Source organism: Acomys minous (genome assembly GCF_964271855.1).
Source record: "Acomys minous genome assembly, chromosome: 6".
NCBI classification, from domain to species: domain Eukaryota; kingdom Metazoa; phylum Chordata; class Mammalia; order Rodentia; family Muridae; genus Acomys; species Acomys minous.
In genome coordinates, this window is record NC_140487.1 from 70,173,949 (window position 1) to 70,655,506 (window position 481,558).

The window sequence follows — 481,558 nt, forward strand, 5'->3', positions numbered from 1 at the left end:
ATGAGCTGCCTGGCACCTGCTCATCCGCATGACCCTTCACTTCTCCCAGGACAAGGTAATGTTAGCAAGCCCGGTTTTATGAGGATCTCACAGGTGCTCAGAGTTCAAGACACAACGCATGTCCTATACCCAGAAGACAGCATTGTGTAACAGCCATCCACTGGAGTAGAAAGCCACTCTCTAGCCAGGATACTCCGTAAAGCAGGAATCTGCAAAGGAGCCTCAGCTGTCGTTCAGTGTATGGGCACCAGAACCTGCTTGGGTGAAGGCTGGCACAGTTGGGGTTTATGGACCAGGTAATAAAGAAGTGAGCTGGCTGGAGAAAGGCTGCCTGTTAAAGCCCATTTCATCCTTCTTGGAACCAGAAGGATGGAGAAGGACGGAAGCTGAGCATTCTGCTCTCTTGACCAGCCTTCTTTTTTGTTGTTGTTGTTGTTGTTGTTGTTGTTGTTGCAGGTCAGGAGGAGGAAGAGATGACCCTTTCTTGATGACCCACTTCGGCGGAGGAAGGTAACAGTCTAAGTAACCCAGTGATGAGGATGCTGCAGCTGGCCATCAGGAACAGGCACAGAAACAGCGCCAGCCATTCAGAGAGGCAGGGCCGCTCGAGAGGGGAGCTCAGGCTGAATAATCAGATGAGCTTTCTCTGGAATCAGAGCTAATGTAGGAACTGAAGACAATCTTAATAAAAACATAATGAGGGCTCTTAAGGGTATGTGCTTAACGAACAAATTAGGGTTTCCGCAACTAAAAGAAATTCTGAACTTAAAATTTTATTAGGAAATGCAGAAATGAATATGTGTGTGTGTTTGTGTACTGTACTATGTGTATATATGTGTGTGTGTGTGTGTGTATTTGTGTATTGTGTGTGTGCACATGCTCTCACAAACTTGACAATCCTGTAAGATAGTAATTAAGTCATCCATTAGCTTTTTCCTTATAAATTCAACAAACCTCCTGAATTCCTTTTATCTCCCCCATTAATCTTTTCCCCTTCAGTAGTCTTCATCCCTTGCCTCTGAACTCTTAAACCTCTTTAACTGCTCTTTAAAACTACAAACAATTTAACCAGCCGTGCCCAGCCACTGTATTCCATGTGAGGACTAGAAACAAGGGCGGCAACCCCCATCTCCCCCGCCGTCAGAGGAACACTTCACAGTTAGCACCCACTAATCCATGGGGCAGCCCAAGTGCTGCAGAAATGGGTTTTCCATGGAGTACAGTGCGTTTTCTGCACCCGTCTTCTCCTTCCTGAGACTGACTCCCTTGCATCTCACAGAGTCCACTCTGGAGCACTTGTTTTCACTGCGGCGTCCTTTCAGTCACCGTCTTTAATGTTCATTAAGTAAAGGAGCGGGAAGCCTAGCCGGGAGCTCTCGACAACCAGACTCCTGTCGTCCATTAGCTCTGATGAGGAGATCTTTTGGAAATAGTTCAACGTTCAAAGTAGCACATTCACTCACCATACTGCTTTTGGAGATGAGAGAGAAAAAAAACAAGTCCAGAAGGGTCCGATCCTGAGAGAAAGGCTGATGTGTTTATGGAGCCGTGCAGCCACACCCTCGGAAAGCACTCCTCACGACGCGGCGTTGGACTTTTCATTTTGGGTGGGCATCTCCATTTGTCGAAGGAGAGGAATAAGAGGGGAGAGCTGGAGAAGTGGGGTACACGGCTGAGTGCTAACAGACTCTTCTCTTTTAGAACAACAGAAGTAACCGGCAAAGTGGCCATTTGTCTCCGGGGCCAGGTGTCTGCCTTATTTATACTTATTAGATTATATATTTTTAATTACAAAGCTTATTCTTTGACAATTCCATACATGCATATGATGAACTGTAGCCATTTTCAGCTGTCTTTACTCTTCCTTCACTCCCTCGGAAACCCCTTTTCTTCTCAGATCCCCGATCCCCCTCCTTCCTTTTGTGCTGGGCGGTGTGAGTGTCCCCTCAGTTTAATAAAAAGCTGTGTGCAGCAAGCTGCGTGGAACAAGAAAGAATCTTAATGGAGTCCTAGTTCAGTCTTTTAACCAGTCAGACAACCAGAATTAGTTAAGTTAGGCTACTTGCCTGAAGCCGTATAGCTGCTTGGTGATAAGGTAGGAACGAGAGCTCTGGCATCCTCAGCCAGCATCCTTCCCACTGACCAGTCCTCCTGAGACCAGACACCGTGGTATGGGGCTCACTTTGCCTTGCTTTGAATCCAAGATCCACGTTCTAGCTCAGGGCTCCTGCTGAAGGTAGAAAGGGTGAAGGTAGAAAGGGATGGATGCTCCTATGGTTTAGTCTAAATGACTATTGGGGGTGACATAAGAGAAACAATGGGCAAGGTGAGCTTTCAAACTTTCTTTCGTGTCTCCAAATGGCTAACTTGTGGCCTGAGCCAGATTGCTGTAATTTCCAATAACACAGCCTTCCCTAATCCAGTGAATTGACTGCTACAAACTCCAGAGCAGTAAACCTCAGGAAGACAGAGGCGTTCAGCTCAGCACTCTTCAAAGCAAGTGGGCAGCAGGTCATGGGCATGGCTGTAAGGTGTACCCAGGCAATGTGCTAGCACCACGGACTGACCGCCCTGTAGGAACTGACGCCACCTGACACAGACCAACAGCAAACACTGAAGAGCTTTCTCTAGGTGACGAGTGGTTTATATGGCTGAATAATGCTCCTCAGCCAATCACAAGAAGCTGGAGTTTATACTTTGCTTTCATGCTTATGAGCAACTAAAAATGAATGCAGGGCACATACACTTTGCACTAGCAGGAACCCTTCCTTAGATGCTGTTGTGAGCTTTCAGGGCCCATGGGCGCTGATCACCGAGTAACAAAGGTTCGTGATTGTGAACTAATGGGTCAAGAAGGGACACAGGGTTTTTATGAAGGTGATGGTGTTTTGCTAAGCACAGGCAAATGGCAACCCTGCATGCCAGGAGCAGAGGGGCCACTGCAGTTGCAGTCTGGAGAGGATGAGACATTGGAGGGGATTCACAGCACCTGTCTCCAAACCTTCCCTGGAAGCAAGCAGAGCTGAGTCTTACTGAAGGGATTCAGTTTGGCAACATTGTCACGCATCATCACTCTCCCTGGCCCTGTGGTTTCAAATGAATAGTCTGTGTTTGATACTTATATATTACATCGAAGAACTATTTAGATTTTGTTATTATGTAACAAATGGCCAGATTGCAAAAAAAAAAAAAAGTGCAAAGTAAAGTGATAATAGAAAGAATTCAGACCAATCTTTGAGACTTGGAAAGGAGTCTTGTGCTCCTTTGAGAGAGGTCAGCGTATGAAGATCAAGTAACTGCAGAGTCAACTGTGAACCAACGGAAAGAAAGTTCAAGCAAATGTTACAAGGCCCTTTGGCAGTACACTCAGTGTTGGACCAAGAGAGTTAAATGTCCACAGACCAATTAATGACCACACTTGCTTGAAACAATAGGGGAAAATGTTCTTTTCTGTGGCTCCCTAATGGTTGGCTAGCCCGGATGTGCTTTGCTGATTGCACTGAGCTCACCAGAGGGACTGGGAGTAGGGATAACAGAATCAGGCCCCAAGCACTCTGTTTTCTCTCTAAGCAAACACTGGTCCTGAGAACATGAACATTTGCCCTCAGGGAAGGCATCGTCTCAGAGAAGCAGAAAGTAGAAGACTCTTTGGCAAAAAGAAAAGAAAACTATCTATCTTGCAATTCTGCATTGTCTTTGATTAATAAAGAAGGAAGAGCAGGCTCCAGTGGGGTCTGGTACAGAGATTGGCATCACGGCTCAGACAGCTCCATCAAGAAATTATGTCTTCCCTTGCTTTGCGCTGGCCCTTGCCAGGTCCCCAGTCTTTTGGACTCGCCTTCTTTGGAGGGTATATTTTCCTTGCTCACCAGCTGAGGCTTAGAGTCAGGGGACCAGTGTCAATATGCCGGCTTTCAGTGTGAATTATGGTCATCATTTTCTGATACTTAATTCTTTTTAAACCTCTGTTTCAGAGGCTTCCCAAGGCATGGATTGGACTATTTTACATACCTCATTTAAGTCAAATCCTGTCTTTTGAGATAGGCTGATCTCACTAATATAACTTCAACAATGCTTTAGGTACACAGTAGCACATTCAGAAATCCTTTCCTGTTGAAGACCGAGTCATACGCCCTTGGAGGGATATACTACTCTTCGCTCATCAGTTTATCCATTGATAGGGATTGTTGATTCTTTTTTGTCAATATCAACTGCTGCTGTGAGCATGGGTTGTGCGCATATCTGAAACCCTGCTTTCCATCTTCTGATGTGTATGTAGCAACATAGCTGCTGAATCACATAATAGTTTTGTCTTGTTTTGTTTTGCCACACTGTTTTCCTTGTGGCTGCCAAACGTCCTTTGACCCCCTTCCATGGTCTGTTTCTCAGAAACACTTGACTGATTTGTATGTCTGTCTATCTCCGTGCCAATCCTACACTGATGGTTTTAAATCGAAGCCAAAGTCAGGTTTTCCTTGGAAACAGCATTGTGATGGGAAAGTGAGAGCTGTAGTAAATTGTAAGTGGACTTGCAGGGGGATGTTTTTCATTTGATCTGCCTCATTCAAGTGTTTTTTTTTTAATTAAACTTGTTCTTTGACAACTTCATACACGTTTGTAACCCTAACTATTCTTTTAAATTTTTATTTTCTTTTATTTATTCACTTTACATCAGGATCATAGCCCTCTCCCTCCTTTCCCCTCGGTCCCTCCCTCCCTTCCAATTCCCCCTCTTCCCTATCCCTCAGAAAAGGGGAGCCCCTCTCCACCAGCTCACCCCAGCACATCAAGCCACATGAGGACTCAGAGCATCCTCTTCCGCTGAGGCTAGGCCAGACAGCCCTAGCAGGGGGTCATGATAGAAAAGCAGGCCACAAACTCCATGGCAGAGACAGCCCCTGCTCCCTTTACCAGGAGACCCACATGGAGACTGAGCTGCTGCCCACTGGACACATATGTGTAGGGGGCCTAGGTCCCATCCATGCATGGTCCTTGGATGGTGTTTCAGTTTCTGTGAGCCTCCCTGGGCCTAGGTTATTTGACTCTGTTGGTCTTCTTGTGAGTTCTTATTCCCTCTGGGTTCTTCTATGCTCCACACAACTCTTCCACAAGGCTCCTCCTGTTCTACCTAATGTTTGGCTGTGAGTCTCAGCATCGGTTTCGATCCGCTGCTGGGTGGAGCCTCTCTGAGGACAGTTATGCCAGGCTCCCGTCTGCAAACAGAGCAGAGTATCTTTAAAAGTGTCAGAGGTTGGTTCTCTCCCATTGAGTGGGTCTCAGGTTGGGCCAGGCATTGCTTGGACATTCCCTCAGTCTCTGCTGTATATTTATCTCTGCACAGTCTTGTAGGCAGGGCAAATTTTGAGTCTAGGTTTTTGTGAGTCCTACCCATTATTATCTCCCTCCCACCGTGTCATCTCCCCTCCCTACAAGTCCCCTCTGCACATCCATGTCATTTAACATTATACAGTAAGTTAACATGATGTCCATCTAGCAAGACACCAATATTACCACCTACTGTGGCTTATGACTCAAGCAAAGGGACTTGGATCAGGTTTACTATGCCAGGTATGGAATATTCTCTTGTGAAGCATACCTCAAGTTCAATCAGAAAGATATTAGTTATGCCCATAATCATCACATTTCTATTGTATCATTGGGCATATCTTGCCTGGCAGCTTGGTATTGTAGCGTGCACAGTTCACTGAGGGGTAAGAGAAGTGAGAATTTTCTTCTCAGCCTGCATGGTACCTTTCAGCACCGTGAACTCTAGCCAATAGGGAAGAAGTTCTCTGAAGTGATCCACTGACTTTAAGCAGAGCCATCTGGGTGGCTATGGGTTTGGAACTGTCCACAGGAGCCTTGGCTGCCCTGCACTCATTTTGTAGACTAGGCTGGCCTTGAACTCACAGTGATCTGCCTGCCTCTGCTTCTTGAGTGCTGAGCTTACAGGCATGCACCACCATGCTTGGCTATGGGCTTTTCTTCTTAGGAAGTGTTTGTAGAAGTGGAATGATTTGGCTCTTGATAATTTTATAGTTACTTTGAAATATAACCACAAAGAACGATCTTATTGGAATATGGTCTAAATATCCCATGCTATATGTTTTATTATGAATACTTTTTTTTTCTTTTCTTGGTTCTTTGAGTCAGGGCATCTCTGTGTAGACCTGGCTGACCCGAAACTCACTCTATAGACGAGGCTGGCCTCAAACTCAGAGATTTGCCTGCCCTGCTTCCCGGGATTAAAGGTGTGTACCACGTCTACCCTGATGAATATTTAAATTTTTATCTTCAATACTTCTATAAATTTATTTATGCTATGTAATGGAATGCTTTCTAGCAATTAGTAAATAAAAGTTTAGGTGCAACCAGGAGGTACTTACTCAAATCCAAGTTTACTTTTCTCATATAACAAAAAGTCTTGTGGCTTGGTTATCTTGCTCTAGGAAATACACAAAGAAGACAGTAAAGACCAAGGGCACTCCTCTGAGTTTCCTGTCCTGGTCAGCGGTGTCTCTCTTTATGACTATAAGCTCTCTAAGCAAGGACCAGAAGACTAGGCTAGCCCTGTGTTCTGACCAAAGCCTACCCCAGGAAGCCCCGATCATTCATGTCCTCACACTTTACTTTAAGGAGGTAGGAGGTTGTTTTGGTTTTGTTTTCATTTGCTTTTGTACATCACTGTTGCCCAGGATGATGGAGAAGCAAGAGGATGTGAGAGACTGTTAATTTAAAAGGCTGGCAAAGTTGCCACATGACTTTAAGGTTTAAATGAAATAGAAAGGAGATCGTTTTTTGATTTATTATAATTACACGGCAGACACAAAGAAACTGTCAAATCTCCCCCATCTTTGAATCCTTAGCATAGTGTTCAGAGAGATGAGATCCAAGAAAATGGGTAATAAAAAGAAAAGGTCAGTGTATGACGCCTTAAAATTAGGGTGGGTTAATTAAAAAGCCAGACTGGCCTCATTTTCTTGGATAGGGTGTCCGGAGATACAACAGAAAAAGAATCTCTTGATTGAGCTTTGTGTGAAAACAGATAAATATGTATTTTCTTGTGATCTTTCTATGACAGAAACAGACAAATGAGTGTATGTGTGTGTGTTTGTCTGTATGTGTGTGTCTTTCTATGATATTGGAATTTATGGCATGACTATGAATTTACAAGGCCCAACAATTTTTATGGCAGCATTTTGCCAGATAATGCTGCCTATGTTGGTAGACTGGGCAAGACAAATGCAGGTTCTTCCTAATTACTAATGTTAACCCTTACAGCACACATAATAAATGTGTGTGTGTGTGTGTGTGTGTGTGTCTGACAGGATGCATACAAGCTAAAGAGGCAGCAGAGCACAAAACGTTTCAGAAGAGGGCTGATCGATCTGTTAATTAGAACCTGTATTGACAATTAACAACCCAAGGCCAGTGCTGACAGGGACTGCTGCTGAGCTCCCTAGCCAGGGCTCGAGGGGAAGTTGAAGTTGCAGGGTAGAGCCTGAGGTAAAGAGCAGAACCCACAGGAAGATAGGCAGAGAGTCCCAGTACTCAGGCAGGGTACTCAGACTTGCTGAAGCTTTGGGGACCACCAGCCCATACTGTCACACTGCTAGGTGTTTACCACTTTGTAGGATCCAGGTGAGGCAGTCACTCTTTCCTTGGTCGGGGTATGTGTGTGGTAAGTTCTTGGTTCCTGGTTTCCTGACTGATATCAATATGTTCATGTGTCTTTATAGTCTCGTTTCACCCCAATAAACTTATTGGGGGGGTTCCCTTTCTTCTCTTAGGAGTAAGTTATTTATCAGTCAGTGCTGCGCGGGTGGTGCCAGATAGATTACCATAGTGTGTGGTTTGTAGATCCACACAGGGGCTATAATCATCCCTCTCTCTCAAAATGGACTCAAAAGCTGTTTTCAAAATGGACTCTGTCAGGGCAAGGCACAGCCTGAATCTGCTGTTTTAAACAAATATAGTATAACGTAGGGCAGAGCCTGATCACAGGTCATTACAGTGCAACTTGGGTCTGGGCAACTATCTTCCTGTGTGCTGCTACTATTCCCTCTGGCCAGTGCTCTCACTGCTGTGTCACCATCATCTGTTAGATCCACGCCTGAGCCCAGCCATTTCTGGCATCATGCCTTTGAAACTTCAGAACTATGAGGTAAATACGCTGTTTTCTCTACTACATTTGCTTGCTTTGGGGATTTAGTTATAGTAATGCCACACAGATAAATATGCTTTTCTTGTCTCTTAATTTCTCAGTTCTAGGATTGTAATTCCCCATTGTCCTGTATTGTGATATTGATAGCAATATGAGATTTTGGGGATGAACATGAAAGGCAAAGTTACGTTTTAGTAATGATGTGTTTGTCTGTGTCAAGTTGACAAGTAGTTAATTGCACTGACTTGACACCAATTTTGGAAGAGGGACTGCAGTTGAGAAAATGCAAACAGCAGACTTGGCAGACCTGTAGTGCATTTTCTTTTTTCTTTCTTTCTTTTTCTTTTTTCTTTTCGAGACAGGATTTCTCTAGGTTATCTTGGCTGTCCTGGACTCATTTTGTTGACTATGCTGGCCTCAAATTTACAGCGATCCACCTGCCTCTGCCTCCTGAGTGCTGGGATTAAAGACATGGGCCACCACACATGCAGGGGAGCCCAGCATGTTGTAGGTGGTGCTGGGTGCTATAAGAAAGCAGGCTGAGCAAGCCATGAGGAGCAAGCCAGCAAGCAGCACTCCTCCATGGCCTCTTCATCAATCCTGCCTCCAGGCTCGTGCCCTGACTTGCTTACATTCCTGACCTGACTTTCCTCAGTGATAGAGTGTGACCTGAGAATTGTACGTTGAAATAAACCATTTCTTTCCCAAGTTACTTTGGTCATGATGTTGTATCAGGGCAGTAGAAACCTCAACTACAACACTAATAAAGACTTGGTTTCCAAGCTTTGCCTCAGAATCTGGTTTCCAAGAGACTCAGACAAAAAACGTATTTGTACATATTATTATTTTTTGCTTCAATTTATGTGTGTTAATTTTTTAAACAGCTACTAAAGTTAGGATACAAATGCTTGTTAAACTGTTATCACCCAGCATCGTAATAACACATGCATTAGGTTCTTCACTAATGTTGGCCTAGAGGTGTCAGGGGAAATAATTATCAAGTATTCTGCGTAAAATTTCGGAGTAGCGCTGGGGATCCTGGATGTGCACAGAGATGCTTAAGTCTCTGTGGTGAATTTCCAAGCACGTTGCAGGATATAGCTGAGTTTTGAGGGGCAGAGCATCTCGGCGCTTGACATCCGTCAGCTTGCATCCCGGCAGCTTAAGGTATTTGAGGTTTTCATGCTGTGTCCTGCCACTGTTCACCAATGCTTCATCTTACCGAGTGAGACTTGGGGTGGCTGCTCAGAGAAAAAGACAGGAAAAAAATCACCGTGGAACAGGAAATGGGTGTGGCGGCGGCTAGTGACTCCCCCGCTGGAGAAGCTGTGTCTGCTCTTCTACTTACCCATGAGTAAGTAAGCCTGCTACTTCCAAAGAAATGCGAGGGCTGAGGAGGTGGCTTGGGATTTAAGAGCATTGGTTACTCTTCTGGGGGACCTGGATTCAGTTCCCAGCATTCATCTGGTGGCTCACAAACATCTGTAACTCCAAGTCCAGGGACTCCATCGCCCTTTTCTGGCCTTCTCAGACATTGCACACATGTTTTGCACAGATGTACATGCAGGCAAAGCATCTACATACATAAAATAAAAGAAAGAGATAGATATTAAAAATATATATCTTATTTTGTTTAAATTTATGTGTATTTATTTTAAACAGCTACAAAGTTAAGACACTAGAGTTTGCTAAGCTATTATTACCCAGCTACCGAATAACACGTGTGTTAGGTTCTTTATGAATATTGGCCTAGAGGTGTCAAGAGAAATAATTACCAAGGTGGAGGGAAGTTTGTGGCTTCCTCCTGTAGAGGTCAAGCTAGTATAGGGTGCAGAGGTGTGAGTAGGTTCAGCCTGCTTGAGGGACAGATGGCCTGGTGCTCAGTAGAAGAGCAGAAACCCCAGGGAGACCTGAATGCTTTTTGAAGAACTCAGGCATCCTTTTGTGGAATACGATGTACAGAACTCCAAAACCACATCTTCCTTCCTTCCTTCCCTTTCCCCTCCCCCCTTCCCTTCTCTGCCTCCTTCTCACTCCTCACCCTCACCTGCTTTAGGTGTTTAGTTATAGTCCCTTCCGTTCTCACTCTTTCCTTCTGTCTCATACACATTTTAAAAGCTCTATTATTCTTTGTGATCTATAAATAACCAAGACCTTCAATATATGCATGCACGGGCAACTGCTTCCCACGAACCACGGCCCTGTGTCATTACGTGAAAATCCCCGCTTACTTGTTTCAGGGATAATGGTTTCATTGTCATCTGCCTTGCAATTTTATAGGCTGGCAAATTTCTAGTCCCAGCACCTTCCCAACTAACTTAAAGTATACATTTAACATTTTCTTTAAAGAAAAAAAAATTCATGCCTGTAAGCCCATCTTTTAAAAGGAAGCCTGGGGCCAATGGAATGGCTTAGGAGATCGCTGCCAAGCCTGACAGCCTGAGTTGGATTCCTAGAACCCACAAGGTGGAGGCAGAGCATGGATTCCCCCAGTGGTACACATGAGTATGTGTGCCTGCACACACATGCACATGTACATAAATATAAAACAATGTCAAAGCAAGCTTTAAAACTTGGAAGACTAACTTCAATAAGATTTGGATGTTAGCTGCTTTAGTTGAACAACAATAAATAATAAGAAGATAAATTGTCGAGCTTCTGCCATGGGTAAGGTCCAATGATATGATGCAGTTCATCTGGACTCCAGAAACCAGTGTTTCCATGTGCCCAGAGATGCTCATGTTCTGAATGAAATTACACCACTCAGAATAATCTATGTTTTCAAACAGACTGTCTCTTTCTATGATTGGAATGCTTCTGGTCCATGTTGAGGAATTTCACCTCTCGTTAAATAAGAAAGAAAATAGAAAACTGAAAGAACAATGTCAAGTTTGTTTAGTACGCTATCAGGGAAAATAAGTGGTCCAAAAGGATGACTGATCTTTCCAGTAACTTCTCAAAAGATTCTTCCACGGAAAAATTCATTTTTATTATGCTTCAGTGTCGGCTCTGCCTCTCAGATGCCTCTCTGTCTTAATTTAGGGTACATATGCACAGACCATGATTTTAAAATGCATTTTCTTTTGTTTAGCAGTCCATTGAAACACTTTAAATATGCAAATGTGCACCCTGATAGGTCGGGCTGGCTTTTCTATTAGCTTGGGAGACAGACTGTCTCCTGTTAGTACATATTGATTGAATTATGCAAAATCTCAAGATTCCAGCTAGAACTGCTCAACTTGGCTTGAGCCTCACAGGGATGCTCTATGTCTTTCTCTTTTTCCATATGTATACTTATTTCCATGTATCTCACTCAACGTATCTCTCCAAGCATGAGTATATACGTTTATGTATATATGTATGTATATCCTAATTTTCCCACTAGCCATAGCATGCTAAACATTTTACGTAACCCTTATTTTCTTTTTTGGTTGACATTATTATTTTTTGAGATCATTTTATAATAATATAATTTCCCTTATTTTTCCAAATGGATCCAGAGAATTTCATTCCTCATAGGTAATTTAGTCACATATTAATGTTAATGTAGAAGCCAGGCTGTTTCCACTCTTGAATATTATGGAACATCAGAGGGAAGTTTTCTGGAGGTGGATTGCTGGGTTAGTTGGGAAATGCTTTGTTTGTTTGTTTCTTGCTTTTGTTTTTGTAGTGATGGTCTTGCTATGTAAGCCTGGCTGCCTTGAACCTGCTGCATAAACCAGACTAACCTAGAACTTTGAGAGATCCTCTTGCCTTTCTACTAAGTGTTGGGATTACAGGTGTGAGCCACCACACCCAGCTTAGGCAATACCTTTCCTGTACTTAGATGTTAGTTCCCGCAACTGACCTACCCACCATCTTTACCAACACCATCTATTAGCAAACTATCCTAACAAGTGGCGTTTTATAGTTTGAACTTGTGGGTTTTTAAAAATAGAAAGTCAATCTGAGCATATTTTGTATTTCAGAACCAAATATACTTCTTTCATGAGAATCAGTGATAGCCTTTGATATGCATGCCTGTCATATACCATATGATTTGTTTATTAACATAGGATATAATACAGCCTCAGCGCATACTTAGAGGAGACGGACCAGAAACAGCTACTGTGATCCAAGTTTAGCATGAAGGGATCCTGTTGATGTGCCCGTAACACATTCTGGAAGGGTCATCAATGGAGATTCCCGATGAGACAGATATGTACATTAAGACCTGAAGGTGATGGGGACAACATGGTGGATATTGGTGGTAGAGGAGGAGATTGCAGGCTCTGATGTGCAAGGATAACAATACTTTGAAAGAGCAGAAGGGAGGTGAGATTTGTACATAAGCCAGCTCCGAGGGAAACTGGGATGGAGGGCCGTGTGAAGAGGAAGTGGGCGAGTCTTCCAGCACGCACTCACATGGCCTTGAAAGATCAGCTACCTACCACAAGGACAATGTGAACTTTACCCTAAGGACGACATTCCATTAAGAGTGGAAGGGTGACATGGCAGAAATGGTTTGAGAAGGTATAGCTACTGAGAAAGGTGGTCCAGGAACTCAAGGCTAGTGATAGTTAATCTAGATGTTTGTGGCTCTTGCCATAGAAGCAGCTGAAGGTCCCTTCTGAAGAGGGGATACCCTTTCCCAGCGAGGCAGAAAGACTAACCTCCTCCAAGAAGCCTGCCTATGAAGAGTCACTAGAAAGATGTTAGGGAAACACAGCTGTGTGTGTGTGTGTGTGTGTGTGTGTGTGTGTGTGTGCATGCGTAGTGCGTGGGCGCACGTGCGTGTGTGTGTGTGTATTGCTGAGCACCAACAAGTAGTCTATCTGCCTTTCTCCCTGGAAATGTCCCTAGCTCTGTCTTATATAATGTATGTGTGAGAGGAATTGCAAACTGTGGGAGCTGGAACAGATTTCAGCTACCTTTGCTCAACCTCCTAATTTTAGTTGGGGCAAAAGAAAGGCAGAGAAATATAAGAATTGGTGTCTGCTCAGGCAAAGTCAGACGGCGACTGCTCTCCTGTCCGCCTTTGCTAATACGTACATCTATCTATCTGCGTGTGTAGTTTGGTTATGCACACCTACTGCTGTGTATAGATCTTTCTCGTGTTTGCTAACAGCAGAGATTTCTTGGGTGAAAAACCTCTAATTTAGAAAATGATCTGTCTTAAATACCTTGCAGCCCATCGTTCAAAATCGCACAGACTTAATAATCTTAGAAACAAAACAAAACCCAAGAGAGACAGGGAGCGGAGCAGCCGTTAAATTCCTACAGCGCACTTGGTTTCACCCTTGGGGTCTGAATCGGTCGAAGCCCCTTTCTGGGCGAGCCCCTCTTCTCCTCATTTTGCGAACCCACAGCACAGCATGGGAACCCACAGCAAGAGGCGCTCAGGTCCTCGCTTTCTGCCTCAGGGATGCTCTCAGCCTTCGGCTTCACCGACGATCTGGTGATCCGATTCAATCTAATTAACAGCTGTTTAGGGAGCACCTTTAAGCTTTTGGAAGGCACCAAGCGAGGATCTGGGTGAGGGCGTTCATGGGTGAAGATGTCCCAACACTCTCCTCGAGAAGGAGAAGCTGGCGCTTAAATCTAACCACCTCCCAAATTCACATGATTAACGAATTCCCCTCGGGGTTCCTACTAATAGTGCTACAGATACATCTCCCCCAAAGGTCCCCCCACGTCTGGAGGTTATTGCTTGGCGCCAGCTCTGATGCTGCAAGGAGGTGACGGAAAAAATGCTGCCTTGGGCATCTGTCATCAGTGGACGGGACCAAGACGTGCCCAGCAGCTCACCAGCCGCTGCCAGGGCGAAGAGCTCCTGGGTCCGGGTCCGCTTCCCTTGTGCGCTAACTAGGGCGCGGCAAGCAGGCTTGCCTCCGAGTTTCCTTTCCTAATGGCCAGTGTTGGTTCCCAGCGCCCCAAGCCCCGCGGGACTTCCCCTCTCTCCCTTAATGCGGTCCATTGCCTGCAGGCAGAGTTCAAGTTCAGCCCCTGCTTTTGCTCTGGATTTAGAAAAAGGAGAGGGGGTGGGAGAATTGGAGGGAGCCGGCTGGTCGGGCGAGGCCGAGGGGAGGCGGAGTGAGGTGGCCTCTGATTGGTTGGGGAGGGGGAGTGGAGGCACGGAGTTTCCCACAATGCCCCGGTGCGGTGCAGCCGCGGATGGATGCTGCGGGAAGGGGCTGCCATTTGCTGCCCCTGCCAGCGGCGCGCGGACCTGTCCGCGCTCCCGCCGCCTCCAGCGCCCTCAGCCCGCCCGGCCTCTGCAGCGGCACCTCCTCGGCTCCCTCCCCGGCCGCCGGAGCGGTCGCCATGAACCCCAGCTCCTCGGCGGGAGAGGAGAGAGGGGCGACGGGCGGCAGCAGCAGCAGCGGAAGCGGCGCCGGGAGCTGCTGCCTGGGCGCCGAAGGCGGCGCTGACCCGCGGAGCGCAGGGGCTGCGGCGGCTGCTGCCCTGGAGGAGCCCGCGGCCGCCGGACAGAAGGAGAAGGAAGAGGCGCTAGAGGAGAAGCTGAGGGACTTAACTTTCCGGAAGCAGGTCTCTTACAGGTAGGCGCGGAGCTAGTGAGACAGGTGCCGCCCAGGGCGGGGGACACTTGCTCTTGCTCCAGAGAGGCACACTTCTGAGGAGTTGGGGTTCTCTCATAGTCTCTCTCTCTCTCTCTCTCTCTCTCTCTCTCTCTCTCTCTCTCTCTCTCTCTCTCCTTCTTCTTCTCTCTAACTCTTGGGTCTTTGCCTCTCCCTCTTTCTTTCTGGCTTTGAATGTTCGTCTATCTGTCTCTCCCCTCCTCTCTCCTGGAGATATGTTGTTCTCATCCTTTAATTCTGGGTTGAAGGGAAGAATCTCCCCAAGCTTCTTTCTGCAACACCCAGGGAGGGGTGCATTTGTAACAGAAGAGAGCACTAAGGTCAGAACAAGATCAAAACCACATCTATGAGTGTATGGGGCGCAGACCCAGACATGCCCAGTTTAAAGAAAAGTCGCCAAAGTTGCCCCTAGGTTAGTGTCATTTCCAGCCCTCCCTCTGCCTTGCAGAGTTCACTGGGTGAGCCTTGGGCACTAACTGGATTGCTGAGATCTGTTCTGACAGGCAGGAGAGAACAAGCTATATAGAAGAGACATCCTTATGGGAGTTCTTTCTTGTCTCGAAATCCTCTTTTAAATACTAGTGAGTTGTGGGTCTCTTCTTGTTAGGTACGTCAGTGGGTGTTGGCATTTTGGGCACTCGTGCTCTCTCCCTCTATCAGTGTGTTCAGAAGACGATGTGAGCAGCCTACTCCCAGGATGTGGGTGAGGGTGAGAAGAGATCGTGCTGGACCTGAACGTGGATTTGTTTGTGACACACGGACAGTGTAGGATGACTGTCTACCCCATTATGTTTAAAGAAGCCCAGACTGTCAGGATCCAAACCAAAGAGAAGACTTAATAGGTCCCCTACACTCCTCTCCCTTTCCCAGGCAAGAGGGAAGGTGCTCAGACTACCCTCACTGGTGATGTTTAGAAGTTGAGGCAACAACCAAGCGTCGATTTATGAAGGGTTGCATTTGCTGGGTCTCAGAGAAATATTTGAAAAGGGGTCAATGAAAGCATCTCCGTAGCCTTCCTCCTTTTGGGGTTAGCAGTCCCTTCTGGAAAAGCCATCTAAAGTATTAAGCCTGTCACACCATGTGCTGTTATGTAAGCGAAAGCAGATGACATAGGTGTGTGGGTTGCGAGGGTGTGCTCTGTGTATGGGGGCAGGTGTGTGAATCATTGGGATCCCCACAGGCCTTGCCTGGACTGGAGGCCCTGTCATCGGGGCAGGTGCTCTGTGTCTGAATGCCGGCTGCTGCTGGTTCCTAAATGTTCTCCATAGCCAGGTGGCTGCTGCTGCACCCGTGGCTTGCGTTTTGTTCTCTTTGCGCAGAGGGAGTTTCCCACCTGAATTGTTCACTTAGTTACTCACACAGTTCAGATCCAAATGGATCTTTCTTTTTTATATTTTCGGTTTCTAAAAATAGGCAGGTGGTGGGGAGTGGGGGTAGCTCTAGGGAGGTATGCGAGGACACAGGCAGTTCTACTTATGATGGTGTCTGTCTGGCTCTTAGGGGAACAGGGACTGTCTTCAGCCTAATTCAGGAGCTGTAAGTTGAGGGGGTGTTATTATGTGAAATACATTGTGGGTCTGGGCTTGTGGGCTAAGAGAGACTCCTGGGTCATTGGTATTCTAGAGGCTCCTCATTGGGCAGGGCTGTGAAGCCAGAATTTGCAAGGGAAATCACTTCTGCTTGCCTCTTGGCAAGGGTCATTCATTCCATCTGAGCCTCTCTCCTGGAAAAGCACACTGTTGGAGCTGCAGCTTTCTGGGTGGCATGGTCCCACGGGCACGTGGAAGCGTGTGTACACACACACACACACAGACATGGACACAACAGCATTTTGCAAGACAGAAATAGTGCATGGTACAGGCCTGCCTTGAAACCCCCAGTGGTGGGGTTTATTTCTTGGATGCTGTTCCTTTTCAAATGAAGTCTCACAGTTTCCAAGGCAGTGACACTTGGCACACACACACAGCACCGCAGGTGGCAGGTCAGATTGCTTACTATCCCCAGGTGTACAGCGCCACTCTTTGTGGGTGAGGATGGCTGTCTCACTCCTCAGGCGATGTTTACAAACCAGCACCTGAGAGCAGTCGTCTCAAAGGCTCAATCATTGACCCCTGAACTCATAAACTGCCCAGCCAAACCAACCCAGACAGTGTCAAAGGCAAGAAGGGCAGGGAGTGGTGATCTCACCTGGCGTGTGTTCCTCCTGGGTAACCTCTGTGTTTTGGTCGCTGCTGTTTATTTTTAGAGTCATAGCAAATGGTCTGCCTGTTTGCTATTGGTGACCCTTTGTGCTGGAGTCTGGGGTGGAGCTGGACCCGATGGTTCTGGTGAAAGGCTGATGAGAGAAGTGTAAGGAAGGGACGATTTGGGTTGGAGTTGGATGTTGGCTCCTCAGGGAATACACTGATGCTTCCATGAATCTGATCCTGAGGATTCTGGGTGCAGCTTTGGATGGGGCTGGAGGGAGTTAATAGAGAGGAGTCAGGAAGGGCCCAGGGAATAGGTTCTGTGCACAAGTGTGTAGAGTAGGAGGCACAGCTTCCGTGGGGGGTGGGGGTGGGTATCGTTTGAGGTGGTGAAGTGGAGCTATGCAGGCAGGTGAAATGTCTTGAAGAACATTTGTAAAATGAAAGTTGGTGTGAAAGAAGGGGGCTTTGGAAGTGTGTGTGTGTGTGTGTGTGTGTGTGTGTATGTGTAGGGGGGTCTCATCTGCTCCGCTTGTTGCTAAGGAACATATAAGCTAGAGTTTAAAAATAAATGAAGAGTGGGTGGGCATATGCAGTGACTCCTGTCTTTTTAGGAACCAGAGCCCTTTACAAAAAGCCTTTAAATAACCGTTTCTGGAGGCAGATTATTCATTTTGCTGACTTTTACTTTGTTAAGTAAAATAAACTCCTTTATATACTCCTAGATTTCCCATTATTATCTTTTCTTTGTTGGCTGTTCTTTTTTTGGGGGGGTGATTTTTCCCCATGAGATTTTTCCCCTATGTTTCAGAATCTGCACCCCAAGAGCGAATAGTCTCTGTAGACTGTAAAGCTAAAGGTGTTAGCAGGAAATGCAAGTGATCTGGCACTTTTCTGTTAAAATTACTACTTCCTTTTTCTTTGCAAATTATGGTGCTGCAACAGATACATAATGTAAATGACTATATAATATGTAGGAACTCTTTTTTTTTAACTGCTGTAAAATTTTAAGTCAGTAAAATGGAAAGGAACTGCTGCCCCCCAGGAAAGACTCAGGAGACACACACACACACACACACACACACACACACACACACACACACACACACAGAGAGAGAGAGAGAGAGAGAGAGAGAGAGGGAGGGAGGGAGAGAGAGAAGGTAGCAAGGTAGCTGGTATTTATGGTGCTCTATTTGTCAGGCAGTATTGTGGGAAGTATTTTAGCATACTGTATCTTTTTTTTGTGTGTGTACCTGTGTGTACATGTGTGTAAGCATGGGTGCACACATGTGTGGGTATATATATGTGTGTATATGTATGAGCAGGTGCCTGTGCAAGGCTTTAAGTTAACATTGCCTTTTTTCCCTCTCTCTTCACTTTATTTATTGAGAAAGGGCCTTTCACTGAACTCGGAGCTAGCTGGTTCTGCCTAGTCTAGCTAGCCAGCTTGCTTTGGGGATACCTTATCTCTCACCCTCAAGTTCTGAGATTACAGGTTGGCCACCAAACCAGGTCAGCTTTTAAGTAGATCTCAGGTATCAGATCTGAACTCCTCATGCTGGCAGGGCAAGAGCTGCGTCCACTGAGCCTTCTCCCCAGGCCTGTATACCGCATTTTATTTGAGCTTCATGGTGGTCCTATGATATGATTGTGAATATTTCTGTTTTAGAGAAAGTGGACCTGAAGTATGGGGCTTGGGCTGGAGATGGGATCTGACTGTAAAGGACTTTCTCTCTATAGTACATCGTTTTGGTTAGTCCCTCAAGCATCCATGTTAGGTTGGAACTCTTTCCGTGTGTGTGTGTGTGTGTGTGTGTGTGTGTGTGTGTGTGTGTGTGTGTTGCCTTTTTATTCCATCCACAAGATGCTGTAGGTTTCCTGCTATTTCTTTTCCTTTCCTTTCCTTTTCTTTTATTTAGACAGGGTCTCTGCATGCCTCTGGCTGTCCTGTAATTCACTATGTATACTCTGAAGATCAGGCTGGTCTCGAACTCACATAGACTTACCTGCCTCTTTCTCCTGAGTGCTGGGGTTAAAGGCATGGGCCATAATGCTCAGCTATCCCTGCTCTTTCTTTTGGGCTGCATTCTTTTGCCTGGGGCTCTTTGCCAAACAGCTCAAACAGTTAGAATTGTGAATCCCCTGGAATCTGTTTTATTGTTCTTTTGTGCGAATGTCTTCTGTCATCTGTCCTCTGGCCTCTACGCCTAGTGCCTTCAGAGACCGCCCCCCACCACACCCACTATTTCAGACCTGGAAATGAATATACATCCATGATCTTCAGCAAAATTGCTTGGTTCTGCTTCTGAGAACAAAACCACCTCCGAGACACCTGCTATCTCTACGAAGACACCCATGTTAGAAGTCTATGCACTTTTAAAATAATTTCTGCAGGTGCTGTGTAGGTGCAGCGAGGTAGAGTGCAAAGCTGCCGCCTTTCCTCTTTGGGCAACACACAGTGAAAGAGAAAGCACGAGCTTGCTTGTGAGGAGGCCTTGGCAGTTACCATAACGTGTAAAATGTCTGTGCAGGAGCTTCACTTTCTTCACTTGAAAATCATGGTGGTCACACTTGTCCTTTCCCACAGGAAGTCAGGAAGTTTCTAGCAGAATACAGAAGCAATAGTAAGGAATATGGAACTGCTTAGCGAAGACAACTGGTGGAAAGAGGGTCTCCTACTCATTGCTTTGATGACAATAATGAGAGTATAGTTGTCCTTTGGTGCTTGTGGCTGACTGGTTCCAGGACCACTGTGCAGACATCCAAGCCCTTTCAGTAAAACAGCATCACATTTGCATATAACCCACTTGCACCTTTTCATAAACTTTTAATCATCTTTATTGCTTAAAGTACCCAATACAATGTTAATGGAATCTAGATAGCTGTCAGATACCATTAATAACACCATGCCATGTTCGGTCCAGAAATAATTAGTTTTCCCCTCCAAATATTTTCAACCCATGGCTAGCTGAGGCTATAGTGGCAGAACTCGCAGACACAGAGGGCTCACTGTCTTCTTGTGTTGTGCTCTGTTTCCCCCTAACAAGATTGTATTATTAGAGGGCAACTGAGGAGCTGGAAGCTAAACAGGCTTAGCATGGCTGGCATAGGCACGGCTTTCCCTTGCTCTGGAGTTAGTAGCATACAGGGAACATTGTCTTTTCTGGAACATCAGCGTGTGGCGTTCTTTACAAAGCCAGTTTTAAACATCTGTGCTCTGCTTCACCCATTTGGTAGATGATGGCTTCAGGGTGAGATGGAAACACTGCCTCTAATTTAATGTCTGCTTTCAATCATTACTGAGGTACCACTAAGTAAGCATTGGCTTCCCCATGAGGGATGTAGACCAGGTGAGATTTCAGATTAACTGTTGTCCAGAGCATGTCTGCTGAGACTGATCAATGAGAAGTTAGGTTTGATTTGATTTTTTTTTCTTTTGCATAGGAGAGTTCTTACGCTGAGAGCCCCGCGGAGTTGGGGGTTGGAGAAGTGGGATAGCACTTTACTGGTGTTCAACTCTGTTGTGGCAACAGTGATATTGCCTCAGGGGGCCAAATTAAATTAGAGGAGAGCTAGCTCTTTCCAACAGTCTACTTTCTAATCTGAGCAAATGAGGACTCCCAGGGAGTGCCAGCCTGGTCGTGCACCTCTCTGGTCTCCTGGCTGGGATCTTGGGTACTTGTTTTGTCTGGCGCATCCAAGGCGTACATGGAGTCAAGACCGCTGTGAGAGCAGAGGCGTCTGGAGGAACCACAGCACCTTCCCCAGCTTGGGTTGGCATTGGTCACACTGGCTCTGTGGAGACTGATTATTTCTTCCGAGTACGTATCCTGTGGTTGTTGCTGTGCCCGTTCTTTTGATGGATGCTAGAAGGTGGAAGTCATTCGCACAAAATAACAGAAAAACGGATACCCGGGGAAGATGAAGTTTGCACAATTCTAATCGTTTGAGCTTGCGGGAACATCTTACCCACCGCAGCAAACCAGGGTAGTGTGAGAGATTAAAGAAATAAAATACCAAGCTCTCTCTGATCACAGTGCTCTCCTAGTGCCACTCCGGCTTGTGCGCCAGCCAACTCCTCGTAAGATGGGAGCTCCAAGGGCCCACGTTCAGGTGCTTCTCACGTGGGTCCCTTCAGATAACTTTGTTAGGACTCAGTTGTGATTTCTTAATCTGGGAATTAAACCAGAGCTTGAACCTGTCAGTCATCTTCCAGATGGTGGTAGACAAATTATATATCCTCTTTGAGGCTCAACACAGACATCTGTAAAATGGGGTCATGGCAGAATCAGCCTTTGGAGGCTTAGAGATGAAGGGAGTTACATTATGTGAAAACTTCAGCTGGGTTAGCTGCCCTGAAGAATCTTGTTCTTCTTGATTAGTAGGTAAAAGATAAATATTTACTGAATGAACAACTTAATCATCAACTTTAAATAATTGGCTACTCTTGCCTCTTTTGGGTCCACTGTAAATTCCGTTTTCCTGTCTTCTGCCTTTCTCTCATGTACACTCTGCTCAGCAGGCCAGAGCAGTGCTGCTTTCCTCTCGGAGTACCTGCTCCAGCCACCTAGCCAGCTGCCGGAGGCCTGAGGAGGGCGGCAGAAGCTCTTCCTTACCGTCTATTCGCAGCTTGTCAGAGAAAGGGCTTTAATTTGCCTTCTGAGCAGCACTAATTAGCTCTCTGGTTCTCTTTCTGTCGGTCTCACCCCTTTCAAGGGGGCAGCATTGATTTTCTTCCCAGGGAGTTTTCTGTCCACGTTTCCTTCTGTGAGTAGAACTTTTAAACCCAGCATTCCTGGGGTCTGTCCTGACTACAGTCCACTCTTTCCGGCCACTCTAGCAACCTAGGCTCTGTGTTACCTCATGCATCTGTCCTTTAACTCCATCTGAATGACGTGTGTGCTTGTGAGTGTGTGCACGTGTGTGCACGTGTGTGCACGTGTGTGTGTATGTGTGCGCGTGCATGCCTGTATGTGTGAGGCTATTTGAAGAATTCTTTAGCTGACTCTGTGACTCTGAGCTTTCGCTTCATTTATATAATTTACTTAGTTACAAAGCCACCAAAAGAGTGACGGCTACTCTTCATACATGTGTCTCCTGTACAACAGGAGAGGATGGCTGGTGAGTTCCCCAACATCTCTAGTATTCAAAAAGGAGTAGTCTGGATCCAGCTTGGATTATTCTAGAGAAAAGCGAGTCATCATGTCAGCTGTATGCACACTGGCTGAAGGAGGGGGCCATCATGGCAAAAGCCATAGGGAAAGGTCTTTGCAGGTAAATGCTGACACTCTCTTCCTAGTCCCGAGTTTTGTGAACGTTGAAACGGAGCGAGCACCATTGTTGAAAAGGAATGTCTCGGTTCTTGCATCAAGCCTCTGTGAGATTTGCTCAAGTGGAGACTTGCTTTTACATTTTTAGAATCACAAATAACCTTCTGGAAAGGACTGATTCTGGCGTTGCCACATGCGCACTCTGGTGTTTCTTGAGTGTGGGGAAGCACTCAGAGCTTAAATAGTGGCACCCTCCTTCTCACCCTTTGAGTGGTGCTTAGGAGCTGAGCTTCCGAGCTTTACCACTTAGGTCCACACAGTCACGTCTGCCTGCTTGCCGGGTGCTCTTCTGCACGTCCCTTAAGGCCTCTCTGTGCCTCAGTTTCTCTGCCTGTAAATTGTTCAGTATGGCGGTACTCACCTTGTAGGAATATTTCTAGTTTAAGTGATGTGATGCAGTTCTGGTCCCCACAAAGCTAATGCGAAGGTGCCGTTATCTATGTGGAAGCCCAGTGGCAGAGCACAAGAATTGGTTACCATTCTTCAAAACAACTGAACATCTGTCCCATGTCATGACTGACAGTAAAATAATTCAGATAATATGGACATGAGGTAGACGGATCTATATTAAGATTTGAAAACCTATGGCTTTTGGCATTTGTGGCAATGTAGAATTTCTGCTTCTGAAAAGTAGTTCATTCTTACCAGGCAGTGAAAAAGGATTCTGCTGCTTAGAGTTCTGGAGACAGGAGCAGGCAGAAGGCAGAGAATAGAGAAGCCAAGCGGCATCTGTGTGGATGGAGTCAGGGTGCAGTGACCCAGGCTCCCGCCTGGCCATCTGAGAGCAGGAATGACAGGGAGAACTGGGTGTCAGCAGTGGCAGGGCTCCACAGTATCAGGAGTATGTGCTCAGATAAAGACAGAGCTGTCGCCTGTGATTGCAGGACATGGAACATTCCTCTCCCACCTTGTCCTGGTGACGTCCTCTTTATAGACACAGACAATGGCTGACTGGCCTGGCCTGACAGTCCGACAGTGAAAAGCAAAGCTTCACTATTCTGGATTATTTCAGAAACGGGAGACTCAACCTTCTGGGATGTTCTGTCAGTGAGCTCAATGAGCCCAAAGAAGAGAATTTATGTTTAAAGAAATTAAGATGGTTTTATTGTTGAATAACTTATTTTCCCCAAGAGACAAAGATAAGGCAGATGGCCACTTTAGTATATTTAGTATATAGAAGGTAGATTCCTTAAAGGGACTAATATTTATTAAAGTGTGTGTGTGTGTGTGTGTGTGTGTGTGTGTGTGTGTGTGTGATGTCAGATCTCTGGAAAACTTATTATTTTTTGCATGTTTGTGTCTGTGGGTGTTCACATATGAGTGTGTGCACCTGTGTGTGTGCCGGTGCATGCTCACATGTATGTACAAGACTTTGATGACAGGCATCTCTTTTGCTTGGTCTGCACTGTGCACAGTGAGGCATTGCCTTCTTACTTGAACCTGGGGCTCATTGATCCAGCTAGTCCAGCCAGCTCTGTGTAGGAGTCTGTCTCTCCCTCTTGAGCAGGCTGCCGTGTCTACCTGGCATTTACATATGCACCAGGAAACTGAATTCAAGTCCTCATCGTTGCACAGCAAGTGTTTAATGATGGAACCGTCTTCCTAGCCTCCTATAAAATTCATTTCTACTCAAAAACCTTGAAGGCCGATAAGAAGATAAGAAGAGCTTTGCATGAACTTGTGCGGCAGCAGTTAAAAGGGAGTTTCATGAGGAAAAACTTCTGGAACATTTCTCAGGCCAAAAGGACTAGAGATTTAATCACTGTATGTGACACGTTTGGAGGCGAGACACTCAGATGGAGAGCATTCCCTGTAGAGGGTTTTGATGGAAACGCTTGATTAAAAATAGACTCGCTCTTTTAAATTGACCCCTTGTCCTTGTAGAGACTGAGCTGTGACATGCTCTTGCCTTTCTCTACTTGAAATGCTATCCCTAGCATTGAAGGAAGGAGAAAACCATGGGGGCCATTGGGGTCACCTGCGCCTGCTGTACAAAGCACTGTAGCCCACATGGCTTGTAGATGGCATAACGCTGGAGTCTCAAGTCTGAAACCCGGTGCCTGGGTGGTCCGGTTCTGGGGAGGGGTTTCCTCTGGGTTGCCTTCGGCTATGACCTTGCTGTGTTCTCACATGACCAAGAGAGGAGAGAGCCAGAAGTGGGGTGTGCTTCTTCCTAGAAGGCTCCCAATATTGTTGATGAGAGGGCATCACTTTTCCCCTCCCAGATACCCAACTTCCTGCCATTTATTCCTGCAGGGTTTAGGATTTTAGTATGGGAAGGAGATGTTAGTCCTCCATGGAAAAACTAGGGAGGACTTTTATGTATGTGTGTTGTGGGTCTGGAATGACACAGGCATGGCTGTGTGGGGTTTTTTTTGTTTTTTTGTTTTTGAGGGGATAAACACAGACATTCAGCCCACACCACCAGCACACCTTACATTCTTTCACAGAGCCTTGGGAAGTCGCAAGCACTCCTATTTTTGTCATCCCCATGGGTCTCTGAACCAAAGCAACAAAGGCAACCCGTGTACTTCTAAGCTCTCTGTGAAGTGCAGGGCCAGGCTTCTCCGGTCAGACACCTCCCCACCTGTCAATATTAACCAACCCCAGTTACAAGTCTTACTCGGGAGCTGCTAACCGCTCGGTGTACAGCATTTTGCTTAACTTGTCATTGGGAAAGAACCACTACTACGTCAGTTGTATTGATGAGGACGGCAGTTTTTCCACGGTCTCACACACACAGCTAGGTGAGTGGCACGTTGTGTTTCTCTTCACATGCTTCTCGCTCCTTCTCAGCATCGGTGTGCAAAGAGTCATTTTCTCACAATTTAGTGTTTTATTAGACCAACCTCCACAGGGCAGTGTGTGCGGCATGAATTTCAGCAGGCCTAGATAGGCCTCGCCCAGACTTGGAGAAAGACCTTACCCAGGGGCCATCGGCATGTTTGTCTTTTGCCCAGCATAAGACTAGGTGGACACCTGCTGCTTGCATGCCCCTTTAAAACAAGGCGACCTCTCCGATCCATGGCTTGGGGAAGGTAAATTAGCTTCCTGAGACTCAAAAATGATGGCGGCCATCCAAACCTGGCACTGGTTCTTTTACATTCTACCTGCAGGACAAGACCCCATGATTTGTAGTTAGATTGGAGCTTTAAGGAAGATGGGCAATGGTCATGAGCTAGGGTCCAGTAAAGAAGTTAGGACCAGGGGTTGGGGATTTAGCTTAGTGGTAGAGTGTTTGCCCAGCAAGCACAAAGCCCTGGGTCCTCAGCTCTGGGCGGGGGGTGGGGGGTGGGGTGGGAGGGGTGGGGGGGTGGGGGGGTTGGGAGTTAGAACTAATGAATATATGCGTGTGTTTCGGGGCTGGAATGGTAATCCCCACTGTTCAATGGTCAGCATTATATATCCTTGGAAGAGGTGGGCCTTTCACTTTCAACCAGTGAGCTGCCCAGGCTGCGAGTGTTTGCACTCGTTTTCCCACAAGCGTGTTCTTCAGAGCTTATACTGTGTTCATGTGTGCACTTAGAGACACCTAGAAGGTTCCAAAGCGGCACATCAAAAAACCTGAGTCATTTTCACATTTGAAGAAAAACCTTCAGAGTGTCTTGGGAAAATAAATCTCTAGTTCGAAAATAAATGTTGAAGCTATTTAAAGATTAAAACAGAAGCTTTCTATGAGCCAGTACGAGACTACTTACAACACAATCCAAGGGATTTTTCTCTTAAGACCAATTTCTGGAGATTTCTTTAACTGTTAATACCAACTAAATTTAGGTTACTTAATAATAATAAAAATGTGTGTGCTGCATCGAGGCTTAGCGTTTCTAAGCCCCTTTCACTTCAGTGATCTCATTTTAACTGCAAAACAATCCCAGGCACCCTGTGTTGTTTCCACAGTCAGTATATACTGAAGGAAGCAAAGCTGTGGCAGCTCGGTGACCTTCCTTACGCGCCTCCGGCGAGGGGCACTGCCAGAGCCGCGCTGGGTCTCGGGTCCCACCTTCTCTTTACCTCAGGCACTGTTTCCTCAAGTGACTCTGCAGAAGGATGGCCAGCGACACCACCTTCCTGTCGACCGTGTCTCCCTGAATCTCTCCACTAGTGCTCACAGTGGCCAGAGACGGATCCGTGACCAGCTGGCTCACACCGAATCCATACAGCAGGGATGACCTCATCGACGCCCCATTATCCATTCCTCGTCTGTCTAATACAACTCTTACGAGGAAAGGGGAGGAAGTGCGAAGGGGTGGGGGGAGAGAGGGAGATAGTTGGGCTCTTCCTTTGCATTAGTTGCTAAGCAGCAGCCATTTCATTGTGAGGGAGCTCCAGTTCAAGTAATGACATAGGTTTTCCAAGAATAGCATGTCATTTTTATAGCAGCTGCATTTCAGGTCTCCACCAGAGCACATGCTCTGGCGGCTCAGTGACTTTAGGGGGAAGAAATAACCACCTCGACTTTTTTGCTTTGTAGAACTCATGGGGGAAAACTCAATCTAGCTAGCTGATCACCTAATTACCAGACTTCCATCTCCTGCACGTGGCGAACGGTCAGCAGTAGGAACAGCGTTGAGGATCTGGAGTTCTCTCCAGAAAAGAGAGCTGAAATGCAGGCGTGTTGAAGCTACATTTCATATCTCAACGGGATACTCTGATAGTTTAGAATCCTAGGTTGTGTGGGGTCACTTGGTCTAGAACAGAATTTGGTTGCCATGAAAGGGTGGGTTTGTGGCTCTAATTTCATTGTGTTGTACGAGACTGCCCCCCCCCCCCCATCTATCCTGAGAGAAAACACTCTTAATGGAGTAGTTGGGATGCTTAGAAACTGCCTTTAACTTCCAAGAAGTTGCCCTCCCATCTAAGGCGGAGTAGCTCTTCCAGGAATTAGAAGCAGTGTCTGGAAACGCTAATATGTGGAGGCATTCGCAAATGGTAAACGGTTAGTCCCATCTTGCCAGCCATTGATGGCCCTCTCAGACGTCTCTGCGTGCTTCATAACTGTTACTTGAAATAGTTGCGGGGAGGCAGCTCTGGTTACAGGAACTCATTGTCTCTGAGACGGAAATCAAGTCAGGCAGTGCTGATGAGGAGCGGATGGAGATCGGTGACTCCCACCTGGTACCACGCCCCCCCCCCCAGGAAGACAGATCCAGGTGTCTGTCAGGAGAAGCATCTGCCCTTGGCACCTCTCAGAGCTGCACTAGTAACATCAACTGAGTCCTACTGTGTGCTAAGTTAAGGCATCTTACCACGTGCCACCTATGTATTATTTCAGTTAATTCTTATAGCATCTTTATGGGGGAGACACTTCCACAGCCCATAGATGTATAGAACAGGAAACTGAGGCACAAGATAGTGAAATAACACTTAAGGCCATCAAGCTGGGATCTGAATCCTGCAACATCCCAGCTAGTGTAGTGCCCTTAGGCACGGCTCTCTTCCTTATGCCTGTATACACGTAGAAATGCAGAATTCTGATCTGTCTTGAGGGGATTACCCCTGTTCTGTTGTACACTGCATTGCTGGTGGGGTTTGTATATTAAAGGTGCCTGGCCCTTAGCAGGAGCAGGGATGAGATCCTTGGTAGCTATTGGGTGGTGGTGTAAGAAAGGCTCACTCTTACCATGGATACCGCATAGGGCACACCTAAGACTTGTGCTTGGGCAGCCAGACTCCTTTGGACTGACCCACCTGCCCGTTTGTCTGTTTCTACCAACAATGGATTAGGGGGATAATTCCTGTTGCTCCTTACCTTTCTTTTATCTCCAGCACACATCACTAGCCCTGCTCTTGATTTCCTCATTGCCTACATTAATGACAGTTGTGTTTTCTTGCTTGCAACTAAAAAAATTAAAAGGAAAAACAAATAAATGTATTGACTGTGGTCTTTCTGTGTTTTCTGATGAGTGCCTTCCATGCCAGAGAACTGTTGTTAGCGACATAACCTGTGCCATTGATCGGGTCTGATTGTTAGAGATTTTTTTTTCATTATAGGAACAACAAATGTATTTTGTAATGGAATATATAATGGAAATTAGCTATTTTTTTCCCCATTAAAAGTTTTATTTTACTTTAAATTAATTGGTATGTAAACGCGCCTGCGTACTTGGGGATGCAGGTGCCCATGGAGGCCAGAAGAGGGCGCTGAATCCAGCTCGCTAACCCAGGCCTAGGTGGGCCACTTTTATGGGTACTGAGAACTGAACTGAGGTCCCCTGGAAGAGCAGTATGCACTCTTGCTGCTTAGTTACTAGCCTTTTCACATTCATTAAAAAATATATATATTTTCTTACTAATCAATCAGAAAATTTTCATCAGTTGTCTTTATATTTCAAGTTGAAGGAACTGAATATTACTGGGAGGAGGCGGGGCATAATTGATTTCAAGTCAAAGAGCTAATACTAGCTGGGCTTAGTTCCAAGTCACCTGCACTCCCCATTTACCCCGTCCTGTACTGCTTATTACGCTTGTTTGCCAAGCCGGTCCTTTGGTTTTTAGCTATGGGGATTATGTTTTCCGTGTTGGCAGGCACTGCAGATAACTCTCCCCCTGTTTCTATATAGTATGCCTTCACATGTTTAAAGTGCGAGCCCATGTGTCTCTGTAGCCCTCCTTTCTCTAGACCAAATCATCTCCATTTTCATGCTTATCCTGCTGTATCCACCTTCACTCTTGTCGTCGTCTCTGATTTGACGATGTGTCATCAAGTCCGTGGTTTTCTTCATAACAATGGAGAACTGAACTAAGGACGTGGTCTGACCAAGGCTACCGCTGGCGTCTGTAAAGTGTTTGTTCACGTTGGAAGTGGACACGTTCGCACCAGTCCCGTGCTGCTTCTGAACCCAGTCAGCCCCAGAGCAGGAGTGGAGCCTGTGGTGAGGAGCCTTCAGGGTTTTCCTCTCATCGGATGCTCCTGCTCTTGGTGGGCCCCTGTGTGGCACAGCCTGAACTGTTAAGCACTTGGTTCCTTCAGCGCAGCCCCCTGCCTGTAGCTATGGATTAGCACGGGTGCAGGCCAGTTGCTGTAAGACCCCACTGGAGAGCACGTCACCAGATCACAAACTCAGCCACCTGCTGGTGCGTTTCCCAAGTTTTGTTTAGGCTGCAGCGATTTGACTTGCTATTTCAGTGTGGCTAAATGTTTGCTTGACTTGACCAGCTTTCTAGGTACGTCAAACACCAAACGCTTCTAGAATGTTTGAGACTTATCCCTCCGCTTACCTGGTCCTCTCTCCCCGTCTCCTCACTCTCTACTCTCCTTAAGAAGAAAGGGCATTTCTTATTTCTGTCATCTCTATTTCCCAGACTATGGCTGTCACTATCCTGTCACTATCCTGTTAAGGGGTAGTGGCTCCGGGAGCCTCAGTTTCACTCTTCTGAGGGTTCCTTTAACTCCTTGAGAAGTGAAGCTCACTCACCTCTGGAGAAGCTTCTTTTAGTTAACAGTTGTTCTCAACCTGAGGGCTGCGACCCCCCTTTGGCAAACATGTAGCTCCAAAAATACTTGCGTTACTATTCCTAACAGTAGCAAAATTACAGCTATAAAATAGCAACAAAAATAATTTTATGGTGTGGGGGGGGTCACTACTCATGAGGAATTGTATTAAGGGGTCATAGCATTAGGAAGGGTGAGAACCAGTTTTAGTCAGTTGACACTAAACTGATAAAGAAAGCTAACTGTACTGGGCTGAACTTATGATTGGTGACTGTGGTGTTTTGAATGAGAAATGCTTCCCCGTAGGCTCAGGATTTTAAATATTTGACCCCCCCAGCTGTTGGAGCTGTTTTGGAGGTGGTACAGTCTTGCTTGAGGAAGTATATCACTGGGACCTCACTTCCTGTGTCATGTTGTCTCTCTGTCTGTCTGTCTACCTATCTGTCTCCCTTTTTTGCCCTCCCCTCTCCATCTCATTCATGTTGACGATGTGCTCTCTCAGCTTTCTGATCTGGCTTGCAACCATCTTGCCTCCCATCTGTGGAACCCTAGGCCAAAATAAACCCTTCTTTTGTTAAGATACCTAGGCCTGACCAGTTGTTACAGCAACGGGGAAGTCACCATTGTAATGGTGCGCTTTGCCTTGAGTGTAGCGTTTTACCATTTCAGCACTAGGACTGTGCTGTCATACAGAAGCCATGGGTCTCCTCTGCCTTTTGAAGCCAATTAAAATGAACTAAATGCAATACCCAGTTCTTGGTCATACCAGCTACACGCAGTGTGCTTGACAGCCAATGTGCACAAGTAGTTACCATATTACGTGGTACACCATTGTCTTCACTGTAGAGTTCAGCTGAATACTGGTGGTTTGAGGGACCCACTAAAACACTAATAGATTGTAAGTGCAGACATCTCTAGCCAGTCTTCCTTGAATGTACCTTGAGTAGCAGAGATTTTGAACTAGTTCTCTAGCTAGGACGTCATATTTTAGGGAGGTAAGTAGGAAGGAGAGATCATTCTAGGTTATGGAGAAAGTCATTCTAAGTGTTTCTCATCATGCCTCTGCCACATGTTCCTTCCCTTTAAACTGCGGTGGTGACTCACTTCCCAAAGGATGGGGTCAAGGGGTCTGCCTTCTCATCTCCCACATCACTGAACACCTGGAGCTCTAGACATAAGCGACCCTGATTGGGCAGCCTGGAAACTTTACTCTCTGAAGTAGCTCAGCATGTGACAATTGCTCGTGGGATGGTGTGAAAGATGAACGTCCATTAGGAAGTTTCTTGAAATTCGAGCAAGACCATGGTCTGAGATGGCAGCCTAAACGTGGATTCTGGACGAGCAGCCTCAGTCTGTGTCAGTCATAGAGGCTGCTTGTTTTGCTGGTCTGCTGTGTGCTTGTTATTCATTCTGTGTTTCATTGCTCTCCACAAATACTTGGTCTAAATTCCATGCATGTGAGTCTATGTGTGGACTTAAATGCTTAGTGTGGCTCATCTGGTGCCTGGAGAGAAGACTCCAGGGTACTCTGTGACGGGCTGCAGGGACAGAGCAAAAGCCCCAGGAAAAATCTCTCTTTCTCCCTCTCCCTCTCTCCCTCTTCTGTCTGTCTGTCTGTCTGTCTGTCTCTACCTGTATGATGTCTCTGTGTCTCTGTCTCTCCCTGTATGTCACTATGTCTCTGCCTCTGTCTCTGTTTTTGTCTCTCTCTGTCTGTGTGTGTGGGGTGTGTGTGTGTGTGCTCGTGCGCGTGCGCGTGTGCGCGTGTGTATTCTCTGGTGCTTTGAACTGCCAATACTGCACACAGGGGTGTTCTAAAAATAACCTCAGTAATGCGCAGCCTTCGCTGAAGGGAGCTGGATAATTTGTGAGGATGATGAGTAATGGCGAAGGAGAAAAGCTTTAAAAGATGAGAAATGAAAGACACGGATTTCAGTGGTCTCTCAGGCTCTCCCCCCCACCCCCATGTACCGAGCGCCTCCTTTGAAGCCTTGATATTGAAAATGGGGAAAAAGTACTTACGATGAAAGAATCTCTGTGAGAACCATTGGGGTTTTTTTTTTCCTTACCTGTGTTTTATGAAATGAGCAGTCCCTTAGATAAAAGCTTAGCTGCTTTATAGGAATAGCCATGAGGTGCTCAGGTGCTACATATGCAGTGCTTAGTAGGAATGCAAAGTTGGGTGGCGTATGACTTGTTCTCAAGGTTTATAAGTTACGAGGGAACCACGTGACAGTGTACTGGGTGCCCACTCTGTGTCACACTGCCGGTTTATGCTGATTGAGAGAAACACAAGAAAACTTAGAAGTTCCGGAAGCAGCAATTTACGGTCCAGTGAGAAAAAGAGGCAAAGCATTGAGCTGCTGTTATAATCATGTTGGACTATAAACACCAAGAAAGGGAGATGCAGGGGACAATGTGGAGGGACTCAGAGGACATGTGCCTGTTCAGACCCAAGCCTCTGGAGCTGGCCATGGGTACATGTGCCTTGAGGGAGGAAGAGGACATGGCCAAGCCAGTGAGAGTCCAGTGACTCATTCACATCACCGAGGCAATGGAGAAAACCTTTCCTAGGTTCTAAACGGCAAGGTAGAGACAATCTTTTGAAACACAGTCCAATGACTCCTAACCTCTTCTGAAGATCTCTGAAAATAGATCCTTTGATTTTTTTTTTTAACCTAGAAATCCACACACAAAAGGATCTTCGCCAGGAGTCCTAGCTCCTTTGTACTCGTTAGACAGCAGAGGGTCGAGCAAAGGTAAACAGCAGGCACAAAGTGACGTGCGTGCTCTTGTTTGAGTTTCATGGACACAGAAGAGGGGGAAAGTTAGTTCTGTCTGCGAGAAGTTTTCTTGGGCCAATGGCTTTGAAGAGTTGATACAAGTTCAGCAGGAAGCAGTTGGGCCACTGGGAACAGAGTAAGGAGTCACTGCGGGCACTGAAGGTGGCCCAGAGATGGGGGTACCTGGTACATCAGCATAGCAGGGCTAGCTGAGACCAGCTTTGCTTTGAGCGGGCAGTGGGAAGTAAGGCAGGCAAGGCACGGGAGGCCTGGAGTGTCATCAGAGCTGCAGCTGACAGACTACCACAGAAAAGTACCACTCTTCCCTCCAAACGAGGGCTAGCTGTTGTCTCCCCGAAGCTGTTGCTGCTTCTGGAACCACTGTTACTGCTGCAGCGGCCATGTCTCCAGACTCATCCCTGAACACTCCACTGCGCACAGAGTTTTCCTCCTGCCCCCCAGGCCAGGAAGAGGGAAGGAAATCCTCATCTGTGTCGTGGCCAGGAGCGGAGAGCAAGGCGCTCTCACGCTTCGGAGGCGATAGGTGGGGGGCAAATCCACTCTTAGATGAGGATTTGAGAAAGACGGAACAGCGACAATGTGACTCGTCCTCCGTCACAGGGGCCTCTAGTCACACACTAACTGGTGTGTTCGGATTCGATGCCATTCATTCATTTTTTCAGCACAGCTACGTTGCCTCAAGTTCCAAAAAAGCTGACCACGTGGAGAAATTGGGAAGCAGCTATGCTGCTGGCCAAGAGCTTCACTCTAAACTAGTGGGGATAAAGTCTCAAGTTGTGGATTTTTTTTCTTTTAATTGTGAGGCAGTTCGTCCCCCATCCCTGATTCTAATGCCTGGAGACTACTAAAAAAAAAATTAATGGGAGAAACGTATGTTCTGAATGGATGAAGAAATAGTAACCAAGTAGCTTAAACATGTTCACTGTGAGCCGTGTGCACTGGTGCACGCATTTAATCCCAGCACTTGGGGAGGCAGAGGCAGGCGAATCTCTGTGAGTTCTAGGTCAGCCTGGTCTACAACACAAGTCCAGGACAGCCAAGGCCACACAGAGAAATCTTGTCTTGAAAAATATAAAACAAACAAACAAAAACAAAAGAATGAAAAAAAACTCTAAAACTATAAAAACCCCCAAAACGATGTTCCCTGTTGAGGTGGTGGTGGCCTCTACATGAATGAAGACCGACTGGGCCGGTTAGTAGAAATGCAGATGATGTTTCAGGGCGGAGAGCTCTGCATCCACCTGCAGGCCGTACGTTCTTTCCAGACCTAATCTTTAGCAAATGGATGACAACACCGTGGGGGAGCCAGTGTGACGGATTCTCTTCCTGCTGGATTTCATGCCTGTTCCTGAGGGACTCGGCCGACGCCCGGCACGGCCTCTGCATTACGTACATCACATTGCCCTCATCCGAGAGCTGGTTTCCTCCCTGCATTTTAGAAAATCATCATTTTCTCATATAAATGGAAAATAGGGAAAAGTAGGTAGAATAAAGAGTAATGTTGAGATCAAAGTAAGTATTAGCATGCAGGTAAAAAAAAAAATCAAATCTTGGTTTAAGGCCATCCAAAAAGGTGAACAGTTTGCCTCCCTAGGCTCATGAGGCTTGCCTGCGGCAAAGACACATCCTGCCAATGAGATTCAGAATTAAGGAGAGGAAACCAGTTTTTAACTAGTTGATAATTTAGACGCAAGCAGTCTTAATAAAGCTGGTTTTGCTTTATGGCAGCTCAGAGGTAGAGTCCTTACTTGGCATGCACAAAGCATTTGGTTTCATCTCTCATACTGAAAAAAAAACTGCTTTTAGGGACTCACAATTTTTCTCTCTGATAGTCTATTTAAGATGCCTATTCCTCATTCTCTAGACAAAGGGGTAAATATACTTGGGAAACAAGTCTACCGATGTGCCTCTGGGTCTTGTGGGTTACAAATCACTACGGCCTCCTACCAAGTGTGACTGTGTTGTGGGGGTGAGTGCGTGTGTACATGGGGCGTGTCACTTTCTCTATCTGAGACCTTTCTCTGATGAGTGAGCTCGTGTGAAACCTACTGTCCAGGATGGTTGCTGGGACTGGCAAAAAGAAAGTAAGCACGTGAGAAAGTGTCTACCTAATGTCAATGCTCCGTGCATCGTCAGTGCAGGCCATCTGCCTCTGAGCTTCCTGAAGATGCTAGACTTCTCAAGGCCCTCTGGAACATAGGTTTGCTACTGGTATGTATCATTTTGTGGCTGTGCATCTGTAAGTGTGTCATTCTTTAGTTTGAAAGTATATTTTATATTTATTTACTACAAAAAAATGTAATAAAAGTAACAAACGAGCAAAACTTAATATACAAGTCAGTTAGAACGAGAGGGTTTTGTAGCACTCCTTTTCCACATCTCTGCCATTTCTGTTTCTACAAAGCTTTGAAGATGTATGTGCCGGTTAGTTTTTGCCAGCTTGATGCAAACTGGGAAGAGAGAAGTTCTTCAGATTGGCCTGTGGGCACTGTGTGTGGACCATTTTCTTGATAAGGATTGAAGTGAAAGGGCCCCGCCTACTGTGGGCAGTGCCACTCCTGGGCAGATGGTTCTGGGTGGTGTAAGGAAGCAAGCTGTGAGCCAGCTGTGAGAGGCAAGCCAGGAAGGAAACAGAATTCTTGTGTGGTGTCTGCTTCCGTTCCTGCCTCCCGGTACACTTGGAAGTTTGCTTCAGTTCCGGCCCCCGCTCTTCTCCATGGTTGGTCACTGTTTTACCACAGCAACAGAAGCCCAATTAGGACAGATTCATTTTGTGTGGATTCTGCCTTATTGATATTTACATGTAATATTCCACTAAGTGCCATTGTATAATTTTTCTTGGTAATCTTTTTTTTTTTGGAGGTGAGGATTTAGGTTCATAGTACTTACTCTGCTTATTTAATATGCTCATTTATAATTTTGTTTAAATCACTAATAAATGTCCATATTACTAAGAACATTTGCGTCTCCATAACTAAGCCTTATGGTACGCTATGAAGTCTTCCTATTTTTGTACTATTGGTCTCATTTTAAAAGCTATCTTATGAACGCTTATTCCTAATAGTTTTATAGCATTTAAATTTTATTTTAATTAATTAATTATGTTTTGTGACAGTAGCTTGCTATGTAGCCTAGGCTGGCCTTGAGTTTGAATTCTTGCTGGCTTAGCTTGCAAATTGTGTGTCGCTGTGCCCAGTAAAGCCCTAACAGGACCCTGTGTCTTCCCTATGCAGTCACATTGAGTGATGGTATGCCATTATTTTCCTTTTAGACATTCCTTCTGCTTCTCTTTATTATTTTGCCCTTTCTGGACTGTGTTCACACTTCCCTCATATTGTCCCATTATCCTGATTTCCCATTTTACTTCCTTGGTGGCTCTCTCTCTCTCTCTGTTTTTTGTTTCTTCTTTTTGCATTTTAATATTTTTTGTTAATGTCTATTTGGTGGAGCACACAATTTTTACAGCATGAGCAGCATCCTAAATTAATTTTCCTCCCTCCAAGGAATTCTATAATATATTTCTAGATGACTGCATTGTAAATGTTTCCCAGGATGTGAAGCACCCCAAAGCAGCTTTTTCGGGGTGAGCACACAGGATGAGACACTTAGGACACGTTCATGTCTGGGACTATCTTGTTGTTCCCACCTTCCCTCTTGACTGATAACTTCTAGGATGTGATTCTAGATGAGAAATAGAATTCCAAAGCTTAGAGTGCAAAGTCTCGTGTCATTCTGACTCCCATGAACTCTGGCTTTCTTCCTTCCTGTTTTTAAGAACTTATTTTCTATTTAGAACATTTGGAATTCATGTGTCACACTATGGATACAAATATTCATTATGTCTGGAATTTTTTAAAACTCTTTCAAGTGGAATGTTTTACTTCCAGGGAATTTTGCTATCATCTCTTGGGGGTTGGAGGGAGAATTTTTTTCCCTTTTATCAGTAGTTTCTGTTATTTGCATTTTATATTCTATAACTAATTGCACCTGCCAACTTATTCCTCTAATTTTCTATTCATGTGTTTTTATTCTTATTCTGCTTCCTGGGGACAGGGTTGGTTTCCTCTCTATTTTGCTTTCTTTTAGTAGATTTTGAATGTTTTTATTTTATTTAATTTTTATTCCTTTTTTTTTTTTTTTTTTAGGACAGGGTTTCTCTGTGTAGCTTTGGGTGTGTTGGAACTCACCCTGTAGACCAGGCTGGCCTCAGACTCACAGGTATCTGCCTGCCTCTGTCCCCCACCACAGTGCTAGGCTTAAAGGCGTGAGCCACCGCCACCTGGCATTTTGGTTGTATTTTTAATTCCTAAACATTCTTACACTTCGCCCCCAAGGGTCTCTACCTTGCCTACATTCTGTTTACTCGGAAGCATACAAAGATTTTGTTGTCTCTTGTGCCGCCATACCTCCCATTTTCTCCCTCCTTTTCACATCGTCCTTTGGCCCCTTGTTGTGGTGAGGGAGAGTTCCTGGAGGCGGTCAGGGTGAAGGTCTTTGTCCAGCTCTCCGTGGCCAATCCAGACTTTGATTTATTCTTGTTTTCTACAGTTAGGACGATAGAAAGTTAACATATTCATGAGCTTCCTTAGAATTTTTTTTGAATAGAAAAGTAATGTTTTTTTTTTTAATCGTGTTTTTCTTTTAAAGGACTTGGAAGCATTTCATAGGCCTTTTCATCTTTCTAGAGTTTCTTTCTGTGACCAGGAAGGAAGAGAGAGAGAGGAGAGAGAGAGAGAGAGAGAGATCACTTTGCATCAGTTGTGCAGGGAAGGCATCCACGTACAAGCAGCACCATGATTTATGGTGGATTCAGAGGCAGCTTGGCTGCATTCGCGCCTCGTTGTTTGTTTGTACCTGTCAGCTAGTTTCACAGCCATTTGGTTCTCAGCACCTGGTAAGCTTGAGCAAGGAGTGACAGAGCATGTGCTGTCACCGGTTTCCTGAGAGGCCCTGAGACTTGTCACTCTCCTAGCAGCTCAGATGTCTTTCTCCCCAGACACCCAGTTCATTGAGCACCAATGAGGTGCTTGGTGTGCGATTTCTGAGGGAGTGTCACTGGGGACGGGCTGTTGCTAATAAGGTGCAAATTGGCAGAAGCTCAGGAGGGACCAGGCCCCCAGTGGATGTCTCTTGACATTTTCAGAGAAAGCTGGCTGAAGGTTGGAACTGGTGTCTCCTCTACCTTTTGGCCTGGCCTGATTCCTGGCTGGGAGGCCTTGCACAGTGCTAGGAGGCTGGTCTGGGCTCACACAGCCTCACCCTTGAAGCTCCTGCCAGCTGGCTAATCTCTTGGCTGGTTTTGCTGGCTGGCTTTCTTTGCAAGTAGGAGAGGCCTTGATCAGTCATGGGGCTTTCCCAGTAATTGTAGAAACAGCCAGGAGAACCTCCAGCCCCCTCCCCCGAGACACGGTCATTGCCGTTTGTTGGCAAACAGATGGTTAAGAGGTTTAGGTATTGGGGGGCCAAGAGTCTCGGTGTGACAGGAATTGCAGAGAGGAGCCTGACCATTTCCCATGAGCATTTGCTTTGCGTGGAGGAGCGTCACTCATTAACTGTTCGCCTGAGTGCCGTCGTCAGCTGCTCTTTTAACTTGTGCAGGAATTTTCACTTGCTGTGTCCTTATCCAAGCAGTGAGTGGGAGGAACAAGCCCCGGTAGAAAGATGAGGAGGTAGGAGGTTGGGGGATGCTGTGAAGGCGGTTAGTGGCTCGGTGGCTTCTAGTTTATATGGAAAAGCATGCTCCTTGATATTTCCTGGGTATAGTCTATGACCATTTGGATATCCCGGGCAGATCTCTCAACTCGTTTCAGCATCTCTGTGTTTTCTTCTATTCTCCTTATCTCTTTCCCTTTAACTTTTAAAGACTATGCACCCTCATCTTCAAGGCCAATAGGAACGACCGACATCCTGATCCTAACTTAAAGGCATGCACATGTATGATATTATCTGTTACACAAATGATGCCTGTGCCCACACGTTGCCAGCTGTTTCACATTTTGGGTAGCCTTCCTGGTGTCTCTCATGTTTGCCTGTCACACACCATCACCGACCTTGTCTCAGAGCGTGAGAACCATAGAGACGTTGCGTGTCCTTTTCATTACAAGGATGACTCAATGGGAGAGTATTTTGAGAAGATGACAGAGAACTAAACAAAAAAAAAAAATTTCCAAGACGAGCTTCAGACCAAACTCAAGCTCAGAAAGCAAGCAGACAACAGAAAATGAAAGAATGCTGACAGATAAACCACACAGATTCACACATGGTGAGAAGTGCTCTTTTAAAGCATCAGGGGACGTCAGAGGAATGCGACACCAAGAGGGGGAAGATTTATTATGTAGGTAGGCTGGGTGATAGGACAGTCATGGGTTGGAGAAAGCATCATGCAGCCTAGAAGAGAAAGCAGGTTGCCCTTTGATACTAGCATGCAGATGCTTGAGGGCCTGGCAGGCTGTGGGCCCTACAGTGGACCACAACAGATGATGGATGCTTGCCACATAGAATTTGGACACCACTGTCCTGGTAAAGCAAGCGGTGTGGTGGGCTGTGTGAGGAGTTGATAATTTGCCGAGTTAGGAGGCTGAGCTACACAATTTCTCAGATCCTGTGGTGTCTGAAATTCTGGGATTCTCTATGTGGGTACAGGGATGTGGGTCTCGGGACACAGCTCGGTTGAGGAGTGTGATCTGCTGTCACACTTGTGGGTAGGTGTTCATAGGTGGGCTGTACCTGATAGCAACATTGAAAGATAACACCAAGAGCACTGGGTGCTGAGTTAAGCTGACGCTTAAATATCCAAGGCTTGTTTCATCCTTTGATCTCACTTTGACATTGGCTAAAGCACTTTTATCTGACTATGCCTCAAGACTGTCGCTTATAAAATGGAGATTTTTCAATTCTGTATAGCTGGGAGTGCATTTGGGGGGAGCATGGTGGTGTAGGTAGGGGGACAGACTTATTTGATAATGGGCTTTGTTATTTAGGGCATTTGATGAAAAAATTCTTATCTTAAAGTTTTGCATTATTTGTAATTGCACTGTAACTATCAGCAAGCATGGAAAAGTGTGTGTGTGTGTGTGTGTGTGTGTGTGTGTGTGTGTGTGCACAGTATATTCATGCATGAGTTTTCATTTATCTTTGGAATCAGACTATGGTTAGGAAATGGGAACAGTTACAAAAATATTGTTCACAAAAGCCTTGGTTCCCCGCTGGGCCATGTTAGGGTTAGGAAGATACCCGTGTAGTTGAAGACACATTCTTGCACACCTAAGTGTCAGCATATGCTTCCTCAACGTCAACAGAGACCTCTTCTTTCCTGGAACTTCGTGGTGAGCCTTTCTTCACAACTCTAAACCAGTCCTCGATCTTTGGGTTGTCTGTTTGCTTGGTAGCCTTCCATCTTCCCCAAACACTCTCCTGTTGCCTTATCTTTGTAATCAAATGGATATGTTTCCATATGATCCTCAGCCTCTGAAACCATACCATTACTTGTGTATGACAGCCAGACATAGGCGACATCAAGAAAAATATTCAAATCCTGGAACAGCTGGTAAAGGATGGACACGGCATTGGTGGTGCGTGCGAGGTAATTTTATATGCGTGTGCACTGGCTGTGTTGGCTCTGCTGGGTAAACAGAACCGGAACACACACAAAAGGGATACAAGAGAGTAGACATGAAGAGGGCATGGAAGGTCTAGGTTAGTTCACAAATAGCTGGGCCCTCCTACATACATAAGAATCATATTATATACAGTGGCATTGCGGGTTTTTTTTTTTAAACTAGGGATTGAGTGTGAGGCCTTCTGTATGCTAGGCTAGCATTTTGTCACCAAGCAAAAACCTCCAGCCCTCTCTTTCTGTGTTTATTTGAGACAGAATCTCACTAAGTCAGCCAGGTTGGTCTTGAGTTCAGTTTGCAGGCCTTGAACCTTTGATCATTTTGCCTCAGCCTCTTGAATAGCTGGGATGTCAGGTGTGCATCACCCGGGCTCAACTTTGCAGGCTGTTTTTCTAGAAGGATCAGTGGCCGGTAGGAACAGCCTTGTGTTTGGCCTGTGAGATGTTTGCTAATTAGTGGTAGGATTGTGACCGAGTAGAGATCTGAGATTATGGGGTGAGACTGTGCTGAGGAAGGAGAGCCACAGGACCACCACAGGTGACATTTATTTTGTTCCATTTTAAAGAGTATAATGCTCGTTAGAAAGTGCTTTTCCTGGGTGTCAACTTTTGTAGTGCCTTCCTGTTATTTAATCTTATGTCACACAAGACATTTTAGCATTTTGTGAGTTATGTCTTGGTATATTTTGTGGTCTCAATAACTGTAAAATCCTCAAGGGCACAGCAGTTTAATTAGTCAACAAATATGTATTAAGTGATCTGTATATGTTTGAGGCACCAAGTACAAGGGGGTTAGATCGTGTGACACTCTGGGTTGGGTAATAAAGGTTGAAGATAGGTTGGGATGTGGTTCAGTGCTTTCTTAGCATACCTGAATCTCTGGGTTTGGTCCCAGCATTGCCTAAACCAGGTGTGGTGGTGTGCACCTGTAACCCCGACACTCAGGAGGTGGAGGTAGAAGACTCAGAATTTCATGATCATTTTCAGCTTATTCAATGAATTTGAGGCTAGCACGGGATGTATGAGACCCCATCTCAAAACAAAACAAAATCCTCCAAACCAAACACCAAGAAAACAAGAGATGAAGAGTGTTCCACTGAAGTGAGGTGAGAAGAAACTTCTACAAACGTTGAGAGTTCAACATAAGCAAAGACATGATTATATAGGAAACAAACAAACAAAAAACAAATTTGTGATCAAGGCTGGGTCAAGAAATGAGACTAATATGGTAAAAGTATTATTACCTCAGTTGTCACTATTCAATGAGGGAGATTTGTAGCAACGCCTGGGATGCTTCTGGCTCCCAGTGGCTGGAGGTCAGGTGTTGACAAACACCTGTTAGGCACAGTGTGGCACCTGACAGAGGGTACCCTACCCTAGGTGCCAGCGAGCAGAGTCTTCTTTACACTCCACTGTTCCCATCACTCATGTCTGAATGGTCACAAAGGTCCAAATCCTCAGTGGCCTCTTTGCCCATCCCCACTGTTGTGCAGACACTTAGCCTCTTTTCTCTGTTGCGTTCTGTCCCACAACCCCACTTCATCATCTCCATGCCGTCCCATAGCACTTGGCACCATCTTCATTTATTTATATTCTCTGTATCTTCCCTCTGAAATCTTGCAGGGTTCCCTCTGGTAAATGTGGGATGTGTGGGTGATGCCCAGAGAAGTCTGGGGTGTAGTAGCTCTCTGTGGATGGGTTCAAGTTGGATACAGAGTCTGGGATGTTGGAACAGCAGCGGTAGTTGGCATTGCTTTTTTCACTGTTGCTTCCTGGCAGTTCTAAGAATTTTATGTGTATAAACTCAACTAAAGGAATCCCACAGGGATAGAGTGTGGCTATTCCCATTCCAAACTGAGAACGAGATACTAAGTATTTTCCCGAGAGTGTGCATTTTGAGAGTGACAATGCTTGAGGAGAAAGATGTGTCAGTTCGTCTTTGGGGTATCCACGAGTGCTCTTTGTAGTGGATGGAGAATGCTGGGGCCTGGGGGTGGGTGTGACACACGTAGGGAACTTATAAGTTGGATGTGGAGAAATTTCCAGCACCACAAAATGATACCATCAAGATGAGGTTGAAATCAAACCAGCAAGTAGTTGGTAGATAAAGCAGACTCTGCAAGGGAAAGCCCGGTGCCTTGCAGGATCGGAAATATGCTCTTCTGGTGAGGGTGACTAATGACCCTGGTGGGGTCAGAGTGGATGGCTGGTGTGCTCTTATTCAAGGAAAGTACTCTGTTAGAGGAGGTGATGTAACATGCTGTGGCTTTCAAGGCACTCTTGGGTTTGGAATATAGTGTCAAAAGTCGCGGTTTAATGTTCAGGGACAGCCCAGACCTGGCCCATCGGACATTTCTGCTGGCTCTTGTGCATCGGGAATGAATGAAGTAGTCAGACAGACCTCTCGGCAGAGTTTCTGTTGTGGCTGATTTAGAAGTAGGGCCTAATAAATGTTTACTATTAGCCCTATAGTTAATTATTCTGGCAATATTTTCTAACCTGCTAACAGTCAATAAAACACAGACACCTGTTATATTTTAAAATAGCCTTGGTTCACCTGGTTCACCTGGGGCAGGGCAGGTATTAATCCCTTCATACCTCCCATATTGGGGCAGGTATCCCATACCTTGCCCCAATCCCATGCCACCTGCTTCTAATAATTTCTATCGAGCTACTGCCCATCCATAAACCCAAGTACTTGCTGATGTTCTCCATCTGGGCTGAATCCTCCATCCACACTGGCTATGTGCTTCTCACCCCACCTAACCCATGGCGGCCTTATTTCTTCTCCTCTTCCTCATCGTCATCCTCCTCCTCTCTTCCGGTCTCTCTCCCAAAAGCCCGGGAACCTCAGCCATACCTATCCCATTTGCCCCGCCCGGATGTGTTGGCTTTTTATTGGTCAAACAGGAATAAGTTCTTAGGCAAGGTTACAAACATTTTGGGTTACATGAATCTGTTCATTTGAGCAGCAGCCAGACCAACTCCCAACAAGTTTCTGTGGCAGGCAGTGGAGCTTCTCCTTACGTCACCGATGCACAGCCTCAGACCTTCAGACCTCCTGCCCTGGAGACTTTGCAGTTCTCTGAACTAAACCACACCACAGATTCATTCTAGCCTATAAAGGACATTGCTGTCCTGGTCCAGTACTGTAGGGAACCCAGTGGCTGCTAACACCAACTACCTGGAGAAAGGAAAGATGTCTGCTCTGTTTCCCCTTCTTCCTTCTTTCCTTTGCTCAGTGGTTGGACCGCAAGTGGAAGCTCATTGAGTCTAGGTGTGCATAAAAGAGACCAGGGACTCTCTGAGTCACTAGTACATTTTCTTGAATGGTGGAAGCGGAGCAGAGCAGGTTAGTTATGCGTTCACAACTTCTTGTTTATACGATGCTGAAGCATGCCTTCAAGCTTTGACGAGAGGGGTACAAAGGGAGGGTGCTCCACATGCAAGGCTGGGAAGTGGGGCTTAGACCTAAGGCACTTGGAGAAAGTGCTTCCACATGGTGCCAAGACAAGTTCCAATTGGAGCAGCAAATTGATGCAGATGGGGCAGTATCCCAGCATCACCATTATTAAGGCTGAGGCCAGAAAGGGGGAAGAAGCCTGATGTTTTTACTTATAATATACAAGCTTTCATGAAGCGAATGGGCAGAGGGTGATGTCCTCACCTCACCACCTGTGGTAATCAGGAGAGCTGGCCCCTATTGCCATGAGAGTGGGAGAGCTAGCCCTGCCCCTCACTCACTGTAGCACTTGGAAGAGCGAGCCCACCTTACCTGGGCAGCACAGTGGAGCTGGGTCTGGAGGCATGGGTGTGGATGAGCCATCCCCAAGGGCATGAGAATGGGAGAGCTGACCCTGCCTCCTGCCATTGGTGGCATTGGGTGGGCTAGTTGGAGCAGTGCTGGAGAGCTCACCCTGGTGGTGTAGATAAAGGAGAGCCTGTATGCTGACCAGTTCAGCTACCATCCAGGCCCGGATCCAGGGCTCTGAGTTGGCTCACCTCCAAATCTATATCATCTGTAAACTCTTGGAAAGAGTGAAAGAGCTGGTGGTCCTGCTGATCCAAAGCTGCAGGACCTCCATGATGCAGGGCAACAACAAGATAACCAGGAGGAGTCCTGGATGATGACCTAATATTGATGGTGTGACAGAAGCCATGGCCTTAACGTAGACCAATGACTCATTGCAATGAACCTTTGCAAGTGAAGATGTGTAGACAGAGGGACACACTGTGACACACTACAGCTTTTAGGACAAGAAGTTTTCTATACTCTTTTTTGTTTTGTTTTTATTTTATTTTCGGGGAGTTGCAAGGGTGGGAAGGGTACACATGAGAGGAGGGGGTAGATGGGTGGGACCGGGGCGCATGGTGTGAAACTCACAAAGAATCAAAAGAAAAAAGAAAGTTTAAATAAACAAAACAGGATCACGATGCTCTCATGTGAGCTGGGGTTTCTGAAAGTGGAGCTGACGTGGAATGGGCTGCAGCAGGCCAACCCGAGGTAGAGTGTGAAACAGGGATAGGAAGCCTCATAGTAGCTCTTGGAAGCCGTGACCTGGGATGATATATGAAGAAAGCCACGCAGGAGAGTTTACTCAGTGGAGGATACTATGGGTTCAGGGGGTGGACGTATAAGCAGTGCTTTGTAGCGAAAGTGGAGGGCTTGCTGCCGTTTTATGGCTAGGGTAAAAAGGCACTTAAAAACTTCAGGTTTACTTTTCAATCATATTATTCAAGTGACGGCACAAGAAAGAGGTCAGTAGAGACTTGCGTGTCAGTCCGGAGAGGAGGAGACGGAGATGGTGGGGCTGGGAGTTAGAAGAGGGGAGGGAACCCTCGGAACTCCAGATGAGGAGGACTTGCTGATCAAGTGCAGGCGATGCATTTGCAGTGAAGGCAGGATAGAGGATGGCGGCTGTGTTTCAGGTTTGAAACACAGATGAGGAGTAGACAGGGACGAGCTGTACTGCGTGGGAAAACAGTGAACCACAACCAAGGCAGCTTGCACTTTCTTGGATGCTAAAGGTTAGCGCTAAAGGGATTCTGATACTCAAGTCGATGCTCCCGGCTAAACGTGTGGATTTTGCGGTGGGAACTGAATTCATGACACAGACCCAGCTTTTCCAGGGATAGGGTGCGAAATAAAGAGAAACATCCCCAAGTCATACCAGGATATAAGAACCTACAAGACTGAATCCATACCAGGAACAGGAGCGGTAGCGTCACCATTCAGGGTTTGTGTTGGACACCAACTCATGTCTGAAGCCTCTCCTTTTCTTTGTAGGGTTAATTTTCTGTAGGTCCTATTGTCATATTTAGCATTTTCAGTGTGATGCATGGTACCTCCGAGGCATTAGACAACGACCAGTGTCATGACTGTCGTTCAGCCCCAAAGGTTCTGAAAACCTTCAATCTCATCTTTCCCCTGACACCTTTCTAGCAACATCAGTGGCCAACATCTAGTAGGCTTCCAAAGCATAATTAAATCACAGCAATGCACCAGTTGGAGAAGTATTCAGTAGGAGAATGGATATACCATTTTATTAAAAAATATGCTTTCCATCCATGTCAGAAGAAAAATTAGGCATGTTGACTTTTTTGATTGCTTTTCTCCTATTCCAAAATAGACTCAGCTCACACTTTCTTAAACAAACTATTTGGCTGACTTCTGAAGCGAAGAGTGGTCAGATATGTTGGCATCTCGTACAGAGATCTCTTGCCTTGCTCTTGGGGTCATATAGTGTGCTCTCTTTCATAGCTCTTCCAGGAAGAAAGAGGAAGGCAAACTTTTTGGAAGATTCAGAGGCAATGGGTCCAGATTCTATACATATCTAAGAAAAGCCGTAATAAAGCTAGTAATTCTACTTTTATGCACTGAGGGTCAGTGTTATTTAGTGTTGCTCTCTACCAGGAATCAAAAGGAGGACAGATCTTTAAGGTAATTATTGATTTTCTGTATTTGTAGCAAGATTCAAGTTAGCCTAAGAAAAGCACAATCTTTTGTTGTCTAGACTTGGGAGATTGCTTAAACACTCTAGAGTCAGGGAATTGCTGCTCCAAGTGTGTCTAACATCATCGGTATATAGTTTCTCTTTTTATATGTACATGAAGGCAATAAAGTTCATCTACCTCTGGACTGTTTACAAGCTCAGTTTTCCCTTTATACTGGTTCTCTACCGAGCCTTGTAGTAATCAGAAATATTTACAGAGTCTGAGGCATTTCTTAGTCTCATTCCAAACCTTAGGTTTTGTGCCAGATTACATATGCTCAAGTGGTTGTCACCAGAGAGGCTAGAAGCCGTCAAATGCTTAAGAGCACAAGAGGTGCAGTTCTTCCTAAGAGAAGCAGAGTTACTGTGGAGTTGGAACCCTTCTCAGCATGTTCTTGTTTTGATGGGGGACGATCAACAGTGCTCCACTGCAGGGCCGAAGGGCTGCTCAGAACCTCTAGACAGAGCTCAGTTTCCAGGAAGGGCTTCTGTGCATGAGATCACCCAATTCTAGCTTCTTCCTCCCATCCTTCATCGCTTTTCCATAGCCTCCTTCATGCGACCCCGGAGATCTAGAAAACCTGGGTAGAAAGGACAGCAGTGATCAATAGAGGCACTGAAGCTGTCCTTTGAGGTTCACCAATATTTCCTGCATTATCTTTATGTTTAGCAAAAAAAAAATCCATTTTGCCTCATTATGAGCATATTTTCCCTTTGGCTTTCACTTCCGAGGTTCTTTCAAGGGAAATACATCCAGAGGTTAGTCACATTTGCCCACATCTCACTCAATAACTATTACAGCTATTAGATGCCCTGAACCAGGAGGTTGCGTTTTGTCAGTACTAAATGCAGCTTGAAATGCTGAGATTTAATTTGGAGACAAATCACTACATTTGAGTGAGTTAGAGTCTTGCCAAAAAAACCCCACATTTTTCCATCTGACTCATGCTGAGAGCATTTGAAAGGCTTAAAAGGTCTTACAGCCATCTTTGTAAAACATTCAGGAGCTGGAGAGCTCTAGACTCTAGGTCTTTGGGAGCAACCCTTTAAGATGAAGTGAAGTAAATATCAGAGTCTTTGTGTTCTAAGTTCCCCGATGCCGTAAAGTCAGCATCAACACATTCAACACCCAGGGGGCTGCTGGTTCACAAAGTGTTTGCCCTTCACAGTCCTGAAACATCCAGTCTGCATCACTGCTTTGAGAACATGGGCAGCGGATACATCTTGATTCTCTAACTCTTACACACACAAAGCCGACTTGCTAAAGCCAAGTAGGAGATCAGAGGTCTAGTCAAGAGATGGTTTCTGGTCCCTCATCTAACCAACTCTGCTCGTTTTGTCTCAGCACCATTCCTGGGGCCTTTGAGCATCACAGGGACCAATAGTCACCAGAGCAGCTCCTCCTGAGTCTTTCCTTCTGAGTATTGTCAATGGCCTATTTATTTTGTTTCAAAAGATGAGCTCCCTCCCCACTGCGGTGCCAACCTGTGTCGCAGGCACTTTTTTCAGCGTTCTTGTTGGAGGCTCTGCTTTGTGGATTTCTTGACTGTTTTTACTGTTCTCTGCACTTCTGTTTACTGTATTCTATTCCTCCCTTCCTTGTTTGTTTGTTGTTGTTTATTGTAATTTGTTTCATCGGGTAGCACTGACTAGACAGACTGAAGTCTTCTCTCTGTCCGGATGACACATCCTGGGTTGTCGCTGCCTCAAGCATTGCTGTCCATCTAAATTCATTTCACAGATGAGGAGGGCACGGGCTCCTGAGTCACCGAAATCTCCGCTCCAGAGCTCTCTAGTTGTATTCTATTGGGAAATTTCTTCAAAATTCTTGGCCCTGATTTTCTTACCTACCCAGTGACGGTATTAACAGAATCTGCCACACAGGGCTCTTGTGAGCTAATAGTAAATGCATTAACTCATGCAGAGGACTTGGAACCACGCTTTCCACATTAGTCATGGTGCTGCTGCTGGGAGCTCAGTACAGCGACCTTGCAAGTACTTCCGAAAGAGCAGTCCTTTTCCACCCCCATTTCACTAGTCATTCTGCTTGGGCACTTTAGTGCCCGCTATGACCTGAGAAAAGCAGGTACATGAAACCTCTTAAGAGTGCAGCGTTGCCGTAGCTGAGTGCCTTTCAGAGTTTTAGGGGGTACAGCTTAGATAATGGTGATGGCCATAGCCAACATTTATTGAACATTTATTCTAATGCTTTGTCTCTGAAGCGCCCCTCTGCAAAGGCTCACAGGCTGAAGATATGGCCGTAGCTGGTGGGTTTAATCACTGGGAGATGAGTGGATAAGTAGATTAAGCCATTGATGAGTTCAGACCAGGCTCACGGGGTGGGGGTGGGGTGGGGTGGGGGTGGGGCTATCTTTGAAGGCTATATCTTGTCATGGCCCATCATAGCCTATCTTTTTTTTTTTTTCTCTTTCTCTCTATCTCCTAGCTGCCATGAGCCGAGTAGTCCTAATCTACTGTGCTCTGCTGTCTGTGACTCTCTGCCTCATCTAAGGTCAGCAGAGGTGGAAACAAGTCACTGTGCACCTCAACCTCAGAAACTGAACCGACCTAAATAAACCCTTCCTCCCATGTGTGCTGTTCTCTCGTGGGGCACTTACTATGCACTAAGCGTGCCCTATGCACCATACATTCAAAGTTATTCCTTATAAACAGCACATGAAGGGAGTCTGGCCTTCATTTTCGAGCTGGGGAAAGCCACGCCTCTCAAACTGCGACGCTGAGACCTGGTTGGTGCTCGGCTCACACCCACTCTTGTTGCGTTAGCCATCTTTATAAAACAACTGTTTGGCAATGGTAGCATGTGTCTCCTCAGAAGATGCAGCCTAAGAGAACAGGGTGCGAAGGGACTAGCAGTGAAGACACACAGGGCTTTAAGCCAGCCACTCAACATCTCTGAGTTTTAGCATTTTCATCTGGAAACTAAAGACAGCAGCTTTCCCAGATGTCGCTGGGATTGACACAACACAATGGGAAATGTGTGTCAGGGCAAGCCCAGGCAGGCCTTCAAGAGCTGTGACTTACCTTGTTTTGTCTGAGGAAATCAGAAATTATGGAGATTCACGTGCATGTATCGTAGCCCCCTTTGGCTATAGGGAATTTGTTCAGGTCCTCTAATGGATATCTGAAATGGGAAAGCTTACCAAGCCCTGTATGTACTGCTGCCTTTTATGTGGCCTGCAGTGTTACCACATGATACCAGAGTCCACCTGTCCTGCTGTGTTGTACACCCTGGTGCCTCGCTGCATGGGTCAGTTGTCAGTAAAATGAGGCTTACTTGAACATAGACATTGTCATACCATAATGGTAGATCTGAGCCACTCATGGGCAGAGAGCACATGTGCGGTACATAGCACAGGCCAAGGAGGCTTGGCATTGCCTTGTAACACTTAGCATGGCACGTAGATTGTAATGTTTGAAGTTTTATTTCCAGAAGTTTCCACTTAATAATTTTGGCCTGTAGCCGACTTCTGGTAACTAAACTCCAGATCAGTGAGGCTGTAGATGTATTTCTTTGTGGTCCGCTGCTGTGTTAGTGTTGGTACACAGAGCAGAGGATAGGCAGTTGACTCTCTGATCAGACTGTGGGGTAGGTAGCTCTTCGTCACTTTTAACCCGTGACTTGGGCAACAGCTTTGTCTCCAAGTGGGAATGCGGGGAACTCTTGTCCTCTGGATCGGATCAATCTGTCAATCTAGGTGCTGTAACTCATTTTGTGATTTCAGTTCTTCTTGACACTCTTTCACAAGTCTCACTATTTCCTAGATTTTATGATAGAATGTGTATGTATGTATGTACACACATGTATGTGTGTGTATGTATGTGTATGTATTTTTAATTTTTAACTGAGTTTCAAAAATTATTTGAGGAATTTGGATTTTGCTTCTGGGGTGTGTGTGTATGTGTGTGTGTGTGTGTGTGTGTATGTGTGTATGTGTGTGTGTGTGTGTGTGTGTGTGTGTGTGTGTGTGTGTTCTGCTTTCATCCCTTGGTCAGAATTGTATGTAGTAACTTCCGATGTAATACCATTGAGGAGCTTCCTGGCAGAAGCAGAGGAGGATCGGCTGAGGGGCGTTGCTGTCTGATTGCTTTCAGCCCAAATTTGGGCGATACTGTGTGGTGTGCTATCATACAGACGCTCTCGTTCTTGATCACTGAATCGTCTTCTCTTCTTTGGTTTTTAAAGTGAGCGTGTGCACATGAATGTAGGTTGGCTCCCTGGAGCTGGAGTTAGAGATGGTTGTGAGGTGGCTGCCTGACGTAGGCGCTGGGAACTGAACACTGTCGTCCCCTGCAATGGCAGACTGTGCTCTGACGTGCTAAGCCATCTTCCCACTCCTTATCACTGCCCCTTCTGACAGGACGTTGGGCCTTCAGAGATAGGACTCGGGAGCAACATTGGGTGATCTGCCAATGATGAACATGTCAAGCAGTGTGATCGAGGCTGGTGCATGGACCCGATCTTTGGTGTTTATAGACAGTTAAAACAGGGAGATGACTTTTTTTTGACTGCTTGTTGCCATCTGTCTTGGTATCTCCCACTCTGGGAGCATAGGCTGGCCATGCTTCCTGGTGCCCTGGTATTTGGCTAGGCCATGGACTGGTTCTACAGTGTCTCGTGACGGTAAGTGACGTGAGTGTGTGGTGGGATAGGATGTCTATTTGCCAGTGTAAGCCCCACCAGGGGTTTCCTTTTCTTCCACGGTTGTTATCCATGCTCCATTATTAGCTTAGGTCTCTGAGGGCCTTGGCAAACTGTTGGTAGGTAGCCCTGGCTAGGGAAACTGTAGTCATGTTAGGAAATGAGATATGGTTTATGTTCTTGCAATATAAGCTGCTCTGTCTCTTCTCCTGCAGTTATCTATGGACAGGGACTTGTTCTTTTGGTGAGCAGTCAGGATGTAACCACGGAGGCAGTTTTCTGAGCTTCACTGTTAGCATAAAGCCCGTCTAGCAGTCTGAGAAAATGTAAGAGCTTAATAATAGATGTCTTGGGGCAATGAAATTTGCTCAGGAGTGTGAGCAGTCTTTTCCTCCAAAACCTCCTTTCCTGTAGCTTTTTGTCCCTGTTGGTTCTGTTTTGTTTGTTTTTTAACAATTAAACTTTATTATACAACCCAACTATCTTACACAAGAGGGAAAAAAGGTTAAAGGGAAACAAGAGTGAACCTTCCGGTATCCATTCCAGGGGACGGGTCCCTAGGTGTCTCTGGACTGCGCGCTGGTCCGGCCTGTTTGCTGATCGTTTTTCCAGTCCACGAGCGCTCGAGCGAGGTTTGAACCTGCTGCCCCTCTCTGTCCTCTCTGCCTGTCTGTCTCTTTTGAGCAAGGGCTGGTCTCTTCCTCCCATCAAGAGTCAATTAGAAACACAATAATCCAGGTGGAGTCCCCCCAGTCTGCTTCCTGAATTCCAGGCCCAGGATGGCTCTACCCAGTCTATCTCAAGGTTAATCTCAGGGAGTATCCGTGGTGTGTCCAAGGGCAAAGCCCGCCAAGACTGCTTTCACCTGTGACAAAGCTTACAATCCTTCCCACAGTTAGCAGGCACCCAATCAGCGAGTGATGAGTGAATACATGCAGAAAACCATTGACGTGAAAGGAATGTGCCATTACACGTGTGTTTACCCTCTCCCAATTCACTGCTACCAATTATTCTTCCACTTAATTCAACTTTAGGTCATAATATTTTCCCTTTCCAAGACTTCTCTGCTGAGGCATAACACCTGCCTCTCTGGGACACCGGTGTGAGTGAGGCTCCTTACCTTCTGAGCTCAGCAAGCACAGGGATAGATGGGACTCTTGCTCAAGAATGTGAATCTCCTCCTCCTCCTCTTCCTCCTCCTCCTCCTCTTCTTCCTCCTCTTCCTCCTCTTCCTCCTCCTCTTCCTCCTCTTCCTCCTCCTCTTCCTCCTCCTCCTCCTCTTCCTCCTCCTCCTCCTCTTCCTCCTCCTCCTCCTCTTCCTCCTCCTCCTCCTCCTCCTCCTCCTCTTCCTCCTCCTCCTCCTTCTCTTCCACTTATGCAGTTGAATGAAATGAAAATGTCTCTGGACCCAAAGATCGTCTCGCCTCTAAGCTTACTCCTCTGAGGATGTGAATTGCTTTTCTGATGGTTAAGTGCTGAGAGGGGAAGTGACTGAGGTTAGGACATCTGGAGACTTCAGGCTGCCACCCAGTGTCCAGGTAGCAGCCTTCAAACACTAAGCTGGAGTTCTCTCTGGAACCTGTTCCTTCCCGCTACTCCCCCTCCCCCCTCCCCCTCCCCCTCCCCCTCCCACCCCTCTTCCCACCTTGCTACCCGGCCATTGCTTCAGCTCAGGTTCTCAAATCTGTTGGTTACACTATTAAATTAGAATGGTTCCTGGGACATCGATAAACACAAGCTATTATTATCTCTATTATTGCTGTTTCTGCTGCCTCATGCTCTCCCCGTCTCCAGTTTTTCTTCACTCGGATCCATACTTGGCATCTTTTAAAAATAGACTGGATTCTGTCATTTCCCTGTGTATAGCGCTCTCTTTTCCCCACTGCTTGTTGGACAGAGTCCCATATGCTGAGCTCACTGCACTTCATCAACTGTGAGTCTCACCCATGTTAGCCACACCAGAGTCTGCGGGACAGCTTGCTAAGTTCTCCACGCCCATCTCTTTTCCCCTTGATGGTCTAATAAGCTTTGGGTATATAGGGAAGTGGGTGAGGCAGGGGGTTGTCATTGGAGAGGCTCTCTAAGAGATTTTGAGACCACTTGTTCTTTAGCTAGGCATCCCGCTTCTCCTGGACCCACTTGGTTCTACCGGGACCCCGTGCAGTGTGATGCACGTGCACCAAGCTGCCAAAGCTCTTTTACCTCGTCCCGTTGTCTCACGTCCCATGCTTTGTACCTGCAGTCCCGTTCGCCTTATGCCCTTCTTCCTGGCTCTGGTTGGGGCACTCCTAGATTAATCTTAGGAGTTAGTTTAAATGTCAGTCGGGTATTAGGTATTGTGCCCCGATTGACTTCTTGTCAGCTTGATACAAGCCCAGACCTATCTGGAAAGAGGTGATCTTAATTAAGAACATGCCTCCATAAGACTGGCCTGTAGGCAAGTCTATATGGTGTTGTCTTGATTAGTGACTGCTGTGGCAGGACCCAGCCCACTGGGAACAGTGCCACCCCTGGGCCCATGGTGAGCAAGCTACGATGAACGAGTCCCTTTCCTCCACAACTTGTGTTCAGTCCTGGTGTTTTATCACAGCAGTGGGACCCCTGGATGAAGACAGGTGTTTTCCACCATCCCCAGGTGACTGTCCCTCGCCTCTCGTGGCACTTTGTACTGACCCACATTGCTATTGTTGGCATTTCTTCAGCCTCATTCTTTGTGCCTGCAACCATTTCAAAGGCAGGCAGTAAATTCGTTCTGGGATCTTCTGTAAGGTTAAACTGAGCTTGGTATAGAGCAGGCTCACAGCGAGAAGCCGCATGTGTAACATCTCAGGATGGCCGTGTGGGCTCTGGAGTGGTCCTCAGTGGGACCAGTGGCTTAAGCAAGATGACAGTCATGGAGCGCTTAACTCAATGCCTGATTCTTAGGAAGTGCTCAATAAATGGCATCTGCAAGTTTTAGTAAACAAATATGTATTGACTATTCCGTATGTATAAATCTTTCAGACAGTGAATTATTTGCCTATTAATTATTCTACTATGTATCTTTCCTATCTTCGTGATTCATAATTCACATTTCAGCAAGTGCTTACTGAGTAAACGTTGACTATTGTGGGGGCTATAGACTATTTCATCCTTGAGAAGCTAAGGAGATTCCAAATACATACCACAGCATCAGCACCAGCAATTATGAGACGGAAGTGAGCCAACATGCCAGAGAGTTGGATTCATTGCATAATAAAGCGACTGGACTGTAGGTCAAAGGAAAGGAGGGTGGGGGGGGGAGAATAAATAAGATTCAAAAAATAAGACTTACCTTTTTTTGGAGACACATTCACATAGACAAACACATACACACACATATACACACAATTAGACACACACACAATTACACTCACATACACACACATACACACACATTCACATAGACAAGCACACACACACACACGTACAAATGGTAAAAATAAGGACTATATGGTTTAACGGTTGAGAGATGCAGTTTGAACAAGTATGGAAGTAGATGAGTATAGGAGTTGGGGTGAGAGCTGGGGCATGATGCTCAAAGCATGTCCCTTTAAAACAGCAGTGTCACTCACAAGTCAGCTGGGACCACAGAATCTCAGGTCTAGCTCTGACATGCTGAATTAAAATCTGCATTAAAAAAATTTTTTTTTTGAGACATGACTTTTCTGTGTAGCTTTGGCTGCCCTGAACTCTCCTTGTAGACCAGGCTGGCCTCGAACTCACAGAGATCTGCCAGCATCTTCCTCCCAGAGTGCCATTGGGCTCTCTGCAGTATATAGGCATGTGCTAGGTTCTTACTTTAAGTTGAAGTAAATATGATTTTAAAATGCAGATTCAAGAACCTTAACTCCCAGCCAGGCACCGTGGTGCATGCCTGTAATCCCAGCACTCTGGGAGGCAAAGGCAAGCAGATCTCTGTGAGGTCGAGGCCACCCTGGTCTACAAAGAGAGTTCAGGAGAGCCAAAGCTATACAGAGAAACCAAAAACAGAACAACAACAACAACAAAAAACCTTGCATTTTAACAAGGTCTGCAGCTGACTTGTTGAGTGTGTGCAAGTTTGAGACACACTAGCCCAGGATTCTGAGTACTTTGAACTTACTTAGTGATGGTGCCTGTTTAGAATTCTCTTCTGAGCTATGGCATCAATATAGGAAAATCATAAATCACACATGCACTTCCTGCCCAGCCTGGGACGATATCAACTACAGAGTTCATGCATAAATGCAATGTTTATTTAGTTAAAGCGTACCTAGATGCTGCTGTGACTAAACACGACTTTCACTTGGAATCATTGCCCATTCCCAGAAGCTCTATTGTCACCACACTTTTTGTTCAGGCATGAAAATGTCAAAGAAAATGTGTCTCAGGTGAAGATCTTTGAAATGTCATTATATTTGAAAAGCAGTGTTTGAAAAAACCACGTACTTTCTTTCAACACAGCATATGCACAATATTTTGGGTTTTCATAAATAAATTTGGATTAAAGGTGAAATGTGTGCCTTCACTAAATGGGACAGATCAGTGGCGTATAGCAAGCTGTTCTGGTGACTCAGGACACAGAGGCTTGTACCAGTTCCTTTTCCTAGGACCCATGCAGGGCAGGAGGAAACAAGTACTTGAATGGCCTTGTTCCTCTTCTCTTCTCTGTATCCTCTGCTTTTTAGGTTCGTAATGATGGTATGTGGAGGTGGCAAAAGAACCCTTTAAGTATTTTGTAGAGCCCTTCCTCCATTTCTTAGCCTCGGGTGGGTCAGTGGCTTGGATGGTGTCATGCTTGGTGGGGAGGTGGGCAGGCAAGAGTCCTGTCTCTGCTGTTAATCTGGGTCTTGAGCATAGACGCTTTTTTCTGTTATTCATTCTTCTTTTCTAATGTAGCGTTGGCTTTGGAATCAGCTAGATTTGGATTTAAATCATGAGTGCATCAGAGAAACTGCTGTGTAACACTGGGCTGTTGGCCTTACTCCTCAGACCCAGCCTCTTCATTGTAGCGGGGATAACGCCTGAGTGTGGGCTCGTCTATGAATGCGGAATAACTGCAAGTTATCTGAATATACTTACAGCCCTTGAAAGCCAACGCAACGGCCTCCACTGTTTTCCCTTGCCATCTTCTAAAGCCACCAGGTAGGTCAGGATGCTGAGCAAGAATGGAAATAGAACAAGAATGCTGAATACAGGTTTTGGCTCACATGAGAGCCATAGTAGATGAGACTGGGGAGAGAAAATAAAATTTCCAGTCCACTGATGCTTGTCAGCTCAAGAGCCCCTGGGATTACGATTTAGCCGGAGTGAAATTATTCTCTTGTGTTTGGATCGATCCTGTTCAAAGCCACAGACCTGACCTCGGCTCAGCCTTTCCATCCCTTCTCTTTTGTTAGCTTCTGTTTTCTAGTCTTGAAAATGAGAGCATGGACCTTGGCAACCATTAAGCCATTTCCAATTATAAAATTCTAAGAAGTGACTCCCATCTGAGCTAAGTGGAATCAATGTGGGGGCTTGACATGGCAGCAAGAACAGATGTGAACCACAGATGCTGTGTTTCTGAACTGCCCTTGATTGCCCTTGAAGAACATTGCTTTCCCCATTGTAATGGAGACAGTATTCTATTGTAACAATTACCTGTCATATTCGTTGTGGAACCCAACTATGGCTGCTTCCCTTTGGCTCTGGATCCAGGAAGTTCTCAAGCCAGTGGTTTGCCCGAACAATTTATGGTGAGTCTAAGGTGGCTCCTTTCTGTCTAAGAATATGTCATTCCCACTTCCCTAGACACCAGCTGTGGCAATAGGTGTTTCTTCTCCATTCACTCCTCACCAGGATCAGCTCTGGTGATTACCAGGCAGGTAGAGAAAATTCCGTCTCACTCAATAGAGATGTCAGATCCGTTGTGAGTCATCATCGTTAGCTTTCCCCAAGCACAGCTGAAAAGACAAAGAAATGGATTTACCAGAGAAGAACACAAACCAGTGCCTATTATGTTAAAAAATAAATAAATAAAAGAAGGGGTAAGGCACATAGAACAAAATTATCTTTTTAAAGCATCTTGGCAAAATAGCGCTAAATAAACATCAGTACAATAGCAGAGTCAGCCATGTGTGTCAACCTGTAGTTTTTAATGACAGGGATGTATAAACAAGAAGGTGACACACAGCCCAGCTGCTGCTCGGGTTTTTCTTAACTTGAGAATGAATTGGTAGGAAAACAGTGGAAAGCACACTCTTAGAATGTGAGTAATTAAATTAACATGGGCTCCTGGGTGAGGATTTAGGATTTAATAGGAGTACCCCATCCCAGCTGGAGGGCTGGCTAGTGGATAAAGTGTTTGCCCTGCAAGCATAAAGCCCAGAGTGTGGATCTCCAGATCTCTGTAATGCCAGTATTCCTAGAGTGAGGTGGCAGACTGAGACACCAGCATCCTTGAAGCTCATAGGCCTGCTGGCCTGGCGTGTGCAAGAACGGACAAGAGAGCCTGTCTCAAACAAGGTGGAAGGTGAGAGACAACACTCAAATCAGGCCTCTGACCTTTACATGTGTGCTACGGCCTGTGTGTGTACCTATGCTTTCTCTCCAACACACACATATGCATATAAACACTACACATATAAAATCATATAGTCTTGCATGCCTAATTTAAACAGAGACTAGCCATCCAACCCATGATCTAAAAATTAGCATGAAATTAAATAGAACTCTTATTCTATGTTCATATCATCTCATTTCATTTTGTGGGTACACTAAACTAAGAATAGATTTTTTTTTTCAGACAAGGTCACTTGTAGCTCAGACTTGTTTCCAATTTCCGGCCCTCCTGCCTCAGCCCTTTGAGTGGTGTGATCAGAGGCATGTGTTACCGAGCTTGACTTGAATTGTAATTTTATTATGGGCTTCTTTCCTCTTCTCCTATGTTGTCTACCAAATCTTTGTCAGAAAGAATCTCTTGAGCCCTCTCCTAGCCAGCATATTTTCTAGATAGGATACAACCCCCCAAAATTGAAATATTTTTATATTTAAAGGAGTTAAAACCACCTTTGTTCTTACAGATCAGTGGCTCTCACCCTTTCTGATTAACGCTGGGACTCAAGTTGTGGTAACCCCTAGCCATAAAATTATTTTGTTGCTACTTTATAACTATGATTTTGCAACTGTTATAAATAGTAATGTAAATATCTGATATGCAGGATATCTGATACCCCTGAAAGGGTCTTCTGACCTCCCCCCCCCCCAACAGGTCATGACCTACAGGCCAAGAACACTGTTATAGATAATTATCAGTGGCTGGTGGTAGTTTTATTAGTGTTAAATGGGTGCACATGGACCAAAGAATTTTACTAAAAGAATGAATGTAGGGGATTAAATGACGTGGGGGAGTCTGAGCTAACGTGCGAGGGCGCGGGTCTGCTTCCCAACACTGCAGAAACAAGTAGAAAAGACCGAATCGGGAAAGGACTTATTCTGTGGAGAGGAAACAGGGCAGAGTCATAACTTATCCGTGGCAACCCCAGGAAACCAGCCTAGAGCCACCTACTAGAACATCCTGAGGACTTGCCTTGTAGGATCTTTACCAGGAACCATAAAGTGGCTATTATCTTCATTGTCCAAAGAGGAAACTAATAGTGTCCCAAATCGGCATCCCCTTACTTTCTTCTTAGCAGCGTCGAGCTCAGGCATACAGCACCTAGCGTAGCCCCAGCATGCTGCAGGGTACTGGGGATGTGGGTAAAGGCACATGTTTACTACTGAGTACTTCACAAAGCATGCCTTGAGCTGCTTGCTGTTTTCACTTGCTCCCAGGTGTTAGCTCAGTCACATCTCAGTGTAGATAAGTCAGCAGAGGGACCAGTGCAGAAGCTACAGCTGTCACTTAGATAGTGACGGGCACACGCGTGGCCTGCTGACCTCCCAGGGCTGAGGTCATTCAGAAAGTGGCAGGGACCTGGATTCACTTACTCCCAAAATAGAGTCTTTAGCCTGCAGGCCCTTGCTTTTTGTCTAACACATAAATAATACATATTATTATAACATCTCCCAGAATCTTGATATGACACTGCATCTACGGACTCACCTCTACTTTTAACTGAGGCTTCTGAGGGTTAAGCTGCAGTTCTAAGGAAATTTGTGGATAAATGTGTGGGTGGGTGGGTAAGAGGTGTTCATTTTGGTCGGGAAAAATATTCATGAGGCTTTAGGTTGATGTCACATGATAAAGGTATGCCCTGCCCACATACCTCTCAATAAACAGGAGGGGCTGCTTAGCTTAGCTTAGCTGGGAGACAACTGAGGAAGAATAATATCTGGAAGAAATAAAATATTATACAAATAAACTTCTGATGATATAAGTGCTAAAGGCAACTCTTGCAAAAAATTGAAATTGGTGTGCAGGGCTCCTCCGGAGGATCTGTTTTACACTCTTGCTGATATTAGAATCATAAAGCATAGCTCTGGTCTTGTACGGGATCCTTAAAATGGCTTTCTGTCCTGTAATCTGTAATTTGTGTAAAGTATTTGTTTTGGGGTATCAGGCTCCCCAAGAGCTGATCATCGCCGCCCTTTCTGTCTTAGCTCTAATTTTACCTGGACAAGCAATAAATCTGTTGTCCTCACCAGACCCTGCACTGCCCTGTGAGGTATCACATTTGCTCTCTTTCAGCCCATCCTTTTTATCTTTTCTGTATACAAATGGAGAAGCCTCAGGTGCCCACTTGTGTCCCACGATGTCTTGTTGATCCATGTTCTTCATTTCTTTTGCGTTTTATATTATGATTATGGGTGTTTTGCCTGCCTGTGTGTCTGTGCATCACTTGTGTGCAGTGCCCTTGGGGGGGGGGGGGAGAAGAGGACGGAATCCTCTGGAACTTGAGTTATAAATGGTTGTGAGCTGCTGTGAGCAGCCAATGTTCTTAACTGATGAGCCATCTCTTCAGCCCCTGACTTATGTAAACAACCAGCCTACCTTTCCCTAGGAGTCCCATATACAGTGGCGGCATCTGCCTGTGAGTCTCTGCTTTGCCTTGTAGTTGTAATCTTTAGTAATCTTCACTCTACCTCCTAAGCTATAATTTTCACAACAGTTTTGATCATCTGATTCTATCCTTTGTAACACTTGGTACAAAATGTAAGGAATTATACTAATGAATTTTGGTAGACGTCAGTTGAATATGGGCCAGATTACAGTGTGCAGTCAGGACAGCCAAGCTTTCGACTCCTAGATTTGGGGTAAACTGCTCCCCCCCTCCCCCAGGGAGAGAGCCTGGTGGCAAAGGAAGGCACCTTTGTGATGTGGCACTAATCACAAATCTGCCTTGGAGAATATGCATGTCTCCACAGGCCACCTTTGCCATTCTCCTGAGGGTAGCTGTCCCCCTTATTAGGCAGAACTGCTCCAAGCTAATGGACAAATTTCACACCCTCCAGAGCCATAATAATGACATCACATTTGGCTGTTTGGCAACAACGAAGGTGTCATAAACACAGGAGGCTTATAGTTTCAGTTTTAGTGCAAACAACTGGAACAATGGTCAGCCACACGTGGGAAAATTATTACAAGAATAAAGTTTCAACAGCTTTCTTTCCAGCAAGGCGTTCTTGCATGAAGGTTCTGTAAAGTGACCAGGAACACATCTGGAAGTAAGTAAGCTCTTGGGTCTGAAGAATGCTGAGTCCTCCACTCTTCCAGACTACTCCCTGCCACCCTCAGACAATTATGGCCTTGTCAGCTTTGCTAATCCCTTTGCCTGGTCCTCACCTCATGGTGCAAACCTGTGCCAACAAGCACACTTACTCTTTTCCTTTTAGGAGTTGGATACACAGTATAGAAGTAACTTGCCATCCCATCCTGCATATAGCTGCATGTGTGGACCACAGCCAGGCATATAGTTGGTGACTGGATGACAGTACCAGCCAAAGCCTATGCAAGTGCTGGGCTTCAAAACCCAGCACTTTCTAGTTTTACATCCTTTCTATTTCTACATTTAGTGGGCTAATACTTTTGCTGTTGTTTATTTTCATATTGTGGATGATGATGATGAAGAAGATGAAGATAGAGTCAACAGTGTTGTTTACTTTTCTAGAGTCTGTTTCCTTTGTCTTGTTTTTTTTCAAAGCTTTGGCTTATTTTTCAGAAGCAGGTCATGGGATCCAGAAAAGCTGTTCCCACTGCCAAACCCACAAGTGGATCAGAGGCAAGCCCAAGTGTGCTGGTGGGGGCAGGGTGGCTGCTTTCCTTATCATGCATTCAATCGCTGTCTACCTGTTTTTCTTTCCTCCCTCTCTCTTTTTCTTTTCCTTCTATTTTTATCTTCCCCATGCTTCTTTTTTTTATGTTTGAAACAACACTACGAATATGATTGATACTTAATGAAAGCACAAAAAGAGTTCTCTGAGTGAACAAGAGTATCAAGGTATAAAAGTCTGTGGAGAAGGAATTTGGATGCTGACTGGGTAGTCATATGACCTTTGGGGAACATACGACCTTCTGGCTCTTTTGATCATCTGGTTTCTCCTCCTTTCCTTTTCCTGAGCTATGAGTCACACCTCATCAAAAGTTTCCTACCACCCAAAGTGATAAAGCAATGGTAGGAAGGAATGAGGGGGAAAGTGGAGGAAAAGGAAGGGGAAGAAGATGGGGCAAGAAAGGTTAAAAAAAAAATACAAGGTTCTCTTAGACATTATGGCGTGAAACACTGTATAGCCAGCCGATGCAGAGAGTGCTCACCCTTGAACTTCTAAAAGGGTGTCTGTCCAAGAGCTCCACAAGAAGACCAACAGAACCAGTGAGCTGGAGCCCAGAGGGGCTTGTGTTCTGAAGCACCAACCACAGGCCAGTCATGCACTGGACCTAGGTCCTCTACATAGATGTAGTCGATGGGCAGCTCAGGCTTCATGTGGCTCCTCTAGTAAGGGGAGCAGGGGCCGTATCTGACATGCTTGCTTTTTGATCACTCCCCCCCACCCCCCCACCATGGAGGGACTGCCTTGCCAGGCCACAGGGGAAGAGGACCCGCTCAGGTCCTGATGTGACTTGGTGAGCTGAGGTGGGTGAGTAGGTAGGGGACTCCCCTTTTCTGAGGAACAGAGAAGGGGTTCTCGGGGAGGGAGGGTGGGACTGGGAGGAGAAAAGGGAGGGGAGCTATGGCCAGGATGTTAGGTGAATAAATAAATTAATAAAAAGTAAATAAAAGGGTGTCTGTCATCATCAGACACTTCTGGACAGCTGAACCATTCAAAGCTCCTGAAGAGTGTTATTTAGGTAATTCTTTGTTCCAAGTTCTGCAAAGCTCTTGCTTTACAGTGTGATGAGTGGCTTAAATAGCTGAACTTCACCGAATTGATAGTCATTGTGGATCAACTAGCAGACATCCCAAGCATCTGTGGGGGTAAAACATTAAATGGTATAAATTACACCTAAGTCTACAACTCAGATATAAGACTTGAACATCAGTAAGGGCCAACTGAACAGAATATCTTTGCTCTGGCAGTCTCTTTTGGGTCTAGCCTTAGTCTTTTTGTTTTGTTTTGTTTTGTTTTTCAAGACAGAATTTCTCTGTGTAGCCTTGGCTATTCTAGACTCGCTGGTCTACAGACTAGGCTGGCCTCGAACTCACAGCGATCTTCCTGCCTCTACCTCCCGAGTGCTGGGATTAATCTTGTTAAGATGATTATTGACCTTTTCATTCTTTTTTTTTCTGAAACCAATGAGAAGTCATATGACTCATACGTCAGTCCAGTTTGCCCTGGGGACTAGTAGATACTTGGCAATTCTATTGAGCGATTCTTTTCGATTTGACCCCTCTCCCAACCTGGCTACATTCTACAGTGGGGGAAATTATGGTTCTCCGATCTCTTCATCACCAGATATTAATCATTATCTGAAGATGCCAAAGGGCCAGAGGTGTAGTTTATTTGGCAGAGTGCTTGCCTCACACACAGGAAGCCCTAGATTCAACCACCAACCTTGCATAAATCAGGTGTAGTGTTAGGCATAGACATGCAATCTCAGCAGGAAACCAGCACTTGGGAGTGGAGGCAGGAGGATCAACATTTCAAGATTATCCCCAACTACAATTGAGTTTAAGACTAGGATGGGATATATGAGACCCCATCTCAAAAACAAAAATAAATAAATAAATAAATAAATAAATAAGAGATACTGGAAGTATTGACCTAAAAAATAATGAAAAAACCGAAGCAGGTGATTTTGAACACTACTAAATCTATAAAATTAACACGAACTAATTGTTATAAAGGGAAGTAAAAAAAAAATTCAAACATTTGTTTCACAACCGCAGTGAATTTGACAGCTAAAGACTGACCCACCCAGACATCACTGACGGAACAAGACTTCCGAGCTCAGGGCGTGGTGGAAGGCGTTGCCCTGCCGTTCTTTTCTCCAAGAATTTCTTTGACTGATGGTTGGGCAAAGGCCATTAATTCTTGGAGGTTCAGAAACAGAGTTTGATTAATTTTCTCTAGGTGATGTCATAGCTTTAGGTATCAACATGACACCAACCTAGATTAACTCAGGGACAGGGACTCTCGGCTGAGGAATTGCCTCCAGAAGACAGACCTATGGGAGTATCTGTGAGGATTTCTTTGTTTCTAATTGATGTGGGAGGGCCCAGCCTACTCACCCTGACACTATCCCTAAAGTAGGTAGGCCTTGGCTTTGTAAGAAAGCAATTGAGTAAGCCAGACGGAAGTGTGCCTGTCAGCAGTGTTCCTCTGTGATCTCTGTTTCAGTTCCTGTCACAACATTTTTGCCTTGACTTCCTGCCTTGGCTTCCATGGACAATGGACTAATCTATAAGCTAAATAAACCCGTTCTCCCTCGAGTTTCTATTGTTAGTGGTGTTTATCACAGCAACAGAAAGCACACTAAAATGGGGAAGTAGATGACTAATTTCTTAACTAGCCTATCAGATTAGATGAATAGCAATTTCCAAACAATTGCTTTTCAAGGAATAGATTCTAGATTGAATACCTGAATTCATTATGGTCTTAAATGAGCAGTTGGACTGGTTTTTTTAAATAATAGCTTTGCTGAGATACAATTAACATGATATTAAATGTGTCCTTTTAACATGTATACTTTGTTAGATTTTAGCATATCTACAGAACTGAGAATTCATCACTACTGTGTATTTTTGGAATAATCATCACCCAGTCAACTCTGTACCTAGCACCAATGGTTTTCCATTTCTTGTTATCTGTATTCCTGGCATACATCAATCCACGTTCTGTTTGTAGATTTGATGTTCTGGACTCTGTAAGTAGACATCACACATTATGTGGTCTTGTATAACTAGGTTCTTTCATTTACCACTTTCTCAAAGTTAATTCATGCTATAGCATGTAGTAAATCTTTCTTTTAATGGATGTATGACATTTACCTGTGTGGATATACCAATAGCATGATTGGTGATTGGCAGAAGTGGTATGAGAAGGCATCCTGGACATCTTGCTCATCTAAGAATGCGAGCACTCAGTCTTTGCTATTTGTAACTCTCTGCCTCTGTCTCTCCGTGTCTCCTTTCCTCTCTTTGTGTTTGTGTAGCACATATGTGTATGTGCTTTTGAATGTAGGTATTACCGGAAGTCAGCTGCTAATGTAGGATGTCTTTTCAATCATTCTCCACCTTACACTTTGAGACAGGGTCTTGATTGAAACTGGAGTTCACTGACTTAGTGATACTGGCTGGGCAGCAAGCCTCAGGGTGTCTTATGTTTCTGTTAGCCCATGTCCAGGACCACAGGTGTGTGTCCCATTGCCTGACTGCTTACGTGGGTACTGAGGATCTGAATCAGGTGGTTTAGTAAATAGGGTTAGTTTTAATGGTCTTTAAATTTTTCTAAGTATAATAATAATAATCATCATCATCATCATCATCATCATTGCCTGACTGCTTACGTGGGTACTGAGGATCTGAATCAGGTGGTTTAGTAGATAGGGTTAGTTTAAATGGTCTTTAAATTTTTCTAAGTATGGTAATAATGATGATGATGATGATAATTTATATTTATTCTTGGAGAAGGTATTCCCTCCCACATCCGCCTTCAAACTTAGTATCCTTTAATGTCTTTTTAAGCCATGAGTAGAGGCCACACCCCTATAGAAAACTGACTCTCTGTCCTCCAGAAGCTATAGACTGTGTTAGCTCCTCAGCTGGAAGTAGAAGCTTGCGGGCTCCTTCTCTCCATGCAGGAATGTTAACTGGCTTGATCTTGGGCAGGTCTTGTGCTGTGAGAGCATGCATCCAACGGTCCTGTCGTGCCCAGAAGACACCATTTCTCCTTAGTTTTCTCTGTCTTTTGGTTTTTTACAATCTTTCTGCTTTCTCTTCTACATGTTACCTGAGCTTTGTGTGTGTGTGTGTGTGGGGGAGGGTGGCAGTGTAGTATAGTTGCCCTGTTTATGGCTGAGCATGCCACAGATCCTTGTTTTCTATAGTTTGATCAGTTATGAGCTTCTAAATTTAGTGGCCACCCATTAGACAAAGAAGCTTCTGATGAGGGCTGTGAGATGCTTATCTATGGATGTAAAGGTATATATATGTTTGCAGTTTGAGCCTGTGCTCATTTAGAAAAACATTAGAAGTTGGTTCTGCTCTAGGGCCTATGAGCTCCCTGACCATGCATTCTTAGCCAGATTTAAAGTACCAGGCATGTGTTTCTTTCTTGGAGTGGACCTCAAATCTGTTGGTCACCCCCGTTACATTCATACCACTTTGGCACTCATGGGCCTATCTTTCCTTGCTGGACATCATTGTACTTTCAGGGTTCATATCTGGGTAAGACTGTTGATGATTTTTCTTTTCTAAAGGCTGAATAGCACTTCTGGTACCATGAGAGCTAGCCAATAGGGATGAAGCTTCCCGGTGCGTACTAGCTTGATTTCTGCAGTCCTCTGACTACAGCGTATTCTATCCTCAGCAACAGGATTGTAATATCAGTGAAATCCATAATTCCTACTTGGTTCTTTTAACAAAGATCTGTTTGTTGAAATTAGTTACTTCTGTACATCGTTTATAGACTTTTTTTAGTTTTAAAGACAGATACACTTTTTTGAACAAGTAATTAAAAATGAGATGAGGTCAATATGTTGACTCTCTTGGAGGCAGTTTCTACTGTTTATTTTTCTTTGAATGCAGAACACACCTTTTTACTTTATTATGTGTTTCATTCCGGCTGTCAAAAACGGGATTTGTTAAAGTAAAATAATAAGCTCATAAATGTCTGTGTTAGTCGCTTTTTTCATTGCTGTGACCAAATATTGGACAGTAAGTGTTGTACAAGAGTTTCCTCTTAATTGAAACATTTCCCTCTAGTGGAAGAAGGGAGGCTCATATGACTCAGAAGTAAAGGAAACATAGAAAGCTCAGAAAGTCAGCAAAGTTTACAAGACTCACAAGATGCCTCTTTAGGTTCATGTAAATAGTAACAACTGCTGAAGTGACTCAGCCTAGAGAAATTATAGGCAGATCCCCAGATGAAGCATTTATACCCATGTTGGGTGAGCTTTTTGGTGGCACAGATGTCCTTGACTCACTCATGCTTCTGTAAGTAACCCTTTATCTGAATTCATGAAAGTTACTAAGTTCCACTTGGGTGGAATATTTTACTGTTATTGGTGCACTATCTGGACAAATCAATTTTTGTTCATATTTTCCCAGGAAATGTCACACAAGAAGAAACAACAAGGGAGGAGAGATTTATTTTGGCTCACAGTATAAGAGATTATAGTCTGTCCTAGGCTCATGGCAGGGAAAGCATAGTGATGGGGCTTCTGTGGCGGGATGGTTGCCAGCTCTCTGCTCACATTTCAGTAAACCAGGAAGCAGAGGCAGGACTTGGCTGGGATTCTGCATGATGTAAGTGGAGAGGGGGAGCTAACCAGCAACCTGCATTCATCATGCTCTGCGTCCTGATTGTGGGTGTGATGCGACTGAGTTCTTTAAGCTCCTCCTGCTTTGATTTCTCTGTGGTAATGGACTGTACACTTGAATAGTGAGCTACAAGAAACCCTTCCTCTCTTCTGTCAGAGCAACAAGGAAAGGCACTAAGCAGTAGATTTCAGTGCTGTAGAGCCCCCACTCTCTGTACAGCTCCACTTTCTATAGAGCCCCACTCTCTGTAGAACCCCCATTCTCTGTGGAGCCCCACCCCCTTTAGACACCCCAATCTCTATAGAACCCGCACTCTCTGTAGAGCCCTACTCTCTGTAGAGCCCCCATCTTCTTTAGAGCCCCCCACTCTCTGTAGAGCCCCACCCTCTCTAGAGCCCCCACTGTCTTTGAAAGCATGAGTTACTTTCTATCACAGTCATTTACTTAATGCACAGGTTTCTGACATTGCTGCTTTTGGAGAGGTGTTGTCACTGGTTTTAACTTAAAAGCTTTAGATCAGAAAGTTGCTTAGTGGGTACAGAATCAAAAAGTGGAAACATGTGTGCTGAGATGATCCCTCTGGGCCACCCAGTGCTTGTCTCTTGTCTGGAGAGACTAACACCTGCCTTGGGAGAACGTTGTATCTAATACCTGTGTGAACAAGAAGCGCCCCTAGATACTTTAAGCCTTTAGCTCAAGGAAGGCAGAGTATTTGCTGCATAGATTATCAGCTTAGAGCCCTGGGAAAGCCAGTAGTCCAGAGGACTTGTGGAAGGGAGGCCTGGGGCTTGGCTGGCTGGTTCTGAGCTGATGGCTGTGGAGTCAGCATGTGCTTTCTGTATCCACTTGCTGCTTGGATCGTGGCTCATGCAGTGTAGTGTTCAGTACCACTGAGAACAGGCTAGAAACACAGTATTTCAGGTTCCTCTGATGCAATCCATGAGAATATGTATGAGAAAAAGAACACTTATATACACTGTCAAGTTTGATAACTACATGCCTATAGCTTATTGATATATTCATGGAGGTTCTTTTATCTAATGCTGACTTTTTAAAGAATCTATTTAAATTTCAGAAATACATTATCTGATTTCCTAAAACTTCAGAGACTACCAATCTTTGTACAGTATCATCCTCTTTTTAAATGAAAGTAAAGAATTGAACTTCAGGCATATCAGAGGAGGAGAAAGCATGTGCATTGCAGTGGTGTGAAAGGATATTATTTCATTTGCTTTGTCAAATCATGTTTTGAGGGAAGGGAGGGAAGAGGGGAAGAGGATGTGTGTATGTCAGCCAGATGAAAAATATGGGCTCACTTAACCACAATGGGAATTGTTGATCATAGGCTAGATTCTTAAATTGCCATTTTTTTTTCCTTAGAGGATTGATTAGGTCTTGCTATATTGATCTTCAGCAAATGGCATTACTATGGAATTTTTTTTTTTTGCAAATGAAATAGAGAAAAGATGAGATTAACTGAAGGTGGGAGTTTCTATAAGACTCAGTGGGAATTAATAACAAATTGACTAGAACGTGTCTCAGTGGTGGAGACCTCAAGGGTTTGGTAGGAGCTTGTATTTTACACTTGTTGGGTACTCTATACTAAGGCATGCTGGTTTGGGAAAGAGTCATTTGAGATTGCCATTAGAAAATGACCAATAGATTAGATAGTCCTATCCAAACTCCAGGGGGCGGGGTGGGGTGGAAATGTCTTTGAGAATTTTCTTGTCTCTTTCATGTATACGATCATTTGATTGAGAAGATATGGTAGGGATCAGGCATCATGGAGGGGAAAAGGTAAAGGGACAGTAATGGAGAATAGTAGGTACATTTAGACTTTCCCTATATTGTATGCCCTTCAGGAAGGGATGAGGTGACGGTATTTGCACATGATGACACTACAGCAGTTATGTTGGAAGGGAAAAAGAATGGGGTTAGGTGGACCAAGAAGGAGTTGCTTTATAATTAGGCAAATTGCATGTATTTATTTGGTGTGTCTGGCACTGGGGGCCTGTGCCCTGGCGTACATATGGGGGGGTCACAGGACTGTTCTCTCCTTCCCCTGTGTGGATCCTGTTGATTCAACTCCTGTTGTCAGTTGGGGCTACAGGTGCCTCCACCCGCTAAGCCATCTTGCAGACCCCTGTGCTGAGTGGCCTAATCTTGGGATGAAGGCAGATGGAGGGAGGACAGTTGTGGCTGGAAATCCCTGGTATTATAAAGGAGAGGCATCTAATCGAGCACTTTGGCTTTTCTGTTAAAGAGAAGGAAGAGAGGAGAAGAGAAAGCCTAATAATAGCACTATTTACTAATCTCTTCAGGCGCCGGTGAGAACTAAATGAGCTAATTCTTGCACGTCACCTAGCAAAATGCCTGGTACCTGGCAAGCCCTCAATAAGTGTTAGTGAATAGCTCTACCTCCCGGTTCTACCCAGTAGCCTCTCTGCTCTTCACAACCAGCACCCAGCTCAGGGTCTGTTTCTAATAGATGCTTAGTAAAATGCTCAGTGAATGGGTGAGTGGGAATCTAGCTCAGCATTGGAACCAAATATGTTGATTCTAAATAGAACTGTATTTTACTTTTGATCTCTATTAAAATTTCATTTCAGTAAAGGGGGCTAGTTTCCGATTTCTCATCTGCTCTCCAATGTCTCCTTCTCCCTCTCCTTCTCCTTCTCCCACTTCCGTTCTGAGAGGTTTTGACATCAGTACAGGATTCCTGGAAGCCAGCTCTCCCTATGTGTCTCTTGCAGCAGATGCTCTGTAAGTATCTGTGTTGATTGCTGAACCGATGGATTCCAGGCCTGTGCCTCCAGCCTCAGGGCAGTACTATCCATGAGAGATGCACTCTCTTCTCTACAGTGTCTAAATCTCTCTTTTAAATAGCAGGTCCATCTTTGAATGGCCAGCAAGATGTGCGATACAATCAGTTTAATGAGCTGTGTCTGAATGTCTTTACCTTATGTGGCTGAATATATTCAAATACATTTATGCGTGAACTTCAAGCTCTAGATATTTATAGATAGCATGATAATAAAAGGGGGGAAGAATTACATGGTTTAAATTTTATTTCCATTGATTTAACTGTCACTAAAATAAAATATTCTTTAAAGTGGAAGTCAAAAATTTAGAAACACACACACACACACACACACACACACACACACACACACACACACATATGAAAACGCTTCAAAGAAACCCATTATTTTGCAGGCCAGCTTTTAAAAAATTAACAAAAAGAAACACACCATTCAACAATAAGAAGATAGACAATTCAGTCAAAGGGACAAGTAATATGAATAGACATGTCACTAATAAGTAAAAAGTCAGGAACCTTCTTTGACAATAAGACAGGTTAACTCCTGGCAACACCCAGCCTACCTCAAAGAAGATGGTGAGCATCAAAGAACCTCCTTATAGAGATGGTTTCAAATGTGGCAAACAAGCCACTGGGCAAAATGCCCTAGGTTTGGCCGAAGACAGAATTATGTCTAAAAATGGGCAAACTTGGATGCAGGCAGAGTCTCTCCCAAGACAGGGTAAGCAGGTCCTCAATGGTTCCTGCCTCACAAATATATCTGCAAGATATACTGGACCAGAAAGCTGAAGATGATGCTCCACTATTATAGATAGCTTTGGGTGACTGTTCAGGCAGCAAACTGTCTCTATCATTTTTTTTTTCAGTTGGGAAGCTGCTAACCTGCACTTCTGGTTCACTCAGGTAATTAATTTTATTCCTTTTCAAGTCTCTGATGGGGTTGAAGACCAGATAGTTTGGTTTTCCAATTAAGCTTAGTTGTGTAGGGGTTAAAATGTTTTTAGGTCTACAGACGTTTTACGTTTATAGAGATGAGATATGATAGATATTGATTTACATTCAGAATTTTAGATTCACCAAGATAGGAAATATGTTTTCTTCAAGGTTGCCAAGTACAAATACTGAAAACACTATGAATGAAACATTTATATAATTTCTGATTGTTTCATGGTTCTTCTTGCTGTATGTAGTTTATCATATATATGTGTAATAATATAAATGTATATGTAAAAAAGAAAAATAATAAAAAATGAAGAAAGTCAGGAACATTCCCCATACCCTGACACTTGTGATAGGAAGTTGCCATGTGGAATTAAAATTACCAGGTGGTCTCTGTTCTCACAAAGCTAATTAAATGCTTTTATTCATTACTTAGACATCCCTGCAAAGGGAAAGAGAAGCTCCGATAGGTAACCGGGAGCCGATATGTTTCAAACTTAAGGTTTCTTGAAGAGTCTTACCAATTTTAAGTTACTCGGTCTCATTTGGGAAAGTCTGAAGAAATCTCAAGTCCAACTGGCTTTTCTGATATCTTTGGGGTCTTGGGGTCTTTACATTTAAAATTGGCTTGTCTTTTTGCCATTCTGTCTTTTCTTCAGTGCTTGTTAATGATGAGGCTTTTGGAAGAGATTTGCTCCCCAGGTTTTGTACAGGGCTGGGGAACTGCTTTAGATCAGACCCACTGAGTCACCGGCAAGACTGATCAGACACACTTAAGAAAGAACAACCCAGTTGAGTCCTTTGTGAGGGGATGGGAGGCCACCAGTGAGTGCCCTTCAAGGTCAAGTCCTGATGGATTGCAGGAGATGAAGGTGGTCATACAAAGCAAGACATGGGCTGGTTAGAAGAGCGATGTCAGCAGAGGGAAGAGGCACTCAGTGGCAGGTGTAGAAACAGAGGACGAGTGGGGAGGAGGCTTGCAAGTGCTGACGCGAGGGCCACCGAGGTGAGGTGCTTGTCGCAGGCTGTTGCTCACTTGGACTGGTTTCCTTGCTAATGAGTTACTTAAGCATTGCTCATAGCTTCTTCTCCAGCTATTTGCCAGTAAGAAAAGAAAAAACCCACAATAACACATTCTTTGGACTTATAGCAACATTGGCCTGAGTGATGGCTCCGTGAGAGAACGGTGAAAACCAAGCCAAGGGCTGGGGTTGCTCGCTCGATCCCTGTAAAGAAGTGCAGCTCATGTGCTTTTAGTATTTATTTCACTGCAGACGACTTCTATAGGTTATACAACTCAATCTTTAACAGATCCAGTAACAAGTACCACTGTGCCCATTTTGCCAGGTACCAGAGTTAGTGCATGACCAGGAGCTGGGAGTCACATGCCCTCCATCTCCTGGGGTCTGCTTTCTCTATTTTTTTTTAACAGCTCTCCATCCAAGTCTCTTTCTGGAACTTGAAGGAACTTGAGAAAACCATTGAAGTTTGCGAATGCGTTGAAACCCCTGCAAGACTTTAGAGAGATGGTAGTTTATTTGGTTGAATAGAGGTGTGTTAATGGGCCTGGGGCCAGCAAAGGGGCAGCTTCCTAATTGAAAGTGGAGCAGCATCTAGTTGGTTTGGAATAATACTGTACCTGCCTAATCTTCTAGGATATGTGACTTTCTGCTCACTCTTCAAATGCGCATGCGCGTGCGTGCATGCCTGCGTGCGTGCGTGCGTGCGTGCGTGCGTGCGTGCGTGCGTGTGTGTATTTGTGTGTGTGTGTGTGTGTGTGTGTGTATGCCTATGTATGTGGGCACCTACACATGCCTGTGGCCCCTGTGCAGAGGTCAAAGCAAGAAGGCAGATATTTTGGCATATGTTTTTCTATCTGCTCTTGCGGGGCAGAGTGCATGCATCACTTAAGCTGGAACTCACCCTGGCCAGCAAGCCCCCCAGTGATGCTCCCCAGGTGGTTGGGATTACACTTGGTCATGCCTGGCTTTTTACCTGGGTGCTGGGGCTTTGAACCCAGCTCCTTGTGTTTGTGTAGGATGTGTTCTTACCCACTGAGCCACCGTCTCAGCTGAAGCTCTTCAGGTTTCTACAGGGCGGCTCCCGGTTGTCTCGGTGGATTGTTGCAGGCTTTCCTGGAGTTCGTCTGTGGATCTGAATCTGGCCCCTTACCCTGCCTTTGAATCCTGCATTGTCTTGCATGTTTAACTTTTCTCCTGGGCTCATTTCGGCCTTATGTCTCCTACGGTCAGTAGAAACTGTGAGTCTACAAGATGCACATGAGTAAAGAACCAGCAACCTCTGGCCTGTGGGCTTGCTCTGGACGTCAGGCTTGGCAAACTGAAGTGTATTTGAATAAAGCCATGCTTATTCATTTATGTGTTGCCTGTGGCTGCTTTTGAGCAGTACTGTAGAATGTCACTGGGACAAAGCCTGGAGGTCCACAAAGCCTGGAGTATTTGTTCTCTGGCCTTGTACTGTGTACACTGGTGACCCCTGCTGTGGTCACCTAAAAGAGCTGTGGAGAAAACCAAGCACACGCATGTAGGAAGAGGGTGGTATCACCCGGGCAACTGTACTAAGAAGTCTACAGGAGGTGATATTTTCTAGGTGTCCTTTGTGTTTGGGGAAGCCAGAAGGGAGAGTTTTCTTGCTTACATGTTGAAAGGGACTCCTGCGGGTAAGGAGAGAGGTTCCTGGTGGGAATGCAGCCTTTGTGTTCAAGAGCAGAGCCTTGCTTCTCTCCTCTGACCGCGGAGCTCATCCAGGCAAGTTTGGAGACTGTGACTCTTTGCAACCACGCGGCAGCCAAGTGTGCCAGCTGATGTTTCATACCCCCCCCCCCCAGCCCTTCATTTAAAAATAAACTGTGTAGAAATTTTTTTCACGACTCTTTAAATATTCTGTTTTGAAACATTTAATTACCCAAGTTATTTATATGGAAAGGTTTGATAATGTTTCTAATGGGAGTCTGTTATTTATGCCTTTTGCTAAATTTTATCTTATATTAGGGGAAGGGCTGAGGTTGGTTACTATGGCAACACCCTCAAAACTGCAACAATCCCATTATGGATGCTAAAACTATAGTCATTCTGGTGGGAGGGCAGTAAGGGGAAGTGGGTGGCAGTCTTTTATTTTTATTTTAGTTTTTAAAGAAAGCCTCTCCCACTTCCAACCTCTTGCATTTATTTATTTTAAACTTTGCAGCTTAGGGTACTGGATTGAGAAACAAAACAGGAAAAAAAAATGTGTCATGTATTCTTTCATTAAATATCTATCATCCTTTATGCCCTCCGAAGGGATACTCTGTTGCGTATTTGCTCTTTCATTCAAAATACTGATTTATTTTCCAAATTTTTATTGAGGTCTACATTGTATTAGAGATGAACAAAGTAGAATCCTTATATTCATTTTTCCTTTTAAATTGCAAATGACTTGAAGCAATTAACTTTCTTCACTTTAATGTTGAGCACATGCTGTGTACAGAGCTTCATGCTAGCATACAGAAGGAGGAGGAGGAGGAGGAGGAAATGCATAAGAGAAGGACTTTTATGGTAGAACATTTTTTTGGGGCGCACAGGTGAGTGCTCACAGAGGTGCAGAGATGGTTAAATTAGAATGTACAGACGCTGGCACAGAGACATTAAGCCATTTAACCCTCTAGCCTGTGAAACATGAGGGGCAGGGGCTACTTTCTAAAGAGGTGGCATTTGTGCTGATTTGAAGACAGATGGGTGCTTTATGGTTAGGGGGTGTGGGTGTGGGCATGGGTATATATTGTCTTTCAATAAATCTGGACCAATAAGAACAATAAGGTACGGAGGTGAAGGAGTCCTTGGCTACCTGCAAAAGGGCTAAAGAGCTATATGTATGAGTTATGGACCATTCTGAGAATACAGGCGGGGCTCATTATGACTAGATTTTTAAAAAAACACTTTTTAATTGATTCTTTATGAGTTTCATATCATGCACCCCACTCCCACTTATCTCCCTGTCCCCTTATATCCTGCCCTTTCCCTTGCAACCTCCTCCCCCAAATAAAACAAACAAAAACCCCAAAGCATAGAAAACACCTCATCGTGGAAGCTGTAGTATTTCACAGTACGTCCCACAGTATATCGCTCGGTCTACACATCTTCACTTGCAAATGTTCATTGCAATGAGTCATTGGTCCGGTTTGAGATCTCTGGCTTCTGTGACACCATCAATATTGGGTCCTCACTGGTACTCCTTGAGGTAATCCTGTTATTGCCCTTATGCCACGGAGATCATGAGTCTTTGGATCAGCAGGACTGGCTTTTTCATGCATCAACTATTCTCAGATTACTATATAAATTTTTGGGGGATGGGCCAACTCAGAGCCCTGGATTTGGGCTTGGAGGATAGCGTGCTGGCTCTCCTTTATCCACACCACTAGGGTGAGCTCTCCACACTGCTCTGGCCAGGCCAGCTAATGCTGCTATCATCAGGAGGCAGGGTTACCTCTTCTGCTTTCATGCCATCGGGACCAGCCCATCTGCACCCCAGCCTCCAGAGCCAGCTCCACAGTACTGTCCTGTCAGTGCGAGGGGCCCACTCTCCCAAGTGCTTCTGTCTGTGAGGGGCTGGACCAGCTCTCCTGCTCTCACACCCTCAGGGCTGTCTCACTTGTGTGTTTGCCATCAGGGCTAGCTCCACTGTGTTGCCCAGGCAAGGTGCAGGGCCCATTCTTAGAGACTAGATTTAAGCTAGTAAGTCACTGAAAAGTTTAGGCAGGAGAACAAATTGAGCATTTTTGTTGTTGAGAAATAGCTATCTGCTGAAGGTACGTGAGATGGATTCATAATGAAGCAATGGAAGGGAATCCCTTGGTTTGCATATGAAGAGTTGAAGAGGAGGGGAAGCTCCATTGTAGAGCAGCTCCTCCAGACAGAGCTGTGTAACATGAAGATGTGTACACGGAAATTGTTATCTCAGAGGAGGGGAGGCCCAGAGCCTGGGTGAGCCACTTACTCATCATTAGATTCTTCTGTGCCTAACTTACTATCTCACTTTTAATAAAGGATTAATATTTTATGTGTGTTTGGTGTCGGTATGTGCCCTGGCTAATGTTTATTGTCAATTTGATACAACTTAGGAAGAGGGAAGCCTTATTTGAAAGATGGCCGGCATCAGATTGTCTTATGGGCATGTCTGTGTGGTACTCCCTCCGCTGTTAATTGATACAGGAGAGCACAGCCTATTGTGAGTGGCACCGTCCTTAGGCAGGTGGTCATGGGCTATCCAAAACAGGTGGTCAGTAAGCCAGAAAGAAACATTCCTCCATAGTTCCTTCTTCTAGCCTTTGCCTTGAACTCCTGCCCTTATCTCTCTAAGTTATGGACTGTTATCTGGAAATGTCAGTTGAAAGAAACTCTTTCATCCCATGTTGATTTTGGTCAGAGTGTTTATCACATCAACGGAAAGTAAACTGGAATAGAAGTGAAAAGAAACAAGGATAGTGTGTGTGTATGTGTGCGTGTGCATGTGCGTGTGTGTGTGTGTGTGTGTGTGTGTGTGTGTGTGTGTGTGTAGGCATGGGTACCCATGCACACACAGGTGGAGGCCAGAGCACTTGCTTTTGTCATCACTCTCTACCTTATACCATGGATACAGAGTTTCTCGCTGACCCTAAAGCTCCCTGGCCAGTGAGATCCCAAGGTCTGCCTGGCTCTGCCCCTCCATGCTAGTGTTGCAGTCATGTGAGGTCATGCCTAGCTTTTACATATGTGCCGAGGGTTTGAACTCAGGTGCTCATGCTAGAAGAGCAAGCACTCCTAATCACTCTGCCATCTCTTCAGTCTGCACGCTTCATAATGAGGTATGAATGTGATAAAAAATAATTAGTTATTTTTGACTGGTCTAAGACTTAGAACTATGATTAAACAATCCCTGCAATAACCAAATTTGGCTTGGGGAATGTAAAGAATAAGACAGCTTTGATCTTCACTTCTTCTCTTTAACCTGCACAGCGAGGCATGCCTTGCCCTGGCAACTATGGCCATTTGGGTAGTAGAAGACATTCACATAGAAAACACCACCCTAATTCTGCAACTGAAATAGCCAGTGTTTTGCAACAATAAAAGCCCCAAAGCTGATTTAGGTTTGAGGCTTCTTGTCTCCTTGCTGTGGGCTCCTGTAATCCAGCCATTGGAAGTGGAGAATATCCCATTTCTTCCTTTCTACAAGAGGATCTCACTCATTCTCTTAATGTGCTGGCCTCTGTTTCAGACCCCTTTGGAACTGAAATTGGGCTGGGGGAAAAGGATCAAGAAAGAAAAGGGGCACCATGGAGCTCTTATCTGGCGACTGATGACCTGTGCATCTGGTGTCAGAGCTCCCCGAGTCCAGCAGGTGTTTGAGTTGACTTCTTGGGTCACTTTGTAGCTTTTCCCTCCTTCCATATTGCTGAAGGTGTCATATTTATGGCTCCCTAGACAAGGGGAGGCCATTGTTATCCTAGCTGTACTTTGCTCAGCCCTGTGGCTCCTGATAACACTTCCTAAGGCAATCTTGTGATGACTGCCACATCTTGTGATGATAATCTAGACCCCCATCATGGGGTCACTGAGCATTCTTGGCTTCTTCAAGCTCTGGTTCTCCTTCAAAGTGTTCAGCAGGCCCATTTCCCATGCTAGGTAAATTGGATGCAAGCTGACTTGTCTCCTAAGCTACATGAATTGCCAAGGGCATAGGAGAAGTCCTTTCTCTGCCACTTTAAAGCGCCTGTCTCTGGGTCCAAAGTGAAGATGTACTCACTGCTCTCCGTGGTTTGAAGGTTATTATCTCTTAACACATCACTATCCCCCTGGACCAGCTCCTCCCCCAAAACATGAGATTCTTTATCCTCTTATATCCATTGTGGGATTAAGGAATTATGAATTTTATAACTAGTCAATTGGCATCTTTTTGGAGAGTCAAATTTCAAAAGTGTTCTAGTTCTTTTATGAAACTATATCATGCCTCCCTTAAAGCTTCAGAGGGAATAGTCATGGAAATTCCTTATTATACAAATGCAATCTTCCTGCCTTTAAAATATTTCCATCTAGCCAGGTGTGGCGGCACACGCCTTTAATCCCAGCACTTGGGATGGAGAGGCAGGCGAATCACTGTCTACAAAGTGAGTGCAGGACAGCCAAGGCTACACAGAGAAACCCTGTCTCAAAAACAAAACAAAACAAAACAAACAAACAAACAACAACAACAAAACCAAAAACCCAAGAATTTCCATCTACTTGAGGAATTTTGTTCCATGGGTCAGAATTGGCAGCACCCAGAGATGGGTTTGCGCTGAACAACAAGGGTGAGTGTAGGCAGCCGTGGTAGAGAGTGTACGTGCACCTTTAGCAGAGACACGCACCTTTCTTGGGCCCCTGTTGCATGAGCACATGTCACAGACACTCAGTTTACAACAGCTGATTTCCCTTGCTGGATTTCACTCATTAGAATATCTCGAGCTTAAGATGCCGTGTTGCTCTAGACCCCACCCCCACTCCAGACATCCATGCATCTTCACATCCTTTCTCTCTCTTTTTAAAATATAGTTTAAAAATTTTTTTCACTTTACATCCCAATCGTAGCCCCCCCTCCTTTGTCTCCTCCTGGTCCCACCCTCCCTCCCTCTTGCCCCCTATTCCCCTCCCCTACTCCTCAGAGAGCAAGAGCCTTTCTCCCCTACCAATTGACCCCAGCCTACCAAGTCTCATCAGGACTGCCTGCATCCTCTTCCTCTGTGCCATGGTAAGGTACCCTGCCAGGGGAAGATGGTCAAAGTGCAGGCAACAGAGTGCACAGCAGACATAGCCCCTGCTCTTCTTACTAGGGGACCCATATGGAGACTGAGCTGCCTATTGGCTACATCTGAGTGGGGGGCCCAGGTCCTTTCCGTGCATGGTCTTTGTTTGGTGCGTCAGTCTCTGAAGGCCTCCTGGACCCAGATTTGTTGCCTCTGTTGGTCTTCCTGTGGCGCTCCTGTTCCCTCTGGGTCTTTCTGTCCCCCTACATAATTTCTCTTTAGTCTTTTTTGTTTGTTTGTTTGTTTGTTTAAGATTTATTTATTTATTATTTGTACAGTATTCTGCCTGCATGTGAACCTGCAGGCCAGAAGAGGACACCAGATCTCATGTATGGTTGTCAGCCACCATGTGGCTGCTGGGAATTGAACTCAGGGCCTTTGGAAGAACAGATACTGTTTTTAACCTCTAAGCCATCTCTCCAGCCCCTGGTACCTAGAAATCCCCCATAGTGGCTCCAACCATTCTGTCACCGCTGATTCTTCAACTCTTGTATGCCTTGAAATGTCAGCAGTTTGGTGATTTCCATGACCACATTTCAAAATAGTGGTTTAGTTTTTTGAAATCTAAAGAGCTATTGCGGGAGGCAGTGGTGTGGAAGCAGTCTACCATGGAGGTCTTGAGCTCTGTGAAGTGCCCGCCTCTCTCAGCACTTCCGTGATCAGCCGCGGATCACAGGGAGGAGTCCGACTCCATTCAGTGTATACGACTTCACAGCCACATTCTTAATTCAGGCCTGCATCATCTTTTTCTTGAAAATAATGCAATTAAATTAAACAAAAAAGTGTGTGTGTGTGTGTGTGTGTGTGTGTGTGTGTGTGTGTGTGTGTGTGTGTGTGTGTGTGTATCCTGGAACATTTCAAATACATATGAAGGTAACAAAGTGAGCTTTAGTGAAATCACCTAATTTTGAGTTTCAAGCTAATGCCTCAGCTCTCTTCCTGATGCCCACTCCTTGATATTGATGACTTTATCGACTTTAAATAAAACTTATATGCCACCTTAGGGCATTTTGTTCTGCTATAATGAAACCCCTTGAGCCTGTTAATTGGTAAAGAATCAGAATTTATTTATTTATTTTTTACACAGTTCTGAGGACCAGGAAATCCAGGGCTAAGGTCTCAGTATTTGTTTCGGGTCTCCTTATTTTGTGGCAAGATGTCAGAAAGGTAGAGAGATACAAGGAGGCCTGGTCAACTGCACGTCCGGTGGTAATCCTGCCGCTATGAAGGGAGCCCCTGTGGCCTAGTCAGCTCTCGGGGGTTTCATGTTTTTGTGCTTTAACAGTGACCCAGTTGCATGTGTGTGGGCACATGTGCAGGGGCGTGCTGGCATGGAGGCCCAAGCTTCATGTTGGGAATGGCTCTTCTGACTGGCTCATTGATACAGGGTGTCTCTATCAAACCCAGACCTTGCTGATATGAGGGGTCTCAATAGCCAGCTTGCTCTGGGGGAAGCCTTTCTCTGCCTTAGGAGGCTGGATTTACATGCATGCATGCATGCATGTGTACATAAATACATACATACATACATACATACATACACCCAACCACCTGGGCATGTATGCAGCCTTTGGGGATCCAAACTCTGGTCTGCACGTTTAGGTTGCAAGCACTGCAACCGCTGAGCCATCTCCTTAGCCTCTCAACTGAGCGTTGGATGGGACTAAAGCCCTGTAGACACTGGAACATGGCTCGATCCCTGACACGCACAAATCAGGGGCATGCAGTTCTCTGAATGTATTGCAAACCCACATTGCAGTCTGATGCCCCTCGGAGTCAGAAGACATGTCGTCTCTCTGGAAAGGTTCTCTTTCCTTAGCAGTGTTTTCTACTTCATTTCCCGTGTGGCTCGAGGCAGCTACTCTTCTCAGGTTTCTGTGTTCTAGAATTTCTAATAAGTGGTAATCTCTCTCTCTCCCTTCCCCACATATCTGCGTGTTTATGTGCATGTGTGTATGTGTGTGTGTGTGTGTGTGTGAGCACGCGTGTGCGTATGTGTGCAGGTCAGAAGTCAAGTCTGGTTAATGCTTTTCAGGAGCCACCCACCTTGTTTTTTAAGGCAGGACCCCCCACTGGGACCCGCCCTTCTTGGTTGAAGCTAGCCACTGAGCCTCAGGGAGGCTTTTTTTCAGCCTCCCTGAAGCTAGAATTACAAGTGTGCACCACTATAACTGCGTATTTTATAAAAACAAACAAACAAACAAACAAACAAACAAAAAACCCCCCCATGGGTTCTAGAGATCAGCTCCGGTATTTATGCTTGCCTTCAAGCACTTTACAGCGGTATCTCCTCAGTCTGTGGCAACATGTGCTCTTTCGTGTCTTAGTTTCTTTCACTTAATGTAATAGCAGGAACCTCACTCATACCTGCTTCCTCAGTCAGTAATGCATTCTTTACCACCACCAAGTAGTGTTTTGCTATATGAGTAACCCAGGTTGCTTGCGCCTCTCTGGTAGGAGGCGTTTAGTTGGGTCTGTTTGCCTATTGTGAACGAAGCTGGCCTAAACCTTCCTGAAGCTTTTGTGGGCATGTATGTTCATTTCTCCAGTATAAATCCCCGAGGTGGGATGTGGGCTGAAAGAGTCAGTCTGCATCTTGACTTTATCGCTAATTCCTTCCATTTTACTGGAAAAACACTCGAGGTCTAGCTAGCCCACATCCTTACTAGCCAGGTAAAAGAGTTGTAGGTCTTTAAACGCTGATGTTTTCATTGTGATTTTAGTTTTCATTTTCCTATTGTATCAAGCTGTTTCTCATTAAACATTCAAGACTTTTTAAACTGTTTTTTTTTAATTTAAAATTTAAATTGTTATTTTATTTTATGTGTGAGTGTTTTGCCTCCATGTATACCTCTGTAGTGTGTGTGTGTGTGTGTGTGTGTGTGTGTGTGTGTGTGTGTGTGTGTGTGTGTGTTGCGATGCCCATGGAGGGCAGAAAGAAGCAGTGGGTCCTCTGTAAATGAAGTTACAGAGAATTGTGAGCTGCCACGTAGGTTCTGGGAATCGAACCCAGGCCCTCTGCACCAGCTGCCAGTGCTCTTAGCCACTGAGCCATCTCTCCAGCTCTGATTTGTGACATTTTTAAAATTCTTTAAAAAGATTGTATTATTGAGTTTCAGGGATAAGAAAAATGCTAGATGAAATCTTTTGTCAGGTTTGTAGCTGCTGAGTATTTTTTGTCAGTCTGCGGCATCCCTGTCCATTTCATTAAAATTATTTTCTGATAGGTAAAAAATTCACATTTTGCTTTTATTGAATTGCTTTTTGTATCCCATCTGAGAAAACAATACCTCCTATGCCACAAAGTGAGTCTCCCGGGCTTTTTTTTTTTAAGTTTTTTTATTTTAACATTCACACTTAATCCATGGTACACCTTGAGTTAGAATTTTGTGCATGTTGTACAATAGGGACTGAAGTACATTCTTTATTTCCTTGTCTATATTATGATTCCAACATAATTTGTTGAGAAGTTCTTCCTTGATTTATTGACTTGGTGCTCTTAACAAGACATCATCAACTGCAGAGTGTATGCTAGGCCCACACTGGATAGAAGATGTCTTAAAGTCCAGTGGTACACTTTCTCCATCTTCGTTCTTTTTCAGATTGTTTCACATTCCCTTCATTCTTTTTATTTCCAATTAGCATTTATAATTAGCATGCCAACTTACTTTATTATTATTATTTAAAGATATTTTTAAATTATGATACAATTACATCACTTCTTCCTTTCTTTTTCTCCCTCCCATGCTGCCCCCTCAAACTGAGAAAGCTTTTCTTTTATTATTATTGTTTCATATGTATATATATATTTTTTTTCACAGATACATATATACACACACATGTGTGTATATATATTCTCCCACATATATATGTGGGAGAATCAACTTTTGCTTTTAAATCTGTATTGGGAGTTTGCTGGGATCTTTTAATTATTTATTTATTTATTTATTTATTTACTCAGATTACATCTAAATTGTTATCCCATCCCTTGCATCCTCCTGTTCCTTCCTCCCTCCCTCTTTCACCCTATTCCCCTCCCCTAGGTCTGTGACTGAAGGGGACCTCCTCCCCCACTATATGGCCACAGCCTTTCAAGTCTCATCTTAGTAGCCTGCTTATCCTTTCTCTGAGTGCCACCGCTGAGATCCTTTTAACTCCAAGCTTGCACATATAGATTACTGATTTCCAGGACTTGAAATAAAAGATTTTTGGAAGATTTCCTTTCTTGGATCTTCTCTAATATTTGGATTCTGACTTCCTGTATTTCTGCCTTTGTAAGTCCCTCTGACTCCTCAAGAAACTCAGGAAACTGAGGCTTTCTAAAGCCCCAGTTATGCATAAATTGAGAGTGTCCTGATCCCTGAGACTCCCCACCCTCCACCCCCCTGCACCTGCAGCAGGCAGGTAAGCTGCCCCACCCCCACCCCCAGGGTATGAGAACTGGAGCGCTGTCTTGCCTCTGGCAGGCCACAGCACTTGGGAGATTGGTTCCTGCACCTCACCTGATCAGCACAGTCCAGCTGGCCCTGGTGCTGTGGGCAGGGCAGAGCTGGCGCTATTGGCACAGGCTCAGGGGTGCTGGAGGGCTGACCGACTCAGGTTCCACCCAGGCCCAGATCCAGGGCTTTGAGTTGCCCTACCCTAACATCTACCCCATCCATGAACTGCTGGAGTGTGCGAAGGAGCTGGTCCTGCAGGAGCTCCATGATACAGGGCAACAAGAGGACATCAGAAAGCTGTCCTGGTGAGGGTCCAGTATTGATAGTGTAGCAGAAACCAGAGACCTCGAACCAGACCAGTGACTCATTGCAATGAACATTTGCAAATAAAGTTGTTAAGGTTAAAAAAAAAGGGGGGGGGGTAGGCGGTGACACACTGCAGCCTCCACAGTGAGCTTTAATTTATTAATTATCTTTATTCATTTTTTATTTTTATTTTTATTTATTTTTTCTTTTTTTGTGGGGAGGCTGTAAGGACAGAGAGCGGATATGAAGGGACGGGAAGATGAGTGGGATTGGGAAGCATGATGTGAATTTTACAAGGAATCAATAAAAAGTTATCTATGAAAAAGAATGTCCTGAGGGTAAGAATTTGCAAACTGAAAAATTTTGTCCACGCAGTGTCCGTTTTGATGGTCCCCAAAAAGTCTCTGCTCTGTTTTTTACCTGGCCATAGACATTTTCCAATACCTTTAAACATTTTTTGTTTGTTTGTTTGTTTGCTTAGGTTTTTTTTTTTTTTTCAAGACAGGGTTTCTCTGTGCAGCCTTGGCTGTCCTGGACTCTCTTTGTAGACCAGGCTGGCCTTGAACTCACAGAGACCCACCTACCTCTGCCTCCCTGAGTGCTGGGCTTACAGGAGTATGCCACCATACCCGGCCCTTTAAATAGTGTTTTAAAGACAAATATTTGTAGCTGTGGAGAGGGCTTAGCTGCTAAAGTTCTTGCTATGCAAGCTTGACAGGCTGAATTGAGACTCTCAAAACCCGTAGAAAAGCCTGTCATGGTGGTATTCATCTATAACCCGGGTGCTTGGGAGTGCAGTGGAAATGGAAGGCTCACTGGGACTTCTCTGCCTAAACTGCACATTCCAGGTTCCATGAAGAGACCTCGTGTCAAAAGGTAGAAAATAATGGAGGAGTCGAGGAGGATGAGATTGGGAGGCAACTAGGGAGGAAACTACAATTGGGATGTGAAGTGAACAAATGAAAAAAAAAATAGAATTGGAATAAATTTTAAAAATCTCATTTATGGAAAAAGAAAGAAAGTAATGGAAGAAGATGGCTAACATCGACCTATGTGCACTTGTCACATACACAAGGAGAAACCTTTATTCTGGTGTTTATGATTGTAGTCTGCAGAGCAGTCACTTAGACTGGGCTGCAGAGCTTCAGATGTTGCCTTTAGGTACCACACAGTGCCTTCTTCATTTCCTTCTGCATCTCTCTCCATCGCACTGGTCCACTGTTCTCAGTGAGTTCTTTCAAACGCACACCACTTCCTGCCTCAGAGCCCACCAGTGGCTCCCTGTGACTGTCGCCTTTCTGTGTTACTTCCTCTTCCTTTTCTAGATTCTTCCAGATGTCTCTTCTGTGTTCTCTGGTTGTAATCCCTTTGTCTTCTTGAGACACACCCTACCCTGCAAATATCCCTTCCTTGCCTGTGTTTTGGGCTGTGACAGAAGTTCTTCCATCCTCCCCTTCCTTGCAGCCTGGCTAACCCCACCCACAATTCCTCAGAAGTCAGCTCTAAATATCATCTTACTGGAGGAGAACTCCTCTGGGGTTCCTCACTTGTTCTTATTCTCTTTCCTTTTCCTATTACGCCATATAACTGTGAGTAGTTGTTTAACCACCTGTTCTTATTAGCAGGGTCTCTGTCTGTCTGTCTGTCTGTCTGAGTTACTTTGGTGTTGTTGTGATAAGACACCACGACGACCAAAGCAACTTATAAGAAAGCATTTAATTTGGAGCTCAGGGTTCCAGGGGGTTAGAATTCATGACCGTCATGGCTGGGGAGCACGGCAGCAGGAAGGCAGGCATGGAGCTGGAGCAGTAGCTGAGAGCTTAACGCCTGATCCACGAGCAACAGACAGACAGACAGACACAAGCGCTCATGTGCACTTGAACTCACGTGGGTACACAAACACACAGAGAGAGAGAGAGAGAGAGAGAGAGAGAGAGAGAGAGAGAGAGAGAGAGAGAAGGAGGGAGGGAGGAAGGGAGGGTGGGAGAGAGATAGAACACTAACTGGGAGGACATTGGCTTTTGAAACCTTGAACCCTTAGTGACTTACTTCCTCCAAGGATATATGTCCTAGTCTGACAGAATGTATGGTCAAGTTATGGTTGTCCTGTAAGTTTTTAGGTGTCATATTATTTCTAAGTGTTTTCCTTCAACCCTTTCACTTACGACGCTATATGTTAAATTCAAATGAAATCCCCGTAGAGGAGCCTCAGCTGTCCAGAGGCAGGTCTTCCAGACCCTTCAGAAAATTCACCAGGGCTGGATTGAAAAACCTTAATTCTTTACAAGGCAGTTCTCTTGATGGAACTCGGGCTGGGTGGTAGACTCACCTTGAACTCACAGCAATCCTCCAGCCTGGCTGATGATTATCTCATTATCTTCTCTTTCTTTTTCTCCTTCTCTTAAACCAGGAGTTCTCCCCCTTCCTAATGCTGTGGGCCTTTAATGAAGTTCTTCATTTTATGGTGATCCCCCAACCATAAAATTACTTTCATTGCTACTTTATAATGCAATTTTGCTACTGTTACGAATAGTAATGTAAATATCTGGATTGTTTGGTGGCCTTAGGGGAGCTCTGTGAGAGGATCCTTGTCCCCCCCCAAAGGGGTTGCACCCCACAGGTTAAGAACCACCACTGTAGAGCATTTTCTTAATTAAAGATTGAAGGGGAGGGCTCAGCTCATTGTGGGTGTTGTGACCCACAGGTTAAACAGACCCTGCAATACTGTTTTGAACCTCTCCCACATAAAACCTGCTTTCCTCAGCTTCTCACTTACCTGAAAGGCTTCTCATATGATTTTTCAGAAACACCATCACCAGCCTCTTTACTCCAGTTCCCTTGAAATAAGCATGCTTGGTTTCGTATTGGTGTATAGAAGTCCGGCTGCATAATACCCGCTCTTTATGACTTTTATTAAGTAATAACAATATATAGTAGTAATAATAAGTGTATTATTCACATGAAACAAAGAACAAAAAATGAAAAATAAAAGATTTTCCTTTAACTACATCTGGTCAAATTCACCTACCAGAGTGTTGTGCATCTTTCCACATTCATTTTCCTCTCAGTCTTTATGACGAACACACATGGTAAGGTGACTGTGAAATTATCGAACACTGAGATGGTAGCATATGTGAACAGAAAATTGCATGCCTAAAAATATGTTCTTCAGTTATAAGTAAACTGGCACAAATGTAACTGCCTACCAGGGGGAAGGGAAGGAAGTTAAAGGTAACAGCCTTGCCACATCAGTCTAATAAATTCGAAATTCTTCTCTGGTTTGGTCCTTTGTTTGATGATGTGGCTGTCTCTGGCTAATTGATAGTTTCATATCAACATGATTTAAAACAGGGAAATACATCAATCTGCACCAGTGATTCATGCATTGCTTTAATAAGCACCAGGCTCTATATTGTGCTGTTCTTTGCTTCTCATTCAAGGATCCATTTTAGAGTTTGGCGGTTCAGTGCGCTGGCTGCTCTCCTGGAGCATGTAGGTCCAGTTCTCGGCATCTACACTGTGTGGCTCGCAACACCGCGTCCTTCCAGGGGGAACTGTCATCCTCTCCTGGCCCGTGAGAGCACCTGTGCAGATGCATACACAAAATAAACAGCATATGCTTTTGTTGGCTACACAGTGTTTATTTATTTAATTGTGTGTTTATATGTGTGCGCCTGAATTGCATATGTGGACCACGCATGTGGGTAGGAGCCCGAGGAAATCAGATGAAGAAGCAGAGTCCCTGGAACTGGAGTTGCGCGTGGTTGTGAGCTGTCTGGTGGGTGCTGGCAACCAAACTCAGGTCCTCTGGCAGAGCGGCCAGTGCTCTTTTCTGCTTAACCACCTCTTCGGCCCCAGTGGATGCTTTGTTTTAAATATGAGAACTTAAAAGATCTACTTTATTATTCCTTATGAAAGGATATTACCCTAATATATATATATATATATATATATATATATATATATATATATATATATATAAAACTTATTTAGAGAGCTCTTCAGTATGTAATTTCTCCTAATGTCTCTGTGTTATAAGTAATGGTCCCCACACATCCTCTTAACATCTCTCTGTACGTCAGTGGATACTTCTATAGGATTCAAAGGGGAGGAATTGCCAGTTCACAAAGTACAGGATTATCAGCAGTTTACTCACCTACAAGAAACACACACATCATGCATCACCTGCCCCTCCTAGAATTAGAAACTCCGAAATGAATGTGAATACACTCATGTGAGTTCTGCGGTTCGTCTGGGCCTTGGGCGCTGTGGATGTGTATATCCCCACCTTCCTGGTCAGAGGCACAATGTGTAGGCAACAAAGGGGCATCATCGAGGGGTCTGGGTGGGCAGTGAGGAAAGGCTGGTGACTTGGAGAGGAGCTGTGCTCGCTTGCGCAGAGAGGAGAGCCTGTCAGGCTTGGAAATAACTTTCTGAGTACTGTTTCCTTACTGTCCTCATGAGCTGCCTGGGTACCTCCTTGAGAGTTCATGATCAAGACTGTGCAACTTAATCCTTGAACTGCTCCGCCATCTTCATATGAGATGATGGAATGCTCTTTGGATACACATGACGAGGAGAGGGAGAGAGGGGGAGAGGGAGTGAGGGAGGAGGGGAAATAACACACAATGAGTCAGAGAACTTCTGCTTGTGAGTCTGAGCTAGCTCTGTGCTCAACAGAAGGCACCGAGGATCTGCATGGAAAACCTGCTGAATGGAACACTTGAGCCTAGTTCAGCGACGCTCATGGTGAACGGACTTGCATGTTTCTGAATCCAGCTGCCAATAATAATGTTCCTGTGACATCACAGAAAGAATGACTCTTGCTTGTCCTGCTGCCCTTTTGGTTCTGACATACTACCTCCCATCTCATATAAGACCGTAGCCCAGGGCACTGGGGAGAGAAGAGGGACACTTAAAAGAAGGAACGAGGCAAGTAAGCCGGAGCTGTAGTCCCACCTGGCAGCTATGTCTGCTCAGCAGCAAGGTGGTCCTGGAAGAGATGTCACTTGGTAAAGGAACCTGGAGTACTCAGCTACTGCTGGCAACTCAGACATGTGGGACCGCTGGAAAGAAAAACAGCCCAGGACCGGGCGGAGGTTGAGTTCCATATTTATTCCTCTCTCTCTCTCTCTCTCTCTCTCTCTCTCTCTCTCTCTCTCTCTGTCCTCGTGGGTGGGTAATGGTAAATGTGTGTGCTGTCTATACATAAACATGAGCAGAAAAGGATAACGCAATTTCACTGACACACACAGAAAGCAGATTTTCTAATTTATTGACAACAGAGGAGAGGCTTGTAGTTCCAGTGTTTTCACAAACATAACTTTCTGAGACAATCTCTCTTCGGCTGACCTGCGTGGGAGCTTTATTGAATGAACCAGTCAGGAAAAATGCGGCTAATGAGACTTCCCTTTTTCGGTGTGAAAAATATTTATAATGTAATTTAATGTTGCTCAGATTATAACCAATGACTTCCTGAGTCAGTATCGAAGCCAGTGCAGAGTTGAGATGCAACCTGCTTGGGTATAGGGAATGCTTTGAGGACCTCGCTGTTTTGCTTTTGAAAAATGTAGCATTTGTATTCTATTACATTTATTGTTTTGTTTACCACGTTGGTCCTGGGTATCGAACTCGGGGCTCCAGGCGTCATGGCAGGTGCCTTCGCCTGTTGAGGCATCTCCTCTGTCCTGTATTTTTAAAAATAAAGATGGCTTTCCCTTCTCTCTCTTTGAAAATGTATCTGTCCGGTGTGCTAAGTGGGTCCTCATTCCTTGGGGTTGCTCTGTGGTTGGGGGCCTGTGTCATAACCCCTTCATGGCCTGGCAGTTGGAGGCAGCAGTTCAGAATACAGATTCCTCTCTCTCTCTCAAGCAAGCAGGGGGACTCATTGGTACCTTCTGACTGAATCACTCACAAGTTCCTTTGTTTGTTTCCTTTTTCAGCTGGAGAATACCAGTAACATTTCATTTGGCTTTTAAGGGCCTTCTGACTAGAATGTAGCAATCTTATGAAACACTTGTTGATATTAGTCTCACAGCTGGAGTATGTGGGACGTCAGTAACAGGACAAAGTTCAGATAAGTCTTTCCCAAATTGATTTACTGATAGTATTGATAGGATTACATATGCAGTGCGGACAGACTTAAATTTACAAAGCTCCCCTCTTTGTAGGCATCTGCTGTGTGGAGCTAGGAAGAGCATAGGTAGACTGAGACTCAGGTACCCCCAGACTTAGCCACCTTACTGTTTGGGTCTTCAGCAGGGCAAGCAGCCTCTGTGACCCTCCCCACCGCCCAGTGAGGGTAAATTCAGAGTAATTTAGTAAAAGGTTTACTTATACTGAATGCTTGAAAGGCATTAGGTCCTGTGTCTATTTTTCTATGGTTTGGGTTTATTTATTTTTCTTTCTAGGCCTTGAGTTCCTTTGCTATTTTAAGCAGAATGTGTCCTCTTGAAGTGTATACATACGGATTGCCAATGTAATGTTTCTGAACTGGTCTCCTCTTTTGTTTGGGGATGAGAAGGAGTTCAGGCAGGATCTCACGGTTTCCCAGGCTGGCCTAGAACTTGCTATGTAGTCCAAGCCGGCCTAGAATTAGAGGTGATCCTGCCTGAGCCTCCTGAGTGTTGGGGCTACAGGTGGGAGCCGCCATGTCTAGGTTTCTTCTTTTCATAACAGCTCCCTGTTGACACAGCTCATTGTTCAGCATCTTGTGGGTACACTCAGAGCCTTTGGGGACCTCATCACAGGGTGTCCTTCAACCTCTGCATCTCAGGGGTCCAGGTTTTTCTGGTAGTCAGGCCACTCCTTCAGAGACTAGCTCTCCAAAGGAAGGACTTAGTTTTCTTCTCAAAGAGTTCAGTGACGTCAGCACAGCGATGTGTCGTGTTTATTCACCATGAGCTGTGTGAAGATTTTTCCCAACTGTTATGTCTTTGCAGGAATTTTCTTACCACTGTTTGCTACGTATCATTTTATGCATCACTCCAGTTAATATAGAATACCTAACTATAAGTGATCACGAGGAATGTTTTACAGAATATTTTTTACTGGTTCAAATGGGAAGAGTCTACCTTGGAACGTGGGGCTGCTCGAGGGACATTTGCAGGATTATAACAAGTCTCAATTTGCTCAGCAGAGAGGAAGGGAGAGGGACGGATCTGTTCTGAGGATCCTCCCTCTGCTCCTCCACTGGGACCCTGACTCACCCATCCTCCCTCCACCCCCTTGTCTACCTCTGAGGTGTCTGTCCTCACTAATTCTAGGGTCACATTGCCTCGCTGCCTCTCCATGCGAGGGGGAAGGAAAGCTCGTCTCTGTTGGCGGAGCCTGAAAACAGAAGCCTCTGTTTGTTGTGTGTATGAACACAACACCTTGGAATAACCACCAGCAGCATTTCCAAATATTTTGGCCCTATTTAAGTAAAGAGACATGAATAATTTGGTACTGGCATCCTTTTTCTTTTCTTTTCTTCTTTTCTTTTCTTTTTTTTTTTTTTTTCTTGCATTAGCAAGAAATGTGATGAAATCTTCAAAGCAAGTTTTCACAGTTAAGAGTGGTTGCCTCTGTGGAGAGATGAGGGCAAAGGTCTGGGGCTTGGACTCTTCCTTAAAACCATTCCGTTTGCTTTTGTCTAAGCAGATTTGTGGAGTGTGTGTGCATGCGTGCGTGTGTGCATGCGTGTGTGTATGTGTGTGTGCATGTGTGTGTGCTTGTGTGTTTACATGTGTGTGTATGTGTGCATGCGTGTGTGTGTGTGTGTGTGTGTGTGTGTGTGTGTGTGTGTGTGTACTTGCAGAGCCTGGAGGACAGCATCAAATCCTCTAGAGCTGGAGTTACAGGTAGTTATGAGATACTCGGTGTTGGGTGCTTAATTCTGGTCCTTGCTAGCAGGGACAAGTGCTGTGAGCCACCAAGCCATCTCTCCAGCATTTGCACCTAGGCTCTTAAAAATCTATCTTTATGATGTTTGTATCTCAATTGTGTTCTCTATGTAACTTAGTGGGAAAATAACGGATGAGGTTCTATTGTCTTCTTAATTTTCCCAAATGCCATTTCGCCTTACTATAATGTGTCTCTCAATTTGAGTTGGCGTTAGGTCAACCCAAGTGTCTCTCTGTGGATCTGATACCTTTGGCTTTTCTGACAAGACATTCAGAGTCCGTGAAGTCTGCTGGAGGCTGTTCAGTGATAAGAGCATTTCCCTTAAGGACCATAGTGCTGCCATCCTGCATAGCCACGATGCTTTAAAATAATATGAAGACATATCATTCATTATAGGACTGCCGAGAGTCCGGTTTGGCAGTCCTTACCTGCTGTCCCTGCATGCTGGAGGCTGAGGCAAAAGGATTAAGAGTTCAAAGCTAGCCCAGGGCACATAGTGAGACTCTGAAAACAAAACAAAACAAAACAAAACAAAACATTGTAGAACATTCTCATTTATTCGGGAGAGTACTTCTTTTGTGTTTCTACAAAGTGCTATTCGGATTATTTATAAGCTTGTGATTTTTTAAAAAAATTTAAGAGTCATTTATTTTAGTCTACGTGTATGGATGTTTTTGCCTTTATACACTCGTGTGTAGTATGCATAGGTATAAGTGTGCTACAATAGGGCCTAGTACTCAAGAGGGCCAGAAGAATTGGATCTCCTAGAGCTGGGTTTAATGGATGGTGGTAAGTCACCATGGAAGAGTAGCCTGTGCACTTAACGTGTGTGTGTGTGTGTGTGTGTGTGTGTGTGTGTGTGTGTGTGTGTGTGTGTAGGAATGTGCACAGTGAGGAAGGTGCCTATGGAGGACAGCAGAGGGCATCAGATCCTCTGGAACTGAAGTTAGAAATGGTTATGAGCAGCCATGTGGGTGCTGGGAACAAAAGCCTTGTGGGTGCTGGGTCTTTTTGGGATAGCTGCAAAAGCTCTTAGCTGAGCTATCTTTCCAGCCTGGGTCTGATTTTCACAGCCTCTGTACATTGCGCGTAAATAGTAGATGACTGCTTCACTGCTCATCTTACTAAAGCATTTGCTTTCTGCGTACAATAGAATGCAATTACAAAAATAAACATGAACTCTGGGAACAAGAAGGCAAATTATATCAAAATGGAAGTTGATGACCCTAAAGGTCCAGTCCTTCCTTGTTCAATTTAGGTTTGCCACACGTACCTTGCTTAAAAGGGGTACTTGGCTTTCTTGTTTTTAGTTTACCTCAAGACTATTTGATGTTGAAATTTTAAATGAATTAAAAACTTGTAACATTTTAAAATATATTTGTGTATTTATGCATTTCTATAGTGGAATTTTTAACTCAGCACCTCATGAATGCTATAACCTTATTTATTATAAATAAATATGAATATGAATAAATAACCTTTTTTTTATTATAAAAGTAACATTTCTTTGTAAGAAGTGCTCGGTGGCAGGTTTTTTTTTTCCCTTCACCAATTGATTAAAAATAATCCTTTCTAAATCATCTTAAACATGTTTATTTGGCTTAAATAGTCTTCATATTAGTTCCAAATTTTCAGGCACACACAGGGACAAAATGTTGCCGCAGATCTTTGCTCTCAGCCCTTGCCAGCTCTCCCTCCAGGCTTCCAGCATTTCAGATAAACTGGCTGTTCTTGCATTGCCTCTGTTTCTCCCTTGCAAGCAATAGAAACAGGAAGAGTGATCACCACCACAGACCAGGACTCCAAAATCAAAATTCTAAATCCCTGAGCATAAATGCTATCCCTCCCCCCACCCCAGAATTTCCTGACCCATTTTCCTTTTATTTTGAGAAGACAACAAAACGAGTTCTTTCCAATCTGCCTTCTTCAAAAGTCTCTCACAGTGATTGGCAGTTTCCTCTTCTGCTACCTCTCACAAAGACCGTGACAGCATGCCTCGCACAAATGCAGAGTGCCAGCATTTCATCTCAGAAAAGCAATGCTTTTCCTGCAAGAGCTAGTTTTTATGATGAAACCAGCATATGGACCATTTAATCGAAAACCCAAAAGACTTCAGAACACAATTTAGCAGCCATTCAATCAAGCTGCAGCAGTTTCTTTTGCCCAGCAGGAAGGAGGTGGTTCAACGAAGGGATGTGGAAGAGGAGAGCTTAGGGGGCTCTAAGGTCCCTAAGAGTTTGTGAGGGGCCATAATTGAGGGCACTTTGGGCCAGAAGATGCAGCTCAGTTCTGCCCTGAGCTGGGACTCTCACTCTATCCACCTGCTTCTCCTTTTCCCTTGGAAGTATGCCCTTTGCTTACTTTTTGTTTGGAAGCAGCTGGGAAGGATATTTTTTGCTCTGAGTCAGAGCTTAGCTTTTGCAGAAGGCAGTCGGTGAAAGTCATCTCTTGTCATCGCCTGGCCTGGAGCTCAGTGTGATAAGGTTGCTTAAATATGTATGCTTTTAAGTGGCTGTAAGAATAAACAATCCATGTAAAGGTGCCTGTCCCGTGGCTACAACGGGGCTTTGTTCTCCCTGGCAAGCTCCCCTCATGCCTCTAACTCCTCCGTTGGCATTTGCTTAGCTCTATGTTCCTAAATCCTGCTTGTGTTATAATTACATCATGTATGATCTGTCTTCCTTCTACGCATGGTGAGTCTGGAAATCAACATGTGTTGTGTCCACCTAACACAGCTCTCTGTCTTCCTCAGGCTTTCAACCGGGGCAATTTAATCTATTAAGATTTTTAGTATTTATTTTATTTTCTGAAAGGATTTCACTCTGTGACCTCAAACTCACTGTCACACTGTGACAGTAGTCCTGTCCTAAATGTTTGAGGCTGGGGATTACAGATGTGAGTTACCACACCTGGATTACTTTTTTTTTTTTTAAATGTGGGCTTTGTCTATGTAGTGCAGGCTGGTCTAGAACTCATGACCTTGCTTCCTCAGCTAGAGTCCTGGGATTACAGGCATGTGTCACCACGGGTGGATAATTACTAAGATTGTAGAAATGCTATTTTTAGCAAGGTCACATAGATATTATCATGTCTTTGTTTTTTATTTATTTTAGGAGTCCTGTTAGCTGCACGTTATGGTGTTCTTGCTTTAACAGCAGACCACATTTAACACATTTCTTTGGGTTTGCACTCCGAAGGGCCTCCCGACCATTCTTTGGGCTCCTGGTGGTTTTCATTCCGGGCTGTTTCTCCATCTCCAGAGTGACTTCTTACTTCGTGCCTGGCCCCTTTTACCAATTCCTTCTTCCCTGTTGTGTGATGTGGCCCTGCTTTTCATTTTAAGTAGCTTTCCTTCAGTGTCAAGATCAGCTGCTCTCAGTCATACTTATGAAGAGGCGACAGGTGCCTGGCAGGTGACAGGCCCATGTGGCAGTTGCTGGTTCTCCTGCAGAGTGACATCGGTGGTAGCATCTGTAAGTGTTTCCTGTTCTAGAATCTTCCAGACTTGTTCCCAGTGGTATGTACCTGTTGCAGGTGTTATAAGAGCAATGTTTGAGCTGGGATGTGGTGAATATGTTTGCATATATATATGCATGTGTATATGTATGTGGAGGTCAGAGGTCAACGTTGGTTTTATTCTTCGATTGTTTTCTACTTTATTTTTGACATGGTGTCTCTTACCAATTTGACTACCGAGCTACCTCACTGGTCCAATGAGCCACAGGGACCTTCTAGTTCCTTCCTCCATGCTGGGATTGTAAGTGCGTGCTGCCACGCTGAGATTTTTACTTGTGTGTAGGGGATGTGAACTTAGGTCCTCTTGCCTGCCTGACAAGTGCTTTACTGGCTGAGTCAGCTCCCTGGAGCAGGCCCTTCTTTTTAGACTGATATATACTCCTTCCCTACCACCATCTTCCTGAAAACTGTCTACTTGTGTCCCTCGTTCCTAGGGACCACTCTCCCGGCTTTTCCTTTTATAATTGTTTGATTTTGTTAGCAATGGGTTCCATTAAGGTTCCATTATGGTTTTTGTACTCAATTCTTATGGTTCCATTATGGCGTTTTCGTACTCAATTCTTACTGCACTTTGTCCTTACTGAGCCCCCCCCCCCACTTCCCTCCTCCCATTCTTCCCTGATTCCCCTCTTGCTGCTCCTCTTTCTCCCCCTCCCCCACCCACCCCCATCCCATCTGCTTTCGGGTCACATGTATTCAGTTACTCACCTTTCCTCTCCCCCCTTTAGATGTCTTCTTCCTTTGGCTTGATCTCTTTCATGACCTGAGCAGTTCTAACCCTCCTGTTCTGAGAGGGAGTAGGAGGCCGGTTCTCCTGCCTGGCTGCCTGTGAACCAGCCCGCCTCCACCGCCCACCCCCCCCCATCCCCCCTCCTGCCCCCCCCACCCCCCCACCCCCACCCTGCCTTCTGCCCTCTGAGAGTCTGACTTTCTCATGTTGATATGTGGTGGTGCGGGGGCCTGTTTATTCACTTCCACCTTCTAGAAGACTGGTGAAATTTCTTTCCTGTTGCTGTCACTTATCCTTTTCTCTCTGTCTGTGCAGAATTTTGCTTTTTAAAAACTTAATTACTTTCATTAGATGGGGGTTTGGGAAGGAAACAGAGGAAAAACAAGACACTAAAATGCCATAGCTAATGAAAGTCTGATGACATCACCGTGGAGGAGATGTATTTCCTGGAGTTTGCTTCATTTTCCCATTGGGTTGGAGACCGTGGGATGACGGTCTCAGAGTGACAGCCTGGAGTCATTTGCCATCTTACTTGAGCTTGGTCGTGGATGCTGTCCTTTTATCTTTTCTTCAGTGACCTTCTCAAGCTCTTTTCTCTTCCTGTCTGGCTCTGTCAAGCAAAGAGGAAGAGAGTCAGGTTTCAGGAAGTGGATTAGGTGTCCAGGGACTCTCTTATCTCACCAGACTTCCCTTAGGTTAGTCTCAGAGACTGAAAACTAACCTGTGCTCTCACTCACCATGCTGGCACAGACACCAGATTCCAGCCTACACTGTAGCCATGGCTTCTCTTGGGAACCTGTTTGAGGCTGGGGATGAATTCTGAAATGGACCATCACCTTTCTGTTCTTAGCTAGTAGTTGGCTAACTGGCTTGGGAGTCCGCAGTGTTAGCAGAACACGTCACACTCTGGCTCCTGCCAGCCTGAAGTATACTTGGATGCACTGTAAGATAAATAATTTTTTTGTGTAGCCTTTTAGCACTAGGAGGACTCCTGGCTTCATTCACTGTCCATCATTCATTGTTCAGACGACCAACATGGCAATAGCTTCAAACAAGGGTCACTGTGTCAGGAAGGTGCTTTGGAAGGCTAAGGGCCATCTCCAGTGAAGTCATTCTGAGATTCCCAGTTAGGGTTTGCTAAATGACTTAGGGTGTGTAGAGTAACCTCGCCAGCAAGTCTGCAGAACGCACACAAAGTGCTTGTCAAATTTTAGCACACACAAAGCTGTAAAGAATGACCAATGTGACTGTTGACAAAAAAAAAGATATGTCTCAAAAATGACTTGGATGTGCTGGAATGCTGGACTAAAAATAACAAGATAACATTTCAAAAGCATAAGTATAAAATCTAATTTTTGAGTTAAAAAATCAATGGTAATGAGTATCTATTGCCAGTACTCCTAGTAGAGAAAGACACTTAGAGGATTCTTCTGACTAGAAGGTCAATACAAGCCAGAGAATTTGATGAGAGCGCTACAAATGTAGCTGGGGTTAATGGAACCACAACGTAGGAATCCTAATAAGCAACACACCTCCCTATTCAAGTGCTTAGGCCACACCGGGAGCCTTGTGTTTGCTGACTGGTGGACCTTTGATTACACGGAGCACATAAGAGTCTGCCAGAGAAGGGCAGTTAGCAAGGGGGCCTGAGGGCCTGGGGACTTGTTTCAAGTGCAAGAATGGAAAGAACTGGGTATATTCAGATGCAAAACAAAACTATTTGCTGTGCAATTTTAAGTGGAGCTACTTACCTTCTGAGCCTTATGTGTAAAATAGAAAGAGGATAATTTCTGTATGATGGTAGCAGGGAGTAATGGTATGTGGCAGGTAGGAGGTGGGAGGTGGGAGGGAGACTATGGGCAGTTTACATGTCGGGATCTGAAGTGTGTCTCCCAGAGTGTAACTAGTATGGTCACCACCCTTATCTGTCATCCTAGCCAAGACATTAAGAGTGAAAGGAGGTGGCATAGTCTGGTGTTTGTTGTTGCTCTAGTGGAATACCCAACACTGGGTTTTATTCATCATACATTTTTGGAGTTGGGAAATTCCAGGGAAGACTACTGTTTCTGTCGATGCCCTTCTTGTTTGTAGGGACTTACGACAGCATCTTGAGATAGCACAAAGCATCACATGGCGAGAGAGACGTGTACAAAGGACAGCACTTTTATAACAGATCAACTCGTGAGAGTAACTCACTAATCTGTATGTGGATTAACCTACCCATGATAGCAATACCCTCATGGCCTTATCACCACTAAACGGGTCTACCTTAAATCTGCCTCTTGGGCCTTATAATGCTCCAGCGTGGGTTTGCATGGGACATTCAAATCATGGTAAGGGGCTTAGGAAATGCCCAGGGCAACAGGTGGAAATGGGACTATTGTGATATCAGTCAGGCTTCAGGAAAGTGGGCCCTGCGAATGGGCACAGTGGCTTGGGGGGTGTTGGGGTTGGCAAATGGCCTGCCTTGAGGACAGGTAAGCAGGGCTTTCAGAAACTTCTGCACAGTCTGACATTTCCAGCTGGTGCTACATCAACGTGGAGGTTCTTATTACAGACTATGGTGCACAGTGCTGTGCTGGGGGTAGGGGCCTTGTAAAATAAATTAAATAATGAAGTACAAGCTACCCTAGCCTTCTTTATCTTATTTTACATGTACAAAAAAAGAGAAAACAATAAAGGGAATTCTCATCCCTTACCACCTATCAAAGTTCCTAGTCCTAAAAATAATATGGAAATCAAGACTTCCTGTGAACTCTCAATTGTGGTCTGTGTTCAGAGGGGCTGTTGGAACACTGCTGTCCTGAGCTTAGAGTCCACTGCTTTATGAGGCACATATTCTGAAAGTATTCTTGACTGACCGCAGTGACAGCTGAAGTGAGCATCTAAATGTAGTTATTAAATATTTTCTGGACCAGGCCCTGGATCAATGAGAGTGTCTGAACAGTCATCACCTGACACCTCCAGTGTCTTGGAACAGATATAGGAATAATAGCCCTACCCTGGAGAGAGGCCAGGTCAAAGAGGCCATCTGTCACTTGTCTCCTGAGTCTGATGTTCAGATGCAGGCTGTTCTTGTTGCCTTTATGTCATGACAAGAGGGCAGGAATTTCTCCAGTCCAGGTCTTGAGCCTGGGACTGTGACACCTGCTGGCAACCTGCTGGCTAGTATGCCACCGTCAGTCACTGGGTTCACACTGCATTTTCCTGCTGAGGGTGTTCCTCCCACTTGATGACCCTCTGCCTTTTAGAGCTGTTACTCCCATGTAGGGAAAGCCCTCTTCTTTGGTTCACCCTTCAGCACTCAGCTACTTCATTCTTGGAGAGGGAGAGTTAGGAATCTCACCAGAGACAAGAGAGTCACTTGTCTCATTAAGGTATACCCCTGGATCACTATAGTCCAGGGGCAGGGAGGGCGGGGGGGCAGGAGTGCTGGTTTCTGGAATTCTGGAGAGTCTGCAGATATTATCCTGAGATCCATCATTTAGGACCTTGGTGATGTTGTTGCAGGGTTGAGTTGCACCCTAACTAACAGAGAAAAACTATTGAGTGACCATTGACATTTTGGGGGGAGTTAAGGCTGATAGACGGGAGAGTAGCCAGGAGGTTACTAATGTAGATGTGTGCGGATTTCACAAATGAAGACAAGAGAGTTTGACACTGTTTCCAATAAGATGGTCTTGAGTGGGTTATAAAACACGGTGAATCGTTGGACAGACGGCAAGTGATCTTTGAATTCAAACACTGGGCCATGGCTGGGCAGTGGTGGCTCATGCCTTTAATCCCAGCACCGGGAGGCAGAAGCAGGTAGATTACTGTGAGTTCGAGGCCAGCCCGGCCTACAGTGAGTCCAGGACAGCCAAGGCTAACACAGAGAGACTGTGTCTCGAAAAACAAACCAAACCAAAACAAAACCAAAACAAAAAAACAAACAAAAACCCAAACACTGGGCCACTGAGAATGCTTAGCCCAAGGAGGCTGATTTCTTCCCCCAGGAAACTGAAAGCTACAAAGCCTTATGTGGAATATATACAGTAGATGTGGAATAGCTGGACCTCAGTGAGACAGCTGACCGCCCCTCTGTATGAGTTCACTTCCCCTCCAAGAGTCCTGGGCAAGACTGATACATGCCAATGGCACGAAAGCAGCTGGAGTTTCGTCCTCCTGTGCATAACTTCTCCAGTGCCCCATATCTATGCTGACTTTGACAGTGGCCATTTTGGTGCTTCCAAAAAGACAAGACGTACTTAGTTTTGCTTACTAAGGTATAAAAACATTGCCGGGCATGGTGGTACATGCTTTTAATCCCAGCACCCGGGAGGCAGAGGCAGACAGATTGCTGTGAGTTTGAGGCCAGCCTGGTCTACAAAGCAAGTCCAGAACAGTCAAGGCTACAGAGAGGAACCCTGTCTCAAAAAAACATATATATGTTTTTCTTACTCTTGAGGAAATTAGTGTCTTATCAGAGACTTAACATATGGACACTGTGCCCCTCTGAAAATGTCTTAGTCAGTAACTTAGGTAAGATTAAAGAGAATGTGGGCATCAAAGCATTAGGTGATGAACACCGTGGCTGAGACCTGAAGGTTTTGACTACATCTGAACGGCTGGGACAGTGGAGCTAAATCTTAATGTATTCACTCTTTGTCCTTCATTCCACAAAATTAAGCCCCGTGTTTGTCAGAAACTGGACCAGATGCTGGGGTGAGGAGATACGTGGGCCGTGGCAGGGATGACGAGACAGGGAGTGTTGTAGGTGGAAGCAAGCCCAGGGTGCCATGGCACAGGCAGAATGAGTCTTATGAAGACTTGGGGGAACTGGTGATATTGAACATTCAAGGCCATTGGCAAAGGTTACATTATAAGAGATTTTAGGGAAGCAGAAGAGTTTGGAAGAGCTTTAGGGTCACATGTTCAGGGAACAGCATGCATGATGGGTAGCACAGTATGCAGGAGGGGAGAAACCTTGGATAACATGAAAAACCAGTTTGCGGTGGTCACCAGTGGCTGAGAACTGGACCAGGGGGAGATGCTACGTATTTCCTTTTCTTTATGGTTCTGTGCTTCTGGGTTATAGAATGAGAGGAAAAGCCGTGGCACACCCCAAGGTGGCTCAGCTGTAGCTTGAAGGGCCTGCCCTCTTACCTCAGGGAAGGTCATGTCCATACTTATCTAACCATTGGAATCCCTTCTCGGGCCAGTCCCTTGAAGAGTCTTGTTTCTGGTCCCAGAGGTTGGACCCAGAAGTTTATTTCAGAAGAGCCAGAATTAAGTTTGTGAAACTGCAGACCAGGGTGAGCTGTAGAGGTGTGAAACTAGGAAGAACCGCTGTCATCCTGACACCACAGTGATAAAGAAGGATTTGAAAAGGTGAACACTTTTTTTGCCAATCTATGTCATAAATAATAGGGGTCAAGAAAAAGGTAATAGCTAAAAGCTTAGATTGTTTTGAGGGAAACTAAGGTCGAGAGAGTTGGCCTTGGGCATGACCTAGCTATATTGTAGGTAATAAGAGGTGAGGCAGAAATGATTGATGGGTGCCAGTCATTTTCAGGCGGTACCTAAGAGGTGGGATGTTTCTTTACGTTAAGATTTTTCACGTTATAAGTGAGTCTATACCATTTGACTCTTTCTGCTTCTGGGTTAACTCACTCATTATGATCATTTCTAGTTCAATCCATTTGTGCACAAATTTCGGGAATTCCTTGTTTTTAATATCTGAGTAGTATTCCATAGTGTAAATGTCCCAATTACATTTAGGCTGTTTCCATGATCTGGCTATTATGAATAAGGCTGCTATGAACATGGTTGTGTGCTTGTTCTTGTTGTGTGCTGGAGCATCTTCTGGGTATATTCCAAGGAGTGGAATAGCTGGGTCTTGAGGAAGCCCTATTCCCAGTTTTCTGATATAGTGCCAGATAGATTTCCAAAGTGGCTGTACTAGTTTGCATTCCCACCGGCAATGAAGGAGAGTTCATCTCTCTCCACATTCTTGTCAGCATGTGGTGTCACTTGAAGTTTTGATCTTAGCCATTCTGATGGGTGTAAGATGGACCCTAGGTGAGAGAAGCATGGGAGGATGGGGGAATAGAAGGTCCCAGAGGGTCCTAGAAACCTACAAGAAGAACATTGTGATGGGCAGATCTGGGCCCAGGGGTCCTGCTCAAACTATGGCACCAGCCAAGGACAATACGTTCAGTAAACTTCAAACCCCTACCCAGATATAGCCAATGGACAGGACATTCTCCACAGTTGAGTGGAGAGCGGGGTCTGACTTTCACAAGAACTCTGGTGCCTCATATTCGACCACGTCCCTTGGATCGGGAGGCCTAGTGGCACTCAGAGGAAGGATAGCAGGCTACCAAGAAGAGCCCTGATACCCTATGAGCATATACAGGGGGAGGAGGTCCCCCTCAGGCACAGTCATAGGGGAGGGGAGTAAGGAGGAAATGTGAGGGAGGGAGGAATGGGAAGATACAAGGGATGGGATAACAATTGAGATGTAATATGAATAAATTAATAAAATATATTTTAAAAAAGATTTTTCAAGTTGATTTTAAGCAGTTTTTGCATGGAGATCTCTAACAGACTATAAGATCAGAAGAGCTGAAGTCTACGAGAGAGATTCTACAGACACATACACACACACACACACACACACACACACACACACACACACACACACATCTTTCTGAGACAGGGTTTCTCTGTGTGTAGCCCTGGATGTCCTGGAACTAGCTTTGTAGACTAGGCTAGCCTCAAACTCACAGAGCTCTGTCTGCCTCTGGCTCCCATGCGCTGCCATTAAAGGCATGTGCCCCCATGCCTGGCTTCTACCATGGTATTTAAAGTCTCGTGTGTAATGCGTTACTAAGGGGGCAGAACATTCAGACAGAGAAGAGCAGAAGGCCTGGAACAGACGTCTGTGGAAAACTCTGAGAGAGCTGATGGGGCCTGCATGGCAGAGCTCAAGAGGGAAAACAGGGACGAGAAGAAGAAGAAGGGGGTAAATGGTACCAAAAGGAGGGCAGAAAAGGAGACGTCTAATACTCTTGACCAGCTTGGTGATGATGAGACTTTGGGAGGATTGCATTCTTGATGAAGCAGCCAAGGCCCTGCGCTTAGATAGCTCCCTGGGCAGAGTGGTCTCAGGAGATCCCATCAGGTGGGCTCAAGAACCTTAACAGTCATTTTCTTGGACAACCAAGAGAGTTCCTAATGAACTTAGACCTTCGTGTCCCTTTTCTCCTCTGTTTCTAGAGCCTGTGTGGAACCTTAGTTTCCAGCCATGGGCGGCTTCTCTCACGAGTGGTACTTTTCCACTAGGAACATAAGAGAAACTGTTTCTGGTGAAATCTGGTGCATGGAGGTGAGAAAAGAGACCTGATATCTCAGCGCCTTCCTTTTGTCATTGCAGGAAAAGAAGGAGATGGAGGCAAGAGGGAAAGTCAGAGAGGTAGGGGCAGCCAGGAGGAGGTGGGTTGGAGCATAGCCTGCTTGTTTAACAAGCAAAGCAGATAAAGATTAGAGTAACCATGGCAACAAGCTGCTGGCAAAGACTGGGGTTTGGGGCAGAGGGAGGGAGGTGGAATGAGTCGGCTGGGTAAAAGCCCAGAGTTTTGGAAATTGACATTTCTTCTTCCCTCAGGCTCTTGGCTGGTAGAGAGTCACCATAGTCACCCGCAGTGACTGCAAAGGGAGGAAGGGAGAGAGGGAAGGACAGAGAAGATTAGTAGGTAAGGTGGGCGGAGCTGACTCAGGCAAAGGGAGGAGCCTGGGACTGGGAGCAGGGGCACTGGGGACACCCAGGGTGCATTGCCTCAGTCTACCTCTGCCACTTGCTTTTCTTTATTCAGTCCCATTTATCACATGTGCTGCGGTTGTGAAGGTGCCATAGTATGTGTGGTTTTTCTTTTTTTCGGTTTTTAGGATGTCACATTTTTCACTCCTTGACAGGCCTGATCCTGTCAAGAATGCTTTCCTGGCCGTATTGCTCCAAGTTTGCATGTACCTGAGAGATGGGGAGAGACAGTGTGGTGTGTTCGTGTTAATGTGGCCTCTTCTCACAGCCGATGTCTGGACTTTAGTCAAGAATTTCTTAGAAGTCCTTTGCCCTTGAGATGTTGCCAGCCTCTTCTGTAACCGCTCATGGATCTGTCAATAAGAATGCAGATGCTTTAAAAAGATAGGTGAGTGCTGTGCCCGCCACTTCTTTCTGAGTAAGATCAAAGTACCTGAGTGAGAACAGTGAGACGCTGGCAGTGTCACAAACAAATGGCGCTTTTGGCTTACGTATCTCCTCATCACGCCCAGCATGATCTCTCCCAAAATAGCACCAGCACTGTTGGAGAGGGACACAGACTTCTCCTCAGTCTAATGTAAGGAGCATTGCGATGGAGGTCAGGTGCGTGCCCCTCCCTTTCCAACTGCACTATGATTCTTCCACGTCTTCCTATACATGTGGATTCCGGAGCTACAAATTGCCTAGGCAGGGGGTGGAGTTGGGGTGCAGAATGAGTCCTGGGGAGCCCGAAGCCTATGGCCCCTTGGGACCTTGCAGACATGCAGGTGCTGAAAGCTTAGGAGTCATAGATAACATTTCTGACACTTTGCAACGTTAATCAGGCAAGAAGGTGGCCAAGCGGATTCATGGCCATTGCTAAATCACTTCCTCTCCAAAGCACATGCAACCCAGGCGTGTGGTGGAAGAGGCCCTCCTGGTACAAAGAAAAATTTAGAAAAAGATATAGGTCCAAGCTCTTTGTTGTAAACTGCCATGAATAGTTGGGAAGAGAGAGCGCAAAGGTGACTGATTTCCCCTGAGTGCAGAGGAGGTCTGACTGAGACTCAGAAAGAGATGGCAACTTCACTAGAAGCCTCATATGACTTTCTTTTTCTTCTTTTCTCAAGCATATGCCTCTCAGGTGAATATAGTCATCTTGTTTCTTGGCTCCATCGTGAACTGGAAGCATGCAGTTTTGTTCAGCAGTGAAGCAGGGTTCCTAAAACCCTGGGGGCCACCAGGCAATGCATTGAGATTTCACTGGTGAGAGAGGTTTGCAAAAATAGCAAGTTTAATTTTCTTTGTTGTCGGCACCTACAGGGTTTGACACAAAGTACTTGTTGGGAGGTCACTCACCAAATGCCCTAAAGGGAAGGAAAAGAAAGGCATAGCTTTGGAGTTCAATGAAGCGTTCCTTTTTGTGTGGGACGTACAAGAAGATAACTCAAGAGGATTTGGGGGATTGAAGAAAGTTCCAAGCCAAGTGGTGGCAGTGCAGGCCTGTAATCTCAGCACTCTGGAGGCAGAGGCAGGCAGATCTCTGGGTTTGAGGTCAGCCTGGTCTACAGGGTGAGTTCCAGGACAGCCAAGGCTACACAAAGAAACTCTGTCTTGAAAAACAAAAACAAAAATTAGCAGCAACAGCAGCAGCAAAAACAACAACAAAAATAAAAAGAAAACAAACAACAACAACAACACCAGCCAAGCAAACAAAAAAGAAAGTTCTATGCCGGAGTATAAAATGTATTGTTTTACTCATAGTCAGTCTTGCAAATAAACCATGGTACTGTGTAGACAACCCCAGCACACTCAGGAGCACACGTGAGTATCCATTTGTATACTCTGAAGCAATGAAAGCCAACTCTAGTCTTTTCATTTGTGAGTTAATTTATCAAGCCCACATTGCCTCTAGGCAAGTGCTGTATCAGAGCAAAAGAAACAACACAAGGATGCAGAGAGGATGCGATTTCCCCTCTCCAGGAGTTTGCAGATAGTGGCTGAGAAGCACAGATACAGTTAGATGGGTTGTAGGCTCATGGACACTCTGATGGGTGGGTCCATGAGCAAGTCACAGGGAGTGATGCTCGCTCCTCTCCTGGATGAGAACAAAAGGGGAAAGATGGAGTATCCTTTAGGAAGCTGCAGCAGCAAAATGCCACTGTTCTGTTCTGGAGGCTAGAAACCCCCAAACCAAGGTGGTGACAGGCGTAGATCTCTGGAGGAAGCGTTTTCTTAGCTAGGAGAAGTCCGCCTCTCTCTGTGTGGGACAGGAGAGAGCAACAAGGTAGGGAAACACATGAACAAATTCTCTGATGTCTTTTTTTTTTCTGATGTCTTTTCTATAAAAGTTCTAATCCTATCCAATCAGAGCCCCACTATTTTAAAATTTTGTACGTTAATCGATTTATCGTGTGTGTGTGTGTGTGTGTGTGTGTGTGTGTGTGTGTGTGTGTGTGTAGTGGGGCTCTCCATGTAAAGGTCAGTCAGAGGACAACTTGTGGGAATCTGTTCTTTCCTTCCACCCCGTGGCTTCCAGGGATGAAATTCAAGTTGTCAGGCCTGGTGACAGACGACTTTTCTTGCTGAGCCGTCTCAGTGTCCCCAAAGCCCTACTCATTATTTATTTTAACCTTAATTACTTCCTTTGAGCCTCCTCTGCCCTTTTCCAAACCCAGCTGTGTTTGGGGTTCATGCTTCAATGAGCATATTTTTAACGGGGCGGGGGAAACAGGAGTTCATGAAGAGCAGAAGGCGACATGAGCAGGTGGCAATTGACATGAACCCTAAAGAGTTACCCAGTGATATGGGCAGGCGTGCCCCCCTGTCAGGAAGGAACACACAGGAAGGTATGGGAAGGCATGCCTTCACGCAGTGGACAACTATGTGCAATTTAATGGCCCTGGAACGGGAAGAGGAAATGTGGTTATTGGACATGAAGGACTCAGGCTTGTTGAACAGTTGGTGTGGGGTCATTAACTAAACCTGAAGGAAGGAGCAATGTGTCTAGCCTCCCTGGAGTTCAGAGGGCCAGATGAGGGAAGGAAGCAGGGGGTGAGGGAAGCCGGGGAGGGCCAGATGAGGTGAGCCAGGAGGTCCCAAGTGAGAGAGAAGTGCAGAGGAGGGCGGGGAAGTGGGCTGTAGGAGGGCCTGGTCTTGCTTGTTGATTGCTATGTGTGAGTGGAGTCGAGTCCTGAGCTGGTTTCTGGTTCTGGCTTGAGTGTTTTGTTCTAGAAAGAGATAGAGGTGGAAGCACAGACACTGTGAGGCGAGTAGTGGGGGGGAGAGAGAGAGAGAGAGAGGGAGAGAGAGAGAGAGAGAGAGAGAGAGAGAGAGAGAGAGAGAGAGAGAGAGAGAGAGAGAGGTGTATCAGGAGGCAGAGAGGAAATGATACTGGGAGCATCCAGGATGCAGAAGTGGATGGTTTCTAGGAGGTCATGTGACAGGCAGCTAAGGAATGTGGATATGTCTGGGAAATAGATGGGCCAGAAAGACCCTGACAGAGCCGCATGCTAGGAGTGAAAGGAGGAAGCGGGGTTAAGGAGGAAGAGGTCCTCTGTGGAGCTACAGGGCAGACTGGGCAGGCCAGTGGTCCTGGCCCTGGGACTCCATCTGAGAGTGTGGAAGGAAGCTTCCCCGGGGCAGGAGGTGAGATACGAAGCTTGAGAATTAAGATGTGAAGAAGACTTTACACCGCTGAGACCTACTGAGGGAACCTGGGGCAAGAGCAGCTTTAGAAGTCAAGGGCAACCTTCATTCCTTTGTCTCTGAGATATTTTTAGATATGGGAGAATTTCTGTGTAGAAACTGAAGAGAAAAATAAATGGCGCAACCTTTGCAAGCAAGCATGTGGGTGTTTCTGTGTATGTACATGCTGGTGTATGTTTGTGTATACTTGCCCAAGTTTAAGTGTGGAGGTCAGAGGTCAATCTTGGATGTCAGTCTCCAGGAGCTATCCATCACCACTACCTTGTTTTCTGAGTCAAGGTCTGTCACTGGGGCCTGGGGTAGCCATTAGACTAGGCTGGCTGGCTTCCTGCCTTTGCCTCCCCGGTGCTGGGATGATAAGTCTATGCCACCACTCCTGGCTTTGCGTATGGGTGTCAGGGTTAAACTCAGGCCCTCAATAGCTTGCCCACTCAGCTGTCTGCCCAGCCCCTGAAACTTTAAAAGTCACAAACATGGTATGCATGCAAACACACATCCAAAAAGTATAGAGCCCAGGTGATTGAGAAAGAAAGAGGAGTAGATCAATGTATCTGGGGAGAGTAAGTTGAAGACTAAAACCAGTGGGTTTTAGGGGCCCTTGTATGATTTGAAAGGCTATGCGGAAGGAAAGGAAACAAACTGAGTTAGCCTTGTGAACACTGAATTAATCAGCTCAAGCCTACACGATGCAGTCCTTGAGGCAAATGCATTTTAAATCGGAGTTTAATTTTTTTTTTAAAACTCCACAATTCTAAATACTTAGTCGTAGAGATGGATGAAGTTAAATAGTTCTTTTAAGAACAGCACTGCATGGAAAATAACTAGGTTTGCCTTGCTAAGTTTAGCATATAAAACTCTCTCCTGAATGGCGTCTTTGTCAGCCCCAGGCTGGGGGAGTTCAATTCCCTTTTATTTGGTGAATTCCTTAATTGGATTTTGTTTGCCGATCTTACTTTCTCACATTGTAAGATTTTAATAAATCATTATAATCATTCCTTCCTGTCTTGCAAAAAATAACCTTTCTGACAGTTCCCGAATGATTCCCTCCCCTCCTGTGTTTGCGTCTTGGGATTATTAGTGTAGCTTACAAATGAATCCGAAAAGGCCTGTGCAGCCAAGGGTTGATTTCAGTCATTTCCCAGGCGTGAACTCAGAGCGTGCGGAAGCAGGAACCTGCGAGGTCACGCTCGGCTGGGAGGCCACAGCAGGGCTTGGCACATTATCTCCTGCCTGGATTATTGATGAGATGCGTGGGGTGGAAGCGGGTGGTGGTGGTGGTGGTGCTGGGGTGGCAGGCGGCCGGTGAGAGGAGGGAGGTCTCCTATCCGTTTGGTTATTAAAGCCTCTGCAGGAAGCAGCTTTATTGGTGATCTATGAGCACCGGAGGCTTCTGCGTTCTCAACACAGATTCTTCTGGGTCGGCCACCGTTGACGACTGGGGAAGGCAGGACTGTTTTGTGTAAGTGATGTGCTGGGTGGACAGACAGCCTGGCTCAAAATACACCTCTCTCCCAGGAGCCTGCTGTGGCTGGCCTTCTCATGGGTTCAAGGGCTTGCTCACTCACTCACCATTTGGAAAGTGAATTGCGGACCCAAACCTTTCCCTTGACTTCTTCAGTGTTTCCCAGTGGCTGCTGCTATTAGCTGCTTTTGGGTTGCTAGGACAAATGCTTGACAGCATCTTAAAGGAAGAGCTGTGTAGGTTGCCTCGTACTGCAGAAGTTCCAGGCTGTTCCAGGCTTTCCGACCCAGTGGTATGGCAGAAGAGGAGGAGGAGGACGTTCATTTCCTGATGGTAGGAAGCAGAGAGCTGAGGGAAGGACTCAGATCAAGCATAGCCTTCAAAGGCGTGTCCTCGGTAATCCACACCTTGCAGCTGGTCTCCACCTTCCAACGTGTTCAGCCTCTCAATAAACATCCCGTGAGCCTGTGGGGGACATTCCATTCTACGGCTGTGTTGCCTGTAGACACAACGTGAGACAGTGATGCTGCCCTGTCGGCTGTGCCCTTCCTTACGTTTCTGCCTTCCTTGCCACTAACCTTCCAGTGATGTGAGGACACTAGGCAGTGGCCGTCCCTCACCCTCCATAACTTTCACAGGCCTCTTCTTGTGTGAGGACCTTTTGAGGAATGGCAGTTTTAGGTGTCGGGCACCTATAAGAGTGCTCAAGTCAGTCAGTCACCTCACATTCTTAAAACATTCAGCTTGCTCCTTATATGAACTGCCAAGCCAAAGATCTCACTTTAAATATACATATGTACATGCAAAGCATTGTGTCTCGTTAATGGAATTCTCAGTTTGTGCTGCCTTTCTCCTCCTCTCTCTTTTCTTCCATCCTCCTTGCCGACATCGTGCCTGTCCACTCCCAGTAGCCACTTTCTACTATCATACCAGCCTCCCTGTGCACCAATGGTCTCATGTGGCTTCTCATAATCTATACCCACTCTCAGATCCTCTTGTTTACATATATGCAAACACTAGAAATCCAGATTTACATATGGTATAGCTCAGTGGCAGAGCGCTTGCCTCAAAGAGGGAGCTCTGAAAGAGAAGTGCTTTTTAAACTTAAAATTCTCACTTGGGGTTTCTGCTTCTTGGTGGCAGTCTTGAGAAAGGCTCTCATCTTTATAATTTTCCCATTTGTATTTCTTTTCAATTTCCTCTACTAGCCACAAAAGTAATTAGTGCAGTACAAAGCTGGAAGCCATTTTCTTTATTCTTCCTCTTTGTAGCCGCATGGCCCAACTGCGGGCAAAATTTACAGTCTGCAAAGGTAAGAATTAATATTGCACTGATACTTTTACTCCATGTATGTGTAAAAGCCTAGAAACAGTCCCGAGAGCAAAACTGACAGATGAGGTGCCAAAAAGCCTGTGGAGAAGGAAGGAGCCAGGTCCCCTCCCCAGCATGTGTTGTTTGAGTGTTCATGCTACACAATGGCCCACAAGCCTAACAGGTCCAGAAGACATGGCATTTTTGAGTTTGTTTCCAAAAGGTGCAGACATTTTCCCAGCCCCTGGGTCTTTAAGGAAGCTGCTCACGCAGGTCAGCGGCTCCAGTTTGAAGGCAGCTCTCCTAAGGACCCAGGGGAAGCTGCTGCCGTCACTGCTGCTGTTTCTGCCTGCCTTTGCTCAAAAGTTGGCAAAGGCTGGTCATGCCGTGGATCTATTTATGGCAAGCACACGTCTAACCACCTTGTTCTTTTCTTAGCATCGGCCTGACATGCTATCAATTATCCATAAGGTGAATGACAACACAAGGGAAGCTATTTGAGGAGGTGCCCTGAGGTGAGAGATGGGTGTGTGTGTGTGTGTGGTAGAGGTCACATGGGAACAGCTCCAGATGGGAAGGGTAAAACAGACGTTCCTTGTTGGTCTAAACCGGCGAGTGGCTGCGGCGATCCTGAGCTGCTTGCTGGTTGTCTTACACTCTGCCTCACATCCATGTGTCTGTCGATACAGAAAAGGCAGGGAACAAGACACAAAGACGGTAGCCTCCTTCCAGGAGGGTCATCTGTAGTCTCCTCTCTGGCTAGAAAAAGAATATACTGGAAGCTCGTGTCGGAGCCTGAGGACACAGCGTACGTGTGGTGGGGACTGCACATCATTGCTCCATCAGGGACCTCTTGTATGAGGAGGGGAGTGTGCTCTTGGACCAGTTGTTGCCTTTCGACCAACAAGATGGCTAACCTTGGATGTTTCAGTGGAAAGCCCACTGCCCTGGCTCCTAGAGGCTTCTCCACAGAGCCTCCTCAGCCCTCAGGACTCTTGACTAGCCTGTGTGTTCATCTTCTCACTGACTACTGAAAAGATGTCCCCTTTGGAGACACTTCCTGTCCCCTACTTCCACTTCCTCTTCCCTCTTCCTTTTCTTCCTCTTCCTACCCCTTCCTCCATCCTTCCTCTTCCTTCATCTCTTTGGTCCCCCTCCTCCTCTCTTCTTTCCTTTTCATTCTCCCCTTTCCTATTCTCTGCTTCTTTTTTCTTCCTCCTTCTCCCTCTTTATTTCCCTTTCCCTTCTTTTTTTCCTTCCTCGTTCCCTCTTTCCTCTTCCCTCCCCCTTTTCCCCTTCGCCTCTCCCTCTTCCTCCTTTCTCTTCTGCTCCTCCATGTTTCAGCAGAGACACTTATCGCTGTGAGAGACGGGCTGCCCTGCAGTCATTGCCTCGTTTGTCTGCATTCAGGGCTGCGCTGTAGGACCTGGTGGGTTTTGCTCTCAGAGCTGTTAGAATAATGCTGTCTTTGCTGTCAAAAAAAATTCCCAGAGCTGAATGGCTCAAGAGCAGGGAGGTTGAGGATTCTGCAGGCACATCCACAGCCTGCCATAGGATCTCTCTTCCTATGCATATGTCCTCTGTTTGCTGTGCTCTTTGAATCTGAAGAGAGAGAGAGAAAAAGATTGAGCCAGGCTTGAGTGAGAAGCCAATTACAGGGACCCCCCAACAGCCCTGCTAGGAGAGGGCACATCCCCTTCTTCCCATCACCTCTCTGCTCCCCTCCCCCTGCTGCTCCTCCTTTTCTTTGTCAGTCAAGATTCAACTGCCCTGGAGGTGTGTGCTGCTAACTTCTCAAGGAGGACAGAGCAGCTGTGTCCTGAAAGGCATTGGGTTTCTTGTGTGTGTGTGTGTGGGGGGGCATCAAATTCCATCTGTCGGACTAATCCATTTTTTTCTGGGACAGTATCTAGTGCCTGAGAATGTCTGCATTTGTCCAAGAGTCTCCAGGTGCCTTGGGGACCCATTTATAGCCTTTATTTATTTTATTTTATTTTTTTGGCAAGGCTGCCTGTCTTTTTCTTCTCTACAGTGAGACCACTCAAATTTAACCTGCTTTCCTGTGTAGGAAGCTCACAGTGAGGAGTCGAACCCATCATCTTGAGTATAGAATAGCAATGCACAGGTATGCCTGGACACGCATATGGGCATGTGCACCTGTATGTGTGTGTGTGTGTGTGTGTGTGCATGCAGATATGTATATGTGCACATGTGGGTTGTGTGCACTGAATACCATGTGGGCATCTGTCAGCATCCTTGCATCTCCTGGATGGTTGTGTATGTCGGGGTAGGTGGAGTGGGTGGACACTTTCTGTAGAACCTGCAGGCAGTGTCAGAGTCTTTAGATGGCTGGTAAGGAAGCGCCCTTACCTGTTCTGTTTTACATTATAACTAAAAATGTGGGTGTATAGCCATTAAGACTTCTCTTCTCTCCTTGTAGACTGAAGCTTTTAAGCCAAGACACTCTGTTAATACCTTTTTGGGGATCAAGACTTGACTTTTGTGTTGTTGATATCACCCCAAAGTCAGGGGAGTTCACTACCCACAGTGTTTCTGTGCCATGTGCCACCTCTTCCCCTTTATTTGTCATAGCTGTTATTGTCCAGGGAGAAATTTTTTTGGAACAGGGTAGAAAGACATGTCTTCTAGGCATACATTTTGGAAATAACCACAGTTTTAATCTGAAGTCTCTTGTGGAACAATTTATGAGTTTGAAACATATTGATAGATTGATTACATGCAGCTTGTGTTTAAATATATAATCAGATATATATCATGTCAAATGAAGTCTAAAGATTGCCTAGTGACTAGACACAATCAATAAACTAAGTGGTAGGTTTTAGCTTTTGCATTTGGAGTTCATGTTATTTTTCTTTCTTAGTTTGCTCCTAAGGAGTCCACAAAGGACTGAGTGTTGCTCTTGGTAACTGGAAAAAATGATTAAAATTGCTCATATGATTCTTCATTTCTTCCAAGATTTAATGCAGGGTTTGGAAAACAATAATCCATAGGCCAGTTGGGTCTACTAACTTTTGTAAATAAAAGAGTATTGGAATGTGGGCTGACTCATTCATTTGGTAATTGTCTGTGGTTTTACTTGTTTGTTTATAAATAAAGTTTGATTGAAATGTGGGCCATGGCTTATTGTTTATGGGTGGTTTTTTTTTTTTTTGCCATAACTGCAGAGTTAAGTGGTGATGTTGCAGATTTAATAGCTCATAAAGTTTAAAATATTCAGTGTTTGACCCTTAACAGATGAAAGATGTTTTCTCTAATTTAACTTACATTTTTTTCCTTTACTTCTTTTTAAGAGGGCTAGAGCAACACTGAATGGCTAATGGTCTTTAATGGCACAAGGAGCCATTATTCTTTCTCCTAGAGATTGTAAGCCAACCAGTAGAACAGGAAAGAGAGAGAAAGACAGGGATGGCTGCAGGCTGGGGGTGGGGTGGGAAGCAAATCTCTGCAAAGGTACTCAACGGATATTTCTCCACAGATGTTTACCATGGCAGACCAAGTTCAGGGTAATCTGTCAGTGCTGTGGCAGCCACTCAGGAATGAAATACAGCCTCCTCCTCCTCCTCCTCCTCTTCCTCCTCCTCTTCTTCTTCTTCCTCCTCCTCCTCCTCCTCCTCCTTGTTCTTCATTTCAGAGCTGAAAGTAGGAGAAATCCACTATGAGGAGGATGCTGGCTGCTGGCTGCAGAAAACCATGCAGTTGGGGCATTTGAAGGAGCTAAAATGATTTCTGTAGTCTAGTCTAGTGATTAAAAGCTAGGATAGTATGAAGAAACTATAGTGATAACATTTTAAAACAATATTTACTTATTTTTAGCTTATGGATATTTTGCCTGTCTGCCTGTCTTTACACTGTGTGCATATCGTGCTGGAAGAGAGCAGATCCTCTGATAGTAGAGCCACAGGTGGCTGTGAACCACCACGTGGGTGCTGGGAATTAAACCCGGTCCCCCTGCTCTTAGTCACCGAGGCATCTCTTTCGGTCCCTATGGTGATGAATTCTTTGTTTTCATTTGTTTGTTTGTTTATTTCTAACCACTGAAGGAAATCTTCATCTCTGGCTTCCAGGTGTCTGCTTCTGTAGTCGTTCATGGTTTTTAGCAAGGGAAAGGTAGATGACCTTTCCTGAGTCACTTGACAGGAGACTCCATTATAACATGCTCAGTGGTGCCACACACCAGGCCTTTTCAGGCAAGCGTTTTAGGCAAGCACTCTACTACTGAGCTACATGGCTGCCTCGGAGTGGGGGTTTGAAACCACCCATAGACATGGGCAGTGAGCAAACTTCTTTCTGAAGAACGCTTTCTTAGGAAGAAATGCCTTTAGGTCTTTGGGCTGCTTTGTGGACTGGCGCTCTGGCTTGTGTGATTGAAGCTGGGAAGTGTTCAGCCTCGCTTCCATGGCTTGCTTTGGGCAAGAATGAGAAGAATGAGAGTAGACGGCAGGACAGACTCAGACGGACTTTGCTTCTGAGCCCTTCCTTCCCTTTCATTTTCAGAGCCCCAACACCGTCTCTCATCAATCATGACTCATCAGCTCCCTTAACAAGTTAGGTACCTACTGTGTGAGATCCACAGTGACCTCAACTGAGGAGACTCCCCCTACCATTCAACCTCCCCCCCATCCCCCCACCCCCACTCTGCCCAAAGAGGGGAATTATAGCTTTGTGTGCCTCATTAAGGGAGCCTGAGGCTGGAGAGCCCAACTCCTGTCAGGAAGAACTGGGCTTGAGATACAGCCTGCTTAGCAGCTCAGCAGCCCTGTGAGTTTCCTGGCCCCACACGTAGTCAGGATCCTCCCCGCTGGTCTCTCTGGGATGGAGGTGTCTTCCCCACCTTGCTGGTGCCTGTCTTCTCCCCTGGTTCTCTTGATTCAGCTTGACCCTAGCATCTCCTGCTCTATGCTCCTCTGTTGTCCTTGTCCTTTCCGAGGCCTCCTGCTGGCCGCTGTATGTGGCTGTGCTGTCCTCTGTGCTCTTGTAGCACAGTCTCTGTCCTTCCTCAGTCTCTGCACTCAGTTCCCATCCTGGCTTTCGTTTGTTTGCTTTGTTTTTGTTTATTTGTTTGTTTGTTTGTTTGTTTTGCCAGATTTAATTGAGCAGGCTAGCTCCAGACGCCAGGGCTCCTCCGACCTATTGGTCTGCCCACTGCTCAGGACAGCTCTGCTCCTGGCATTAGGACTTGGAGCAGCATGCTCTCCAGGTCTCTCACTGGGTTTACTCACTGCATACTAATCCCCTCATTTAACCAGGTTTTGATTGAGCTCAATTCCAGGTTGGGCCACAATGACGAAAGCAGAGGGACTGCCCACTGGCCCCCGCGGCCCAGAGGCTTGTGTGAGTGGATTGTGTGAGTGAAGTCTTCCTTCTCTATAGGAGCAGCCAAAGAGAGGGCTAAAGGATGGCTGAGGGTGTCAGGTCCCCCACTTCTTTGAAGGTTCTGTTCTTTCGTCATTTTCCGATTGTGGAAGCAGGAATCATGGGTAGTTTGTGCTTTGGAAAGGCAGACGACAAAACCAGCCATTTGGATCTATCTTGCATCGAATGATTCTTCCTTTATGAGCTTACTGGTGGTGGAATGAGCATGAAAGAAAAGGTGATTAAAAATTTAGAGATTAGATGATCACTCTGTGGATATGACAGTTATTAGTACCAAGTTCAAATAATGCATTCCTTTGTCTCCATCAGTCGTACTGTAGTCACAATCTGACACCAGCATTTAGTTGAGAAAATATGCACAGTGGTGGCTAATATTGCCTGCAAGGCATTGCGTTAAATTATCTTGTCATCCAATTCAGTTAAAAAAAAAAAGTTAGGTCATTAAAAAAAAAACAGTGATTTTTAAATCCTAAAGAGATGGATAATGACCTCAGTTATGATTTTCCTCACCAGATGCCTTAAGACATCCTCTTTCTACTTTGACCAGTATTACCATAAATTTTTCTTTTTTTCTTTTAAAAATAAGTGCATCATGATTTGCGCAACGGCGTCAAATTGGGAGTGGTGGGGTTTTCTTGTTGGTGTGTTTGAGAACCTAACTTGTTTCATGCAACCACATCAGGAAACACTGTTGCTAGTTTCCTAACTCTATAGGTTTTCACAGGCAGAGATAAGCTTCCTTTCACTGGCACAGTAACTTTACGACAAAAGAGCCTAGTACCTCAGAAATGTGCTAGCTGACAAATCTTCCCCTACTTCATTTGGTTGAGACTAACACAGTCACTGTTGGAGACTGACAGGTTGACTTCAGATATCTTTCCCGGTTTCTCCCTTAGTTTTGAACCAAGGCCTCTCACTGATCCATGTATGCTGTCTGGCCCTGAGCTCCATACGTTCTTCTGTCTCTGCCTCCCCAGCACTGGGACTATAGCCCAGATGATGTCACCCTACCTAGCCTTTTATGTGAGTGCTAGGGCTTGGCAGTTGGGTCCTCTTGGCTTTGTGCAACATGGTTTGTACTGCCTGAGTCATCCTCGCCAGCTCCAGGAACAGTGGATTTCAGATCAATTTCTGATGACCTTTGTAGCTAGCCTCCCATGATACCCTATACCTCAGTTTTATACTGCTTTTGCTTTACATCTTTGACCATCGATGTATTTAGGTTTAGAAGTTTTCAGATGGACCAGACGCAAATACCATGCAAATGGCCTTATTGTTGAAGTGATTTAGAAGTCTTTCATTTGTATTTCAACTCATGATGACAAAGAAATATGAAGTTGGACTTTTCCTTGTGTGTCTTGCTAGTCATCTTCATGACTGGAGAGTATTCACTTCAGTGCACATAGCTGATGTTCAGTGATGGTGGCGGTGATGATGATAATAAAGAAGAATGGGAGGAAAGTCGGACAGAATTCAGAGTTTAGACACTAGACTAAGGGGTGCTTTAACTTGAAGCCTTTGTCTCCCACCATCCTACACTATTTCATGTAGCTTTAACCAGATATCTTATACTGTGCATCTCATTTCTTTGTCTGTAAATCAGGAGTGTGTTCGCCAGGAGAGGCTAGCTAGAGCATATTCCCATAACAAGTACCTTAGGAATCTGATTGGTTCAGCACAAGAGAAGATATCTCTCATCCATACGAAGCCCGAGTCAAACTGAGGAAGGATGTGGAGGAGCAAGCCACCTTTTTGGTGAGCTGCCCCCCAACCTCTGCACACGAGCTCTAATGTCTCTGCAGCAAAGCATGAGCTCTTACTGTCTTGACATCGAAGTTGCACAGTAGACACCTTCTGTGTGCATTTTCCTGGATGGATCCCAGCAGCACACAACCCCTCTCCTGTATGGAGGCTGCGCATGAAGTTGCCATATGCTTAGGAGGATGCAGAGCCCTCTGAGTAAGTACCAGTAGTTCATACAACAGAGGCCAGCAATAGGAAGCCCACCAAATATTGCTATGATCCTTTGCTAGGCTAGGGTTAAAAAAAAAAAGTAGGATTAGGATTGATCCTAAATTATTATGAAAAGAGTCGTCTCTGCAAAGTAAATTTCTCTTAAAGCATCCTCTAGTTAGATGCTCCCAAAGACTTGCTTCTAGGGTAGTTTTAAGGGATGTTTATGTTTCCCACCCTCTGGTTTTGTCCTTGTGACACTGCTCACTCAGGGAGTTTTGCTTTTTAAGAGTTCTGGGCTGTGTCTGTCCCTTCCCTTTGGTGGTTGCCCCAGAATGCCTCCTTTGTGTTCTGCCTTGTCCCCCTTCAGAGCGACCACCATGAGGCTTAGTTTGTAACACACTGAATGTGAGAAGGAAAGGACATGCTGACCAATGGCTCACAGCCCTACCCAGATGAGTTTATACTCATGGTGTCACAGATATGGACCCTAGAGTCCTCTGTCCTGTGTGTTCTTGGCTCAGGTCCATGTTGTCTCATCAGAGGGGACATTTGGAACCTTTGTATGCTTTACAATCTAGACTTTGCCTATTCCTAGGCATTTTGTAAACCTCCAGAATCCCTCTTCCTAGGGTAACTTCCAGTGTACCCCTGCCATGGAGATCTTACAGTGTGACCGGACAAGCATGTCTCTGAAAATAGACCACGGTACTTGACACTACATTGCTCCAAACCTGGGTTCTTCAAGCTCAGATCATGCTGCTCCAGAGACCAGTGGCCTGTTCATGTGATGTAACCTTTCTTCCAATAGCCGAGGGAGGACAGTTCTGTCTCCCCGCTGAGAGTGCAGGCTCAGCTTCATCTCCCACAAGCAGATGACTGTGTATCTTGAACACAGTGTCTCAGGACACTTTGGGATGTCAAGAAGTGTCAGTCCTAAATTAGACTGTGACAAAAAGCAAAATTAAAATAACCCTAAACCAAAACACACGAACCAGAGCCATACCTCTGCACACACTGCACTGAGCAGCAGCCGGTTTCCATCAGTAGGTGGATAAGGCGCTGGTCCAACGTATACCTTCAGTGACTTCTTTGGATTCAATTGTCTCAGAAGGGGAAGAAATGTGCACTGCTTTCCAGCCACATGAATAAAAGCCTCAGCAAAGTCATCCTTTCCATGACTCAGTCTGGTTCTACCCAAAAGGAAAAGAAAAAGCATTCTGCTCTCTGAAGGGCAGAAACCCACACATGAGTGTTCTTACAGCTTCCCCAGTCTGCTGTCCTCTCCTCCCAGAGCTCCGTTACTTAGGTCAAAATGAGACACTTTTACGGTTTCCAATCTCTGTCTTTCCATACCTTATCTTATATAACGGTCTCTGCTGTCAATGCTCTCAGCCTGCACCTGGCTGCTGAGATTGGTCGGATTTTACTCACTCGGTCCTTCTGTTCCTGCTTCAGAGCATCTGCCTGACAGCGTTGTTGTCTTTACAACACTGACCAACGCCCAGGTTGTTTATACTCTTGGGCTTTCGGTCCTGGGTGTTTGTGCTTGTGAACACGCGCATGTGATCTCTGCCTTTAGAGTGACTTAGGGGTGCACCTGTGTCTGTGGGGTGGGCAGAGTTCGTCCTGTGCACATCTGGCTCACAGACGTGGGACACCTCGTGCTTCTATCCTGTGAGGTGCCAAATTCTGCCCCAGAGTTGCTCTGAGCGGTGGCTCTGACTCTGCTCCCAGTGCAGAGGGTGCCCAAACTAGGAAAGATTAGGAAGTTGTTTCTTCTCCCCCCTCCCCATTGGATGTAATAGCTCACCCACCGCTGCCACCGCTGACAGAAGAGGAATGGCAGTAGGTGGGCGCAGGGGGTGGGGGTGGCAAGAGGATGGCAATCATTAGTTCGGGAACAGTCTCTGAGCCAAAGAAATGCCTTTGGCGTGTGAGAACAGCATGAGTTTGTCTCTTTGCCTCCTTGGAAGGAGGTGCACTGTAACTCTGACTCAACCCAGGAACTATTTCTGGGGGAATCATTATTGAAGAGTAGCTATTTGATTTTTCAATTAGTACTGGCCTGGGGTCTCCATGGGTTGGGTCACTAAGAACTAGCTCTGCATGAGGTAAATACAAGTTTGAGTAGTAATATATTTTTTATAAGAACCAGCATTACATGAGCACATTGTTTATCAGTGTAAGAGCATTATGAAAAAACAGAGTTTTGCTGTGGGAGGGCAACGTCTGGTGGGGGTAGCACGGTGGCACCAGGAACTTCCCTGTTTTCGTTTCTGACTGAGACGTTTGGAATCATCCAATGTCGTCAGTTCACGAGTATTCAAATGTATACAGGTAGGCCCATTACCTCAACTACGTTACACTTCTTAGCTCACAGGGGACTGCCGTCCTCTGATTCAAATTAGCATTTGGAAACAGGTGGCCACGTCTGGCAAGCAGGTTTTGGCATCAGTTCTGCACCTGTGCTTTGTTTAGTCTAATCATTCACACACAGGTGCCCCTGGAAACACAGCATTTTGCCTTCCACCGCGGAAATGGCGACCTCTCACTGATCTGAACACAAGTGTCAGTATACAGAGGAATGGGCTATGTTCAGAACCTGGAGCTGGGATAGGCTGGGGGGAGGGGCGGGGGTGGGCGGGGCATTGTGGAACTGACTGACTTTCTTCTTGAGATGTGGATGGTGTTTTCTACATTCCCTCCTATCCATCCTCACCACTTCCCTTGGTCACCGGTGTCTTCTTCAGGTGTTTCAAATGTCCACCTCTCAGGTTTGTTTGAAGAAGCATCTGTTAAGACTGTGCTGAGATGAACAATAGTTCTGATGTTGATGCACAGAAGAGCGTGCCTTGCTCTGGCACCCTCGTTATCTTTTTCCTAATTAACACTGAGAAGATGGCTCGGCAAGGCCTTCCACGTGTGTGGCAGCTGCTGCCCTGTTTCTCTTCTGGTGGTGCTTCCGGTTGCGGTGGAGAGTCAAGAAAGGAGAACTAAATGGTTTGCAGCAAGTGACAGTTGCGTTGCCTGACTCAAGGACCGAGTTGTTGTTGGCTCAGGCACAGTTGGTTCATGGTATCTGTATGCTGTGCATCCATAGATTCAACCAGCCATGCCTCAAAAACTGTTCCGAAGTTTGCATCTCTGCTGAACATGCACAGATTTTCTTTTGTCACCCTAGACAGCAGAGCATGCGTTTATGTGGTACTAGGTATTACAAGTAATTCATCTGCAGATGACTTAAGTTCTTTGAGAAGCTGTGCATGGATTACTTGTAAATACATACTCTTTTTGATAAGGAAATCCAGTATCCATTGGTATGTGTATGGATGTATGTTGGTATGTGTTTGCATGCATATGCAGCTGCACATGTACTTGTATACACATGTGTTTGGTGGCCAGAGGACAACCTTGGGTGCTGACCTCTTTGTTCCTAATAAACAAGGTCCCTGCTTTGCCTGGAGCTTGCTGCTTAGGCTAGCCAGCGAGCCCCATGGTTCTGCCTGTCTCTACTTCCCCATTGCAGATAAGAAACATGCCCCTACCCTTTTACATGGGTTTTGGGAACTGAACTTGGGTCCTCATGGTTTTAAGGCCAGCAGTTTACTGACTGAGCCATCTCAGTCCACCTCACTCCTGTCACCGACTTTGGTATTCTAGGACATCCTAGGATCAATCCCTTGCAGGTACTGAGGGGATGACTGTAATTTTCTAGTTCTCAAAATGACTCTCGAAGTGAAAATTTATTAACCCTTTTCATGGATGAGGAAACCGAGACAGGTTTTCCTTGTCATTCCGTGTGTTATAGAATTAGGATTTGGTCCAGAGTCAACTCAAAACCCAGTCTACTTTAGCTCTTGTAGCTACCTGCTGCCTGGCAGGCTGTTCAAGCTTTAATGGTCTCATTGCACACATAGTCAGTTCATGTTTGAGAGTCATTTGCATTTATGGTCACAGTCTGAGCATTAAGTCATAAGTGCTTTCCAGAGCTTTCCTCAATTTGGCATTTGCATAGCTTTTGAACACACCAAGAATGTAGGGACTGTTGGGTCAGGAGGAAGGACGGAGCTTTCCAGTTTCCAGTTCAGTCACTGAGCCCTTCTCTCTTTCTGTAGTTCCAAGAAAAGATAGAATAATGCTGCTAAACTCCTGGAGACATCTTGATGGGTGACTCCACACACCTGGCATGGCTGAAATTCTTGGGTGGGGGATCAGAGTGCAGCCACGGGCACCCAGCCTGTCTACCCTAGAGAGTTTCCTGTGGGCCCCATCTCAGGCATCTTCAGGGAGAAAGAATTAAAGCGTGGCCTCTGGATGTCAGGCAGCGCTGATTGGCTCTCACCTTTTTGACCAGGATGATGAGAAGAATACAGTCTTAAGTGAGAGATGGAGGAAGCTGCTCTTTGAATTGAAAATAATAAGGCAAGTGTTTTCAGTGCCAGGGAATGCAGATTTCCTGAGTGCTTCAGCCCAGCTGTGCTGGGTCTCAGAGTCGGGGGCCTGGGTTTGAGTGCCATGGAGAACTGCAGCGGGCCTATTCCTTACCTTTGCTCTCAGGTGAGTAAGTAGTCACGTGCTGGCAGTGAGATGCTTTCCTTCCCCTCCACAATCCTGAGAGCCACAGAGCAAAACCACCGGGCAATACCAGGGACAGTGCAATCTCTAGTTCTTCTCTGCAAGAGAGAGGCCTCTGGTTCAACCTCCTCTCGACTGCCAAATTCAGTCTACAAATGGAAAAAAAAAATAGATCGGATGGCAGATGGTCACTCTCATAATGCGCTGTTGACAAATAGGAAAGGTAGAAAAGAGGAACTCGGGAGGCATGTGGATAAAAATAGCTGCTGGAGACAGTCTGAGAGAGAAGAGGCCCGGGAGGACCCAGCGTGCACACTGGCATAGCAGTTTTGACATTGGCCAAAGCCTTTTGTAGCCACTCGTAACGGCCGTCCTGATCATGCTGTGTGTCAGACAGTAGGCTCTGCCTCTCATTAAGGTAGGAGCAGGGACCCATAGTGGCCCTTGGGAAATGAAGAAGCCAGGGCTGGAGTTCCAGAGTGGCCTTGCCTGAGGTCCATGGGTCACCTTCTGGCCCATCCTCCTTTTACTCATAGGCCAATCATACTGCAACTCTGAAAAAGCCAGGGAACCCTATGATTTTCTTCATAGAGTTTTCAACATAGGAGGAAGCTTAGAACTAGTTTGTCTGCCTTTTCACTTAGGGATGAATGAGATAAGAGACAGAGGTGGGATGTTCACAGAGTCAAATAGTTTCCTGGTCCCAGCTGTAGGATAGGCTTGATACAAGTACAACAACAACAACAAGAACAACAACAACAACAACAACAACAACAACAACAACAACAAACACGTCAGTCAGATGAGAAAGCAGCCTTTGGGGTGCATGACTCAGTAATATGATGTGCCCTTGTGAGCAGCAGGAAGACTTACCACTGTCTCAGACAATTTTATAGTGATGTAACAATGTTGTAGACAAAAGTTTTTTTTTTTTTTAATTAAGAGCCATACAGTTAATTTTCAGATGCTTGCATCTGTTGAGGGCTTTCCTGTGGTAAACAATCCATGTGAGAGGGGAGGGTGACAGGATTTGTTGAACTCCCTTTTATAGTAACCCCAATGTCCCCTCTCCCCCAATAATAGACCAATTACTCATGAGGCTGGTGCCCTCATCACTTGATTACTTCTTAAAGTCCTACCTCTCCCCATTGCTGCTGGCATTGGGAGTTAAATTTCCAGCCTATGGGCTCTGAGGACATATTCTGGCTGCCTTATTGTAGCTATGTATCTATGCTAGAGCCCAGGGCTGAGGCCTGACACAGACAGCTCTGGTTCGTCTCCTTGTCCCTCTGCTGGTGATCTGCAAATTGCATTGTGTGTGAAGTGGCTCTGCATGGTTTTCCCAGTTCATTTAAAACAGATTTGGATGGAGAACATGACTGAATGAGGCAGTCAGTTTTCCATTAGGGTAGAGGAGAGCGTCCATATGTCTCCTAATCGCCCTCATTTGGCACAGATCAATCAGACCTGAGGGGTGAAGTGCACCTGGGTTTTTAATAGAATGGGTATGAATAATTATTGTAAAACCAGACCTGTCTGTGCCACTTTGATAGATGGTGGGTATTTTCAAAATTATAGCAAAGAAAAAGAGATATAATGAAGTCTGGCAAACTTCAGTGAGCACATAGTGATTGAATTTGAGAATGAAGGAAACGTTTTTTTGTATTAAAAAAAAAAAAGAAAGAAAGATAGAAAGAAAGAAAAAAGTGTCCACACAAGACAGGACTGGCGAATTTGAGGAGCCATGTTTTCAAGTTCACAATAGGACAAGAGGAAATTTACTCTGGCACCCAGAATTTGAAGAGACAAAGTCAGATTTCTGTTGGTAGTTAATGATGCCCAAACCTTTAAAAAAATATTACTACAAATGCATTTGATTGATGTGGAATTTTATATAGAAATAAAAAGTAACAGCACTATAGTATTGCCAAGTACTGAATAATTAATGGGTGATAAAAATAGATCTCCACTGTGTGTGTGTGTGTGTGTGTGTGTGTGTGTGTGTGTGTACACATCTCTGTGAGTGCATGCATGTGTATACCCCTGTGTGGAGGCCAGAGACTGACATTAGGCATCTTCCTCAGCTGCATTCCACCATACTTTGAGACAGGGTATCTACTCAACCTAGATACACTGGCTGCTCAACAAGCCCCAGGGGTCTTTCTTCGCCTCCCCAGCACTCAGATTAGAGGTTGTGCATTTTCACATGTAGGTTTTTTGGGGAGGTTTGAGTGATCAAACTCAAGTCCCCAGGTTTGCATGGCAAGCACTTTAACAGCTGTCCCCAAGTTTGAGTGTCCAGATTTCACAGTGACTCACCTTTCTCATAAATGTCTTTGAGCTTCCCAAGTTCTCCATTGTACATGCCACCACAATCAGAATTTACATATTATTTGCCTAATCTGTATTTATGTACTATATGTATTGAGTATTTACATTTTATATGGATTCATTTACTATGTCTCCTCCTGTAGCTGGGAATTAGTATGGCCCAGTAGGAAGGATGCAGACTTTGAGGTCTGGCTTCAGATCTTCGTTTTGTCACTTGGTAGAAACACGATAACGGCTGTGTTACTTAATCTCATTGCATCAGTGTCAACAAAATGCTAATAAGCACAGAACACAACTCAAGGATTTCAAATTGGAGGCGTTAATGAGATAATCCATGTAGATTGCAAGCATTACGCCTAGAACATGGAGACCATAAAACAATGTTGGCAGCTCCTGTCATGACTTGTGGGCAACTGACAGTTTTGTCTTACCCCTATGGTTCATTGAGAGCTTAGGGCATATAGACAAACAAACAAACAAACAAACAAAACCAAAACTAAAACAAACAAACACACACAAATGTTGATTGGTTTCCCATTTCTTCACAGCTTCAGCGTGCTTAAGCCTCAGATTGCCGAGGGTGTCATGTGTGAAACAAGAGCCTTCGTGGCCAGGGGTTTGCTTCAGTGTAGCGTTTCTATTCTGCTGTACTTTGTCAAACCTAGAGCGATGTGCTTTTACCTAAAGACAGCAACTTAAAGCTTCACCAGAACTGACAGTGAATGTTTATAGAGACTGAGTCCCAGATCTACATCTGTCAGAAGTGAGAGGTCGTGTTGCCTGCTTAGACTTAACTCTTTGTGGAATGCAAGGGTTAAGCTGCGTGGTCCTCATGATCACTTCTTATGACTTCATTTTTAGTTATTTTTGCTAATTTCTTAACTGTGTTGATAGAGACATAGATAGTTTCTGCATATAGTGCTGAGACTTGAATTACTGTTGTTTTCTAAATCGGGACAAGACCTTACAATGTAGCCTTGGTTGGCCTGGTATCCACTATGTAGACCAAGGCGGTTTTGAACTTTTTGTACCCCGCGAGTCCTGAGATTATAGGCATGCACCATCATACTAGACAATGCTTATTGAAAGGAATTTCCCCCATGAACATTTCAGGTGTCTTCTAATGTCTTTGCTTTGAAAAATTATTCATATATATATATATGTTTTCTTTAAAAATTTCATTATCATGTTGCTGTGTGTATGCTGTGTGTGTGTGAGGCCCACTGTCATGGTATCCTTGTGGAAGTCAGAGAATGCTCTGTGGGGTCACTTTCCACCTTCCATCTTTACGGCAGGTCAGGGGATTAAACTCAGGCTGCCGTACTGTTGCCAGAAAATACCTTTACCTGGTGACCCATCTTGCCAGCTCGTTTCGTTTTTATAAAGTGAGGCAGTTTGAATCTTTACAGGTGAAGCCAGTCTCTCAAGGTGAATAGACACAGGGCCACCATAGGGTGTTGCATGCTTGCTGTGAGGGCTCTCCATGTTTAAAAGCCTGCCATGTTTCACGTCATCCAGCCACACTTAGCTCTTACAGTTCTCTTGAAACCTATTAGCCTTGATTGTTAAAATGTGGTTCAGTGACTTCAACTCCTACAAGAGAGGATTCAAAGTCAAATCTTATAAGGTCTCTTATAAGAGTTAGCAAAGGTCTACACTTAAAGTCGCTGTCATGGAAGCCAGTAGGGGAACATGATTCAAAGAAGTAGACACACTGCTCATTTCTTCCCCCCAGTTGACACGACCTCTGGTTGACTTAATGGAGTCCCTGTGTCTTATGTGGTGGGCTCGCAGTAAGGTCCTGATTGAAAATAAAAATCTATTTCCTCCACAGATTCATTCAGGCTTTTTGGAAGCTAGGTGCTTCTGATTAAATTACGTTGCTTTTATAATCTGCAGAAGGTCCCACATGAACACTTCAAGTTCCCTTGCTTCCAGTGTGTTGCCTAGATGTTTATTTTGCATGGGACAACCAGAAGGCAATTTGTGGCGTTGTTGTTTGACCTTCTCATATAAAAAGGTTTTAAGTGTGTTGTCATTTAGCTGACTGTTTTAGAAGTTAAATTTATCGATTGCTAAGTACTCTAATGCCTTCTCTCGTTTATTCTTCACGGTAACTTGATGGGATAAGGACTGCTATTAATCTCAGTTTGCCTTTGCAAAAGTAAGCCACAGAGGAACTAAATAATTTGTGCACTCTGTCACAGATAGCAGGACGTTCTTTCAGGTCTAAATTTGAAGCTCCAAACCTTTATCTTAGCTGTACCAGATACTATCTTGAGTACAAACTGGACAGCTACTGCATGCTAAATCCACCTCATTTTAAATACTGCAAATATTTTACTGGCCTTGGCAATGTTTGTAGTGGTCAAATTGTAAACATGTTAAGACACTAAGTAAAAGATCAGAACCAAATGAGCTTTGACATCTGGATTTCCCGTTGGTTTGTCTTTGGAGACATTAGAATGGGCTGAGAAAGTGAGAAGGAAGAGAGGTCTTTGTGGGTGAAGTTATAGACGCCGAGCGAACTATTATGGAGTGGATCCACGGCTGGCATAGCTCAGGCTATTGCCACTCATTGTCAGCCCTTTTTCTCTGGTATTGTCCCTGGGCAGGGTGTCAGAGGGGCATCCCACGTCACTGCAGTATGCTGCTACGCTACCCTTGCATACTGTGGTGGTTTGTATGAGGAGCTCCATCATAGGCTCGCAGATTTGAAGCTTGGTCCCTGGTTGGTGGAATTGTTTTAGGAAGGACTAGGAGGTGTGGCTTTGTCGAAGGAGGTGTGTCACTGTGGCTGGGCTCCCAGTGCCTCATAGCTGTTGCCTCGACATGTAAGCTCTCAGTTACTGCTCCAGTGCCAAGCCTGTTGCCATGTTCCCCACCACGACGGCCACAGACCTGCCTTCTGTAAGTTGCTTTGGTCATGGTGTCTCGTCACAGCAATAGAAAAGTGACGAAGACACAGACCCACCTTCAGTCCCTCAGCGCCCATGAAGTGTAGCTAACAAGCCCCTGTAGCTCCAGCTCCAGGGGATCCAGAACATCTGGCCTCCTGCAGCAGCTTTGCTCACACATGCGCATACACCCCCGTTATTAAAAATAAAACAAATCTTTGTAAAGCAATATAAACGCCACCAGATGCCTCATACACATTGTAGGCACATACCAGGCCATGTCAGTAACGTCAGAGTCCTCAGGAGCACAGGCAACAATCAGCTGGCTTAAATATGAGGGCGGGGGATGATTTTTATCTAAGCCTTGCAGGATAAGTTAAACTGAACCAGCAGGAATAGATTCAAAGAGCTTCAGATAAGAACACAGGATGAACAGAGCCCAGGATGAGCTGGGTGTGATGGCTCACCCAAGTCCTGACACCCTAGCCCTCAGGAGGCAGAGACAGGCATATTGCAGCAGGCATATTGTGAATGCCAAGACAGCCTGGACTGCGGAGTGAGATCCTGCCCCGTGGAAGCAAACAACAAGCCAAACAAGGAACGGGTTATCTGACGGTTTGCTGAACAGAAGTAGTGGGTGATACCTACCACTGAAGCAGAAGATGAAGATAGGCACCCGAGCAGGATGCACGCTCAAGGAGACATCCCAAAACGCAGCGCCAAGGAGCGTGGAGTCTATGAGGCAACAGGGCACCGCTGCAAAGTTTTAAGTGGGGGCAGATGTGTTTTTCCTACATATCACATCACAGTGGGAAGGATGGACTTCAGAGGCGGCAGCCACAGTGGACGCAGGGAGACCATGGTATGAGTGTGACGTGGGGAGGACCCACCTGGGGTGACAGAAGACAAGTTAGAGGTTTTTAGATTACTCAGAGGGGCAGACTGGCGGGTATGGATGATTGGGGACATGAAAGAGAATACTTGACCCGTATTAACTGATCACACTCTGTGCCAGACACTCTAGATGCTTCCGTAAAGAGAAGCCTGGAATTCCAACAGTCTAGAGCAGCCACCAAGTCTCTCCTTGGGAATGAGCTGTCTATTGTTGTATAAGAAATGTGTCCCCTAAGCTTAGTGGCCTTGAGCAGCATTGATTATCTCAGGTCTGAGGGTCAGAGAGTGAGGAGCTGGGCTGGAGATCTCACCCCAGGTTCCCGAGTGATTGTAGTCCTGCTGCAGACTGAGGCTTCCGCCTGCCATGTGCCGACCTATCTGATTCTAGGAAATACGGTTCTGAGGTGGATGAACATCCGACAGCACAGGTGCCTCTCCACAGAGCTACTGCACGGGCTGTATCTGCCTTTCTCAGTGAAATGAAGTCAAATTGTGTGGAAAGCCACAGCCTTTTTTTTTTTTTTTACAAACTTTGATGTTGAAAAGCATATCACTTTGACAATAAACTCAGCATATACAGAACGTGAGTGAAATTAATTACATAATGGCACAAGTGCCAGGGAGCAGGACTCCTTCGGATCGCCCTCTCAGAGGCAGCCTCCTACGTCTGCATGGGGAGATAAAGGCACATTAAGGAGAATCAGAAATGTAATTGAAAGAGTGGATTTTAGGTGTTTTATGAAGAATCTCATTTCAGACAGAAACACTTGTCTATTTTGGCCAATTTTCTATTTTTCTTTTATTGAAAATAGATTTTTTTTTCACACAGTATTCTGATTACAGTTTCCTCTTACCAACTTCTCTGAGAGCCTAGACACCCCTATCCAAATCTACCCCCTTTCTATCTCTCCTTAGAAAACAGATGTTTAAAGACTAATAGTAAAACCAACCCAAACCAAGATAGGACAAAACCAACCAACCAACAAACAAACAGAAGAAAAAAAGACAAAGAAAAAAACCAACAACACAGAAACTGTATACAGACTCAGAAACACACAATGTTTATTCACACAGGAATGCTATAAAAACACAAAAACAGAGGCCATAATATATACACAAACAACGTGTAAGGTTAAAAAAAAGTCTTCACAAAACATTGTGAGACAAAGAACCTCTAAGGATGTCCCTGAGTTTGTTTTGTGTTGGCCATTTACTGCTGGGCATAGGACCTGCCCTTAAGAGTGCTTTGTGTACACAGTGAGACTCCATTGAAGAGAACTCATTCTCCCCTTGTGAGTAATTATTAATTGGAGATGGCTTCTGGGTTAGAGATGGGGGCCTGTGTTTACTCTCTCAGTGCTGTGACCTTATGTGGCACAGACCTGTGTAGGCCCTATGCATGTTGCCATAGTCTCTGTGAGTTCACATGTGTGCTGGTCCTGCTGTTGTTGCAAGGCCTCCTTTGCTTGGTATCCTTTATCCCCTCTGGCTCTTACAATCTTCCTGTCCCCTCTTCCACATGGTTCCCTAAGCCTTGAATGGAAGAATTTCTGGAGACACCCCACTTAGGACTGAGTTTTCCAAGGTCTGGCACTCTCTACACGTCGTCCAGTTATGGGTTTCTGTATTTCTACTCATCTACTGGAGAAGGAAACTTCTCTGATGATGGCTGATCAAGGCAGTGGTCTATGAGCATAGCAGAAAGTCATTAGGAGTCATTTTATGACTATGTGTCTTTAGCAGAACAGTAGTATTTGGTATTCCCCTAGTCCTTGGCCTATCGGATCGCAGGTTCTTGGCCACTTGGGCAGTGTTGGAGAAGAGCTCTATCTTACAGAGAGGGCTTTGAATCCAATCAGACATTGATTGGTTACTTCCACAAGCTTCGTGCCATTATCATTGTAAATTGGTGAGTTTGTAGCTGGTGTATGTTCTTCAAATTATTTCACAAAATAGAAACAGAAGGAACATTGCCCGCTTCTTTTTGTCTGTTTGTGATGGTTAGTGTTGATTGACAGCAGCACCTAGAGACAACCTTTTTGGCAAACCCGTGAGAGATTATTGAGATTGAGTTTACCTCTGGGCGTGTCTGTGAAGAATTATGTTGATTAGGTTAATTGAGGTGGGAAGATGACCGTGGATGCAGTGTGACCAGATGGTTCAAGACGGCCAGGGTTTTCTCATCATGATGGACTGACTGTACCTTCATATTGTGGCCCACATAAATCCTTTCTCTTTTTCGTTGCCTTTGTCAGGGTATTTAATTACAGCAACAAGTAAAGGAATTAACATACTATTAGTGAGAATGTGTGCAGCAGAATTACAGCTGGAGCCATAGGCTGGGGTGGAGGTGGGGGACTCATTTTCTAGTGTTATAGGAATCCAAGTAATGACCCATCTTACATCCTTAACACATTATCCTGCACCCACCCATTGCATGAGGTCTGTCCAGGCTGTTTAAAATGGCAGCTGTTCTTTTGTATTGATACATTGTGTGTGTGTGTGTGTGTGTGTGTGTGTGTGTTGGAGATTCAGTATAGGGGCTGGAAGGCTAGTTGACAATGCACTACTAAACCATAAATGAACAATAACAAAACTGGTAGGCAGAGACAGGTGAGGAATTGGGCTACCGAAGCAGCCCTTAGTGCCTACTCTCCTGTAAGAGCAACGTAAACAGATAAAGGTGTGGTGCCTCAGTAACCTGGAGCAAACACTCCAGTGGCGCATTTCAGGTCAGTGCTTACCAGATCCCCACAGAGCTTTGTAAGACTGAAATACACTGAACTACAGAAAGGTTAAGGGTGGTTAGGCCCACGGGCGCTACAGTAATCTCCAGGAAAGACATTGACAGGACATAGACTGCAGGTGATTCTTACAGCATGTTGTCGCTGTCAGATAGCCTGGGTTTGAATATTCTATCATATCAAACACAGCTCATGCAAAGCACTCAGGCATCACATTTGAATCAGTCAGGCTTTTAGTGGCTCAGGATTATATATGAAAGCCACACTACTTAGGTGCCGTAATTACGTGAAGCCAATCCAATACAACTTCATTGGTTACCATGAGACTATTCGGTAGGAAAGGCGTACAAAACACACACATGCAAAACCCTCTGGGAGGCTGCTTGCAGGCACTATTGGAGAACTCTGGCCCTATTTGGTGTATAAGCTGCTATTTACATAACTGATGTTAGCATGGCGATCGTCTAGGCAAATGAATTGTGAGTTTAAAAGTTTGAGAGCATCACTGTGAGGCAGAAAATTTCACCAAGACACAAAAGCACTGCTATGAATTAAAGATGGCTAAGTTAGCTCACCTGGAGCCTTGAGGCTCACCACACGAATGTCCTGATGACACAGCAAACGGCATGGATGGGGTTGGATGTATGTTTTGATTTGAGGAATCAGCAACCAGGGGGTTAGTTTTAGCAGAAGTATGAGGATTATGTGGACCAACTGCCAAACAGAAGGTGTGTGTGTGTGTGTGTGTGTGTGTGTGCACGAGCACGCACACGTATGCATGTGTGTTCCTCAGTGATGAGACCAGATTCAAGAAGCTGAGAAATGAGGCGTGAGTAGTAAATTCTAGAAATCCAAATCAGGTATGAATCTGAGAAGAGGAACTGGAGAGGAGGCTCAGTGGTTAGAGCACTGGCTGCTCTGAAGGGCCTGGAATCAATTTCCAACACCCACGTGGTAGCTCACAGCCTTCCGTAAATACAGTTCTAGCGTCTTTGATGCCATCTTTCGACCCCTGCAGGCACCAGACAGGCAGGTAAGGGAAACACACTCAAGCATGGGTAATAAAATAAATAAATCTGGAAAAAAAAAAAAAGAAAAAAAGAAACAGTAGAATGTGAGGAGAAATGTCAAAACAAGGCATTGCCACCAGAACGCGGAAGGGGACCTGGTCTGAGGAGGGAAGGTTTGCTCTGTGGTTTGTTTTCCAGCTGGAAGTTGACCAGCAAGCTTGATGGCCATGCTGCAGTGTCTGCTGCACTTATGAGAATAGCTGTTATCTGTTGTGCGTCAGTCTCAGAGGTTTCACCCTGTGCACATCACCTACCAGGTGCCCAGGAGTTGGGGGAAAACAGCAACGTTCCTCCTCTCACTGAACTTATGTGCAAGTGGAAGGAGACGGATAATAAATGCGTAGGTGAATCTGTTGTCAGATGGGGTGGGTACTGAACCCCTTGGAAAACAGGAAGATGAAGGAAGGAGGGTTGGAGGGGCATAAAATACTTCACATAGGATATTTGGGGAAGTAACATTTTGAATAGAGATCCGGAGTTAGCACAAGGAAGGCTGGGCCAGGCTGGGGAAGAAGGCTTTGCGTAGGGCAGAAGATAGGTGTGAGAGGACTATCAAAGAGGCCAGGGTGGCTGAGGTGTGGTATTAGGACTGTTCATCGCCTTTGCTTAGAGCTGAACTCCTGCATTTATTTTAAATGTGAAGCAGTTGAAGGCTGCTCTGAGCATCCTGAGACTCTAGCTGTATCCATGCTGTTATCACCAGCCAGGTATGAGATAAGAAACACTACTGTCTGCCTGGTAACCAGGATGACACCAGGAGGAGGAGCTAAGTGACCTGCCTGGGACCAGCCCTGAAGGCTTCCAAAGAGCCTTTTAACTCAGGCTGTGCATTTTTAGAGCAGACACAGGTTGCCTGGGAAGAGGGGCAAGGGGACACCAGAAGCGTTGGGGGTGTAGTTGTGTTCATCAATTTGATATTGTGCTGAGATCATTCCAACATGTGTGTGGTTGATTGTGTACTATTCATCATACTTTAAAATAAGTGCAGTAAATATCACTGGTTTTTAAATGTGAGGGAGGTCTTATAGGATTTTAAAGCACATGAGTAATATTGACATTTAGTGAGATGAATTGGGGATCTGTTAGAGGGCCATCATAACATCAAGAAAAGCATTGATAAGAAACCGAGGGAAATGCCTTAGTTTGAGCGGGACCCCTGGGCCCAAAAGACCTGGTGGCACTCAGAGGAAGGACAGCAGGTTACCAAGAAGAGACTTGATACCCTATGAACATATACAGGGGGAGGTAATCCCCCTCAGTCACAATCATAGAGGAGGGGAATAAGGAGAAAATGGGAGGGAGGGAAGAATGGGAGGATACAAGGGATGGGATAACCATTGAGATGTAACAAGAATAAATTAATTAAAAAAAAAAAGAAACCGAGAGAAAGTAGGGTCAAAAGAAAGGGGGCGGGGCTAGGAAATAGACATCTAACAAACAAGACCCTGACAGTGCTTAATGTCACTTGTGGGAGGAAGAAGAAATTGCTGGGTAATCACAGGTAGACTTTGGTGGGAAATATACCAGGGTCTCATCAGTAACAACCTGGAGTTCTGGAGGAGTGGTGGGCTCTGTAGTTTGCAGACGGGTGAGGTGGGAGTGTCCATGAGACAGAAAGGAGGAGACCTTGTTTTCACACTGGGAGATGAAGAAGAAATAAAGAAAAGATGGCACGTTTCGACCATGCACCCTTTCGTGCTTATGGGAGACGCAGTATGGCAGGCGCGGCATTCTGCCTTGAGAAGTCTCTCAGCCGTGTTCACAGAGGCTGTTGAGTTTGATGAGCACTGGCAAATAAGAGGAATCCTCCTCCATCCCTGACTTATCCACAGGTCGCTGTTGGGAGAAAGGGTGTGGCTAGCTAGACCTTGAAGCGCTGGCGCATGCGCATTGGATTCAGCCATTAGGGGGTTAACACTGATTAATCGAGAATCGTTTCCATGCATGAGAAGCTGGAGACCAGATGATAGTGGACGGGCTGTGAAACTGAGGACTGTATTTTCCAGGACATAAGCTGCCAACAAAAAGAGCAAGCGTTTGTTGAATCATTTGTATTTATTATAATTTTCGTAAGATTCTTCCTAAGTCAGATAACCTTGGCTGGTTTTGTAGAGTGTCATATCTGTTTCTTCGCTGTAAGAAGGTCCTTGGGACATCTTGGTCAGGATACTTCTGACCATGAGGCAGATGGCCTTCGCCTGGGACCTGGGAGGAGGAGGAGAACTTCCTAAGTGCTACCCTAATCCATCCCGGAATTTGCAGGGTGCTTCTGGTTCAAGAAGTAGTGTACTGTGAATGGTGGGCCCTATGTTATCCTGAGATTTTTTTTTCCTTCCCACTTGGTTTGAAATGTCTTTTTATTAGTAGATGACTATGGTGATTTGAATAAGGAAAGTTCCCCAGAGGCTTTCACATTGGGACACATAGTATTTAGTCCCCAGTAGGTGGTGCTACTTGGGAGGTTATGGGAGAATTAAAAAATGCAGCCTCATGTTCTCACTCTCTCCCTCCCTCTCTCTCCCTCTCTCTTCTCTCTCTCTCTCTGTCTCTCTCTTTCCGTCTCTCCGTCTCTGTCTGTCTGTCTGCCTCCCTTCCTCCCTCCCTCCCTCCCAACCCTTCTCTCTCTCCCCCACCTCCTCCTCTCTCCTTTTTGTGTGAGGATCAAATAAGATCAGATGGCTTTCTGCCCCTGATGCCATGGCTCCTTACCATAATAGACTCCATCCCTCTGGGAGCATAAGCTAAAATAAAACCCTTCTTCCTTGAGTCACTTTGGGTGATGGTCCTTTATCACAGGGACAGAAAAGCAACCCATAAAATGAGTTTTCTTTGTTTCAAATGTCTATTTAGGAAGACAGATTTAAAAATTGACAACTCTATCAGTCACCTCAATATCTTCAATGACTGCAATACATTATAGCTTTTATTATAAGCAGCTATTACTTTTTTTGTTTATTTTTTCTTCTTTGGGACAGATTAATCTGGGGAAATGAGCCCCTAGGGTCACTGAGATTATTGGCAGTTCCTGGAAGCTACAGAATTACCACCTAACCCCCAAGGACTTATTAATAAAAGACCTGAGTGTATGCTGAATGTGATGGCAAGGTCAAGTTATCTCTCTTGCTTCTTACAGATGTGTTCCTGGCTGCATCTGACCACAACGGAACCATCAAAACATCAAAAGGGCATTGCTAGGGTAGAGTTGCTTTATTTTGGAATGGGGTGTTTGTGTTCATAGCTTGATATAGGGGAGGGAGTGCTAAGCTACCCGTGAAACCACGTGATTCAACAGCAAGGTAGTTCCCTAAACCCACCAACACTGATCACGAATGATTATGCTGTTTTTAGGTTTCTGCTAGGAAACATTACATGGAGCTTGCCTCCAAGTTTATAAATGAGCATACCCAGAAGGCTCAAGGCTAATAATGGGACAGCATCTGGGAGAAAAATGTTTGTTTTAATTAGTCATTTGAATGTTCGATGTACACTTTGAAAAGGTCACAAATGTGTACACATTTTGAGTTTAGTCATCTGAGCTCCTCTGCCACTTATTTCATCTGTTCATTTGTCATTATGGAAATGCAGTCTCACGGAGGGGGTGCAGAAAGGTCCTTGTTTGTCCAAATACTTCCGAGTTATCATTTGTTTCTTTCTGGGTGCATTGATATGGGCATTTATGTTTGAAAGTGAATAGAGACCATTGACAAAAGACAGGAAACAAAGGTATAGGAAGAAGAGCAAAGTGGCTTTACTCTGTCTGCAGTATCAACTTCCCAATGCTAATTAAATCTACCTATATTTTATAATGAAAATAGGGGTCTGTGTGACTTGGGGAATGGAGGAACCTCTCCTATATAACCAGCAGGAGGCCAGGCTGCAGGAGGCCTTGCCTCACAAACAACCAAACCAAACAACAACAAAATGATAAGGAAAAATCTCACAGAAGTTATTTTAAATGTATACCTTCATTTGAGAGTTACTTGGATAGAAATAACTGCTTTTCAAGCTGTAATGGTTAATCTAAATTGTCAACTTGGTCGGATTGAGAGTCTCCTATCTTATTAATGAAACACACCTCTCGATGAGTCTGTGATGTGTTTCCAAAGTTATATCTTTTTTTTTTCATGGCTTGAGATTTCCATTCATGCATATGTTTTAACTAACTCCATCTTCTATTCTCTCCCCTCCAATTCCTTCCGTATTCCCTGCCCCCTCTTTCTCTTTCAACTTCATATATTCTCTTTTTATTTTAATCCAGAGAAGGCAATTAATACTATCAGTGTGTCCATGGTGTGAGGCTATCACTGGAGCATGGCAGCCTACTGGAGGCTGCATCCCTGAAGAAAACTGCCTCCACCTCCCCCATCAGCCATCAGTGGCCAATAGGCCTTCTACTAGACAGTAAGATCTTGAGGCCAGTGACCTAATGAATGGATTAAGCCTTTGATAGAATCATAGCATGGCAGTACAGGGAGGGCTTGAGTAGTAGAAGGTGGGGACTAATTGCAGGAAGTAGGTTTCAGGGTTGTGTCTTTGGGATTATGTGCTGCCCTTGGTCCTTCCTGTTCTATTCAAGGTAGACGGCTGTCCTTCAACACACGTCCCCACTGCCAGTAGGTTCTGTCCTCACAATTATGAACTGAACCGTCTGAAACTGAGCCAAGATAAACCTTTCCTATTTTAAGCTGCTATCTGAGTTATTTTGGTCACAGCTATATGCAAAAATCACTAATGCACGAGATGAGAAGAGTCCCAGCATGCCCTGGGGTTTTAATGTCACCCTGTGTTGTGTACAGGCCACCTTGCGGACAGAGTGCTGTCATAAGGAAAACCAAAGGGAAGATGTTAGAAGATTGGGGATTTAATGAGTTGGGGGAAGATTAATTGTACTAGAAAACTTTTGTTTATTTTGGTCACTTATCAAATGGTCTTAGGAGCACCTCTGTTCAGAGTGATCTGCTTCAGATGCACTGAGCTGTAGACTTCTTTACTTCTCCCTGGTGGCGTGGCCTTGCCAGGCCACAGAGGAAGAGGATGCAGGCAGTCCAGATGAGACTTGATAAGCAGGGGTCAGATGTTAGGGGAGGAGGGCTCCCCTTCCTCAAGACTAGGGGAGGGGGGGAAGGGTGTGAGGGAGGGAGGGTGGGATTGGGAGGTGAAGAGGGAGGGGCCTACAATCGGGATGTAAAGAGAACAAATTAAAAACAAAAAATTTTGAGAAAACAAAAAGAAAGAAAAATAGATTATATATCTTTTGGGAAATTGGAGGGTAGTGATAAAGCATACAGTAAAGGCAGAGAAAGCAGGTTAAAGGCTTTTGGGAGGAGAGAGATGGAGGTGGGGGGGGCAGGTGAGGAAACAGTGCTCAGAATTCCCAGGCTGGGCCCTTTCACCTTCTCTCTCACCTTTCTCTTTCTTACCCATAACATATCTAGACCCCTTTCCCTCTAATTTTTCCTCTGCTATTAGCTATTCCTTATTTACTTATGTATTTATTTATTATATTCTAGAACATTCTCCCCTTCTAAATCTCTAACTGTTTGGGAACCCCAGGGTGCAGTATTAATGTAAAGCACTTCTTGTCCACTCTATTCCCCACTGCTAAGTTCTCATCTTGACTTTACCATTTTCATTACTGTCTGTGTTCTGCGGACCCTTCCTCCACCACACTAATAATAATAAATGAAACAAAAATTAAAACCCAAATTGCTTATATCACTTCCTGGCTTTAAAATCATCCAGTGGAGCATCTCAGTCCTCACTGCAACCCAAAGCCCTGAACATTCTTCTCCTTTCCCTCAATTATTGAGGTTCTGTGTCACCTACTTCCTGTGTCTTCTCTGAACACGCTTACATCATAGGGTCTTTGCAGTTGGTGTTCCCTTCATCTGAAACTCGTTTCCGCCGAACAGTCAGCTTATTCTCTCACTTCAGTAGGGGTCCATTCAGGAGTCCCCTGTTCTAAACGGATGTCAAACCACCTTGTCGAAAACAGCAACTTTTACTCTGTTCTTGCTTTTGTTCTTGGCTGCCGCTGCCGCCATGATTAGCCCTAGAGGGAAAGCACATGTGTCTTTTGGCCCCTCTTAACCGGCAACAAATTTGGACTTTGCTCTTTGCTGTGCCTAGCACCCAACGGACTACCTGCACATGGGCCGTGACTGTTCACTTATAAAGACAAGCTCACTCACTATCAAAGGCAATAACAAGAGAAACCACCTTGAACGGTATGATTGCTTATTTCAGCAGTCTTGGGAAGTGGAATGTTAACCATTGGCTTGTCTTCACTGACTCTCTAGACCCGTTGTGCTGTGAAGCCCAACCTTATGTATGGTCCCGTGGAGGCTTCTGTGAAGGCTACAAGTGTTGCATCTTACGTGCACTGGGAATGTGAACCTTCATTGCCTCTGAATGCTACCTGTAAGGTTCGTGCTGAGTCCTGAGGTTGATGCTAAGTAATGCTCCCATTATACAAGCCGGGAAAATGAAGCCCCAGGAAAGTATAGTAAGAAAGAAAGCTGGTAAATGGTAAAGGCAGATCCACTTTGTCTGGTCCCGGAGCCTGGGTTCTAACCCCTCATTATGCCATATATGGAAGTTCAGAATAGAGAGTGGAAGGGTGGCTGGCCACATGGAGGACTGGAATTGGTAGGAATTAGTGCTCTGGGCAACTAAAGCCATATGTGTTGTGGTGGTTTGAATAGAAATGGCCCGCATAGACTCAGGTGTTTGAATATTTGTCCCATAGAGAACGTGGCACTATCAGGAGTTGTGGCCTTGTTGGAGTAGGTGTGGCCTTGTTGGAGGAAGTGTGTCATGGTGCAGGTGGACTTAGGGGTCTCCTATGTCTGAGCTACGCTCTGTGTGGCTCACAGTCTCCTTCTCCAGCACCGGGACACTTCCGTCCTTCCCACCGTGGTGATAGTGAACTAAACCTCCGATACTTTAAGGCGGGCCCAAGTAAATGTTGTCCTTATAAGAGTTGCCACCGTCATGGTATCTCTTCACAGCGATAACAGCCTAAGACACGCGTGAAGGGCTAGATCATACCCAGTCCCACGGCCGTGTGGCTGGAGGAGGACGTGGGTGAGCTAGGGCTGGGGAAGAGCGGGACCTGGCGATTCAGCAATGACCAGTGTGTGGGTGCCTCGGAGGAAACAGTGGTTACCAGGAGTGTGAGCTGAATAGATACCTGCTTCGTGTAGTCACACTGTGATCTCTGCAGAAGACAGACAGGAAGGCAGGTGGGTGGATCAGGGAGACCAAGTAGGTGGATTGATAGGTCTAGATGATACAGTGTAAAATGGAAGTGGAGACAGGTGGGAGATAGCAAAACTTCAATGGCAGGAACGGCAGGGCCTGTAATGTACAGATCATGAGGCGGATTTCCTGGTCTCCTGGCTCAGGAAGGCAATAGATATTCTTATTTAGAAAGGCTAATACTTGAAAAAACGCACTTCTAGTGTTTTGCCACAGATCTCGATAGATTTGTTTTTGGTGCATGCATAGAAGGAAGGCCTTATTTGCAAGGACTCTCACCTTAGGGGTTTGCAGAGAGATGAGAAATGTGTTAGCTTTAGGACTTGTAGAACCTCAGGGGCTGATTTTCACAGAAAATATAATGTGGCGGGGGGTAGGGGGGTGGGGGACGGGGGGCGGTTCCCTGAATTTGTGCAGCCAGGAATTAGTAATTTGCATTGTGTCCAAATAGTGGAATATAATGCAGCAGTTCTCAAGTAGGGTGTGAGAGTTTTGATGAAATGATAAGGATTTTCAAGATGTCAAACAAGATATGCTGCAGTGTGTTATACAATCTGTTTGCCTCTATGTGAACAATTGTGCATAACATAGTTGTCAAAAAATTAAAAAAAAAAAAACCAAAACAAAACTGGAAGCAGCAGGGCTGTCCCTAAGGTTGGATGATAACATTAGGAATGAATTTTTTGTGCTTTCTGTTTTTTTAAATCTATATAAATTAACATAAAATACTTGATAGTGCAGTGATAGTTAAGATTAGACAAGTGGTAGTAAAGCGGCAGGTTACCGGTTACAACGAGTGGTTTACTAGTTATATTTTCTAAAAAGGAATGCACAGTGTAAGGGAAGCAGAGTGGGGCAGGTGCGGGCTGCTAGATGGAGTTGGCCTGTACGCTCTTACTCTGTAGTATATGGTGTCATGAGACTGGCTAAGCCACTCTGGACCTTTGCGGATCTGTGTCCGCGTAAATGCTTCAAGGCCAGCTTGGCAATCGTTGTGTTTTGCTTCTGGTTTTTGGTCTCAAAAAATATTTTGGGTTCTAAGTGTGCCTGCAGTTGGGTCCTTTTGTGGTTTTAATAGTATATCTTGCTTTAGATATTTTATGACTGTCTTGGGTGCAAGGAATGGATGGTAAGGGTGCAAGCAAGTGGCAGTTTGAGAATATTTTTTTTTCTCCCTCCCTTTCCACTTGTAGTAAACTGCTAACGCAAACAATTGCGTTAGATGCATATATATGTATATATATGCATATATATGTGTGTGTATATATATATATATATGTAGGACTGGAGAAACGGCCCAGTGGGTAAAGGTGCTTGCTGCCAAGCCTGATGACCTGAGTCTGAGTTCTAGAACCCACATGGTGGTAAGAGAAAGCTGACTCTTGCAAGCTGTCCTTTGACTCCACGCTCACACTGTAGTATAGTGTTTCCTTGTTAAGAAGGGCTGTTGGAGTATCCAAAGTTTAGAGTATCATTTTGTATTAGCAGAAGTGAGGGGAGTCTGGAAGGAAAAAGTAAAGTTAGTGAAAGCAAAAGGGTGCTATAGTTCATGTTTTGTAAGAGGCCAGTGGGGGTGGGTAAAAACAATACGATGGGGCATTGTTTTGGCTGGGAGACAGGGTGAGTGGTTGTGGTTTTTCAGAGAAAGAAGCAGATGGACAGATCGATTATAGTACCGAAGGATATGTGACTACAGGGGAAGAAAGGTCAAGGAGGCCCCTACCTTGCTCTCTGGAACTAGACCAAAAGAGGATCCTTTGTGGGGATGGTGGGGCTGGCGGAGGAAGAAAGGGAGAGAGGAACGGACAGGTGGGTTACGGGTGGTGCTGAATCTTGAGAGTCCAGACAAGCCTCTGTGGTTGGCGATGCAGTGTTTCTTCCTAGTGTGTCTCTCAGCCTTTCGACACACACCACGTGCACTGTAGATTCAACATGATTATTTGCTGTTTAAGATCATTAAGAGCGTAGCGATTTCATTTTTAATTACGTCCCTGCAGGGTTTTCCTCCACTGGCATCTTAGGCTTTCTGTTGAGTTAAACCTATTCTGGCCCCAGCTGTCTTCGGATAACTGGCATAAAGTAGACGTGAGTGGCACGTTGTTATAGCAACTGAGTCTGATAAGCAGTTTGTTATACCTGTGGGGATTGAGCCTGAGTTTGGAGAGTCGGCAAGCTTTTCTTAGAAAATGTTAATGTCACTTAAAGCCCTTGCTTGCAGCGTCTACTCTGATAATGAATCTTTTCACAAACGTTCAGATTGCCTGAAGATGTTCCAGAGTTATAATACCGCAGTTGTAAGGACATTCCATGATCCCCAGAGAACTGTATCATTGATGGTTCTGTCGTGACTGTTAAAGTTGTGAATAAGATGCTTTTCCAGAGACAAGAATGCCACTGGCATCTCCTATGGAAAGCGTGTGTGTGTGTGTGTGTGTGTGTGTGTGTGTGTGTGTGTGTGTGTGTGTGTGTCTCCAGAAGATCCTTTGGGACTTTGTACATTTGCCCTCAGTGATCCAGCCTCACTTTCTGTTTCTTTCCTTCAGGCTCCTTAAACTTTAAGCAACAGCAACAGACCTTTGTAAATAGCCCAGGACATTCTCTACCACAGACCCAGGGGCCAGGCTCTGGTCTCTTTTGTTCTTCACCTGGCACAGTTCTCTCCTGCCTGAGCTCCCATGTCATGCTCTGTGGAAGTTTCCCCTTTCTCCCCTTTCACAGAGAGCCCCCCCCCCATCCCCCGCTTTCCTCTGCAAGCAAGGATGGACCATCTCTCTGGTATGCTGAGTTGGGACGTACCATAACCATAACATTACTCTGCAGGAGCACACAGCACGTCTGAGTCACACATTTCTCCTTGTTCTTTCTTGGCACAGAACGGGGCCCTGCCTGTGTGCTTGCACTTGTTTGTTCTGTGGGCAAAGATCACAGGACTCCACTAAAGGAAGTATAAACTCTAATGGTGACTCTGTTAGAGTTACCCCGCTGATATTTTGGTGACATTAAAAGGCACAGTACTGCTAGACTTGAAGAGGTTAACAATGACAGGCTCCACCATCAGACAGGCACACCGTTTGGTCCAGGGTTTCTCAGTTCAGTCTGCCTGGAGCTGTTTCATAACACAAATGTCCGGGTCTCAAAACTTCTACTTTGGTATGTCTGTGGATGACTTCTAATTAAGAAAATGTCTCCAGAGCGTGGCGAGCGACTGCACAGCTGGATACAGAAGCTGCAGTGGTTTTTGTGCTGGACCGTGCATTCCTCTCCCCCAGGGAGGTTTTCTAAAGATCAAGGCCTGGGTCCTACCTCACCATTTAAATGAGAAACTTTCAAACTGTTGAGCTAAAGTTCTCTTCTGCTTGATCTCCTAAAAAGCGGGGTGTGAATGAGAGCAGAGCAGTGAGTCGGGAGCCATGATCATGATGAGACGTCAGTGAAAGCTAAGTTTTAATAATTTACACGGGGATTAGTTTAGTCTTGCTTTTGAAAGGAGGAGTTGGAGGGGGAGGAGGAGGAGGGGGGAAGGGGCAGGGGGAGGAGGAGGAGAGGAAGAGGAGGAATGGAACAGGTAGAAAGCAAAGGCTTTCTCTCTCCTATGTGTGTGTGTGGAGGATTGGGGCCATCGGTGCTTGGGAAGGCGTGGAAATGAGTAATTTCCTCAGCTGGTAGGAAGCCCACACAGGTGAGCTCATGAGGGAGCCCTTTGCCCTGAGGACTGCAGGGATGTCGTGCATGGAGAAACTAAGGCTCTAATGTTGGGGAAACTGGGGAACTACTTCATTTCTAAACAGGGCGCCATTTTCTGGATAGCATCTAATTTCTATATGATGCCTTACGGTAATGACTAGGAGAGATTGAAATAAACGTGGACCAGAAAGGGCCTTCCTAAGGACTGTTGTGGTGTAAATGGGAAGTGTCTCCCATAGGCTCACGTATGAGAAGACTTACGGTAGTCCCCAGCTAGTGGTGCTGTCTGAGGAGATTATGGAGCCTTTAGGAGATGGAACCTTGTTGGGGCAAACTATGTCACTGGTGAACGCTTTTGAGGTTTTATAGTCTAGGCTCACTTCCGCTTTTTCTGGTTGCTCTGTGTGGACAGATGTGTGATCAGTCTGCTTCCGGCCAGCCTCACACTCCAGCTGCCATGTCTTCCCTGCCATCCTCTCTGGACCTGTAAGCCAAAATGAACTCTTCCCTAGCTTGACTTTTGTGACAGCATTTCATCACTGCCACAGAAGGGAGAGTGTTACAAGGACTTGTATGGTGAGGATGAGACGCCTCCTATTTGGCATGTTCAACTCCAGGAAGTAAGATCTGCTGCGGAGCCTGGGTACCCATTGCCTTTCCTTTCACCATCCTAGCATCTAGCTTCCCTCTCGCCCTCTGCTCGATATGTCTTGGTCCTCTAACTATGCAAATACCTAAAATAAAATGAAAGACTAATAGAACATTAAAAATTAATAATTTGGGACACTCTGATTTCTTCCTTTGTTTTATTCCCCCATTTTCTCCTCGTTCTTTCTCTCTTTTTCTTTGTTTTTTTTTTTTAGACAGTCTCATGTAGCCCAGGCTAGATTTGAACTCCCTATGTAACTTCTGATCCTCTTACCTCCAGGTATTGTAGAGGTGACCACCATGTCAAGTTCAGAGTTCTTAAGATGAACATTGTCCTAGAAGCATTTATATTGTTTCACATATATATTTATTTATTTAAAGTCAGGCATATTAAATATATATTTAATGTTTTAAACCCTGCTGTATCCTGGGAACAATCCTAAAGAAAACAATGTTAGAAGTTTAGATCTACCAAGAACCAATTTTTAATCACTTTAGCTTTAGATAATTATATTCGAGAGTATTATTTTAAAACTAGAAGAAATACATGTTGATATTAGGAAAGGCTCCAACACCAGAAAGATGGTATCTTTGAAGAGTGATAATTCCTAAAATCAAATAAATTATACCACATATAGTGAAAGCTCTTGAAAATTTGATCATAAGACCATGCATTAAGAATACGTGAGAAATATTGAAATGGGAGAAATTTTGGAAGACTGGAGACATGAAAGGCTGAATTCATAACTCCATGTGTTTGGTAGTCCCCTCTACGAAACTCGTGAAAGTGACTTAGGCAGGACTTCTCTATAGACAGTAGAAAGGGAGCAGTGGACATAAGGAGCTAGGATGAGTTCCCTGAAAACACATAGTTAATATAGATTTGCTTCACTTCACTCATGCAATGGGGGTTGTTGTGTTGGCTGTTTTGGGAAATTCCATAACCAAATTCTGTCTAGGTGTCATCAAAGCATCTGATAATTTTTGTAAATTTTCTTTTGACCATGATATAGAAAAACAAAACCTAGGCCAAGTTCCAAGTGGACACATGTCCCCCCTCCCCACACCCTGCAGATACTAATTCCAAGATGGAAGCAGGTGTCTGTCTGAGCACGAGTTAGCATTTGGCCACGTCCTGGTGGCTGCTCTACTCAATTACCTGAACAGGAATGCATATACATGTGATGTCATTGCTCTCTGGGAAAGAGTTAGCACACGTGATGATTGATATTGGACATGAGTGTGCATACACGGAACCATGGTCCAATGTTAATCATTATAAAGATTATACATTCATAGGCTGTGGCAGTTAGATTAAATTAGGTCACTGTTAGGTCTCATCCTCCTTGTGCTCAACAGTGTTTTGTCTGGTTCTGCATCCTTAGAAAGCCGCACTGAAAAGCTGCCTGGCTGGTTACCAGGGCTTTTGGCAGAGCTGGTTTCCAAGTCATGCAGCAGGTTGGATCTGATTACTTTGAAACCCCGAAAGTCAATTATCCTTCAGAATTACTTTGAGAAACTGTTTCACGAAACAACGATCATTTCAATTATCTGTCACGGAGCTGAATCACCCATGTCATCCATCAAACTTGCATTCAAATAACTTGTTGCTACTGGAATCAAACAAAATCTATTCTCAAAGGATGGGAACTGTCAACATTCAGAGTGTTCAAAAGAAGAGCAGTAGACTCAGATATCATGCCTGAAAAAGGCAACTCTGTTAAACCAAGTCCTAGAACCATGTGGTCTGACACAAAATTGAAAGGTTACTGAAAACATTAGGATACTTATTTATTTATGATTGGTTGGTTGACTATTTGAGTGGTTCTGGAGCTTTGCAGATGTATGTTGCAGTGTCAAAAATATGGACATGTTCACCTACTATCGCTCAACGATATGTACTATTGTTGGTCTATATGCATGCTAAATGTTACTTAAATAAAATAGGACAGTAATTATCCAGTAGGCTTTTTTAAAAAGTCACATTTGCTTTCTTGAATTTCATCTGCCTTGTTTGATGGAATTGGAGATCGTGGATAGAGATTATTTCAACACGTAAATATATGAGGTGTGTTCTAATTTTGACACCGGAGCCATTTTGTTACATTTCTATAGTAAATGATACTGTTCTGTCTATGTGACAGACATTAGGTGGGATCTGGACCTTGGCATGTAGTTAGTAATTCCCATGCTGTGTGTTACTTTGCTTCTACAAAATATTAAGTTATATTCCAGAGTCACCAGGCCATATTGTGTTTGCTATGATCCTATAGAAGTTCTGCATCTCTCTAGGAAGGAAGCATGCCACACTTGAAAAACTTTCACCATCATTGGAAGCACCAGGAAAAGGAATGCTGCTGTGGGAGGAAAAATGAAAGGGGTGGGTGAGATGATGACATAATTCTTTGATGAATCTGAACATGTTTTCACCTCTAACTTCGCTTGTTGGTTGGCTTTTACTTCTGTAATCCACCTGTTTGAACCTATGCTTCACCGTTCTGTAGGACTATATGTTTTCTAATTTATATCTTCTAATCTAATTCACAGGTATAGTTTTTTTTTAAATCTAAAACTAAAATAAAACCATTTAGTTCGACTTGTCTTTTTACTCTATTCATAGTGGTTTTAGCCAACAGAATTCCTTTCTATTTTCTTTTTTTAAATTTAATTTTATTAATTTATTCATATTACATCTCAATGGTTATCCTTGTCTTCTCCCATTCCTCCCTCCCTCCCATTTTCCCCTTACTCCCTTCCCCTATGACTGTGACTGAGGGGGAATTCCTCCCCCTTTATATGCTCATAGGGTATCAAGTCTCTTCTCGGTTCTATTTTCTTTTTAAAAATATTGTTCATTTATTTATATTCTGATTCCCTTCCCATCTCAGTCTATTCAGGGAGAAGATTTTGTCAGTACATTTAAAGTAATGTGAGTGTAAGAATTAGATTTAGAATTAGGAGGTTTATGCTTGTCTAGCTAAATGGTAGTAGTGGATTCTTTTCTAAGGCCTATGACCTCACTATCTCTGGGAAGCTAGCCAGGTTTCCAGTACCAGGTCTGATTTCCCTCCTTCTGAATAGGCCTTAAGATCAGGTAGACAGCTGTTGATTGCCGTGGACAAGGGAGTGCCACTTAGAATTTCTTGATTTCATTACATTTGTAATTCTCAAGATTTGTAGATTTTCGCTTACCCTTATTTATTAAATGTTTCCCTCCCTGCTTATTGTATCATTTGCTAAAAATTACAGCATTATACATCTTCATCCTTAATCTGCTGGGAATCAGCTTTATATCTGTTTAGATGTAATTTCCTTTTTGGGAATATTGGGTGGAAATGCAGTGTTTTAGTTACTTTTCTCATTCCTGTGATAAAGGACCCCTGACAAAGCAGGGGGAGGGAGAAAGAGCTTAGTTTGATGGCATCCTTTAGTTCCAGAGGGATACAGCTCACCGTGGAGCAGAAATAGACAGCAGCCAGGGAAGGCAGGGTGTCAGGAGAGGAGGCTGACTGGTTGGTCACATCGCAGCTGTACTCAGGAAGTAGAGTAAACAGGAAGTCGGGCTGGGTTGGACATCCTCAAGGCCCACCCCCCAGTGACTGACATCCTCCAGCAGGGCTCTATGTCCCAAAGGTTCTCCACTTTCCCCAAAGAATGCCACCAGATGAGGACCGAGTGTTCAAATATGTGAGACTCTTTAGGAATATCTCACACTTGAACCGCAACATCCATCGTTTTCATCTGTCCTACAACAGTGCTGTTATGAGTTGAATTTTTATTTGTATTTTGGTCCATTTCTTAATCCCTTCTTTGTTTCACTGTCTCCTTGTTTGCTCATGTCTCAGTATTATGCTGTAGTAGTGGCCAATGCTTTATAGGTCTCAACAGATCCATGCTGTCAATCTTTTCTTTTGGAGTCTAGGCTATTTTTTTGTTCTTCATTCTTTGAAATAAATTTTAGAAATAGCTTGTAATGTTTACCTCGAAAACAATGAGAGTTTTGACTGAGGTGTCGTAAATATATAAAGAATTCAGGGAATACTTGACGTCTTCAAAATATTGAATTATCCGTTGCATGAATGAGGCTCTTCCAGTTGATGTTTAATGGGTTTCTAATCTATCTTAAAATGTTCCTTTCACCCAATTCTGTTTCCTATTTCCCTCTTACTTTCTGAAGCTGTAGTAGACTTGGTAATTATAATTATTGTTTTCTTTATTAAAGGATACTTTTGTGGTGCTAGAGAGATGGCTCAGTGGTTAGGAGCACTGGCTGCTATCCTGGAGGACCCTGGTTCCATTCCTGGCACCTACTGGGCTCCTTGTCCCACTTGTAATTCCAGTTCCAGGGGGGGGATCTGACACCCTTTACTGGCCTCCATGGTCACTGCACACATGTGGTGCATGAGCATACACAGAGGCAGAACTCTCATACCCAAACTATTTTTTTCAAAGTCATTTTTAAAAAACATGTGTACCCTTGCTTAATTTTCACCCCTTTAGAGAAATTCAGTGCTGTCTTATGATCAATTTATGATCATTTCAGTTTTGTAGACGTTCCACTGGCTGACTCTTTAATTCCCCCATGCCAATAGTTTTTTATGTAGACTTCATAAGTCTTCTTATTTTTAAAATATTCCAGGTTGAGACACAGGTTGAGAGCTGTTTTCTGCTCACTCCCACCCTACTCTGGGAGACTTTGTATTTCTTTCCTAGACACTAAGGACAAATCATCAATAGAAAGTACCTCCTGCCAAACACTTGACATGAGTCTGGATGAGCATGAACAGAAGCCTCCATGAGGCTCCATGAACTTAAGCCCTTTGGAGAACTTTTCTTTCCCCTCATGTTTTGTTTGTGATGTTTCAGGCACGTGTGATTTTTGAGGTCTAGTTTCTCTTTCTCTCCTCCCCTACTCCCATTTTTAACTCTTGTTAGAGAACAGGCCAGAGGTGCTTAGAAACAAATGCTTTCTGATTAGTTTTTCTCCTCTTTTACCTGAAAAGCTATGTCTCTTCCAGTCCTCACAGGAACCCACCAGAGTGAGAAACCTGAAGTCTATACCTCATTAGCTCCACAGTAAACCCACCTCTGCCTGTGAATGAATCCAGTAGTCTATAGCTCTAAAGAGCAATATTTTCATTATGTACGGGAGTTTATCCTCTCATACTTTCTGTATTAGATCATCTTCTTTTGCTCAGTTGAAGAAAAGGCTCAGGGCAGTTTATGAACTTGCCCACGGTGATGAAGTTAGAAGCGTTGCTCGTTCCATGCAAGTTTCGTGCAGTCCGGGTTTCATTGCCAGCTACCGGTCCTGCCTGTAGTCCTAGCACTTCATTAACCTTCAAAACCTCTGCTCTGTCCTAAGAAACATTCAGTAAGCAAGGCTGCCTTCCCTGCAGGTCAGCCCTCTGTGCCACAGTCTATGGGAGGAAGGAGGAGTTTTAGAAATAGCATGGGAATGAGCAATGTTTCAATGAGTGTGGTTATGCAGTAGAAAGAGATTGCTGTTGTTGATGGGTCACTATCCAGCAGGGAACAGGTGGTGATCCCCGTATCATAATTCACGAAATATTTGGACGAGAAAACTCTCATTCAAAAATTAAATGAGTTGAGTTCCACAGTAAATTATTTCGATAATTATCTTTGAGTGGTCAGCAACTGAAGATTGATTTCTGGTTTGATAGCAAATTTTATGCTTTATTCTTTTTACTTGAAGATTTTATGGACATATATATTTAGAGCAAATGAATCTGCTCCAACTAATGTCAACAAGTTTGTTAACAATGCCTTCATTAAGATGGGGAGCACTTTCTTCACCCCAGAGTTGCCTTGTGTACCTTCCCAATCAAACTCTCCACTTCCTCCAGCAACCTGTGATTTGATTTGTGCTGGGAAATTGAATGGAGCCAGGACTGGGGCGCCAGTGTGGAAACAGGAAAAGGGGTGCTAAAGACATCTCCAGTTAGCAGCCCTGCTAACTTGTTTCACCTGGGAATCACCTGGGAAAAGAGCTTCAATGGAGGGTTGCCTACGTTGGCTTGACCCATGGACGTGCTGTGGGGGGATTTTCTTAATACAGTGCACACACAGCCTACTGTGGGTGGCACCATTCCCTGGTTAGGGTCCCTGGGCATATGAGAGTGGAGCCATAGGAGTGGAGCCGAGAATAAAGACAAAGCGAGCTTACCTGCGCCCCCTTTTCTCCGCTCTTGACTGGATGTGATTAGTTAGTTCAAGCTCCTGCTGCTGTGAAGTCCCTGATACCTGGAATTGTAAGACACCCCCTAATCCTTTACATTACTTTTTATCGGGGTATTTTATAACAACAGTAGAAATGAAGCTGGACCAGTAGTCTTTCTGAGAACTGCTCTGTGGATTTAAATCTTTTATAACATTTCTATAAAATCTCAAACGGCTTATGTTCCCAGGCTAATGTTTTTCTCCTAAATTTGTTCCATTTTGGATATCTTTTTTTAAACAGCTGAGCCCCAGGCATAAGAGAATCTCTTGCCTCTGACCAGTTCTTTCCCAGAGACTGTCCCAAGTTTAACTGCTGGTTGCTGCTTGTGTCTTCATCTGAAATTGTGCCAGTTCTGGAGGACTGGCTTATCTTCTGCTCCCCTGCTAAGGTGACGTCAACTGCTGTTTGACTGGCTTGCTTCCCTCACTTGCTGACAGGCATTCTCCAGAAACCTTGAAATGCTTTGTCTCAGAGCATATGCGACCCCAGAGAAGATGGTTACAAGAATGCCCAGTGCATTCCTGATGCCAATAAACTCTTTTTTGGGGGGAAGCAGAAGAACTTACTTCAAGAAAATTTTCAGGATATTTGAGGTAGCTGTAAAGTTACTCCAGGGATCCAAGTCATAGTTGAAACCATAAGTAGTAAGAATCAAATTACCAGACATTGTGGCACTGGGAAAATGGGCATTGCTTGGTGTTTTCAATACTATTTTAATCCAGCTTTATTCTAATTAGCCCCAATAAAAATAGAGCCTTGTTATTCAGCAATTGACTCTTATCTCATACTTCTGTGTGTGGTAATCTTGCTGTTTCTGTATATTTGATTATTAACTGGAAACAGAGGCAATGGTCTTGTTGCTATCAATTTAGCAGTTGGCTTGTACAAAGTTGAGGTGTTACATTTCTATAGGGTAAAAGAGAAGCTAACAGCACAGGAGGTGTAATCTTATCTTAAAATTGTGTGTGTGTGCGTGTGTGCGCGCATGTGTATATGGTGTATTTGTGTGTATGCACATGGTGTATGTGTGTGTGTGTATGCACATGGGAATGCGTGTGGGAGCCAGAGGTTGATGCTGAGTGTCCAGTGCTCTCACCTATGTTTTCAGACATGGCTCCTTACTTAACCAGGAGCCCACTGAGGAGGCTAGACTAGCTGGCCAACCAGCCTGAGGGGTCCCCTGTCTCTTCCTCCCCAGCACTAGGATCCCAGGCATACATGGCTGTTGCTGGTGTTTTTATGAGGGTACTTGCAATCCAAACTCCGGTCTGCATGTCTGCACGGCAAGCATTTCCCAAGCCCCCAAAGGATAATCCTTTTAACCTGTACAAAGCTTCTCTCACATTTAGCTCAGTCTTCACAGGCGTCTCTTTCTTTTCAGAATTTTCAGTTTCTTCTCTGTATGTTGACTTTGCATTAAATCTGCACCTTACTTCACCAATGCGTTGTCTAAATTTTTGTCAGATTTTCCGAGGTTTGTATGAGAAAAACGTCTTTTACCTTGAGTTTTCATTAGAAAGTGTCTCTCTTTAGTATTACTGTTTTCTGAGGTAGAATTATGATAGGAGGGTGCCGGAAGCTCTGTGGGGCAACAGGAAAAGACAAATGAAAGGTCTGAGGTTTGTTCAAGCTGTTGTGCTCACTCTAAACTGGGGGTCCAGTTTTGAAGGTTTGCTATGGGTCTCATACTCAAGTTTCATGAGCTGAGCAGCTCAAATGATAGACACTTGCACACCTGAGACGAGTGTGCTGTGGCTGTGAGGGAGAAGCTTCTGCAAGACCCTCCCCTAGCCCCTGGCCATCTCTAGCTGTCCTGGGTGTGTAGCCACACCGCCTTCATCTTGACCCCTGTTTCCATGTAGTTTTGTCTTGAAGTGTGAGTCTGGGTCCGTGTGTCCACGTTTCTTGCTGACACCAGGTCCAGTGCGTCAGGTGTCCATTCTGATGAGCTCATTTAAACTCAGTCTTCTCTCTAAAGACCCAGTCTTGAGAGAAGGTCAGATTCTGGGGTATTGCACTCTAGGGCTAGGACTTCTATAGAGGAGATACTGGGGATGGGTGCGAGGGGCGACACAACTCGACCCATTTGCTATCCTGGGGGATAAGTTTCTCTCTTCAAATAATTCCTTAGAGAGGAAAGGCCATTAATTCCTGAGAGAATTTTAGCTAAGAAATCTTGGTTTTACAAGGAGGTTTATTATCACGGCCTCCGTCATGCCTACATTGCTTTGCAGATGTGGTTATGATGAGTTCTCTGTGGGAAATTGCTCCTGTCTAGCAGAAGTGCTTGCGTTTAATAGCGAGTCCACCGTTATAAATTAAACACATCGTTTTCCTGCTCTGCTCATTTACATAACACAGCACAATAGATGAATACTGTAGATTTGGCTTGCATATTTAGTTTCAAAATGTTGAGTTTGTCTGAGGGGAGAAGAGTGCCTGAGTGAGGCAGGCAGCTCAGGGCCGAGCAATGAGAAGTAGTCCCCAACCAGAAGAAATTTCTGTTTGAGTGAGCACCTTTGAGCTCTCTGACAGGCACTGGAAGCCTGCCCCAGAGTCTCACTCTCTGCACATTCCTTACCTGTGAGTCTCTGTGGTAGTTCGCATTGTGCAAGAGGTGGCCTTTCTGATGCAGGCTGACCCAGGCACTGACCTGTAGGTGGCGCTATTAGTGCTGGCTCTCTCCCACATCCCTCCCAGTCCTGCTGACCCAGGTACTGACCTGTGGGTGGCGCTATTAGTGCTGGCTCTCTCCCACATCCCTCCCAGCTCTGCTGACCCAGGCACTGACCTGTGGGTGGCGCTATTAGTGCTGGCTCTCTCCCACATCCCTCCCAGTCCTGCTGACCCAGGTACTGACCTGTGGGTGGCGCTATTAGTGCTGGCTCTCTCCCACATCCCTCCCAGCTCTGCTGACCCAGGCACTGACCTGTGGGTGGAGCGGTTAGTGCTGGCTCTCTCCCACATCCCTCCCAGCTCTGCTGACCCAGGCACTGACCTGTAGGTGGCGCTATTAGTGCTGGCTCTCTCCCACATCCCTCCCAGCTCTGCTGACCCAGGCACTGACCTGTGGGTGGCGCTATTAGTGCTGGCTCTCTCCCACATCCCTCCCAGCTCTGCTCTTAACCTGTACATTCATTGATCTCCCTCCTGTTTGTTGAAGCTTGATCCTTATTGTGGTGAAAGGCCGCTCATAGTTAAGGCAACCGGGAGACAAGCATAGAAAAGGCGAGTGATGTGGTCATGGGGGTATGAATGTGTGTGCTGTCAGGGTTCCGAGCCGTGTGGGATTGTGCAACAGGACGAAGCATTCACAGGAAAGTGTTAAATCTCCTGGTTCACATCTATTTGCCTCTCCTCCTATGCATAAGACTTTGGGTAGGTGGCTTCACTGCTCTTCCTCCGGACTAGGGATAATGAAAGTCCCTGCCTCGTTACTGTAAGGAGTCCATAAAACATGTGCAACGGTCCACTGTGGGGAAAAATCTTGTGAGCTTTGCACAAGCAGCAACGATTGTCAGCTGAATTCATTCATGAATCTACACATCTAGGACAGTGCTTCACATTAAATAGATGCTCGGTACATACATTGTTGGATGATGAATATGGGAATGAATATAGAAAAATCTCTATGGAAAATATAGAATGAATAAGCTTAGTCACTTTAGTAGGCACAATAGTCAAAGCCTGCACAGCTTTGTGACAGTGGTGCTTAACTTGGAGATGCATTAGGCATGCTTAGACACCTGTATCCTCTTTTCTGTTTACCCCCCCCCCCCTTCTTCTAGTGCTGAGGACTAAATCCACAGCCCCTCCACATGCTAGGTACATATTTATCACACCACTGAGCTGTGTCCCAGCCTCCTGGAAAGCTTTTAAAGGGACCAACTCAAACTCCACTGTGGACAAGAGTTCGGCATCCCAGTCTCACTGTTTTGTCAGGAACCACCACGAGAGTAGAAGAGTCCACACTCCACGGGTATACTGTTTCGAAGATTCAATACTGAAGTGATTTTCTGAATGACTTAACACACCTTAGGAAACAAAACTCAGCTTCCTCCCGCCTTCCTCCCGCCCCCAATAATAATTACATCCTTGAAGATTTTGATGTCCATTTAAGATCATCAAAAAACTACTTTGAATTCATAAGCAATTTAGAGTAAGGTTTTGGCTCAAGTAATCACACAGTTTGTTCCCCCACATAAATCATGGGTGGAATATTTACATTTTTATAAGGTTTGGGACTGGTTCTTACTGTGTGGACTATTAGCGCTTCAGCTGTTTGTTTAGGTTAATTGAGAAGCAGTATGGGTTCCCTTGGATAAAAGCAGCTAAGGTCTACATGACATAAAAGAAAGTGCTCATGCATGCGCACGTGCGCGCGCACACACACACACACACACACACACACACACACACTACTGCACACCATGTCTCTTTGTGCCTGTTTTAAGGTCTGGGAATTGAACTCAGAACCTCACACATATTAGACAAGTACTCTACTACTGTGCTGCACGTCAGCCCCACAGATTGCCTGGTGAGGTAGTTGTGGAATATAACCAAGGAGCGGGGCAACTTTTTAGATAGCTGGCTCCTTTCTAGAAGGCTAAGATGAACACACCCACTTCTCCTGTCAGTCTCTAGATAGCCTCTCCAAACCACGCTCTCCCTTCTCTGTTACTTTCCCATGCTTGGTCTTAGAGAGTGGCAGGTCCAGTGCAGATGGCTCGCCTCTGGGAGTCAGTCATGTAAGTTGAAATGAGAATAGATTAAAAGTTAGAAATGGATCCCGAGAGGGTGCCATGGCTGAATAACCAGTCTCGTATGTCTTCTCATGCACTTTAAAAGATCTTGTTTATGGAAGAGTGTTTATGCTATGTCTTTCTTTGAGTGATTGCATTTTAAAAGAATTAGTGCCCTTGCTGGAGGTGGTGATGGTGCATTTGGGAGGCAGGGGCAGAAGGATTTCTATAGGTTTGAGGCCATCTTGGTCTATATAGTAACTTCAGGCAAGTCAGCTAGCCATGGGTACAGGGTGAAACCTTGTCTAAAAAAACCTAATACTCTCATATATCCTTTATAAACAGGATAATAGGATGCTAATTCAGAGCTAGCTTCATACCAACCAAGCAGTTTTTGGCAATTCCAAGGTTAAATTTTTTTCTCTTTGTTCCTTACTCTTTGGTCCCTCCCTTCCCTTTGTCATTCCCTTCCTCCCACTCTCTCTTCCTCCCTCCCTTCTTTCCTCCTTTCCTCCCTCCCTCTCTTCCTCTCTTTCTCTGTTTTTTGTTTTTAATGAGATGGCTTGGTCCAGGCCATGAATAACCCTGACTTGGTGATCCTCCTGCTTCTGGCTCCCCAGTACAAGGATTACAAGCATGCCCCACCCTGGAAGGCCTGGACCGAAGGATGGATTCTACCTCATCTATGTGTATTTATTATTACTTGGGGGGGGGGTGTTTAGAAGTGTCTCCCTATGGGCACAGTCCAGGTTGGTCTTGGATGTGCTGCCCTCCTGGATCTTCTTTGGGCTTTTGGATGCTGGGCTTAAAATCCTGGCACATGCCACTGTGCCCAGCTGCATTTATTTTTAAAGAGCTGCTTTGAAGGATTTCAGGCCCACTCAGCAAAGAGCATCTCTGAAGTATAAAGCATGGGGCATTACTCAAACCCTCCTAATTGGATTTTTCCCAGGCTCTGATCTAATCAGCAAGCTGTTTTGCTTAGCTTCTTGGTCAAGTTCATTCATTAATTCAGAAAGCATTTATTGAATATTTGCGGAGTCTACCCGTGGCCTAGACATAACAGGATTAGTGGATGAATGGAACCCTGTCCTTTAGGGGTTGATAGTCTTACTGAATGGAGGAAAGGAATGATAGGGTGCTATTTAACATGTACAGCGGATTTTTGTTCTTGAAATGTGTTCGCAGTCTTTCATGTCAGGTAATTGACATTAACTGTGACTTTATGCTCTGGAAACCGCATTATGAAGTATTTTCTTTTCATATTTATTTCACAGTTAATATCACAGTTCTCTTCAGACGTGCACTTGTGAGAATGCTCACTCCTCACAAAGTGATGTTGTGAAGTTAATAGAATCGTTGGCATTTCACGCTTTGCCGCCCGTGCATCTGGGAGGATTCTGAGAAGGAAGAAAGGACAGGAAGTTGAACTCCCGCTTATTGTTTTATTGGAGCAAATTGTAGTGTCAAACTGCTGCCCTCACCTCTTCCATCCATACACCAAATTCGGCTAGAATTTCATGTCATCTTCTACCACCATGATGGATGTAAATAGAAAACCATCACATGGTGATTTTAGTTGAGGTCTCAGATACATATTCTTTGAGGAAAAATGTCTATTTGTGTATGAACTATTAGAAAAAATGATGTTTTCCTGCTTAGAAGAGTAGAAAGCTGAAATCAAATTAAAAGTGCCTTCCATGCCCCCATATTTTCTATTTATGATTTTCTATTCTGTGTTTTATAAATCAACTTTTCTAAGAGGCACCCTTGGTAACAGACCGGCAGCTAATCATGATGCCTCTGAACACATTTTCCCTTCTAATTAATGCTTGTATGTGGATTATATATACCATTTTATTTTGTTAATATTACAAATTTAACCTTAAATTTTTGTCCATAATGAGGAATAAATGAAAAATAAACAGAAGACATAGTGGCTTCTAATCACAGGCCAGAAAAGGTTATGCTTTGGGAATCCTGGAAGCACTAGCTGGATCTCTCCAGGCGCCACACAAATGTTCTGTACTGTACGGATGCCTTGTGTCCTGATTCAGTAGCTTGGGTAGTTCATTGCTGGGTTAGGGGTTGGTTCCTAGTTACAGAGGGTAATGAAATTTGGCTGCCATGGTCCATGGTCCTCAGGACCTGAATTCACTTGCTCAGTGGTTTCTATGAAGACTTGACAATGGAATTTTATTTCTTTTCTCCTTCTCTTTCTCTTCCGCCTTTCCCTTCTCTTTGATTCCTTGATCTCCTTCTTTCCTGCTCCTTCCACCTCTTTTCCTCTCCCTCTTTTTTCCTGGTCCCAACTCTCTTGGATAGTTTGTGAAACTCTGAAAGACCTGTTTTTATCTCATATAAAATTTAAGAGTTCTTCAGCCATCCTAAGGCTTTATGCTTGTGTGTGTGTGTGTGTGTGTGTGTGTGTGTGTGTGTGTGTGTGTGTGTGTGTCTGTCTGTCTGCCTGTCTGCCTGCCTAAGGACCAAGCCTGAACCCAAGGTTGTTTTTCTTTTTGCTCCCTCCTTCCTCCCCTTTCTCCTTCTTCCCTTTCTTCTCTCTCTCTCCCTCTTTCCCATTGCCCCGTCCTCCAACTAAACTTTTAACCAGAGACTTTTGCATATAGTTACATTTTGATTTTTGCTAAGTTGCCCAGGCTAGCCTCAAACATATTATGTTGCCCAAGCAAGCTTTGAGATGGCAATACTTCTATCTCACCCCCTTGCTATGGTTTTTTTTTTTTTTGACACTTAGATGTAGGTTGTGGAGACTCTTGAAGACCCAAAGGAAGAACCTATAGTTTCTGATTCCAGAAATCCGTGTTTTTTTTAATGTTGATAATTGGATTAACATTGATGACAGACCTTTGAAGCTAGAGAAAGACCCTAAGAAACGTGCCAGAAGTGCTTCAGTGTGGGAGGAAAACTTCTGAGAGAGAAGGATTTCCATAGAACATTCTCTCTTCCCTCCCTACTCCTTTGTTTCTTATGTTAAACTATCTTACACCTTTAAATGCCCACTTACTTTTATTTTCCACATCAATGTCGTGCTATGTAGCCCAGGATAGCCTTGATCTTTCTATCTTCAAATCCTCCTGAGCTAATGCTGGAATCCCAGGCCTTTGTCACCACACTTAGCTACTCTTCCTTTCTCAAGTATATGGCTCAGGGTATGGAATAAACTTTGTCTTGAGGAGACAAAGTTGATGTTGTTAATTATCTGTCTTGGAGAAAATGCAGAAAGGACTGTCTTCCTTCAAGTCTTCCACCTTTAAGATGAATCTGGGGGAATTGTTGCCGGAGGCCTGTGGGAGCATTGGGGAACTTGGCAGCAAGCTGTTTTTGATAGTTCCTAACTACTGAAGACCTTAATTCTGGAGCTTCCTGGGTAGGACTCCAAGAGACCCCAAAGGACACAGAGAGCTGGACACCTGCTGAAATCTAAGACACACTGAAAGGACAGTGGCAGCATGAGGCACATGTTTATCTCTGAGTGTGGAGAGCTACTGTTCTCCCCTAACCTTACCAGGTCCGTTCCTAGGTGGAGTCTGGATAGGTCAATGAACATGCAAAGAGGCCATCTGCCTTTTAGGGTATAAAACAGCTTTCCCCATCTGCTCCTAGTCCCCCATCTTTCTGCTGACTCTGCCTTGACGGGGTTCACAGTATCTGTGCCCCTTGCCCCTCTTGCTGTGGGCTCCCTCGATTGTGTTGAGGGGTGGCTGAAGAAATGTGGGCTGTTTCTTGGCAGATGTCAATCAGTCTTTTCACACTGAGAGCTTTCAGCTCAATGGACAGTGGTCCTCTGTAAAGAGAAGGAAGCTGTCTCGGAAGAAGGGACTAAGAACAGGCTTCTTTTGGAAACCATCCTGAACAGTGTGGTTTGGGGCAGTGGGGCTGCAGGAAAGAGGGCTTGGCTTATGTTTCATTGGTGACAACTTGAGTTACTTCCCAGGTATCACACACATCTACTCCATTTTTTTTTAGCCTGTAAGTGGAGAGGCTTCACTCTTGCTCCCCACCCTGAAAAGAAGTTGAGCTCTCAGCTTCTGGTCCTGCAGTCCTATCACAAAGCAGCTGCCTTACGCTCCCTGACTTGTAGGGGTTTGTCTCTCTCTCTCTTAGGAGATGGGTTGTCTCACCACAGTTGCAAAGAATATCAGGTGAGTCTCTTTATGCATATGTGCACATATGCAATTGCTTGTATGTTTGTTAATTTATTTATTTATTTTTCTTGCTGCAGGAAAGCCATCTCCCGGACAGGCCTCCAGCATCTGGCTCCGGCACATCCTCTCGGCCTTCCTGTGGCGAATGGTCCAGCAAAGGAGCCCAGAGCAACTTTGGACTGGAGCGTAGGTGTCTGCTGTTTTGTTCTTTTTTTTTTTTCCCTCAAGTTAATTTCAGTTATGTGCTGTGTTTTTCTAATCTGCTGAGACCCCTCAGTGGCCAAGCTAATGAGATCACTAACTGTAAGCTGAAAGCTGTGGGCCCCAGCCACATGCAGGGCTACTTTTCAGTCCTGCCCTGCTATGTCAACAGTGAGTAGAAGAGGCTCCTCCAGGTCCTTTCTTCTGGGTGGTGGTGGGGAGATCGTGGGGGAAAACAAATTAACAAACTAAAACATAAAAATCATATGTGCTGATGGTGTACCATGTGGTGTTTTGACACATGTACACAAGGTATGTTTAAATCAGAGTAAAGCATATCTACTCAAACATTTATCAGTTATGTATGCTGCAAGCAGTCCACATCTTTTTTCCTACACTCCTGCAAAGTACTGTACTGTTTGTTTAATCGTGTAAAGAAGTACTCGTTGTTTATGGTCACTCTACTGTGGACCTGTATCTAACTGTGACGTACCGTCCATTGAAGAATCTTTCCCTTGAGTATTTCATGTCTCTCCTAGCCTTTAGTCACCTCGCTCTCAGTGTAAGGTAAACCTTGTAGTAATTTATACGTGAGACTGCAAGGCACTCTACTTAGTGCCTCACTTATTTGACTAAACCTGAACATCTCCAATTCTGTCTATGTTGCAAACGACAGGACTTTCTTTGCTGTGGATAAATATCCCACTCTGTGTATGCACCATATTTCCCCCTCACTGATAATATGACATTTTATTGAATTGAAAAGTAACACCCTTAGCAACAGACTATAAAACGTAAGCTCTGAATTTTATGTTGGCCTAAAAGGGTCTTTGATTTGAACTAAGACTTAAAGGCATGGCTGTTTTCAATGCCCGTGTATGTATGGATAAATCTTATTTGCACAGTCTTTCAGCTTGGCAGAACTGAAATGCTTTAGAGGGACTTACTGTCGGAACGCTGATAGATGCTTCTCCAGTAAGCCAATGACACAGTCTGACAAGCGGAAAAAGGGTTGCCCAGTAGCGAGTGAGACTTGGCCTCAGCTTCTATTGGGGGAATAATGGGAAATATTCATTTCTTTCTTTCTTTTTTTTTTTTTTTGGTGCTTTTAAAGCTAAAAATTATTGGAACATTAGCTAAATATTATTGGCACAAATATAATGGTAGATCCTTTTCTCCTGCCCCTAAGTCATCTGAATATTTGCTGGATCAGGCAAAGAAACCATTACAGAATCGTCCTGCCTCTGTCTCTGCTGTAAACATCACTGTTACATATACAGTCACATATACAGTCCCCCAAGGCATGTAAACATATAAAATGAAAAGGCTCTGCTGTGTAGTATGGTTTGAGCCTAGGGCCAGCACTCCATCATTAAATGATTCCCGAAACCCTTAATTTTACTTATTCTCAGAGAACAGCGTCTCTCTCAGTAGGCCAGGCCTGCCTAGAATGCACAATGTTACTGAAGCTGACCTTGAATCCGAAAGGAGGCTAGACTGCAGACACCGGCCACCAGCTCCAGCTTCCCCACTCTTTACTAATGGGCCCTTTCTAGAACTGGAACGAGCCTCAGGAACTGTCTGTGTTCTGCTTCCAATGTCAATACCTTCCTCAAGCTTCGAGTGTGTATATGAAAGAGCATTGACATCCTTCCGGTACCCTCCATCTGTGTGTTCTGAGTCACTTTGTTCAGCATCTGCTTTGCGTCCAGTGACTCTTTTAACCCTTTACCAGTAAACACAAGCATGCGAACAGATTGCGTTTTTGTGAAAGGAGGGGTGCCTGCGCACATGAGTGTGGAGGCCAGAGTTCTACCCTGGGTGTTACCCCGCAGGAGTGATTGTTTTTTTTGAAAAACAAGGTTTCTCATTGGCTTGGGACTTGCCAAGTAGGCTAGGAGCCCCAGGTGTCTGCCTGTCTCTACCTCCCCAACACTGAGATTCTTCTGTTGGTGGGCACTTAAGGCTGCTCCCATTTCCTGACTGTTGTGAATAGTGCTCCAATGAACATGGCAGTGCAGCTGTCTCTTCTAATTCTGTAAATCAGAGGAAGTTTCCAGATCTGTAGATCTGGGAGTGGGATTGTTAGGTCAGACAGTGGTTCTATTTTGTATTTTTTATAGGCATACCCATTGTGTTCTTGTGGCTAGGCCTGCTACCATTCCCACCGATGGCCTGCAGGCTCCCTTTCTCAACATCCTCTACAGTATGTGTTAACTTCTGTCTTTGTGATGAGAGCCACTGTTATGGAAGGAGGGGCCAATCCATTGTAGTTTTGATTTCTATTATCTTAATGATTAGTGACACTTACTTTTTAAAAATACATCAGCTGGTCACTTACATGTCTTTATTTTGAGACATGTTAATGTAGATCTACTATCCATTTTTGAGGTGGAATATTTATTGGCTGTTGAGTTCTTTAAGTTTCAATATATATATGTATGTATATATATATGTATATGTATGTATGTACACACACATATCAGATATGCAGTCTGAAATGCTTTCTACGCACCCTGCAGTTTGTCCTTTAACTCCGTTGCCTATTATCTGTGCTGTGTAGAAGTGTTTGACATTTATATGGAACTTCTTGTTTTTCCTTGATTTCTTGTTCTTTTGGGACCTCTTCAGAAAATTTGTTCCATTAAACCATATATTTTATAGTGTCAGGCCCTGCACTTACATATTTGGTAGAAATTTTGTCCTATCAAACTGAATATTTTATAGTGTCAGGCCTTGCGTTTAAATATTTGGTCTGTCTGAGTTGGCGAGAGGTAGCTGTCTAGCACGTCTTCTCACATCTTTGTTTAAACCCACCTGCCTTTTGATGTGTTTTTAAAGTATGCCAGCCACAATTTAATTTCTGTTCATTATGGCATCCTTTTCTGCCCCCAGCGAATGCTACCATCCCTGTTTTACATCCTGGGTAGGTTTTGTGGGATCAAGGCAGGTGAAGAATCTGTGGTTATTCTGTTTATTGAGACAAAAATTCATGGGTAGAAAGAAACCAACAGTGGGAACACAGCACAGAGATGCCTGGACCAAGACAGGTCATGAGGGCAGGGGACGGGAAGGGGCTGTCATTGTGATAAGAGAAAAGACATCTGGTGATGGCTGATGCTGGAAATAGTTAGCAGCAAATGCTTGTAGTAAATTCCCTGCCCAAAACCAGTGTTAGGCCAGCAGGCCTTATTTTCCGATTCCCACGGAGAGGTGTGCGCTATAGCATCCATCGTAACTATTTTTGGCTGGTGGTGGGAGGCTGTGATACCCCGCAGGGACCAAATAAAAAAGAGCTCAGGCTGGATGTGCCTTGTGGTCTTTTGTCCCTCTTTCCCCTCCTCCCTGGTGATTGTGGGCACCCTGTGATGGCGATCTGCTGAAAATTCAGCAGGAGAGCCGAAGGCAGGGGGACACTCCCTCTCAGAGAGACTCTCATGTGACGTTTGGCAGTCACAGTGCCAGCAGATAGAAGGCCAGCGATGACCAGTACCCTATTGCACAAAACGTTCAGGAAGGAGGAGATGACTAAACACATTTCAGTGTCTTCTGACTTTTTCTGTAAGGGTTTAAAGGAGTCTGGCTTTAAAATGCTGGCCTCTTTCTGCCGAATACACTATGTGTTAACTGGCCCTTCTGCTCAAGGGACCCAAGAAGGAGTTCTGGGATTTCCTTATTTTGTGTAAAGCACAGGAAGTGCCCTCAAGCTTGACCACCTCTCCATGACAACCCTTTCTTTTGGCTCCCCTTGGAAAAGCAGCGTGCAAACACATTTGCCACCACTAGCCACTCGACTGCATCGCTAAATGACAAAACTTCCTCAGTGATATTATTTATTAAGGACTGATTAGGCTTAGAGCCTCTTAAAGAGTCTCCCAAATAAACACGAGAATAGAAAGAATTTAAAAAAAAAATGAGATGGGAGATACGTAGTGAAGAGTCAGGGTGTAGATCAATGGTAGAACACTTGACAGGAAGACAGAAGTTCCTGGTTTGGATTTCCGGCACCCATAGGCAAACAAGCAAATGGCATGTACTTCAGTCACTAGCCCTGGGTAAGTCCTGGGTTCATAGAATGCTGTGTGGCACTCCTGAGGGCCGTGGGTCCAGTAGCACAATGCAGAGCAGGGCTGGTGGGAGCCCCTTGTTCTTCACGGCCTCTTTGATTCTTCAGCAGAAACTCTTTGCTCCATACCTTGTGAGCTCAGGGGGCTAAGCACCATCTCCATACCCTGACACTCTGACACCCCAACTCTGTACCCAGTAGTTGCCTCAATCCACCAACTTGAAAACAGATGCGGAAGCTGTTCTGGGTGCACCTGAACCCTAGGTGCCTATCCCTAGGGTCCTACTTTTTGTAGGAAGGTCCCCCATTCGAGAACACTGTCATTTACTTCAGAGTAATGGCCCCAGGCTTTGGGAATTAGTCTGCTATTGAGGGTCCTGGGTGCTCACAGATGCAGGCATCACAGTGTGGCTGGGAGCGTACAGTTGTCAAAGACAGTTTTTATGCTTTGTGAATAGGGGCTTAATTTCTTTCAGGGATTCCATTTTCTCCTTCTCATCCGCCCGCCCCCCCACATGACACATACCCCTGCCCTCCCCCTCACCAACTACAGCTTACCCTTTAAGCCCCACCACCTCTCCTGTGGTTTACTCAAGCGGTGTGCTGTGACCCTGGTCAGTTGGCAATGCTCCTTGATAACTTTGCCAATATTTGCTCTTGCTGTCTGGGCACAGGCTGTCTTCACGTGCATGCAACTCGTTAATGATGGTACATGAAAGTGTCCAAGCCAGACTTCAGTGAGGTGCCACAGTCTCCTAGGGACAGCAGTGACAGTTGGGCTCAACCCAGCATGTAGACTGTTGTTTCCTGTACCCGTTCCTCTGTTTTCTGTCTCTGTCTCTATCTCTGCCCCTCCTTCCCTTGCTCCCATCCACCCTCCCTCCCTCCATCCCTCCCTCCATCCCTCCCTCCATCCCTCCCTCCATCCCTCCCTCCATCCCTCCCTCCATCCCTCCCTCCCCTAGGCCCTGATTATCTCTTACTCAAGCCATTTCCCTAATCCCCTTGACTGTGTGCTTCCTTAGCTCATAGTGAGCTGTCTCACAAACAGAACCCAGCTAGTGCTTCTTGCTTGACTTAATCTGAGGCCTTTGGTTAGGTTTCTGGCTACTTGAGGAGCCAGACACTGTCTTTTGCTCATTTTTTTTAATTTAGAATAGAGAGCACACGGCAGCCTAAGGCCTGCCTGGTTACTGATGCCGGGGCACACATTGATTGTGACTCCTCTGCTCAGTCAATAAGAAGTGAACTTATCCTCGGAAACTGATGGGAGCTCAGATAATCTCGATTTCCTGAAAAGCTTGCTAAACATGACTCCAACGCCAGCTCGCAAAAGAAACAAGTGCAGCCTGTTTCAATGCCAAATGACTCGCCCCCTCCCCCACTTCAGGTTTTTCCCAGTGCAGCACAGTGAGGTGGATTCTCATGGCAGGGGCAGGCTTGGTCTTCCCACTCCTGACAGTCGTCCCTCCTCATCCTCCCAGTGACGACGCGAGGAGGCTGCTTCTTCTGACACCAATAAGACACATGTCATCTAAGCCAGTTTGGGAGGGGATAAGCTAAATTACTAGAATGGGGAGGAAGTGATGTTCAAAAATAGAAACCAAAAATAGTCTCGTCTCCCGGGCTGGAGTCCAAGCTCTCAGTTTGGAGTGAGTTAGCCCATTTAGAAGCGTGTCAATGCCACAGATAATATGTGTCTTCTTAAGTGTCACGGGCTGCTTCTGCAAAGGTGACTCAATTTACAGTTAGAGCTCGCCTCTGTTTTTGAGATTGTAGCCAACAGCACTGGAGGTGGGTCCCTCTTCTGTCCTCACTGTTCTGTAATTTAGGCGTCGCCCCTTAAGCTGCCCGGAGCAAGCCACAGGCCAGTGTGGGAGGTGAGGCGCAGGCTGGGGATCCACAGCTCGTCCTGTAGGCTCGTGTCACCTGTGTCACTTAACATCTTTAGTTCTGATTCTCTTTCATTTCCTCACTGGGTCACATCCTTCCGCCCAGAATTCCCTGGGAGACAGAACTTCAGCTCAAACAAGACCAACCCCCATCCACACTAGCTCCCCCTTTCTCTAGTTGATGACGCTAAGCAAAGACGTGCTTTCTCCTCAGCAGGTAGAGACAGCGCAGTTGGTACACCGCCTCACAGTTCGGCTCAGGGACAAGACAAGGGAACCAGAGTTGCTTTAAACTAGGTTATGAAATTAGGTCGCTTTATCTTTAGAACCTTGAATGAAAAGCCAGGAAGTAGCTGGGGCTTGCGCGTGCATGCGCGACTGTGTGTGGAAGCCAGCATGGGTGTGCGCACACGTAACGTATATGAGCGTTTCTGCATGTCGTCTCCTGCCAGCCCTGTTTTTGTGTGTGAGCTAAGAAACCTGTGCTGTGTTGAGTTTGGGGACCATTGCCACAGCCTGTGCTGCTTCCCATATCTCTTCACTCTCATCCCTACTTCTAACAACCTTAGGCTGTGAGAAAATGAGAGAGAGAAAGAGGAAAAAAAAAAAAACCAATACCTCATATAAGAAAGTGCAGTGAAGCCTCTGGCTGTGGATTGCCATGTCAACATGGGGATGATGGCTTGCAATTGGCTCTCCGTATCTTCTGAGATCAGGGTAGTTTAGCATAAAGCCCTGTATTAATGACCTTTACCATTACTGCAACACCATTCCTGACAAAGGCAAACTAAGGAAGGGTTTCAGAAGGGGGCCCAGTCTGTTGGCACAGGGAGGACTGGCAGCCGGCCCGTGAGACAGCAGTCACCGTGTGAGCGCAGCAGAGAGAACAGCGAGATGCACTCTGTGCTCAGCTCACCTCTTTTTTTTATTCATCTGGAACTCTAGTCCTTGGGCCAGTGCACTGACATTTTGGATGGGTTTTGCCACCACAGTTAACCAGTTTAGATGCTGCCTCACAGCCCAGCCCACTACACCTGTCTTCTAGGTGATTATGGGCTGTGTCAATTTGGCAACCAGTGTCAACCAAAATTGTCTGGCTTCTCAAAGAAATCACAGGCTCCTTAGCCCCATGGTTCTGCAGTAAGTGTCTTGGGCCAAGTATCCGAACACTGAGAAAGTGACTGTTTAATAGTCTTTAGTGGAAAGAGATGTGAGCCATAAATTAAATAGTAATAAATAGGGAAATCCAGTTATAGAAGCATGTTTTGTTTTACCAGGTCAATCCCAAATGCTGTCGTTCAATATTGAAGTGAAAGATGGGGCTCATAGGAAGACGTTAACACTCTTTGTTCACACTCAGTCTTTAAGGTGTGGACTATGTGTTGATGGCACAGCACAATCAGTGTGTTCTGTACACATTTCCAGTGGATTTTTTTAGTAATAGTTATTTTATTTTATTTTTTAACCTGGTGAAATCTGTATATTTGTTTATTTTTCATCACCTTCGTTTTATTTATTTTTTTAATAATGTATTCAGATTACATCCTGGTTGTTATCGCCTCACTTAAATCTTTCCACTCCCCCTCCCTCTTTCTCACTATTCTCCTCCCCTGGACCTCTGACAGAAGGGGACCTCCTCCCCGACCATATGACCACAGCCCGTCCATCCTCTGCACAACCCCTGTGTGCACAGCCCAAGGCGGTTTATCACATTACTAACTGGCAGGTTTTCAGGCAACCCGCATTTAAATTTTTTGATTTTGCATGGATATTTGTAAAGAATGTTTTACTTACAACTCCAATTATTTAAAAAAAAAATTTTATAATCGTGTATGTTTGTTTATCCGGGTTATTTGCTTATGGAGCAGATGTGCTACACTTTTGGCTTCCATTTTTGAGACAGGGTCTCTATCTCTGGCAGCCTGCAGCTCGATTTATTAGGTAGCCGAGATTGTCCTTGAGCGTTTAGCAGTCCTCCTGCCTCAGTCTCCTGGGTGTTGGAATTACACATGTATATTCTGAGTGCCTGGCTCCTGCTGATGCACTTGTTATATACATTATTGAATCTGTAACACTCCTCTGTCTCTATCTTTTTATCTGTAACAAGTACAGGATATTTTTTCAAAATATGGGCAAGTAGTCATATTTCTGTTTATATATCTATCTATTATCTGTCTATCTATCCACCCACATAGATGATCTTAAGGAAATATACATATTGTATAAATATGCATGCTGGGGGGTCACAGATGTGGTGTGTGTCTGTGTGTGTGTATGTATGTATGTATGTATGTATGTATGTATGTATGTATATATTTAGGGAGATTTTTTCCATAGTCCAAAGACCAGAAAAAGGACATCTCTTAAAAATAGGGTGGTTATTTTTCTGTTTTTTTGAGATGCATGGTATTTGAGATGTCATTTCAAGGTAAGTTTGAAGAGAAGAAGCAAGCAAGATGTTCCCACATGGGAAGAATAATCAATAAAACATGGCACCAGAAAGAAGATATGATTAAAGAATAGTAATGAGGGAAGAAAATAAGATAAATTAAGGGGAGACTGATTGGCAGGCCTGATGGAAGGTCTATGTTGCCAGACTGAATTTGCACTTCATTTTCTGTATGACAGAGTCACGTAAGAATTCAAAGCCACGAAGGGGCACAATCATAGGTATATTTTAAGGGAACTGAGTGCACAATAATGTAAAAATTAGTCAGAGCAGGTGCCAGAGTTCAAAGAAGCTGGGACTTGATTGGATTTGCTGTCGAGTGAATACTAAGAAACTTGAGGACAGACTTAGACACAAAAGAAAACCTAGACAAAAATACGAACAAAGAATGTCTGCATTCTTTAGGGATAAAGTAGGCTGCGTGAATAAGAGAGTCAGATGTGTAGTGTGGTAATATAGAAGCTGTATCTCCCACCCATGCCACAGACCAGGACTAGTCTATGTAGTTGGGTGGAAACTAGACTCCTTTTTATAGTTACTCAAGGACAGACATTGACTCTTCAGTTGACATCTCATCGGGAGGTTTCCAAAATCATCTTGATGGCTGATGACACCAATAAGCTACGGTGGAAGAAGCAGTGAGGGGACACTTGTGGGTAGATCTGATGGCCCCTGCCTGGAACCTTTGCTTCTGTTTGTTCCCTTAGAACTTGGATTCACGGCCACCCTTAGCGACAGGGAGACTGGGAAGTCACATCTAGCCATATGTTCAAGAAGAAGAGAATGATTTTGGTGAATGGCAGCCTTGCTCAAAATGACCAAGGGGAGGAATTAGAATAATGCCATCGTACGTGGAGTAAGGAGAAGCATCAAAGAGAACAGGCCACCAGGAAGTCAACCATTAGATAGACGCAAAGCAAAAGAGGCGAGAAGAGTAGGATTGAGAGAGTACAGACAGGAAAAGAACACAGAGCAGCACCCAAGGGCTACATCAAGGCAAACCTGAGCCTCTTCCATCTACACGAGCAGCTAATGAGCAGAATCTCCACTTGGCCAGTTTATATTTTGAAGCTAGGTAGAAAGGGGAAAATTAAGGACGCAGGGGAAGAAAAAGTAGCTAGGAAGGTCCAGGAATGTAGTTGAAGTATTTCTCCAGCTGAGTCAAGAATTCCAGCACAGTTAATGCTAGCTCTGAAGGTTACTGACACAGAAACAATGTTCTGTTAATATAAAGATGCTGCAAATACGGGTGTTATCTGAGCAAACCATGCTGTAGGCTAAGTGAAATATGACCTTTGAGTATAACCTTTCTCTTTTCCCAGTCGTAGACCTTTTCTATGAACTCTCACAAGAATCCTTTCTGGCAACCCTGTGACTAACCCCTGGTTTACCTTATTAAAATGTGATGTTATACAAGGCACCCCTGGACTCACCCTGAAATGTCATTTATTGAAATGGGGGAACGTGGGAGAATAAAGTTCCTTAGCAAATATTTCAGATTAAGTTGAGAGCCACCAAATTCATGTATGTACTCAAGGCTTGGCGTCTCATGCCCACAACCCCAGCACTTGGGGTGCTGAAGCAGATGGAAATATCACCATATATGGATGGTGAGCTGTGTTGCATGTTTAAGGATAACCTGGCCCTACATGAGATCCTGCCTCAGAAAACCAAACCAAAACCAAACCAGAGCAATCAAGTCATATCTGTGGTTCTTGCTAAGATACTTAAGCTCTGACCTCTTTTGAGAAGCTTATCTACACTCGGGTGTGTTTTATCCTTCCTCCCGAGGGCCACTCTGTTAACTTCTGTGCGTCAATCCATCAAAAGTCTCTTCTTAATAAACTCCAACTCTGCTTCATATGGGTTTACCCTGAAATTCTTTACTGCAGCAAACCTCAGCTTCACCTCAGTAAAGGTCTCCAAGTAAGGCTCCCTAAGCTGCTGCAGGTAGCCACAGAACAGTAGAAAGACTCAGGCCTTCACCCCAACTACTGCTGATGTTGAGTTTCGAAAAAATAGACACCAGGAGTGGGAGACAGAAGCAGGGATCCCTTGTTGTGGTTGGGTATTGAGATAATTCTAAGCCAGAGCTGGTGGCAACCAGAGAAGTGGAAAGGAGCAACTGGGCTTCACGTGCATTTTGAAATTATGATAAAATGAGATTAGCTGTATATAGGAGAGAGACAAAGAGAGATTCCAGAGTTTTTTCCCAAAGTGTAAGCATGGAAATGCTGTTTACTGAGAATCCAGAGAGAAGACATGTCAGAGCAAATCAGTGGAGGAAATCCAGTTCTTGCAAACATAAGGATTTGAGATGCTAATTGCATCTTCTGGAGAGACGCTGTGGGCAATAGTTTATGAGTGAAGCTCAAAGCAGAGGGTCACATTGAGTAAATACCTTGGAAGTTAACAATTACTCAGTGAGTGCTAAAGCCGAGAGAACTCGGTACAGTAATCTAAGGAAGATGGAAGAGAGCAAAGATCTGAGCATTGAACTTTACGTCTGAAAGTTTGCAAATGGTACATCAGTAAGCAAAGAAGTCTGAGGCCCAGGAACTGCTAGCCTGGGAAGTGAGGAATGTGGCACATCTTTCATGCCCCTGCCTGCCTTACCTGCCCTTCCATGACTTCATGATGGGCACACATGGCTTGTTATTGTCAGAGGTTCTTGACGTTTGCTCCACTGTAACAGTTTTCTACTGGACTCCTTAAAATCATTGGCCAGATTTCCTCTGAAGCCCTTTGCTTAGTATTAGCTGTTATGATGCCATGTTTGGTTTCTAACTTTTCCAGTCAGTTTGCCATGGTGAGATATCAGAGAATCCCCAAGACTAAGCACTGAAGAGTAAATGTTTGCTGAATGAGGTGAACAATAAAATGAAAACAGGAAAAGTTAAAGTTGGATGTTGCCTGCTCTGCAGTGTTTTAGACTGTGAGCATAGACTTCTTTAGGCTATCTTGTAAAGAAATGCCTTCATATCTTCTTCTCTCATGATGTCATCACTCTTTTAAAACTTTAAAGGTCCAGCTCTATGCCTAGCCTTCCTTTCTTCTGGTAGTGTTCCACAGAGGAGGAGAGGTCTATTTTCCATGACCATGTATGTACAAATTGAGCATTTTTTCACTAAAGAAAAATGTTCCTGGGGAGAAGAAAAAAATCAGAAAAAAAGAAAGATCGCCTTTTGGTATAGTGGGTGACTATCATTCTCAATATCTTTGTTTTCTTTCCAGGGACCTTTGTTTTGTAGTCTGAGACAAGGTCTTACTGCATATCTCACTCGGCCTTGATCAGGACTCCTGCCTTAACACTGTTGCTCTCACATATGTGTACCACACTATGCCTGACTTGAGGATGGTTTTGAGATACTTGGGGTTCGGTGTACTTGAGGTACTTCAGGGTCTCACTGAGCCTTTGACATCTATTTCCTGCTCACTTTTCCCACATGTTCTTTTCTCACTCCTTATGTTTTGAGGCTTACATTCTTTGCATCTTGAAGCATCTAGATCTTAGGTCACAACAAGACCTGTGGATTTTCTTGCCTGAAATCATTTAAGACTAGTCACCCTGAAGGGAAAATATATTCTACTTGAATATGAAGAAATGCATTCATTGTATACCAAACAAACAAACAAACAAACAACAAGACAATTGGAGCACTCCTTCCTTCTTCATGCTGGAAACATTTGGTCTGCATTTCTGCTTCTCTCTTCTAAGCCTTGACATTGATAAGGCTGTCATGTGGATGCTTCTAGAGTGAGTTATCCCAAGATGAGCCACTAAATTATTTTGTTATTCTGTAAAGCTCTTTATTGGACTCATCCTCTCTAGTCTGATCAGACTGTTATAGCAAAAATGCCACAGATGGGATGGCTTAACCCACAGATATTAATTTCCCATCATTTTCAAACTAAGAAGGTACAAGGGCAAGGAGCTGGCACGTTGGGTTCCTGGTGAGGGCCCTCTTCCTGCCTGTTGTCAACTCGGTGGCTTTTCCCTAGTGCATGCCTGTGGAGAGAGCGCAATTTCTCTTGGGTTCCTTCCTAGAAGGACATTGATCCCATAGTGAAACCTGTGCCTCCATGACCTGATTACTTCCCAAAGGCACTGTTCTAATACAGGAACTCTGTGGTTAGATTTTTAACTTAGAAATCGGGGACAATGGTACAGTTTAGCCCACAGTGCCCTTCATCAAAAGATAACTCCTAGTCCTTGGTTTCTAGTATGGAATAAGATGAAACAACAGGGCTTTTCCCATAAGCCCTGTAGACTTAGTCTCATGGTTCTTTATGCCTGGTCTAATGTAGCATTTTTCACAATAGCCAATCTTTTCAGCAAATAAACAGAATTTACAATTAGTACATAAATTCACATTCTCTAAAGTGACATATCAGAAGAAAGACCATGGAATTCTGTTTGCCATATTTAAATGCCAAGTGACTGCCATCTTCTCCACTCTAACATTGCACATTTATGGATAAAACGGCCTTGTTGCTTGTTGTGTCGTACTTCTCAGCAGGTCTACTCACCACCAGAAGTGTGTATTTTTAGGAAGCAGACAAATTACTCTGTTGGTAAAATTTAGAATTAATTGGGTGGAAGGCCTTACTGAATTAGCAATATGTTTGGATTAGTAGAAATATATTGTGCGTTGAGCACCAGAGAGGCAAGCTAAATATAAATGCATTGTCAGCCAATCTTCCTTGAAGTATTTTAATGCTATCATCCTCCTTCTTAGCTAATTCACTAAGTAAAGGCAATTTTAAAATCTACTTTTAGTCTCCTGTGCTATCACATCAACAGAGTGGGGTCAGGGCAAACAAGACTTTACATGGAGCCATTCAGGAATTGTCTTTTCCTCATTTGTTGAAAATGTTTTAAGGTGATGCATCCATGGACAAGGCCTTTATAGACCTCATATCTATTTGGGTTATAAGTCAAAGGTCCCAAACACCATGCTCCCTTTTTGGAATTTCCATAGGATCAACTCCAGGAGTGTCTTTGCGGATTCCGTCGACAATGCTTAAACTCCGCAAAATCACTAAAGCATCTTGCATAAAATTCCTGAGTTGAAGTCCTTCCCTTGATGCAGAAGAGAAAACTGAAGTGAATGTGTCTTTTCCTTACAGGAGAATGCTGTGAATGGGGAGCACCTATGGTTGGAGACTAACGTCTCGGGTGACCTCTGCTACCTGGGGGAGGAAAACTGCCAAGTCCGATTTGCAGTGAGTATGTCCCATGATGCCCACTTAGTCTTTCCAGGAAACAGACTCTCTGTCTGGGTGGCTGGGATGAGAGGACAACTGTGCACAAGTACCCCAGCATGGGCTTGGAAAGGCTCTGTTCTCATGACGTGGAACTTCCCACTTGCTTTTAAGGTTTATAGATTGTGTATCAAGTCCACATGGCTCCACATTGTCAATTTGAATGACTTTAGGGTCTCTTTGGGTAGGCTACATACTAGTGTAATTTGACACTTACCACCATAGTGGTTGTTGGGGGGTGTTGTTTCTTGAGAGTCAGAGAAAGTGGAACAGCAGGAGATCTGTGTGGAGAGGAAGTGGCTGATCTCTACAGGGCAGTGGCTATGGGGTGAGAGTACAACGGTGAAGATGGAAATAGCTTTGTGGGATGTGAGTGAGGTTTGCCTCTATCCACACCGAGGTCTGGAGCACACAATTTCAGAAATGATTTGATGAATCAACCATCAGGTCAGTGGGAGTGGCTTTTGCTTATTCAAAATTCACTTTGTGCCCCTATTTAGGGTTTAAATAGGGATTAAACTTTTCTTCAGGAGCTAGATAAGGGAGTACACACTTGAAATCACAAGAGATAAAGGAAGATGTAGGATGAGAAATTTGAGAACAGCCTGGGTTACATAGTCTCCTAGTTTCATTTTTCTGTTACTGTAACAGAATACGCTTTAAGGGACAAAGCTTTATTAAGTTTACAGTTCCATGTTGTCGTCCACCGCTTCAGGGGAGCCATGGCAGGAATGTGAAACATCCAGTCATACCTACAATCGAGAGCCGAGAGTGAGTGAACACATGCATGCTTACTTGTGCCTAGCAGTCTCTTTATACTTAACACTGTCTAGGATAGCCCGCTTGCTTAGGGAATGATGCTACCCACAGTGGGCTGGGGCTTCCTGCCTCAGTTAATGTAATCAAAACAATCCCCACAGACACCGCCACTGCCTTGCCTGATCTAGGCAGTCCCTTATTGATGTACTCTCTTCTCAGTTTTTCTGATAATAATTACAACTAAGAATTCCACTATAGTAAAACTCTATTCCAACCAACCAATCAACCAACCAACCAACCAACCAACCAGCAAAAACATTCAAGGGTGGAAGATGTAACTCAGTAGTGGAATACTTGCCTAGTATGTATAAGGTCCCAGGTCTAATTCCCAGTGCTGAAAAAGGGGAAATAAACTGTGAAATGAGACCGTTGACCATACAACAAGTTATGGAAAGACTGAAAGCTTGATGTTGAGAAAGCAGGCTTACTTTTAACTTACAAAAATTAATCTAAAAACAGAGTGACAGAAAACTTAGAATAGTAAAAAAGAAAGAAGACTTCCTGCCGATTTAAGAAGGTGCTATCAATAGCGAGTCCCTCCAGGTGAGAGTGGTATGGAACAATGGAGAGATAGAAGGACCCAGAGCGTCCAGGAACCCTACAAGAAGACCATCAACGCTGGCAGATCTGGACCCAGGGGTCCTGCACAAACTGCTGTACCAACCAAGGACAATGCATGCAGTTAACCTAGACCCCCTATTCAGATCTAGCCAATGGGCAGCTCATTCTCCATGGTTGTGTGGAGAGCGGGAACTGACTCTGACAGCAACTCTGGTGCTCCCTATTTGACCACCTCCCCTTGGTGGGGAGGCCTGGTGGCACTCAGAGGAAGGAGAAGTCGATAGGGATTTTGTTTTGTTTTTTGTTTGTTTTGTATACATGGAATTGGTTTGAACACAACATGGGGCACGGAAATAATGAGCAAATATGTTTCTGTTAGCAAAGAAGAAGCTAAACTTCTGTCAGAGCTTATAAAGGAGTACAGCACCCGAGGACTGTCTCAGGTGCTAAAATAAATAAGTCTCAACATCAAGACCTCTTTCTCTCACCATAGCAGCTTTGATCCCCTCACTGGCACATAATTGTTTAGAACAACTTTTACCTTTTTTTGGTGAGAGTTGTTTGTTTAAAGGACATAAGGAACAACAAATGGCCCAGATGATTAGGCTATGGATTTGAAGTCAAGAAACCTGCATTTGAATCTCTGTGTTTCCACTTACTGTTTGACATTGAGGATTTGTGACCTTTGGGTCTTGGCTACCATCTAGACAGAAAAAGAGAGTAGGATTAAATTGCTTTTAATTTTGTTTCTAATTTGGATCTGTAATAAATCGTTTGCATTTCTCCTAATCTTGTTGTGAATTCAATTGATTTAAATATCAGCATTTCAACTTTATGCATATGTAGTTTTAATTAAACTATAATTGCATGGAGTTTGATTAAATTAGCCAAATCTGTTAGAAGCGCAGCTATTTGGACTAAAATGCTATAAATAATGAATTAACATTAAGGTCTTAGATAATTGTATAAACATTGGTCTTAGGGTATCAGATAGTATAAAATGGAAGACATGAAGGCTGGCTTTGCCTATATAGATCCTTCTGTTAAGAGGGGGACTGGCTTATTACCTAGTCCTGCCGCTCCCCAAATTCCTCCCCTTGATCCTATTTTGGGCCCTCATTTTGGGACAGCTCCTTATTACTTCTCTTGACAAATGTATGACTTAATACAGGCACTTCCTGTTCCCAGCATGCCACTGGGTGGGGCAGGCTGACCTTGAGCTGAGATTCTCCTACCTCAACTGCCCTAGGGTTACACTTGCAGGTATGCCCTCACACCCAACTCTATACCCCCACCCCCCACCCCACTCTGTGTCCCCACTTAGCATTTCACTCCCTCATTGTTTGGCCACTATTACCTCTAGGCCAGGAGCAACACAAGTGTATAATAAGGATTCCATCAGGAGATCCAGAGCGGAGCTTTGAAAGCTCGGTGTCCTTTCATCTTCCTCTTTGATTTTACCCCAGGCACTTAGTGCTTTCAACCCAGTTTTAAAAATATCCACAAGATGAAGACCAGTCTTCCATAAAGATGTTGATTAAGCCAAGTCACAAATGAATGAGGGACTACTGGAGAATGACCCTGTGTTTGTTTCCCCCATGGCAAGGTCCTTACTGCTAAGTTATGTGTCCTCTCCTGTGAAGTGGGAAATGCTGTGACAATTTGATGCCAGGCATAGGGCATAGGCAGCATGCGCTTGGCATAGTGACTGCTGTAGTAAGTTAAAGAGCAGGACAGGAACAGGCGGTACCCAAGAGGGATGCATTGCCAATCTATATATGAGGTGTGTAAGCAAAGCCATCCAAATGAAAACAACTCCAAGAAGGGAGTCAGCCTCCCAAGCCTCTTTACTTAGCCGGGGCTGAATCAATGAAGGGCCCTCGTGCTGGCTGGTTCAGGCTCAGGTGGCTTGCCTGGTGGTCACACGGCTGGAATGTAAGTGAATAGTTGTCGCATAACTCACAGTCTATGGTAAAGGCACTCAGTGCCTTGCAGCCCTCCACCCGCCTCACACTGGGGAAGTATGACCACCTTAGATGCCATGTTTTGGGAAAGACCTTAGAAAGTAATGAAAGCTCCAGAGGAGAGAGTGATCAAGTTGGATCAGAGTGTGGAAACGTGTGGTAAAGAAAATTTCAGTAGCACAGTTACAGCTGAGTATTAAAGACGGGACATGTAGAGAAAGACTTCCTGTTATTTCAAGAGCTGCTTTGAATAAAAAAGGAAGTGACTTTCCATCCATGAGGAAGATGGAGCTGAACCCTAGATCTACATTCAGTGACTCATAATAGTGGCCAAGGCCATCAAGTATTCCTAAGGCTCCTCTGGGACACTTGTGAGCAGTTTAATGGACAGTTACCCCCTCGCTGCTCCAAGTGCTGACTCAGCTGTGTCTGGAGTTAGACCTTCAAACACATATTTTAAGAAGCACATTAAATACCCTGATGCAGTTGGTACACAAACCTAACTCTAAAAGCTGCTGTAGCACAGCACAGTCCAGTGAGGTACCTAGCTACCTGGAGAAGTGGGCTCAAAAGATGTGTTCAGGCAGGATGTAGACGGCTATCTTGCAAGGATGCTGGTGAAAGGTGATGGGTGCCTGCTTCCAGCGAGAGTTCAGTCGAGGAACATGCTGTACTTGACACTTCCTCAGAAGTCAATAAAATTAATTGTGGAAAAAACATGAGCATGTAGATTACGTATTAGATTTATGTTTCCCTTCATGCACCATTTTGGAAGAACGAAGAGCAGTCGGCATTATTGTGGCCAGGTAACTACCAGGTAGCCTCTAAGCAAACTACAGCAGCCTGCTTGGGGAGGAAGGAATACATCTCCAAAGACAGACCTTCCCCATCTTCCCCTGTTTGAGCAAAGCAAAGGTCGTACGAAGTTCGAAGGGAAATTTCATATGACTGGATGTAGCCAGAGGCTGCTCTACAGACACAGAAATGATGTTCATTTTACACGAGTGGAGTAGAGCAAAGGGAATATGTCGGATAGAGTGGCAGGAGTAAGCTCTTTAGAGCGAGACAGCAGTCCCCGTTTATGAGCACACCTAAGATATTTATTGTTAGGAAGAGTGGGAAGGATGAAAAGGTCAGATGGGCTTGGGTATGTTTCCTTGTTTCTGAACCAGAACAAGGAGTATGCTATAAAGGGCAGCGAACGAACAAAGCATGACCCCTCACTGTGTTGTCTAAACCAAGGCAAATTTAAAGGTGAACACGGCTACCGATATCAGTATCTATAGCCCAGAGGATGAGTGAAAGCTGTATCATAAATACTGGGACGTCACCCTAATTTACTTGGACATTGGAACATCTATTTAAAACCAAAGCTGGAGCTATGGATGTAGGTCAATTGACGTAATGTTTGCCTTAGCATGTATGTCACTTGGGATAGGCTGTCAGAGTCTCACTGTACCTCCAGGTCACTCTCTGCTTCTGTGGGCAGGGCTGAGATGTCATCTTGGAGCTTCCCGCTCCTGCTGCCATGCTGTCTTCATTATTATGGCACTCTAGCCATCTGGAAGCATAAGCCAAAATAAACCTTAAGTTGTCTTTGGCTGTGATTTCTTATTACAGCAACAAAAATGTAGCCAATACAGAAGTTGATGCCAGGAAAGATAGGATGTTGCTGTCAAGATTTTGACCCTGTTGGTTTTGTGTTTGTTTGTTTGTTTGTTTGTTTGAGAAATAAGGAAGACTTTGGAACTTTGGCCTAGAAAATTGTAAGCAGAGATTAACAGTCTATTCTGGTAGAAGCCTGGAGGTCCATAGTGCTGAATGTAATGTGGATTGTGGGTCCCCGGCTCAGAGGTTTCAGAGAGAAGCAAGGATTTTATGAGTAACTGGGCTGAAGGGCTGCTGTAACGTGCTTAAAATTGTAGCTTCTGTGTTAACACCTTGCTTTCGTTTTTAGCATAACAGGAGTCATTTTGTTTTTAAGTATCCATTTTGATCATGAAGTGAAATTAAGTTCAGGTTTTTAGGCTGTACCTGCCTGGGAGCTTGAACAGCCTTTTATATACAATTCAATACTTGCTGAACATTTTGCTTGAATTAATGATATATATTCTACCAAAAAAAAATCACAATACCTTGCTATGTTCCTTTCTTTCAGAATGGTGGGTAACTGGAAAGTCCTCAAGCCTTTATCCTAGCCAATCAGCTTAAAGTGCTTTGTCTAGTTACCTGGATACAGTGTATTTGGGACAAAATAGATTCTTCTTGTGTTAAGGTAGTCAGAATGATATAATGCTGCCCTCTCCTTGTTTCTCACCTGGTTACCTAGTTGCTACCTGTTCTGGTTTCTCTTATAAAAGGCCTGCCTTAGAAACAGACTGGCATCACAGTTTGGCTCCCGAATCCATTGTGTCCCTTGGCCATTGACAGTCTTAGGGTATTGTGTTCAATAAACCATCCATGTCTCACTGAGATTGGTGTTTAAGTGGTTGTATGGCAAGTCGTATACTACAATATCACACAACAACAGGCCATTCAGGTGATAATTCAGCAAAGAACCTACCTGTCTTCTGTGCATGCCCTAAGAACTTGCATGAAGTTGAATGGAAAGTAATGGACCAGTTAGTTAGTTTCTTTGGTAGAAGAAATTTTAGGACAGCATCAGACTCAGTCTTTAGTATGGTTATTATTCATTAATTTTACTCTTATACAGGTCTACGATTAAAAAAAAAACAGCAAGTGGAATGGAAATAAATAAAATGTGCAGATTTTAGAGGAAAAGAGCACTAGTGTGGCAACAAGGTCATGTGCTGAAGAAAAGGTTATAATTGTGGAGCATATTAATGCCATTAAATACAAATTTGTACTCTGCATTAAAATAGGAAGGGGTGCTCTCATGGGAAGACCCCACCTATCTACATTGCAACTTGTGAAAAGAAAAGACCTAAGGAGGTTCCTGTTTCTAGAAAACAATAACACACGAAGCTCCTACAAATACAATCCATGGGACAAGGGTCCTTCCCAAGATGGCAGCTGAACTTCGTACTGTTCTTCACTTAGCACTTGCTTTTGAGGCATGAGAGATGCAAGAGTGAGGGGTTCATGGATTCTATCTTTGGTTTTAGTAAACTACTGAGGCCAGGCAACATGTGGCAGGGCTGGAATCCCTGCGAGGAGCTGTGAGAGGCCATTGCGTGAAGCTGTGAAGGTGGGCTCGAATCTTGGGCTGCAGTAGAAATCCCAAAATGTTGGAAATGCCTGACATATGCCAAGTATAACTACATGCAAGGCTATAACCAGCTTGAGAGACAGATGTGTGTTACAAGCAACAAAGCAGAAGGGGCAGAGCTGTTTTAGTTCTTTGATAATGAAGTCCCTCATACTGGGCACGAAGCTATAGGATTTGGTATTTGTCCTGCTGGGTTTTGGTTTTCTTTTGTACACATTATGCCCACATTCATTCTCTTTGGAATGGAAGTGTGTACTTAGTGTTGGAAATGTGATATATATATATCTTCACAGGTGTCTTAGTTAGGCTTCCTACTGCTGTGATGAAACACCATGACCTAAAAACAAGTTGGAGAGGAAAGAGTATATTTGGCTTATACTTTCATATCACTGTTTGTCATGAAAGGAAGTCCAGGCAGGACCTCAAACAAGGCAGGAACCTGGAGGCAGGAGCTGATGCAGAGGCTGTGGATGGGTGCTTGCTCCCCCATGGATTGCTCAGACTGTTTAAGTATAGAAACCAGGACCACCAGCCTAGGGATGACACCACTCAGAGTGGGCTGGGCCTTCCCCTGTCAATGATTACTTAAGAACATGCCCTACAGGCTGGGTTACAGATAGATTTTTATGGAGGCATATTCCCCCCCTCCCCTCTCTCTCTTTGGTTTTTTGAGACAGGGTCTTTCTGTGTAGCCTTAGCTGTCCTGGACTTGATTTGTAGACCAGGCTGGCCTCAAACTCACAGTGATCCACCTGCTTCTGCCTCTCAAGTGCTGGCATTTTCTCATTTGAGATTCTCCTTTTAGATAACTCCAGCTTGTGTTAAGTTGATATAAGACTAGCCAGCACAACAGGGGTGTTAAAATTAAGAGATCATCTTTAGTTTCAAAAGAGACTCTGGGCTTTTAAACAGTATTGAGACTATTAAAGATTGTGGAGACTTTTAAGTTGAACCCAATGCCTGTTGCTTTATGATCTGTCCATGCCTATTAGGAACAAGGGCAGAAAGTTTGAATGAGAAATGTTCTGCATATGCTCATGGTTTTGGACACTTAGTTCCCGTTGGTAGCACTGTTTAGGGAGGTTCTGGAGCTTGTAGGACATGGAGGCTTGCTGGAGGAAGTACATCACTAAGGACAGGCTTTGAGAGTTTATAGCTGTAAACACTGTCTCTGCTCCGTGTGTGTGGTGTGATCTCTTAGCTTTCTCCTCTGGCTCCCATGCCTTCATTGCCTCTATGGACTCTTCCTCTGAGTCAGTAATCCTAAATAAATCCTGTTCTCTGTAAGTCCCCTTTGGTCATGATATTTTTTAACACAGGAGCAGAAAGTAACTGTTACAATAAACTATATAGTCACTTATGGCATTTTAATTTTCACTTTTGTTCTTTTAAAGTCACGACTTCTGGGTCAGATCCATCTCATGGGAATCCTCAGTGCATGGAATAAAGTAGCAAGATTATCTCTTCAGACTGAGTGCTGGCAGGGTAGAGAGCTACTCAACTTCATACTGGGATCAGGACCAGTCAGGTAGACTGCCTTTTGCACCTGGCAAATGGTAGCAGGTAATGCATTCAGCTGTGTTCTCCTCTGAGGTCCACTGATGCTCGTGTGGTCAGAATTCCCTAGTAATGACACTAGCTGGCGAGTCATTAGAATAGGGTCATACTATGTGAAAACTGGCCTCCTGAGAAAACACACATAGAGGATACCATTTGACAGTGGACAAGCCCATGGCAATGAGGTCCTCGAGCTGCTGTAAAAAGCTCAGAGCGAAGCTCAAATGCTTCCTGTTCTTCTCCTGTGTTAACATCTTGATTTATTTTTTGTACTCTTACTCCATGACTTTGAGAGCAAACAGTTGTGTGATTTTTTTTCACCTGACTTATGGCACTAAGGACATTGCTCAGAAATGAACACCACAGCCATCCTGTGATCTGTGTTAGCTTGTCTAGCTAGACAGACAGACACCTCTGTCACCCAGGCTCACAGGTACTCATCAAGACAGATGATTTCAGCAGTCTTGAGGATCTAAGTGGCAGGGGATATGACTTGGGAGAAATCAGACAGATAGGCAGGTAGGTGTGAGCCACAGGGAGAGTGTAGGTAGATGGTTAGGTGGCTGAACATACGTAGGTTGAGTGAGAAGGGAAAGGAACTGTCAGTTCAGAACTTTTACCAGATATATCTTCTCTATTTTTAGGCATGCTTATGTCACCTTGTTTCTGTGGGGTGGCTAATGGGTGTTGTTTTTCTTCCTTTGTTCTTTCCTTATGTGTAAGATTGAGTGAAAAGGGATAAGCCTTGTGACACCTGACCTTCGTGCTCAGCTATCTTCACTGTTGCCTATAATTGGACAAATGTCATCCTATAGGGAAAGTGAATGCACTGCATTTCAGAGGCCGTGTGACATGGGACTGGCTGGGGGATTGCCATACACAGCTCCATATGCCAAAAGAACTGGATGAAAAACCCAAGACCTGCTTTGTTTTTTTTTTAGTCATGGCTTCCTCGCTGAAATAGTGAGGACTGCCTCTAGCATCAGAGTCATGAAATGACAGAGTTAATCAGCAAATGTCCATGCTTCCCTCTTCCTTTTCCATTCTGGCTTCTAGTTCAATGCCATTAACTTGAGTCAGATAGGTAGGTGTTTTGTCGGACATTGGTTTTAGCAAGGTCTAAGGTTTAGAATGAGTCTGTTTAGCTCTTCCACTGGGGTTGCGATGCCTTCATTTTGATCCTATTTGTGATAGTTGTCTTTTGGGTGGGACCAGACATATGTGACAAATTAAGGTACCCCACTATGGGATACATCTCATAGAATGTGTCTTTTTGGGGAACTGTCAGAAGCTTCATCACTTCAGTCATAGTTAGGGCACCAAGATATCCATTCATAGGGATGTCTTTGGGTTCTTGGAATAGACTCAGAAGAAGCCTGCAAGGGCAGCCACCATCTGGCACATCTGAAGGAAATGTTTGTCTTTCTGATGCTTAAAATACACAATGAGAGGTCTGGGGGTGATATCTCAGCTAATAGAGAGCTGGCCTTGCAAGCAGGAGGACCTGAGTTTAATCCCTAGAAGTTACGTTAACCACCCCCCCCCCCGCAAAAAAAAAAAAAAAAAGAACAATAACTAGGTGTGGTAGATGTTCTTGCAATCTTAGTACAGAGGGCATAGTAACAGGCAGATGCTTCCAGATTGCTGGCCTGCCTGTCTCTCCTAATTAGTAATCCCTGGGTCCCAGTGCAAGAGTTAAGGCTCAAAAACCCAGAAGATGGATAGCTTCTGATGAAAATTACATGAGGTTCAACTCTGGCTTCCAAATGTCAAACACACACACACACACACACACACACACACACACACACATACACACACACACACACAGCCTGCTATATTCATGTATGTTACCAGTAATGATAAAGATGATGACCTAGCATGCCTTGCTGGGGACTGTCCTTCCAGCTCTGTCTTCAGCCCTGGCAGATGCTCACCACTGAGGCACCCACACTATACCAGGAGCAAACCAAGCCTTATCTGCATGTGATCCACTCTGGGATCTACACACAAAGGTTGGGTTGTCCTGCACGGCAGATTGATGATCCACACCCAGATGGCAGGCAGCTCGGCTGGCTGCAGTGGGTGCAGGCTGGTAGCCGGAGTCATGTGTTTGTGTGGCAGGAGTGTCCAGGAGGCAAAGCCAGCTTTTAGAATTGTTTGGGTGCCAGCCTGAAGCTGATTCAGGCAGGGAATGCCAAGGCTGCTGACTGCCAGAGGCTGCTCTTCTATCAGGGTACGGAGGGTCTAATGAATCAAGATGACTCAGGGAAAGCAGAGCCAGGAGCAAAATGGTTTACAGAAAGATTTTCATAAACAGACTCTCTACTACTGATTACTTTTGGCAGTGGATACATGTGGGGAAAGGAAGTGGAGTCTCCTGTGAAGGGAAGTGACATTGTCCTTTGTGTGTCTGGAGGAAGGTGGCCGGCCATTTCAATGAGATCATCTGGTTGTATGTTTAGAATAGGCAGAGGGGCAGTCCATCTGCAGTAGCTGTTAACCACTGCTACCGTCTCAGCTATCGTGATGGGGTGTTAACAATTGTTAATTGTACAGAATATTACTCCTCCCCATATGTACTACTGCTCAGCCTGTTTCACACAGGAGGCGCTGTTACAGGATAAGTAGGGTGTGAGGTCTGGGGATGATTAAGATTCAGTTACTTGTAGTCCATTGCTCATTGCACAGTCCATTTCACTTCCAAATCATATTCTAGGGAGCACTAAAGTCACATGCAAAAATAATAGGGGTTGCTATTTGCATAAGTGATTCTGTTTATATAAAACACTAGCCACCTTTAATAATTCATTGGTCTTAGGAAGCTCAAAGCTTCCTAAGGGAAGATCATGGGACCCTTTGTTGGCCCTTCAGAAGATGTGTCAGCGTCTTATGGGATCTCAGTGTTCAGCGGAAAATCACTTGAGCGATGACCCCATGATGCTTTGCAGTTTTGCTAGACTAATACTTGTCTCTGATCCATAACAGCAACCCTGAAGGATGACCATACTAGGCAGTTCTCACACACTGAAAAGTAAAAGCATAAATCACATTCTAATCCCCCTTGCAGCTTCAAACTTTTTCTTCTTGTAATTTTGTGCAGCTATTTTACCTTTATATCAAACTTTTATGTTAAGCCACAATGTGTCTGTGTGTGTGTGTGTATGGGTGAGGGTGTGTGTGTCTATGTGTGTGTGTGCGCGTGTGTGCATGTGTCTGTCTGTCTGTCTGTCTGTCTGTCTGTCTGTCTGTCTCTGTCTCTCTCTCTCTCTCTGTGTGTGTGTGTGTATGTGTGTGTGATGAGTTTGAGCCCCTGAGTAACTATAACTTGTAATGGGAACTTTAGATTGAGGCTACATTTGTATTTGTATGTGGGCTTGTGTTTATATGAAGTGGTTCTGTATGGTTTGATATGATATAATTCTGTTCCTTAATGATTAAGATAACTTGCACCCAATTCAGTGTTGTGTTTGTATGTCACCTAGGCAACACCCAAGTGCACAGAGTTGCTGTCCCCTTTTCAGTCATGCCAATGGACCAGAATAGTAGGTTGTGAGCAATACTCTTTCTCTTTGCATGTTGACTGGCTGGTTTCTGTGTTATCACTGTCTACTACAAAAACAAACTTCTTTGATGGAGATGAAGAGTTATACCAATATATGGGTATGAAGATGAAAATGTAGGGGGCAGTTTGTTACTATGTCATTTAGCATGATAATGCTAGGGCCTATGGCTTAGCCAGCTGCCATCTCCCCCCCCCCCATTTAATGGTACCAGGAATGGGTTCCACTTAAATGATGATTAACAAGGATGCACGTGTAGAGAATGAGAGCCTGCACGGTGCTGGGCTCTAAACGGGATGTCTGTATCACATCTGCTCAGAGATCATTGCAGAAGTAGGAGAGGAAAGATTGTAAGGGACAGAGGACATAGATGCCTGCAGCAAAACAGTATTTGTTGGGCCTGGCAGCTCAGTTGCACATGAGTTCACAGTGTCTGGGGCTGCATGCACAAGACTTGTACAAGATCAAGCTAGCTAAACTCCCAGCATGTGTGGGGAGAATGGCTCAAGATTATTGAGCAGCTGTTGGCAAGTGATGGCTGCTCGGGGGGAGGGGGAAGATGTAGTCCATCTTCTTCAGAGATGTGGTCCTGGAGAGGCTCCGCAGGCTCCAGGAGATGGTGCTATATCATGCACTTACAGTCAGTGCTAAATGGACTCAGATCCTTTAAAAGAGAAATCACATGAAATTAGGAAAGGAAAGTGGTAGGAGAGAGAGAGAGAGAGAGAGAGAGAGAGAGAGAGAGAGAGAGAGAGAGAGAGAGAGAGAGAGAGAGAAGGAATTGAAGGGGAGTGGATATGATCCAAACATATTATATGCATGTCTGAATATTAAAATAATAAAAATACTCCTATTGCTCTGAGACACTCAATTTTGGTATATAATTTGCATCTGCTGTTACTGAAAATTGTTACCTGCCTCCAAAGTTGTTGTTTCTATGTGTGTGGAGGAGGAATTCATGTGTGTGCTCGTATGTGCATGTACTGAAGCCCATCTTTGTCAAGTCAGGGTAAACTGAGGCAGGGTGTGGAGTTGGCAGTTGATCACTGTGCAGACTTCCTCTGAGAGAACAAAGCTTGATTCACTGGACTGGAGAAGTACTCCATGTGGCCTCTGTTAAACTCCCTGGGGGCAAGCAAAAAGGAGGAAAGAAATACACACACATGCATACACACACACATACACACACACACACACACACACACACACATGCATACACACACACACACACACACACATTTGGTGGAAGAAGCAAAGCTCCAATCTCTTTACATATATACATACATACATTTGGTGGATGGAGCCAAAGCTCTAACAACTTTATTTTCTTACCCATAGCTTATATATCCCAGTAAAGTCCTTCTGGCAGTATAAAAATTACACTGTGACAGTATGTCCCCGATACCTTTATATGAAAAACATTTTATATTTTGCAGATGAAGAAAATAAATTATTCCCAAGAACTCATACACGTTCCTAATTAAGCAACTTATTATAGATTAACAAAGTGTAAGCAAGCAAGTTATAAATAAAAGATCAATTATCTTATTATTTATCTTAAAGCGATCTTATAAAAATCTTAAAAGAATCCCAAATCCAAACTTTTATATATAAAAAAAACAGTCATTTTTACTTTAAAATCATCAAAGTGCACATCTACTCAATAGCAGTTTTTTTATTTAATCATATCAGGAAGTTGAGGTTAAAAATGGATACAAGAAATTAATCACCACCTTAATCACCAGCTCAACATTAGCAAGAGCATCCCATCAGCCAATGCTAGTCAAGCTGCCATGGTGAGTGTTCCCCGACTTCAAAATATCCCTAGTTCAACTATTAAGAGTGTGCACCTCTGAACTTCATACTATTCCCTAAGACTTTCTACATCACAGCCTCTACCCAAACCATCTTAGCCTAATCTTACTAACAGTTTACTCCTCCAGATTCTTCCTAAGGGTGGTGGTGGTGGTCGTTGCTAACAATCTACATCTCTAAGTCTCTTCTGAGAGTTGACGCATGAAGCACAAATCTGATCCGTTAGCAATGCCTGAAAAAGATCAAACGCTGTTACTGTAAGTGCCAATGATACTGCCCAGTGAGGGGCTGAAAGCCCCCTTAGAGTTTTCATACAACTCATAGATTAGGAAGGATATGAAGACCGCAAGGGCAGCAAGCAGAGCAATGCTCCTTAATAGCATGAAGTCATCAGTCCTCAGAGCTCTGCCTCTCCAAGACACACCCGTTGTGGTTGTGCTAACCAGTAGGCTGAATTCCATGAATTCTAACACTGTTTTGCTGTTCCTCTTGCACAGCCCCCAACATACATGGGCACAGCTGCATGTGTGGAGGCCATAGGTCAACACTGCGTGGCTTCCTCTATTGCCCTCTTAGCTTCTGCCATACTTTTTTGAGACAGAACCTCCTATTGAGCCTGAAGCTTACCATTTTGTTTATGCTGGCTGACCAGTGGGATCCCAGGATCATCTTGTCTCCTGGGCAGTGCTCGGGAGAGACATGCACCACCACACTTGGCTCTTATGTGAGTTCTGCAGAACAGAACTCAGATGCTCAGGGTTGTTCAGGAGTCACTACCCACTGAGCTGTCTCCCCGTCCCTTATCTCTGTTTTGTGGTAACATTTTGCTGTTGTTACTCCTGCCTCTTAGACTAGGATGGAAATTATTTTTAAAACATAAGGAAATGGAAGAGCATGCCTTGGTATTTTCATTTAAGAGGAGAAGGGTGCTGTGGAGGTGGGTGAATTTTGGAATTGAATGACCTGGCCTTGAATCTAGGCTCTGAGATTTCCAGGCTTTGAGTCATATAATATTTGGTATTGTTTGCAGTTTCTTAAAGTCTGAGTTTCACATCTGGACAGTAGGCGGTGCATACAACTGGCTTCTTTATTTTTCCCTTAATAATTGTACAAGATAATGTCTACAGTCCTGTGTTAAAGCCACAAATATTCCATAAGAAGAATCACCATAATCTTTCTTCCTTGAACGGAGTGTGGGTTGAAAGACATTGAGCCCCCAAGTATACCTCTAGTGGCTCCAAGACACTGCACCCATAGTATAACAGGCTTGTAGTGACTTAGAGTCACCTGCTGTGTTTGAGTCATTGAAGAAAAATTGAGGTCAAGCTCTTGCGTGGTGAAATAACCAACCCTGTCAAAGTCATGCTGTCCTTTGACTCAGATCCCTCTCTATTCTTCCCACCTTTCCCTCATATTTAGACAAATATTTGCCCTGTCACTCATTTGTGTGTCTTCGCTGCTAGACTGTGACCTTCGTTTTGCTTGGGGATTTTGTTTGTTTTGTGTTCTTGGCTCTGCAGCACTGAGAATACGTGCCTTTGCTGCATAGGCACACAGTGAGTTTTCAGTGAAAGAATGAATGAGCTTACTGATGTGATTGTTGAAAGACATGCACATACAAACACTTGTCCCAGTGTCAACCTTAACATTTCTGACATTTAAGTGTCACCACATGTCTGAGCCGGGATGTCTGAATCCCTGCCTTATCTTAAGGCTCTTGAGAGAGAAGTTTCACACTCAACGCTGCCTTGTTTGGCCAGGCCTCTGCCTACCGAAACCCATTTTATTTAATTTTCTTTGGTATTAGACACTGCTTTTCATCATCATCTTACAGGTGGTCTCAGTATGATGGGTAAAAGTTTTTTCCTAGAGAACAGAGTAAATAAACTAATTTAATCAAATCATGTATATCGGTTCTGATCTATCTTGATTCCCCAGGTGACCACTGGCAAGAAAATACGAATTGAGATCTAACACAGTGGCAGGCAGTAGACTTAGGATCCATCCTTACCTAGACCTCCTGGAATCTTACTGAGTATTAGTTCCTGATCTTTAAAGTGACTGAAAGGGGGCTGGGTTTATAGTGCAGCTAATGCAAACATCACACTGCGAGGCTTCTAATAAGCCTCTGTCTGTGGTAGTGATGTCCTCATTTAAACTAGTGTGGGCAGGTATACGTGTTAGTGAAAACAGCATTGCTAGTTGGTGATAGCAGTGTGATATAGCTCATGACTTTGATGTTTATCTTTTGGGGCTAGATGAGGTGAAAGATCTATTTATTATGTCATTAATAGCTTGGAAGGTGGAAACTAGCAGTTCAGGGGTGGCTTCCTTACCACAGGTTGACATGGATTCTTCTCTTCTCTTCTCTTCTCTTCTCTTCTCTTCTCTCTTCTCTCCTTCTGTCTCCCCCTCTCTCTGCCTTTCTTCTTTTCTTTCTCCCCCTCTCCATCTCTATGTTTTTCTTTCTTTTTTTTTTTTTTTTTTTTTGTCTTAGGTTTTTCGAGGCATGGTTTCTCCATGTACCCTTGGCTATCCTGGAACTCACTGTATAGACCTGGATGGCCTTGAACTCAGAGATCCACCTGCTTCTGCTTCTTGAATGCTGGGATTAAAGTTATGCATCACCATTGCCTCGCTTGATATGATTTTTTCCTTGACCTTTTTTTTTTCTTTTTCCAGACAGGGTTTCCCTATGTAGCCTTCACTGTCCTGGAACTCGCTCTGTAGATCAGGCTGGCCTCAGACTCACAGAAAGGCATGTACCACCACTACCTGTTGACATGGTTTCTTAAGTAAATATGATGATATATATTAAAGCAAATACCTCTAAGTAGGGGTTGGAAGCATTCACCTGAAATTTATAAAATAATTCTGTTTCTACAAAATAAACTGATAACTGTATAATGAGGAAAACGGCATAAACAGTGCTTCATATATACAAGGTTTGAAGTGTAAGCTATATATTTGTTAGCTGGTATTAAGCCTCATCTCTGCTATGTCCATGGCATAGTATGATGGAAAGTGAGAAAACCACTGAGATGACTTCAGGACACCTTTTCCCATTAACTTCTATACCATATGACTTTTGTAATATATGTAGCCATTATCGATTATTTATCTGTGTGCTTATATTAAGTGTGTGTGTAAGAGAGAGAGAGGGGGGGTGGCTCTGTCAGTCCTATTTATTGGTGTCTGCATATTGTAACCACACATATGTATGCATGTAGAAACGATATTTTGTACATATATCATCAATGAATTCAACTCATTATAAGTGACATGGCAGCTTTTTGTCTGTAGTATGTAAGTCAAGTTTTCAACAGAGCTCACAACTCCTCCATAGGGAAGCCACAAAAGCAGCGGTGACAGAGCCAAAGACACAGTAAAAGTTCGACTGTGATTCAAGTTTTTAATTAGTAACTGTCCATTGCTGCATAAACCAAGATCTTTTGTGAAGCGTAGGGAAGCAAATATAGAAAAAGGAGGAAAAGACAAGCAGAACCGAGGCTGTAGGGAAGAAACAGGAGCAGAGAGCAACAGCATCCAGAGATGGCCAGTGACAGTGGCCGTGAAGGTATGAACTATCCTTGGGTAAGAGGAGAGGTAGGAAGAAAAACCATAAACACAACTCTTTGGGAAGTTCTTTGAGTTCATTCGGACGAAATCCTTTTCCTTGTGCCATGACTGTCTGGGATGGGGTAGAAGGATTACCTAAGAAGAACAGCAACCGAGGACCAGTGAGTGAAAGCAACAGTAATCAACAGCGTACCATCTCCACCTCAGATCCGTCCACGTGCTGATACTTCTTTATTCAGCTGTGACAATTCATGCACAGTTTTACAGTGCCGTTCTCCACACTGCTCACAAGGAACACTCACGAGCCTCTAATGTTTCAATGTCTCAGTAGCTGGGACCTAAATATTAGGTAGGGAGGTCTTCAAAAACAATAGTGGAGTGCAGTAGTCACTCGACTGAGTTTCACAATAAAGACTTCCGGGATTCATGTGGTAGCTTCCTATTAAAGTCCATCAAGGCAACCTTGTCCTACAGTCTTGTCCTGTTTAATGATGGAGATATACTCCGAAACAAAAGAAAAGAAAAGAAAACAAAACATATCATTAGGCAAGTTCATTGTTGCTTAAGCGTCAAAGAATGTGCATATGCAAACATGTGGTATAGGCCGTTACACATTATATATAGTACAACACATGGTATAATATGAGGTTTGTTACTGGCCAAAATATTTTGCAGCGTGTGAATGTACTTACCACTCTTTCACTACTAGAAATATTAATTGTGCTAACATAAGTCACTCCTAAATCATTTTTCAAAGAGTGAGGCTTGTAATGTAAGAGTTAGTTTTTGGGCTACACTTTGCTGTTGCTCCATCCTGAATAAGAACCCTCCATTTTTCTGGTGGTAGTGCTGAAGAGAAGATGGGATGCCACTCTTTCTAATCAACCATCAGCTCCAGCTTTGAATCAACACAGTGCTAGGAATGTGGTCTTTACCAAATTGCTTACTCTGTGAATCTGGGTTGGTCACTTCCCAAGAGAAAGAAAAATACCCCCTTTCTATGTTTACTGTCAGCTAGCTCACAAAATCTCCTGCCTCCCTTGGCTTTTTCTTCTGAGATTTGCGTTGTTTTCTTTTCAGATGAAAACTATGAGTTATATTGGCTGCTGCAGGATGATGCACTTTTGATTTGTGTCCAAACAATGCCAGGAAGGTGCTTTTCTGCTTTCTTTCCTTAAGTCTCTTGAGAGGCTGTGCAGTTCGCCTTTCTGTATATCAGCTCAGGTAGGGAGCCTGGCTTTGCTCAGGATTTCGGAGCATACCTGAGGCTACTCAGCAGAGGCACCTCTGGGAACACAAACACTTCACAAGAAGAATGCTTTGGCTGATGTTCCTCAGAGCAAAACACACTGCTGGAAGTGCATATTAAATGGATTTTATTACAGTACTCCAAGGCAATTCAGCTACACCCCAGAAGGAAACTGTTAAATGTGCAGTCAACCAGGTGTACTTCATAGTAAAGTTGACCAGGACATGGGTGGGATGAGGCCATTGTGGACTACAGACTGTTCTCTTGAACAATGGGGCAAAAATGTGAGAGGTCAGTGCCAGCCTTGGCAGAGACCCATGATAGACTGGAAAGAGCTGTCGTTCTTCGTCACTACTATGGTTTGGATCCAACATTTCCCCCTCAAGCTCATGTTACAGATTTGGACTCCCCACACATGGCTCTGTGGGGAAGTGGTATGGCCTTGGGGAGGTGGTTCTAACGGAAGAAGGATGAGTCTCTGGTGACTTGCCCTTCAAGCATCCTGGTCCCTCATGTCTCCTTCTGTTTCCCAGCAGCCACCGTCACCATGCATGATACACCATGACCCAAAGCAGCAGGACCAAAGGCCTGAGGACTGAGAAGTCTGAAATCATGAGTCAGAAGAAACCTTGTCTCTCATTAAGTTTATTATCTCAAGTACTTTGTCACAGTCATGGGAAGCTGACCAAAACAGTCACACTTGCCCTCTCGTTTCCACTCTCATCTCTCTAGATGAGGACCTGATCATCTATTCCCAGTCATCACTGCAGTCCTGGTAACTTACTTTCGTTTGGAAAAAAAAAAAAGACATAACAGAAATATAATCCGAATGACCCTTGTGCAGTCTGGTCTGCCATTGCTTGAATTCTTGATGGCTGAATGTACTCTGTGACCCAACACCGGCACCATGGGCACTCCTCAAATTTCCCTACGCCCTCATACCTCTGAGCTTTTCTTCCCACCTGCTCATCCCCCACCTGGGTTGCTTTACTCTGACTTCACACTCAGCCACCAAACCTTGTGTCCGCTAACACACGGAAATGGGCATCTTTGAGCCTGGCAATCCTGTGCCCAGCGGACATCCCAGTGTTGACCTCTTCTCCCGTTAGGAGGCAACATTGTTTCCTAAACAACATGGTTTGAGGTCTTCTCGTATTGAAGTTTCCAAATGTCTATCTTTTAAGGCTGAAGTCAAGACTCCACCATCCTCTTTAGATCCTTTCCATAGGATCAGTGTCTGAGCCCCGGCTCTCTTTTCTACATGACAGCTTTTGCTATCTTAAGCATTCCTCCAATACAGCCACAGCATGGCTCTGCCCTGTTAGATGCCATTATTTCTCAAGTTCATCTTGTCTTCTCCAGTGTGGTACCAGCTTTCCCCGGAGTATGAATGTTTTTCTTTATGGATTGCATAACCCTTTCACTCTGGCGCATAGGCCATGCTGGTTATGGTGAGCTGCTTGCCGAAGCCAGTGGTCAACATGGTGTTAGAGCCACATGATGAATTTACTGCTGTAGGACACATCAGCTCATCACTGCCACCCATAACTGGCACAGAGGGATTCGGGTGCATTGCTCTATGTTAGAACATGGCCTGAGGATTTTGGTGCACCCATCTAATTCTTCACCTGCTGTCCAGTTGTCCTTGATGCCCTTTCTTTCAGATATTTTGAGGTGTTTTGGGTATCATTTAACATCTATGGTATTTGATAGAGCTGTCTCTGAGGGACATTTTCTCATAGGCTCTTACCAGAGGACATTTCCCAATAGTGTCCCCATCCCCAGTGGTGATGGATGAGGGCCTCTTCTTTAGCATGGCCAGCATGACTCAGGATGAATGCTGGCAACTTCTAATGTAGGGCCAGCATCCTGCAGGCAAACTTCTAGGGCATCTTCTGAGTTGCTGCATGAGTCACAGACTCCTGATGACATGTGCCCCTTTGTCTGAAATCACATGGTCCTGTTGTCACACAAAGACATGGTGCTGGCCTGAGTGCCTCTCATGGGAATGTGCTAGAATTCCAGCTGATGACCCTCCTGGATTTTCTAAAATGTTCCATACTGTGTGAGTAGAATAGAAGAGACACTGCAAATGATGATGGAGTTTCAGCTTGGGCTCTGAAGCCACATGAGTGGGACTTCAGGTAATGCCAGTCTTCAATTTTCCCAGTGCCAATTTACAGATTGCATCCCAGGTTCCCCAGAGAAGCAGGGCTTGCCAAATGTGCTTGTCATTCCTTCTAATTAGACTTTAGAATAAATCAAAGAACTCTTGTTTTCATTTACCTTGAATTATACAGCAACAAAGTCCTGTTCACGTAGCACAGAGATGCAGCAGTTTTCCCTTAAAGGATACCATCTTTCTGACATTCAAAAGGCTTTAATATGCTTCCCTTTGCCTCTGCACCAGAGAGGGAAAGAGAATTATGGCAGCCTTATGTGAGTGTGAGTTCTTCTCTCCACTCTCTCATCAGTGCTGCCAAGGCTAAGCTTTGGGGTCCAAGGGGTGGGGCATGGGAAACTACTTTTGTCTCTTGGCTGGTTTGGTTCCAGGCTCTCCCTCAGTTTCTGATCCAGGAAGGCCAAGGAGCCAAGGAGCTGATGGGGACCAGGGACCTGGGAGGTAAATCTCCCCTGACAATCCCCCACCCTCGTCGCCACCACCAGCCTCCTTATTGATCTCTTTTTTTGGGCCAGGCCCAGTAGATCTTGATAGCACCCTAAACACTTCTCCTGGCTCCTGGGCCTTTGGGTTCCTGTGTGGAGTAGCACCTCTTTCTCACTGAAGCCTCCTCACATCCTCACAAGCAGAGATCAGTAGAAGCAGCTATTTCCCCATATTGTGTATCTGTTCAGTTGTCCTGGGAACTAGCAGAAGAGGCTGGTGACCCATGGGTCCGGATTCCTGCTGAGGCAGGAAAGAGCTGCTGTGTATCCTCCCTCAGCTGCCCTCTCCACCTGTGACGGAGATGGGTAAGGGCCAATGGAGTGAGTGAGTTCCCGAGACTCCAGCAGGTCTGCAGTCAGTGTGCAGCATAACACGGTTCATGGTTAAGGAGAGATGAGGCTTGGCTGTCTGCCTTACCGGGAAGTCGGTGGCTAGTCTTGTGGCACTTGCTTCTTGAGTTCATACTTAGGTTGTTGGGAGTTATGAACAGGAAGATGGTGCCAATTCTTTCGTAAACCCTAGGCCTATCAAACAGAGTCATCCCGGTCCCTAAGGGGCTACAGCTTTGCTTCTTCCCTTCCCCTTTCCGTTCCCATCCTTCCTTCCTCGCTCTTCTTTCCAGTTTTGTTTTCTGTTCCTGCCCTCCCCCCTTTCCTTTTTCTTCCTTTTCTTCTCCATTCTCTCTTTTCTCTCTTTATTTTCTTTTTTCTCTCCTTCCTTCCATTTATTTCTCTCTCTTTCTACAAAACTCTACGAACTACCAGCAGATATTCACTATCGCTTACTAGAAATCCTATCTCTTACTGGAAGGAAGGAAAAATAACCCTTTGTGGTGCTGTATATAGACCAGGGAGTTATAGCCAAGAGTCGTGGTTACTGGGATGGGGTTGCAATGAAACCCTCTGTGAGACAACTGTATACATGCACCAGTGTTTGGACATGAGACAACTGTATACATGCACCAGGATCTGGTTCTGGTCCTTCTGTCCCTGGAAGCTCCAGCTGCAGGGGTTCTGGCAGTTTTTTTTTATTCCTGATTGACCAGAGCTGCAGTTTGGTGAGTTGTCTCTACCCTGAGTGGCTGCAGAGCTTGCAACATGGGAGGGGCTAGAGTGTCAAGCCAGTACTTGGCATGAGTCTTCTCTTCCAGTCAGCTGATCATGCCCCACCCTAAAGCACAGCACGCTATGGTATTGTTGTTTAGATAAGTACTGATCACGTCTTTATCAGACCCAGGTGGAGATACAGTGGGATGTAGACCACACATTCATTCTCATACTTACGCTACAATTCTTTTTTAAATATATTTATTAATTTATTCATATTACATCTCAATTGTTATCCCATCCCTTGTATCCTCCCATTCCTCCCACCTTCCCATTTTCCCCTTACTCCCCTCCCCTATGACTGTGACTGAGGGGGACCTCCTCCCCCTATATATGCTCATAGGGTATCAAGTCTCTCCTTGGTAACCTGCTACCCTTCCTCTGAGTGCCACCAGGCCTCCCCATCCAAGGGATGTGGTCAAATATGGGGCACCAGAGTTTGTGTGAAAGTCAGTCCCCACTCTCCACTCTACTGTGGAGAATGTCCTGTCCATTGGCTAGATCTGGGTAGAGGTTTGAAGTTTACTGCATGTATTGTCCTTAGCTGGTGCCATAGTTTGAACAGAACCCCTGGGCCCAGATCCACCCATCATAATGTTCTTCTTGTAGGTTTCTAGGACCCTCTGGATCCTTCTATTTCCCCATTCTCCCTTGCTTCTCTCACTTAGAGTCCCAATAGGAAGTCTTCTCCTCTGTCCCACTTTCCTTGTAAGTGAAGAGGTTCATGGGACATGCCCCTTGGGGTAGTGTCCAGATATGAGTATATACTATTTGACTCTTTCTGCATCTGGGTTAACTCACTCATTATGATCATTTCTAGTTCAATTCATTTGTCTACCAATTTCAGGAATTCCTTGTTTTTAATAGCTGAGTAGTATTCCATAGTGTAAATGTACCACCGTTTCTTTATCCATGCTTAAAGCAGCCATGACACCTACCTCACACACTTACAGGCTACTCTACTTATTTTGAATACCAACAAGTACAAAATCAAGAAACCCTTAATAAGAGCATTGATGTTTAGAGCAGCAAGTCCAGATAGCCTTAAATGGTGAGAACAAATCAATATAGTCTTTACAATTTCAGTCTTTAAAATGTGTTTAGTGTCTCAGACAATTTTCAGTTTTTAAATAATGTTTTGTGCTATGTTCTGTAACAAATGAAAGTTAATATTTAAGAAAACATGACCATTTAGATGCCCTGTTAATTATTTATACTTGAATCAATTCATCATTTCTCAGAGTGAAAGAAATACTGGCTTCAATAAGATTTTTACTGGGGGAATGCGAATGTGTTTGGAATGTGTCTAGATTCCTATGTGTTATAAGTACCCACACTGTATTTCCTTTTGTATTGGTAATTCATGTTGTTGTGACGAATGTGTCTAAAAGAAATAAGGGAGGAAAGGTTTGATTTGGCTCAAAGTTTCAACAAATATTCAATCCATCATCAGTGAATTGGCAGCAATCTGTGTTGGTGGCTAGTTATACAGTGGTAGACCAGAAAGCCGAAAAAGCAGATGCGAGCAAGAGGTGAACACAAAGGCCTGACCCTTCTCGTAGACCCTGGTAGACTCAGTTCTACCAGTCAGATCTCACCTTATAGATGCTCCACAGCCTTAGGAACCGAGCCACACACTAGAGGGTGGATATTCAACACATGAGCCACGGGGCACAGTTCAGATTCAGATGGTCTTCTTGTATTCATTTTAAATCTTCAGAGCAAAAATTCTTTATGTTCTGAGCAGCATCTGCCCAGAGACTTGCTACTCAATGGTTTCAAGTGACTTTCCACAATCTAGACACTAACATCTGGACACGTAAGCTGCTGTGGCTGGCCATGAAACATGTTGCCAAAGGCTCATGAGTTGAATGCTCACTTTTCAGAGAGATGCAGTTTTGGGTTATGGATGAGAGCGTTTGCGGAATGGGCTGCTAAGGAGGAAGCAGATTTTAGGGGTGATGCCTTTGAAGGGTATATCCTGTCAAGTCTTCCTCTTTTTAAACTGTATCTCTGAGGTATTTGTCTGGAAAAGTCACCAGTTAGCATGTCGGGTTCAGGAAACAGCTTCCACCAATGGAGAAGATGAACACATGCCCTTTATATTTACCATTGTGGAAAAAGACTTTGGACTGTCATTGAATATTTGCTTCTCTTTGTATATAATTAATGTGTGAAGCAGGGTTCTCTAGAGGAACAGAACCAATAGAGCGAGGTGTGTGTGTGTGTGTGTGTGTGTGTGTGTGTGTGTGTGTGTGTGTGTACACCCTACGTTATCTTGTCTTCTCTCTTACAAGTGTATCATGGAGGGGGACTTATTGGGTTGGCTTATGTGATAATGGTTAGGTAGATGGACATTGGTTGCCTGGATGTTGTACCCAATGACTGCATGGTTCACAGTGCAGAGACTAAGAACTCTCTGGAGAGTCATTGGTGTTCTCTATGAAAGGTTTTTTTTAAAAAGCTGGAATTTGAAGTTGAAAGAGGGTGTTGTCAGCAGCTCAGGGCATATACACTTAAGGAAGAATAAATCACAGGCCTGGCGGGCAGCCGGCTGGCCGGTAGGTGGTGGGTGGTGGGTGATAGGCAGGCTGGCAGGCAACTCTGTTTTTGCCTTAGGCTGCCTAAGCAAGCTATTGCCCACTGTTAATCCTACATCATTTAATCCTTTCTCTAAATATCCTCATAGACACACCCAAAGGTGCATCTCCCAGGCTTATTTTCAATCCCACGAAGTTGGTAATGAAGAGCCATCAGGGCTGTAAACATTAATTACTTGACTTTCCAGACTGAAAGCAGTTTAGAGTTTGTCACTTAGGAAGCTGCAGGGAGCAGTGACTCGCAGGGAGGTCTGGCCAGAGGATTAGGCAAACCGACTGATCTTTGTAGTAAGATAAATTACTCAGTGGTCACGAATAGGAGTCCAGATTGTGGCTTGGGTATTCTGCATCGAAAGACCCAGAAACATGCAGCATATCTAAGAAGGTCTTTAAAAATTCAATATTGTTTACATAAAATTAGCTTTGGGACTTTAGCACTTTGTCTCATATGTTGTCATCCATAGGCTTTCATGCTTGAATTAACTGAGAGGAATGTTATTAGTGTATTTACATAACCCAGAAAGCAGACAGGATATATATTAACCCTGTGGTTTTTACACTCCTGTAAATCAGGAAGTGACTTTGACTCAGCATTCTGACATGGAAAATCAAGGAAAGGAGGAGGTGTGTGTTCCGGTTTCCATGCGTACACATGACTTTCTGAGCCTGGGGTCAGTGTTCGCCTTCATACCTTCCACATGTTGCTGGAGAAACTGGGGTTTCTCTGTGTGTGTTCTCAGTCTCATTAATAACAATTTTATTAGAATTTATGAGACAAACAACAGGGCAAGCAAGCTGTAAACCTTGGCAGCTGCCTGGAGGAGGGAGACAGAGAGGAAGAGAGGAGATCATGCCTTTGGGGTCTAAGAAATGCAGCCTGTTACATCCTCCACAGTTATGTGGGGAGCAGGGACTGACTCTGAAATGAGCTCTGGTGCCCCGTATTTGACCACCTCCCCTTGGTGGGGAGCCCTAGTGGCACTCAAAGAAAGAGTAAGCAGACTACCAAGATGAGACTTGTTAGCCTGCGACCATAAAGTGGGGGAGGAGATCCCCCTCAGACATGGACCTAAGGGAGGGTAATAGGGTGGGGGTGGGAGGGTAGAGGAACGGAAGGATGTGAGTGATGGGAGAACAATTGAGTTGTAATCTGAATAAATTAATAATAAAAAAAGAAAAGCAGCCTGCTTTGCAGTGGAGGTTAACAAGCAGCTGCACGGTGGAAGGAGTGTGAGACTTTAGGAAAAGAGAAGCTGGAACGTTAAGGGAGGCACATTTATGCTTCTGGAGAGGATCTGAAAAAGGCAGAAAGTAAAGGAAAAAAAAACCCTACAGTTTCAGAACTCCGAAAAGTGTACGTGCCAAGTGATGCTTCATGTGGTAAGCAAGCTGTATGGGAAAAGGGGCTTCTGAGAAGTGTATTATCTCATTAAAGAGGTAATTATTCCTCCCATCTCCTTCACATGTGTTCACAGGAATCTGCTCTTCTGAGAGGTGGACTGATGGCCAGGTGATTGTCAGACCCAGTTGGAGTAACTCTTAAGAGAGGAGACTAGAGTATGCAGTGTTTAACCTCCCAAACAGATCAGAAAGTCATGTGACTGCCAAGAACCAGAGACAGAACTCAGATTTCATTCTTTTTACCATGAGATGGTAGCTTTCACTTAATAAGTCTCAGCCAAGCCTGGCGTTTTTGCATTTTTTTCATGTGGTATGTTAAAAGCTAACGAGGGAGAGGCTGCTGTAATGTTTCTTGGGTTCAAAGCAGATAATGAGGAAATCCAACCTCAATATCATAGGAGCCTGATAATTCCTGTAATGCACAGTGTCTTCTTAGAATGCCTGGTGCTCCATTGGGCTAAGTAGAGGACACTTAGGCACAACAGCAAGAGGAGGTAGGACCCATTGATAAGAAGGATGCTTTCTGGAAATCTACCCTAAATGTTTGCCCATTTTGAGTGGCGGTGCCTGGCACGTGTATGGTGTGGTCTGTCAGTGATGGGCTAGGCTGGGCTGGGCTGTGCGACATCAATGGTTATCAACTCTGTTTTCCTTAGCTTTGTGGTAACTCATTAGCAGCATGACTCAAACATCACATACACTCTCTGCAGGTGGTACTCACGCAGAGATCTGGCCAGGGTATCATTAGAAAGAGAGGAGCAATGGCTATTTGTTTATGAACACTCTGGTTATGAAAATTGCAGTCAAATTTTAATCGTTGCTACTGCTGTTTTGCGGCTACTACTATTGCTATGATTTTTACGTTTCATATTCTTCCTTCTTAGTCCTTCTGGTTTTGGCTCTAGAGCAAGACACTTTGAACACTTTCCTTAGCTGTCTTAGTTTTCCTTATCCCTTGTTGTTTGAAAAAAATACATGCATTGAGGTATGATCTGTGTCTTAACACAAAGAATAACAAGTAACTCATGAAGTTATGAATTAGTTACGTGGTTCAAATTTATCACCTGAGGGAAGGAAACACTCATTTGAAGAAGAATCCTTTGGGGAAAGTAAATATTCACAGTATATAGAATGTATAAGATCCTTACATACAGCCTTCTGCACTTCCTGTCTCATTGGCTCCTCCCACCCAATGGAGTTATCCAGGCTGCTCTTCCTGCCTGTCCCTGTAGAGGCCTCTGCACATCCTAGAGGAGCATCTAGATGATGCCGGCAAGAACGACATCTGGACGCAGTCATCTCTCTTCTCGCGCCATGTTTGGGATTTTAACCAAGATAGACCACAGGAAGCTTCTCACTGTGAATTTAAGCACGTGCTCCTGATCATTAAGGCCAAGTTGTATGATGCTTAGTAGCCAGACAAGTTGGGTGTGCTGTGTCCTAGTTGGCCGACCTTGGACAGGTCACTGGCAGTATGTGGGTTTTCTCATCTGTGAAGCACAGGTAGTAGATAAGGGCTGTCCCTACTTCATAAGGCTCTAAAGATGAAGTGAATTACCATCTGTGGCTTGCCCACGAGGACACGGAGCAAGACCTGTCTTCTTCCTAGTGGTCCCTGCTCTTCTCGTGGCTGTTTACCATTGTTGTTTCCTGGGTGTGAATCCAGACTTGTATTCTCCCTCTCTTGAAGATCTGGGTAGAAACCCAAGTAGCACAGAGTATATTTGTGCTTAGGACACAAGCTTATAAGGGCCACCAGCCTCTGAGATAGTAAGGATGGAATGCTGGACTTTACATACTTGACTCTGTCTCTCAGGAGTGGAAATGAGATGTAAGTGAAGGTGTGAAAACGTCAGAATACTTTTCATTGTCCAAGGGTAACACTCAACACTGGTGTAACAGAATAAAGAACTCTGCTTGAGTATAAGTCCTCTTTGTAACAGGTGGTCATATTTGTCGTCATATTTGGAAGAAGTCATCTCGGTCATTGCTGGTAGATAGACTCTACATGTTTAGGTGCTTTCAATTTGCTTAGTAACAGAAGTAATTACAATTTTGCATGACTTACGGAGTGTTGGCTTCAAACCAGGGAAGTCTCCAGAACAGCTTACTAACACCTTTTTCCCCCTGTATTTTGACTTGAATGTTGTAGAAATCCGCGCTCAGGAGGAAGTGTGCGGTCTGCAAAATCGTGGTGCACACAGCCTGCATTGAGCAACTAGAGAAGGTAAGAGAGCGCCACCTGCTGACAAGTATAGTCACTGCAGTTACTTGTACCAATTTCGGACTTTTCAAAACAAAATCAAAAACAAAAACTGTGAGTTCAGTGATCATCAGAGTAACAATGAAAAAAAATGCATAAAGGTCACTTGTGCTATTTTCTTCCTCGGTTTATTTTGATATTATGTTGTGTTGACTTTTGGGAAAGCTTGGCATTTGTCAGTCCTCCTCTTCCACAAGGTGTTTCCTTTAAAGGGGGAAAAAAAAAGCAATAACCGTTTAAAGATCGTAGCTTCCATATGTTTCTCCTTGTGACTTCATATCTTCCTAAAGTAGCTCTAAGGGAGAGACACAAGCCAGCTGAAAGCATCTTCCAGACTCTGCTACAGACCTCACTTTTGCTGGTGCAGCATTAATGTGTGGCTGAGCTGGGAGCAGCATCCCACGGGTGATGTCTTGTCTCCAGACATGGGTCCTGAATAGTCTATTCATTTATCATCTGGGGGATGGGAAGGTCTCTAGTAGAGTGACTTGCTCCTCTAACATGTAATCCTTCCTTTGTGTCCAGGTGAGACTCTCTGCGTGTATATCTAGTCCCTTGCTGCCCTTGGTAAACACAGCGGGACTATTTTAGCTTTGCACAATATTGCACAATATTTGCTTAGCTTTGCTGGCACCACAGGCTGCTGTCAGCCATGCCTAGCACTTTGAATATGTTCTTTCTTGTCCCTGCTCTACTTTACTCTAAAGATTTATTTATTTATTTATTTATTTATTTATTTATTTATTTATTTATTACGTATACACTATTCTGCCTGCATGTACAGTTGCAGGCCAGAAGAGGGCATCATCACATTATAGATGGTTGTGCGCCACCACGTGGTTGCTGGGAATTGAACTCAGGACCTCTGGAAGAACAGACAGTGCTCTTAACCTCTGAGCCATCTCTGCAGCCCCTACTTCACTCGATACAGGAGCAAAAGTGGGCGGTGAGGACACCTCCCCTCCACAAAGAAAGGCAGTGCTGAGTCCTTTTACAGGGACGATCTGTGCATGTGTTTGAGCAGTTATCACACTTGTCAGGTTTATTACTTTCTACTTTTTTAAAGATCTAACTCGACTGGGTGGGTTCAGCAGTCGCGTGCGTTGCCTTTGACCCTGATCGCCATTCCTCAGACTCACAGGCTAAGAGCATTTTTGTTAAACATTAGATTTCATCAATGGAAATGCAGGAACGCAGGCTGGAGGTGCGAAGTCGTTTGACATCTCTGTAGATTATCTCCTGAGATGCTTTAAGGAGACTAGGAATAAAATACCATAGATTTCCTATTCTCTGTTGTTGTTGTTGATATATATAGTTTTAATGTCTACCACTATTTGGTTTCAGGCAGTTCTATTCAACCTGATGCTTGTTATTAACATAATAATACTTTTCTTTTCAAATGGCAGATTAATTTCAGATGTAAACCAACATTTCGGGAAGGAGGCTCCAGATCACCAAGAGAAGTGAGTTTTTGTTTGTTTGTTTGTTTGTTTTGTTTTGTTTTTGTTTTTAGTTGTTCCAGAGAGCATCTTGAACTCTTATAGGTATGATTAAACCCCCAGGGATTTACTTAGGATTGACAAATGAGCTCTGTGTCCCTTCATTATACAGCAGTTTCTTGTTAATATGCAATAAATACAGAGACTGGCCGAGTCCCTCCAGCACACTGAACTGTATCCTGCCGATGGAGTGCTTTTGTTTGGGAGCCAGAGTCTTGGTGAGCGGAACAGAACAGTGGGGATGGGGGGTGGGGATGGTGGAACTCAAGGGACAGGAAACAGAAGCCTTTCCTTGTCTTTTGGCCAATTCTTCTTCTGGTGGGGGCCTAAGCTTTTGTGGGGGGGGTGAGGGTCATCCATGTCCATGCCAGAGCTGGGCTGCTGATTTCAGAGCCAGCCTTAGTGTGGTGGGCGCCTTATCTGTTCTGTCTCTACTACTGTTTTCATCTGTGAAGTAAAGCACACACCTGTCACAGGAGGAAGTCAAGCTTCAGCATGCGGAACAACACCAACAACACTGTATAGCCGTGTTGTTAAGACAGACAGACGGATGGGAATGCAGAACAGTCTGTTTGGTGATGGGAGCATAAGGGGAGGGGCCGTTTGGAAATAGTAGTGCTTCCTGTGCTTTTCTGTGGAGGAGACAGCTACCACAGTTCAGAGAAAGGGGGAGGAATTTGCCCCCTACCCCTGTATTATTCTATACAGTCTAGAACCGGGCCCCAAATTGCACCCTCTAGTCCACAAAATAAATGCTTTCAAGTTGCAGACTCCGTCCTCCTTAGAAGGCAGTGTAGCATGCCCAGTGCTGCCCACTGTCTCCTAAGTGCTGTCAGCTTATATCTCCTCTTTATGAATAAGAATTCTTGGTTAGCACACTTCCTTTATTTACATTTCTGGTGAGACAAGTTTCAGTTCCACTTAAAGACTTACCCCTTGGAAACATTCCCAGCCAGCGTATTCCTCAAATCAGGCCTGTGTAATGAGAGAGAGAGAGAGAGAGAGAGAGAGAGAGAGAGAGAGAGAGAGAGGGAGAGAGAGAATATGAGAGAATTGGACAGATTCCTGGAAGATGTGGGCACTGACTGCATCTTCCAGGGCCTATCTAGGGCAAGGGGTGAGATGTGACAGCTACAAGGTGACAGCCTTCTAGACAGAATGACAGCAGCGGCACACAAGCACGGGTGCGAGATCTTAGGAAGATTTGTGACGTGGGTGACAAGGAAGAGCTAGACAGTGACGGTCCTTGGAAGCCAGGCTAGAAGTCATCAGGGATTTGGAAGTGGGCATTGCACTTCTGAAGTGGAATATATTATGCTGACTGCAGTGTGGAGGGAAGGAGCATCACGTAGTTCAGGGCTGATATTATTGGGGTCATAGAAATAGTCTGAGCAGCTCTTGCCATAGACTGGCAAAGGAATGATTGCATCTGAGCTAAGAGAAACATGGTTGGGGTGAGGTGAGGTTAAAGGTGACCCCTTGGCAGGAATTAGTAACGGGTGAGTTTAGGCTGTGAAGGGGGTCATCCTTACGGTAAATCAAGCTTCGGGTAAGCAAAACTGATCAGATTTTGGAAAAAGATGACATGAGGATGTGGCTGATTTGAGGATGCATTTGAGAGGCGACAAGTTCAATTGCAGAAGCATCAGGTTTGAGGTCTCCTCTTTGGCCCTGGATGGATTTGCCCAGGAGATGTCTGGGCGGGGAAATGAGTTTGGGCCTTGTAAAGAAGAATAGTAAGTTGTTTGTGAAAGGTCATGACAGGTGGAGACTGATTAGTTCCATGAGAGTAGAAAAATACAAGGATTAAGGGTAGAAGACACGTGAGTACAGAGGAGATCACAGTGAAGAAAGACTCTGTAGAGGCCAGACAAAGGTGGCGAGCACTCGTAGCATCAGATACTCAGGAGACTGACATAGGAGGATTCTTTGAGTCTAGGACTTGAGTCTGGACAATACGTGAGATGATGTCTCAAAAACTGAAAGGGGGGAAAAAGAGCAATGTTTTATTATAATGAAAATAAGAGGATTGAGAAGCAGCAGCGTGAGAGGGGAGGTGGGAGGTGGTTAGAGGTGGTAGTGGTAGAAAAAGAAAAGTTAACCCTTCCATCTGTTGCTTTCTCCCACTGTTTTTCCCGTATGGCAGCAATGGTTGATGGAAGTGTAGACCAATGGTGGTGTCCTGTTTTTGGTGCGTCCCTGCTGAGTGGCATGCTGGCTGGAAGGTCATTCAGTGGCAGCTCAAGTGAAGATGTTTTCCTTAGGAAAGTCAAAGGGATATTTTGCGTTCTTGAGTTGGAGAGGTACTAAGTCTCCGACCAAGGGGCATATATGACTACCACCTGTTTCCTGGCCTTTTCTGTCTCTTTGTGACTTTCTCTCTGCCCCACTCTCAGTCATAACTGTATGTAAAATGTCTCTATGGCAAGTCTCAAAACAGGTCTTCATTGATTGTAGAGCCTCTTTTTTTCTGAAACTGGATCTTCAGTGGAAATCTTGTCAAGGACTTGGTCTCTATTCCTTTTCTGCCTCTCAACTCCTACCTGCCCTGTCTTGAGTATTTACATCAGCAAAAGCATGTTGTCCCAGTTTCCAACTGAAGGAAAAGATAAACGCTAGCATTCCTCACCTACCAGCTGCCCCTTCTGATATTCAGCTCTGTGCTCATGGCTAAGCTTCCAGAAATTGTTATCTGCATGGATGACTTTTGGTATGTCATTTTCTCACACATGTGCTTGCTCTTGTCTAGTCTTTTCAGTCCACTTTTTGAAACCGTGTCTGTCAGTGTTGCTAATGATCATATAAAACCCAGTAGGTGTTTTTTGCTTCTTCTCCAATCTTCACAAATATTCCTAGAATAGTCACACACTCCATTCTTGAGGGCCTCCTCTCCCTACATCAGCAGCACTCTTTTATCTCTTGGACTTTTCCCTTCGCTTGGCCATCCCTGCCTACCTTCATGCCCCTCCCCCAGCCTCTGCATCTCTGCAGGGCTCTGTGGGTTTTGGAATTGTCTGTATTCCCTGGCCTCTGCCCACTGTCATCAGGAGAGCAGACAACTCCTGCCTTTATGTTTATTTCTAATTTATATTTTTTGCAATTCTATTTGACAAGTCCATTTAACATACCATTGTCATCTTAAATATAATAGATCAAAATCCAAACTATTATGACCATAAAACATTTTTCCCCCAGATCTATTGCAACCATCCAATTACAGCCACTGGGTGAGGGTCATATTGATTCCTGCTCTCTAGTACTTTCAACCTCAAATTCATTTGTCAGTTGTATTTATAAACATGTTTCAGATTCATTCATTTACCTGCATATCTGCTGTCAGCAACTTTGATTAAGACATGGGTATTTCCCAACATGACCACTACAGTCACTTTCCTATGACTTTCCAGCGACTTTTTCCATCTTACTCATGATTTAAGAGGTGTTGTTGTTCCTGCTACTAAAAGTCAGGCCAGGATCTTTTCTACTGGTTTCTATGGCATTCAAGTCATGAAAGACCTGTGCAGTTTGACCTTGCATATGTCTCAGCCTTTTCCAGCTGCCAAAGGGACATTCTCTACGTTCTAGAGACATGTGGCAAGGTATCTCCTACTCTTTGATACTTCGATATTCTGTGGCAATATTTAAGATATCTCAGCTTCTTTTTATATTTTCAGCTGAAACATCACATCCTCAGAAGTTGTCCTAGTTGGTCCTGGATGCTATAACCACACACTGTTTCATTATCAATAACAAGACATTTTTAAAAAACAGCTTTAGGGGCTGGGAAGTCTCCGATCAGAGTGTCAGCATGGCGGGGTGCTGATAAGAAGAACACTCTTGAAGTTTTCAGATCACTACCTTTCTGTGTCCTTATATGGAGGAAGGAGGCAAAGGGTCCCTGGGGTCCCTTTTATAAGGCATTAATTCTATTGATGAGGACTCTATCTTCCTGACCTAAGGAGATCTTGCAAAGGTCTCCTCTCCTGGTCATAATTTCCTGGTTTAGAATTTCAATATACGAATATTTTGGGGTAACCCATCAGCCCGTTGGAGAGCTCATCATTGTTGCCCTTTGTGAAGAGGAAGCTTATTAATCTTTGCTAAATATCTTGTCCTGTTTATTCAAGTCATGCCGTGTGTCATAATTAACTCACATTGCCATTGGCTCGTCTGACAGTGTTTCTCCCCAGAGTGTAAACCTTAAGGATTTCCCATGGACATAGATGGACCAAGAGATCAGTGAGTATGTACTGTCTGGATGCATTTGTAAAGAAGTCTGTCTATCTCTTGCAAAAACTGATCAGAACTCTTAGTTTATGAGGGGCTTCTGAAGACTAAACTCGTGATCCTGACTCACTCGAGTTTCTTACTTAAGGGACTTAAAGCCCATCACTCACTGTAAATGAAAGGTATTCTTGTTAGAATGAGTTTGACCTGGGCACAAATCCACCTCCACTGCTCTCCTACTAATCAGTTAGAGTCTGGAGACTCCAGACTGCTGGTTGCTGAGCCTTACCTCTGTCAGGCAGTTTCTTAGTGAGTCTTGGGTGGACTCCTTCTATGTTTGCCTTGTGAGCCCAGCTCTTCTTACTCATAATATATATATATGTATATATATATATATATATATATATATATATATATATATATATATATATATATATATAGGATTATGATTTCTAAGATTTTTTTTCAAGCATTTAGTGAATAAAAGTTTGAATTGGATTGGCTGTTTGAAAGTAACTGAACAATGATATTATTTATTTCCACTCCTAATACTGAATGTGAGCCTTGAAATAATGTATCACTAAGATTTTAACACCCATAAGCAATAGCTTTTCCCCTGCCTACTACTTGAAGTGTTACGTAAATAATTGAGAAAGTGTGATAGATGATAAAAATATATTGTTTTAGAAGCCTTTGGTTGGCCTTCTCGACAACAGTTTACCAATAGTCACATATGCAGGGCAAGGATCTCAAATCTCACAGCAGTTCACCAACACAAGATGCATGTGTTATGGTCAGAAGAACACGGTGTGAAAGCGCAGTTTCAGCCCAACAATTCAGGAACTCTCAGTAGTCATCTAAAGAAAAAAGTGTGAAGAATCTGATTTCATCCTAGTAATTTAGGAGAAATGAATAACAGAAGAAAATCGAAAGCCTGTAGGGAAAAAAGGGTTAGAGAGCAATAGCGATCTGCTGGTAATAACTTCTCTTTTCCTTATTGATGAAAACAGTTGATGGTCCTCCTTCTTGCCCAAGTGGTAACCGCATGGTTTAATTGTCAAATAAATAAGGTTTAGGATTCTGTTCGATTCGTAGACATTTATTGACTTAGGGGCTGATGTTTAAGCCCCAGAATAAATTTGTATTAGGCCTAAGAAGAACTCCGAGCAGAAAGATGTGTAACATCTCACATCCTACAGCTAGAGCTTGCAGGGAGTTCCTTGGCTTCTCCTATAACAGTGATTTTAATCCATTCCTTTATTTGTGTCTTCACTTCCTCAGCTTCCTATCTGCTCTTCGGAAGGGAAATCTTTACGATTTCTAATGATAGAGTCACATAAAGTCATATAAACACTTCCTACCAAGTTAGGATTTAAAAATAAAATCATAAGTGGACTGAACTTCAGGGCGCTATAAATCTGCATGCCAAATGTTCTACGCTATGGTACAAATGATCTCGTTGGCCACCTCATTTCTAAGTCACTGTTGGTTTGTGGTAATTACTGGTTTAATCTGTTGAGCAGAGCTGTCCCTAGCTAAATGATCCCATGAGTCAGTTGTGATCTCTCATAGATAATTGCGTCCAATTCTCCCAACATTTCTCTTCTTAAATTGATACTCACTGAGTGATTTGTAATCTCACCAAGTATAGAATTTTTCTTCATATCAATGGTAGTGTTTGTTTTCCTTCAGTTTTTTTGCTAAACTAACAGCTACTATATTAAACATTTCTATGCCTGTTAATTATTATTTGACATTTCGGTATATTCAACACTTCCACTCCCGTCCTTGCAGTTGTTTACTGGAGTGTCATGTGGAGGTGGCAAATCTAATCTTTCAGAGAAGAGAGGCAAAGACCTGGTGGGAGAGGAGCCTGCTCCCAGCCAGTAAACTTGGCAATGTTTCTTTCACTCTTACATTTTACGTGAACACTTGATACTTAAGTAAGATCAGGTTTTCGGAGGAGGAGAAGCCCCACAGCAGTGTGAGTTTCAGTGTCCTGAAGTGGGTGGACACTCCTGCCCTCCCAGTCCTATTGACAAGCAGGCATGACGTCTAGAAGAGGGTGAGGTTTCCATGCCAGTGTCACCTGCCACATGAGCACTGGTGGGTCCAGGACCTTCATTCCCAGGCAGTATAGGTTTTGCACTGAGCTGATGGGATAAACACCAGCAACTCGGCACATTGTTGCAGTTGCTGTCTTTAAAGCCGCGGCCAGCCATTGTCCCTGTAGGAGTTGAAGCTCACATAGGCATCTGGCATCACCTGTGCCCAGCTCAGTCCTTTCAAGTTCTTTAGGGAGAACAAACAGTCCTGCTCAGGGATCCTGATGGGCACCCATTGAAAGAGGATCTCTATATTAGATAACTCAGACAATTGCATTCTAATTGCTTCCTAATGAAGAGGGAAACATGGTTTCCAGGGCTGAAGGAGATGTGGCAGCAACTGCTGTGACAGCAGGGGAGGAGTGAGGACACTAAATTACAATTTACTGATTCAAATTGAGGCATTTCAGTATTTTAATGGCTCTGGATCTTTCCTGGTGCGTTCCTACTGACAAGTGTCTCCATCAATTATTATTCTCATGATGATGGAAACAATTACGATGTATAAAATATTACTAAAAATGGGAAGGATTACTTAGTAAGAGTGAGCTATTCCTACTAGCTTCTTCCCCAAGACAGTATAAAATTGTGTCTTTGTTTTGTTGAATGGCAGCCTTAGGACAAGCCAGATGAAAATGACGTTGATTCCTGGGACCATTCTGTGTCTATATCTTACTATCATCAAAAGACCATCATCCATCCAGGGACCTTATTTTATTTTACTTTAAACTGATTTGATATTAAGAGAAACAGCAGTAACATTTCAGTATTAAAAACGCTAATGTGTATGTTGGAGGTCTCCTTGTCACCTGGAATTTCATGCTGTGACACAACCAACGAGCTTGCCTCCTTCTCTCCCTCCCTCCCTCTCTCCCTCCCTCTTTTTCCTTCCTTTCACACACTGGTTTGTTTTCTCCCATCTAAGTATTAACCAGATCCACTATTAGGCACATCCAAGATGGGTGGTTCTAGGCTGATCTGCATCCTTTGTCTCCACTTAGAACAGTGCCTACACCATGTAATGGGCAGTCTGTTGGCAGCATATTTTAAGGGTACTGCTAAAGGCTAAATTCTATAAGTCATGCTAGTATCAAGAAAAGTATATTTTCCCAGGAAAGGCCAGGAGTCAAAGAAAAGGAGGCACTTTACGCTGTTGGTATAAGATGGGTGCGGTGCCCTAAGGCTTCTCACATCTTTATTTTTTTAATTTAATTTTATTTATTTATTTATTTTTTTGAGACAGAGTTTCTCAGTGTATCCTTCACTGTCCTGGACTCACTTTGTAGACCAGGCTGGCCTCAAACTCACAGTGATCTGCCTGCCTCTGCTTTCTGAGTGCTGGTATTAAAGGTGAGCGCCACCACCACCTGGCGCTTTTCCTTATCTTTAGTGCTGTAGATGATGGGCCCTCTTGTAGTATACTCTAACACCTGGAAGAGATGGAATTGCTTGACCCTGTGATGACCGTTTACTTGGGATGGAAAAGACTTTCCTACAGTTTATGACAAGAGTGGACCTTGAGTGCTAGTCTATTTCAAGGTGACAGAGGATGTACAAACAACTTTCACCCCCCGTGCCAAGCCCCTTGTCCTTGACACCTCTTTTCTTTGGCGTTTCTCTTCTTTCACTTTATCTAATGATTCTCAAACCAATGTGCCATATCTGGAGATGTTTCTGAGGGTTTTATCTTTTAAATTTTGTGCAGCTGGAAGGTTTAGTGTAGTGTGGCATGTCCTGCCATATGAACCATTGCGTGTGCATTTGTTCAGTTGTATTGGAGACTATTCCATCGGCTTTTCAACTTTGCACCACTCTTGAGGGTTTTCTTTTATGAGCCTTAGTCACCTCCCAGATGAAGGTCCCAAACCTGCCTGGGTTTCGGTAGTAAGAAAGTGCAGTGAGTTCAACCTGCGGTGCCCTGGAAAGACAAGGATGGAGGGGGTGGCAAGAGGAAGGCACAGCACAGTGGGTTGCTGCGAGTGGAGAACAAGTGTGCTCACACTTATTGCCACACAAGTCACACCTCCACACATTTGCTTTTGTGCTTCTATGGGTTTGGAATGGAGCTTATGGAAATCCACAATCCAAAACGTCAAACATGGACTGCTGAGGATTGTAAATTAAAATGTATTCATTCCACTGTGTTTTCTTGCAGAACTTTGTGCGTCATCACTGGGTTCACAGGCGGCGGCAGGAGGGAAAATGTAAGCAGTGTGGTAAGGTAAGGGCCCAGCCAACCCACGGCCACTTCAGCGGGCTCCTCCGGCCTTGGCAAGCACCCAAGGTAGATGAGTCCTGTCCCTAAATGTGATGTCCCTGCATCTTTTTTCCTGAGAATCCTTCTTTCTTCAAGTCTCCTTCTCAGTTCTTCCAGAAGTCTTTACAAACAGTGACCATCTAAATAAAAGGAAATGACGATTGTTTTTTTTTTCCCCTAGAGAAATGGCTACTCTGGTTCAAGGACCTGTTGAGTTTTGAAAACAGAAGTTTTTGTATTTTGTTAGATGCCCTTTTTGAAGCCCGTCCTATTCATTTGATCAGCAGTATAGAAAAACTAAAAGAAGAGGGTGATTGAGCTGATATACAAGTGTGGGCAAATATATCATGATACGTAACACAGTGCAGACCTGTCTAGAATACCACACGGTCAGAATCTAGGGACATGTTGTTTTCTTGGGACACTGTCTAGTCTCTGGTAAAAGGTGTTTCCTTTAGTGGTGGATCTGTATGCTTCTTGGGATGCGGTGACACTTGGAAGAGGGAGGCGAAGCAAGGGAGGTGGGCAGTGTGACTAGATGCCATGAAATACCATACTTTCTCCATTGATTGATTTGAGATGCAGCATTTCCTAGTGTAGAAGATTGACTTTACAGATGCCATTGTCTGCTGGGACAACGAAAATGTAGGATACAGCATGGATTCTGCTGAATGCTGTCAACAAGGAGCCGATGAGCACCAGTCCAGGGCAGTTATGTGTTCACAGAGAGCAATGTAGTTTGGGGGAATATATTCCTTATCAGTTGATTACTAATTTATTTACTTAATCACATTCCTCTTTTGGGTCAAGTATCAGGCTGAATTGATTGCATTTTTTTAAAACAATACAGGCATACTTGGAGTCTGGGGCAGGGTGTGAAGACACAAGGGAAATTGCATTGATTTTTCTGTTTTGCCCTCTGTTTGGGAAGAAAATATGCTGTAGCCATTGGTTACCAAGTTCTTTTGTGGAAGGCTATAGGGCACGGCCTTTCATTATAACTAGTATTATTTGTTTTGTTCAGCACTGTGGCTTTCAGTTAGTTCTCCTGAGGTTTGGGAAGAGGAGGGGCAGAACAGGATAAAGGTGGAGAGTGAAGTGAAAAGAGATGAGAAAGGGGAGAGTGGAAAGGAAGGTTGCATCTTTGGCCTGGAGAAGAAGGCCGGCCCCCTGTTCTTGTATAACATCCTGCATGGGCTCCATGTACCTCTTCTTCTGTGGTGTGCACTTGGAGATTAAGGTGTTTTGCTTCAGGGATGGTAGGCTATCCATAACGGGGAAAAGATGAGGGGGGGGAGAAAGGGAGAGAGGATGTGGAAGAAGAGACTGACAAGCCGGGTAGCGAGTTCTGGCATCCAGGATGTGATTGTGGTGATGCTCTGGGTGAATAAATTTCTTTCTTTGGAAAAACATCGTCCTGAAGAACTCCATGCCTCACACCACTCAGTGGTTTGGGCCATAATAGATCGGGGATTTCATTAAATGAGACCCCATAAATGCATTGTCTTTTGTGAGGAGTATTCCCTGGAGCCATATTGCATCTTCTTCAGAGCCTCCTTTTATGGTGGCCTAGTCAGCTAGCGGGGAAGTGCTGGACTCTCTGTACTCTGTGATGCTGTGGCTTTGCCTCCTTCCCTGGCCGGTGCTATTGGGCAGCATCCACAAGTGCTCACAGCTTGCCGAACACCACGGGTATCAGCTGACAGGTCCTGGCTCATCACACTATGTTCCCATAAAATAGCGCTGCTGTGTTCGTCTCCTGTGTTTATAGTCCTGTTGCCTATAAATTCTTAGGCTCAAGCAGTTATGAGATGGATGCTTTTGGATATGTGTCTCCTTACTGGGTAATAAATAGCCATCCTCTGGATCCCAGCTTCTCCCCGAGGCTGGAGGCAAGCTAATGATTCTGTTTCCATTTGCAGAGGACGGGATTGGAAACTCACTTCCAGTCCAGGTGCTTTGTGTAACTTTTATTAGTACTAGTGCCAATTCTTCCACTTTCTCAGATTCTAAACCTGACCCATCTTCTCCCTCATGCACAGGCGAGCGCAGACACACAGATGCACGTGGGGGAGGGAGGGAGGCAGTGAGACAGACAGAAGGAAGGAGGGAGAGAGAGCACTCACAGGAGAGGAGAGGAGAGGAGAGAGGGCGTTTTCCATTATTCTGTAATTACTCATTGAGGTAAGATTAAAAAAGAAACACTTCACTTAGGACAACTTCCTTATGTGTGTGTGTCATTTCACACGTGCTTTCTGATAGTTTGTAAACGTTGAGGATTTCTCAAAGAATACTCGTTGGTCGGCAGTGGGTTTCCATTTCTACTTTTTAATTCAACAATAAAATAAATATTTGGAATGACATCCTCTTGAACCTTGAATGTGCGTCTGACTGTGTGTGTATGGCTGTTAGCGGCTACCTCCCTAGGGAGTCCATGATGCCATTGCATAGTTCAACATGAGCTGAGCCTCAGCCTACCGTGTTTGTTACCAGTATGCATAGTTGTACACTGCTGATCATAGTCTGGGTGATGAAAGAGGCAGATTGATTCAGAAAAGAGATTAGACTCCCATACTCAAGTCATTCAGTCTGATGAGAGTTTGATAAATAAAAAGAGTATTTTAAATGTGTGAGTAGGGTGTGGTGGGGACACTACAAGGGATGATGAGGATCACAAAGATGACTGCTGACAGGGGACCCCGAGAGATGGGAGACTGTGTGGGTCACAAGAGTCAACAGCTGAGATGCCCTCCCAGCTAGGAACACACATATCTTTATTTGCTTCCAGTCGGTGATGGCTAAAACCAATGCAATGTAGAACCCAAGGCTAGTCCAGGAAGGCCAACTTTGTACTATGGGATGCAGCGTCTACAATCTGTGTTTAAAGCCAGGATACATGCTAAGTCTGCCTGTCACTAACTCTTCTTTACCGCACCCGCTGTGTTCATTCAGCCCAAATGCACTCAGCAATGAGCTGCCTAAAGTTCTTTAACATGTCAGAATGTGGAGGAAAGTATAGTAATGATTATAGTTGACGGGACCCTTCATTCCTTCCGAGGACCAGGAATTTAAACTTACCAGTAAGTGTCACTGTAGAGATATGTTTGTCTTTTTATTTCTTTGTTCAGGAACACAAAAGCATTATAAAACAAAACAGCTACTTTTAAAAACTCACAAGTCATATTTTTAGTGATTTACTATTTTAAAGAATTAAACATACTTTAATAGCATTTACAAATATTATTTATATTTTGTGTATGCAAGTGTTTTACCTGCATGCATGTCTGTGTACCGCATGCATGCAGGACCCTCTCACAGAGGCCAGAAAAGGGTGTCAGATTCCCTGGAACTGATGGCAGTACTAAGCCCGGGTCCTCTGTAAGAACAAGTGCCCTTGACAACCGAGCCATCTCCGCAGCCCCCAGACATCAGATCTTGAAAGCGGTTTTTTAATACCATGATACTGAGTGGAACTTGGGTCTGAGGCTCTGATGCTTTTCAGTTCGCTAACTAAACACGACACATCAGCATGAACTATTTGTTCGTGGAACATGTACTCTCACACGTGTGCATTTCAGAAAGTTAAGTATATGAAAACGACTCTTTGTAATGGAGACTGTTAAAAAACTAACTGCAGATGACAGTGACGGCTAGTATGTAAAGTACATACTTAAAGTATACATGATGGTTTGTGTAGTAGGTAAATGACAAGGTAAGTAGAAACATTCTGTGGGGGTTGGTTGAGATATAGTGAAAGGGATTATAGACTTGAGAACTATTGGCACATACCTGGAGCATTGCGGGGAGGATGTTTCATTAAAGAAATGAAAGACCTGTTCTGTAGTGATCTAAGAGTGTGTGCGCACCAGAATCAACTTACTTTGCTAGGTTTGGGGTGAGGCATGGAAGTGCACTGCTGGGTCTGTGTGCACTGGTAAGGCAGATGTGGTTGTTGGCCTACTTGTATGTTTGTCCTGCAGTGACTGACGTGGCCTTTCCCACTAGTCATAGGAAGACCATGGAGGAGGAGGAGACCGGCTAATTGAACAAGGGCACAAATCTGTCTAAACGGTCTGTGTGGACCCTGCCAAGGAAACTGCTGGAAGCCTGGCTTTTCTCCTGTCTGTAGCCGAGAACAAGAGAGGCATAGCAACAGTCACCGCTTTGCTCCGTATAGCAAAGTGGCTTCCTGGTGTCCTTCTGTGGCATCTGGCTTATTTCACTTAGTGTTGTGTCACTTGTGTTCATGTAGGGAGGAGGAGATGGAGGTAATAGTCACAGGGTACAGTGTTTCAGGCATGCAAAATGAGTAACTCCTAGAGATCTACTGTGTAGCATGGTCCCTCTAGTCAACATGCTATGTTGGACACATGGCATTCTGCTAAGCTAGCTCACTTCCTTCCTCCCTCCTTCCTTCCCTCCTCCTACCCTCTCTCCCACCTTTTCTTTCCTTCCTCCCACCCTCTCTCCCTTCCTTCCTTCCTTCCTTCTTTCCTTCCCTGCATGCTTCTTTTTGTGGTGCTTGGAATTGAACCTAGGGCTGCAGGACTGCTAGGCAACCATTACACCATGAAGCTACACCCCCAGCCTTTATGTAAGCTTTCTTTATTTCTGAAACTAAAGCAGGTGGGAGAAAACTTTTAGAGGCGATGAATATGTTATTGGCACCATTTGCGGATCTGGTTTCACAGGTATATGCTTATCTCTAAGCTCATCAACTTTTATATTTAAAACCTACAGCCCTCTGCATTTTATTTGCATCACAAAAACATTAAAAATAAAGAGACAAGGAGCTCCCCTGTGGTCCTCTGGTGGGTGTATCCTATCTTTTCACCCCACAGAGCCATCCTTTCTCTGTCTTTGGCCTTGTGGGTACAGCCATGAGGTGCCACTGTAACCCCAGAATCCTTCGTTCGTTCTTCAGTGGTGCCCCACTCTCTCATTCCTTCTGGTTGCTGCCGCTGGTGCTGTTACTGTATGTGAACTCAAGTCACCATATGTTGGAAAGTCACAAAATGCAGGGCATAGCCAGGATGGGGACATGCCCCAATGTCCCTGCCAATGTAAACTTCCCTCCTGCTGGGGCTCTCTCCATCCCAAGGCAGGTGGTCCTAAGACACATGTCCGCCTGTCCTTTTTTCACTTTAATGGCTGCACATCACACCCCCTTTTTTCTTTTTCTTCCCCAGAATCTGACTCTAGGCATAAGCCTGGTGATAAATCTTCAGTCTTCTAACTTTTCATGACCTTGATCTCTACACACATTCTGTATGTGTGCTGCCATTTGGTATTTTTACCAGAATGTAATATGATACACTCACAAGTAAAAAGATGTTCATAAGATGACCACTTCAAATATAGTTAATTGAGAAGCAAACTATAAAAAGTTAATCAGAACAGTTTTGGAAATATTTACACTTTTCTCTCATTCATAGTCACAAGCATATTGTGAGAAAGCAACTGTGTTCAATGTATATGAATATGAAACTCAGATGTTATTGACAAGAACTACTTCCCTCTTGTACATGAAAAATCGATTGCAAACATTATCCGAATATCAATAAAAACAATTTAATATATAGCAGAAGAGAAGGAAATAAACTTCCTTGTCCTTTACGTTGACAGAGCATATATACACACAAAACACGCCCCCCACGCACACACACAGTGTCTGCATATAAAATACACAACATACGTGCAAACACTGCTGTTCTTATTGGTCAATAGCCTGCTGTGGTGGTTAACCTTGATTGTTAGCATGACAAGACTTAGAATCCCATGGAAACCAGTGTGAGTGTGACCGGGAGGTGTCTCCAGAAAGAAAGCTCCACCCTGAATGCTCGCACTGGAGCCTGCCTACCCACGGGCTCCAGTGCTGGGGTGAATGAAAAGGAGAAAGTGAGCTGAGCACCAGGACCACCCCCTCTGCTTCCCAGCTGCAGGCACAAGGTCACCCACTGCTTGATGCTCCTGCCATCATGCCTGCTCTGCCATGACAGACTGCACCCTGTACCTGGGAGCCCCCAATCACCCTTCTTCCTTTTTAATAAGTGAGTTTCTTTCCTTTCCTTTTTAAGATTTATATATTATGTATGCAATGTTCTGCCTGCATTCACTCCTGCACTCCAGAAGAGGGCGCCAGATCTCATTATAGATGGTTGTGAGCCACCATGTGGTTGCTGGGAATTGAACTCAGGGCCTCTCTGTTAGAGTGGCCAGTGCTCTTAGCCTCTGAGCCATCTCTCCAGCCCAACCCTCCCTTCCTTAAGTTCCTTTTGTCAGGAAGCTTGTTATAGCAGTGGGAAAAGTAACCAACACACCTAGAAATCCATAAGGTGTCAGAAGTGGAAATAAGAATTGGAGAGACAGAGGAAATAAAATAATATTTAAGAGAATTAGAGAAGGGAGTGATTTTTCTTTAAAAAAAAAAAAATCCCGAGCGTGTAAACACCTTGCTTTACAGGGAGAACAAAGAAGGTGGAAAGGAGATAAAGGAGATGTGAGAGGAAAAGGGCCTAGGGCCCAGGAACAGCCAGCGAATGGGCAAGGCTGCCCAGAGAAGGTAGTTCTGATGCCACCACGATGACCTTTACCAGCTGGGCTGTGCACATTGCAGGGACATCCTGAGATGGTCCCCTGGCTCCCCAGGCTGGGAGAACAGAAGCGCCAGGGCTTTCCAGTCACCATTCACCATCTGGCCGCCTCCTGAAGACCCCATCATCTATGTCTTGTGGCCCCCCGCTGCTCACTGCCTTTTCAAATCACTTGTCTTGATTCACTTTCTGAGGAAAAGCACACTTCTTGCTCCGCCTTGGTGTAGAGCCTAGGAGCACCTGGCACTCCAGACAGTGCTGTCATAAACGCCCCCTTCAAGTGAGAAGTAGAGCAGTGTGGGACTGGAGAGACGGCTCAGTGGTTAAGAGCACTCGCTGTTCTTGCAGAGGACCCAGGTGGCGTTCCCAGCACCTGCACGACAGCTCGCAACTCAAGTCCCCAGGGATCCAGTGTCCTCTTTTACCCCTGTGGGCACCTGGCCCACAAATGGTGCACACGCTTGCATACAGGCAAGTACTCTTACACACCAAATAAAAAGACGTACAACTTTATAAAATAAAACAACACTGTCTGGAGCTCAATGAAAGAGGGCTTGCTTAGCGTACTTGAAGAGTGGCCGGATGTTTGTGTCAAGAAACCAGCAGGCACAGCACTGTGAAATGGTCTTGGCCTTTGTGAGCACGGTGCTTGCAGGATGTCCTTTCAGAGCTCTGTTTTATTTAGCCTCAGAAGACCACTGTATCTCTGTCAACGGAGGAACGTCTGGGTGGGATGTTCCATGACGGAACCACCATATCTCACGGTCACATCCCAACTCCTGCACTTCCATTCCCGTGAAATGCTTTCTCTGGAGTGGGACAGTGTTGCCCAGGCATGCCAGATACCGTAGGTGTGTAGATTCCAATCGGGATGAGTTCATTGCTGCCCTTTCTAACACAGGCTTCGGGCTCATCAGTTTTCTTCTAACTAACTGGTGGCTCTGTCTGAGAGATGATGCCACAATGGGTGCTCAGAGTTGGTGTCTCTTACCGGCAGGTAACATTCAGCAGTGACAGTAGCTAGTAGTAGTAGTAGTTTTTGGTGAGACAATGCCAACATTGTTGGACCTGAGTATAGCATCTCTCACTGCTACCGAAGGTGATCCACTCGGAACTAATTGGTGCTAGCAACAGCAGACCGTGGCCCCAAGAGTTATAGCTATGTTTTTAGTTCTTACAAGGTGAATTCTCTCTGGTGGTTAGTAACACACAATACAACGATCTTCATGGTTTTTATGTTCATTTATTTATTTACCCACAATACTCTCTCCAGACCTCTTGTTATTTTTCCTCTGTGCCTGACGAACTAGCCAAGCCCTTCAGTATCACTGTAAGTCATACTATATTGTAATGCCAGGCCGCTATCCTTTTATCCAGTGAGCATGAGTCAGTTGTTCCAGCTGAATTTATGCCCATAGTGAAGACTCCTCACTGTGTCTCTGGAGGACACTGAGAAGATCTTGTGCAGCCCCCGCGTCCACTTTTGTCCTGAACTTACACACCAAGTTGACCCACCATGTCCCAACCTCAGATGCTCCCACCTCCTCCAGGTGGATGGGAAAGTCTTGTATACATTCATTCATGTAGTGAAAAACTTGACTCTGTGACAAGAGATGACATGGGGCTTCTGAGACATGACCTGGTGGATCCTTTGTCCTACTCATACCAGAGCTCAGCTAGTTCCACTTGTTACGGTCAGAACCCAGCTCACAACACCTGGCTACTCCTAGCCGGGAATTCCTGCACCAAAGCATAACAGCATAACATTATCTGCTTTTGCAGGGCGTACAGGTTTTTTTTTTTTCCTGCAGAGGACACATATTTGTTTTGGAATCCAAGAGTCTGTGTAGTAATTTGTGTGTGTGTGTGTGTGTCACAAGGTTCATTTCTCCTCCTCTGTCACTCTAAATATGTGGAGTGGCAGGGCTGCTGTTATTGCTGAAAGGGCCCGTGGCAAAGCTCTTTCCTGGTTTGGATTCCACCGTAAGCTAGAAATACTTAATATCATCCACCAGGTGGATGATGACAGTCAGTATTCTTGAGTGTGGAATACACTGTCTCTACAAACCAAAGAAGTTGACAAAAATGTTGAAATGCACTAATGTGCTCTTTGTATTGGGGAGAATATTTTAACATGCCTTGGGTCCCTGAATGAAATAGCTTCAATAACATGAACATCTCTGATTGCTTGTAGGGTTTGCCTGCCTACCAGCGCTCTCTCTCTCTCTCTTTCTCTCTCTCTCTCTCTCTCTCTCTCTTTCTCTCTCTCTCTCTCAGGCCTTCAATGCATCTGGCATTTCCTGCTCATTCCCTTTAACATGATGTCGCTGATATGACAGAACAAGTGATGGGTAGAGTGTTCTTTGGTTCAGTACTTGTCACTGTACCTGGATTGCATCCAAGGGAATTACAAGCTAGAAAAAAATATATTGCTAACCCTACACATGAGGGCAAAATAGTTTTCAAAATTTCTTTTCAGAGAGGGCTGGAAAAGAATTTATCCAACAAATCAATAGTCATATATTAAATGCTGAGCAATCCTGAACTTGGCTGCTATCATCAGCATGCTGGATGAATTCATGATAGTTTAGCATTTTCTTCAGTAGCATCTTGGTTTTTGTAGGGCCTGAAGTGGTGGGAACATGTAGGGGTGTACACCTCTGCTTCTACACACACACACATACACACACACACACACACACACACACACACACACACACACACCAATCGCATACAAACACACATATGACCCACAGAGGAAAATAAATAAATTCGTAAAACAATTCTGGTGTCATAGCTCTCAAGGCTAATCATTGTAGCTTTTGAGAATACATAGTTTTGATTTGTGTGGGGCTGGCAGGATTACATGAGGCTCACTTGGGCGTTGTTGCTGGGCTGGTCCTTCTACACGGGGCCCAGAAAACAGTGTTGGGATCTGCCAGCTATCAGTGTACCCTTGTTTATTATATATTTAAAGGCCAGGCAGAACCAGTGGGCAGATCAGCCTTAGTCCAGGATGGACTCGCCTTTTCATCCTCTTTTCTCCTTCATTCACCTCTGTATTCTCCCCTCTGCTCTTTCTTCTTATTTCCTTTTCCTCTTAACACCTTTCTTTTTCTCTCTCCTTTCCCTTCCTTTCATTTTCTTCCTTTCCTTTAGTTCTCTCCTTTCACCCTCTCTCTTTCCATGAGACAGAACTCAGAATCTTACATCTTCTAAAACAACAACAAAATAGAACCGAATAAAACCTGGGCCTCTTACAATCTTGCTGTCGACACTAGAGAACAGTGACGGTGCCTCACTATCAGGATAGATGTGTTAACATGAACACTTTACCAATTTTCTTCAAATTATTTGGAGACTTCTCTCCCCTCGGTTTTAAACTACCTACATTATGGCCACATGTCCTCTTAATTAGAGGCAGTGAAATACTACCATGGACCTTGCTGTGGTCCCAGGGATCCTGCCTGCTCCTTCAATGCATGGGTTCCAACTTTGACAATTGACAAGGACAGGACAAAAGATTGTGACTCCATCTGCCCACTCCCCATTCTTGTCATCCTTGCTCCACGCTCTTTATTTTTGATTCTGTTGACTGAGTAATATCTCTTTTATCAGTAGCTCAGTACACGGTGTGCATACTAACTGGCTATGTATTCTCTCCAGGCCACTTTCCTTTGCAGCATCAGTCCACGGCAAGTAAAGCATTGTGCTTTGATGGCTGAGTGCTGTCATGTCATCCCCATGGCTTTGCAATTCTGTAATTCGGGTTCCTATTACTTTTCACTCTGTGAGGCATTTCTTCCCATCAGGACTAAGCTTCAAAGAAGTTCTGCCTGTGAGCCTCTTGGCACAATGATGACTTTCTCAGCAGCACAGATAATATAGCTTTGGTCAATGATGTAGCCCCTGGTCCACTGGGCTTTGGTGCTGTATACAGTGTGGTCTCTAGCTGGCGGTTTCTGTGAGGTTTCAATTGCTTCTGCCTCTGGTACTTCAACTCAGCCACCTCTACAGTACATAGCATGGGTCACCCCTTTGTTCAAGTTCTCATTAGAGAGTTAGTGTTAGAATTGTTTTCCGGGGTTCCTGATAATTCACCTATTATTGGTTCAACAATTATGTAGAATATGTGTGGCATAACCTGGGTTATGTTATAACTAACATTACCATAGCAAAACTATCAAACTAACAAACAAAGCTGGCTATCAAACTAAACTAACATAGCATAGCAAAACTAACATGTTCTGTTATAGAAGAATTTTCCCTCCTATAGAAGCTCTCTAAGCATCTGAGTCTGGCCCCTCTTTATCCTGTACCCTCCAGACTCAAGTTCTCCCACTCTGCTCCTCCTGCTTATAGGCATTCTGTAGCCAGGCCTTTTGAGGTGCATACAGCCTCTAAGATACCTTCACATGCCTTCTCGAAGATTAGACACAGTGCAACCCCAAAACAAAGTCAGAACTTTGGCAACATGTCTGACTCACCCCTACTACACAACTATGAATCCAGGAGGAACAGAGCCTGACTAATTTCAGAGAATTTTAAAGTCTTTCCCAGTTGTCTCTACACACACACACACACACACACACACACACACACACACACACACACACAATGTGTATGTATCAACATATATATTATATGTACATAAAGAGTTAGGGGTCACACAAAAATAAATTGTATTTAGTTCCACTAGTGGAAGGGTATTTTCTTTAACTTGATAGATAAGGGTAGTAGTGTGATCATCAGTTACATGACTCTGTTCATGCTGTTCTGATTTCTCATTAATAACTATGTTAATATCACTCCTACTTTACAGCATAAAGTTTAAACTATTTTAATCCACCGCTTTCTGCCTTGGAATTCAAGAGAAGTTTAAAAAAAAACATTATCAGGATAAAATATTTTTCACAAGAAAAGGTATCAATTATGAGTCAATCAGAGATAGAAATGAATTTCCACTGAGGAACATTATCATAATTTTAGCCTGTTGCATTGATAGAAAAATGTTTCCACTTAAGAAAGCTTGGAATTCTAGGATAAGAATAATCTCAGCACTTAAGTCTTACACAGTTTGGTCATTACTGAACAGAGTGCTCACAATCTGCAGATTGTGTCATGGACTAGGCTTCATGGGTAAGGGTTAGTGTTAGAGTAACCATGAGCTTTGTATCTCTCTTACTATAAGTATTTCAGAGATACTAGTGTTAAATCAAGACTTAGAAAGTATTTGAATAAAACTACATGAAGTTCTCTCTTTAAAGACAAATCTATTGGGGCAAATCATTTGAGTCTTATTTTATAATTTCCTTGGATTTGAGCTTTTTACCATTCCATGAGTGGTGGACATTGGAGAGAGTTATTTTGCTGTTTTTTTTTTTTATAAAGTTTTCGAGGCATGTAGAATATCTACTCTTGCATTGGATCAAATCAAACAAGAAAGTGGCCTGGAGCCAAGAGATTCTCTAATGCTTGCCTCAGTTAAACACAAAATCTATGAAATAAATGCAACCCATTTCACATGGGGCTCCCTTCTGTAGTTCCAGCTAAGGCTGTGAAACTGAGTGTCATTTCTTACGTGCCAAAGATGGTAGAAGAGAGAGGCAACCACCTTTAAAGTCACTCAGAATAAGTCCTATTTCAACTTGATTCCAAAGGCTCAATTTGATTGAAAAAAAAAATCTCTAAAGAACCAACAGAGTCATTTTGTTGATATTTTTAAGTCTGGAGTCAGTTGGGTCCAAAGCATCTGGGCTCATGTCCTTATTTTCCTCTGAAAAACCACAGAGTCATTTGAAATTCAGTCAGGGAATCTGTCTGTGCCATAATAGCAGATCCAGAACAGAATTAAGCCTGAGTGATTAGGATTTGGCTTTTTTTTTCTTTTATTATGCTCAAGAGACTGGCCAAGTCTCTCCATAGCAAGTAGTATATGGGAACTTGGCCCACAAAGGCTGGAACTAGTCCTGTTGATGTCCAATTGTTAGATAATCACCCCCAAGCCGTGGTCTCTGTGCCTCTGCTAGAATAGAATCCGAAATAAAGCACCAACCTGCTTATCGGGAGGTTCATTTCCCAGGGACCTGTCACAGTTCTACATACCCATTATGCTCAGTGCCCTAGTTGTGCCTGGCCTTGTTTGTTTGGGGTATCTGTCTGGCTGTCAGCATCACTGGAGAGTGTACTTGTTTTCTTCTTGAAGCCGGAAGGCTAATATGCAATACAATGGAGGGTGCAACTGAACACGTTCAAGTTTATCAGTGAATAGAGCAGCACCCAGTCTTATCTTAGAAAGAAGGCTTTCTTGGGGAGAGGTAGAGGAGCACCCCCTGATAGATTTTAGCAGTAAAAGTACTTTATCATGTATTCACATAGACACCCCACATATGTGTGTAGGTGATATTATTACAACCTCCTCAATATATTGTGTCATTCGATGCTCATTAGCATTGGAGGAGATTTTGAATTGTTGCCATTTTGGGATTCTGAGAGAAGATAGAAGTCTATGATTTGCCTAAAGTCACTTAGGCAATAAGAAGATGCAAGAACTGTTCTCAGCTTTCCCACCCCTCTGCTTCTATTTAATGTACAACTGTCTGCTATTTATGAACTGAGGGACTGGTACTTGGGTCATAAGATTTATCAGACCTCTCAATGAGGCTACACTTGCTGTGGGGCCACACATTTTACCCTATTGCTATCTCACAAACAACATTGCAATATTGAGCACATAAGAGTGAAATTTGGTGGTGGTTTATGCCTATAATTCCAGCACTTGGGAAGGCAGAGGCAGGAGGATCTCTGTGAGTTTGAGTCCAACCTGGTCTACAAAGCGAGTCCAGGACCTGTCAGGGTTACACATACAAACACTGTCTCAAAAAACAAAACAAAACAAAAAAAGTGAAATTTAGAAGTCCAGCCAGCCTGTTTGCAGTATCTGTAGGGGCTGGTTATCTGCCTAGGCGGGGGCACTGTGAGGAGGCATAGTTTCAGATATCTTTGGGTAAGATGTTTAAAACTTGGTGAGCAATATGTTTATGGCTGAATTGAGATGTGGGAACAGCAACTTTCTCATTCAGTTAATAATGAAACATGTACACTGTGCCCATTATATTTAAAGAACTATTCTAAGTTTCTAAGAGCTATATAGGGTGTCCTACCTCAGGACCTGACAGTTGCACTGGAAAGAGACAAGCATATCAAACCACCAATAAGTCAAGACAGTGAAATGGTGGCCGGCGTGAGGTGCAGATGATGTAGAACACAGCCAATGGAGAGATTATGCAAATCGGGGTGATTTGAGAAGGCTTCTTAGACTTTGTCATGGATTTGAAATGCAGATAGTGTATACAGAATGATGACAGCTTTCTAGGTAGTTGGCTGAGAATAAAGAGGGTGGGCCTAGACTTGTAAACTTAAAAGAAGAAAGCATGATGTGGAATAAAATTAGGTCTAATCTCACTTCGTAGATGTGTTTACAATAGTAGTAGAATATTAATGTGAAAGCGTTGATCAGGGGAAAAGGGAGATGGCTAAGTGGATACAGTGCTTGCTAGGCAACTGTGAAGACCAGAGTTTGGAACCTCAGCATCCACATAAACACTGGGTGGTTGGGTGACTTTTGACTGACTGCTTGTAATCCCAACTCTGGGGAGGCAGAGAGGAGTGATCCCTAGGCGGAAGTAGCTAGCTCCACTAGCTGAATTAGCAAGTGCCAGGTTAAGTGAGAGACCCTGCCCCAGAAGACAAAATAGAGAATGACTGACGAACACACACACACACACACACACACACACACACACACACACACACACACACTCACACAATCCAAAGTTGATTGGGAAGATTGTGGGTGGTGTTAAATGCCTTTGAGAAAAGAGATGTCATTGAAGCCTTTGATCAGGAGGCACCCAGTAAAAGGACACCAGCTTACTTCGTGACAGTAAAGAATATGTGGGGAAGGCCTGTTGATACAGAGACAAGTCATAACACAAGCACAGTGTCACTTGTGCAGTGAGCAGGGGACACACCAGGATACTTGGACGGGCATGGGGTCCAGGGTCTGAGAAATTCATGTGTGCTGTCCCACTCCATCCTAGCTCCATCACACTATCCCTTACACACTTGCTGCTATGATCAGAGAATATCACTAACTGTTGTCCCAACTCTGAAGAAATGTGCCGTCTGTTTCTCATTTGTTCCCTCAAAGGTCACTTGAATGAAGTTTCTGAGTGGCTGTAACATAAAGCCATTTTGGCCTCTTTGCGACATATTGAGCAGTTTGATATTTTTGAAAAGCCTTGCACACCTCATCTTCTAGCCTGTTAGATTTTGTAGTCTCTCAATAATATTCCTGTCAGGGTTTTGACACTTCGTCCCTGGAGGTGGGCTGGTGATTGCCGTGGGTATGTGGATGTCCAAGCTGACCCAGTATTTCAGTTCATGTGTGACACCGAAGCGATAGTGCCCCAGGGAAAAGCCATTGCTGTTGACAGAAAGAGGCTTAGCAAGACATAGCTAGAGAGGCCATGTCAGGGGCCCTGAAGGTCACCTGAGGTGCTGTGCTTTACAAGGGAGCTTGCAGAAGGCAGCATATAGAAATCCTGTTTACGGTTTATGACAATACAAAGACACAAAGCAAGGTCAGCGAAACAAGAAACAGAATAAGCCTGGAAGAAACCAGTTACCACCAGCTTCCCTTGGAGTCCTGTAGCATATGCTAAGTTCCTCCAGCAGTAAGCTGGGAAACATGTATAAATATTATTTACCTGTCTCACTAAGACTCTGCCCAGGACTTTCACTGAGGCTTGTTTGCCTAAGTATGTTTTGCACAACACAGAACAAAATACTAGACTCCAGGGAGGAAAGCAGAGGTTCGGACAGTACTAGCCAGGAGCCATTCATGTTGTTCTGGGAAGTGAACAAAGCCTCTCAAAGGGTAAGATACCAGATTCTAGCCCCGAGCCAGTTTTGCAAGCACCTTTCTGAAGGAGAGGAGGCTCTCAAAGGGTAGTTAACTCTTCGCTGAACAGTGAGTAAAAATACCTCTTGTTGATTTTTATGGAGAAGTAATTACAAAGCCAAGAGAGTCTTACAAATCCAAATAAGGAAGGCATGTTTCCATTTTTTCTTTTTCTCCCTTTGATCGCCTCTGTGGGAAGGGCTTTAATTGGGTGGGGAAGGGAGGTCAGTATAGGAGAGTGAGGGAGGAGGGAATAATAGTAATGCAATAATACTAAAGATGCTTGAAAAAGCCGTAAGGAATTATTATGTTATTTTATATTTATTTAAATTTACATGTAATATATATATATATATAAGTCTATGTGTACACATGCATACACATACAGAGTTTAAATGAAATTATGCCACTTGTGATGATAATGTTCCACCCAAAAGCCATAGAGAATCTAGCAAAATCCCCAGTGTCAGGCATGAGAAATCTCCTTTAGAGTCGTTGGTCATGGATATCTAAAAGACTGCCAATATAGGCGATTTCTCTTGCGCTTAGTTTATTTCTAGAAGTTGAAGGTAAGTCCCCATTGCTGGAGACACTGAGCACTTGAGACACAAAGCACAGAGGAACTGAGCTGGGTCTGACTCAAAACTTCCTCCCTGAGGATTAGCTTTTGTGGTGCTACTCAAGTGGCCTAAGGAAAAGAGCACTCACTGGTCCTGCTCAGCTGTGACATCTATGAACCACAGCAAGGACCAGCACAGAAGCGTATCTATAAAGGTGCAATAGTGGCACTTCCGTCTTGGTGGTCACCAACAGCTACCTAAATGGGACATAAGGCCAACTAAGGAGGTGGGAAATCATGCCTGCTACTGGGAACCTAACCAATTAGCTGGGACTAGTGAGGCCAGACGTCTCGTAGGAGAGTCTACTACCGCCACTTCCTAAACTGTGATAATCCCTAAGTGTGTTCTAGATACTGATTCTTATGTACGTGGATAAGGGTAGCTGTCATCTCTATCAAAGACACTTCTTTTCACAATCCATGAAGACTACCACAGAAAGCCACAACTAGTCAGAACGCTGAGAACAATTCACTGTGGGGTGCCCAGCTCCAAACGATACACATAAAGTACACCCCCTAAACTTATGGCTCAGAGAACATCTTGAAAGAGGTTGCAGAGCGATTGTAAGGGCCAGAAGATGCGGAAGTCTATCGCAAAATTGCGTCTTTTAGACTTGACAGGGAAACTACACAGGCAAAGTAAAATGGATAAACCAGAGAGAAGATTCTTTAGGCATTACTGTATACTTCCTGTGCGGGATGACCCTTCCTGATGGGAGAGTCAGTTTGCTGGGTCATCGAAGGCAGCCGTTCTCAACCTGTGGGTTGCGACCCTTTGGGGGGGGCGTGTCACATATCCCATATAGAAATTACATTATGATTCCTAATTGCAGTTATGAGGTGGCAATGAAAATAATTTTGTGGTTGGTGGTCACCACAACATGAGGAACTGGATTAAAAGGTTGAATCACTGGGAAGGTTGAGAACCACTGATCTAAGGACCCTGACATCTAGCTACTGCCTCTGATATTTAATTTCTCTTTTCCTGGGTTGTTCTCAGATAGAAAACATCTATAGTATATGACCAGGGGAAGCAATGTCTTTCTTTTAATTAAAACATATACAGTTCATAATATATAGTTTACAATATATGTGAACATACGTTATATATGACACCTTTTTAAAGGAAAATCCCCTGTTTCTGTGTGGCTGGCTTAGAGAAGCTTACGGTGTGGGAAGACACCACTGCCGCCTTTGTCTCACGCTCCAGATGGCTCAGAAGTAGAGAATCAATGCATGTCAGAAGGTGGAGAGGGTAGTGCTATGTGGCACTTGCAGTACTGGTTTCCATAGCAATGGATGACAGTTCCGGCCTCTCACTTCAGTGAACCCCAGGAGGGCAACTATGGGCTCTAATGAAAGAGGTTTTAAACTCTCTGTCTCTTGTCCTACTGTCTCAGGGCTTCCAGCAAAAGTTCTCCTTCCACAGTAAAGAGATCGTGGCCATCAGCTGCTCTTGGTGCAAGCAGGCGGTAAGTCGGGGCTGAAGTAAGCGACGTGGGCTCATGTGTGGCCGTGACTGGCCAGGCCAGTGCTTGGGTTTCTGACTCCAGGTGGAGTTTTACCTATTCAAACTTCCCAGATAACACTCTTTTTTTTTTAAATTATTTTATTTTTGTACGTATACATTTATATTATTACACATACATACAATAGATTACGTATGGCAAGAAGAACTGTGACACAATCAGGAATTATATAAATGTTACATTCTTAGTGTTTTGGCTATTTGTATTTGACAGCCTTGAAGGAGACATTTTTCCCATCTGGTGCATCTAAATTTCTGAATGTAAACCAGTCTCCATCACATCTTGTCATTATCAACTTAGAACTCCTATCTAGACTTAAAAACATCTTAACCCCTAAACAATTAAGCTTCATTGTAAAACAAAGCTACCTGGTCTTCAACTCCCTCAGAGACTTGATAAGGGGTAAACTTGATTATCTGAGTACAGATAACATTCTTAAAAGAAGAAAGAGAGTAAAAATATAGAATAAAAGTAAATATAAGTAGGGGAAAAAAAACAGAAAAAAAATACTTTTGTCATACCACCTGAAGTCTGGGATAAAAGACTGGAAACCCTCCTTGGTTCACCCTGGGGCTAGAATCTAGTGCTCCTTCTCCCTAGCCCACCCACATGCCTTCCCTGTCCACTAGACTTCTAAGGGTTCCTCCTCATACTCTACACAACATGAGGAGCCTGAAGTGAACTCGGCAACACAGGGGTGCAGGCATCTTCGGTCCCCTGGTCTTGATGTGGGTGGCTTTGTTATTGGGCTGAGAAGAATGAATGCCTCTCGTGTTGTTCTTTAGGTCTGCATGTTCTTTTGTAGCTACCCATGTGCCCGCTAAAATATAGCCCTTCCTTATATTTGATCATATATGCTCATTAAGATCCCAAGGTAAAGTCCTATTTCCTCCTCCTCCTCTTCTTTTCTCCTTCTTTTTCTTCTCCTCCTTCTCTACCTCCTCCTCTTCTTCTAAACCTTCTGTCTTCTATCTTATCTGCTCTTAAAAGTACTTGACCCCTCTGTCAAAAACAGATGCTGCACTTTCTTATTTGCTTTCCTCTGTGCTTATTTATTTATTTATTTTTATCTCACTCCAACACAGTTGTCAAACTATAGCATCCAGGGATGAATATGGCCGCCATCTATTTTTATTTATAGTAATTGTAACATAGCCATACCCAGTCATTCCTGAATTATGTGTAACTTTATTAACACCTCAGTGATAACTTCAGTATTTCCAACACTCTGAGCTTTACAGAAACAGTTTGCTAACCCTCTTCTCATCTTTCAAGTCTATTTATTCTTTGTTTTTTTTTTTTTTTTTTAAAGATAGAGTCTTGCTATGTATAATGTGCTATCCTTGTATTTGTGATTCTCCTGCCTCGGCCACTTGAATGCTGGGATTATATGCCTTCACTAGCAAATCAACTTTCCATCTACTTTTCTGAGTGTCTGTGTAGATAGAAATATATATCATCCACTTACTATAAAGAAGACCAGAAAGGAATAATTTGTGTTGTGTTAGCTAGATTAAAGGTTCACAAGTCTACAAACTAGCAAAGGGCCTGGAACAGATGTTGTTTCAAAAAATTGCAGTTGACATTTTTGTGGGCCAAACTCTTGGCATCATAGCAAGTCTGTAAGACTCAGCCTAACAGTACCATCACTTCCCCCAGGGCCTTCATTTGTCAAGAGGCTCCAGTTATTAGGTACGAACTCACTCATGGGTCTGGAAAGTTCAGTGTTTGCTGCGCCACCATCATACCATGTTTTGTATTTCTTGGCATTTCCATTTCATCCCAGGTGTCACACAGGTAACTTGTGTGCTTCTGTTTAAAAAGCATGTTCACAAGTACAAGGCCAACCTACTTCTAGTGAAACTCTGCGTTACAGGGGCAGAATGTCCCTCGGGGACTAAGTGTCAACCAGCCCCTAATGCTGCCTGTGCTGCTGGTTTTTCTGCTGTTAAGAGCCTACTGGTGGCACAGCACAACAGCAGGTCTGGTCTGATAGACTGCTGCTCCTGTGACCCTGGAGTGAGATGTCTTGTCCAGGGTCCATTCATTAGGAGCACTTTAAAATGAACATCCATATCCTGTGCATTAATCTGTCATCTGAGTCACTACAGAGAGTGACTTTTCACTTGACCATTGTGGTAGAACGTGGGCCAATTTCACATGCTTTTAATATCCCAGAAAATGTGGAAACTGATTTTGCAAGGTCTTATATGCAAAATATATTCATGCAGATTGCAGTCTTGATATATTTTAGTAGTACAAGTAATTCCTTCCAGGAAATTTGATGTAAAAAAAAAACCTGACCCTCTTATGATGCAGAAGGAAAATCTTGGGCCAAGGAGCTGGGTTTCCTATGTATATGTCTTGGCTCCAACATTTAAAGATACACCATCCTGAGTGTACCACTTAGTCTATAACTTGTAGATCCCACGAGTATATATTGAAAGAGTTGCTTGAGCAAGGTTTGAAGACTTTGCTACTGTAGGAAATCAATGGGCATGTATTGAGGTTTAATTTGATTAAATAACAATCAATTTGAAAAGGCATTCAAATGATATTTTTGTGACGTGGCATTCCTTTGGTTTAATTTGATTGCAGATTCCAAATAATGTGTGACATTGAATTATTAATTATTTCATCAGTATTTTATCCTTAATTGATATAAGTCAATTACTGGATCACAGGGGATCTTGACAACATGCAGAAATGAAAACAAAGTCCTTGTGATAGCATAGAATAAAATTATACTGGCTATGTTTGCCAATTTTCCTCAGATAGTCCTAATTGATGCCTGTTCTCCCCAACACTGTCATTATCAGTGGTTTCTTTCAGTTTTAAATAGCTCCAGTGGAAATGGTGAATTCTGTGTTGGTTACAATAAGCATAATACAAGTTCAAACTAATTTAAATTTAAAAATCATAATGATTATAACTTACGTCCTTTAATTATTGCAGAAGCTGATTTTATGTTTATTAGAAGTGAAATATCTCCACACATGACTATCACCTCACAGTCAAAAGGTGATTGAAATGTCACAGTGCCAGCCTCACAACAGAGCGGTTAGCTAAGCCCCTCACCCTGGGGCACTGTGGTGCCGATCTTAGTTTATGTTTCCTTCCTTGCTGTCGTGAACCAGCTCCTCCAGCCTATGAGTGTAATAGAGCTGCTGTATTTCTAAGGGCTCTAGATAAGCCCAGTAGAAGCAACCTCTTTGTGTTTTGTCACCTCTGAGATTAACGGCTTTCTAGAAGAGACCCATTGCTTCCTTGTAGGCCCCCTAAACTGCAGTGATTACTTGAGAGGATTTATAACTATGGTAAAGAACAAAAAAGCAAGAGGAAGTGGGCATCGCCTTTCCTTTTGTCTTCATTTTCTCCTTGACGTTTTCTACTAGAAGTAGTTGTGTGTGTTGAGTTAGACTAGCAGAGCACCCCAATACTCAGCACCCTTCTGTAAAGAGTCCATTTAATTGTTTGAATGCCTTAGCAGGCTTCATCCTGCTAGGCTCCTGGTAGCAACTGCTCTGTGTACTCTGGATCGAATCGCTCCTCTCTCTGAGCTCCTGGTTGAATGCTGATGAGATGCCTGTGCTTTTGATGTGTGCTTATGTGTATATGTGTAACTGTGTGTGTGCATGTGTGTGCGTGTGTGCGTGTGCACACATCACACATACGCTTATCCCTTCTTGCTGTGAGTTACCACTTACTCAGAATTGCTTACTAGCCTGTTTCTCTCTTCAGTTTCACAATAAGGTCACCTGCTTCATGCTGCATCATATCGAGGAACCCTGCTCCCTGGGGGCTCACGCTGCTGTTATTGTCCCACCCACCTGGATCATTAAGGTGAAGAAACCTCAGGTAACTGCAGGATCCTGCTGCTGCTGCTGCTGCTGGCCTAACGCAGAGAGAAACTAACGGCTGTGATTTGCATCTCTCCCTCAATAGTCCTTGGGCTCCTGCAACCTTTACAGGTTCATCCCCCATGGTCTGGTGCTTAGCCACCGAGCTCGTCTCATTGGCCCATCACTTGACCTCACTGGGCTTCTCTCATGGAACCAGACTCCCATCCTTATATCCTCATGAAATCCCAGTTTCAGAGCAAGGATATTTCCTCCTCATCCATGTGTAAGGGCTCTCTATGAGCAGGTCTCCTGAGTTTCAGTGAGCACCGTTGAGGGTACAGCGTGTCCTGGCGTGTCCTCTTCTCCTTGAAGTTTGAGCAGAGTCAACAGAGACCAACGTTTGTAAGCCTCACAGTTTAGTTAAGGTTTCTGGCAATCTAAAGGGCAGGCTGTGAGTCATGACCTCCATTACATGCAAGCCTGCTGAGAGAGCCAGTGTCGTTTCTTAACACTAATTGAATCAGCTATCTTGGTACCTAGTCTCACTCTGTGCCCTTAGTAGAGTCCTGTTTAAGCTAATCTCCTTTTGTTAGTCTGGGGGGACTTCCTGGGGATGCGGAGATTATCCTTGAAGGGATTATCCTTCTGTTTAAAAGGTGGGCGGGACTTAGAGCAGCAGAATAAAGAGTAGCAAGCAGGACACTGGTACCCTGGGTACAAAATTATATATCCTGGGCCTGTGAGCTGAGTTAGATCTCTGCTGAGTGTGTAGGAGTAAACGTCTAAGATGGTAGGAGGCCACTCTCCATTACGGGTGTATGTATGGCTGAATTCCTTTTCCAGAGTCCACAATTATGTTTCAGACACATTTGATGTTGCCCTAGGAAGTATAATCTTTGTGGAGTTCGAGATCAACTCATTCATCCTTAGACATCATACTGAAAATAGTGTTGTCCTGGAACATGGCTCGTTAAATGTTTTATTAATCGAGAATAGTTTCTTGACCTCTTCTATTTTGATGTGATGTGTAGAAGAATATTAGATTATGAATACACGTGTATATATACCTTTATATAAGTATATACACACATACATATATATGTAGAGAGAGATGAGATGAATAAACGGATAGATGGTAGATAGACAGACAATAGAGAGTCCCAAAGTTGGATGTTATTGGCTATTCTACCCTGCTATACTTTTTCCACCCCCACGGCCCCCCAGCCCCCACCATCTTCCGTCTTCCTTCTTTTAAGCATTTTCTAGATGCTTTTATGGGAGTTTCTGACATTTCCTATCTTCATGTTGTTAACACCTTGCTTCTCATGCTCTGGACTCCACAATTTATAGGTCTCTCAATCATGGTCTGGTCACAAATGCAAGTGCTACTGTCAGTCCCTGAATTTATGGCTATGGAACTCAACATCGGTGACCACCCCATCTTTCTTTCTGTCTTTAGTAGCAGAACCGGCCTAACAGCACCATCCTTGCTTGTCAGGGTTATCTGCCTGGACTGTTATCCCACACACTTCGCCTGGGGGTCCCCTCTAAATCACTGTTCTTACTCCATCATTTCTTTTCTGTAAAGAAGCCCCCCCACTACTTCAGACTAAAGTCCACACGTCGTATCAAGAACCTGTCCATTTAGCCTGACCAACGTACAGCTCCCCATCCAAGCCCACCTACCTCTCCCAGAATCTACAACTAACATTTTAGACACATTTATGGCTCTAAGTGATCTAATAGTTTTATGTCTTTTAGTTCAGGGCTTAACGAATAATGAGTAGTATACAAGAGTTCTCCTTGCACAAAGGGGACTTCAGATAAAAATGTCCCCTTGCACCAACATCAAATTTTAGAAACCTTCCCTGGCTTTCCCATCGCATACCCATGTTTTTTACTACCGGTTTACACGCACACGCATGCACAATTAGAGCTGATACAGAACTGTAGTGTGTCCATGGGTGAGGGTTGTTGAAGAGTGCTGCTGTGCTGCAGAGAATTCTTCAGAACTTGCTTACGTTTTTGTTTTGTTTTGTTTTTGTTGTTGCTGGGTTTTAGATTCTTGAGTAATGCCTCTAGCAGTACATGTAGTCCTGCATCACTCTACCTTATTCCCACCCTGTAGATAGTTCACAACTGGTCCATACCCCTATTGGTATGTCTCTATACTGCTTCTTATGCCCTGTTGATGGACAATGCAGTGTCCACCCTTCCTACTCCTGCATGAGGCTTTTCTTTCTTTCTTTCTTTCTTCTTTCTTCTTTTTTTCCTGTTTTCTTTCTTAATTGTCTCATTATGACTGGATGATCTTTCATTGTTGGGGTCCTCTGAAACGGAGTGACCGATTTCATTCACTGACTAACACAAGCCCTTAGATTTGCTTAAACCATTTCCTTGCGTGAATTCTGAAGATCAACTAGCATGTTTGAGCTGATGTTACAGCAGAGCTCTTGAGACAGGCTCCTCAATGTCAGGAACAAGTTTTCTTTGTTCCTTGCTGGCGTCAGAACCGCTTTTATTGCAGTGAGGCACCTGGAGCAGGAAGCAAGCGTCCCTTAGATAAACAAAGCTTAGGCTTCTGTCTCCTGTGACCTGTCACAGTGTTGTCTGGTGTCTGTGGGGGAGACTTCCTTGCTTATAATGAAGTGATGTATCATTTTTAGGTCTTTTAATATAACCAGTTATTTATGATCCCATAACCTGGATCATATCTCTCAAGGGGAATAAGAGCTAAAGTTTCATTTACAGTTAAATGATTCATCCATAAGGACTTCTTAACTGCCCAGGAAGGAGTCATAAGTCTGATAATGGTGGTTGGTAGGATTACTTCTGTAGCAAGGTAAGATTGCCCTGACACCTGCTCCAGGAAGCCAAAGGGCCTTTATCTCTTCTGATGTCTTTCATAGAATGCCTAGAGGGCAAATGCTTTTGAGATAAAAAGACGACGGAAAAGCAGTCTGAGTGGTGTTGATCTTGTAAGGGGATCACTCAGGCCACTGAGATCACTACCCTTGCTAGAACAGGCAGGCTTTGTTTTAGAATATCAGAGAAGTGTGAAAGGTTTTTTGACTCTTTCATCACCGTTACTTTCCATTTTTTTTTTTGGACATTGCTTCTGTATTCGTGCAAAGCAGCCTACTTTGCTGATCTCCCCAGTACCAACGCCAGCAGGACAAGCATTGTTGTAAATAAATGAGGGTAGGTGTCTTAGCTTGTCATGTCTGTGGGTCATCCCAAATCTGCCTTCCTAGCCATCTGGTCCACACAAGATGCTGCTGCCTTGTGACTGAAGTGATATTGTACATTGGTACTCAAACAGAAGGGAGCTGTGGGAATAGTGAGGTGTGCTTGGGAGTTCCAGACTACTTGGTATTGCTCTTTGACAGTTCTTGATAGCGTAAACTTCCTTAGATCTCCCACAGACATGCCCAGGTACTGGAAGTCAGTCACTACAGTTGTTTTGTAAAGAAAGCCTCAGGTGCATTGGTCTTAGTGAGGCTCGGGAGACATTTGCTACATCTACGTTGAAAAACTGTTTTGAGTATCTGCTTCTTATTAGAGTTGAGTTCCTCGTCCCTCATTTCTAATTCCATGTTTTCCAAACGTGCTTCATCATCAAATTACCCACACTTTTATGATACGTTTAAGAAAGTTGTGTAAGATCTTCACCTGATGCTGTAGAGCTACGTCTTGGAATTTAATTGTTGAGCTCTGTCAAGAAATGAGGCCCCTGGCGTACCCTGCAAGCAGCTGGTGTTTGCATTTATTAGGTCTAGACAGGAAGTGAACTAACACACTGAAGCGGTGACGAGACAGAGCCCGAGCACGGCTGTCGCAACCAGAAGAGGCTTAGTAAATACTGTCGGTTGTATCGTATTTATTCATTTTTTTCTTATGATTCGGATGTGGTTGTACACTGAGGACTTCTGCTGGGTAATGAGCCTAACAGATGTGGGCAGATGCGTATCATGGGATGGGTGCAAAACTAACTGCTTCACGTACCTTTTCTTGTTTAAACTTTACAACTGTCCTGTGAGGTAGGTGTTGCCACTTCATGTTAAAACTAAGAGCCTGTTAGTTTAAACATCTGCTTGACCCAGTAAAGTGCATGCGGCTCATCAGAGGGAGCTGCTGCTGGATTTGTAGCAAATCCATCAGACGCATGGTCCTCCCAGTGATCTCCTTTACTGGGGTCTTGTTAATGCCACTCGTCAGGTACGACCCCTCCTTTTCAGCATCAGACACATGGTAGTATCACTCATGAAGCTTTTTAGGAAGAATCTTTGCTTCGACTTCACATCAAACAGACTAAGTATTGTCCAGGGACTTGGCCCGAGAACTTTTTAAAGCTCTGTGAGTGCTGTTTGAGAGGTGTGGGGAGCACTATTTGACGACACCCACTAGAAATTTCTGCTATAGCTGCAGCTTTTCCAGGCTTCTGACCATCCCGTCTCCATAAAGTGAAATTTACCAAAATATAGTATTGACTTCTATAAAGAGACAAGAACAGGATGAGATGTCTCATTAGCCTAGGGATTCTGAGGGGGAAGTGTGTAGCCAACAGTGCATGACAAGGAAAGCTCTGGAGTCAGCTTCCTGAATCTCTGCTCTGGAAAGTCTACGATGTCCAGAAGACATTTTCCTTTGATGGAAGAAGAAAACCTGGGGATGCATGGTGCTTCTTCGACAATTTCCCCAGCGTTGGTGAACACAGGCTACACAGCAGTTTTCTTTCTTTCTTTCTTTCTTTCTTTCTTTCTTTCTTTCTTTCTTTCTTTCCTTCTTTCCTTAAGTAAAAGTAAAGTTTAAAAAAATAGCTTGTTTGGATCATGTTGATTTTGATGCATTAATTTGTGTTTTCTAAACTAATGTTTAGTTTTGAATGCTCTAAGGAAAAAATTACTGGCAGATTAGCTATTTAAGTTTCTTCAAGCTAGTTTGAAAACTATTAACTGTTCAAATAATGTAAGTGTGTATTGTAATGTCAACTTCTAAGTTAAGAATTCTGCATTGCAGGCGCTCACCACTTGGTCAAACACCTATTATATGGTCAGTACTATCTTACCTTTGTGAAGATGCAGTCTAATTAACTATTGAGTGCACTAGTTAAATCTGATTTATGTTTGGTCTTCAACCAGTAAGTGTGACTGTCCTGTAAGAGTTCCTCCTCTAAGTATTTGTAGCAAATAGTAAGAGAAGATGGTTAGTCAGAGTAATCGTGGATTGTGTCTCATAAAATCTCTTAAGTTAAATTAAGGGTCACGGTCTGTCAACAACTTTGAGTTACTTCCATGAAAAAATTCAAGGCTACTTAGTGGAGAGAAGACATTTAAATTACTGGGTCTTCAGACAGAGAAAGAAAGAGTAATGCTCACTACTCCACTATTGTAAAGTCATCGTAACAGGGTGTCTATCTTTCCAGCCTTTAAAATATTATGCATCCGTGTTGTTAAGATAGTTCGATTGTGAAGGTCTACAGCAGTCAAGTGTTATTTCTGATTATAACTAAAACAGATAATAAAAGTAAACAAAGAAAGAAAATGAAGAAAAGAAAAAAAGAAAAGCATAAAAAAATGGCCTCCTCTTTTACATTTCCACATAGGTGATCTCCATACCAGGAGATGAACTTGAACTTGGTTGGGCGGGAGACGGACCTGGTTGGGCGGGAGACTGGAGCCCCTCAGAGAATTTGGGATTCTTCCATTTTTACTGGGAGGGTTGGCAGGTATACCATGTGTTGTTATGTGAGTCCATAAGGGCCCCTGCGGCTCTAACTCCCTGCCCCTGTGTGGCGGGGAGTCAGTTGCTCACTCTGGAGCACACTGGTTTCTGTCTGTGGCTTACCCATGAACAGTGGCTTGGAAGTGTCAAAGCATGACAGCATGCAGTCAACAGCATGCGCTGCTGTCCTCTCCCACACGGCTCTGCATGGCAACGCCAGGGCTGCCTGCCTCTGCGGTCAGCTGCCCCCTTCTTTCCCCCACAGAACTCCCTGAAGGCTTCCAATCGGAAGAAGAAAAGAACAAGTTTTAAAAGGAAAGCCAGTAAAAGAGGAACTGAGGTAAGTCTTTTTCAAAGAGATGTGTTAGATATTCAGCTTCCTCTATAGAGGCCCCTTAGCCTGCGGATCTGGTCCATGCTTCATGTTGAGATGCGCCTTCTACGCTCTTTGTGTCCTTTGGCCCATTCTAACCCACATTGGAATCGTTTTTTTGAATCCATCAACCTCTCTATCAATTAGTCCAGTCTGACCTGTCAGAGCATCTGCCCTGGCCTGGAATGTCCTACCCCAACCAAGGCTGATGAGAGAGATGACAGTGAGAACTGACACTTCTAGAACTCTTAGACCGTGCAGAGTAAAATGCAAAGCAAGTAAGATGCAAAGCATAGCGCAGTTTTCTGGGGGTAAATTATAGTGGGAGGTGCTTTGCTCCGGGCGATCCTGTAAACACTGCTCTGAAGATTCAGCCTTATAGAAGATGGCTTGGGATCTTAGCGGTGCGCAGTGTTCTCTCTTTCCTTGTTTTGTGATTACAGCCAAGCTGTGGATACTTATCCTAATAGTGCCGCTTGCTTTTGCAGCAGGAAAACAAAGGTCGCCCTTTTGTGATCAAGCCTATCTCCTCTCCTCTCATGAAGCCTTTGCTTGTCTTTGTGAACCCAAAGAGTGGGGGCAACCAGGTGAGTAAGTAATTTTTCATGGGTTTAACTTTGAACATGTGATGTGTCAAGGACACGGTCCCCAGTACCAAGTAACATAGCATCCTAGGAGCCCAGGCATCTGAGGTTTCCCAGGAGCAGGTGCAAAGCCTAGAGTCAGCACGCTGCCATTCCCCCTCCAAACACAGCTAGGCTGGAGGTACTCAGAAAACCTCAGGGCTGACATTTTCTTTACAGATATTCTAGAAGGACCCTTTCAGAGTTTCTTTCAGTTAATCTATTTCAGTGCAAAGCAAAGAAAGATTTATTCATGTTCAGTGTGGCCACGCTGAGGAAGAGGAGAACAAGTAGAGGGGTTGCGTGGCCCCAATATCCATCTTCTAACCGTTTTCATAGTTAGGAAAACCTTTACCAACTTGTCTTTATTTCTGCCTGTTATAATTTAACCTGACACCTTTGTCCCTGTCCGCAGGCAAAGGACCAACCAGGGTTCATTTGTCCCAACAATTGTAAACAAGAACCCCGAGGCCAGAGGAAATAATCAGTTTCTAAAGACGTCATTATTTTTCATCTGCACTCTGCCCAGCTCTCAGTACAGCTTTATATTGATATATTTAATAGTACTACAAACACCTGCTCGCAGAAGTTAGCGGCAACCTTGCTCTGTAAGGACATGGTTTTCTCCATAATGCAGTCTTTTTATCTTTTTATCCATTTCTCATCCTGCTCCTTGGGGCTTCTTATTAAGACTCTTCTGTGGGCTTTGATTTGCTGTTATTTTCTTGGGAATTTGGATGTGAAAAATACTTTTTCTAACCATCAAGTGCACACTTTACACTTAGAGACCAGACTCTTTGAAGTTTCCCCATCAGCAAGCAAGAGATTTGAGGCTCTTTAATCGCCCACATGAGGAAGGATGTCATGTCACTAGGTTTTGACTGGATTCCCCCCACGTGATGTCATCATTGCTAAAGTAATAGCTGGTTCCCAGGATTCACTGGCTACAGTGAAACTTGTCAAATGAGAGCCTATGATTTAAAAGAAACCCTCCCCCCTTGCTCTTCTCCTTCTTCAGGATTCTTGATCAGTTGAAATGTTAAAAATCAATCTCGGTCCTATGGGGAACGGGGAACCAGGTGTTCTAACAAAGCAACAGTTTGTTTTCTGCCATCTTCATTTTCATGTCTGTTAGTGCTGGCGTCCTTCCTAGTCTAGGGATGCCGTTCTTCTGTGATGGATAGAAAAGGACCCAGTGATGGGTTTCAGTTTGCCCTGACACACCCACTCAGGGGCCTGGCCTTCCTGTAGCCTCAGAAGGGTGAGTGATGCCCTTGAGACCCCAGAAACCGAGCAAAGTAGATGCCATTAGTTTCATTGCTTGGTAGTCCAAGGACTGTAAGCTAGTTAGCATAAACTAAATTTTATCAAGGCACTCCATATATATAAAGCATAGTTTTTGAGATGGGATCTCAAGTAGCCCAAGGTGGCTTTGAGCTCACTAGAGAGCCAAGAGTGACCTTGGGCTTTATGACCTTGGGCTTTCTGATCTCTTCCCTCCACCTTCTGAGTGCTGAGATTACAGCATGTGCCACCATGCCTGGTTAACATAACGCTGGAGGCAGAAACCAAGATTTCATGTGTGCTCAGCAAGCACTCTACCACCTGAGCTACACCCCAGCCCTGAAGTGAGTTCATTAGTCATGTTAAGGCACTCACTTCCTGTGCAGATGCACTTATTTTTATTTTTATTTTAGTTTTCCATGCCTTTCTGAGGGCAGCAAGCCAGTTAAGACAAAGCCCTATTCCTGTCCCAGTCTCTGTTGATTAATAATGACGGAAGACTCAGAGTTTCTCTAATGCTGTTTCCCAATTCATTAAGTACTAACGGATCAAGGGATGAAGGGAATTTGGAGGGCATCTTTTTTTTTTTTTTTTTTTTGTTAAGCACATGAAAGGAATCAATGTGGGGGTGGAGTTGGGGTTTTGTTGGTGTTCCAAACTGAATGCATTGGACTGCAAGAACTGTGGAGTGCCAGAGGGACACAGTGACTTGGAGTGATAAGGAACTAGTGTCTTGGAAGGGGCTGAGCTGAAAGAGGGGTGCTGTGTCATTATGTGGAAGAGGAAATACGAGAGGCAAGTCCGCTCTCTTCTCTAGTGTGGGAAATTTCTGATCATCCTTCAAGGGCTCACTGGTGCCTTTCTAAACCAGTTTCAAAACCAGTCACCCTCTCCTCTGTGTTTTAAGGCCCTGGGATGTACCGGTCTCTCACGGAGGACAGTACTAGTGTTCTCTGGGTGTGTGTTCTCTCGGGGTGCGCGTCAGAGTACTAGGAGGACTTCTAGGGCATGGATCACAGTAAACAAGTAACTGCTGAACAGAGCAGATACTGCAGTGGGAATTCAACATTTCAGTGATGCTGTGGTGAATGGGACATGCAGAAAAGCTATAGGAGATGTGAATGGATAAAGAGGTCCAGCCCGGGGAAAACGCTTTAAAACTTGGTCTTATGCCATGGAAGCTAGGTTTAAAGTACTTGGTTTTTTGTTTGTTTGTTTCACAAGCCATCTTTTTTTAAAAAAATCTTTTTTATTAATTTATTCAGATTACAACTCAATTGTTATCCCATCACTTGTATCCTCCTGTTCCTCCCTCCCTCCCGCTTTCACCCTATTCCCCTCCTCTGGGTCTATGACCGAGGGGGACCTCCTCCCCCACTATATAGTCATAGGCTATCAAGTCTCATCTTAGCAGCCTGCTCACAAGCCATCTTTTATTAATGCAATATATGTTCATAAACTCTAGACAGTATATTTTGTATATTTTAAAATATACAATCTCTCAAAAGGAAATATTCCACCAAGGAGAACATAGATAACTTTAGGGTCCTCAGAGGTTTCACAGCACAATGCACATTTATCTGCAGGTATCCTGGGGGACAAGGGGTTTCACTCTTGAGCGAGTCACTCAATGACACGCCGGTAGTCCTCCACCAGCTCCCGAAATCGCTCTTCCAGTTGCTTGTGTTGCACACTTATTTCTATCTGGTTCATCTGATTGGTCAGCTCTTCTGGTCTCAGGCATTTCCTCATCTTGGCAAGCTCTCTCTGCTTTTTCTTATAAGGGCTAATTAGTCTCCTTTTAATATCAAATCTGTAGCTTCTATATTGTTCAGCATCACTCATGTCAGTTAGCAACAGTCGAAGGATTTCATAGACTCGTCTAGCGTGCTGCTTATTTATTTTGAACGTCTGCTGTGCTGGTATCGCCGTATCTTCATTGAATCCTTGCATTAACTTTTCCTGGGAGACACGGGGCAAATCTTGACAAAGCTTCACGAGCACAAAGTCTCTCAGTTTCACATCGCTTTTGCATGAATCTTCTCCTGTGATATCAAGAACTGAAGGAGATGCAGTGCAGTATCTGTGAGCTGTTTTGAGAAGTTGAGCACCATGGTCTTGATCTTGAAATGGAGTCGGTATCAGCATCTGACTTACATGTGGCTAGGCTTTGTCTGGCTGCACATAATAATTACAGACTGTCATGTACCTGTGGTCACAAAGAGCGTAGCTCCATCCTTATTATACTTATTAAATACTAGGAAGTAGTGCCGTCTTTCATCATCCACGTCAATAAAGCTAACAGTTTCAATAAACCACATCAAAAAGTTCTGAAGCCTTTCATCATATTCTCGAAAGCCTCTACATGTCATGCCAGCCTTGGATATCTGAAACATCAAGTTTTCTCCTCCCATTGGACTAGGAACTGAGTATGTTTGCAGAGGAGGGGGTGAGTTCCAAATGGCTTGAAATCGGCTTCCTTTTCCAGCAAAGACAGAAAATCATTTGTATTTGTGCAGAACCCAGGGGGAATGATTTGTCTGATTTTTGCCTGCAACATCGTCTGCTTCCACACAGTCAAAGTTCTCATCAACGTTAGATGCATATTCAACACGGAACACTGTTGGCAGGCTACCAGCGATATAGTACAACAGCATCTTCAGACCCTTGTAACCAAAAACGGGTTCATCATCCCCAAAGACCTGATGGGTATCTTCAGGAAAGAAAGTTCTAATGTCATTCTCAAGATCTTCAGGAACACGAACTAATTTCAGTTTGTTTGCCGTGTTGGTGTTCCATTTGTACTCAGCGAGCTTCTTCTCCACCGCACTCTTACACTCTACCAGAAATTTTTCCATTGCACCAAATCAAATCTGACGACTCCCAGGGCTGCTTCTGCTCCACTAGTCTGTTCCTTCAGCCATGTGCTCAGTGCCATTTTTTCACCTCCTCTCCTTCTTACCCACCCCTGCCCCCGCCACTGCGCCCCTCAACCTAAGCTGGGGCACTTCAAAGTACTTTGTTTTTAAAAAGTCTGTTTATGAAACAGAAAGGTGACGTGACTAAGTTTAGTGTGCAGATACTCACTCGCCTGGGAGCCTGGTAAGGCACAGGCGCTGTCTCATAAGTCAGGGTGACTGTGAGTATTCTGGTAGAACCTCTCAGCGCTCACATGGCCCAGCTGCTGCTGCTGCCTCTGCTTAAGAGACTGGTCTTGCTGCCTGGCCAGGGCTTTCTGCTGTGATAAGTGGGGTGAGAGGTGGGTCTGTTCTGATTTGTGCAGCTAAACAATTAATTTACTTATCCTAGCTGTTTGAGTTCAGGTACAAAACATTTCTGACTCATTTCCTTTCTGAAATGTATCCTCCAAAATATTTTTAAACATTCATTAGTCTAAAGTAAACAACTGGATGATGTCGCCATCTAGTGGCTAAAACAATAATTGTCTCACTTTTTCCCACTTCTTATTTCCTTGGGCCTGACAGGAAGAAAAAAAAAAAAAAGTCGACATTTTGGAGGACTATTTGGACTAAACATACACCAGGACTGTTTCTGTTAAACAACCCATTATTTTATCACCCTTTCTTCTAAACATCACAATAGTTGTGGCTATTTTTCCAGCACCATCAGTGTTCTTTTGATACTGGTGTTTTATAAAGGGTTAGACACTGGTTGTGCTGTTGGTACCAGAAATATTTGAGGAGACAGGTACTGTGTTCAGAGGCTGAAACGTATGCTTTGAGTCACTCTACCCGTGGGAGGGAGACCAAAGGTAGGAGAAAAGGTTTACCCCAGCACCGTCCCTGCCTCTTCGTGGGAGGTTGGAAAGGCTAGGGACATCCTGCTCCTGTAATCTCCCCATCCCCGTCACTGAGTTCAGTGTCTCTTTCTCATGTTACCTCATATACGTCCACAGATGTGCAGACGTTAACCACTAGAACGGATCTACCTACCGAGTCCCGAGAGTAGAGGGACTCTCTGCCCACACTGTCAAGGGTGGATTTCCAAGGCAGATGTTGGTGGAAGATGGATGCTTAGGCCTGAGCTCCCGGGTGCTGACTCAGCAGAGGGATGTGAGGGGGCAGGGTGTGTGGGGGGGTGGGTTACTGCTGGTGGACAGATTCACACCGGCTGAGTTCATACCACTTCATGTGTACCAGTGTGGCCACCCCCCCCAAACCCAAAGTCACCTGCCTAAGTCAGGGGCCAATTATACCAATATGAACATAGGGAGCAGATGAAAGACGCTGACTTCAAATGAGAAATCTGAATCTGTAAACTGTTTCCAAAATACTTTGATGCATAGCCTCGGTGAAGTCATTAGATTTTGAAGTGCTCGGGAGTTTTCAGTCTGGGGCTAAATAGAACTTTATTGCTTTCTATACATGTCAGCTTCTATGGGTCAGATTGGTTTGGAGAGAGAGAGACAGAGAGAGAGAGAGAGAGAGAGAGAGAGAGAGAGAGAGAGAGAGAGAGAGAGAGAGAGAGGTGGGGGGAGGAGAGAGACAGAGAGAGACAGAGTCCAAGGTCAGTAAGCTGAAAGACATGAGGGAGGGAACATGTCAAAATCTAGTCTCAAGATCCCCCAGAGGAAACTCAACAGATGTGATTAAAACAATGAGACCCCATATCTGTTTAATGTCCCTTCTTCTATGTTACACAATTACCGGGGCCATAAGTAGTGAGAAGCTAAGACCCAAACCAAGCCATCCAGTTCCTTGGCGGGGCTAAAGCATGCCTGTCAGTAGCTACAGAATGACATGTGTCTGGCTTTCCTTGGTAAGACATCTCAGTAACTATTTCCCACGAAGTGAAGTCCAGACATCTTAGTGCCTAGGGCTTTGTCTGTGGCTTACTCCAGCGGCTCCATCTCCCACTGCTTTCTGCCTTCTGGATCCTAAAACTTTGTTGAGTGTAGTTTCCTGTGTCGGATCTCTTGTGACTTGACTCTGGACCTCCATCCTTCTCCTCCCATGGAGACACTTAACTTCACTCATCTTTCATAATGCAACTCAAGTGTGGCACTGAGGATCCCTCCCTCCACCCTGTAAGCTTGTTTTTAGAAATTCTCTCCTGTGGGTGGCTGTGCTTCTCCCTGGACATCTCTGTCGCAGCATTTACTGGCTTCAGTGAATCGATACGTCTGGTGCTGGTTTCCTTCCGGCAGGTTCTGTGCTCCCTTCTTCCGATGGAGCCTTTTCCTCCAGCTCGCTTATTGCCTGGTCAGGTATCTTTGCCTTGATTACCTACATCATTCTTACATGTTGCGAACGGAGGCTTAGTGATACCATGGGATGCTCCTACAGGATGCTCCTAACAGGATGCTCCCACAGGATGCTCCTACAGGATGCTCCCACAGGACTCTGATGAGAGCCGAGTGTTGTGGACTGGGCTGTTCCGAGTTGCTTCTCCATCACGACCAGATTTTACTTTACGGATACTGCATAGAACTCCCTTGTGTAGCCAGGGGATCCCTGCTTGAGTCATCTCTTCGTTCTCCCATCTAAAACTACCCCCCCCCCCACGCCGTGGTGAGTGGCGGGGCTGTGAGTGGGTCTTGCTCATGTCTGTAATAATCTGCCTGCTTTCCAAGAAATTGCGTTTTCCTGCAGCCTCAGGAACACACGAAGGATAACAATTTTTTCACCTCCCTCCCAAGAGGAAGGACCTAACCACATAGCAGCTAAAAAGTTCAACAGTCAGCACGTTATACCCGTGAGTTGAACTGGAATACATGAACACTGCTCTTTCTTCCATTCAAGAAAACCAGACCCGGAAATAAAAGCTGCAGTCCTTGTGTTTGTCATGGGGCGTGCGGGAACTGTCATGTGCTTAGACTTGCTAGTGACAGCTGTGTAAATGACTGAGTCTATTTAATCTCAACACAAGAAACAAATGACCCTTTTCCAGTGAGTCATGTTCACGTGACCACTCAGTTGCATGTCATAAGTTGCCCCCGTGAAAGTGCTAAAGTAGCTAGAGGCACTTGCTGGGCCTCTGCCTTTTATGAGCATCTAGCTTGTGTGCCCCACTCACTACGGTTGCTTTAAAGAAATGCTTTCGTTCAAATGCCTGTAATTTCCTTTCATACCATACTGTGGGAATAACATTAGTGTATGTGTGTGAGGGAGAGAGGTGGGGAGGGAGAGAGGGAGTGGGAAGAGGAGGGAAGGAGGGAGGGAGGGAGGGAGGGAGGGAGAGAGAGAGAGAGAGAGAGAGAGAGAGAGAGAGAGAGAGAGAGAGACAAAGAGAGAGACAGAGACAGAGACAGAGACAGAGAGAGACAGAGACAAAGACAGAGAAAATGAATCCGGGCTCTTTCTCATTCACTTTCCTTGTGAATGTGGTCTTTAACTGAGCTGGAGCCCGCTGATTTGGCTGGACTGGTTGGTTAGCGAGCTCCAGGAATTGGTCTGTCTCCACTTCCCTGGTGCTGGAATTCTAAGCATGCACCTGGCTTGTTAAGTGGGTGCTGGAGGTTAAAACTCAGCGTCTTCACCCTTTCATAACAAGTACTTAAGCTACTCTCCAGCCCAGCAATACTTTTTAACAGACCTTGGGTCTATCTTTGCCTAGAGGGGTAGCCAAGCACTGTTTCGTAGGTTATTTCTGCTCAAGGCCAGAAGTGCTGGCCCAGTAGACCAAACCAAGAACCTATTGTTTGGGATGTAAAAGGAACAACTTGCCATGCTTTGTAAACGTTCCTCTCGTGGAAGGATACATTGAGATAATTAGGTGTTCCAGTGAACACAGATTTAAAGTGAGCAAAAGTGAAACCATGCAGCTGATGAGATCTTTCACAGAAATTTTAGGTTAAGCCAAATAGCCATTTTGTGCTTTATATTTTCCCTTCTTGAAAGCAGTTAATTATCCCACATTGTACGCATAGTAGTGGAAGCTGAAATTGAGATATGCACCCTACCGGAGCAGAGGTGGAAAGGCATAATTAACACCAGGCATTCATGCTGCTTTGGGAATCTAAGGCAGAAAAATTGACTTTCTATCCAGTCATGGGATGTGTTGTATAAATTTGTTGGTCATTAGAGTGGTGCTTATTTTACCTATTTAACATACAATATGATTAAAATAATCCTAAACTCATTTGGTAGCAAGGCCCAGCATGGAAACAAAGAAAACTGTAGTGGAATTTAATTCAGAACATGGCTACTCTGCCAAGAGATCACATCTAAAGACCTTCTAGGTCTGTCTGATCCAGCTGGAATACAGACACGCCTTTAATCCAGGAGACAGAGGCAAGCAGATCTGAGTTCAAGGCCAGCCTGGTATAGAGCAAGTTTCAGGTAAAGAAAAGCTTAGGTCCAGGCATGGTGGTACATGCCTTGAATTCCAAACGATGAAGGTGAAGTTAGTTTGTAGAAGGAAGCACCTGTGTTTGAAAGTGAAGCCTAATTGAGTGACAGAAAAAGTGACGAATCAGAGAAGATTTGACAGAATAGAATACACCCAACTTTAATGAGAACAGAGAAGAGAGGAAAGCTACTTAAGGGAGCAACTTAGGACTAGGCCTAGGTTAGCCAACAGAGGCAGTAAGCCTTCGAGATAACATTTGAAATGGGCAAATAAAGGTTACTTTTACAGAAAATTACATCCATGTTGCTGGTATGATGTCCCCTAAATCCATGCTTGTGTGTGACAGGGAGCAAAATATGTTATTTGGTGAGGCCAAAGGAGGTGTTCTGATAACTAAGAATAAAGCGTTATTCCTAAAATTACAGCAAGCCTGTGATAAGGCAGGGCTTTTAGATTACAGCTTTGGGGGATCTGAGGAACAAAAGGCCCACATTGGCTTCTGTAGCAATTGACACAGTACTGAGATAATTAGCAAGCACGTGGTGACCCCTCACCAGCAAGTGTAATTGAACAAATGGATTAACAAAGAGCAAAGAAGAAAGAGACTAGCATGCACTAAGGTCTTTTTTTTTAAGTTTCATGCTGTGCTAGATGCACAACCATCAGTCAGCTGATTCACATAATCACCCTGGAAGGGAGACCCCCTTCATTTACATACTGCACCTGTGCCAGATTCTAAGCGCACTCCATCACACAGAACAGGCCCCTTCTCTGCTCTCGCTGCGGGATTCAAGCTCTTCCTGCTCTGCGAGGGCAGCCCTTCCACACAGCAGACTAGACACGCCAACAGGAGCAGTTTATGAAAAGATTGTGGCTTTGCTAAAGAAACAGCATTGCACCTGTCAGACCGAGAAGATGATCAAAATGTTACTCGATGTGGTTGATAAAAATGAGTCGTTTCGCTCAAGCTTAAAGCTCTGTTGATATTGGCTAATTTGTTTCTTATTTCCTCCGATACTCTTTAAGAAGCGTCTCTTAAACTTCCTTTTGTCACAATTGTCATCTCTCTAAATACCTGTTTCTTAAACCATTGCAGGTGATGGGTTGGTTTAGTTTAAACTGACATAGACATGTAGATCAGAAAGTGTCAAAATAGGCTATTACAGGAATGTAAATGTCACTGTTTAGATTATTATTGTCCACATATAACATGAATTATGGGAAATATTATCTAGTTATGAATTAATTGAAATGATTTTTCTATGTGAAGCAAAAGTATAAGTGAAAGCATATATTATAAACAAGTTTAGTTCTATTTATATGTTTATATAACAATTTTATATTTGATACAGGCTGTTACTGTGCAAATCCAAACTGGATTTGATTCACAGTCCTTTGTTTCTGTATCTTTTTAAAATTAAAAAAAATTTTCTTTTTTACATATACAATTATTATTATTACACACACACATATATATAATAAACTACCTTCAGCAAGAAGAACCACAAAACATCAGGAATTATGTAAATATTACATTCATAGTGTTTTGGCTATTTGTATTTGGCAGCCTTGAAGAAAACATCTTTCCTAGTTTGGTGAATCTAAAATTCTGAATGTAAATCAATAGCTATCATATCTCATCTTTATAAACTTAAAGCATCTATCTAGACCTAAAAAAACATCTTAACTCCTAAACAACTAATCATAATTGTAAAACTAAACTATCTGGTCTTCACCCTTCTCTGTATCTTGAATGTTAGAATTATGGGCCTGGGTCACCATGCCAGACGCACATAAAATGCTTATGTGTAATACATATATTTTCAGTTCTTCTACTTCGGTAAGAAAAGCTATTTCAGTTAAATCACAATTAGCTAACATCACCTGTATTTCTGTGTTCAGACAAAGTAAAAATTGATGGTAAGTGATACAGGCTGGCTACTTTCCTATATAGAGTTTTCAGCATTACAAAGTGAAGTGAAACTCATAAATATTGCTCATTAAGCACATGTCACACATTACTGCAATTGAGCTGTGTGAAGTGGGTGCTCACTGTTCTGAATTAAAGGGAACACATAGGAGTCCTAATGAAATTATCCAGGATGGACACCCATCTCCTCTGGACATTACTCAGTCCAGGTGGAGGTATGTACATACATACAATCAACACTTATGACTTTAAAAAAAAATTTATTATTAATTTATTCTTGTTACATCTCAATGGTCATCCCATCCCTTGTATCCTCCCATTCTTCCCTCCCTCCCATTTTCCCCTTATTCCCCTCCCCTATGACTGTTCCTGAGGGGGGTTACCGCCCCCTGTATATGCTCATAGGGTATCAAGTCTCTTCTTGGTAACCTGCTGAACACTTATGACTTTAACTACTCTTCCTTATAGCTTATAACCAAATAGTGTGTGTGTGTGTGTGTGTGTGTGTGTGTGTGTCTGAGTGTGTGTCTGTGTGTGAATGTGTGTCTATGTGTGTGAGTGTGTGTCTGTGTATGTGTGACTGTGTGTATCTGTGTGTGAGTGTGTCTGTGTCTATGTGTGTGTGTGCCTGTGAAGGCTGCAGGCATTGGATCATCTTTTCTTGGTGGGGCGGAGGTGCTTGAGTTATATGCCACTGTGAGCTGCCCATTGTGAGTGCTCGGAAGAACTGAGCCCGTCTGCAAAAGCAGTGTGGTCTCTTAAGCCTTGCCCCATCTCTCCAGACCCATTAATTCTGATTTAAGAGAAAATGATTGGGTTCTTTTAATTTTTTCAGTTTGGAAATTTTTTCCTTTGATTTATTTCGTTACTTGTTTATTTATTCCTTTGTAGGGAACCAAAGTCCTTCAGATGTTCATGTGGTACCTGAATCCACGGCAAGTCTTTGATCTTTCTCAGGAAGGGCCAAAAGATGCGTAAGTCTGAAGCATCCTCCATGGGCTTTAGTATGGGTCATAGGATTTGGGGTCACGGTTATTTATTATATGGCAGCCTGCTGAAGTGTTTTCCGTTTATCTTTCATTAACCTTCTTACCTGCATTTTGCTTTTCGTGAACCCCCCTGTTGCCCCTACCCCCTGCCATTGCATAAGTTCCACCAAACCGCGGTCTGATCAGTTGTTGAGCCAGTGCTTGCTGCTCCTGTAAGCAGGACTGGAGCTTGTCAGAGAGTCAGGGATGAGAAAGGACTCCTTGCTTTTCTGTTTATGCACTGTATTTCCAATTTTGTGGATACACTTTAACAGAAATGTGAGTTTAAAACCCAAGGGTCAACATAGTATGACTAAACCTTTGATCTGTGTATGTGTATGAAATCATGCATATGCGATTGTATGTGGGGGGGATATGGGAGAAAGGAGAAGAAAAAGAGAAGGAGGCAGGGACTCATGAAGGGGACGGATGGAAAGGTGGGGGTGTTGAGAGTCACTGACTGGAGCTTTAGATGCTATATTTCAGTACAACAGGCATTTTAATTTCTGGTAATTTCTAGATTTATGTTTTTCATTAGAAATGTTGGAACTTACGTGTAGATGTACATGGCCAAACACAGCAGGAAAGAATGAGGAACTTCTGTGTCTGTTCGATTTCCCGTCTTAAGTCCATTTCATTACTAATAATTTGGCAGTTATTCTTTCAGTACATAGTGATGTCAGAGTAAAAGAGATGCCAATATGGATGGTTTATAGAAAACGCTATTCCTGTACAAAATGAGTAAATTAAATATTTTAAACATGTAAGGAAAAAATAATTATGAAACAAATTTCTACTGTTCCCTTACTCCGTGCATTTCTTCATCACCAAGGACCGACATGAGACTTAGTTATTTTAATGTTTGTTTGGGTTACACTAACTGTGCTTTGCTGGCTTGTGGTCAATTAGATTTTATAATTATTAATTTTTTTAATCAATTTAACTTATACCTTCCATAGTGTTCCCTAAGGATCATAGTTAGACAAGAAATCATTTTCAGGAAAACCTACACTATTTATAAGTAGATGATGGTTTCTGGATTAAAGCTGCCAGTGTCTGCCTTCAGCAGGAAGCTTTGCAGGGCAGAAGGACTGTATTTTCTTGACAGCCAATCAGAAAGATAAAAATCACCTGACCGCAAGCAGGCACATTCAAAGTAAAGACAAAGCAGTGGACTTGCCCCACCTCACGCTGAGGGCGGAGGAAAGGCCGTGAGCGATCCAGTGAGCTAATGTAGACTCTGCTTACCGTAATAATGATGGTGTCGAGTCTTCTCCATCTTTTTCAGCTTTCAAATTTTCAAGGCTTAAGAGTGGGAAGTGTAAATTTGAAAGACAAATGAACTCAGGAAAAGGTAATCAAAATTAAATAAGGAGAAAACATAAAGATTACTGATTATCAGTTAATTAGGCTTTTCTCTGAAAAAGGAAAAGGAAGAGTGATTGGGAATGGAAAGGAAGGAAGGAAGGAAGGAAAGAACGAAGGAAGGAACGAAGGAAGGAAGGAACGAAGGAACGAAGGAACTAGAGAACAAGATAATGTGGATTGAGAGGATGACTGGGGCCAGAGATTATGAGATGTCTGGAGGAAACCCCAGCGCCCATCCCGGTTTTGTCACCGGAAGCACCAATGTCTGCTTCCGGTTTCTGATCCCATTGCAGGAGCCAGGTTGCCTTGGTGCTACGGGCGGTGGAAGCACACACCCGTCCTCTGTGGGTCGTACCCACGCATTTCGCCCTGTTGTTCCTCCTTACAGAGGACAGTGTGCTAACTTTGTGTTCCGTTTCCTCTGCAGGCTGGAGTTGTACCGGAAGGTGCCAAATCTTCGCATACTGGCCTGCGGCGGGGACGGAACGGTAGGTCCTTGAAAGAGAATCTGTTCCCTTTTCTTACCCATCTCTCTTAGTGATCGGGTTCCCTGTGGGAGTTTTTCCTTCAGCCTCAGTCTTTCCAATCCCTTCATATGAATGCCTGTCAGATGGCAGTCATGAGCCCCAAGGCTGAGAAAGGCTTTGCTGTTCTCCCGGGACACTCGCAGCCTTCTACAGTACCACCCCTCAACTGTACTGCACCGTCTTCTGTTGCACTGTAAGGACATCGTCAGTGCTGGAATAAAAATTTTTAACAGATGGCCAAATCCTTTTTCAAATACAAACTGACATATTTCCACTTATTCTTTTGTAGCGGCTATTTATTAATCCAAATTTGTTTTTAAACCATTACATAAAAACAAAAATACTATCACCAGCCCTTGTCATTGTTAGTCATTTTGAGAGTAGCTTTCTTTCCAAGGTAAAATGCTGCTTTGTTGTGGTTTTGATTTGCATTTTCTTGATTATTCGTGATGTTGGAAACCCTTGCGCCCCCCCTGCCCCCCCCCCCCAGCTCTGTTCACCCATTTCATGGCCTTTGAGAAATGCTTGTCTCAGCTGCCCTTTTTAAACTGGCTTTGTGCTTCTGTGGCTGAGGTCTTTAGACTTTTTTATTGAGTCTGGATTGTAACCCTCCATCAGATGTATAGTTTCTATAATAAATAAATATAAAAATGGATAGATAGGTAAATAAATACATAAATGTAAAGCAATGATAGACAAGACTCAGGTATTTCTCAGTTGGTTTTTAATGACATAACACAGATGATAGGAAATGACAGGATGTGATTCCCCATGCAAACAGAATGTGGGTTCTGGGGATCAAACTCAGGCTTGTGTGTCAAACACTTAGGCATCTCCAGGATCACCTTGCTCTGCCCTTGACTGCTTGTATCGTGTTTTTAATTTTGCTGTTAATTTTCCATTAAAGTATTTCTGTTTTGTTCCTCTCTCTCTCTCTCCCTCCCCCTCACCCCCTCTCTCTCTTCAAGTCAGGGTTTCTCCCTGGCTAGCCTGGAACTCACTCTGTGGACGAGAGTGGCCTCAAAGTCAGAGATCTGCCTGTCTCTGTCTCCCAAGCGCTGGGAACAAAGGCTTTGATGCCACCCCTCGGCTTGCTTGGTTCTGTATGGGGGGAATGAGAGGGATGGCTCAGCAGGTAAAGGCACTAGCTGCCAAACCTGATGACCCAAGGTCAGTTCCTGGAACCCACATGGTAGAAGAGCAGATACGATTCTCTCTCTCTCTCTCTCTCTCTCTCTCTCTCTCTCTCTCTCCTTACCCTCTTGCTGTCTCTCTCACAGACATTAAATCAATAAAAATTTAAATTTATTTTATCCCTGTTAAGTTTTTATCTTGTAGTATTGGAGTTTTAAAGCTGCCTTTTCTTGAGTTTCCTCAAAACAGTGGTTTTTAAATCCCTGGTCTAAAAATTTGCTCACGCCCATTACTATGGTTACTTTCTTGGACTTTACCTTTACAGTAGGTGAGATGCTGGTTTCCTGACAGGGTTTGTGATGTGACCTAATGTTATCTGAGCACTGACGCTTTAGACTTTTATTCCAGTCTTTGTACTTCGGTTTTAATTGTGACTTTCCTTAGAGAAACTCTTTTTTTTATTTTTAATTTTATTAATTTATTCAGATTACAACTCAGTTGTTATTCCATCACTTGTATCCTCCCGTTCTTCCCTCCCTCCCACTTTCACCCTATTCCACTCCCTTAGGCCTATGACTGAGGGGACCTCCTCCCCCACTATATGGTCATAGGCTATCGACTCTCATCTTGATAGTATGCTTATTCTTTCTTTGAGTGCCATCAGGCCTCCCCACCAAGGGGAGATGGTCAACTATGGGGCACCAGAGTTCATGTCAGAGTCAGTCCCCGCCTTCCACATAACTATGGAGAATATCCTGTCCATTGGGTAGATCAGAATAGGGGTTCAATGTTTACTATTGTATTGTCCTTGGTTAGTGCAAGAGTTTGAGCAGATCCCCCTGGGCCCCGATCTACCCTTCAAGATGTTCTTCTTGTAGGTTTCTAGGACCCTTTGGGTCCTTCTATTTCCCCATCTCCTATATTTCTCTTACCTAGAGTCTCAGTAAGATGTCCTCACATCTATCCCAGTCTCCTGGTAAGTGAAGACTTTTGTGGGACATGCCTTTTGAGCTACTGCCCATTTATAAGTGAATATAAACCCTGTGAGTCTGTCTGCTTCTGGATTAACTCACACATTATGATCATTTATAGTTCAATCCATTTGTCCACAAATTTCGGGATTTCCTTGATTTTAATAGCTGAGTAGTATTCCATAGTGTAAATGTACCACAGTTTCTTTATCCAATCTTCTATTGAGGGACATTTAGGCTGTTTCCATGATCTGGCTATTATGAATAAGGCTGCTATGAATATGGTTGAGCACATGTTCTTGTTGTGTGGTGGAGCATTTTCTGGATATATTGCAAGGAGTGGAATAGCTGGGTCTTGAGGAAGTCCTGTTCCCAGTTTTCTGAGAAAGCGCCAGATAGATTTCCAAAGCGGTTGTACAAGTTTGCATTCCCACCAGCAATGAACAAGTGTTCCTCTTTCTCCACATCCTCGCCAGCATGTGATGTCACTTGAATTCCTTAGAGAAACTCTTAAGAGGCTCCCCATCACCTGTGCAGTTACTTTTTCTGTTCCAGCATTATACGATTGGTTCCCGCATTCACTGTCGGTGTGTTGTCACAGTTTTAACACTAGAGGGCAGTCTAAGCTCACGTTTATCCTAATCCACATGGTATGTAGTTTGGCTTGAATCAGGTTATAACCTCAGAAGGGTGAAAGAGGAGGCACTTAGTCCTGATGCGACTTGATGTACCAGGGTGGGCTGGTATCCGGGGAGGTGGGCTAGGTATGGGGTAAGTGGGTGGGAGGGTACACCTGGGAGGAGAGGAGGGAGTGGGCTTGCAATTGGGACATAAAATGAACAAATAAATAAATTAAAAGCGTGATCATCAACTCCCAAACCTTTCTGTAGATCTAGGCTTCACCCAAAAATCTTATCCGCAGCAACTTTCCTGTGCTCACAGAGAGACCACCTCAGGCCTGTGGTCACTCATGCTGCAAGGCTATTTCATACTGTGAATCCACAGGTTGTCAAGACAGCCCTGGGGTAGCTCCTTGGTCGGTGATGCTCTTGGCTGTGACTAGCTGGCATAGACTTATGGCCTAAGACAGACAGAGGTGATGCTCTCCCAAAGAGAATCCTCATAGACTGGGGTCAGATGTGTATACTGGTACTAAGGTAGGTCCAGAGGCTCTTTTGCTAGCATAGGCCTGCAGTGGAAGCTTTGAACTTTCCCACTTCCATGCCTGGCTCTGGTTCCAAGGCTTACTGCTGAACTAACAACTTGTCCCATCATCAGCAAATGGAAGCTTTCCCAACACTGGGCTGGGCTAAGATTGGAGTCGTGTTGGCGAAGACCGTCTCTAACACCAGGTTGAGTTGTACTTAGGTCCCTCAGCTCACAGGGCCAGTACAGTCTTCGGTGGGAGGCTTATGCTGCAGCCGGAGGGGATACAGGCCAAAACAGCTATTTGCTCTTAAAAATTGGTTACACTCAATAAGAAGAAAGGTGTAGTTTCTGTTGATACTCTGTGCTGTTTTTTTTTTCCTTCTGGAAGTCAAATATAGAACATCGCATAACATTGTGTTGTCTCAGAGATCAATCTGTTTCATTGGCACTTAGAACTTTTTTGTTTGTGTGTGCATGGCCTTGCATATTCGGGTGTGCACCTAAAGGTCAGAGGTCAACCACAGGTGTCTTGCTCCAGTACTCTCTGCTTTCTACCTGTGGTCTCTGTCTCTCCCTCCTTTCCTTCCTCCCACTCCCTCTCTGTTTCTTTTGGACACAGAGCCTCTCTCACTGAACTGTAGCATAATTTGTCTGGATAGCCAAGAAGCCTCAGGCTCTTTCTTTGCACTCCGACACCCCATGGAGATTATAAAACATGCACAGCCAACTACACCCTACGCTTTATGCGGGAATTGGGGGTCCAGTTCATGTCCTTATGCTGGTGCGATAAACACTGTCTCCACTGAGGCAGCTCCCCAGCCCCTCACCTCTATTTATTTTCAAGGAAAGTATGGAATTGCCCTAATTTCTCCTTTCTTGGATGCCCGTGTTCATCACGTCTCACTTATACCTCCACCAGCCCGCCGTCTTCATGCACTTAGCAAAGGTGAAGAGCAGCCAGGGCGGGGCCACCCCATCTGTGCACTTCCTTCTGGATTTGCAGTCTGATGTTTCAGAATCTTAAGGATGTCTTGTGGAGTGTCTTCATAGCTCCCTACTTATGATGCTTTATTCTCGAAGGTAACAACAGAATCTCGTCTCATAGCCTCGGAGCACTGGACACCACACTGGATGTACAATATATGCTAATGGATACACATCATATGCTAATGTCTGACACTGGAATAGGGGAAAATCAGTGGTCCCTTTGGTCCATGCCTGGTGGAACATCATCCTAGTTGAGGAAATAGTGTTTTACCCTTCTTCAAGATGTACAAGTTTTGCTTTGTAAAATTTTCTATAGTGTCTCATAGCGTAAAAGAAAAGCTTAAGCGTCTTAAGTTTTCATCAACTTGACACAACCCTAGACTTATCTGGGAAGAGGGAATCTTAATTGAGAAAATGCCTCCATCAGAATGACTTGTAGGCAGGCCTGTGCGATATTGTCTTGATTAACGATCCATGTGGGAAGGGCCAAGCCACTGTGCAGGGTGCCACGCCTCCCACCCGCGGATGGCCTGGGCTGTATAAGAAGGGAGGCTGAGCAAGCCACAGGGAGTGAGCCAGTGAGCTCTCCTCCTTGGTCTACACTCCCACCTTCCCTGAGTTCCTGTCATGGCTTCCATCGGTGACAGTGACAGGTTGTGACTGAGAAGTATAAGCTAAGTAAACCCTCTCCTCCCCATCTTGCCTTTGGTCATGGTGTCTTTCACAGCAGCAGATGATAAGACCATCCTGTCTTTTCCAAACCAAAATCCATCGGTGGGCGATTTTCTCCCACAATGCCTGTTAAATCTGCAGTGGTTTCAATGTCTGTAGAGATAGGTTTGGCGATATGCTAGCGCAGGAGTGAAAAGGTCGTGGTCCCTTTTCTTTCTACTTTAAGGGTCACAGTTGATGTCTAGAATAGATGACGAGCAAGCAGAGAAAAGTCATAGCAAATTTATTTAATCCATGTTTTATTGGCAAAGGGGCTTACGTCTGAGAACTTAAAGATTCAGGGGAAATGAATCGCTCTTGTCCTTAGGTATGGTGAAGATTAACGGTACTAGGCTGAAGGGGGCGGGCAGGATGCCCAGCAATGGTGTGTGTTCATTCTTGGACCCTCTGTAGCATTCGTTATCCCCAGGTGTGGGGCAGGACCCCTTCTCCTGTGGGTCTTGTGGTCTTCTGCCAGCTGAGGTAGACCAGAACTTTAATTGCCAACTCATAGGCAGAAAGGCAGGGCAGAGTTAGAGTCATATTTTTAAGCCTTATGGATTGCTTCAAGGAAAGGGGTCTGGTTTAGGAGCCGCCGCGGAGAGGAGGGATTCTGATTTCTGTGACTCGCCCTGGGGAAGACTGAGGGGGAGACAAACAGGAAAGCCAGGGCCAAATCTTTGCTCTCTGTGTCTTTATCTTTCATTTCAAAGCTTCCAGCATGCCAGCCTGAGGTGGGCAATCATTCTCCACATTCCAACACGTTGACTCGCCTGGTGATAGATAAAGAATATTCTTTGTGGTGTCACCAACTCCCAGGTGGACTATGGATAATGAAACGTGGCACTCATGGGCCTTGGCTGCAGTTATCTTCTGTACCTTACAATCTCCTTACTTTCCTTTGTGACTTCAGTCCTGCCATTCTCCTCTTTTCTTCTTGAACTTCCAGTGACAGCTAGATAGACCTTGACATGTCTGGTGACCTGGACTCCTTTTTTTTTTCTTCATTTTTTTTTTTTTGTTTTTTGTTTCCTTAACTCAGATCCTCATGCACAGCTTGCTCATGATTCCTAAGCTGCAGGCCTTTCCTGACTAGGGTTACTTCCATTTCCCCATTGCCTCCCTAAGTATCTGTCCTTGCTAGGACCCTCAACCATCCTCACACCTCCGTTTTTCTCTACTAGGACAATAAGGAGCTCTGTGTTAGGCCAGGCAGTGCTGAACCATTCTCTGCCATCAGGTAACTGTTTTGAAGGCTGAGATTTCGGTGCTTACATGACAGGAAACAAGCCAAGGCCACCACATGTGAGACGATGACGGAGCTTGAGCGAAAGCCCCCAAAGGGAACTGAGAAACAACAGAAAAATAGAAAACACAGAAGTTTTATTGGTCAAGAACACAACAGAGTTTCAAAATATAGGCAGATGCTAAATTTTAAGAAGAGACTGAACCATTTATGTGCATTTGAGACCAGGAAATAATGGTGTCTTCAAGAAAGCAGTTTCCATGGGACATTTGGGGGAAAAACAGAAGACAAACAAACAAAAAAAATTGAGTGGTGAGTAGGACACAGTCCTGTTGTAAGGAAGTGCCAAGAGCCAGATTCAACCCCAGCCCTCAGTGCCTGTGAATGGCTTGGTGCTGTTGTCTGTCTCTGATATGTAGCTGACCTGCCTCCTCTGTTGTTTTTGTTCTAGTCGTTTCTGCCATCTCCTCAGTATAAACACCACAGTTAATGACCACTACACAAGACTAAGTGTTTCTTCATATGCTGGCTTCTGCTTCCTCTTAGGGACTTTATCTGTGCTCTGACTTCAGTTGTCACGTTGCTCCATGCACTTCACAAATACATGAGTTTTTTTGTGCTCAGGGTCCATGGCCACTTAGCATAGTCACGTCTAAAATGAAAGCTTTCCCTGGGCTTGGAGCACTGCATAAACTCATCGCTTTTGTCAGTGGTAGCATCTGTTGTTCCAGCCAAGAGAATCAAAACTTTAATTATATACCTTAAATAAGCTTGATTTTAATTCAGTTTTTATATTATGATGAGGCATCTGTGAAGGCATTTGAGGTTTATGAAATGTTTATCATATGTGATTGCTACTTTGGAATATGAAGTTTAAAAAATTTTTGAAGACTTTTAATGCATATGAATATTTTGCCTGCATGTATGGCTGTGGACAGTGTTCATGCCTCGTGAGGACAGAAGCCAGAAGAAGGCATCGAATCCCCTGGAACTGGGGTTATAGGTAGCTGTGAGCCACCATGTGCATGCTAGGAATTCAGTCCTGGTCCTCCAGAAGAGCAGCCAGCACTCTTACTTGCTGAGCCGTCTCTGCAGCCTCTGGAATGTGAGACTTTTATTTCGCATGAGGGCAGAATTTATATAAAGAGACAGCCTGGTAGATCTGTGAGGGAAAATCGCAGGATTTACGCAAGTAGGATGTAATTCTCTGGCGTGTTGGGTACATATTTGACATGAGGTATGCAACCTTCAGTTAGTGAGCACGTCTATCAACGTAGATGCTGTCAGAATTCGGCTGGAGTGCTGACACCACTCAGGGAGGAATCACAGAATGAATATTTCTGGCTGCTGCTGCTGTTGATATATTAACTATTAACCATGTGAAATATGCAGCACATTAGGTAACATGTAGAATGTTTGTACTATTTCGGAGGAAAGTTTTTAGGCTTCAATATCAGTTATTTTGTTTTTATGTTAATAAAATATATAAAGGGATAGATAGAGTGAGCTTTCCTCCCAAAAATGTGCTTGGCTTTTCTACTGTTTTTGTGGTGCCATAAATCTCCAAAGACAACTATCAAGATCTCAAAGCCAGTGGTGTAGTAACTCAGACCACTGGTGTTCCGGGCACTATGGTTAAGCCACGTTTTGAAGTCTGACTTTTTCTAGAAGGCATTTTAAAGAGGAAAACTAAAGGGAAGAAGGCAAATTTTGTTTCATGTTTCATTTACAAAGCAGTATAAGCATTATACAAAGCATTTCATTTACAAAGCATTATAGAAAGCATCCTAATATGTAAGGTTTAAACTTACTGTGAACTATTTTATGTGCTATTTGCAATGTCTGTGAACCCCAATGGATACTGTAGTTACGCAACACATCCAGTTTGGATCTGCGATTTGGTGGCCAGTGGTGTGGGCTCTAGATGTGGTCTCTTTGCACACGGTTTGCTCGAGTCAGAGAGACACAGGTTCAGGTGTAAGGTTCCCTAGTTGATCCCAACGCTGAAATAAAACTCAGATAACCCCAGTGCTCTGAGACTTTCCGGGTTAGAGGCTAAAAAGAATGACTCTTTGGCCGGGTTGTACATGCGTGTCTTTCCTCTTGGGTACCCCACATGGCCAAATGCCCTGTGCTGGCTACTCTACTTCTACATGGATGAACACGAGGACTCAGCCAGTTCTGCCACAGGCACCGTACTGTGGCTCCTGATGGAATAATCTGTGAACACTGCCCGGCTGGCTCCTGACTTTGAGAAACTGGGCGGGACCATTCAGTTTACCTTTAGCTGTTCTACGCTGTTCTAGGGTCTGGTTAAATATCCACACTTAAGATTGACATTTGCCATTCATTTTACACTCACTCCTTATGCATTTGGCTCCCCTAGATTAAGAGCAGTAGATGGCCTCTATTCTGACTGGGTGTGCGTGCAGGGCAGAGGTTCCACACACTAGACAAATTAGACACGACCATGGCAGGGCGTAGCTGATCATGTGAAGCCCTTTCCTCCCGTGGCCTCTGCCTCTCTGTAGTTTACCCTCCCCCCCCAACTCCTGATGAGAAAGCACATGGTGTGTCCTCAGCATGCATTCATTAGTAGTGGGGAGTGGATAGATGTCCTAAGTCTATACTTTATTTTTTTTCTGGTCACATTTCTTCAGATTTTGTGGTAAAGTTGTGAAGTTCATAAATTAAAATTTGAGTATATAAAAATAAAACACTAAAAGAAAAACTATAGTTCCTTGGTATCTCTGGGTGACTTGTTTCAGCAGCCCTTAGCGATACCAACTTGGCTGATGCACACTCCTTCATATAAACCGATGTAACACTTGTGTGACGCCTACATGCATTTTGTATACCCCTCAAATCATCTATAGAGCACACATAACCCCTTCTGTTATGCAAACACTGTGTAAATAGCTGCATTTTAGGGAACCAGAAGAAAATGTGCACCTGTAGTGTAGACATGGACGTTTGCTTGAAAACATTAGTCCACGTTTTTTTTTTTAAATCTCTGATACAGAACCTCTGGATACAGAAAGCTAGGACGACTGCACCTGTCAGGGTTCAGTGTTGCGCCTTGCTTTTCTTTGAGAGCGGAGGAATGTGGCTGTCATTCTCCAGTGATGAGCTCTGCATTCTTTTCCGCTGCACACAAGGCGGTCAGTGTTCTATTAGAGGAAAATGCCAGCTCCCTGTCATCCACACCCTCAGTCCCACCTAACGTCAGTGCCCCATGGAAGGCGAGTGCTACTTGGTGCCCTTCTGTGACAGCTATAGCTGAACACAGGCAGGTGGTGGCAGCATGGGCCAGCTGCTGCTGCAGTGCTGTGCCTGCTCAGGCAAGAGGCGAGGCAGGAGGACCCAGCGGTCTCAATCTGGCGGTCCTGCTGGTCCTAATGAAAGAAGGGCAGAACTGAAAGCCGGAAATGTTTTGGCTCAGTCAGGCTAACTTTCTTCACTGGTGGTGGTGGTGGTGGGGATAATTGGAAGGGTGCTAACGGGCTGGCACAGATAATTTGGGGGAACATTAAAGCCCAATAAAACAGAGAGCCTATGTGAGAGCCGTTTGAGATCTGGGATCATGTATGGCTTCTGCTTACAACCGGGGAAGAGACCTCGTAGTTTTCTTTTACTTTCATAAGGACAAACACATGATCCTCCATTTCTCTGGCTACTGAGGCATATTTATGTCCATCTGTTTTTGATGGCCTCTTTGCGTTGCAGGAAAGCTTGGCTTCCGGTATTATTTGTGGTTTATAAAAGACAGACTTCTTGATTTGCAGACAGGCAAGGGTGAGGTTGATCTTCAAGTTTAAGGCTCAACTTTCCTCAAGCAGGGGCAGTGAAGAGAGAGCATTTTGCATTTAGGAAATGACCTTTGTTGGTTGCAGTAGAGGGATGGGAGGAAAAATAGAGCTGGGTGCAGCAGCTGATGTTAGTTTGCGTTGCTTACTTGTCAGGCCTGTGCAAAGCATACGTGGTCAATGAGAGAAAATGACACTAACGTGCAGGCACAGTTGCTTTCCGTTTTACAGTAAAGGAAGGAATGTGCTAAGTGACCTCTTTGCTCCAGTACCCACTGGAGCTTGGTTTAATGCCAGTTTCTCCTGCTGCGTCCTGTGCCCTCTGCCCTACCACTGTGTGGCCTTCTGGACAGCTGGATGTTGAGTGATAATGACATACTTAAGAAAAAAAATAAGCTATTTGGGACTGCCCCAAGATTAAACACCAATTCACCTCAGCCGAAGGACTCTCTGTGAAACAGTGGGCGTCTGTGAGAACATCAAGACAATAAAAGTGTTTAAAAAGTCATATTAATGACATCTAATGGTGATGATGTCAGTGAAATACAAGATAGCCTGGTTGCAGTCAGGGAAAAATATTTGATCAACGAAATAAGAGGTTTGAAATAAATGCATGCAAGAGGTTTGAAAATACGCATGTGTGCATGCAGGTGGGCGTACACGCACAAGCAGGCACAAACACATACGTAATGAACAAACATCCGGGTTGTAAAGTAAAACTCATCTCCATATGTAAGTCTGAAGAATCGTACTTTGTCCTTGGAGGCGAGGGCCTGAAATCCACAAGCCCCCAAGGCTCTGTGTGGAGCTGAGCTGATCTCTCGCTGGACTCTTGGGAACCTCCTCTGAGAAAGCAGACAGCAGCTGAGCCTAGGAAGGTTTGATTGGCAGGTTCTTCTCATGACAGGGAGTCATGGGACACTTTTCTTTGTGGCTAATCCTCTTGCTTTTCCATCCCTTTCGGTGCGAAGCATCAAGTGATTTAGAATCTTTCTTTGTAGGCTCATGCTCAGAGGTGGTTGTTTGATTTTTTTTTTTTTTTTTTTTTTACTTTCTATCTCTGTTTCATTTCCTTACAGAGTATTTTAAGAGTTATCAGACTAGAACTGTTTTTGCTGTAGGTGGTGGAGGCTCCCATGCTAGGGATACATCCCTGGGTTAGTGGGAGATTGCCATAACTGTTTACCAGACAGAGGGTGTCACAGTGTCTTCCAGACATAGCAAGGCACAGTCCTGAGAGTCATGGCTGCAGGCAGTGGTCATCTGCACTTGGTCCGAACCAGCCTCTTTCCTGCCTAGAGAGCACTGGTGCAGTATAGACTCCTTCCAGCAGGGGGCACACGTTCACTCTTCATTATTATGCAAAAGAAAAACTGGATTGGAGGCAGGTTGGCTCCAAGCCTTACCTCACCTTTGAGGGTTTTGTTGACGGGTAAGGGAGATACATCTTCCTCATCTCTTTCCTCTGTCACTGCTGTGTTTAGAGTAAAATCAGATGTTGTAAGGGTAAACTTACGTAACTGTCTTCTTAAGGAAAGAGAGGCGTAGGCCAACTAAAATAGGAACAATTTCCCACTTAAACCTAGAGAAGGGAAAGAGGAGGTGAGTGGTTGTCTCTCAGGGAAGTTTAGGAGGAAGAGACTTCTTCTCCATTGTGTGTGTGTGTGTGTGTGTGTGTGTGTGTGTGTGTGTGTGTGTGTGTAGGGGGGTTGTTGAAGTAGATTCTGCGTTCTGTTGCAGATCTACAGAGCTGGGTTTTCTCAGTGCCGTTGGCGTCTGCCGTGAGCCTTCAGAGTGTGTATGCCCTTTTTGCTGACCTCCCACATGCTTCCCATGCTTTTCCAGTGCTTTCTGCTCTCGCCCCGTTCATCTGTGCTGTCAGTTACACCCACACGGCGGCGCCCAGAGCAGCCACCACGAGGGAAGTGATTTAGCATCTGCAACATGTGACTGGTACTGTGTGGGCAAGAAGAGCTAAAGGTCACAGGTCACACTCCAAGGATGCTCGTCGAGTGGCTTTTGACACAGAAGGATTTGTATTTTTAGGGTATAACACTTAGTGGATTTCTGAGCTTTCTTTAGCTCCAGAGATGTCAAAATCACGTATTATTGCCTCTAAGATGGACCCTTTCCAATACTGAGTTTGGTATTACCAATTCTTTTAGTAGTTTTGTGGTACTAGCGCTTTGGGCATGCCTAGCAGGTGATTTTCCGTTGATCTGCATGCCAGGCACCTCTCTTTATTTTATTTTGTCCTGAGATAGAGTCTCACAAATTGCAAAGGCTAGCCTCCCTCGCCATCCTCCTCCCTCGGCCTCCTGAGAATTTTGGAATTGTTGGTGTTGCTGGCAGGCCCTGTTATGGTCACCTCCTTATGAAAACTTATTCTTCAGTAGTGAAGAGACTGGCCTCACTAAGCGGTGTTAGTGTTGCGTAATGAGTGGCAGTTCTCAGGTGTAAATGACACGACACTGATGACACTTAGACACCATTTAACTCCCTTATAAAGCAGAAGCTAAAATTAAATTATCTTATAGAGTCTTTTTATGTTAACATATACGAGTGGCTTCATCTTGACATTTTTGAAGTTTAATAATGTGATTTTTTTTTAAAAAAAAAAAAAGGATTTTGCTCAGGGATATCATGGAGATTGTAATCAGTGTGCCATCTGCAATTAGTGCAAACTCTGAGGGCAGCCATTTTGTTTCCTCTAGTATAGCCCATCTGGTTAATCTTGTTATTTCATTTGCTCAGTTCTGGTATGCATGTAGTTGCTAGTGTTCATTAAATGCATGGCTACATGTTTTAAAAGACTCATGAAACCCATGCAAGAGATGTGCCACTATATTGCTAAGCTCTTGGACAAACCAGTATCACAATAAAGCTCATCTGTCAGAGAATAGGCCAAGAATTATGTGGGATATAGCAAGATTTTTGTTTCTAAATTTGAGGTAAAATTGATTGATGTGTAGTGGGGGAACTGAAGCCCTCACCTTTAAGACAGTATCTTCTTGAGATTTGTTGTTTGTAGTTAGACTATGTAAGCCTTCGTAGAAAATTCTTAATGAGACCTATGGAGCATGGGTCAAGTGTTTTTCTTCTGCTCTTCGGCTAGGAGCTGTTTGTTTAAATTGTAATATGACTATATTCAAAACATTATTTCTCCTAGAACAAAAGTTATGTGGGGCATGTGATTCTAGTGTGCAAACATGTCCTTTCTACATAAATTTATGTTGGACACTAATCCACTAATCCATGAATAATCATGTTTTCTTAGTGAACCATTAAAGAGATTTTAGAACAGTTAGGAAAAAACACTACCGATTTCCAAAATGATTCTGTGGAGGGTGGTCATCCAAAAACCGCCTATATGGACCATAGACCAGGGCGTGGTCTTTATATGCGTTGTGGTTTAAGCTGTAAATGGCTCTGTGAGGTTGATATCATTATCTCATTTTGGAAATCAGATAAATAAGTGTCTATGAAGTTATGCAATTTAATCAAGGTTCCACAGCCTACATGAACTGCAGTAGAGTTTAGTCTGATTCTGAGTTTTATATTCTCTCTGGTACTCTGTCGTGTCACTTCTCTGAATAACCTTAAATGCTCCTAAATTTTAAAGTACATGTCTAGATAAACATGCAAATGAATGGGTCCCAATTTACTTATGTAATAGAGCATGTACAATGTGGTCTTTTTCCTACAAAGGGGCTGGCCATTTTGAAATGACTTGAAGGCTTTCTGTTGCTGGGTCACTGGCCTAAACATGTGTTTTAAGCACTCTGACCTTTCTAGCCTCCTCTTCTCAACTTCCTTCTTGGTGACTTATTGTCTTTCTTTTCTCTCTTCTGGTCCCCAATGTGTCTGTAGGTGGGCTGGATCCTCTCCATCCTGGATGAGCTGCAGCTGAGCCCACAGCCTCCCGTGGGGGTGCTTCCGCTGGGGACTGGGAATGACCTAGCTCGGACACTCAACTGGGGAGGGGTAAGACCTGGAGGTGGCTGCCCCTGCCTTGGAGGAGCAGCCCACACCCCCAGATCACTCTGTGCTCGCTGCCAGGCGCAGTCAGCTGCTGCTGTCGCAGGAACAAGTTAGAAGCAGAACGCAAATGTCCTGCTTATTTGTTTAGACCCAGAGTCAGCCAAGGAGGGGGAAGTTGAGTATGGGGAAAAAACCACATGGTTAGCACCACAGACAGGGTGAATGATAAGGTATCCACCAGGACACAGCGGCGGGTCGGCCTCAAGGGTTCAGACAATCCTTCAAATTTGCATTCATCCCGACCCTCAGCCCCAGCCATAACTGCAAATCTGTTTCAGACTTAAGACCTATCCTTTGAGACAGTCACTTGTTCTTTTGCGCATGGGGAACTTCTGATCATTATTGTTGATGCCAGTGTCCTTATTGTCCTCCCATCCCGTTGTGGCCCAGTCTCTGGCAGTGTGAGGGAAGCCCCTCCAGTGGCCAACTGGACATTTTATGCATGTGTTTATCTTACTGAACTAAGATATAAAAAGCCAGCAGACACTGATGTGCAGGCCCAGGAGCTATTGGCATTAACGCTGCTGGGGCAGTGGGTTTTCCTCGGTGGTGTAGTCCCTGGTAAGTAGCTCACGCTCCAGTTAATAACAGGCGTGACCTCCAGGAAATGCTAATCAACCTCAGCGGACTGTTAAAAAGAGGGCGTGGAAACTGGGAGGAGGGAGGGGTCAGAGGGAGTGAAAGGGGATAGCAGAGGATAATAGGGCAAATATGGTCAAATACATTATGTCCATGTGTGAAACCGTGGGAGAGTCAGTTCAAATATTCTTAAAATACACTAACATGACCATTGCCAGCTCCTTAAGCCCCTCTTACTAGGCTGTTGCCTGGTGTCCATTTCATATGACAGTGATATTCACGTTAATTCTATATAATGGATCCATAACAGACACTGATCTGGCCTTTGGCTGGATTAACCCATTTGGGGTTTCATTGTTGTTATATTTTGATTTACTTTATTTATTTATTTGTTTGTTTGTTTTTTCTTTTTAAGTGGCTGGTATAAAAATAAGTGAACTACCCGAAAGCAGTATGTCACTACCTTGAGTAACCATGCTGTCACTAACAGCCCTCAGGGAGAGGGCTATTCTCCTCAGCCCTGCTTCTCTGCCTGACTTGCCTCAGGCCACAGATGGGTGGTGTCCTATGGCAAGATCAGCGCTTGGTGAATGGGCTAGAATGTTCAGTCCTCCTTCATGTGCTCCCCCTTTGCCCCTCCCCCCCACCAGCCACATACTTGTGTGTGTCCCCCAATTCCTCCAGTAAGAGGCGTGGGGATCTTGCTGATGACTCCAGTAAAAGTGGCCCTCCAACACAGCCGGCCCTTGCTGGTTCTTGACGCTAGCAAGTTACTTAGTTCTTCAACTCAGGTCAGGCAGACTAGTGCCCCCATGTACCTTCTTAGAAGCGTTGCCTTTAACATACCCAGAGGGGGAAAACAGCTCACTCTTCCAGCCTTGATGTTTTCAAAGCAGCGGGGCTATGCCGCACCCTGCCTTGCCTTGTTATGGCTCCCACTGCGTTAGCTTTCTGATCCAGACAGCAAGGGTATGTGCTCCGATTCTGTCCTTAGGGCTACACCGATGAGCCCGTTTCTAAGATCTTGTGTCAGGTGGAAGATGGGACCATCGTACAGCTGGATCGCTGGAACCTCCATGTGGAGAGAAACCCCGACTTGCCACCCGAAGACCTTGAAGATGGCGTGTGTAAGGTTAGACAGTTCTTTCTCTGGGTTGGGGGTGGGGGTCAACGAGGTGGCTTGGCTGTTAAAAGTGGCACTCAGTCCCTAGCACTCGTGTTGGGTGGCTTGCAGCTGTCTGGAGGATATGGCATCCTTTTCTGACCTCTGTAGACACTTGCGTGTATGTGCACACACATATACGCATACAAATAAATTAAAGTAGAAATAATCTCAAGGGGGAGTGAGATTCTCCTGCTGGTGGAGCAATGGGCAACTGCCTGAGAGACAGGACTCACATCCAGGGTACCACTCACGGGTCCCTGTGCCTTCTAGAAGGTGACAGGGTAGCTCTGGGATTCTGGATCCTAAGGCTGAGTACATTGTCACCAGATCCTTCTCTGATCCCTACCCAACAGGCCCTTCAGGACTCGGATATTATAATTGTTCCAGAACTGTGGGGCATGTTCTCTGTCTTCAGTTCCACACTGGGACAACATGTGAACATCTGCTAATCCCTTAAGCTAGATGCAAACCGCTTATGAGAGGATAGAGTTTGTGTATGTTCCTAAGCACTGGGCATGCGGCCTTGCAGTTGGAGGAAAACCTTAGCTATTGCTGGCCTGACATCAGACACCCATTTTGTGTAGCAGGCATTAGCTAAACCAGTTGCTTCATATGCTTGGGACTTGGAGTGGCCTAAATCCGTAGTCTGTTTTGGTGTTTTCTTCTGATGACTGAGCTTTTATGGTAGAAACAAGCCAAACCAAACCAAGGCCGTAGCTGTAAGTAAACCACCACGCAGCCTCAGTTCAGCATCTGAGCCTATGTTCTGGCCTTGATCTCTGAGTAACTAGGTATGTCACGGAGTAGCCATGAGTACACATTTCCTCCATGTACCTCCTCGCCTTTCTTCCGTGATGCTGTGCCCCTAGTTCTGTAGGCTTAAGCACCCCCTGGTCTGCTTGCTAGAATGAAGATTATGGGTCTCTCCTCAAAGATTCAGAGGAAGTTAATGTAGGGATAAAGACCCCGCACCTACATTTCAAATAGCGTCCTTGCTAGTTTGGATCCATCCACTGAGCCCAGGTTTGCTGTTCACCACAGTCCTGAACAATTACGTTAGACACTCAGTGTCTTTGTTGGCTTGACCATCTCTCCTCACATGCATTGTTTTGTTCACCTAAACTCCTATCCTGAAATTAATAAATCTTCTATTAGACACCAGGAATGCTCACTTGAAGTTGAGGTCACAAAAGAACACTGTGTAAACATTAACATATGGGAAACTTTTTAAAGTGTTCATTTGACTTATTGAGATTGAATAGAAAAACCACCCAATTAGGAGGAGGGGGACCTTCTACTGACATGGAACATTCCAGGCCATTCTGCTAAATGTGGACTGGCTAGCCCTACAATTTAACTCTTTTCCCAAAAGCTTGAGAAATGGAAAGACTTCTTGTCGCAGCCAGAGAATGTCAATTCAGATAATTACAGGGCGTTGGGAATGAGGTTTGGGGATATGTAGAAAATTGGGGCACATTTTCCTGGAAAATGTGAATACCTTAAAAGCAGTCTAAATTGGAATATTACTTGGGGAATTGTGACCAGATGTTTTCCTTAGCTATCAGTGGCTGCTAAGACATGGGTTAGAATTGTAGCCAAAGTCATATAAATGGTAGAATGTTTCTGTACTTTTGGCAGGATCACCATGCTGTCCTTACAGGGGCTGGGGCTCTGTTTAAGTGCAGGGACTGGACATTCTCAAATACGAAGCCAAGGGAGTTAGACATGGTTTTGGCCTTGCTGAGCATCTCGACTTTCTCTTGGCCTGTAGCTTGTTGAAACTGTTCCTAAGGGCCAGTACAGCCTGTGAGCCACAGTGGCTCACATGGAGGGCCTTCAGCGTGGCCTCCTCCTTTCTTTCCACCAAAGACTGAAATCCAGGCAGTCCACCTCTGTGATCTCTTTTAAGGAGATGGTGCTGTCCCCGCAGCTCAACAGGAAATCTTCCTGATCAGGAAGAAGTGTGCGACATCCTCTGATGACACACACCTTGGGACATAAGCCTGGCAGTCATCTAGGGACAGTGCCTATTTTATTTAGCTTCTACTTTGCATTCTGAGCCATGAAAAGAAATGTGAAGGAATCATTTTTTTTTCCTTTCTTGTACTTTCTATGTGCTTTTCTGGTTGTTCTAATACTGAGCTGAGGATTTTAGGTGACATCATGTTTGCAGTTTCCGTCTAGTCTCCTAGACTTCATAGCATTCCTTCTTGCTAGTTCACAAGAAAAGAACAGAGGAGAAAATTAGAGCTTAGACGTATTTTCTATGATTGTCATAGTTGTCATATTAAAAATAAAAGTTCAACCAATTAAGTGGGAATCAATTATATTTCTCTATGTATTTTTCTTATGTATGAATATATTATATCACTTGTTTCCTTTTGTATCAGCAATGGTTGAATCAGATGGCCCTCGCTGCTTTATTTCTTTTATGATGTTTGGGAAAACAAAACAAGAAAACCCTTTAAAGATAGATTAAATGTAAATTGTTTGTATTAGGCTACACTATTTATGTATTGCATATAAAGTGCTTGGGGAAACAAAGCACACCGGATTAGGGAAATTGGAATGGATCTAGTAGGTGAGTTTGTTTTCTAAATTCATGGACTCAATCTGATTTTGTATGTTACAGATGAACACCCCTCAGCTTAACAAAATCATTGCGCCATGTGCAAGAATGGCTCTAGCTTAGGAATCTGTACTTGTGTTCCTTATAGCCCGTATGGCTTACAGTTTGTGAGAGTTCTTGATTTGAGCATTCACTAATGAGTTAAATCGAGAGCCCCTGTGTCTTGTCCACAAATGCCCTCGCTGGTGAGATGTGATTGATCTGTGTCTCACAGGCTTGCCCTGAGATGGGGTACAGTGTTGGGTCTGGGTTGGTGCCTTCCAGTTGGCTGTCAACAACATCACCTTTACATGTGCCTGTTCTTGCAGCTCCCTCTGAATGTCTTCAATAATTACTTCAGCCTTGGGTTTGATGCTCACGTCACCCTGGAGTTCCATGAATCCCGAGGTGAGAACGTGCCCCATTTCCACCTGGCTGACGGGAAGTTTCCCACAATGTTCTGCACACTCCCCTTTGCTTGCCTATGACCTGCGTGCCTGCACTGTGCTTCCTTTTTGTTGTATGGTAACTTTTATGATGGACCTGGGAACTGGACCACAGAGTAGCTTGTTATAAACAGGAAGACTGCAGACCTAGCTCTTTAAGAGCACAAGGGCATGGCATATTACTTTTTATTTGTCTTTGACTCTTACATTGTATTTTGAGGATCAAAACCAGGGCTTTGCACATGGTGGACATGTACTCTGCTACTAAGGTACCTCACCGGCTTCGCTTAGAAATATTGAAGGAAATAAAATTCTCAGATAAAGAAAGATCTCTTTACTAATTGGGATGCACTTAGTTTCACAAGCTACCAGTGATTAAACCTTAATATTGTGTATCCAGAGCCTTTGAAATGTGATAGGAAAGATGAAAAGGAAAAAAAAAAATCCAGGCATTTTGAAATGGCAGAAAGACTGCAGGTCTTTTAGTTTGAGAGAAAGGAGTGTGAGAGGGGTGAGGTAACTTGGAAGGTTCTGGGACCTTCACTGAGTGAGACCAGTAAGAATAAGGCTGTTAGAACTTCAGTTCTGAGATGATGTGTAACCAAGACTTTGGGAGAGCAAATTTTGAAAGAGACTGTGCAGAGACCAATGTCCAAGTGTCACATCCTATGATTGAGAGAAATCTGTTATTACCTTTGAGTTGTATTCCACAAACAGAATGCTACCCAGACGATGATGTAGGAAAGATAATTCTAGTGTTAGCTTTTCATTTCTCAGCTGTCCTTTTTTTTTTTCTCCTTGTTTTTTGACAGCAATGGAAAATGGGTTCTCTAAAGACTGCCTGCTAGTATGAACAGCAATGCACTTGTAACTCATGGAAATAAATGTACATTTTATCTTTACACCGATTTAAAAAAAAAAAGAAAGAAAGAGAGTAATATGAGTTGGCAGTCAATGGCTGCTGGGGGAGGGAGAACACTCTCTTTGGGGTTGTGGTCCCTGACACGTTGGCAAATACACAGTTGAAAGTCCCACATCTATGTGCAAAAGCAATTACTAACTGGGCTCAGAGGATTGCACATATAATTGAGAGGGAGATGTGCTATGAGGGCCTACGTGGGTACCACAGATGGATACTGTAATGGTCCATTGTACACACATATGAAGTGTTTAGAGGATGAAAACATTTTAAAAACTAAAATAGTATTATATGTATAGAAAATGTTTATGAAAAGGGTGAAGCAGTAAAATACTTCTGAATTTTCTTAGCCATTCAGACGTGAGACCATGGAGAATTTAGGTTGATCACCGTCTCTGCCCGTTGCACTCTCTCTTAATCTCCCCACTTCTTACACTCTGCCTATTAGTGTATACATGAGTGTATACATTCATGTATACATGAATGTGCTTAGTTGTGTAAGGTGTGAAACTTGGGAGATAGAAGTCGAAGCTTTTGAAAGGAAGCTGATTCTTCACTTCCCGAGGCTCTGCAGTGCTCAAGGGTTTCCAACCCCCAAACTTGAAGCACAGAGAATCCCAAATTTGAGACTGTGCTGATCAGGCGAAGAATACCCTGACTTGTACACTAGACATCCACAGTGGAGCGCCAGGCTCAGGTCGTTAGAATTCAGAGTCCAGCTGAAGCACAGACGGCGAAAGCACAGACGGCAAAGCCCCAGCTGGCTCCGTGAGGCCTTATCCTTAGGGCTTCCCTAGCAGCTTTACGGGAGAGTGTCTATGGGATGGAATTCTGCATTGAGAAAGAGCAGCAATACCGTATGGAGAAGGAGCCGTAGGTTGTGCTTTTTCTCTGAGGAGCTAGAAAAACCACAGGTGGACTAGACAGATAATAAAAGAACCTTAAACGCTTCGAGGCAGAAATGATCCCCAACTGGCACACCACTGGCACAGCCTGGTCATGGCGAAGTTGTCCCAGGAGGCCTATGGAGGGCTCCCTTGGTAGCTTGTTCTTCTTCATTTGGCCAGTGAGCAGGAAGCAGGGTTTGCTTCCTAGAGCATTTCTCCTCATTCCTTGTCTTTAAGGTCTTATGCATCTGGGCTTCTTAATGAGAAGGTCCCCAAGTTTCTTAACACCTGTAAAGGATACGGTATTACAAATACACAGATTTCCAGTAATAGGCATCCTGGGGTTAAAAGAGGCCCAACTGAGTAAGTGGCCCCACGTAAGCTCACCCAAGGGAACATGATTTTGGGCCTAATAATTCTGAAAGTTGTTCTAATGATACTCACCTTTGTACTAGGAAGGGATTTTTATTCATCAGAATGAGGGAACACAGAGATATGCCAGAGTACAAAGGAATGTGGTTTACGAAAGAATTCTTTTGGGAAAGGACACCAACTGACTAAAACATGCCAAATTCCAAACATTTTATCGCTAAGGCTTAGTGATTATTTTTTTTAATATTCTATTTATTTTTTGACAGCCAGTTCATCCATCCATCTATCTATCTACCATCTATTTATCATCTATCTATCTATCTATCTGTCTGTCTATCTATCATCTGTCTATAATCTATCTATCTACCATCTATCATCTATCTCTCATCTGTCTGTCTGTCTGTCTGTCTGTCTGTCTATCTATCTATCTACCATCTGTCTGTCTATTACCTATCTATCTATCTCTAGCTACCTATTTTAGTAATATGCACACCCACTCTTCTCTCCCTTTCCCCCTGCACTGCCCATAACATATCTCCCAACCCCCACCTCCCCTTCATGTGTCTTCTCCCTTCTCCCCTCTCAGCAACTGAGTCTGATGAGTGTGGCCCACACGCATACAAGTGTGGAGCCACCCATGGGTATGTGGACAACGTTTCCTGAGGCATACCTCCAAAGAAGATTCACTTTCCCTTTCTTAACTGCCAATGGCTTCTCAGCTGGGGTTGGGGATGTTGTGAGCTCCCCCGACTTGTAAGATGAGGCCTCGAGACAAAAGTATAATTTGCTTCACATTACCTTGAGGGTGACTCGGAGTCTCATGAGAGCCATTGTGAAATAAAAGGACCAGATAATGTCATGAAAAAATGTTATTCTTAATAGGAGGTACGCCAAGCCATCTATGTGTAATGGGTAACAAATATCAGTTGCGTGAAGGCAGAATTTTAAAAATGTACCCGCAGAGAGAAATTTTGGCATAGATGGGAAACATCCCATCAAATGGACAGTTCTTAGCATAGCTACTTATATAGTGTTTCTTTTAGAAAGGGCAATTAAAATCACATTTATTTTGGAGCAGTTCATTAGAATCCTTGCTATGCAGATGGTTTTAGAATTACCAGTTGGGAGTCAGGCAGGGAGTGAAGGCAGGCTTAGTAGTTTGTTTGACTTTGTCATGACAGAGAGGGGACAGTACATGTGACAATCTGAGTCTCCATATTTGATGGGATTGAAAGCATGCCTCACTTGGTTGGAAATAGAATGCTGAGTCTTCCTAAAATGGCCAAAGCCTTCTTGGATGAACTCTTGCTACATGTGCATTAGAAAGCGCAGTGCTTGGGAGAGGATTTGGGGATGTAATGGGATTGGTCATGTCATTGTCACTTGGAGCGTTGCCCAGTACTTTCATCAGTGCTGCATTGTCACGGTGCCTGAGGGAGTTCATAGAAAATATTAGAGTACACTAATGTTTAGGCATGTTAGCAGTGATCACAGCTGTCAGTGACAAACTTGGGCCTCATTCTACCAGCCGTGTGAATGAGGTTGTCACTCTTTGGTCATGGATATTAGACACATCAAACTAAGTCAGAGATCATCCATTCCCGCCTTACTGCCTCACTGATGTTGTGATTCAGGGGAGCCGAATCTTATGCACACCTTCAAGAAATACACTCTAAAATTAGAGGCCACCTTTAAGTCTGATTTAGGACTTCCCCTGTCACTAAACATACAGAGGCATGCACATAATATGACACAGAGGATGGTGACTTCCACGATTCATATCACAGATGACCAAACAGATTTCCTTTAAGAGGCAGCTATGTGCAGTGGTTTTGCTGAGTTTCATCCAGGCTGAAAATGGGTGCTGAGGCACCCTGCATGCCGCTGGTCAAGGCACCACAGCTCAGGCTGCTTGTCTTAGATAAATTCTCACTATGTCCAACCTTCCTTCCATCTCGAGTTTCTGTATGAAGCCTACTCATGATTTCAGTGTACTGTGTCTGGACCACGTGGTCACTCCACCACTGCACAGGCAGAAGAACCCGTCAAAGCACACAGAGTGTCTGTGTGATCTGACTCAGCTGATATTAATCCCCAGCTGCCTGGGATGACATTGCAGCTAAAGGTGGAGTGACAGTGAGCCCAGGTTCACACATGGCACTCTTTTTTTTTTTTGGTTTTGTTTTGTTTTTTTGGTTTTTTGTTTGTTTGTTTTTGAGACAGGCTTTCTCTGTGTAGCCCTGGCTGTCCTGGACTCTCTTTGTAGACTAGGCTTGCCTGAAACTCAGAGATCCACCTGCCTCTGCCTCCGGAGTGCTGGGATTAAAGGCGTGTGCCACCACGCCCGGCATACATGTCACTTCTGAGGATGTCTTGACTTTTATTTTCAGACCTACCTCCCCCTCTCTAAACCCCATAATAATAAAAGACTGCATCTTATTTATTTTTATATCACCAGCTCATTGTCCAGTGGGATCGGTGTTTGCTATAGTAACGGAATGTTCTACCAGAGTATAAAACCCATTCATTAAGAAGACAGAAGTAGCAATAGAAGGGAAATACAGTACAGATGAGTTGTGCAGACAGTGGAATACAGGTATTCAGCAGGACTGGTGGCAAAGACGTTTCCAAAAAAGGGGAAGGGTAATTTGTATGGACGATAAGGGAGCACTGTGATAATGGATAAGAGCTTACACAGGTGAAATCATTTCAGGCAGGAAGGAAATGTACAGAGAAACACACACGCTTCTCCTCCGCATGACTTACATGAGAAGGTAATGCACATTGAAAGACTTTTCTACAGTGCTTGAAAAAGGACATTGGTTAAAAAAAAAAGACATTCTACAAGGTAAAGGATATTTGTAAAATGCTCTTAATAGGAATTGATATTGAAAAGAAGGAAATGCTTTTCTTTAATATAAAATTTGAATTGAAGGCAGGAATGCAACTGCAGACATAGAGTATGGCACTTTGCTTTGGGTTTCCGGAGTAGTAAAATTGAAGAGAGTGCAAACGTGAGTGTCGAGGACCAGTTTTCTGGACACCAATGGTCATTGTATTCTTGAGCATACAGCAGCTGTTATTACCTACACAAGGTCTGCACAAGCGTGGGCCCATCTGCATCCTCTTGTGGAGAGGCTCAAGGCTCTGTCCCCTCCCTGAGGCAGTTAGTGGTTGTTGGCAGAGGGAGAGACATTTTCTTCACTGTTGTAGCCACTAGTAAGGTGCTTAGGTTCCTATAAGCAAATTCTCACCCATGGTCTTGTAAGGAACACTAATAAAACTCAAAGCTCATTGGGTCTGTCTGTCTCTCTGTCTCTGTCTATCTGTCTCTCTCTCTCTCTCTCTGTCTCTGTCTGTCTGTGTCTCTGTCTCTGTGTCTGTCTCTGTCTGTCTGTCTGTCTGTCTGTCTGTCTGTCTGTCTGTCTCTCTCTCTCTCTCTCTCTCTCTCTCTCTCTCTCTCTCTCACACACACACACACACACACACACACACACACACACACACAAGAAAAAGAAAGTCATGCAAGCAGAAGAGGGACTGGTTGGGAAAAGGAAGGGAGGGAGACAGGGTAACGGAGGGTCCGTATGATCAAACTACATCACATGCACGTATGAACATATCAAAACTCATCTTTACCTATATAAACATACGAGTTTAAACATTGGACAAGCATTCAATGGAAAAAGTATGGAAGAGGTGCAAGTTACACAGTGTTTATGTTTAGTATTCTGTGAATGTGCTAATACCAATACTTAAAAATGCCTCTTTAATGTGCCTTGGGCAAACTGCATCTGTTGGAGCCAATCAAGAACTTGAAACGAGAGCGAAGGGAGCATAGGCTATGGAGAGGCAAATGGAATCTATAAGTGTGTGCTTAGATACAGTAGTTGTGAGCTGGAAAACTAAGGTTAAGACGCAGATCCAGTTCTGAACAGTCAGGAGGATGTTCCCCTGTGTACATGCATCTGGACTCATGTCACTCCATGTCCAGTGTGAGTCAGTCTCTATCTTAGTATGCCATCAAAGGCAGCTTGGAGAAAAATGAGTTGGGCTCAATCAGACAGACACACATAGCAGATGTTAACCAATCCTTATCTACTTTCAAGCAGTGAAGTGAAGAAAGACTGAGGACCTTTATGGTTAACGATGATGGTTCTAAGGCTTCTGTAGGACAATTAGTAGTACGTTTACATTGCATTGTTTATGAAACAAATATCTTCTCAATTACTTATATGTTGATGGTATTTGGAATTTGATTAGAAAATTAAAACTATAAGATTACTTATCTCTTGTTCTATATATTGAAAGTAAAACGGCATGAGGGCTGGAGAGATAGCTCAGTGGTTAAGTATGCTTTCTGCTTTTGCAGAGGACCTGGATTTTTTTCTAGCATCTGTATTGGGCAGCTCACAGTCACCCTAAATTGGATCTGGTGGAATTTAACTCCAAGGACAAGTCCCCACATATGCTGTACATGAACCTATACAAGTGTATACACAATAAACAAATTTATTCATTTTTTAAACTTGCAAGTTTTCTGAAATACTGTCTAGAAAACCCTCAATGCATTTTTAAAAGCACTGTTGAACTACAGCTCCCCCCATTTTAGTTTATAATATAATTCCATTCCCCACTTCCTGTCCTCTCTCCAGACTCCCTTAAACCCATCCTTCAAATCCATGGAAGGATTCTACACCAAAATGGTTTTTTTTTTCTTTCTGTTTACATGTGTTATTTTAGAGAGGAGTCTGCTTGTAACCTAGGATGCTTTCCCACCAATTGACTATGGCCAAAAATCTTTACAAGTTGGCATGTTTAGAATGTCAGAATGTTGATCCTTGAATTATAGCAGTTGGCTATAAATGGAATACCTGAAGAGGTGGACCAACATACTTTCCATGTGCGTCTTTCATGAAATGGAATTGCTAGGCCTTCTGAGGGATGTGGTGGTGTAAGATAGAGATCAACAGCAATAAAACAGTGTGTTAACAATTCCCTGAGCTATTTAACTATGGGTATGGGCTGTCAGTCGATGCTACAGTGCATGGGGACACTAATGCTCCCTTTTCAGTTAGGAGCGACATGAGTCATGAGGATGAGAAGGTGGCCTATGGCAGTTTTGCCTCCAAGGCAGTTGCCACCTAGGGTTTTGCCTATAGTTGTCGCCCAATGTGACAGAGGAACTTTGCTCAGATAGGTGAAGCCAACTTCAGTATCAGAAGACAATCCTGGGTTATCTGCATGGATCCAGCGTAGTCATGTGAGCTCCTAAAGGCAGCAGAGGAGGACAGAATGGGAAATCAGAGAGAGCTTATGTGTGAGGACTTGGTGTGCTGGTTTTGACTGTGGCAGGGATCAGAACCCACCAAGTACAGGCAACCTCCATTTTGAGAATGAGCATCCTTGTGCAGCCACCAAAGGGAGAGAGGGAGGGAGAGAGGAAGGAGGGAGAGAGAGAGACAGAAAAGAGAGAGAAGAGAAAAGAGAAGAGAAAAGAAGAAGGAGGAGGAGGAGGAGGAGGAGAGAACACAACACGCTTCAGTTCTTCAGCCTCCAGGATATGGTTTCTATCAACAATCTGAATAGTTTGAAAATGTTTCCCAGGGCCTCTCAGTGAGAGTGTCACGGTATGTCACCCTCTCAGTCCCTCAGCAGGGGCTCCATCCAGCCCATTCCAGCATCTGACTAAGAGAATTATAAGCAAATCAATAAATGGCGTTTGGAGGATCGTGGAGGAGAAACACAGGGAGTGGACCGTGCTGTCTCCCAGCCACTTTTTGTGAAAGATGAGAAGGGAATAACCCAGGAATTCATATAGTTAATCACAGATCCTTCCAGCTGTGATGTCAGTGCTGTTAGCCTTTCGTGCAGAACAGACACAACTTCCTGAAGGGATGAGCCCTTGGACTTTCTTACCCCTTCCCAAATCTTTATTCCCTCTCCCCTTTCTTGATGCAGTACGGAAGGTAGAGCAGAGTGCTCACACTCTTGGTTCTCCTTGAAGGCGCAGCAACGTTGAATGATGCACGTAAGCACCGCCAGCCACCGAGTATTCCCGTCTATGAAGTGGAAATGGCTGAGCCCTGCTGTCTTGCAGCCTCCTCTGCCTGCTTTGCTCTCTCTATGTCCTGGCCTCGGTGAGAGGTGGCCTGGTTCCAGCAGGAGGCTGAGCTTCCTCTAAGCTCTGTGTGACCTGTCTTTCTGAGTCTCAGTTTTGCTTATACAGTAGATGCAAAGATAGAAAACGAGGCTAAGGATGTGGCTGAGTAGTGCTCGCCCACTGTCTATGTACAAAATTCATTATCCTAACAGGATTCCTCTTACGCCCTTAAGACCAAGGTATATGAGTGACTCCCTACTCCTTCCCGCTTATGTACTTTGACAGCTCTCTAAATGTTAGGAGCCTCGATAGACCTGCTTTAAAAGTCTATTAGTCTTAGCTAAATTACATCTGAGGTGACCATTTTTATCAGCAGTGTGAATTGTCACTAAAAACTCAGTTTATTTCATCAATTTTATCTCATTCTGGTGGTCTTATGGGAAATATAATCTATCTTTGGAGAAAAGAAACCATCTTTTTAGTTTTTATTAGAAGTCGAGTCTCATAGAAAAACCACATAGAGATGTGACTATTTCCAGACGTATGTTGTAAAGCACATAAATGTTAGTGGTTGGGCTAGGATTCACTTTATGGCTGTGGGCATCAATATGCCAAGAAAGTTCTACACCAGAACTGTGGCTGGCTGACAGTCCCATTTATTATAACTTGTTGAATAGCTAGACCAGTTGTTTGTTTGTATGTTTTAAGCTAGAGACCATGTACACATTGAAGAAAAAAAAGGATTCTCAACTTACCCCTGGTTTCATAAAACAAGAGAGCTGATGCAACTGAAAATAAGAATGGAAGCCAGGCAAGTTGACTCAAAACAACGCAGGAGCACAGGGATGGAAAGATGCCCCAGTGGTGAAGAGTGTTAGAGTTCAGCGTTCACATCAGGGGGCTCACAACCATCTGTAAGTCCAGCTCCAGGGCTTCTGACACCCTCTTCTGGGCTTTGTAGGTGTACACACATGCTCACACACACACACACACACACACACACACACAATGATAATGATATAACGATAACAATAACAACAACAATAATAATAATTTAAAGGTCAAGCGTAACAGACGAAGAGCAACTAACACCATTTTGTAGTTTTGCTTATTATTCCACATAACAGTTTGCTGTGTTTTGTGTAAAGGATCGGAGTATATTATTGAGTAGCACAACACAGTATTTAAGGAATCTTTGAAATTTGGAAACTGTATAGCTGACGCGAGCTGCTGAGACCCACACACTCTTCTCTTATTAGGCAAGTTTGCAACTCTTTACCTGGTTTCTGTCATGGACAATTATTAGTCAACTCTAAGAGTTGTGAAAACAATCCAGTAAGCATTGTGCGGGGCTCTGGCGTGAGAGGCTTCGTGCTTTCTTAGGACTAGTCTGCGTGAGTGAGCTCCTACATTCCTCTTTTACACAGGTGGGATTCTTGCTATTAGGCAGCATCAGGATTGGGCAAGTTTCCTCCAGTCACCTTGCTTTCTAGAAATGACTAGGAAAAAGACCTAGCCTCAAAAGAAATTACTGGCAGATAGACACAAGGTAGATAGTAGGTCGTTTTGTGAAACATTGGATGGTATTAGAAAGAAGCATTTGAGGAAACTGTATGTAAGGTAGACATTTATGAAACCCCTAAGTTCCTGTGGAAATTCTCTGATATGAATTAATTCATTCTTTTGCCTCTTTGAGCTAAATAACACGTAGAGTCAAACTGAAAATTAAATTATCCTTCATATTGAACCTTCCTGTAATATGAGGAGTCTATGCGGAGCCCCCTTTCCCCCTCCCTCCCTCCCTCCCTCCCTCCCTCTCTCCAACCCTTCATCTCATTTTCCACCTTCTTATCCCCTCCCTCCCTTTTCCTCTCATTTACTTCCATTTCTTCCATTCACTTCAGAGTGCTCTCAAAATGTGGAAACGAATTGTTTGCCAATGCTTATTTACATCTATCCTGTTTAACCGAGTTTTGAAACTTTTATACATAGTTTGCCGAAGCCACGCCCTCGTAGGCAGCAGTGAGAATCATCGCACCGCCCGATTTTCTTGTCCATGCTTGTCCCAAATACCTCTGCTTCAAAGGAAATTAAAAATTAATCTCTAGTTTTAATGTTCGGGGATGCGCCTGGGATAGGTGGGGCCTAATGATCAGTGTTCCTCGCGCAGTACCAGTACACAGCAAGGCTGTGACTTGAGCTGAACTTTTCTTTTTTTCATACTGCATGGTTACACCTGGCCTGCAACAGAGGAAACTGAGGGAAATGGTAGCTGTGGGGTTGGGGTCGGATCTAGTGGGTCTTCAAAGTGGAGGCCAGGCTCAAGAGAGAGAGAGAGAGAGAGTACCAGTCACTCATAAAGGCCCAGTAACGGAAACACCTCTCCTCTTTCACAGAAGCGAATCCAGAGAAATTCAATAGTCGGTTTCGAAATAAAATGTTCTATGCAGGGGTAAGTATTATTTCATTTTATAACTCTTACTATTATCTAATGGCAATTCACTAAACACTGAAAAAAATTACCCCTTCATAACTAGTAATGCGGACGCCAGACGTTTCTGCCTATGTTTATATATAGATCTTGTTTAGAATCTTCACTAAGGAATGGAAGAGAAGCGATGTTTTCTAGTTAAGTGGTCGGCAAGGCAGTTGCCATAGCCTATGCCTAAAATTTAAACCCAGCAGGAGTCGGTGACTTTGTAGAGAGAAATGCAAGATAGATGTCAAAGAAGGAACTGGGAAGACTAGTTAGATGGGACAAATATAAAATGTTTTAGTTTTTGTTTCCTGGTTCTATGATAAACTCTCCCTATGAATGCAATGTAAGGAAGAACAGGTTTATTTGGCTCACAGTTCCGAGTCATATTCTGCCACTTGGGGGACTTCGAGGTGGCAGGAATTAGAAGCAGCAGTCGCAGTACATCGCAGGCAAGAGCAGAGCGCAAGCAACGAGTGCACATATGTTACTGCTCACGCTGATTTCTCTACCCTCCTCAATCCGGGATCCCCTGTCCAGGGAGGGGGAGTGCCACCCAAAATGAGACTATCTCCTCCCCTGCCCCGTCTGCCTATGCGCGTGCGCGCGCGCACACACACACACACACACACACACACACACACACACAACACACACACATGCATCAGTGTACAGGCCAACTCAATTAGACAATCCCCGATTGTGATCTTGGATGAGAAATTGGCAGAACATGGAGGCCAAAGTGTGGCCCTTTGTGTACTCGTCAGGGGTGGTCCTAGGGGTGGTTTTGGCATTGGGTAGATGGGTAGAATGTTCACAAGGGCCCCTCAGAAGAGATCTGCCACGTGACTCTGGGAATCACCCACTTTGCACCCGTCTCCTATAATCTTAAGTCTTATTATAGATTATAGTCTGAAAACCAAGAAGATTTTCCACGTGGCAGACACTGCCATATTTTACCTTGGGTTTAACCAAAGGAGAATTTGTTTTATATTTTTTCATAGTATGGAGTCTTGGGGGAAAATATCTGTCATGCTGAAGCAAGGATTCGGTGGGAACCACACAACAGAATTGTTTTCTTCTTTCCCCTGTGGTGCAGGCAGCCTTTTCTGATTTCCTACAGAGAAGTTCTAGAGATCTATCCAAACACGTCAAAGTTGTCGTGAGTATTGACGCTATGGGTTCATTTCATTTGCATGTGACTGTGGATGTCACAGTCCCCTAATGCCAGCTGCTATACAGATTAACCCATGGGCTCTATACAGTCTGCAAATCATGTAGTGCAGCTCATTCAACAATGTATATGCACTCCCACCATGTGTCAGTCTCTGACTAGTTTTACTCCTGAAGAAAAAAATGGAGAAGGACATATAATCATTGCAGAAGGACATATAGTCATTATAGATACCCGGACCATTATCTGATCACATATAGAAAAAACTAGTAGCACAGGAAGTGGCAACAGAGGAATGGTCATTCTCCTCAGGATGGGATTTGGAAGATCTTCCTGAAAGAAATGCTGTGAGCTGACTCTTACAGTACAACCAGATATTTAGCTAACAGTTGTTCCAAAGCTAGCTCATTTTTCTGATGAAGTCTCCATTTTCGAACAATACACTTATTATTATTTTGCCCTGATTTTGCTTTCCAGCCTAGTCAAGGCTCCTCACACTGAGTGGATGTTTCTTACTATTTTGTTTTAAGTCTCAAACCCAGGTTATATCTCCAGTGGAGGCAAAGGAGAGGTAAACTTAACTTTGTCTAGGTGGCACATTCTAACACAAAATTAGTTAGGAAAAGCAAGTTGTTTCTCGTAATAACTGAGATTATGAAGAAATGAATATAGCTTTGATTTGCATATTTATAAGAATTAATTAAAATGAGGTTGAATGATTAAAAATACATCTACTGAGAAATACAGCAATGCCTCTATCCATTTACATGAGGCAGGTAAAGAAATTTAGTAAGAGAACAATGTGTGTATGTGCCTATACATGTGTGTGTGCACATATATGAAAATAGAGAAACACACAATACTAGGTTATTGAGATTTAGAGAAATAATAGAGGAGAACAGGATAGTTAAGATGAAAAGCAGTGTTTAGCACTCAGGAAGCAGTCCTGCTTCTGAGACCCATCTATGTTTACAGAATGAGATATATCTGCTTCTAATACACATGTCTCTGCAGTTTGCACTTGAGTCTCTTGAACCCCTTTCTATCTTTGAACTTTCTTTTTAGTCAAAATGGCTTTAGTCAAAATCAGAATTCCTGATTTTTGTTTCTCCACTTTTCCTGTGCTGGGATATCAAGTTCAGAAAAATGTTTAAAAGACACATAGCTACTTTTATATTATATTAAAAAAATAATGGGAGTGATCATTGAAAATAAAACAACTAATGGTAGTAAAAGAATGGTATTTTGTGGAGCCCTGATGATTACAATGTTAGCAAATCACATACAGGACTAATGTAGTAGAAATGACCTAGTCATTCTTAAAGGACGAAGTGTTCATTTTTAAAATGCTAGGCTCAGCACAGAGGCTTCTGTCAGTTGTCCCAGATATTTGAGAGGCTGAGCTGGAAGGGATGTAAATTCAAGGCCACCAGCCAGCATGGACAGCGTGGCGAGAATCTGTTTCAAAAGAAGAGAAAGAGGAGAAATTATCGAAACCTGATAGGCAGACATTTGCAAAGCTGCTGTTGCTGCTGTATCAGCATTGCTATGTGCCTGGCTTTGAATCTTTTATTAATTTTTACTATAGAGCTTTTACGCCTTTTCACTGTAACCTTATGAGTATGCAGAGCACTGTATGATTTCAGTTGCTTATCATAAAAACATAAAATCTGTAACCTGTAGCAAAGTGTTCGTGAAAGATGAGCCCCCTTAAATCAGCTGGGGCAAGAGCTTTGGATTGCTGGCATTAGCTAACTTGGGCATCCTCCTTCAGGGCATTTCAGCTCACATACAATGCAATGCTGTTAATTCTGGCTCTGTTGTAAGGCACAGCCTCATGGTGGAAAGGATTGGGGGAGCAGAGCTGCACACTTCATGGTGGCCAAGAAGGGAGGATGGGAATAAAAAGGAAAGGGAAGGAGAGAGGGGCAGAAGAGGGAGAGAGAAGCTAACTGATGAATGACTGGCCAGGACAACCTCACCCTTCACAGCAAGCCCTGAGTGAACTACTTCCAAGTGGAACCCGCTTTCTAACATCATTCGGTGTGAACTCATGAATGAAGTAGCATCCCCATGATACAGTCACACCTCAGTGGTTCCACCAGCCTAGGACCAGGGCTTTCACACCACGTGAGCCTTTTGGAAGAATGCTTTGCAGCCTAACTACATCGAGTGTACCTAAAACAGACCATCTTTTCTTTGTCACAGGGAAAGCCAGTATCTTGGTTGTAATGCAAAAGTCACGTGGTTATAAAATGTGCATACGAACTCTAGGCCAAGAAAATGCAAAGTGCTAAGAAAAAAAATGCACATGTAACACAATTTATTGTCCAAGGCTAATGAAGTGGGATGACCAAGAGGCCCTTGAGATCAAGGTCATGTCCAAACTCCAACAGGCTAGTCTCAGAAGTGTCGCTCAGTTTTGTAAGAGACTAGATTTGTAACAACCGATCGCTTGACACTGTTTTCTCTTCTAGTGTTAATGTACACAGTGTGTGCACAGTGTGACTGTGTACATTAACACTAGAAGAGAAAACAGTGTCAAGCAATTGGTTATGAACTATTACATCTAGAGCACTGGCTTCACCTGTGGCAAACAAAAGATCTGGTACAGGTGATACAAACTTAGAACAGACTCCTTAAAAACTCTCGGATCATGTATTCAAAACGTATCTTCTGGTTTCAAAATAGACATTATCTCCGATAGGGGAAAAAAAAAAAGCAAAAACCAAATGGCCGCATTCACGCCATGTTTGGATGGATCACAGCGGGGAATGCTGCTAGCTTCACTGAGACCTTCATCTTTGAGGTGTGCGCCGTCTTTAAACGTTAGCCCTCTATGTCTAAATATCTATAACAATAGCTCAAGGCAGTGGATAAAAGCATCTGCTTTGAATATAGAGCAGATAAAAATCGCCTTGGTCACCGGGAAGTTTTATTTGATATGAGATCAGAACAGAAGTAAAGTTTAGAGCGTGGCCCTTCTCCAGTCAGCCATGGCACGTGGAGTTCACGTGGGGGCAAGGGGCCGAATGCCATGCTCTGGGCTGTTGTTGACTCAGTCGTCTCGGATGAGACCCTCAGACTCATGACCACTTCAGAAGCCTCGCTTTCTCTGCTTTGGTTGCTGCAGTGTGATGGGACAGATCTCACCCCAAAGATCCAGGACCTGAAGTTCCAGTGTATAGTATTTTTAAATATTCCCAGGTAAGCGCTATCCATACCGTTGCCTTTGCTTGGTGTGAACCCCGAATCACATCTGATTTCAGAAGTGAAACACCTCGGGTATAGTCCATGAAACCCCTCATTTTCATGTCCTGTTAACGGTGCCATGCCTGCTAGTTTTCATCTCCTGCTTGGCTTCCTCCCAGCCTTGAGAGACTCGGGCCTTTTCTCCAGAGGTTTCATGTAATCCTCGTTTACTGTCCCACACCCACCCTACAGCCTCAAGGGAAGACAGATGTGAATAGAACCCTGCTTTCAGTTTCCCGAAAGCTGTTAGGAACACATCCAACCTGAGGAGTATGGATTTCTCTTCCAGATGCTGGAATCCAGCAGAGAGACATGTTACAGACAGGGCTTCAGTGCTCTTTGGAACCGCTGTGCACCAGGAGAAAGGAGCACTCAGGACTGGCTGTTTTCAAAATAAGCACATCACTTCAATGGCATAAAATGTGACTCTAGGTTCCCGGGCCCAGACACTGGAAGGCATGGCCCATAGCCCCTCCTTGCTTGCTACCAACCAGCTTAGACTGCAAATAAGCTGACCTTGGCCGAATTTAAGGAAAATGAAAGAGCTATAGAAATTTGTGTCTAGGTCAACCTACTGAGGTCTCCAGGTTGCTCTTGGAAGTGCTCAGGCCAGTCAGTTCCAAGGAGCATGGATCAGCACGGCTTTAGTAGAAGGCTTACTACTAAAGTACAGTATTTTCCTCATCACTCCCAACCGTCTTTCCTTATGTGTCTGCTCCTCTGATTTTATAATTTTATTCATCCCTTTTCCTTTCTCAATTCATACTTCTCTTCTCCCTTTCCACTCACCTTCCTTCCCTCCCTCCTTTCCTTCCTTCTTCTTTCTTTTCTTTTGAGAGAGGATCTCAAAATATAATTCACAATTCTTGTACCTTGGCCTCTTTTGTCCTGGAAAAGTAGGCATATATCACCATGCCTAGCATACTTTATTTCCTCTCTTATTTATTTATTTAAAGTGATTTTCATTCATTTTTTCCCCTCTGGGTATTTCTTGTCTTATTTCCTGTGCAGTGGTAAATATTGCCAACTTAATTCATGTTCTCTTTTACACTAGCATGAATTTGTCTTCTTTTAAGAGAATTATTAAGGATAATTAATAACATGAACTCTAGAGTGAGAAATGGAGGGAAAAAATGAGTACCACAGGATGCTTTTGTTGTTAAATTGTGGCTTTTTTTCAAGGTTGTGATACCTTGGAAATAGTAGCTTCATTATTTTATACTTGAAGGGATGCGCCGAGAACAGAAATTGTTCTCACATTTAATAAGCATCAAGTCCCAGGAGAAATTAATTTTAAAGGTTTATTTATAAACTGACGCATAGAAGCATAAATCTCCTGTATAGTCATGAGCATACTGTGGGAGACCTTGGTGAATGGGTACATCAACCCTAAGTTAATTCCTAGTGCTAATCAGGAGAAGAAGGAAGAATCTTTAACTGGCTTTTACCTTGTTTTCAGATATTGTGCTGGCACAATGCCTTGGGGAAACCCCGGAGATCACCACGACTTTGAACCCCAACGCCATGACGATGGCTACATTGAAGTCATTGGCTTCACCATGGCCTCTTTGGTGAGCAATATCTCAACTTTATCGAAAAGTCTTGTGTGTAAAGCACAAGTATACTTTACCTCTCACAAACCGAGTTTTCTTCAACAGAGTCTGACTGGATGCACAGACCACACATAAGGTTTGTACCCGTGCCCAGCATAGATGCCGAACACAAGCCAACTCACTAGTACTTGGAGGGGTGTTTAATAATGCTTTGTCTGGACATTTTGATCTTTGCCTTACAGGTCTTTTCTTACATATTATGTTTTCTGATTTTGTATGTTTATGGAATTTCTCTGTGTGTGAATATGTGTACTTCTGTGTCTGTATTTTCTTCTTGTGCTTTTTCTTTGATTTTCTTTCCTATTTATTTTGTCATATTCTGGTTATTTCATTTTGTTTGTTTTCTAATAAGACAGATAAAGAAAGAGTACGGATTTGGGTGGATGGGAAGGCTGGTGGGGATCTAGGAGTGAGAGAAACTGTGACCAGAATATATTGTATGAAAAAAACTATTTTCAACAAAAAAGGGTTTTTTCCTCTTGGTTTACCAACTTATAAGTGCAACATAGTACAGAAATGCTTAGGATAAACATGCATATGTCTTTAAGTCTGAAAACCTAGTCATATTCATCTGAACTGCAAAATAAACCAATTTTATTTGTTTCTGTTTACCTTATAGAAAATAAAACATTGCATGCTTGTGAAGCCATCTTGACACAGATAGTGCAGCATTAACATGAAACCACAGCACTCGATTGATGCTTTTCCTGCTTCCCTGAGGACAGGAATATTTAACTTAAAAAACTAGTAATTTATATTTAATTTCATCTTGTTCACTTAGCATGGATTGTCACAAAATATTTATAAATGGTAAAAAATACCCTATGACCACCTTAGTACTCGTCGATCGCTACAGGGTAACCATCACTTCTTGGCATACTTTAAAAATCTGATTTATTTTGGTTTCTTATATCTTTCCCCCTTCTCCACCCCAGTCCCTTCCAATACCCCAACACCAGGTATGAGAGAAAGAAGGAGCATAGCTCTCTATAGCTACTTTCTCCTGGTTAGGCTGTTATGTTTCTTGGGGCAAGTCCAACTTCTCCTCAAACTGTATCAGCAGCAACCAGGAGCAGCAGGGGGAGCAGCAGCATTCTTTTTTCCCAGAGCCCCCAGCACATTCTGGGCTCTGGCATTGATTCCCTCTCTGGAGTCCTCAGAATTAAACTCTCTGTAGCTGGCAAAGAGCCCCTCTCAGAGCCCTCATGAGGCAAATGAATCAGCCCCATATCCCACACCTGGGATTAAAGCAAAAGCATGCTTATATAACATAACTGAGTTTATAAAGACACTAAAACCTTTCAATACACTTCAGACTTCAATATTGTGTGTTTATATTAAAAACCGAATTTATAATGTAAGTCCATTTCAAACTCTTTCAACTTCTTCAACTAAGGTTGAGCAATTAAGAATTATAAAAACTGTGATTTTATGTTGCATCATATAAGTTGTTATTATAAACTCATAGCTTGTACGAATCGAAATAAGCCTCCAGTTGTAACTTTGGGTTAGCACCGGCCTGAGATAGCATATATCCACCAAAGGACAGAAGGTGTGTTTCTACTTGAATAAGCAAAAGCATGTCTCTGTCTTTGTTTCCTACCCTGACAGAAGGAACGCCAGGTGAGCTTGTTTCAGTTCATCGTTCAGGGCCAAAGGCAGCAGAAGCATGAAGCTTCTGTTCACACTGCGTGTGCAATCAGGGAGCAGAGAGCAGTAAATGTGTGTGTTGCTACTCGGCCTCTTTCCCTGCTTACCACAGTCTCGGATCCCAGCCAGGGAATAGTGTCACTGCTCATTCATAGATCTTCCTAACCTCAATAGATGTAACAGGGGGATAGTTATCCCACAGGAATGAATGCCCAGAAGTTATCAGTTTGACAATGAACATAGGCCTCGTTTGTTTTGCCCATCTTGTGAATGACAATGGTTTCTCCCTCAAAAACCACCAATGAAATCACTTTAACACAACAACCTATTGAAATTATGGCAAGAGTGTAAGTCATTTCAGTTGATGATGCCCCTAAAGATGAGACTGACCTTTTTCATGAGCACGTGAGATGGAAGATGACAGGGCAGGCAAGCTGAAAATTCATCTTCTGAGAAGGAGGGAGATGGATAAAAGGAAGAAAGTATGCCGTGGATTCATAGAGCATTCTTTATCACCAAAGCTTTCTAAACTAATAGAAAGGACAAAATAGAATTAAATTCAGAATATATGTGTGAAGGGAAAATTACTGCAGGGGCCATGCTGTACCGGTGTATAATACACCCCACACAGAAACAGTCCTCCTGTGTATTTTCTCACTTATTTTTGCCTCGATCCAGTCAAAGTTGGTTGAGCTGTTACCATACACCACAGTGTCACTGTACTACATGTGGTGCAGAGGGATCAGGAACTGCCAGAGGGCTAGAGATCTTTTACTAGGGCCCAAGTGGTCAAAGGATTGTTCCACCCTTCCTCACTGTCCTCAACATCAAGGTTTAGACCCTTAGCTGGTGTATTTGTAGTGTTAAAACGCCATGACCAAAAGCAACTTAGAGAAGCAGAATTCCTGAGTGGTAGAGTCCAGCGTGGCAAGGACAGTACAACATGGTAGTGGGAGCAGGAAGCAGCCGATATAAACTGAGTTGACCAGGAGTTTAATGGTAGGACTCGTTACTCATGCTGCCCTTGGTTTCCCCTGAGGTGAAGATGCAATGTCCAATGTGCATCATTTATAACACAGAGTAGTAACGAAGGGGAAGCCTGGCAGCATATTTCTAAATGTTCACACCACTCATCCAATGGTATCGTATTGTAGGGTTTTTTTTTCCATTTACTGTGAAAGAATTTTATGTTTAGTCCTCCAGTTTTCAATTCATTGATGTTATTTTATTGATTATATTTCCAAGAAGGTAAATTATATAAAATTATAAGCATGTGTTTAAGATGCCTGTCTGAATAGAATGGTATAAGTAGTTGAAAGTACTCTTTTTGGATATATACTTAAATTGGCTTCCATATAATTTAAAACCTTAACTAGTATGTCAAGTGTTTTCCAGCAAATTGTTTTTTTTTTCTCAGAAATTGACATGTCTGGAGTCACTAAAGCCTACATATTTCAAGGTTATGCAATAAACTAATAAATATTTTGTACATTGCTTATAATTTAAGTACATCCAAGAACAGGAAACTCAGGCTGATTTTTGGAGAGAGCTTTAAAATTACTGGAATAGGCAAAAAAAAAAAACCTTATTTCTTTCATAATGTTTATCTTGTAATTGAAAACTTCAAAGAGAAGTCTTCAGTCGGCTCCATTGGTCGCAATGCCTTCCTGCTAATTAAGATGATTTCTCACTGGGTACTGGGTACCCTGATTGCCTTTTTGGGTTTTAGAGAGCCCATAATCAGGCATTGTAATTTGTATTTGCATCTGCCACAATTTTTTGTTATTATGGTTAGGAAGGGCCTTTCATGTTGAGTCTGTTTCTAAGTAATTTAAAACTTTTCAAGACAGTTCAAAGCGTGATTCACATGGAGGAAGTGGGCCCCTCATTTGTGATTCTGGCTCCTCAACTTTGAAGAAAGCACACTGATCTCTCTGTTAATTGAAATTAAAATGTGTAAGTTCCTTTGCGTTTCTGAATGAGAAAAGCAAAGGGCTGGTGAGTCTCAGACAAATACACAGAAGGATTCCCAGGGCGGAGGTATTATACGTCTGCATAATGTGACCTCTTAGACTTTTTTAGAAAATAAAATGCTAAGTATTTACTCATTTTAAAATACACTTAGTGTAAGAACTGAAGTGCAAATAGCATATCTAATCGTAACACTTACAGAGAGCTGCGCATATTCTGATTTCTGATGTGCTTCCTTTCAGTGACTTTGTTTCAGTGACTTATGTATATTTGAAAACATACATAAAATTTAAAAAGTGGATTTATAATTTTTACTGAGAGGTTTTTTTTGTTGTTGTTTCTTCTTCTGTCATTGAATCAATACCTTCTTCCCCAGGATTTGTCATTACAAAGCAATGGAAACTACACACAGAGTTTCACACACAATTACATCAGTGTGGCAGGAGGCATTGTTCTATATGCCACAGTGGCTTTCTTTCTATTTAATCATTATCAAAAAAATCACACTACAAATGGCAACCTATGCTTGAATATGTAAGCATATCACAATTTAAATAATAATCATTCCTTTATGAAGTTTTCATGTGTCTGATGTTTGGTGTCATAAATACCTCTTTAATTGAGGTTGTGTGTAAACTCTGTGAGTTCAGGTGGTTATGACAAATTCCCAGGGAACAGAGTCATGATTCAATGACAGAAATGTTTTTAAAACTCTTAGTAAAAATTGTAAAATTGCCAGGTGCAGTGGCCCATGCTTGGAATATCAGCATTTGGAGATGCAGAAGCAGGCGGATCTCTGTAAGTTCGAGCCAGCCTGGTCTACAAAGTGAGTCCAGACAGCCAAGGCTACACAGAGAAACCCTGTCTCAAAAAAAACCCCTAAAACACAAATATATATACATACATATATGTATATATAATGTATATATATTTATATATGTATATATGCATATACACACAGATATATGTATATATGTATATACTTTAATATTTACTGGCACAATAGTAATGTGTAGAGCAATAAGAGGTGATTTAGGTTTAAAACTCTACAGTTAATGAAATCAATGCTGGGAAAACAAATGCATAAAGGAGGTAGGGATGTCTTGTGAAATTGAAGAACTCTGGGGAAAATAGTTAACAGCCCACTAAACAACACAATCAAGGGTAAGGGTAAGCATGCAATAATTAGTACACTGTCTTTTGAAGAAGAGATCTATATTTTTGCATATGCTGATGAATGGTTCACCTTTTATTATTGTGCTATAAGAGAAACGGAGGAGGAATGGATCTGGGGAGGGGGAGGGGACCAGGAGGTGCAGAGGGAGGGAATATATGAGAGAAGGGTGAAAGAGAAGGAGAGACGTACTCTAGATACGAGAGTTTTGGAACACTTATTTGCTGCAAATAAATATATTTTGTGTGTGTTCATCATCTTTTAGTGACTATGCATTTTCAACAGTATTTTATTTCCTTATAATTTAAATTTTGAGAATTTTTATATACAAATACACCATTTACGTATTTTTTACTGCTCTATATTCCTTTCCACATCCCACCTCCATCCCCTACTTTTTCTAGAATTCATCTTGAACACTTTTATGACTGCTAGTTTTATGAAGTAGGCTTTATTTGTGTTAGGGCTACACACAGGCAAAGCATGCACACACGCGCGCACACACACACACACACACACACACACACACACACACACACACACACAATCATATAGTATGTGGATTAGTCTCCCCCGAATCTTCCTTATCTGCCTTCCATCTCTATCCCTATCAAACCCACTCCCCAATTCTACCTGTCCCCTTTACACAATTGTGGTTTTTGGTTTTGTCTTGTGAGCCATTTGGTTTAAGCAGGCCATCGGTGTGACCATTAGATTGGAACTGTTCCCTGGAGCTTGGTGGAGTCAGGAAGGCAGTGATTTCCCCCTCTCCGTAAGTTTATAAACAAATAGACTGCATCACACACAGTGGCTTTGGACAACATAATTGTGGTTTTAGTATGTATTTATCTAGAAGTCTAAGGCATTGTAGGGAAAGGTGAAGCTGTGTTTTTCTTCATTTTCTGCTGTGTGTTCTTATGTAAACCCTTTTTGACTCTCTCTTCTCCCCTTGCTATTTCCTTTACAAGGGTCTTTGTAACTATATTGTACCCATTTCAGTAAAGCAAACAATTGCCCTCCCTTCTCACCCTTTGTTGACTTACATCGGAAAATGAACTTTTGCCATGCATGGCTTTCATGGTTTTGATCAGTTAGAAAACACCATCCTTTGGCGATGGCATGGGCACCATGCAGTGATTTTCTTTCTGTTTGCTCTGTTTTAGTGTCATTGGTTTTTATGAATCTTAAGGCTGACTTATTCACGTACTGCCTTCTCTCTTCTCCTTTCCCTATGTATCAGTTAAAGAGTTTGCTGTTTACTGTCTAACAAAAGGTGGAATAAGACGAATCATTCCTGTCTGTGTTGCTGAGATCGATAATTTCTATCGATCTAGATCTGTTTCCATCTTCAGTGACACATTTCCTCCTGTAGAATCCAATTTGCTACTAAGCTTTACTGTGAGATAATTTCATTTTTCCCCCTTGGATCATGGTTTCTTCTTTGTATGTCAAGATCCATTGATTATCCATTCAGTAGATGATTTGTCAAATATAACCTAAATTATGTTTTGCTGTTAAGCTAATTCATATTGTTTTCACATTACCTTTTCAGTTCTTCCTTTACAAGATACAAAACATGTCTACTGTAAATGACTAAAACGAACAGTTCAGAGTTAAAAATATCAGTAGGATGTGTTTTTTCCTAGACTTATACAAATCTGCCTTATCCCATTTCTCAGGATTTATTGTTGATTCTGTCACTATTTTAATTTTTGGGATATTACAGATTTTAAGGTAAGGACTATTTCTTTAAATAGCTTTAAAACATAGAGATTATTGTCTAACTTATGTCATAGTTCCTCAGGTTAATGTCTTTCTAAAGGCTGTGAAGTCGTTTGGGCATTTTTCTTCCTCTTTCTTTCTTTCTTTCTTTCTTTCTTTCTTCTGTCGTGACCTTTTGTTGGTACTGGTAAGAATCTACGTCCACTGAGCAGAGATGAAAAAAGGCACACACGTATAAGTACTCTTGGTAAGAAAGGGTATTTAGTGTTTCAAAGTCTTTATCTTGTCCTTAAAAGGAAATCCGTAAACACATTATAAGTAAACTTTTGGTGAAATTTAGATTTCTTATGCAATTACTAGAAGGAGAGTTGTCAGATAAACTCCCTCCCTTCCTTAAACTGCCCTACTTTATTTTGACAATTACTGAACATTATGCCATGGGACATAGAGATAGAGAAAGAGGGATGGTTCTAGATGGGGTGAAGTTGTATTTGAGAACACGATATTGTTGAACAGTAGGCACAGCCTAGAAACATAAAATACTAGTGCTCAAAGAGCCCCGTAGCAACAAACTCAAATCAGTCCCATCGGAGGAAATGGAAGCGGGCTTAGCGTCTCTGTAAATGTTGAATTATATGGACACTCGTTGGAGAAGTACCACTGCTACCATTGTCATTTAGACTTCCCACAGCATCTGGTGCAGCGGGACTTTCTAGCACGCTGGTGTTCAGAGGCTAATCCTTGCTGAAATGGGGGGTGGGGGAAGCAATAAAACATAATGAAATAGCTCTGTGGAAAGAGAACGATTGCAAGAGCTTGTGTGGGACACTGTGAATATTAGGAGACCTGGAAAGCGGACAGCCTATAGATGAATCACACCAGGCACACAAAGTCCCTGTCACTTCTGGTGCTAGAAAGAGAGTGGTGCCATTTAGTCCTAAGGAGCCAGGACGTTAGCTAAGTGATGGAATTTCGGAGACATGGCAGCTTGAGAAGGCCTTTGGTTGCCTTTGTCATGAGGGTTGCGAAGCAGGAGCCAGGATTCTGAAAGGCAGTTAATTAACTGCATGAGGAGTGGGCCTGTTGTGTGGCTCTTTGTGTGAGTCAAGGAGCTAGAGGGAATGAAAGCACAGACAAGGATTAGCCACCTCCCTAGAGGCCTCTAGAAAAAGAGAGAGATGCTGTGCTAGGTTTCCATTACTGTGGCAAAATATTTGGGATGACTGGCTTTTAAAGGAAGGTGTGTTTTGGCTCACAATTTCAGTCAGCAGTCACTTGGGCATTGTATTTGAGCATATGCCAAGGCAGTGCGTAGTGATGGGGCACGCCATAGAAAAAGCAAACTAGAGGAGTGCTAGAGTCCTGAAAACCTTTCCAAAGGTGTGACAGCAGTAAAGGGGTGCTAGGGTCCTCATAATCCCCTCAAAGGCATGACATTAGCCTTATTCCCACAAGGGTCCACTTCTTAAAGGTTCTACCATCTCCCAATAATGCCATGGGCTGGACGCTAAACATTTAACACATGTGCCTTCAGAGGACACGCGAGATCCAAACTGTAGTGCTAAGTGTGGTAGTGCAGGCCTGCAGTCTCAGTACTGAAAAGGCTGAAGCAGGTGGGGATGAGGGCTCAAGGTCAGAATTAGTTGCGTAGTAACATCTTTTGATAAGAAGAAAAAAATAACAAGATTATCACTAACAACAGTGTGTGTGTGTATATATATACACACAGAGAGATGTATGTATGTATATATAATATATACATATATGTATATATAATATATATAATTTCTTCTTTGTGTGATATGGAACATTATATTGATTACATTTTTCTAGATGTACTGACAACTATTCCTAACACCCTTGGCTAAATTATCTATCATTTACTCAATAAATTATATTGTCAAATCCACAAAGTCATGTCCTCAGAGGAATGAGTGTAAATTTTTTCCTATGTGTTTCCATTCATCATCTGTGTTGGTATGCAAACACTAGTATTTTGATTCTTTGTCTAGTAAGGATGGTAAAATTTCCATTGTTCTTTTGTCTTCTTTCACACTATTCTAATTATATTTGGGCCTTTGTTTTTCAAAATTAGTTACAGTGTTGATTTCATAAGTATAATGGGGTTAGATTTGAGATCTTCAAGTTTCCAGATAACTCACTTTTGTTTATTTATTTTTATCACATTATTTACTGAACCAAATTTGAAATAATTTGAAGAGGTTTATGTAAAAAAGTCTTGTCCAAGTTTTCGATTAACTAAGGGTAGGCTGTACACTTAACATTAGTAAATTCAATTTAGAAATTGGTAAAGTATGTGCTTTGCCCTTTTTATTTATTTTTATTGTTCTGAAATCAATTACTTAGTGGGCATAGATTATGCAAAGGAAAACTTTTGTATTAATTAGTCTTGCATGAGGTCTGTCAAGATGGTTCAACAGATAAGGCACATGCCGCCAAGCCTGCCACTTTAACTCCTGGGATCTATAAGGTGGAGAAAATCAATTCCTGCAGGTTTTCCTCTGACCTCCATATGCCTGCATGCCATGCAACCCCAACATGAAAGAGACATAAATATGTCTTCATCTTTTCCCTGACACAGCTGTAACTAGATTTATACTGGGCATACATGGTATGGTTCTTCAGAAGCTTTGCATACTTGACTTATTTGTAGCTATGATTTCTTCAAGTTCTTGTTGGCTAATGATTTGTACTGACGTTATCAAAGGCTGTTAGTTATCTGCATTGAGTTTAGGGGTAGCTTTCTGAAGTATCACTCACCGACTCTTGGCTCCTCTTTGCCTTGTTTGGACAGGCTGCCTTGCAAGTCGGGGGTCACGGAGAAAGACTGCACCAGTGTCGGGAAGTGATGCTCCTTACTTACAAGTCCATCCCCATGCAAGTGGACGGGGAACCGTGTAGGTTGGCACCAGCGATGATTCGGATCTCCTTGAGGAATCAGGCCAACATGGTCCAGAAGAGCAAGCGGAGAACCTCTATGCCTTTGCTCAATGAGTGAGTCTGTGGTTGCCTTCCTGGGTGATGTGGAGACACTGGAAAGCAGATTGCAGGAGCATGCGCATGGTCTGGGGACCTCACTGTGTTAGAAAGGGGAGGGAAAAATCAGGAAAGCACCATAGGCCCTAGATCACTTTCATGGGGACATGTGCACTTTTACCTCATCTATTTTATAGTTATTTAACCCTCTTTTTGGGTAATCTTGGCTATATGTAAAATAGATGGTTCTCCTTTGTTGATCTCTTGGGTGTATACTGTGTTCAGATGAACTGGTTTTAATACTTAGTTTGCTTTATGGAGGTCTGTTCCAGGCGACCTTTTACATTTCATTTCGTTCTGTGTGTCAGCGAGTGGTCCCTTTCTCCATCTTTCCAACTGGGGTCCCATGTCCTCTGATGCTTCAGCTCAGTTTTGCCTTCTGAGGCAGCATCTCTGGTCCATACTTAATTCAACTGACTGTGCCTACTTTTAAATGCCAGGTGTCCCTTCCTTCCCACACTCTTTTCTTTTTCTAGGTGTTTTTAATAAACCAATTCAAGGTAAGGCAATAAAGAATAGGTAAAGTAGAACATGTGTTCATTTCCTAGTGTACTTTACTCAAATTAGCGGCTTAATTGTCTGCTTGGGATTGGAGACGTAGCTGCAGAGAGAAGAGGATGTGGGTCATCATTTTGAGTACCCTCTAGAGATCTTGTCACTACGCCTAAGGTCATTTCAGGGCTTAGTCTTGGGTCATTCTCTGTCACAGTGAGGGACCTCAAAGGTGCGCCTCCTGTTTGCTCTCTGTGTTGCATGGTTACCTATTGTACTGAATGGCTGGCTTCCTGGAGGTGCCTGCAAGGAAGGGGCATGCTTTGCCATGTGTTCATGAAGTCAAGGTGAGACTCTGCACAGATTCCCAGAATATCTGATGACGCAGACGCCACTGCTCCTGTCACCTCTCTCCTTGGCGGCGGCATATGCTCAGGAAGAATGCCAGACAGCGCTCTCTAGGCACGTCGGCTTCTGGCATCCGCTTCTAAGTCTGAGGCTGGCGTGAGAAGTGCGCTTCCTCTGCTTGCGGAGCCTGGACTTCCTGGAGCCCTGTCCTGGTTGTTTCCTGGAGCTTCCGTTTACTCCTTTACTCTGAGTTGATAGTTCTTGCTTTATTTACATTTTGCAGCTGGCAAAAAAAAAAAAAAAAAAAAAATTAAAACCCCACTCCTGGTGCATTGCTGATGCTTTTCCGTCCTCGCTGCCTTTTCCTTCTTCTAGGTTGAAGACGCATTTGTTGATTTTATATGTTTAAAAAAAAAAGGCGAGATGTCAACAGTTGTGCGTGGTTCTCCATATTCTGCAAATGTTAGTCAAACCATGATACACTGGTTGGGCAAAAACCTAAGAAGTAACGAATGGGAAGCTACCTCTGAGCTTACACAGTGGCCAAGGTGCCTAGGTCACTTGTAGATCATCGGTGGAAAAGGAAGAATACAGCTCACCGAGTGTATGATCACCAAAGTGGAGAATAAGGTCTCCTGACCTTCGTAGATGTAAAACTTTTGAAGTGTTTAGTCTCAAACAACTTTTATGCTTTTGTCAAAAACAGAATTTGTTTTCTCTAAGTAATCCTGCTGATTAGGACTGTTGGCTTCATTTACAAGCAAAATAAACACGCACAGTTTTCTGTTTTGTTTTGTCCTCATGGCGTGTGAGGCATGCATATGATATTTCTTGCACAACTGTACAGGCCTCCAAGAGCAGCCTCACCTAAAAAAAAAATCTTACACTTCCTAATGGACTGTGTTCCCATGATAACAGACCCAAGGCACACGCAGGACCCACACACAGTGGCAGACAGAGCACACTATTCATTTTTCAAAAAATAATTAAAAGCTGAAAAATAAGAAACAATTTAATTGCTATATATAAAATTATTATTCAACACTATAGTCAAAAGAAACCAGTCCTGACAGTACATTTTCAAAGAAAAAGAAGTGAACCTGGTAGCCATGTCATACTTGTTCACTAAACCTGGATTTCTCTCTCCTTAATCATTTTTTCATCTCTATAGTTAGAGTGTGTCTCTTTCATTATAAGGCATTTCTTTCTCTCTTTCCTTTTTTTGGATCTAACTTCTTTTTCTGTATTTTCAAGTAAAGTTTCAAGTTCAAAGTCAACCTTGGTTTTTAAGATTTTTTTCTTTAACCTCCCATCCCTGTGGACTTCTGTCTTGTCCATCATTGTGTGATGGGGGAGATATTTAAAAGTCATGTCACTCCTTTATCTCTCTAACTTCATTTTTCTTTCCTTCTTTGTCTTCTTCCTTCCTTGCTTTCTTGCTCTATTTCTTGCTTAAAAAATAAACTACAACTGTTTCTTTTGCTTAGTCTTCCTGTATTTTTTTTTCTTACTAGAAATAGAAGACAACCAATGTCATAAGATTTTTAAAGGCACAGACCTTTGTGTGTGAGCATATTTAGATATATGTGTGTTTGTGTGTGCATGCATGTGTGCATATGTTCTCCATGAAGGGATAGTAGCTGCTTGGTTCACCCAAGGAACGGCTCTTTTCATCCGTGTTACCTGGGAAGACTTGCTATTTTAAAGCTGTGCTTCCCTAAATAACAACTTCTTCTTCTTCTTCTTCTTCTTCTTCTTCTTCTTCTTCTTCTTCTTCTTCTTCTTCTTCTTCTTCTTCTCCTTCTCCTTCTCCTTCTCCTTCTCCTTCTCCTTCTCCTTCTCCTTCTCCTTCTCCTTCTCCTTCTCCTTCTCCTTCTCCTTCTCCTTCTCCTTCTCCTTCTCCTTCTCCTTCTCCTTCTCCTTCTTCTTCTTCTTCTTCTTCCCCCCTTGAATGCTGCTGTGTCTCACACATCTGCTCTTTCTTTGGGATGTTGAATCTCAGATCTGTGACTTCAGCCTTGGCCCTTTCCCCAAACTAAAGACTGTTTTTCAAACACTGTAATTGACAGATTTTCCTCAGTGGGGTTTTGCGGCAACCTCAGATTACTAAGATGCTAGGATACGGCTAAGCATCAGACCCTTAACTCTAGTGCCTGTGCATCCCCTCCATCCCGTCCACACCAGTCTGATGCTCACCCGTGTGTTCATTCATCATGCCTCTCACTCGCCCCCACTTTCCTGCATCTAGCTGGCTAACTAGCGCTCTCCTTGAAACCCATCTTCAGTTCATCACTCAGATCTTTGATGCACACCATCTCTTCTGTTCACTAGGAAACGGCTGGTGTGCGCTTACAACCAATTCATTTCCAGAGAGGGGACCTTGCTGCCCCTCTCTCTTCAGAAAGATGTCTTTTCTACTATGCTGATTAGAACAGTCTTTCTAAAAGTGGAAAGCTTGTGTTCCCTCTCGTCCCAGGTGCTTTTGGTCCTTTCCATCTTCATCTTGATCTCCTTTGTCCCAGGGAACTACAGCCTTTTTTCATCATCTTTATTCTTTTGCTCCTGGGTCGTCTTCTCACAGTGGCCTCCCTTTCTCCTTTCATCTGCCAGTAGGCTCACGGTGGAAAACCCAACTCACACATCACTTTCACCAAGAACCGTCCTCTGGCTAATTCTAGCCGTCAGTTGTACCTCTCGGTCCTGTTTCCATCACATCATCTGCCTACACCGTGATTCCGTCATCTGCTTGCTGGCCTCTGCTCAGCTCCATGGGGAGGCCCTACATGCCCAGGACCTGTCATCGCCTCTGATGTGCTCACATATCGAATTGGTGACTCACAAGTAGATCTCATTATATTTGTATTTCTGCTACATTTCTTGGAAACGATGAACAAAGTAACGGCTACATAAAATCTTATCAATATAGAATGTCTTGAGGATATTTTATTACACGTGCAGGACAAATATTGAATCATTCAGATATGATTATGTGACTAATTGGAAGGAGTCTCCATGAGCAATAGCTAAGTAGTAGAACCTTCACAATGCCATTGTGCCTGCATTTCCTATGAAAGGAAAAATATTTACCAGAAAAATAATAACACTTTTATTTGTATACACAAAATAAAATGTGTTCACCAGCTCCATATTGGAAAGGGACCATATACTTTATTTTATTATAGCATATGAATCTACACAGACTACGAAGCTGGATAAATATTTCCTCCACAAAATGTCACGGAGAATTTTTTTTGGCCTAGGATTTTTGCTAACATCCTAACAACAGGACAGCCCGATGCATTTCACTAAGTTCTGTATTGGGAAGCACCAGTGAAAGCGATTAGAAGCCGAAACTAACTGGTGTGGAAGGGAACTCTTGAGCTGGTTCCTTTAACTTTGTCAGCAAGTGTGAAAGGGGGTCATTTTGTACAAAGGCAAGAGCTCCAGCCAGCTGACTTTGAACTGGGCAGCTGGGATCCATCATCCTGGGCCACTGAGGGGTACTATTAATTTTTTACAGAGAGTCTTTGAAGATAACCTGGTCAGAACTCTGGCGTAAAGTCATAGGTGACCTTCTGTGATAATCTATGTACCTAGTAGACTGAAACTCTGGGGAGCTGTTGGCCCTGCACTTAGAGACGTTTAAATGAGAGCGGAAAAGAGGGTGAACGTACAGAAGTGAGGATGAGTTTGTGAGTTCAGCTTGTTAAATTGTGTCATGTCTATTTTCTAATAGTGTTTGTGGACTCTCTCCATCACAAAAGAGTGAAGGGGAGTTGCTCACGGTTTTACCTTTGTGCCTAGACTATGGGTGAACTTTAGGCATCCGAGGGGTGAAAATGGGGTGTTTTAAGCTGCTGCTGGGGGTTCTCAGAAAGCTCTTGCTGGTTAGCTGAAGGAAGCTCAAGGTTGCTGAGTCCCTCTTTTCAAGATGGCTCTCTGATGGGACCTCAAAGACAAGGTGCAAGGATGAAACTGGCTCACCTCCTCAGGGAGGGGCCAGTGTGCTTGGTTCCCACTCTCCTATGGAAGCCTGTGCCTCTGCCCTTGAGTTGTCCTGGAGCAAAGGTGTCACTGACAATGCATCCTGTGCCCACAGCCCACCCTCTCGCCTTGGCCCCCGCGCTCCAGTACGTGGCTTGCCTGGAACTAGCCGCTTCCATGTGTCCTGTTGGCTTCATTGCTATCACCGGCTTCTCTGGATTATTTCCATGGCTGGCTTGATTTTCTTTTTTTTTTTTTTTCTTTCATTGCTGTTGGTGATGCGCTCATTTAATTTCTGTTTAAACTTTGTGTGTCTCTCTTTTTCTCCCCGGCTTGTTCCTTGTTTGTCCACGCTGTCCTGCTGACTCTGTCTTCGCTGCCCATTCCCTGCTGCCTCTAGCATCCATCAGGTGCAAGCTGCGGACCTGCGGCGAGTGTCTGCTCCCCCCGGCTCCTTCACCATGTGAGTACAGTGCCCTTCTGTTTGGACCCTCAGTCCCCAAATTCTTCTCAGGGGTTGATGGCCTACGCCGTCCTTTTCCTCCACAGGTCTGCCGCTCGGATGAAGGAGCCATCTAATTGTAGATGCTCTCACACCCCTATTGTGACACGGACGGAGAGCATTAGAGCTCTTTGCGCTCTGTATATCTCCACTCACCATGCGTCTGCACTTTCATCTCTTTATGAACTATTTCCGGGCCCTTGGCTATGTGGGTTGGTGTAACAGCTATGCTAAGCATCACCGTTTTTCAGAGTCTGATAGGACTGTTAGACCAATACCATTACAGATCTATCTGAGGAAGCGCTTATGGCCATAACATTATGTGTGGAGCTCATTTTTTTGTGTGCCACAGCTGTTGCACAATAATCAATGGCCCTGAGCATCCCTAGTTAGCAGAAATTATTACCGTGCATGCTTAGTGGTTCATCCTCAATGTACGCCAGTGAAACGAAAAAACAAAATGGAATTGGTGCTAAACACTGATTTGTCTCCGTATAATATATATTACCTACTGTTTATTAGGTGTCAAGTACCGTGCTAGGCGCTTTGTGTCTGAGCCTCAAGTATGCGTATGTGAGAGCACTCTCTGCTGCGTACATGTCCAAGGTCACAGACTAACAAGTCATACGCTGAGATTTAAACCCAGGCAAAGAGGTTTCTAGACTCATGTTGCCTTCCATCTGTCTGGAGTCTGTGCATTTCCCAAGACCCAGCAGAGAGATCACCCGTTCAAAAAATTTTCTCCCTGATTCTTGCTTTCAGAATCAGTCACACCTCATTGGAGTTCACTGTTGATGAATGAATCTGATATAGGTTTTGAAGTTTAATTTGGTTTTCAGTGTCTGAACTCTCTATGTGTCTATAATCCCACTCCAGATTTGTCATACTTGAAGTAATTGGTAATATATATCCCTGTGAATCTTTGCATTCCAGACGTATTCACAGAGCAGGGCAGAGTATTGTGAGACCCAGCCATAGTTAGACGGTGAGGTTAGTGAGTAGGAAAATATGTGTATATGAAGAGCTGTGTAAAATCTGAACTCTAGAGGTGTTACCAAGTACTTCCTAAAATTTAGTTACTCAATCTTATTTTGGCTTATGGATCTCATTCGTTAGAAATATATATTAGCTGAGAAGTGTTTCTTTTTCCCCCTGGCTGAGTGAGTGCCAAGCACTATTTAACTCTGCAGACCCTAGTAATCATCGGCACAACCACCGTGTGCCTGCATGGAACATGGGGCTTATAATTGAACAGTCAAAACCCAACAGAAAAACGGTATTTCTTTCCCACTCTGCTGGCACTTTGAGGGTAAAATTCCCCACTCTGTAGGTTCCTCAGTAAACTTGTCTTCAAAGACTGGCTGTCAGCCATCTGATCATGCTCTCGGTGGCTCCATGGGCTCAAATCAAAGAAATGAGAATGTCAGCAACCGAAGGGCACGTGAGAGTGGTTGTTTGGGCGTTGTGTCTTAAGTGGGACTGCCTATTTGGTATTGCAGGAGTGGGTGTGCCACAGTGAGGTATTCATTTCCATAGAGTACAGCAGGCAGTAGGGGTGGCTACTTAAAACCTGGAGCAATGATATGAAAATATTCTGTGTCCGTGTCATACCGTTACAGCACAGGGATGTTACATCTCCGCGTGGCAGATGGAGCCGTTTGTGTAGTAAGAGTTGGTACAGCTGGGTAGAATATAAAAGCCAGGTGGTAGAACCATCTCCAGTAGACCATGACCATGGGGACAAGTCCAAGCACAGTGATGCATTTTGTGCCTTTACCTCACGAACAATTGTGACTTAGCCTGTTCTAACCATGCTGCTATTTGAGAGGCCCAGACATGATTAGCTCACTGACATTGCTTTGCTCCCTCAACTGACCCATCATCCAGACCTGGTATCCCAAACTGATGATCACTTGGTTTTCTGTTTCTGTCAGAACACGTTTTAAATAAATGCTCTTTGGATCTTTGGAGGGGCGTCTCTGTTGCTCCTAAATCTAACACTGTCCCTCTGAGCTGACCTGAAGTACCCCTTTCTGGAAAGCATGCTTTTCTTTAGTTTCCTGGTGGCTTTTTTTTCTTTTTGAGGAAATCAAGAATAAATGTGTTGATAAGAAGTCAACACAGATTGTTAGGAGTCGTGGCCTAATACTAAATTCCAAACACATAACATTTCAGCACTATGGAATATTTTTAAGATTTATTTTTATTATTTTTAAAGTGTGTGTGTGTGTATGTGTGTGTGTGTGTGTGTGTGTGTGTGTGTGTGTGTGTGTGTTGGAGGTTGTGCACATGAATGCAGGTGCCTGTGTAGTCTAAAAAAAGATGATTGAATCCCCTGAGGCTGAAGTTACAGGTGGTTCTAAGCCACCCCAATGTAGGAGCTGAGAACAGAGCTCTGGTCCTCTGCAAAAGCAGTACATGTACTTAACCACTGAGCCATCCCTAGCCCCTCCCATTATGCAATATTTTGGTCCTTTATGGCCACGGATGAACTGATGGATTCTTAAGTAAAACTGTTTAACGCCCCATTCACCAAATGAAGCAACACTAAGCCAAGAATATTTGCGTATGTACATCCTCTATATTGTAGCTTTAAAAATTAATAGCCTCTATGTAATTAAGTGTCTTAATAGGAAGTAGTTATCACTGGTCACGTGCCCGCTGCATTTCTTAAATTGTGGATAATAGTGTTAAATCTTTCAGCCAGTTGCTCTAATTTAGTATCTGCTAAAAAAGCATATGAAACCTCAAAATGAGGCTTTCTCAATTTCTTTCACCCATTAGTAGCCACTTTTCATTGGGTAACATTTTCTTCTTGCTCTTCCGGCATAAAAATGAAATAATGTGATCCATTTACACTTGACTCACCATTTTCATCTTTCAACACTGCTTACTTCAGACACCAGATACTCTGGGATATTAAAGACACTGAGATCAAAGGCTACGTTTCTTGCCCCAAGGAACTGAACACACCAACCACAGACCTAATTGAGTTGGCTACAATGAAATTACAATACAGCATGAAGAGACTCCAAATAGAGAGATCTGAGTTGTCCTTCTGTGTCGGCAGCTTTTTACTGGGTATTTGTCACTGTTGGTTGTGTTTTATCACTATTTAAAATTAACACGCAGCAGCACTGTTACTTCTGGTGCAGTCTCATGAGTTTTCAAGCAAGCGTAAATTCATATAACCATCACTGTCCCTGGGACACAGGTCATGTCACTAATTTTCCTCTACAATACTGGCCTGTAATCCACCCCACTGTCACCACTTAGCTCTCATCACCCAATGTCTAACAGCCACTGATCACCACAGATGTGTGGCTTTGACAGTTGCACAAATACAGAATCAAACACTACATAATCCATTTCAGCTGGCGTTTTTGACTGAACATAACATCCTTGAGATTTATCCACGTTGTCACATACATCAGTCATTCGTCGGTTTTTATGTCTGAGCTGCATTCCACTCTGTGGCTGTTTTCATTCACCCACTGAAAGATACCTGGGTTGCTGCCAATTTAAAATGGCGGTTAAGATGGCTCAAACTTTTAAGAAGTAGATTTTGTATAAACAAAAATTCTCATTACTTTAGGATAAATGTCTAGGAATGAGATGGTTGGATCCACATGCAAGTAGATTTGGTTTCCTTAATAGGAGAGCAAATGGGAAACTGTTTTCTGAGTGGTTTCACCATTTTGTCCTTCTCTCAGTGATGCGTGATAGTTCTCCTCACAACCTACTGCTTCTGGTGCTCAGTGGCACCATCGTTTCAATTATTGATCTCCAGTGTGATTCTGTCCCATGATAGTTTCGTTTGTGTTCCCAAGTGACTGAGTGACTGAACATCTTTCCACATTCTTACTTTCTTTATGAAATGTTCAAGTCTTTTGGCTTTTGTTGGCTTGCTGGCTGGCTTTTGAGCGGGTCTCTCATATAGCCTAGGCTAGCCTCCAGCTCACTATACAGCCAAGAATGACGTTGAAAACATGGTGCTCGTGCCTCCCTCTTGAGGAGTGGGTTGCAGGGGTGTATCACCTGATAGGGTATATTTGATGCTAGTCATTGATCCCAGGGCTTTGTGTCTGTTAAGCCAGCATTCTATTAACTTAGCCAATGTCCATAGCTCTTTGTTTACTTTTTTTAAATGTCTGCTTGTTTTCTGCCTGTTGAATTTATTTGGTGCTTATTCTTCATCCCAGGCCTTTCAAATATTCTCGCCATGTGTGCCTTTTTTTGTTTTCAGTCTTATAATAATCCTTTGTACAATAATCCTTTTAGCGGTCAGTCATTTTTTTCCTTTGCATTTTTATTATGTTTCTTTTTTAACATACACATTTGTATTATTACACACGACTAAAATGAACTACATCTAGCAGGAAGAACCATGAGAGTTATATGAATGTCACATTCATAGTGATTTGGCTATTCGTATTTGTCAAACTTGAAGTAAACATGTTTCCTATCTTGTTGGGTCTAAATTTCTGAATGAAAATCAATATCCATCATATCTCATCCCCCATTAACTTAAATCATCTATATTGATCTAAAAACATCTTATCCCATAACCAACTAAGCTTGATTGTAAGACTAAGCTATCATTGGGAGGTGGTTACAAGTTATTAATGGTCTTATACAGAGAGAAAACTAGGTTGGATTCAAGGATATCTCTCTTTTCCTTTATCTTTCTTTCATGGTCAGTTATTTTTAAAACAGTATTTTTATTTATTCTTTGAAATTTTCATGCACATATTAAAAATATTTTGATCATACTCACCACTCATTCCTCCCCCTCTCAGCTCTCTTAACACACCTTCCTCTCAGTGATGTGCTCTACTGTTTTTCCTTTCCTTCCTTCCCTTCCTTTTTCCTTCTCTCCCTCCTTCTCTCCCTCCCTTCCTTCCTGTCCCCTTCCCTCCCTCCCTCCCTGTTTTCCTTTTTTCGTCCTTCTGTGTAGCCCATTGAGTCAAATTAGGATGTAGGATCATCCACTGGGACATGGACAACCCACCAGTGACCGTACCCTAAAGAACAATGCCTCAGTCTCCACCAGCAACCATCCTTTGACAACAGCTCCCCCGCGAGGAGTAGGGCCTTGGGGACTCCTCCGCCATGTATGCTGGAGTTTTAACTGACATGATCTTATACAGGTCTTGTGCAGGTAACCACAGCGGCTGTGAGTTCATGCATGTGTGCAATAGCCATGTGCTCTCCACAAGACAGAATGTTTTCGTCCTGGTCCTTCGGCTCTTCTGTTCTTTCCACTTCCTCTTCTACGGACTTCACTAAGCCTTGGATGGGCCAAGGGAGTTAATACAGATGTCCCATCTGCTGCTTGCTTATGTTTTTGAAAATCTTAATGGTGTTTTGACTGGAATTGTACTGAATCTGTAGGCCAATATAGGAACTCTTAAGGTTTTGTCTGTTTGTTTGTTTGTTTGTTGTTCTATACTGAGCCTTGTAATCCTGGAATGTTTTTTTTTTTAATTCTCCATCATTATAGTTACTTTCAATATATAGATTTGTGTATGTTTTAATGGATCTACACTTAGTTATTTCATTTTTAAAATAGATTTTAATGATTTTTTTTTGTCATTTTAAAGGTGCTGATTTTCAGTTTCTCATTGATAGTCTATAAAAATAATGTGGATTCTTATGCATTGACCTTAGATACTGTGGCCCAGCCTAAGAACTCTTTTTACATTGAATTTGGTGACATCCTCTGGTCTATTAATTAAAATAGCTTGGCTTAGTTTATTCCAGTCTGTATGCCTGAATTTCTTTTGCATTCTTGTATCGGCTAGGGTCTCTAGTATGATATTGATAATAAGAGTGATCATTTCCTTTGCTGTTGACTTTAATAATTTTTTTTCACTGTAAGGTTAATTGTTAGAGATCCTTCACTAATTTGCTTTAATTTGTTTTATGTGTGGGTGTTTGATTGCATGTATGTCTGTGTACCACATGCATTCCTGGTGGCAGCTGAGGCCAGAAGAGGATGTTCTATCTCCTGCGATTGGGATTACAGATGGTTGTGAGCAGCCTGGTGGGTTCTAGGACCCCAACCCAGGTCCTTGGTAAGGCGGCCAGACTCTCAATTGCTGAGCCATTTCTCCATGCTCAGTTGTACATTCCTTCTGTTGAAGTATTATCTATCTGTGAAGGGTTTTTTTTGTGTGTGTGTTTTTTCTTGTTTTGTTTGCAATAGATTCTGGCATTCATTTGTTAGAATTTGCCAGTGAGTGAAATCATTAGGGCATCAGGATTTTTCTTTCAACCTTTATTTTTTAACATTTTATTGATTCATTCATATTACATCTCAATTGTTATCCCATCCCTTGTATCCTCCCATTCCTCCCTCCCTCCTGATTTCCCCCTACTCCCCTCCCCTATGACTGTGACTGAGGGGGACCTCCTCCCCCTGTATATGCTCATAGGGTATCAAGTCTCTTCTTGGTAGCCTGCTATCCTTCCTCTGAGTGCCACCAGGCCTCCCCATCAGGGGACGTAGTCAAATATGGGGCAAACTGTAGGTCAAAGGAGCTGGAGAGAGAGAGTCAGCAGGTAGGAACATGTTTTATAACTGTCTGTGACTCAGTTTCAGAGGACACAACAGTTTCTTCTGGCCTCTCTGGGCACAAGGCAAGCACATGCTATTCATATATGCATGCAGGCAGATAGTAGTTTTTTTACACACAAAATAAAAGTAATAAATAACCCTTTGAGCAGTAAATAAAAATATTTAGGAATCTCTAAAACTATTGGAGTTATTTATCTTTACCTTGCTGAATTTTGTATAGTTGTTTGATATTTTCAAAGAATTTGTTTGTTTCCTGTATATTGGCAATTAACATGTATGGAATTATGAAAAGACTTTCTTTATCTCTTTTATTTCTGTGGAGTTTGTGGGGACAGTTGTCTTTTATTCATGACATTTGTAATTCAGTTTATCTTTTGAAGTTTTTGCAGCCTTGGCAGAGTTCCCATGCCCACAACTTGTCTGTTGCTTACATTGGCCTGCCTGATTGTTTTTCTGTTTGAAATGTACTTGAACTTTTCCCTTTGTTACTTCTGCTCATATTTGGTTCGTTTTGTTTAATCTTTTTCTGGCTCATTACAGAGTTCAAGTATTTTTCAAGGGACTATTTGTTCCCCCCCCACCCCCCCCACCCCCCGACAATTGACAGGATGCAGTTCAAGTCACAGGTTCTGATTGTCCTCAGAGTTGTAGCTGCAATGGCTACCTTGTTTCCAAATGTTTCTTGGTGTTCTTCCACTGGTCAACATGTCACCAGTATAGGACTCGGGCAAGGTCTGTCCTCTACTGTTGACCTAGATGCAACCCAGAGAGAGACCTTGTGTGCAGCACAGAGACCTTTGTGGAGCTGATTTCTCAACTCCTTCCTTGGAAGTCACTCCTCTCTTAATCCTTCAACCAGAAAAGTCAAACTTCAGCGACTTCCCTATGATACGTGTTTCCTGCGATGGTGCTTGTGCCTAGTACTGTGCCAGAAAGAGAAACAGAAGCAAGGCAGGTTGGTTGCACCCCCTGGGCGTCATCACAGTTCCTGAGATCAGAAAAGAAATCCTGTCCTAGAAGTTAGCAGTTTTAGCTACCTCAATGCTTTCGTCGCGGTTGCTACCAGGGCAGTGAAGTGGCCCAAACCGGAAGTGTGAGTGGATGAAGGGGGAAAATTGAAGAGAGCGATTGCTTTTCAGTGAGTCAGCATTCTGAGGTGGTCTTTTCTTGACCTCAAGTTGGAGCCCATGCTTTCTCCCAGGACTCTCCCTGTCTGCTCCTGGCATCCACTCTCAGGCTGGATGCCGCCTGCTGGGAGTCCAGCTATGGTGTGTGGGAGGGAGGCAGTGAGGAAGCTCACCGGCGGGGACGAGATAGCTGAATGCTGGCCTCCTTCCCCGGTCTGTTGCTGGGTTTCTCCTCCCAAAGGTCCCTTATGGCTGCCTCGCTGCTTTATTTGGTTCGGGAGACAGAATGGTCCACAGCCTTTCTTCTGTATGATCGCCTGTGTCCCCTCTACCAGGTCCAGAGCTTCTCCCATCCCTGGGACTACTGTCCCCTGCCTTTCCTATTGCCCACTTCAGCTACTCAGCACACATCACAGCTCAAGGCAACAAAGCATCTCTGTGGACACCAGGGCATCCTGACTGCCTCTGACATATGTTAAATGTGACGCACCATGCAAAGTTATATTTATACCAATGTTATAATTCAGACGCAAACAGGGTCAGCCTGATGCTAACTTACATGGGTTTCTTTGCTGCCTTAGGGAAAGCAGAGCTAGACCCAGACCCAGAAGGACAGTGTAACTTGTCATATTTGACCACGGGCTGAATGCGATTCAGCTTCGCAAAATTGATTTTGATAAATGAAGGCTTCCTGGAAAAGGAGTAAAGCAAATGGATTTTCCCTGCGAAAGTAAAGGTTTTTGACAGAGAGAGGGGACGAGATTGTTACCGTGTCATTTTTAAGGTTCTGTTTTGGGTTGGATTTAAGAATTCCATAGTTGAGAAACTGCAGATGGAGAAGTGAAAACCTTCAGTCTTTCTGACTGAAGGGAACAAACAGTCCGTCTGTGGGCTAATGTCTGCATGCCTCTGCAGAGGAAGGAAGATCATCTCCACAGCTCATCAGAAAATACTGTGATTGTCTTCTTCAGCTGGCCACATCAAAGCCTTCTTCCCGACCTTTTCTTACCCTCGTGTCGTGTTTTATGGAGCATCTGCCTGCCTTGTTCATGGAGCCCTGACTCACTAATTAGAAAACAAGACTTGTTATTAGAAGAACAGCTTTTCTTTTCCTTCCTTCCATAAACTCCTCTACTTCAAGAACAGTATCAGGAAGAAGCACAGATACTGTTGGGCAGAACACAGAAACCTACAACGCATGTCTCTGTGATTCGTCTGGCTTGCCTCTGATGTAAAATGATGGTCCCGAAGACATAGTTTGACCCCACAGATCAAGGTCTTAATGGAAAATGCACAAAACTTAACGAGACCCTCAGGGTGAGTGGCACTCACTGGCCAGCTGAGCTTCTAGAAGGGTCTGAGACAGAAAAAGTCCAGATACAGATTCATGCATATTAAAATTTGTGTGATATTTCTGGCTACAACAACAACAACAACAACAACAACATCAACAACAAAACAGTTTTGGGGCATACTAAAAAGTTTAGGCACCCCAAACATGTTTTGGTAGTTTGCTCACAACTGTTACTTTTGTTATATCCTTGTACAATTATCTCTGAACCGTAAGGTCGGAGATCCTTTTCTGTATAATCTTAGTGAGCCTGCGTCACTTTTACAAAAATAAAAGGAGCCAAGAGGCTTCTATTTTAAAAGATCAGGTGAGAACAGCTCTGTTTATAGAATTGAGAGAAACTCGAGTCGGGGGTCAGACGGTCAGACACGGTTAGTTTCACACTTTCTGGAAAGCCAAGCTGTTTGCTCTCTAATCCTCTACGCCGAAGAATCTGCCAAGCTTTGCCCGCTCCTGCCTTTTCCTTCCTGCCTCTCCTGACACTCTCACATTTTATGTGTTATGTGCCCAGTCACTTTATTCTACTGCCCACCATTCCTTGATTCTTCATCACGGCTGCAGAGTCATGCTTTCCTGTGCTTGTCCTCTGCCACCCTTCCTTGCTAGCTCCCATGACGGATATGCCAAAGGGAAAATCATGAGACTGCCTCCAAGCCAGTGCCCAGGCTGCAACCCAAATAACAGCCTTCTTTGGTCTTTATTTTATGTATATTTCCCACTGAGCTTCTTCCCTCTGTCTCAATTTCATTCCTCTTAGGGAGACGTCATGACAGAAGGGCAGGGACAGTGAGGTCTCCCTCCTAACTTGACACTCCTTTCCCTCATGACAACACGCTTCTGATTTAAGCATCTGGACACCCTTGCCTTTGTACAACACAGGCCATGGATTCATCATCCTTTTGCATTTTGCTTTTAAGACAATTTTGAAAATACAGTTGATCCTTGGGATTCCCATCAGCCCTGAAGTTCTGTTATAGGAAATTTAAGGCATGGCTCTAAAGCCCATTAAAATTTGCCCCAAGAGGAGATGTCAACAAGATTGGTCATGGGATTGCAGTGTTATTTTATTTTATTTTTATTATTTATTTATTTATTGGTTCTGGGTACTGAATAGGAGGCTAGGCTCTGTACTGCCTTGGAAAGCTTAGCTAAGGCCTTGTCATACTGTAAGAACCCGTGAGGGTGTTTATACTTGGTCAGAGAGGTGGTATATACTTCCACTGGGTTAAGCATCTTAGATTGTGACCAGCCTAGCATCTTAATAACTGCATTGGGTAACGAATACTGTCATGCTTCTTTCATTGATGGAAGGACTGAGAACAAATGGTAGGAGGCTTGCTTTCTAATGTACTACCAGTCACTAAAGTAGATTTAAACAGAGGCCTTTCTGCTTCGAGGATAGTAGTAAAGACTGTCCCTCTATAGCACTAAGATGATCTCGATCCTAAATACAAACACTGGTCATTTCCAATGTGTGTATGTGTGTGAGTTATACATTATAATCCAATTGCATCACATATGCTCTTTTAAAGTAAAAATTGGATGTGTGTTATTAAGAATTCAGTTTTACACCTTTTAGATATTTGGTTCTTTTTTTTTTAATTTTTTTTCTCCTTTATTAATTTATTCTTGTTACATCTCAATGGTTATCCTATCCCTTGTATCCTCCCATTCTTCCCTCCCTCCCATTTTCCCCTTATTCCCCTCCCCTATGACTGTTCCTGAGGGGGATTACCTCCCCCTGTATATGTTCATAGGGTATCAAGTCTCTTCTTGGTAACCTGCTGTCCTTCCTCTGAGTGCCACCAGGTCTCCCCCTCCAGGGGTTCTTTAGAGAAGGTTTAGAAAGAGACCTATGCATCTAGATGCAGTGAGAGTCAGCATCGGGCTTTGCCAGGAAGGGTCCTGGGTACTTCTTCCTGCAGTGAGGGTCAGCATCAAATCCACTGGGAAGGGTCATGCTTCCCTCTGCAGTGAGGATTGGCGTCTATGCCCTCCTATTGCTGAGGTCAATACAGGGTTCAGGATCTAGTACACTTATGTAAAGGACCAGTGCATTAAGGAATCACTGGGTGCTGGAAATTATACCAGGTTGCGTTTAACATCTATATTTACAGGTGAATTATTCATATCTATGTGGGTGAATGAACAATCTTAGGACTCAGCACTTTTTATATAGTAAAAGTCCGCTTCACGAGTAAGGTGAATATTTGGGGCTGGTTTTTCTGGCTTGGATGTGTAGGGCATAAAGAGCCATTGTCAAAGTCATCTCCAGCATAAGAACCTTTGAAAAGGTTTTGCAATCATACATGAGCTAAATCTATTTACTGGGTAAGGGAAAGGAGTGAGAATAATTTATGTGTATTTTTTAGAAAATATATTTTGTGGGGTTTTATGTTGTTTATTTATTTTGAGGGTATTGTGCACGTGTGCAATCACATCAGTTAGAGAGCATGGTGGGAACTGTGGGAATTTTTTTTCATAGTATGGGCTCAAGAAACAGTACCCAGGTGCTCAGGCTTGGCAGTAAGTAGCCTTACCTCCCTCTGAGCCCTTCTGCTGGCCCGCACAAATACAATTTTAAACTATAAAAATAAATTATGACTGGGAGGTGTAGTTCAATGAGTGACTATTTAGCTAGCATGTACAAGAGCCTGGATCTGATTTTTCTGTGCTGGGAAATAAAATTCGAAGTCAGTAAACACAAAGCCATGGTTTCAAATTTTCTGTATAACATGTCTTCTGTCAGGAGAAGTTGAAATTGGGGTCTGAAGAACCACAACAGGAATGTGTCGAATTGGCAGGGATTTAGGGGCCATCTTGATTTTGGGAAAGTGTGTGTGCGCAAGCAAGTGTGTGTGTGTGTGTGTGTGTGTGTGTGTGTGTGTGTGTGTGTGTGTGTGTATGCGTGACTAACTGGTTGAAGACTGAATCTTATGTCTAGCACTTGCACTCATCATTTAATTATTAAAAATAATCTTTATTAAAAGGTATAAAGGGGTATGAAGGAAATAGTTGTTTTATGTAAGTAGATTTTCAGAATTCATTATATGGGTTCAGAGTGAGGTTGTTGGCGTGTCTCCAATTTCATTTTCTATAAGGTGGCTGAACATGAGGCATTTTAAATTTAGTTCAAATCTGAACTCCTAGGACATCGTTGTAATGAAACAGCCATGAAATGAATTGAGACTGTGAATGAAAAGGGAAGGCTTCTTTCTGGTCATCTCCATGAACAGCAGATTTATTTATAAATGGATTCTCCTCCCAGGAAAGAAACCTTAGGACGTTACAACAGTATTTACTGCGTTTAAGAACAAAAGAGATATATTTCACTCTTTGCTCCAGCACTATAAAGTACCAGATGCCTTCTGACACAGATAACAGCAGGAACATATCAAGAACAGTTTGTTTTGGGCTGTTCAGTAGCCTGATTTTTTTTTTAAGGGGCTGGGCTACGTTACTGATGTGGTAATGAACCACAAGGCACATTTCGTCCGGGAGAGAGTTTGAGTTTAATTAGAATAATTCAACTGAATTTTCCTGGTCTGTCATAACTTGCATGAAATGAAAAGAGAGTATATTGCAAAAGGCATAAGAAGAAAATACTGGTTCATGCATCTGCTGCACTGAACATTCAATACTTTGGAAAACAACTGTCCACCTGGAGCAAAGAAATAATACAAAACAAAGAAGAAAACATTAGTTCCCAACTAGTCAAGATAGAGTAACTTTATTTGATAGCTAGATCATCTATTTCGAAATCTGTTTCTAAAATATTTTCTGGGTCAGTGAGGTAGCCCAATTGCTAAAGGCACTTCTTGCCGTGCCTGCCTGAGGATGTAAGTAGAAAAAAACGAACTGCACAAAATTGTCCTCTAAATTCCACACATGTGCTGTGGCACACATGTCCAAACGTACATATACACACAAACACAATAACAAATAAATAAGTAAATAAATATATTCTAAGTGTACATAAAATATTTATGTATACTTTTTAAGCATTTAAGAAAAATGTTCCTTAGGCAACTTTTCAATTAATTCTGTCAGCTTTATTAGTTACTTTTCTCATTGCTTTGTCAACTATCTGAGAGGAAGCAACTTAACAGAGGATGTGTTTCTCTGGCTCAGAGACAAGAGCACAGTCTTTCCTGGTGGGTAAGGCATAGTGACTAGCACCCTAGTCAAGATGTGGCTGGGATGAGTGTGCTCTTGTTTGCTCACATCTGGGCAGCTTGAGAACAAGAAGGAAACTACGCCAGGGGTCATCCGGCTTCCTCCTTTTTCACTGTTTACTGAGCCCTGACCTAGAAGGTGGTGCCGTCCACTGGAGAGCAGATCTTGCTGTCTCATTCTGTCTGGAATCCCCTTCAGAGACACACCTCGAGGTTCTGTATCTCTTAGGTGATTCGGAACCCAGCCGAACTGGCAGAGAGGCTTAGTCACCACATCTGGCCAGTGCTGACTGGCTGTTTTCTTCATCTAGAACAAAGCAGGGACTATTCTCCACTGATCTGCTGATCTTCCTGGGGAAGCAAGTCTAATATAGGATTTTTCAGTGTCTCGTTTCCATAGGACCATGCATTCTGATACACACATTCCCATATTTCCTGACCCAATGAGCTTAAAGGATGACTCTACGAATCATTCTTACTATAGAAAAATTGTCAAGGCAGGGTAACTTTATAAAGATAAGAAGGCCTTAATTTTATTTATTTATTTATTTATTTATTTATTTATTTATAGCTCACAGTATAGAGGCTAACTGTTTAAGCAGCATGGCCTGGGCTGTAGTGAGGGCTCACCTTGACTGCATTATTTCAGACAGACGGCGCTGGCAGTTACATCTGTGCTAAGTGAGGCCAATGAGCCTGGAGTCTAAGATCCTTTCCAAAGCCAGTGCTCTTATCTGACCTCCACTCCTGCCGTGGCCACACAAGGATCCTCTGGGAATGGCCCACAGCAATACTTGTATTGATTTTTACTCTGTTACTGCTTCATGTTTGTTGGCTATTATTATTGCCTTGATACACTATTTTTGGTCATAAACAAACAAACTTTAATTCTTGTTCTCTTTTTCTGTATTTTTTTCCCTTGTATAGAAATAAGAAGTATCCAAAGGGTCCTAGAAACCTACAAGTAGAGCATTATGGCAGGTGGATCTGGGCCCAGGGGTCCCGCTCAAACTATGGCACCAGCCAAAGACAATACTTACAGTAAACTTCGAACCCCTACCCAGATCTACCCAATGGACAGGAAATTCTTCACAGTTGAGTGGAGAGTAGGGTCTGACTTTCACACGAACTCTGGTGCCCCATATTTGACCACATCCCCTGGATGGGGAGGCCTGGTGGCACTCAGAGGAAGGACAGCAGGCTACCAAGAAGAGACTTGATACCCTATGAACATATACAGGGGGAAGAGGTCCCCCTCAGTCACAGTCATATGGGAAGGGAGTAAGGGGAAAATGGGAGGGAGGGAGGAATGGGAGGATACAAGGAATGGGATAACACTTGAGATGTAATATGAATAAATTAATAAAAAATAAAAAAATAAGCATTGCAACAGAAAGATGGCAATTTATTTTGCCTAACTTTCTGGGCATATTCAGTCAGATAACACCATTTAGTTCACCCAAGGACTTTGAGAGGTTCAAAAGGGAATATGCATGCCTGTACTTGTAACCTTAATCCCAGTGCTCTTCCTGGTATGTGTGAAAGGCCACACACTTTCTTCTGTGAAATGACATTTTAAAAACTACACAGATCAGAGCACTTCCCCCGGCCCTGTACACCTCTCCACCAAAGGAAACACTATTTCTCAGTTGTGAATATGATTTAACAGGATAATAAAACAGTCTGGGATAGTAAGCCCAAGTGAAGCCTTTCAGACAGCAAGTAAATTTGAGATCTTTGTTTGCTAAATAGACACTGAATCCTGACATAGAAAATGTCTAATCCTGAGCACAAGAGAGCTACAGTCATCCTGATGCTACAGTCATCCTGATGCTACAGTCATCCTGACGGTGTTTGAGTCCCATTATCCCATTACATCTCATTGGCTCCATCCCAAGAACTCCTTAGTCCCATGGTTCTCCCTCCGGCCAGAACAACAGAACACTCACTGCCATTGCATGCTACAGTTGTAGAAGTACCTCAAGCCAGCATTTGATCCGAGACTTGTAAGACATTTTTTAGTAAAATGGATTTGCTTCTTAAGGTGAAAATGATTTTGGCCTGGTAAGTTGGAAGCAAAGGGACTTAATTCTGCACTCAAACTCGGTTCCAACTCTTACTATGGTTTTTTTTATTGTGATTATGACAAAGCTTTAATTTAATTTTCATTGGTGTATATTCATTGAATGTGGTAATAGGTTACATAAGGACATTTTCACTGTGTAATGTGCCTTAGCCTACAAATATATAATGTATTGTTCTCAACAGCTCTTCATCTCAGCTATTTGAATCTGCAGAACTCTATTACCAAAAAAATGCATGTTTTTTTTCCTACATTGAAATCTGAGCCGTCCTCATTTCTAATGTGTTTGCTTCTTCTTCACCTCCCATCATGGCATTCCTCTGTGTTCATGCTCTTCCAACACAGGACATTATATGGTCATGTACTTAAAGACATTTTTCCTTGAAGATTGTCAAGGGATTCCTTGAATTACCAGCTTAACAAATAGCAGGGCCAGGAGACTCCACTCCCGTGAGGATAAAATTTGTAGATGTATCTAATCACAGGTAGAGATTCTTCTCCAGTTGTCTGATAACTATTAACATGTTCAGAGCTTATTATATATTGTGAGACATAGAAAGATGGCTGTAAGTGGTGGCATCCTGGCTCAAAAAAAAGCTTATGATTTCCCAGGTAGGAGGAAGCAAAATTCTCTCGTCTTGATCATGTTTCCATTTCAAACAATGTGCAATGGGATGGGGTATCTACCTGCCAGGAGCTCCTCTAGGTTTGGTATGATGGTAGTATTTTGTTCTGTGGGAGGTTTAGTAGAAGGATCAGGGAAGCGCAAGTCTTAGAAAGATGTTTAGAAGAAAAGGAAGGTACAAGAGAGAAAGACGGGACTTCCTGGAAGTCAGAAGACAGCTTTCAGTGAAGTCCAAGTGAAAGAGAGCTCCTGGGAGCCGCACCAACCACAGTGTGAAATGATGTCAAAATGTGAGTTAGGGAGAGAGCTGAGGATGGACTCCGCCTGTGGAAATGGAGGAGAAGGGAGAAGTGGAGACAAGACATAGCTGTGAACCTGTGGAGGGGGAAGCTCTAGTGTGGCAGCCAGCTGTTCAGGAGCCTACAAAGTAAATGTGACTCTTGTGAATCTGCAGGAGTGGCAGTTTGATGTGGTGCAGATGCTGGAGTTTGGTGTGGTGCAGATGCTGGAGCTATGTGTGGTGCCGATGTGGTGGTTTGGTGTGGTGCTGATGTGGTGGTTTGGTGTGCTGCAGATGTGGTGGTTTGTTGTGGTGCCAATGTGGTGGTTTGGTGTGGTGCTGATGTGGTTTGGTGTGGTGCAGATGTTGGGGTTTGGTGTGGTCCAGATTTTGTTTTGTTTTGCTTTTGTTTTTATAGAACCCAGGGGTGGCCCACCCACAATGTGCTGGGCCCTCCTGCACCAATCACTAATTAAGAAGATGTTCCTCCACAGGCTTGCTTGCAGCCCAATCTGAAGGAGGCATTTTCTTAATAGAAGTTTTTCTCCTCTTAGATGACTTTTAATTTGTGTCAGGTTCACATAAATCCATGAAGCACACCCTGTACTGAAGCATGGACAGCCTGTTAGGATTGTGCCGGAACATGTGTCTCATAATAGGATCGCATGACAAGCCACCACTAATGTAATTTTTGTTGTTGGTGTTATTTGAGACAGGGTTGGTTTTTTGAGACAGGGTTTCCCTGTGTAGCCTTGGATGTCCTGGACTCAGTTTGTAGACCAGGCTGGGCTCAAGCTCACAGCAATCTGCCTGCCTCTGCCTCCTGGGTGCTGAGATTAAAGGCATGTGCCAGCACACCCATCTCATTAATGTAATTTTGGATTATTCTTAATAAGATTCAAAGACTTCTGCCCACTTTTGGGTTCTTGAGGCATTGCTCACCCTCTGGGCAGAAGCTAACTGAAGATGAACGCTCTGTATGAACTGGTAGGTGTCAGAATTCCACTTTACACCTCTACTCAGAAACCTTGGTTCAATTTGGTTTTGCTGAAAAAGCGTTCTTGGATGTGTCTGTAGTTAGGTTATTTTCAATGTCAGTTTAAAAATGTCCAAAGGAAACTTCCAGTAATCTCTAGAAATTCCTAAAGGAACCTTTTGGTTATAATTGTGTTTAGATAAAGCCGTGCTTGACAGCTAAAGAGTTGGTGGTCAGTGTTGTTCATGGATTACTATAGTGTAAGGGAGGTGGATTGTTTGCCTTTTTGGCAAGAGCTCTAGTTCTCAATTCTTTTTTCATCTTTGTGGATCCCACCTGAAATACCGTGATAGGTGGGAAGATCATAACTGCATGGATTTTTCTCCTCATCTCGAGGTCAGACAGAACACAGACTTGCACAGCCATGACAGACTTCTGTCTCGGGCTTGCAAAGAGAAAGCCCACTGTAAGGCAGCAGTGCTAAACCTCAGGGCCAAGCTGTGCTGGAGCCTGATGGCCATGGGCCATCCAGGACTCAAGTAAATAGTTCCTGGATACATGGGCAAGGTGACACTCTGGGTGATGGAATTGCAGGGAGGAAATGGTTCATTCTTCCTATTGTCTCACACTAATAATTAACGTTTTCATTATAGACCCTGGATAAAATAAATACTAGTCAGTGACTTCTATTAAAGATGAATTAGAAAGCCAGGCATGGTGGTACACATCTTTAATCTTAACACTTGGGAGGCAGAAAAAGGCAGATTTCTGAGTTGAAGGCCAGCTTGGTTGACAGAGTGAGTTCCAGGACAATCAAGGCTACACAGAGAAACGCTGTCTCAAAAACCAAAAAAGAAAAAAAGAATAGAGGAAAAAAACTTGAAAACACACTTTACTGTACCTAGACTATGCTTAAATAGAACCTCACATTTGCATGACTTATAATAATAATAATAATAATAATAATAATAATAATAATAATTATTATTATTATTATTATTATTATTATTATTATTTCCATTATCATTGGAAGCCTGAAGGTGGAAGGAGGCAGAGTTGTGATGGATTTCTGTTTTGGTAAAGAAAACCAATCTTCTCTGGTTCTGCATAAAAATTAATGCACCGGTATGATGAGTTTTTCAAAGGGGTGCACCTTGCAATGAACCATCTGAGAAATGTTAAGTAAAACAGAAAATTCACAAGGTATAGCATGTAGGATAGTTACATAACTTCAAAGGTCCTGTCTGCAACATAAAGTAAGATTTACATACTTAACATCTTTGAGTAAAAATTTTTACAAACATCCACTGTCTCTAATTGTCAACAGACTTCATAGATATGCAGCCCTGAACTTGGTCTTTGTCTCCATGTCAATGAACTTTCATCACGCTAAGGTTTGTTGTCTGATAGTCAGAGCTCCTGAGTGGCCTCAGCTCTCACCTCAGATGGGTCCAAAAGGACTGGGGAGGTATCTCAGTACACACACACACACACACACACACACACACACACACACACACACACATGTGGGGGATCACCATCAGCATCTCTGAAGGAACATACAGTAGTAATAGCCAGAATCCTCAATAGTTCCTGCCTCACAAATATGTCTGTCAGATATATTGGGCCAGAAGCCTGAAGATGATGCTCCAACATTATAGAGAGTTTTGGGTGACTGTTCAGGTAGCGAGCTGTCTCTGTCATCTTCTCATTTGGGAAGCTACTAACCTGCACTCCCAGCATACTCAGATAATCAATTGTATTCCTTCTCAAGTCTCTGATGAGACTGAAGACCAGATAGATAGTTTTACAATTAAGCTTAGTTGTTTAGGGGTTAAGATGTTTTTAGGTCTAAATAGATGTTTTAAGTTAATAATGATGAGATATAATAGATATTGATTTACATTCAGAATTTCACATGCACCAAGATAGGAAAGATGTTTTCTTCAAGGCTGCCAAATACAAATAGCCAAAACACTCTGAATGTCACATTTATGTAATTTCTGATTGTGTCATGGTTCTTCTTGCTGTAGGTAGTTGATTGTGTATATGTGTAATAATATAAATGTATCTATAAAAATAAAAAATATTTAATAAAAAAAGAACCAAATACAAGTTGAATGACAGGTTGCAATCACTACCTCACTAGAAAGGGCAGTTCCTAGATTTCTGGCTCCTTCTAGCAGTCTTGAGTGTCTTCTGGAAGTCAGGTTTAGGACTCTTGATATGATGCCCAAGTAAGTATGGGTGCCTGTAGATGCTGGCATGGAAGCATATTTCTTTATACGCAAGTTAGGAATCTATTCCATGCTCTATTAACTTCCTTGGCATAGGATAATTTTAGAAAACTAATGGCAGCTATTCCCCAGACTCCTGGGAACAGCTCTGTTGTCCTCCACTTTCAGTCAGCCAGTGATGGAACACTAATATAATGTGACATAGGGATAAAATTGAATTGCTCAGCTTTCACTTCATTTCAATGCACATTTTGTCCCCTATGTTTTAGCTTTCCACTCACTTGCCATTAGCTGGCTTTGTGAAATACCAAGTGGGAGAAGATTCATGAGTGTGGAATGTTATGACACCATCCAAGACCCTTGTTAGAAATGTCCAGGGAGATTCCTGTATCAGTTCTAAATTTCTTCCAGTGTGTGGAAGTAGCAGATGCTATTGTTAGGCAGACTCTTGTTTGGGAGAGAACTTATTAGGGTAATTTTTATAATGATATTAGCTAATAACTCTTTGATACTTAGAATATGCCAGGTACTTTTCTGAGGTGCCACACACACTGTCCCTGTGAGATTGATCCTGTGTCATCATCTTACTTATGAGGAAACCAACTTACAGATTAACTAGGAAGTGGAAGAACTTTGCTTCAGATCCAGTCAGTTGGCTTTGAAGTTGACTCTCAACAATTGGCTATGTTACACCCTTCCCCACAATAGATATAGTTAGGGGCAACTGCCTAAGGATGCTCTCCAGATGGAGTCAGGCCCTGCTGGTGAAAGGGAGCCCTAAGTCTGACACTGAGCTCAGAATGGCTGTCTGTACTAGGAGGACTACAACCTCAAACAACAGGATCCTTCCAACATTAAGTCAGCATTTAGTAGGGAGCAAAACACAGAGTAGCTTAGCTAGAAGGTTTGGTTTAAGACAGCTCCTATTGGTGTGTGTTGTAAGAATCTGTAAGAAGTTGGGAGCTGAAAGCAAGAGGAGGGTGGACGGATAAGAGAATTCAATGCTGGTTAGTGACACGATCATACATATTTGTGTGTGTGTGTGTTCAATTATCGATTGGTTTTTACTTAGCTGATCGTCCTGCAGAAGAAATTAAACAATCTGTCAATTCACCTGGGGTCTAGAAAACTCTATCCACACACTCGGTACTACAGTTTTATCGCAGTGGGCTTCATGGAAGTTTTGGAACTTAGCGTTTCCAGAGGGAACACATTGTGTTGGATGGAATCAGAGGGCAAATATGTGAAGACTCTGATGGGGCTGAGATGGGTATTACACACGGAAGTAGAAGGAAGGACTGGCCAACAGGTCTCTGAATTCGGTCTACTTTTGGCAACCACTGCCCTAACAAGGTCACTAGTCCTCTTGTCTCTACAGTACAGAAAACAACTAGAGCTCAGTGGCCTTTGATCCTCCATTGTCTCCAAACATTGTTTATCCAGAACTCACTCTGCCCCACACTCTCCTCCTCCTGCCATCTCAGAATGTGCAGACATTTCCTTTACATACACAGACTTCTAAGTCCTACAATTTACGTGTAGAAATTTAGGTCATGTATAGTTTCCCATGACTTTTACTATTGTACGTTGACTATTATAGGCGTAGTTACTAGCATTGTGTAGCTGCAACATGTTTCTCATTATTTTTCATTACTTGTGTCAAATTTATTACACAATAAAACATATGATCTTATTTGACTTTTTGACAATTGAATAGCACATATTACAATTGCATAGGGATGGTCCCCAGAGCCTTTTTCCCTACTCTCTGTTCTTAACTAAATTTTGGTTGCAGTAGATTTCTAGAAAAGGACTCTTCAGACATTTTTTTTGTCCCAGTAAACAGAATGTATTTCTGATTTACAAACAAACCATTTCTTTCAACCCACAGGAGATTCAGTTGTCCTAAGCTCCCCAGGACACTGGCCCCCGCTCCTCTTCTCTTACTTTATCTGACTACTTTGCTCTTGTCTTGCAGTCCCCAGTCTGTCCCAGATCGCCTGAGGATCCGTGTGAACAAAATCAGTTTACAAGACTATGAAGGCCTCCACTACGACAAAGAGAAGCTCCGGGAAGCCTGTAAGTTACCAGTACCTGAGGGCTGGTGATGAGTTGCTGTGGTCTCGTCCCCCCTGGGTTTTTGCTGAGTAGATTCATCAGTCCCCTTGTCCAAATATGTGGTGCCCAAAAAACAAAAAACAAACAAACAAAAACAAAACAAAAAAACAAAACAACAACAACAACAACAACAACAAAACAAATGGGGACAGTGAAGAAAAACAGAGAAGCTAGGCATTCTTTTAATTTTTTTTTAAAGATTTATTTATTTATTTAATGTATACAGTGTTCTGCCTGCATGTACACCTGCATGCCAGAAGAGGGCACCAGATCTCATTATAGATGATTGTGAGCCACCATGTGGTTGCTGGGAATTGAACTCATGACCTTTGGAAGAACAGACCTTGGAAGAACAGCTCTGAACCTTTGAGCTATCTCTCCAGCCCCAAGCTAGGCATTCTGACATGTATGCTCTTGGCTTAGGCACCTCTCCGGTCTCAGCTTTATATAAAATGAGAGATACTGAGGGTTGATGCATCCAGAAACTTTCAACCACTACAAATCTCTTCCTGATGCTTATACAATGCTCCCAGTGTGCTCTGGGTCGGCAGCAGAGTTATCCAGGAAGGTACATCAGTCCCCTCAGTTCCTGTGCTGTCAGTAGGGCTGTCATACCACGGTCCATGATACTGGAATGCCGAGACGATAGAGTGACTCATCTATCACATTATACGGGAGGGAGGACTGTTTCTGAAGTTGTGATCTGAGTCAACCTCTGAATTTCCTGTCAGTGTTTATCTCCCTTGTAGATGCTTGAATGCACAGCTAATTATTGATTTATATCATCAAACAGTACTTCTTGGACATTGTTTATATTCTGGCCACTATTTTACGTCAGTTCCTTCACCGTGATTGGTGTTTAGACGATATTGGGTAAAATAGATATTAAGAAATTGCTGTTGTGGTTGTTGCAAATGTTAAGGTTTGGGCTTCCCTTTTACTTGTGGGAATCAATAGTGAGATGCAATAAAATGGAGTAAGGGAGAGCAACACACAAGAAAACAGACATGAGTGTCACTGCAAAGAAGGGATGCAGTAGAATCAGCGCCTTCTCAAGTCCGGTGTTAACTGACTCACTGGGGACCTGGCTGGAATTGCTAAAAAGGCCACTAGTTTAAAATGGGGGAAAAGTGGTGCTGGGGAGGGAGGACCGCAAGTATCCCTGGGAGAGTGGCTTCCAAAATTCTGCTTACTTGACACTGAGGTGGCACAGATTTATCAAATGCAGATCCTGCACCCAGGGAGCATCGTTCAGTTGGTGCATGGGTAATGGGTGGAGGTGGTGAGTTCTAGGATCTGCAGGTGGCAGTGAGCAAGGGCCCGTTTCCTGGGAGGTTGTTCACTGAGCTGGCTACGAGGTTCTGTGGGGAGTCTACTTTCTCAGGTCTCTCATCTGCTGCCTGCTTCAGCCAGCATCCTCCTCCACAGGATCCGTACCTTTACTTTCCTCTCAGACTCCTGCTCTGTCCCTTACTCTTCTTCTTTTTGGTGGGAGGTGTGAACCAAAAGACAGAAGCAATTCTCTGAATCTCTGCACTTCTTTTTTTTGTTGTTGTTGAGAATCCATTTTGTGTTACGCTTTCTAATATAAATAAGAGTCTAAGTGACAGAGTAGTACAAAGTCCAATTTAACCCATTGCCAGACGAACACGCAGTCGTATGATGAGGAATTGCTACAGCTAACTACTCACAAAGAGCAGTGCTCCACACTTCCCCCTTTCACGAGTCTAAACTAATAGCTTCCAACTATTAAAAACAATAGAAGATACGTGCATCTCAGTGCTTTACAGTTTACCACCCACTCTGGAAAAATTGACTGGGATAGAGTTGGAAATTTTGGCTGCCTGGAGTTTTGAGGCTTATCTGTACCTGTCTTATCCTCTTTGTGCCTTTATCTCTCCATCGTTGCTGGAAGTAATTGCGATTTGAGCTTTTCCAGGAAGAAGACATTTCCTGGCAAGGGCTTTCTTGACTCATCCTATCTTCAATGATAAAACTCCCATCTGAGCAAACCGCTTAAATCGGGAACAGTTACTTGGCGTAAACACAGGACAGATAAATTCAGCACTATCTTTGGAGGCCAAGAGAATGACTACCCTCTTAAATGGGAACAGAAAGTGATCAGAGTCAAGATCTGAGTTTGGAAAAAAAAATATTGGAAGTAAAAGTTGCTAAGTCAGTCATTCTGCTTTTAATACATGGTGGTGATGCTTATGAACTGTGGGCACACAGTGAAGCCTAGTTTTTGAGGTCAAGGATTTACTGACCCTTATTCTTCTGCCTGGGACTACCTTGCAGAGAATGGCTAACAGAGCTCGAGAAGAGCAGGAGAGAACGCTAGGTCAAGTTCATGTGTGATGCGCATGCCAAAACACACATTGTCTCAGAAGCATTAAGGAAGTTTCTAGAACACATCTAGATAAAAGGGTCTCCAGCAATGTCTTTTGACCTGCATTCCAGAAAAGCAAAGGAGCTGAGTCTACCTGGGAGCATTCACTTGTTGGTAACAATGGTGTAGGGCTGTGTTTCAAATAATCGCTCCCTTTCTAGACGACACGCCCAAGTGACTTACCAGGCAGCATGGACTCTTGGCCACTACATTAGATTCTTGCATGTGTGCCTGGATGGTTGTTCTTAAAGCATGGATGTTTGTTGTCCAACAAAGCTCTGCTCCAGTCTGCCGCTTGGAGCCCCTGGTAATGCAGTGTGGCGGTTCTTTCATGGGTCTGCTTATTTCAACAGACAGAAGTACAACTTCACTGTTTCAGACACTTCCTGTCTCCTTCCCATGAAGCTCCATCTTTCCTGTAGACCCACCCCTACTATCCCAGCATATGGTATAAAAACGCTCTACATCTCCCCCACCCCCAGCACTTGTTGATAAATTTGATTATTATAGTCTCTTCACTGCTAGTTATGATTTATTAGTTCTCAGAGTAATTTGAATGAGGTCAAAATTTCCCTGTGCTCCACCCTAAGCTGATTATACTTTACCTTTGATACGAGCTAACTATACATTTTTAAAAATTCAATAAACAAATACAATCTTTGTTTCTTCTTAAAAAAAAAAAGCATTGGGGAGAATGAGGAAAGCTTTCTGGAGGGTACAGACTCCTAACTCAGGCTCCTCTGTGTTGGGGCATTGGAGGGGTTGGGGGTGGAGCTGTCACTTCTGTACAGTGACAAACATATGACAGAAATTTATGGGAAAAGGGAGTAAGCAGCCTAAGGTGACAGGGAAGGAGTGGGCTCTAAGGTCAACCAGAAGTCTGAAGGCAGTCTGGATTGGTGAGGCAATTGGAAGAGAATTGTAGAGTTTTGTATTAAAGGAATGCAAAGCAAGGGAGGGGAACTTTCTGTGACAGTTCCTTTCAGCATTAGTGGAGTTTCTGTGAGAAACCACAAAATGGAAAACTGTGACCATGTACAGGGGCCAGGACACAGGCCCAGGGAGAGCACATTTCTCAGAGTCTGTCCAAGCGAGGGCAGCAGGTTTGGGGAAAGCGCTGACTGAAGGTTACCTTTAAGAATGGGGAGGCCTGGTGGCACTCAGAGGAAGGATAACAGGTCACCAAGAAGAGACTCGATACTCTATGAGCATATACAGGGGGAGGAGGTCCCACTCAGTCACAGACATAGGAGAGGGGAGTGGGGGGAGGGAGGGAGGGAGGGAGGAATGGGAGGATACAAGGGATGGGCTAACAATTGAGATGTAATATGAATAAATTAATAATAATAAAAAAGAAAGGAACTTCATGTCACCCACTAATGGCTCTGCATCCCTTGCTTTTACAGCTCTAATTCAGAACAAAGCAAAAGCCCCACTACTGAGGTGATTTGTGTGTCCCCCAAGAGCTGTATCCAGCAATCAGTGCCCATGGTGAGGTGTGAAAAAATTGGTGTTTGGGAACAGTGACTGAGACTTGTCAAGGTCATGGTATGTAGACCCTATGACCAGATTTCAAAAAAAAAGGGGGGGGGGAGAAAAAAGGAAGGAAGGAGCTTTACTGGGAGAAAGAGAAAGAACCTTATGACCAAGTGGAGCAGTGGGACTTGATGTGGGAGAACACTAGAGATGTGAAAATATTCGCGAAAATGACTCCTGTAGAGAGCAAGGCAGAAGGAGCAGGCTTCCAGAGAAGTTCCTGGAATGCAGGGGATATCATGACTCTTACAATCACAATATTTTTTCCATTGAGATCTGTAAGTTCACATCAGGGCTTGTCCTTTATCTCAAGAGAAAACTGGCAAGGATGTGTGGCTTTATTTCTGCAGGCCACATATATAATCTCTTAGAGGGACCACTGTCTTAAAGTGGCAAGCCCATGTTATAACATTCTTAGCATTTGTACTTGTGTGTGTGTGTGTGTGTGTGTGTGTGTGTGTGTGTGCGCGTGCGTGTGTGCATGTGTGTGTGTGTGCGTGCGTGTGTGTGTGTGTGTGTGTGTGTGTGTGTGTGTGTGCGCGTGCGTGTGTGCATGTGTGTGTGTGGATGTGTGTGTGTGTGTGTGTGTGTGTGTGCGCGCGTGCGTGTGTGCATGTGTGTGTGTGTGTATGTGTGTGTGTGTGTGTGTGTGTGTGTGTGTGTGTGTGTGTGCGCGTGCGTGTGTGCATGTGTGTGCGCGTGCGTGTGTGCATGTGTGTGCGCGTGCGTGTGTGCATGTGTGTGTGTGTGCGTGCGTGTGTGTGTGTGTGTGTGTGTGTGTGTGCGCGTGCGTGTGTGCATGTGTGTGTGTGTGTGTGTGTGTGTGTGTGTGTGTGTGCGTGCGTGTGTGCATGTGTGTGCGCGTGCGTGTGTGCATGTGTGTGTGTGGATGTGTGTGTGTGTGTGTGTGTGTGTGTATCCATGCAGAGGGATAGGACACAGGCATGATTTGATAGGACAGGCAACTGAAGGAGGAGATGTAGGGGGTGATGGGTGTCAAACCTGAGTCTCTGGCTTTTGACCTAAGCTGGACCACAGTAGGATGGGATGAGCACTGCCAGTCTCATAGGGTGCTGCCAGGTGTAGGTCCCTGCAGCAGAGGCTGATATTCAGATTCTGTATGAAGAAGGCATTGCCCATTTAAGTCCATGTAGTATGTTGAATAATAGTCTGAATAGACTGAGTTATCAGGCAGACAATAGAGGGACCTACAGATATAAGAATCAAAATTATTATTTAAGGAATATTTACAGGTATGAGTCAGGAGGCCCATGAGCAGTTTTAGTATTAATTTTAAATCGAGTTTATTAAGGAGTGATGAGGTAAATAGAAGGGTGTAGTTTTTGATATTTAAAGGAAGTTAGGCGAGGCAGTGGGAAAGACATCAGAGTGTAAAGATGAGCCTTGGTGGAGTTGTTATGGCTGTCCCGTGGAGCAGCTCAGCGCTCTCATCACCCCTGGGCTAAGTCACATGCAAGGGATGGTAGAAGACTTTCCGTTAAAAAGGCTAAGATAACTCCACGAGTTTGGCTTTGAACCTGTGACCCTGTAACTCTCCAAGCTCATTGACATCCATTAGGATTCTAAGGATTCTAGCAGCACATACGCAACCTTGTTTCGCAACCATAGCATACATTAGTTTTCCTACTGGCCAGGCAATTCACCTTGGGCACCCATAGCCAGCATGGCCAGTAGCTTATCATATAAGATAAGGATGAGGCTGAGATACCAGGTAGGCAGATCTTTAGGAGAGACAAAAATTATTACCAAGTCTTGAAGGAAGAAACTCAGGGATCTTGAATTACTATGATAATTCACAAGAGTCTAAAATACAAACAATGGAAGTGATTTGGGACCCAAATAAAAAACAAAGATAGGAGGGGGGTAACAATTGTGTGCATATCAAATGCACAATTAATAAGGTTTTATATGCATCATTTCAGGATAATGGATGCTATGTGGGTGCCTATAATGTGTCATGCATGCTTTCTCAGTATATCGGTTCTGGACTAATGATATCAGGACTATACTCTAATTACAGTATTTAGGCATCTACACTAATGGCATTTTCTTGGTGAGTGAGTTAGGGGAGAATGCCAGCAATGTCTGTGTTTGAATCTCAGTTGCAACCTTGGCAAAGTAATTTAATTTTTCTGATCATCAAATCTTCCATCTCTAAAATGAGAATATAATTGAAGCCTCGTAGAGTGAAATCTAATCTCATATATAAAGCCCCTGATGCTGAACCTGGCACATTACTGTGCTGTGTAAATCTGCAAATGTGGGTACTGTGACATGAGGCTGTTATTGTTAAAGAGCTTCATTGCTCATCATCACATTTACCCATGAGTCTGCAAGTCCATGGACCGCATTCGGGGGTTAGCCTGACTTCAGGCAGACAATACAGCCCACCACTCTCCAGTTCACCTTCGCCCCTTGAAGAACAGACTGGAGGACATTGGACATAGTCATTCTATACAGTTTAGTTTCAGGACCCTTCACCTTCCTTAGTAAAAGCCCACAGAGAGATGCTTTGGTTTCCTTAGTAACTGGACTTGTATTTGCATATGATCTGGGCATCTCTTTCCCATTTGCTTTAGATCATTAGTCAGTTTGGCACTAAGTACAGGGCAAACACCATATAGATAATTATTATACTAGGTTTTAAACAGAGAAATGCTAAAAGAAACAGTTATACAAATTCACATTGCAAAAGATCAGTCTGGGAAGGTAAATGATGGGAGTTTTTTTTTTCCTCTGCAGGGGATTATTTAACTACTGTGGTTGGTATGAATTCTCAGAGCAGGAGCCTCAGCCAGGGGGGCAACTGTATTATGACAAAGTGATGGGAAGAAAGCGGAACGGTACTCACTCAAGTTGCTTTTATTACAACTACCTGCATAACAGCGTGCTGCAGTGCTAAGGTGCTTAAACGCATGAAGCGTGTAAGCACTGTCCTCATATGTGATTATCTGACCAGATGATTACAATTTCTCTTCCACTGCAGCTTTCTAGGTGCATCCTCTGACATGCCTCTCTGAAATTTTAAATTTCATCACTTTTATTTTAAAACTGCCATTTAAAGTAACAGGCTTCCTTATGGCATTTTCATACATAGTTACTTTTTGATTGGCTTACCGTACCACCCACTTGTATCATTCAGCCCCCTTCTCCCACTCTGTGTTTGTACCTTTCCATCCCTGGCACTCGGCTTTCCACATTTACAGGATAAGTGTCCCATTGCCCTATTCCTCACAGCCTCTTACCCGCCTCACATTCCCCTTTCTAGTTTCTTGTCCTTTATTTACATTTCCACATAACTATGCATGCATTGTTTTATTCATGTGTAATAATATAAATGTATACGTTAAAAAAGAAAGAAAAAATAGAAGTTAGCATCCTTATATGGGGGTGTCATTCCACTTTAGGTTGGTTAGTCCAGGAACTGCTTGCTTCCAGATGAGAACAGACGGACGCTGAGGTCAAAGGTCCCGTTTCTTTCTGGAATGAACAGAGCACTTTAGGGTGGAGTTTTCCAGTTTAGCTCTTTTAGAATGAAATTGCTGGTACCAGATGCCAATGGAGACTTGGGAGCTCCACAAGCCAGTGATGATTGCAAACATGTTACAACTCTTCAGTTAGCTGCCGTGCTAAGCACAGCAGATGATGTGGAGGGACACCTGAAATCAGCCAGAAGGTAGGCCTGGCGTGTGCTTCGGCAGCAGACAGCAGCAAGCTAGTGACAGAGATGGAGTCATCGCAGGCTTGACTGGCAGTCAAGCCCTGGGGCATCCAGCAGTGATTCTTCCCTAGAATAAGTGGAGTCTCACTGAGGTGGTGATGGTAGAGGAATGGCATGAGCACCAGTGAGCAAGCCAGACAACCTTTATTTATAAACCTTGGGCAGTGGGGAGGGGTTTTGGGTAAATGTAGGGCTGGAGATGCCAGGATATGTAATCTACGTACAGTGGTGCAGTACCTCATTTACACGGAGTAGCATGGTGTCCGATCACAAGAAGGAAAACACAGTACTTCATTATCCTATGAGTGTGGGAAGAACTTGTAGGTATGATTAAAGGTCATCTGCTGGAGGTTAGAATCTCCTTAGCATAGGGTGGAGTATTTCTAGGAATCTCCAGGTGCTTACTGAACAGGTTTTGTCAAGAAAGGATTGGGCCTATAATCTTCCCTGAGGGCTATGTGACACTCATTAGGGGATCTGGATGTCCCCAGATCAGGGGAAGAGAGAACCCCACTGAGAAAGGGAGTCTGTGGTAATAGAGTGAACTGAGTTGGCTATCAGGATGTGCCAGACTTCAACCTCTCCAGCAGCACCCTACCAAGGGTACATACAGTGTTTGTTTTCTTGAGCCTGGGCTTCTTTATCAATTCAACATTTTCTAATTCTATCAACTCTCTTGCAAACTTTATGAATTTTTATTCCAGAATGGCTTGAGAGTCATAAAGTTGTAAAAACACCATAGGCAGTGCCAACTTTACATACCACAATATATTTCCCAAATGCTAGTGTTTCATTGTTATTAACTAAACTGTCAGACTTTCTATTCCAGACTCCAATCTAGGGTACCACCTCTCCTGAATCTGGCACATCTGTCCAGTGTCCTCTGCACTGGTAGAGTTCCTTAAACCTGCCGCCAGTAACCTCGATGAGACTGGTATAATATCTGGTAGAATATGCTCTAATCTGTTGTGTGTGTGTGTGTGTGTGTGTGTGTGTGTGTGTGTGTGTGTGTGTGTGTGTGTGTGTTCTTTGATAAAATCTAACACCCTGTCATGATAAACATCTTAGAGAGATCAAGGATACGAGAGCCATACCTAAGCATAATAAAGGCCATATACAGCAATTCAATAGCCAACACCAAATTAAATTGAGAGAAACTTAAAGCAGTTCCACTGATATTAGTTCTTAAGCAAGATATTATACAATAAAAGTTAAATTGCATTAGACTTGAAAGGGTTTCCCCTGATGTGTTTTCCTAGTATATTGTCAAGGCTCCCTAGAGTTAGGATATTAACAAATTGTATAAGTCTATTCTGTCTGTAAATTTTTCTAAAAGAGATGTTTTTTTAATCAACTGTTTTATCTAACTTTCATCTCCCTTCATTTAACAAGTTGACAACAGGGCTGTTCAGTAGAGATTCGCCCTCATTCCATGGAGGTACACATTCAACTCCAAATCTGTCAGAGAGTCAAGTGACTCTAGCTTGTCCACTGAGAGTCACCCTCCATCCCTTCCCAAGTGTGTTTGTGATCATGGCCATGAATTGACAGTTGCCCAGAGTTTGGGGCCCAGTTCCTTTTATTGCCTTCTTTTATCTTTGACTGTAATGACATTTATCATTCTATTTTTAAAGTGAAATACTGGTAGGCATACTGATAGTTTAAGGCATATTGTGCTATTGCTTTGAGCTAGGAAATGTCTTTACTTTTCCACTAGTCATAGAGTTTAACTCTCCCATCTTCCCTGTGTGTCTAGGATGCTTAGCCTCATCTCACAAGGAAAGCAACTGATGTGTAGAAACCCTTAAGGGAATTGTGGAGGCGGCCAACATTCTGAATACTCATTTAATCACCTTGCTTTCTGTGCCTTTCATAGAGTGGTTTTGATTTTCTCATATAACATTTATTTTATAGAATAAGTGAGATTTGCATGTTAAGTGTTCATGAAGGTTTCCAAAGTCCCTTTCACATTCAGCTGATGTCATCTTAATTTACTGTCCTCTGGTTTGTTGAAAACAACCCAAGTTTTATATCTCCAGCTCCAAATAAATCTCGCACTCATGCATTTAACTTGCATTTATTCACCGATTTTTATCCCTTCAGCACTATATCAAGCAGTGGTGGAGTTACTGAAAGTGCTCACCATTATAGAGGGGGAGTAAATAATACAGCTCAGCAGAATGTCCCATAAAGGGAAGGACAGCAGGGCAGTGATAGAGACCTCCGTTCCAGAAGCTGATCGATCAAAAGGAGACTTTCCAAAGAGCTGGCATTTCAGCAGAGTACCTAAAGCAAAGAGGGATGTAAATCTCCAAGGGAAGACTATCCCCACATAGAAGGAATGAAAAACAGAAAGGGTTGGTGGTGCCTAAGTGTTCTTGGTATGCTAATGAACAGCAAAATCCATATGGCTGCGACCTGGTAGAGAAGGGGAGAGTGTGCTTTTGGATTTGTAGGAACGGGCTTATAATAATAGAACAGGAGGAGAATGTTTCAGCATTGTTTGGGACATGGCTGACCATCAGGTTTCAAGACTGAGCATAAGGAAACACACAAAGAAAATACGACAGGGGAGGGGAGAAGTGTGAGGAATCGGGCATTCAGTTAATAGAGTGGAGGGGAACACTGGGAGTCTGGACACACCTCAGAAGTGGTGAAGGTAGGATATAATAGATGTATTAGCTCTGCTAAGGAGTGAGCGAAGGTTGAAGTGTTCCTGTGAGGACTTGTGAGGAGAAATGGGGAGTTACCAGCAAGCAGCAGCCAGGGAGCCAGAGACGCAGCAGGGGGCCTGCGATTTAGAAGTCAAGAGAAGAAACATTTCTCACAAAGACAGTGCCTATGCAGTGCTCCCTCTAGGAGGCTGAAGAAGATGCATGTGAATAACAGATAACTGGATTTAGGCAGAAGGTAGATCTGTTACTTCATGGGTACTTGTAAGTCGATAAAGGTGAAAGTGAACAAGTACACTCACATGCAGATAGCAGCAAAGGAAGCACTCCAACCTTGGTTGCTTTTTTCTTCCTTCCTCCGTCCCTCCTTTCTTCCCTCTCTCCCTCCCTCCCTCCTTCCTACCCTCCCTTTCTTGTTCAATCCCCCCTCTCTCTCCTCTTCCTCCTCTTCCTCTTCCTCCTCCTACTCATCTTCCTCCTTTGACTGTATCAGGGAAGAGAAAACAATGGCTGGGGACTAGAAATGAATGGATAAGGAAAGGAGGAATTTTCTCTACTTTGTAAGATAGTACAGCGATTGTTGATGGGACCAACCATGTAGAAGAACAGAATGCAAGAGAAATAAGGCTACCTGCTGGGACAGTGCCCTTCAGTGAGGGAGAAGATGGATCTGTGAGCAATAATAGGGTGGGGAGGCCTGGATAAGGCCTCCAGGGAGGAATGGAGACACATGTACTAGGTAGGTTCCATACTCGGGATAAGTTCTCTTTTGATTAATTTAACGTTTTCAATACAATACAAAGTCGGCCTGAAAGGTACAATAAGGACGAGGTGATCACTGTTCTGAAGAGACAGGTGAGCTTGAAGTAGCACACATGACAGCTGAGATAAGCCGGATACAAATAGAACTGCTATGTACCACTTTAGAAATAGATGGTTGAACTACTGGTGACTCAAAAGCACCTAGGGGCTTGCTCTATTAGCAATTAGCAATGTTAAGTCCCAAACAAGGCAACTGGTCTTAAAGTGTTACTAATGGTACTTAATCCATCCTTCATTCTTAATTGGAATGTAGTCTCTGGAAACGAGAGAAATCCTTGGTACATTCTAAGCCCCGTTCACACCAATGTCTTCCTTTCCTATTGGCTTAATCTTGTATATGGTTAACTTTTCCTCCCTAATACCACTGTAGTGAATTTACTTGTTGGCTTGCTATCTGTCTTTGTTAATTCTCTATTGCTGTGAAGAGACTATGACCAAGACAACTTACAGAAGAGTTGATTTGAGGATTGTTTTATAGTTTCAGAGGCTTAGAGTCTATAATCATCGTGGCAGGAAGCATGACAGCAAATAAACAGACATGGTACTAGCGCAGTAGTTGAGAGATTACATGTTAAAGCAATAACCAGGAGAAAGGAAAGAGAAGGAGAGCTAACTTTGGAGAATGTGGGCCTTTGAAACCTCAAAGCCCACCTCCAGTGCCATACCTTTTCCTACAAGCTCACGCCTCCTAATCCTTCCCAAACAATCCCACCAAATGGGCACTAAGCATTCAAATACACAAGCCTATGGGAGCCATTCTTGTTCAGACAACCACACCAGATTGACAGCTATTGAATATAAACCTGAGTGGTAGTTGGTTTCTCTCTGAAAGCTTTCTTCCCAGACCGTTGGTATAAAATTATTACTCTTTCATTTGTCATGTTCCTGCAAGTTGTACGGTAGCCACCACAACTTTTTAGCCAACTTATTGAATAATAAATAATAACATACGCAGTTTTATTTGTTTTGTTCTTTCTACAATTCAGAGGTCTCCTGCTTATATTGACCAAATACATGACTGCAGGGACACTTGGAACACTGTCTCTTTATAGGGTCACTTTCAGAGAAAAGATTTTATCAAAATATTTTACCTTTCTGTCTCCTTTTGCAGTGCAATTGGTAGCACATACCCTGCTTCTTTCTGAACACATTTGTGCACCTATAGAGATGTGTACTATTTATGAGAGTTGGGGGTCACCATTCTTGTTTGTAGGTTGGGGCTCCCTGGGATATGTAGCCTGAGAGTGAGATTTTTATAAGGAGGTTACTGGGCCAATGTGTATTCCCATGAGGAAACCACAGTTGTCCAGGGCTGGGACCACATGTTAGGCAGAGGAAGAAGCTGAAATTTGATGAAATAGTAGCAGAGAACTCCCACAGTGACCTTTGGGTATGGGACAGCTTCAAGATCCATCAGAGGCCAGGGTCACTGCATACTGAACGGGCCCCTGGATGGAGGGGACAAACCTTGAATAAAGCAATGTCCTTCCTGGAGGGAAACTCAGACATGAGTTATACCTGGAATTCCAGAGCTCCTGGGCTGATCTGAGTGGGAAACTTCATGTCTAGAAACACCATGCTTGCTTTCAGAATGTGCTTGAAGAAAATGTATGACGGAACCATCCACATAACGGAATCTTCGAGTCTGTTCATCTCTTTTATCAACTGGACGGATAAAGTAGATAGAGATGAACTTGTTCTGTATCCTAGGGTTCAACTTTCTTGAGAGCTAGTCCCCAAGATTTTCCTCTGTATTTTTGGATTTTTAGTTAAGTTTACATATTAATGGGAGGGTGGGTAGAATTGACATATGTGTCATGGTGAACATATGAAGTTCAGAGAACTTGCAGAAATCAGTTCTCTCCTTTCCTCCTGGAGGTTCAAGGGACAGAACTCATGGTTGAAGATGTATTTTTACCTGCCCTACCATCCCTGTGACCCAATCTATGTGTTTTCTGATCTGATTGTCTTACCATCTAGGAAAATAAGACTAGACGTCTCATTTGTAAGAATCTGAATTAGTAGCATGTAAGTGAATGTTGACCTTGGATGTTCCTTTGGCATGAGCTGTTGCCTACATTTCCAGCCGTGATTTCTACTCTCACACTACAGCCAGTAGATAGAATTGGAGTCAGGGTTTGCTTCTCAGCCACCTGGGGATTTCTTCCATGTGTGTCAAGTTACTTAGTAATGACATTGAAGTGAACAGAGCCAGGGAGAGAAATGTGTGAGATCTTCTGAAAATAAGCCTTTGGCAGATTGACTTAGAACCACAAATCGGTGTGCCTGTTACATGGCTCAAGCCCCAGGTCCAAAACAGTCCACAGTGGTGGGGTGCACTCTGTCTTAGCATTTCATGGTTACAGCCGTTCTCCTGAAGTTGCCTATGAGGAGGATGAGATACCTATGGAGGATGTCAGCTGCCGTGTCCCACAAATCAACACAGCTTACTCTTTTTGCCTCCAGAAAGAGCCTTAGGCCTTGGCATTAATTTTCCACAGGTGTCCCATCAGCTCAGAGATCCAGAGCTTATCAATCTTAATTGATAAGATGATGCTGAAATTATACCATTGTGTTTGTGATTCTCATTTTACGTCACTGAGTTTTGGAAATAGTTATGAATCATTGTTTGGGGTGCTCCATCCGGAGTTTCACATTTGTTTGCCTGACTTTGGCTCTGGGGCTAATTATTTCCCTGTCACAGTTAAGTATTTGTTGTCTCCCTCCCAAACACAGTGTCAGTAATGGTTACCCTGTATGTCTAAAAAGTTTACAAATACAGTTTTTTGATGGAGTACTTAGGAAAAAAATCTTGCATTGTATTCCAGTGCCTATGTCCGGGTTATTATAAGACCTCACAATGGCTTTATTTTTAAAAATCAGATTTAACACTAGATCCCATACTTTCTTTTGCTATGACAAAACATCCTAACAAAAACAACTTAGGGAGAAAGGGTTTATTTTAGCTTACAGGTCCTAGTTACAATCCACCATTGTTGGAATTCACAGCAATAGGAACTTGAAGTCACATACACAGTCAACAGAGAGAATGAGTGCATGCACGTTTGTGCTTAGCTTGCTTTCTCCACTTTATATAGTTGAGAACTCATGCCTAAGGAATGGTGCCACCCACAAGTGAGCAGGTCTTCCCACTTCAGTTAAATTAATTGAGATAATACTCCACTGGCATGGCTCGAAGACCCCCTTTCCAGATGATTTAAATTCTGACAACACCATCATACTAGATGTGAACTCCAAGAGGTTTCTGATCATTTTATTGAGCTACAATTCCATGACAGTGGTGGGGGAATGCTCATTAAAATAGGATTCAGTAAACGGTTACATTATGATGGCAGGCTTTCCTATTAAGTTTGAAAATGAAGCTACTTCATAACATGGACTATTGGTCTTCACTGTCTAATAAAAGAAAAAGGCATTTGCGATTTATTGCTTGTTGTCTCTCCTGGATTACCACTCACAATATAGAAACCACATTTGCCAGAAACAGGAGACAAAACTAAAAGAGATGCAGGCTTCTAGTGACAAACTTTTTCCTCGTGAACCATTTTACCAACCCTGTTTGATTGTTTTCTGAGACATATTGTTGCTCTGTAGGGCAGGCTTGCAGATCCACCTGCTTCAGTTTTCCCATTTTAAAGAATAAAGTCTTGACTTCTTAGTATAAAATAGTGTACTAGATAGTTTTTATGTTAACTTGACACCACGCTAAAGCCATCTGAAAGGAGGGAACTTTAATTAAGAAAATGCCTCCATAAGATCAGGGTGTAGAACTCTGGTGCCCCATATTTGGCCATGTCCCCTTGATAGGGAGGCCCCGTGGCACTCAGAGGAAGGATAGCAGACTACCAAGAAGAGACTTGATACCCTAGGATCATATTCAGGGGGAGAAGGTCCCCTCAGTCATAGTCATAGGGGAGAGGAATAGGGTGAAAGCCGGAGGGAGGGAGGAATGGGAGGATACATGGGATAGGATAACAATTGACATGTAATATGAATGAATTAATAAAAAAATATAATGCAAAAAAAGATCAGGGTGTAGGTAAGCCTGTGGGGCATTTTCTTAATTGGTGACTGGTCATGGAGAGCCCAGCCATTTGTGCACAGAGTGGGCTGGTGGTCCTGGGTTCAATAAGAAAGCAGGCTGAGCAAGCCACATGGAGAAGCCAGTAAGCAGCATTCCTGCATGGCCTCTGCATCAGCTCCTGTCTCCAGGGTTCTGCCAAGTTTGAGTTCCTGTCCTGACTTCCCTCAGTGATGGGCTGTGATATGGAAGCTAAACCATATAGACCTTTTCCTTCCCAACTTGCTCTTGGTCATGGTGTTGCATCACAGTCATAGTAACCCTAACTGAGACAAATAGTGAAACCTCTAAACTCATCTCTCACGCCAGTCTTTCATGCATGCTGACCTTCCTAATCTCTGACCCTGAGCTCCTTCCCAGGCCTTGCTGAACAAGGACTGCAACAATTTCCTTTATCTGAAAAAAAGTTCCCCTTGTTGAAATTCTCATGTAGCTGGTCATGGTGGCACATGCCAATAATCCTAGCACTCGGGAAGCAGAGGCAGGTGGATCTCTGCGAATTTAAGGCCAGCATGGTCTACAAGTTAGTTCAGGACAACCAGAGCAACACAGAGAAACCCTGTCTCAAACAAACAATAAAAGAGAGAGAGAGAGAGAGAGAGAGAGAGAGAGAGAGAGAGAGACAGAGAGAGAGAGACAGAGAGAGACAGAGAGAGACAGAGACACAGAGACAGAGAGACAGAGACAGAGAGAGACAGAGACAGAGAGAGAGAGACAGAGAGAGAGAGAGAGAGAGAGAGAGAGAGAGAGAGAGAGAGAGAGAGAGATATTCATGTTTGTCATTAGAGGGAACAGTCTTTGTGAAAGCCTTTCTGGTCCTGAGTAATCCTAAAATATTTGTCCATAGTAACTCCCATCATAAAGCTGTCAGTTGCAGGGTGTTTTATATATACACCTCTTCCCTCAAGTTCACTACCAGGTATTGTGCCTCCCTCAGCACTAACTGCTAAACTCCTGGCATAGGTTAGAGTTGCTTCTGGTGTCAGAAAGTGCTTTAAACCTATTTTCTGAAGTGATTCACTGAATGACTTATAGACATGAAAATACTTTGGCCCTGTCCCTTGAGTTTAGAATGTGCTTGCCAAATTAAAAAAAAAAAAAAAAAAAGGAAATCCAGAAGTTGCTACTAAAAATTACAAATGCCAAAAGAATTTATGGGAATTTTGAAATGTAAGTTTCGAGAGATACCCTCAGTATAGAATGCTATTGTGATTAAAAGCAGAATTCAGTATAATTTAAAACCTAGGTTTGTGGAGAGCCAGCTAGCTTCCAAAAAACATACTTGAGAACTCTTACCCCTTAACAAAGTCCAATGAAAGCTACATAGCTTGCTTTTATCTTGTGACTGACATTTTAAATTAACTACAGACTTGACCTGCTTTAGCTTAAACTACAGAATTCCATTTTTAATCATAAGAACCAGAAATTGTGAAGTCTTTCACAGACCCCAGACATAGCTGGAGAAGGCAAGGCGCTCTGTTCACAGGGTGCCTGGTTCCCTTTTGTATGTTAATCTGCTTGTTAGTGGTCCTTGCTAGTTCCAGGCGAGCAATGGGCTGGCTGCTAATGATGTCAGCCAACCATGGCTCCTGGTTGGGAAAAACTGAGATACTGCCAATTGACTCAGTCTCATCATTATCAGATGTCAAGCAAGAATTTAATCCCTGGAAACCTTGGCACATTTCAAGCTAATGAGACAAAGTGGAAAGATTCCTCTTGTCTCCCAGTATCCTCTCAGGAGTTTCTGCCCTTCCTCCCTCCCTCCCCCCACCTCACTCTCAGTTTCCACTTTAGGTCCGTAATTCCTATCACCCCTGGCACACTCCTCAGTCAGTTATCTATTGTCAGTGAGTTACCTGCCCACAGCAAACTCAGCATTCCTCATGTTTCAAAAGTTAGGAGCTGCTTCTTAAAGCAAAGTTTGTACAAAATGTAAATAGATAATAGAGAGCCATTTTATACCACTGTCTTCATACCCACTCCACCTTAGGTCCCTTCATCCCCAACCCTGTTACTGACCTGTGTGGTGCCCAGGAACATCACTGGTGCACCATGTGTTTCTGTGTCTGTATCATGGCCTGAGTCCACTTCTATCCTGTCACACATGGTAGGTTCGTTCCTCTAAAAGTATGATTGGCTGGACCATATTTATCTTTCTTCTCTTCAGCAAATGCCTAGCACTGGACTCTGGCCCCACCTGAAGCTTCTTTTAGATTTTCTTCCAATGTTTTGTTGATTTACTCTTTTTTTTGTTTGATGGTGATACTTATTTTATTTTTTAATTAATACTTTTATTTTATTACACATGTATAAAACAAACTACATACAGCAGGAAGAACCATGTGGCAATCATGAGAATAATGAGTTCTATACATGTTACACTCATAGTGACTTGGCCATCTGCGTTCACCTCGTTTGAAGTGCTTTTCCTGTCTTGTTGGGTCTAGATTTCCCAATGAGATTCAGTATCTGTCTTATCTCAACTCTAATAGCTTAACTTCTTTATCTTGATCTAAAACGATCTTGTCCCCTGACCAGCTAAACTTGGTTATAAAACTATACTGTCTTGTCTTAGAAGGAATAAAACTTAAGTTCCTGAGTGAACCAGCAGTGGGGAATGTCTTGCACACGTACATATACTCTGTTCTGGTTACCTTCATCTCCTAGCGTCTCATATTTCCCACTCATCCCACTAGCTTCCTTTCTGTAAGCAAGACCTCCATGCTCATGTATTTTAGTTTAGACTTTCATTTTTACTTTGTGACCTACCGGGCTTAACTGGAGCCACCAGTGTGGGCATGGATGTAGAGACGTATGTTGGAGAACCGGTAACTCAGAAGTAGGCACATCACTGAATTCCTGTCCCCATCATCCCTCTCCACATCTATTACAAAATGTTTAGGAGTTCAGTCCTGACTCTATAAAGCAGTCTTAGCTACTGTGATTTCGTAAGTGCCATGGACAGATTGTGCCTATAATACAATATTTAATAGCCCGCATCCCCATTATTATCTATTTCTTTTGTCTCCAGAGTTTTACTGGCTGTAAAATATTATATGGTGGGAACCATAGAATAGGCAGTCTTTCAGATTCATGTCTGTCACTTAGAAGCATGTATTTAAAATTTTAATATGGCTGTCATTTCTTAATAGCTCATTTCTTTTTATTGCTTGGTATTCCATTGTATGGACATATAGCTATTGGCTTATCGCCTAGTGAAGAGTATCATGGTTGCATGCACATTTTGGAAATTATTTTCTAAAGGATGCTATAAAATTTATATGTAGATTTTTGTGTGGACAGAATTTGCAGCTCAGTTCATCACAGAGGAATAACGTTAGATTGCATGCTAAGATTGTATTTAACTCTGTATGGTGAAGCATGTGAAATACAGTAAAGCTCCTCAGGGAGGGGAGGGGCCTCACATTCCTCCCTGACTCATGGACCGATGGTGAGCCCAGTCTTGTGAGGGTAGTCACACCTGTTGTGTGTTCATGTCATAACCAAAGGGCAACACTTCATAGCACTCTTCTGCATCCTCAGCCTCTTGCCGTCTTTCCACATCCCTTCCTTGATGTTCCATGGTCCTTGGGAGAGATGATTTAGATGTTCCATTTAGTACTGAGCACTCAGTGGTCACTAAGGGGTTATTTTCATTTGTTGTTGTTGTTGCGTATTAGCTCTTAAAAAGATAGGGAATGCCTGACATAAACCCCGTTGTTTGCCAATAAGTCTCTAAAAATCAATCCTTAATGAAATGTCAAGTTTTACAAAACATCTGGATGGTGTTCACAGGAAGCACCCTGACTCTATATTCACTATCTATATTTTGATAGTTTACTCTGTTGCTCAGTGTTTCCTAGTTTATGATCTTTTATCTCCATGATTATATTTATTAATCACTTCGGAAACTGGTGTCTTAGATTCACTTCCTTTTGACTTGGTAGAATAACGCTATCAAAAGCAACTTAGGAGAGAAAAGGGTTTTGTTTTGTTTTAATTTTTTATTATTTAATTAATTTATTCAAATTACATATCAGTTGTTTTCCCGTCACTTATATCCACCTGTTCCTCCCTCCCTCCCACTTTCACCCTATTCCCTTCCCCTAGGTCTGTGACCGAGGGGGACCTCCTCCCCGGCTCTATGGTCATAGGCTATCTATCAAGGGAGGGAAACGGTTTTATTTGATTTATTTTCTTTGAGCTTACAATCCCAGGTAACAGTTGGTCACAGTGGGGAAGTCACAGTTGCAGGAACTTGAACAGTCCATCACATCCCACCACAGTCAAGGGCAGAGAGCGAGAAAGAGTGCATGGAGGCTCACACTGTTTGATTTCTCTCTCACACTGTTTGATTTCTCTCTCACCCAGTCCCACGACCTAGGCCACAGGAATGTGCTTTCAGGCCGGGTCTTCCCACGTTAGCTAGCATTCTCGTGGCAGTCCCCACAGACACATCCACAAGCCAACCTAATCTAGGTAGTGTGTTGTTGAGACTCTTCCCAGATGATTCTAGATCACGTCAAGTTGACAATTAAAATCACCTGTCACTAGGACAACCTGTCACTATGACAACAGTTTAAAAAGCCTGTGTGAGGCCTCTGCTTAGAAGGTAGTTGCAAACCCTGCGGTTTCTGAGAAGCTTTTCCCTCGGGACTCACATGTTCTTTCCAGGATCCCTCAGAAGGTAGTTGTTTGTGCTTTGAATAAATAAATGGCCCCATTTAACTGCAATTTTGTTTCAAGAGGCGGCATGCCGTAATAGTAAACGTGTCAGATAATCAAATCCTGGGTTGCTTTCCCCACAGCGTGCTAATACCTTCATTTCCATCTGATACCTTTGCTAAGCACATCGCAGCACCTCGCGGAGAACGAATTAACAGCTGCGAGTTTCTTCCATTTTATTAATCCCATTATGAGTTTCACGTCCACCGGATATCAGAGACAGCTTTTCTGTGCTTTGCTCCTGAGGGCGGTCGCTGAGATCACGGGGCTGCCAGCTGCTCTTCCCTCCTGCCTCTGTAGATTTGGGGCATTCGTTTTAGTTTAGACGTTGTATTGTAGCAAGTTTGGTGCAGCCCTTCACCTTTATCAGAGGTCTCACATAGGGTCTGCTGAAATGTGCTTTGAGTGTTGATCAGTGCTGATTAGGAGAAAAGCATGGCGACTCCAATAAGTCTGAGAGGAGACTACAGGACGAATTTGCTATCAGTAAGTACGTTGCAGCCGCTATTTAGTATTTGCGGTGATGCGTTCGTTGGTGGGGTCTCTTGATCTCATTCATTCCCCTGGGCTGTCACCCTGCACAGAAGAGTGAAGGGCAAGCTGGGTCTATAATTCTTACATTTTCCTTAATGTAGTTATTTGTCAATGGTATTTCAGAATCAAAATGGTATGTGAAACCTATGACTGCACGGCTATCAAATAGATAATGGTTATAAATAAAGGTTGAGCGAACATTCCAAACAATCTCTGGGGAACACTTTGAATATCTTGTCTCTTTGAAGTATTGTACTTTTCACACCTCAGGGGAGAGTGTGAGATTTGTTTCCTGTTTAAAGAGTAGTAATAGTCTGTCAGCCTTTCAGTTCCATGTTTAAAATTCAAATGTAACCATTTTAATAGCAAACCAACTCTTGTGATTGTCCATCACAAATTTAATTAAAATCTGATGTACTCTTACTAAATCTATGGCCTTCAAAATTGTTAGCAATTGCTTGTAATACATAGTTGCATTTCTATATTCAGTTAACCATATTCCCTTAAGTTCCATGCACACTGACTTCCAATGAGGGGTTATCTAGTTACAGCAAGCTTCACTCATGGTCTATAAGAGACTTAGAAGCTGGGCTGCTGGAAATCGAGTCGGATTTCTTGGTTGTAGAAAGGGACTCTGCATGAGCCAAGTGTGTTCCTGCAGACTTTACACATAGCTCCTGTGTACATCCCAGTCCTGCTTTCCTGTACAGCCTTGGAATTGCTGCACTTGGCCCTGCATATTCGCAGCTGTCCCTGTGAAGCTTGCTGGAGGACAGATCCAGCCTCTCCTTGGTCCTTGGTCACTCTGTCCCTCATTTCTGGCTTCACTCTCCTGAGCTCATTATTGAAAGTTAAGGACATTCTGGTTTTTTTTTTACAAAACAGGCTGAGTTCTCAGCTTATTCCACACTGATATGTATTTCTGTGCTTATACATTGTTGGACATCTGAGTTCAGCAAGTGGATGACATAGGGTATTGGCACTGCCTTGCTCCATTTGGTAGTTGTGACATTTAGTATGTGTCACCAAATCCTTCTGATAATGATGGCATCCACTTCTCAGCATCCTAGCAAAGATTCAATAACAAAAATAGATAGATTTTACATTAGTGTACGTTATTTTTCCCTTCTGCCTCTTCTTTGTCATCTTTTTATTTCCTTTGCTTTTCATCCTCTGTCCTCTCTGTATTTCCTGCCCCTCTACCTTCCAGCATATGATCATTCCTATCAGCATCTTATTAATTAAATCTTGTCCTATCTACCCTGAGATTAATGTAAATTATATCATGCCATATTATAGATTAAAGCCCTTATAACATGACTGTAGATAATGTACCTTCAATGCAGCACAAGTTAGGGCATACTCCTAGAATGCATTTTAAGAGAATGTCTATTCTGGTTTGATTGGCCCTGCTGAAGATAAGAAGTAATTCACGCATATAGGACAATAAATGATGTCAGCTTCCTGGCTTTTCCTAGCAGCAGAGTTTTTCTCTGAACGGGTAGGCCTGGCCTCATAGTACTGTGCCTAGGGTGAAGGGTGTGCCTAGCTTAGCCACATTCAGAGACTCACAGAGCTTACATGAGCAATAAGCTTAGGTTCCCAACTGTTGTGAATTCTCATGAGTTTTCTCAGGGTTTAGCACACCCCCAAGTTACACCAGAACAAAAATGGATTCAGAGAGGCCAGGAAAGGGGAACATCCTGGCAAGGGTCTTCTGTCTCTCTTCAACAAATAATTGATTGGCAAAGTTATTTAATTCGTTTTTGCGTCATATCTCTTAATTTTTGGAAAACAGTTTTTAAGTTTTCTTAAAACTCCAAGCACCTTTGATTATAACTTGTAGCAACTTTGGTTTTCACTAGTTTGAGCAATTTGGTACCACAGGCAGGTGTAGAGGCTCCTATTCCCTGGCGCTGTTTGGCATTTGTGGTGAGACATATAGTTTAGAAATTGTACTTGACATGTTTGATTTTAGTGCCTGGGGACTTTAAGAGTTTCTTGTTTATAAAAGAGCATTCTTGTAGCTCGGTTACTGCAAGATTTGAATTTACCAAGGATGTCTAGTGCTAATACATGCATAATTTTGGCATAAATTTGAATAATATGTTCAAGTAGTCCTAACTTCAAGAATAGAAGAAAAAATTAATTAGTATGATCCGTTGGCATTTTATTTCAAGCATAAAGTCCAGAACATGCGCATGTGAATGGGCAAAGTATTTTTCAGTTTGCTGATTTAATTACTTTCCAGATTATGAGAGATTTAAACAAGTGGTAACGTGGACAGGGGCTAATGGAGTTAGGATGAAGCCTAGGGGTGGGGCAGGACTCATTTGGGTGGAGATAAGTAATTGGATCACCAGATAACTGCACAATTTCTCCCCAGTTTCTCTACCTGAATTTGACAAGACTCCACCATTGCCTTGAGGGCTCTTTTGAGGATTTTTTTTTAACGTGGTTGACTTCTCTCCAATTCCTCACATCTATGGATATTAATGAGGATGCATGGGAGACACAGAACCATCAGGGATCATACATATACAAGGGACTTGTTATGAAATGGGACCAGATTGTGCTGCTTTCGGAGGCAAGTCCTGCCTTATGTCATCTGCAAACCAGAGACAGGAAAGTCTGTGGTATAGTCAGACCCCCCTTTGAGAGCCTGCGCCCAAGCCAGCAGTGCACCTCCCAGCTTGAAGCTGAGGGTTGTAGAGCTGGTATGAAGGTAGTACTGCTGTAAGTCTGTGGTCCAAAACCCAGGAAACTATGAGCTGTGACATCAAGTGGCCAGAGAAGAGGTATATCCCAGTTCAAGAGGCCAGGAGAGGGAGATAGGAAGAGAGGAGAGGAGAGGAGAGGAGAGGAGAGGCCAGGAGACAGAGAGAGGAAGAGAGGAGGGGAGAGGAGAGGAGAGGCCAGAAGGAGAAAGGAATAAAGGAGAGGATGCTCTTTTGTTCCCTCCTGGCATTCCAAAGATCAGATGATGCTCATCATACTGGTAAAAGTGGATCTTATTTATTTAGTCAACTGTTGCAATGCTCATCTCTTCTGGGCACTTTCACAGCCAGAAAAAGTATATAACTACTACATGGGTATCTCTTAACCTGCATGCCAGGATGCAGATGTAACATGGAGAGGTTCCAAGGTTAATACTAAAATAGAAATGTATATCTGACATGAAGATGTTTTGTTCTTTGTTTTGTTTCTGTTTTTGTTGTTGGCCTGTTTTGTTTTTAAGCAGATCATGTATCTCCTTCTGCCTTAAAAAAAATTAGGATAATTACTGTACTGGGTTTTGTAATGCCATTCTCTCGATAGATACATCCCTAAATCAGATAATGGCTGGGTCAGCAGAGTGAATCTTCTCTGTAGAGAAAACAAACAAACAAACAATGCAATGAATGTTAGAAGAAGTCTTCCAGGATTGCTGCACAGAATCTCTGCTCACTATCTGCCTTCAGCATCCCAAAGAGTATGCAATGTCCATACTGAGAGAATTTAGGGGGAGCCATGATAAAATGTTCTGGAAAGTACTTGACAGGTGCTAGGATGGCCTCTGCTATTAAATGGAAATTCTGCTCAAAGGAGTAAGTCTTTGTGGTTTTTAAGATCATATCGGGGAGTAATAATGTTGTTATTATATGTGTATATTTACACCACGCACACACACACACACACTTTCTTAGGCTTCCCTGCGTTCTATGTTTGGTTTGAAAACCAGCTCTATAACGGATATGACAGTCTTAGTTACAGTCACTTTGTACACATCTGTCTCTGGATTCACATGCTCCAATTGTTTTGAAAGTCTATGCATCTCCTGTCCTAGGATCCTGTAGCTGATACTTGGAGATTCCCTTTGCTTGTGTCCTTTGACTTTGGATTTCCCATTTTTTTCTATCTCATGCATTTTTTTCCTATAACAAAACTCAACTTTTATTGAGGTAAACAATCCAATAGCTTCTCACTAAAGGGCTCACTAAAATTCATTCAATTCCTAGACTCGGTTAATGGTTTAGAGTCTGCGTAAAAGCCTTACAGGTTTGTCCAACTTGTAACCTGTTCATGCAGCTGAGGCCAACCATAAATGCAGCCCAATACTAAATCATAAATCATCTTTAAAATTATTAGGTTTTTCATTTTATTTCTTCCTTTTCTTGTCTTTTTATTTTATTTTTATTTTTAATTTTTTTTTGTAACTGGATTGCACTGTTCTTGAGTGTGAACTCTGAAGATGGCTATGCCTGTTGCAATGTCAACAGTTATGCAAGAATTTCCCAGCTGCTCCTTAAAGCCCCCCCCCCCCCACTCCCCAAGTACCTTTGGGGAGTTAACAACATTCTGATTACTGATCTTTTGTATGTAATCTGAGTTTTCCTGTCTTGACGTACATACAATCTTTGTCATTAGTGTTCTTTCTTTAAAATAACTGCATTAGTTACTGTCTTGGTTGTTTTCTTTTTGTCAGCTTGACACAAGCCAGAGTTATATGAGAAAAGGAACCTCAGTTAAGAAAATGGCCCTAGGCCGGGCGTGGTGGCTCATGCCTTTAATCCCAGCACTTGGGAGGCAGAGGCAGGCAGATCACTGTGAGTTCGAGGCCAGCCTGGTCTACAAAGCGAGTCTAGGACAGCCAAGGCTACACAGAGAGACCTTGTCTCAAAAAACAAAAAACAAACAAACAAACAAACAAACAAACAAACAAAAAGAAAAGAAAAGAAAATGGCGCTATCAGATTGCCTGCAGGAACTTTTGTAGGGCATTTTCATGTGTGATGGGATGATGCTGGTCCTGGGTTGTACAAGAAAGCCCGCTTAATAAGCCCTGGTGGAGAACAAGCCAGGAAGTAACACTTCTCCATGGGCTCTGCCTCAATTCTTGTCTCCAGGATCCTGCTCTAACGTCCCTTGATGATGAGATAAAATAAACCCCCTCCCAAACTTGATTTCTGTCTTGGTGTTTTTTACAGCAGTAGAAATCAAAATAAGACAGTGACTTTCCTGTTGCTGTGGTAGAGTGCCATGATCAAGGGAGCTTATGAGGTGAGTTTATTTTGGCTGCAGCTTCAGAAGATAGGCATCATGGGGAAGAAGGATGCTGCAAGTGGCAGGTGTGGCAGGAGCAGGGAGCTGAGTGCCCACAGCCTTCACCACAGCACACAGCACAGAGCAAACAGGAAGTGGACCAAGGCTTTTGGATGTAGAACTATTTATTGGATCACGTTGGACTCTCCAGTGGGAACAGAATGGGTAATGGCTGCCCTTCCCTCAGAATCCATAAGTAGAGCCAATAGTTCATCAGGGAAGGCTAAGGCCACGTGAGTCCCTCACCAGTCTGCGATTGCTGTGGTCAAGCTCAGTTAGTGAAAGCCCAGAGTAGCTACCTCAGCATCTGTAGGAGTGTAAGATCAGAGTGTCCGTGTCAGGCCCTGAGGATCTCATCGGACAGTTCTTGGCTTTTTCCTGCTCTTGTATTCTTTCTGTTCCCTCTTTGGTGATGCTCTCTGAGCTTTAGAAGGGATGCTCTGCATGTCCTGTTTAGGGCTGATCTCAACTGGCACGTGTCCTCTGCACCTCAGCTAGCCACATGTCTCTGCTTTCCTTTGTGCTGGCAGCGTCTTTGCTCATGGCTGAGAGTAGCATTTGTCTATATGGGTAAACGTAGGTCCCCAGTGCTCTTAGACTTCAAAATGGAGTGTATTCATCTTGTTACTCTGCTGGACACTGATTGGATCTTTTCAGTTTGGAAACCAATGTTTTATTTCCCGGCAGTTCCCTTGGTTTCTCATGTGCTTGAGACTCCTACATTGGCTATTGGACTTCCTGCTTTTCTCCTTTTTGTCCCGTTTTCCTTTTTTTTTTTTTTTAAAAAAAAATAATTTTGCCTCATTTTTATCTCATCTTCATCTCCTGACCTTTTGCCGAAGCTCTGTATCTATCCCATGAAACTTTAACTTTCAAAGTTCTTTGTGTGTCTTGTTGTTTTCTGTGTGAGGCCTGTCCCCTCAATCTCTTCATCTTCTACAGTCAACATCTATTTCTATAATCAATATGCTTTGATTTCACAGATGGACTCATTTTCTCAAAACTTTGCAGTTATGTTAGAGATAATATTTTAAAACGTTTTCTTCCCTACAGTTTGCAGTTTATTTCCATGCTTTGTTTTACTCTTTAGTTTCTGTGTTAGATGGATGTCCCAGATTTCTGATTATTTTCTATATTTCTGCTCATTGCTGAACATGAGAGACAACTCTGGAGAGATGGCTCAGTGGCTAAGAATACTTACAGCTCTTACAATGGACCTGGGGTTCGGTCCCAGTACATCCTCAGGGCAGCCTGCAACTTCAGCTCCAGCAGATCCATGGACCTCTGCTTGGTTTAACAAGTGCTCACATTCATGTGCATATACCACACACAGACACACAGACACACAGACATATATATGATGAGAGTTTTAGCTACCCTGGAGTGGTGCTGAGCAGTGGCCTTGTCTACCTCAAACTCATACCTTCCTTGTCCTGCTGACGCTGCCTATCCCTGGGATCCAGGGCCCTCTGCCTGCCCGCCCTCCTCTGAAAAATATAGTCTGGTTGTTGTGTGGGATGTGAGGGTCTACCTAAAGTTTCTCCTTCCTAATAAATCTCCCACCTATTTTCTAGAAAAAAAATTACAATAAAAAATAAATAAACATTAAAAAATTTTTAAGCAGCATCTGTATGTCTGGCCAGGAGTGCTGAGATTCCTGGTAAAGGTTTTGGACTTTGAGCTTCTTTATGTGAACTCGGCAAACTGTTCTTAACCCAGTAGCCCCAAGCCTGTGTATAGGCTGTGATCCAGTCTCTAAGGGACAGTACATAGTGTGGATGCAGCCAAGCCCTGGGACGGTGGTAGTTGGGTGGGCTTTGGAGAATTCCGAGGTGTGTCTGGATTACCCACATGTGCCTCCATGTTGTAGATGGAGGCTGTGATGGAAAGAGAAGGCGTCTGGCTATAGGTCACGCTACTCCATGCATTATAAGAGTTCTGGTTCTGATACCTCTGTCAGGGTCAGCAAAAGTCTATTTGCAAAGTAGGAAAGTGTAAGCTACTCTCACAATTTTGAAGTTTTATGTTAAACGATGCCTATGATGGCATATGAAATTCAAGTTTAACGCTCTCATCTTGGGCGTTAACAAATGTTGGGGGTGAGCCTGCTTAACATGATAACACATTGCCCCATGGGTCTGTCAGACTTCGAAGGAAGCTTCCTCATGCTAAGACGGTAGATTCTTAGATGACAGATTTTGGCAAGCCCCATGAGAGAATGAAGCTCTGGGTCACTGTCCTCTGCTAATTGCCAGTTATCTCCCATTTCTAGGTAACAACTGTACCTACCGTGAAGGGGCAACAGGGACCTCCTTATCTTCTAATACACAGTGCTCCAGTTTCAGCTGCCCTTGTCCCCTCAGGTCCTGACACGTCTCACGGTGCCTAAGCAGGCCCACGGAGGATTCTGTGGTGCTTCCATTTCTTCCCTCTTCCTTTCCTTCTCCTCCTCTCCTTCCTCCTCCTTTTCCAGTCTCTCCCCTGTCGTGTCCCCTCCTTTCCCCCCTTTCAGAGAGAATTATAAGCTTGTTGGGCTTAGAGGGTTTTATATGGGTTGGTGTTCACACTGTGACTTCATTATGATGGAACCCTTTAGGGTCTCTTGATATACAGAGAATTTTTAAAAAATAATATGCTGAAATTTGGAGGCCCAAAGCATTTGTATGAATTTCTTGAATTTCAAGTAGCTTCAGATAAAGCCAATGCCAAGTATGAAACATTTCAAATGCCCAGGAGTCAGGGGAAATTTTGTTATTTGTATACACTGTTTACCTCTCTCATGCAGGACTCCATCAGAAGTCAAGAATCTTTTCTGTTTCTCTATTGTGCTTTTAGCTTTCTTTGTTTTTTTTTTCAAAAATTTATTAGGAGATTTAATTTACATAATAAAAACTAATAGAAGATGAAAGACAACAAGATCAAAATAAAAGTTAAACTCAGTGGATACTGTTAAATGTATGGAAATGTATCCAAAAGGTTAAAAGCTACTTTCATCAGAAAATAATTAAGTCACAGTAACTTATCAACATTTTATTTCAAATATAAAAATCATGACTACTTGGATTAGTGTTCAACTATTCATGTGAAATCTTCAGTTCCTCATTGTGTGCAGCTAGAATTCCTGTTTAAATTTACTTCCAAGTTCATTGTCTTCCTGCGAGTGATGCTGCAGGATGTGCCGTGGGATTCCATCCTTGCGTGTTTCTTCACGTTTGCAATGCTTTGTGTCTATCTGGCACTTTGTTTAGGGATGCAGTGTGATGGTCCCTGGCTCAGTCTCTAATCTTTGGTCCACTTCTCATTTCTATTTTCTCTGTGATATTACCACATCCTTTAAAAATATTTTAAAAAATAATCTTTTACTACAGTTTAGCAGCATTTTTTTGATGAGAGAGAAGTGTGCTAAATCTATGGTTTTATTCAAGAAGGCAGCTTATTGTTTTTTTTTTCTTAGTTGCTTACTTAGAAATTGAAACTCCATCCTACCATGTAGAGTCAGTCTCAGGTTGGTACATGTTGATGGGCAAGTCTCCATGGTGACCAGAAGATGAATCATTGAGACAGTTGCAGGGACACTGAAGCTTGGGCCATGAATGTGCTTTCTACTGTTCTTAATCTAAATGGAGGAACCTTTGGCATGAAGATTGGCAGTTGGTTATCAGTAATGCAAAAAGAAGGTATTAATTTCCCACAAGGTTCTGCTTTCTTCTTGTCACGTAAGCCCTGACTTAAGGGGACTGTGACATTCTCACAGTCCCCCTGTGACATTTGCAGTGAGGATGGAAATGAGGTTTTTGTTTTATTTATTTCTTTGTGTACTTAATTGGTTTTTCAAGGCAGGTTTTCCCTGTGCAATAGCCCTGACTGTCCTGGAACTCTTCCTTGTAGACCAGGCTGGCCTCAAACTCATGAAGATCCACCTGCCTGGGCCTCCCATGTGCCGGGATTAAAGGAGTGCACCACCACACTCAGCTGTGGAAATGACTTTTAACTAAACAAAAATATAATCATGGAACTTCTTACACTAGTTTGACCCTTTATAATGGTACCATTTTCTAGTGGAAGATGGCTAAAAGGAAGTGGAGGAGAGCCAACATTGACAGTTTAGTAACTCAGAGATTTCATCTTCGTAAAATTCTGCAAATACCTTTTCTAAATGCAGTTGTTTTCATGCCAAAGCTGAAAGGGTCTGAATAATTTCATAGCAAGAACAAAGAGCTAAGATGAATTGTTCTTAAGTCCAAAGCAGTGGGTGTAGAGGCCATGAGTGCAGGGCTGTGCATCATCTTACTGCACACTGCTACCTTCTTAAAGTACTCTTGACTGTTGGTTGCAAACACGCAATGAAATGGTGAGAGAGCTTATCTGTCTTTTTCTGTAATAGCCAACTATTATTTAGTCAAATACAGTTATTTTCGTTCATGTGTTTCAGGAGTAGGCAAAAGCTGTTGATTATACAGGTAGTGTATTATCTTTGAAAAACAGCTTTTCTAGCTGTTCCTGGTAGATCTCAGCCACACACAAAAAAATCATCCAATTGCAGTGTAAAATGCCTGCAAGTAGGTTCACTGACTAGTTTATATTCAGGCAGGCATAATCCCAGCTATTAATAATTGAAGGAAATCAGAGGTATTGGAAGGATTATTCTTCATTTCTATGACGTTATCTCCAAATTTAAGAAAATAGATAGATATTGATCAAATTTTATTTCTCCACAGTTTCACATTCAAAATTAAGAGGAAGTATTTTGCAAGTTTTTGGCAAGAATTATAGCTATATTCAGTTCCCACAACTTTTGACTTACTCCTATATTGAGGCCGAAAATCTTAGCTTACCTCACCATCATCAACTATTAAAGCATTATTCAGTTCTTAGCTTGGTGGCTCACCAAAGTTGTATTTATGTGCTAGTATAGCCAAGGGCAATTTTCTTATTTCTTGTTGTTTGTTTGTGTGCTGGTTTCAAGGTTGTGGCTCCCACTGTTCTGGGACTCACTGTGTAGCCCAGGCTGGGCTGTAACTTGTGATTTCTTCTGCCTCAGCCTGTGCTTTGCCTATAGTGCACCGTGTCTGGCTGGTCTCCTCAGTGAGTCTTGTAAAAAGGTACTTTGATCTCTTTGGTAAAATGGAAAAGGTACTTTATTTCCATTCCCTTCAACAATGCCTGGATGCCACTCCAAAGCATCTTAATGTTTATTTTTTTATTGTGAAAAAGAAGGAGGCTGTAGTCATCTGAGGTTATTCTCCCAAGCATATGACATCAGAGGCTTCTCTGCCTTCTGCTCACTTTGCTTCTTGAAGAATAACCAAAAATGAGTTAGAAGCCCATACAAGCTCTTTGCTTCTTGGCTTCTACTCTTGTCTACACTCTAAAAATGATGTGCACCTTACAGGCACACTTCTCTCTCTCATGTTTGAATGAGCGCTGACTCATCTCCTTTGTTTGACACACACTTTTGAGCACTTACCAGTTCTCTGTCATGCATTGGGGAAGGGACCATAGACAGCTTTATTCATGGAGTTAGAGGGTTCATACTCACTCCCAGGCTCCATAGTTCAGCAGGGTGATGGATGCTTCAACGTTGACGTATGCGGGACTCGAGAAGCGTGCAGGGAAGCAGTGACACTGATCTGTTCTCCCTAGTGGAGATCAATCCCGGGGAAAGTGCTGAGGAGGGAGCTGCTTGGGTTTCTTGGGACCACCTCAGCTTTTCCAAATAAAAGGTCAAAGGGGCTCTGTGCACTTCAGAGGGTGCCCTTAGTATAAAGTATGCCAGGCTTCCTAATTGTTCATTTATTCCTTTATTACTTTGAGTGTTCCTTGAAATATTTTAATATATTTTAAATGCATATCATCCCATGTTTTAAAAAATTTATAGCATCCTACTTTGTAGTTTTATGTGTTGATAATGAAGCTTTAAAATTAAATGCAATCCATAGAAGACTTAAAAAAAAACAGTGAGTACCACAGTCATCTAAGTGCTTGCTGATGGATTTAATATTTGACTTTTTTGTGTTAAATCATGGATCTAATGTTGTAACTATACTTTATGATAACAAGTGCACATTTGTTTTGTTTTAATATTTTATAAATATCAGAGTTTATATCCGAAGTGGGCAGGTCTGCTTACTAAAGCCAGTGTGACATCTTCTGTTACCTAAATAGGTACATAACTTGGCTTCCCCTTTATGTCCCCCAAGGCCTTGATGCTACCACACTTTAATGTTGAGTCCCTTCTTCCTGTGTCCCCAAACTTGCTGCCTCCTCCCTCCCACCCTTCCTCTTTCAAGTTTAGACACTTAATTTTGCTGTTCCCCATCAGGCAGCAATGGTATTCCAATAGCTTCCATTTTAGAAATAGCAAGTTATTGTAAATGCGCCAAAAAAGATGAAGCTCATGTATTCAGGAGGGAGTAAGGGTGAGCATCCAGGATCCTGAATGATTAATGGCTTCCTCCGGCTGTGGCTTTATTCTGTCCACTGCGAATGCAGGCGTCTGTTATCAGCTGGCAGGGAGCGGCTGCCCAATCCTACAGTCCTATTGTTACTGTAATATTAGACAGTCTATTTCGTATCAGGGCCACTGAGGTAAAAGCCAGGTGGCAAGGACAACATGAGTCAAACGAGGTAAAAATATGACACCTGCTGGGAAGACCAAGCTGAGACCACTGGGGAACTTTACAGACAGCGCAGTTAGTTCTTCTCACGGCTGTATCCAGAGTATCATGACACTTATAAGGTTTTTTTTTTTTTAAACCAACAAGAAACACATTTATGTCAGTCTAAAGACCATAGATGTGAGATGTTTCTTTTTTTCCTCATCCTCAGCCATCCCTCTGGGTATCCTAGTTGTTCGTGGAGACTGTGATTTGGAGACTTGCCGTATGTACATAGACCGCCTACAGGAGGTGAGTTAATTTATCTTACTATTTATTTTCTTAAGAGTTCCCCTTAAATACTTACCAACTAAATACACTGTGTGTGTGTGTGTGTGTGTGTGTGTGTGTGTGTGTGTGTGTGTGTGTTGTATCTGAAATGATGTGTGAGATGAGAAAATGACAATGTGGCCTTGTCCTTCAAGGATACTTCGTCCCAGTTCTACTGTTTGTTGGTCCCTCTGTGGTTGCTGTGAGACGGGGTAAATGTAGGTGATGATGTCCTGTGTATTCCATGCCTATACTGTGGCTTGGAAATCTGCCTTCTTCCCAAGGCCACATAGCTGTATATTTTTAGCTATTGAGAATTTCCAAAGAACTAATAAATAATGAAAGAACTTAGAGATTTGAGGCTACCTGACGTCTTGTGTCTAGCAGACTGTCAGAGAAAGCTTGATTTTTTTTTAATGAAACTTTTTCCACAGGAAAGAGAAGTTTCTTATTATTGGAAATATATCAGAACAGAATGGGTAATTTTTTTTGACCTGTACATTTTCCCTTGGTCTGGTCTTGCCAGTGGGAAACAGGAAGGAAGCTATCTCATTTATGACCTTCTCCTGAGTTTGACCGGAGTCAGCAAAGTCAGGAGACCCAAAGTTGTGTCTGTGTAGGTGTGGCAGGTGGGGGCAGCAGTTTCTGTCCATCCCGAGTGGTAGAGACATGAACAGGCCTCTCCGTCATTGCTGCCAGATGAAGGACACCACTCCCACTAGAGTCTCTCTCTTCAGGAGCTTCTGATTAAAATATTGCATTTTAAAACAACAGGTAATTTGATGGATTCTCCTAGAGGAATAACGCTATTCTATTCAACACATAGTGCACAAATAAGCATAAATGAATTATAAATAAAGCTGATGTATGGTTCTTAAGTCCTGCTAACTCATAGCCAATGCATTATATTGTATTTCACTAGAAATAAATTTGTGTAGGAAGCACAAACTGATGGTTCTGAAAATTAATTTTATCTCTATAATTCATAAGGGTAGAGATGTAATTATAAATCAAAAGCTATTTAGGGATAAATGCCATAATTTGAATATTAACATGAATGAGAAAGTCAGTAAATTTTATAGTTGTGGCTTTGATCAGCTAATTTTGGTGTGGGTGACTACTTAAAGAATAAAATATCTGTGAATGTTTTAGCATGTGACTTGGGTCCTAAGCTAAGTCTAAAGAATCCATAACATCACCTTTTTCAAAAATAATACTGAATTTTACTGTGGAATGTTATACATTAAACCTGTAATTTTTAAGAAGTGATTTATGGGCTGGCGAGATGACTAGGTAGTGGCTGATCCTGCAGAGGACTGGTGTTCGGTTCCCAGCATCCATGTTATGTGGTTCACAACCACCCATAACTCCAGCTCCAAGAGATCTGACATCCTCTCTAGTTTCCATGGGCATACACACATGTGAACATACACATAATGACACAGACATACACACACATAAGTACAAACAAAATGAAATATTTTAAAAAAGTGACTAGAGAGTGATACCACATCGTTTTATTAAAAAAAAAAAACCATTAAATACTCAAGTGCCTGAGGAGAACTCCGTATGGCTAATTAGTTGGCTTTATTGAAAGTCAACTTAACCAACTTATTATCAGCACGCTTATCACATTAACATTCAACTGAAAGTAGATTTAGGAGAGAGAGAGAAAAAAAAAAAGAAAAATTGACATCAATAAGTAACAAGGAGTTTTAAAAGTGACTTGGGCACAGAGCTGATTGACAAACCCTGTGGGAAGCAGTTGTGAGGACAGAGATTCCCAGGATGCTGACATCTGTACGGAGCATCAGCACGCTCATTAGCAAGGAAGCCCGAGGCTTAGTCATCAAACTTTACAAAGGGGCATCTGGCTTCAGAATCCACCGGCAAAAGCCCATTTCCCTTCCCTCCTGTCAACTTGCACCTCGCCGTGACACAGACATGGTCAGTGGTTACGTATGCCTGACTGAGGTTTATGAAAGCTCCTGTTTGCCGAGCGTCTTGTAAGTATATGGTAATATATTTTTAGCATAAGATAAATTCTAAGCATTTAAGGTTGCCTACCTAAGAAGATTCCTCTATAAGCCAGCAAGTTCAGATGAAATCAAATTTCCATGAATTATAACAAAAATCACCATTTCTACACCACTAGCCTAAGCTGTAAAACACAAATGACCCATCTTCATTCGGTCTAGGTTAGTATGCTTTATTGTTTCTGGCATGAACTTCATTGGCCAACCTTGATGAACTAAGACACTTTCGGATAAGCATGGTGACATTAGCTTGGGAGTTCAGTTGGTGGGAACGTGGAACAAGCTGTTCAAGCTCAATGTAAGGTTTGCATTTTTTTCCCCTCATGTTTTCATTAGGACTTGCAGTCAGTTTCTTCTGGGTCACAGAGAGTTCATTACCAGGTAACTCATAATGGCTCCTATTTCTTTATTTCTTCCCAGACAGCTGAATTCCCTCTTTCATTGCATGTGCAGTTTAGAGTCCACATATTATCCTGGGGCAGGTTGAAATCTATAAAGAACTCAATGAAGTTTTTATTCTGGTTAGCTTGCATTTTTCTGATTTTTATACTGTTCTAGTCCAGCATAAATATAGATTGTAGATATGCCCTCAGATGGTTCAAAAAAAAATATAAAAACCAAGTGCTTTTAGTTACATATGCCAGAGACCTCAGCACGGGCAGCACAGGCAGGGAAAGCACATGTTGGGTCACACAAGCAAAACTCTAGCTGGAGATGGGCTTTGCATATCACTCAGCTACGCTGTGTGCTCCAGTTCTGTGCTGATCTTTCTGATTTGCTCTTCTTCTAACAGTTTCAGCTCTGGGCGCGAGAGTGCTGTGGTCCCAAGTGGCTTCCCTCTCGCCCAGAGGCGAGATACCCTGCTTCCTATAGCAGTGCTTGTCTTACTGGGTGCAGTCAGCTAGGACCACACCTCTGGCTCTTATGTGATCCTCACCCAGAGAACTCTCGGTTGTCCTCATCCCGCTTTGCTTTGGAAGTGCAGTCTCTTTTCTGCTCCGTGACCTTCTCGTGATACCCACATCTTTTTATCCATCATTTTATTCATCCAGTTTCTCAGGCATGATGTAGGTTCAGTGCAGTCATCCTCTACGTTGCAAGGGATACCCACCGTTTTCTCTGGCTGACCCCTTCTCTTAGAAGCCATTGCCCCTGTCATGCCAGGAGGGCTGTACGGAAGTCATAACTTCCCAATGACTTCTCCAAATAAAAGCTCTGAAGATCATTTTATGTCTTTTTCCATAGGGCGGGGGAATTAAGTGTTGACTTGGTTGCATAATGAGGACACACCATGAGAAATACATTTAATTGTGTGGTTATCATAGACCACGCTTGCACAAATCAGGAGATACAGTTCATGGGACCGCCATGTGTATGTGTCCTTTGCTGACCTTTGTCATGCAGTGCAGTGGCTCTGCAAGGCTCATTTTACCTCACTTGGGTTTAAGTGTCTGTTTTTCTGTACTTGAAATTTCCAGTATACCATTTTTTTAAATGTAAACAGTAACAGCCATAGTTAAAAGAGGACTGAAGTGTGTGGCCTGGGTAGCAGTCTTTCCTTGTTAGATCTACTCCATGCCTTCAGCTACAGGACAGGGATGGCCTTGGTGTTGTTCTTTGTGTGTTGATGTCACACACATGTCCTACTGTTTCTGAATAGTCAGTCACAGCTGGCTGTGACTGAAAGGAGATGGCACTTAGGGTGACACTAAGATAATGAACCACTGAACCACTCTGGGACACATTATATATATCAACGTTTTCAAGAAAATTTTACCATCTTTTGTAGGCTGGAATTGGCAGCTAACAGTTGAGATCAGGAGTCAGACTGAAGAAAATCTGTTGTTTTAACAAATTTCCTCTTGGAGATTCAGAACTTTTACATTTTTTGCCAAAATACTTTAAGCACTGTTCCTAATTAGCTTCATGAAACTGGTGTGCTGGCATATTATTCTGACATGTAGACTTATCATTTTGATGTACGAGTGTACTTTATTATGTATACGGTGAGCTGCCTGCATGTATGCCTTTACACCAGAAGAGGGCATCAGATCACTTTACAGATGGCTGTGAGCCACCACGTGGTTGCTGGGGATTGAACTCAGGACCTCTGGGAGATAAGTCAGTGCCCTTAACCGCTGAGCCATCTCTCCAGCCCATAACTTCTTCGTGGCACTTTGCATCCACATGGATTAAAGGATAAGTGATGCCCTAGCACATGATAGGCATATTTCTCCAGGTGCCCTTCAGCTGTATGCTGACTTCTGTATCTTTCCAAAGCACAAATCAAATACATGGAGGTTGGCGCCACTCTAGTTTATGTAGACCATGACAAAAATCACTGACGGATAATTTAACACTACGTTTTGTTTCCTGATATAGAAACTGAAATATCAGAATATCCAGACTGTGTCGGTGGGAGTTGGAAATGTAGGAGAGGCGTGAGGAAACAGAGCTGCAAAATGTCTTAAATACTCTCTGATGAGCTTCATTATATGTGAGAAGTAGAATGAATAAACACCAGTGAGTTATAAGGACTTGGCACCTTCTTCTCAGCCCAGTGATTGCTTGCTGGAGTCTTAGTTGACTTTTTTTTTTTTTGAAGTCAGGAAGACAAACAAACAAGCGAACAAACAAACAAAAGCCCCTCAAAGATGTGCGTGTGCTCAAGGTGCCTTGTTAGGCAGCCACATGGCAGCTCCTGTCAATTACGCGTTCCCTCATTTCATGTCTTCCTTTTCCAAAGTCACAATGAACTGCCAGTAAGGCATGGGGCTCAGAAATGACAGCTCACATCCCCCTAACAAGGCAGCGTGGGTCATCCAGGGTGTGCTGGCTGCTTATAGCCTGCTGAAAGCTCCAGCACAAACATCTCTCATGCCAAAATACAAAGCTCCTTCATGCTAATGGCATCTGCTGCAATTTATAACTGTCAAATACACTGTGTGCAGGTTCATATCTTCTTCACATTGGCAAATACCTTGGAATTTATAAATAAATTAGACTTTATTTGATAAACAATGCTTCCTGAGGCCCTCTGCTGTAACTCCTATTTTTTCTCTTTCTTAGAAATAATGTCCATTTTTTTTTTGCCCCAAGTTGCGAAGTGAAGAGAGAGAGGATTGTTTTGATGTAAACTGAAACCAGTTCGCAAGTTAGAATTAATTTATCTTAACTCAGGAAAAGGCAGAGTTCAGAAAAGAACTTCATTTTAAGTTGTGCTTATTTTCCTTTCATGTAGATGTGTGAGTGCTTGCATGTATGTGTATGTGCTGTGTGTGTGTGTGTGTGTGTGTGTGTGTATGTGTGTGTGTGTGTGTGTGTGTGTGTGTGTGTGTGTGTGTGTGTGTGTGGGCGCGCGCGTGGAACTCGAAGAGCGGCTGATTCAATCACTGTCTTGATTCCTAACTAAGGAAGATTTTTGGTCCTAATATAAGGTATTTGGCAATGCCATGGATACTTATCGGAATCTGCTGAGTGGAAGCCACTCAATACATATGAGTACAGTGCAGAAAAGCCACCCACAGCAAAGTCACTGTCCAATGTTAGGAATATGGATCCCAAGAGCCCCTGAGTCACTGTGCTTTTGCTTAGGCCTTGACAGGGGTCTGTGGCAGGTGTGACGTCTAGGTAAGAAAAACTGAAGGAGAAAGAAAGAGGCACTGGGAGAAAATACAGGTAGGAAGAATAAAGACAGCTATAAATATGGCCAGGTATACTAAAGAAAGCCAAACGTACTTAGGTTTAAAAAATATTTTTGTTTACCCCAAGTCTTAGCATTTCTCCAAATGGGCCCTATGGGGCTGGGACTATTGAGGACTTAGTGACTCTGTCCTGGCAGAGTTTGGCTGTCAATTGTGCCTGCATCCAAACTGGTACTTTTTAGGCAGAATTCTGTTTGTGGTAGAAATGAGGATATTTTACCCAGTGGCTTGTTTGCCACATTTGACAGCATCTCCATAAGGAGGTTCTTTGATGTTCATCATCCTCTTTAAGGTAGGCTGGGTGTTGCCAGGAGTTAACCTGTCTTATTGTCAATGAACCGTTAAAATAATTTTAAAAAACATTTAAATGCAATATTCTGTATATCTCTGAGGTTTTTGAAGACCTTATCTAACTATTTTAACTTAATCGTTCAAGAGAATCATATCTATCTCTTGCACCTAAGGTGTATATTATTGTGATTAAAAATAGACTAGTAATTGACATGACCATGATTTGATGAACTAACAATTAACTTGTATAACTTATTTATCCTAAACATCCTGCAGTAGCACTTTCAAAGTATTGGAAGTAAACCTTGTACTATAATTGAGTTATACGGGCGTAATACCACATATTAGAGTAGAAATACATATAATATGTGTGAAGAATAATCTTACATTTGAATTTTATACCACTGTATCTAAAATTAAACTTATTTTGCATCTTTATACAAAATTCTATACCAGTGAATTAAAAATCTTGAGATTAAGGCATTAAGTTGATATGTAGATTCACTAATCTATTTTTTTGTTCTATCTTCCCTATATATTTCTATATTCCCCCTTTTTCTTTTCAACCCAGTCTCCAAACCTAAGAACAGAAGATAAAGGAAAAGAGAGACATCCCCTGAGTCCAACCTTGTTTTCTCTCTAAATAAGACCAATAATAACTTATAACCAACTCCCATTGAAAATAAATATCTATAGCCCAAGAAAGCAAACAAAAACCTACCCTACCCCCCTTAAAGGAAATGGGGCACTGTTCTCTTAAGGTTTCTTCTGGCTGATTTGGGATGAATAATACCATTGTAAAGGCCAAAATAAAATTGGGGAAATGGTTAAACAAGCCAATAGCATGGGTGGTACAGTTCCTAAATGTTGACAAATTCCAGGCTTAATTAGAGTCCTGTGTGGGACAGTCTGAAATGCAGGACCAATTGGAAGCTTTCTCCAAGGTTGTCCTTGGAGCTGTCTTGTTCTGATGAGGAACAACAGCGGAAGCACTTGGTGCTGGAACGTGAAGGATGCAGGATGTCATTGTCCAGCATGCTGACAGGTCTGATCCAATGTCAGTGTCTGGATCTTTTGTTCTGAAAGCATGTAATTTCTCACAAGCATTATACAGTCTTAAAATTATAAATTGGGCCAGAAGGCTGAAGATGGTGCTCCTGTGTTATAGAGAGTTTTGGGTTACTGCTCAAGTAGCAAACTATCTCTGTCATACTCTCATTTTGGAAGCTACTAACCTGCACCTCCATGATACTCAGGTAATTAATTTTATTCCTTCTTAAGTCTCTGATGGGGATGAAGACTAGATAGTTTAGTTTTACAGCTAAGCTTAGTCCTTTAGGAGTTAAGATGTTTTTAGGTCAAGATAAATGTCTTAAGTTGATAAAGATAAGATAAGATAGATATTGATTCACATACAGATTTTAGATGCACCAGGATAGAAAAGATGTTTTCTTGAAGGCTGCCAAAGAAAGTAACATTTATATAATTCCTGATTGTTTCATGGTTCCTATTGCTGTAGGTAGTTTATTGTATATATGTGTAATAATACAAATGTATATGTAAAAATTAAAAAAATATTTATTAAAAAAAGAGAAATCAAGCTGAGAAACCTATGGAAAGGAAGTTTCTGTTTAATTCCTGCATCCAGGGTTCTGCTTAGATTCCTGCCTTGGCTTCTCTGGATGATGGATTGTAAGCAATAATCCAAATAAACTGTTTTCTTCTCCATAAAAATAAAAAACAAGGCCCTAGGGACAATTGAATAATCTGAACTTTACTGAAGAAATTCTAGTGAGTACCATAGCATTCAACAGTAAGTGCAAAATGGATTGATCCAGGAGAATTCTTTATCTAAGAATCAATTAACTTAAGAGACATTTACGAAATTTTCAGGAAAATAAACTGGACTGGGAAACATAATATTAAATAAGGTATATATATATATACACACACACACACATACATACATATATATGTATATATTATTATATAATATATAACTTTATTGGTTTATATCAAAATATCAATCACTATTTCTTTATATATCAATATATTGCTCATATATTGTGTGTGTATATATATATATATATATATGCATGGCTTAGAGAGACAAGTACAGTGTGTGTTCTTCTACATATGTAGATCCTAGCTTTTAATTGCTAAATAGGTGTGTCCAGACAGGAGTAAACGTGAGTGAGGACCAGGAAACTAGAAATGGACAGGGGAAAGAGATATTTTCAAGAAAGAGAGTGGGTAAAACAATTAAACAAAGCAGAAAGGAGGAACACTGAGGCCGAAAGGGTACAGTGGGGAAAAGGGGAAGAGTGAGATCAGAGGGCAGAGGGGCCAGAGAAGCAACTAAAATAAAATATGCATGGAAACACATATAAGTATAAACAAACGGTTACTTTGTAAGCTAATTAAACACTTAAAGTTAAAATATTTTTAAACAGAACAAGTGAATAGGTCTGTAGGTGTATAGACGATGTAGAGTAAAGAGAGAGAAGAAATGTGGGTGGATGGGAGCTGTTTAAGAGGGAGGTGAGCATGGGCCGGACATTAGGAATGGAGCAGTGACTCCAAGCTCAAGTGACTTTTGCTCAGTGTTTATGAAAGGAGAATTTCATTCACATTGACAGTATAGTTAAATGCTAGGTGCATATTGCCTAATTGGATAACCTACTGGAGCGTGTAACAGGAAGGCTGTGCACATTAGCTATGCATAATTGAAGATAATCTAAGAGCAGCTTCTGCATATGCTTTCCAAGTAGTCACTCAGAGAAGAACTGTATTGATTATATATAATTAATACTAGGTGGATTTCAGAAACACACAAACACACACGTAATTCTATGAAATCCCCCACCCTCTCTCTTCCCTCTGATCGGAGTCATTGTGTATATTGCTTTGGAAGGTAACCCGAAATCTAAGATGCCTGTTTGCAAGGCTCTTGGTGAGGTCATTTTGAGATATTTACCTGATGGAAATACATTGCCCACAACAGGTCAGTCATGAAAGCTGTATACCAAGATTGTAGCTTATTCAGCGTTATCCCTGTTCTGGCATCACTGCCACGCACGTGTATTCTGATTATCTTGTTTGAGTAGAAGAGAAGGAGGAGTGCACTTTGGGATTTGCATGACGTCATCCTTTACTAAGAATATCCAATGAAGAGTGCTTCATGACCATGACTCATGTTGTATGTTCCTGTTTGGCAACATGCTTTTCTCATTCTTACTTTATTTTTTTACCCCTCCAATATGTATTTGTTTTTGATATTATCAAGTTTCATTCCATAGTTCCCAGGGCTTTCCTAAGTGAGTCTTATATGTTGTTCAGTGTGCAAAGGTTTATGATCTTGGCTTCAGTTAGTTTAGAGAATGTACATAGAGAAAGATTTGGGCTTGCCTTTTAACTCCCACCGTCACATTGTCTTTAGGACAGCCCTTTGCTGGTGTGATGACTTCCCCCCTTTCCCTTTGTTTATATAGAGTTACACACCTTAGATGGACATATAAATATGCATATGTAAGTTTGTTGCTAAAATAAAATGAATTTACACTCCTTGTGTACTCACTGGGCATATTTTTGTCGCATAGCCTACTTTTCATAATGGTGTACCATTGCTGTTATGCCTTGCTAATAAGTGAACTTCCAGCTCATTCTCTTTTCATCATATATTTTTCACACTCTCTGGATAAACATTTAGATGACAGGCGGTTGTTGCATTGTTTTGTGAAAAATATTATGATATGTGTCAATACGAACATACAACCAGATCATATGTCAAAAGCTTGCTGTGATCGTCATTATTTGTACAGGCCCTAAGCATAATACAAGTACAGTGCTTACCCAGGACACTTGGTGATGGATATAATTCTCTTCTAAAGACTGCGGTCAGTTTCTTGCCTTTCGGATGGTTTCCTCTATGGAACCGTTCATCATCTCTGAAGCAGCAGGGTCCAGGTAGTAGGAACTGGGCAGGGAATATGACTGCAGAATTTGAGAGGGGAAGCTCTGTGTTACCAGGAGTGATTTCTCTGACAAGAAGCAAGGAAGATTAAGTTGATAGCTAATAGTGGGCGAATCTGTGGTAGAGCTTTGGAAACTAGTAGAAGGGAGGTTCTTATACCCATCAGGGTAATTCTTGATTTTATTTATTTATTTATTTATTTATTTATTTATTTATGTTTGTAGTACAACTTTTGCTTATGCTGTCTAGGAAATTTTCTTTCAGATGTGACATTTCCCAACATTCCTTCAGAACCCCAAATATCTCTAAACCCCCAAGAAGCTAAAAACTATCACATAAGATTACAGAATCTCAGGGAAAAGAGATCTGTAGGCTCCATCACTTGGCACGTGGAGATCTCTAAGTAGTTTGCTTAAGTCATCAAAAGAATAATTCTTTACACATTTCAGCTCCTCAAACCACTGTGCCTCCTTTCTGGCTAGCTCTTGGGTGTAAGTGGAGGTTCAGAAAGAGTGGCAGTATGGTGTGCAACAGAGGCAGGTGGGGATGGAATTATGCAGCTCTGCCTAATAACAAGGTGAGTATCCTGCATAGAAGCCTAAGGTGATGGCTTAAAATCAACCTCTTCAGTGAGATTTACCTATATTTCCAAATAAAATCTTTGAGCAGATATGTACACCCAGGCAGGTTTTGTGAGACTCAAAGATTAAAATTGTGAATTTTTGGTAATAACATGTATTGCTGAGAGATCATTTTCCTATTATAAAGTATTCATTGCATGGACTAATAATAACTCTGAATAGCCTCCATTTTATTTTATTTTATTTAAAGCCATCAGCGGATATATATGTAAAGGCAGGTTTGTGGGACATTAAAAGGAGAATAATCAGGGGGGAAACATCTCACTCATAAAGACAGGAAATGGAGAGAAGCTACCAGCCTCTGAAATCTCCCGAGGTCATTGGTTCTTTTCTTGATAGCTCTTGCTTCCCATCTTTCAATGCTGGGTAGTGGAGATGAGCCAGTGCAGGGGCTATAGGTTGAGGTCAAGGAGAAGGAATCGAGGGGACAGCGAGTCAGCAGCCACCTGTTCTACTTGATGTCCTGCCAGTTAGCGCAGTAAAACTGGACCAGATGGTTCAGGATGATGTGTCTTGGCACAGTCCAGTCATCCATCTGCACCAGAACTGTTTGAAATCTGCCGCCTCAGACCAAAGACTTGAGCCATAAATTTCATACTAGGAAAGAAAAGGCCTTAAGAAAGTTAAGCTAAACCGTTTGTTTCACTCATATTTTATGTCTTCTGACTCTCAATTCTTTTGGCAGCAGACGTAAAAATCTTCCCCCCCACCCCCTATTTGTGGTTTTGCCGCAATAGCCAGGATATAAGTTAAAATGGCCTTTCTTTGGGGAAATAAATTGAAACTTGCAATATTGGATAGATGGGAATTCCCAAAGGAGGTCCAGGCAGGAATGAGGAGACCATCCGGTTGGTTAACGGTCACCCGCTTGGAGATGGTGTGTCAGACTTCACTCCTTGTAGCCTTTGACTGGCGTGGCTTGTCCTGTGCTGAGCTTAATTAATACACACTTAAAAAGCAACCACCGTAGGAACATAGCATAGCTCTGTAACAACCGGATCATCAGGTTGGCACAGGAGAAGTTGATTTTTGTAAAAATAAGTATCCAGTAAGCAGAATTACAAATGGTGGGGAAGAGAAGGGGTAGACGGTGTTCTGAAAAACACTGCCGTCAGTGATAAGTGAGGAAAAAGAACCGTGGACTAAGACCAGCCTTGTAAGACTGAAACAACAAACAGCCCAACTTCAGCCTTTGTTAAAGGCCATTTTTCCTTGATGTCTACTCAGAGACATTTTTTCGCTTTTCCTTGAATCTTTCTTCATCTGAGTTTCATTACACTGATGCATCATTGTGCCAAGGCAGTACCATGAGCAGGGTCCTGTGAGCGCCTCATGGGACCAAACGTGAAACTGCCTTAGGTGGCATAATTTTTTGTCATCTCTCTTGACATTTCTGGCCTCAGATATTTGCATGTACATATTATAAAGGAACTGCCAACAAGTCAACCATTTTACACATTTCATGTATTTCTCAGTAGAAATTGAGGGTAGATGCTACAAGAGCCATTGTACTAACAAGACATTTAAGGCACAAATTAGATAAGATGCTGCCCCAAATCCTCTTGACTGGTATTTGATGAGGCTGGGACTGTCCTGACCCTGGCCTTCCTGCCTGCCTTACGCTGGCTCATAGACAATCTCTTCCCCTTCTCTTCTTCCACACTCATCTCCCTATGACATTTAAATACTCTCCAAAGGCAGTTTGTGTGTGTGTGTGTGTGTGTGTGTGTGTGTGTGTGTGTGTGTGTGTGTGTGTGTGATATCAACTCTTTTGTGATGATGATGGTGGTGGTGGTGGTGGTGGTGGTGGTAGTTTCACATGACTTTACAAAGCTGACTTCTTTGCCATAAATACTTCCTTTTTGTCAGTCACTCAACTCAGATGAATCCCAGTAACTAGTTCAGCAACCATGCCATAGCGTGTTCTAGTCCTCTTCTTCTCCTTTGGTTATTGAGATGTCGTCATCCCAATCCCTATGCATTTTGTTACTGCTTTTCAGTTTATAGGGCGCTGGCTTATCTACTGCCTGTGGTTCATTTTGTTGGTCTATTTGAGACATCATTTTCACACAATTCCAGGAAAATTCCTACTTTTGCTGTCCCAATGTATCAAGGACAGACTTTTGTTGAGATTTCGTGGTTTTTGTTTGTTTGCTTTACTTTATTAACCACAGGGTCTCATGTAGCCTGGGCTGGGCTCAACTTACGATGCAGCACTGGCCGGCCTTGAACCTCTAATCTTCCTGTCTTAATCTTTCAAGTGTTGAGATTACCATATATACCACTACTTCCAGTATTAAGACTTGATAACTTTTACACCACTTTTTATTTTTGTAAATTTTTATCTGTGTGTGTGTGTGTGTGTGTGTGTGTGTGTGTGTGCATATGTATGTATATGTATGTGCAGGTATGCTTGCTTGTAAAGTTATTTATGTGGGCCAGAGGTTGGTGACAAGATTTCTTCCTCTATCACTTCTTCATCTTAATTTTTGGAGCAGGCTTTCTCACTGAAACTAGAGCTTGGCATTTCAGGTGGATTGGCTGGCTAACTGATGTATGCTCCAGAATCCAAACATCTCTACCCCTCAGTGCTAGGGTTAGGGGAACACACTGCAGTGCCCAACATTTACCCTGGCGTTGCATATCTGAATTCAGGTCCTTGTGTTTCCATGGGAAACATATCAGCCACTGCGCTCTCTCCTCAGCCCTCCACATGCACAGTAAAAAAACAAAACAAAAAGCAGTTTAACTCAGTGTATATCTAAGAATATATTAATTGCATTTCTTTGGAATTATAGTGATCATGGCCTAAGACCTCCATATGCTAACAGCTGTCCTCCTGTGAGCTCACTTGAAAGAGTACAACTTTGTTTCAAGGAGGCATCCCAGAGAAGCTCAATCTCTGCCTTTGTTCCTCTAACAGTGTCCAAAATTGCAGCCAATCTTCATTCACCAAGAAAGTATCTCATTTTCTTTTCAGAGAAATTGGCTTCCTGTGTTGTCCTTAACAATCAACCATGCACTATTCAACTTCAGGTATTAAGGCTGTATGTTGTGTCGTTCAACCTAAATCCCTCCTCCTTTTAAAAAATGACAAGGAGGGGGCTGGAGACATGACCTAATGGTTAGGAGTACCAGATTCAATTTCCAGCACCCACAAAGCAGCTCACAACTAACTGTAACTGGAATCTGACTTTAGGGGTAAAGTCTTCATTGGCCCCAGGCATCCATATGGTGCACAGATATATATGCTGGCAAAACACCCATCCAGATAAAAGTGACAGATACAATTAAAGATCTTTAACAGCAAGATACAGAACTTAAGTTAACTCTAAACACAAATGTTTTGGAAGGACTAGGATGGAAATGAACCAAAATGCCACTGGCTCCTTCTAGGACCGAAACTGACTCGACTTGCCACTATGAAAATAGCCACGGCCTTGATCAGAAACACCTGCAACTCTGAATCCGTAATACTTGCTTTTGAGACTTTGGATATTTTAAGGCATTTCTACTGATTTGGATGTTCTTATTGCATTGCGTTTCTTTTTAACTAATTTTTGGGTTATTTACATTTAAATTTTGGAATATTTTAGCCTTCCAGGAATTTCAGGTTATTTGGGTAGTCAGTACAAGGAAGAGCTCCCTTCTTTTGGAAAATGTGTGTGTGCTTGAGCCTGCCAAATTAGCACACATTTTCCACAAGTGTTCTTACAAGTACTTAGTGTGTAGGGGATGGAGGGAGGGCACATTGTGTACCCTTATATTTTAAAAATGGTAAGTCAAGTACATCTGTGTTCTTTCAGTTAAGTGTTATTTACAGAAAATACTATCAAGATTCAGAAAAGCACCCCAGGTGTCTGAGCCTCTCTATTCTTTGAGGAGATAAGTTATTTTTGCTTAAGGTCTTTATTAGTTTTCACAGCTACCAATAAACATTTCAAATTATTTCAGATTTCTTGGCATATAGTTATACTTTTTCTTTTACCAAAACCCCGCGAGGTGTTGGCAGCATAACACATTTTATGAAAATGGACTTTAAGTTTTTTCAGATTCAGATATCATGTGTCAAAATACAATTCTCAACACATTAAGCATAGTTCTTATAAATGCAGACTCTGAGAAAATACTGAGATTTCGTTTAGCTCAGCTAGCAAGTTGACAAAGCCAGCTCGAGATCTGCATCTGTAGCTTTAGCAAATCAGACACACAAAGATACATTTCTGTGACAGCCCTGGGGGAGGCCAATTTTTCCTTTAGCAATTCTTTGATTTGTAGAATCTATCTGAGCAGAAAACTAGGAAACTCTGGTGGTTAGATGGATCTCTTTTGCTCTGCTAAGAGCCAGACTTCTTCACCATGCATCTGACTTATCAGAATGGCATGTTAAACAGATTGTGGGGTCCAGTGTAGCTCGTCCAGAGTTACAGCCTGTGTTTTCTTTTCTCTTTCTTTCTTTCTCCCACTTCTTTATTTCTTTCTTTATTTCTTCATTCTTTCTTTTTGTTTGTTTTGTTTTTTGAGACAAGGTTTCTCCGTGTAGCCCTGGCTATCTTGGACCTGCTTTGTAGACCACTCTGACATCGAACTCATGGGGTTCTGCCTGCCTCTCCCCTCCAGAATTCTGGGATCACAGGTGTGCGCCACCACCGCAGCCATTGTTTCAAACAAGCATCCATCGATACCGGCTTGCTGTTCTTGGGTTACTTGGCCTGAAAACTGAGGCAGTGGCAGGATAGCCTAATTGAGGAGGAAGCCCCGGCGGCCTCTGATTGGCTCTCATCACTTCTTCTATGCCATTTCTATTTGCTTTCCTGGGCCTCACCTGTGCACATCAGACCATCCACACCTGTGGCTCCCATCACCAAGTCTACCGTGATCAGCACATCTGTGCTTCATGGATGCTCCTGTAATTGAAACTTCCAGATCTTCACTAACAGTCAAGTCCCCAGTATCTTCTCCACAAAGGCCTGGTCGCCCTTACTTGTGCCATTTCTGTTGATGAGTTCAATTAGAATTAGAAAACGCCAAGCCATGTGTTGTTGTAAACTATAAGGCACCCTTCCCCATAGTCATCAGTGAGCTCCTACTACGATGGATACTTTCTAACCTTTGTGTGTTTGGAAGCATAAGGAGATGATCCTCACTTTTCCCAGCATGCTCTCTGTCAAAAGTCAAAACGACTTGGCCGACACCAAGAGATTTGCTAACAGGCCCCAACCCCTAGACAAAGACCTCTAAGCAACCAGGAAAGGCTGAGCGCCTAAGAAATAGTCTGCTCTAGGTATCAGCCCCCAGATTGCTTATCCAATACTAAATGGTCCTCCCTGAAATCATATACGTACAAGTAAGATTATGTGCATTGAACAGATTGTATATATCATCAGTTAGAGGAAAAGGGGCCAGAGGCCATAAATCTAGAGAGAGCAGAGAGGCCCCCTGAGAGAAGCTGGAGGGAGAAAAGGAAAAAAGGGGAAAACGATGTAATTATCTTTTAATTTTGAAAAATAAGAAAAAGTAAAACCTTCAATGACTCCAAGGAAATGTGAAGACAGAGAATGTGAACCCAGGAAGGGGTGGGGCCGCTCTCAGTAACCCAGGAAGGGGTGGGGCCGCTCTCAGTAACCCAGGAAGGGGTAGGGCTGCTGCTCTTGGTAACCCAGGAAGGGGCGGGGCTGCTCTTGGTACTCTCTGGGAAGATTCTGGAGGATTAATTACTAGGGATGTTTAAATGTGTGGTTAGAGGTGAAATGTATGATTCAGGAGTTTGGCAAGGCAAAGAAGAAAATTATCAGATTAAGAAAATTATCAGAGCCAGGCATGGTGACACACAGCTTTAATTCCATCACTCAGGGCAGAGGCAGGCAGATCGCTGTGAGTCCAAGGCCAGCCCGGTCTACAGAGCGAGTACCAGGACAGCCAGGATTACATGGCGAAACTCTGTCTTAATAAAAACAAAACAAAAACTCAGAAAGGCGGGGGCAGGGGGGGGCAGGGAAGAATTATCAGAAGATGAAATAGGGTCAATTGAGGGACATTTGCTTTTAGAGAGAGAACTATTGCAAAGAAAGTGGCTTGAGCACGAGAGGAATAGAGTAGATTTTAATAATGTTACAGAAAGGAAGTGTCTCAGGAAGATGGAGGTGACTCCAGAGACTACAAACAAAATTAATTTTGGAGAGGAACTCCTTTAATCTCAAACTGGAGGGAAGAATGCATCTCTCTCAGCTGGTCTTTGGAGCAAGTAAGATTAAGGATTGGCCATCTTTGAAGTGAGAAGCCTAGAGAAAGCTAAGGCTGAGGGTCACATGGCTAGAGGATCAGTGTGAGACAGGGTCGGTTTCCCAAATGACAGCCTGACACAGTGACTCCTTTTCCTACCATCCTGCTCTCATGGGTGGACAGGGCTGACGGCAGAAAAAGTCTCAATGCAGCATGAGAGCCGGTTTTCTTTCTGTGTAGTACCTGCTCCTCCAGTTCCCTGGAGACCTGCCACTACTGATAGGTGGCTTCTCGTGTCTCTTTCATGCATGCTATAAGTCCTGTCTGATTGGTAGGGAAATTTCAGTCCTTTCCTATCTGTGTTCATCCCGTTTACTGATATTGAGAAAGAAATGGAAGTCATAGGTAGCATCTCCACTTAACAATGAGCAAGAAAGTAACATGCACCCTCCCCAGCTGAAGAAAGCATCAGTACAAGTCCATTCTCAGTGTAAGATGCCACAGTGGACTATCTTCAGGGAGTTTTCTGTGGGGGGCAGTTGTTTGTTTTTGTTTTTCCGGATAGGGCTTTTCTGTGTAACAAAGCCCTGGCTGTCCTGGACTTCTTTGTAGACCAGGTTAGCCTCCAACTCACAGACTACAGCGATACCACCCTGAATGCACCTGGTCTTCTCTATGGGGGCCGTTAAGAAGCTCTGTCCAGGATAGAGTCTGAAAGCAGAGCCCCGGGCTTCTGTTTCTAGCAGAACTTGGTTTGGCTTTGCATTTTAGTATTTCATTCAGAAAAGACTGCCCAGTTCTTCCCAGTGGGCCAGGAGGGAAGCAGAGGGAGGGCAGCTTTTATCATTTACATGGAGCCATGAGAATGTGCCTGTCTCTTTCTAGGACCAAGAAACCTCCTTCCCCAGGGCGATCTCAGCTCAGAGGCTGTCCCCTCGGTGGTGCTTCCTAGATGGTAAGTGTTTGGGGACCCGGCTGGGACTGGGCTGGAAAGGCAGCAGGACAAGGCGGGGCTGGCCCAGCAGCTCTTCATAAGGCTTTCCTGTGACTGCCCTTGACATTTCAGTGATGTTGAGTTGCTGATGTTACTGTCTCTCTCCTGAAGTCTTTTCCCTCAAGCACCTCAGCATCAAATTGTTTAAATGGATACGGTTCCCTTTTTCCTCTTCCTTCCCTCAGATTAGCGTGGGCCAAAACCTACAGTCTGTAATCACAAAATGAGTACTAGTCTCTCATTGTGTCCATGCCTTGGAACGTTCATGTTTCTTTTGTGAGGCTGCCATTTTAGTATAGTGTGTACATTTGTGGGAAACGGAGCCTCACTTGCGTCCGTAACTTTTCTGCTGAGTGTGGCCTATTGCAACACATAACAGCCTTAGTTATCATGTGATCATTTAATGAGTCTGCGTGCCATCTCATGCATTTTTTTCACTTTCCTAGATGCTGTCGAATCCCAATTTTCCACCTAATTATCTATACTGCAATACATCTTCATCTTTATACATTCATAGCTGAAGTTTCTGTTGTCTGCAGGGGCACATAGTTTCCTCTCTGATGCCCTTCTATTTACTAGTGTGTCCATCTGAGAGGATGTGGGCGTGGAATGGCTAAGGGTCGGTTATACAGAAGGGCACACGTAACTACCAAATCTACCACACATCAGCCATGATGCGGGTTTTCATTTCTAGCTCAACTGACTGATGACTTCTGCCATTCCTGTTAATTCAGAGCAATGGATTAATCCACAACCATCACTCACTCCCAGAGCCAGAGGGAAATTGTGTATCTAAGGAAGTCAAAGTATTCACAGAAGCCATTGGATTCCATTTGTAGACTTGGATAAAATTGGATAATGGTTCATGAAACTGTCTTGGTACATAAGTGCTCTGCTGTAACCCTTTATGATTAACTCTTAATTCACAAGTCGTAGTTGAAAGAACAGAGAAGAGTGAGTCCTGTTGGGAGTATGTTACCTTAGATGTAGACTTCTAAACAGGACTTTGATTCTCCGGTTTCCTCCTTTTTAGATTCTTCTCTTACACAATACACCCAGACCACAATTTCCCTTCCTTCCACTGCCCCCAGCTTGTCCCCTCCCCCAGATCCACTCCCCCTCCATCTTCCATCAGAAAAGAGCAGGTCTCCAAGAGACAACAACCAAACACAAGAAAAACAAGATATAATAAGGGGCAAACGCCCTAATAGATGCACCCTGTACCACTGTTAAGAAAGCACTACAAAGTACCGAACTAAGAGCTGGAGCACACGCAGAGGACCTGGGACGGACCTCTGCAGGCCTGTGCCCAGAACTTCAGGCCCTGGGAGCCCATATGAGCCCTGCTTACTTGATACAGTGGGTCACATTCTCCTGCTGTCCCCGACCCCTTCTCACTTGTACAATCTTTCTGTCCCATCTTCTGTAGAATTCCCTGAGCTCTTAGGGGGAGGGACACAATGGGGACCTCCAATTGAGACTGACTTTCTCTCTCTCTCTGTCTTGCCCCCCGGCCTCCCTCATAATCTCATAATATCTGGCTGCTGCTGGAGGAAGCCAGAAAGTTACTTTTTAAAAGTTTGTGATTAAAAGTAAATATCTGCATCCTTTCTCTGGTCTGTTTTGTAAAAACTCTCATATTTGGGCTCTGTTAGATTTGAGTAAGGAAAACATATTTTTTAATATTAAGAAGAATCAAATAACTTCAAAAACACTCTATGCTTTATTTCACTATTTTTTTTCCTCAAATCACAGATGCAGCTCGATTCCGTCTCAAGATTGCTCAAACAACAATCTTTGTTTAGTCATTGGTTTTCTTCAGACATGCCTCTAGGGGCAGAGTATGGAAAGGAAATTATTTCTTTGGGGCCACATATGGTCTCTGGCCTTCATCTTCAAGTTGTTTTCCAAAATGAGAGTCACATTCCTGGGAAGTCTGTGTGACTACAGTTTCTTTTCTAGGTTTATTAACCTAATAAAGTATTCAGTCTTTCCCTCCATTAAAGTCCTGTGCTAATTCCTGGAATGTGAGCATCAATAAAAGAGAATCCTTTAAAGATACAGGCATTTTAGTCTTAGGGTCATCTTTGTAGACAGACTCCGTAATGGGTTTAAGTAAAATGTCAGTGTGCATAGGGGTTAGGAGCAACAGACTTTCTGCTGTAGGCAGTTAGGATGCGAGGAAAGTTTTGTTAAGGAGCCCATGAAAAATGGGCACTCAGACACAGTTTATAGCCAATTAAAAGTCTTTTCTTTTAGCCATCTGAGACTGGTACACTCAGGCATTCAGGTCCTAGTTGTAGCACAGAGTTTCCAGAGCTTTCCAGGGCAAGCAATTTGACAGAAGCAAAGATGCCCAGTTAGTTGGAGGTGGGGGTTATACGCAAGCAAGCAATTTACAGAAGCAGATAAGATGGCTATGGCATCTTTGACCTTGGGTTCCCAGAACAGAGTTGAATAATTTTCCTCAGGATTCTCCATCAAGGAGATCAAATTCTAGTTAAACCTGAAATGGCCTCAGCAAGAATTCAAAGTTGAAAGAACCTCCATTCTGTTTGTTCCATCACAGTTTGACAGAGACAGGCACTGAGTTATCATTTAAAGACAACAAAAGTGTTGACTAACAATGCAGTAGAAAGAAAGGGTGTAAATCTGGTGACAAACATAAATGACTCCAAATGTCCTGCATATTTTTTTCCTTAGCAACTTCTGCTGACCGCTTTTATCGGATAGACAGATCTCAGGTAAGTTCTTTCCGGCTTATTTATGAGAGTGAAGTGTCCTCAAGTCAGTGCACTCTGTTGGTGGACAGTCTTGTAGATTCTTTTTCTAATGAAAAGATTAAAGCATTCCCAGATTATATTATGGTGTTTATAATCTAAGCCATAATGCTTTTTGTCTGCATGTGCTTTATGACTTGTGGGCTCAGTGAAATGACATGGCTTGACAGGGCAAGTGAGAATAGATAGTAATTTGAATTATGACTATAATCACTGTCCTGCATGCCTTTTTAAAAAAACATGGAACGTATACCCTGGCCAAAGCAAAATTTATGCTTTTAAAATGCATTTTGTTGAGCTAGAATAAATGTGGAGAACAAAGACTTGGTTTATTAATACTAACCCATATTTAATAATTAGCTAAGGCTAACAGCTCCTCCCACTATTCAGGTTTTCCTAAAGAAATACTATATAGTGTTGAACTCATTGAAAGCCAGCTTTTTCTTAACCATTGCCACTTAGCTTTGTCCATATTGTGGGGACAGAAGTCTGAGTTGTCACGTACTCACACTGGACTAGGTAGCATATGGGATGTCACACCTCTGATAGCGTCAGGGAAGATTCAGAAGACAGATCATTTCTGGTTCCATATGACAAGACCCTGGTCAGGTGTGACTCCTGAAACAGAGAGATTTCTCTCTCACCATGCTCCTCTGCCTGCTACACTGTTACGTCAGGGAGGGATGGCAAATGCTCAAGCTTCTGGAGAAACAGAATTATTTGGGGGTGGCACAGTTCACTCCTCCTTGAGACCAAGCATGCTTGGTTCTGTTATTCTGAGGGTGGTGGTGTCAACACCCTGACAGGCTTGTTTTCTTCCTTAGGAACATTTGCACTTTGTGATGGAGATTTCTCACGATGAGATTTTTATTCTGGACCCAGATATGGTGGTGTCACAGCAGGCAGGGACACCTCCAGGAATGCCTGACCTGGTGGTTGAACAAGCTTCAGGGTGAGTGTGCTTCTCCTTGCTCTGTGCCTTGTTGGCTGGCTGTGTAGTGACCTCTCTGTTTCCTTTGGCTTTGGCCTTAAAATTCTAGTGTCCTGAGAATGTTTGGAATACAGAGTTTTAATGATGTTTCCTTAAAGTAAAGTGTGCCTGGTTCTATATAGTCCTCTTCTGAATGGCTGTGTAGGAATAATCATGTCCAACCAGCCTCTTACATTGTTGGAGCTTTGTTTACTATTGCACCACCACTCCTTGTGGAGGCTGGAAATACTGATGCTCCCATCTCTGAGTTTATATGGATTTTATTTGGTCTGTTACCCAGGTCAAATGTTGACACAGGCGATTTAATCCTCTTCTTTTTGCCTTGTTTCTAGTTTACTTGACACAACATATCTAGATTGTTTCTACCACTCTTGTACTGTTCCTCTTACTTCCTATTGACTTAATTCTCTTAAGTGCAAATAGTAGTCACCTACTCAGAGTTGTAGAGTAAATAAGTTGACACAGGTAAACCACGTAGAATACTTTTGTCTTGTAGAAGACACTCACTACCTGTTATCATCATTTCATAATGACTCTATGAACTGGCTTCTGTGATTATCCTAAATCTACAGATAAGAAAATTGAGGCTTAGAGTTATGTTGTCTGCCTAATCTCGCACAGGAAATAAATGTAAAACCTGAGACTGAGCCACATTGTTTCTGTTGTAGATTCCATGTTTTGGTTTTCGTTTTTTTGTTTGTTTTTTGTTTTAGCTAAAATAGGTTTTGTTTTTTCATTTTTTCATATGTTAAGAAAAGTTGTTCTGCTGAGTAGTGATGGAACACACCTCTAATCCCAGCATAGGTAGGCAAATCTCTGTGAGTTTGAGGCCAGCCTGGTCTACAGTATGAGTAACAAAATAGCCAGGGCTACACAGAGAAACAATGTATGAAAAAAAATGTAAAAAAGAAAAAAGAAAGAAAAATTTCCCATTTTATAGAGAGAACTTTTCATCTTTTTCTTGTTATTATTATCAAAGTACTTAATCATCATTTTGCATATAATTTAAATTGGCATCTATATTCCCCCAAATTTAACCAGCACTAAAGAAAAGTTACATAGATTACTATACTAAAACATTATTTGAGGGGTTGGCTCAGCACTTCAGAGCATACACTGTGCTTGCAGAAGACCTGAGTTCAGTTCTCAGGCCTCCCATTGGGTGCCTCTGCCACCTTTATTCCAGTTTCAGGGAGTCTGATGCCCTCTTCTGGACTTGGGCACTTAACACTCACATGTGTACATACCCACACATAAATACACACGGTACACAGAAAAATAAATCTTTAAAAAAAGAAATATTTGGCACTGAGTCAAAATTGAAATTTAGTAGAAAAATTTACAAAAAAAAAAAAAGCATTCCAGCATAACTAACAGAAACTCCTAAAGCAAGGGACACTATAGGTATCACTATATTCATAGTAAAAATGACATTACCATCTTGTGAAATATCTAACTTATTTTTTAAAATCATTTTGCAATTCAATAACACTTATTTCCACTAGAGTCAGATACTAGTGGAAACCCGTGAGAGCCAATAGTGCAAAAATAAGAACGGACAAATGTCTCTATCCTTGTCAAGTGCAGTAGGTCGTGGCTTCCTGGCATATGGAACCGATGCCTGAGGCACAGGTTGCAGAAGAAAGCATACACAGGCACTCAAGGCAAACGCAAATTGTGTATCCATAATCCTAGAACATAAACAAATGTACTCACCAGAGAGAATCCTGTGTGATGTGGTACCCTACTAAAGCAGAGGCAGATGCTGGTGTCTAAAGGTCACCTCACATAATGAATACTCTTACAGTTATTTAATGAGGATAGAGCCATCTGTTAAGGTAGCGCTGGACTTTTCTTCTTTCCGTGCCAAATAGTTACCCAAAGCGATGGCTCTGTTCTTAGTTAGACTTTTTGTTACTTAGATCCAAACACAGAGTGGCCTGGAAAATCCAGTAGACCATCAGTCCATCCTTGATTCTTATTTCTCAGCTGTAGCGTCCCCTGGGAACAAAAGTGATAAGAGCAAGGTTGGGCCCTTCTCATTTTCTAAATTATATTTCTGTGCCTGGCTCCTTTAACTCTTCACTCATGCCGCATGGAGTCAGCTCTTCAAATAGAAATACCTTGTCAATATGAAAAAGGGCAAAACCTTACAAGTAGTCCAGGGCTGCTGAGAAATGATGAATATGAAGTATATTCTAGTGAGCATGGATTTCCTTCTCACGTTTAGAACAAGATCATTGTGAGAGGGAAAAAAAAAAAAACAGAGTAAGTTACTTTCTGGTGCCATTTTTGCCCCAGGCTGTCGGACTGGTGGAACCCTGCCCTGAGGAAACGCATGCTGAGTGACAGTGGGCTGGGGATGATCACACCCCACTATGAGGACTCAGATATGAAAGATTTCAGCCACTCCAGAGTGTTACAGTGAGTCTCTTGCTGTCTCATAATTATTTTTTGAGATTATAATGTAATTACATCATTTCCCTCTTTCCTTTCTCTCTCTCCAAATTCTCCCTTATGCCCCTCCTGGGTTTCTTTCAGATTCATGGTCTCTTTATATTAATTGCTGTTGGTGGTGTTGGTGGTGGTGGTGGTGGATGTTGTTGTTGTTATTGTTGGTGGTGGATGTTGTTGTTGTTGTATATTGCTGTTGTTGTTGGTGGTGGACAGTGTTGTTGTTGTTGGTAGTGGTGGATGGTGGTGCTGGATGTTGTTGTTGTTATTGGTGGTGGTGATGCTGGTGGTGGTATGTGTGTATAACATGCTCAGTCTGAATAATATTGCTTGTATAAGAGCCATAGACCATATAAGAAAAACCTCAACACCAGGCATGGGAAGCCTTCTTTTGAGCTGTTGGTTGGGGTTGTCCTAGACATTCCCAGAATCCAATAGACTATTGTTACTGCCCTTGGTTCTTTCCAAGACGTAGAAGGTAAGTCCTATTGCTGAAAACACTGTGCATGTCAGACCCAGGACCCAGAGGCTATACTAAGCTGGGTCTCACTGTTTGTGCCACAGTGATTGCAAGGGGAGGAAGGAGCTGAAACGTGCACTGCTTTCAGTAGTGCTCACGCTGTCTCCTGTCTCTGTGTCACTCTTGACATCTTACTTACTTTGCTGGGTTTGTCTGTATGTCAGGTCCTGATGGATCTCTGCCTTCTAGTTAGCTTCGCCATGAGCCACACTGAGACCATGTGTCTATAAACACTTTGAGCTTCACTAGTGTCTTTCTTACTGGGACCGGAGTATGTCAGATCCCCTGTGAGCTCCGTCCTGAGGTCATACAAGAAGGCTTTGACTAGTTAGGAAGGGACACACAGGTTATCCTTGTGTGACCGCTGGGATTTGCTGCTTTATCTCAATCTCTGAATGTGGTATATGTGCCTTGTGCAGTATCACCCCATAGGGTTTTTTTTTTTTTGTATAGTAATGTGATAGTTTTAATTGTCACCTTGACATAATTAAGAATCACCTGGGAATAGACTCTCCCATGAGGGATTGTCTAGATCGTTGGACTGTAGACTTGCCTGTGAGAAATGTTCTTTATTATAATAACTGATGTGGCAAGTGCCAGTGGGTAGTACCATTTCCTGAGTTTGGGTCTCGGACTTTATAAAGAGAAGACAGTTATCTGAGCAGTCATCACGCACATGCTAATCCGTCTCTCTCCAGTCGTGAGTGTGGATGTGATGTGACAACTACTTCAGGTCCTGCCACATCGACTTCCTCACAGTGATGGACATAACCTGGGGCTGGGAGCCAGAATAGTGCTTTCTTCTGTACGATGACGTAAAGGACCCAGAACAAGGCAGGGTTACTGGTGTGTGGGAGTGGCATGTGAGGGTTAACCAACACAACTCCTGTCTGTGGGTGAGCACGATAGGCTCCCCTTTTCTTGAGGTCTGGTCTTGGCTGGGAAGTAGAGGCAGCTTGGAGTTTTGCAGAGAGATTGGTGCTTCGTGCTTGAGTGAATCATCCTGTCTGTCCATATTTTGTTGCAGGAACCCATTCTAGAGTGCAATCTGAAGTCATAGTTAAACTCGTTTGCACCCAGCTTTAGTTTCAGCACAATCATCCCATGTCAGAAGTCATAGCAGTACACTGTCATTTATGAAACTAGGCTTGATTTTTTTTTCTCCAGTCTGGTCTAGGGGTCTAATCAAATAGTGACACTGGCTTTATAACATTCAGTCTTACCTTTCTGCAGACTAATGAGACTACTAAACTTCTTAGAAGCCCAGAGTTCAATGAAGAGGCAAGTCAGTGCATTGTTTCTAAAGAAAGGCCGGAAGCAATTTCTCCAGGACAAAGGGAGAAAAATGAGAAATCTCAAGCTAATTATTTCATTGGCAAAGGTTCTACTCAGACACCCTGAGGGCAAAAAGAGACTTTATTTTAATTACTTCCCTGTATCACCTCTTATTTTCTTATGTGAAGAGGAGAAAGGGAGAAATGAATTACTATGGATTTTCTTTTTTTAATTAAACTGTGTTGTTGGTTTCGGCTGGTATTTTGATTGCTTACAATTCAGAATGTTTTTCCATTTCCTTTTTGTACAGAATTAAGGCTTGTGAACCAGGATGACTCAGCCATCCATGAATGTCTAAATAAGTGGCCATCTATCCGTGGGCAGACTTATTGGAAAATTAGAGTTTTAATTATCTGCAGAAATAAATATTAAGCCTTCACAGACCAGCTGAGTGTTTCGCTATGTCTGTAATTTCCAGAGAGTGGACTGTTAGGTCAGTCTAGGCTTCTGCACTCAGAGCATTCTCTAGAGAGCTTATTGATGTACATGTCATAACATATGAAGTGCTTGTTTGTGGACATTCTTCCCAAGGATTGCAAATGCATGGAGCACTTCCCATAACAGCCTATGTCCTTGGTTTGTGCACTCAGCTCTGTTTCTCTAAACCACAGCAGACACCAAAGTGCTTTATGTAAAATTGTTCAGGGTTTGATATAACCCACTTCTCCATTCTATGAACATGAGACTATGAGACAAACACCCCATAAGTAGTTGTGATGCTGTATTAGTTAGGGAAGAACAAGAGCGGTACATGCTCACTACAAACAATAGTTTACTGAAATGTTTTTTTTTTTTTTTTAATCCTTGACTGGTTGAATCCATGGATCCCTGTTCTTTTTTTTATTAATTGATGTAGGAGGGCCCAGGCCATTGAGGGTGGTACCAGTCCTGGGCAGGTGAGCTTGGGCTAAAATCTAGCTGAGCATAAACCAGAGAACAGGTAAGTAAGAAAGCAACATCCCTCCTTGGTTTGTGCTGCAAGCCCCTGCTTGAGTCGCTCTCTTGGCATCCCCTGATGATGAGCTGTGACCTCGAAGTACAGGCCTAATAAATCCTTTCCTCTCCAGCTTGCAGCATCTTGATAAATATGTCTTTCTGTGCTTCAGAATATATACATATATGCATATGTGTTCTATGTATATAAATATGTATATTTATTTATATATACATGTAGGTTCACAGTTTATTAACATTGCAAAGTATCTTCACAGTGGAAATATTTAAGAATCGATACATGGAAAGAACACAAGAAATTATTCCAATGAGAATGGCATCCACTAGTCTAGTTTTAAAGCCTCAATCAATGTGGAGACCAAAGGGTTTAATTTCAACCTCTTGATAATATTAAGTAACTGACTCCCGAAGAACAAATCCAAAGCATTTAAGCTGATAAATATCAGAATTTTGACATGTTAAAACAGCATTCACAGAATAACTTGTGACTCTAAATTATTTATCAATAAAAGCTATTGTATACAAATATGTAAAGAATTTCATTTGACAAGAGAACCTCAGTACAGACTAAAGATATACTTACTGCAACTTGATATGCTATGGCTGGTTGAGATCTATGGGAGGCCTCCCTTTTCTGAAGAGAGACAGAGGAGGAGTGCATGGGGTGGTGGGGCTGAGAGGAGAAGAGGGAGGGGAAACCGTGGTCAAGATATAAATTCAATTAATTAATTATTAATTAATTAAAAATAACAAAAACATAGGAAAGGATCCAAACAGTAAAGATAAAGACATAAATCAATAGCAAAAAGTTTGTTCTTTGAGAACATAGGTAAGAGAGGTAATATTCTGGAAAGAATTCCCCCTCACACCAAGGGATGGGGAAAGAAGACTAGAGTACAGTTTTCCCCAGCTCAGTCTTCTGACACAGCACCCAGGTCACATCAGGGCTTCCCCACCCTAAGGTAGCCTTGGATCGTCTCACCGTTTGAGCCCTTGGTTTCTTAGCTGCACTGCTCTCCATCCTTCTTCAAGAATTGCGAAAAGGGAGCCATGGACAGGAACAACTCTACTGTTCGCTCCTGGATCTTGTTGAGTTCATACTGTTTCCACTTAGCATCATGAGAACTGAGGGGTATGCGTGTACATGCCCACTCACAAACAGGCTCTCCTGGAGGGTCTCTGGTACCCAGGAAGGATGCGCAGCATGCACACTGTCTTCAAAACCCAAGAACAGAATAAAGGGCAATTTTGGAGAACCAACTTTGAAATAAATTGGCAAGAGGTGACTGGCACATTTTCCTGTTAGGATCATAACGAATTTGCCCTAAGGTTTAGCCAGATAGTTTCTGTGTCTAAGAAAATTTGTTTAAAGCATATGTGGAGTTGGTAGGCCAGTAGATAGGCTCATTGCATAGCATGTACAAAGGGCTGAGCTAGATAACACTATGTCATCAGCATGTGTTTGTGCCCAGGGGTGGTGGCAGGAAAACCAGAAGTACAAGATCACCCTTAGCTACACAGTGGGTTAGTATGAAGTGCATAAGATCTTGTTTCAAACTATAGGGAAAATTTTTTGTTTTTATTAATTGTTCAATGATTTCCCCTTAGTGAGACTGTTTTGTATGGAGAGAAGACTTTAAAAAAATGAAATTCACATAAATATTATCGAACAATCTATTTGCAGTGCTCATTCTGCCTTTGTGAGATAAGAAAGAGAAGGAAAACTCGAGTGTGCTATGAGCACCGTGAAAACAGAGAAGACTGAAAATTTGAGTTGGCAGGGACAGGACGCAGAGATGAATTTATTACCCCCAAGTATTAAGCCTGAACGGTCCAAGATGAAGAGATTATTCTGGTCCTGGTCTAAGACCCAGGGGTGACACTGTAGGGTACAGCCCAGGACAGGCCACAGCCTGACACGAATAAGAATTGACGTTGAGCTTCCTCAGAGACCACAGAGATGCCTGTGTCTAAGCTTTTACCTGCTACCTTATCAGCTGGTCAAGGCTGATGGAGCTCTGTGATTGGGAGAATATTTCATTCCAAGACAAGAGTGACTGTTAGCAAGCTTGAGTGAAGTCTGATTTATGATTTCATTTTACTTCTAGGAAATGCATTCAAGTAACTGAACCCACCAATACTGGGTCACCCTCAGTCCCCATGATAGGCGCTGGAGATGGTGAGCCTAAGTAAGAAACACACTATGCTTGAAGAGCTTGTATTTAATGAGGAAATCTTACAGAAACCCCTGGTTGTAATTCCTTTTGATGCATATCACAGTGGATATATATATATATATATGAAGAGAAAACTAGAAACTAGAATTTTCTCCTTCCCTTACACTCTACTTTTTTATTTATTTATTTTCCTTATATGGTTTCTAGTTTTAATGAAATTGAGCTTAAAGAGGAGCATACTTTGAAGGGATTCTTAGGTGTTTTTACGGTTCTACTTCACACCAACTTTTCCTTTATATAACTAGAAATTTCCCTCAGAGAACACTCAGAGTTAGCTACCATTACTTTGCCTGGGTATGTTTAAAAGAAACCTTGTAACTAAGAGACTGTTTAGGGGCAGCCAAAACACATCATCATATTTGGAACCAAAAATGTGTCCTTCTTCATATAGTTTACAATTCAGTCATGGTATCAAGATAATAACCTTAAATCCTGCCCCATCTCTGAAAATTCATGTGTTCTTGGTTGAATGTAAGAGAAGCAGCTTCATGCCCCTGGTTGTCAGCTATTTTCTTTTCCCAGTTTCCTCTGGAAACATTAGGTTATAAGCCGACCCTAGGAAAAACAGGGCCTGTGGTTACTGTCAAAGCACCAGGTTCCCAGACGGAGATGAGGGATTGGGTAAGGATTTGGACTGTGGAAATATCTTTTGAGCATCTCAGTCAGATAAGAAGGAGAAAATTAATCTTCTTAGTGGGGTGTGGGGTTTTGCTGGGCTGTGAGATGGAATCGGTGTCGTCAGAAAAGAGCTCATCCCTGGCGTGTGTTTTGCCAAGATAGTTGAGGCCCATGCCTTCTCACCTTTGACTCCTCTGCCATATTCACCTTGGATAACCACCCCAGCTGGGAAAAAAATGCAGAAAAAGCACATCTTTCTTTGGTCTCCTTTATCTCCTTGCCGTCCTCAAGTGCTTACCTTTGAGAGCCAAGTACACAAGATATCCTGCCCCTATATGTGTAGAAAGCTCCTAATAAGATATTTTCATTTTTTTTATGACCACTTCTCAAAAATTATATCCACACAGAACTCCTATACACTTGGGGAAATCAAGCCATGCTCCAAGTTCACCTAGGAGGACAGTCATCCTAGACTCCCTGTGAGCAGGTCTTGTTTTGCTTGGCATTGCAAGGGGGAACAGGCTTTGGAGGTATGGGTTCCAACATTAAGACATACATTTTATTGAAAATGCTGCCAGGAAATTCTTTGACTTCCAGTTTTATGAGTTGGAAATTTTGCCAACGATTACAGCACTGGGAATATCACCACTGTTAAGTGCTCCCCCCACCCCCCGTCATTTCTTTGCGTTTGTAAAAGTTGGCAGCCTCACTCACACCTGGGCAACAGTGGTCGGTGGTATGCATAAAAAGCAACTGGAGGCTTCTTTAAATTGCATATGGTCCCTGATTGGCCAACCTGTGCACTGCTAATTCTGTCCCCGCAACACACTGCGCTATTTCTGCAGTAGCAGCATATTGTAAAGCTTGAAGACTGACTGAATGAGTGTTGGGTGTTAGAGAAAAGTCATGCTGGGCCTGGTGGTGCAGGCCTGCGGGGAGGCTGACACTCAGGAGCCATTCGAGAGGACCAAGCAAGAAGATTGCAAATTTAAGGCCTGCCTGGGCTACAGAGCTAAGGTGCTCCGTCAGACCCACATAAAGAGGTGTCTGATGCATTGGTATAGTGAACCTAACCTACTCACATTGCAACAAAATAGTGGGTAAAGTACTGAGTGCTTTTGTCTGGATGTGCATTCCATTTTTTTATGTTGCAATCTTCTGGGCAACTATATTTGATCAAGGGAGAAAATGTAGCAAAATAATAAAGATGTGTCCATATTCTTTAGGCGAGACTGGATTATTTTTCACAAGTTAAAAAGCAGAGTGCTGGTGATGGGTACAAGAAGTTAGTGGCAACTCTGATGGGCTCTGAGGTAAAGTGGGGTGGCTGGAGATGGTTGTGTCAAGCAGCCTACACAGTGAGGTGCTCTCTGCACTACGCTCCTGGGCATTTTTTCCTGGGGTTTCTTTATTACTTAGTCCTTGAAGACATCTAGATGTTCTTTGGATGGAGAGGATGACTCAGCTCACAGGACTTCTAACTGTCTTTAGAATCTGCATGTACAGGCTCCTGGACATTCCTAAGTGGGTCTGAGTTCAGAACCCTGATTTGCAGAAAGCTCACTGCTTCTTCTTGGCTTCCCAAGTAGGCTGGGAACAGGGGACAGGGACTCCAAGGGACCTGTAGGAATATCCTTCAGAAGCAAAGCGGAGGAGCTGGGGAGATGGCTGTTTTTCTGGAGGCCTAATTTCTACTCCCAGCACTCACTTAGTGACTCACAACCTTCTGTGATGTCAGCTGTAGGGAATCCAAAGTCATGTTCAGGCCTCGGTGGGCACAGCATGCATGTGGTAAACATTCATGCATTCAGGCTAACACTCGTGAACGTACAATAAACATCTCAAAAAGTAAAATCAGAGCAGAGACAGTAGCCTTGCCTGCCACAACACAGTTTGCCTTCAGACATTATGAGACGTCAGTAAAACATTAGAGACTTTTTGTGACGAAGCTGCCTTGGTATCATTTAAAACCAGACAGTGGTAATTCCATCTCTTCCAGATGCAGAGGCTGGGATACTCTTAAGCCAATAGCCAAAAAAAAAAGTGCTAAATGTGGATGCTGTGTGTACAGCCTGTCTTGTCTCCCCTTGGGAACAGCCCTATGCCAGTAGCATGTGCTCTATGCCATGGGTTTTTATACAGTCAGTCCTCTTTAATACAGTTGTAGGACGGTATTGGCTCTCATCATTCTGATAAGTGGAGTAGGGATACAGGGTGGGGAAGGTGATTTCCAAGCTAAAACAAGTGACCATCCCTACAAGGGATGCTAGCTCTGCCAACTAATAGTGCCTCTCTTCTAGAGGGCCAAGTTCTGAACTTAGGATTCTTAATAGCCCTTTAGAGCATTCTGGGGCAGCCCCCACATTATCAGAAAAGTGGGCACAGTTTCCCTGGGGCCCAAAGCATTATTTCTCACTTTCTGGAAGGGAGCAAAACCCAATAGTGAGGCAGCTACCAGCTCATTCTTCTCAGATCTACACCCTGGGGAGCCTTTGCACCATGGGATTTCCACCACATTACTGGACATGGCTACAGGATAACTCGGACAAAGTGGGGATTATCACTGAGGACCAAGGCTAATTCTGACCATCCTAAAGAGGCAGTAACTTGTGTCAAACGTGACTTGATTGTCTCTTGCTGTGCCATGAAGAATTTCTTCTATGTCCTCCTATGGGAGGAAGCCTTCAAGCTGCTCTCATCCTCACTGTCCAAATGTAGCATCTGGACATTGAGGATGAATAGCCGGTCATGTTTTAAACACTTCTAAAATAACTGCCTGCATCCCAGTGATGTGCACCTGGGGTGGAGGGCATGTTCAAGCATGGATGGGGTCCAGGAAGTGATAGGCTCATGTCACTACTAGAAATGAGAAGAAGGGGATCATGAGAATGTAACTCTTTTGCTGAGACTTTTGTGATCCTTGGGCCCACAGTTTTGAAGAGACTGGGAGAAAGCTATCTATATTATAGAGAAACCCCCAATTTTAAACTAGGGGGATATTAGGCATCCTGATCATGACTATGTGAGATGATCTTACTTAGAAGTTTCTCATGCTGGCCCTGGAGGCTTCAGTCGGCCTTTTCAGCCAGAGCTTCAGGGTTCCATGTCTGGTTTGAAAAACTACACAGTGGCCAGTGAGGTATAGCTTAGTGGGAAAAAAAATACTTGTTGCCACCCCTGATGACCTAAGTTTCATCCCTGAAGCCCACTTGGCACCCACAAGGAGAAAACTGGTACACCCAAGCTGTCTTCTAACTTCTACTTGTGTGTAATACACGCCCCCCAAACAACACAAATAAATTTTAAAATAAAATAAACTACATACTCCCAAAGTGCAAACAGACTTTTGTTTCAACCTAAGCTGTTAGTCAAGGCTTCCCAAGCATTACTAATGAGCCTGGTTTCTTGAGGCTGCACCCTGGTTCCCTGTGGGTGTATCTCCTTTGCTTGTTTTCCCCTTCTTAAAAAGCATACTAACAAACATTTTTGCAAACACTGATTCCTACGCCACATCCTCGCAGATTTAAAATGCTCATAAGCATATGACAGTCAGTTTTCCATGTTGAGTTAGCAGGCAATCCTACTATCTGTCTTGCTCTCCTGTGCTGAAGAGCCCTTTCTCCTCAACCTTTCCCTTTGAAGAAACGCTTTTCTCATTTTGTTTACATTCCTGGAAAAGAACGGTAGGTGGCAGTAACATTTCAATTCAAAGGGCATTTAGGAGCCTCCACAAACTGACTATGAAAAGAGTATTCGGCAGGAAAGAGCAGATTGTACAAGCTAATGGTGAAATTGCCTTTTTTTTTTGTAATGCCTAATATGTGTAAATGCAAGAATGTATTTTAAAAATAAATCATATATTTCAAACACAGGTCACACAGGGGTCATCCATGAATGTATTTGCGTAGAAAATCTTAAAAGATGGGGCAGTAATGAGAAGGAAAAAATAAGAGCGGATATTCACCTCAAGTGAAAAGCCTGTCAGTGTTGTGATGTACATTTTGGGACTTTTACCTCCAAGACAATGCCCATTTCTGTGCTCCTCCCACCCCCTTCCCCTGCCCTTCCCCCGTGTTGGGAGTGAATGTTACCTTTGAGGCCCTCTGGCTGTTCCCGAAGGGGTTTGTGGCCACTTGAATAGAGTGCGTTTGTCTCCTCTCAATGCCACTTTGTGTGGCTGCTGTGACTTTCATCCTTGCTCTCACTCTCGCCTGCTCTCTTTTACGGTCTGTGCTTTGTTGATTGTCTTAGAGAAATGAGCACAGTTAGAAAGAACAAAAGCAAACAAAGAGGGATTTGTAGGGTGGATGGAGGTTCTCAATTGCAAACGATTTTCGGTCCTCTCGTCCTTAATGATAGATGCTCTGTGGCCAGAGTAAGGGTAGCAAAGTTGTACCTTGGGATCTATTGGCTCAGTATTTCTCCCCAAGTCCTTAACGTGGTCTCGTGGAGTGGTGTTCTCTAGGGATGAGTAACACAGACCTTTGGTGGAAGCGCAAGTGAGGAAAACTAGAGATGAGCATCTATAGGCCACTTTCAAATACCTTAAGCCACACCTAGCTTTCTTTGGTTTAAATGGAGGTTTTTGCCCATCAGCAGGCAACTGACATCTCTAAGTCTGTGTGGCAGCGTCCTTTCCCAGTGGAACAGTGGGAACACAAAGACCGTATTTCTTCAGCAGTAAAATGGACCCTGAAAATCTGCCTGGAAGGAGGGTCCCCTGGAAAATTGGTTCCCATTGAAGGCATCTTAAGTGTCTCACAAGAACAGGACAGACTTTCTAAAGCATAACACCAAGTGACTAGGCCCAGATACTTCAGACAATTCACCACAGTAACAGAATGTCCCTATGTTGTGGGCTTTATTAAGAAAAGGTTGCATTTTACCAAGGCGTGAGAAGTGTAGATGAGGAGAGCCTAGGAAGCTCTCAGGGATGTGGTCAGGAAAAGGAAGAAAAAAAAAAGATGAATTGGGCAAGACTATGGAGAGTTGATAAGCCAGAAAAGAAGCTTCTCATAGATTGGGTTTTCAAGACAGGGTTTCTCTGTGTAGCCCTGGCTGTCTGGGAACCTGCTCTGTACACCAGGCTGGTACTGAACTCACAGAGATCTGTCTGCCTCTACCTCCCGAGTTTGGGGATTAAAGACATACACTGAATAGAACGTGTAATCACTCCAGCCCTATAGGAAATGCTACATTAGGTATAGTTCTATAGGAAGTGCTACATTAGTTACAGTCCTCACCTGGAAGGTAAAGCATTGTGGCAAGCACGAGAAAGGAATATTAATGAAACCCAATGAGTGCAATTGCTCTAGACGCATGGGCATGTGTGCTGTACACTCTGCTTTAGGCCCTGGCATGAATCTTACTGCTAAGACTAGTTTATCTACTCACAGTGTGCCAAGCGGCATGCTGAGGCAGTGCAGGTTCCAGCTCACCTGGAGACCCTGCTTTGTTTTGGGTTATGATTTTGTTGTACTGGACAAGCCTTTGAGTTTGCATAACTATCTTGGAGTTCTCCGAGCCCATCTACAATCTGTTGTCTTGGAAGAATATCTCACCCCTGAGTATTTTGAGAATGGAATTTCCACTCTGTGTCTCACAGGCGGCTTTCGTACCCATCTTGAATGTTCATCTCAAGCTCAACTCAATGCAGTGAGCCCATCATTCTGATGATCCCCAGCATGGGGTGGTTTAGAAATGTTAAGTATATTTGTTGGGGATACTGAGAAGGGAGACAGGCAATACTTTGTAGATAATTCTTTTTTAAAAAGTAATAGAAATGTGCCTAGTATTCATCCATTCTCCCCTGTGTTGACATCCGGTTTCTAAGGAAGTGATGCACATGTCCTGAGGAAGGGCCAACCAAAGACACCATGGATGCTTTTAAGTGAAAGCTATGAAGTGAGAAGAAAGTGAAACATTGTACTGAGGCTAAAAAACAGATTTAGGATACTAACATTTAAAAATATACAAATCTATAAATTTTATCCATTTAGCAGAACTCATGGGAGTTAAGGCAAATGCACATAAGCAAAACCTACTAATAGCAAAGCGTCGTGTGACGTTATGAGGACTAGAATAGGCTGGGCATCTGTTACTTTAGCTGCAGGTTCGCTGATGGAAAGGCGTGGAATGGAGCAAGAGGCACCATACTTTTTAAGCACATACGCCTCCATGATGGAACACTCTTTTGCTATTACATCTTGTCACTTTGCTCATAGGAAATTAGACCTGTGGTTTTCCATTTCCTCAGGCCTTGTGGCTGACCTACACAAAAGGTAGGAGGTTTTGAATGGAAACCTGTGGCTGGGTCGTAGTTTAAGAATGGTCTTTGCTCTTGTGCCTTAGAAGTGACTGAGTATAGACCCAGTACCTTGCAATACAGTAGCCAGTGGTTGGTATATGTCTTAGGTTTCATTCCGTAAGATTCCTATTTTTTCTTTTTTTAAAAGATTTATTTATTATTATGTATACAGTGTTCTACCTGCATGTACAGCTGCAGGCCAGAAGAGGGCATCATATCGTATTATAGATGGTTGTGAGCCACCATGTGGTTGCCGGGAATTGAACTCAGGACCTCTGGAAGAGTAGGCAGTGCTCTTAGCCTCTGAGCCGTCTCTCCACCTTCAAGATTCCTACTTTTATATAATAATCAGGTACAATGAAACATGAAAGCATATAGTTAGATAATTTCATATGTTCACACTTTTCTGTGGAAAACCTCTATTTCAGAGAATAAACTCAGTCCTTAAGAGGTCTAGAGATATTAGCTACAGCCATCAACACATTTTATTTTGTTTTAAATTCCATTAAGAATTCAAACATCTTTTGTTTTATTTCTTTTTTCCCAATTTTATTTTTATTTTATTTTTATTTTTATTTTTTATATACACAATATCATTACACTTATATACAATAAACTACCAACAGCAAGAAGAACCATAACACACCAAACATTATGTAAATGTTACATTCTTAGTGTTTTGGTTATTGTATTTGGCAACATTGAAGAAAACATCTTTCCTATCTTAGTGTATCTAAATTTCTGAATGTAAATCAATATCTATCATATCTCATTTCTATCAACTTAAAACATCTATCTAGGCCTAAAAACAAATTAACCCCTAAACAACTAAGCTTAATTGTAAAACCAAACTATCTGGTGTTTGACCTCATCAGAGACTTGAGAAGGAATAAAATTATTTATCTGAGTAGACAGGAAGTGCAGGTTAGCAGCTTCTCAGATGAGATGACAAGAGACAGTTTGCTGCCTGAATAGTCACCCAACACTCTCTATAACGTTGGAGCATCTTCTTCAGCCTTCTGGTCCAATATATCTGACAGACATATTTGTGAGGCAGGAACTATTGAGGACTTGCTTACCCTGTTTTGGCAGAGTTTGGCCACTGACTCTGTTTGTATCCAAGCTTGTCCATTTTTAGGCAGAATACTGTCTGTGGTAGAAATGGGGACATTTTGCTCACTGCTGATTTGCCACATTTGAAGCCATCTCCATAAGGAAGTTTACTGATGCTCACCATCTTCTTCGAAGTAGGCAGGGTGTTGCCAGGAGTTGACCTGTTTTATTATCAAAGAATCTTTAAAATAATAAAAACACCTTTAAATGTCATATTCTGTAGGTCTCAGAGGGTTTTGAAGACCTTGTCGAACTATTTTATCTTATCTATCTATAGAATCATACCTATGTTTAAACCTAGGCTATATATTCTTGTGATAAAAATAGACTAGTAATTGATATAACCATTATTTGATCAACTAACAATTAACTTGTATTACTTAATTATCCTAAGCAGCATACAATAGCACTTTCAAGCTATTGGAAATAAACCTTGTATTATAGTTGAGTTGTATGCATACAATACTTCATATTATAGTATATATATGTATATATATATAATGTGTGTGAAGAATAATCTTAAATTTGAATTCTATACCAGTGTATCAGAATTAAACTCATTTCATCAATATACAAAATTCTGTACCAGTGAATTAAAAATAACCTTATTTGTGAGTAACAATTAAGGCATTAAGTTGAGGAGTAGATTCAGTAATCTATGTTTTGTCCTATCATCCTTATATATTTCTATATTCCCCCTTCTTTGTGTTCAACCCCTGTCTCCAAATCTATGAAAGAAAGATAAAGGAAAAGAGAGAAATCCCTGAGTCCACCCTTGTTTTCTTTTTTAATAAGACCAATAATAACTTATAACCAACTCCCAATGAAAATTAACATATATAGCCCAAGAAAGCAAACCAAAAAAACCTACCCAACGCCCCTTCCCTTAAGGGAAATGGGGCACCATTCAATTAAGGTTTCTTCTGGCTGATTTGAATGGATAATACCTTTGTAGGGACCCAAATAAAGTTGGGGAAAATGGTTAACTAAGCTAGGAATAGCATTTGTGGTCCACTTTCCAAATGTTGAGAAATTTCCGGCTCAATTAAAGTCCTATGTGGTACAGTCTGCATTGCTGGATCAATTGGGATTGGAAGCTATCTTCAAAGTTGTTTTAGGAGCTGTTCTGTTCTGATGAGGAACAGCAACTGAAGCACTTGGTGCTGGAACATGAAGGATGCAGGATGTCAGTGTCCAGCATGCTGAGAGGAATGAATCCTGTCAGGTCTGATCCAATGTCAGTGTCTGGTTCTTTTGTTCTGGGAATCAACAGCACTGATGTTTGTAGCTCTCAGTTTCATCTTTTGGTCTCCATGCAGTCTTGGCTGTCCTGCTGATCAGAAGCGGTCTGTGATCTGAGCTGCTATCTTGGATCGATCCCCCACGTCTTTTGTTTTAAAGTCCCCTATATCTGTGTAGTTTAAATATAAAGTAAAATTTAAAAAGTGGACCGGTTAATGACGTGATCCTGTACCTATGACAGTGCTAGATTTCTCTGGAGCTCCTCTGTATGTCTTGAAGGCACTATCCCGCCACATTGCTCTGGTCCTGTGGTTCTGACAATCATTTTGCATCCTTTTCTACAGTTGTCCTGGAACCTTCAGTACAGAACCTGCATTGTAGATGTACTCAGTGGGGCACTGTGCCCCGTGGTCACTTGTCCTCTATAGTTAGACCAGTTGTAGATCATGTTCTTTACCCAGGATTCCTTTAAACTCCCTGGTAACCTCCATCGATGCATGGCTTCTTTCCCTCCATCCTTGCCAGCGTTGTTACTTTTTTGCATGTTTTAATGACAGTGGCCACTCCAGCAGGAGTTAAGATCCTCTTGAGGTTTTGGCTTTTGGCTTCCATTTTCCTGATGACTGGTGATTCTGAGCAGTTTTGTCCTGTTTTGCTTTGGTCATTTGTGTCTTTTGAGAAATGCTAATATGAGCTTTTACTTAGGTGATTTTTTTTTTGTTATTGGTTTTCATTATATGTTGCAGATTTTAACCCTTTATAATAGTTTGCTAAAACTTCATCACATTCTGTAGGTTATTTGCTAAGTCTGTTAATTGTTTCCTTTGATGTGCAGGGCTTTTTCAATGAGATAGAATTCCAATTTTCTGATTTTGCTTTGGTTTCTATTGCTTTTAAGGTTCCATGTAGAACACATTCATGTTGCTGATATGATAGTTTTTATTAATATTTATTTCTAGCAGTTTTGTGTTTTAGGGGTCTTACATTTATGTCTTTAATCCATTAGAGTTGTTTTTAAATACATTTTTATTAAACATATACTAGTTGTACATTTGTGGAATATTGAGTTGACTCTTGTATATAAAAATAATCTAAATTCATTTTTATATGTAGATTTTCTAATTTTCCCAAAGCCATTTACTAAAAAATACCATTTTCTCAGTGGGTGTTTTTCATGTCTTTGAAGCAAATCAGTGGGGTGAACTGTGTTTCTTTACTTACTATGTGTCTTTATTCTTATTCTGCTCTGTTTCTGGTCTGTGTATCTGTTTGCATAGGGATTATGTGCTTACTATGTCTTTGTAACATACTTGTGGAATTATATTACCCTTTCTCTTTCTTCTCTCCAGGAATTCCCAATCTTGCTCCCTCCATGTCAAGTTGATAGCTTCTTTTAAATTTTTTTCTGAAAAATTACTATTGTTACATATATATGTATGTATGAACAAATATATAAATACAACCTGCTGAGCTTTATTTTTGTTGTTTGTGCATATACGGTTTCAGGGCTGACCACTTTGTGTTAGATAACCAGCTACGGTGCTCATCCACGGCAGAAGCTAACTCTCCTTCTCTAGGCAGCCATTACTTGTCTGTGGTTGTTTTGGGTGGCATCCCATAACATTTTCCCTTTGCAGTGTCAGCATGTCCATTTGAATTGCTGTTGTTCCAGTCTTGTTTGTGCAGCCATGTCTAGGAGAGAGTGGTACTTTAAAGTCAGGTAGCGGGATGCCTCCAGATTTGTCCATTTTGCTCAATTGCCTTGGTTTCCTGAGGCCCTTTGTTATTCTATATTAATTTTAGGATAGTGTTTCTAATATATGTAATGTCGCTAGTATTTTCCTGATTCAGTAGCTCATCGTTTATAGCCATGAGCATGTGTTGGGCCTTCTCCACTTTCTAATATCAATTTTATATAGTCACACTTTTCTGAAGAAATGCCTTTATTCTAGAAAATAAACTCAAGACCTAACACATCTAGAGATATTGCCTAAAACTGCCTTCAACACGTATTTACTTTTTAAAAAATTGCTTTAAGAATCCAACATGTTTTGCCACGTTTGGTTGATATCCCTGGGAGGCCTGCTCTGTTCTGAAGAGAAGTGGATCTCGGGGAGAGAAGAGGTCACGAGGGACTGGACGACAGGAGGGAGGGGCAACTACAGTCTGGATGTATAAAGAAGAGTAAATAAATTTTAAAAAGAACCCAAACTCCTTATGCCTGCACTAATTAAAATAAAAATTTATCCACCTAATGGTGGAACACTTTTAAAAGCGTTGTATGCTTTGGCATTATAAGTTGTTCACCTCTTAGCCTTCTTTTCTCTTTCCTATGGCAGCAGACAGACTCCTGGCTCTTCTCTCTGGTGTGCTAGCTAACGGCTGGGCAAGCCTGCGCTCCCGTCCATCCACATGTCTTCCCTGCTCGCTGCATTCCTTTCTGAGCCTCCTAAAGAGTCTCCTTCTCTCCCACCTCACCCCTCCGTCCACTTTCTCCATTTTTGAATGTTATGCCGATTGAGTAACCACCGTTCTTAAATTCTTCATCTCTTAAGTATGTTTCACTGACATTTGAGTTTTTCTGGATGCACGCTGGCTTTTTGATTACTTGTGATGTTTTTGCTGAGTAAGTTCTTTCCAGAACTCCTAGCTCGGGGTGGATAATTGCGTTGTCCCTTTGCAGACCCTTTGTTATCAGCACTCTCTTTCGGAGCATTACCCAGGGTCTCAAGATCAGGCTGTCCCTGCTCAAAAGGGTGCTGTCTGCCCGGATGTCACCGTGTCCTCACTGCTTATTGAAGTCATGGCTGTTCTCCTGAAGCATAGCCCAGCTTTTCCTGCATTTGGTGACTCATCGTCATAGATGGCAGCTGCCCTTATAAACAGCTAGATTACTAAAAGATGTTTTGATTGGTTTCCACCTTCCCCGTTATTTTTCATGGGTTTCCAGGGGAGTTGAAAAACATTTTTTTTATCCTTCCCTCTTGACAAGGAAATTTTACAGTAACCCCCTAACTTTCCTTTTCTCGGTTCACTTGAGATCATCCAAAACTAGAAACCAGAATATGTGACTTTCAAATATTTTTTTTTGTATTTATTTTAGAGAGTAAATTCCAGACACTTGAAAATAGATTTATAGACTCCATATGGAGTGGCCTAACTCCCCCAGTCATGGGTTCTGTCATCCTCACATGACAGCAGTACTGAGTTATTTATGCTTCTGATAAGGTCTATGAAATTTCAGGTCTGGATGTTTTATGTAGCCATTGCTTCTGTCTAGAATTTTCCTCTCACTTACTTAATGAACTCTTATTAATTCCTTAAAGCTGCAGCAAGATGGTTTCGACCTTTAGGTTTGTTTGTTTTATCCTTGGGAGGCATGACTGATCTCTCTGCACTGTTACCCTTTCACTTCATACACATTTGTATTATATGCTTTTCACTGTGCTATAAGCATCTTTTCTATGTCACTATGTTAAAGTAGGCTTTTTATTCCTCGCTAAATTATGACTTTCATTTGGGACCTTGCTGCATATATTAAATCAGATGAATAACAATTTAGGATTAATAAAACAGAATAATACATTTTCAATGAATTCCTCTGAATTCCTCTTTTGGATATGCTGCTGTCTTCCCCCCCACCCCAAATTTGAATGAAATAAGAATTAAATAGCACCAACGAAGCAATCAAGCATAGCAAAACATTTATATTCCATTGATCATAATAAAGACTGGTGATCGGGAAAATACAAAGGAGAACGCTACACCATTGAGTTGGTAAATGTTCATAATAGTTCCTATTGTGAAGGCAACGTCTGCCTCTAAGATTAGGTACATGGAAGTAGATTTCTCAAGTTCAGGCCCATGTCTCTCAGGCATTGTGTGAAGAGTAAGTAGAGAGCTTTCCTCTGTGCCTCATCCGTTAGACTCGGCTGTCAGGAAGATGATCCATCCTTGAGATTCAGCCCCTATTTTAAAAATAACTGCATATATTGCTCATTGCAGGATATTTCTTCTCTCCTGAGATGAGTTCTGTGAAACTTTGTCTGCTCATTTCCAGCCCAAATGGATGCTATGCATGTCTCAGAGGTAGAATCGAGTGACGTTTTGCCGTGAGAGGTGAACTGTTGAGTGAGGATTGAAATACTCCATATGTCTTCCAGTTCCACAAGTCCAGGAGCGTGGGAGACACGCAGCCTCAGAAATTCAACATGACTAATCTTTGCAAAACATTCTGAAATTGATAGTTCATCCTCGTTGCCTGGACATAGTTCAGAATGTACCCCCCCTAGGACTTTAACAGAGCCATCTGGACTTTTTCAGATTTAGTATTAAGTGCTTTGCAGAAAGGCAGCAAAGAATGCGCCCCAAGCCCCCCCCCCCGAGATATTCAGGGTTTTTCTTGGTTTTCATTCTCTATCAGAAATAAGTTGTAAATATGGTTTTTGCTTACTTCCCACTAAACAAGTACATTTGGTACACCAATTGCACCAAGTCTCTCTTTAACTGACTTTTTCTTAAGATTTATTTATGATTTTTTTACTTTATGCACCTGAGTGTCTTGCCTGCATGTATGTATGTGTACCAAGTGTGTGCCTCGTACCCATGGAGGCCACAGAAGGTGTACGATTCTCCTGGAACTGGATTTGAGGATCACTGTGAGTCATGATGAGATGCTGGGAAGCAAATCTGGGTCCTCTGGTAGAACAGCAAGTGCTCTTAACCACTGCACTGTCATCTCGCCAGCCTCGCCTGCACTCAGTTTTCACTATATCATTTCCATAAATTTATTTATTCTTATTGTTATCCTTATCATATATAAACTATTTATCATGTTTATATTGTCTTTTTTAGGTCACCAGTCTCTTCAGAAGATCATGGTAAGAACATGTCATTTTTATATCCAATTCCGCACTCAAAATTTGCCCCTGGTTCTTATAGCTCAGTGTCAGAGCAGAAAAGTATTAAGAAAGCGTCTCTAAGATGTTGACCCTGTAGTTTTTCATAGTGAACTGTCAAACATTTTTAAGAAACCTTATCCACCGAAGCTGCATTTGGTATCTGGTATTATTTTCAAATCGCTTGTCAACCATTTTGATTGACAAGCATTATGAAGTTCAATATCTTCTACCTGGTTTCCGTCGGCCATCACGAATGATTCATAACTTTTTGAGGTAAGGACGTATTTTCTCTCGGAGTTTTCATGTCTAAAGTGAGCAGCTGCTATAGGAGAGATCAACACAGTCTTCCCGATTTGGACATCGTGAGGCTGCATCTCTGCGCTCTTGCAGGCAGAGAGCTTTACATGGAAAATGGAGCTGACCAGCGTGAGTGAGCTGTCACTGGGTGGGGTGAATTGTTCTTATCCCAAGAGACAGCTTTCTTCCCTCACCGGACAAAAAACCTAATTATGTCATTTCTAACCTTTGATCGCTTATTCCATCAGTCACTCAAAATTGGTAGGTGGCTACATGGGTTCATTATACCGTAGAAGGACATGTCACAAATATCTATATTCAGGTCTAGGTGAGGATTTGTTGATGCCAATCTTGGACTTTTGAGATTGTCCCATAACCATAACCCACACCTGTAGATTAACCCTTTATAGTTTACTGTGCGTATATAACACCCTTCGAACATAGCATGACCACTTTGTAACAGATCAAAATTGTGTTTAGCCTTTTGATACTGCATTTTAAAACAAGGGCTGCTAGGGTCTAAGGATGGGATCTTTCTCTTTCTCCACTGCCTATTGTTTTATCAGCCATCTTTCCCCATTCCCCTGTCAGTAATGCACATCCAGGCATATGGCTCCTTATCTAGTTTCTGGATCATTCTTTGCACATTCTGCTTTCATTCTTGCTGTCCTCCAGAAGGAAGTGGCTCTTGCTTTTTGCTGTGTACTGGTTTCATCTCACCCTTCCTCATCGTCCATGCAAGCTCTCTGATCCTCTTATTGTGTCATATATTTTCCTAAGCTTAACGCACTAATTTGATGCTTTCCTTAGCTGGCTCCTCAGACTGCCGATTTCTTTGAAATAGTGTCCAACAAAAAGCAGACATTAAAAAATGTATTTATGAAGTGAATGGATTTAGGAAGTGGAGAGGGAGTTAAGGGCTGTCTCTCCTGCTGCTACCTCATGAGATCCATCCTGATAAGGTATGAAGGTGTGCCGGATTCTCTGAAGAAATATAAGGAAAAATTACGCTCAAGATCCATTAAGTCAGAATCAGGCAATCAAGCACCTAATGGTAAAACCATTATTGCGTGCTATTTTGCTGATTGTCGCTGGTGTGAATAGGATTTTGATTGTATATTTATAAGTCCATCAGTCTCCATGTCCAAATGACAAATTAGAACTGCGTGTTTTCCTTTATTTTGAACTATTTTTACCTTTAATACTTTTGCCTGCTTTTGTCTTCCCATCCATAAGAGTACAACCTCTGTTCACAAGTAGGGTTTCTAACTTAAAGTTCTACAGGCGACTAGGACTTAAGGGGTCAGGAGTGACCTCTAGGCATATGTCAGAGTCCTCTGAAGCTTTGGTACGTGATCCCCGGCAAAATAACTTGCTCGTGGAGCTAAGAGTATTTTTAACAACTCTTATATGTGATTAGTTGAGGAACTACTTTGCAAATGAGATGAGTATTATATTTGGTAAAAATCAAGCATGCATTACGTATTTATGCCTCTTTGTCTCCTGCAACTTCGAAAATTAGTTTGAGCGTGCATGCGGATTAACCTATGCTGCGTAAATGTTCATCAGCCGCTAATACCTGCATCCTTAGGGAAATAGTTTTACATGTTTCTTTATTACTATGACTTTCTATCTGGCATGCACTATGTGTCCCCTTGCATTTATGTATTTTAGGAATTAATATTTACTGTGGCCATCTTAAAAAAATCTTCCATGTCACACCATCACTCTTGCATATAACATTTGCATATTGTAATGACATTGCAACACATATGTAAGAGAGGTGAATCAGATTTCTCCCATTAACTCTAAAAGGATTGAGGCACATTGACAAACGGATTGTGAAGCCAGACTATAAAAATCTGGGCCTCTTAGTTTTCTCTTTTGTTCCCTTTCCACCAGCAATCCTATTTCCTTCAGTAACAGCTGCTCCCTTTGGCTATTTCTGAAACAAAATTCATTCTTGGAGAAATCTGAAAGAAGTCCCACAGCTCTGCCATTTTCCATCCTTACTGATGCCCTTCAGAGAGCACTCGGGTGTGGTGACTTCACCCCCTCTCTCCTCTCCCTGTTTGTACACAGGGCTCCTCATGTCTGATCTGTGTGTCTCCTGGGTGGTTGTGAAATGAAATGGGAATTAATCTGCAGAAATGACCTTCCAGTTTGTTAGAGGCACCCAAATGGCATGTCAATATGTTCTTCCATCCAGACAGCGAGGCAGAAAATATAGATTGGCTGATGTTTGTCCCACATAAGCAGGGAGGTTGAGTGCCTTGGCTACTCACAAGGCAGACAGAGGTAGGAAAGTTGCAATTTGGGAGCCAGCACAGAAATTTTTGTTTGTTTGTTTGTTTGTTTCATTTTTTGAGACGAGGTTTCTCTGTGTAGCCCGTGGCTGTCCTAGACTTACTTTGTACACCAGGCTGGCCTCAAACTCACAGAGGTCTGCCTGCTTCTGCCTCTCAGGTGCTGGGATTACTGGCATCGCCACCGTGCCTGGCTCAGCACAGAAAATTTAATGAGTCTTCTTTTGAAAACAGAAGATTACACAAGGAAATAACTAACCAAACAAACAAACAAAGCTAAGAAAAATATAAAAAATATGATGGTTACCAGAGAGAAATCTGCCACTTTTAACTTTATTTGTAAACATTAACTTTTTGACTGGAAACCTTTCATTTTTTAATCAGATGTTTAATATGTAATTTGACTTGCAGTCACCAAGTAAGTAATGGGCTCAGAATTGGATGAGTAGTCATGTAAGATTGCCTCACCAGAGATAGATGGCACAGCGCATACATTATTTTTATGTTCATAACAGAGTGTCAGGGTATTTGAGAATAGAAGATAAAATATATTGAATACTTACTCAGAAGTGTGCTGAGCCAGGCGTGGTGATGCACACCTTTAATCCCAGCACTCGGGAGGCAGAGGCAGGCGGATCACTGTGAGTTCCAGGCCAGCCTGGTCTACAAGGTGAGTCCAGGACAGACAAGGCTAACACAGAGAAACTCTGTCTCAAACAACAACAGCAGCAACAACAAAAACCCAAGGGTGCTGATACACTTTAACTGCATTATTTTAGTTCTTTGTTAATAAGTAACAGCCTACAGGCCATGTATCACCCCAGCTTTATGGCTGGGGAAATAAGTTCTGAAATAACTGGCTTGATACCACATAGCTTCTAAGTGGTAGAGTTAATTGAAACCTAGACTCACTATCCGTTCTATCCTCTTTTTAACTTCACTACATTGCTGGGAAAACAAAGAAATGATTGTCAGCATTAAGGTAAATTGAGAGAATTATTGATGGGGGTGGAGTTCCTTCTCTCTAACAAGAGTTTATTTACTGCTAAGTAAGTAATTTGTTTTTAATGCTAGAAGAAAACTGAACAACAACAAAAAAATAACAACTTCTGCCTCCTGCTGGGAATGATCTGTCCCTGTAGAAAAAGTGAAATACCGATGTCACATTTTCTCATAATGAGTTAGCTGAGTGAAACCGAAGCTTCAGGGAAGCCTGCCATGTGCATCCCAGGGGGAGCATTACGTTTTAATGCAACATCTGGAAGCTGGAGTCTCCCTCCCTGTCAGAAGATAAGCTTGGCAGTGATTGATAGCCCTGGCCTCTGGGTTTCCTCCCCATTTAGTGCCTCACACTTCATCATTTCAATCGCTGCTGGAATCACCTCCTCCTGCCCAGGCGGCTTCTCCTGCCCAGGCGGCTTCTCCAGCCCTGAGCTCTTGGGTCCTTTATGCTCTTGGCGTGTTGGTTTTCCAGGCCTCTCAGAATGCTGTCCTTAGAGCCACCGCCCGTGTTGAACAGGCAAAGGACGTTTTCCAATGAGTGCCTGCCTTGGTACACAGTGGGAAAGAATCTGTGCCAGCTATAAATGTGACAGAGGATTAATATCCAGAATGCTTAAAGAATTAAAACAAAACAAAACAAAAACCCCAATCAAACAAAACCCTCCAAAATCCAAAGAATTATTAAAAGAAAGAAATAATTACCTATTCAAAAAAAAAAAAAAAAAAGACCTGAACAGAGAATTTGCAAAAGAATGGTGCGCCATAAAAAAAAAGTATCACCAGACCTTTTTAAAAGATCACCAATAAGCTGCTTAATTCCCTGGCAGCATCTGAGTGAGCATCACTCTTATGTGTGTGTAAACACACACACACACACACACACACACACACACACACACACCGTTTCTTGAACGGTCATCAGTGATGGGTCTCATTATGTCAGTGGTCACAGTAAATAGCAGATAAGGATGGCAGTGGTCATTCTGGAAATGTAATCACTATGGTCCCAAGCATCAAGTCTGTGGGGTCAGGCTTGGGGCTGACTGTAATTTATAGCATTGTCACTATCACACCTAATGATATGGTACAAAACTCTTTGGGATATCAAAATCTCTTCCTTGTTAACTCATTTTTCTGGCTTTTGATTTTTGTTTTCAATTTTACATTTATTGTGTGTGTGTGTGTGTGAGTACACGTGTGCACATGTGTGCACGTGTGCACATCTGCATGCCACAATGTACAAGTGGAGGCCAGCAGATGACTTTCAAGAGTGGGTTCTTTTCCTCTCCTGTGTGGTGGGTTCCAGGGAATGAACTCAGGTTGTCAGGCTGGACCTTAAGTGTTTCCACCTACTGAATCTTCTTCTCCGTCCTTAACTTGTTTTTCTTTTCTTTTCCCATGTGTGATAGTATGAGTGAACACTGATATGCAATTACCCCATCACTCACTTATATTCCTCACTCTCTGTCTTTGCGACTTATTTTGCCCAGGTTGTCTCTGAGTTGACTCTGTAGCCCAGGCAGGCCTGGAACTCCGTACAGTCCTTCTGTCTCCGTCTCCCGAGTAATTAGGATTTTAGGACTGTGCTGTTAGGCTTGATCATTTTTCTAGCATAAACACATGTTTGTATACTAAGACAGATAGATAATATGTATAAATTCTAGCTGCTTATTTCAAATAATAACTAAAGGATCCATTGCGAACCATTTTCCAGTTCAAAATATAAAACATGTATGACTTGAGTTTTCTGACTGTATTTGCTTCCCTGTCTCCCAGAAGTAATTCTGTTTGCCTACTTGTCAGCCATGTCCTCATTCTTTTTTATTATACTCCATATGTGATTACCCCACATGTGAATTTATGTGTGATTGTACGCACATACATGTGTATGTGTATACATACAGTTTTTCCCAGTTTGAACCTCTAAAAGCTGAATTGGATTGTATATTTTTTTCTGTGATTTGGCATGAACATTTAGGTTTTTAAAAAATATTATTTTTCTTTGTTCTTTGAAATTTTCATACAATATGCTCTGAAGATAATCCACTCACTCTGCCCCATCCCCAGCTCTTCCCAGTGCTCTCAAGTGTTTCCCTGCCAGCTTCGTGTCCTCTTTCTTTATATGTTACTAATGTAATGTATTAATAATCCTGAGTGCAATTGATTAGTGCTGGTCATAGGTGTATGGGTGTGTGGTCATCTAGTGAGGTATGGACAGCATAGCAGCAACCCTGTTCCCAAAGTAGGGCGACTCCCTCCCTCAGCAGCCATCAGCTGGTGACAGCCCCTCCGCTTAGGGCTAAGGGTGGGGCTTTGAACCCCCCTCCCCTGTCAGTGATGTGTGATTGCTGGCTTGACCTTGTGCAGATCCTGTGTAGGTAACCACAGCTGCTATGAGTTGCTATGGACAGTCTCCACGTCATCTCCAGGAGACAGTGTTCAAAGCCTCTTTCCATAACTCCTTCTGGTGTCCTTGTGTGCGAATCCCTCTGATGTTTAAGCCTCTTGGTGGCACTGGCTTAGTTAGGTGGTAGACTGTGCCCAGCTTCAGCTTCCTGGGTAAATGCAGGGAGCGTATGATCAGCCTTGGTGATAGCAGCTTCTCTTGATGTGCCAGATGATGCTTGAAGTGGATGGATTAAAAGCTATTTCCCAGTCTGACGGTGGTGTGGCACTGTATCTTCTCATGTAGCATATTGGTGGAGCATCTTTTCATGCACTTGTGGGCCACTTGTGTTTGTTCACCTATGAAATGGTTCACTTTGTTATTGGAGCAACTTCTCTCTCGCTTTTGGGTTATCTGTTTCTTAGTGATTCCATAAACATAGCTTTGTGTGCTACAAATACATTTTTTTCTTCTCTCTGTCATAAATATTCTTCAGCTTGTGGGTTACATCTTTAAGGCTCCTTTGGGTTTCATCCAGTAGACAGATGTTTGTTGTTTTAAAATATTTCACATTATTGGTATTTTCCTGTAGTTGATGTCTTTGGGGTGTTTAAAGGAATTTTGTATATCACAAAGTTACAATCCTGTAACTTTTTCCAAAAAGAAAAAATTGCATTAAAAAAAATAATTTTTGTGGTTTTGTAAGGAAAAAAAGATACAGTTTTGCTTTGGGTTTTATTGCTTAAGAATTCCTATAAGCATATAATCTGTTTTTATCAGACCCCCCCTCCTCTCTAATCCCTGCAACACTCCACCACCATTTTTTCTCTTTCAAATTCATATATTTTTTTAATTTTTATTTTTTTAATTAATTTATTCATATTACATCTCAGTTGTTAGCCCATCCCATGTATCCTCCCATTCCTCCCTTCCTCCCACTTCCCCCCTACTCCCCTCCCCTATGTCTGTGTCTGAGGGGGACCTCCTCCCCCTGTATATGCTCATAGGGTATCAAGTCTCTCCTTGGTGACCTATTATCTTTCCTCTGAGTGCCACCAGGCGTCCCCATCCAAGGGACATGTTCAAATATGGGGCACCAGAGTTTGTGTGAAAGTTAGATCTCCTTCTCCACTCAACAGTGGAGAATGTCCTGTCCATCGGCTAGTCTGGGTAGGGGTTCGAGGTTTACTGCCTATTTTTTCCTTGGCTGTTGCCATAGTTTGCGGAGGACCCCAGGGCCCAGACCCTCCTGTAGTTTTCCAGGACCCACTGGATCCTTCTATTTCCTCATTCTCCCAGGCTTCTCACACCTAAAGTCTCAATAGGATGTCCTCCCCTCTTACTCACTTTCCTGGTAGGTACAATTTTTCATGGGGACGTACACCTTGGACTAGTGTCTCGATATAAGTGAGTATATACCATTTAGCTCTTTTTGCTTCTGTGTGAACTCACTCATTATGACAATTTCTAGTTCAATCCATTTGTCCACAAATTTTGGAAATTCCTTGTTTTTAATAGCTGAGTAGTATACCATAGTGTAAATGTACCACAGTTTCTTTATCCATTCTTCTATTGAGGGACACGTAGGTTGTTTCCAAGTTCTGGCTATTATGAATAAGGCAGCTATGAACATGGTTGAGCATATGTCCCTGTTGTGTGGTAGTGCATCCTCTGGGTATATTCCAAGGAGTGGAATAGCTGGGTCTTGAGGAAGCCCTATTCCCATTTTTCTGAGAAAGTACCAGATAGCTTTCCAAAGTGGTTGTACTAGTTTGCATTCCCACCAGCAATGCAGGAGTGTTCCTCTCTCTCCACATCCTCGCCAGCATGTGGTGTCAATTGAGTTATTGATCTTAGCCATTCTGATGGGTGTAAGATGGAATCTCAGTGTCGTTCAAATTCATATATTTGTTTTAGAGTCTAGGGAATGTACTTAGTGCTGTCAGTATGTGTGTGCTCATTCACTGGTTTCTAAAGCTTATTCTGTCTTCTTGTCTTTTTTTTTTTTTTTTTTGTAACTTTATTTTAGATTTTCTTATCAGATTTTAAAAATAGAATATTTTTATTAGATACAAATTGTCTAATTAAATAACAAAACTACAAACACTCATACTTAGTTTAAATAGAGTGTAAAAAAGAAAGTATGGAAAATTCAAAGAGAAAAATTATAAACCAACTCACATAGGAACAGGTTGATAAGGTGACATAAGATTATATATGGGAGCCAGAGGGTTGAGGACGCCTGGAGAACACAGAGCACACAGTCACCTAAGCAGGGTTCATAGGGACTCACAGTCTGAAGCAGCAACCACGGAGCCCGCATGGGTCTACACTGGGTCCTCTGCATACATGTTACTGTTGTTTATTTTGGAGTTTTGCCTGTTCTTGTAACCCTTTTCCTCCTACTGGGTTGTCTCATCCAGCTTTGATAGGAGGGTTTGTGGCTAATCTTATGATAACTCATTGTTTGGCTGATACTCTGGGAGGCCTGCTTTTTTTCTGAAGGAAAACAGAGGAGCAGTGAATCTGGGGGAGAGGGGAGGTGCAGCAGAGGGGTGGGAGCTGCAGTTGGGATGGATTGTGTAAGAGAAGGCTAAAAAAAGTATGTGAACAAAGTGTTATATACATCATAATAATCAAAGGGCATGGTTATCATGGAACGCTTTTCAACTGATCACAGAGAAATAATTATTACTACCACAAAACTTTTTTTCATTATGTGAGGTATTTCATATATGTGTACTATATTTACATCATTTTCATCTCTTTATCTCTCCTGTATAACTTCTCCCCTATCCCCTCCTATTCCTGCTCAAATTCATAACCTCATCTTTCTATAATTGTTGTTTTACATACATACATATATATCAATATATGCATGTGTATGTAACTACACATACTGTATATATGTACATAGGCATACACACACATACAACACACACACACACACACACACACACACACACACACACACACACACTTCAAACTGCTGAGTCTACTTACTTATATGTGTATGTGTTTAGAGCTGACCACCCAGGTGAGATAACCCATCAAGATGTTCACCCTTGGAGAAAACCAATGCTCTCTCCTCTCGGCGCTGACTGATTACCTGGAGGTCTTCATCTAGGGCTAGGACCTCGTGAGAGTTCCTCCATCATGGTTGGCATGTCAGTTAGTTCAGTCACTGTGTGGGTCTTGTTTAGGTGACTGTATTGCCAAGATTTTACGGGTGCAGAAGACATTGCATCTCCCAACAGAAGGCCGAGTACTCTGGCTCCCACAGTCTTCCTATCCTTCCTGTGATGTTCCCTTAGCCTCAGAGGTTGTGTTGGAGATAGACCAATTGGGTTCAGCATTCCGTGATCAATTTTTCTCTGCATTTTGACCAGTTGTGGGTTTCTGTTTTTGTTTTTATTTTTTTGTAATGGTCTTCATCTGTTGCAAAGAGAAATTTCTTTGATAATGAAGAATGAGAGCTAAATTCAACTGTGGGTATAAGGATAAATGTTTACAAAGGGTTTGGAAATCATCCTGGTTTGGGAACATAGCAGTCGTAGGCTCTCTTTGACGGTCCATGGTCTTGCCAGCCATAGGTGGTTGGCTAGGTTTACAGTACCAGGCCTGATTCCTTCCTCTTTCGTAGCTTCGAAGTCTAATTAGATTGCTGTTGGTTACTCACAAGAGAAGAGTGCCAACATTGTAATAGTTCTCTCATTTGGTTTATTGCTCAATATGTCTGTTACTTTTAGAAGATTTATTTATATTATGTATATGAGTCCTTACATGCAAGCCCAGTGCCTGTCAGGGGACAATAGAGAGCATCTGATCCCATGGAACTGGAGTTACAGGTTGTGAGTTGTCAGGTGGGTGCTGGGAACTGGACCTGGGTCCCCTGCAAGGACAGTATGCGCCCCTAACTGCTGGGCCATCCCTCCAATCCCAGCACTTATGCCAAAGCCACACTGTTCTAATTGCTCTGACAATGGCCTAGACTGTAGTGTCTGATAGAGGATAAGCTCGCATATTTGTTCTTGTTCGGAGGGCTTTAGTAGCAGTGGCCTTTTGTAATATTAAAATTTCATGAATAGTCTGGAGAGATGGCCTTGCTCAAAAGTTGAGAGTGAGTGTTGCTCTTCCAGAAACCTAAGATAGGATCCCAGAGCCACATCACATGGATCACAATGACATGTAACTTCAGCTCCAGGAGATCAGCATTGTCTTCTGGCTCTCCTGCATATAAATCTCTTTCTGTCTCTCTGTCTCTCTGTCTCTCTGTCTCTCTGTCTCTGTCTCTGTCTCTGTCTCTGTCTCTGTCTCTGTCTCTCTCTCTCTCTCTCTGTCTCTCTCTCTCTCTCTCTCTCTCTCTCTCTCACACACACACACACACACACAAACACATACACACAAGCAGACACACACACATGCACGCACACCATTCACAAATTTTAAAAATCTTCAGTTTTTTAATTAGTATCACATGAGTTTATAATTCACTATGGAGGAGATTAATGTCTTTATGGAAAAAACTTTCAGTTCCTAGTGGTAGCTTTTATATTTAATGGGATATCATTATCAGTAGAATTTTATAGTCTCATCATTTTCTGTTCAGTATATTCCCAGGTACTTTATAGCATTAATGATACTTCATATGTTGTGATTTTACGGTTGCATCTCCTAAGCGTTCCTTGCTGGCATACTGCAGTGCCGTTGACTTTTAAAAGCTTGTGTCAGCATCAGGATTCCTGTTACCCTTTAACATCACAAACTTTACATAAAGGGCATTTCTGCCGGGAGATAGTTCTGCATAGGCAACATCGTCAACAGATGCTGAGAATTTCGATCTCAGTATGTTTTGCATGTGCTTTTCTGTCCCTCTCTACTCTGGGACAGACTGAATAGATGTCCCTACAGTCAGCATCATTGCTGATCTCCTGATGTCAAGGTGAAGGTCATCTATGGTTTCTATTAAGTTGATGCTCCATGACTCAATGTAGGTGGTGACAGTTGTTTGTAGATATGTTAAGTCTTTTCTTTTATTTGTATTTTCGTATTTAACATAAAATGAATGTCATTCAGTATCTTTTTTTTTTTAAATCTTGTTTTTTCCCCTTCACCTGTTAACATAATGCATCTCAGCAATTGATTTTTTTTCCCCCAGTGGTAGCCAGTATCATATTCATGAGAAGAACTCAAATTGGATATTATATTTATCTCCTTTCCATAGTGCTAGATCTCACTTGCTAATACTTTGTCAAGATTCTGACATCTGTGTTCATGGGAGTGACTGGCCTTGGAATTCCTTTCTCATTTTTCTATTTCCATTTATTAGTGGATATATGCTAATCCTTGTTCCATCAAATGAATGAAAAAAAATTATTCTCTTTTTCTGAGCTCTGAGATACTTCACCCAACCCTTGACCCCATTTATTTTTGGAATACCTTACATGTCCTCCTGATTGTGTTTCACAGATGAGGAAAGGAAGACACAAACCTACTGATTGGCTTGTCCTTGGTCCCAGGCATAGTTAATGAGGCTTAGAACAAGAATGCAGACTCCCACAGCCAGGATCCGAGGCCTACTCTGAATCAAGCCTCTGCAGTGTCTCAATAAAGTCGTCTCTCTAGAGCCCGCACCACCGTGACTCTGTTTCTATAACTGAGACGTTATAGTTTGCATTAGGTAGGATCTGATCTTTAAAGATGATGAAACACTTGTATTCATATAACTTAGCATTGAAGAAAATCCATTTTTCCTCATGCGCATACTTGATAGTTAGGGAACTAAGAGCCCCATTTCCTGCTGGGAGCCCTTGGAATTGTTGACATTTAGTTTTTTTTTTTTCTTCTTCAGGATCTGGCAGAATCAAGGAGACATCCTTATGACTAGAAAAGTGGAAGGTGCATCCCCCTTTCCTGTAAGCCAGTAAAACGTAATGAGTTGGGAAACAGATGGAAACATCTGCATCCTTAATTGCCTGCTAGGAATAGCTTGCAATATTGACTCCGCAGTACGCTACCTTGCAATGACTGTGGGCTAGCTAATGCCAGGTTGCCAGAGGTTATCCCCCCCACGCCATATCCAGCTCCTTATCCTTTAATCCCCCGTTGATTTTCTAATTAGATTCAAACTTTTTAAGGCTTGTATTTAGGGCTGATCCCAGTTTAGTTTCTGTTGCCTTCGTGAGTAACTTCTATTCCTTTGCTCACACACGCCCGCTGGATCCCAGTTCCCAGGGGTTCAGTCAGCCATATTGTTTCCATCACCTTCTACCATTCCGCTGGGCTTTTAGTCTACATTTTTCTGTGTGTTGGAGCTACCTCCAGGCGCCTAAGGACCAACACTGTGAATTTCTCTGACAGTTTAAATGCTTGCACTTTCCACTTCCTTTTCTTTCACTGATTTTTAAAACTGTATTTCTTTTAAAAAAAAAATCTCCTCTTGAGTGGTGCTGCTCTTATGTGACTCTAAGCCCATTGAACGGAAACATTGCCGTGTTCTTTGCAATGCACTGGCACAGGACTGGAGTCCTCTATTCAGGACTTACTGTTAATTTTGCTGCACTCCATGGTGTTGGCAAACAGCAACTTCCAGGGCACATCTTTGAATCCCATAGCAGCCTCATTGATGATGCTGTTCCCTGTGGTGGAAGGTAGGTCAGCCCTGGTCCTTTTCCTAAGAACCTCAGTTACTAATGTGTTGAGAAGGTGGCCATTTGCAGAGCTCTCAGTGGGCATTCGCCAAAGACTATGTGAAAAGGAAGAAATAGAAATGACAGCGCACCCACCCCGTTGGTCTTTTCCAAATCTGCTGCTGGTTTAAAAAAGAGAAAAAGCAAGAGAACAAAACAGTTCCCTGGCCTGGGGTTCCCCAAATCTGCTTAATGTTATTTTGTATGTGCGCTGACCCTACTACGCTCTTCTGCACCCTGGATTGCGAGCTGTGGATCCCTTTGGTTTCTGTGAAGTGCTTTGGTGGTAATAATTTTCTCACTATCTGTGAGGGCAGATCGCTGAGGATGCTGTGGGAGGGGCCTGCTCTTCACTGTGGGAGGGGCCTGCTCTTCACTGTGGGAGGGGCCTGCTCTTCACTAAGGCCCACTCACAACAGTTAAGGGTTGTTTTGAGTTAAAGGGATGTTTTGGGAATACTGAAAAGTAATAAAGTAGAAGGAAAATGGAGCATTTGGAAGGCAAAGTTAACCTCCTGGATCCTGCTTAATTGGAAGAATAGGATCAAATGAAGTGCCCTGTCTGGCAACAATGAGTTACAATAGAGTGTCCACCACAGAAAAGTGAATCAGGCTCTTCAAGAGACAATGTGTGTGTTCTGACCTGTGGGTTCTATCTATTGATTTATGAGAACAGAAATGGAGAATTAAAGTGAGGTTATTTACTCATGCTAGCTGCATTTATTTAATTTATTTATGTTTTTATTGTATGAAAGCATGTGATCGGACATTAATAGCCGGTACAGCCATGGTGCTATTTGACATTTGATGTGATGACAGCTGTTGCCATGTGATCTTCACATGAAGGTAATAGTCATTCCATTTCTGTTTTTCACTGTAACATGAAGACTCTGGTGTGCTCTGCCCTGATTTATTTACTGATTCCTTCTAGCTTCCAAGAATCATGCTAATCAATCCTAACACATTAGAATGTGTAAGACTTTTTCAATCAGTTCCTAATAGGCCATTCATCCATCGCTGTGTCACTTTGACAAGTAGGCTCTGGTGTTAGGGAAGCCTTTGTTTGGTTGTGATGCAAAGTTTCATGTATCCCAGGCTACCTTTGACTTGCTATATAGCTAAGGAAGACCTTGTACTCCTGGTCCTCCTGTTCCTACCTCCTAAGTGCTTGGATTATATGTATGTACCACCATGACATTCAGCCTTGAGAGCACTGTGGGTTTTTGTGTGTTTGTTTGGTTTTAATCACTTTATGTTTTTGCTTGCCTACGTGGTCTCTTGTGACTATTTTGGCTTAAATTATTTTGGTTAGAGATAGATTCATTTGTCCAGGCTTGCTACCAAATCATGTCAATTAAATGCTTCTTGCATGGTTTTCCACAATGGTCATGTCCGTCCTCTGGTAGGTTTGGGTGCTGTGTATTTTAGGATGTTCTTTTCTTAGCATCTCAAGGCACCCCCTGACCAGCCAGTATCATTGATCTACTGCCTAGGAGCAGGTCATCACTATGTCCCTTTGTTACAGCAGGAAGGCAGTTTGATTCTCCACATTTCCCTACTCAAGAACCTGAAAACTGTCATATATGGAAACTACTAAAGCTTTGATTTCTTAAAGCAATTATGAAAATATTTGTTTAGGAGGATATGGTGTCATCACCTAATGATATTACGGTGGTATTTGACAGTCTCTGCAGGCAGTTACTAGAGAGCCAGATTTTCTAGTGAGGCTCTCCTAGCCTCACTATTCACCCACAGTTTACTCTAAATTAGCTACATGACCTTGAACACATTGCTGAATTTCATGGTGCCATCTTGGAAATTTAAGGGACAATAACCATACACATATCTGATAGGCTTAGTGAGCGTTAGGTTAGGAAATGAAGGTGAAGCCTTCTAAATCTGTGCCTAACAAATAAAATGTTTGCAAACATCAAAAAGAAGAAATAGAAGCATACAAGAGAGAGCATCAACATCAATGTTCAGTAGCCAAATTGGAATACACTCCTGTAAGCATAGCACCTATGTCCTATTTACACAGGTTCCCAATATTAGTTAGTAAAACCTGTTACTTTGCAGATTTCCCAGGACTAGGTATTTCCCTCAAGTGACAGCCCAATAGGCAGAGAATGACTTCTCTCATTGTGGGTAATGCTTAGCCACTCTCATTTTAATGGCAAGGCTGGGCCAAGATAAGTATCACGATCTGCCCTCCACAAGCTGGGTAACTTTTAGAAAAGGATTCCTCTTCGTTCTTGGTTTCTCCATGGACCAGGCTGTGCTGGCTGCCTTGAACGTCCTCTTCAGCTCTGTGTCTCTGTTTGCCTCTGAGAATATCTGCAGTGAGACGGGAGGGAAAAGCAAACACGACACCTACACCTTTGAAGAAGAGTTGGGCAAACACCTGTGTGGTGACCCTAAGCCATGCGTGTAGATTTTTGCGTACAAGTGTCAGGCCGACGCCCGTGCTGATGATGACAAGGCACAATGCCACTACAGACACTTCACTATGGAGAGGAGAACCAGCTCTGCCAGTGTGTAAACACACTCTAGGGAGGCTCCATATTAGTTAGTCACTTCCTTCAGCAGGAAGTGATTCTCTCTATAAAGCAAAACCGTTCCTTTTAAAAGGGAAGAGTCATAGGGAAGAGTAGGGGAATGGAAGGTCCGGGAGAGAGCTGGCAGACCGTGAAGGCCAGCGGATCTGGACCCAGGGGGCCCTGCACCAACTGATGCACCAGCCAAGGGCAATGCATGCAGAGAACCTAGATGTCCTGTTCAGATGTAGCTGATGGACAGCTCGTTCTCCATCGGGGTCGGGAGCGGGACTCTTCTGCTGAACCTCTGACATGCACTCTGGTGCCCATGATTTGGTCACTGCTCCTTGGCAGGATGGTCTTTGGGCACACAGAGGAAGGGGGTACAGGCTATCCTGATGAAACCTAATAGCCTGTGGCCAGACAGTGGGGTAGGAGGCCCCCCCCCCAATCAGAGGTCCAAGGGAGGGGAATAAGGCAGAAGAGGGAGTTAGGGTGGGAATAGGAAGACAAGAACGAGGGGATAGCAATCAGGATGTACTGTGAATAAATTATAATAAATAAAAAATGCATTTTTTTGAGGAGAATCTAGGGTGTTGGAGAGATGGCTCAGCGGTTAGAGCACTGCCTGCTCTTCTGGAGGTTCTGAGTTCTATTCTCATCAACCACACGGTGGCTCACAACCATCTTCTATATTATATATTTTAATTATATTACATATAATCAGTCTTCAAAAGGAGAATCTATAGTCCAATAGAATCTACTCTCTTGTCTAGTGACAGGCATTTCTGCTACCCGTCACCTAGCAGAAGGAGGAAATTGTTTTGGCCACAGTGGATCTTAAGCCGTCAGTGCCTCTGCTAACAGTTTGTGCTGTGTTCCTCTGTCTTTCCAATCGCCGTACCTTCTTTAACTCACAGCACTGCCTTCCCATCATCAGAGAGGAGGGGCCTCCCACACTGCTACTCTTCCTTGACATTCTGCTTAACCAGGCTCCTAACCAGGTAGTCTCGACCAAGATTACGTTATGAAAATGAAGTTCCTGGGAGCTTCACGTGGTGGTGATGGGGTGGGAGAAGTGATGCGGGGCTCCTGCCTCTCGCTTGGTTTTGAATAAGTCTTTTTCTCTATGTATCCTGTGGACCCTGTTTTCTTGGCTCACTTTCCTACCCTCCCCTAGCCCTGTTTCAAGTGCCCCACCTTATCAGGTGATGCTGAGTATCACTTCTTCTTCCAGGCTTCTGTGCTAGCTGCTCTTCTCCCGTCTTCTGTGGTACAGAAAACTTTTCCCTTCTGGACCACTTCTTAGTCCCCCAAGGCAACTCTGCTCTTCATGGCTGTTTCTTTAATGGTCTATGGACACATTTGGCTGTGTGGGGATGCAGGGGCTATCTTTCTCCCCAGTCTTTTCTTTCTGAAGAGTATATGATTTCCTGTGAAGAATGAAGGTCCAGCCTTTATTTCACTCTATGAGAACTGGGCTATAAAACCCTTCGTGAGTGCCATTGATGGCGTCCTTCTACACTGACATCTAGCTGACATTTCTCTACTGAGCATGCCCAGAACTCACCACTTGTATCAGTGCCCTTGCTTCTTAGGCGGAGTGTTGCTCGGTATGAGGCAATGGGAGTTAACCTTCGCTTTTTACTTCTTTCCAAGTTAGACATTCTAAATCTTTTTGTCCTTCCATTGACTATCTGTCGTGTGCATATATGGGGAAAACAAAAAATATATTTCTATAGCAATCACAAGCACACATTACCTCCTCTGTCACTGCACTACTGATTTTCAAAATTTGCACATTTTTGTCAAATGAGAGTAACTTTTGCTGTATTTGCTCCTCTTGGTTTTCCCTTCATTCCAATGAGGCATGTTTTAGCTAATACCATTCTTGTTTGTTTGTTTGTTTTATCGCCTCATTTTAGAGAGAGTGGCCAGTTGTGTTAGGAACTGATAAGGTGCTTAGTGTACAACCTGGTAGCCATTTGACCCATAAACCTCTAATCTTCCAGAGCTCTAGAACACAGTCTTCCTTGAATCTTGGCCTTAAGCTCCATCCCCCTGCAGTGTGGATGTATGGCCAAAGCCAATAGCCATCAATCCTTTTCAGCTTCCATCTGCAATTCGTTCTGAATGCACTGTGTGTGGACTTCTCTCCACTCGGATTCCTTTTAGAGGTGCCCAAGGGCACTGTGAAAATAGATCAAAGAAGCTCAAGAAGGCCAATGGCAGAAGAAATGCAGCCAACGTTCCATACTCACAGCCTCTGTAAAAGTCAAGAGAGGAGCAGTGGGTCAGCACACCCTCTCCTGCTGTGGGCCATCTTCCTCCCTTGGAGATTGAGCAGGCCTTCATTGTAATACTCTCTCAATAGACTATAGCTTTCTCACCCAGATGACTGAGAAGCAAAAATAAACAAAATGAGTCCATTTAAATTAAGTTCTCTCAGCGTTATGGGAGGTTATGGGAATTTCAGAGAACATGGCCATTCCTTCTGCATATCGTATTCAAATCAGCTTGCAATATGATAAGCATCTTAATTTGCATTACTTCATTCAAATGTTAAGGAAGAAAAGAAAGTGTTATTGTCTTCTGTAATTACTTGGGGTTCATGAATTTAGTAAGGTATTATAAACAGTTAAGCCCTTTACATATACAAAAAAAAAACTCAAAGAAAAAAAAAGCAAACCCACAAACAAACAAATAAAAAGACCCCGCCCTGTCTGTACATGCTTAATGTTACTGAGCAAAGTAGTTAATGAGACTCTGTGATACTGATGCCACGAGAGTGTTCTCTTCTAGTTGGGGGATAGTTGGGCATTGCATCTGATGGTGGTACAGTACAAAAGAATGTGGTGAGCACTGCACCCAAGCAAGATGCCATTAACTTAGCACTAGAGAAAGCATTCACTGCTCATGCTACTTGACCTCTAGAGATTGGGCAGAGGGTATTTTCAAGAACCCTGCTGATCCCTTTTGTGATTGCTGTGACATGTTTTATACAGTCCACTGATCCCTCTTGTGATTGCTGTGACATATTTTACACAGCTGACTGAAGCCAACACTTTGAGTGATGAACAGTGTGTCCTCCATTGGCCACTGAACCTATGGAGATTTTTGTGAATTCAGTACTCAAATCAGATTATTTAACCTGTGAGTCTGGAGCTAATCCAGACCTGAGGCTTACTACTAGTGTTCTAACAAAGTAATGCCCATCATGACTTCATATAGCATTCTAGTTTGACTCCTAATGTAGACATTTCTGGACTTGAAGTTTTTGGCTGCACCAAGTTAAGCATAAATAGATTTCCAAAGGGATGCGAAACATCTCTAGGACTCAGAAATAGATGCCAGTGGAGAATTCTCTTTCCCTCTCCCTCCCACCCCCTCCCTCCCTTCCTTCCTCTCTCCTTCCATCCACCCATCCATCCATCCATCCATCCTTCCATTATTTTCTTTTCCTTTAGGGTACAAGGGGTCAAACCTAGGGCTTTCCACATACCAAGCATGCACAGTAACACTGAATTAAATCGCCAGCCCAGGGGGACTTTCTTTCACTCCCCAAGACATCATGTAAAGTCCCTAGATAAAGGTCAAGAAACAATGATAAGCAAGTGGACCATGGCTCTAGGGTCAACCACATGCAGTGATTTATTCATTTCCCATACCGTGAAGTTTTCAGAGAAAGGTATAGCCAAAGTCAGGGGGTACAAAGACACGTTCTGCGTACTGTTAGCATAACTTCAGTGCTGGAATTTAAACATACAAAACAACACTTCCACAACAACCGAAACCCAATGAGATGCTGCTAGGAAACATCTGTTTGCTGCACTGTTTACAGCCAGTTCCAGTGGGGAATAACAGGAGTGAATAGACTCCTGAACAGAGCACACTCTGGTCCCCTGGCAGTAAGGTAGAGTTTTTCTGCTGGAGGGAACACTACATGGTTGCACTTCTATTTTTCTCCAAACAGAAAACTTCTGTGCGACTAGGAGCTTCAAAAGGATTGCTACAGCAGATGGAAAGAGCCCATATACAATCATGCATGCAATTATCAGGAGCTAATTGAATTTGAGGGTTAGCTCTGTCATTATAAGGAAATGAAGCCTATCTACGTCTCCGGTATATGGTCCTACACTCTGCAGTAGATGCTCTACACTTTGAAGTAGATGTGGCATGGGCCACGTTTGGATATCAGGCCACTAAAGAGTTAGATGCTGCTGGTGTTTAGCCCCTGTAGTGATGGTGATGAGGAGCAACATAAATTGTGTGCTCTACATCTTTCGTATGGTATTTCTCTACCCAAAGGACACACTGGTAATGCAGCACAAGGATCAAACCCATGGTTCTCAAACTGTGGGCCACGACCCCATTGAGATAGAACAACCCTTTCATAAGGGTCACCTAAGATCATCAGAAAATATAGATATTTACATTAGAATTCATAACACATCAAATTAACAGTTATTAAGTAGCAACAAAAATATTTTTTGTTGGGGGGTCACCAAAACATGAGAAACTGTATTAAAGGGTCACAGCATTAGAAAGCTTGAGAACCAGTGGAAAATACTATAATGAATGGAAATTTTGCTGGAAAAAAAGAACTGAAAAAATCAGGGAAGAACCTATCTCACATCTGGTGAGTAAAGAGACACAAGGGGACCAAAACATGTATTGAACTGAATCTTTAATTCAACAAAATGTACAAGAGTAGTTTATCCTGTCTTAAAGTTGCAAAACAAAATTAAGAAAGTTAATATACAGTTTGAGGGCCCAATTGCTTTTGTGTCAGTGAAAACACTGAATGGTTGATACATTCAAGAAAAATGCTTTGCTCATGCGTGACACAATATGATCATAGCACACTTCACACTGTTCCCTTAAGTAATCAATATGACATCCTACTTGACTAGTGGGAAGTTTGTGCCATCAGCGGCCCCAAAGACCATTTCTCTAGAGAGATTTCCCCACATAGTTTTCCCTGTATTTACTTGATCAGAAACCCTCTGTCCAATTTCTCAGCTTGTGAGCAGCCTGCCATGACACCTGAGCAACAAACTGTGAAAGCTTAGCTTGCAAAGATGGAACTTAGTATAATCATCAAACACAGCAAAGGTAATCTAACACGTGCTTAATCGTATGGACAGCCACTGTGAATTATGCTAATTAGGCACAAATGGGAGCAGCTCAGAAAATGATTGCAATTACTATTATTTTACATAGACATACTGAGCAAGTCCAAGGGGGTGAGGGAAAGGAGAAATCAGGTATTTTTAAAGCCCTCTGCGTTTGAATGTGGGCCTGAGGGATGGCTGGCAGTCAGAGGAGGGTGTGAGAAGAGAGAAAAGCCAAAGTGCAGAACATGCATTGAAAAAGCTGATCTACTGACACAGATTCATGGCGTTTCTTATAATAACACACAGGTCAGTGCCAGCGATTGTTGCACAGCAAAGGAAGCTCACAACATCATGGCTGAAGATACGATTGTTCATTTGGCTAAAAGAATGTGCATTGGACAGAGGTTTTCAGAGCAAGGTTGTCTCTGCTCTGCTGGACGCTGAGCTGCCCGCTCTCAGTGTGACCACACACAAGGCTGTGACTTGGAGATGGCTTCATTGGAACCCATGGCTGCTCCCACTTGGCTTCCCGTGGGCTGTTGCGGCATCCTTGGGAAATGGTGGCTGGTTCTGAAAGCCCCACCATGGCAGGGAGCCCTTGGAAGGAAGCTCACCATACCTTGGGAGTCATGAACCATTCTCACTGAGATTCTGGTTTGTCCATATTCAAGAGAAGGGTGACACCAACATCAGATCTCACTAGAAAGGTTGCAATGACCACATTGCGAGGTGGAAGATAGTGTGTAGGAATGAAGAGAGGTATTGCAATATGATATTGGAAAGTCTGTCAATCCTTGCCTCTTTTTTTTTTCCTCCCCAAAAGGTATTCCTTCAACTATGCATTTGTTAGCCTTTTAAGATTTAATTTGATGGGACACACATGGTAAAACACACAACATTAGATGTGTAATATGTTCCCACAAGTGACATGGGCAATAAAGGCTGTTGGTCAGAGTCATTCCTCAAAACTAACTAAGAGTCTCAATCAGCTCAAAACACATCACACTTGCGGTCCATGAGATAAAGCTTGGGGTTGACAAAGCTGTCTTAGCATCATCTTCTTTCCTCTATCAGCTTGTAGCAGGACTAAGTCCAGGGAGCTCGTATCTCCCCTCTTTGAATACGGGCAAACCAAAACTTCCCCAAGTGACAGTGAACATCCTTGCCTGGGCTCCCTGCCATGGTGGGGCTTTCAGAACCAGCCACCATTTCCCAAGGAAGCCGCAACAGCCCACGGGAAGCCAAGTGGGAGCAGCCATGGGTTCCAATGAAGCCATCTCCAAGTCACAGCCTTGTGTGTGGTCACACTGATAGCGGGCAGCTCAGCGTCCAGCAGAGCAGAGACAACCTTGCTCTGAAAACCTCTGTCCAATGCACATTCTTTTAGCCAAATGAACAATCGTATATTCAGCCATGATGTTGTGAGCTTCCTTTGCTGTGCAACAATCGCTGGCACTGACCTGTGTGTTATTGTAAGAAACGCCATGAATCTGTGTCAGTAGATCAGCTTTTTCAGTGCACATTCTGCACTTTGGCTTTTCTCTCTTCTCACACCCTCCTCTGATGCCAGCCATCCCCTCAGGCCCACATTCAAACACAGAAGGCATTAGCAATATCTGATTTCTCCTTTCCCTCACTCCCTTGTAAAATAACAGTAATTGCAATCATTTTCTGAGCTGCTCCCATTTGTGCCTAATTAGCATAATTCACGGTGGCCGTCCATATGATTAAGCACATGTTAGATTACCTTTGCTGTGTTTGATGATTATACTAAGTTCCATCTTTGCAAGCTAAGCTTTCACAGTTTGTTGCTCAGGTGTCATGGCAGGCTGCTCACAAACAGAGAAATTGGACAGAAATCAAGTAAATACAGGAAAAGCTATGTGGTGAGATCTCTCTAAGGAGTGGACTAGTGGACTCTTGGTGCAGACTAAAGACAGGGAAAGTCTGCAAATTGTAGTCCCCACCAGACTGGACACACTCTAAGCCCATCATTTGCATTTGGGTCTGTTCATCATTCAGTATTTACATTCATATAAAAAGAGGTTGAGCTTAAAACTACATACTGTCTTTACTTTTTAATCGGTCCTTTGTTTTAAATTGGGGGCGTCATGCTCTAAGTGGGATGAAAAACAACTAGGTAATTATGGTAAAAAGCACTTGACCTTAGGAGAGAGGAGGGCAGAAAATGCCTGAAATGAAACCCACCTGTGCCTTTGTTCTTTTGCTAATATCTGTGAGACACGGGAAATGTCAGTTTGTGTTCTAAGCCCTTTGTTTTACGTCTGTGAAATAGGAGTTACATTACAGATAAAGTTGGGTAGAGTACGTAGAAAGTTTCTCCTAACCAGGTTATTGTGATCCTTGCTTTAGACATGGAAATGCTGATGTAGAACTTTCCAAACCCATGATTATGACTCTCGGTGAACAAACTAATTTACCTTTGCGATTTTCATACATCATTCCATGTTCATATTTTTTCCTTTTAATTTTCCTCCAGTGCTTTAAAGCATTTGAATGGTTGTTACCACAGGGAGATGATAATCAACCAGGTAATTGTATGTTACTTTTAAAAGTAAACAATCAGGGTTTACATATTAGTCTTTTAAAAATATTTATTGTGGAGGGTTTTCAGTTTGTTTCATATATAACATGCAGTTCTTTCATTTGATGGATTAAGAATTATATGTCGTGGTGGGAGATGGCTTAGAAATTGAGGGTACCCACTGCTTTCCCAAAAGAACTATATTTGATTCCCAGCACTTGTGTTGGGTAAGTCATAGCCACCTATAACTCCAATTTTGGGGATCTAATGCCCTCTTCTGGCCTCTTTTGGCACTGCAGTCATGTGCACATACCAACACACATATACATAAGTAAAAGCAAAAACAAAAAAGAATTACAAGCATACCTGTGCCTTTGTCACATTGTTTATACCTTTATTCCTACATTTGTTGCTATATCAAGAATCACAACTTAAACTTTTCTTTCAGAAGTAACTACACATCAAATTCTTGGGTTATAATTTTTCTTTATCTAAAAAACTTTTTCTCTGTGGCCAGGTTGAAAGCATGAGTAAGCCACTGTATTCAATGAACTACAGTCCCTATTCTTGAGTTTATTTCTGTTCTAGCTTCATTCCATTGCTGTGGTAAAACACTCTGACCAAAGGTAGTAGAGGGGAGGAAAGAGGATGTTCTTTGCTTTGAAATTCCATCATCATAGGACATTTACACATGTGAGTGCTGTAGAGATCTGGGCACACCATATCCACATTCAAGATCAAAGAGAGCTAAACTCACTCATGCTGTTTGCTTGGTGCTTGCCCTTGTGTGCTCAGCTACCTTTCTTACCTTTTATATAAGTTAGAGCCTTGCTTAATGAAGAGGTGCCACCACAGTGGGTGGAGTTCATTAACAATCAAGCCAGTACCTCATAGACAAACCTACAGGCCAAATTTACCTAGATACTTCCTCAAGTGAGACTTTCCCTCATGCCATTCTAGTTTGTAGCAAGTTGACATTTAAGAGGAATCACTGCAATTTGCAAAACGCAGCCTCAAAATGTTCTGTTTTTATTTTACCTTTTATTCTGTTTCTAATTTTCAGTTTTCTGTGAAGGAACTGAATCTTGGTAAGCTGATTTGTCTAGGGCTACGGCTAGCTAAAGACAGGATTGACACTTGGCAATCTGAGTCACACGTATGTACAATATAACCTTTCTTGTGTAAAGTCAGGTCTTGTTTGTACTTTTTGATGAAATATAAATTCCAGGAGAGAATGAATTTTGCTTTGTATATTGCTATATCCTCATCATCTTAAATAAGGACAGGCATGAGGGGAACATTAGGGCTCTAAGCCAGTTACTACTGCTATAACAAATCAATAACGCGCTGTTCAGATTACAGTATTACTCTTAAGAATTTTGTTTCTTGGAATCGAGAGTTGAGGAACTCTTAAGAAATGTGCTAGGTGCTAGCACATTTCATGTTTAGTAAAAGCTTCCTCTCTAATTCCAAATGGATGACACCTTTCTGCATTGTGACATGACAGAACCACGCAGAGAAGGGTGGTCTGCCCATTGCCCAGGGCGGAGAAGATGGAGAGACTCGGCAGAGACTGAGCCGCTCAGGGGCCTCTCTTTCCTAAGGGCGTTGATGTATTTTACCAAGTCAGAGGTTCATAACCTAAAGCTTCACTTCCCTGAAGGACTCCTCACCTCATAGCACCTACACAACATTGATAACGTTTCTACGTGAGTTTGGGAGGGATACAAACTTTGAAATTTGTAGGCACCATCTTCTCCCTTTTTCCATGTTGGATGTCTGAGCACATTCAAGCTTTTAGGAATCCAGGCTTCACAAAGCATGGCTGTGAGAAAGAGACAAGCCATTCCTTCCAAGCAGTCCTGATTTTCTATCTTTGGATGAGTATGGGCAGCCATTTATTTGGAGACATAGTATAGTGACCAAAATAAGCCATTTCATTTGGATGGACTCAAGATTTCACCTCTAAAAATGTTTTACACTCCTTCTTTTTCAGAAAACTTACTCATCTGCTCAGTAACCTTTGTAATATATTAAAAATTGAAGTTCCCTTTGTGTCTGGAAATTTGAAGCATTTGTTTTTATTATGAAGTATCTGTGTGAAAACCAAAAAGAAAACTCAGAGTTCAAGAAATAAAGAATAATGCTGTAATCATAACAGCTCATTAGTTTGTTTTTAAGCTTGATCCTTCACAAGGTTACTTATCGGAGTGGAATATTAATGGGCCCGAGCTCTCCTTATGCTGAAGAGATCTTAAACAACAGTGTTCACAGGGAAGGACATTAATCAGGGGCGCGAAGGGAGCCTTGTTTCCAATAATGTTTGCATAACAGCTACCCTTGGGTATGTCTGTGTCTTGGTTTAAAAATAAATCGCCATACTTTCTGTATCCACACAATGGGGATTATTTGAGGTTGTGATTCCGCTATATCATTTCCTATGTATTTATGGGGATATCAAACTGAGAAGCATCATGGAAACAAATAGCCCTGCTCAGGAATGATATAGGGTAGAAGTTGAAAGAGGCCCTACTTGGAGGACTGGTGGGAAAGGACCTAATAGCAAGTCACAGCCGACCTCAGAAGGGGAGAAGAAGAAGCACGCTGGCCTGCTGGATGCTTCTCTGATGTGATTTTAACCCTTTAGTTACTTCTTAGCCCTCATAAAATATAATCCACGTATCTACTCTTGACACACAGCACTCACGTTAGTGTCGTTGGTGCTTCTGCGCATGTGTCGTGTGACTGCCCTCCTATGGGACCCTTGGCAGTTTCCCTCAAGTGCTGTGTTTTCAAGTTCCGTGCTTTTGCTCAAACTCTTCCCTCGTCTTAGGATAACTTTCGAAATCTTCCTTGGCAATTAATTCTACTTGTCAGGCATAGGTTGGTTTAAATGTCCCATCCTCCACAGAACCTTCTTTGACTGCACTGCCAGCCATGGGTCTTACCCGCCCTCTTCCATTGATTGGTTAGCTAACATCTTTACATGGACTCTGCACTGAGGATTTCGTCTGTTTCCTTGATTTATTGTGGACATGTGCCAAGTTAGAGTTTTCATAAATGTTTTAAATGATGACCTCATCTCCTCACAGCGTTTCCTCTCCCACTTTTTATGAGCACTTCCATTCTGAGAAAAGTTCCGTATGGTCTTGAAAACATAAGCCGTGCTGCTGTTTAATATTCTGTGTGGGTTACAAGACTGTATGAATGGTTCATTCTTGCAGTTTAATTTGCTGTGTTTATGGTACAATCTGGATAGTCTGCTGCAGCCGAAGGGGCATTCTATAGTATCAAAATCCAAGCTTATTTGTCCTCCAAGCTGAAATTGCTAATAGTTTTCCCCCAATTTCTCCTTCCCTGTGATCTTCTAAAGGGTTTCTATCCTGAAAGAAAATACCACCTCATGGCTCCTTGTTCTGTCCTTCCCATCAGAAATATGTTGTTTTAGCAGAGCTTCTCGTGCCCAGCTTCACAGGCCAAGTTTACCATTGACAGAAATTTCCCTCTGAATGTGTATGCGTGTGTATGTGCGTGCGTGTTTAAGCACGCGTACATGTTCATGCGTGTGTTTAGTACAGTCTCAGAAGTGCTGAAAACTACACCTTCCAAAACCTTTATAAAACCTTTTCGAAACTTTAACCTGCACTGCAGATGTAACAGCGTTGTAACTGTTAGCCTTCTTTGCCAAGGCGAACAAAATGGCTTAAAATGTCCACATCCAGCAAATCACACAGACCCGTCCTCTAAGCCACCGCTCTTTCTCCAGCACTACAACCTTAGCAACAGTGTTTTCTGCCACCTTCTGGGGGTGTCACGGTGCCTACTAGAGCTCTCCCTACAGTGAGTTCAAGGCAGCAGTGAACAAGAGGCCTAGACTTAGGGGGTTGTGTTCCGTTGCTGACAAACTATGCTAAGCCTGGTGCCCCAAGAGCCAGTTCACTGTGATTGTCAGGATCCTTAGTTCTCAAACAAAAGAGACAAAAGAGGGAGGCTCAGTATATCTATAGGTTCTTTCTACATATTAATCCCTTTTCTGTAGTTTCCATTTCTCCTATCTTTTCTTATAAAATAGTTTTTTATTATTTCATGCGTGCTATAATGCATTCTGATTCCTCTTGCCTCTCTGATCTTCCTTCCACCCCGGTCAGCCACCGCCAACTCCCTACTAGCCATTTTCCACAGTCATGTCCTTTTGTTTTGCTTTGTAACCCGCTGAATTTCTCCTTTTATTTCTTTCCATTCAGTGCAAGACTAACTAATGAAGAGACACAGGGGATAGCAGAATGGTTCCCAGCCAAGTGGCATCGCTTCTCCTCCCTGTACAGAAGGAGACAGTTCCCTCTCCCTTCTCCGTTCTACACATCCCCCCCCCCTTCTTCTTGCCTCTCCTCTCCTTCCACCGTCTTCTCTGAAGGTGTTCAGAGTTCCTGGCTAAGAGATGGTGCTCAGCCCTGCAACACTGAATACATTCACCCACTCTCTTAAATAGAAAGCTTGAGAGCTTCAGCCAAGATGCAGGCTCTCTGTCCTTCCTTCTGTCTCTGTCTTTTGTCTGTCTCTCTGTCTCTGTCTCTGTCTCTCTCTCTCTGTCTCTCTCTCTCTCTCTCTCTGTCTCTCTCTCTGTCTCTGTCTCTCTCTCTCTCTGTCTCTCTCTCTCTCTCTCTCTGTCTCTCTCTCTCTCTCTCTCTGTCTCCCTCCCTCCCATGTATATACAAATGGAGTCCAGAAGTCAACCTCAGGTTTGGGTCTTCAGGAACCATCCACCTAATTTTTGAGACTGTATTTCACTGGGGCCTGGTGTTTGCAGGGTAGGCTAGGCCAAGGTCCAAGAGTCTGCTTAGCTCCCTTTTCTTGCACTGAAATGTGCTCATGCCACCAGGTCTAGCTTTTTTTTTTTTTAATGTGGGTCTTGGAAATCAAATTCAGGTTCCCATGCTCGCACAGGAAGCACTGCAGTGAGTGTGCTACAGCTCTGGCTCTGCACTCCTTGTCTCTTGATACCGGCTACTAGACTTTAATCTAACAGAGACGTTGTTCACATAAGAACAAAATGGTGTTGTACAAAATGAACTTAAATTATTTTTCCTCTAATCTTTTCGACTTGAAGGGCTGAGTCCACTGTTTGAATAGTTTCCAGACTGACATATCTCCTTCTCTCTCTGTCTCTGTCTCTGTCTGCTGTCTGTCTGTCTCTCTCTCTCTCCTCTCTTTCTCTCTTGGCTTTTCAAGACAGGGTTTCTCTGTGTAGACCAGGCTGGCCTCAAACTCACAGCAATCCCCCTGCCTCTGCCTCCCAGGTTCTGGGATTAAAATCATGCCCCACCACGCCCAGCCATATCTCCTTTTCTAACGGCATCTTGTATACAACAATGCAAGTAACTCCCTTTAGGAACCATGATTGTCTTTAGATGTGCAAATACTGTTTCCCTCATTGAACATGATTTTCTTTATCCTCATACATAAACCATTAGAACATTTATTTTTTTTTATTTTGAACATTTAGTTTTTATCCCTAAGGCTACAAGTGTAGTATAAGTACTTAAGTTACCCAAGACTCTCAGGCTTTTCTCCATCATCACCAGACATGTGATTCTTCTCCCCAGAACACAACTGAAACACTGGTTCCCTCTTCTGTCTCTAATCCTCCTGATGCACGTGGCAATGTGTGTCAACCACTACAGTATTCTCACTCGAAATGGCCAGAGATGTACCAAAGTGTAAGGAAGAAAATGAGGAGCCATAGTGATTGACCCTCGCAGCTGGCCCACAAGTTCTAGACTTTATCTTTGGCAATTGTGGAAATCTAGGCTCGTGAGGTTAAATGGTTTGTCCAGCATTCCATACCTCTTAAGGTCAGAGCGAAGATTTTAATCTAATATGGCTCCAAAATCCACATTATCTTTTCAGTACCAGGATGAGAAGGATGGGGGGTGAAGAAAGTTCTAGCATTGTATATCTGATTGGTGTTTGGGTAGGAAAGGGCTTGAAGAAGAGAATTTCCTCGACTTGACAAAGACTCTCATTCTTACCTCCAATATGGATTACATCTAACATGGAACCGTTCATTTGTAACTTCTCAGTGCGGGGGTCTGCAACTAATGAGACATCTCTTTTTGTCTTTTGCAGCAATTTTGCAGGCAGTGATAACTGGTGACCTTATGAAGGTAAGCTATCCTCATCATTGTGCCTCACCAAATTGTCCAGATCCAGTCCATAAGCTCCTGCACTCCTCCTCCCTGCACTGCCAAGGAGGAGGAGGAAAGATGCTCTTTTGAGAAATGAGCAGAGAGAATGAGGAAAGCCCTTACCACACACTTCATCTCCTAGAAGCAAAGGAGTATGGTAGATTCCCTGGGCCTGCCTTGGTTAGTTAATTAAAAAAAAAAAAAAAAAAAAGGACTGTATATTTCCAGGATGTAATGTTCATAGTGCGTAAAATCCTTGCTTTCTAAGACTAACATTTGAAAAATGTGAAGCATTCTTTTTTCAGACGTCCATGGGAATGAATACATTTATATGAATGTCCTAGGTAGTACCCAGAAACGCATGTACCAGCTGTGAGCTTGCACATGTTGATACAGTTGTCTACTTTATAAGTCACAGCCAACTGACGAAAAGGCCACCCAGTACATTTTGGGCTTTTCAATTTGTGCTTGTATTTTCTGGTGAATTTAGTTCACAAGGAAGGAAATGGCCACCACTTGAAAGCAAATGTCAAATATTACTTTGCCTCTGTCATTCACTAAGGGTGCAGTTTTATAACATTAGTGCATTTTCTCAGTGCCTCAATTTCTTTATCTGTGAAATGAGACAACTGTATTTCTTCTTTGGTTTGTCATAGGACTGGATGTAATCATATGATAAGACTGCTAGTACTATTCATGTTGCACAGAAAGGTGCTTAAAACATTAGCTGGCTTAACCTTATTATTAAATATTAACCTGTTTTCTTTTTCTAACAACATACTTATTAAAAATATTGCCAAGCTGGGCATAGTGGCATATGCCTGTAATCCCAGCACTTGGAGAAGCAGAAACAGGCGGATCACTGTGAGTTCGAGGCCAGCCTGGTCTACAAAGCAAGTCCAGGACAGCCAGGGCTACACAGAGAGACCCTGTCTTGAAACACACACACACACACACACACACACACACACACGTATTTGACATAATGTAGTCTGTGAGTATTGTAAAAGAGCTAGCTGTTCTTCTGTTATTTATACTAAGGGTCATGACTGCCTAGAAGTCCCTGTGTAGTTAACTCCAGCTATGCTGGTATGTTGTGTAATGGTGCTGGATGCCTCTGTGTGCAGATGTTTGTTTCCCATCAGCCCAGGCACAGTATGGGCTCTTCCCTTCCCTTCCCTTCCCTTCCCTTCCCTTCCCTTCCCTTCCCTTCCCTTCCCTTCCCTTCCCTTCCCTTCCCTTCCCTTCCCTTCCTTTCCCTTCCCTTCCCTTCCCTTTTCCCTTCCCTTCCCCTCCCTTTTCCCTTCCCTTCCCTTCCCTTCCCTTCCCTTCCCTTCCCTTTTCCCTTCCCATTTCTAAGCACAACTGTAAGATAAACCAAAGAATGCCTGTTCTGAATTCTCATCACACCACTAGCAGAAAGCAGAGGGGCATGGCTGCCCACAGATTGGTCACTTGCATCCTCAGTCATATGCTTCTGACCATGCTGCTAGTACAGTTTTGATTGTTACCCAGAGGAGAAGCCTCATCCCTAAAGAGGATTCCTGGGATTTCATGGTCACTTCCCTTCAGTGGGGCTAGCCTGCCGCAGTATGCACCTCTGAAAGGACTTGCCTTCGATTCTGTGGGAATCAAGAACAACCCCTGTCCTTGAACACTTCTAATCCACTTTGTAATCTGAAGATCTTTCCATGTACTTTTATTGTAGGCAAACAGTTTCCCAGATCCTGGAGTGCATCGTTACACATTTAAAAATATTTTACAGAGAATTACTTAAAATGCAAAAAGCACCCTATGTAGCTAGTTATCCTGGCATAATCTACATTATAATTATCCCCCAAATGTCTGAGGAGTGACTCGATGATGCTTTCTTTACTATGAGATGAGATTCATAGAGTGAAGTACTTTCTCTTTCAGTCCTCTCCCTCCCTCTCTCCCTCCCTCTCTCTCTCCCTCCCTCCCTCTCCTTCCCTCCCTCCCTCCCTCCCTCTATCTCCCTCCCTTCCCCTCCCTCCCTCTCTCCCTCCCTCTCTCTTTCTCCCTCCCTCTCTGTCTCTCTCTCTGTCTCTGTCTCTCTGTCTCTCTCTCTGTCTCTCTCTCTCTCTCTGTCTCTCTCTCTCTCTCGTGTGTGTGTGTGTGTGTGTGTGTGTGTGTGTGTGTGTGTATGGAGAGAGAGAGAGAGAGAGAGAGAGAGAGAGAGAGAGAGAGAGAGAGAGAGAGAAGAGACAAAGAGACAGAAGACAGAGGAGATAAGACAAGATGGTAGAGCAGACCTCAGGATCTCTCATGCCCTGTGTCTATATAGCACACAAATTACTGATGGGCTGACTTTTAGTCATAGTGTGCAACCTTCCCAAAAGGTACGTTCGGGACAAGTTGATCCCTGCTTGGTCTGGGTACATCTCTATCCCATCCTCATTGGATCTAACCACAGAGAAACAGTATCATTGCAAGAGCACTGCAAGATTTTCCTTTGGGTCTCTATGCTGTCTCTTCCTGTTCTCTTGCCCTAAAGTTTGGGGTAGAGATTTCCTTAGCTCCTGCATTTCCAGAACCTCTAATCAGCCACTCTTCTTGGTTGATTTTTCTAGCTAGTTCTCATGGATCCTTTCCCAAAACTCTGCTTTGTTCCTTAGTGACTTTCTGCTGGCCTCAAACTGTCTCTTTGCAGTAAACACTTTTGTTCTTCCCATGGAATCTGGAGGCCACTATGGCTGGTGACTAAGTCATATTATCGTTGCTTACGTGGTAGTTTTCTTGAAACCTGCTCTGTTAGCAGATTCTCATTTGTTTCACGTAATTTATGAGAAGTTTCGTCAAGGATCCTCTTGTCCTGATATTCCGCAGTTTGGAGAAGGGCGACACATTTGCATTTTATAGTATTGGACGCTTCACGCACTCAGCCTGTGTCTTCATTTGTCCCCATTACTATCTTGTTGCTAGATTCGTGGCTTTTCAAATGGACTCTTCTCATACAGAAACAACGACATTCACACCACTGTTTCCGTTCTCCTCAGTCCCTGATCCTCTCCAGCCCTGTTGGGAATACACTGCCAGATTCACAGAAGGAATCAGACAGGATGAAAAGGGAACCCTCCCTCTGAGAGTCCGCGCATACAGATATGTGCACACATGTGTCTGTGTATGAACGCCATGTGCAGCAAACTGAAGCATTTGTATTCACGTCAAAGAGCAGCAAAAAGACACAGGAAAGGAACCTAGATGGTCAGAGCCAAGTTTGTCTTGCTGTAACAAATGCTGGATGAACCTCAGGAAATCTTAGTTTTCTTCTCAGACTCTGGGGCTCAGAAAGGGGGAAGAAAGCCAACTCAACACATTTCTGTTTCTTTGAGCTGTTTGGTACCCATAGGCCCTTTCCGGAACTGCGTGAGATGCCAACCATCCATGTGAGTGATGAAGGCGCGGCACTTCATCACTTTGACTTTTCTCCGTGTCCTCTGAGGCTAAAAAAAACGTTTGTGGCTTCCTAAACGACTTTTCTGTTTGACCTTGGAGCTTTTATCCCTGTTCTGGCTGCTGCTGATAGTCTTTCTCTGTGTCTCTTCCTTTCAGCTCATAGAAAGCTATAAGAATGGAGGCAGCTTGCTAATTCAGGGACCAGACCACTGTTCACTCCTTCACTACGCAGCTAAAACTGGCAATGGGGAGATTGTGAAGTACATCCTTGACCATGGTGAGTAGCTAACTTACCAGGGATCACTTCTCCTTAAAATTCTAGATGGCTCTGTCTATACTGATACTGAACCAGGAGATCCTCACAACGCAATGCCCATCAATTTTTCCTCTGACACTCATTGATGCACGTGGGGCATCTTAACCGAGTAATTAAAACAAACTATTGCTATATCCAAACTTATAAAGGGGAAGGCTTTGGGGAAAAAATGAAAAATTAAAAGCTTTCTAAAAAGTGGTTAATTGCTGGGTGCTGTGGTGAAGGCCTTCAATCTCAGCACTCAGGAGGCAGAGGCAGGTGCATTACTATGAGTTTGAGGACAGCCTGGTCCTACATAGTGAGTTCTAGCCCAGCCAAGCTTACGTAGTACAACCCTGTCTCAGATATAAATAACTAAAGTAAAATTAATTAATTTTATTTTTTAAAACGGAAATCTTTATTTTTTATTGTTTAAAAGTTTTGCCCGCATATTTGTCACGTGTCTATTTGTCACGTGTGTGCCTGGTCCCTGTGGAGGTCATAAGAGGGAAGGCGACCTCCTGGAACAGGAGTTACAGGGGTTATAAGCCACTGTATGGGTCCTGGGATTCCAACCCAGGTCCTCTGCAAGAACTGCTAATGCTCTTAACCACTGAGCCATCTCTCCAGCCCCTAATTTTAGTTTATCTAACTGAAATCAAAATTTAATTAACAAAATACAGCCTGCCTTCGTTGTCTTTATTTTGTAGAGCTTTTTATAAGTTAACTGGGCTAGCCGGGAAATCTGTATTAACGGTTAATTGTGCAGCTTCCTCTTTTTGTCCTACCCCGTCGTTCAGTTTCTTAGTTTTTGTTGTTTGTTTCTCATTTCTCTCCCTCTCCCCCCAACCAACTCACTCTTTATTCTCCCCCCCCCCCAAATGCCTTGTGCTGTCATGTCCCATGTAGCTGGCCAATCTCACCTCCCAGAATGTGTACTAACTGGGCTTCCAGTTTGGCCATAGGTCATTCCCAAGATGGAGCCATTGGTTTTGCATCTACCTCCAGAAGCCCATTGGAAATACAGTTGCGTACAAGGAACACCACTCAGCTTCTTGTGCTTATAATATGACTAGAAATAGAGAAGACCAGGGGTGTGAGGTGGAAGGGAGAAGGCCTTGTGGTACCCATATCACAAGACCCCCCAAAAGACCACCAGGACTCTATATTGATGCAGCATACACAGGGTCCTGTATTACAGGCTGGAGCTTGGACCACAGTCCTTCCTGAAGCAACCAGATAGAAGAGTGGCACAGACCTACAAGAGTAATGGGTTTATAAAGGGAAAAAAAAAAACCATAAGCAGGGGCTCTGAGTCACAGGAATGTCAACCTTTAGGCAGGTTGGGTGGAGGCTGGATCTCAAGGGGAAGTTGTTTTGTTTTTTGGTTTTTTTAATCTCAGAGAAACATTGGACGCTGATTGTATCTAATCACCCTGGTGGGGTTTCTGGAGACTGCTGGCAGGTGCAGTTAACAGCGGTACCTGGTCATTTCTGGAACACAGGGAGAAGTAAAGGGTCACTCAGAGGACAAGTTCCCATAGAACATACAGACCACGGCATTAGTTACAGGACATGTAAAACATGGCATTAGTTTGGTCCTTGCAGCCTCATGTGGAGGTTTTTAAGGGTGAAGAAGTAAAAGAGACTGTGAGACCCTAAGCAACCTTCTTGAGCTGCTGACTTTGCACAGCCAGTGTTCTCACCCACCAAGCCACCTCTCCAGCCCTTAAAGCTTACTTCCTCTGCACAGACATGTAGGCTACAGAGCATTAGCATATTAATGAGCACTCACACCCCTGTCTTTCTCCTTTTATGCAACTGGGGACACTTACATTGTCCCACTCATTTCTTCTCTTATTTATTCATTCTTTCAATGTATCCATGTGGAGTGCCTAACAGGAGTGGCTTGCTATAGGCTGACACTCTTAAATATACACTCACTGTTTCAATAAGGCAGAAGAAACATAATTAGGTCTACAAATAAATCCATACAGTTGAATGTGGATGCTTTAGGTCCTACCATAAGGCCACACACAACTAACACAGCTATCATTTATCAAGCATATAGAATACATCAGATGCCTGTATAGAAAACAACACACAATTTAACCTTTTCAAGGACCTTGTAAGGTAAATATTAGACTATCGGTCATTTGAGACTTTCCTTTCTTTGTTGGTCTCACTATAAAGAGTTTGTTTGAACTCTGGGCTGGAACTATGATTAAAAGAATGGAAGGAAAGGCTGTGGAGCTGGAACAGTGGCTGCTGGAGAATGGCTTTCCCCACTGCACTGGGTAGCTCCACTTGTGTCTATCCTAGAAAGATGAATCATGGTGCTGACTATGTCGTGGGCATCATTTGACTCTCCTGATCATCTCCCTCAGGGAAGACTTGCAAATGAAATAGTGGCACACACACACACATGCCCACACATACACACACACGCACACGCACACACACATGCACATGCTCATGCACATACACACAGACATACACACATGCACACACATATACACACACAGACACACATGCACATACACACACGCACACACATACATGCACACACATATATACACACATACACACACACACACACACACACACACACACACACACACACACATGCTCTCTCTCTCTCTCTCTCACACACGCACCATAGATTTATTCTGTTTTCTGTGGCAATTTCTCCAAAAGGCTGATGAAGACCATAGCAAATTTTTGAATGTTGCATATGGGCACTAATTAAAGCCATGCTCATCAAAGGGAGGTTTTCGTTTGACGAAAAGTCCTCAGTATTTGCACAAAGTTCAGAAGGTGGCCATTTACTTTGAGACAGAAGCTTCCTACATAGTCCTGGCTAACCTGGAATTCCCTGGACAGGCTGGCCTCAGACAAGTAGCAATCCTCCTTCTGTCTTCCCAGTGCTGGAACTAGAGGTGACCTCTACCACTCCCAGCTAACCTGTGAGGTCTGAAATAATAAACTGTCTTTGCAGGATCATTTACCTCCCTGAAAGGATAGAAAGCCCCTTAATACACAATGTTCTTCAAGTCAGAGAGAGATAAATGGAAAGCATTACCCTGAGGGTACTTGGTCCTCAGTTCTTAATGAGCTCTCTGCATCCTGGTAGAATCTCTTCTGATTTAGTGCTGATGGTAGTACTGGAAAATAACAAAAATGTTTATGTGTGCTGAAAATATTAGCTTGGCTCAAGTCTCTGATGGCATCAGATAATGCAAATCCCACAGGTGTTTCAAAGACCTTGTCATGGGGAGCTCATAAGAGATGACTACTCAGATACCGTTGTTTAGAGCCAATTGAAAGCATTTATTCCAATCAGCTGGGACTACACTCAGGTATTTGGGGCCTAAGTGTGTGTGGCACCAGGCATTTAGGCTGAGTGGTATTTAAAGACAAAAAACCACATCTTAGTATCTTGCTCATCAGTTCAGCAGGGGGTTTGCACAAGCAAGCAGTTTAACAGAAGCTAAGCTAAGTTAGCTGGGTTGACTTGGCCTCATGTCATAGAATGCAGCTGGTTGGGTGATTTTCCACAGATTCTCCATCAAGGAGATAAAATTTTAGTTAAATCTTAAATAGCCTCAGCAAGGAGACAAGATGGAGGAAGCTTTGCAATGCCTTGCCTTGTCACATTCAGCCTTTACGGACCATGGTTCTGAGGAACTGCTGGGCTTCTTAACATGCTCCACATGGCCCCTTGAGCTGGCTCTTAGCTCATAGCATCTTTCCTGCCCAAGCTCCACTCTGCTTTGTCCCTTCATTGGGTGTTTAGAGAGAGGAATGTGATCTGCAGGACACCTTCTGATCCAGATTTCTGAGAGATGAGCTATCTCAAGCCCCGGCAATCCTTAAAAGAGTCAGAGGGCTCTTTTAAGATGACTGTGGCCTATGGGCTGTGAGTAGGCTCTGCACTCTGAGAAAGCCATAGGAGGTATCTTCCTTTGGATTTCTCTCAGACATGCAAAACACTGCTTTCTTTTATTTAAAAAGAAGAAGCTGGAATCTGGGCCCCGCAAGGCCTGAAAGAAAATAGGAGGAGGAAGAGAGGGAACAATTCCAGAGACAGAGCAGAGGCTGTGGCTACAGGAATTCCAGCAGAGACTCTCTCTCAGTGGATCCTGCTTTTCAGCTCCTTTCAACCATCATTTTTACTGGCTGCCTCCCCCTAGTTCACCCCTCCAAGACTTTTGTGTGCCTTTCCTCCTTTACTACCCAGAGCACTTTGCCCTTTTGTTTTTATTCTCCCTATGCCCACCCCACTGCCCCCTACTGCTCCCCTATATAGAAACCCCCGCTCATGCATTTCCTTTTGATTTCAATAGGGGTATTTTGTCTTCTCTCTCTTTCTGACCTCAGTCTTTCTTTTCTGTTTTTTTTTTAAACCTCCTTTTTTTTCCTGCCTCTGGTCCCAGAGAGAAAGGACTACCATCCTGCTGAGACAGGATGACAGTGCTGTTAACGTTCCCAGTGCCAGCTCTGTCCACATCTGTGCAGCCTTTGTCCTGTGGCAGGGAAGGATTTGGAATGGTCTGCTGGCAGCGCCAGGGAGACCAATGGGAAATGAGGTCCTGGGAGGGATTCTGGGGGCAATGGAAGAAATAACAGAGGGGCTTTGGATGCATTGCTGAGAGGCAAATTAAATCCATGTTATAAAAGACCCATCATCTATAATGCATGTGCAATGTAGACGATAAAGTCATGTGAACAGGAAGTGGAATGGCTAATGTAAAAAGCTCTCAGATGTGGGGCTGGGCAGCAGGACATCAGAACGTCCCAGTACTTACCATAGTATTTACTCTCTCGTATTGACATTTGCTTCATTCTACATTTCCTAGACTCAGCCTGAATAGTGTGTGTGTGTGTGTGTGTGTGTGTGTGTGTGTGTGTGTGTGTGCATGCGTGTGTTATGGTTTGAATATACAGTGTTCTTCACAAGCTTCTACATGTTTCACATATATGAACACATGACCCCCGCCCCTCCTCCAGCTGGTAGTGGTGTTTTGAGCAGTTGTGAACCTTAGGAGGGAGAAGGGGTGGGGCCTTGATGGTGACAGGTCAGTAAGTGTTCTCCCTTCTGGCTGGTTCTATGGAGCAAGCACCTGCCACATGCCCTCATCTCCCACCACCATGCCTTCCCTGCCGTGATGGTCTCTCTGAAATGTGAGCCCAAACACATTCTTCACCCCAACTCTGCTTCTGCTATGTACTCTGCCACGGAGAAACTAACACAGTCCCTTGATTTTCGGACCTCTACCTATGTGCAACAGGTTTTTTTTTTTTAATCCATTTTTAAGCTATGGATCTTTCTCTGAAGGAAAAAAAAACTGCCTAATATTGACTGGGACCAAAATTGTTTTTACAGCATCACTCACCATTTGATTCTTTTAAAGTGATATTTCTGTCTTAGACACTTTTGAAATTGAAATTTATATAGTAACCCATTGTTGCTGAAATGTACTGCTCTAGATATTAAATGTAAATTCTTACAACTTTACGTAGTAAATTTTCCTATCTTCATTGGACAGAGAGTAAAAATGGAGGCACTATGAGGCTCAGTTGTCTTCCCAAACTCATGCCTATGTGTGATAGAATCTGCCCTCTATACCCAAAGGGATCTGAACACAAGGCGTGGATAAGGAGCCACAGGACATGGGAGCTGCACACTAGTGTCCTCTGTTGAGTTCCAATGACAGTATGCATAGGATTCTGGCAGGAAGGTGAAGATATCATAGAGGGATTTTCTTCTGAGCCCTTCAATAAAGGCTTTGCACTTATTCTCTGGTGCAGGGTAGCTGTGAGATAGAGAACACCCTGGGAGAGACAGAGACACAAGGATTCTGCCTCCGTTACCTTCCCGTTGGCTGTGATGAAAACCATGGCCAAGCAAATGATAGAAGAAGGACATATTGGGCCCACGGTTCTAGGTTCCGGTCCACGATAAACGCGAAACACAATGGCCTGTGGCAGGCAAGGCAGCTGGAGCAAGCAGTTTAGCGCACATATCCTCAGCTGCAAGCAGAAAGCAAAGAGAACAAACTGGAAATGGCAGAGGGCTTTTAAACCTTGAAATGTGCCCTTAGTGATGCACTTTCTTCAGCAAAATTGTACCACTAACCGCCCCCCCCCCATACACACACACCCCAATAACATCCCCACTGGAGACCAAGAAGTAAAGTGCCTGAAGCTATGGAGGATATTACCACTCTACCACCACAGATTCCTTCTGTATAGGAGAAGTACCATGAGTCATCTGCTCATGGTTCGATGCTCTTGTTTCAAATTCCACTGGGGGCGGGGGAAGGGCACAGCATCCATGGTGGGGATATATCTCTCTCTAAAATAAATCCCAAGTGCAACTCTCGACCATTGATACACACTGAAAAAATACAGCTCTATTTGTTTTGTTTTCTTTTTTTATCATTTTTTCTTTTATTAGTGAGACTCAGATTAGAAAAAAAGTACTATTTTTTTTTAAATGTATTTTATCTTTCAAAAGAAATTAGTTTGGGTTTTGTTGTTTCTTTTTATCTTTTTGGCTACCCATTCTCCAAGTTGCACATCAAGGCTATTAAATAGGTCATCATGGTGTTGAAGCATAGTTCCCCACAGGTCAGCGCAGTGCCAACCAGGAAGGAACGATGGATGGCCTGTATTCAGATGTATCTGGCATCAATCCTTCTGCTGTTGTTGCCATGGAAGTGTAATCGACCCCTTAAACCAGTAGTGTGGTTCTCAACTTTGCTAATGCTGCAGCCCTTTAATACATTTCCTCATGTTGTGATAACCCCCAACCATGAAATTATTCTGCTGCTGCTTAATAACTGTAATTTTGCTACTATTATGCACCATGATGTAAATATTTGATACCCGGCCCCCAAAGGGGCTGTGACCCAGAGGTTGAGAACCACTGCTTTAAGGACTGGCTCTAAAAATGACAAGTAAATGTGCCAGAACTCTTAGGCACAGCTCCTTGCTCCTACCTGGAACATTCTGGCTTCTGCCTTTCCCTCTTTTTCATTAGCTATTTGCTTTAATCATCCAATTGTCTTGGTGATGGAGGATCGGGGACAAGAGGTTAATTGTATTGACCGTTTTCAAGTCATTCCCTAAACGCTGAAGTGGAGTCCCTTTAGATACAATTTAAGAGCACAAGTGTCAGCTTCCAGCATTGGTGGCTTTTCCTCTTTCCTCTGCCAGAGGATTAAAGGAACATCGGAGGAGCCCAGCTAGCCATAAGCATGCCCAAGTCAGGCTGGATAGTCACTGTGGGGTAAGGCAGAGTTACAGTTGTGGCAATCCTGGTCAGCTACTGGAGGAACAAAGTCCTTTTTCCCCCTTATCTTCATCTTATTGTCAAACTATTGCTGTCTTAGCTCAGTTAAAATGCTTCAGGGTCCCCCACCAGTACAGAGCATAGACCTAGCAAGTCTTGAGACTCACTGAGGTTCCAGTCTGAGAGTTCTGAAGGTCAGAGAAGGAAAAAGGAGAAAATGTTGCAAGGTCTATGTTGCCTTAGTCACCGCACAGAGGGCAACAGTGATGGGAATACAGCTGGCAGGGAAATCTGGGCTGCTGTGTTCCTGCAATTCCTCTCTAAATAAAAGCTTGAAACATTCTCTGAAGATAGCAGGAGCTCTTGAGATGGAACTGCAGGCGCTGTGAGCCTCTTGCTCCTGCTCTCCTGGCTCTCTTATGAGAAACTGAATAAGCCTGGAGTGTGTGGCTCTCTAGAAACTGAGGCAACAGGTGTCCTCAGATTAAGTGGGAGTTAAGCGGTCCTTTCATATCACCTCCCTTCACTGATATTACAGTGTTAGGACTTAACATGGTCAGCTGTGGTGTTCCCAAAAGCACTACACATGTTACTCTAAATTTCATGAAGAGCGTATGGAGGCGCCAGGCACTGTTGTTCAATACTTTAGGTTGTATTGACTCATGAAAACTCAAGGTGGAGGGCAAATGGTACCATTAATGCATACATGGTATTATTGATATAACATTTATATCATTTAGAGGCAGACGGAAACAGTGAAATGATTCTTATATGTCTTTATATTTCTCTTAAGGAAGCAAGGAATATATTTGAGAAGCAAATGTGTTACATAGGATGGAACCTGTAAGCATCACAGGACTTGAAGAAGGGTTAGGTTTCCTTTGTCAAATGTCTCTTCGGGGGACCTTGCCACAGTTGGACTTTGAGGAACATTTTAGCTTTAGGTACAGGGTTAGGAGAGGGAGGCCTAGCATGGAGAGGAATATTGGGAAACAGGCCCTTAGAGTGGAGGTCTGACAGCTATGGGACATTCCATATTTACCCATGACAAATAAGATGTATGGAAACTCATTGATGTTATGTGGCTTTAATAGTCTCTTTAGCAATGGCTTCTGCATGAAAACAAAATTCAAGGTGGCTTATCTCTTGGATGACCAGGAGCATCACAAAGATCCTAGACTATCTCAACCAGCTCCTGCCAATGGTGGTCATGGTTAGAAACTGGTGACCTCGTCTCCATTTCTTTTCACTTTATACATATTAATTTTTAGTGATACTGCTTTATGTCAACATCGGTCACAAATAACAAGCATCATGTCTCTAGTGACTGAATTGTTTGGTACCAGAACCATATTTAGAACTCCCAAACAGATCTGTTCACCAGTTCAGTCAGACATTTAAGCACTTGTTTGGGACCAGATTCTATATTCAGTACCAAGGGAGGACCCAGTGCTGAAAAAAGCACAGTACAGAAGTCCTAGAGGTTTATTAAGAGTCTTGATGGATGGAAAAACAACCAAGCTAGTAATTTTAAAATAGTTTGGCAAGTGTCATGTGAAATGATGTGATTAGCAATCTCCACTCACCTTGGGTGGTTTTGATTTAGATGATAATTTATATTACTTAAGTATGACAAATAGGAAGTACACATAAATGGTAGGGCCATATAGGCAGGGAATGGTGTCAGCGCAGGAGTTCTCTGGAAGAAATATGTCTAATTAATACCTTCAGAGTAAATAGAGTGAGGGATTTCATAGAAGGAAGTAGTGACCAGAAAGTAGATTGGTAAAGATCCTAAACTGTGTTTGCAGAAGAAGTGAATTAATTAATAAACAGACATTAAGAAAGAGAAAGGCCAACCCACTGTCCATTTCCATTCTAACACTTGGAAGAAATGTCATGCCGTGGTGCTTCTGTAATCATCGGAGATGTGTGCATGACAGCTATTCCATTTTGAAAATTTTCAAAAAGTAGACTTTTGTCCTATTTTGAGAAGATAGCTATTAGATCACATATGTGTGTCTTCATTTTTCTCTTTGTATTATAAAAAGCCTTTTCCTGTAGCTGGAGAATGAAAAAGACTTCAAAAATCCATTTGATTGGTCCTTTCTATCTACTGAGACAATTATTTTTCAGGTATTTGTTCCCAATTAATTTTGTTTCTTCAATCTCATTGAGAAATAGTCTTTATTTGAATGTGTGTGTGTGTGTGTGTGTGTGTGTGTGTGTGTGTGTGTGTGTGTGTGTGTGTGTGATGTGCATGGTAGATCCACACATACATGTGGATGCATTCAATTATGTGGCCATCAGGGAAGGATGTCAGGTGTTTTCTACATCTCTCTGTATTACCTCCTTGAGACAGGGTCTCTCATTAAACTTGGCTCAGCTGACTGGCCACTGCGGTCCTGGGATCTATTTTTCTCTCCCTACCTTTGCTAAGGTTATGGGCACACAGGGCCTTGCTCAGAGTTATAAGAATTTGGGTACTGGAGACTTGAGCTCAGATCCTATTTTTTCACAGCGGATGTTTTTACCCAAGGAGCCATCTCTCCAGTCCTCATAGAAAGAGTCTTGACAAGCCAGGCAGCAGCAGCAGCCTTTGGATCTCTACTTCTGTGCATTTTACCTGGTGGAGTTTGGGAAACTGGTGATAGGGAATCTTCTAATTCTCACCGTGTCTTCTTAACCTTGTCACCAAATTAATTTTTTTTCAGTTCACCTTTCCTTGTAATTTAAATGATGTACATGCAGATTTTCTTTCGACAGTTAGTTTTAGAATATCTTTTTGAACATCTTGCCTTTTTTGTCATTGTTTAGGACCTGCAGAATTATTGGATATGGCAGACAGTGAAACGTGAGTGTTGCCTTTTGTTATATAGTTTAAATGGTTGTCTTCAAAGCATATCTAGTCTATGAAGCATTATCAGTTTTAATTTCACTAATTAAAATCCCTCTCTGATCTGCATGAATGCTTGTACAGAGGTAATCTGATGCATAAAACAACACAACAAAACCAATAGTTTATATTGCACTTATATACGTAGTCAGTGCTGTCACTGCTGTTCTCTGCAGCGCGCCACCAGCAAGCTTATTTTACACCTGTACTCGGACTGCTGACAATAAATAGGCACATGTATCTACATCCCCACCATATGCAGCATTTTTCTAGCCTGGGATTTGTGAGAAAATGGTGCCTTGGTGCCTTAAGACATCTGCTGCATGTAATGGCACAACTTCTATTTGTCAGTCTGTGATGGAACAAGTTATATACCAGCCCTGGAGAGCTGGAAGCACAGTTACTCAAACAGTTTTCAGCTCTGGGATGGTCCCTAAACTGAAAATGTTTGTTTTCGCCTTTATTTCTTCTCCTTCTGACATCCAAACCTCTACTTTCCCAATAACAGGAATAGGAAAAAGATGAACAATGAACTCTGAAAGCCACATGGGACCCACCAGAGAGTGTCAAAGAAGTTAGACAAAGGATAAAGATGAGTGGGCTTAGAGAGAAGTGAGCTGGCAGTCGGGGAGTAGCTGAAGGGATGGGAAGAAGAGAGGGCAGGTGAGAAGAGACGTAGCTGTGAGCTGCTGGACACAGGCAAACTAGCCACTGATCCACAGAGGTGGCGTCCTGGCGTGTCTGTAAGTGGGGACCATTCATTCTAGTTTGCCTTCCCTGTTGTTGACATTTGACTTTTCGTGAAACACGTTGGCATTAAGCATCTTTGTACCTTAGGACTCAGAGTAGCAATGTCTTCTTCCTTAGCCCACCTATGAGACTGATGGGGGAACTGTCTACCTTTCCTTGACCCCCCTGCCACACACACACACATTGAGAGGCTGGTCTCGGGCCTATTGTATACGTGGGAGAATTTTGGCCTGTGGATTCTTCTGGAGTCTTCCAGAGTTGCTCGTGTATTCTTCCACTTGATAGATGTAACCCAGCATTGGCTGAACAGGGCGAGAAGAAGTCGGCCTCTTCTTCCTGAGAGCTGAGCTTTCAGAACACAGTCGTGAAAGTCATAATGGCTTCTACCATGTCTGAAAGGCATGGCTGTGTGAGGTCCATGAAGATCTCTTTAGATTCTGCTTCAAGTGTTTGGACATATCTGCACAATTTGTCTACTTAGTATCATTGAGTATATCCAAAACCTAAAAGCAGTGATTTAAAAATTATCACCAAACCACATTTAGTTTAGACGAGTGGCTAAAGTTAGATGTTAGATCTGTTAATGAGCAACTTAAGGAGTTTGCAGACATCCCTAGACCACCTCCCCAGCATGCATGTATTTTGCTGGCCTCGGCCTCAGGTACTCACAGGGGAGGAGGCTAAAGAGCATTCAGCACCAGCAACAGGGCAGGGTAAAGCCCCCTACCCTCCTGCTGCCTCCATCACCTCATCTGTCCTCAACCCTTGCCTGGTTTCTTAATCGTTGATTTAGGGGTGAGACCGCACTGCACAAGGCCGCCTGCCAACGGAACCGGGCTGTGTGCCAGCTTCTGGTGGACGCAGGAGCATCTCTGAGACAGACGGACTCCAAGGTAACAGGATGAGTGAGTGCAAGCATCCACCCACTGGGAGAGATCTCAGGCACAATGGCCTGCACTTGTGCCCACAGCATAAGCATCCTTTCTGTACTCTTGGGAGGGCCTGCAGCTTTGGGAAAAGGAGGAAAAAATAGAGTGCTTCATCTAGAGAAACGGCGGTTTAAATATAGAGGCACAAAGGGAGGGTGTGTGTTTGACTGTGGTACTTTATAAACCTCTACACACACTAAAGAGGGACATGAGAATAGAGGGGTTCTACTGAAACCCCAGCAGGCAAGGGGTGGGCAAATGAGACCCACAGCCAGAGGATGGGGATGAAGTCAAACGAATGTCCTAATCTGTGATTTGCACTGCGCCATGCATGGCTGCCAATGTGATTGCCTACCCGCTGACTCCCCAGATGGTGGGACCTCACTTTGAGATGGTAACAGTTGTAAACCTGATATATCTACACCACTCTGTACCTTTCCCCTAAAATTTATTAATTGAATTTAAAGCACATGTATGTATATGTTTATGTGTGGGGGGGCATATGGATATGTACCTTGTGTGTTCAGAGTCTACAGAGGTCAAAAGAGGTATCAGTTTCCCTGGAACTGGAGTTAAAGGTGCTTGTGATCCACTGTATGAGTGTTGGGAATCGAATCTGAGGCTTCTGCAAGAGCTATTGACTGCTGAGCCATCTTTCCAGTTACCTTTATTTTTTTTTTTAAGAGTCTTTCTATGTGTGTTTTCTTACATCGTTCCCTGTCGACTATGAAAGTTAGCCTGAAAAACTCTATGATTGACAGGTCTGGGAGGCAGAAACCAGAGGAAGAAGAGCTGGTGCACTGCTAGCTCTGTTGACTGGTCATGTGATACTGCCTGAGCAAGTCAGCCCTCCTCATCTAGTGGCAGAATATCCCGCTGCCTCAGCAGGGTAAAGTGTGACAGAGAGAAACAGAACTCACTGCCGTGCATCACTTTAATAGCCTGGATTTCTGCCTCACAGTGATACTTCTGTCAGGGAGGCTTGAAATGTGGTTACATTCCTAAGCGGGGTTTTAAATTTGAGAGTGTGTGAGCGTATTAGAATGGGGTCTTGAGGCCAGAGATTGTCGGTGGAATGCATAAGCTACCTTGACCAGAAAGTGCCCATAAGCAGATGTTATGGCACCAGGAAAAGTCTAGGAGATGAGGATCCGTTGCCTTCCTCAGCAGATTCTATTCACAGAGAATCTCCAAGAGACAGAGACATTGGATGCTGTATGGGGGTCTTGTAGCTCATTGGAGCTGACCAAGGACAGAGACAGGAATAGAAGCAGACAGACACGTACACACAGAGAGAAGGAGAGAGAGAGAGAGAGAGAGAGAGAGAGAGAGAGAGAGAGAGAGAGAGAGAGAGAGAGAGAGAGAGAAGAGAGAGAGATCATAGGCATCAATCTATCCTGAGAAGCACTCGGTTTTAAAAGAATTTGAGTAGGCAGCAAGGAGGGCACCACCACTAGCTATATCTCTAGGTATGAGTGAGGCTTTCATTAAACAGGACCAGGTTTTGAGCCATCAATTCTAGTCATGGCACATACACATAGAACTCAGAAGCCTGATCATTGTTGTAAACTCCGTTTGACGTGGTTAAATGCTAAGAATCCACATATGTACAGTTCTGGCCCTGGGCTTTTCCAGAAGGCCAGCAAACCCTGTGACATGAGTTTCCTTGTGAGTGGACTGCTTTTTCACTTCTGAGCCAGCTATATTACATGGAATTCCCCCTTCTCTGGCAACCATTGGCATGCCTGCTCTCTGCCTGTCTCGGCTCCTCCCTAGACTTACCAAACACACACCTGAGCTATATCTTGGTGTATAGATAATCTGTTACCTGTTTAGCCAGGCATTTAAAATGACAGATAAATGCTTAACGTGGCATTCTTCCCAGATGGTATTTTCAGTGAAGTGTTTCAATGTTTAACTGAATCCAGAAATGCGTGCCTCGTAGGCAGGGTTAGTCTAGGCCACGCTGGGGAGGAGTGCCTTAGCAAATGCCATTCAGACCACAGGAGGCCTGATTCCCATGATCATGCAAAGCCTGGGCCTACACACAGTCCAGGTACTAAAAAACAAGGGGAAGAGACACAAGAAACAGAGAGACAGCCTGGAACTTGCCTCGGAGTAGTTGCCTTCTGTTTTCTATGTTTCTTAGCTAAATGGACTCAAGGTATTTGAGACTTCTTCCTATTTTGGAGCATATGAATGTGTTCTTTTTTTCAAAGTATCAGCATCTGACTTATTTTTGTGATCACACAGAGCAAACTCGACATATCGAAAAGCACATGAGAAAAACAAAAGTCATTTGCAAGTCTCTCATTTAGGCCTAAGTCTGAAAAAACTTAATCTCTATTAACATACATGTAGGTCTCATTTCTGAGACCAGTTGGATTCATATCATACACACTACTGGGCCTTGTTAACTTTTCATTCAAAATTATGTCCTCCAGATCTTTCCACACAGTAATGTAGCTGTGTTCCATTCCCTTGTCAGAGTCCCGCAGTGTCACCATTCGGTAACCCAGTGCCACAGTAAAGCTGCACGTGCTTGTGAGTGGAATGTCTCATGGAATCTTTAGGGAAGAGGCAGTATCCTAGCAGGGATCTTTCTTAGCGAAGGATTTACTTCAAGTCCACGCAGGTTCATTCCATCCCGCCTTTCTGAATAGCTGGAAGGTAGGGCACGCCCACCTCATCATCATCATCAAGATAAGGGAAAGGGTCTACTACAGTTGTGTAAGACATGCTATAGGAATCTCGAACTCGTGATTCAGGACCAGGTGACAACTAAACAAGTGATTAGGAGAAAGGGTGTTGAGACCAGCAAGGGAAGTACCTCCTAGATGACCCGCGAGTCCTCACTCTTGGCTTCTGCTGTTTGGTTCCCAATGTTCAGGGAAAAGGAATCCTGAACTAGAAAAGACTCTAAGCGTCTCCAACTTCCTTCAGTGTTTCCTCTACCCACTTCTAAGAAGGACCTGGCTTTCACACTCGTGACACACAGTCTCTCCCCTCAGCCTCAGGGAGACCCTGTGGCCTCCTAGTTTACTGAGATGTATCCTTTCCTGTCACCCTTTCCCTTACCATCACCACCTGGTCGACAGGATTCTGGCTGTAGAAGAAAATAAGTTCGAAAGCATCTCATAAACTCTGAAGCATCAAACGTGTAGGCGACTCAGCTTTGGCTTGCCCATGACTGTTATATATGGATACCCTCTCACTCCAACCATTTGTTTTTCTTCTGCTGTCTATAGGGAAAGACACCCCAAGAACGAGCACAGCAGGCTGGGGACCCAGATTTGGCTGCTTACCTAGAAAGCCGACAGAACTATAAGGTCATTGGCCATGAGGACCTGGAAACGGCTGTTTGACCCTTGACCCTGGTAGACAGGCCAAAAGAACTCGATCAAGCGTTATCACCTACGCCCTCCCGGCCACTGGGCAGCTCCCCTGGAAGAAGCTAATGGAATCCATATGCGCCTCTCTCCTGCCAGGATTTAACTGAGACCACACTCCCAGGTTTTAAGGGCTACGGGGATGTACAACAGGACATGATAGCCCAGTGAGAAGGAGGCAGGCTACCTGGAGATTTGTGGAGTACACGTTCCACAAAAATTTGATCCTTATTGCTTCCAGCAAGTAGCATGAACTTCTGTGTTCACCTGTCAGATTTATTTTAAAGATGCGGAGGATGGTCACACAAATGGCACTGTCCCTTCCTCCCTCTATGCACTCATCTTTCCCCTGTACCGCATAATTCTACTGTAATCATCCACCGATTTGGAAAATATGCTATCTCTTCTCTTTATTTTCAGTCTTCCAACCACAAAATTGTCTGAAGTTCTTTGACCCCCCCCCTCCACCCCCCTGCTCCTGGATGTCTTAGAGAAATATATCTGTAAAACCACTTCCATCTGCAGACTAAATATACCAAGACTAGTTAGTGGCTTTGCATGCCCCCCCCCCTCTGATTTCATCACCCAGGAGCTGAGAAGTGCCACAGGGCTAATGTCAACTTGTCTGTTCTGTCTCTGAGGGTATGGGAGCTGTCTGTGCTTTGATGTACTTTGTAGAGGTTACCTAGGGGTCAGTCCCGGCAGCTGGGCCGTTAGTGATAGGAAGGACTGGGTCAGCTTGGGCTGTTTGTACAGCTCCACACTGCCTATGTGCAGCCATCTTTGCCTACTGCTGCAGTAGATATGAGCCAAGGAGTCCATAGGTAGTTTACAGAGCCATGGGATTCTAAGTGCTGTGTCGATGACTGGGACAGGGGTTATAGGAAATGAAGAACTCGAACACCTAACCCTAAGCTTTGTAAAGTGATAATAGAAAGCAGTCTAATTGAATTGAAAAAAAAATTTAGCAAAAATAAAAGTAGTAATGTATGTTGCAGTAATACATTTCAACAGGAAAACAGCCTTTCTCATTTTGAGCTGAGGCTAATAACAATAGCCTCGTGGGTACAGTGGTGAGAGGGTGTTCATGAATGTTTTTCTAAAAGTTCAGTTTTTATGATGTCAAAGAAGTTTTTAGGACCCAAGGACAAAGCCTCATTTCACCAGCTCCATGGTCAGATTCTCCGGATGCCTGGCCCTTCCTGGTCTGTGGTTCACCTATGACTTTGCAGGTTCTGAAATAATGTCTGATGACTCCATTTTCTATGTATTAAGGGAGTCTATTTTGTTTCTTTTCCTATCCTATTTTCTCCTGTTACAAACTTCTTAATATAAACCACTGTGGCAGAAACGTTTTATGACATTGTCACTTCTGTTCATGCCATGGATCAGGTGAAATGTGGTAAGAAGGAGGAAAAACTTCTTTCTGTTCAGAATCTCACAAACACAAGGGGGGTATCTGAAATTTTCTTCCTGCTTCCTTCCATTTTTTCCCCTCATAAACACAGCAAAAAGCTTCCTCTGTGTTTCTGCATGTGACCTTTAATCTCAAAGTCCAGTGAGAACAATTTATCAGAATCACATCTCATCATTTTGAAAGGACGGATATGATGTGCCGTATTAAATGTAAGCCAACTTCAAATGGGTGGGGGATCTCATTAGCAGAGACTCCCAATAGTCATTTCAAAATTGAACTTGCATCATTTCTAGCTGTGGGAAAATGAGTTGGCTAAGAGTAGTGCCTTTCCAAGCATCCATCGCAGAACTGGAGCTCTCTCTCTCTTGGATTTTACAGGCAGGGAGAACAGAGGGTCTGGACTAGATCATTTCCAGGAGGGAAAGTTGCTGGGTTTTTGTGAGGAGTTATTTCAGTTGTTGGGGCTGTCAAAAAAAAATGCTGTGATGACAAATATAACCCTAGAAGTGGCCTGGAACCTGAGTGGAGCCTTCCATATCCTAGATTGAGCCAGACATTTGGCCAAGCAGTTGGTTTTCCAGCTGCCCATTTCTGAGATACAGGATTGTATTTTCATCAACCGCCATCTCACATTTCTCTGAGAAAGCTTCCAAACAGCCCAGAGAAAATCTAGGATAAAGGTGGCTGTGGGCCAATTCCAATAACTCCAACTGAGACATACATAAATCTCTGCCATGAAAGTAGATGCTGTGCTGACTACTGTAAGGATCTTGGCGCCTGGAGAAATTGCTCCCTCCTCACAAAAAATTTTTTAGATTCTTCATTATTGTTAAGGAGCAATATACATGATCCATACCCGGAAAAAAAAACCCAGCACCTCTATGACTTGGAGTTTAACAAAATGTAAGGAGAGAACAGATTTCATGATTTCAGCATTAAGTCTACTTCCTGTAGCACTATTATTTTTTAGGTTGTTGTATATGATACTTGTGAGCATTAGGAAAACCTAAAGCCAGGTAGTCCATGAGTACCTGTCTCTGCTTAGGTATAGAATGTCACATGTAGTGAGCCAGCAGGAGGTACATAATAAAATGATACAGTCCTGGCCCCACAAAGTTTATCAGATAAAAATATATGTACCTGCTTAAACAAATCTTTACACTGCTGGGGATATGCTGCAAGGAAAAGCCAGGCTAGCTGATTCTCTGGTACCCAGGTTCTTTGGCTGTGGAACCTGTTTACTCTGGAATTCCTCTTTAAATTAGGCTGCTAGAAGGATGAAAAATGAAGTGTTACTAAAAGACAGCATTCTATAGCTGTAAATCATCTCTGTGACCTTGTATTACACAGACCATGAAACATTAGCCCAATCCTTGCCGCTGCCACATTCACTAACACAACAGACACCAGGAGAAAATTAGCCTGGGAAGATAAGCAGCATGGCTTGGACTCTTGCCTTGAGATAGAGGTGATGATTGAAACCCAGTAGGAGTCCTAAAGCAGAATTCAGATGCAGTGAAATCAGGAAAAACTGGTAGGAAGCCCCTGTGCCCTGCTTCTCCCTGTCTCCCCAGAAGCCGTCCAGGCACACTTGTCTGCATTCTGCGATGCTCAACAGGTCCTTATCCATGGGACCTGGTAGAGCCTGCTTTACCAACTGGATATCTGAATTGTATCTGCCAGAATCCATAGGATAGCCATGTCTAAGAAAATAAGGGGTAGAAGTCTCATTTTATCACACTCCAATCACACGAACACACAGTTTAGTTATGAAAGTAGCACGTGCATTTTATGAAAGCTGTAACTCCACGGAAGTATCACAAGCAGTGTGAAGGCACACTCTGTGCTGGTGTCCCATCTCAGTGCCCAGTGAGAAACACTGTCCATGTGGACAAAGACGGTTGCTTGTATGTTATGTCAGAAATATCTTGCTCAAATACACACATATCTGTATATTCACTCATATATCCACCCATACATAAATAGAAATGTATTTATTTGTATACATATATAGGCGTATATGCCATACACACTTACTGCATATGTTTAGAAAAGACATTTTAAAAGCATGCAAATCATTGTTATATGTATAGTTAACACTAATAGACAATGATTGGTAAAGAAACAAAATTTCTTTTTTTTTGAAATTTTTATTATTTTAATTTATTCATATTACATCATGATTGTAATGCCCTCACTCTTATCTTCTTGCTCCCATCTTCCCTCCCTTTTCTTTTCTATTCCCCTACCCTAGACCTCTGACAGGTGGGGTCCTCCTCCCAAACTGTCTGACCACAGCCTATCAGGTCTCATCTGGATAGCCTGCATCCTTTTCCTCTGTGTTCCCACAGGGCCTCTCCCCTAAGGGGCAGTGATCAAATCAACTTCCATTTAATTGTTATTTTCTCCATTCCTGCATCACTGTAGTTGCATGGCATTGGCTATTGTCAGAGTCATAAAGTCCACAGTCAATAAGTCTTCTGATTATATGTTGCCTTCCATGATGCGTGAAACCACCTCTAGCCCTTGTGGGACTTGTCCTTCGCCTTGTGGTATGTCCATTTTACTTCTATATCTCGAGACAGTAAAGGAGAACTCTTTTTTTCTATTATCATCTCACTGCTGCACAGCTAAGTTTATAAGACTAACTAACACTCAGTCAGCTTTCTAATGCTATTTAACTAGGGCAAGCTATTGTCGGCATGGGATGGTTACTTGGGTGTGGTCTGAGCTTGGAGCAGCTTGTCTTCCAGTAGGAGAAGCTAATTAAATCATTGAGCACAGCATGGTGTTTTATTCAGTTATGCTCTTTAAAAGTAAAAATAGATCTTTGTTAAAAATGGCTCATCATAGCCACCAACTAAGACTGCTAAGACAGCTAATTGTTCTATGCAACTACATTATGCTAGTGTTAGGAAAAGAAAGACCATGTATTAAATTAGCTACCTGAACAGACTGTAATATGTATTTAGTTTCAACTCCCTTCTGTCCACATCTCAAAACACCGCCTTTCCATCTCTCAGTTCTTCTCAGCACTGAGCTCCACACTCCGCTGATAAAATGTCCTCTCTCTCTGCACTCCAGTCATCCCTTGACTGAGGCAACGTTCCTGGCACTGCTGTCTTGTCAGTTTGTCTCACAGCTGCCTAAATATTCCCAGATATTATGTTCAAAATATACCAAGAAGAAATTTCCCTCTGGGCAAGTACCCATGCTGTCCAAAGGAGAAGCACATGTCTACCTACCTCGGCCATCTTATAGAATTATGACAAGCCAATTCTTAGAAGCAGTCTGTGAGATTTAGATTATTTTTTTTGTTCTAGATATTTGAAAGGTCACAATCATAGATACTCCTTCCGTATTCAATGATGTAAGCAACATGTGTCTTTAACATCATCCAGTGGATTGGCTTATGTCTAGGCTATACTCTTAAGGCTGTTGATGCAGCTTAAAGAGAAACCTTAAAACAGAAATAAGCAAAGAATACCACACTGGACAGTCCACTCACACAGAATGTTGAAATGTATTATTTTGCTCCCACAGAGGAAACAGAACAATCCGGAGGCTATGCATTACAGTAGAAACGAGCGTAGGGTGATGTGTTGCTCCAGCAAGTACTGACAATGTATTCATTCAGTCATACACATCCAATAATATGTTCAAAACCCATCATATTTGCAAGTTTTTCAACATTTCTTTCAAAATATTGATCACTAGTTATGATGCAGACACCTCAGCGAGTATATAGCTGTCTATGAATGCAATGGATAAACAGCTTCCAAGGAAGTGCCCGACAGGGAACAAAAGACAAATTTAAATATTTTAAATTCTGTAAGTTGTGTGTGTTTGGACTCTAGGGTACCTCAGCACACCCTGAAAGTTCACTGGAGTCTTTGTTATGTGTATAACTCTTTAACTAGCATATTTTAGTTCTGTGCAAGCAAAATAAATAGGAAAGCAGTGGTATTATTTTGTATTTCTATTTCCTTGGAATCCTGGTAATGTTCTTAAAGATATATTTGAAAGTAAGGCTTTAAAATGAAAGTTAGAAACACTACTGAAGTAAAGGCTAAGATTTATTTATCCCAGCCCTCAAAGAGCTAAACCAGAAATAATAAGCAGAATTTTCAGTGGGTTTTGATTAAATATGAAGAAGATGAAGTAAGAGTTGCCAAATAGTCCAGTGGGCAGCATCCGTACAGAGTTACAAACTCTCAGCATCTGGAAACCCTTAGATGGAGGGCATTTGAGCATCGTTAGGCATGTCACTCGTAGGGATTTGTGATCTGAAGGGGCTTCAATTAGATTTTTTTTTTAACATTGAAAATGGCTTTGTCTGATGGCAACATTTGATCTTAAAAATTTCACAGAAACCTTGATTTCTTAATTAAAACATCATTTTCTACGTGCAGAGCTACTTTATAACCTTGGAGGGAGTGGCCTTTGGTTCCCAATTTTAAAAATTTAAAACCAACTAAGCACAGATTCAAGAATTTAAAAAAAAAGAAAAACACATAAGGAGATAAAAATTGAAAATTCTTCTGAGAACATTTTGGATGTTGATGAATATTTTTGGACATTTTCAAATAAAGCCATATTACAAATCTTACCTTTCTTTATATATATATATACACACACACTGTGATTTGAGGTTTGTAGAATTAGCTGTAACCTAATCACAGAAGGAAATTCTGCCTCAGGGATATTTAGAAACTAAGTAAATGTACATGAAAGGCATCATGGGAAATCTTTTGGCTTCTGCTACCAACATAATCATTGCAAGGGAAGAAATAGAGAACAGAAAGATGGGGTATGTTTTTTTCTCTGCTTCTAATGTTCCAGTACCTGGAGGCCAGTGGGGTCTGAGCTGGCTGCCTTTGATGTGTGGTTTACAATACAAAATTAAAATATTGTTTATTAACAATGTCTGTAAATATTTTAAGTCAGTGCTTTGATAGTCTGATTCATTTTTAACGCTTCTGAGCTTTTATATCCTACACAACTTCATGAAGGGAAAAGATGCAGGTAAGCTATTCTAAATTGACTTTCGGTATAGTGAATTCAACCTGCCCAGAGTCTTACAGTGCCAGAGCCCTACCCCATAAGGGAGCTCTTGAAATTACAGACTAATGTGCACCCAAACAGATACTCTCTAGGAAAACAGTTGTCCACCATTGCCTTCAATGGAATTTTACATCTGTTGCTCAGATTACCATGATACAAAGGTTTCTCTGTGGAACAAAGAAACAACAACAATAACACTCTTACCCAAGATTTCACAGCCATGTTGTATAGAACCAAGATACATCTTAAAGTTAGAATTCCAAAGTTTTTGTTGTCAAGAGGCATCCAATGTGGACAGATTTCAAACACAAAAGTGTTCAAGGTTTATATACTGTAGTAGATTTAACTCAAAGAAGCTAGTTCTGAGTGTTGATGACTCTTCTACTTTGTGATATTCATATTCTCTCTCTCTCTCTCTCTCTCTCTCTCTCTCTCTCTCTCTCTCTCTCTCCCTCCCTCCCTCCCTCCCTCCCTCCCTCCCTCTGTGTGTGTGTGCGTGTGTGTGTGTCTGTCTGTCTGTCTCTCACAACGAAAGCACTATTTTGCCTTCTTTGAAGGTTAATATTGTTTCAGAATGCTGCACCAAAAGGTGTTGATAATGGCCCTGTCATTCAAGGCATGAGTGACCTGTTCATGGGAGGGCATAGGTGCAAAGTTCATGCTACACAATCACATGCATAGACATTCATACACACATGGGAAATTATGCTGTGCTTGAAGTGGAAAAATAGCTAATGTTTTTTTCTTTCTGATCTCACAGTCTCCTAGGACTGCCAATGGGCAGGCTGGAGAATTTGTAAGACATTTGATCCTGAAAAACAACGATGCTAGGTTAGGAATAAGAGTGTCCCAAGGAGATTGTTTGTTTGATACTGTTAGAGCCAAGTTCTAAGGGGCAAAAGAAAGGGCAGAACATATCAAAACAGGCATGAAATATGGTAGTTTTATTGTGTAACAGTTTTCATTCCTAAACATTGCATCCAAAACAATCAGTCAGGCTTCCTTGAGAAACAAAATGTTTTTCAACTGTTTCCTCTAGTACTTAAGTGAAGATTAAAAATCAACTCACTGGTCACAGGAAAATCAATCCTTATTTGTGAGGGAACTTGGAAAAAAACCCTAATATTTCCTAGGTTTAGTTTTCCATTATTTTGGGCTGAAGTAAACCTTAGAGCTCATTTGCTCCCAAGTTGCTGACATATATATGTGGCAACTTCGTAGGCAGAATCAAAGGCATTTTTGAGAAATATTATTCATTACAAATATATCTTGAGTTCTTTAGAAGCAGAACTTATCATTCTCTGTCTGTCTGTCTGTCTGTCTGTCTGTCTGTCTGTCTCTCTCTCTCTCTCTCTCTCACACACACACACACACACACACACGAAGACAAAGTAAGAGAGAAGGTTACTTTGCGAAGTCTGAAAAAGATAATGTATTTCTTTTGAGGCCCAAACTCACAAACTTAGGAACTAAAATTAAATATACACATGCGCACATACACACACACACACACACACACACACACACACACACACACACACACAAACATACATTTGTGTGGTTTTTTTCTTTTTCTCCTCACTGCCCTTTGGTTGGGACTGGGGCTTAGAGACAAGTATAAAGACCCCTATATTGTTCTGGCCATAAGGAGACAGGAAGACTTTCACTTCTGTGACTAAACAAGACTTACACTCGTGACAATAGGCCAGTGTTTCTATAATATTTTTAATCTAAGCAAATTACAGTCTTAATTGACCATCTTCCCATTTACCCATAATGGTGATGCCTGAGTCCCAGATGGCAAGTTTTCTTCTGGGGTAGAGGGAGATTCAGTGTTCAGCCACAGAGATGTAGTATGTCCAGCATTCTGCTCCGAGCGAGCTTTTATATCCTCAAATAACAAAGTCTACTATCTGAATAGTTAAGATTAAATTACAGCTAAGTTTGTGGATAAAATTCTTATTAAAATTGATCTTATTCTTCTCAGCTTTTATTATGGGCCAACACAAATCTGTGAACAAGACTGGGAGGTGGTAACCCCAGCACTAGGGTAGCAGAGGCAGCCTGGTCTACAAAGAGAGTTCCAGGACAGCCAGAGCTCTGTTACAAAGAGAAACCTTGTCATGAAAAACAAGCAAACAAACAAAAAACCCAAACAAAGCAAACCTGTGACCAAGTCTAACCTCGGAGCACTTGAAGAAAGTCTCCAACACCCTCTCCCTTTGGGGAGGCCCTATTGTAGAGTTCTTCCATTAGCTTCCCCCATTGGCTGGCTACGTTCTCAATTCAGCACAATTATACTAAGCTACATAAATTGAAACTTTCAGTTAACACTCCTTGAAGCCATTCTATAAAAGTCTGCCTTCTAAGTTGAGTTTACATGAGGACCAATGTTTGCTGAACATGTACTATGTTATCTGTGAGTTGCCATGAAAACCTATTTTAATACAAAAGTCATCTTACTGTGCTACATCTGAGAATCTCTTTTAAACATTTTTGTCTCTTCTTTTAACTCTGCTCTTATTTTTCTTTCCCAAGTCAAGGACATTAAGTGGGTAAGGAGAGAAAAAAATATATATATTATTTAAAACATTTTCTCATATGATACCTACCACACCATGTATAACATCCAAATGGCTCCTGATCTTTGTGTTTTATAACCAATGACATTTTTCATTTCATTTCCCACCCTACCCCCACACTCCTCACTAGTTGGACCGAGGCGCTGACCCATATACATACACAGTTAATTTGCAGTGCAGTTAGGTCCTTGTTGCTTGCTTAAGACACCTTGATTGTGAGTTGGGAAACAGTGGTACTTCTGCCCTGGGGAATGAGTCTGGGGACTTTTAAGGACAGGATGTTACAAATGCAGTAGGATGTTCTGAAAACCATGCACTGAAAAGGTACGATCCAAATCAGCCACCTATTTGTTAGAACAGCTGTTTTTGTTTTTTGTTTTTTTGTTTTGTTTTTTTCAAATTGCCAACGACTAAGTGGACAATCAGGAATGTTCTATGGCCCACAGCTATTTGAGAGTGAGGGAGTGACTCCTGTGGAGCATAAGTGGCCGATGCTGCCACCAGAATGAAGATGTTTGATGTAACTTGATTTTCCGGAGTGCGAAGCTGCTCAGGCACCCCGAGGACCACTGGCTTGTGGGTGGGTCACTCACAGAGGTCACGTGTGTCTGAAGTGTGGTGGTCGTGTTCTTAAGGGCTCACTCATGCTTTCTGAGTCTGTCTGATTACATCCCACGCCATGCCACTGCAAAGCTGGCAGCTGCAGGGTGGGGTCCCCCCAGTAGTAGCAGCTATGGCAATAGAAGAGGAAGTTTTATTTCTAGGTAAAGTGGGGTCCAGATACTATGAAATGGAGGGAGGGTGGGTGGGAAGGGTGGGTTGGGGAAAGGGAAGATGGAGGGTTTTTGTAATAAAGTCATAAAGTATTTTTCCCTAATTTTCTCGCATTTCCTATTTATATAAAGAATCTTGATCACTGTGTTGCTCTACAGAGATTCTCAATGGAATTAATTTGGGAGACTGAATTAATCTCTGAAAAAGAAATTGACTAGTTATACTTACTTTTTGGACACTTTTTCTGTATTGTGAATTGTGTGGAAATGTACAGAATAAAAATGAAATATAATTGATTTGTTTCTTCTTTTTCTAGTCCACAATACAATAGATGAGAATACTAACCTTAACTTCAGTTCAGTTACATGTTTTAGATTAAAAGGTAAATGAGAAATTGGGGGCCAGGCTACATCTGAAAGGATCCCAAATAAGGCAGACATGTTTAGAAAAAGTCAAACTTCTGCTTCTACAAAGAACTAATGAAGCTGGGCATGGTGGCACATGCCTGTAATTCCAACACTAGGGGAGGCAGAGGCAGGTGGATCTCTGTGATTTTGAGGCCACCCTGATCTACAAAGTGAATCCAGAACAGCCAACACTACACAGAGAAACCCTGTCTTTAAAAAAAAAAACTATAAAAGAAAAACAAACAAACAAAGGCCAAGGAGGTCATGTCTATCTTCTAATCTCAATACAAAGGTATGTATAACAGTAAAATTGTTAAGGTGTTGAACCTTGGGTAATGAAGACACAGGTCTCTGAAAGATAAGAATCAAATGACAGTTGAGTGGAGAGTGGGATATGACTTTCACACAAACTCTGGTGCCCCATATTTGACCACGTCCCCTGGATGGGGAGACCTGGTGGCACTCAGAGGAAGGATAGCAGGCTACCAAGAAGAGACTTGATACCCTATGAGCATATACAGGGGGAGGAGGTCTCCTGCAGTCACAGTCATAGGGGAGGGGAGTAAGGGGAAAATAGGGAGGAAGGAAGGGAGGGAAGGAGGGAGGGAGGGAGGAATGGGAGGATACAAGGGATGGGATAACAATTGAGATGTAATGTGAATGAATTAATAAAATAAAAAACAATCAAATGGCACACGTCTAATCAGTCCTACCTTACAGACCGCAAATTGTTTCCAGGAAGTGATTCTGGGAGTGCCAACTTAGAGTCTGGCGGACTTCAGCGATAGGGTTGAGAGTTTAGGGTACAAAGGAAGCTAGATCTTGGTCAGAGGAGTTTCAGGAGAGATCAAGACAGAGAATAGGCTTCCTTTTAAGTCTCTCTAGAGGGCTCCTGTACATATGTGGGAGGAAACTACCTAGTCTTGAGAAATCTAAGAGGGATTAAAAGAGATTGTGACCAGTTTTCACATAAGGCAAGGAGTATACTAGTGTCCACTAGTCCACACTGGAAAAATCTCAAAACTGTAGGATCTAGGGGATGGCTCATCAGGTGCTTGCTGAACAAGCATGAGAGCCTGAGTTCAAATCTCCTGAATCTACATAAAAAGCTGGGTGTTACTGTGCATAGGCCAATGTTCTCAGTTTCCTGGGAAACAGGGATGGGAGGCTTACTGGGGCTTGCTGGTCACCACTCTAGCTCCAGGTTCAGTCAGAGACCTTATCTCAAGGGAGGAAGCAGAGAGTGGTAGAGTAAACTACCCAGTATCCTCTTCAAGTCTTCACATGTACGTGTAGGAGTCCGCACAGCCTTCACATACAGAAGTAGGAGCATGCACCCTTGTACAACACTTGGACATGTAACCCCACCATACCCAGTGTTTCGATAATGTTTTCTGGTGACTATAATGCACGTCAGTTCTGAGGTGGTTACAGTGGAAACTTGTTTTCTTCTTCAGTGTCATGTTTTCCTGCTTTTCACATACCTATGTATTAGATGTTAGATGAGAATTTTCTTTTGTTCCACGATAATGAAGTTTAATCATTCAAAACCGATTTAGCATCTTTTAAGGTACAATTTCATGGGTTAAGCAGTATGAAACAAATGTTAAGTTACAATACTTTCTCTGTGTAAAACAAACCAAAACCAAAAGCAAAATGAACAATATTTAAACCCTCATGAATTTTGATTTCTCTAATTTTAACAAACTTTCACAAGAATGCTATGCCACTGCCTTAAGATTTTTTTTTTCTTGCCAGTTTAAGAAACTTGCCAGTTTTCTTAGTTTTTGGTTTACAAGAGTCTAGCCACAAATTGTTTCTTAAACTAAGGTCTAGTGAAATAAATTACCTTCTTCCATGTCTGAAGTGTCTGAAAATTTCTGCTGTCTCCTTTCCTTGGGGTTTATCTGTCTTTGAAATTCTGGATTAAGCATCATTTATCATTGGTGGCACTCAGAGGAAGGACAGCAGGTTACGAAGAAGAGACTTGATACCCTATGAGCATATACAGGGGGAGGTAATCCCCCTCAGGAACAGTCATAGGGGAGGGGAATAAGGGGAAAAGAGGAGGGAGGGAAGAATGGGAGGATACAAGGGATGGGATAACCATTGAGATGTAACAAGAATAAATTAATAAAGAAAAAAATAAGAGAGATCCAGAGAACATGACTCAGGAGGACAGGGTCCTGTGTGCATTGTGAAAAGTCAAAGCTGTAAAGACGGCAGTTCGAGCCCTGCGGTTACCAATCAGGCTAAGCAAGCAACTTCGTTCTCACCAAGGAGAAAACTGCACCACAAAGACTTTAAAGTTTTCTCAGAATGACACAGCTGCTGAGTGACAGGAAGATTCTCCTGCACTTGCATCACAGTGTCATCTGCACTGGCTTTGGATTCCCCTGTGGACACCACACAAAGAAGCCAGGAAGGGTGCGAGGCAGAGTGGATCATCCTAAGCCGCAGCAGACCTGGGGACCAGCCTTGATGCAGAGTCTCCAGAAGTTCCCATTTCTTCCCAGATCTGCAGAGGAAGACTCCAGGGGTGGAAGACAGTCTTGGGGATCCTTCTCCAAAGGGCATCTTTGAACACGGCATTCATATGAAGACGAGAAGAGCATCAAAATGCTTATACTGAAAGCTCTCTGGAACTCTCTGCTAGTCTCATCCTTTGAGTATGCTTTTTGAATGGTATTTGTTATATAGTGTTCAACGAACATGATATTCTCCACCGTTGAGTGGAGAGTGAGATCTGATTCTCACATGAACTCTGGTGCCCCTTTTCTGACCATGTCCCCTGGATGGGGAGGCCTGGTGGCACTCAGAGGAAGGATATCAAGTTACCAAGAAGAGACTCGATAATCTTAGAGCATATATAGGGGGTGGAAGTCTCCCTCAATCACAGACATAGGGGAGGGGACATGGGGGGAAGTGGGAGGGAGGGAAGAATGGGAGGAAACAGGGGAAGGGCTAACAATCAAGATGTAATATGAATAAATTAATAAAAAATGGTAAATATATATATAATTCAATTAGTAAAACATTAAAACAAACAAACAAAAAAACAAAACTAGTACTTTTTAAAAAATACTAATGTCATAGATAAGATAACTATGTAATGAAGCCTGGATTTTTGTCGACTGCAAAATCCTTTGGTTTTTTTGTTTTGTTTTGTTTTGGTTTTGGTTTTTGTTTTGTTTTGTTTTTTAATGTGGTGCTCATTTTCAGGGCCAAATGTTGCCAGGTTATTGGCACTGCAAGCTATTAGTTGAAAGGCGTGAAGATAATTTGCTTCGGCGTCTACAGATGGAGAGGACTGGAACTTACACAGACCACAGATGTTCAATGGCTGTAATGTCTTACAACTACATTAAGGATATGATAATGATACAAGGAAGGATGTTTCTCCTTCAAGGATCAGTCTAATTACATAGTGGGGTTTCTTCTCTGCTTGGCTTTAATGAATCAATATGGACAGCTCTGGGGTTGGGCCTTATGTTGCTGATTGCAAACTGAGTGAACTTTGGCACATACCACTCTGCTTTCTGAGCCTCTGTTTCCAGATTTGGCAGTTGAGGGAAAAAAAATCAATCAAGTTAAATTGGCATGCACACTACATGATATTGGGTTAGAGAATAAAGAAATAGAATATAGCTTTGCCTTAATTTCATGTAGGTATCTCCAAATATATATATATATTGCTTACAAAAATAGTAGCTTTCCATATGGCTTTTCAAACATTCTTACTATTAGTTATCCTCCCACTTAAAGGGCCCCCCTACCTTTGTATCCCTCCCCCTACTTAAGCTCCTGATCTACTATTCTCCTTTCCCTTTTCATATTATTGGTGCCCTAATATCATAGGTTGCCAAATTAAAAACAAAAGCAATAACAAAAGAGACCAGTGTAAGGTGTGGGGTATGTCCCTGTAAGTTGTTGCTCAGAGGTGTTCTGAAGATCCTACAAACAATACAGACCATGGCAGCGTTCTTAGCTGCTCACCAGGGCTTGATGATAAGACTCTATTGATGAAGACATCACACACATTAGACATAGGACTTGCACATGGGGAAATCAAGTCAGTACTGACCAGGAAGTTTCCACTTTACTGATTAGCTCTCAGGGCTAGAAGTCACTGTGTAGGTTCTTGGGGGGGGGGTCTGGGAGGGAGTCATCAATAGTCTTACACAGCTATGACCCCTGTGAACTATATAATAACTGAATTGGCGTGCCCGTGGGTTCAATAATGGCACAAATGTTAGGGGGTAACCAGCTGCATTCTGAGTGGATTTTAATGCATGCTTTACAGGAAGGAAAACATACTTGGTACTGTAACTATGGTCAAGAACAAATCGTAGTTTGGGAGCTTAGGCTAAACGGACGTAGAATCTACTTGTCCTCTAAATTCAAATCTCTATGCCCATAAATAATAAAGCTCCCAGAGATCATCAGAGAAGTTTCCTTGTGAAGTGGACTGTAGTTAATGCAGAAACTCACAACTGGCCAAAGTACAGAGAGTAAACATAAGTGAAACAGCAATAAACAGGACATCTAAATCAGACCCCTTGCTCTCAAGGTTCAGAAATCATTATTTTAAAGGGGGTCAAAGAGCCAGCACTCAGGACTAGGGCCAAACAGTGTCTTCTGGACTTGATAGAACTGCTGAACTCATGAACTCACAGCAGCTGTGCTTGCTTACACACACCTGCACAGGTCTAAGCCAGTTAACATCCCAGCGTGGAGGTAGAGCAGGGCCCATGAGTCTCCACGCCTGGATGAGGAGCTCTTCACAGTTGATGGCTTCTGGGGGAAGACAAGTTACTTTCTTTTCAGAGCCTGGCCCCTGGTAGGTTGCCATGGTCCAGCGGATGACTCCACAACACTTAGTATCTGAGATGCACAAATTGGTTTTGATGGGTTAGTGGGGGGGGCACATTAAATTGTGAGGGGTCAGGGTGGTGGGAATGAATCTGTGGGAAGTATGAGTAGGAGATGAATGTGATGAAAACATTGTACGCATGTATGAAATTCTCAAAAAAATTAATAAACGACTACTAAGGAATACAGCATTGCATACTAAGTGCTTCAACATTTTAGCTATAAAATACCTTGGGGCTGGTTCCATTGGTGGTCTGTTTATCACATCTGTAACATTCTTCTTCTGACCTTAGAGGCAGAGGACAGGCAAGAGAAAGGAGTCTGATTGCTTTTTATACTGGAGTCAGTTCACCCAATCCTCTGTGTTTGAGCATGAAAGCCAGACTCTGACTAAAAACCCTCAGTACTTATGTTTTTCCATTTGTCTCTCTTAAAAAAAAAAGTGTTTGGTTCTTTAAAAGTTATAGGCTCGCAGCCTTTGGCAGCAACATATAAAGTTACAATTCAGAAAATAGGGAAAAATGTAGAATAAGCATTCTCGCAGTTTTGAGATGCAAATGGAAAGCTATTAGCTTCTTCCAAATCTATGTTTAGATGATGTCAGTATGCGGGCACCCCAGACGTGAAGGGGGGCCGCTGTGCTAGTGATGTCAGTATGCGGGCACCCCAGACGTGAAGGGGAGCCACTGTGCTAGTGACGTCAGTATGCGGGCATCGCAGACATGAAGGGGAGCCACTGTGCTAGTGATGTCAGTATGTGGGCACCCCAGACATGAAGGGGAGCCACTGTGCTAGTGACGTCAGTATGTGGGCACCCCAGACGTGAAGGGGAGGCGCTGTGCTAGTGACGTCAGTATGTGGGCACCCCAGAGGTGAAGGGGAGCCACTGTGCTAGTGATGTCAGTATGTGGGCATCCCAGACGTGAAAGGGAGCCACTGTGCTATCCCCTAGGGAATGGACACAGCGCACACATGAGGATTTAAATTCTCCAGATATGTTTCTCACTTTAAACTTGTCTTTTGTGAAACTGTGGCCATATTTTCAGCTTCAGAGGGCACCAAGCTAGAGCCGTGACACTTCTCTCAGTGTTGAAACTCCTGTCCTTGTACGACTCTGAATACCTGCCGTGTGCAGTTCTGGTCCAGTCCGTGTCTTGTCCTCTTGTGGCAAACATCTCTCTCCACACATACTCATCTCAGCTCTGAGTTACATTTGGTCTGACTCCTCAGAATTTATAATTTTGGGTATTTTTACAGAAATGGTGGGGGAAAACTTCTTCGACTCGAATTTAAGGTTCACCATGAGGACCATGACATACCCATATTACTTAAGCCCTTTGGGTGTCACTGCTGATAGATCTGAAAAACAGCTAATGGCTGGTTTCAATTATCTTCACAGAAAAAAAAATGGATGGCAAGCAGTTTGCCCTGGGTTTTAGGTATTCTCTCTTCCAATGACACACTCATTCCCCTGACACAGGCAATGAGAACTGACGGCTGCAGCTACACTCAGGAGCTTTGGTTTAAAAAAAAAAAAACAACTGTGTACTTAATCGTCAATGCAAAATCCTGTTTAAGTTGCCAATAGAATAATAAGACTGAGATAATGGAATTTTCTAACCTTGACCCAAGTTAGACTCATATTTTCCATTCTGTTTTTCTTGCCCAAAAAGAAGTAGGGAATAAGTGCTGAATGAACAACAACTACTAGTTATCATCTGTGGGGGTCAGAGTAGAGGAGTGTATTAGTCATTTGATTTAACAGATACACTTTTCTCACACATTGAGATATAGTCTGCATCTTATAATTTATACATTTGCAGATGCTGGAGCAGTCAGCCATATAAATTGCAGCAGGGCACTCCAAGTCATAGTTTTATGTTTCTGGTACATGATTTTCCTGGGAAGATAGAAACAAACACCTATCCACCCCAAACGGGTGCCTTGGTGTCTTTTCCTGGTGCTGTGATGAAATACTCTGACAAAAGCAGGGTAAAGGGGCCAGGGGGAAAGTAAGGTGGCAGAGCTGGACACGTATCAGGATTACACCGAAAGCAGTGGACGCAGGCTGCTGTTCACCTCTCTCTCCACCTATGTAGTCCAGGCTCCTATCCCAAGAATGGCACTACCCTCAGTGGGGAGATGTTCCCACCTCAACTGCAGTCAAGACAGGGCCCCACATACATGTCCAGAGCTCTGTATCCAAGACGGTTCTAGATCTGAAGAAGCTGACAACAGTAAATAGTGTGATGGGCAACTCCAAGGCAGCCAGCTACATCACTGTCAAAGTCCGTCGAGGCATAGGTGACAGCCTCCCAAAAGCTCCAAAAGTGGGAGTTCTGCTCTCTCATAACCTTCTACCTCTTGTATACCTTTCTTAGCATCTTCTAAGACTACATGCAGAATGGAGCAGGAGGAGTTAACACCTAGAACTCTCTGTGAGATTCAAGTGCCCTTCTCTCCTCTTCTATTAGGTAGTATTAACAGTCCCACTTATCATTAACATACATTTAACTAGAACTACATTTTTGAGAACTTATTTCATTGTCATCACTACGGGCACAGCTCCTTTCTAGGCCAGCATAGCAGTCCCTGGTACATGATAGTCATGGTCATGCTACACACTCAGGAGAAATAGATCACTACAACAGGCGTTATTGAACGCTGATTTCCTGAGATTGAAGACTGATTCAGACCCAATCCACCCTGACTTTAGGTTTATCCTCTTCTGGTTGATGGGGCCTTGAGCTGGTATACATCTATTGATGGATCCTTTTGATATCCTCCCTCTTGGAGACCAGCATCATTGTGAGAAAGTTTAAGTCAGCCTTGTAGAGAGACATACAGAGAGAAAGATGCCTAGCCAGTCTATGTCTATTCTTGCCTTCCTAGCGGTGGTGTCCATCACATGAGTGAGCGAGGAAGTCATGGGATGTTAGGTTCTACCACACAGCAGCAAGGAATCACGATGATGAGCTTGTTCACCTTGCACAATTGCAAACAAATAAATCATGTTTATGTTTTCTCTTTACACCTTCATTATTGGAGATAAGTTGTCACTATGTAGTCTAGGTTTAGCCTTGAAGTCATCCTCCTCCTACTCCAGCCTGCTTAGTGATGGATTACCACAAATTCCTGAGTTTTAAAGCCATCAAGTTAGTCACCCGGCAATAGTTAACGGATCAGCATCTCAGTGTCTGTAAAGAGACAGCCCAACTGACTTGGCAATTTGTGGTTCATTCCTTTATGTGAGCGGGACAGGCTACAGGCGTATTACATTCTTTAACTCAACCAAAAAATTAATGTGTGGTGTTGGAGGGGCTCCAAGGAGGCTGTGTAATCATAGGGTGATGGAGCTGGAAAGTCCTCACACAGCACTTATTCTGATTTCAAACTCCTTAGTTTGAAAAGTGAAGAAAACCTTTGAAAGGTCCCCAAGGCCCTTTTAAAGTCTAGAAAGGTTAATGTGGGCGCATGAGTCATGGTCTGTGTGTCTCACTGGCACCTGCCATGTTGGGGTCAGTTGTTTTCAGCACTATTATGGAAGTAGACTGTGCTTAGCAACATATGCACTATAGAAACTATTAAACCAATACACAAACATGACTTTATTGGACTTTTGCTGCTAATGTTAATCTAAACCTCTAGAGCCGTAGTTCTATCCACAATATATGCTGATGACCAGGTTTTTGAGAGGAAAATGGTGAAGGAGAATTTATCAATATATACTTTCTCTTCTCATTAAAGCAGCAGCTATGTTGGTAATTGTTCCCCAAAACTTCCATAACCTTTGATTTCAGGGCTTTGTGTCATGATGAAATAAGAACTGCACGCTTCTACTTTCAAATCTCTCTCTCTCTCTCTCTCTCTCTCTCTCTCTCTCTCTCTCTCTCTCTCTCGTGTGTGTGTGTGTGTGTGTGTGTGTGTGTGTGTGTGTGTGTGTGTCTGTATCTTTCTTTATATTTCCCCTTTCACTTTACTATTACTTTTATAATATTCTATTGAGGTTTAAAAATACAATTTAATGTATATTTCATCAAAATGAGTATAAATTTGAGGTAGTAAGCCAGTAATTTTCTAAGACAGCATTATACAAATCCCTCCGTATTAAGGCTGAAAAAGGCAATTCTGTAAGAAGAAAAAAAGTTCCCCTAAACAGACAAGAGAGCCCAGGATAGCCCCCATTCCCACTGTTATGAGTCCTACAAGAAGACCAAGCTACACAACTGTAACATATGCAGAAGGCCTAGATCAGGCCCATACAGGCTCCCTGGTTGTGAATTCAATCTATGTGAGGGCTTATGAGCCCAGATTCTATGAGTTTTCTTGTGGTGTTTTGATCCCTCTGGCTCCTGCAATCCCCCTCTGACCCTCTTCTGATGGATTTCCCAAGTTCTGCATAATGTTTGGCTGTTGGTCTCTGCATCTGTTTCCATCAGTTGGTCGAAGAAGCCTCTCTGATGACAATTGGGCTAGGCACCTGTCTATAAATATAGCAAAATATCATTAGGAATAATGACACAGACCCTGACAGAAAAGAAAATGGGTAAGAGCCTTGAATGCTTTGGCACAGGAGACAACTTCCTGAACAGAACACCAAGAGCTCAGGCACTAAGATAGACAATAAACAGGATGTCATGAAACCAAAAACCTTCTTTAAGGCAAAGGGCACCATCAGTAGGACAAAACGGAAGCCTACAGACTGGGAAAAGATCTTCACCAACCTTACAGACAACAGAGGGCTAATAGCCAAAAATATATAAAGAACTCAAGAAGTTAGGCATTAGCAAACCAAACAATCCAATTTAAAAAAATGGGGTACAGAGCTAAACAAAGAATTCTCAACAGAGGGATCGCAAGCGACCAAGACGCACTTCAACATCTTTAGCCATCAGGAGAAACGCAAATCAAAATGATTCTGATATTTAATCTTCCGCCTGTCAGAATGGCTAAGATCAAAACTACAAGTGACAGCTCATGCTAGCAAGGATGTGGAGAAAGTGGAAAACGCCTTCATTGTTGATGGGTGTGCAAACTTGTATAGCCAGTTTGGAAATCAACATGGCAGTGTCTCAGAAAGTCGGGAATCAGTCTATGTCAAGACTCAGCTATATCACTCCTGGGCATAAAACCAAAGGACACTTGCTCAACTATTTTTCATATCAGCTTTATTCATATTTCCCAGAATCTGAAAACAACCTAGATGTCCCTCAACTACTTCTAACTTTTACATCTAAGTTGGTGTGCTGGTTAATATTTTTGTCAATTTAACAGAAGCCCGAGTCATCTGGGAAGAGAAAACCTCCATTGAGAAAATAGCTCCTTCATTTTGACCTGTAAGCAAGGCTGTGGGGTTTTTCCTTGATTGGTGAATGACATGGGAAGGCCCAGTCCAAATGTGAATGGTGCCACTCTTGGGCAGGTGGTCCCAGGTTGTATAAAAAAGCAGGCTGAGCAATCCATGGGGAGCAGTCCAGCAAGCAGTGTTCCTCTATGGCTTCAAGATCATCAGCTCCTGTGCTAGATTTCCTGCCTTGATATCCTTTCCTGTCTTAAGCTGCTTCTGGTCAGTGTTGTATCCCAGCAACAGAAAGCGTAACTAGGACAGCGGAGAAGAAAATTAAAAGTCAGTCCTTTAAAAAGCTTCTTGTTTTTACTCTGTTTAAAAGGGTGAACAACAGTTAAGATGATTTTATTACAATGTTGAGAGCTTCTCAGAGGAGTTGATTTAGAAACAGTGTGAGTAGACTACTAATTGGCCCATAGTTTCTGAATCGTTCATTGAACACACGCATAAAGTGAAATTTATAGCTGCCAGTTTGTGCTGTGGTCTATAGTTCAGCTAACTGTTGCTGAACAGCACATTTCTCACCACTGGCGTCTTTCACAGACCTCCAAACACAAGGTCCCTAAGGGTGGGCTTGTTTCTGATAGCCCACTTCTGCTCCTTGGCCCAAAGACCAGTGTTGTCATCTGGGAAGCTGTGGTGTTAGGGGCTGGCCTTAAGCATTTTTTCCTTTCCCACTCATAGCAAATTGACCAATGCCTCTTATCTCTATGATTCCCCACAGGAATTATCTCAACTGGTACATACTGCACCTTTGATTTTATGTAAAGAGCACCCAGAGTAGAATTTTCTCCCGAGACTGGGTTTCTTTGTGTAGTCCTGGCTGTTCTGAACCTGCAGTTCTTTAAATCTTATTGAGATACACGTATTGTTGACCCATCAGTGGTGAAGGCTTCCTGCCATTTCTAGAAGACACAATCTCACAGCAGATGTCCTGGTTCCTTGCTTACCCTCTTCTATAATGTTCCCGGAGTCTGCAGGGCAGAGGCTGGGCTGCACATGTATCAGTGGGGGCTGACTACTCCACAACACATGTTCCCTGCATGTTGACCAGTTGTGGTTTTCCCTAATGGTCTTTATCTGTTGCAAAGAGAAACTTGCTCGATGGGGCGCAAGAGCTACACTAATCTCTGTGTATATGGATACATGTTTGGAGTGCAGTGAGAAATGATCCTGGCTTGGGAAAGTGATGGCAGTAAAGTCCTCTTTTAAGATTCATGACCTCACTAACCCTAGGCAGTTGGCTAGGCTTCTAGTGGTAGGTCTGGCTTCTCCCCTGAGGAGCTGGCTTTAGACCAATTAGAGAGCTGATATGAGTGTCACCTTAGAGTCATTATGCTGTGCTGGCTGTCATTGTGGCTCATAGACACTGGTGGCTTCTCTTCCTTGGAAGCCTGCCTAGCACCTTCTGGAAGTACGGCAAGCATAACATCAGGTGCTGTGATAGTTAGTCCTCGGGTAAGGGGCTTCATTTTGTGTCCAAAGTACACAATGTCTTCAGAAATAAGTATTTACCCTCAATCTTTGGAGGCGACCACGGGCGACAGCAATAGCCTATATTGTTTGTGGGGTCTCTTGGCTATGGGTTTCTGCTGTCCTTGATTCTTGGTGGAGCAGTGTCAGCCAAAGTGTCACAACTTCACCAAAGCTGTATATGTGTATACATAGACATGTATGTACCGTACTTAATATTAGGAAAATAATGATTCCTTGGGCTTTTCCAGACATCCATAGTGTTATATTACCTTCCTCTCTCTTCTCCTTTATTAAATTTCCTTCTCCCAAATCCCATCCTCCATTTTAGCCTCTTCTGCCTGCACATCACTTATACCCTGCTCTTCTTTCCATCCAGTACTCCTTTTTACGTTCCTGGTTGCTGTTACCTTTACCAATTGTAATACCCACGAACTACAATGACAACCAGAATGGCACATGGACTCTAGGTACAATAGTGGCACTCTTGTCGCTCTCTCATTGGTCTTAATGCCTACTCATCAGGAGAGAAACCATGTCTATTCCCAGTTGTATATTCACATCTGCAGGAGTGGAGCTAGGATCAACAGATAAGGGAGGACATGTGGCTTAAGTCTTTCTAGGTCTGGGCCACCTCGCTCGTGATAACATTTCACTGGAGTTAGCATCAGCATTTGTCAAAGAGGTCAGCGCGTACCAGCTCATTAGCAAACTGACATGAATGTTAGAAATCTGAGTTCATTTCTAGTTTGAGAAGCGCCAAATTGGAAAATTGTTCTCCAGAAGGCATTATGCCAAGATCTGAAATCAAAGAAGGTTGTGATTGGACAAAGGCCTTTACAGTTCCTGTATTTCTCAATACTCTAAGATTGTGTGCTATATCTAATTTAATTCTTGGAAAGTAAGCCCCTCCCTCCAACTACTCAAAATTAAACTGTTTTTAGGAGAAGGCTATGAATGGGCACAAGAGGCACCCATTCAGCAGAGAGCAGGGTGGGGTTCTTGTTTCCACTAAATAATTCAGCTTCTCTAATGGAAGTGAGATCCGTTGTCTCCCCAGTGCATGAGCATCACCTAATACTCAGCTAGCGGCTCAAGGCTTGTAGAGAACAACAGTGAAGTATAATGTTTTTAAAAAAATATTTTAATGGTATCATATTCTCTCGAGTGCTTTCTTGGCATGAAGTTTATAGCTTCCTGGCAGCTTCTGCTGTCGTGAAGAGACAGGGAGAGGGAGAGAACAGATGTAAATCAATATTTAAATGTGAAACAGCCAGAAAGTGCAACGAGGGGAGCTGCTATTAACAGGTTTGTGTATGTATTTAGCCTTTCCAAAGTCCCTGGCCTTCAGAGGACAGAAGATGTCCTAAGTAAAGAACTCATTAGGAATCCAACAGCCAGGTTTGCGGAACCCAAAACCAGCTCTCTTAATCTAAGGAAGAGTATTCCTGTGAGACTTTGCCTGGACACTTCAGCAATAGAGTGAACTGTTGCATAAAGTGGTGTGGTGTTCTCTCCCTTTCTCGCTTTCACCCAAAACAGGAAGAGAATATTGATTTCCTAGTCTTGGCCTCCAGCCCCACCTCTTCTATCCATAAGCACTGAAATGAATGAGACTGAGCCTCTCAAAGCACTAAGCAATCTTCAAGAGGGTACCGCTTTATAAATTAAAGAGGGGAGGGGGAGAAAAAGAAAAGCTGTATTATTGTGAAATGTTAGAGAGAAAGTTGGAGCTCTTATCAAAGGCTGTTGGTGCCCCAACATTTGCTGTCAACTCTGAAAAGGTGGCTGTGAAACTCATTGTATCCAGTCCTGGTTGGCTTTGGGCCCAGCATACAGTGGGATTTCTGGCCAATGGCCCCGTACAGTGGAAAGGCTGGCGCCTGGCCCAGGGATTAGAGAACTTTCATTTCTTTGTCTCATTGATATGAGTCACAGACTCTCCCTTTTCAGGCACAACCCAGGCCCATGTGGGACAGGGGGTAGAAACAGAAACTGCTGCTTGCTCTGAGCTCTTGAGTTTCTTAGGACTATGGAAAATGTCCATTTCTAACTCACTTATCCAACATCTGTATCTATTTTGTCATGCACATTCAGCAGGAAATGGATAGTACTGGGTGTCCTTGAAAGAAAATTTGCTTTATAGATATAAGAAACTTTAAGTTAACCTTGAATAAGCAGAGAAGTCAGTATATTTGGCTTTCTTTCCTCCAACCCCTTTCCAACGTCCTCTCTGTCACATTTTCCTTCTTTAATGAATTAATGACTCTCCTGAAATTTCATCTCAAAGAATCATTTAGTGAACAAAATTGGTGGGCACAGTTTTTTCAATCTCTCTCTCTCTCTCTCTCTCTCTCTCTCTCTCTCTCTCTCTCTCTCTCTCTCTCTCTGTGTGTGTGTGTGTGTGTGTGTGTGTGTGTGTGTGTGTGTGTTTGCAGCCACATGTAATACAATTTTGAGCGAGTTCTCATTTCTTTACATTGTAGAATCCATCCATGTAATGCCGTCCTAGAGCCATATTCTGTTTCAATCTTGGAAAATGATGTGCTGAGAATCATAGGCTTAAGTTTGGTTTCACATAATAATATGGTCTTAAATAGTCACGTCTAGTAGAAACTGAAAATCCTTTCCAAAATCAAACTGGGACAATGAACCACTAACCAGCAACAGATTTGGAAATAAAACAGAGGCCCCAGCACGCCGTGTCCAAATGACTAAGGTTTATATTTATATTCCTGATTCCCCTGAACATGTTTGGGTACAAGAAAAAGATTAATGACTTAAAGAAGATCAAAAATTTATTACATATCATAATCCCACCTGTTTTCATTATATCACACCTTGCCATTAGTGTGTAAAATCAGTTAACCTGGGCGCGACATATTCTGGCACTAGTGGCGAAGTAGAGGACATCGATTGTTTCAATGTTAAGTTACCACTATGCTCACTACACATCAGCTTCTTCTGGTGGGGAGGACAAGATGACCATCCTCACAGGAGTCATGAAGGGCACTTAATGACAATCATATGGAAAACACATTGCAGACTTACCTTACTCTGGTAAACAGTGTTGCCGCCACACTTGATGATCTAACACAGTGGTTCTCAAACTTCCTAATAATGCGACTCCTTAATACAGTTCCTCATGCTGTAGTCACCACCACCCCCGCCATAAATTTATTTTAATTACTACTTCATACCTGTAATCTTGCCACTGTTAGGAATCATAAGGTAAATATCTGATTTTTTTTTGACGGTCTTAGGTGACCCATGTGAAAGGGTCATTCAACTTCCCCAGAAGGATTATGACCCACAGATTGAGAAATGCTCATCCAGCTTGTAAGGGGGTGACAATAAAAGGAAGAGGTGTCCTTGTGGATATGTCTTTAGAGGCTCCTGGATTCCTTACAATTAGGAAATCTCAAATCCCTGTACTCAGCCGAAAGGTTAAAGATTGCTAGTCTCCCGTGTCAGATAAAAGCGACAGCCCAGAGCCATTGCTCTTTCACCCAGAGTCAGAGCATGTCCCAGCAGCAGTACAAGGAGACCTGACTGCTCTATTTTGACCCCTTTATTCCTGTGTCTGCATTCCTTCCAACTGACAGCTCTTTGTTTGAGTCAACAAACAGTGATCTTGAGAAGACGCGGTGTTGGAACAGGGGCAGCTCTGTGGAGTCAGGTCATCCTGAAAACATGCCATGGTGAGTGAGGCACTTGGCTGACAATAGTGTTTAGGTAAATGTTGTAGTGCCGTGGTTCTATGGGCTAGAGAGAGTCATAGGCCTATAGAAAGCAGCAAGAAGCCAGGAGGCCTGAAAAAGCGTGCTGTGTTCAGAGGCCAAGGGAAGTGTGACTGGCTTTGATGGAGATAACACACTGTGCATTATGAAGAGCCAGCTTTTGGATGATGCTTTCCCAGATGATGCTATAGAAGTCTAAATCCACAAATGGAAGCCTGAGAGGATAGCAGCCACGTCTTGCATTTTCACCCTCTTAGGCTGTCTCCATGTTTTATACATGCTCCAAATTTGCCTTTCAGAATACGATTTTCATGGAGTCAATCTGGAGTTTGGAGTGTTCCCAATCCTACATCGCATCAATAGTAAAGATAATTTCAAGGCTTACTACAAAGTGGACTTTGTGGTAATCCACATTTGCACCCCCGTCAGATCCCTTGGTTTGTGTAACCTGTCTCCTTTTGTTTTCCCCAAGCTTCAATGGGTGTGTGCTTTCTTTTTCAATTGATGGAGCATTCTTTTGCTTTAAACTCATAAGCATTTGTTAGTAATTCTATTTGTGTTCTTGTGGCAGACAGGACCTGTCACTCTGAGTGAGCCTGTCTGGGAAGCAATCTTAGAAGTCTGACAGTGAGGTGCCTGCACCCCTGATGTCTGTGATGGTTAGGTTTTTGTTTTGTTTTGTTTTGTTTTGGTTTGGTTTGGTTTGGTTTGGATTTTTGGCAACTTGACATAAACCAGGGTCATTTTGGGAAAGGAAATTTCAATTGAGAAAAATGTCCCCGCCTCCATCAGATTGGTCTCTGTGAAATTTTGTAGACCATCTTATCAACTATTGATGGCCATGGGAGGGTTCAGCCCACTGCAGTCATTGACTGATACTTCTAGTTAGATGTTGGTGAGTTGTGTAAGAATGTAGGCTTGATAAGTTGTGTTCCTCCATGGCCTCTGGTTCACGGGCAAGAAGTCCTGTGCTTCTGTTCCTGCCTCCAGGTTCCTACCTTGGGTTCCTGTGTGGCTTCCCTCAGTGAAGGACTATAATACACACATTGAAACAAACCCTTTCCTCCTCTGAGCTGGTTATGATCAGCATTTTTTTTTTGAGCAACAGAGAACTAAACCAGGAAACATCCTTCCCAGTTGGCTGTCAATTCACTAGCTGTTAATGTTAGACATCAAAATCTAGTGTCTAAATGAATAAATAAAAGTGAACTGTTAAAGTTAGGATGCGACTTTTGAAAGTTATAGAGCACAGTCTTGAAAAGAAGAATGTATGTCCCCAAAATGAATTAACTTCAAAAAACTGAGTGAATGAAAGAACGCCAACACTTAGCACATGCAAAGTGACATGAGTGTTTGCTTGGGCCTGCCAGATGGAAGTGACAAGAAAGGATTCAGAATTAGCCAATAGTCCACTGAAGTGGTGTCTACATAGGACATTTGTCAAAGTCATCAAGCTGTGAAGTTAAAATAAGTTCATCTGAGTCTTAAAGGAAATGTTACTTTATAATGTGTATTTTTTTTCTTTGCATGCAGTCCCCACTTAATGTGGTGTTTGGTCCAGAATTTAATGTGATAATTAAAAACAAAACAAGAAACAAACAAACAAAAAACTAACACAACATTCAATTGCACTTAACCATGTGCAACCAAATGAATCTATTTTAACTTTACAACTTGACGACATTTTGACAAATGTCCTATATAGCCACCGCATCAATAGACTATTAGCTATTCTGATAATTTCTTCTGGGTTCCAACTGGAAGGCCCAAGCAAACACTGATGTCCGTTGTAGTAACACACATTGAATTTTTTTTTTTTTTGTAGAATCAGATATTAGAGTTGCATTGCATGTGTTAAGTGTTGAAATCCTTCTCACTCATTGTACTTTTTAAAGCAATTCATTTTGTTGCATGCTGTAGCTGTTGCTTATTGTGGAATTATATTTAATGGATCTACTGTATTTTAATGATCCATTCATCAGCTTCTTGTTTTGAGCTATGATAAGTAAAGATGCTATGGACAATCACACACATATATTTCTGTGTGACATAGTTTTCTTTTGAGCAACTGCCTAACAATGGAAAGTCTGTGTTTAGAAAAGCCTGACTTTATGCTATATTCATGTTTAATGTTTAAGGAGCTTCCATGCTGTCTCTTGGAGTGGTTACATGGTTCTGTATTCCCGCCGATTCTTAGGGTCAGCAGTCTTTAAATTATAGCTCTTTACCAGTGAGTGCAGTGGTAGATCATTAAAGTTTTAGTTTGCATTTCTGAGATGAATCAAATAAAATTTTGGGTACTTCCCTCTGTTTCCCTTTTAAAAGTATCCAACCTATTTGTCCAGTTGTTATAGTATTGACTGGCTCCTGATTATTAAGTTTTATGAGGTATTTTAAAAATCTCAGGTTATAATATTTTGTGCTTCACACATGTATTTTGAGAACATATACTACTAGACTTGCTTTGTTATTTTTAGTGGTTATTTTTAAAAAAAGATTAATTTATTTTTATTTAATGTGTAAGGGTGTTTCGCTTGTATGTGTGTCCATGCACTACATGCATGTATGATGCCTACAGAGGTCAGGAGACACAAGCTTGCCCAGAGCTTGAGTTATAGATGGTGGTGAGCCACCGTGTAGGTGCTGGGAAGTGAAGCTGGGGCCTCAAAAAGAACAGCAAGTTCTATTAGCCACTCAGTTTTCCCCTTAGTACTCCTCACTATCATCTATTTTTAATAAATATTTCACTCTGGTATAAAGTCATCCTTCTTTCCAGATACGTACCTAGTAATTTGGATACAATGTGTAGTAAATATTCTTCTGTCATCCAGTTCTGTTTGATTGTATTTGTGAATTGATTATTTTTCCTCATTTATCTACTTTTATATTGATGATTACTTCATCTTCCTAACAAGACCGAGGGACATGAGTCTTCAAATTTTGTTCTTTATTTCAAAAAGTATTTTGTTTCTTTTATACCTTGTGTCCTTTCATATATGTTTTGTTATTAGGTTACCACTTTCTATTATTATATCCACTGTGTGTGAGGGCGGGGGACTGGAGAGATAGCTCAGTTGAAGAAGTGATTGTCACACAAGTAGAAGGACATGAGTTCAGTTCCTAGTACCCACATGAATTCTATTCATGGTGCCATGCACTTGTCATTGCAGTGCTGAGGGGGTGAAGGAGGGGATCTCTGTGTTCACTGGCCAAGCTCTGTAGCTGTACTGGGAAGCCCCAAGTCACAATGAAAGATCCTGTCTCCAAAACTATGGTGGATGGCTCAACCATGGTGGATGGCTCATGAGACACAGCATCAGAGGTTGACTGCTAGCTTCTACACCCTCATGCAGATGCATGCACCTGCACACATAGGAGCATGCATGAGCACACACACACACACACACACACACACACACACACACACACACACAGTCTATTTGAATTTTATTTTGATTGCCTTGAATTTAAGAATGGAAACATTTTATATTTTTACTATTCTAAATTTTTATTTCTACGCATGCAGAACCTCTTATTTTCTTTAGTTGCACCAGTGGGCATAACTTGCTCACTAAGTTGGTATAGCAAGTGTGTGATCCTGTACTATGTAAGACCATTGATGTATTTTCTCTCCCAGTAACTTCCACAGCATCTTTGGGCACTATGAAAGCTATCCAGTGGGAGGATGCTTCCTGGTTGTTTTGAGATTAGTTTGTCTAAGTCCTGACACCAGATGTGATGTCTTCAGCAATGGTGTTTTACTATGTAGCCATGGTGGGTCACCAAGGGCAACACAATAGCTTTTGTTGTTTCAGAGACCTCTGAGGCCCCTCTGACCAATATGTCTTGAATGATACTGCATAACTACAAAGTGCTGTATTTAGAACATGCCTTCTGTCTACCATGAGACATGGTGGCAGTGCTTCCATTCCTGGTGACACAGAACTTGCTCTGCCATGCCTTTCCTGCCATGATGGACAGATATCCCCCAAACCACAGCCCAAATAAACTCCTCACTTTGGTTAGGTACTTTGCCATGCTAACAAGAAAAGCAGATACTACAGCTTACTTATTCTATGAGGTTAGACTCTCTACGTGTTCCTGAAAAAGTTCCATGCACACCCCCAGTCTGAAATAAAGACAGTTCTACTTCCCATGATTCTTTTAAGCTCCTTATAAGTTTTCCTTGGCTAGAATTACTAGTATAAAAGACTATGAAAGTAATTAAAAATGAATTTTGTGTCTTGATTTTAGATGGAGAGCACCCATTTTCACTATTACTAAACATTGAATTTGTTTGAAGTTTTCTACATCTTATCAATGTAAGCATATCACTTTATATTCTAAAGTTACTAAGACTTCACATTGGGTGATTGTTGAATTTTGTCATATGTTTTCCTAGTGTGCATTTATCTATTTTTTCTTGTTAATCCTTACTATGACACATTGTTAGAATTTCACATAATATTAAGCTTTGATGTATAGTTTTATATGCTTTGTACATTGTTGACATTGATCTGATGATATTTATATTGGCTGCCATGTCCATGTTCATGAGGGAGGTTACTCTGTGGTTTTTGTTGCCTGATGTGACATCTGGGGTTTGCAGAGATGACTCAGCTGGTAAAGTGCCTTCCTCAAAAGCACAAAGACATAAGATTGAACCCCCAGAAACTGGTGATAGCAACTGCTGATGGGAGCCTTGGAGAGCAAAAGCGTTTGGAATTAGTGATTTCCCCAGCAATGAGGGCAGTGAAGAATTGCTAAAGCTCCTACTGGGGACTCTGTGTCTGTCTATTCTTGCTCTCCTGTGGTGTCTGCACCACAACAGAGGGACCGTTTGAAAAACATCAGGATGTTGCCAGGAGCATCAAAGAACCTCCTTATGGAGGTGGCTTCAAATGTGGCAAACAAGCCACTGGGGAAAATGTCCTTGTTTCTACCACAGACAGAATTCTGCCCCAAAATGGGCAAGCTTGGACGCAGGCAGAGTTAACAGCTAAACTGTTAGCAAGTCCTCAATAGTTTTTGCCTCACAAATACGTCTGTCAGATATATAGGGCCAGAAGGCTAAAGAAGATGCTCCAACGTTATAGAGTGTATTGGGTAGACTGCTCAGGCAACAAATTGACTCTATCATCTTCTCATTTTGGAAGCTGCTAATCTGTACTTTCTGTCTACTCAAGCAATTAATTTCTATTTCTTCTCAAATCTCTGATGGGGTTGAAGACCAGATAGTTTAGTTTTACAATTAAGCTTAGCTGTTTAGGGGTGAAGATGTTTTTAGGTCTAGATAGAGGTTTTAAGTCGATAGAGATGAGACATGATAGATACAGACTTAAATTCAGAATTTTAGACTCGCCAAGATAGGAAAGATGTTTTCTTCAAGGCTGCCAAACACAAATATCCAAAGCACTATGAATGTAACATTTATATAATTTCTGATTGTTTTGTGAGTCTTCTTGCTGTGGGAGGTTTATTGTACATATGTGTAATAATATAAATGTATATGTAAACACTTTTTTTAAAGTTACTTCCTAAATTAAAAAAGAAAAGAAACCAGTCAAGGTTTGTGATGCTCAGTGGCATCTGTGACATTTGGAGTAGACTGCAGGTGCTCTGAGTGAACAAAAGCTGCCATGAATTGAGTGTCTCCTCATTCCGTTAACACTGCAGCCAGGTCAGCTGGCCCTCTTTTTGCTTGGAGGCTCTTCTCAATGTTTACGTGGACATTTTCTTCAGTATTGTTAAGTCATCACTCAAATATTAGTCTCTGACATTTTCTTACCAAGTCAGCATATTTTTTTCATGTCACTATTCACATCATTGTCCCCATGATTTTAATGTGTTAATCAAGAACGAACACATAAGTTTTCTGCATGTCAATGCTTTAACCTCCTTTTTTTCCTTCAGGATTCTATCTAGTCAAATACTTAAGTGTTCACCAATGACAGTCAGCTGAGTGAAAGAATTAGAAATCTGGAATCAATATTCCTGTGACATGTGGATCTGAGGTTGGACATCTCAGGATGCATTAATAATTTTTTACTCAAGCTTTAGTGAAAATATTATGTTGAATAAAAATACAGTTTATTGCATTGCTATAGATTCCTACTTATGAAAAAACACTCTTTACTCCTTTACGTCTTCAAAAAATCATGGTAAGTAATATTCTTGGTTCTTCTCAGTCTTGACTCTATTTACATGTTGACACAGCGTGTGTATGTGTGTGTGTGTGTGTGTGTGTGTGTGTGTGTGTGTGTGTTCATCTATTAAGGCATGCTCACATGTATGCATGCCTGTGGAGGCTGGAAGACAATGTCAGCTGTCTTCCTTTATCAGCTAGCTCCCTCTTTACTTACTAAGACCATATGTCTCTCTGAACCTGGAGATTACTGATTTGGTTAGTTTTGCTAACTATTTTCTTCCCAGAATCCCCTGTTTCTGCTTCCCAAGTTCTGCCTGACTTTTTGTAGGCCCTAGCAATTCAAACTTCAGTCCTTCCTGTGCTTGCACAGAAAGCACTTTATTCATTAGGCCGTAGAGATGGACCTGTAGGATATTTACGTAGCATTGCTTACCTTTCCTCACCAGAGAACTGATAGAACTCGTCATATATGTCCCAAGTTGTGATAAATGAAAATGTCTCCAGACATTACTGAGTGTCTTCTAGAGAGTAAAATTGCTCCCACTTGAGAACCACAGATATACTTAATTTCACATGTATTTCCTTAATAAAAAGAAACTGTTTACAAGTAGCAAATGAAACAGAGTTGAGATCATGACGATTTCATGCTTGCTTTGCCAATGCCCTCAACAAGCCCCATAGTTAACCCAGCATAGTTCACTGAGTATGAAGATCAAATTAAGGGGCAAAAGGAAAATCTTTCTGGCATGTACTTGGAGCTCCATCACTATGCAACTGTGGGAAGTGTTGAGGCTTTTCTTACTGTGAAGGGGCTGGCCAAACAAAGCCTATGAGTGATTCACAATGCATAGACCAGTTAAGCCAGATGGAAGCTCAGTGAGCTTCTTGGCCAAAAACTGAGTTTAAAAAGGGAAATGCATAACTCGGGGTCTGTCCTGAGGAGGACACAGGTGGTTTGTGTATGGAAAGGTAGTTCAGGAGAATCGTCTGTTGGGAAGGCAGGCTTAGGTGTGCAAATGAATTTCTGTTGCTTCTTCCTCTGTAGGGGCCAGGGTGGTGGTGGTGGCGGGAGAATCAAGATTGATGGATTAAAAGCTCTCCTCCTGCAGAGTCACCTCTTGGTCTTGATGACTCTGGGACGTTGGTTCAGGTAACAGTCGATAGAAGAAGCCTAGTCCTTAACTTGACATAAACTAATGGCTCTAATTTTAGGAAAGGAATGGTCCTAAGGCACGAGACTTCGATCCATAATTCATAAGATCTGATTCAGTCGAGTTGAAGAGATGCAAGTGCAGGATGCTGAGAAATTGGAACCCATTTTATAATTTGAGTATGTTTGGGTAAATTTAAGGTTTACTCCATCGTTTTTCATAAGTTTCTATGTGAGAACCAACACTGGTCTGTTACTTTAATCCTCTCCTTGGTTAAAAAAAAAAGGGTCAGATCTCAGAAAGCCAGGTTTGAAAACCTCAGGATTTGAACCGCATTGATTATCCCCCCCCCATGTTCTTTGCCAAAAGCGTGTCACAAAAATAGGTGACTCTAGAGGCACCAAAGAAGCCAAGAAAGGAAAAATCCCCTAAAGGAAAGTGACATTTAATTGGGAATTTTCGGAGAGCTGTCACTCCCTGTGACAACCCAGAAAAAAATTGCTCTGCAGGTTTGTGACTGCAGGTGGGCTGCGACTAAGCAGCTGAAGTTAGCTTGGGCTCCCTGCAGGGAAAGCTTTTAAGGATAGAGGGTCA

At 43.2% G+C, this 481,558-nt stretch overlaps 1 protein-coding gene, 1 long non-coding RNA gene and 1 pseudogene across 9 annotated transcripts in view; 2 read left to right on the forward strand and 1 right to left on the reverse strand.

The window, feature by feature from the left end:
- LOC311599735 overlaps positions 1 to 1,234 on the forward strand; it is a 13,195-nt gene extending 11,961 nt beyond the window's left edge. Inside the window, exon 4 of the long non-coding RNA XR_014779987.1 lies at positions 457 to 1,234. This is a non-coding gene — a long non-coding RNA (uncharacterized lncRNA). The remainder of the gene's footprint in view (positions 1 to 456) is intronic.
- Positions 1,235 to 14,294: 13,060 nt separating this feature from the next.
- On the forward strand, positions 14,295 to 457,566 carry DGKI (diacylglycerol kinase iota). 7 transcript variants are annotated; one of them, XM_084786170.1, is made up of 35 exons: positions 14,295 to 14,703; positions 158,050 to 158,158; positions 171,711 to 171,806; positions 200,109 to 200,183; positions 201,626 to 201,682; positions 210,206 to 210,271; positions 227,885 to 227,956; positions 231,755 to 231,871; positions 237,461 to 237,583; positions 237,845 to 237,919; positions 238,441 to 238,539; positions 249,992 to 250,074; positions 251,924 to 251,984; positions 265,898 to 266,011; positions 267,642 to 267,779; positions 270,750 to 270,828; positions 281,544 to 281,599; positions 282,723 to 282,785; positions 285,931 to 286,004; positions 287,509 to 287,620; positions 296,995 to 297,194; positions 302,461 to 302,523; positions 323,975 to 324,075; positions 356,546 to 356,625; positions 359,016 to 359,060; positions 374,396 to 374,465; positions 377,208 to 377,248; positions 378,109 to 378,236; positions 380,577 to 380,699; positions 399,910 to 399,935; positions 428,958 to 428,995; positions 432,590 to 432,710; positions 442,843 to 442,879; positions 444,465 to 444,564; positions 447,849 to 457,566. In XM_084786170.1, the coding sequence occupies exons 1-35, from the start codon at positions 14,318 to 14,320 to the stop codon at positions 447,963 to 447,965; spliced, it is 3,345 nt and encodes a 1,114-aa protein (XP_084642296.1). In that variant the 5' UTR covers positions 14,295 to 14,317; the 3' UTR covers positions 447,966 to 457,566. The 7 variants fall into 7 exon arrangements, with proteins under 7 accessions (XP_084642296.1, XP_084642297.1, XP_084642298.1 ...); XM_084786171.1 differs by having other exon boundaries at positions 231,755 to 231,856; XM_084786172.1 differs by lacking the exon at positions 359,016 to 359,060.
- On the reverse strand, positions 241,346 to 242,722 carry LOC311599341 (histone acetyltransferase type B catalytic subunit-like; annotated as a pseudogene). The gene has a single exon. The product of its transcript is annotated as a histone acetyltransferase type B catalytic subunit-like (transcript).
- Positions 457,567 to 481,558: the final 23,992 nt, after the last annotated feature.

Coding starts and splice junctions, on each gene's coding strand:
- DGKI (XM_084786170.1), top strand. CDS start 14,318: ATGGATGCTGCGGGAAGGGGCTGCCATTTGCTGCCCCTGCCAGCGGCG. Junction 227,957..231,754: donor GCTCTTGGTGCAAGCAGGCG/GTAAGTCGGGGC, acceptor TTCTCTCTTCAG/TTTCACAATAAGGTCACCTG. Junction 380,700..399,909: donor AGCCACTCCAGAGTGTTACA/GTGAGTCTCTTG, acceptor TGTCTTTTTTAG/GTCACCAGTCTCTTCAGAAG.